This window comes from Pristiophorus japonicus, chromosome 18 (assembly GCF_044704955.1).
Source record: "Pristiophorus japonicus isolate sPriJap1 chromosome 18, sPriJap1.hap1, whole genome shotgun sequence".
Taxonomy (NCBI): domain Eukaryota; kingdom Metazoa; phylum Chordata; class Chondrichthyes; family Pristiophoridae; genus Pristiophorus; species Pristiophorus japonicus.
In genome coordinates this window covers 103,733,020-104,309,735 of record NC_091994.1, presented here as the reverse complement: position 1 = coordinate 104,309,735, position 576,716 = coordinate 103,733,020, and the positions used below count along the sequence as shown (strand labels likewise).

The 576,716-nt window shown below is 45.8% G+C and overlaps 2 protein-coding genes, 1 non-coding gene and 1 pseudogene across 8 annotated transcripts; 1 reads left to right on the top strand and 3 right to left on the bottom strand.

Moving 5' to 3' along the window:
• Window positions 1-88,426: 88,426 nt before the first annotated feature.
• On the bottom strand, window positions 88,427-88,528 carry LOC139229548 (U6 spliceosomal RNA). The gene has a single exon (XR_011587749.1). It is a non-coding gene; the product is annotated as a U6 spliceosomal RNA (small nuclear RNA).
• An 8,324-nt stretch (window positions 88,529-96,852) lies between these two features.
• Window positions 96,853-166,641, bottom strand: c18h1orf159 (chromosome 18 C1orf159 homolog). 4 transcript variants are annotated; one of them, XM_070861020.1, is made up of 13 exons: window positions 166,589-166,641; window positions 166,231-166,302; window positions 134,601-134,948; window positions 133,204-133,330; window positions 131,907-131,998; window positions 131,628-131,718; window positions 121,279-121,363; window positions 120,211-120,312; window positions 109,669-109,734; window positions 109,393-109,527; window positions 105,850-105,875; window positions 103,310-103,340; window positions 96,853-98,838 (listed from the first exon to the last, which is right to left on the bottom strand). In XM_070861020.1, exons 6-13 carry the CDS (start codon window positions 131,697-131,699, stop codon window positions 98,756-98,758), a joined length of 600 nt encoding a protein of 199 aa, XP_070717121.1. In that variant the 5' UTR covers window positions 131,700-131,718; window positions 131,907-131,998; window positions 133,204-133,330; window positions 134,601-134,948; window positions 166,231-166,302; window positions 166,589-166,641; the 3' UTR covers window positions 96,853-98,755. The 4 variants fall into 4 exon arrangements, with proteins under 4 accessions (XP_070717121.1, XP_070717123.1, XP_070717122.1 ...); XM_070861022.1 differs by lacking the exon at window positions 134,601-134,948; XM_070861021.1 differs by lacking the exon at window positions 166,231-166,302 and having other exon boundaries at window positions 166,589-166,614.
• Window positions 154,292-154,526, bottom strand: LOC139229424 (U2 spliceosomal RNA; annotated as a pseudogene).
• Window positions 166,642-166,776: 135 nt separating the features above from the next.
• On the top strand, window positions 166,777-552,283 carry LOC139228940 (protein polyglycylase TTLL10-like). 3 transcript variants are annotated; one of them, XM_070860477.1, is made up of 12 exons: window positions 265,251-265,268; window positions 265,939-266,080; window positions 400,117-400,271; window positions 412,006-412,209; window positions 480,056-480,215; window positions 489,864-489,982; window positions 491,065-491,185; window positions 512,169-512,340; window positions 522,796-522,936; window positions 532,130-532,246; window positions 551,174-551,267; window positions 551,396-552,283. In XM_070860477.1, exons 4-12 carry the CDS (start codon window positions 412,158-412,160, stop codon window positions 552,034-552,036), a joined length of 1,617 nt encoding a protein of 538 aa, XP_070716578.1. In that variant the 5' UTR covers window positions 265,251-265,268; window positions 265,939-266,080; window positions 400,117-400,271; window positions 412,006-412,157; the 3' UTR covers window positions 552,037-552,283. The 3 variants fall into 3 exon arrangements, with proteins under 3 accessions (XP_070716579.1, XP_070716578.1, XP_070716580.1); XM_070860478.1 differs by lacking the exons at window positions 265,251-265,268; window positions 265,939-266,080 and adding an exon at window positions 166,777-167,455; XM_070860479.1 differs by lacking the exons at window positions 265,251-265,268; window positions 265,939-266,080; window positions 400,117-400,271; ... (2 more) ...; window positions 489,864-489,982; window positions 491,065-491,185 and adding exons at window positions 504,952-505,018; window positions 506,998-507,169.
• The last annotated feature ends 24,433 nt before the right edge of the window (window positions 552,284-576,716 follow it).

The window sequence follows — 576,716 nt, the reverse complement described above, 5'->3', positions numbered from 1 at the left end:
AAAATATCTAGGAGGTATTTTTCTGCCAGTTTGAGTCAGTCCCTGTCAGATTATCCCATCACCGGCACATTAAACCATGCTACTGTTGCTAATTCCTCCGTTCTCCTCCTCCTGCATGACACTAAAAGAATTCTCTAGCTGGTTACAGTAAAACCGGTTCTTGCAGTCAGCAAATGCACAGCTTCATAGAAACATAGAAAATAGGTGCAGGAGTAGGCCATTCGGCCCTTCTAGCCTGAGTTCATGGCTGAACATGCAACCTCAGTACCCCATTCCTGCTTTCTCGCCATACCCCTTGATCCCCCTAGTAGTAAGGACTTCATCTAACTCCTTTTTGAATATATTTAATGAATTGACCTCAACAACTTTCTGTGGGAGAGAATTCCACAGGTTCACCACTCTCTGGGTGAAGAAGTTTCTCCTTATCTCGGTCCTAAATGGCTTACCCCTTATCCTTCGACTGTGACCCCTGGTTCTGGACTTCCCCAACATTGGGAACATTCTTCCTGCATCTAACCTGTCCAAACCCGTTAGAATTTTAAACATTTCAATGAGATCCCCTCTCATTCTTCTGAACTCCAGTGAATACAAACCCAGTTGATCCAGTTTTTCTTGATATGTCAGTCCCGCCATCCCGGGAATCAGTCTGGTGAACCTTCGCTGCACTCCCTCAATAGCAAGAATGTCCTTCCTCAAGTTAGGAGACCAAACTGTACACAATACTCCAGGTGTGGCCTCACCAAGGCCCTGTACAACTGTAGCAACACCTCCCTGCCCCTGTACTCAAATCCCCTCGCTATGAAGGCCAACATGCCATTTGCTTTCTTAACCGCCTGCTGTACCTGCATGCCAACCTACAATGACTGATGTACCATGACACCCAGGTCTCGTTGCACCTCCCCTTTTCCTAATCTGTCACCATTCAGATAATAGTCTGTCTCTCTGTTTTTAGCACCAAAGTGGATAACCTCACATTTATCCACATTATACTTCATCTGCCATGCATTTGCCCACTCACCTAACCTATCCAAGTCACTCTGCAGCCTCATAGCATCCTCCTCGCAGCTCACACTGCCACCCAACTTAGTGTCATCTGCAAATTTGGAGATACTACATTTAATCCCCTCGTCTAAATCATTAATGTACAGTGTAAACAGCTGGGGCCCCAGCACAGAACCTTGCGGTACTACACTAGTCACTGCCTGCCATTCTGAAAAGTACCCATTTACTCCTACTCTTTGCTTCCTGTCTGACAACCAGTTCTCAATCCATGTCAGCACACTACCCCCAATCCCATGTGCTTGAACTTTGCACATTAATCTCTTTTGTGGGACCTTGTCAAAAGCCTTCTGAAAGTCCAAATATACCACATCAACTGGTTCTCCCTTGTCCACTCTACTGGAAACATCCTCAAAAAATTCCAGAAGATTTGTCAAGAATGATTTCCCTTTCACAAATCCATGCTGACTTGGACCTATCATGTCACCTCTTTCCAAATGCGCTGCTATGACATCCTTAATAATTGATTCCATCATTTTACCCACTACCGATGTCAGGCTGACCGGTCTATAATTCCCTGTTTTCTCTCTCCCTCCTTTTTTAAAAAGTGGGGTTACATTGGCTACCCTCCACTCCATAGGAACTGATCCAGAGTCTATGGAACGTTGGAAAATGACTGTCAATGCATCCGCTATTTCCAAGGCCACCTCCTTAAGTACTCTGGGATGCAGTCCATCAGGACCTGGGGATTTATCGGCCTTCAATCCCATCAATTTCCCCAACACAATTTCCCGACTAATAAGGATTTCCCTCAGTTCCTCCTTCTTACTAGACCCTCTGACTCCTTTTATATCCGGAAGGTTGTTTGTGTCCTCCTTAGTGAATACCGAACCAAAGTACTTGTTCAATTGGTCTGCCATTTCTTTGTTCCCCATTATGACTTCCCCTGATTCTGACTGCAGGGGACCTACGTTTGTCTTTACTAACCTTTTTCTCTTTACATTTCTATAGAAGCTTTTGCAGTCCGTTTTAATGTTCCCTGCAAGCTTCCTCTCGTACTCTATTTTCCCTGCCCTAATCAAACCCTTTGTTCTCCTCTGCTGAGTTCTAAATTTCTCCCAGTCCCCGTGTTCACTGCTGTTTCTGGCCAATTTGTATGCCACTTCCTTGGCTTTAATACTATCCCTGATTTCCCTTGATAGCCACGGTTGAGCCACCTTCCCTTTTTTATTTTTACGCCAGACAGGGATGTACAATTATTGTAGTTCATCCATGCGGTCTCTAAACATCTGCCATTGCCCATCCACTGTCAACCCCTTAAGTATCATTGGCCAATCTATTCTAGCCAATTCACGCCTCATACCTTCAAAGTTACCCTTCTTTAAGTTCTGGACCATGGTCTCTGAATTAACTGTTTCATTCTCCATCCTAATGTAGAATTCCACCATATTATGGTCACTCTTCCCCAAGGGGCCTTCTACAACGAGATTGTGAATTAATCCTCTCTCATTACACAACACCCAGTCTAAGATGGCCTCCCCCCGAGTTGGTTCCTCGACATATTGGTCTAGAAAACCATTCCTTATGCACTCCAGGGAATCCTCCTCCACCGTATTGCTTCCAGTTTGGTTAGCCCAATCTATATGCATATTAAAATCACCCATGATAACTGCTGCACCTTTATTGCATGCACCCGTAATTTCCTGTTTGATGCCCTCCCCAACATCACTACTACTGTTTGGAGGTCTGTACACAACTCCCACTAACGTTTTTTGCCCTTTGGTGTTCTGCAGCTCTACCCAAATAGATACCACATCATCCAAGCTAATGTCCTTCCTAACTATTGCATTAATCTCCTTTTTAACCAGCAATGCTACCCCACCTCCTTTTCCTTTTATTCTATCCTTCCTGAATGTTGAATACCCATGGATGTTGAGTTCCCAGCCCTGATCATCCTGGAGCCACGTCTCCGTAATCCCAATTACATCATATCTGTTAACATCTATTTGCACAGTTAATTCTTCCACCTTATTACGGATACTCCTTGCATTAAGACACAAAACCTTCAGGCTTGTTTTTTTAACACCCTTTGTCCTTTTACAATTATGATGTAGTGTGGCCCTTTTTGTTTCTTGCCTTTGTTTACTCGGCCTTCCACTATTGCTTTTTACCTTTCTACATCTGTTTCTGACTCCATATTAATTCGCCCTATCTCGCTGCATAGGTTCCCATCCACCTGCCATATTAGTTTAAACACTCCCGAACTGCATTAGCAAATGTTACCCCAGGACATCAGTTCCAGTCCTGCCCGAGTGCAGACTGTCCCTTTTGTACAGGTCCCACTTCTCCCAGAACTGGTTCCAATGTCCCAGGAATTTGAATCCCTTCCTCTTGCACCACAGCTCAAGCCACGTATTTATTCTAACTATCCTGCTCCCTCTATTCTGATTAGCATGTGGCACTTGTAGCAATCCAGAGATTACTACCTTTGAGGTCCTACTTTTTAATTTAACTCCTAGCTCCCTAAATTCAGCTTGTTGGACCTCTTCCCGCTTCTTCCCTATATCGTTGGTACCTACATGTACCACGACAACTGGCTGTTCAACTTCCCTCTCCAGAATGCTCTGCAGCCGTTCCGAGACATCCTTGACCCTTGCATCAGGGAGGCAACATACCATCCTGGAATCTCGGTTGCGGCCGCAGAAACTCCTATCTATTCCCCTTACAATAGAGTCCCCTATCACTATAGCTCTCCCACTCTTTTTCCCGCCCTTCTGTGCAGCAGAGCCAGCCACGGTGCCATGAACTTGGCTGCTGCTGCCCTCCCCTGATGAGTCATCCTCCTCAACAGTACGCAAAGCGGTGTATCTGTTTTGCAGGGGGATGACCGCAGGGGACCCCTGCACTACCTTTCTTGCACTGCTCTTCCTGCTGGTCTTCCATTCCCTATCTGGCTGTGGACCCTTCACCTGCGGTAAGACCAACTCGCTACACGTGCTACTCACGTCATTCTCAGCATCGTGGATGCTCCAGAGTAAATCCACCCTCAGCTCCAACTCCGCAACGCGGTCTGTCAGGAGCTGGAGGCGGATACACTTCCCGCGCACGTAGTCGTCAGGGACACCGGAAGTGTCCCTGAGTTCCCACGTGGTACAGGAGGAGCATATCACGTGACCGAGCTCTCCTGTCATGACTTAACCCTTAGATTAACTAAATTGGCAACAACAATGCTAAAATTTAATCACTGTTATAGAAGAGAAAAAATAAAAACTACTCACCAATCAACAGCCAATCACTTAACCCCTTGGCTGTGACGTCACCTTTCTGTTTCTTTCTACTTCTTTTTTGCCCTGTTTTGCTACTTCTTTGCAGCGCTGTTTAAAAAAAAGAGTCTGCATGAAGTGCCAGTGAGTGGAGTGACTGCCTCTTAGAGTAACCTTAAAATTACCACCTGCTCAATGTGGCTCACCAACACTTTTTTAAAGGACACGACTGCTGCCAACAACATAAGAACGGGACATAAGAACATAAGAATTAGGAGCAGGAGTCGGCCATTCGGCCCCTCGAGCCTGCTCCGCCATTCAGTGAGATCATGGCTGATCTTCTACCTCAACTCCACTTTCCTGCACTATCCCCATATCCCCCTGATTCCGTTAATATCCAAAAATCTATCGATCTCTGTCTTGAATATACTCAAAGACTGAGCCTCCACAGCCCTCTGGGGTAGAGAATTCTAGAGATTCACCACCCTCTGAGTGAAGATAATAAAGTTGTTGAGCATGCGCAGTTCCATTGGTCTCTTGGTTGTTCTTGCCGGGCTCAGCAGTCATTTTGATAGAATGTGTTGGTTTTGCAGGTCACTACAATAATTCACAGCCCTCTTTCTCAAATGTGGCCACAGTCCCCAAGGTTTAGGGAAGGAGGCAGTAACTGTTCATAAAATCCTAATGCGTGTAAAATGCTAATGACCGCGATTTGATGTGAATATTTGGACGGGAAGACTTTGCAGGTTTAACCCTTAGATGACAGGAAAGATCTTTAAAAAAAAATAGAAACATATAAAACTTGAGCTAAAGTTAAGCCTGGAGCTTTGGGCTGAGTAATCTCGATGATTTTCAGTGTGGAACCATCTCTAATTCACAAAGGCAGTCGGGCAGAAAAGGCTGTGATCACAATGTTGCTAGTTACATGTTTATTAAATCAAATTTTAATGGGAAAATGATGTGTGTTTAAGCATTTATTTGCATTTCTTTACAATAAAATGATTTCCAACAAGGGAAAAAAACTGCTAGAGTTGGCATTTATGCAGACGTCCGCCTTTTGCGAACGTTATTTTTGAAAGTTGAGACCTGACAATTATGCGTAGAATGGTTCTGCACAGCTTCCGGTACTTTCCGGTTCATTTATTCATTCATGTTTTTTTTATTCATTCCTGGGATATGGGCCAGCATTTATTGCCCATCCCCAACTGCCCTTGAGAAGGTGGTAGTGAGCTGCCTTCTTGAACCGCTGCAGTCCGTGTGGTGAAGGTGTTCCCACAGTGCTGTTAAGGAGGGAGTTCCAGGATTTTAACCCAGTGACGATGAAGGAATGGCAATATCATATCATAAGCAGTCCCTCGGAATCAAGGAAGACTTGCTTCCACTCCTGAAGTGAGTTCTTTGGTGGCTGAACAGTCCAATGCGAGAGTCACTAACTCTGTCACAGGTGGGACAGATAGTCGTTGAGGGAAGGAAGGGTGGGACTGGTTTGCCACACGCTCTTTCCGCTGTCTGCGCTTGATTCCTGCTGCTCTCGGCGATGAGACTCCAGGTGCTCAGCGCCTTCTTGGATGCATTTCCTCCACTTAGGGCGATCTTGGGCCAGGGACTCCTAGGTGTCAGTGGGGCTGTTGCACTTTATCAGGGAGGCTTTGAGGATGTCCTTGTAGCATTTCTTCCGCCCACCTTTGACTCGTTTGCCGTGAAGGAGCTCCGAGTAGAGCACTTGCTTTGGGAGTCTCGTGTCTAGCATGCGGGCTATGTGGCCTGCCCAGCGGAGCTGATCGAGTGTGGTCAGTGCTTCAATGCTGGGGATGTTAGCCTGAATGAGGTCACTGATGTTGGTGCGCCTGTTCTCCCAGGGGATTTGTAGGATCTTGCGGAGACATCGTTGATGATGTTTCTCCAGCAACTTGAGGTGTCCACTGCACATGGTCCATGTCTCTGAGCCATACAGGAGGATAGTATTACTACAGCTCTGTAGACCATGAGCTTTGTGGCAGTTTTGAGGGCCTGGTCTTCAAACACTCTTTTCCTCAGGTGGCCGAAGGCTGCACTGGTGCACTGGAGGCGGTGTTGGATCTCGTCGTCGATGCCTGCTCTTGTTGATAGGAGGCTCCAGCGATATGGGAAGTGTCCAGGGCAGTGCCGTGGATTTTGATGACTGGGGAGCAGTGCTGTGCGGTGAGGACAGGCAAAGACAGACATAGGGTGGAGGCCTTTGTCTTACGGATGTTTAGTGTAAGACCCATGCTTTCGTATGCCTCAGCAATATACTTCCAAGTCAGAATGGTGTGTAACTTGGAGGGGAACGTGGAGGTGGTGGTGTTCCCATGCGTCTGCTGCTTTCTTGCCCTTCGAGGTGGTAGAGGTTGTGGGTTTGGGAGGTGCTGCCGAAGAAGCCTTGGCGAGTTGCTGCAGTGCATCTTGTAGACACTGCAGCCAAAGTGCGTCGGTGGTGGAGAGAATAAATGTTTAGGGTGGTGGATGGGATGCCAATCAAGTGGGCTGCTTTGTCCTGGATAGTGTTGAACATCTTGAGTTTTGTTAGAGTTGCACTCATCCAGGCAAGTGTAGAGTATTCCACCACACACCTGACTTATGCCTTGTAGATGGTGGAAAGGTCAGGAGGTGGGTCACTTACCACAGAATACCCAGCCTCTGACCTGCTCTTGTAGTCACAGTATTTAAGTGGCTGGTCCATTCATTCAGCATCTAATTTTAAACACCTCACGGGGAGCTCAGTTCTTGCTGTTTACAAGACCAGACACTCCAATAATCAGCTAATGATCGCATTCGGTGGACAGTGAAAGGTAGAACTCCCGTATATTTAACACACAGCTAATTAAAATAATAGTACAGGTGAGAGGAGAAAGTGACTGGGGTAGCTGCCCTGTCAGCAGCTTGCATTTATAAAGTAGTCAAACATCCCAAGGTGCTTCACAGGAGTGAATATCAAAAAACATTTGACATGGAGCCTCTGGAAATTTCTCCTTTTCAAGTATATATCCAATTCCCTTTAGAGAGTTACTATTGAATCTGCTTCCACTGCCCTTTTAGGCAGTGCATTCCAGATCAGAACAGGTTGTGTAAAAATACCTTGCTTACTTCTATAAGGTCCCTCATAGATTCCTTTTAAGGTTGAAGAGGCCCAGTTTCTCTCATCTATCTTCCTCAATTCCCTGATGTTGGGAAATCTATCTCTGAATTGCCTCCAAGGCTTGATTATTTCCCAGTTATTCATTATCCAATTTTGGGGGAAATAGTTAATGTGACATAAACCATTCCCACTCTCCCCTTCTGATTATTTGTACATTATTCTCGTAATTTTGGATGTAGAAAATAAACAAGAATTTTCTTCAGTTGCTGACCCAGTTTATGTGAAGTTGATAATTACTAGATGAAATCTAGTTGATTCATTAAAGGTGGGACTATGCTCTTGTACATAAGCCATTTTTACCTAGCAGTTTACAGCAGAGGAGTGTCATCTGAAGAAGTGTACAAAGGTGAGGTCATATGATTTTCCTGCTGGTCTATCAAGATGCCGAGGTGGAAAGCAGTACGTAATTGGCAAAGCTCCGTCATAGATAGAACTTGTTGATAAAATTCCAGCATTTATCAAGATCGCGTGAGCTCCAGCAGTCCTCAGTTAACGACATTCCCGATACTGCTCTTAAAATAGTCACTTAAAGAAAGACTTGGATTTATATAGCGCCTTTCATGACCACCAGACGTCTCAAAGCGCTTTACAGCCCTTGAAGTACTTTTGAAGTGTAGTCACTGTTGTAATGTGGGAAACACGGCAGCCAATTTGCGCACAGCAAGCTCCCACAAAGGAGCAGATTTAATAATAACTTTCTAAAGGGAATTGGATATATACTTGAAAAGGAGAAATTTGCAGAAGTTAGGTGTCACATTTTGTCTGATAACACTCCTGTGAAGCACCTTGGGACGTTTTACTACATTAAATGCACTTTATAAATGCAAGGTGTTGACAGGACAGCTACCCCCGTCCCTTTCCCCTCTCACCTGTACTCACCTGTGATGATGACCAGATAATCTGTTTTTTTGTTATGTTGATTGAGGGATAAATATTGGCCCAGGACGCCCCTGCTCTTCTTCAAAATAGTGCCATTGGGATCGTTTACGTCCACCTGAGGGAGCAGACGGGGCCTCGGTTTAACGTCTCATCTTAAAGACGGCACCTCCGACAGTGCAGCACTCCCTCAGCACTGCGCTGGGAGAGTCAGCCTCAATTTTTTTTGTGCTCAAGTTCCTGGGGCTGATTTTCATCAAGGCCCCCGCCGGCCCAAGTGCTGCTCAAAGTGCCGCCGATGGCCGCCGAGGTACCGGACGACACTTTGGGCAGGATGTCCATTGCCGAGTTCCCTCGAAGGTCGGCGGGCGGCAAATGGACGACGTACGCCGCCAGTCTCGGCGGCAGCGGGCGGGAGCTCTCGTTCTCGGCGCCAGAGGCGCTTGCCGCCCAAGTGCCGCCGAGGACGGAGTCGGGCCCCACGGAGGGTCGAAGACCTGAAAAAAAAAAACAACAGCAAAAAGTAAGAAAGGTATCCGAAGACTTTCAGGGGACACCATCCAGGTAAGTCGCTGTTGAAAAAATATATTAAAATGTTCACGTACCTTTTTTTCAGGTTCTTCATACACATCTGTCGGGGACAGACCAGCCTCCACACAGCGGTCCATTCCCATTCTGTCACTGACTCCCGCCCGCAGGAATCTGGCATCTCGGCAGACGGGAGCTCAGTTGCGCCACTCGGCCGTCCGCTGATGTCAGCGGGCAGTTCCCGGCGGCTCTTCCCTCTCGCCCAGCCCATCCGGAAAGTGGCACTGGGCGGATCTTCAGGAGGAATGGCGGCGGCAGTGGGCAGCAGTGGGCGCTGAGTGATGAATTTCGACCCCCTGGAGTGAGACATGAACCCACAACCTTCTGACTCAAAGACGAGGGCGCTACCCACTGAGCCACAGCTGACACTTAACCCAATGCCAGTGTTCTAATCGTTGAAATGTGGCAAGTTTAACCTGACCCGCTCGTCGGGAAACTGACAGGATAGGGTTTTCCAGCCCCGCACGATTTTACTCCCCATTGGAGAGAACAGAGAGCAATATTCGGCAGAGTGTAAAACCGGTCCGAACCCATGGCTTAGCCGCTCGGACAATCCTGTCAGTGACTTTTCAAAGTCTACTGGGAGGAAGCAAAAAATAATCGCACAGGTTTTCTGCTAAAATGAAACGATATTATTTTTCCACAAAGTTAAAGTGTCCCGGCAGCAATGTGCAGACATTTGAGTGGAGCGCCTAAAGCAGGCTCCTCCGAAGCTTAGCCTGCCTGAAACACTGCTCCCTGAACGCTCCACACCAATCAATCCTGTGGAAGCAATACTTGCAAAATTATGATAACCAATTGATTTCCAAGCTTCTCCGATGGTAATACATCCCGTCCTGTGTAGGGCCGAGTCATACAGAGCATGGAGATCCCATATTTATGAAAGGATATACTTGCTTTGGAGGCAGTTCAGAGAAGGATCACGAGGTTGATTCCGGAGATGAGGGGGTTGACTTATGAGGAAAGGTTGAGTAGGTTGGGCCTCTACTCATTGGAATTCAGAAGAATGAGAGGTGATCTTATTGAAACGTAAAGGATTATGAGGTGTCTTGACAAGGTGGATGCAGAGAGGATGTTTCCACTGATAGGGGAGACTAGAACTAGGGGGCATAATCTTAGAATAAGGGGCCGCCCATTTAAAACTGAGATGAGGAGGAATTCCTTCTCTCAAAGGGTTGTAAATCTGTGGAATTTACTGCCTCAGAGAGCTGTGGAAGCTGGGACATTGAATACATTTAAGACAGAAATAGACAGTTTCTTAAACGATAAGGGGATAAGGGGTTATGGGGAGCGGGCGGGGAAGTCGCTGATCAGATCAGCCATGATTGTATTAAATGGCCGAGCAGGCTCGAGGGGCCGCATGGCCTACTCCTGCTCCTATTTCTTATGTTCTTGTGTTCAACTCCTAGTCTGTGCTAACTTCCACCGATCTCAGCAGTATAATGGTCTAGTTGCGGCGATTGCTTGCAGCGCCCTGGGCTAGGGCAGGGTTTAAAAAAAAATGTGTTCACGGGATGTGGGCATCGCTGGTGAGGCCGGCATTTATGGCCCATCCCTATTTGCCCTTGAGAAGGTGGTGATGAGCTGCCTTCTTGAACCGCTGCAGACCGTGTGGTCCATTTCTTGTTGCGATCCAGTGACCCCTGCCCAAAAAATGCATGAGGGTGGGGTTAGGCTTACCTCTGATGCCCCTCAGGAGTTAAATAGCCCTCCGACACCCTCGGCTCACACGTGGAGAATGGCCACCTGTGTAAGGTATCTGCTTCAGGATTCTCAACCACAATGAATGTCTTTGGTGAGGGATGGGGTCGGTGGGGGGGGGGGGGGGAGGGGGGTGCGTGGTGGGGGTTGGTGGGAGGGATGGTGGGGGTAGGGTCAAATTGGAGAGGAAATAGACTTGGATGGTCTGAAAAGCTGAGATGCATTGCTTCATCAGGTTAAGATGACACTGTGGTAGTTCTAAACTGTTGTCCCATGTCCTCATTGTGGGACGTTATGGTGCTTTAAACAATGGAGCCATTCTATTGCAGAACACTCAGTCTTGCAGGAATTGACAATAGCCGAAATTATCAGCGACCTCATCTGGTCTAATGCAGAGTTCAGATTACAGCCGAGTCTGACACAGCGGACAACTTCCCGACTGTCTGTATTGTGAATACTTACCGGTTGCATTAAAATGTAATAATAGGACTACTGTTTCCTTATTCTTTTTAGAACATCTTGACGAAGGTTTATTAAAATATTCATACACACTTCTGCACTGTTGACCTGTCATGAACCACTTCAAATAGACTAAAATTGCAAATGAAAATGTCATATCTTTCGAGTGCCCTCCATATCTCCTTTCTCCAACTTCATTTCACTTTCATTTTTTCCAACCCAGGTTTTTTTTTCAAACCTCTGACATCTGTCTGACCAAGGCGAGAGATGTTAGCGCTGGGTTACTGGAGCCATATCTATTTCAGGCACCCAGTAGCAGCATCAAGAACTGCCAGGTCAGGTAGAGCGTGGGTTAATCGCAGATTCCTCGACCGCATCAATAATAACCGGGGCACCACTGGGGCTGGGAGTCACGCGCGCCACGCGCACTGATGCGCTTTATCAGCCTTCCCCTTCGATTAAAGGGGGAGGGCCGCTGCACACTCGACACGGCCTCTGATGGCCTCCACTGGGCCACCAGGGCAGTGTGAGACCGAGCCTGCAGCCCTGCACCCAAGACGGAGTGCCGGGCTGCACAATGACCCGGACCGCGCTAGGGCCACCATGGTCGAGCCCACCCAAGAGTCGGCCGACAAGGAGAAGATGGCAGCTGGCACCCTCCCCTTTAAATACCGCCCCAAGAGCGGACGTCGGACGTCGGCCAGCTTTGCGACCCGTGAAGCTGGCGGTGATACCCGCCCGCGCCAGCCTTGCGACCCGTCGGGCAATTTCCCCCCCGTGGGGTCGGCGCGGGACGGCGAGGGGTCGCTGCGCACGGCGATGACCTCATCGCCGGTTGCATGGTGGCGCGGGAAGCTGACCACGGGGCATGGCGCTGCCATGGTCCGCAAATTCCCGGGCAATTTCCCAGGAGGCGAATGCGTCCCCTCCCGCGAGCGAAAACGGTCTTGCGCCCCGTTAGTGTCCGCCGGAGGTGCTACAAAAAGGGGCAATTTCGCCCCTATTGTTTTTTTGACCACAATCATGAGCTGTGTGTTCCAACATACTAACATTACAATGGAAGCTTCCAACCCAGCTTTGGAGCTAAAACTGCTGCTTTACAATAGATAGCTGATTTTTAGAAGTAAAGATACTTATTGAAGATGAACAGATTGTAAACAGATTCTGATCAAGGTCAGTTACGGCCATGCACAGCCACGGACCAGTCATCGCCCCAACTCTCTTCTCGATCTTCCTCGCTGCAATACTCCACCTCACACTCAACAAGCTCCCCGCTGGAGTGGAACTAAACTATAGAAAGTGGGAACCTGTTCAACCTTCATCGTCTTCAGATCCAAGACCATCCTCTGTCACCGAACTACAGTACGCGGACGACGCTTGCGTCTGCGCACATTCAGAGGCTGAACTCCAAGTCATCGTCAACATCTTCACCGAAGCGTACGAAAACATGGGCCTTACACTAAACATCCGTAAGACAAAGGTCCTCCACCAACCTGACCCCGCCGCACAGCACTGCCCCCCAGTCATCAAGATCCACGGCGTGGCCCTGGACAACGTAGCCCACTTTCCATACCTCGGGAGCCTATTATCAGCAAGGGCAGACATCGACAACGAGGTCCAACACCGCCTCCAGTGCGCCAGCGCAGCCTTCGGCCGCCTGAGGAAGAGAGTGTTCGAAGATCAGGCCCTCAAATCTGGCACCAAGCTTATGGTCTAAAGGGTAGTAGTGATGCCTGCCCTCCTGTATGGCTCAGAGATGTGGACCATATGCAGTAGACACCCCAAATCGCTGGAGAAATACCACCAACGATGCCTCCGCAAGATCCTGTAAATCCCCTGGGAAGACAGATGCACCAACATCAGTGTTCTCGATCAGGCCAACATCCCCAGCATCGAAGCACTGACCATACTCAAACAGCTCCGTTGGGTGGGCCACATTGTCCGTATGCCGGACACAAGACTCCCAAAGCAAGCGCTCTACTCGGAACTCCTACACAGCAAGCAAGCCCAAGGTGGGCAGAGGAAACGTTTCAAGGACACCCTCAAAGTCTCCCTGATAAAGTGCAACATCCCCACCGACACCTGGGAGTCTCTGGCCAAGGACCGCCCTAAGTGGAGGAAGAGCATCCGGGAGGGAGCTGAGCACCGCGAATCTCGCTGCCGAGAGCATGCAGAAAACAAGCGCAGGCAGCGGAAGGAGCGTGCGGCAAACCAGACTCCCCACCCACCCTTTCCCTCAACCACTGTCTGTCCCACCTGTGACAGAGACTGTAATTCCCGTATTGGACTGTTCAGTCACCTGAGAACTCACTTTTGGAGTGGAAGCAAGTCTTCCTCGATTTCGAGGGACTATCTATGATGATGATGAATTTTGGAATTTAAACAAAATGTCCTTTTTGATCAATTATTAAAAAGCTATAATCAATCCCATCATCCCACAGAAGCCTAAAAGCTCCTCTCCCCCCGCCCCACGCCCCCCACCCTCCCTCCATTTCACCTACTCTGTTATCCCATCAGCAACTCTACAAACCTCCAAAACAAGAAAGGGAGTACTTACATCTGTAGAGCGATTTTCACATCCTTGAAGGTCCCAAAGCACTCGCACGCCAATCAAGTACTTTTGAAGTGCAGTCACTCTTGTTATGGGGGTGAAGAGGCAGAGAGAGGGGTGGGGTGAAGGGAAGGAAGGGGGAGAGTTAAGAGAGAGAGAGTAACGAGGGAAAGATGATATGAGGGCATTACCCTTTAAATAGAAAGGTAATAGTGCCTGGATTTCCTAAATTCCTTCAGGCTAAGGATAAATAGTGTGCTTGGTTCGTAACACACTTACTATATAGGGCACTTATTCTTTAACAATCCTGGCTCCAACACAGTGACTCAGTGCTTGTTAGAAATGAATGCCAACAATGTTTATTGCTGTGCATCACCCAAGACAAGTTGTTTTCAATAATAATGGCTATTTAAAATTTATATTTACCACTAATTACCACTAATTGTGAAGGTTTTTTTGATGGAGAGCTGTGATACGTGATGATATAGTGCTTGTTATAAGTTAAATCATGAGGCAAGTTGTCACGTGTCCAGAACGGCAAGTGCTGTGATGTATTTTCATTGCTGTGACACCTGTGACACAGTTACGATGCATTTATATTAATGTCCACACGTGTTTAGTTACACTATTTTGTGAATCCTTGTACTAGTCTAGGATCTTAGAATCATAGAATAACACAGCACAGAAGGAGGCCATTCGGCCCATCGAGTCTGCGCCGGATCTTTCGAAGAACGATCCAGTTAGTCCCACTCGCCCGCTCTCTCCCCATATCCCCGCAATTGTTTCTCCTTCAAATATTTATCCAATTCCCTTTTGAACATAAGAACATAACAAATAGGAACAGGAGTGGGCCATACGGCCCCTCGAGCCTGCTCCGCCATTCAATACAAACATGGCTGATCTGATCATGGACTCAGCTCCACTTCCCCGCCCGCTCCCCATAACTCTTTATCCCCTTATTGTTTAAGAAACTGTCTATTTCTGTCTTAAATTTATTCAATGTCCCAGCTTTCACAGCTCTCTGAGGCAGCAAATTCCACAGATTTACAACCCTCTGAGAAGAAATTTCTCTTCATCTCAGTTTTAAATGGGTGGCCCCTTATTCTAAGATCATGCCCTCTAGTTCTAGTCTCCCCTATCAGTGGAAACATCCTCTGGGAGTACGCCATATGGCCCCTTTCCTAATTTACTCGAGCCTACTCCCCCATTCAGTAAGATCATGGCTGATCTTCTACCTCAACTCCACTTTCCCGCCTGGTCACCATATTCCTTGATTCCCCTAGAGGCCAAAAATCTACCGATCTCATACTCAACCACTCAGCATCCACAGCCCATTGGGATAGAGAAATCCAACAATCCACAGCTCACTGAGTGAAGAAATTCCTCCTCAGCTCATTTTTAAATGCTGTTTAGAACCCAAACCGGTCTGACAAGCTCCAACCAATGCCCTGTTTTCCAGATTATGCCGCAAGACATGACATAGCTGCACTGATGGACAATGATCATCGAACCATTGGGGCCGGACTCACCACCCACTGCCGCCGAGTTTTCTGGGCGGTCTCCCCTCCGAGCGAGTTTTGTGGAGGCCTCCCGCCGGTGAGGAGGGAAGACCGCTGGGGACCGCCCGCTGATGTCCGCTGGCGTGCAACGCGCATAAGTGTCCTCCCGCCCATCGAGCTGCCAGTTTGGGCCCGGGCGGGAGGACACTGCAGCAGGGTGAAGGACCGCCGTGTGGAGGCAGGTCTAACCTCAACAGTAAGTACGAAGACCTGCAAAAAAAAGGTTAGTAAACTTCTTTTCTTAATTTTTTTCCCTAGCGATTCAGGTGGATGGGGGTCCCCTAAAGGTTTTCCAGTGTTTTTTTTTTAATTTTGTGCAAATTTTTAATTTTATCTGTGCCCCCCTCCCTGGGGCCGACTCAATCCTCGGCGAGGAATACTTTGCCGAGGATTGCATTTGCTGCCGAGATTGGGAGCTCCCGCCCGTTGCTGCCCAGATTCATGGCATAAGTCCTTTTTTTTGCCAGCCAACAAAGAGCTATCCAACCTAATCCTACTTTCCAGCTCTTGGTCCGTAGCCCTGTAGGTTACGGCACTTGAAGCGCACATCCAAGTAAATATGATGATGGTTCCTGCCTCTACCATCCTTTCAGGCAGTGAATTCCAAACCTCCCTCTGGGTGAAAACATTTCCCCTCAAATCCCCTCTAAACCTTCTACCAATTACTTTAAATCTATGCCCCCTGGTTGTTGACCTCTCTGCTAAGGGAAATAGGTCCTTCCTATCCACCCTATCTCGGCCCCTCATAACTTTATACACCAAGTGATAATTGGGTATAAGTACTTGCAGAAGCTGACACTGCTCATGGTAGTCATATTTGTAGTAGAGAATGAGAGATCCAGGTCACATGATCACATTTTTAAAACTGGTGAATGCAAGAGGAGACTTGGGAGACTGTAGAGGGCACAGATCAGTGAGGAGAGTTTTATACAGGTCAATGAGGAGAGTTTTACACAGGTCAGTGAGGAGAGTTTTACACAGGTCAGTGAGGAGAGTTTTACACAGGTCAGTGAGGAGAGTTTTACACAGGTCAGTGAGGAGAGTTTTACACAGGTCAGTGAGGAGAGTTTTAACAGGTCAGTGAGGAGAGTTTTACACAGGTCAGTGAGGAGAGTATTACACAGGTCAGTGAGGAGAGTTTTACACAGGTCAATGAGGAGAGTTTTACACAGGTCAGTGAGGAGAGTTTTACACAGGTCAATGAGGAGAGTTTTACACAGGTCAGTGAGGAGAGTTTTACACAGGTCAGTGAGGAGAGTTTTACACAGGTCAGTGAGGAGAGTTTTACACAGGTCAGTGAGGAGAGTATTACACAGGTCAGTGAAGAGAGTTTTACACAGGTCAATGAGGAGAGTTTTACACAGGTCAGTGAGGAGAGTTTTACACAGGTCAGTGAGGAGAGTTTTACACGGGTCAGTGAGGAGAGTTTTACACAGGTCAGTGAGGAGAGTTTTACACAGGTCAGTGAGGAGAGTTGTACACAGGTCAGTGAGGAGAGTTTTACACAGGTCAGTGAGGAGAGTTTTACACAAGTCAGTGAGGAGAGTTTTACACAGGTCAGTGAGGAGAGTTTTACACAGGTCAGTGAGGAGAGTTTTACACAGGTCAGTGAGGAGAGTTGTACACAGGTCAGTGAGGAGAGTTTTACACAGGTCAGTGAGGCGAGTTGTACACAGATCAGTGAGGAGAGTTTTACACAGGTCAGGATTAGGACATGAATACATTATACAAGTACAGGGTCTTTCTTTTCTTCAGCTTTTATTGTTAAAATTTGGGTCAGAGTAGTTGCAATCTGAATGAGACTACTTGTTACTGATATCACAAAGCACAATTTCAACCTCTCAGTGAGAATGGAGAAGGATTAAGAAGGGCACAGGCTACCAGTGTTGAAACTACAGTATTGAACAACTCGACTCAAGGAATGCAACTAATATCATAGTGGGATGTAACAGAAGATAAATTTAGCCAGAGGACACAGAGGGACTCAAAAAATTTCAATAAGAACATAAGAACATAAGAAGTAGGAGTAGGCCACCTGGCTCCTCGAGCCTGCTCCGTCGTTCAATAAGATCATGGCTGATCTGATCATGGACTCAGCTCCACTTCCCTGCCTGCTCCCCATAACCCTTTACTCCCCTATCTCTCAAAATTCTGACTACCTCTGTCTTAAATGTATTCAATGACCCAGCCTCCACAGCTTTTTGGGGCAGAGAGTTCCATAGATTTACAATCCTCTGAGAGAAGAAATTCCTCCTTATTCTGAGACTATGCCCCTTAGTTTTAGTTTCCCCTATGAGTGGAAATATCCTCTCTGCATCCACCTTGTCGAGCCCTCTCATTATCTTATATGTTTTGATAAGATCACCTCTCATTCTTCTGAACTCCAATGAGTATAGGTCCAACTTACTCAACCTATCTTCATAAGTCAATCCCCTCATCTTCGGAATCAACCTAGTGAACCTTCTCTGAACAGCCTTCAATGCAAGTATATCCTTCCTTAAAGACGGAGACAAAAACTGTACGCAGTGCTCCAGGTCTAGCCTTATGTTCTAGCCTATAGCCCACTCTCTGACTCTGGACTGCAAGTGCTTAACCCCTCCCTGCGCCATATTCCTCACTGGGTGAGCAGATGTAGGAGGGCACTGCAGAATGGGTGTTGTGGCAAGGGGGGAAATGAAGACAACAACCAAGACCGAACAAGCAATTCAAGATCTCAGATGGAAAAATTAGCAACCACAAATAGTTCAAATGTGGGCGAACAAAAATCCAACAGTTAATCCTGGGAGAGATTAATTCTGTGTTTGAGGAAAACTATTGCAAATAAAGACTCCAACGAGCAGACAATGAGGATGCCAATGAAAAGAAAGAAAGACTTGCATTTTTATAGCGTCTTTAACCACCACTGGACGTCCCAAAGCGCTTTACAGCCAAGGAGGTACTTTTTGGAGTGTAGTCACTGTTGTAATGTGGGAAACGCGGCAGCCAATTTGCGCACAGCAAGCTCCCACACACAGCACTGTGATAATGACCAGATAATCTGTTTTTGTGATGTTGATTGAGGGATAAATATCGGCCAGGAAGCCTTCGAAATAGTGCACTGGGATCTTTTACATCCACCTGAGAGAGCAGACAGGGCCTCAGTTTAATGTCTCATCTAAAAGACGGCACCTCCGACAGTGCAGCACTCCCTCAAACAAATTGTATACACATTGGCTCAATGCCACAGCCCTGAAACAGCCAACATTAGAGGGATTCGTGATCTGAGAAACGCCCAATTTACATTGGCATTTCAATATTAATATTAGTATTAAATAATGTTACTAATAATATGGATGAATATCACTGTGAAATACACTACTGTATAGCTATAGTAATTTTAAATGTTGGCATTAATGGTAATTGCCTTAATGTATAATTGGCTTTTAATGCCAATGTGATTACCTTTTCAATAAAAAAAGATTGTCCTTTCTGACAATCTGACTGTCCAAGGAAGTCACCCGTACATTATTATAACCAATTGGGTTGGTCTCTTGGGTGAATATGAAAGGCAGGTTTGACTTATTTCATCTTACAATTCTTGGGGACTATTTAACTATTTAAATTAGAATTAGTTCTTCTGTTATTGATTGACAGAAAGGTTGCTAATAGTGATAACGGTGCAGCAACTCTGTATTGAAAATGGTTCCCTGAAGAATTGAAGTTTTTGAATACCGCATTATCTCTCAATGGCTGAACGTGGCTTGCTGTCGATAGGTCCATGGTCTCCAAGTGCGCTCCTTAAACAATAGAGCCACAGGGTACAGAAGCAAGGAAGTTATGATGAACCTGTATAAAACACTGGTTCAGCCTCAACTGGAGTATTGTGTCCAATTCTGGGCACTGCACTTTAGGAAGGATGTGAAGGCCTTAGAGAGGGCGCAGAAGAGATTTACGAGAATGATTCCAGGGATGAGGTACTTCAGTTATGTGGATAGACTGGAGAAGCTGGAGTTGTTCTCCTTGGAGCAGAGAATGTAGATAGATTTTTAACCAATAAGGGAATTAAGGGTTATGGGGAGCGGGCGGGTAAGTGGAGCTGAGTCCACGGCCAGATCAGCCATGATCTTGTTGAATGGCGGAGCAGGCTCGAGGGGCTAGATGGCCTACTCCTGTTCCTAATTCTTATGTTCTTATGTTCTTATGTTCTTAGGAGAGGAGATTTGATCGAGGTGTTGAAAATCATGAGGAGTCTGGACAGAGTAGAGAGAGAGAAACTGTTCCCATTGGCGGAAGGGTCGAGAACCAGAGGACACAGATTTATGGAGACTGGCAAAAGAGCCAAAGGCGACATGAGGAAAAACTTTTTTACGCAGCAAGTGGTTAGCATCTGGAATGCGCTGCCTGAAAGGCTAGTGGAGGCAGACTCAATCGTGGCTTTCAAAAGGAAGTTGGATAAGTTCCTGAAGGAAAAAAATTTTCAGGGCTACGGAGAAAGGGCGGGGGAGTGGGACTAGCTGAAGTGCACTTGCAGAGAGCCGACACGGGCTCGATGGGCCGAATGGCCTCCTTCTGTGCTGTAACCGTTCTATGATTCTAAGCTTTGGTCTTCTACAATTCCTTTGGCCCAGGTTTAACAATCGTACTTAATTGCAGTAAGCTGTGCACCAAGCTTTACATAGGCACATTCTACGTCCTCAGACGCCATTAAATGGCAGAAACACCAAACACAAAGGGGCCGATTTTCAGCAGCCCACCGCCTGCTGTTGCCAACTGCCGCCCACTGCCGCTGGCATTCCTCCTGACGATCCGCCCAGCGCCACTTTCGGGGCGGCCTGGAGCGGGCGGGAGGGGAGAGCCACCGGGAAGCGCCCGCTGCCGTCAGCGGACGGCCGAGTGGCGCAACTGAGCTCCCGCCCGCCGAGCTCCCAGATTCCTGCGGGCGGGAGTCAGCGGGAGCCGGCGGCAGAACAGAGGTGGGCCGCTCGCTGGAGGCCGGTCTGTCCCCGACGGTAAGTCTGACGAACCTGAAAAAAAGGTAAGTGAACATTTAAAAAAATGTCAACAGCGACTTACCCGCATGGGGTCCCCTGAAGGTCTTCAGATAGTTTTAGTATTTTTTATTTGTGATTTTTATTATCAGGTCTTCGACCCTCCGTGGGGCCCGACTCCATCCTTGACGGCACTTGGGCGGCAAGCGCCTCTGGCGCCGAGAATGAGAGCTCCCGCCCGCTGCCGCCCAGATTGGCGACGTATGTCGTCCATTTACCGCCCGCCGACCTTCGAGGGACCTTCTTCACGAATATCCCGCCCCAAGTACCGTCCAGTACATTGGTGGCCAACGGCATCACTTTGGGCAGCACTTGGGCGGGCGGGGGCCTTGCTGAAAATCAGCCCCAACGATCAGGCTAAAATAGCTGTGACATTTATTTACAAATTACATAGAATGTGCACAGCACAGAAACAGGCCCTTCGGTCCAACTGGTCCATTCCGGTATTTATGCTCCACACGAGCCTCCTCCCACCCCCCTCTTCACCTCACCCCATCAACATAACCCTCTATTCCTTCCGCCTGCAAGTGTTTATCCAGCTTCCCCTTAAATGCATCGACCCTATTCACCTCATCCACTCCTTGTGGTAGCGAATTCCACATTCTCACCAGCCTCTGGGTAAAGAAGTTTCTCCTGAATTCCTTATTGGATTTATTAATGATTGTTTTATATTTATGGCCCCTAATTTGTACTTTCATACTTTTGAGACATATTTTCCAAATTTTACCAATTTAACAGTGTCTTGGAATCTGTCCTTTTCCAAGACAAATAAGAATATTTTTGCAATGGTTTAGAGACAGTCAACTGATGTCATACATATTTTTAAACTTTGTGCCAGAATGAGTGCTGGCTTTTGGCGGATTTTAAACAAATATCCACCCAACTTTAATTTTGGACACACATATGTACGCCTTCCGTGGGAAAGACCAATGGAACAAAACGTTTTGCTGAGCGCTGGTTATAATCTGGGCCTGAAGCAGTTCGGACACATTCGCTCTGATATCCTATTACCCACTTCAATTTCAACCCATCCGTTATAACGCTCCATCGGAATCGTCTGCATAAATATTTCGAGTAGGCCAATGGGATTCTGACCCTGAGCAGAATCACTCACAATACCAGTTTCACCTGAAACTAAGACATGGCAGATTAGTATCAGGTCAGTACACCTGAGGGTGAATCTCCTTCTGACAGTGCAGCCCATTATAATACAATGGCTATATTAAGGCAATTCCTTGTGGAAAACTTAACAAATTTGAATTCAGGTATTGTGTCATCTTCCTGGCTTTGACTGAATATAGTTCAGAGCACCAGATCTTTAGCTTGCACTGTAAAAGAAAGACATAAAGAATGACTTGCATTTCTATAGCGCCTTTCATGACCACCGTACTTCTCAACGCGCTTTACAGCCAATGAAGTACTTTTGGAGTGTAGTCACTGTTTTCACCCCAAACATGTGCTTCAAATCCTACATTCGCTGATGATTGCTCGGTGTTCAGTTCCATTCGTAACTCCTCAGATAATGAAACAGTCCGTGCCCGTATTGCAGCGAGACCTGGACGACATTCAGGCTTGGGCTGAAAAGTGGCAAGTAACATTTGCGCCATGCAAGTGCCAGGCAATGACTATCTCCAAAAAGAGAGAGTTAAACCACCCCCTTGATATTCAACGGCATTATCATCATCAATAACCTGTGGGTCACCATTGATCAGGAACTTAACTGGACTAGCCACATAAATACTGTGGCTACAAGAGCAGGTCAGAGGCTGGGTATTCTGCGGCGAGTGAGTCACCTTCTGACTCCCACAAGACACAAGTCAGGAGTGTGATGGAACACTCTCCACTTGTCTGCATGAGTGCAGCACCAACAACAGTCCAGAAGCTCGACACTATCCAGGACAAAATGGCACCTCATCCACCACCTTAAACACTCATTCCCTTCACCACCGACGCACCATGGCTGCAGTGTGTACCATCTACAAGATGCACTGCAGCAGTTTTGGGCTGTAGTAATACCCGCCCTCCTGTATGGCTCAGAGACATGGACCGTGTACAGTAAACACCTCAAGTCGCTGGAGAAATACCACCAACGATGCCTCCGCAAGATCCTGCAAATCCCCTGGGAGGACAGATGCACTAACATTAGCATCCTCGATCGGCCAACATCCCCAGCATTGAAACACTGACTACACTTGATCAGCTCCGCTGGGCAGGCCACATCGTTCGCATGCCAGACACAAGGCTCCCAAAGCAAGCGCTCTACTCGGAACTCCTTCACGGCAAACAAGCTAAAGGTGAGCAGAGGAAACGTTACAAGGACACCCTCAAAGTCTCCCTGAAAAAGTGCAACATCCCCACCAACACCTGCGAGTCCCTGGCCAAAGACCGCCCTGTGGAGGAAGTGCATCCGGGAGGGCACTAAGCATCTCGAGTCTCATTGCTGAGAGCATGCAGAAATTAAGCGCAGGCAGCAGAAAGAGCGTGTGGCAAACCTGTCCCACCCACCCTTTTCCTTAAGGACTATCTGTCCCTCCTGTGACAGGGACTGTGGTTCTCGTATTGGACTGTTCAGCCACCTAAGGGCTCATTCTAAGAGTGGAAGCAAGTCTTCCTCGATTCCGAGGGACTGCCTATGATGATGATGCACTGCAGCAACTCGCCAAGGCTTCTTCAGCAGCACCTCCCAAACCCGCGACCTCCACCACCTAAAAGGACAAGGGCAGCAGGCGCATGAGAACATCACCACCTACACGTTCCCCTCCAAGTCACACACCATCCTGACTTGGAAGTATATCGACAATTCCTTCATCGCTGCTGGGTCAAAATCCTGGAACTCCCTCCCTAACAGTACTGTGGGAGCATCTTCACCACACGGACTGCAGAGGTTCAAGAAAGCGACTCACCCCCACCTTCTTGAGGGCAATTAGGGATGGGCAATAAGCATAGAAACATAGAAACATAGAAAATAGGTGCAGGAGTAGGCCATTCGGCCCTTCGAGCCTGCACCACCATTCAACAAGATCATGGCTGATCATTCACCTCAGTACCCCTTTATGCCGGTCTTGCCAGCGATGCCCACATCCCAGGATCGAATAAAAATAAATCCTGCCCATCACCAAGATCACTTATTTCCACCCTTATCACTCACACCCCTCCCTCAACCCCATTGCTGCCAAAACCCTTATTCACACTTTAGTCATCTCCAGATTTGATTTCTTCGATATCCGCCCTGCATAAACTCCAACTCATTCAAACCTCAGAGTCTGTCTGGCAACTAAGTTCGACTTGTCCATTGCCTCAGTTCTTGCTGATCTACTCTGGGCCCGATGTATTGAATATAAAATCCTCACTGTCCTCTTCAAATCCCTCCGCTGACCCGCCCCATCCTATCACTAAAAAGTCTCCCGGCTTCATGTCCCCTTCTGAACCCTTTGGTTCTCTGACTTCAGCCCTTTGTGCATCTAATCGCTTCATCTCATTATTAGTGGCAGACTCTTTGGCTGCCTCGCCTCTAATCTCTGGAACTCTTTATCTCAATTCCTTCACCTCTCTACTTCTCTCTCCGCCTGTTCAAAACTTGGTAAAAATCCATCTCTTCAACCAAATATTTGGTCACCCCTCCTCACTCTCCCATCATGGCTCCACAGCCTGTTCCTTGATTCCTTCGCCCTCTCTTTTCTTCTCCCCCCCCCCACCCCGCCCTTTGTAGAACAACTGGGAATGTTTTCGACCATAAAGACGTTCTTTCAATGCAAACTGTTGCTGGAGAGTAGAAAATTCTCCCAGTTTCCTTGTTGACGTTCCTCCCTCAACCCAAAAACAAACCAGGCGCATTCAATCCACCTCACTGCTCTTTCTGGGATGTTGATGGGCTGAATGGCTGCATTGGCCTGCAGGACAGAAGTTCAATAAGTGGCTCATTGCACCAAGAGTTTTGATGCTGGGCTAAGGCAATACCTAAATGCTGGTTTTTCTTTGTCCTTCAGTGCATTCAGGTTACAGCAGCTGAATTACGACGACCCAATTCGAACCCTGGCTCTGCTATCCAAATTAGCAACTTGCGTTAAAGATGAACAAAATAATTCGGCTGAATGAAACTGGACACGGGTATTTATTGGTTTGGATCTGAGCTGAAACAAGCCCAGACAGGCCTGCTGTGGTTAGCAATTGCCGAGGCTGATCGGCGGGATGTAAACGAATCTATGCAGACTAAGGAATGTGTGAACCTGCAACAGACACACTTGAATGACCAGTTTCAGCTGGTGTTATGACTTGACAGATTAGCATCAGTTTACCAGTTGCTGTAAATCTCCCGCTGTCATCAGCCGTCAATCACTCAGGGCAGTTGCTGGCAGGCAATTCAGTACAGGACAAGGACACGGTTTGAGACGGCCCTCTCTGCACTGACACTCTTAGAGGTTGAAACTAGTCAGGGTTAGCTTCCCATGTCCCAAACTGGACAGAATTCGCCTTGAGCTCATTGGTGTTCCCGGCGGCTGTGACAGTCGCTGTTTTAGTTGGCAGACAGGCCCCCCCCCCCTCCTCACGCTTCTCTCTATTGCGTGCCGCACGGCGCTTACTGTCCTCTCCAAGCCCTCTGTCACCGCAGCCCGAGCCGCAGTCTCCTTCCCTGCGTCGCTTCAGTGGGTGAAATTGGTTCGGGCCGGGAGAGCAAACCGGATGCTACTGAATCGGCAGCTCGTTTTACACACATTGGGAATAAAAATAATCGGGCGGATTGTAAAACGCTGCGATCGCTTGATTTTAAAAAAAATTCATTCACGGGATGTGGGCGTCGCTGGCCAGGCCGGAATTTATTGCCCATCCCTAATTGCCCCTTGAGAAGGTGGTGGTGAGCCACTGCAGTCCGTGTGGCTTGCTCAGCCGTTTCAGAGTCCGCGGGCTGGAAATTTGGTCCGGCCCGCTTTGAGGTGGTGACGGTGCCGGGGCGCTACCTTTCGTGTCGGGCGATGTCTACCGCCTCAAAGTGGGATATCCAGTTGTGTCGCCCCCAAGAGCAGGGCGGGGGCACTAAGGGAAGTGTTCCACACTGCTCTTCGGGCGCTAACGGAGCGATAGCGCAGGAGGCCGACTCAATTATTGGCGCCAGGGTGCCGGCATCTTACCGCCCAAAGATGGAAAAAGAAGTCCTGTTGAAAAGTTCGATGAACCTCACCCACTTCTGCAACAAATAACTAAAAGTTGAAAAAGTGACTTACAGGATCGTCGGTGGACCAACTGCTTTCCCCGGCCGCTCTCAGCGCCCGACTCAACCGCAGGAGAAAGACTGAATTTTGCTAACGTTGTGGGGGGGGGGGGGGGGGGGGCGGGCGCGCTATGGGGGCATTGCCACTTCGCGAGCGTAGTGCAAACTGTCAGCGCCGCCACTAAACCTTCACTGAAGTTCGCGGCAGGCACTGACAGCACTACGTCGGGTGGGAGGGGTTTAGAGCCCCATTCGCGCCCCTCTGGCGCCAACCAACCGAATTTCTAGCCCAATCACAGTGCTGTGGGTCTGGAGTCACATGTAGGCCAGACCGGGTAAGGGCGGCAGATTTCCTGTTACTGATACTAGCTCTTTATTCCAGATTTATTTAATTAATAGAATTTAAATTCCCCAGCTGCTGTGGTGGGATTTGAACTCATGTCCCTGGATCATTAGTCCAGGCCTGTGGATTACTAGTCCAGTAATGTTAACGAAAGAAAGAAAGACTTACATTTATATAGCGCCTTTCACAATAGCGCCAGACGTCTCAAAGCGCTTTACGGCCAATGAAGTTCTTTTTGAAGTGTGGTCACTGTTGTAATGTTGGAAACGCGGCAGCCATTTTGCACATAGCAAACTCCCACAAACAGCAATGTGATAATGACCAGATAAACTGTTTTTAGTGATGTTGATTGAGGGATAAATATTGGGTCAGAACACCGGGGATAACTCCCCTGATCTTCTTCGAAATAGTGCCGTGGGATCTTTTGCATGCACCCGAGAGAGAGCAGACGGGGCCTCAGTTTAATCTTTCTTCTGAAAGACGGCACCAGTTAAAGGGAGTGAGCGATGGTGAAAGTTGGGCAGAATCCAAGTCTGAAGCAGTTCAGACACGCCTGCAACAGAAGTCAAGATTGTAATCGGACTGATGGGAATCACCTGTATAACCATTCCGTTCGGGCCAATGGGATCCTCACCTGTAACAATACCACTTACAGCTTTGGTTTAATCCGAAACTATGTTACGGGAGATTAGTCACAGATTGTTCTAAATACCTGAGATGCTTAGCCTACAGCTGACAACCAACATTCAAGGCACAAGCCAGGCAGTGAAGTATAAGCAGCCGGCTCGAGGCAGTTCTCCACTCCAATCCTTTCAGGGCCTTGAATTCAGTTCAATGCACATCATCCTGTGATTTAGCACTGGGAGAGAATGTTGAATCTGAGTGGATTTGAAACCCGTCGCGAGTTTGTGTAGCTGGCAGCTGTGACTGTGGCTTGTTGGGTTTGTGCGGGGTTTTTATTGTGTGTGTGTGTGTGGGGGGGGGAAGGGGTCGAGGGTACTGTGCCCCTCGATTCTCCAGCCCCCTTCTCTTCATCCTGTAGCTGGCTTGCTCAATCACATGGTGGCCTTTTATCTGATTGTGCTTAAAAATATAACATTTTAAAAGCACCACGATGTGAGTGCAAGTATCATGTACACACAACACTGGTATGTGTGTACTGGTGTATATGTACAATGGTCTAAGTCGAAGTTATATAATTGCTCGGTGTAAATCGACAAGTATGTGTTTTTAAACTCATGTTTCTTCGGTTGCCAAGATAAGAACATAAGAAGGTAAGAAATAGAAGCTGAACCTCCCTGCTCCACCGTTCAATAAGATCATGGCTGATCTGATCTTGGCCTCAACTCCCATAACCCTTGACTCCCTTATAGTTCAAGAACCTGTCTATCTCCACCTCAAATATATTCAGTGACCCAGCCTCCACAGCTCTCCGGAGCAGAGAATTCCACAGATTCACGACCCTCTGAGAGAAGAAATTCCTCCTCATCTCCGTCTTAAATGGGCGACCCCTTATTCTGAAACTATGCCCCCTGGTTCTAGATTTCCCCATGAGGGGAAATATCCTCTCAGCATGTACCTCTCAGTAAGTAAAGCAGAACGGGTTACACAATGTTTGATCTGGTTTTTGAGAGGCAGGAGAGCTAGGTGCTAATGGACCGTAATTTCCAGTCAGCGACGAAGCTAAGGCAATTGCCGCTGGCCCCGAACAAAGCTGCCCACAAAGCTCTCGCGACCTCCGTGGTGAGAAGTTTGGCTTTTTGGACGCTCAGTTGGGATCAGTACAGTGTAGCGGGAATCCCTTCGCGTGAGCTACTGTGGTGGCAACAAGCAGCCAATCACCATGCTTTTACCAGGCATAAGAGTTTGAAGGACATTTGCTGGGCAAGGGTTGGGCAAATAGCCCAATCTCTGCCCCGCGGAAGTCCTTCCTGCGGGGATGCATTGGATCTGTCAAAAGAAATTTTGACAGATTGAAAAAGCCAGTTCTCGGCACAAGCCCATCGCGTGCACCCAGCGAGGCTGCAATTTTCGGCCCATTGTTCATTTTTACCCACCATAAATTCCGGACCAATGTGTCTACATGCAGTGGATTGCCGGGTGAGCACAATGAGCCAGCAAACATTGAGTTGCCTCCAGTTTCACTGAGATTTGAGGTTATTGTTGGCTGGCTTGGAGTCCAGGTGTATCTGGCTAAATCATGTTTACTATTCCAAAGGGAGACCAGAATGTCCTTCGCCAATATTAAGTGTGGCATTCTCAGGCAGAACTAAAAGATCAAGCATTAGGAAGGGAAGGAGTGTTTAGTCACGATGTTCCGGCCATTGTGGTGTGGGGGCAGGCTTGATGGCCCAGATGGTCTTTTCCTGCCCGTCCTTTTCGTATGTTCAGAAGTTCATGAGTGGTGCAATTACTAACTCATTACTTTGTGATTGTTTCGCCATTAGGATGTTCTTGAGTTGAGAGAGAACTATAAGGGAGCTGCAGGCTTGAATTCAGCATCAGAAGGAAAGATATAGGACGACGGTTTAACAAACTGAAGGTAAAAAAGTTTCCTGGCTCTGACAATCTCCATCAAATGATGCTGATGGAGTAGACTGAGAGATGATGGAGTAGGCTGAGGGAGAGCCAGTGTGGGCTCAGAAGGGGCAGAGTGGGTCTGACTAATTTACTGCAGTTACTGATCTGCTGCATAAGGGTGAAGAAATGGATGTTATCCACCTGAATTTCAGGAGAGCATTTGACAATGTCCCACATAGGACTGATTCACAAGGTGGGCGTCCATGGGCTGGGAAAGTATTAAACTGGATTGAATGGTAGACTGCAAATTACGTAGAAACATAGACATAGAACATAGAAAATAGGTGCAGGAGTAGGCCATTCGGCACTTCGAGCCTGCACCACCATTCAATAAGATCATGGCTGATCAGTGGTGTATGGGGAGGTATCAGAGCAGAAACCAACTACCAGTGGAGTATCACAGGGGTCGGTATTCAATCAGCTATTGTTGATACAATATGGAAATAACTTAGAGGATGGAATACTGTCCAAGGTGTCCACATTTACAGACAACATCAAATTACGTGTAGTGGTCAACGATGCTAATCAATGTACACCAATCTGATAAAATATTCTAATTAAAGAAAGATTTGCATTCCTATAGCACCTTTCACAACTACTGGACATCCCAAAGCGCTTTACAGCCAATGAAGTACTTTTGAAGTGTAGTCACTGTTGTAATGTGGGAAAGGCGGCAGCCAATTTGCGCACAGCAAGCTCCCACAAACAGCAATGTGAAAATGGCCAGATAATCTGTTTTTGTTATGTTGAGTGAGGGCTAAATATTGGCCAGGACACCGGGGCTAACACCCCTGCTCTACTTCCAGATAGTGCCCTGGGACCTTTTACGTCCGCCTGAGAGAAAGCAGGTGGGGCCTCGGTTTAACATCTCATCCAAAGGACAGCACCTCCGACAGTGCAGCACTCCCTCAGCACTGCACTGGGAGCATCAGCCTGGATTTATGTGCTCAAGCCCCTGGAGTGGGACTTGAACCCACAACCTTCTAGACTCAGAGGCGAGTGTGTTACCCTCAGTGCGACTCTCGAAGTGATCGTTGCGATTATATCTATTCAAACACTGAAAAAGGCTATCATCATCACATTAATGGTCACATCTCATACCTGCCCTAAAGCATTCTTTAACACCACCCATTCAACAAGATATGACCTGCAGCATCAGCCATTCCTTGGGATTAAATGCATTGGTTTGCCAACCGCACTGAATTGCTGTGGTTGAAACTAGCCTTCTTTGCACATCAGCTCATTGATATTTTCTTTAATTACTGACATTCCTGATGACATTGGTACCATTTGTTTTGAAAATATTAATCGATTACAGAAGCACGCTTTTCAGTCCAGTCATATTAATGTCTAAAATAATCCCTATGGCCCCGCCCAAGTGCCGCCCAAAGGACTGCCGAGAGACCGGGCGGCACTTTGCCAGGAAGATTCCTCTAAAAGATATGCCAGTACCGCCTGGCGGCATAAAAAGGAGTTACACCTTGCGTGTGGACGGCAGCGGGCGGGAGCTCCCAATCTCAGCGGGAAATGCAATCCTCGCCAAAAAATGCCGCCGGGGATTGAGTTGGGCCCAGGGAGGGGGGAGCAGCTAAAAATAAAAATTTACACACAAAAAAAAAACCCACTGGAACACCTTCAAGGGACCCCCATCCACATAAATCGCTGGAAAATAAAATTAAAAGAAGTTCACTAACCTTTTTTTGCAGGTCTTCTTACTTACCGTTGGGGTTAGACCTGTTTTCACGCAGTGGTCCTTCGCCCTGCTGCCACCGACTTCCGCCCGCACCTAAATGGCAGCTCGGCGAGCGGGAGGTCACTTACGTGCCTCGTGTGCCAGCGCCGTCAGCCGACGGTTCCCAATGGTCCCTCCCCCCCGCCGGCAGGAGGCCCAATGGAAAATGGCACCGAGGGGAGACCGCCCAAAAAACTCAGCGGCAGCTGGCGGCAGTGGGCAGTAAGGCCACCACCTTCTGGCTCAGTTCAGCCGCCACCTACAGTTCCACGACTGTATGATTTCTTCAATAAATTTAAAACTGAGGAAAGAAGTGAAGAAAAAGAGGCAGTTAGAGAGTTTGTGAATGATGGAAAGGTACAGCAAGCAATTAAGAAAGCAAATGGTATGTTGGCCTTTATTATAAGAGGATTTGAGTATAAGAGTAAAGACGTCCTCCTGCAATTATATAGTGCCCTGGTGAGACCGCACTTGGAGTATTGTGTGCAGTTTTGGTCTCCTTACCTAAGGAAGGATATACTTGCCAGAGAGGGAGTGCAACGAAGGTTCACCAGACTGATTCCTGGGATGGGGGGATTGTCCTATGAGGAGAGATTGAGTAGACTAGACCTATATTCTATAGAGTTTAGAAGAATGAGAGGTGATCTCATTGAAACGAACAAAATTCTTATCGAGCTTGACAGGGTCGATGCAGGGAGGATGTTTCCCCTGGCTGGGCGTGCTGTGTTGGTATTTCCATCTTCCACAATGGCTAAAGTGCAGGGGGAGCGGGCCAGTGTGATTCATAGGCACCAGATCTGTTGGGCAAATATCCAAGGGGCTGGAGATCATTGGGGACATGGGGTCTGCTCACAGGGAGTGCAGTGAGACTACGGAAAGAGAGAATGGTTCATTGAAAAGCACTGAATGTGGATCACGGCCAGGGCTTGGCAATGCAGTGGCACACACTCGGTCACCTCACAGTTCACCCTCACCAGTGGAAGATCTTCCCATAGGGAGTTCAGGATATGATCAGGATCCAATTTCCTCGCTGGGCAATTGTCAGCTTCCATGTTTCTGCTGAACGACATTGGGCGGCCCTTGGGTGGGCCTTAGCTTTCACATTGGCCATATCAGCTCAAAGACTGAACGTCTTCTTTTCCCAGGTGAAAAACAATTCCTTTTAGTTGTCATCAGATTCCAGGAGGCCAGAGTCTGTGAACCAGTTCGCTGCTTGAGCTCCCCATCCTGCCAGAAGATTGCTTCTGTTCTCTCAGGTCGACGTAAAAGATCCCACGGCACTATTTCGAAGAAGAGCAGGGGAGTTCTCCCTGGTGGCCTGGCCAATATTTATCCCTCAATCAACATAACAAAAACAGATTATCTGGTCATTATCACATTGCTGTTTGTGGGAGCTTGCTGTGCGCAAATTGGCTGCTGTTTTTCATACATTACAACAGTGAATACACTTCAAAAGTACTTCATTGGGTGTAAAGCGCTTTGGGACATTCTGTGGAAGACGCTATATAAATGCAAGTCTTTTCTTTCCACCAGGATACAGAAGTCGGATTTCGCAGTGTAAATGCAAAGAGCTGGCTCATCGATGCTGATCTCCTGGAATCGCTGTGGAAGAAGTGCTAGACTAAAAGTGGCTAATGTTTCTGTGTTCATTTCCTCTGGAACGCACAGTTAGTTTGAAATATATGAGCACATAGAATTAAAGTTATACTGGTAACCCCCATGGTTCCCAGACATCACGGCAATGAGCAGAGGCCGGGTCACACAGCCCTCTCCTTTCAAAGTTAGAGTTCAAATATTTCATCTGACAGATACGGCTGGGCTGTCACAGCCAGCTTAGTTCTGCAAATCAAAGATCAGATGGGTGTCTCTATATCGCAAATGCCTGCAAAATCTAAATTTAAGTAACTTGTTTTTCATGCCAAGAGGATTTATCACAGTGTGTCGGGGGAAGGTTTGTTTGACAGGTCCATGATCAGGGAAAGACTTTTTGAAGCTTTTAGCCGGTTCAGCAGTTGTTCTACTCGTGCCAGTGGACTCAACCTCACATGCTTTCCATTGAAGATGTTGGTTTAGATTCAGTGATACTGGGAGAGTTGGTGAAGCATCACTTCTTTTATTGTTGTGTAAGTGGGGTTTACCTTGGTTAGACCACACTTGGAGCACTGAGCACATTTCTGGTCTCCATAATACAAAAAGGATATACAGAGATACTAGAGAAGTACAGCAAATTATTTACAAGGTTGATACCAGAACTGAGAGGTTATAACCATCAGGAAATATTGAACAGGCTGGGGCTCTTTTCTCTAGAAAAGGGACTGAGGGGTGACCTGATAGAGGTCTTTAAGATTATGAAGGCGTTCGATAGGGTAGATATAGGGAAGATGTTTCCACTTATGGGGGGGACATAAATATAAGATAGTCACTAATAAATCCAATAGGGAATTCAGGAGTGTTGTGTACGTAAATAAACAGACTAACTGAAACAGGAGAAGTGTAACTAACTGTGTCTTTTATAGCAACTCCCAAAATGGTGTCCCAAAACCAGCATGAACCAGCTTGTTTACAGCAGTGTGTGAATAGCTTGGCGACGAGGATGGGATGTGATTTTCACCTTAAGCGTGGTGAATGCCTGAGCCTGGGAATCTGTCCATTCCCAAGGGACATCCTTGTGCAGCAACTTGCAAAGTGGTTCGGCAATGTATGTGTTGTGCGGGATGAACTTCAGATAGAAGTTGTAAGTGCCGAGGAATGCTGAAAGTTCTTTGATGTTGGTAGCCTCTTGCATTTGCTGGATCGCGTCAATGTTGTCAAGCATCGACTTGACACCTTATGCTGTGACTCTGTAGCCCAGATAGTTTATTTTTCCAGCAGCGAATGTACATTTATTGGCATTAAGTGTAATGTTATGTGTAGCAAATCTAGCCATAACTGTGTGAAGTTGCTGGTCATGTTCTTCCATTGTCCGTCCATGGACGACAATATCGTCAAGCAAATTGAGGGCTCCCTCTATGCCTGCTAGCACAGTAGTGACAATCTTCTGAAATGCACTTGGTGTAGAAGATAGTCCATAGGACATGCGTCGATACTGATACAGACCATCATGCATCGTGAATGCCATGAGAGGCTTTCTGGTAACTGCGACACATGTCGAGTTTTGTAAAAACTATTGAGCCGTGGAATTCTGAAGACAGTTCGTCGATGGTAGGAAGTGGGTACTTGTCGGGGATGATGACCTTGTTGACCTCTTTCAGGTCGATGCATAGGCGGATCTCCCCATTTTTACACCAAGCAATGACTAAGTTCGAGATCCAGTGTGAGGAGTTGATGCTCTCAATGATTCCGAGATACGAGTCGCGTTAATTCTGTGGATACTTGGTCGCGAACCGCGAATGGGAGACGATGAAGTCGCTGCGTAATCGGTTTGACAGAAGGGTCAACGCGGGGACGATGGCAGAATTTTGTTGTCACTCCAAACCCTGTGAAGATTGAGGGATACTGCTTGTCAAAGTCCACCGTGTATACAGGTGTTCCGGTTGGATCGTAAACTTTGAACCCAAGCTTGTCAAAAAGGTCAACACCCATGAAGCTTCATCCCTTCACGACATAAAGGGAAAAGTTCTCCAATATTATGTCCTTGTAGTATATCGGGACAGATATGACCCCAAGTACCTCAATTTTGGTGTAGGAGTACGCATGTAGAGTGGAAGTTGCGGGCTACAGTTGACAGTGCGTGAAGTGGGTTTTGTACACAGCCTCGCTCAATACGGAGATTTTGGCTCCAAGGTCAATGAGGAGATAGATGGGCATGCCGTCAATGTTACATCACAGTCCTTGAATTTTCCCGAACCGATGTGCGAAATATCACTAACTGTAAACCATACTGGGTTTATCACTATCAGGGTTGTCCGCATGTCGAATATGCCGTGATGAGCGACAGACACTAGCAGAATGGTTCATTTTACCACATGCAGAGCATTTCTTTCCACATGCAGGGCAGTTAGGACTCTTTGCTGAATGTGATTTGTCGCCACAGTTAAAGCAGTGGAAGATAGGCCCACGATCCGTAGTGGGTGGCTTATTACTAGCCCTGGGTCTCTGCTGTGATTTCCGCTTTGGATGAATGCCTTGCACATGGGCTATAGCTGAAGTCTGCTGCACAGGGGGAGCAGGGAATCTGATCGCTTTTGAATCGGAAAGCGCTGATTCGATTTGGATGGCCAAATGAGTTGCTTTATCCAATGTCAATTTGTCATTCTCCATTAACAAGTGTCCCCGAATGTGGGGAACGTTGTTTTCTCAATAATTTGATCCCTGATCATTTCCTCTGTGAGTGCTCTAAAGTTACACATTCAGTTAATGAAATGATGTACTCTTTGATTGGTTCTCCGTTCCCTTGCCTCCTTTGATGAAACTTGTATCTCTCCATTATGATACTTTTCTTTGGCCCAAAATATTTCTCTAGAGCGCTTACCGCTTTGTTGTAGGACTCCGTGTCTTCGATTTGGCCAAAGAGGCGTTGGCCTTCGGTGCCGAGGCAGTGGATAAGTATTATACAGCGGTGAGCTAGTGTTACGTTGTTGCCGTCTAACCCACTCACAATGATGTATGTAGAAAAGCTTTTTTTCTATCTTGGCCACGGAATTGGAGCGTCCCTGGGTGTGGAGAGGAAAGGCGGGGGATATGCAACAATAAATGACTGTAAAAAGCAAAAAAATGTTTTTGGTGTAACTCTTTGTTAACTCATTGAACTTGTCTTTTCTCTTCATATATTTCCTGTTTCAGTTTCAGATTACCAGCGTTTGTAGGTTTTTATTATTATTTAATCATCGTCACCAAATTATGTTGTGTTCGTAAATAAACAGACTAACTGAAACAGGAGAAGTGTAACTAACTTTGTCCTTTATAGCAACTCCCAAAATGGTGTCCCAAAACCAGCAGGAACCAGCTTATTTACAGCAGTGTGTGAATAGCTCCCGCAGGGTCCTAATGCTCGTCCAGTGAGAGTTCGTGCAACAAACATATGAACACAAGGAGAAACCGCTTTACCCAGAGAGTGATGAGAATGTAGAACTCGCTACCACAAGGAGTGGTTGAGGCAAATAGCATAGATACATTTAAGGTGAAGCTGGATAAACAAGGGGGAAAGGAATAGAAGGATATACTGATAGGATTAGATGAAGAGGGGAGGGAGGAGGATTGTGTGGAGCATAAACGGCGACATGGACCAGTTGGACCGAATGGCCTGTTTGTGTGTTGTAAAATCGAGGTAATTCTGTGTATAAACAGCTTCATTTAACCTTTGTTCCCTTCCAGTTCTTCTACTTTTGTTACACACAATCTGAAAACTTAATTGCAGGCAAAACTAGTTAAATAGGAAGGAAGGTCTGGAGGGGGAACTTTTTATAGAGAATATATGCCATGATGGTTTGTAAAAAGTGTTAAATTTTTCACTTGAATGAAGGCCGTGATGTCTCTCGTTACCTCGAGGTTGCTTTAGTAATGTAATTGGCAGAGATGAACCATATGGATCCCTCAATGTTCTCATTAGCTGCAGTGGGAGTTAGACGTCATACTGGGATGGGACATCTTTATTACTAATTTCTGCTCATTGAAAATGAAATGAGACATCCCATGCCCTCCTCGTGTTTGGAGGGCTGAAGAATAACTCGGTCAGATCCTGTGTTGTAGGCTTTAACCTACAATTTTGATTTATTACAAGTAAAAATTAGAAAATGGCAAAAAGCTGCAACAACAGAATTCATTACCCCACACCATGATACTCACAAATTACATAGACTTCACAGCGCAGAAATAGGCCATTCAGCCCAACGGGTCCGTGCCGGTGTTCATGCTCCACATGTGCCTCCTCCCTACTCCATCACACCCTATCAACATATCCTTCTATTCCATTTTCCCTCACATACTTATCCAGCTTCCCCAAAGGCATCTCTGCTATTTGCCTCAACTATTCCATGTGGTAGCCAGTTCCACATTCTAAGCACTCTCTGAGTAAAGAGGCCTTTTACATCGGGTTAAGTCTCATACTCATGTCCCTGAGTCCTGACATATGGATTTTCCATGGACAGCCACAAGCTTCAAGTAAACTTGCTGGATTTGCTGTTGAGAAGATCTGATTTTAAAAAGAAACAAGAGTTTTCCGAACCAGCGGCCGTGCTGAACCAGTTAAATGTACATCGAGGTTGCAGCGATTGCACAAAACGCACAAATCAGGAGCCTGTGGCCACGGCACATTACTGAATCCCACAAAAAAACAGTGTCAATGAGTTCATTTAACATCAATACATGACATTATACCTCGCGTAGTCATGTTGTTTGTGCCAAAGGTAAACGATCTGGGTGGAAGCTAGTTTTTGTTTTATTTATTCATTCCTGGGCTGTGGGCGTCGCCAGCATTTATGGCCCATCGCTAATCGCCCTCGAGAAGGTGGTGGTGATCCGCCTCCTTGAATACAACTGAGTGGCTCGCTGGGCCATTTCAGAGGGAGGTTCAGAGTCAAACACATTGCTGTGGGTCTGGAGTCACACATCGGCCAGACCGGGTAAGGACGGCAGATTTCCTTCCCTAAAGGATATTAGTGAACCAGGTGGGTTTTTACAACAATCCGGTAGTTTCATGGTCACCCACCATTACTGACACAAGCTTTTCATTCTGGATTTTAAAATTTAATTAATCGAATTTAAATTCCCCAGCTGCCAGTTGAACTAGATTATTAGTCTAGACTTTGGAATACTAGTCCAGTAATATAACCAGTATGTTACCATCCCCCTCACTGAACAGCACTGAACAAGACTGGAAGTGTGTGCACAGTGTGTGGCTACAGTTTATTGCTCCAGACGTTACACACTTAGAAAACTGCTGCGTGGAGTTTATTACTTTATGCCAGGAAGTGTTTTGTGTCACCTTTCTCCGATCTTTACAAGAATTACTACGTAAAACCACCTTTGTGGAGAGAAGGTGGATTTTATCTGTGAACAGGAACTATAAAGAACATAAGAACATACAAAATAGGAGCAAGAATCGGCCATTCGGCCCCTCGAGCCTGCTCCGCCATTCAGTGAGATCATGGCTGATCTTCGACCTCAACTCCACTTTCCCACCCATTCTCCATACCCCTTGACTCCCCTGGATTCCAAACAGCTATCTATCTCAGCCTTGAATATACTCAGAGACTCAACATCCACAGCCCTCTGGGGCAGAGAATTCCAAAGATTTACAACCCTCTGAAGTGAAGAAATTCCTCCTCAGCTCAGTCTTAAATTACCTACCCCTTATCCTGAGACTGTGCCCCCTGGTTCTAGACTCTCCAGCCAGGGGGAAACAACCTCTCAGCATCTACCCTGTCAATCCCCTTCAGAATCTTTATGTTTCAATGAGATCACCTCTCATTCTTCTAAACCCCAGAGAGTATAGTTGTGTCAAGTAGGCCATGATCAGTTTCCCTTTGCTTGCCAATGACAACAGCAGCAACCTCTATTGATACAACGCATTTAATTGGTTTTATAGAGGTAGTCGGTGAAAAAATATTGGAGAAGTACCACCAGCGCTCCCTCCGCAAGATCCTGCAAATCCATTGGCAGGACAGGCACACCAACGTCAGTGTCCTCGCTCAGGCCAATGTTCCCAGCATTGAAGCACTGACCACACTCGATCAGCTCCATTGGACAGGCCACATCGTCCGCATGCCTGACATGAGACTCCCAAAACAAGTGCTCTACTCAGAGCTCTGACATGGCGAGTGAGGCCCAGGTGAGCAGAGGGAATGCTTCAAGGACACCCTCAAAGACTCCCTGATAAAGTGCAACATCCCCACCGACACCTGGGAATCCCTGGCCCAAGACCGCTCAAAGTGGAGGAAGTGCATCCGGGAAGGCGCTGAACACCTCGAGTCGTGATGCGTTATTAGCGCTACGCTGATGACTGACAACGGCGGTCACTACATCGCCCAGCCCCAACTACCGCCCCTCTCGTGTGCTCACCGCTGCATATCCGCCTCCATTATGTGCAACTTCCGGTCCGCTTGAAAAAAAAGCCAAAGAGCGAAATTTCGCTCAAGAGGCCACAGCGGTAAAAACTCGAGAAGCGGGGTGCATGCGCTCCGTTTCCAGTGATGGGTAATTTCGGCCTCTTGGTGTCTTGCTTGTGAAGCACTTTGGGACATTTTACTGCCTTAAAGGCATTATGTAAATGCAAGTTGTGTTGAAGTCTATTCTCCCTGCCCTTGCCACGATTTTAATGCACTATCTGTATTTGGAAAGCTATGTTCATTGTATCTGAAATGGAGTTCCCTCCAACAAAAGCAGGCTCCAAAGCTCATATGGGTATTAAGAACACCTATACCTGGTTCCACCATGCTTTCTCTGGCTGATATTGGTGTGTCAGCTGTGGCTCAGTGGGTAGCACACTTCCCTCTGAGTCAGAAGGTTGTGAGTCCCTTTCCAGGGGCTTGAGCACATAAATCTAGGCTGACACTCCAGTGCAATGCTGAGGGAGTGCCGCACTGTCGGAGGTGCTGTCTTTTGGATGAGACATTAAACCGAGTCTGCTCTCTCAAGGTGGACGTAAAAGATCCCATGGCACTATTTCGAAGAAGAGCAGGGGAGTTATCCCCGGTGTCCTGGAGCCAATATTTATTCCTCAATCAACATCACTAAAACAGATTATCTGGTCATTGTCACGTTGCTGTTTGTGGGAGCTTGCTGTGCGCAAATTGGCTGCCGCGTTTTCTATATTACAACAGTGACTACACTCCAAAAGTACTTAATTGGCTGTAAAGCGCTTTGGGACGTCCTGAGGTTGTGAAAGGCACTATATAAATGCAAGTCTTTCTTTTTTTCTCTCGCCTGCATTGCACCCTGTTTTGGCACACACACACACACACAATGGGCTAGACTTTCCACTCAGATCGCTATCGCCCAAAAAATGGGCGATGTTCCGGCCTTAGCGATTTTTTATTTTTCAGGATCGCTGGAATATCGCCCATTTTTTTGATCGTTACTTTCAGCTTTTTATTTTGGGCGATAGCCTTAGCGATGTGGAATGGGCCTTAGCGATGTGGAATGGGCCTTAGCGATGTGGAATGGGCCTTAGCGATGTGGAAGGCTGGCGTCGATAGCAACGGCCGTTCTGCGCATGCGGGGTTTTTTTGCAAAGAAGTTTCCCCGCGATTCGGGAGGTCACGGGTCATCTGAGGTAAAGGGAGTGAGAGAGAGAGAAAGCTGCTGATTTTTGCTGTGAAGAAGGTGGATTTGGCTGTGAAGTTGGAGATGTCCCACGAAGAATCCGGAGTGGTCAGCATACGGAAGGGAGAAGGAGGGTAAAACCCTTCTCCGATGAGGCCAATGTGGCCCTCGCTAATGAGGTGCAGACTCAGTGGGGCCAACTAACCCAGGGTGGACGTGGGAAACCTCCAACCCGGACATATCGACAAATTTGGGGCGAGATTGCCGATACGGTATCATCAGTGTCCTACGAGGTGAGGGGATCGGACCAGTGCCACAAGAGGTGGAACTGCCTGGTTGCTTCGGCAAGAGTAAAAGTATTAAATAGGTTTTAAATTGTAACGATCCACTGAATATGTAAATCTGCCGGATTGAAATGAAGCTGGTTATTCTTGCGTAGATTCCCTGCTAAGATATGGACTGGGTTTGGAACCTGTGCCCTTTAAGTCTAATTTTGGCATTTCATTGTAATATATGAATGATGTCATGTTATACATGCAGTTTCTGTACTACTCTCAGTTGATGTGGTATATTTGGACTTTCAGGAGGCTTTCGACAAGGTCCCACAAAAGAGATTAATGTGCAAAGTTAAAGCACATGGGATTGGGGGTAGTGTGCTGACATGGATTGAGAACTGGTTGTCAGACAGGAAGCAAAGAGTAGGAGTAAATGGGTACTTTTCAGAATGGCAGGCAGTGACTAGTGGGGTACCGGAAGGTTCTGTGCTGGGGCCCCAGCTGTTTACACTGTACATTAATGATTTAGACGAGGGGATTAAATGTAGTATCTCCAAATTTGCGGATGACACTAAGTTGGGTGGCAGTGTGAGCTGCGAGGAGGATGCTATGAGGCTGCAGAGCGACTTGGATAGGTTAGGTGAGTGGGCAAATGCATGGCAGATGAAGTATAATGTGGATAAATGTGAGGTTATCCACTTTGGTGGTAAAAACAGAGAGACAGACTATTATCTGAATGGTGACAGATTAGGAAAAGGGGAGGTGCAACAAGACCTGGGTGTCATGGTACATCAGTCATTGAAGGTTGGCATGCAGGTACAGCAGGTGGTTAAGAAAGCAAATGGCATGTTGGCCTTCATAGCGAGGCAATTTGAGTACAGGGGCAGGGAGGTGTTGCTACAGTTGTACAGGGCCTTGGTGAGGCCACACCTGGAGTATTGTGTACAGTTTTGGTCTCCTAACTTGAGGAAGGACATTCTTGCTATTGAGGGAGTGCAGCGAAGGTTCACCAGACTGATTCCCGGGATGGCGGGACTGACCTATCAAGAAAGATTGGATCAACTGGGCTTGTATTCACTGGAGTTCAGAAGAATGAGAGGCAACCTCATAGAAACGTTTAAAATTCTGATGGGGTTAGACAGGTTAGATGCAGGAAGAATGTTCCCAATGTTGGGCAAGTCCAGAACCAGGGGACACAGTCTAAGGATAAGGGGTAAGCCATTTAGGACCGAGATGAGGAGAAACTTCTTCACCCAGAGAGTGGTGAACCTGTGGAATTCTCTACCACAGAAATTTGTTGAGGCCAATTCACTAAATATATTCCAAAAGGAGTTAGATGAAGTCCTTACTACTCGGGGGATCAAGGGGTATGGCGAGAAAGCAGGAATGGGGTACTGAAGTTGCATGTTCAGCCATGAACTCATTGAATGGCGGTGCAGGCTCGAAGGGCCGAATGGCCTGCTCCTGCACCTATTTTCTATGTTTCTATGTTTCTATGTCCGCTCAAATAACGGAGGGCATGGAGCGCGTAGTTGTGGCAATGGGCCAAACGACCGACGCTGTCCATGCCTTGTGACATGTGATAGTGTTGGGAGACGGCACTGCACCCCAAGGTTCTGTCCCACCAACCAGCCGGACAGATGCGAGTCAGGAGGAAGAACTTCCTTCTGAAACGTCTTCTCCTCCAGCCACTGAGGGGATTCTGCCAACGTCACCCCACCCCCCCCCCCCAACCCGGGCCAGGATGGAAGCATGGCCGCAGGTAGGGAGGGGCGGGGGGTTGTTACTTGTTGTTAATCATGTTATTGTTATGTTAAAAATATTGTTGAATGTTCGAGGTGGGGGTGGGGTGTTAGATATGTCTGTTCTAAAAAGTTTCAAATTTCTCTGTCATTATTAAACTCTTTTATTTAACTTTACAATTGTCCTGAAGTGTCTTCTAATAATGTATGGTAAAACATGAATACAATGGTTGGAAACAATGGCCATGGCCAGGCCAGGCAAGGATGAAACGTAATGCAACTGTAACTGTCGCCAATGTAAGTTCACTCAAAGCATTCATTTATGAGCTGCTGACACAAGAGTTTTAAACTCAGCGACCAGCTCAAGGTAGTATTGTAAGTCGCCTTCTGAATGGTCCAGGCATCTGAAGCACTGCTTAAGAACTCCAATTGTCTTTTCCACGACATTGCGTGTAGCTATTTGACTTTCATTGTAGCGCTTCTTGGCTTCTGTCTGGAGATTACGTAGCAGGGTCATGAGCCAGCTGGCATCGCCATATCCTTTGTCCCCCAGCATCTAACTGTGACCTTGTGGCTGACTCTTAATTGGGTTAGAGACGGTGCTCTCACGCAAGGTTTGCACATCATGAATGCTGCCTGGAAAATTTGCATTTACTGCCATGATTATTTGGTTATGGTCGACGATGAGCTGCATATTCAGGGAGTGGAATCCCTTTCGGTTCCGAAACACCTTCGCATCCTGTAACGATGCTCTCGGGGCGATGTGCATACAGTCTATTGCTCCCTGCATCTTGGGGAAGTTTGCTATTTGCGAGAAACCCAAAGCCCTCTCAGTCTGTGCCTCCCAGGTCATCGGGAAGTTTCTAAAGTCCATCCTGCATGCATAAAGGGCTTCAGTAACCTGTCGAATGGAGCAATGTGTGGCGTGCTGAGAGATATCGCAAATGTCGCCAGCTGAGACCTGAAAGGAGCCCGATGCGTAGAAAGTAAGTGCCGCAGTAACCTTAACGGGCAGTGCGGTCCTGATGGTGCTGGTAGGCTGCAGATCTCCCTTAATTAGCTGGCAAATCTCAGCGATGACCTCCTTTCGGAAGCGCAGCCTCCTAAGGCACGTGTTATCAGACAAGTTCAGGTATGATCGCTTTTTCCTGTAAATGCGTTGGGTTAAGGTCTCCTCTTCCACAGCAGTCTGCCATCCCTTTGATTGGGCACATAATGTTCAATATACCTTCTCCCATCTTCAGTCTGCAGCATGTGATTATTGACCAATAATGTTAGAGAAGTTACAGACCACATCACTATAAATCACTATAAATGTCCTAAATTTGTCCTCAACAGACACAAATGTGAATAACTGATTGGCAAAAGTCAAAAAGGCCCTTAAAATCACTCACAAATTGATTCTCCTCATAAGCACTTGAGCAGCCTTTCAGTACAGATCCTCCAACGTTCAAAATGGCATCTGTTGTGCCGCGTACTGCCGAGTAGTGCTGACTTAAGGTCAGGTGAGTGCGGCTTTTCTCCAGCGATCTTTTCAGCGAGCGATCAGCTCGGCGAAGTGTGGGCGATATGGCCAAAGTTACTATCGGCGATCATCTGGGCGATAGCCTTAGGCCGGGCGATGCAGCACATTCATGTGCACTGAAAGTTGGGTTGGCGTTCAATGGGCGATGTTCCGGCCCTACTTTCCACTTTTGAGCAAAAATAATTGGGTGATAGCCTGCTTATATGGGCGATAGATGGGTGATCATGAGTGGAAAATCTAGCTATTCTCTTCCAAAAACCACTTGTTTTTATGCTGTGTATCTGTTCTGTTTTTGTCGTCTGTCTCTGTTACCATATCTCTATACAGTGAGGTATTATAAAAGCAGTTCCTTTCTGTTTGGTTCCATTGTCTGCTGTCGCCAATAACACCCACCTGTTGGAGCGTCGCCTGTATTATATTGCACTTTATTGTATTTAGGGCCTTGGTGCAATTACCCCTCGGATTGCTAGCACAATGCTCTATATAATTCTGGAGCAATAATAGGCAGTGCAAATGCTTCCTGCATGCATCAGTGCTCAGAGGACCGATTTTAAAATCCCTGCAGTGTTTGTAAGTGCTTTGGATGTGTGAACTAGTTATTGTGAAAGAGACACTGTCGTCACGAAACAAAAAATCGACACAGCTCATTTTGTTTATAGGCAGATCCAACAATGAGGCAAAAGGCATCATTCTATCCTGTGGGTTTGAAGTAGGTCGGCCTCGCCAGATTTGAGGGCTAGTTTTTGGAGTGCGCTCTCCCAGCAAGGGAACCTTGCACCCCTCCTCCGCCCCATGGAACGTTTGGGTAAGCGGCCCACTATCCATCATTACAACAGCGACAACACTTCAAATGTGATTCATTGGTTGTAAGGCGCTTTGGGACGTCGGGAGGTCATGAAGGGCACGAAAGGTTATTTCCCCTTGTTCTAGACTCCCCCACCGACAGAAAAAGTTTCTATCTACCCGATCAATTCCTTTCCAAATCCTAAAAACCTCATCAAATCACTCCTTAACCTTCTATAGTCCAGGAAATACAAGCCTAGTCTATGTCATCTCTCCTCATAATCGAACCCTTGGAGCCCTGGTAACATTCTTGTGAATCTGCACGGCCCTCTTCCAAGGCCAGTATATCCTCTATAAGGAACGGTGCCCAGAACCGTGCACAGTACTCCAGATCATTGTGCCCCTTCATTTTTGGGGGAGGGAGGGTCCCTTTAACGGGCTGCGCGGCCCATTCAAAATGTTGCGCATATGCGCGAAATCTCCTATTGGACAGCCAGTGAGCGGCCTGTGCAGGACCTCCCGACAGCTGCGTGACCACATTGCTCCAGATGTGGTCTAACCAAGGCGTTTTATCACTGTAGCAAAACTTCCTCCCCCTTTGTATTCCAGCCCTCTAGTTCTAAAGGCCAACGTTCCATTAGCCTTTTAAATTATTTTTTGTACCTGACTAGGTGACGGCTACATTTCAGTGATCTACCTAATCAAATGGGGAATTCAGAAGAAACTTCTTTAGCCAGAGAGTGGTGAGAATGTGGAACTCGCTGTCACAGGGAGTGGTTGAGGCGAATAGTATCGATGCATTTAATGGGAGGCCAGACAAGCATGTGGGGGAGAAGGGAATAGAGGGTTATGCTGCTAGATTTAGTTGAGAAAAGACGGGAGGAGGCTCGAGTGGAGCATAAACGGCCGCATGGACTGGTTGGGCCCAATGGCCTGTTTCTGTGCGGTATATCCGATGTAATCCTGTGTATGTATATGGACCCAGACTTCCACTCTTCCTAGCTTTGCACCATGTAAATAATCTATCCTTTTTTGGTCCTGACCTCACGCTTACCTGCATTGAAATCTAGCTATCACAGTTTCACTCACTCACTTAACCTATAAATGTCTCTTTATAATTTTATGTTCCTGTCTGCACTACTTACGATACAATCAATCTTTGTGTCATTGTCAAATAGCAGGCAACGTTACTGATACAAAGGCATTACTGATGTTACAAGGTGCGATTTCACCCTTTTAGGAGAGAGCAGAGTCTCCTCCATATCTTTCTCCGCCCTATGGCGGTGTCAGCTGTGACTGAATGCTGCAAGATTACAATCTGTGACTTTGCCACATTTATGTGATCCTGGCAGTTTAAGCTGAAACGCTAACACTTTTTCGGCCCAAGTCTTTCCAGCGTGATCTGTTTTGATTTTGGGAGTCCAGCCTCCACTGTATTGTGCTTTTGGTGTATATTGGTGGTGTGGTTTTAAAAGGGAGTTTTGCTATCGGGACCATTTTTGTCTTAAGAAAGGTGAATAATGAAAAGCTTCGAATAACTTCAGCATCATTTTCTACGGTAAGCATTGACACTCAACGGCATTACCATTGCCGAATCCCCCACCATCAACATCCTGGGGGTCACCATTGACCAGAAACTTAACTGGACCAGCCACATAAATACTGTGGCTACAAGAGCAGGTCAGAGGCTGGGTATTCTGCGGCGAGTGTCTCACCTCCTGACTCCCCAAAGCCTTTTCACCATCTACAAGGCACAAGTCAGGAGTGTGATAGAATATTCTCCACTTACCTGGATGAGTGCAGCTCCAACAACACTCAAGAGACTCAACACCATCCAGGACAAAGCAGCCACCGTCTTAAACATTCACTCCCTCCACCACCGGCGCATTGTGGCTGCAGTGTGCACCATCTACAAGATGCACTGCAGCAACTCGCCAAGGCTTCTTCGGCAGCACCTCCCAAACCCGCAACCTCTACCACCTAGAAGGACAAGGGCAGCAGGCGAATGGGAACACCACCACCTCCACGTTCCCCTCCAAGTCACACACGGTCCTGACTTGGAAATATATCGACATCCCTTTGTCATCGCTGGTCAAAATCCTGGAACTCTCTCCCTAACAGCACTGTGGGAGTACCTTCACCTTATGGACTGCAGCGGTTCAAGAAGGCAGCTCACCACCACCTTCTCAAGGGCAATTAGGGGTGGGCATCGCTGGCCCACATTCCAGGAACGAATATTTAACAAATCTGATTGAGATAAGTTACTGAGAATAGCAGGGAGCTGAATTAAAGGGAGGCTGTCTTCACGCGAAAGTTGTTGGCAAGTTTGTAATTTACTTGAAAAGGGAGAAGGACCGTTTATTTCTGTCACAATAATCGGCACAAGTGCTATAAAAGTATTTTTTTTAAATGTGAATTTATGGCATTTTGGCCTGCGATTGGCAGACTTTTATTTCTGGCTTACAAAGGATGGTACACCTTTAAGGGATGAGGTGCAAAAATAGCAATCGCTGAATCATCCTGACTGTACTCACATTCCTACAATTCCCTCACATTCAGCAACACAAGCCAAACCCTCAGCCTCATCATTTAAACACGAAGTCACAATGTGGCCATGAAAGGGTCAAGCTGTTTCTCATTCAAAAAAGAGGCTCCCTGACGATGAGATGTCGCGCTGTATATCGTTCAAAATGTTATTCTGACGCGATTCTCACTGCTTGATACTGCTGCTTCCTCACATTGGTTCTCACTAGGATTTCCTCATTTCAGTTACTATCATCTGGCCCACCAGCGAATGTCATTTTCCATCAGGGATGGCCCAGTGGGTAGCACCCTTGCCTCTAAAGACAGCTGGTTGTGGGGTCAAGTCTCACTCCAGAAACTTGAGCACAAAAATCTAGGCTGGCACTCCAGTGCAGTGCTGAGGGAGCACTACACTGTCGGAGGTGCTATCTTTCGGATGAGAGGTTAAACTGAGGCACCGTCTGCTCTCTCAGGTGGACCTAAACGATCCCGTGGTGTTATTTTGAAGAAAAGTAGGGGAGTCCTGGCCAATATTTATCCCTCAATCAACATCACTAAAACAGATTATCTTGTCATTATCACATTCCTGTTTGTGGGAGCTTGCTGTGCGTAAGTTGGCTGAAGCGATTCCCACATTACAACAGTGACTATACTCCAAAAGTACTTCATTGCCTCTAAAGCTCTTTGAGATGTCCGGTGGTCGTGAAAGGCGCTATATAAATAAAATTTAAAATCAGTCACTAAACTTTTTTTTTGAATCAGTCATGTTCTGTGTATAAAAGGAAAGATTTGCATTTATATTATGTCATTCACAAAGCACTTTACAGCAAATGAAGTATTTTTGAAATGCAGACACTGTTGCAGACTAGCATTGTATTAATTCGGGGATGTGGATGTCACCGGCAACGCCAACATTTATTGCCCATCCCGAATTGTCCGTGGGCTACCATCTTGAATACAACTGAGTGTCTCGCTGGGCCATTTCAGGGGGCAATTAAGAGTCAACCACATTACTGTGGGTCTGGAGTCATATATAGGCCAGACCGGGTAGGGACGGCAGAGTTCCTCCCTAAACATAGAAACATAGAAAATAGGTGCAGGAGTAGGCCATTCGGCCCTTCGTGCCTGCACCACCATTCAATGAGTTCATGGCTGAACATGCAATTTCAGTACCCCATTCCTGCTTTCTCGCCATACCCCTTGATCCCCCTAGTAGTAAGGACTACATCTAACTCCTTTTTGAATATATTTAGTGAGTTGGCCTCAACAACTTTCTGTGGTAGAGAATTCCACAGGTTCACCACTCTCTGGGTGAAGAAGTTTCTCCTCATCTCGGTCCTAAATGGCTTACCCCTTATCCTAGACTGTGACCCCTGGTTCTGGACTTGCCCAACATTGGGAACATTCTTCCTGCATTTAACCTGCCTAACCCCATCAGAATTTTAAATGTTTCTATGAGATCCCCACTCATTCTTATGAACTCCAGTGAATACAAGCCCAGTTGATCCAGACTTTCTTGATATGTCAGTCCCGCCATCCCGGGAATCAGTCTGTTGAACCTTCGCTGCGCTCCCTCAATAGCAAGAATGTCCTTCCTCAAGTTAGGAGACCAAAACTGTACACAATACTCCAGGTGTGGCCTCACCAAGGCCCTGTACAACTGTATTAACACCTCCCTGCCCCTGTACTCAAATCCCCTCGCTATGAAGGCCAACATGCCATTTGCTTTCTTAACCGCCTGCGTACCTGCATGCCAACCTTCAATGACTGATGTACCATGACACCCAGGTCTCATTGCACCTCCCCTTTTCCTAATCTGTCACCATTCAGATAATAGTCTGTCTCTCTGTTTGTTAGCGTGAATGTTTACTCGCAAGAATCACTTAGCACTCGGGATCGGTTCCAATGCCAAAATGGCCTTTATTACGCCGACGGGGAGGAAGCCTGTGGTCTAAGTCCAGTTACCTTTCTCCGCTGAACAAAGAAAACCATCAATATTTATATGTTTTACAGCAGTTAATTCCAGTTACTCAGCCCACATCGGCTGGGCACAATCCAATCATACCGATTATAGATTATATATTGGTTTCTTTAACCCAATAGAATTCCCCTGGTACATCGGGGGGCTGTATGTTCGGTTCCTGTCAGCTCGGGCTGATTCATGACCCTGTGATGTGATGCAGGCCCCCTTATCTCTGTTACTCGGGGCTCTGCTGTGACCTTGCTGAGCTATCTCAACATGGTTGCTAAGCACTCCATCTGGAGTCATCGATTAAGAACATTACGTACCAGGCACTATAACGGTTTGTTATGGTTATCTTGTCTCAAGCTGTTGATCCAAGACATTCCTGGTACCAGGCCTCACAGGGTCATTGCTCAGTCAGGCTCAGTCAGCAGTTCATTGCTTGACTAACTGAGTTCCCATCATGCTTGGAGGAGCCCCCTGGCAGCCATTTTATATTTGGTTACCATTTAAACACATACATGTATATATATAATCAGCAGCTGCCTAATGCCCTACAACACTGTTTTTACTACCAAAGTGGATAACCTCACACTTATCCACATTATACTTCATCTGCCATGCATTTGCCCACTCACCTAACCTATCCAAGTCACTCTGCAGCCTCATAGCATCCTCCTCGCAGCTCACACTGCCACCCAACTTAGTGTCATTCGCAAATTTGGAGATACTATATTTAATCCCCTCGTCTAAATCATTAATGTACAATGTAAACAGCTGGGGCCCCAGCACAGAACCTTGCGGTACCCCACTAGTCACTGCCTGCCATTCTGAAAAGTACCCATTTACTCTTTGCTTCCTGTCTGACAACCAGTTCTCAATCCACGTCAGCACACTACCCCCATCCCATGTGCTTTAACTTTGCACATTAATCTCTTGTGTTGGACCTTGTCGAAAGCCTTCTGAAAGTCCAAATACACCACATCAACTGGTTCTCCCTTGTCCACTTTACTGGAAACATCCTCAAAAAATTCCAGAAGATTTGTCAAGCATGATTTCCCTTTCACAAATCCATGCTGACTTGGACCTATAATGTCACCTCTTTCCAAATGCACTGCTATGATATCCTTAATAATTGATTCCATAATTTTACCCACTACCGATGTCAGGCTGACCGGTCTATAATTCCCTGTTTTCTCTCTCCCTCCTTTTTTAAAAAGTGGGGTTACATTGGCTACCCTCCATAGGAACTGATCCAGAGTCTATGGAATGTTGGAAAATGACTGTCAATGCATCTGCTATTTCTAAGGCCACCTCCTTAAGTACTCTGGGATGCAGACCATCAGGCCCTAGGGATTTATCGGCCTTCAATCCCATCAATTTCCCCAACACAATTTCCCGACTAATAAGGATTTCCCTCAGTTCCTCCTCCTTAATAGACCCTCTGACCACTTTTATATCCGGAAGGTTGTTTGTGTCCTCCTCAGTGAATACCGAACCAAAGTACTTGTTCAATTGGTCTGCCATTTCTTTGTTCCCTGTTATGACTTCCCCTGATTCTGACCGCAGGCGACCTACGTTTGCCTTTACTAACTTTTTTCTCTTTACATATCTATAGAAGCTTTTGCAGTCCATCTTAACGTTCCCTGCGAGCTTCCTCTCGTACTCTATTTTCCCTGCCCTAATCACACCCTTCGTCCTCCTATGCTGAGTTCTAAATTTCTCCCAGTCCCCGGGTTCGCTGCCATTTCTGGCCAATTTGTATGCCACTTCCTTGGCTTTAATACTATCCCTGATTTCTCTTGAGAGCCACCTTCCCTTTTTTATTTTTACGCCAGACAGGGATGTATAATTGTTGTAGTTCATCCATGCGGTCTCTAAATGTCTGCCATTGCCCATCCACAGTCAACCCCTTAAGCATCATTCGCCAATCTATCCTAGCCAATTCACGCCTCATACCTTCAAAGTTACCCTTCTTTAAGTTCTGGACCATGGTCTCTGAATTAACTGTTTCATTCTCCATTAGTGAACCAGATGGGTCATCAACGGGAAATGTTAACTCTGTTTCTCTCTCCACAGATGCTGCCTGACCCGCTGACTATTTCCAGTATTTTCTGTTTTGGTTTCAGATTTCCAGCATCCACAGTATTTTGCTTTTGTAAAAGCCCCTACAGGTATGCAAAAAGGAAGAGATTAGTTAAAGTGAAAGTTGGTCTCTTGCAAACAGAGACAGGAGGAATTATAATGAAGAACGAGGACACGGCAGAGGCATTCAGCAAATATTTTGTATTTGTCTTCACAGGAGAAGACACAAAAACATCCCTGAAATAGTGGGGAACCAAGGGTCCAGTGAGAATGAGGAACTTATAGAAATTAGTATTAGTAAAGAAATAGTCCTGAATAAACTAATGGGACTAAAAGCCAACAAAGGACCTGGACCTGATGATCTACACCCAAGAGTTTTAAAAGAGGTGGCTGCAGAGATAGTGGATGCATTGATTTAATCTTACAGAGTTCACTGGATTCTAGAATGGTCCCTGCGGATTGGAAGCTAGTCAATGTAACACCGCTATTCAAGCATGGAGGGGGAGAGAAAACAGGGAACGACAAACCACTTAGCCTGACATCAATAGTAGGGAAAATGCTAGAATCTATTATTGGGGACGTGGTAACAGGGCCCTTAGAAAATCGTAATAGGCCAGTGTCAACATGGATTTATGAAAGGGAAAGCGGACCCACCTCCCCCACTGGGCCGGTCTCCCCTCCCCCGCTGGGCCAGACTCCCCCCCCCAAGCTGGGCTGGTCTCCCCTCCCCCGCTGGGCCGGTCTCCCCTCCTCCGCTGGGCCAGACTCCCCCCCCACCCAAGCTGGGCCGGTTTCCCCTCCCCCGCTGGGCCGGTCTCCCCTCCCCCGCTGGGCCAGACTCCCCCCCCCCAAGCTTGTCCGGTCTCCCCTCCCCCGCTGGGCCGGTCTCTCCTCACCCGCTAGGCCGGTCTCCCCTCCCCCGCTGGGCCGGTCTCCCCTCACCCGCTGGGCCAGACCCCCCCCCCACCCCGCTGGGCCGGTCTCCCCTCCCCCGCTGGGCCAGTCTCCCCTCCCCCGCTGACCTGGTCTCCCCTCACCCGCTGGGCCAGACCCCCCCCCCCACCCTGCTGGGCCGGTCTCCCCTCCCCCGCTGGGCCAAACTCCCCCCCCCCCCCCCCAGCTGGATCGGTCTCCCTTCCCCCCCTGGTCACCAGACTCACCTCCCTTAGATTTAGGGAATGAAGCTGGGCAGGTGGAAGGGGTATCAGCAGGATAGAACTGCAGCTATTCGGACTGCTAAAAAACCCATCACTATTCAGGAACTAAGGTCTTTTTTGGGATTGTGTAACTTTAACAGAAATTGGATTGACTCCTTCACACAGCTTGCTCAGCCATTGAATGATATTTTAAAGGGGAAACGTGCCTCTAAAGAAGCCATCACCTTCACTAAAGAACAGCAAGAGGCCTTCCTGAGTTTGAAAAAGGCTTTGTGTTCGGCACCGGCTCTGGGAATCCCCGACAGTGGTAAGCCATTTACCCTGTTTGTCCATGAGAAAGAAGGATATATGACAGCTATACTGACACAAGAACATGGGGATCGGCAACAACCTATTGGCTATTATTCGGCAAAACTGGATGCGGTAGCCCTCGGATGGGGCAGTTGCCTAAGGGCCATGGAAGCTACATGTCGAGCGGTAATGATCACAGCGGGTCTAGTCCTCGACCAAAAGCTGATTGTCAAGTGTCCCTACACCGTACACGCTTTGCTGTCTATGAATAGAATGTCTCAGGTGACGGCAGCTAGATGGACCCGCTGGCCAGCAGTTTTGGAAGCTCCTAATCTCCATATCATCTGGGCCAGCCCGGTTAATCCTGCAACTATGCTCCCAATGTCAGAATCGAGGGAGCAAGAGGGGGGAGAATGTGAAGAGCATGACTGCGTGGAGATTTTAAAAGAAACAGAAGAAGCAGCCTTAGCAGCAGAGGAGCCTCTGCACAACCCAGACCTCATCCTGTTTACAGATGGTTCCTCCTTTGTTGACAATGGTACCAGAAAAGCACGATGGGCAGTTACAACCTTATATGAGGTAGTGGCAAAAGGATGTTTACCCTCAGGAACGTCACCACAACAGGCCGAGTTACGGGCCCTGTCAGAAACATGTCGAATAGCAGAAGGACAGACAGCTAATGTCTACACAGATTCGCGTTATGCTTTTGGAGTCGCTCACGACTTTGGTCTGTTATGGCGGAAAAGAGGATTCCTCACTGCTGCTGGTACACCTATCCGAAATGGAAAAGAAGTCCGAGACTTACTAGAGGCCATACAATTACCTCAGGAAATGTCCATCCTGAAGTGTAAGGCCCATACCAAGGAAAATACCACAGAAGCACAGGGAAATACCCTAGCCGACCAGGCAGCTAAAGATGCCGCCTCACAGGGCGTTCCCCCAGAAGAACCAACACAGATGTGAAGATTGAAAGCACTCAGGACTCTGACACATGTAAGGGGTTCTCAGGGAGTGTTGTTGTGCCTTGGGTGTCTCTCTCTGGGTTTCTGCCCTCACAGCTTATGCCTGGCCTGTGAGGTACCCTGAGTGCTGCAAGAGCACCCCTGGAGAGACTGTGTCCACAGCTTATGAAGGGGGTTTTGAGACTCGTGCGTCCTCACAGCTTATGCCTAGCCTGTGAGGCACCTGTGAGTGTCAAACACTCCTAACCCCTTCTTCCCTAGCCTGTGACACACAGTTGAGCGTTTTCGAGGCGCTCCTAGCTTCCCTTACACTGTTCTGACATAAGACTCACGATCAGGAGATATAATACAATAGAACTGAGACAAGGTGATTCCAAGAGAAACTTAGGCTTCCAATTTATTTGACAAGGTGTACCTCAACAAACAGCAATACACCAACAAAACAATCCCCCTAAATCCCACTAAACGGACACAACGAAAATCTTTACACAAGTTTAGCAGTACAATGCCCAACCTCCCACCTTTCCTGGCCTAACTGAGTTGGGAGTTCTGGGGACCAGAGGTTATTCTCACTACTGTGCCTTCTGCAGTCTGGTGGTTTGTTTCTTCTATCTTGGGTGTCTTCGGACACTGGTTTTCCTTCAGTGTCGAGAGGCTTGGTGGTTGTTGGATCACGAGGGCAGGGAAGCACACACACTACGTCAGAAACCCCTTTTTATAGCCAGATTATCCAGTCCGCCTCTCCTGCTGAAATCGATTCTTCCCATTGGTGGGCTTTGTGATTTTGAAAAATGCAGCAGTTTTAGATTATTGCGGGTTTTTTTCCACTGATGTTAACCTACTCAAGGTTTGAATGGGTGTTGATTGCGTTGGCCTCCTGTAGCCATTGTGTAGGCCCTTGGGTTGTTTTGGGTTCCCTGGTTTCTGAAGGTCTGCATAATTTTCCTCCAATTCAGTTTTTCTAACCTACTCAAGGTTTGAGTAGGTGTTAATTGGGTTGGCCTCCTGTAGCCATTGTGTAGGTCCTTGGTTTGTTTTGGGTTCCCTAGTTTTCTGAAGATCTGCATAATTTCCTTCCATAGTGTAAACATGGGGAAGACAATAGTCCGATAATGGCTATGAGTCAGTCCCACAGTTTTCGAGCAAGTGCTCTCCCATTGGCTTGAAAGCCCCATGCTTCGGGCTGACTCTGTCCCACCATTGGCCCTCCGGTGTCCTCCCCCGTCCAATCACTGCTCTGCCAAGGTCAAACCGTATCGGTTTCAATTCACAGCACAGACCGATCCCACAGCCTTTTTACTTCTGGGTAAAATGAGGGGGTTTTCGTCCTCCCCTACATAATCCCCCATCTGACAGTCAGACACCACTCGAGTGTGTCAAAGTTCAGGGTGGTGAGAAAACCCTTGGTCTCCCAAATTGCCCAACTTTCCCCAGTTTAACTCTAAACTCATCCCGTCGATATATATCGTAATTCCTTTTAACGCGGTACAAAACACAGAATCCAACAGGTTACAATATACGACAGCAATATACATATATGTACTTAAGGTTACAGCAGCAATTGTGCATTGAGTCTCATTTCAGTCTTAATCGTAAAACAAAGAAACCTGCCCTGCAAACTCCCCAGGGGCCATGTATAAAAACGCAGTCATCCCTGGGAATAACAAAACCGCCTAAGTGTCGCGGTCAAGCTTTGTTCACACGCCTTGAGTGTTTAGCAACGGCTCTCCTGGCTGTGTAGTAGCCCGAGGAACTGCTTTGTTTTCTTTTTCTCCTGAGCTTACAGCTTGTAACTAGCAGATAAGCTACAATCAGGAGTTGGCCGATTACTAAGGCATGCGATCCCACCCGGATCCATGCAGGTATGTCTGCCCGTATCCCCAAATCCCACCATGCTGGGGGTTTAATCTGGGCAATCTCCCTTGCTAGAATTTCAGTTTTCTGCTCCATGGTGTAAAAATATTTTTGAGACAAATCCACTGCCTGGAGGAGGGCTGTAATTTTCTCAGGTAGTGGGGCAATGGGATAGCCAAACTGGGCGACATATTGTTGTAGGTGGCTGAGGTTGTTTTGTACCGTGAGGTGAATCGTGGAAGTTTCAGGGATGGGTGTGATTCTGGTGTGTGCCACTTGAACCTCTGCCCTGGGTTTAAAGCAAAAGCTGCTGCACGGTATTGGACACCACCTTCCCGGTCCGTGTTCATACCGTTGGGCACTTGTGGTGACACAATATGTCCCACCGCCTACATATGCTACCTGTGGAGGCATGTGGTTAGGGGCCATTACCTCCATTGTGCAATTGATAGGCTCTGCCCCAGCAGGGCTGAACCCACATTGTGGCCTTGTAAAAGCGTTCAAGTGTTGGGGGCACAGGATTACCTGTGCTTCCCTGCTCCGACAACCCGAGAGGTCTGTACCTGTCACAGTGTGCTCCCACATTGTGACATCAGGTGGGACCTCTTGGAATCGAACATGCACCCCTCCACGAATGACCCCCACATTCTCCACTCGGTACAGGGGTGCTGGTCGTGGGGACGCCCCCATCACGGGCATCCTGACCACCACACCCATGATGGTATGGTTTGACCTTCCACAGTCCACCGGTACCGGGTAGGCTTCCGACGCTACACGAAGTTGGCAAGGACTCAAAACATTATCATAAGGGTGCAGTGCTGCTAAGTGCTGGTTGCTGATCCAGGAGGGGACCTGTCCCTGTCTCAGATCCTCGAGGTTACTCCGTCCCTCTCCCAGCAACCAGGCCCCATAGAGCACGCACACCTCATTTTGGGCGGCTTGATCGGAGGCGTTTCTATCCTCCCGAATCACAGCTATTACAGCCCTGGCCTGTGCCTCCAATTGAGAGATAATCTCCTTTAAGTGAACTGTCATTGCCACCTCTTCGTGGAGCGCGGATCCCACTACGGTATTCTCGTCCCCCAGGATTTTGCGCAGCTGATTCTTTAACCCATTTATCTGGAGGGCCAGCTGCATGTTATCCAAAGTGTTTATGGCGGACGCCCCGGTGTTAAACCCCGTGAAAATGTCATTTAAAGTGCCACGCCTCTGCCTGCCCGGTTCGGCCCTATCCCACTGTTGATACAAGTCTGCCACTCTCACATCCCCAAAGTCCAGTTCATAGAACTTCCGGAACATCTCCCGCAGCAGAGCCTGGTACAACAGCTCGGTTTCCCGGGGACACCACGTAGGTAGGCGGACTTCTGTCAGATTTAGCACCACTGATGCCACCGCGTAGTGCACCCCCTGATAAAGTAGTTTCTCGGTAGGGACCAACATTAAACCATTCCCCGGCCCCCTGGTTGTTGTCAGGCACTCGTGTGGGACGGTGGGCTTGGCCGTGGGTGGGGGTTTTCTTTCCCGAACTACAAGTTCGGTGGTGTTTACTGGTACCCGGGGATTGGGGGTCACACACGCCTCCCCGCTGCGATCCCATACCACCCCATCCCCGACATCCTGCCACCACCTATAGAAAGCAATGGAGACCCCCTCTGAACACACGCGAGTGGATCCCCACATACACAAATAAATTCCTTGGTCATACACCCACCATTTCTCCCAGCACACCGTGACCCCGCCAGATGACCCCATGATGGTTCGGTAGGTATCATTATCCAGACGTTCCCAGTCCGAGTGTCGGTCTCCCACGTCCCTCTTGAGCTTTCTGAGCCACCACCACCGTCCCAGAGGTAAGTCCCCTTGGCAAGTTAGGCATACCTTCCTGCCTTCTGTCACTCTCACTCTGGAAGTGGCCACAGTGATCTCCGGGCAAGGGATGGAGGCCTCTCCGTAGGTAAAGTCCTTATGGTTGGAGTACTTGGTGGAGTTCGATCCCAACCACCCAGGCCATCTCCCCTCATGGGAGTAGGTGTCCCGGCCATCCGCCGCCGGAGTCCCTTCTCCTGTGGTCACTGTCGGCGCTCTGCCCCCGGAGCATCCGAAAACCAGGGAGTCCTCGGTGTCCCCTCGGTGCCCGGTGCAGATCCTTAGCGATACCAGCATCACTAACGTCCAGTAGGGAGGTGTTGACATCTGAAAGGCAAGAAGAACATGGCCTTGCCTTGAGAGACCCCTCCAGGCTCGGCCCACTTAACATGTTCCAAACACAAAAATGCTGTACCCAACCATCACTGCCTTACCTAAACACATATACACACAACACAAAGTAACAAAACAGGAAGGGAAAATATATACACCGCCACCCGTCCCCGGGTGGCCAGGCTACATCCTGTCACTGTACAGGCGTCGTCGGCCACTCGGCTGACCATACCCTGGGGACCAGGATGCCCTCCGCTGAGGGGCTCGCATAGTCCCCCTTAATGGGTCTGGTGCTGCCCTCCAAGGCCCTTTCGAGCCCCGGATAATCGGTGGGAGACCCTTGCTAGCGCAACAGAGCACCCTCCCTGTTGTCTTTCGCCTTCTCGGTCTGGGGCGGGGAGCTCAGTAAACAGGGGACCACGGCGCCCTGGGCTGTGGCACTCTGTTACTCCTCCTTACTGTCGGTGCAGAGTCCCACGTTATGGGCTGCAATGCTATCTCCTCCACCTCTTGGGCTAACCCCAGCTGATCCACCATGGGAGGTTCAGCTTCCCCTTGGACCTTTCTAATGGTAGAGCCTTTCTCCCTACTTCTGTTAGTGGGCTGGGAATCTCTACCCAGTAGTGGGATAGCCTTACAGGAGCAATGAACCATCCCCGGCTGTAGAGCTTCGGGGCCCGCTGCCTCCTCCGGAGCCTCCAAATCCACCGGGGCCTGTTCTTCCCCCAGTGCCTGATTCCCTTCCCTTGCTCATCCCCTCTGTTTTTTACCTCTTTTGGGGTCAAACAATTTACACTGATTCGTGTGATACCACTTCACCCGGCGAGGCAGTCGAACCGCATAGACCATCGGGCTAGCCTTGTCGACTATGCTGTATGGTCCCATATACAGTGGTTCAAATACCCCGACCCGGGCGAAGCTTCTCACCATCACCTAGTCGCCTACCTCCCAATCATGGTGACTGCGGGGTTCCAGCAGCAGCCGATTGGCACGGTGCTGTTTACCCATGTTGTTGGCCGCCTGCCAGTGAATCTGGTGAAGCTGTTCGAACAGATTCCTGACGAAGCGGTCCCGGTTCACCTCTCGGAGCTGCCCTTCGGTGAGAACCGGCGCCAACACATGCACTGGGGTTCTCATGATCCGGCCCGTCATCAGCTCATGGGGTGAGTACCCTGTGCTCTTTGACTGACTGGCCCGGATTCCCATGAGGACCAACGGTAAGACCTCCACCCACTTGTTCGGTGAGTCTCCCGTCTCCTTGCGCAGCCTTTCCTTTAGGGTCCGGTTCAGGCGTTCTACGGGGCCTGAGGACTGAGGGTTGTAGGCGACATGCCATTTGGCTCTTATCCCCAGCACCTTTAGGGTGGCCTGCATCACCTGGCCGGTGAAGTGGCTTCCCCGGTCGGACTCCACGATTTGAGGTAGACCCCACCGAGAGAACACCTCCCTCACCAGGATTTTAGCTGTTCGGCAAAGGAAGGCTTCCACCCACTTGGAAAACACATCCACCAGGACGAGGCAGTATTTATAACCTCCCTGGGCGGCCGGTAGGGGTCCAATGTAGTCGATCTGGATCGACTGCCAGGGTCTCTCTACCCGCCTGACGTGTCCCAGAGACACCTTCCTTTTCTGAGGGTCTGGGTTGTTTGCAGCACAAACCAGACAGCCCGCACAGAAGTCGCGGACGTCTTCCCGGAGGCCTGGCCACCACTCTGCCTTTTCTACCCGTTGCCAGGTAGATTCCGGCCCAGGGTGTCCCGCACCTGGACCCTCATGGGCCAGCTGAAGGAATTCCCTCCGGTGTTGTGGCGGCACTACCCATTTGTCCCCTTTAAACAACATGCCTTCCCGCACAGCAATATCTGCAGCACTGTATGGGCCCTCCGCCTTTTCCCACTTTTTGATAGCAGCCAAGGCAGCCTTCAGGACCGGATCCTGCATCTGGACTACTTTAAGGTCCAGGGCCGCAGCCGCCCCTACACTCCCTTGTGTCCCTGGCTTGCTTCTTGCTGCTGCTATCCTGCCTGCCTCGTATGGGTCCCATGGGCGACCTGTACGAGCACCTTCCCTTGCCAGCAGGTTTGCCTGCTGGTTACCTTCCCCCCGTGGCTCAGTTTTGGAGTGGGCCTTTACCTTATGGATATATACATCCCCGGTTTCTCCCACTGCAGCACGATCTTTTCCAGCAGGGGTTTGGTCATAAGGGGCTTCCCATCCGCAGAGGTGTACCCCCGGCATGACCAAATCGCCAGATACTCTGTACACGAATTGCAAGTGAACATGCTGTCCGAGCAAATCGTGTATGGGGTAGGGAATTCCTCGGGGTGTGTGACCACATACAACACCGCCGAGAGTTCCGCCTGCTGGGCGCTCAGGGTGCATGGGAGTTTAAGAGCCAAGGCAATCCCTGCCTTGGGATCCCAAACTCCGCAGCCCGTGAGTCTTGTATCCGCGGACACTGAACTGGAGCCATCAACGTAGATCTCGCGGCCTGTGGGGTGTATCCCTGCCCGAAATCCAAAGTTGATGTCCCATACCCCCACCACAGAGCATCTATGCGGCTGCCCTGGATAGATTAAATTTGCTGCGAGCCTGGGCTCGCAGAGGCCCTTGACCTTTAAAGTCGTTTGGGAGAGGAGGAGGGTCCAGCGAGTGATTCTAGCACTGCTCACTGTCCCGTCCTTGATCCTCCCGTCCAACAGCATCTGCGTCGGGGTATGATGGGTGAGGAGTGTAATGGGGGATATTCCAGTAAAGATCTGAGCTCTCTTTACTGCCCAGTGGGTGGCAAGCAAGTGCCTCTCACAATTGGAGTATCCCTTTTCTACCTCCGTGAGGACCCTGGAGGAGTACACCACTGGTCTCAGCTGACCGTTTCGCCCCTGGAGCAACACTGCACTTAAGCTGTCGCCACTGGCTGCCACCTCCAGGAAGAATTCCTCCCCCCCATCAATTGCCCCGAGGGCTGGTGCTACCTGCAGGTCTCTCTTAAGACAGACAAATGATGCCTCACAGCCCTCGTTCCATTCCCACTCGACCTCCTTATGTAGGAGTCTGAGCAGAGGGGCGGCAGTGGCTGCATAGTCCTCGATGAAGTCCCTACAATAGCCAGTGATTCCCAGGAAAGACCTTAACCCCGACACCTCCCTAGGGACAGGGAGTTCCAGCACTGCCTTTCTTCTAGCCTCATCAATGGCCCTTTCTCCTGCCCTTATCGTCAGGCCCAGGAATTTTACTTCTCCTAGACCTATCTGGGTTTTCTTGGGGTTAACTTTAAAACTCCCTTCCTTCAGTAAGACCAGCAGTTCGGCCAGCAGTGGACCGTGTTCCTCACTGCTGTCTGTGAACAACAACAGGTCATCCACATACTGGACCAGCTGGTGTGGTTGGCTGAAGCCTTTTAAGCAGTTCGCCATGCATTGGTGAAAGATGCTGGGACTATTATGAAAGCCCTGTGGGAGGCAGCTCCATGTATACTGCTGTTCCCGGAAGGTGAAGGCAAACTTGTACTGGTCTTCCCTCCGTACAGGGATAGACCAGAACCCGTTGGATATGTCCAACACTGTGAACGTGGTTGCGGATGCAGGGATTTCCCCTATCAGATCCGCAACCGCCGCTACTGTGGGAGCACAAGTTGGGATGTTTTTATTGAGCACCCTATAATCCACCGTAGCCCTCCAAGAATTGTCCGGTTTCCTAACCGGCCAAAGCGGGGAGTTGACATGGATGGCTATGGGTCTCAAAACACCCTGCTCGACAAGAGAGCTTAAAGCTGTCTCCAAGTCTGCTTCTGCCTCTCGGGGAAAGCTATACTGCTTTTGCGGGCGGGACATGGGATCCTCATCTATTCTAACCTCCACTCCTTTGACTCTCCCACAATCGTGTTTATGGGTGGCAAATGCTGCAAGATTTGCTTGCACATAGGCCCGGTACTTGGCCGGGGTGTTACCGACCAGAGCCTCCAGGTCGTAACGGGCTTCATTATAAACAGAGTCCCTTTTCCCTGTTTCTTATCAATAACCATGACTTCTCCCTCTGCTCCCGTGCCCACTGTGCACCATAGACAGTGATTCCTCAAGTCTACTAGGATCTGGCGAGCGATGATGAAATCAGCCCCCAAGATCCCTTTTCCCACCTGCTCCCAGTTCATCAGGATGCACTTCCATTGTGTTTGGAGTGCTCCTAAATGAACTGCGAGCGGGACTGAGAAAAACCCAGCCTTCTCATTTCCTGTGAACCCAACTAGTTGATACGGCACCCCGTTTGATAGAGGTGAGGTTGCGGGGTCCTCCGAATGGACTATTGTGCTGGAAGCACCAGTGTCCAAAAGGTAGGTACCCAATACACCCTCAACCTCCATCTCGACCCAGGGTCGTCCCCAGGGGTCGTATTCTAGTGGGCACAGGTATGCAGGCTGGGTCTGGGCTAGTCACGGCCTCTGTACTGGCAGGGTTGTTGGTGCTTCCCTGCCTGTTGCCGTGGCTACCTTCCCAGTCCCCTCCAGCGCTGTGCTCACTGCAGCTACTATCTCGTCAAGGGATGGTGAGGAGCTCGCTCCACTTCCCCCCCTCTGGGCGGCTCCTGAAGGACTTCTCCCCCCATATCTCTTTACTGGGCTCCTGCAATCCCATTTAAAATGCCCAGCTTTCCCGCACCCGTAGCACACTCCCTCCTTATCAGACAAGCGGCCACCCTCCTAGTGCCATTCCCTTTTGGGAATCGAGTTGGGTTTTACTTCATTTACCCGACCTTTGGAGGTTTTCTCCTCCTCCCCTCCTCCATTCCGTTGGACCAGTGCCAGTTGCCTGACCACTGCTTCCTCGGTGAGGTTGTGGTCCCGGGAATCGAACCACAGTTCTGCCCTGGCCAAGCAGTTTGCCACCAACATCCTCAGCCAGCGGCCAGTCTGTACCGCGGAAAGATTCGCCCTGTCGAGGAGCTCCCCACAGGCTGCGTGGTATACCACCCACAGCCTGTCTGCAAACGCCTGCGGGGTTTCCCCTGCGAGCTGCCTTGTCCTTTCGACCCGTTCGAAAGGACTGCCGTCATCGAAGCCCATAGCCTCAAGGACGGCCCTCTGGACCTCAGTAAATGTACACTGTCCCCTCCGGCATTCTGCCGGTAGGGCCTGGTACAATTTGCTGTCCAGAGAGAAGAGCAGCAGCTTGGCTGTCCCTTCCTCGTCGCACCCATTAATTTCCCCTGCCTGTATCACCTCCATGAAGTGGATAGATGGGTCCCCGCTGCGAGTGAGTTTGGCCAAATGGGCCACCATGGCCCTGAGTGATTGAACTCCATGGGGAATAATAAAGTCGCTCTCCAGCGCTCCCCGACCTTGGCCCCCTCCCTGTGGAGGACCGTACTTGCGCTGCCTGACCGGGCACATCCGCCCTGGTTCAGGATCTTTCTGCGCTGGTCCCTCTACCTCCGGCTGTCCCACCATACCCGGTGCAGCAGACAGTGCCTGGTCGCCTGATCCAGCCCATAACTGACCCTCGGCGGGAGCCTCACATCCCTGCTGCCGAGCGGGACACATTGGTCCTGCCCCCAGCCCTGGGAATGCTCCTACCTGCGTGCCCCACTCCTCCTGGTACCCCACCGGACAAACCACTGGTGCCTCAGGAGGTGGTCGGGCGTCTCTTGCCTTTGGATTCTCCTCTACCCCCCAATACTCTCCTTTGTCCCCTGTGGACCCTCCAGGTCCTATCAAGGCGACAATCCCCTTTGCTTGGGATAGAGCGTGGTTGAGAGTTTTAATCCTCTCCTGGCAGGGACCGTGATCTGCAAACTCACTGCTACTGGCCACTTTATAGGCTGCCTGTACGTCTTTTAATTTATTCACTCGTTGCCAAATTTTCTGGGTGTACCGAGAGTTCTGTTCCCGGAGGGACCCCTCACTACCCTTGGCCTCAGTGACCTGACACTGAAGATAGTCCCAGCTATTTCGGAAGGTCTCCTCCAACTGCCGGTTCCTTTGCTGCTCCCCAGCTAATTCGGCCAGCAGGTTGTCCCCAACCACAGCCCGGATAGCAGAGAGCTCCTCTGATTTCTGAAGACTCTGTTCCAAGTCCTTCACCCGCTGGTCGAGCTTTCGGACTTGGCGGGTGAAGCAGATAAGCCAGATGGCCTTTTCCACCCTGCGGTTGTGGTCCTTCCCTGCTGTCCACTGGGCAGCAGCATCCACTGGGCGCTCTGCCCGTGTGAGGGCTTGCACCCAAGGTTTGGTGAGGTTCACCTTGCCAAAAATGTATGAGGAAATTCTCTCCTCCATTTTAGTTTCCTCTCTTATCACCTCATCTGTTATATTAACATCTCCTGTTTGCTTATGTCCGCCGCGGTCACCATGTTCTGTAAGGGGTTCTCAGGGACCCTGAGTGCTGCAAGAGCACCCCTGGAGAGACTGTGTCCACAGCTTATGAAGGGGGTTTTTGAGACTCGTGCGTCCTCACAGCTTATGCCTAGCCTGTGAGGCACCTGTGAGTGTCAAACACTCCTAACCCCTTCTTCCCTAGCCTGTGTTTTCGAGGCGCTCCTAGCTTCCCTTACACTGTTCTGACATAAGACTCACGCTCAGGAGATGTAATACAATAGAACTGAGACAAGGTGATTCCAAGAAGAACTTAGGCTTCTAATTTATTTGACAAGGTGTATCTCAACAAACAGCAATACACCAACTATCGTTGCCGGCGATGGTCCGTCGCTGCTGCGAAGAAGTTGGATGAAGCAGGTCCAAGTCGGTCGAAGTAGTTGACTCTTAACTGCCCCTCTGAAGTGGCTGAGTGCACCACTCAGCAGTATCAAGCCGCTAGGAGTGCCTTCACCACACGGACTGCAGCAGTTCACAATGAAGGACCCACCACCAACTTTTCAGGGCAAATAGGAATGGGCAATAAATGCCGGCTTTGCAAGCGATGCTCGCATCCCAAACGTGAATAAATAAACAATACCAGCGACCATTAATTGGCGGAAGTAAACCTTACAATTTACAATTTCTGAATCGTTATCCCTTGTTTCCACTCATTAATCTGAGGGTAATAGAATAACTGGAAACGATTTACAAGGTAGCTACCAAACATCAGGTGGGACCATAAACTGTTCAGAGCAAAGATCACGAGGTTTATTACCATCATCTGCACCCCTGAGATTAGATTATAGCCTTGAAGTTGCTTCCTAGCTCTTTATTGTTTTTTTTTTATAATATATACATATAAATGTGTTCAATTAAATTGTTGGCGGTTTTATAAAGTGTTTTACCAGCAGCTATCAGTGTACTCTATTCCCCGAATCCAAGTTGGATGTCATTAAAATTGGGAATCTCCAGAACCAGAGTTTGTTCAATAATGGTAATGCGCTATCACTGAGCTCAATATGTTACTGCCGTTAATTTACTCACCATTTCCTTGTACATCACAATTGCTCATTGTGCATCGGTAATGCACAAACTGCTGTGTCACAGAGACTCAGCAACAATGCGGTGTGTGTAAGGGCAGTGGGACCTGGGGATGCATCTTCATAACTCTTTGACAGCAGCAGGACAATTTGATGAAGTGGTTAAGGAGACCTGTTTGTAAATAGGGGCATTGAATACAAACACAAGGAACTCACGCTGAGACTTTTCAAATCCCTGGGTAGACTTCAACTGGGGCGGGGATATTGTGTACAATTCTTGTTTTTTTTATTCGTTCCTGGGATGTAGGCGTTGCCGGGAAGGCCGGCATTTATTGCCCGTCCCTATTTGTCCTCGAGAAGGGAATTCTGGGCACTTTAGGAAGGATGTCAAGGCCTTGGAGAGGGTACAGAGGAGGTTTGCCAGGGATGATACCAGGGATGAGGGACTTCAGAATGGAGAGATTGGAGGATCTGGGATTGTTCTCCTTCAGAGCAGAGAAGGTTAATCGGAGATCTAATAGAGGTATTCAAAATGATGGAGCAAGTAGAAAGAAACTGTTTCCTCCGGCAAGCGGGTATCATAGATTGAAAATAACTGGCAAAAGAACTAGAGGCGGAATGGGGAGAATTTCTTTCACACGGAGAGCTGTTAAGATCTGGAATGCACAGCCTGAGAAGGTGGTGGAATCAGATTCCACAGGAACTTTCACAAGGGAATTAGACATGTTCTTGAAGAGGACTATTTTGCAGGGTTATGGGGAAAGAGCTGGGGAGTGGGTCTAATTGGACAGCTCTTTTAAAGAGCTGGCACGAGCACGATGGGCCGAATGGCCTCCCTCTGTGCTGTATCATTCTATGATGCCACATTGCTCCTTTCTCAGGAACAAAAGCGAAGGCGGCTTCTTCAACCGCTCCCCCAATGTCATTTTACACTGCCCTAGTGATGCTTCCTGGTGCCAATGTCCCTCACTTTACACTCCTGCCCTGGTGCTGGTCCTCATCGGAATCTGGTGCCCGGTCACAGGACTCTACTGCTGACGGAACAAAGGAACATTTATATATGTCCAAATCTAGGGGGACTTTGAAAATGTCACAGCTCCTCTATTTGAAGACCAAAAATTGATAATACTGGATCCAGGCAGCACGTCAGTCAGCATCTAGGGAGAGAACAGACAAGTTTATGATTCTGGCTTCAACCTTCATCAAAAATGGATGAACAAGAGCTTTAACAAAAATCAGAAAAAGAGGAGGAGGAGGGCGGGGGAATCAACAATAATCAGGGGGCATAGATTTAAAGTCGTTGGTAGCAGGATTAGAGGGGAGTTGAGGAGAACTTGTTTTGCCCAGAGGGTGGTGGGGGTCTGGAACTCACTGCCTGAATGGGAGGTAGAGGCAGAAACCCTCATCGCATTTAAAAAGTACTTGGATGTGCACCTGAAGTGTAACCTACAGGGCTACAGACCTAGAGCGGGAAAGTGGGATTAAGCTGGATAGCTCTTTGTCGGCCGGCGCGGACTCGATGGGCCGAATGGCCCCCTTCTGTGCTGTAAATTTCTATGATTCTATGATTCTACAACAAACAACAGAGAGGAAGTTTAAAGTAACTTGTTCACCTTTATGCAGAAGGGTTCAGGCCTAAACAATGACTGTGCTCGGCACAGAGGCTGACTGGCCTGCTGTGGGCTTCCAGCATTTTCGGCTTAGATGTCCGCCGTGGCTCAGTGGATAGCACCCTCGCCTCTGAGTCAGAAGGTTGTGGGTTCAAGTCCACTCCAGGGACATCAGTGCAGAATCTAGACTGACTCTCCAGTGCAGTGCTGAGGGAGTGCTGCACTGTCGAAGGTGCCGTCTTTCAGATGAGATGTTAAACCGAGGGACAGTTTGCTCTCTCAGGTGGACATAAAAAATCCCATGACACTATTTCAAAGAAGAGCAAGAGAGTTATCGCTGGTGTCCTGGTCAATATTTATCCCTCAATCAACATAACAAAAACGGATTATCTAGCCATCATCACATTGCTATTTGCGAGAGCTTGCTGTGCACAGATTGGTTGCTGCGTTTCCAACGACAGTGAGCACACTTGAAATAGCACCTCATTGGCTGTAAAGCGCTTTGAGACATCCAGTGGTTGTAAAAGGTGCTATAAAAATGCAAGTCTTTCCATTATTAGTGCATTTACACGCTAGGTTTGTCACTAATGATGCTCTGGACATGAGTCAGCACTGCAATATAAAGAGGTGTGAGCGCGAATCTCACAAGGGCATCACCTACTGCATCAGAGGGGATTGTTCATGACTCATGGTCCTCTGGCCAGGTGCAGTCAACTGAAAGGTTCAGGGCCAATTACAATAAATTACCAATAAATGATAAGAAGGCGAAGAAAGTTACAAGTTATTAAAAATACTATGGTAGTTCAGTGACAGATATTCTGATCATTACTACATGTGGTTGAAATGTCTTGTGCATGCAATAACTGTTAGACTGAGTACTGTTTAACTCCAAGAGGTATGACCTTGGGTCTGCTTTATTAAGGCCTAAAGTGACTAATATAGAAAATGGCTGGCCTTTTATACTTGGGCTGCACACATGTGCGTGCAGCCCAATGGTCTCCAACAGTGAGGCTATCTAGTGGCTAGTGATCCCAATAGTACATATATGACAATAACCCCCTCTGAGATAGTAACACAGTCTTTTACAAATTGAGACGGTCCGGTGTTTTACACTCCCGCGCTGACCGTCTCAGTTCAACTCCAGCCTTGGGTGAGGGTTCAGAGTCTGTCTGTTATGACGGGTGGCTGACCTGGTGGGAGTGGCAATGGCCATGTCAGCGATTGAAGGTCCATTTTCATTGAACATGTCAGTGATTGAAAGTCCCGATTCACTGATAACCACTGAGTCGATTGTCTCTTCCTCCGACTGTTCCGGTTCGTCTGTGTGCCGGAGCTTTGTCTGATCCATATGTTTCCTGCATGTTTGCCCATTTTTGAGCTTGACAATAAATACTCTGTTACCCTCCTTGGCCATGACAGTACCAGTGATCCACTTGGGATCCTGACCATAATTCAGAACATATACAGGATCATATACAGGATCAGCTGCGCGATCGTGATAACCTTGCTGACTTTATCTTCTATATTCAACATGATTATTCAAGTCAGGGTGTACAAGAGATAGCTTGGTCTTAAGACCTCTCATAGCGAGAGGATTTGAGTATAGGAGCAGGGAGATCTTACTGCAGTTATACAGGGCCTTGGTGAGACCACACCTTGAGTATTGTGTGCAGTTTTGGTCTCCTAATCCGAGGAAGGACATTCTTGCTTTGAGGGAGTGCAGCGAAGGTTCACCAGACTGATTCCCGGGATGGTTGGACTGACATCTGAAGAAAGACTGGATCGACTAGGCTTATATTCACTGGAATTTAGAAGAATGAGAGGGGATCTCATAGAAACATATAAAATTCTGACGGGATTGGACAGGTTAGATGCAGGAAGAATGTTCCCTATTTTGGGGCAGTCCAGAACCAGGAGTCACAGTCTAAGGATAAGGGGTAAGCCATTTAGGACCGAGATGAGGAGAAACTTCTTCACTCAGAGAATTGTGAACCTGTGGAATTCTCTACCACAGAAAGTTGTTGAGTCCAGTCTGTTGGATATATTCAAAGGGAGTTAGATGTGGCTCTTACGGCTAAAGGGATCAGCGGGTATGGAGAGAAGGCAGGAATGGGGTACTGAAGTTGTATGATCAGCCATGATCATATTGAATGGTGGTGCAGGCTCGAAGGGCCAAATGGCCTACTCCTGCACCTATTTTCTATGTTTCATCATTAGTTCAGCAGGCAAGACCCCAGTGAGCATGTGTGGTCTTGTCCTGTAACTAAGCAGTATGCATGACAGGCGGGTCTGCAGTGACCCTTGGGTTACTCGCTTCATACTCTGCTTTATGATTTGGACAGCACGTTCTGCTTGCCCATTGGATGCAGGTTTGAACAGTGCTGACCTTACATGTTTGATACCATTGAGTTTCTGAACTCTTGAAGCTCCTGTGGTGAAGCACGATCCGTTGTCGCTAACAACGATGTCAGGCAGACCATGTGTCGCGAACATGACACTGAGATTCTCAATTGTAGCTGTAGATGTGCTGGATGACATGATTATATACTATATCCACTTCGAATAATAATCAACCACAACTAAAAACATCTTCCCCAGGAAGGGACCTGAAAAGTCTATGTGGATCCTGGACCATGGTTTTGACGGCCACGACCACAGACTCAATGGTGATTCCACTTGTGCTTTTCTGAGCTGCATGCAAGTGTTGCACTGATGCACACATGATTCCAGCTCAGAGTCAATTCCCGGCTACCATACATGAGACCTGGCGATGGCTTTCATCATTACAATGCCAGGTGTGGTGTATTTGGACTTTCAAAAAACTTTTGACAAGGTCCCACACAAGAGATTGTTGTGCAAAATTAAAGCACATGGTATTGGGGGTAATGTATTGACGTGGATAGAGAACTGATTGGAGGACAGGAAGCAGAGAGTCGGGATAAACGGGTTCTTTTCAGAACGGCAGGCAGTGACTAGTGGAGTGCTGCAGGGCTCAGTGCTGGAACCCCAGCTATTTACAATATACATCAATGATTTTGATGAAGGACTAGAGTGTAGCATCTCCAAGTTTGCAAATGACACTAAGCTGGGTGGCTGTGTGAGCTGTGTGGAGGATGCTAAGAGGCTGCAGGGTGACTTGGACAGGTTAGGTGAGTGGGCAAATGCATGGCAGATGCAGTATAATGTGGATAAATGTGAGGTTATCCACTTTGGTGGCAAAAACATGAAGGCAGAATATTATCTGAATGGCGGCAGATTAGGAAAAGGGGAGGTGCAACGAGACCTGGGTGTCATGGTACATCAGTCATTGAAAGTTGGCATGCAGGTATAGCAGGCGGTGAAGGCGGCAAATGGTTTGTTGGCCTTCATAGCTAGGGGATTTGAGTTTAGGAGCAGGGAGGTCTTACTGCAGTTGTACAGGCCCTTGGTGAAGCCTCACCTGGAATATTGTGTTCAGTTTTGGTCTCCTAATCTGCGGAAGGATGTTCTTGCTATTGAGGGAGTGCGCCGAAGATTCACCAGACTGATTCCCAGGATGGCGGGACTGACATATGAGGAGAGACTGATCGACTGGGCCTGTATTCACTGGAGTTTAGAAGAACAGGAGGGTATCTCATAGAAACATATAAAATTCTGATGGGACTGGACGAGTTAGATGCAGGAAGAATGTTCCCGATGTTGGGGAAGTCCAGAATCAGGGGTCACAGTCTAAGGATAAGGGGTAAGCCATTTAGGACCGAGATGAGAAGAAACTTCTACACTCAGAGAGTTGTGAAACTGTGGAATTCTCCACTGCAGAGAGTTGTTGAGGCCAGTTCGTTAGATATATTCAAGAGGGAGTTAGATATGGCCAAAGGGATCAAGGGGTATGGAGAGAAAGCAGGAAAAGGGTAGTGAGATGAATTGTCAGCCATGATCTTATTGAATGGCGGTGCAGGCTCGAAAGGCCGACTGCCCTACTCCTGCACCTATTTTCTATGTTTCTGTGGGATGTGTACTATGTAGCTCACGTACAAATGTTTCTCTCCCTTTCTTGGGCATAACAACACGATTGCCCCACAGTATAAAAGAGAAAGCAGGAATGGGGTACTGAAGTTGCATAATCAGCCATGATCATATTGAATGGTGGTGCAGGCTCGAAGGGCCGAATGGCCTACCCCTGCACCTATTTTCTAAGTTTCTATGTTTCCATGCAATCCGCCTGAATAGACAGTTCGTCTTTGCGACGAATATAAGGTTTGGTCTCCTTGCACATTTGCTTGGGTATGGCAGACCAATCACCTTTGAGGATGCAACTCTTCACCACCGATAAAATCGGGTCCTGGCTGGTCCAGGTCTTAACTTGTTGAGCCGTCACATGGGTTCCTTCACTCTCAAAAGCATCCATAACTAACAATAGGTGTGGGCAACGGCAGACGGCTCAAAGCATTGGCACAATTTTCAGTGCCAGGTCTATGGCGAATGACATAATCATAAGCGGATAATGTCAGCGCCCACCTCTGGATGCGGGATGAAGCATTGGCATTGATATCTTTGTTTTCAGAGAACAGTGAAATGAGCGGCTTGTGATCTGTCTCCAGTTCAAACCGAAGACCAAACAGGTACTGATAAATCTTTTTAACCCCATACACACAGGCTAGTGCTTCTTTCTCTAACATGCTGTAGTCTCTTTCCGCTTTAGACAAATTTTATAAAGCATAAGCGACTGGTTGAAGTTTACCCGACTCATTAGCTTGTTGGAGTATGCAACCAATTCCATATGATGAAGCATCACAGGCCATTACTAAGCATTTACATGGGTCATAATGTACCAACAGCTTGTTGGAGCAAAGCAGATTAGTGGCTTTCTCAAAAGCTCTGTATTGAGATGCACCCCACATCCAGTTGTCGCCTTTTCATAGCAACATGTGCAGTGGTTCTAATAAGGTGTTCAATTTAGGTAGGAAGTTACCAAAGTAGTTGAGAAGACCCAGGATGGCCTTGGTTTTCGCGTCAGTGGGCCTGATGCTGTCAGCAGCAATTTTCCTCCCCAGGAATTCAACCTCTGCTGCCATGAAGACGCACTTCGAGCGTTTCAGTCTGAGTCACACTTTATCCAGACGATGTAGAACCTCTTCTAGGTTGTTCAGATTTTCCTCGGAGTCACGACCTGTGATCAAGATGTCATTTTGGAACACGATGGTTCTGGGAACGGCCTTCAGTCGACTCTCCATGTTCCTCTGAAATATTGCTGCAGCCGAGCGAATTCCAAAAGGGCTCCTGTGATAAATAAACAGTCCTTTTTGCGTGTTAATGCACGTAAGTCTCTTCGACATCTCGACCAGCTCCTGTGTCATGTAGGCCGACGTTAAGTCCAGTTTGGTGAATGACTTCGCCCCCACCCCAGCTAGCGTTGCAAACAAGTCATCAGCCTTCGGTAACAGGTATTGATCCTGTTTCAAAGCCCTGTTGATCGTAGCCTTGTAGTCTCCACAGATTCTGACTGTGCCATCACTTTTCAGCACAGGAACAATGGGGTTGGCCCATTCATTAAATTCAGTGATATGATCCCTTCACGCTGGAGTCTGTCCAGTTCGATTTCGACCTTCTCCCTCATCATATACAGAACTGCCCGAGCTTTATGATGGACAGGTCTTGCATCCGAGACCACGTGGATCTGCACCTTGGCTCCTGTGAAGTTGCCGATGCCTGGTTCGAACAGTGAGGGGAGCTTGCTCAGTACTTGGACACATGTGTCTTTCTCCAACGACAACGCCTAGATGTCATTCCAATCGCATCTTATTTTTTCAAGCCAGTTCCTGACGAACAACGTTGAGCCATTGCCTGGGACAATCCATAGTGGTAATTCATGAACCGCACCATCATACGACACTTTAATTGTGGCACTGCCAATCACCGTTATGAGTTCTTTGGTGTACGTACGCAACTTGACATTGACTGGACTCAGCCTAGGCCTCACAGCCATAGTATCCCACAGCTTGTCGAATGCCCTCTGGCTCATTATTGATTGACTCGCCCCTGTATCCAGTTCCATAGATACAGGCACCCCATTAAATTTCACGTTGATCATTATTGGTTTGCTCTTAGTTGGGAACGAGTACTGTCCATACACTTCCTCCTCTGGTGTCTCGGATTGCGTATCCGGATCTGCGCTAGTCTGACCATCATCCTCCATGTGGTGTGTCGCAGCACGCTTGCTCATCTGCGGACACTTGCACTGGAGATGCCCCACTCTCAGACAGCCGTTGCAACGACATTGCTTAAATTGGCACTGCTGGTGCCGGTGACTTCCCCCACAATGCCAACACGGGGAAATCGGATGCATTCTCGCTGGCGGACTTTGGACAGCCACAGGTTTCGCGTACGCCAAATTAATCATATTTACAGTACTTGCCGAGTTTTGATTTTTCACTGATATCTGCTTTAGACTTCTATCCGTCAACATGCATGACTGAGCGATCGTGATGGCCCTGTTCAAGTCCAATGTCTCCACCACCAGTAGTTTACGCAGGATCACCTTGTGGTTGATGCCGATTACAAAGAAGTCCCGCAGCATGTCTGCCAACACAGCCCCGAACTTACACGGTCCCACTAGACGTCTCAGGTCGGCAACGAATTCCGCCACATTCTGACCCTCTGAGTGAACGTGCGTGTAAAATCTGTATCTCGAGATGATGATGCCTTCGTCTGGCTTAAGGTGGTCCTGTACCAGTGTACACAATTCTTCATACGTCTTGTCTGTTGGACTCACAGGCAGGAGTAGATTCTTTATCAGACCATAAATTTTTGGACCGCAAACCGTGAGGAACACCGCCCTGCGCCGATCTGCGTCACCGGCCTCCTCCATTTTGTTGGCCACGAAGAACTGGCTCAAATGGCTCACAAAATCTGCCCAATCTTCTCCTTCCACAAATCGCTCCAACAAACCAATTGTGCTCATTTTTGCATGCAAAGGTTCTTGTTGCCTCGTCACCAAATGTTGTGTGTGCAATAACTGTTAGACTGAGTGCTGTTTAACTCCAAGAGGTATGACCTTGGCTCTGTTTTATTAAGGCCCAAAGTGACTAATATACAAAATGGCTGGCCTTCTATGCTTGGGCTGCACACAATGGCCTCCAACAGTGACACCATCTAGTGGCTAGTGATCCCAAAAGTACATACATGACAAAATGTACCTCGCATTAAATGTTGAAACCTCAGACGTCAATGTGATTTATGGCTCCAGCAACTTTACCAACACCACCCCCCCCCCCACCCCCACCTCCGACTTGTTGGGCTTGCTGAATGGGGACGTGTGCTTTCCTTGTGGGCCGGGTGGAAGGGAGGAAAATTAGGAAGGAGAGGGGGGATGGGGATCGCTGCAAAAGGTCGGTTCGGGGCCTCTACGTTTTACTAAATAAACAAATCACTGGATCTGTTCGGGTGCCCCTGATTGGCTCAGAACCCCCCCACCCCAGAGCAAATGCACGATTGCCACCCTGCCCCTGAGCTCAAATGCAATGCCTCCTACACTCAACTAGCCTACCTGAGGCAAAGTTACAACATCCATGGACATTTCCCAGCCAGAAGTCCACACTTTCAGGAGAGATGCGGGGGTGCAGAAAACACCACCCCAAAACACTTAGGAAATTCCTAAATATTATTCTCAGGGGTAGAAGTGCTGTGCATTGGAAATCGTGGATTACAGCTGGGTCCCACAGAACATTGGGTGCTGTCCCGATCACACAACCTTATCTTCCAAATACGCAACTGTGTAAAGAACATAAACAATGCGGCAGGCAAGTCACTGTTCATGATAACTAATTAAATGTCATAAGGAAGTGTGACTGTGAGGGTCAAATGAAAGATTTTATATTTGTACATCATGTACTCATTAATCTTAAAGGCTACTGAGTGCATCTAGCTTCAAATGTTCCCCCGCTTTCAGCAAGTACCTCTGGCCAGGCGGGCGTTTCAGGCAGTGCTGGGTAAAACAAATCTGCTCAGTTTCCCCGCTGGCTTTTTTGCCAATTATTTTAAATCTGTGTCCTCATTTTACCGACCCTCCTGCCTGTGGAAGCTGTTCCTCCGCATCTACTCGCTCAAAACCCCTCGTAATATTATCATCACATCACAGGCAGTCCCTCGAAATCGAGGAAGACTTGCTTCCACTTCAAAAGTGAGTTCTCAGGTGACTGAGCTCCCCATGAGGGTCCTGACATTCCAGGTCCCGAACTTCATTTTGAAGATTGGAAGATGCCTGTGCGTGAGTTCTTTTACCGTGAGGTGGCCGTTGCACACCGGTCACCATGTGGGCTTAGCAGAGCAAGGTCTTGGTCCAGCAGCAAGGGGTTCCAAGATGACTGGAGACCAGGCACTGCAGTGCATAATATTATACCCCTCTATTGAATCTCCCCTTAACCTTCTCTGCTCTAAGGAGAACATCCCCAGCTTCTCCAGTCTCTCTGCATAACTGAAGTCCCTCATCCCTGGTAACATGCTGGTGAATCTCCTCTGCACCCTCTCTAAAGCCTTGACATCCTTTCAAAGGTCTGGTACCCAGAATTGGACACAATACTCCAGCGGAGGCCTAGCCAGTGATTTATAAAGGTTTACCATAACTCTATTTATAAAGCATCGGTTGCTTTTTTAAACAGCCTTATCAACTTTATCAAGCTTTATCAACTAGCACACATTACCCAAACTCACCGCAGTGCGTGCATCCCTCTCTATTGTGCCTGATAGCCCAAACCAGCCCCGCAAAACTCTCTCCTACATTACAACATTGCCCATTAAACTCCGCTGAAACACACACTTGTGGACATGGTGCTAAGCGTGTGATTCCCTCCACAGTTGAATAGCCTGCCAACATTTACTGTCCAGAGTCACGCACGAAGAGTCGTCCCTTGGGCAAAGTTGCAGATGGAAACTGGAGCTCCACAACAAACTGCGCATGTCAGCATCTTCAGAGAGGGCGAGGTAAAAATTAACAAATCTCTGCGGAGAAAGAGTGAGAGATAGGCAGAAGCAAGGAACATTTCTTCCATTTTTCCAATGCTTTACCAATCAGGTGAGCATGCATAGACTACAGGACTTTTAGATCTCCCACTGCACTTTATAATGTGGGACATGTATGCGGCTGAACCTGAAGTCTGAGGTTGCTTTCCTACAATACTTGTCCCCTCCTGAAGATTGTAGCTCTGTAATTCACTCCCTTCACCTTGCCACCTCTCTCTCCTCCTGGAAGATGCTCACCTCTTCCTGTTCTAATATCTCCTTATGTAGCTCGGTGTCAAATTCTGGCTGGTTTTGCTCCTGTGACGTGCCCTGGGGCGTTAAAGGCGCTGTATAAATGCAAGTTGTTGTTTTTGTTAAATAGGTCTACCAAAACCAGTTATTGCTGTTTGCACATTGCGTGCCATGATTGCCTACATAAAAATTGTTCACAGACTGGTTGACTGAGGAGGAGGGACACAGCTGAATGATTCCATTATACTTCCTCGTTAAACTGCAGTTAACCAAAAGAAAGACTTGCATTTATATAGCGTCTTTCACAACCACCGGATATCCCAAAGCGCTTTACAGCCAATAAAGTAATTTTTGAAGCGTAGTCACTGTTGTAATGTAGGAAACGCGGCAGCCAAGTTGTGCACAGCAAGCTCCCACAAACAGCAATGACCAGCTAATCTGTGTCAGTGATATTGATTGAGGGATAAATATTGGCCAGGACACCGGGGAGAACTCCCCTGCTCTTCTTTGAAATAGCGCCGTGGGATCTTTTAAATGAACAGACAGGGCCTCGGTTTAATGTCTCATCCAAAAGACAGCACCTCCGAGAGTGCAGCACTCCCTCAGTGTCAGCCTGATTTGGTGTGTAATATGTCCGTACTATACAGTACAAATGCACACGAGGCCCATATTAGAGAGAAGGTCACTCTGTGACCAGTAACCTTTATTAGCCAGCACTGAAGTGGAGAAGGTGGGTGGAGCGTCCCCTTTTATACCTGAAAGTCCAGGTTAGGAGTGTCTCCCACAAGTTCACCACCTAGTGGTCAGTGTTCTCACGGTGTACAACTTAGGTTAGTTTATACATGGGTTACAATGACAGTTGAATAAATGACAGTGCGCGGGTCTCTGAAGTTGGGACTTGAAACCACAACCATCTGAACCCAGGGCGAGAGTGCTGCCCACTGAGCCAAGACAGAATTTGGGATGAAAACGTTCTGACTCAATTGTACAGCTCTCTCTCTCTCTCTCTCTCTCTCACTGCATGTTTCTTCTCCTCCTCATCACTATCCAGTGACCCACTGCCTGACCTGAGCTGTGAAGCCCACCTAGATGCATAGAATCATAGAATAGCAACAGCACGGAAGGAGGCCATTCGGCCCGTCGAGCCCGTGCCGGCTCTCAGCCAGTCACACTCCCCCTGCCCTTTCCCCGTAGCCCTGCAATTTTTTCCTTCAGGCACTTATCCAATTCCCTTTTGAAAGCCATGATTGAGTCTGCCTCCACCACCCTCTCAGGCAGCGCATTCCAGATCCTAACCACTCGCTGCGTGAAAAAGTTTTTTCTTACGTCGCCTTTAGCTCTTCTGCCAATCGCCTTAAATCCGTGTCCTCTGGTTCTCCACCCTTCCGCCAATGGGAACAGTTTCTCTCTATCTCCTCTATCCAGACCCCTCATGATTTTGAACACCTCGATCAAATCTCCTCTCAACCTTCACTGCTCTAAGGAGAACAACCCCAGCTTCTCCAGTCTCTCCACTTAGCTGTAGTCCCTCATCTCTGGAATCATTCTCGTAAATATTTTCTGCACCTTTTCCAAGGCCTTCACATCCTTCTGATAGTGCGGTGCCCAGAATCAGACACAACGCTCCAGTTGGGGCCGAACCAGTTTTTTTTATACAGGTTCATCATCAGTTCTACACTTTTATACTCAATACATCCCACAGTCGAATAGCTTTAGCATGGTACCAGAGAGCTGTCAATGGCCAGCTTGACTCAACAGTTTTGAAAGGGGAGAATCTTTTTGGTTGCAAGACAACACCATCATGCTGACAGATTTATTAGTCACAATGGAATGAGGTCCCAGAGATTGCAAGGGACATGCTGATGAGTTTAATGGCGCGCGTTGTTATTAGTGTGTAAATCGCCCAGCAGTTTGTGGTGAGGGAGGGAGACTCGGTGAGTTGCGATTTTGCCACAAATTGCCAGACAATTTGCCGTTAGCCGCAAAAACCCTGAAGCTCACTCCAGCGAATTCTGGGCCACTGTAACAATGACTCACCACTGCTGAAACGCATAGAGTGCCCTGCAGTAAGATCCCTGTGAAAGATATGTAATTTTTCCAGTCTTGCTAATGTATCATGTGCTTGTTAATGTATTCTATTTGCAGCTCTTTTAGGTATGAGAAATCAGAGTCCCTTTTTCATAAACAGCTTGTAAAAATTGTATTGTAGTGAGCTTTTAAGTGGTGCCTGGAAACAACTAGTCATGTGGAGGCACTGTCACAATTTTGTTTTTTTTCATTGATATTTCATAACCAAATCGACAAATGTCACCTTGTGATAAATGTTGCTAAACCAGAGTCAGGAGGTATAGAACTCACGTAATTCCACTTTAGTTGGTACACAGCTAACAAGTCATATAGATAAGAGCATAATGGAAAGAAAGGCAGGCTTGCATTTATATAGCGCCTTTCACGACTACCGGACATTCCAAAGTGTTTTGCAGCCAATTAAGTACTTTTTTGGAGTGTAGTCACTGTTGTAATGTGGGAAATGCAGCAGCCAATTTGTGCACAGCAAGCTTCCACACACAGCAATGTGATAATGACCAGACAAACCGTTTCCCACATTACAACAGTGACTACACTCCAGAAGTACTTCATTGGTTGTAAAGCGCTTTGAGACGTCCAGTGGTCGTGAAAGGCGCTATATAAATGCAAGTCTTTCTTTTCTTTTTTTTGTTATGTTGATTGAGGGACAAATATTGGCCAGGACACCAGGGATAACTCCCTGCTCTTGTTCAAAATAGTGCCATGGGATTTTTACGCCCACCTGAGAGAGTGAATGGGACGTTGGTTTAACATCTCATCCGAAAGACCGAAAACCATAGATTAGGAGTATGCAAGGTTTTGTCCTCTAGGTGTCTGCCATAGAACGTCAAAGCCAGGGATCATGGGGTGCAGCTTTCCCCTTTAGCACGTAAGCGAAGAGCATTGTACGAGTGGGGCACATATTAGCACTTCGAGCACGGGGGATAAAAACAACAACAATTTGAATTTATGTAGCACCTTTAACATCGTACAATGTCCCAAGGCGTTTTGCAGAAGCATTATCAGATAAAATTTGACACAGAGTAACATAAGGAGACATTTGGACAGATGACCAAAAGCTTGGTCAAAGAGGTAGGTTTTAAGGAGCGTCTTATAGGAGGAAAGAAAGATAGCGAGGCGGAGAGGTTTAGGGAGGGAGTTCCAGAGCTTAGGGGCCTCGACTGCTGAAGACATGGTTCCCAAGGTGGAGCGATAAAAATCGGGGATGCGTAAGAGGCCAGACTTGAAGGAGCGCAGAGATCTCGGAGGATTGTAAGGCTGGAGGAGACTACAGGAGATAGAGAAGTAATGGGCCTTTCTTGTGACTTAGATCAAGAACATGTGGAGATTGTGGGTTCAAATTTATCTTCGACTTGTCTGCAGTACCGACCCTTTTGGTACAATTGTGCTATACCATCATGCCGCCTTGTGACCTTTTTAAGGGCATGATTGACAGGCAATTGTAATAAGAGTTTCTGAACAGAGCAGAGAATTCAAGTGATCAGTGACGAGATGGTTAAATGTTACCACTGTTACTGTTCAATGTGAATACTTATCACAATCATACCAAATTCCTCATAATGCTTTTTTAACATGGGCGTTTACTGTTTAAATAAAATGGTTAACGCCTGCAATAAGAATGTACACAGAGGAATTTAATACCATTTGAAACATTCACAACAAAACAATGCCAGCCTGATAAACACACCCAAATGTTACCAAGTTATATCTGCGCTTAAAATATATTTGCAAACTTTACCGGAAAATAAAAATGGTTGTCCAAAATTGTGTCGCGGGGGAAATTTGAGAGACTCCAGGTCACGTGACGCTTCATCTGTAGTGGGCAGATTATCGGAAAGTTTGGGGATGGGCTGCCCGCAGATTTCCGGAACTGCTGGTCTCAGAAAATTCCGTGCAAAACATTTCCGGCAAAGGTTCTCACCGGCTAGAGGCGTGAAACCAGTGTTCACAATCTTCCAGAATCCAGGCCTGAAATGGTAACTGCAATGTATTTGCTTCATGAGGTCTTGGCTTAAGAATTCATAGCCACACATTGCTATTAAGAACTAATTGGTTTATTAACAAAGGTTTAACAATCACACTACACATTACCAGTTCATCCACTAGGCTCACAACTGCATACCTCATCGTGGATGACCTTTACCCAACTGGCTGGGGTGTTATTGAGTCTTGTGAACATCACGTGACTGGCTAAGCCACTCCCAACTCAACTGCTGTACCAGCCCGTGAGCATCCTCATAGGTGCATACATTGCAGTAACGACGTGGGAAAGATTGCTTTGGTCGTTGTAATGAAGTCATAAATGTGTTCAAAAACATAGAAACATAGAAACATAGAAAAATAGAAAAATAGGTGCAAGAGTAGGCCATTCGGCCCTTCAAGCCTGCACCGCCATTCAATGAGTTTATGGCTGAACATGCAACTTCAGTACCCCCTTCCTGCTTTCTCGCCATACCTCTTGATCCCCCTAGTAGTAAGGACTTCATCTAACTCCCTTTTGAATATATTTAGTGAATTGGCCTCAACAACTTTCGTGGTAGAGAATTCCACAGGTTCACCACTCTCTGGGTGAAGAAGTTTCTCCTCATCTCGGTCCTAAATGGCTTACCCCTTATCCTTAGACTGTGACCCCTGGTTCTGGACTTCCCCAACATTGGGAACATTCTTCCTGCATCTAACCTGTCTAAACCCATCAGAATTTTAAACGTTTCTATGAGGTCCCCTCTCATTCTTCTGAACTCCAGTCAATACAAGCCCAGTTGATCCAGTCTTTCTTGATAGGTCAGTCCCACCATCCCGGGAATCAGTCTGGTGAACCTTCGCTGCACTCCCTCAATAGCAAGAATGTCCTTCCTCAAGTTAGGAGACCAAAACTGTACACAATACTCCAGGTGTGGCCTCACCTAGGCCCTGTACAACTGTAGCAACACCTCCCTGCCCCTGTACTCAAATCCCCTCGCTATGAAGGCCAACATGCCATTTGCTTTCTTAACCGCCTGCTGTACCTTCAATGACTGATGTACCATGACACCCAGGTCTCGTTGCACCTTCCCTTTTCCTAATCTGTCACCATTCAGATAATAATCTGTCTCTCTGTTTTTACCACCAAAGTGGATAACCTCACATTTATCCACATTATACTTCATCTGCCATGCATTTGCCCACTCACCTAAACTATCCAAGTCACTCTGCAGCCTCATAGCATCCTCCTCGCAGCTCACACTGCCACCCAACTTAGTGTCATCGCAAATTTGGAGATACTACATTTAATCCCCTCGTCTAAATCATTAATTTACAGTGTAAACAGCTGAGGCCCCAGCACAGAACCTTGCGGTACCCCACTAGTCACTGCCTGCCATTCTGAAAAGTATCCATTTACTCCTACTCTTTGCTTCCTGTCTGACAACCAGTTCTCAATCCATGTCAGCACACTACCCCCAATCCCATGTGCTTTAACTTTGCACATTAATCTCTTGTGTGGGACCTTGTCGAACGCCTTCTGAAAGTCCAAATATACCACATCAACTGGTTCTCCCTTGTCCACTCTACTGGAAACATCCTCAAAAAATTCCAGAAGATTTGTCAAGCATGATTTCCCTTTCACAAATCCATGCTGACTTGGACCTATTATGTCACCTCTTTCCAAATGCGCTGCTATGACATCCTTAATAATTGATTCCATCATTTTACCCACTACTGAGGTCAGGCTGACCGGTCTATAATTCCCTATTTTCTCTCTCCCTCCTTTTTTAAAAAGTGGGGTTACATTGGCTACCCTCCACTCGATAGGAACTGATCCAGAGTCAATGGAATGTTGGAAAATGACTGTCAATGCATCTGCTATTTCCAAGGCCACCTCCTTAAGTACTCTGGGATGCAGTCCATCAGGCCCTGGGGATTTATCGGCCTTCAATCCCATCAATTTCCCCAACACAATTTCCCGACTAATAAGGATTTCCCTCAGTTCCTCCTCCTTACTAGACCCTCTGACCCCTTTTATATCCGGAAGGTTGTTTGTGTCCTCCTTAGGTGAATACCGAACCAAAGTACTTGTTCAATTGGTCTGCCATTTCTTTGTTCCCCATTATGACTGCCCCTGATTCTGACTGCAGGGGACCTAAGTTTATCTTTACTAACCTTTTTCTCTTTACATATCTATAGAAACTTTTGCAATCCGTCTTAATGTTCCCTGCAAGCTTCTTCTCCTACTCAATTTTCCCTGCCCTAATCAAACCCTTTGTCCTCCTCTGCTGAGTTCTAAATTTCTCCCAGTCCCCGGGTTCGATGCTATTTCTGGCCAATTTGTATGCCACTTCCTTGGCTTTAATACTATCCCTGATTTCCCTTGATAGCCACGGTTGAGCCACCTCCCCTTTTTTATTTTTACGCCAGACAGGAATGTACAATTATTGTATTTCATCCATGCGGTCTCTAAATGTCTGCCATTGCCCATCCACAGTCAACCCCTTAAGTATCATTCGCCAATCTATCCTAGCCAATTCACGCCTCATACCTTCAAAGTTACCCTTTTTTAAGTTCTGGACCATGGTCTCTGAATTAACTGTTTCATTCTCCATCCTAATGCAGAATTCCACCACATTATGGTCACTCTTCCCCAAGGGGCCTCGCACAACGAGATTGCTAATTAATCCTCACTCATTACATAACACCCAGTCTAAGATGGCCTCCCCCCCTAGTTGGTTCCTCGACATATTGGTCTAGAAAACCATCCCTTATGCACTCCAGGAAATCCTCCTCCACTGTATTGCTTCCAGTTTGGCTAGCCCAATCTATGTACATATTAAAGTCACCCATTATAACTGCTGCACCTTTATTGCATGCACCCCTAATTTCCTGTTTGATGCCCTCCCTAACATCACTACTACTGTTTGGAGGTCTGTACACAACTCCCACTAACGTTTTTTGCCCTTTGGTGTTCTGCAGCTCTACACTTATAGATTTCACATCATCCAAGCTAATGTCCTTCCTAACTATTGCATTAATCTCCTCTTTAACCAGCAATGCTACCCCACCTGCTTTTCCTTTTATTCTATCCTTCCTGAATGTTGAATAGCCATGGATATTGAGTTCCCAGCCCTGATCATCCTAGAGCCACGTCTCCGTAATCTCGATCACATCATATTTGTTAACATCTATTTGCACAGTTAATTCATCCAGCTTATTACGGATACTCCTTGCATTAAGACACAAAGCCTTCAGGCTTGTTTTTTTAACACCCTTTGTCCTTTTAGAATTATGCTGTACAGTGGCCCTTTTTGTTCTTTGCCTTGGGTTTCTCTGCCCTCCACTTTTCCTCATCTCCTTTCTGTCTTTTGCTTTTGTCTCCTTTTTATTTCCCTCTGTCTCCCTGCATTGGTTCCCATTCCCCTGCCATATTAGTTTAACTCCTCCCCAACAGCACTAGCAAACACTACCCCTAGGACATTGGTTCCAGTCCTGCCCAGGTGCAGACCGTCCGGTTTGTACTGGTCCCACCTCCCCCAGAACCGGTTCCAATACCCCAGGAATTTGGATCCCTCCCTGCTGCACCACTGCTCAAGCCACGTATTCATCTGTGCTATCCTACGATTCCTACTCTGACCAGCACGTGGCACTGGTAGCAATCCCGAGATTACTACTTTTGAGGTCCTACTTTTTAAATGTAGCTCCTAGCTCCTTAAATTCGTTTTGTAGGACCTCATCCCTTTTTTTACCTATGTCGTTGGTACCAATGTGCACCACGACAACTGGCTGTTCTCCCTCCATTTTTAGAATGTCCTGCACCCGCTCCGAGACATCCTTGACCCTTGCACCAGGGAGGCAACATACCATCCTGGAGTCTCGGTTGCGGCCGCAGAAACGCCTATCTATTCCCCTTACAATTGAATCCCCTATCACTATTGCTCTCCCACTCTTTTTCCTGCCCTCCTGTGCAACAGAGCCAGCCACGGTGCCATGAACTTGGCTGCTGCTGCCCTCCCCTGATGAGTCATCCCCCCAACAGTACTCAAAGCAGTGTATCTGTTTTGCAGGGGGATGACCGCAGGGGACCCCTGCACTACCTTCCTTGCACTGTTCTTCCTGCTGGTCTTCCATTCCCTATCTGGCTGTGGACCCTTCTCCTGCGGTAAGACCAACTTGCTACACGTGCTACTCACGTTGTTCTCAGCATCGTGGATGCTCCAGAGTGAATCCACCCTCAGCTCCAATTCCGCAACGCGGTCCGTCAGGAGCTGGAGGCGGATACACTTCCCGCACACGTAGTCGTCAGGGACACTGGAGTCGTTCCTGAGTTCTCACATGGTACAGGAGGAGCATATCACGTGACCGAACTCTCCTGTCATGACTTAACCCTTAGATTAACTTAAATTGGCAACAACAATGCTAAAGTTTACTCACTGTTACAGGAGAAAAAAGAAAAACTACTCACCAATCACCAGCCAATCACTTACCCCCTTGGCTGTGACGTCACCTTTCTGTTTCTTTCTACTTCTTTTTTGCCTTCTCCCTGTAGCTGCACAAGTACGCCTCTCGCCGACCCCGGAACTCCCGCCTCTCCACGCAAACGATGACATTAATTAGTATATAAGAGCAGGGAGATTATGCTTGAACTGTACAAAACACGAGTTAGGCCACAGCTAGAGTACTGCGTGCAGTTCTGGTCATCACATTCCAAGGAAGATGTGATTGCACTGGAGAGGGTACAGAGGAGATTTACGAGGATGTTGCCTGGACTGGAGAAATTTAGCTATGAGGAAAGATTGGATAGGCTGGGGTTGTTTTCTTTGGAACAGAGGAGACTGAGGGGAGACCTAATTGAGATGTATAAAAGTATGAGGGGCCCTAGATGGAGTAGATAGGAAGGACCTATTTCCCCAAGCAGAGATGTCAATAACCAGGGGGCATAGATTTAAATGTTTTCACCCACGAGGTGGTGAGGGTCTGGAACTCACTGCCTGAAGAGGTGGTAGAGGCAGAAATCCTCATCGCATTCAAAAAGTACTTGGATGTGCATTTGAAGTACTGTAACCTACAAGGGCTACGGACCAAGGGCTGGAAAGTGGGATTAGGCTGGATAGCTCTTTGTCGGCAGGCACAGACACGATGGGCCACTGTGCTGTAAATTTCTATTATTCTATGTTAAACACAATGGTTAAAGCAATTTCCAGCTCGCCATCCCTGTGTCCTTGTAAACATCTGTTTAAAATGTTTATAAAGAATTTCAAACATCAACTATATGTAGAAAATCAGCTAAGTGTCAGTCAAAATGGTCTCTAGCTGCGACTAATAATTTATAAGTGGGTCTAATCTTCTACTTTGCAGCAGGTTAATGGGAAATTACATTTGCTGTAATACAATGAAACTATAATTGTATCTCGGAATACAGACTTTTTGATGTCAGTTGCAAAGGGCAGGGTTTTTGTTCTGAGTGAGTCCTGTGTGTTACTTTTTCTGCCTTAAGTTCCAACAAGTGCCTCATCACCGCTGTCTACTCACACAGGAAATAGAATTCTTGTCTATTGCGGAGACATAGGCTGGCGAGATAGCTGGGAACTGTGACAACATGTTCTCCAGTTGCTATGGGTCTTGAATATTAACCACTATTGGGACTTGAGTCCCAATGCGTGGCTGAACTAATGTTTACTGAGTTGCATTTCTTACCTTGAATTTCAACTGTTCAACTCCAGAGACTTGAGCACGTATTTGAGGTTGACATTCCCAGTGCAGTGCTGAGGGAGTGCTGCATTGTTGGATGAGATGTTAAACTGAGGCCCCGTCTGCTCTCTCGGGTGGACGTAAACGATCCCAGGGCATTATTTCGAAGAAGAGCAGGAGAGTTCTCCCCGGTGTCCTGGCCAATAGTTATCCCTCAATCAACATAACAAAAAAACAAATTATCTGGTCATTATCACATTGCTGTTTGTGGCGCAAAATGGCTGCCGCGTTTCCTACATTACAACAGTGACTACACTTCAATAAGTACTTCATCGGCTGTAAAGCACTTTGTGACATCCTGAGGACATTAAAGGTGCTATATAAATGCAAGCTCTTTCTTTCTTTTGCTGCGACCAATTTCAAATATCGCTGGAATGGTGTAAACCAGGACCAGTATCTCTGACTAAGGGAGTAACACAGAAATGGAAAGCATGAGAAAAGGAGGCAGTCAATCATATTGGAGTGAGTAGTACTGATGAATTCGTACAATAAGATCCTTGAACGGTTGGCTTTCAGGCCCACTGAACTCTATTCTGTGCCGCTGTAGGTTTGTCTTCACTTATGAATATGTAGCAATGCAAGGCTTTATTATTGGAAGGACTGCTACCAACGAACCGGAAGTTGTTGCCTATGCGCAGTTCTGGTGTTCTTTTTGTCTGTTGTCGCCAGACTTTGCAAAATGAGGAAGAAAGAAGTGGATTCCAAAAATGTTGTTCATTCGTAGGTTCATTTATTAATTGTGTGAATTGTAGAATTTATTCAGGTATGAGCCACTTGTTTGAAAGTGTTTCTGATCAGACATTTCTCCCAACAGCTCCCGTGTTGGCAGCCCTGACCAGTTTGGCCAGTGTGGGTTGGTGGGTTGAGGCTTTAGACGTACATGTCCAGTCGTGGTAGACGTGCTTTTTTCCAGGAGATAGAAAGACAGGTGAATTACAGTGGGCCACACTGCAGCACCGAGGGGGGATGGGGGGAGAATCGCTCAGCCCCATTGGCAGAAGCCGAGGGCAGGAAACCTGCCCATTCTCTGGGTTAGGGAAGTGGCTCAGAGGAGGGCAAAAGTGGGAAAGAAAATGAAAGAAAGGAGAAAGAGCCAATGGCTTAAGAAAGAAACATTGGTTATTTAAACACTCTCCTTTCCAAGTCTGTGCATTCCTACACAGTGACCACACTTCTAAAGTACTTCATTGGCTGTAAGATGCTTTGGGACGTCCTGAGGTTGTGAAAGGCGATATATAAATGCAAAGCTCCTCAAAGCACTGGAGAAGTACCACCAATGCTATCTCCGCAAGATCCTGCAAATCCATTGGCAGGATAGATGCACCAACGTCAGTGTCCTCGCTCAGGCCAACATCCCCGGCATCGACCACGCTCGATCAGCTCCAATGGACGGGCCACGTTGTCTGCATGCCCGATACTAGACTCCCAAAGCAAGCTCCGACACGGCAAGCGAGTCCCAGGGTGGGCAGAGGAATTGCTTCAAGGATACCCTCAAAGCCGCTTTGAAAAAGTGCAACATCCCCACCGACTCTTGGGAATCCCTGGCCCGAGACTGCTCAAAGAGGCGAAGCATCCGGGAAGGCGCCGAACACCTCGAGGCTCTTCGCCAACAGCACAAAGAAGCCAAGCACAAACAGCGGAAGGAGCGCACGATACTCCAAGCTCCCCCCCCACCCACCCGTCCCTCCAACCACCTGTGACAGAGATTGTAGGTCCCGCATTGGACTCATCAGTCACCTGAGAACTCGTACTAGAGTGGTAGCAGGTTATCCTCGACTCCAAGGATACCACTCTAATATGAGATATAGATTCTTTATATATCTAAGAAGATTATAAATGCAAGTCTTTCTTTTTTATATAACAAAATGTTATGTTTTAATACTGATGCAGGTATAGATGATGAGGTAAGGTTGCTTTGTATTATGGTTTGCGGAGATGTCTTGGGCCAGAATTGAGCTGCGCTCTTTGGGAAGAGGGGCAGCGGGAGAGGAGGGAAGGAGGGAAGGGGTGGGGGTGCACCCTTAGCCTTTTAGCTGACTCAGTCATCCTCACAACGATGTTTGGGTTGATGCATGACCAAAACCACTTTGTATCCAGGCAGTAGACACGCAGGGACCAGGAGGTCAGAGCTCTCCCCGGGAGGTCGTGTGACGAGATTTACAGCGTCGCTTGCTGGCTGCACCATTGGAAGGAAATTCCTGCTCGACACATGGTTGCTTGGCCTGACTGACCAACAGCCGACTCATTTCCTGTTTATTATCTTGAGTGATAAGAACAGACCAGGGAGTTCCCACTTCCTCATCGGTCATAGATCCTACAGATGGAGTCTGTGAGCAAGTGGCACAACAACAAAAAAGGTGTGGTTAAGGTTTTCAATTTTTAGTCCGAACTGAAGGATGATGACAAAGAATAAATAACACGGCTCCCTGAAGTCAGAAGGTCGTAGGTTCAAGTTTTTTTTAAATTTCAAAATATATACTTTATTCATATAAAAATTTGCACGGTACATTGGAAGGCAGTTCAGTACATTTGGATGCGGTCAGCAATTCCATACAATACACTTGGATACTGATGGCCGTTCCGTTCAATACATTTGCTTACTTTACATTTCGAGGTACAATTCAGTACAATCCAGGATGCTTTGTAATCCAGTCATCAGATTACATTACATGTGGCACTATACGGTACACGGAATGGGTGAGGGTACAGTTACATTTCTTTGCAACATACATTACTAAACAGAACTTGCATTATACATGGCACTACATAGGTGTTTTCAGATCATGGTGCTCGATGTATACAAAAGTTTACAAGTACAGCCCGAGGGGAGTTTTATACTGATTCCATCCCCTGGGTTTACCGTGGTGGAAGGGCTTTAAACTGTGGCCCTTCCCCACCGTGCCTTTGCGGCAGCTGCACCAATTTTAAGTGCGTCCCTCAGCACGTAATCCTGGATCTTGGATTGCGTCAGTCTGCAACACGCAGACGTGGACATCTCCTTGCTCTGGAAGACCAGCAAGTTTCGGCAAGACCAAAGTGCGTCTTTGACCGAGTTGATGGCCCTCCAGCAGCAGATGATGCCTGTCTCGGTGTGTGTCCCTGGGAACAGCCCGTAGAGCACAGAGTCCTGTGTTACAGAGCTGCTCAGGATGAACCTCGACAGCAACCACTGCATCTCCTTCCAGTCCTGTCTTGCAAAGGGGCAGTCCCAAAGGAGATGGATGACAGTCTGGTCCGCCCCGCAGCCAACTCGGGGGCAGAGTGCCGTGTCTCTGAAACCCCGGCTGTGCATGAAGGCTCTGACGGGTAGGGCCCTCCTCACCGCCAACCAAGCTACGTCTTGGTGCTTGTGTGAAAGCTCTGGCGATGAGACGTTCTGCCAAACGAGTTCGACAGTCCGCTCAGGGAACCACCCGACAGGGTCCATCATCACCTTCTTTTGTAGGACGCCCAGGACCTTACGTGCTGACCACTGCTTTATGGCATTGTGGTCAAAGGTGTTTTTCTTGAAAAACTATTCCACGAAGGACAGGTGCTGAGGCATGGTCCAACTGCTCGGAGCGTTCCACGGCAGCCTGGCCAGACCCATCCTTCGCAACACCGGGGACAGATAGAATCTCAGCACGTACTGACACTTGGCGTTTGCATACGAAGGGTCTATGCACAGCTTGATGCAGCCGCACACAAAGGTGGCCATCAGGATGAGGGTCACGTTCAGAACGTCCTTTCCCCCCTTGTCCAGAGATGTGTACATCCTGTCTCTGCGGACATGGTCCATTTTCGATCTCCAGACATAAAACATGGAACGCTTCACGAATGTGTGTCATCCTTGCGCAGGGGCTATGCTAATCTGCTCTGTATCGTTCTAATTTTAGTATATGTGCTGTCAGAAGGTCGTGGGTTCAAGTCCCACTCCAGAGACTTGAGCACAAAAATCTAGGCTGACACTCCAGTGCAGTGCTGAGGGAGTGCCGCACAGTTGGAGGTTCTGTCTTTCGGATGAGACGTTAAACCGAGCCCCCACCTGCTCTCACAAGTGGATGTAAAAGATCCCATAGAACTATTTTGAAAAACAGTAGGGGAGTTCTCCCCAGTGTCCTGGGCCAATATTTATCCCTCAATCAACATCACTAAAACAGATTATCTGGTCATTATCATATTTCTTTGTGGAAGCTTGCTGTGCGTAAATTGGCTGCTGTGTTTCCCATATAACAAGTGACTATACTTTAATAGTACTTCATTGGCGGTAAAGTGTTTGGGATATGAGGTCGTGAAAGGCGCTATATAAATGCAAATCTTTTCTTTACCTCCAGTTTAATGAGGAAGTATTATGAAAACATACAGCACAGAAGATGACCATTCATCCCGTGTCTGTGCCGGCTCTTTGAAAGTGCTATCCAGTTGGTCTCACTCCCCCTTCTCTTTCCCTGTAGCCCTGTCATTTTGCCCCTTCAAGTATTTATCCATTTCCCTTTGTAAAAGTTATTATTGAATCTGCTTCCACCGCCCTTACAATCACAACAACTCGCTGCGTAAAAACACATTCTCTTCATCTCCTCCCTGGTTCTTTATATGGGAAAGGTTTTAATTTAATCTTTTTAAGATAGTGGGGTGATTTATAAAATCACTCATTATATCTTCGATCAATATTAATTCTTCTGCCCATCTGCAGGGCAATCTTCCTTCTGGCGATTAACACACTGCACAATGGAACTGCTGTATAATATATTGAAAGCTTCAAGCTTGTCTGAATCCATTATTAATTTTTGAATTGCCTCCTTCCTCCTGCCGGTCTTTGATTGAATGCTAGTCACGGTGAGCCACAATGCTTTTGCTTCATTGCCCTCTCCTGTGTGCGAGTCGCTGCCTTTTACGATAAGCTGACAGTTATGTAGAGGAAGTTTGGGAATGATAAGAGGGGACAATAAGGAAACGGGCAGCAGCATACACTGGAGCGGCCGTCATAACTAGAACAGTCTTCAGTTCAATAAAATAATCCTTCCAGTCATACAGTAGTGGTCCAAATTAGAAATTGGCTTAATGACAAGCAGGTCATTTTACTTTCAATGAGCAATCAGTAGGGAAATATGTAGCGCGAAATCTACCAGTATACCGAGAGGCAGCTCGTAGGGTTTGTTTGACATTAAAAAAACAATTCTCTGCTACGCTGTATTTAGGAGCAATAAGTTTTATAATTGGATTGCTTCAATCGTATCAAATAAAATTGAGGAAAGTTATTGAGGCCAGTTCGTTAGATATATTCAAAAGGGAGTTAGATGTGGCCCTTATGGCTAAAGGGATCAAGGGGTATGGAGAGAAAGCAGGAATGGGGTACTGAAGTTGCATGATCAGCCATGATCATATTGAATGGTGGTGCAGGCTCGAAGGGCCGAATGACCTACTCCTGCACCTATTTTCTAAGTTTCTATTATGAGGTTATGACACGATGGCGCCACACACTCTCCCTCTCTGTTAGACTGCCACGGCTAAGCTCTGTTTCAAATTTGACACAGCTCTGATTTAGAATCTTGCTCAGTTGTTAAATTCGGACTGCTGCTGGCTGAGCACTCACACAGTCACTCAGTCTCTTATCGCTCACTTGCCAGACCTGGAACAGAATCCTCGCTTTGCAGTGGGTTTGTGTTGTGTGAATAACTGGACCCATCAACATAGGCTGGAATTTTACGGATCTTCACTCCACGTATGGAGCTTCATACATCAGGAATTGGGCCTGCACACTCCCCACAGTTGTTCGTTCATAAAACTTCCCCGTCTGCTTCATCTTTAGGTGGTTTTTGTGTTAATATACCATTTTCAGGTGGTATCACTGTTCACTGCTTGTTAGCTGTCAGCCTGCTCCAGAAGTATCCCGCATTATTCAGTGCAATTACATGTGTTCTGTCCATCAGAATATTTTCATCAACTGCACCAGTACCCTAAGCAAGTGACTCACTCTAAGCTGACACTAATAGTTCAAGTTGTATTTACACAGATATAATCTAGTTATATGTTCTGGAGAGCACCATGCTGAGAATTCCCAGACAAGACAGTTCTGTTTTTTTCCCTATTTACGCGCACACACATACACAGGAAAAGAAAGACTTACATTTCTATAGCGCCTTTCATGACCACTGGATGTCTCAAAGCGCCTTAGAGCCAATGAAGTACCTTTGAAGTGTAGTCACTGTTGTGATGTAGGAAACACATCAAACACTCGCCGCAGCTCCACCCTGACCTTCCCGCTCCTCTGCACCAGGGACCAGCCGATGTTCCTGCCCACGCTCCAAACGGCGACCTGGGTTTTGATGACATCACCCAGTCACCCATCTCGCAGCCGTCGCACACCCGCCAGCTCTTTCATCCTCCCAACCTGCGGTGGTGCCCTCTCGCAGGTCAGGGTGGCCCACGTTTGAGGCAGAGAAGCGGCGGGAGATCGAGGCAGGAATGCAGCAAATGATCGGGGCGGAGGAGCGGTGAGAGATCGTGGCTGAGGTTCAGAGAGTGAGTGTGGTGGAAGTGGAGGCAAGTGTTTTGTGGCAGAGGAGCAGCGAGAGATTGTGCCAGAGGAGCGGCGAGATCTTGGCGGAGGTGGGTAAATGATTGTACAGGCCCCAGAAGAGGCGAGGGCCCAGGGCAGCACGGGCCAGCCCACACTGCGATATGTGTGCGCACTAGGGCCGTGCAGCAGAGCAGGTCTCCAGTCATCCTTGTTAACCTTTGCCACAGGATAAAGGCCTAGCTCTGTCAAGCCCGTGTGGTGGCTGGTGTGCAATGGTCACATGTTAAAAAAATCCACAGACATCTTACACCCCTGGAACTCACGACTGGAACATCAGGTCCTTCATTGAAACATCTGCAAACTCACCCCTTTTGGTATGGAAGCAAGTCATCCTTGATACGAGGGACCGTCTATGATGATGTAGGAAACGCGGCAGCCAATTTGCGCACAAGCAGGAGTGACAATACATCAATAAAAGCATAGAATTAAACTTAACTATACATTACAAATGTTACATTTGCTTGTATTTCCCATCAACTTTATAAATTCATCGCTACACATTTTCAATGCATATGGCGCAGGTAAAGTTGTCATGCTGTAATTACACTCACGCACCAGTGGAGGCGCTGATGTTTACATAGGCAATTTCCATTATAAATCTGGATGCAGGAATGTGTAAAGACACTAAAAACAAAGGACAGAATGCATGACTCTAACATGGCAGCTGAAGTATATCTGCACACAAGAACATAATAGCAGCAGTAGGCCACACGGCCCTTCGAGCCTGCTCTGCCATTATCATGGCTGATTTTTGACGTCAAACTCCACTTTTCTGCCCGATCTTCCTTGACTCCCTTCAAGTTCACCCTCTAACCCGGCTTCATCTGATTTGACTCCCCATGTGCAACACCAGGAGAGATTGTTGAGTGTTTTGATGAAATAGCCTAGATAAATGTGCATGAGTCAAAGACAAGTACAGAGTCTATATTTAAACTGAATAAAAGCCTTGAAGTTTTAGCCCATTGTGAGCACAGTGGTGTGGGGAGCAATTTGGGGCAGAATGGGCTTCTACTGAATTTCTGCCCCCCTTGTGGCCACATTGTAAAATTCTGATGAACATTGCGTGTTTTCCTCCCCGCCCATGCCCATGCGCCATCATCGGAGGCAAGATTGTGGTAATGGTTTCTCCAGACAACCCAGACAGTTCCGCCCAGCATACAGCCAAAGAAAGTGCTTACCGTACAAGTGCCGTAAGGTGGAGCCCACACAAAGACAGTCAAGCTCCAAGAAATGGATTGCTGCTGCGAAAGCGGGGGGGGAAAAAAACCCGACAAAGCTTACATTCTGAAGTGAAATTTTAATCTTCAACCATTTTGCTATTTCCTCTGGTGGGGTGAGCAGGAGGGGAATTCCAGAACAAGGGGCTATAATCTTAAAATTTAGAGCTAGTGGGTTCAGGTGATGTCAGGAAGCACTTCTTCACGCAAAGGGTAGTGGGAATCTGGAACACTCTCCCTCAAAAAGCTCCTGAGGCTGGGGGTCCAATTGGAAATTTCAAAACAGAGATTGATAGATTTTTGGGTCGCAAGGATTACTGAACCAAGGTGGATAGATGGATCAGCCAAGATCTAATTGAATGGCGGAACAGGATTGAGGGGCTGAATGACCTCTTGTGCCTATGGGAACCTCAATTTGCACGGAAAAGAGGCCCAAAGCTCGTTTTAGGGAGGCCCCCCGGCAGCATAGTGGTATGGCCTCTGTGAAAGTTACAGAGGGCCGATCAGGCTGAACAGACTCCAATTTTAAGGTTTTGAGAAGCGGTTTTCCCCACTGGAGTAGGGAGGGGGGAAAACCAGCAATCACCCAAGCCCAACTCTACTCGAGTACATCCCCTAGTGTCTGCCAGTAGAGTAGCAGCTGCAGAGGTAAATTTATGAGAAGTTTCATACAGGAGTTGCACAAAGCAAGAAATAAAAATCTATGGATGAAATATCCTTTTATTTGAAATCATAATTACAAAACCATGCTCTCAAAATCAGTATAAAACAATGAGAAAATATCACATAAGAAAACCATCTGGCTATACAGCAGCAGTAAAACCTGCAATAGGGAACTCTGAGGTTTGGCTAGTTCAAGCAACACATTTGGTTCATTTAGTAACATAAGTTTCACATTCATTCTTGCATAGAACTTGGGAGAGAACAAATCCTGGTCTTTTTGCTCGCAAATCAATTGCTCTTAACTTATAGTTGATGACAAAGTTGACAACAACAAAGAAACTTCTTTACCCAACAAATGGTGAGAATGTGGAACTTGCTCCGACAGGGAGTGGTTGAGGCGAATAGTATCGATGCATTTAGGGGGAGGCTAGACAAGTATATGAGGGAGAAGGGAATAGAGGGTTATGATGGTAGAGTTAGAGGAGGAAAGACGGGAGGAGGCTCGAGTGGAGCATAAACACCGGCATGGACTGGTTGGGCCGAATGACCTGTTTCTGTCCCGTATATCCGATGTAAGATAGTGTTAATTAAACATCAGCTGCAATCTAGTTCTGATGTTCTCTCTTCTTCCACCACCAACCCCTAGCCCTGGCACATTCACGATGGTTTAATCTCCTTTTCTCAAATGAACTTAAACCACCCCCCCACCCCCTCTAACAGTGTCAAACTCACTCTTTTTATATATTTGTCAGCTGTAACAGAACTTAAGAGAAATGGTAGCGGCTGAATGAAGTGTGTCAGCCACATTAATAAATTTCATGACTTCCATTTCTGAGGGCGGAAACTTGCTCAGGGATTCGCTCGGTCGAGTTCCCACCATTTCCCGGAGGCTGGACACTGCAGCCTTAAATGCGCCAGCACATATGTTGGCCGTCATCTTAAATCCAAACGGAGGGAAACATGGTCTCCACCGTGTTTCCCGCTGTTTGTGCCAGTGGAATGATGGACATTGGCGGGGATGGCCAGTTGGGCTAATGTTATTGGTGGAGGTGAGCCTCAAGGGTTGTAATGAGGAGAGGCCGGTGCAAGCACGCTCAGAATGGGACATTGTACGATCAGGCAACATTTTTTAACAAACCAACTAATCTTTTCCCCTCCAGGAAGCTCAGTGCCTTCTTCATTCTCACATAACAACAGGGCCCTGGGGCGTTCGACAGCATTGCTGCCCCCCACCCCCCCCACCCCCAAACATGGTCCAACTTCCTGGAGGCCAGAAAATATATCCTCATGTTCAGATGACCAGAAGTAGGGCCAGGGTCAGAGAGGCAACTCAGGCACACGTGGATGTCTTGAACTGCCAGGAGATACCCAGTAGTAACTCCAGTCCTATATTATATACACACAAGATAGATCTCGCTAGATACAAAAAGTCACACTACTACAATGACAACTACTCTTTCTCCAGCTCCTGCCATAGAAACCGGCTTCATTCGTGCACTTTGCACTATAGAGACACACTGACAGTCTGCTGTATGGAATTGGATTAAACCAAGCGCCATTATGTCATGGTCCAATATTTATCGCTCAACCGACATCACTCGAAAAAAAAAAACCAGTCTGGTCTGGTCATTTACCCCATTGTTGTTTGTGGGAGCTTGTTGTGCATAAATTGGCTGCCGCATTTCCTACATTACAACAGTGACTACTCTTCAAAAGTACTTCACTGGCTATGAAGCGCTTTGGGACGTCCGGAGGTTGTGAAAGGCACTATATAAATGCAAGTCTCTCCCTTAATACTTCCCATGAAACAGCCAGCACTGAATTCGGTTTACATATCAGATGTTTTGTGTGGGGCAGTGAGCTAAATGTTGAAAGTTCAGGAGCTAGAATCAACTGTTCAGAATATCAAAGTGTTTGCCAATCATTACAATGGCCCATTCTTTGGTCTGCTTTCCCACAGTATGACACAAAGACTGCACTGAGAGATTCAAATAACCATATACTGGTTATTTAAATAAGGATTACACAACCTATTGGGGACAGTTAAACAAATCAGTTAAACGAACGTTTTCTTTACCTCTTGTTCCCCTCCATGTATGTGTTTTGTTTAGTCCTTTTAAAAAGGGCATCACTTATTTCCATCTTCGGACAGAGGATTTATATTCTGTCTTTTCAGATGCCGACAGCATTCTGCTTTCATCTCAAATGGTTTAATGCAGCCAGGGTTTGGTTGTAGGTTCGGTGATGCTTAAACTAAAAGCACGGCAGACGGAGGGAGGGAGGGAATAACGGTGTCAGCAGAGTAAGGGGAGAGGCCACAACCAGTAACATTGCAAAAAAAATACGTCTCTGTCGCGGACAAGTCCCTACACTCTTTGACCATTGGCACAGAAATTAAAACACTTCATCTCCAGCATTCTATCTGCAGGAGAGAGAATAAACTAAATGCTGGCAGCAATTTAAGGTTAGGTTTAGATGATGTAATGTGCTGTTTATAGGTGCAAGAGAGAGAGAGAGAGAGAGAGAGAGCAGGGACCAATAGATCTTGCATCCATTTACAAAGTAGTGTTTGCACTTATACAGTGTCTTATGTCTCAAAGCACTTCACATAAAATTAATTTCTTTGAAGTGCTGCCATTGCAGTCACTTGGGCAGATGTGGCAGCCATTTTGTACACAGCAAGACTCCACACAAGAGCAATGAGATGAAGGAGTATATTTTTGTAGGTTTTGTTGAGGGAGGAATGGTGGTGAGGAGACCAATAGAATTCCCTATTCTTCTTCAGGAAGTGACATTTGGATCTTTAATATCTACCCAAACCAAGGACACCAGACAGAATCCTGGGTTTAGTGTCGGGTTGGAAGGATGATACCTCGAACAATGTAGCACTGCCCGGAGATACCAGCTTGGATGATGAAGTCGAGGTCTTGGAACGGGGCGTCATCTGACAGGCGGCAGCAGGGCTACCAACTGAGCCAGGCTGGCATGAGAGAGGAGCTACACCCTTCACAAATCGGGCACACACACGGCAAAAATCAGATCCCACGTGTGTTCAGCACAGACTGTATGAGTGTCTGCAATGATGATCGGTGCGGAACAGGGAGCACAGCAACTTCCCTCACTTGAGCAAGGACACCGTTACTTGTGAATTGTTCTCTGTAGAGCATGTCATGGCCAAGTCTTTTTAAATATTCTCAAACAGTGGCAGGTCAGTAAATGTACTGGGACAGCATTACATTGCAACGCTGGTAACTGGTTAAAGGCATCACACTTAAAGAATACCTAGCACCTGGAGAGTTTTCAAAATATCACAACTAGCCGCCACCTACCTGCCCTATACTGTATCTAACCTACCCTCACGGACACATTTACCTACCCTCCCTATACTGTATCTGACTCACATTTTTACAATCAATGGGTTAATACTACAATCCTTTCACAGTAAATTTAAGTCACAAATGCCTATAGTCTGGGAGAACTTTTGTCCTGTTTCTATTCTGCATCAGGGAAAATCCTTTGAGAGAAATTCCACTTTACAGTCGAATGCGAGTGAGCAGATACCATTATGTTGCGGTTGGCCAGCTCACCATGGAGACCAGTGGCCACCATCTAATCGCCTGCAACACCGGAGCCAGGTATTCTCCATGACCACAGTTAATGTCATGCGGAGGTCAACCAGCAAACAAAAAGCAGGAGGAACACCTCCAGCTCACCAACATGGGTCAACATCGGTTTGTTTCAACTCAGACCTACCCACCCCTCCCTCCCCGCCCACTCCCAACCCAAAACCAGCAACAGGACCACATACTAGCAAAATAGTTAATTGAGTCAGACAAGTACAACTAACGGCCAGCTCTGGGAGATGGCCACTAGATGTTTGAATTCTTACATCACCCCAGTTTGAACAAGTAACAAAACCTAGGCCCATGGGGAAACAATAGCCGTCAGTCCTTTGTGGAGCTAGAAACAAGTTAAATTTCCACTTGTCTGGCACAGTGCAGCTTTGAATATTTTTTTTTTTTTAAATAGCAGAACTTTGGACACAATACCGAGGACAGATCCTACACAAGATATACTGAGGAAAGAAAGATATTCAATCTGAAGCCTAAAAATTGAAGGGAGAGAGGGGCTGCCTAAGAAGGAGGGAGAATTCTGAAAGTTCTGAGCAAGAGTATCAACAGCTTGTCCAAGTTTGCTATTTAACACACGAGTCACCTGGTCACAGTTTCATGTCACGTGATTCCATGGATTGAAATTTTATAATGAGTCCTTCATCTCCTCCAAAGTAAAACCCAATAACCCAAGGTAATTGAACAAATCATCATCATCATCATAGGTTGTCCCTCAGAATCGAGGAAGATTTGCTTCCTCTCTCAACACGAGTTCTTAGGTGGCTGGAGAACAAACAAACAGATTGCAGCTATACAGAAACCACAAGATCCCTGTAACCTGTTTCCATGAAGTGTTCATTTTCTGACGAAGGGTCACCAACCTGAAACGTTAACTCCGTTTCTCTCTATACAGATGCTGCCTGACCCGCTGAGTGTCCCCAGCTTTTTCTGCTGTTATTTCAGATTTCCAATACCCGCAGCATTTTGCTTTTGTATCAAGATGTGCAGGATTGGGTTCGTAACATGAAACCATTAGATGCAAATACAAAGCAGTCAAAACAGGCAGCACAATGGGGGAAAAAAAATACCTTTACATTTACTCCAGGCTCCTTAAATTTTGGGAAGAGGTAAAATATCAAACTCGCCAGGCTCCCATTGACTGACTAGCTGAAAGGAAGTGCTAATGTTACCCCGTCCACCCTTTCCCTGTTAGACCCAAGGTAATTAGGATTGGGCTGGAAACGGAGGACATGTCAGCCTCAAAAAAAAATGCATCTCCAGTTACCTTCCCCTCCCTCCACACTGGGTTGGGGGCACAATCCAGCGGGGGACTGAATGACAGAGGCTCAAGCGCCTGATCTGTGCAGTGTTCACCAATCTCAATGGAGGCTGCATTCAGCACGATGCAGATAAGATGACTCCTGCATGAATTGTGTGCGTAGACATCAAGTGAGGAGATGATCAGCTGTGTTGAATCCATGGACAAATAGTCTGCTATGGTCCAAGCTCAACACTTGAAGAATGGGGCTGACAATGCCCATGGAACCTTACCCCAGAAAATGTCAGCATCTTCAGGAGGAGGGCAGAAATACAAACTCTCTGCTAAATTTGGCAGCATTTGAAGACTGATGTGATTGAAGAAATCACATGACGACGAATGAGAAAGCAGATCCCTCCAGCTGGGTGGTGTAGACCCACCTGGGAAATAAAGCAATGCTTTCTCGGTCACACCTTAACCTTTGGTTTGGCCACCATTTCACATCTTCAATAAAAATCACAGACACTAGAGAAGAGCCCAATTTTAAGTGAACAATCCGTGCTCAGGCCAGCGGCGAGGTCCTCTCATACTTCCGGTGGTATGGCACTAGTTTGGGACCAAACGGCCCATATATTGGCTTGTTGCAGTGTGCATCTCCGGTATCATATGTCAATAAAAATCAAGCGATCCGGGCAGTGACGCCCACCATCACTGGCAATATGGCAGAACAACGGGGTCCTTCGGAACAGAGGCTCTTTAAATATGATGCACACATCAAAACAATACCGTGAGCGTACACATTAGGCGGTGCAGGCTCAGACATTGCTTATGGCAGCGGAGGCAGTGGAAGCCGTTGAAACAGTGAGTCTCTCTCTTCTGGAATATCTCTCCTTTCGCACTGAAATACAAAATCAGAGGCAGGAAAATGAACAAGACGGCAGGCAATTAACTTAAAAAAAATTTCTTTCGTTTGCAGATTACCGCAGCAATCACACAAGTGCAAATAATTAATGTCAGCCAATATGCCGACAGTGTATAAATTAGCTTTCTGCAACCATATCAGTGCGGCATTGGAGGCAACGGAGCCTCAGTCTTCACATCTATTTTAAGTAGTACCAAAGCTCAGGTTTGTGCAAGGACCTCACTCTCCATTTATACCGAACATTGATATAAAACAACTCACATTTGTGCAGTGTCTGTAACATGGTAAAACGTCCCAAAGCGCTTCACAGGACAGTAATCAGACAAAAATTGATACCGAGACGTTAGGATAGATGACCAAAGACTTGGTCAGTGGCAGGTTATAAGGAGAGTCTTAAAAAGGAGGTGAAGAGGCAGAGAGGTTTAGGGAGGGAATTCCTGACCTTAGGGCCTAGATGGCTGAAAGCACGGCCGCCAATGGTGGGACGAAGGATGCAGGGCTGTAGGAAGTAGAGTTCTCTGAAGGTTGTAGGGCTGCAGCAGGTTACAGGAGATAGGGAGGGTCGAGGCCGTGGAAGGATGAGAAGTTTAAAATCAAGACGTTGGCGGACCAGGAGCCGACAGAGGTCAGTGAACACAGGGGTGATGGGTGAACGGGACTTGGTGCGAGTTAGGATAGAAGCAGCAGAGTTTTAGACGAGCACAAGTTTATGGCAGCTGAAAGATGGGAGGCCAGCCAGGAGAGCATTGGAATAGTCAAATCAAGAAAGCACATGGCTCTGCCAGTGTACATCACTTTAGGAGCCAATTTTACACTGCTAAGGAAACAGCAGCAGTAATACTTGCAACTGGGGCTGCCATGTTGGCCTTCCCGTGAGCAGGCTCCCACATGGGTTAGCAATGCAACTGCTGGCTTCTATGGATCTTCCCCAGATATTGGGAGTAACACCACAACCAGGAGCTGCACTGGTGCCAGCAGCGGTCTCCAAGCCTCCTCCGCAGGACCAAGGGAGGGGGGGGGGGGGAGTCAACGCAAGCAACCATATCGTATCACAGATCCAACCACCACGGGAATCAGCTCTGCAATAGCAACAAGCATCAGATTCTCCAGCTCCATGTAAAAGCAGCATTCCACATGGGAATTGGGAGCACATTCTTAAGCTTTGGGAGCACCTAGGTCATTAATATGCTCAGTATAATGCTCCTTTCCATTGTAATTGCTGCTCAAATCAGCAGTTGTGAACTTGTAGGCTCAAATAATAGCTATGGAGGAGTGCTATACCTCTAAACATGCCCATAAATCTTACTAGCATGACAACAAAAATACCAGTTAGGAGTTGGTGCTAGGCGATAGAGGTGTACGAGTTCTCCTGGCTTCTATCAATGAAAATATGCATTGTCCTTTGTGACCGAATGTAAACAGGTCGCTGGGTTTAGTCTTGATGTACTAAATCATGCTTGGCAATGCTCACCAGCCATGACACAGCGTTTTATCCTACATAGGGTCATAATTTAGTAGCACTAAGGAGGAGGTAATCCTGAGCTTTGTGGCACTGGGGGGGACGGGGGTGCCCATGGAGAGATGGGCAATGGTCGTGAGGTCTTGGCTGGAATGTGGATGATGAACCAGAGGTTTGGCAGAACAGAGAAGCGGAATACAGGCAAAAGCAAAATACTGCGGATGCTGAAATCTGAAATTAAAACAGAAAGTGTAGGAAATCTCAGTGGGTCAGGCAGCAACTGTGGAGAGAAACCAAGTTAGCGTTTCGGGTCGATGACTCTTCGTCAGAACTGGCGAATATTCAAAATGAACAAATTCTTAAGCAGCACTGAAAGGGGGAGGGGAGGAAAGAACAAAAAAGGAAGGTCTGTGATAGGGTGGAAGACAGGAGAGATTAGAGATAAAAGGGATGATGGGCTGACTTGAGATAGTAATTGCAGAAGTTAGAAAAAGATTAGTTTAGATAGAGTGCGAATGGCAGGATACCAGGAAACAAAAAGAGAAAAAATACATCATAGCAAAATATGAGTAGAGGTTAAGGTCTGAAATTGTTGAACTTGATGTTGAGTCCAGAAGACAGTAAAGTGCTTAAACAAAAGATGAGGTGCTGTTCCGCAAACTTCATTGGAACAGTGCAGAAGTCAGAGAGGTCAGAGTGGGAGTGGAGTGGAGAATTAAAGGGACAGGCGACTGGAAGTTCATGGTCACAGTTGCGGACTGAAGGGAGGTGTTCTACAAAGTGGTCACCTAATCTGCATTTGGTCTCCCCAATGTAGAGACCACCATGTCGTGAGCAGTGAACACAGTATACCAAATTGAAAGAAGCAGAAGTAAATTGCTGTTTCACCTGGAAGGAGTATTTGGGGCCCTGGACAGGGGGAAAGAGAGGAGGTCAAAGGGCAGGTGTTGCATCTCCTGCGCTTGCACGGGAAGGTGCCATGGGAAGGGGAGGGGGTGACTGCAGAATGGACCAGAGTGTCACGGAGGGAGTGGTCCCTTCAGAATGCGGAGGGTGGGGGGGGGACACAAGATGTGATTGGTGGTGGAAATGGCGGAGGATGATCCGTTGAACGGGGCGGCTGGTTGGGTGAAAGGTGAGGACAAGGGGAACCCTGTCGTGGTTCTGGGAGGGAAGGGAAGGGGTGAGAGCAGAGGTGCGGGAAATAGAACGGACACGGTCGAGGGCCATGCTAACCACGGCGGAGGGGAATCCTTGGTTGAGGAAAACAAGACGACACGTCAGAGGCACTAGTGTGAAAGGTGGCGTCGTCAGAGCAGATGTGATGGAGACGAAGAAACTGGGAGAATGGAATGGAGTCCTTACAGGATGTGGGGTGGGAGGAAGTATAGTCCAGGTAGCTGTGGAAGTCAGTGGGCTTATAGTTGATGCTGGTCGAAAGTCTATCCCCAGAAATGGAGTCAGGGAAGTCGAGGAAAGGAAGGGAGGAGTTGGAGATGGACCATGTGAAGGTGAGGGAAGGGTGGAAATTGGATGCAAAGTGAGTGAAATTTTCTAGTGCGGGGCAAGAGCAGGAAACGGCACCGATACAGTCATCAATTTACCGGGAAAAAAAAGTGAGGGAAGGGACCCGAGAGAGGACTGGAACAATGAATGTTCCACATATTCCACGAAAAGGCAGGCATAGCTAGGACCCATAGCAACAGGTGGAATACAGGGTTAGTCCGACTGGTTGATTTTTGGGGTCTGTCAGCCAGGAAGGCTGGGGGGGGTGGGGGGGGGGGGACGGCAGAAGGCACAGGCCTGATCCCTCGATGAAATTGAGCAGGAGTAGAACCGATAAACCTTCTGCAGATTAACATTTAGTATGCTTTCGAAGGAGTCAAGTAGATTTGATGGCTGGTGGGGAGATGGTGCAATTTAAGAATGGTGAATCATTACAACAGGCCTCTACCTTAACTGCACTGGTAGAAAGATGGGAGAAGAAACCAGCAGGGAACCACCTGGACAGAAGTGGCTGAAAGTTTACATTTCGTAAATTATTTTTTGTCGGCCAATAATTTAAAATTTCTGGATATAAATTGTGGGGGAGCAGGAGGAGAAATGGAAGAAGAGAAGAAAGACTTGCATTTATATAACTCCTTTCATGTCCCAAGGCGCTCTACAGACAAAGAAGTACTTTTTGAAGTGTAGTCACTGTTGTAATGCAGGAAACGCGGCAGCCAATATGCGCACAACAAGCAGTGTGAGAATGACCAGATAATCTGATTTAGTGATGTTGATTGAAGAATAAATATTTGCCCCAGTACACTGGGGATAATTCCCCTGCTGCTCTTCAAAATAGTGCCATGGGATCTTTCACATCGTGGTTCTGAGAGGGAGGGGAAGGGGTGAGAGCAGAGGTGTGGGAAATAGAATGGACACGGTCGAGGGCCACGAGAGAGCAGACGGGACCTCGGTTTAATGTCTCATCTGAAAGATGCCACCTCGTATAGTGCAGCATTCCCTCAGCACTGCACTGGGAGTGTCAGCCTAGATTTTGTGCTCAAGTGTCCAGAGTGGGACTTGAACCCACAACCTTCTGACTCAGGGGTGACGGAACAAAATTCACAATCAAATGAGCTTCTAGCAAGCCTTATCCATGCAACCAACCCCAGGGGTGGGATTAGAGATGTTGCTCTGGTCACCCTGTGTAGCAACACTCGAAGCAGGCTCTTGTTGAATACAGTTACATCACCAAACATAGCAACAAGGGCAATTCTCTACCAATGAGTGGGGAGGAGGGGCGAGGGTGGTGAAGATTGGAAAGTTAGGAAGAAACACATTGAACCTTTCATGATTACGAGGATGACTATTATGCATTTGACAAGCAGAAAGGATTACAAATGCAGTTAATATCATACAGCATGGTATCTTCACCCCCCCACCATATTTACATATGTGCCTAAATTAACTGTTGTCCCCATCTGTTATGTCTGAGTCCATTACCTGACCTAACGGGGCTCCTCATCATTCCTGCCTGTAAAACAAAATTGAAGAACAATTTAGTCATATTAATGCCCCTGGTTAGAATTATTGCGGGATCGCATTACCACCAAATTAAAAAGGAACTGATGATAGCATAAATTACTGAGAGAAAATTCTACAGCATTTGCAAAGAAATTGCTGAGAGCAGTCAAGCAGATCAAATAAAGGCAGCTGACTCTGATCCAATTCCAGGTTCCATTATATCCACTTCAATTGGCATAAAATCCCGAGTTATACTGCACATTTTACAATGTTCCTGGTCTTACATTGTGTGTTTGTTAGGATTTGGAATTCACTGCCTGAAAGGGCGGTGGAAGCAGATTCAATAGTAACTTTCAAAAGGCAATTGGATAAATATTTGAAGGGGGAAAAAGTCACAGGGCTATGGGGAAAGGACAGGTGGGGGGGGGGGGATGGAGTGGGACTAATTGACTAGCTCTTTCAAAAGAGCCAGTATAAGCATGATGGGCTGAATGGCCTCCTTCTGTACTGCATCATTTTAGGATTACATAAACAATGATCATAGTTAACCCTGCCAAATTCATTCCAATTCAGCATTTTTCCATTTAACCTGTGATCAGCTGAAAGAGGTCTGTCCCCTGGGACATGGCACATTGGTTGAAGTATCTAACTGGAAGCAGTTGGGTCTCTATGATTGGAGGAAAAGAAGTTAGAGTCTACAGCACAGAAACAGGCCATTCGGCCCAACTGGTGTATGCTAGCGCCTTTGCTCCACCCGAGACACCTCCCACCCCTCTTCATCTCACCCTATCAGCAAAACCATTTATTCCTTTCTCCCTCATGTGCTTATCCAGCTTCCCTTAAATGCATCTATGCTTTTTGCCTTGACTACTCCTTGTGGTAGTGAGTTCCAGATTCTTACCACTCTTTGGGTTAAAAAGGTCTTTCCTGAATTCCTTGGGCCTCTCTTTGCTTTCAGACAGCGGTGAATAGATTGCAGAACCAGAGGGGGAAAAAAAAGCAGTTAGCAGTTTGGAGCCTGGAGCAGCAGTGACAGGAGGGTTAAGTGTCAAGCTCCCCAATTCTAATGGCAACAGGAGACAAGTGTCCAACCGAGAATGTGGAGCAGGACCATGGTGAACATCAGATTCCAAGCTCTGGAACACGGTATACCCGAGAGCAATGGCCTGCCCGAGATGGTCACCCGAGAGCAATGCCGCCCCGGAGCAATGGCCACAGACCTCCATACGAACAGAATGAAGATGGCTGGCAGGAAAAGACCAGCTGGTCCATCAAGCCTGCCCCGCACATCATCACGACCCGACACTTGAAATGACAGTACAGAAACAGGCCATCAGCACAACCAGTCTGCTGGCGTCACAGGAGCAGGATGCCAGTTGCATGAGCCTGCCTTGTTCCCACATCTCTTTATCCCCATTTCCTTTCATTTATTCTCAAGTGTTTACATGGGGTGGAGGTGGGGGGGGGGGGGGTAAATATTCAACTTTAGTGGGAGCATAAAACTGATGGTAGCAGATTGGCCACCTGTTTTACACCCCGTCCACTCTTTCTTTACAAATATCCGATCTGCTACCATCAGATTTCTGCCCCTGCTGCAGTTAAAAGTGATCCCCCATGGTTTCTGCAGCAATCAATTGCATAAATTGAAATGTTTTCATATTAGGATAGTTCAAGCAAACCAAAGGTTTGGGCATCTGAAGCTTCCTAGACTGTAACCCTACAGGAGTCTCTTTATTGAAGTTTGGAGAACGGTCTGGTGCCTTGCAATTAATATTCCCTTTACAGGATTGGGTATGCACAGCTTTCTTATACAACTTCTTGGAGGCTCAATCTCTGGGATTGGGAAAAGAACTTTGCCTCCAGATTTTATTTCGGGTTGGTGAAACAAACCATCTAATATTACAAAATGTTTCCTGTATCTTCTTCATATGAAAAGAAGAATTAACACCCAGAGTGGGTTTCCAGATCGGGGAATGGAGGTACTAACCACCAGCATTAATTGAGAAGCAATTGGGTGTGGCCAAGGGAGGACCACGCATTTGCTCCAAGAGGGCAAGTTTAGATGCACTAAACAGCCTTCATTTCTATGCTGCCAATTACTGGTGAATGGCACGAGCGATATGATTGGTCAGATCATGGTAAACAGCAGGTAGGTCATTCAGATGTACAAAGACGAATCAAAATTACAAATGCTGGAAATATACAACAGGCCCTAGAACTAAAATCTGAACCTCTCTACTCTATTTACAGATGCTGTGGCTTTACAGTAGTTTCCACTTTTATTTGAGGGGCGACAGCAGCTTTGGTTGCCCCTAACCAGACGATTAACTGGTGATCGATCCGTAATCAAATTAAACTCAGATGACCACGAGCAATGCTATCGACAGCAACCAGGGGGAAAATAAATAATGCCCTCAAGTATGCAAATGAGCAATGTTCCTTTGAACACATCCAAGAACAACTCGCATTTACATGGTAGCTTAAATGTAGACCATCCCAAGAACGGAGGTTTCACTTACCATTTCACTCGGCTGCAGTATAGAAGCTGAAAAATAATGAGCCATTTTAGTAATTAAGCACATATTTCAGACTGGTTGGCACTGCCAACTATATGGTCATACTATGCCCACCCATAGAACTTCTTAGGGTGACTCACTAGAGGCCAACTGTAGTGGCAACACACTTCTGCCCTAGCAACTGGGATCCTCTGGGTCTGTAGCATTTAGCTGCTCACTGGATAAACCGGTTGAGCCACTGATGGAACCAAGCCAGCTTTTCAAAACTGAAGTTTAAAAATAGCCCTGGCAACCCAATGAACGTTGAATTCCTAATGTTAGCAAAGAGCTAAACCTTTATAAAACACTGGAGTATTGTGTTCAATTCCGGGCACCACACTTTGGGAAGGCTGCCAAGGCATTGGGAGAGGGCGCAGAAGAGATTTACTAGAATGGTGCCAGGGATGAGTGACTTCAGTTATGTGGAGAGACTTGAGAAGCGGGGGTTGTTATCCTTAGAGCAGAGAAGGTCAAGAGGAGATTTAAGAACATAAGAAGTAGGAGCAGAAGTAGGCCATACAGCCCCTTGAGCCTGCTCCGCCATTCAATAAGATCATGGCTGATCATCAACCTCAACTCCACTTTCCCACCCGATTTCCAGATCCCTCGATTCCTCTAGACATTAAAAATCTCTCTCTCAGCCTTGAATATATCCAGAAACTCAACATCCACAGCCCACTGAGGCAGAGAATTCCAAAGATTCACAACCTTCGGAGTGAAGAAATTACTCATCTCTGTCTTAAATGGCCTACTCCTTGAGATACTAAAAGGCTTCAGGGTGACTTGGACAGGTTAGGTGAGTGGGTAAATGCATGGCAGATGCAGTATAATGTAGATAAATGTGAGGTTATCCACTTTGGTGACAAAAACAAGGCGGCAGAATAGTGACAGATTAGGAAAAGGGGAGGTGCAACAAGACCTGGGTGTCATGGTACATCAGTCATTGAAAGTTGGCATGCAGGTACAGCAGGCAGTGAAGAAGGCAAATGGCATGTTGGCCTTCATAGCGAGAGGATTTGAGTATAGGAGCAGGGAGGTCTTACCGCAGTTGTACAGGGCCTTGGTGGGACCACACCTTGAATATTGTGTACAGTTTTGGTCTCCTAATTTGAGGAAGGATATTCTTGCTATTGAGGGAGTGCAGCGAAGGTTCACCAGACTGATTCCCGGGATGGCGGGACTGACATATGAAGAAAGACTGGATCAACTAGGCTTATATTCTCTGGAATTTAGAAGAATGAGAGGGGATCTCATAGAAAACATATAAAGTTCTGATGGGATTGTTCAAGCTAGATACAGGAAGAATGTTCCCGATGTTGGGGAAGTCCAGAACCAGGAGTCACAGTCTAAGGATAAGGGGTAAGTCACTTAGGACCGTGATGAGGAGAAACTTCTTCACTCAGAGAGTGGTGAACCTGTGGAATTCTCTACCACAGAAAGTTGTTGAGGCTAGATCTATTCAAAAGGGAGTTAGATGTGGCACTTACGGCTAAAGGGACCAGTGGGTATGGACAGAAGGCAGGAGTGGGGTACTGAAGTTGCATGATCAGCCATGATCATATTGAATGGTGGTGCAGGCTCGAAAGGCTGAATGGCCTACTCCTGCACCTATTTTCTATGTTATCCTGAGACAGTGCCCCCTAGTTCTAGACAGTCCAGCCAGGGGAAACAACCTCTCAGCATCTACCCTGTCAATCCCCTTCAGATTGAGAGAGGTGTTCAAAATCATGAATAAGGATAAACTATTTCCAGTGGCAGAAGGGTCGGTAAACAAATTTAAGTTGGGTAGCCAAAGAACCAGAGGGGACTTGAGGAAACATTTTCTTTTAATAATGCAGTGAGTTGTGATCTGGAATGCATTGGCTGAAAGGGTGGTGGAAGCAGATACAATAGTAACTTTCAAAAGAGAAGGGCAATGTGGAAAGAGCAGGAGAGTGGGACTAATTGGATAGTTCTACCAAAGAGCCGGCACAGGCACGATGAGTGGTCTGGCCTCCTTCTGTTCGGAGCTATTTGCCCCGTAGAAAAATTCAACAGCTCCCATGCAGGCCCACAAACTGATGCTTTTGTTAATTGGCAGGAATCACAGCCTGTTTCATGGAGGTTTCATGATTCATGGAGTAAAATTTATTTCAAAAGCTGGAAGCCTATCCAGAAGTGAGCAGGAGATGGAGACTTGGGGTGGGTGGTGGGTGGGATGGGGGCGGAGGGGAAAAAGTACAAGCTCATGCCCGAGTTAAGTGGCAACTGTGAGATATCAGTAGGGCCAGGAATGATATGGAGGGGAAGGGATCAGACAGCAGCTAAGGCTATGCAATTTCTACAGGGAATAGGGGGGGGGGGGGGGGGGGAGGAGGAGAGCAGGATATGATCCAATATTGCTGTTCTTCAGGGTCTCACCATACCACTGTACTACATACTTTGTTCCGAGATCTGTAGAGAGCATTGTGCAGCCGGCAGACTAAGTTATTATGCTGCTATGCCTTGCATTGAACTCAGCTAAACTGTGCATGCTCACACAGTGCCAACAGGTTAATTTACAGTGCTAGGCTAGTACGGACAGCACATTCAGGCCTCTTCCAATATCAACAATATCCTTGTTTAATTTTTTTTTAAACTTATGAGTTCCTGTTAATTTTTTCTATTAAAATATCCTGTCTCGGTGTATCAAGTTTACACAGATTGATGGGCTGAATGCCCATCCCAATGTAGTCGTGCTGGACCTGGAATTATAGCTACAACTTATGCAAGCAACAAAGCGAGATAAAAGAGCAATAGGAAGCTAGAGCCTGATCCTGGGAGAAAGGAAATGGGCCTTGGGAGGGATCAGGTAGGCAGTTTCAAGAGATCCCAGGACTGGGGGGGGCAAGAGGCATATCGAAGGACACGCGGGACTCGGGCTACAGATTGACAGCGTGACAAGAATACTAGGATTGGCCCCTGGTAACAATGATACGGAGTCACACGGTTGACTAACCAGCTCAGACTTCATCTGGCCACCAGCTGGCAGTGTGGCATTTTAATTAAATTAAACATTTTCATCCTCGTGTTTAAAAACACAAGGAGCTAGATCCTTGTAGCTTTAGCAACTGGTTACATCATCATCATCATCATCATCATAGGCAGTCCCTCAGAATCGAGGAAGACTTGCTTCCACTCTAAAAATGAGTCCTTAGGTGGTTGAACAGTCCAATACGAGAGCCACAGTCCCTGTCACAGGTGGGACAGACAGTTGTTGAAGGAAAGGGTGGGTGGAACTGGTTTGCCGCACGTTCTTTCCGCTGCCTGCGCTTGATTTGTGTATGCTCTCTGGTTACATAGCGAGAGGAGCATAGTATTGAACTGTCACCTTTAGCAAAGGAGTTTGGCGTGGAAGTGGAGAAAGAATGACCAATAAGATCACACTTAAAAGATTAAAAAAGGGCCTTGGGCAAACTGCACAATCTTTTTTGTCTGGAACAATACACTCGACAACCCATAAACAAGCCATAGAAGGTAGATCTTCACCTTTGTTTCGTCGGTAAAACAAATGTGGGAGTTTGTTGGACCGCTTGAGGTAGAAAAATGCTGCCACAGATAGAATGAAGAATGAACTAATAAATAGTGTTCCCAGACATAACGAGGCAGCTATTCCTGGTCCTCCTTAAAAAAAAGAGGTACAAGAGAGAGAGAGAGAAAATTAATCACTTATTGTTGGTGTACTCCATAAATGAAATGACATTACTTAAGCAATGGCTAGAAGCTTCACAGCATCTCTCTGCTTTCCTCGGCTCATTTTCTTACCAATTTTAAGGATGCTTGGGTCCACAGTGGTTCCATTTGCCGCTTTTTCTTCACTCCTGGAATGTGCTGTAACAGAAAAGCTAATGAGTGTGAAATTCATGCAATGCTAATGACATTCAAACAATGGACTCTCAAAGGACAATTTTTTCTTTGGAAGTGGCTCAATTTTCACCAGCTTTGTATTGCATTGTAAAAACTGATCTAAAATCCAATTTATAAGCGCAATCCAAATTGAAATTATTATAATCTGGATGGAGTCATACCTAGCACAAAGAAAGATGGTTGTGGTTGTTGGAGGCCAATCATCTCAGCCCCCAGCACATCACTGCAGGAGCTCCTCAGGGCAGTGTCCGAGGCCCAACAATCTTCAGCTGCTTCATCATTGACCAGAAACTTAACTGGACCAGCCACATAACTACTGTGGCAACAAGAGCAGATCAGAGGCTGGGTATTCTGCGGCGAGTGACTCACCTCCTGACTCCCCAAAGCCTTTCCACCATCTACAAAGGCATAAGTCAGGAGTGAGATGGAATACTCTCCACTTGCCTGGATGAGTGCAGCTCCAATGACACTCAAGGAGCACGACACCATCCAGGACAAAGCAGCCTGTTTGATCGGCACCCCATCCACCCCCTTCAACATTCACTCCCTCCACTACCGGCGCACCGTGGCTGCAGTGTGTACCATCTACAAAATGCACTGCAGCAACTCGCCAAGGCTTCTTTGACAGCGCCTCCGAAACCCACGAGCTCTATCACCGAGAAGGACAAGGGCAGCAGGCGCATGGGAACACCATCACCTCCAAGTCACACACCATCCTGACTTGGAAATAAATCGCGGTTCCTTCATCATCGCTGGGTCAAAATCCTAGCACTCCCGACCCAACAGCATTGTGGGAACACCTTCACCACACGGACTGCAGTGGCTCAAGAAGGCTGCTCACCGCCACCTTCGAGAGCAACAAGGGATGCCCACATCCCATGAATGAATTTTTACAAATTTAGCATAGAAGAGGAAGCTGGATAGGGAAAAAGGACTGGAAGGATATGCTGATAGGGTTAGATGAAGAGGGGTGGGAGGATGTCTCTTGCGGAGCATAAACGCCGGCATGGACCAGTTGGTCCAAATGGCCTGTTTCATGCTGTAAGCCGCACAGTGGTCTGCAGGTCCCGCGCAGCAGACTCACTGACTTTTAAAATGGAGAAACTGTGCATGTGTGGAAATGTGATTGAGCTGCGCCACCCGTTAAAGGGGGCTTGCACCCCAAAAAAAGTTAAAGGGAACATTGCTTTAGACTCTTTGTAATCTCTTCAAATTAACTATAGGATATACAGCGCAGAAACAGGCCATTCGGCCTAATCATTCTATGCTGGCATTTATGTTCACGCGAGCCTCCTCCCGTCTTTTCTCATCTAACTATAAGTGTGATGTAATGCATTTGGGGAGGTTTAACAAGGCAAGGGAATACACATTAAATGGTACGACACTAAAAAGCGTGGAGGAACAAAGGGACCTTGGAGTGCAGGTCCACAGATACCTGAAGGTAGGTAGATGGCAGACATTTAGAGATATTTCATAACTCTCAACAAAAATATATCCCAATGAGAAGGAAAAGGAGGTGGGGTAGCTCTGTTAATAAAGTATGAGATCAGTGCTTTAGAGAGAAACGATATTGGCTCAGGAGATCAAGATGTTGAATCAGTTTGGGTGGAGATAAGGAATAATAAGGGGACAAAGTCGCTGGTAGGTGTAGTCTATAGGCCCCCTAACAGTAGCTACACTGTTGGACAGAGTATCAAGAAATAATGGAGGCTTCTTTAAAAAAAAAGGAACAGCAATAATCATGGGCAATTTTAACCTTCATATTAATTGGACAAAGCAAATTGGTAAAGGTAGCCTTGAAGAAGAGTTCATAGAGTGTATCCGGGATAGTTTCCTTGAACAGTACGTTGTGGAACCAACCAGGGAGCAGGCTATCTTACATCTGGTACTGTGTAATGAGACAGGATTAATAAACAATCTCCTAGTAAAAAATCCTCTAGGAATGAGTGAACATCACAAGGTTGAATTTCAAATTCAGTTGGAGGGTGAGAAAGTTGGATCTCAAACCAGTGTCCGAAGATTGAATAAAAGGAGACGACAAAGGTATGAAGGCAGAGTTGGCTAAAGTGGATTGGGAAAATAGATTAAAGTATGGGACAGTCGATGAGCAGTGGCAGACATTTAAGGAGATATTTCATAACTCGCAACAAAAATATATCCCAATGAGAAGGAAAGACTGTAAGAGAAGGGATAACCATCTGTGGCTAACTAAGGAAATAATGGAGGGCATCAAATGAAGAACAAGGGTATACAATGTGGCCAAGACTAGTGGGAGGCCAGAGGATTGGGAAACTTTTAAAAGCCAGCAAAGAACGACTAAAAAATGAGAGGGAAGAAGATAGATGATGAAAGTAAACTAGTAAGAAATATAAAAACAGATAGCAAGAATTTCTACAGGTACATAAAAAGGAAAAGAATGGCTAAAGTAAATGTTGGTCCCCTAGAGGAGAAGACTGGGGAATTAATAATGGAGAACAGGGAAATGGCAGAGATTTTGAACAAATATTTTGTACGATCGTCACAGTAGAAGACACTAAAAACATCCCAATAGTTGATAATCAAGGCGCCATAGGGAGGGAGGAACTTAATACAATCACAATCACTAAAGTAGTAATACTCGGTAAAATAATGGGACTAAAGGGGGACAAGTCCACTGGACCTGATGGCTTGCATTCTAGGGTCCTAAAAGAAGTGTCCGCAGAAATAGTGGATGCATTGGTTGTAATCTACCAAAATTCCCTGGATTCTGGGGAGATCCCAGCGGATTGGAAAACCGCAAATGTAATGCCCCTATTTAAAGGAGGCAGACAGAAAGCAGAAAACTATAGACCAGTTAGCCTAACATCTGTTGTTGGGAAAATGCTGGAGTCCATTATTAAGGAAGCAGTAACAGGAAATTTGGAAAAGCATAATTCAATCAGAGTCAGCATGGTTTTATGAAAGGGAAATCATGTTTGACAAATTTGCTGCAGTTCTTTGAGGATGTAACGAGCAGAGTGGATAAGAGGGAACCAGTGGATGTGGTGTATTTGGATTTCCAGAAGGTATTCGATAAGGTGTCACATTAAAGGTTACTGCACAAGATAAACGTTCATGGAGTTGGGGGTAATATGTTAACATGGATAGAGGATTGGCTAACTAACAGAAAACAGAGAGTCGGGATAAATGGGTCATTTTCCGGTTGGCAAACAGCAACTAGTGGGGTGCCGCACGGATCGGTGTTGGCACCTCAACTATTTCAAATCTATATTAAATGACAGCTGATGGGACAGAATGTAATGTAGCCAAGTTTGACGATGATACAAAAATGGGTGGGAAAGCAAATTGTGAGGAGGACACAAAAAATCTGCAAAGCAATATAGACTAAGTGAGTGGGCAAGAATTTGGCAGATAGAGTACAATGTGGGAAGATGTGAGGTTATCTACTTTGGCAGAAAAAAAATAGAAAAGCAAAATTATAATTTAAATGGAGAAAAATTGCAAAGTGCTGCAGTACAGAGGGATCTGGGGGTCCTTATGCATGAAACACAAAAGGTTAGGCAGGTACAGCAAGTAATCAGGAAGGCAAATGGAATGTTGGACTTTATTGCAAGGGGGATAGAGTATAAAAGCAGAAGGTATTGGTGAGGTCACACCTAGAGTACTGCATACAGTTTTGGTCTCTGTATTTAAGAAAGGATATACTTTCATTGGAGGCTGTTCAGAGAAGGCTTACTAGGTTGCTTCCAAGAAGAGGGGGGTTGACTTATGAAGAAAGATTGGGTAGGTTGGGCCTCTACTCGTTGGGGTTCAGAAGAATGAGAGGTAATCCTATCGAAACATGTAAGATAATGAGGTGGCTCGACAAGGTGGATGCAGAGAGGATGTTTCCGCTCACAAGGGAAACTAAAACTCGGGGCCATAGTCTCAGAATAAAGGGCCGCCCATTTAAAACTGAGATGAGAAGGAATTTCTTCTCTCAGAGGGTTGTAAATCTGTGGAATTCCCTGCCCTAGAGAGCTGTGGAGGCTGGGTCATTGGAGATAGACAGATTTTTGAGCGATAAGGGAGTCAAGGGTTATAGGGAGTGGACGGGAAAGTGGAGCCGAGTCCATGATCAGATCAGCCATGATCTTATTAAATGGCGGAGCAGGCGCGAGGGATCAAATGACCTACTCCTGCTCCTATCTCTTATGGAGGTGGTTAAGAAGACTTATGGAATACTTGCCTTTATTAGTCGAGGCATGGAATACAAGAGCAAGGATGTTATGCGTGAAATGTATAAAACACTGGTTAGGCCGCAGCTGGAGTACTGTATGCAGTCTGGTCACCACATTACAGAAAAGATGTGATTGCACTGGAAAGGATGCAGAGGAAATTGACAAGAATGTTGCCTGGACTGGAGAATTTTAGCTATGGGATAGACTTGATAGGCTGTGTCTGTTTTCTTTGGAACAGAGGAGGCTGAGGGGAGACCCAATTGAAGTATATAAAATTATGAGTGGCCTGGATAGTGGCAGAGGGGTCAACAACCAGGGGACATAGATTTAAAGTAAATGGGTGGGGGAAGGTTTAGAGGAGATACGAGGGCAATGTCTTCACCCAGAGGGTGGTTGGGGGTCTGGAACTCACAAAGGGTGGCAGAGGCAGAAAGCCTCACCACATTTAAAAAGTGCTTGGATATGCACCTGAAGCGCCGTAGTCTACAGGGCTACGGACTAAGAGCTGGAAAGTGGGATTAGGCTGGATGTCTCTTGGTCGGCTGGCACGAACACAATGGGCCGAAATGGCCTCCTTCCGTGCTGTAAATTTCTGTGATTCTATCAGCATGACCCTCTATTCCCTTCTCCCTCATAAGCTTATCTAAATCGCTGCTTAAATACATCTATACTATTTGCTTCAACCACTCCGAGGTAATGAGTTCCACATTCTCACCACTCTCTGGATAAAGAGGTTTCTTCTGAATTCCTTATTTGATTTTGTGATGATCGTATATTGATTGCATCAGTTTTGCTCTTCCCCACAAGTAGAAACATTCTCTCTGTATCCACTCTAGAAAAAACATTCATGATTTTAAAGACCTCTGTCAGGTCACTCCTCAGCCTTCTCTTTTCAAGAGAAAAAGAGACCCAGCCTGTTTATCCTTTCCGGATAGGTGTGCCCTCGCATTTCTGGTATCATCTTTGTAAATCTTCTCTGCACCCTCTCCAGTGCCTTTAAATAATATAGCGACCAGAATTGCACACATTACTCCAAGGTTAAATGCAAGTTTAACATAACTTCACTACTTTTCAATTCTATCCTTCTCGGAATAAACCCTCTAGCCTGGTTTGCTTTTTTAAAAAAAATAAATAAAATGGTCTTGTTAACCTGTGTCAATAATTTTAGTGATTTGTGTTTTTGCTAGTGCCGTTGGGGAGGGGTTAAACTAATATGGCAGGGGGATGGGAACCTATTCAGGGAGACAGAGGGAAGTAAAATGGGGGCAGAAGCAAAAGATAGAAAAGGAGAAAAGTAAAAGTGAAGGGCCGAGAAATCCAAGGCAAAAATCAAAAAGGGCCACATTACAGCAAAATTCTCAAAAGGGGCAAAGAGTGTTAAAAGGAGTGTTAAAAAGACAAGCCTGAAGGCTCGGTGTCTCAATGCAAGGAGTATTCATAATAAGGTGGACAAATTAACTGTGCAGGCAACTATTAACGAATATGATACAATTGGGATTATGGAGACATGGCTCCAGGATGACCAAGGCTGGGAACTCAACATCCAAGGGTATTCAACATTCAGGAAATATAGACAGAAAGGAAAAAGGAGGTGGGGTAGTGTTGCTGGTTAAAAAGGAAATTAATGCAATAGTAAGGAAGGACATTGGCTTGGATGATGTGGAATCTGTATGGGTAGAGCTGCGGATACCAAAGGTCAGAAAACGCTAGTGGGAGTTGTGTACAGACCACCAAACAGTAGTAGTGAGGTTGGGGACAGCATCAAACAAGAAATTAGGGATGCGTGCAATAAAGGTACAGCAGTTATCATGGGCGACTTTAATCTACATATAAATTGGGCTAACCAAACTGGTAACAAACGGTGGAGGAGGATTTCCTGGAGTGCATTCGGGATGGTTTTCTCGACCAATATGTCAAGGAACCAACTAGAGAGCTGGGTGTTGTGTAATGAGAGAGGACTAATTAGCAATCTTGTTGTGTGAGGCCCCTTGGGGAGGAGTGACCATAATATGGTAGAATTCTTTATTAAGATGGAGAGTGACACAGTTAATTCAGAGACTAGGGTACGAAACTTAAGGAAAGGTAACTTCGATGGTATGAGACGTGAATTGGCTAGGATAGAATGGCAAATGATACATAAAGGGTTGACGGTGGATAGGCAATGGCAGACATTTAAAGATCACATGGATGAACTTCAACAATTGTACATCCCTGTCTGGAGTAAAATTAAAACGGGGAAGGTGGCTCAACCGTGGCTAACAAGAGAAATTAGGGATAGTGTTAAATCCAAGGAAGAGGCATATAAATTGGCCGGAAAAAGCAGCAAACCTGAGGACTAGGAGAAATTTAGAATTCAGCAGAGGAGGACAAAGGGTTTAATTAGAAGGGGGGGAAATAGAGTATGAGAGGAAGCTTGCCGGGAACATAAAAACTGACTGCAAAAGCTTCTACAGATCTGTGAAGAGAAAAAAGTTAGTGAAGACAAACGTAGGTCCCTTGCAGTCAGAATCAGGTGAATTTATAATGGGGAACAAAGAAAAGGCAGATCAATTGAACAAATACTTTGGTTGTCTTCACTAAGGAAGACACTAATAACCTTCCGGAAATACTAAGGGTCCGAGGCTCTAGCGAGAAGGAGGAACTGAAGGGAATCCTTAATAGTCAGGAAATTATGTTTGGGAAATTGATGGGATTGAAGGCTGATAAATCCCCAGGGCTTGTTAGCCTGCATCCCAGAGTACTTAAGGAAGTGGCCCGAGAAATAGTGGATGCATTAGTGATTATTTTCCAAAAGTCTATCGACTCTGGATCAGTTTCTATGGACTGCAGGGTAGCTAATGTAACACCACTTTTTAAAAAAGGAGGGAGAGAGAAAGCGGGTAATTATAGACCGGTTAGCCTGACATCGGTGGTGGGGAAAATGTTGTAATCAATTATTAAAAGATGAAATAGCAGAGCACTTGGAATCAGTGACAGGATCGGTCCAAGTCAGTATGGATTTATGAAAGGGAAATCATACTTGACAAATCTAGAATTTTTTGAGGATGTAACTAGTAGCGTGGACAAGGGAGAACCAGTGGATGCGGTGTATTTGGACTTTCAAAAGGCTTTTGACAAGGTCCCACACAAGAGATTGGTGTGCAAAATCAAAGCACATGGTATTGGGGTAATGTACTGATGTGGATAGAGAACTGGTTGGCAGACAGGAAGCAAAGAGTGGGAATAAATGGGTCCTTTTCAGAATGGCAGGCAGTGACTAGTGGGGTGCCGCAGGGTTCAGTGCTGGGACCCCAGCTATTTACAATATATACATTAATGATTTAGATGAAGGAATCTACAAGTTTGCAGATGAGACCAAGCTGGGTGGCGGTGTGAGCTGTGAGGTGGAAGCCAAGAGGCTGCAGAGTGACTTGGACAGGTTAGGCGAATGGGCAAATGCATGGCAGATGCAGTATAATGTGCATAAATGTGAGGTTATCCACTTTGGTGGCAAAAACAGGAAGGCAGAATATTATCTGAATGGTGATACATTAGGAAAAGGGAAGGTGCAACGGGTCCTGGGTGTCATGGTACATCAGTCATTGAAGTTTGGCATGCATTTACAGCAGGCGATGAAGGCGGCCAATGGCATGTTGGCCTTCATAGCTAGAGGATTTGATTATAGGAGCAGGGAGGTCTTACTGCAGTTGTACAGGGCCTTGGTGAGGCCACACCTGGAATATTGTGTTCAATTTTGGTCTCCTAATCTGAGGAAGGACGTTCTTGCTATTGAGGGAGTGCAGTGAAGGTTCACCAGCCTGATTCCCGGGATGGCAGGACTGACATATGAGGAGAGACTGGATCGACTGGGCTTGTATTCACTGGAGTTTAGATGAATGAGAGGGGATCTCATAGAAACATAAAATTCTGATGGGATTGGACATGCTAGCGGTAGGAAGAATGTTCCCGATGTTGGGGAAAACATGAACCAGGGGTCACAGACGAAGGATAAGGAGTAAGCCATTTAGGACCGAGATGAGGAGAAACTTCTTCACTCAGAGAATTGTGAACCTGTCGAATTCTCTACCACAGAAAGTTGTTGAGGCCAGTTCAAAAGAGAGTTAGATATGGCCCTTATGGATAAAGGGATCAAGGGGTATGGAGAGAAAGCAGGAAAGGGGTACTGAGGTTGAATGATCAGCCATGATCTTATTGAATGGCGGTGCAGGCTCGAAGGGCCGAATGGCCTACTCCTGCACCTAAATTCTATGTTTCTATGTTTGCTCCTCTAACCTATTTAAATTCTTATTCTCCAAGTAATATGTGACCTCCCTATTTTTCTTACAAAAATATAATACCTCACATTTATCGGTGTTGAATTTCATTTGCCAATTATATGCCCATTCTACAAGTTTATTAATGTCTTCTTGTAATTTGTTGCGGTCCTCCTCAGTATTGGCTTTTCCCCCCCAAATTTAGGAATTGTATTTTGGATTCCAAAGTCTAAATCGTTAATGTAAATCGTGAACACCAGTGGTCCCAGCACTGATCCTTGTGGGACCACTCTTCCCACATTTTACCCCTACTCTCGGCTTTCGGTCTTGAAACCAGCTCTCTCTCCAGTCTGCTACTTGCCCCCCTGACTCATTCATCGGTCTAATATGGGGTACCTTATCGAAGGCCTTTTGAAAATCTCGATAAATTACATCAATTAAATATGTTCGGCTGACATGTCATACTACGGGAATATACTAATGGAACGGACTGAATTCTAGCGTTGTCCTGAAAGCTTTGAGACAAGTAGAGTAACAAGAAAACTCCTCTACTTTCATCAACAATAGACTACACACAAAACATTATGACTTCAATAGTTAACCAGAGTTTCCAGTGGAAAAATAGAGCAAGTGGAGCACATAAATCTAGGCTGATACTCCAGTGCACTGCTGAGGGAGCGTTGCACTGTCGGAGGTGCCGTCTTTCAGATGACATGTTAAACCGAGGCCCCATCTGCTCTCTCTCAGGTGGATGTAAAAGATCCCATGGCACTATTTTGAAGAAGAGCAGGGGAGTTATCCCCGGTGTCCTGGCCAATATTTATCACTCAATCAACATAACAAAAACAGATTATCTGGTCATCATCACATTGCTATTGTGGGAGCTTGCTGTGTGCAGATTGGCTGCCGCGTTTCCTACATTACAACAGTGGCTACACTCCAAAAGCACATTGATACGTCCGGTGGTCATGAAAGGTGCTATATAAATTGCAAGTCTTTCTTTCTTTCATGGACACAGAGAAATTCAATTTGAGGAAACATTGCTGATCTTCTCTGCCAAGGTTTGCAGTTCCCACTGTTAATTCTTTCCATTGGGATACAGGCAACTGCGCACGTTCAAATAAAGCTCTCACCATGTTCGACAACAGCTGTCACCCACTTGGTTTATGGTCTTCTATTGAATTGACAAAGCAGGTAAACTTTTAACAGCACGCTTTAATGACCTGCTGGCAGCTACAGCAGAAACGAGACACATTTTGCACGAGGGTAGTCACTGAAGTCAGAAACTAACTCTGGTCTCCTCTACTTGCAGGAGTTTCGCGGTCTGCTGCTCCTCGCAAGATGACAATGCAAAACCCGCTTCTGTGCGAATCACGACTGGTCCTGTTACTTTTCACAGCTGCATTGTGGTTCAAGTGACAACTGGTAAAACGTGCCCAATCAGTGCAAATAGCCGAGGTTTGGATACCAACTTTGACTTGTGGTCAGGAACGTAGTCCTCTACCCACTGCAGCCATTGCACTGTCAGCTTTAGTTTTAAATGTACTCAATAAGTCTGCTTTAAAGGAGATAATCACGATTGTGTGAGGAATTGGAAGGGGGCTTTAACGGACATAAGAACATAAGAAATAGGAGCAGGAGTCGGCCATTTGGCCCCCCGAGCCTGCTCCGCCATTCAATAAGATCATGGCTAATTTGATTTTGGCCTCAACTCCTCTTCCCTGCCCACACGCATAACCCTTGACTCCCTTATCATTCAAAAATCTGTCCATCTCCACCTTAAATATAGTCAATGACCCAGCCTCCACAGCTCTCTGGAGTAGAGAATTACAAAGGTTCACGACCCTCAGAGAAGAAATTCCTCCTCGTGAGTTTTAAATGGGCGACCCCTTATTCTGAAACTATGCCACCTAGTTCTCCTACTGGCAGTTGCTAGTGTACAAGCAAAATTGTTAATGAGTGTAACGATACAGCATTTGGTTACTCACAGTTAATGCACTCAGTCTGATTGTTCGGGGAATCTGTGACTGTTCCGTTAATGCACCTGATGCAGGTGGTGCTTCCATTCTTAAACCAATGTCTGTAACAGTCTGAAAATGGATTATAGTGAGTCTAGAGACAAATGCCGATATAAACTCAAACATCCAGCTTACTGGGAGCTCTTAATGCAGCATTTTGGTGGAGCTGCTGTAATATCACGTTATAATTAACTTTTCTCTTTCTCCCCCACCGCCCCCCCACCCCCCCGAACATGCCGATGGAGGTCTAGCTCTGTCTTTCAGACCCCTGCACACTAGGACACCAAGACAGTTAATGCCTAACCCAAAGAATCAGCAAACTCTTGAGGGAAGCTAACTATTTACCCGCACCAATGACAGGCAGTTAATTCACAACTGGTGTGAGGACTCAGTTAGTAATTCTGTAAATTATTCAAACAGCAATACAACTTTAGTCAGTTCAGTGTAGTGAGGGAGATGGGGAAAATGGGGTGTCGGTATTTATTCTGGGAAGGATTTTCAAATTAATTTGGTTGGACACTAGGTGGTGCAGTGGGTCTGAACATCGAAGGCCAAAATTGACCAGGGTAAGAACATGCAAGTCTCCTCTGCTAACTATACAAGTCCTTGAATCAGTTTAGGCAGACACAGCATGCTGCTTAATGCTGAATAATTCAAAGGACTTCTCACTCTTTAATTCAGGTTTTTTTTTTTAACAATAATTTGAACTAAGCAGAAATTTAGGTGGTAAAAATTTGAATTAACAGCTGCAGAAAATAAAACTCTGCAACATTTTAACACTAAATATGCAGTCTGACTGATCAACCCTCACTGGTGCTTTGGCTCGGGAGGGTGGGGGAGGCAGAGGGTATGCCCTTCAAGGGTTAATATCTGTTCTAGGAATCTTAATACTGACAGCATACTCAAAGTCAAGAACTGCATTCACCAGTAGAGACATCCCTCACCTTGATAAGGAGCACAAGAACAAAACAATGCAAAAATAGAAGTTTCCTTGTTCTGTTGGGTGATGTTACAGATTTTGCTACATTAAAAATGCACCTGAATGGCAAAAGCTGCTTTGTGGACAATGGCCAGACTCGTCCAGGGGATCTACGCAGCATTCGGTGAGAGCAACCGGTGGGGTCTAGGAAATAAGTAAACAGGCATTAGAAAAGAAAAAGTCTTGCATTTATATAGCGTCTTTCACAACCTTGAGACGTCCCAACAGACTTTACAGACCATGAAGTGCTTTTGAAGTGTAGTCACGGTTGTAATTCAGGAAACGCAGCAGGCAATTTGCGCACAGCAAGCTCCCACAAACAGCAACGTGACAACAACCAGATAACCTGTTTCAGTGACGTTGGTTGAGGGATAAATATTTGGTCAGGCTGATGAATGCACCTCCAACATTCCTACTATTGCAGGAAGCAAACTCGCCAAGGCTTCTTCGGCAGCACCTCCCCAACAGCACTGTGGGAGCACTTTCCCCACACGGACTGCAGCGGTGGCTCATCACCATCTTTACAAGGGCAATTAGGAATGGGCAATAAATGCTGGCCTTGCCAGCAACGTCCACATCCCATGAACTAATTTTTTTTTTAAATTCTGAATACTTAGCAGTTTTATCAAGATTCTAAATTATGATACCACTACCAACCACAGAGGAGCATGTTCAGTTGTAAATTAATCACAGAAAATCTGTTGCAGAAATACATATAAACCGATCTTTAGCCGGTCATTCACAAATTTCTGCGAGGTGGTCAAATTCCTCCCGCAGGCTGAAAGCTACTTGGCAACATGCGAGTCATTTTAGATATAGAAGGGAGTGAAATCATCTTAGTTGGCTGCATGAAATGGACGACAGTGAACCGGCTACCCATTTTACACTCCACTGAAAAGGAAAAAAAATAAATCGTGCGGATTTGTAAAATGGGCTGTCGATTAGTTGTCGCTCTTTTTGCGCGATTACCCAAAATGAATTGCACCCCCTCACCCCACCCATCTTCTCCCCAGGCCATACGCCGACTGTGGACAGAATACCAGCTGCTCAACTGCCGCGATCAATGTCAGGAAATGCATTTAAAAAGGGAGGTCTTTATTACAAGAGGATTTGAGTACAAGAGTAAAAATGTCTTTCTGCAATTATATAGGCCGTGGTGAGACCACATCTTAAGTATTGTGTACAGTTTTGGTCTCCTTACCAAAGGAAGGGTATAGTTGCCATAGAGGTAGTGCAATGAAGGTTCACCAGACTGATTCCTGGGATGGGGGGGAGGGGGGGGGGGGGGATTATCCTACGAGGAGAAATTGAGTAGACCGGGCCTATATTCTTCAGAGTTTAGAAGAATGAAAGGTGATCTCATTGAAACATACAAAATTCTTACTGGGCTTGACAGGGTAGATGCAGAGAGGATGTTTCCCCTGGCTGGGGAGTCTAGAACCAGGGGTCACAGTCTCAGAATAAGGGGTCGGCCATTTAGGATTGAGATGAGGAGGCATTTCTTCACTCAGAGGGTGGTGAATCTTTGGAATTCTCTACCCCAGAGGGTAGAAATACAGTCTTTTGAGTATATTCAAATCAGAGATCAATAGATTTTTGAATAATAAGGGAATCAAGGGATATGGAGATAGTGCGGGAAGGTGGAGTTGAGGTAGAAGATCAGCCACGATCTTATTGAATGGCAGAGCAGGCTCGAGGGGCCGAATGGCTGCCTCCTGCTCCTAATTCTGATGTTCTCATGTCTCTGCCTCCCTTGTTGATTTCTCAGCGGCCGACCTTTGCAGTTCTGCTTTTTTTGGTCCCTGAATTAAGAGGCAAATTATAAGCAACAGACTGTTCCTGCAGCCTTCAGATCATCGCAGAGCTGACAAATGAACATAAACTTGCAAAGTAGAAGCAGACAATTAACTCAAATGAAATATCATCTCTGTAACACTCAAGGGCTTCAACAAACCAGCAGCGCACTAAGAAAATATCTGGAACAAAACAAACTCTAGCATTTGCTGCTGTCATAGTGCGAGGCTCTACAACCGAATCAAGGGCTTAAGTTGTTGCAACAGCAGGACTCGACTTGCCAACGGTTAACGGCAACACAAATCTCAAGGAGCAAAATTTGGTTTTGGTCACCTTGCTTAAGGAAGGATATACTAGCTTTGCAGGGGGTACAGAGACGATTCACTGGGCTGATTCCGGAGATGAGGGGGTTACCTTATGATGATAGATTGAGTAGATTGGGTCTTTACTCGTTGGAGTTCAGAAGGATGAGGGGTGATCTTGTAGAAACATTTAAAATAATGAAAGGGTTAGACAAGATAGAGGCAGAGAGGTTCTGGTCGGGGAGACTAGAACTAGGGGGCACAGCCTCAAAATACGGGGGGGCCAATTTAAAACCGAGTTGAGAAGGAATTTCTTCTCCCAGAGGGTTGTGAATCTGTGGAATTCTCTGCCCAGGGAAGCAGTCGAGGCTAGCTCATTGAATGTATTCAAAATCACAGATAGATAGATTTTTAACCAATAAGGGAATTAAGGGTTATGGGGAGCGGGCGGGTAAGTGGAGTTGAGTCCACGGCCAGATCAGCCATGATCTTGTTGAGTGGTGGAGCAGGCTCGAGGGGCTAGATGGCCTACTCCTGTTCCTAATTCTTATGTTCTTATGTTCTGGCCTATTGTGCAGCTCGGATTTTAGTCGCACTACCATTGGCGGCCGTGCCTTCAGCTACCTCAGCCTTAAGCTCTGAAATTCCCTCCCTAAACTTCTCTGCCTCTCTCTCCTCCTTGAAGATGCTCCTTAAAACCTACCTTTTTGATCAAGCTTTTGGTCACCTGTTCTAATATCTCCTTATGTCCATAAACTCTTACTTTTGCTTTTAACCAAAATATCTTTAGCCCACCATCAATGTTCCCCCAAGATGTGCGGCCGTGCGCCAAATGGGAGGTCCCGCGTAGGCTGCTCACCGGCTGCTGCCACTGGATCCATGCATGCGCGGCCACGCAGCAAAAAAAAAAGGGGGAACATAATCTTACAAAAGCGAGTCCAACCCTTCCTTTGATGTCTTCCTCACAACTCCCATTCTCGGATGCTAACCCATCAAGGTATACAAACTTTTCCAACTGTTCAACTGCATCCCCAACAAATGTAACATGTAATAAGGGTCATCGACCTGAAACATTAACTCTGTTTCTCTCTCCATAGACGCTGCCTGACCTGCTGAGTATTTCCAGCATTTTCTGTTTTTATTTCGGATTTCCAGCATCCACAGTATTTTGCTTTTGGAACTATAACTTGGAAAGCATCAGGAAGATGTACACAAGACCTTGGAGTTAATCTGCAATCCAAATTTTCTACTCTCCATGTATCAATTAATCTCTGTAAATTGGTTTCAGATGTTGCTATAAAATGAATGTCATCAGCATATCCAAGATGGTTTCAAATCTTGCCACATAAGGAGACGCCCCAATAATCATCTTTTAGTACAAATGTCTTTACTGCTTCCAATACAAGATTAAATAAAATCAGGCGACAGTGTGCATCCTTGTCTAACCCTAACTGGATCTAAACCATTCTGTTAGTTACCTGTCCACCCAACTCGCTCAGGGACTTGTTATAGACTGTCAAGTTTCTTAGGCATACCATTTTGATTGGATTACTACCTCATGATCGCTTTACAGATACCTATCCCAATTGGCCGATGAAAGAATGAGAAAACTAAGCCATACAAAAAGGAAGTTTATTGGTCTATTCAATTAGCTGATTCAAAAAAAGGTGCAAATAAGGACGCTACAATTATTGGCCTGGACTAAAAGCATTAGATCAGTGAGTTTGGGCTCAGAATTGCTATCCCACACTGAAAGTTTGTGTGAGCATAGATATCAGTGAGGACAACATTGAAATACAGCTATTACCTGCTGTGAATAACTTAGCTCTCTCTGATAGCAATACTCACTCGGCATCTGCGTAAGGTATCAGAGAGAGCTATCAACTATGAGTCTATACTCGAGTGCAAATGAGCATGTTCAGGAGAAAAAATTGGGAGTGGGGGAAAGTTTACAGTGGACACCTCATTTGGTAATTTAGAATGATGTAGGACATTAAGGCATATCAAGCCTCTCTGAAGATAGAATTATTTTAAATGCTAAAATGAAGACTTGCCATCTTTCATATAATATAGTGGAAGAGATAACTTCTGTTTTAGCATGGCGGCATTTTATCTTTCAGTACTTGCATCGTAGTTTATTACAAAAAAAAATTAAATACTAGATTATGTCCCTTCTCCAATTGTATTTTAAATCGCACCAATCAGAAAGCAGTTTCTCGATATTTTGCCTGCAATGGAACCCACCCGTGTCATTCGTGATCCTTTATCCCATAACTCTTAATACGCCCTCTCTGTTGAATGTATTGGTGGAGTTAATCTATGTCAGAGTCAGTGTCCCCGTCAACTGAACTTTACATTCTTCAAAAAAAGTTGTTAAACATGTTGTGCACTGGGCCACATGAAGGAAGTGGTGCATTTCAGTAGCAGAGAAAGTCTCAGTAATTGAAGGATTATCTGTTAGAAAAATCGCTTTCAAAACACTGCACTTGACCTTCAAGTTCCCCACTCTTTGTACATGAGGGGGAGGAAGAGAATGGAAGCCAGTCCCACAAGTCAGTGACATTGCAAAATGGTCCCAATTCCAATTGCATGCACCCCTAATTTCCTGTTTGATGCCCTCCCCAACATCACTACTACTGTTTGGAGGTCTGTACACAACTCCCACTAACGTTTTTTGCCCTTTGGTGTTCTGCAGCTCTACCCATATAGATTCCACATCGTCCAAGCTAATGTCCTTCCTAACTATTGCCTTAATCTCCTCCTTAACCAGCAATGCTACCCCACCTCCTTTTCCTTTTATTCTATCCTTCCTGAATGTTGAATACCTCTGGATGTTGAGTTCCCAGCCCTGATCATCCTGGAGCCACATCTCCGTAATCCCAATCACATCATATTTGTTAACATCTATTTGCACACTTAATTCATCCACCTTATTGCGGATACTCCTTGCATTAAGACACAAAGCCTTCAGGCTTGTTTTTTTAACACCCTTTGTCCTTTTAGAATTTTGCTGTACAATGGCCCTTTTTGTTCTTTGCCTTGCGTTTCTCTGCCCTCCACTTTTCCTCATCTCCTTTCTGTCTTTTGCTTTTGCCTCCTTTTTGTTTCCCTCCGTCTCCCTGCATTGGTTCCCATCCCCCTGCCATATTAGTTTAACTCCTCCCCAACAGCACGAGCAAACATTCCCTCTAGGACATTGGTTCCGGTCCTGCCCAGGTCCAGACCATCCGGTTTGTACTAGTCCTACCTCCCCCAGAACCGGTTCCAATGCCCCAGGAATTTGAATCCCTCCCTGCTGCACCACTGCTCAAGCCACGTATTCATCTGCGCTATCCTGCGATTCCTACTCTGACTAGCACATGGCACTGGTAGCAATCCCGAGATTACTACTTTTGAGGTCCTACTTTTTAATTTAGCTCCTAGCTCCTTAAATTCGTTTCGTAGGACCTCGTCCCTTTTTTTACCTATGTCGTTGGTACCAATGTGCACCATGACAACTGGCTGATCTCCCTCCCTTTTTAGAATGTCCTGCACCCGCTCAGAGACATCCTTGACCCTTGCACCAGGGAGGCAACATACCATCCTGGAGTCTCGGTTGCAGCCGCAGAAACGCCTATCTATTCCCCTTACAATTGAATCCCCTATCACTATCGCTCTCCCACTCTTTTTCCTGTCCTCCTGTGCAACAGAGCCAGCCACGGTGCCATGAACTTGGCTGCTGCTGCCCTCCCCTGATGAGTCATCCCCCTCAACAGTACCCAAAGCAGTGTATCTGTTTTGCAGTGGGATGACCACAGGGGACCCCTGCACTACCTTCCTTGCACTGCTCTTCCTGTTGGTCTTCCATTCCCTATCTGGCTGTGGACCCTTTCCCTGCGGTAAGACCAACTCGCTACACGTGCTACTCACGTCATTCTCAGCATCGTGGATGCTCCAGAGTGAATCCACCCTCAGCTCCAACTCCGCAACGTGGTCCATCAGGAGCTGGAGGAGGATACACTTCCCGCACACGTAGTCGTCAGGGATGATGGAGCATGGCAGAAGGAGACAAAAAGAAAAGAAAGAAGAAGAAGGAAAAAAAAAAGAAAGAAGGAAAGAATTTTTCTCCATAATTATTTTTATTCCTCATTACTGGCAATTTTTTTTTAAAGCCACAAATTTATACAGAGCGAGAGAGAGAGAGAGAGAGAGAAATAGTACAGTAAACATCACTGCTAGGAATACGAATGTGTTTTTAAAAAAAATATTTACTAAAAAGTTCAAATGTGCCTTGTTGTGAAAATCTATCAGCTTGCTGAATTTGGGTTGTTGCTTTAATTGCAGTGGCAAACACACTATCCTGCAAAATGGCAAGACATGGGTTTATACTCCTATTAATTTCACAAGGAAAACTGCAATTTCAGCTGTTCAGTCGGCAATAGGCAGCTCATAGAAAGAAGGCCCTGCGCTACAGAATAAAAAGACCTGCACAATGCCATCCTTAATGATTCACATGCACCTCCTAGTGGTTAACTCAAGAAAGGCATTGATTTAAGTTTGCCTCTTCTCTGTCTTGAGGCAGGAATAGTGAACGGTACAAGAGCTCAAAACTGAACCAACGAAAAAATAAAATGCTTTCAGTTCTTATACATTGAATTGCAAATTATAAGAATCAATGAGCTTGTAGCCAAGGGTTAATCATTAGGATGCAAGTCTGCCAACTTCGTCACAAGTCCAAAACCAGACAGACAGGGTTATGGTTTTGCGGTTTGATGTTTGCTTTGTTGCTAAATGTAAATTCAGTCATCATCTCTGTATTAACTAGAAAGAAGCCTTACACCACAGAGGGCAAAATTTTTGTACAGACAACTCAAAAACCAGACTGGTTGAAAATATGACAATCCTACTCAAGTGTTTGTTTTTAAAATGAACCCTCAGTATGTGTCACATTTGGTACGGTAGCACAGTGGTTATAGACCTGGACTAATGATCCCAAGAAAGTTCAAATCCCACCACGGCAGCCGAGGAATTGAAATTCAGTGAATTAAATAAATCTGGAACAAAGCCAGTATCAGCAATGGTGACCATGTAACTACTGTATAGCCATCTGGTTCACGAATATCCTGATATTTGCTGTCCTTACCCGGTCTGGCATACATGTGACTCCAGACCCACAGCGATGTGGTTGACTTTTAATTGCCCTCTGAAATGGCCTAGCAAGCTACGACGACAAACTATAATAATAAAACCAGGCGGACCATCCAACATCAACCTAGGACCTTCACCACACGGACTACAGCGGTTCAAGGCAGCGGCTCACCACCACCTTCTCAAGGGAAATTAGGGATGGGCAATAAATGCCGGCCTTGCCAGTGAAGCCCACATCCCGTGACTGAATTAGAAAAAGAGTTGAAAGTCAGTCATCGAGGATTGGAAGCAGACTGGGCACTTTAATAGATCCAGGTCACTGTGGAGCAATAGTTAACTAAGCTGTTATGATGCAGAATTATATTCTTAAATTACCAAGAGTACAGGTCAAAAGGATATCATGGTGAAATTGTAAAAGATGCAGTCTAACTAAGCTGTAGACTGCAGGAAGATATCAACCAACTGGTCAGGTGGGCAGAACAGTGGAAAATTGAATTTAATCCGGAGAAGTGTGAGGTAATGCATTTGTGGAGGGCTAACAAGGAAAGGGAATACACATTAATTGGTAGGACACTAACAAGTGCAGAGGAACAAAGGGACCTTGGAGTGCATGTCCACAGATCCCTAAAGGTAGCAGACCAGATAGATAAGGTGGTTAAGAAGGCATACGGAATGTTTGCCTTTATTGGCTGAGGCACAGAATACAAGAGTAGGGGGGGTTATGCTTGAACTGTATAAAGCACTGGTTAGGCCACAGCTAGAGTACAGTATGCAGTTCTGGTCAACTCGTTACAGGAAAGATGTGATTGCACTTGAAAAAGAGTACAGAGGAGATTTACAAGTTCTTAGCTATGAGGACAGTTTGGATAGGCTGGGTTTGTTTTCCTTGGAACAGAGGAGGCGGAGGGGAGACCGCAGTGAGGTGTATAAAATTATGAGGGGCCTAGATAGAGTGGATAAAAAGAGCCTATTTCTCTTAGCAGAGGGGTCATACATTTAAAGTAAAGTAATCGGTAGAAGGTTTAGAGGGGATTTGAGGGGAAATTTCTTCACTCAGAGGGTTGTGGGGGTCTGGAACTCACTGCCTGAAAGGGTGGTAGAGTCAGAAAGCCTCACCACATTTAAAAAGTGCTTGGATGTGCACTTGAAGTGCTGTAACCTGCAGGGCTAGAGCTGGAAAGTGGGATTAGGCTGGATAGCCTCTTGTTGGCCAGCACGGACACGATGGGCTGAAATGGCCTCATTCCGTGTTGTAAATTTTTATGATTCTAACTAGTATGTTCAGATTTGGTATCCAAAGGCACAAGGAAAACTTTCTAGCTGTGGAGGCAATACAGAGAAGCGCCAGAGGACTGGTCCCTCAACTCAAAGGCTTCAGCTAAGAGGAAAGGCCCAAGAAACTTGAACTCTTGAACTGTAGGATAGGGGAAAGAGGTTCAAACTGGTAGAATTAAAACAAGATTGATGTAAGGAAGCTTATTATACAAAGAATGATCAACACTTGGAGTGGCCCTCTGGGTCAGATATAGTAGTGGTAAAAATACCTTAACAGTCATTTGAGACAGTTGGATAATGTGAGGGGGCCAGGCTGACTGTCATTCTTTTCTAGACAGACTAGGTCTAATGACCTTCCTCATTCCTACTGATTGTGATCATGTGCTAATCGTCATGGGGTTACTAACCTTTTTCATAAAGGCATCAGCCAACCACTTTAAGTCAAATTGCAGAAGTAGAACTATTGCAAAATAGCACACAACTCTTTTGAGGTAAACAAAATTAACCAGTTAAAACAAGTTTTTGGGGCGCTAAAACACACACATATATTATATACATTTACACACACACACGCGTGCCCCCTATAAAGGGGAGGACACTAAAACCCGGCAATTAAAACAAATTAAACTTCAAAACATATAAAATCAAATTAAAATTTGGTTGCCGGGGGGTGATAATGCACTCCAGTCCCTCCGGCGTCCACCTCTCTCGGAAGGCCGCGAGCGTACCGGTGGACACCGCGTGCTCCATCTCTAGGGACACCCTGGCCTGGATGTAAGCACGGAAGAGAGGCAGGCAGTCGGGCTGAACGACCCCCTCGACCGCCCGCTGCCTGGACCGGCTGATGGCACCCTTGGCCGTGCCCAGGAGCAGTCCTACGAGGAGGCCCTCGGACCTACCCGCTCCCCTCCGCACAGGGTGCCCAAAGATCAGGTGGGACTGAAGTGCAGCCAGAAATTGAGGAGCAGCCCCTTTAAATAATGGGCAAAATAGCACACAACTCTTTTGGGGGGGGGGGGTGGAAATAAACATTAAATCAAGTGCCCCCCCCGATCTGGGGGACACTCCAGACACTTATACCTGCCCTCTTTTTTTTTTGTTTTTTTGTGTGGTTTTTTTGGGCATTAAAATCATGTAATTTACAAGTGCCCGCTATAAAAGCGGAGGGGGACACTAAAACCGGCAATTAAAACAAATCAAACTGTAAAATAAATAAAATCAAATTAAATTTTGGTTGCCGGGGGTTATAATGCACTCCAGTCCCTCCAGTGCCCACCTCTCGCGGAAGGCCGCGAGCGTACCGGTGGACACCGCGTGCTCCATCTCTAGGGACACCCTGGCCTGGATGTAGGCGCGGAAGAGAGGCAGTCAGGCTGAACGACCCCTCGACCGCCCAACTGCCTGGACCGGCTGATGGCACCCTTGGCCGTGCCCAGGAGCAGTCCTACGAGGACCCTTGGACCTACCCGCTCCCCTCCGCACAGGGTGCCCAAAGATCAGGAGTGTGGGACTGAAGTGCAACCAGAAATTGAGGAGCAGCCCCTTTAAATAATGGGCAAAATAGCACACATCATGAATTCATACCGCCAGACTTTATGTTCCTTCTCTAATCAAAGCTCACTAATTAATTCAAATTAAAGGATGGATCAGAGAAACTTGTTTATTTACTGCCCAAGATCTTTTGTGTTTTAGATAACCGGCATAGACCCGCAGGTCCGAATGGCCTGTTTCTGTGCTGTAAAATTCCATGTGATATATCTCAGTCTTGTTTGCGTGCAAGTATTTTGAAGGGAGACGGGTTATGTGGCAGGCGTCACTTCAGGCACTTCCTGCAATTCCGCAAGCAGCTGCATGAACCGCACCTTGTCCCGAACAAATGCTGGATCAGTGAAAACAAAAGTGCAACATACCAAAGACTGTGGTGTTTCAGTGCAGACTCGAAGCGCGAGACCTGCCAGGATTATAGTAAATGGCACAGTCATGGCCAGCAGGAAGAAGTTTCTGTGGAAGTGGGAAAAAAAAAATCACAATGTAACTTCACTGCAGGTACTAAGAGCTCAGCAGTTAGTAAAACATTAATGAGACCAGACCCAAAAAACACTTCTTCAAAGTCACAGCATTTGGTGAACACATACAAACTGGACTCATTTACTGAGCCTAGAGAGTGTTTTTGAAAGGAAAGATCTTACCTTAGTGAAAGAATTAAGTTGAGGCATTCGGGATTTTCAGCCAGTCACAACAACTGAAAGCAGTTTCCTCATAATGACAGTCCTGTTTGTTGCTAGGATACAAGGGGCCTTATCAGAATCCAAGTACAGCCTTGCTGGTTTTATTCCACACCCACCGAAAATCAATTTGAGCAATTACAGCCAAACTGAAATATTACTCAAAGAGGTCGTTGAAAATTGTCATTACAAGTAGTTTAAGATAGATAAATATTTTCAAATGTAGAGAGAAAAAAAATGTGATCCTCATTTCTGCTTCTTTATATTATTTGCCAATTAGGACATAAACAATTTAACAAACATGCTGCAGCTGGTATCTGGCAGACCCAGGTTTAAAGCTGGCTGCAGAATACATTTTGTTTTTTTTCTAGAAAATATGAAACTATTGAAATGAAACCAAACTATACATTAGTGAATATCCACAACTTTCTGATGCAAGTACAGTCAAAGCCATTTCAAATAGAAGCCAACTCCATGCAAATCTTTAGACTATTGAATCATGCATTGAGTGCCAAGGAAGGGTGGGAGACAGGATCAATTCTCCATGCTTGCTGCATTCCCAATTTCAGCTTGGGTCATGCGGGGAGTTGTTGACAGAGGAAGAAGTGATGGGGTTATCTATGGTTTGCTTTTGCACATCTCCTAGAGATTAGTTCTACGTCACCGACATTAGTGAGTGGACTAGGGAGGAGAACGAAGAGGCAATTTGCTTTCCAAAAAGAAAAAATAAGAGTAATTTAGTGTATGTAGATAATGCCTCTATAATGACAATCGCTGCATAACCATCATAGTTCCTGACTCTCTCTATCTTCCACTGTTTCAATGTCAAACTCCCTTTAAAGCCCTACATTAAGGTTGAGTGCAAGTCCTACAACACACATGAGGAGTCAAGACCAAGAGAGATTAGAGGACAAGAGATAAGTCTATCCTTATTTTTATATGATACTCTGATTTGATATTATCTATAGCTAAATAGCAAAACTTACAGCAATTTCAGGAACAAAGAAGTAGGGTCAGAGGAACATTGGAGCTTGTCTGCAGTACAAGTTGGGAGATATAAAACTGCAGCATCACCACTGGTGGGATGGGTGGAAATATAGTATGTCAAGGCACTTTCCACTACAAATGTGTATATCGGAATTTATAACAGAAAAAGTTGATCCAAAAAATGTGACAAAAACATTACAACCGGAAGTAAAACAGGAAGTTGCGTGCCGATGTAAGATTTTTTATATATTTTGAATATTTTTCGCGCGCCTACCTGAAATAAAAGTGTACCAACCTCCCTTTTAAAGGGGCACTGTCTCTATGAAGAAGTAGTTGGTAAAATGTTCTTGTCAGGGGAGAATGACACACTTTGATATGGTTTATATTATAATGTTGTATGTCTGTAAAACAAATGTATAAATATTCACCAAAACACTTTTCACAATAAGACCACAAACATTGCATTCGTCATATTATAGTTGATTTTTTTATATTGCATCTGCCATACTTCAAAAGAACACATGACATCTAATGAATTATTAAACTTTGTCTTGCAAATTCTGCTGTAAGCCCTTTTATTTTGTGCTTCTACTTTGAATTTACAGAATTTAAAGTGGAAATTAATATTCATTAGCTTAAATGTTTGTATCATATTCTCCTCTTTCCACCACCCCCTCCCCAATCCTCTTTCATTGAGGAATACATATTACATAGAATTTACAGCATAGAAACAGGCCATTCGGCCCAACTGGTCTATGCCGGAGATTATATTCCACACGAGCCTCCTCCCACCCCTACTTTATCTAACCCTATCAGCACAGCCCTCTATTCCTTTCTCCCTCATGTGTTTATCCAGCTTCCCCTTAAATGAATCTATGCTATTCGCCTCAACCACTCCCTGTGGTAGCGAGTTCCACGTTCTAACCACTTTCCGGTCATATCATCATGCATCCATCACATATTGAAGTGTCATACTTTGTTACAAGTGCAAAATAGTATTTTGAAAAAAGGAGAAAGCTAATTATTGCCGGCTGGTTTTTCTGACCTTTCTCCAAAGCCAGAGATTTATAAACAGCCACAAATCTACAGAACCCTTTGTGAGCAATTCTTCACAAGGAGAAGCTAAGCAATGGGTTCAAAGGGTCAGGCCTGGTTAAGCGCAGCTCTAGTTTAACAGCGAAACAACACAACCATACTCCACATCCTACGCTATCTGTAAGCAATAGCACACGAGAGCAGCCAGTATATTTCAGTTTGTACAGAGATCAATAACAATCTAGTCAAATCATTTTTCTTTATCTTCTACACATAAAAGGAAAATATGAACAAAGCCTGGACCCAAATGCCCGAGATTGTATCCCACTGTGGATAGAGTCAGACACTTTCTGTCTCCTTGGTGAAATGGTTTTTTTACCATCCCATAGCCACAGCTACTTAACTAAAATTTAATTCCACATCCACCAGTACTTTACATTAACACTGTGCAATAAATAGATGTGATAAACCTATTGAATATTAAATATCCCATCCCAAATCAGCCCTCAACATTGATTAGAACTCAATTACAGTTTGAATCACCTTTTACACACTTATCTTAAGATTTTACATATGATCACTTCAAATCCCAATTACAACATGAAAATCAGTAGAATTAAAACAAAATTGAATTACTTGTGAAAGATTCATAAGTTTCTTATCTGTAGGTTTTCCTATCTCTCCGTTTTGGTATTATTTGTCTTTTTTCTGTCCAATTCCTTATCTTCTTTCTTTGTCTCTAACCTCCTTTGTGAGCGTTTCTCATGCGCTCTCAGCCTCTTTCTGCCCGGCCACTTGGCTTTCCATTCCTTTTGTTCTATACTCTTGGGAATGTTTCTGTTCATTCTGATTATCTCTCTCATTAATTCTACTCTGCCTCTTTGCTCTTTCCATCTAAATCGTTTTTTCTTGATTGTTGTTGTTACAAAGTTCTTCACAATTAACTATGCTCAAGGACTAGAGAATTCCTAACAAGGTTTAATGCTGAAAACAAAGGGTATAAAGGTTTATAAAAAATCAAATGCAAACATTTCAATTGCATTCACTCAGCTTAACAGTTTCTTTACATCGGAACAGGAGGAGGCCATTCAGCCCCTCGAACATGTTCCATCATTAAATTAGATCATGGCTGATCTGGATCTCAACTCCATCTTGGTTCCATATCCCCGAATACCCTTGCCTAACAAAAATCTATCAATTTCAGTTTTGACATTTTCAACTGACCCCCAGCCTCAACGGCTTTTTAGTGGAAAGAGTTCCAGATTTCCATTATCCTTTGGCTGAAGCATGCCAGCACTCCTGAACAGCACGAATTTTAAGGTTATGCCCCCTTGTTCTGGACTATCTCAGCAGAGGAAATAGTTTCTCTCCATCTACCCTATCAAATCCTTCAATCATCTTACACACCTCAATTATATCACCTCTCAATCCTCCATACTCGAGGGAATACCAGCCTGGTCTATTCAACCTTTCATCATAATTTAACCCTTTTATCATTTTTGATTATGAAATATACCTTATTCTAATCTCAATATTCTGATATAAATTATTATTGAAATACTTCATGTGATTATAAATAAGGAAATAAATGTTAAAAATTGGAGGCGAGGAAATAAAGAAAAAAAGACCTTTTCATCGGCGATTAAAGCACCCTAAATAACCAATTGTGCCATCCAGTATACTTCAGATCACATGGCAACAACATTAGTTCAAAGTTTAGGTCTCATCTTTGTCTAGCCACTGCTCATGGTTGAAGGTTAGGAGATGTCATTTTACACATTCACTTTATGGAAAAGGCTGCCACCTAGTGCAGGGTTTGATTGAAAAGGAAATAGATTTCCTGCTTTTGGTTTAACAGAAACTAGAAGGATACAAATGCAGAAAGGAGAAAAATAGAACATGGATCTAAATGACAAGATGAGTGGAGTGTCATTTTTTCATTCCTAGCTTTCTATAGTGTCAGCTGTGGCTCAGTGGGTAGCACTCTTTCCTCTGAGTCAGAAGATTGTGGGTTCAAGTCTCACTCCAGGAACATGGGCACAAAAATCTAAGCTGACACTCTGAGGGAGTGCTGCACTGTCGGAGGTGCTGTCTTTTGGATGAGATGTTAAACCAAGGTCTGCGCTCTCAGGTGGATGTAAAAGATCCCACGGCACTATTTTGAAGAAGAGCAGGGCAGTTATCCCTGGTATCCTGGGGCCAGTATTTATCCCTCAATCAACATCACTAAAAACAGATTATCTGGTCATTATCACATCACTGTTTGTGGAAGTTTGCTGTGCCCCCTACATTATAATAGTGACTACGCTTCAAAAAGTACTTAATTGGCTGTAAAGCGCTTTGAGATGTCCAGTGGTTGAGAAAGGCGCAATATTAATGCAAGTTTTTCTTTCTTTCTAATTGTTACCATTCCTGTCAGTAAGTACAGATAGCCAAGTTCATTTTCACTTCTTAAGTATTTATTTTAGCTGACATTATTGAACCCATTGTCCTCGAGTATTTATTCTAAATCTAACCAGGTTGCAAGCCATTTTTTCATTTGGAGGGAGAGAAGACAGTCTGTTATAGATCTGTGAGTGTCAAGAAGACTTCGCTATATGAGGTCATGCATGTCCTGATGATGAAAGGTGCAAGTGCTTTATATCTTTAAATGATATGTTCTTGAAAACTAGCAGAAGTCCTTGCGGCATGTAAGTTGAGCTGAGAGAGTGGTTTTGAAGAAAGTATTCTCATCCTTGTTTACAAATCCCTCCATGGCCTCACCCCTCACTATCCCTATAATCTCCTTCGGTCTCACAACCCCCCTGGATATCTGCGCTCCTCAAATTCTGCCCTCTTGAGCATCCCTGATTATAACTGCTCAACCACCAGTAGCCGTGCCTTCAGCTGCCTAGGCCTAAGCTGTGGAACTCCCTCCCTCTCTGCCTCTCTATCCTCCTTCAAGAAGCTCCTTAAAACCTACTTCTTTCTGCTGTAATTTCTCCTTATCTGGCTCAGTGTCAAATTTATCTTTTTGCCTTATAATACTCCTGTGACGCACCTTGGGACAATTTGCTATGTTAAAGGCGCTATATAAATACAAGTTGTTGTTGTCACTGAAGCTCTTTCTGCGCTGTGGGCAGTTCCTGTGGTGAAGGAGGTTACACTGACTGCCTCTGCCACCTCCCCCCAGACATCCTGTACCACTCTCTTTTGGGGGACCTTCCCTTAGTGCCATGAGACGGTTTATTCTGGCCTTCACTGCTGCCCGCAGCATCTTCACTGATGCATTGGAACATCTGGGGACCCCTCCACTTGCTGAGACACAGTGGTGGTGACTGCTCCTCCTCTCATCTCTGTGTAAAGTGGTTACCCTTTAACTGAACTGTACTTCCCTCCCTCCCAGAGACAATAAGCCGATGGAGGGTGCTTTTCATGACTCCTTCATAGCTAATGAGGGTTCTGGGAGGAAATAGCGGTGGGTTAATAATGTTTCCACATGGCAGGTGTTCAAACTGTTATGTATATAAACCTGTAAATACCATGTCTAACCACCAGAGGGCTTATCCCCTGGTGTCCCAAGGGATCCCACAATCCCTTGAGAGCACCTGTATATAAGGAGTCCTCACAGGCTGGAGAGGCACTCTGAGATCTGTAATGAAGGACTACGGTCATACCTTACTTTGAGCTTGCAGTATCTAGTCTGACTCTTTATTCAAGACATAACAACTGGCGACGAGATACAAATGACGAACCCCACCGCAATAATGCAGAGAATCGTGGGCAGCGTGGAGAAATTTTCAGAGGGAGGTGATTGGGAAACCTTCGTGGAGCAACTCGACCAATACTTCGTGGCCAACGAGCTGGAAGGAGAAGCAAACGCTGCCAAACGAAGGGCGACCCTCCTCACCGTTTGCGGGGCACCAACGTATGGCCTCATGAAAAATCTGCTCGCTCCAGTGAAACCCACAGTCAAGTCATACAATGAGTTGTGCACACTGGTCCGGGAGCATCTAAACCCAAAGGAAAGTGTTCTGATGGCGAGATATCGGTTCGACATGTACAAGAGGTCTGAAGGCCAGGGAGTGGCGAGCTACGTCGCCGAGCTAAGGCGCCTTGCAGGACATTGCGAATTTGAAGGACACTTGGAGCACATGCTCAGGGACTTCTTTGTACTTGGCATTGGCCATGAAGTAATACTTCGCAAACTTTTAACTGTAGAGACCCAACCTTGAGTAAGGCCATAGCAATAGCCCAAGCGTTTATCGCCACCAGTGATAATACCAAACAAATTTCTCAGCACACGAGTGCTGCTGCAAGTACTGTGAACAAAGTAGCGTTGTTTTCAAATCGAAATGTACAGGGCAGGACTTACACGCCTGCAGCTGCACATCCGCAGATGACTCAGAGTCCACCATCAAGGGTGGTGAGTACAAGGCCATTAACACCTTATTGGTGCTGCGGGGGTGATCATCATTTCCATTCATGCTGCTTCAAAGAATACATTTGCAAGGGCTGTGGAACAATGGGACACCTCCAATGGATGTGCAGTTGAGCTGCAAACCCTGCTAATCCTGCAAACCACCATGTTGCAGAGGAGAACAGATCCACAATGGATCATGACGAACCAGAGCCTCAGACCGAGGAGGCAGAGGTATATGGGGTGCACATATTTACTACAAAGTGTCCCCCGATAATGCTGAAGGTTGAATTAAATGGACTCCTGGTGTCCATGGAGCTGGACATGGGCGCATGCCAGTCCATAATGAGCAAAAAGACTTTCGATAAGTTGTGGTGCAGCAAGGCCTCAAGGCCAATTCTGACTCCCATTCGTACTAAATTGAGAACGTATACAAGGGAACTGATTCCCATAATTGGCAGTGCTACCGTAAAGGTCTCCTACGATGGAGCGGTGCAGGAGTTACCACTCTGGGTGGTACCAGGCGATGGCCCCACGGTGTTCAACAGGAGCTGGCTGGGAAAGATACGCTGGAACTGGGACGACGTCCGAGCGCTTTCGTCCGTCGACGACACCTCATGTGCCCAGGTCCTAAACAAGTTCCCCTCGCTGTTCGAACCAGGCAGCGGGAAGTTTCAAGGAGCAAAAGTGCAGATCCATTTGATTCCGGGGGCGCGACCCATCCATCACAAGGCGAGAGCAGTACCTTACATGATGAAAGAGAGGGTGAAGATCGAGCTGGACAGACTGCAGCCAGAGGACATCATTTCGCCGATCGAATTCAATGAGTGGGCCAGTCCGATTGTTCCAGTCCTCAAGGGGGACGACACCATCAGAATCTGTGGTGATTACAAAGTAACTATGAATCGTCCCTCACTGCAGGATCAATACCCGCTACCGAAGGCAGACGACCTATTTGCGACGCTGGCGGGAGGGAAAACGTTCATGAAGCTGGACTTGACCTCGGCCTACATGACGCAGGAGCTGGAGGAATCATCGAAAGGCCTCACCTGCATCAACACGCACAAAGGTTTCTTCATTTACAACAGATGCCCATTTGGGATTCGATCGGCCGCGGCGATATTCCAGAGGAACATGGAAAGCTTGCTGATGTCACTCCCGCGCACCGTGGTCTTCCAGGACAATATCTTGGTTACAGGTCGGGACACCGTCGCGCACCTGCAGAACCTGGAGGAGATTCATAGTTGGCTTAATTGTGTGGGGCTCAGGCTAAAACACTCGAAGTGCGTTTTCCTGGCACCTGAAGTGGAGTTCCTGGGGAGAAGAATTGCGGCAGACGGCATCAGGCCCACCGATTCAAAGACGGAGGCAATCGAGATCGCACTGAGGCAACAGAACGTGACGGAGCTGCAGTCGTTTCTAGGACTCCTGAACTATTTTGGTAACTTCTTACCGGGTCTCAGCACATTGTTAGAACCCTTGCACTCTTTACTGCGTAAAGGCAATGAATGGGTATGGGGTAAAAGCCAAGAAAATGCCTTTGAGAAAGCTAGGAAGCTGTTATGTTCAAACAAATTGCTTGTGTTGTATGATCCATGTAAACGTTTGGTACTAGCATGTGATGATTCATCATACAGGGTCGAGTGTGTATTGCAACAAGCTAATGAATCTGGGAAATTGCAATCGGTTGCTTATGCATCCAGAAGTCTGTCTAAGGCCGAGAGGGCCTGCAGTATGATCGAAAAAGAAGTGTTAGCGTATGTTTACAGGATAAAGAAAATGCATCAATATCTGTTCGGGCTCAAATTTGAATTGGAAACCGACCATAAGCCACTGATATACCTCTTTTCTGAAAGCAAGGGGATAAATACAAATGCATCGGCCCGCATCCAGAGATGGGAGCTCATGTTGTCCGCATACAACCAAGCCATCCGCCACAGGCCAGGCACAGAAAACTGCCGATGCTCTCAGTAGGCTGCCATTGCACAGCCCGCAGATTTAATCATGGTAATGGAAATACTCGAGAGTGAGCAATCACCTGTTACCGCCCGACAGATTAGAACCTGGACAAGCCAGGACCTCTTACATTCCTTAGTAAAAAACTGTGTGCTCCAAGGGAGTTGGTCTAGTGTCCCGTTAGAGATGCAGGAAGAAATAAAGCCGTCCCAGCGGTGCAAAGATGAAATGTCTATACAGGCAGACTGCCTCCTGTGGGGTAATCGGGTAGTGGTGCCAAAAAAGGGCAGGGACACTTTCATTAGTGATCTCCACAGCACCCACCCAGGCATTGCAATGATGAAAGCGATAGCCAGATCCCACATGTGGTGGCCTGGTATCGATGCAGACTTAGAGTCTTGCATGCACAAATGTAATACGTGTTCACAGTTAAGCAATGCACCCAGGGAGGCGCCATTAAGTTTATGGTCCTGGCCCTCCAAACCGTGGTCCAGGGTCCATGCTGACTATGCAGGCCCATTCTTGGGAAAAATGTTCTCAGTGATTGTAGATGCGTACTCCAAATGGATTGAATGTGCGATAAAGTTGGCAAGCACGTCCACTGCCACCATTGAAAGCCTACGGGCCATGTTTGCCACGCACGGCCTGCCTGATGTCCATGTAAGTGACAATGGGTCGTGCTTTACCAGTGCCGAGTTCAAGGAGTTCATGACCCGTAATGTGATCAAACATGTCACATCTGCCCCGTTTAAACCAGTATCCAACGGTCAGGCAGAATGAAGTTCAACAGAGCTTGAAAAGAGTAACTGAAGGCTCACTGCAGACTCGCTTATCCTGCTCAGTTACCGCACAAGACCCCACTCGCTCACTGGGGTCCCTCCCGCTGAACGGGCTCATGAAAAAGGCACTTAAGACAAGGCTCTCGTTAGTCCACCCTAATCTACACGAACGGATAGAGAGCAGGCGGCTTCAACAGAATACATATCATGATCGCACAAATGTGTCACACGAAATTGAGATAAATAATCCTGTATTTGTGTTGAACTACGGGCAAGGTCCGAAGTGGCTTCCTGGCACTGTTTTGGCCAAAGAGGGGAATAGGGTGTTTGTGGTCAAACTCTTAAATGGACTCACCTGCAGGAAACACTTGGACCAAACCAAACTCAGATTTACGGACTATCCAGAACAACCCACAATAGACTCCACCTTTTTCAACCCTCCAACACACACAGAAGTGGCAACCGACCCAGCGCTTGACCACGAAGCAGAACCCATCACCTGCAGCAGCCCAGCAGGACTCACCACCCCCAGCGGCCCAGCCAGGCCAGCTGCGCAGGAGCCCAGCGAGGGCCCAACAAATGACTCACCAAAACCAGCATTTGCACCGAGACGATCAACCAGGGAAAGAAAGGCCCCAGATCATAAGAACATAAGAATTAGGAACAGGAGTAGGCCATCTAGCCCCTCGAGCCTGCTCCGCCATTCAATGGCTGATCTGGTCGTGGACTCAGCTCCACTTACCCACCCTCTCCCCGTAACCCTTAATTCCCTTATTGCTTAAAAATCTATCTATCTTTGACTTGAAAACATTCAATGAGCCAGCCTCAACTGCTTCCCTGGGCAGAGAATTCCACAGATTCACAACCCTCTGGGAGAAGAAATTCTTTCTCAACTCGGTTTTAAATTGGCTCCTCCGTATTTTGAGGCTGTGCCCCCTAGTTCTAGTCTCCCCGACCAGTGGAAACAACCTCTCTGCCTCTATCTTGTCTATCCCTTTCATGATTTTAAATGTTTCTATAAGATCACCCCTCATCCTTCTGAACTCCAAGGAGTAAAGACCCAGTCTACTCAATCTATCATCATAAGGTAACCCCCTCATTTCTGGAGTCAGCCTAGTGAATCATCTCTGTACCCCTTCCAAAGCTAGTATATCCTTCCTTAAGTAAGGTGACCAAAACTGTACGCAGTACTCCAGGTGCGGCCTTACCAATACCTTATACAGTTGCAGCAGGACCTCCCTGCTTTTGTACTCCATCCCTTTTGCAATGAAGGCCAACATTCCATTTGCCTTCCTGATTACCTGCTGCACCTGCTAACTAACCTTTTGGGATTCATGCACAAGGACCCCCAGGTCCCTCTGCACCACAGCATGTTGTAATTTCTCCCCATTCAAATAATATTCCCTTTTACTGTTTTTTTTCCCAAGGTGGATGACCTCACACTTTCCGACATTGTATTCCATCTGCCAAACCTTAGCCCATTCGCTTAACCTATCCAAATCTCCTTGCAGCCTCTCTGAGTCCTCTACACAACCCGCTTTCCCACTAATCTTAGTGTCATCTGCAAATTTTGTTGCACTACACTCTGTCCCCTCTTCGAGGTCATCTATGTATATTGTAAACAGTTGTGGTCCCAGTACTGATCCCTATGGCACACCACTAACCACTGATTTCCAACCCGAAAAGGACCCATTTATCCCGACTCTCTGCTTTCTGTTCGCCAGCCAATTCTCTATCCATGCTAATACATTTCCTCTGACTCCGCGTACCTTTATCTTCTGCAGTAACCTTTTGTGTGGCACCTTATCGAATGCCTTTTGGAAATCTAAATACACCACATCCATCGGTACACCTCTATCCACCATGCTCGTTATATCCTCAAAGATCGACTCACATTGTTATTGGTTACATTATTGACTTGGGGGGGGGGGGGAGTGTTGTTATGTATGTAAACCTGTAAATACCATGTCTAACCACCAGAAGGCTTATCCCCTGGAGTCCCAAGGGATCTCACAATCCCTGGGAGCACCTATATATAAGAAGGCCTCACAGGCTGGAGAGGCATTCTGAGATCTGTATGGTTACACCTTACTTTGAGCTGGCAGTATCTAGTTTGACTCTTTATTCAAGACATAACACAAACCACTCTGCTGAAAACCCGGCAATGGAAGGAGAATCCAGGCCCTGAAGTCTTAACAGTTGCAATTATCAGTGAATAGATGCTATAATTGGCAAACATACTGTAACTTATTTATCTAAATGGGTTGTAGCACAGTGACTTATATCAATTTTGATCAACTGCACTTCTTGTTAAGTGAAAAAGAGGAACTGGAGGAAATCCTTATTAGTCATGAAATTGTGTTAGGGAAATTGATGGGATTGAAGGCCGATAAATCCCCAGAGCCTGATAGGCTGCATCCCAGAGTTCTTAAGGAAGCGGCCCTCGAAATAGTGGATGCATTGGTGGTCATTTTCCAACATTCTATTGACTCTGGATCAGTTACTATGGACTGGAGGGTAGCTAATGTAACACAACTCTTTAAAAAAGGAGGAAAAGAGAAAGCAGGGAATTATAGACCGGTTAGCCTGACATCGGTGGTGGGGAAAATGTTGGAATCAATTATTAAAGGTAGAATAGCAGCGCATTTGGAAAGCAGTGGCAGGATCAGTCCAAATCAGCATGGATTTATGAAAGGGAAATCGTGCTTGACAAATCTTCTAGAATTTTTTGAGGATGTAACTAGTAGCGTGGACAAGGGAGAACCAGTGGATGTGGTGTAGTTGGACTTTCAAAAGGCTTTTAACAAGGTCCCACACAAGAGATTAGTGTGCAAAATTAAAGCACATGGTATTGGGGGTAATGTATTGACGTGGATAGAGAACTGGTTGGCAGACAGGAAGCAGAGAGTCGGAATAAACGGGCTCTTTTCAGAATGACACGTAGTGACCAGTGGGGTGCCGCAGGGTTCAGTGCTGGGACCCCAGCTATTTACAATATACATCAATGATTTAGATGAAGGAATTGAATGTTATATCTCCAAGTTTGCAGATGGCATTAAACTGGGTGGCGGTGTAAGCTGTGAGGAGGATACTAAGAGGCTGCAGGGTGACTTGGACAGGTTAGATGAGTGGACAAATGCATGGCAGATGCAATATAATGTGGATAAATGTGAGGTTATCCACTTTGGTGGCAAAAACAGGAAGACAGAATATTATCTGAATGGTGACAGATTAGGAAAAGGGGAGGTGCAACGAGACCTGGGTGTCATAGTACATCAGTCATTGAAGTTTGGCATGCAGGTACAGCAGGTGGTGAAGAAGGCAAATAGCATGTTGGCCTTCATAGCTAGAGGATTTGAGTATAGAAGCAGGGAGGTCTTACTGCAGTTGTACAGAGCCTTGGTGAGGCCACACCTGGAATATTGTGTTCAGTTTTGGTCTCCTAATCTGAGCAAGGACGTTCTTGCTATTGAGGGAGTACAGCGAAGGTTCACCAGATTGATTCCCGGGATGGCAGGACTGACATATGAGGAGAGACTGGATCAACTGGGCTTGTATCCACTGGAGTTTAGAAGAATGAAAGGGGATCTCATGGAAACATATAAAATTCTGACGGGATTGGACAGGTTAGAGGCAAGAAGAATGTTCCCGTTGCTGGGGTGTTCCAGAACCAGGGGTCACAAGGGATAAGCCATTTAGGACTGAGATGAAGAGTAACTTCTTCACTCAGAGAGTGGTTAACCTGTGGAATTCTCTACCGCAGAAAGTTGTTGAGGCCAGTTTGTTAGATATATTCAAAAGGAAGTTAGATATGGTCCTTATGGCCAAAGGGATCAGGAGATATGGAGGGAAAGCAGGAAAGGGGTACCGAGGTTCAATGATCAGCCATGATCTTATTGAATGGTGGTGCAGGCTCGAAGGGTCGAATGGCCTGCTCCTACACCTAATTTCTATGTTTCTATGTTTCTATCCTCTATAGTTTTTGAACTTGAGTTTATGATGAAGAGCTTTACGTAAGAAGTTGATGGGATCCCTATAAAGCCCCCTGGCTTATATAGCAGTGCAATAAAATAAGAAGATGGAAGAATTTCAGCCACCAACTTAGTTTATACATCTTTCTTCACTTTGATGTCCAAGTTAGCACAAAAGATCAACAAAACTGTTCTACCAAATTAATTCAAATAATCCACTTGAATTACATCCTACAGTGGTATATCAGAAACAATCGCAATCTACAAGTGTCATTAAATCCAACCAGCACTGAACCTTGGTAAAATTTCACAATTAGATTCATGCCCCACATAGTTTGTTCGTGTATTTGCCTCATAGAATAACAGCACTAAAAGAATCCATCAACAGTGATTAAGAACAAATATAATTCAGGTGAAATGGGGATTTTGGAGAGGAGGTGGGTGGGGTGGCTTGACCCATCCACCTCCACGGAGGTGTGTGGGGGGCCTGACCCATCCACGTCCATGGCACGAACCTGGTATTGCAGTACTTCCAGGAACGGTGCAGTGGCTCTAGGCCTTTTGGCTAAGAGCATTGGCGCAGAGTGATCCTTGATGTGTGCAAGGTGACCTCTGGCGTTTGTGATTTGACAAAGAATTGGAAAGATTGGCTACGAATTAAAAAAAAAAAAATATCTGGGGTAATGCCTCAATAGTTAAGCAAATGTCTCTTTGTGTGAAATTACCTTATCTATAGCTGAGATGTTGCCATGATCATCTGATGTTTCACTCGACCAATGATCAGACTGTTAACTTCAGACAAAAATAATTGAGGACATTGAGAAACTGATGAACTGAGAGAAAATGAATCAATTGAAAGATTGATTCATGTCAGCGCCATTGATCCTGACAGACTGGTACTGTTTACCTTTCTTATTATTGGAAGACTAGTTAAAGCCATTTAAAATAACATTGACTGAGTTGTTTGTGCATGTGTAGTTAAGAGTGAGAAAGTAATTAGACCTGGGTAAATTATTAATCAAAGGTCATGTAAATGTACTTTTTGAGTTTAGGATTACAAACTTTCATTAACATTTCATTTGGGTCTTGTTGATGATAAACTATCAAGTGAAATGAAACATTTGGTTCTTCCTGTAAACCTGTGAAGCGAAGGCAGCCGCCTGTTACACATTAGAAATTGCTGAACTTAACCAGCCACCTTCAATTGCATGCCACATTAAAATTCTGGATTGTTGTTTAAATTATTTTATGTTATTTAGACCTGTCATTCTGGGGAAATATGCAGCCCTGAATGACACAAAGCCCAGAAGATGCAGCATTTACAGTGTCAGCTGTGGCTCAGTGGGCAGCACCCTTGTCTCTGAGTTGGAAGGTTGTGGTTCAAATCCCACTCCAGACACTTGAGCATATAAATCTAGGCTGATGTTCCAGTGTAGTACTGAGGGAGTGCTGCACTGTCAGAGGTGCTGTCTTTCGGAGAAGACTTTAAACCACTCAGGTGGACGTAAAAGATCCCATGACACTGTTTCGAAGAAGAGCAGAGGGGGGAGTTATCCCTGGTGTCCTGTCCAATATTTATCCCTCAATCAACATCACTAAAAAACAGATTATCTGCTCATTGTCACATGGCTGTTTGTGGGAGTTTACTGTGTGCAAATTGGCTGCTGCATTTCCTGCATTACAACAGTGACTGTACTTCATTGGCTGTAAAGCGCTTTGAGATGTCAGTGGTCATGAAAGGTGCTATATACATTAAAGTATTTCTTTTAGCATTAGTTCTCCTGTTCCATAGTGTATAGGCGTAACAACTGAAAATTTGAGGGGTAATATGGCCATAGAATCATAGAAAGTTACGGCAGAATGAGTCCATTCGGCCCATCGTGCCTGTTCCTGCCGAAAAGAGCTATCTAGCCTAATCCCACGTTACAGATCTTGGTCTGTAACCCTGTAGGTTACGGCACTTCAAGTGCGTGTCCAAGTACTTTTAAATGCGATGCGGGTTTCTTTGTTTGACAAAGGTTATTTCCTCCTTCTAACCCCCACCCCATCCAAATTCTTGGAATTTTTCCTAATGTTAACTGTGATGGATCCTGGGATCTGTCTGCTTTAATTCATAGTAAATTCTATATTTTGTCCTGTTATGCAAATGTGTAACTTGGCCTTGATGCTGGAATGTTTGAAGCAGACGCCAGGGCTTCAATGATTGCTAGAAATTCCTTTGTCCCAGCTAGCGAGCTGGCTGACAAACTCTTTCTGGGAGTACTGCATCTTAATGCCCAATTTGAAATGGCCTGTAAACTGCGTTGTTATAAAGAAGCATTTGGTTTCTGAATTAAACTTGTATTATAAACATACAATAATATAATTTTAGTGTGGAATTCTATTAAAATTTTGCAACTAGATTTTTACTGTGTTTGAAACAAATTTTAAAACCAATTTTATTCAACAACAACCTGTATTTATATAGCGCCTTTAGCGTAGTAAAACATCCCAAGGCGCTTCACAGGATTAGTATAAAACAAAAAATTTGACACTGAGCCACATAAGGAGAAATTAGGTTAGGTTACCAAAAGCTTGGTCAAAGAGGTAGATTTTAAGGAGCATCTTAAAGGAGGAAAGAGAGGTAGAGAAGCGGAGAGGTTTAGGCAGGGAGTTCCAGAGCTTAGGGCCTAGGCAATACAAAGCATGGCCGCCAATGATTGAGCGATTATAATCAGGGATGCTCAAGAGGGCAGAATTAGAGGAGTACAGATATCTTGGGGGGTTGTGGGGCTGGAGGAGATTAAAGAGATAGAGAGGGGCGAGGCCATAGAGGGATTGGAAGACAAGGATGAGAATTTTGAAATCGAGGCGTTGCTTAACCGGAAGCCGATATAGGTCAGCGAGCAGGGGGTGTGATGGGTGAATGGGACGGTGCGAGTTAGAACACAGGCAGCCAAGTTTTAGATGACCTCAAGTCTACGTAGGGTAGAATGTGGGAGGCCAGCCAGAAGTGCGTTGGAGTCGTCAAGTCTGGAGGTAACAAAAGCATGGATGAGGGTTTCAGCAGCAGATGAGCTGAGGCTGGGGCAGAGACGGGCGAATGTTACAGAGGTGGAAATCGGCGGTCTTAGTTATGCCGCGGATATGAGGTTGGAAGCTCATTTCAGGGTCAAATATGACATCAAGGTTGTGAACAGTGTGGTTCAGCCTCAGACAGATGTTAGGGAGAGGGATGGACCCTATTTTGCAATGAATTGCTGTGTATTTTCTACCCTTCCTTTTTCCCAGCACTTTTTTTTACCACAAACTGTTCCTATCTGAGAGGATGGCTGGGCATCCCGCTCCCAGCCATTTGACTATCCTGCTCTCTAATCAACACCAAACAGGTGCATGGCAGTGACCCTATACGAGACTCTCCAATGTTCACTCTCTCTGCATGGCACGTTTTAATGGTATTAACAAATGCAGCTCACTTTAAAGTGAACAAAAGTAATTAAAACTTATATTAATCATTTTGTGCCTTCCTGATTTTTAATTTTTCTACCCTGGTATTTGAACTCTCTGCTACAGTGAACATTGCTTTGATGAGGCTCGTCAGTCCTCTTTTATAATAATGAAATCCTCATTTACAACTTCTCTTTTCCCAAGATAACAAGCTCAGTTCCCTTAACGTCTGCACATAACTTAGATTTCTGACACCTGCAATCTGTTCGTCCCTCAAGGACAGCAATATCCTTCCTGTGGTTAGGTCACCTGGACCATTCACAGGTCTCAAGAAGGAGTCTGAGCAATAATTTTGATTCGTACTTCATTCTCTGATACTATCTTTCCTATTACTGCCAACACTAGGCTGGTGATTTGATAGGTTTATTCATCATAACTCACAGGCACATTCCTTGATTAACATGATGTGTGACTGTTGAATTTAACACGTTTTGGTTTCTTGCTCCTATATTAATTATTTTACACTTATCAAAAGTGAAGTGCACTTGCCACCTATTGCCCCATTTACTTAAAAGATTCAAATCCTTCTTAACTGTTCCACATGCTGTTTTAATCATCTATAAGTGTAAAGATTTTGCGAAGGATACCTTTGTCTAACTCATTAATATATGCATTCAAAATACCATGGATCCCAAGACTAACCCCTGTGATATCCTCTTTGCAAATTAAAACATTTCTATTTATTACTACCCTCAGTTTCCTGTTATTAAGCGCATTTATTCATTGTCAAACCCCTTATTTTATGATACCTTCATAGCCATTAATTGTCAATGCAGAAGCTTGTCAGAAGTTTTCTGAAAATTCAAGTATACAATATTAACCACATTACCATAGTCTAACATCTCACGAATATCTTTGAAAAACCACATCAAATTAGTAGAACATAACCTCTTCCTCCAGAAACCTTGCTGACTGTCCTATAATAAGTTATGCTTTACCAACTGTTCATTTTGAAGATTTTCCCTCTGACTGATGTTAAACTTACTACTTTATAATTCCCATGCATATCTCGTACACTTCTTTAAATAATGGCCACTTTTTAATCCTTGGACACCTCTCCCAAACTTACAAGTATGTCAGATAGTCACTAATTTCAGGATCGCATCTCCTTTAAATCTTGTGGGTTGATGTTAATGATTATTTGCATAATCTCCAGCTTCTCCTCTGCTTTTTGGGGTACATCCGATTTCGGACTTGGGCATCATTCCTACTTCTACCTCAGTAAAGATGCTGGTGAAATAATTCTACTGAGCACAAATTCCCTCTATCACTTTAAGCTCCAAACAAAATGCTATCCAATGCTGTTCATCAACAACAACTTGCATTTACATAGCGTCTTTAACAGAATAAAACATCACAAGGCACTTCATAGGTGCGTAATAAGATGGAAAAAAAATGACACTGTGCCAAAGAAGGTGACCAAAAGCTTGGTCAAAGAGGTAGGTTTTAAAGAAAGAAAGACTTGCATTTATATAGCACCTTTTATGACTACCAGATGTCTCAAAGTGCTTTACAGCCAATGAAGTACTTTTGGAGTGTGATCACTGTGTGGGAAACGTAGCAACCAATTTGTGCACAGCAAGCTCCCACAAACAACAATCTGATAATGACCAGGTAATCTGTTTTTAATGATGTTGATTGAGGGATAAATATTGGCCAGGACATCAGAGTTAATTCCCCTGCTCTTCTTCAAAATAGTGCCGTGGGATCTTTTACGCCCATCTGAGAGAGCAGACGGGACCTCGGTTTAACATCTCATCCAAAAGACAGCACTTCCAACAGTGCAGCGTTCCCTCAGTACTGCACTGGAATGCCAGCTTAGATTTATGTGTTCAAGTCTCTGGAGTGGGACTTGAACCCACAACCTTCTGATTCAGAGGCGAGTGAGGCACGGGAGCATCTTAACAGACGAGCGAGGCGGAGAGATTTAGGAAGGGAATTCCAGAGCTTCGGGCCTAGACAGCTGAAGGCATGGCTGCCAATGGGGTTCCGATCCATAAACCAGTCATACTACAAAATCTAGCTATTAAACACTGGGTTTAACATCACTTATTCTAGTTTTCAACATGAAGGCACAATTTAAAAAACATGCATGGTTTTCATTTTCAAAATCTCTCATATACAGTAGATCACACATTATTGCAGGAAAAACACACATGACAGTTTAATGGTTAGAGGTAATTTTATTCAGGAAACCACTTGCAAAATCATTTTTCTTGAATCTGAAAGCAATTTGAATGGTTAAATTCCTTTCATTGTTCAGTCAGCTTTGTTTTGGTGTGCCAGTCTAATTCTGTATAACTTGCGTGAGACAATATTTTTGTCAGTTGATTAAAGGATAGAATCATAGAATGATACCGCACAGAAATGGGATATGCAGTCCGTGAAGTCTGCTGGTGTGTTTCTCCACATCAACCATGTAGTCTAAACCATTCTCCTGTTCACTCCCCATACACTTTACAATTCCTCTTTCCAAAGCAATTATCATAGAATCATACAATAGTACTGCACAGAAGGAGGTCATTCGTCCCATCAAGTCTGCGCCCGCTCTTTCGAAGAGCAATCCAGTTAGCCCCACTCCCCGGTGCTTTTCCCCATATTCCTGCAATTTTTTCTCCTTCTAGTATTTATCCAATTCCCTTTTGAAAGCTATATTATCTAATTCCCTTTGAAAACTACTTATGGACGTTGCGTCAATATTGTATTGAGGCATAGAAATTCACATTCCAGTTTCTGTGTTCAGAATTAGTTTCTAACCTCACCGTTAATTCTTTTTGTGATTATCTTAAATTTGTGCCCTCTCATTACTGTCTCACTGACCAAAGGAAACAATCTCATAACCCTTCATATGACAAGGTACATTAGCACAGTGGGTATGTTACTGGACTAATAATCCAGTGATCTGGATGAATTAGTCAGAGACATGAGTTCAAATCCCACCACAGCAGCTGGGGAATTTAAATTCATTTATTTAAATACATCCGGTATCAGTAATGGTAACACTGTATTCACGAATGCCCTTTAAGAAAGGAAACCGTCTGGCCTATACGTGACTCCAGACTCATAGCAATGTGGTTGACTCTTAACTGTCCTCTGATATGGCCTAGCGACCCACTCAGTTGTACAAAACTGCTATGGCACATCACATGGACTGGGATGGGCAATAACTGCTGGCCTTGCCAGTGACGTCCACATCTTGTGAATGAATAAAAAAAGGATCCTTTTGCCTTTTTATGACCCTAAGTACTTGCACAGCCACCTTTAATGACCTGTGTACCTGCACACCAGGGTCCTTCTGCACCTTTACTCCATTTAAAATTTTATAATTTAAGGTACTCTTTCCTCCTCTATTCTTACTTCCAAAATTGCTTCACATTTCTCTCTATAGAACCACATCTGCCAACTATCTGCCGACCTTGCTAGACTATCTAGGTCCTGTGGCAGCCTTTCCCACTATCACAATTTCCCATCATCAGGATTTGATGACAGAAAAGTCAACGCATTAAAATTAACTTGTATTTCATCTCTGGATCTTGGATTGCTGTAGTTTTGGGAACAGGGTAGTTGAAATAACTCTGACACTAGAGTATTTAGCTAACAATCTTTACCCTTTTTTCAGTGTTCTTCCCTGCTCCCCTGCTGGTGTTGACACTTCATGAGGGGAGATTGAGTAGATTGAGCCTCTACTCTCTGGAGTTTAGAAGAATGAGCGGTGATCTCATTGAAACATGCAAGGTGCTGAGGGGGATTGACAGAATAGAGGCTGAGAGGTTGTTTCCCCGGGCTGGAGAGTCTAGAACTCGGGGTATAGTCTCAGGATGAGGGGTCAGCCAGTTAGGACTGAGATGAGGTGGAATTTCTTCACTCAGAGGGTTGTAAATCTTTGAAATTCTCTACCCCAAAGTGCTGTGGATATTGAATTGTTGAGTATATTCAAGGCTGAGATTGATAGATTTTTGAGCTCATAGAAACATAGAAACATAGAAACATAGAAAATAGGTGCAGGAGTAGGCCATTCGGCCCTTCTAGCCTGCACCGCCATTCAATGAGTTCATGGCTGAACATGCAACTTCAGTACCCCATTCCTGCTTTCTCACCATATCCCTTGATCCCCCTAGTAGTAAGGACTTCATCTAACTCCTTTTTAAATATATTTAGTGAATTGGCCTCAACAACTTTCTGTGGTAGAGAATTCCACAGGTTCACCACTCTCTGGGTGAAGAAATTCCTCCTCATCTCGGTCCTAAATGGCTTTCCCCTTATCCTTAGACTGTGTCCCCTAGTTCTGGACTTCCCCAACATTGGGAACATTCTTCCTGCATCTAACCTGTCTAAACCCGTCAGAATTTTAAACGTTTCTATGAGGTCCCCTCTCATTCTTCTGAACTCCAGTGAATACAAGCTCAGTTGATCCAGTCTTTCTTGATAGGTCAGTCCCGCCATCCCGGGAATCAGTCTGGTGAACCTTCGCTGCACTCCCTCAATAGCAAGAATGTCCTTCCTCAGGTTAGGAGACCAAAACTGTACACAATACTCCAGGTGTGGCCTCACCAAGGCCCTGTACAATTGTAGCAACACCTCCCTGCCCTTGTACTCAAATCCCCTCGCTATGAAGGCCAACATGCCATTTGCTTTCTTAACCGCCTGCTGTACCTGCATGCTAACCTTCAATGACTGATGTACCATGACACCCAGGTCTCTTTGCACCTCCCCTTTTCCTAATCTGTCACCATTCAGATAATAGTCTGTCTCTCTGTTTTTACCACCAAAGTGGATAACCTCACATTTATCCACATTATACTTCATCTGCCATGCATTTGCCCACTCACCTAACCTATCCAAGTCACTCTGCAGCCTCATAGAATCCTCCTTGCAGCTCACACTGCCACCCAACTTAGTGTCATCCGCAAATTTGGAGATACTACATTTAATCCCCTCGTCTAAATCATTAATGTACAGTGTAAACAGCTGGGGCCCCAGCACAGAACCTTGCGGTACCCCACTAGTCACTGCCTGCCATTCTGAAAAGTCCCCATTTACTCCTACTCTTTGCTTCCTGTCGGACAACCAGTTCTCAATCCATGTCAGCACACTACCCCCAATCCCATGTGCTTTAACTTTGCACATTAATCTCTTGTGTGAGACCTTGTCGAAAGCCTTCTGAAAATCTAAATATACCACATCAACTGGTTCTCCCTTGTCCACTCTACTGGAAACATCCTCAAAAAATTCCAGAAGATTTGTCAAGCATGATTTCCCTTTCACAAATCCATGCTGACTTGGACCTATCATATTACCTCTTTCCAAATGCACTGCTATGACATCCTTAATAATTGATTCCATCATTTTACCCACTACCGATGTCAGGCTGACCGGTCTGTAATTCCCTGTTTTCTCTCTCCCTCCTTTTTTAAAAAGTGGGGTTACATTGGCTACCCTCCACTCCATAGGAACTGATCCAGAGTCAATGGAATGTTGGAAAAGTGGTCAAAGATCAACCATGATCTTATTGAATGGCACATCAGGCTCAAAGGGCCATATGACCTAATCCTGCTGCCAATGAGTATGTTCTTATGAGGTACAGTTCCATTGTATCTCATCCAAGTGTTCATTTGTAAGTTTTTTTTTTAATTCGTAGCCAATCGTTCCAATTCTTTGTCAAATCACAAACGCCAGAGGTCACCTTGCACATGCCAAGGATCACTCTGCGCCAATGCTCTTAGCCAAAAGGCCTAGAGCCACTGCACCGTTCCTGGAAGTACTGCAATACCAGGTTCGTGCCATGGAGGTGGATGGGTCAGGTCCCCCACACACCTCCGTGGAGGTGGATGGGTCAACCCTCCCCACCCACCTCCTGTTTCCAAAAATGCAAGCATATACCTTCCTGACCACGGAGAAACCACCCGGAGGTCATGGTGGCTGGTCAGAAACGGTACTACACTTGATCTTAGCCAAAAGGCCGAGAAGTAAGTTAATATAGCAAATATCAGCAGACAATTTGACTGTGGATTACATCACACCCATGCTCATGCTCAATCATGTTCACACACACATTTTACAGTCAGGTTGTGCGATGGATCAGCAGGAACTCTGCTAGATTTTTTTCTCTTCCCTGGCCCTGGAACGCTGAAGCCAATTGTAATGTTTTGGCATAAATTAGCATAGACTGGAATTGAACCTGGAATATTGAGTCTGTGTGGTTTAGTATCACATCACATGATGCACCTGCACACTGAGCCATCAGAGGAGCTGTTGAATTGCACCCTTAGTCAAAGGCATAGCCTTTTCTTGATGACTTGCAGATCATAATTTAGCACTTTTCCAAGGTGACTTAAACACTGATTTACTCACTTTTGAAGGTGGGGGAGTGCAGACCCCTGTGGCCTCCACAATGTTTACGCTTATGCTTTTTATTCCTGAAACTGCAAGGTAGTTAATCTTGATTCTATTGATTGTTCAACCTTGCCTAAGGGGATAGCTTTGACATGGTATTTTGGCTTTATACCATGAATTCCTCACAATTGTTAAATGTAGGATAAAACTCTATAAAATGCTTTAACGATCAGGGCTACAGTTGCTGGGAAATATTTTTCAAAGTCATATACTGGAATCATTTTACAAAAAAAAGATTGGAAGCATTTGAATACCCAAGTTGCAAATTATGTCCTGTATATTAAATCATACAATTCCAGGCTATGTTTTTAGACTATAAAACTGAAAGTCAAAGACTGAGGGTATTATTGCATACAACAAGCCTCACATCTCTAACTCAAAGGGCAGCAGCTTATATTATAGCTTGAGAACTACAATTAATTTTGTTATACACATGGATTTATTAAATGGAGAACCCTTGCCTGTTTTTGCACAGGATTAGTGGCATTAATAGGCAATAATTTTTTCTATTATGCAATGTTGCTTACTGAAGTTTTTAGCCTACTTGTATCAGACGGAAGAGAACAGCGAAAATCTGCATTTATGGACAATCAAATAACATGTCCCAGTTCAAACATATAATAGTAATTATTATTATCATACATGAATTATACATTATCACAAATAAACAATAGTGAACTGAAACTGGAAAAGTGGGTTAGTCACTGGTCTTTCACTCTGGGACCCAAGTTCAAATTTACCCAGTGTCATCCGTGGCTCAGTGGTAATACTCTTGCCTCGGAGTCAAAAGGTTGTGGGTTCAGGGCTTACTCCAAAGATGTGAGCACATAATCTATGCTGCCTGTCAGAGGTGCTGTCTTTCAGTTGAGATGTTAATCCAAAAGCCTGTAAAAGATCCCATGACACTGTTCGAAGAAGTGCATGGGAGTTCTCCTTGATGTTCTGGCCAATGTTTATCCCTCTCGGGTGGATGTAAACGATCCCATGGCACTATCTTGAAGAAGAGCAGGGGAGTTATTCCCAGTGTCCTGGGGCCAATATTTATTCCTCAATTAACATCATTAAAGCAGATTATCTGGTCATTAACACATTACTGTTTGTGGGAGCTTGCTGTGCGCAAATTGGCTGCCGTGTTTCCTACATTACAACAGTGATTATACTTCATTGGCTGTAAAGCGCTTTGGAACATTCTGACATTGTGACATTTTTTCCAATTGAATATTGGGAAGACCGAAGCCATTGTTTCCGGTCCCCGCCACAAAATCCGTTCCCTAGCCACTGACTGCATCCCTCTCCCTAACATCTGTCTGAGACTGAACCAGACTGCTCGCAACCTTGGTGTCATATTTGACCCTGAAGTGAGCTTCTGACCACATATCCGCGGCATATCTAAGACCGCCTATTTCTACCTCCGGAACATCATCCGCCTCCACCCTTGCCTCAGCTCATCGCTGCTGAAACCCTCATTCATGCCTTTGCTATCTCTAGACTTGACTATTCCAATGCACTCTTGGCTGGCCTCCCACATTCTACCCTACATTAGCTTGAGGTCATCCAAAACTCAGCTGCCCGTGTCCTAACTCGCACCAAGTCCCATTCACCCATCACGCTTGTGCTCTCTGACCTTCATTGGCTCCCGATTAAACAATGCCTCGATCTCAAAATTCGTCCATGGCCTCGCCCTTCCCTATCTCTGTAATCTCCTCCCGCCCCACAACGCCGCTCCGCACCTCCCACCCCCACCCCCGCGCGAGATATCTGCACTCTTCTAATTCTGCCCCTCTTGAGCATTCATGATAATAATCGTCTGGCCGTGCCTTCTGTTATGTATCGATGCTTGGGGTCACCAGACACCAGGGGGCACCACTGTCGGAGGTCATCGAGCTGTACGCGGCGCATGCGCGGTCACTGGTATATAAGAGCGGGTACTATGTCATGCGGGTACTTTGAGCAAATAAAGTTGGATCAGGTTTACACTTGAGGCTGTTTACAGTAACAAGACTCTTGAGTCATTACATTTGGCAACGAGGTAACTTAAGAACCTTCGCATGTACAATAAGACTATTGAAATTCTGGAGAGATTCGCGGAGGGCGAGGATTGGGCGGATTTTATCGACCGCCTGGATCAGTATTTTGTGGCCAACAAAATGGGAAGAGGCTGACGCAGTTAGGCGCAGGGCGGTTTTCCTCACTGTTTGTGGTCCGAAAATTTATGGCCTTATGAAGAATCTTCTCTCGCCTTTACGTCCAACGGACAAAGAGTACGAGGATTTGTGTACTTTGGTGCATGACCATCTTAAGCCAAAAGAGGGGATCATCGTTTCCACTATCGCATGTTCGCGCTGAGGGCCAGAATGTGTCGGGATTCGTTGCCAACCTACGACGTTTTGCTGAGCCGTGTAAATTCGGGAACGTGTTGTGTAAAGTCTTTACACAATACCACAAATCCACACGAGGCACATTCTATGGACAAGGTCACTCTGTGACCTGCACCTTTATTCACAGCACCAAGAAGTGATGACCCTGCGTGGGACCTCCCTTTATATACCTGGATGACCAGGTGAGGAGTGTCTCCCACAAGTTCACCCCTGTGGTCAAAGTATGCATTCCTCAGGAATATACAGTATTGCAGTATTGTTACATGAAGGTTACATACATGACATCACCTTCCCCCCAACGTCACATTGGGATCACAGGTTAAGTCTTTTGGGTGGTCTGCGCTCCCTCGTGGAGTGCTGCAGTTGGGGCTCTGGTTGTTGAGCCTTGGCCTGCATCTCTGTCCCCTGCGGTGATTCCGGCCTGTCCGGGCTGACCGCAGGGACTGTGCATACTGCTGAATGTTCTTGTTACTCGTTCCCTGGCGGTGGTGTGAATACCATCTCATGATCTTCCTCAGGTTCCTCAGAGTCCATGCTGAACCTTTTTTTTACTTGGTCCAGATGCTTGCGGCATATCTGCCCATTGTTAAGTTTAACCATGATGACCCTATTCCCCTCTTTGTCTATTACAGTACCTTCAAGCCATTTGGGCCCCAAAGCACGATTGAGAACGAATACGGGGTCACCAATTTCTATACATCTTCCACTTAAATTACGGTCATGGTACTCATTTTGGGACTGGCCTTGCCTTCAACAATGTGGGACAAGACAGGATAAATGAGGGACAGCCGAGTTTTGAGTGTACGTTTCATAAGGAGCTCCGCGGGCGGGACCCCCGTGAGCGAGTGCGGTCGGGACCTATAGGCCAGCAGGAGGCGCGATAGGCGGCATTGAAGGGAGGGACCTTGAATCCTGAGCATGCCTTGTTTTATGATTTGGACCTCACGTTACGCCTGGCCATTGGAGGCTGGCTTGAACGGTGCTGTCCTGACATGAACTCCCGGAATTCGTAGCTAGTGAAACATGGGCCATTATCACTAACAAGGATGTCCGGCAAACCGTGGGTCGCAAAGACCGCACATAGATACTCTCCACAGTGGTGGATGTCGTGCACGAATTCAAAATGATGCACTCGATCCATTTCGAGTACGCATCAACCACGCATCAGAAACATTTTCCCCATGAACGGGCCCGCGTAGTCTACGTGAATGCGTGTCCATGGCCTGGTGGGCCAGGGCCACGGGTTGAGCGGGGCTTCCCTGGGGGCATTTCCCAGCTGAGCACACGTCGTGCACCTGCGAACAGTGTTCCAGGTCTGAATCAATTCCCGACCACCAAACGTGTGACCGGGCAATGGCCTTCATCAGCACGATGCCTGGGTGCTCGCTGTGGAGTTCCCTGATGAAAGCTTCCCTGTCCCTCTGGGGCATGACTACCCGGCTGCCCCATAGTAGGCAGTCGGCTTGGATGGAGAGCTCATCCATCCGCCTGTGAAACGGTCTGACCTCCTCAGGGCATGCTCCGTGTGCGGGCGCCCAATTCCCAGTCAGGACACATTTCTTAATCAAAGATAGGAGGGGATCTCTGTTGGTCCAGATTTTGATCCGGCGGGCTGTGATGGGGGAGCCTGCGCTGTCAAAGGCATCTACGGCCATGACGATCTCAGCGCTTTGCTCCGCTGTCCCCTCAGTGGTGGCCAGTGGAAGCCTGCTGAGCGCGTCAGCGCAATTTTCAGTGCCCGGTCGGCGCCGGATGGTGTAGTCATACGCAGCCAGCGTGAGAGCCCATCGCTGTATGCGAGCTGACGCTTTGGCATTGACAGCCTTGCTGTCTGACAACAGGGATGTTAACGGCTTGTGGTCCATTTCTAATTCGAACCTCCTGCCAAAAAGGTACTGGTGCATCTTTTTCACCCCATAGACACATACGAGTGCTTCCTTCTCAACCATCCCATATCCACGTTCTGCTTGAGAGAGCAACCTAGAGGCATAAGCCACAGGTTGGAGTTGCCCCTCAGCATTGCAACACGCACCCAACCCCATAGGACGATGCATCACATGTCAGAACCAATTTCTTACAGGGGTTGTACAGGGTCAACAACTTATTTGAACAGAGTAGGTTACGCGCCCGATTGAAAGCCCGTTCTTGACAGTCCCCCCAAAACCAATCGCAACCCTTACGCAGGAGCACGTGTAGCGGCTCCAACAATGTGCTTAAGTTCGGCAGAAAGTTCCCGAAATAGTTCAAGAGTCCCAGAAATGAACGCAACTCCGATGTGTTGCAGGGTCTGGGCGCGCGTCGAATCGCCTCTGTTTTGGATTCGGTAGGCCGAATCCCGTCTGCAGTAACCCCCCTGCCCAGAAACGTGACTTCGGGATCCAAAAACACACATTTAGGCTTCTTGAGTCGCAGGCCTACCCGGTCCAGTCGGCGTAACACCTCTTCCAGGTTGTGGAGGTATTCCTCGGTGTCCCGACCCGTGATGAGGATATCGTCCTGGAATACGATCGTTCCAGGAATGGATTTGAGCAGGCTTTCCATGTTTCTTTGAAAGATCGTGGCCGCTGATCGAATGCCAAACGGGCACCTGTTGTAAACAAACAGTCCCTTGTGCGTGGTGATTGCGGTCAGTAGTTTGGATTCGTCGGCCAGTTTTTGGGTCATGTAGGCTGAAGTGAGGTCCAACTTGGTGAACAGCTTGCCACCTGCCAGAATGGCAAAAAGATCCTCCGCTCTCGGAAGCGGGTATTGGTCTTGTAGGGACACCCGGTTGATAGTGGCCTTGTAGTCGCCACAGATCCTGACCGAGCCATCCGCTTTTAGGATGGGAACAATGGGGCTCACCCAGTCGCTGAATTCAACGGGCGAGATGATGCCCTCTCTCAGCAAACGGTCCAATTCGCTTTCAATTTTCTCCCGCATCACATACGGCACAGCTCTGGCTTTGTAGTGCACTGGTCTGGGGTCCGGGGTGATGCGAATCACTACTTTGGTACCTTTGAACATCCCGACGCCTGGTTGGAATAGCGACTCAAATTGCTGTAGGACCTGTGAGCATGAACTTCACTCCACAGATGACACAGCGTGCACATCCCCCCCATTTCCAGTTCATCTCAGCTAACCAGCTCCTCCCCAACAGTGCGGGACCATTGCCCGGGACAATCCAGAGCGGCAGCCGGTTCACTGATCCATTGTGTGTGATAGCCATACATTGCACTGCCTAGCACTGAAATGATTTCTCTGGTGTACGTCCGTAATTGAGTCTCAATACTTTCTAGTTTGGGTCTGCTGGCTTTGAGTGGCCATAGCTTTTCGAATTGTTGAACGCTCATGAGTGACTGGCTGGCCCCCGTGTCAAGCTCCATGCATACCGGGATGCCGTTTAATAGGACCTTCATCATCATAGGTGGCGTTTTGGTATATGAGCTGTGAATGTTTGCCACATGAACCCGCTGAACTTCAGCGTCCATTGATTTGCCCCACGCGTCATCCTGCCTCGCAGACCCCTCTTCTGGTCCATCCGGCTCGTAAATTAGCCTGGTTGCAGGCTTCCTACTCGTTCTAGCTAAATGGCCAGTGAGGTTACAATTTCTGCAAGCGAACTGTTGAAATCTGCAAGTCCTGGCAGCATGTCTGCTCCCACACCTCCAGCATGAACTGAGGTTCCCATTGTTGTGAACAAAAGAGCTGTTACCAGACATTCCTCGCTGATTGTCCCTTTGACTGCTCTTGAGCACCCTGTTAGTGGGTGTCAATGGCTCCATCCCAGAACGCATTGTCCACTGGGATGGCATAAATGTCCGTTCAGCCTGCCATTGTCTGTGTTGAAAACCTGTTCTGGGGTCTATTGCTGCCTGGGGTGTGTTGAATTGCCCTTGCCTGCCTGCTGGGCTCTGAGTCGCGTTTATGATATTGATCCTCTGATCCATCGCCACGTTGGAGTCAGAGTTGCGCGCATATATTATCTTGGTTTCCTCCTCCCCCGCCATAAAAGTCTGAGCCAGCAACGCCACCGCTTCCAAGGTCAAGTCCTTGGTCTCGATTAACTTTCTGAAAATCCCGGCATGACCGATGCCCTCAATAAAGAAATCCCTTAGCATTTCCCCCCTGCAGGCATCTGTGAACTTACAGAGACTGGCCAAGCGCCGGAGGTCCGCAACGAAGTCCGGTATGCGCTGTCCTTCCCGACGTCGGTGGGTACAAAATCTGTGTTGGGCCATATGTATGTTGCTCGCTGGTTTGAGGTGCTCACTGATTCGCTTGCTGGACTCCGGCTTCTCAGGTGCTAGCAGGTCTTTCATGAGCGCGTAAGTCTTAGATCCACAGCTGGTCAGTAGATGAGCCCTTCGCTTGTCGGCCGCTGCATCTCCCAGCCAGTCCTTCGTGACAAGCTCGGCTGAAGCCTCTCAATGAAATCGTCCCAGTCCTCACCAACACAGTACCGTTCCTCTGTGCTACCGGTGGCCATTCTCGTGGGTCGTTGATTCCCGTTTCTCATTGCCACTGTAAAGTCCTTACACAATACCACAAATCACACGAGGCACATTCTATGGACAAGGTCACTCTGTGACCTACAGCTTTATTCACAGCACCAAGAAGTGATGACCCTGCGTGGGACCTCCCTTTATATACTTGGATGGCCAGGTGAGGAGTGTCTCCCACAAGTTTACCCCCTGTGGTCAAAGTGTGCATTTCTCAAGTATATACAGTATTGCAGTGTTGTTACATGAAGGTTACATAGATGACATGTTGGAAGACATGTTGCAAAATTTCTTCGTGATAGGCATCAACCATGATGTGATTCTTCAGAATTTATTGGCCGAAGAGAAGCTGGATTTGAGAAAGGTCCAGGCATGCATGATGACTGATGATAATTTGTGGCAGATATCATCGAAGAGTCAGAGCTCCACGGCAGGTACTGTAAACAAGATTGTGTCGTCTGGCAGAGCTGCTTATGGCAGGGCCTACTCGACTGCTTATGTGAAACCTGTAGCTGCTCACAGTCCGCCAACTGGTACGAATCTGATATCATCCTGTTGGTAATCATCGGCCTCATCAGTGTCGGTTTAAACAATACGCCTGTAATGGCTGTTCGAAAGTTGGGCATCTTCAGAGAATGTGCTCACAACTGACCAAGTGTGCTGCTGCTCATCTCATTGTTGATGATAATCAGTCCAGTGCTGGCCTGGATACATAACCTGAGGAGAAAGTGTATGGTCTGTATTCGTTCTTGGGAAAGAGCCAGCTGATAATCGTTAATGTGAAGCTGAATGGCGTGCCTGTATCAATGGAGCTGGATACGTGTGCGAATCAGTCGACAAGCTGTGGGACACTGAGGATGTGAAGCCTAAGCTGAGTCCAGTCAATGTCAAGTTGTGTATTTACACTAAGGAACTCATACCGGTGATTGGCAGTGCAGTAGTCAAGGTGTCATATGATGGTGCGGTTCATGATCTATCATTATGGATCGTCCCAGGTAATGGTCCAATGCTGTTCGGCCGGAATTGGCTTGAGAAAATCAAGTGGAACTGGAATAATGTCAAAGCGTTGTCCTTGGTGGATGACACTTCGTGTGCTCATTGAAGAAGTTTCCTTCTTTGTTTGAATCGGGCATTGGTAATTTTACTGGAGCCAAGGTGCAGATTCATCTGGATTCTGATGCAAAGCCTATCTATCATAAAGCTTGGTTTGTTCCATACATGATGAGGGAGAAGGTTGAAATTGAGCTTGACAGACTCCAACGTGAAGAGATCATATCACCAATTGAGTTTAACGATTTCCTGTACTGAAGAGTCAGGATTTGTTGAGACTATAAGGTTACGATTAACCGATTTTCAAAACAGGATCAGTATCCGTTATCGAAGGCTGATTATCTGTTCGCCATGCTAGCTGGGGGAAAGTCGTTTACTAAACTAGGTCTGATGTCGGCCTATATGACACAGGAGCTTGTTGGCACTTTGAAGAAACTCACCTGCATCAACACCCATAAAGGACTGTTTGTCTACAACAGGTGTCTTTTTGGAATTCGTTCGGCAGCAGCCATATTTCAGAGGAATATGGAGAGTCTACTGAAGTCCATTCCTAGAACTGTCGTGTTTCAAGGTGACATTCTGGTCACAGGTCGTGACACTGCTGAACATCTGAACAATCTTGAAGAAGTCCTACATCGTCTGGACAAAGTGGGGCTCAGGCTGAAACATTCGAAGTGTGTCTTCATGGCACCTGAAGTTGAATTCCTGGGGAGGAAGATTGCTGCTGATGGCATCAGGCCTACTGATTCGAAAACCAAGGCCATCAAAAATGCACCCAGGCCTCAGAATGTGACGGAGCTGCATTCATTCCTTGGGTTACTCAACTACTTCGGTAATTTCTTACTCAGATTGAGCACTTTATTAGAGCCACTGCACATGCCACTCTGAAAAGGTGACAACTGGGTCTGGGGTGTGTCTCAAGATAGAGCCTTTGAGAAAGCTAAGAATCTGCTCTGTTCAAACAAGTTGCTTGTTCATTACGATCCGTGTAAGCATCTTGTATTGGCCTGTGATGCTTCATCATATCGGGTTGGCTGTGTACTCCAACAAGCAAATGAGTCGGGTAAGCTACAACCTGTTGCGTATGCTTCGAGAAGTTTGTCAAAGGTGGAAAGAGCTTACAGCATGGTAGAAAAAGAAGAGTTAGCCTTCATGTATGGGATCAAAAAGATGCATCAGTACCTGTTTGGTCTTCGTTTTGAGATTGAAATGGATCATAAGCCACTCATTTCATTGTTTTCGGAAAATAAAGGTATCAATACCAATGCATCGTCCTGCATCCAGAGGTAGGCATTGACATTGTCTGCCTATGATTATGTTATTCGTCATAGACCTAACACTGAGAATTGTGCCAATGCACTGAGTCGTCTGCCTTTGCTCACACCTGATATGGAGATGCCTCAACTGCAGATCTACTGTTAGTAATGGATGCTTTTGAGAGTGAAGCAACTCCTGTCACTGCTCAACAAGTTAGGATCTGGACCAGCCATGACCCTATTTTATCGGATGTGAAATGTTGTGACCTCAGTGGTGATTGGTCTACAATACCTATGGATATGTGTGATGAGACCAAATCTTACAACTGTCGCAAAGGTGAGCTGTCCATTCAGTCAGATTGCTAACTGTGGGGTAATCGTGTCATTATGCCGAAGAAAGGTAGAGAAAAAATTGTACGTGAACTACATAGCACTCATCCCAGTATTGTCATGATGAAAGCCATTGCTCGGTCTCATGTATGGTGGCCTGGAATCATGTAGCATCAAAGCAATACTTGCATGCAGCTAAGTAAAGTGCCAGCGGAATCTCCACTGAGTCTTTGGTCGTAGCCATCTAAACCATGGTCGAGGATCCACATCGATTTTGCAGGCCCTTTCATGGGAAAGATGTTTTTTGTTGTGGTGGATGCATATTCAAAGTGGATAGAGTGTACAGGCTATTATTATGTCATCCAGTACATCTACAGCTACTATTGAGAGCCTTCGTGTCATGTTTGCTACTCATGGTTTGCCTGACATTGTTGTGAGCAACAACGGATCTTGCTTCACAAGTCTTGAGTTTCAGGAGTTCATGAAACTCAATGGTATTAGACATGTGAGATCAGCTCCATTCAAACCTGTTTCTAATGGTCAAGCAGAGCATGCTGTTCAAACGATCCAGCAGAGTATGAAACGTGTAACTTAGGGTTTGTTATGTATATTGCTCAGTTACAGGACAAGACCTCATACACTAACTGGGGTTTCTCCTGCTGAACTACTGATGAAGAGAAATCTCAAGACCAAGCTTTCTCTTGTTCATCCTGATCTGAATGATCATGTTGAAAACAGATGTCAAAGTCAGCAATGGTATCATGAGTGTGCTGCTGTGTCATGTGACATCTCTGTCAACGATCCGGTTTATGTACTGAACTATGGGCAAGGTCCAAAGTGGATCGCCGGTACTGTTACAGCCAAGGAGGGTAACAGAGTGTTTATTGTCATGCTCAAGAATGCACGAAACATGTTGATCAGGTAAAACTGCGGCACACAATGAACTGGAACCGTTTGAGGAAGATTCAGTCAGTGACCAACCAACCAATGTTCATTCATCAGAGGACTTTGCTGTCATTGCTGAACCTGGACGTTCAGTCTCTGATGTGGTCATTACCACTCCCATCAGATCGGTTGCTTAGCCTTCGGTCACAACTGACTCAGAGCGCTCGCCTAGAACTAAACTTGAACTGAGACGATCAACTCGTGAGAGGAAAGTCCCAGACCGTCTTAATTTGTAAAGAGACTGATATTAAGATCTTAAAAGGGGATGTTGTTATGTATTGATGCTTGGGGTCACCAGACACCAGGGGGCGCCACTGTCAGAGGTCATCGGGCTGTACGTGCATGTGCGAGGTCACTGGTATATAAGCGCGGGTACCATGTCACGCGGGTACTTTGAGCGCGAATAAAGTTGGATCAGGTTTACACCTGAGGCCGTTTACAGTAACAAGACTCTTGAGTCATTACACCTTCAGCTGCTGAGGTCCTAAGCTCTGGAATTTACTGCCTAAACCTCTCCATCTCTCTTTCCTCCTTTAAGACACTCCATAAAACCTACTTCTTTGACCAAACTTTAGGTCACCTGCCCTAATTTCTCCTTATATGGCTTGGTGTCAATTTTTTTGTCTTATAATACTCCTTTGAAGCGCCTCGGGATGTTTTACTACATTAAAGGTGCAATATAAATACAGGTTGTTGTTGAAAGGCACTGTATAAATAAAAGTGTTTCTTTCTGATTCAACACTAATTGACTAGCTCACTCATAGAGCACATGACTTTTGAAATTTTATTTTGTGCTGGGGGCAAGTCACTGAGGCAGAGAGAAAAAAAGCTCTGTGCTGTACCTGACATGGAGTGCTTGATGCTGACAGTGGGTACATGAACTCGGAAACATTCTATTTCCAAATGTTCCTCACCTTGATGAGTATTAAAAATATACAAATTATTGTATTATATGTAATCTGTGGAGTAAAATCACGTGTAAAACTGAGTAGAAATTATTTAATTAAAACATTTCCAAAGCTATGATTGAAATCTTCATCATTACAAATAGAACTGAATAAAACAACCCCAGCAGATGACTTTGTAAACTGTATTTCTAATTCTGATCATTAAAGGCGCATGAATGCATGCTTATTTAACCTCTCTGCATTGTAAAGTTGGTCTTTGTAAATATTGACATCAGCTGTCAACTGCTCTCACCCAAAGCTTTGCTTGTCCATTCAGTTTGGGCTGCTGCCTCTGAAGCCTCTTCAATGGGTACCAGAGCACTGTGGGAGTTGTAGTCCGGCTCAGCGGGCGCGCAGCGTCTCCGCGGTGACGGCTCGCCGCGGCGCTAACTACAGCTCCCGGCAGCCTTCGCAACCAACGAGCATGCGCAGTGGCGACAAGGGAGGAGGGCGTGGCGGTGCCGGCCGGGCCCCGGGCCCCGGGCCCAGCCAGTTGCTAGGCGACGGCCGTCGCCTTTCGAGCTCGCCGCTGAGGAGGCAGATTCAAACAAGCCAAGGGGGAGCTTTCCAAAAAAAAAAATTAAAAATCCCCCAAATATACAAATAGAAAGCGCGAAGTGAAAGCCCCCCCCCCCGGAGAACTTTTTTTTTGTCGGAGTTGTCAAGCGAACAAAAGTATTTAGTGAGCGAGCAGCGGGCTTTAAAGCAGCCTCCTGGCAGAGTGACAGCAAGAGAATCAGCTCCCAGCCAGGGTCACATCAATCAGGGACTGCAACCAACTCTCATGTCCAACTCTTCTCACAGCCTGACCTGCAGCCTCATGTTACCCAAGCGAACCCCAACCCTTCTCCTCAACTTAAAACTCTGGGCTTGGATTTTGTTTGCAAATTAATGAATTTTAATTTAAAAGTATAGCCCACCTCCCTCCTCCTGGCTGCAGAGTTTCAGCTTCATAACCAGCAGGAAGTGGCCGTGGAATCAGTGAGGAAGAACACAAGTTTTGCTGTGCACTTTTGGGGGGTGGCTGGGTGGGGTGGAAGACTGTGCTACTGAAAGCAGGGAAGGAAAGTAGTCGCCGAGCCTCCAAGAAGCCTTTGAGAAGTTTAGGAAGAGACGCCAGGTAGGCACACGTCTTTCTCTTGGTGTCACTGTAATGCCCATCGCTCTGAAGTTGCTGTATTTCTTTATTGGTCAATCTCAACGCAAGCTACATCAGGAAGTGTGTTTTTTTTTAATACATTAAGAGTAGTGACATTGATGTATATTTATATTATCACTACATAAATAGTGTTTAGGCACAGCCATGCCAAGTGGGAGTCATTTTTTTTTTGTTTTCCTTTTTGTGTGAAGAGTTTTCTTTTATCTGTGTGTCCTGTTCTTGAAAAGCAAACACATTTCTAAATTATATCTTCACAAAAACGTGAAATAAATGACAACCTTCTGGAAATACTCAGCAGGCCAGTCAGCATGTGTAAAGGGAAAAGTCAGCAGATGAGTTTTTAGGGTGTGTGCTCTTCATCAAATTTCCTGTTTTTCCTATTTGTCATGGAAAAAATGTTTGAACCTTTTCTCAATGGTTTATAGACATATTTTTCCATATGTGCTCAAATGCACAATGCAGTGATCGAAACGGAAAATGATGTATAACCTTCAACTCTTTTTCTGAAAATAAAAAACATGTTGCCAAATACTTCTGTGTGAGGTTTTTACCCCTTTAAATAGGTTTTTAATCCATCCCAATCGTTGTGGTCACAACATCTTGTGTCTAAACAACAAAGTTGACAATAATGCTCTATAATAAAAGAAACAGAAATATGATAGCACTTTTCTACAGCTTGTGTTTGGCTGAGTTGAAAGAGATGAGGTCCTGATTTAGGACAGCTACTTTGTGCTCCCTCTAGGCTGAAGAAGAAACCAATTTCTCTGCACATCCTACAGTCTTATGCATTAAGCCACGTCAGTATTTGGTCGGTTTTCTGTTTAGTATGCTTATGTCTACTGCTCGTGGGACAATAAGTATTGTTTATAGATGAGTGGATGGGGGGAGGGAGGAGGACTATTGTATAATGAGAATGGAGAGAGTTTGAAAGGTCTGCAACTGCAGAGCGATCTAAATATTTCAGGAGTGTTACAGGAAGCAGAGTCTCATAGGTGCAATATAGTTTCCATTTATCATCGAGCATTATGTTAATGTGTATGTACAGACATATTGGAACAGATGCGTCCTTGCAAGGCACCCCAATAATTATAACACAGGAACACGTGGTCTTTGGATCACATTTAAGGGACTGTGAATGAGCAAATAATATCTCACTAATTAGTAGTTATGTTTTTTTCTTTTGCAAATAATACTGCATAAATGTCTGAAAGTGAGTTTGCAGATATTTGACACAAGGAGAAGATTCACAGTGAGATATATTACTTTGATGTTTGGGCAAAATAACACTCTGGTATACTAAAAGTAGTGAATTTTTGTGAAGTTCACCATAAAGAACCAGATTGTTCACAACTTTGATGTCATATGTGACCCTGAAATGAGTTTCCAACCACATATCCATGACATCACTAAGCCTGCCTATTTGCACCTCCGGAACATCGCCCAACTCTGCCCAGGCCTCAGCTCATCTGCTGCTGAAGCTGTCATCCATGCCTTTGTTAGCTCTAGACTAGACTATTCCAACGCACTTCTGGCTGGCCTCCGACGTTCTACTCTACCTAAACTTATGGCCATCAGCTGCCTGTATCCTAACTTGCACCAAGTCCCGTTCACCCAGCACCCCTGTGCGCTCCCAGTTATGCATCACCATGATTTCAAAACTCTCATCCTTATTTTCAAATCCCTCCATGGCCTAGCGCGTCCCTACCTCTGTAATCTCCTCCAGCCCCACAACCCCCCGAGATGTCTGCGCTCCTCTAATTCTGCTCTCTTGAGCATCCCTTATTATAATCGCTCAAATATTGGTGGCCATGTCTTCTGTTGCCTAAGCCCCAAGCTCTGGAACTCCCTGCCTAAACCTCTCTGCCTCTCTACCTCTCTTTCCTCCTTCAAGACACTCCTTACCACTTTGACCAAGCTTTTGGTCACCTGCGTTAATTTCTACTAATGCGGTGTGGTGTAAAAATTTTTATCTCATAATACTCCTGTGAAGCGCCTTGGGACGTTTCACTATATTAAAGGCGCTATATAAATACAAGTTGGTGTTGTATATAAATTGTTGTTTCAAAAGTAACCATGTAAATCCTTTGCTCAATGAGGACACATGTTAATTGACTATGAATGAACTGATGGCCTCATACCTATTATTCTTGAAAACATAATTCAGAGTGCTATTATGATTTAAAAAAAGAGTGCATTTACTATACATATTGTACTGCATAATATTACCTGCTATTCCATTGTTCAGCTGCCTGTACTACATGTCTCTATTTTATAATAAATGAGAAGAGAATATTGAACACCCCACTTTATTTTTAAAAGATTTATGATGCTGATTTTACATATGGCAAGATTGAGAAGCATTCGCAGGAATTATTTTGTTACTCCCTCCTTTTGGATGGAGTGATCCCCTCTGCCCTTCTCCCTGCTGAATGCCTCTCTGAACTAATTTCTTTTATTTTGTTTCATCTCTTTTTATTTCACCTTCGTGTTGATTTTCATAAATTCTCACAGCTTTGCTTTTGATAGATGGGGCTTAGTACTGAGCTCTTTCCTGCATAATGCAACCCACAGTCAAGTGAATCCTGTTTGCTGCCACAATGAAGCCTTGGACTAGTATTAATCACTTTTGATGCTTTGCTTTTATGGTTCCATGCTGATTGTTTGCAACTGTATCTTGCACTCATTTATATTTGCATAATTTATTATTATTTCAAGAATTCTTAAAAAAATTCCAATAATTTAAAAAAACATTAATATAATACTGACTAATATAACAAATATATTAGATAGTTACTAATATCTCTCTATTTAGTAGTCCTGCTGATCTTTTACTTTTTAACATGACTCCTGTGGACAGAGATTAAATGCTCTCATTCAGATGGAGTGTCATGTTTACCAATATTGAGATATGATCTACTTCAGCCGTCTGTGTCTGTAGCTGAATCTTACTCATTAACTAATTCATTTCAGGGGCTCAACAGACATACTGTTCAAATTCTGCCCTCTCGGCTTATTATGCCGTCTGACCCCTCAAACGAAAGTGCTTAAAATCACGCCGGCCATTCTGGGAAGCAGCAGCCAATATTCATGCAACTGGTAATGACCCACCATCCTCCGCTTGCTTCATGATAACATGCAAGCCGTTATCCTGACCAATGGATCCATCACCGACCCAATTCATGTACGAACTGGGTTGAAGCAAGGCTGTGTCATTGCACCGACGCTGTTCTCAATCTTCCTTGCTGCAGTGCTACATCTCACCGTCAGCAAGCTTCCTGCTGGAGTGGAGATAATCTATAGAACAAACGGGAAACTGTTCAATCTCCGGTGCCTTCAGTCCAGATCCAAGGTCGTGCCATCCTCGTGTCACCGAATTACAATATGCAGATGATGCTTGCGTCTGCGTTCACTCGGAGGACGAACGCCAAACCATCGTCAACACGTTCAACGTAGCGTAAGAGAGCATAGGTCTTACACTAAACATCTGTAAAATAAAGGTGCTCTATCAACCTGCCCCCACCCCACAGCACTGCCCCCCCGATTATCAAAATCCATGATAAGGCCTTAGACAACATGGACCATTTTCCATACCTTGGGAGCCTACTGTCAACAAGGGCAGACATCGATGACGAGGTCCAACACCGCCTTCAGTGTGCCAGCGAAGCCTTTGGTCACCTAAGGAATAGTGTGTTTGAAGACCAGAACCTTAAAATTGGCACAAAGCTCATGATCTACACAACAGTCGTGATACCTGCCCTCATATATGCTTCTGAGACATGGACTACATACAGCAGGCACATCAAAGCACTGGAGAAGTATCATCAACGCTACCTCAGGAAGATCCTGCAAATCCATTGGTAGGATAGGCGCACCAACGTCAGTGTTCTCGTGCAGGCCAACATCCTCAGCATCGAAGCACTGACAACTCTCGATCAGCTCCGATGGACGGGCCACATCGTTCGTATGCCCGATACGAGACTCCAAAGCAAGCACTCTAGTCCGAGCTCCTACAGAGCAAACGAGCCCTGGGTGGGCAGAGGAAACTCATCAAGGACATCCTCAAGGTCTCCTTGAAGAAGTTCAACATCCCCACTGACAGCTGGAATCACTGGCGCAAGATCGCTCAAAATGGAAGAGAATAATCCGTGAGGACGTCGAACACAAAGAGTTTCTTCGCCGGGAGCAAGCGCATGACAACCCAAGCACTTCAAAAAAACCGGCACTTCAACCAACGTCTGTCCAACCTGTGACAGAGACTGTAGCTCCTGCATTAATGTGGACGAAAGTCATCCTCGACTCCGAGGGACTGCCGATGATGACGATGACTATCCAGATGGGTGAAATCGTGGGACGAATACAACATAAAGAACCAACACCTCATCGCTGACCCAACAGCAGAGGTCACTGGCTTCGATCTCCCTCGAAGACAGTGGACAGCGCTCGACCGAATCCGCACAAAGCACAGATGATGCGCTCACCTGCTCCACACGTGGAAAATGAGGGACGTCCCGAAGTGCGACCGGCCATGAGTCTCAGACCATGGAACACATCACATCAACATGCCCACTAAGATCTGTTGCGTGAGGCACCTCATTTCTCCATTCGGCATCTCGGGGAGGCAAACCCCACTGTTTTGCAATGCAAACGTCCTGTCTGGTAAGTTCAATAAACCGACAGTAATAATATTGCAGTAGTTATTCCTCTTGTGGACATTGCAACACATCAGAAGACTGAGAGCCAGTGACCTCGTGAAATCTACTGTTGGTTAGCTTCAGTATGTGCCTGGGTGACCATGGAATACAATCACATTGAAGCCTTCCATGCCCAATGAACGGTGCAGTACATTGGCTGTTTTTATCTACCAAATTGTCTTTCAAATTTACTGCCATGTATTTCTAATTTGGACAAGTTGGTTTTTTTATTGGTGCTGTCCACTTTCCCGAGGAAGGCACTATTAATGAAAGAGGACAACTTCTGCTGGCAAATCAGTTGACCAAAAAACAGAATAAACCATCATCTCCCACCTAAAACTGAAGCACAACAATGGTTATTCAGGAATGATTACAAGGCATTAACCAGGAATTTAGATGATATAAACCACAAGAATGGATTATTTATAACCAGCACCTGAACCCAAAATGAATCTGCAGTCTTGCAATCACGCCTGTAGATTTCGTCTGTTTATATAATGCAGTAGCAGATCCCCTTTGGTATTGATCACAGACCATCTTGGTTCTGTAGCATGATTATGATGTCTAACTGCTAACCTGACTTATGCCTTTGAGGCCATTGCCAAATCCAGTTACTTATAAACTGTTGAGGTTAATCATAGGACACTTGTAACGGTTTGGAAATTTCAGGCTCTGGGTCAGTGACTGGCTTACTTGCTTTTTTTTTAAGAATTGGTTTGTAATGAAGAGGATGTCTGGAGTTTGAAGGAGGTGTACTGGACAGATGACTGCTTTGTAGAAAGATTTTTCACTTTTCCGTCTTTATTTGCAACAATAGTTCTAACATTGGCTAGAAGGCTCTATGTAATTGATGTGTGCTGATACGCACCCTGACGGATTAATCATTGTGAGAATTGCAATTTGACAGAGATGACAATACTTTGTCGTCGTTATTGGGCAGAAAGGAAAAATGTACAGTTTCGGTTTTCAAACTGGGACCCCTGACCCTTGGGGAATTTCAGGAGATCTGTAAAGTCGTCATACTTATTTGTCTGTCTGTCCATCAGATTTCTGTAGTTGGCTTAGTAGTAGCATGTTAACTCTCTTGCTGTTTCCTGCACTGCTTCCCTTTGGTCAGCTGACACTGTCTTCGATTAAGTTAGGACCGGGGCCCCTTTTAGTGTGTCAATATTTGCACGGGTCCTCTAGCCAGAAAGATTTGAAAATCTATAGTATAGTAACAGCTACTCTGTTCTAGTAACATAGCAAGATTAGTTCAAGGCTTTAATCAAATTTTGGTGCTCAGATATAATAGTTAAAAACCACTGGGACTTTGCGTGCGATGTTTATGGCATCGGCCAAATTTCTTGTCTTCTTTTCTCATTCCTGAGCAATCGTTATTCTCTACTTTAGACCCACTAATTGAACTCAATTCCACTAATTTATTCCAATTTCGAATAAGTATTGTATGTTGTGCACTTAAAATGAAAGTAACTATGATAGTGAACACCGTTCAAGCAGCCAGTGTCAAATGTACAGTTCAATTTGCCACCTGCAGCATTCAGAAGAAGCATTAATTTTCAAATTTCCGTTAATTTACCAAGCAATGTCTTGTCATTCCATCTCGGTTACAAGAAATTAGCTATTATGTGCAAAAAAGATGCACTTAAAAAAACAAAATTCTTGAATATATTTTGCACTTTGCCACGATAAAATTCCATTGTAAATCAGAAAAAACACACATGCGCTCTCTCTTCTTCACCCCAGTAGAACTTGAGCAAACTAGGACTTCAAAGGTTCTAATGGGACATTGTCATAGTAATAAGACTTTTTAGGGTTATTAGTTACTGGAACAGGCAAGAATGGCTAATCCATTCAAAGTCTATCATGTTGGCCATATAAAGAAGTTCTATGTGCCACAATCGACACTACTGCCATCATTAATCCTTGATTTTTAATTAAAGTTAAATTCAAAACGTACATAATTGTGCACTTATTGTGCAAGGCACTTAAACACAAGGACACTTCCACAGTGGCGAGGCCCCATCCGGCGACCCGAACAGCTCACCAACCCCCCCCACCCCCCCCTCCTTATCCGACGTTCCGAAATCCGGAAATACCCAAACCTGGGCTCAGGGTGTTTCCAGATTCGTGACATCAGAAAGATGTTCCAAAATCCGGCAAAATGCAAAATCCGGAACGGCCTCGGTCCCGAGGGTTCCGGATTCGGGAAGCTGCACCTGTACTGTCTACAGAATTTCCCAATAAAGAAATGTGTTATGTTTTTCTATAAATTTGCAGTAATGATGTACCAGTTGTTAGTGCTACTGTGTGAGCAGCATCACATGGAGCATAACCATCTTCCGCTGCTTCAACAATGGCTTTTCCTCTGTCATGAGGCCAGGAGTGGGGCTGTTTGCTGACAATACAGTGTTCAGCTCTGTTCACAACTCCTTCAATAATGAAGCAGCCCATGCTGGCCTCCAGCAGAACCTGGATAACATCCAGGCCTGGGCTGACAAGTGGCGGGTAACATACACACCACACAAATGCCAGGTTAGAGCCACTTCGAACAAGAGAATGCCTAGCTATCTCCCCTTCATCATCGATGGTATCATCATTCCGGAGTACCTCATCACTAACATCTTGGTGGTCACCATTGACCAGAAGTTGAACTGGACCAGCCACAAGAACAGAGCAGAGGCTGTATACTCTGACGGGTGGCTCACCTCCCGATCAGTCAAAACCTCTACCATCTGCAAGGTTCAAGTTAGAAGTGTGTTGGAAATACCCAATGCTCAAGAAGCTCTTCACCATCCAGGACAGAGCAGTTTGCTTGATTGGTGTTCCTGCCACTAGATTCAATATTTAACCCCTCCACCACTGGCACACTGGCTGTAATATGTACAAGCTACAAGATGCATTGCAGCAAATTGCCAACGTCGCTTCAATAACATCACCCTCCCCTGTGATCTCTACCACCAAGAAAGAAGAGCAGCAATATTGTGGTATCGCCTTCACCTCCAAGTTACACACCATCCTCAGTTGAACATGTATCACCATTCCCTTTTATTGTTACTGATAAGAACATAACATAAGAACAGGAGTAGGCCATATGGCCCCTCGAGCCTGCTCCACCATTTAATACGATCATGGCTGATCCGATCATGGACTTGGGTCTACTTCCCTGCCCGCTCTCCATAACCCCTTATTCCCTTATCATTTAAGAAACTGTCTCTTTCTGTCTTCAATTTATTCAATGTCCCAGCTTCCACAGCTCTCTGAGGCAGAGAATTCCACAGATCCACAACCCTCAGAGAAGAAATTTCTCCTCATCTCAGTTTTATTCTAAGATTATGCCCTCTAGTTCTAGTCTCCCCTATCACTGGAAACATCCTCTCTGCATCCACCTTGTCAAGCCCCCTCATAATTTTATACGTTTCAATAAGATCACACCTCATTCTTCTAACTTCCAATGAGTAGAGGCCCAACCTTTCCTCATAAGTCAACTCCCTCATCTCTGGAATCAACCTTGTGAACCTTCTCTGAACTGCCTCCAAAGCAAATATGGAAACCAAAACTGCATGCAGTATTCCAGGTGTGGCCTCACCAATACCCTGTACAACTATAGCAAGACTTCCCTGCTTTTATACTCCATCCCTTTTGCAATAAAGGCCAAGATACCATTGGCCTTCCTGATCACTTGCTGTACCTGCATACTAACCTTTTGTGTTTCATGCACAAGTACCCCCCAGGTCCTGCTGTACTGCAGCACTTTGCAATCTTTCTCCATTTAAATAATAACTTGCTCTTTAATTTTTTTCTGCTAAAGTACATGACCTCACATTTTCCAACATTATACTCCATCTGCCAAATTTTTGCCCACTCACTTAGCCTGTCTATGTCCTTTTGTAGATTTTGTGTGTCCTCCTCACACATTGCTTTTCCTCCCATCTTTGTATAGTCGGCAAATGTCTATCACCCGTCTTTGCTCCCTCAACGCCTCCGATTTAAAATTCTCATCCCCTTCATGTGTCTAAATCCCTTCATGGCCTCAATCCCCTCTATCTCTAACCTCCTCTCGCCCTATAACCCCTCCCCCAACTCTCCATTCATCTGACTTTGGTCTTTTGTGCATTGATCCCCCTTCCTTGCTCCACCATTGGCAATTATGCTTTCTGCTGTGTTGATCCTATGCTGTGGAATTCCCTCCCTAGATCTCGCCATCTCTCAACCTCTCCTCCTTTAAGATCTTCAAAACCCACCTCTTTGACTAAGCTTTTGGTCACCCCTCACAAAATTTCCTCTCTTGATTTGACATCCATGTTTGTCTAATTACACCCCTGTGAAGAAGCCTGGTATATTTTATTACATTAAACGTGCTATATTAATACGTGTTTTTCCATCATCATCGCTAGGTCAAAATCCTGGAATTCCCTACCTAACACCATTGTGGGAGCACCATCCCCATAAGGACTGCAGCAGTTCAAGAAGGCGGCTCACCACCATCAATGTGAGGTTATCCACTTTAGTGGCAAAAACACGAAGGCAGAATATTATCTGAATGGCGGCAGATTAGGAAAAGGGGAGGTGCAACGAGACCTGGGTGTCATGGTGCATCAGTCATTGAAGGCTGGCATGCAGTTGCAGCAGGCGGTGAAGAAGGCAAATGGCATGTTGGCCTTCATAGCTAGGGGATTTGAGTATAGGAGCAAGGAGGTCTTGCTGCAGCTGTACAGGGCCTTGGTGAGGCCTCACCTGGAATATTGTGTTCAGTTTTGGTCTCCTAATCTGAGGAAGGAAGTTCTTGCTATTGAGGAAGTGCAGCGAAGGATCACCATACTGATTCCCGGGATGGCAGGACTGACATATGAGAGACTGGATCAACTGCGCCTGTATTCATTTAGAAGAATGAGAGAGGATCTCATAGAAATATATAAAATTCTGACGGGACTGGACAGGTTAGATGCAGGAAGAATGTTCCCGATGTTGGGGGAGTCCAGAACCAGGGGTCACAGTCTAAGGATAAGGGGTAAGCCATTTAGGACTGAGATGAGAAGAAACTTCTTCACTCAGAGAGTTGTTAACCTGTGGAATTCCCTACCGCAGAGAGTTGTTGATCCAGTTCATTGGATATATTGAAGAGGGAGTTAGATATGGCCCTTACGGCTAAAGGGATCAAGGGGTATGGAGAGAAAGCAGGAAAAGGGTACTGAGGTGAATGATCAGCCATGATCTTATTGAATGGTGGTGCAGGCTCGAAGGGCCGAATGGCCTACTCCTGCACCGAGTTTCTATGTTTCTATGTTTTCTATCATATCAGGAAAACTAGCAATGGGCAATAAATATGGTTTTCTTAGTGTTGCCCACATCCTGAGAACAATTTAAAAAAAAATATATTGGTAGTTTTCAGTCACAGCTGACAGAACTGGAGCCAAAGCTGAATAAATACAAATATAAAATGATATATATATATTTATAAACAGTTGCTCTTAGTGATTTCAAAGCTGTGATGTAATCCTTGGGTTCAGATAATTAATAAAACTGTTTCAGCTTCAATTTCACAAAAATGATGTTCTCTTGTCAATTTCATTAATGCCTTGTTTTACCTCCTTGTTCACTACCATCTTCAATATAAATTGGACGGAGTAGTAATGTGGTACACTTCAACATGAGCTGAGACGTTTAAAAACATTTTGATGGTGCAGGTTGCTGTATCATGTTTTATGGCTGAGCTACAGCTAAGCTTTGGAATTAGCACAGGAGAGGCTACTTGAGAAGGTTATTGAGTATGAATTAGGGGGAGGATAACTGGATTCAAAATTTTAGGGGTCAAGAATGAGGGGCCTTCGATATAAGATTTAGTGTAAATGGTTTGGAATGGAGGGCACGAGAAACTTGTTTACTCAGAGCTGTGAGGCTGTGGGATTTGTTTCCAGGGTTAGTAGTTGAGGCAGAAACGTTGTTGATATTCAAGACTGGATTGAACAGGGGGCTGAATGAAGGATTATGGGATCAGAGTGAGTACTAATGTTCCCGCTAATCTGTGCTGCCGCATAGCTTTCTGCCGTTCCCGCACAGCCTGGGATCGGCTTTTCCAATGTTAAATTTTGCGCATGTGCGAAACTGTGAAGGGGCCGTGCACCCAAAAAAATGAGAAACATAGAAATTTACAGCGTAGAAGGAGGCCATTTCGGCCCATCGTGTCCGCACCGGCCGACAAAGAGCCGCACGGCCCTCGGTCAGCAGCCCTGAAGGTTACATATAAACCTATGAACAATGGCGGAAAGGTAAAGAGCACCCAGCCCAACCAGTCCGCCCCACACAAATGTGACACCCCTTACAATGAAACATTCTACACGCCACCCCAACCGGAGCCATGTGATCTCCTGGGAGAGGCAAAAAACAGATAATGTTAGTGTCATGTATTCAACCAGCATTGTAACCCATGTATAAACTGACCTAAGTTGTATACCGTGAGAACACTGACCACTAGGTGGTGAACTTGTGGGAGACACTCCTAACCTAGACCTTCAGAGATAAAAGGGGAAGTTCCACCCACTTCCTGCACTTGAGTGCTAAGGAATAAAGGACAGGTCACAGACTGACCTCTCAAGCATGGGCCTCGTGTGCATTTATACTGTTTGGAAGGACGTATCAATGGCGACAAGAAACTGGGATTTAAACCACGCGAGCATGGCCACTAGCAGAACAGACGAGAGGTACTGTGTTAAGGAATGGTTGGGACAGAGATTCAACATTGTTAAAGCAGCACACAGTTCTCCAGGCAGACAAGGGCAGTCAGGCATGCCCCAACATGTAGTCGAACCCAGAGGGGGAGTTCGACAGAGACAATGGCAAGCTGAACAACGATTCACGCCATTGCAAGGGACAATGCGGCCAGTAATGGGGAACATCAACACCTGTTAATGGCGCACTCAAGGGCAATAACAGGGGCAGTCAGGGACGATCGACTGGCAAGGGATCTTTTGTTTCAAACCGCAGCTCATGCTGGAGGCGTGGAGGCACACACTCAGCCGGAGTTTGCAGAGGTGAGCAAAATACCTGCAGAAATTGCAGAAATGAACGCTGGGGGAATCGCTGGAAGCTGAAGTTCAGCGAGTTCATGTGGAGCACGAATACAGTTCATACACCAGGACGCCACCGATAATGATGAAAGTGCTCCTCAATGGCATCCCAGTATCAATGGAGTTAGACACGGGTCCCAGCCAGTTCCTGATGGGTATCAAACAGTTCGAAAAGTTGTGGACGTCCAAGGCCAGGAAGCCAAAATTATCGCCGATTGACGCACAGCTACGGACTTACACAAAGCAGATCATTCCAGTGCTAGGCAGCGCCATGGTAGTCGTGACCCACAAAGATTCGGAGAACAGAATGCCACTCTGGATTGTCCCAGGGGACGGTCCTGCACTACTGGGGAGGAGTTGGCTTTCTGTCATGAACTGGAAATGGAGCGATGTCAATGCAATTTCCTCTGTGGAGCGAGTATCATGCTCACAGATCCTGGACAAATTTGACTCATTATTTCAACCCGGCATTGGCACTTTCATGGGGGCCAAGGTAGTGATTCACATAAACCCGGACGCCAGGCCAGTACACCACAAGGCCAGAGCGGTGCCGTACGTGATGCGGGAAAAGATAGAAGGCGAATTGGACCGCCTGCTGAGGGAAGGCATCATCTCGCCAGTCGAATTCAGTGACTGGGAGAGCCCGATTGTGCCGGTGCTCAAGGCGGATGGGTCGGTTAGGATATGTGGCGATTACAAGGCCACCATCAATCGGGTGTCACTCCAAGACCAATATCCACTACCGAGAGCGGAGGACCTCTTTGCGACGCTATCCGGTGGCAAACTTTTTTCATGGACCTGACCTCAGCTTACATGACCCAGGAGCTGGCGAGTGAGTCGAAGAAGCTGACCACCATCACGACACACAAGGGGTTGTTTGAGTACAACAGATGTCCGTTCGGGATTCACTCGGCCGCCGCGATATTCCAACAAAATATGGAAAGCCTCCTCAAGTTGATTCCAGGGACGGTGGTTTTTCAGGACGACATTCTCATTACGGGTTACGATACTGAAGAACACCTCCACAATCTGGAGGAGGTGCAACGCAGACTGGACCAGGTAGGGCTGCGACTGAAAAAGGCGAAGTGCGTCTTCCTAGCTCCAGAGGTAGAATTCCTGGGGATGAGGGTAGCAGCAGACGGGATCAGCCCTACTGCGTCCAAGACGGAAGCGATCCAGAGAGCACCCAAACCCCGTAACATGACGGAGCTGCGTTCATTCCTGGGGCTCCTGAACTATTTTGGTAACTTTCTTCCCAAATTGAGCACGCTGCTCAAGCCGCTACACGTGCTCCTACGCAAAGGTCGCGAATGGGTCTGGGGGGACAGCCAGGAAAGGGCTTTTAATAGAGCACGCAAATTGTTATGTACAAAATAATCTGTTAACGCTATATGACCCATGTAAGAAACTTGTGTTAACGTACGATGCGTCGTCCTATGGGGTCGGGTGTGTGTTGCAGCATGTCAATGCCAAGGGTCAGTTACAGCCGGTAGCTTATGCCTCCAGAAGTCTGTCCCAGGCAGAAAGGGGCTACGGGATGGTAGAAATGGAGGCGCTCGCATGTGTATATGCGGTAAAGAAAATGCATCAGTACCTGTTTGGCAGGAAATTTGAGCTGGAGACAGATCACAAACCCCTAACATCCCTTTTGGCCGACAACAAAGCCATAAATGCAAACGCATCGGCCCGCATACAGAGGTGGGCACTCATGTTAGCCGCCTATGACTACACAATTCGGCACAGACTGGGCACCGAAAACTGCGCCGATGCACTCAGCAGGCTCCCACTAGCCACCACTGAGGGGGCTACCGAGCATGCTGCTGAGATGGTCATGGCTGTTGAAGCTTTCGGAAGCGAAGGCTCACCCGTGACAGCCCGTCAGATTAAAGTCTGGACAAATAGAGACCCGCTATTGTCTCTAGTCAAGAAATGTGTCCTGAATGGGGACTGGGCAGCCACGTACAGGGCATGCCCTGAGAAATTTAAACCATTTCACAGGTGCAAGGATGAACTCTCGATTCAGGCCGATTGCCTACTGTGGGGAAACCGAGTAGTCATGCCCCAGATGGGCAGAGAGGTGTTCATCAGAGAACTCCACAATGAGCACCCGGGCATTGTCACGATGAAGGCAATTGCCAGGTCACACGTTTGGTGGCCAGGGATAGACGCAGATCTGGAACTTTGTGTTCGCAGGTGCAACACGTGTGCCCAGGGAAGCCCCACTTAGCCCCTGGCCATGGCCCGCCAAGCCTTGGTCATGCATCCATGTGGACTACGCAGGTCCTTTCATGGGAAAAATGTTTTTGGTTGTAGTAGACGCTTACTCCAAATGGATCGAGTGTGACATTTTAAATTCAAACACATTCTCTGCCACGGTAGAAAGTCTACGGGCAATGTTCGCCACCCACGGTCTACCGGACATCTTGGTCAGCGACAATGGCCCATGCTTCACAAGCACTGAATTCCAGGACTTCATGGCAGGCAATGGAATTAACCATGTTAGAATGGCACCGTTCAAGCCGGCCTCAAACGGCCAGGCAGAACGAGCAGTGCAGATAATCAAACAGGGGATGCTCCGATCCAAGGGGGTTCCCTCCAAACCCGCTTATCACGCCTCCTGTTGGCCTATAGATCCCGATCACACTCGCTCACAGGGGTTCCACCCGCAGAGCTGCTAATGAAAAGGACTCTCAAAACCCGGTTATCCCTTATACACCCCACCATGAAAGAAATTGTCGAGAGCAGGCACCAGCCACAATATGACTACCATGACAGGAATGCGAGGGCGCGATCTATTGATGTAAATGATCCTGTTTTTGTCCTCAACTACGCTGCAGGGCCCAAATAGCTCGCAGGCACTGTGGTTGCCAAAGAGGGAAATAGGATTTTGGTAGTTAAACTTACCAATGGACAAATCTGCCGCAAATATGTGGATCAAACAAAAAGGAGGTTCAGCAACCCCATAGAAGAAGCAGAGGAAGAACACGATGTAGAGTTCACTCCACCACAGGTGACCGAACACCGGAACCAAAGGGAGGAGAGCCCAGTCACTGTGGGCAGTCCGGACAGGCCTGAGGCACCGCAAACAGCAGACACTCAGGCCAGCGCCCAACAACCGGAGCCCCAACTCAGGCGCTCGACAAGGGAGCGTAAACCACCAGCGAGACTTAACCTGTGATCCCAATAAGACTTTTGGGGGGGGGAGGTGATGTCATGTATTCAACCAGCATTATAATCCATGTATAAACTGACCTAAGTTGTACACCGTGAGAACACTGACCACTAGGTGGTGAACTTGTGGGAGACACGCCTAACCTCGACCTTCAGAGATAAAAGAAGATCATCCACCCACTTCCTGCACTTGAGTGCTAAGGAATAAAGGACAGGTCACAGACTGACCTCTCAAGCATGGGCCTCGTGTGCATTTATACTGTATAGTAAGGATGTATCAGTTAGGGGGAACATTGGTGGGTAGATGTGAATAGGACTATTTACTCTTTATATACTTGTGGGGCTGGAGGAGATTGTAGATAGGGAAAAAAAACTAGGCTGGATGGAAAAATCCCCAACTTTTTAAAACTCCAAACTAAATTTAAAAAGTTCTTATTGGAGTATCACCTCAGGGAACCCAAGAAACACATTAGACAACAAATATATTATCTTTTGGAAAAATATACTTTGTGGGTGATCAGTAATGCATAATTTCTTAATATTAAGTGTTTCGGCATCAATGGGATCAAATAGTATTCTGGCTTGCACTATGTTGATTGTTCAGAATATGTCGATGGCATTTGCGATGTGCCATCCTTGCCTGAAGTGTTTTCGTCTGTAAATACTTTCATACTCATCTCTCTCACATATTCTAAGTGGCATAGTGCAGTAAAGTGTATTAATCAGTAATACGAATCATGTTTCCAATTGTAGGATATCCTTGCCATACAAATGTATTTAATATTTTAGGACTTAGGCCTCCTCCCTGATGCAGGATACAGGCCTTGCTTTCATCTGATTCTTGGCTTTTCTCAGTTCCTATGACTCTTCAATATTCTTTCATTATTTTTTGTATGTCTGTCTCATGAATCCTATATTGTTTTACAACCACACCTATCATTTTCAGGCTTGTTCTAGCTCTTCACTTATCCCTGTGCAATTTCAGACTTTCCTAAGCAATTTTGGCCTCAACTCCATCTTCCCTCCCCAGCTGCCACGTTGGGATTCGCCCAGAGGTGTGGAACCTTGGTGTATTGCTCAAATCAAAACATAGAGTCCTCCCCCACCCCCCAAACATATCCATTCTGTCATAAAGACTGACTTCTTTCACCTCTATGTTTCTATTTCTTCCTCTCCACATGTGCTACCAAATCTTAATTACCACTTTTATCGCCCTTGCATGTGGACGTCTCCAATGTTATCTTTGCCAGTTTTCCCGCATCCACAATGCCGTGGCCCAAGGCCTTACTACACTCGAGCTTGCATTTCCCTCACCCCTGTCCTTCCTTATCAAGCTCCAATGGCTTCCCCTGTCAGAGAATCGATTTTAAGATTCTCGTCCTTATCTTAAAGTCTCTCCATTGCTTTGTCTCTCCCTCCATCCATAATCTTCTCCAGCCCTATGTCCCTGTGCACACCCTTCATTCCACCAGCTTACAGTCCACTTCTTCTTCTCTCCCGCCCTCCCTCCATTTCACTTTTCATGGCTGTTACTTCAGCCGCTTTGACCCTGCCCTCAGCAGTCTCTCATTCAGCATCTTTGCCTTGCTACCTCCATAAGACCCTTATCTTTGCCTGTGCTTTTGTCCTTTCGTGACCCACAGCCGCTCCACCTCCCCCATCATAGGCACTCAATGTCCACTTGATATTAACTGTCCTGTAAAGCACTGTGAGGCATCTCTTTGTAATGAGTGCAATAAAAATGCATTGTCTCCCCTGTCTGTCTGTGACTCACATTTTATTTCTGTTTGACTCTCTCATTCAGACAATTCTAGAAATCACAAAGATTGTAGGCAATGGCAAAAGCCCAGGAAACAAAGAGACCACACAGGTGTCCTCTGCCAAACTGGAATTCTTGGTACTGAAAGCGATGCTAAAGATGTGTGTGGTGTTAGTCCTTGCATTGTGCTTACTGCTTAATGTAAAACAGTAAACTTACTGCAGATTATTTAAACAACATTAACAAGACTATTGGCAAAAATACCTCTAAGTGAAGTCTCATCTACTTTTCATTGTGTAGAGAAATGTGTCTATCAGTAAGCCACAACTCGGCTATATTGATTTAATGAACCATGTAATGCAATACTTAGACTTGTCAGAAGGACTGAATAGATGCGTTGTGGATACAGAATTTGTATTATTTATTCATCATTGCATCAGGATTACAAATAAAGTACCAGTTGGTTACAAATAATAAAATTAAATATTGGGTGTTAAAATGCTTCTTAATAACTATACAATCTACCGCTGGACAAAATATTTACGTAACAAGATTTTGTTTAAGGCTTTGTTTTTTTAGTGAGGATTTCAATCGATTTTGTGCGAATTGTTGCAGTTTGCAGTAAGGGGCAGTTGAGGTTTTTTTGTGGCTGAGGGCAAAGATGATGGGTTTAGTCTTCCCAATGTTTAACTGGAGGACATTGCAGGTCACTGAGACTGCTGCATAAGCAGTTTGATGACACAGGTAGTGGCGAGGTCGATAGCGGTGTTGGAGAGGTAGAACTGGGTGTCGTTGGCGTACTTGTGGAAGCTGACCCCAAGTCTTTGGATGATGTAGCCAAAGGAGCAGCATGTAGACGAGGAAGAGAAGTGCCAAGGATAGATCCTTTGTGAACTTTGGAGGCAATGGTGTGCAGGCGGGAAGAGAAGACTTTGCTCGAGGAGCTTTGGCTACGATTGGATAGGTAACAACAACAACTTCCATTTATAATGTGGAACTAAGCCAATTGGATCATGGCTGATCTGAACCTCAATTCCATTTCCCCCCCCCCCCCCCATTTTTGTTCCCTATCCCTTGATACCCTTACCTGGCCTCAGTCTTGAAAATTTAAATTGACCCAGCATCTATAGCCTTTTGGGGGAGTGATTTCTAGATTTCCACCACCCTTTGTGTGAAAAATAACATCCGGATTCCACTCTTAAATGGCCTTGCTCTAATTTTAAGATTATGCCCCCTTATTCTGGATTCCCCCACCATATCAAATCTACCAAATCAAATCTCTTAATCAGTTTAAAGATCTCAACTTAGATGACCCCTCGACCGTTTAAACCCAAGGGAATACAACCCCAGTTTAAGCAAACCCACCCTCATAACTTAACCATTAAAGCCCCGGTATCATTCTGGTGAATCTGCGCTGTACCCATTTCCAAGGCCAATATATCTTTCCTGAGGTTTGGTACCCGAAACTGAAGGCAGTGCTCCAGGTGGGGTCTGAACAAGATTCTGTACACCATCACTTCCTCAGTTTTTTTGAATCAGACCCCCTGGAAATAAAGGCCAGCCTTCAATTAGCCTTGTTTGATTACTTTTTGTGCCTGTGAACTAGCCTTTACTGATTTATGTACATGGACATCTAAATCTCCTTCCTCCTCCATAATCCTAATCTCCCACGACTAAAGAAAGTATTTTGAATTGTCTTTTTTTAGATCCAAAGTGGACGACCTTGCACTTCCCCACATCTGTCATAGTTTCTTGTTACAATCACAGTATGTCTGTGGCCCTTTGTAACTTCCTTTTCCCATCCACACAACTTGCTGTGCCTTCTAACTTAGTGTCATCTGCAAACTTGGATATATAACTCTCTATTCTGCAGTAGACGGCAGGAAGATATCAATGAACTGGTCAGGTGGGCAGAACAGTGGCCAATGGAATTCAATCCGGAGAAGTGTGAGGTAATGCATTTGGGGAGGGCGAACAAGGCAATTGAATACACATTAAATGGTAGGACACTGAGAAGTATAGAGAAACAAAGGGACTTTGGAGTGCATGTCCACAGATCCTTGAAGGTAGCAGGCAAGGTAGATAAGGTGGTTAAAAAGGCATACGGAATACTTGCCTTTATTAGCCGAGGCATAGAATACAAGAGCATGGCAGTTATGCTTGAACTGTATAAAACACTGGTTAGGCCACAGCTAAAGTACTGCGTGCAGTTCTGGTCACCACATTATAGGAAAGAAGTAATTGCACTAGAGAGGGGACAGAGGAGATTTATGAGGATGTTGCCTGGACTGGAGAATTTTAGCTATGAGGAAAGATTGGATAGGCTGGGGTTCTTTTCTTTGGAACAGAGGAGGCTGAGGGGCGACCTTATTGAGGTATATAAAATTATGAGGGGCCTAGATAGAGTGAATAGGAAGGACCTACAAGGCTACGGACCAAGATGGAAAGTGGGAATAGGCTGGATAGCTCTTTGTCGGCCGATGCGGACACGATGGGCCGAAATGGCCTCCTTCCATGCTGTAAATTTCTGTGATTCTATGATTCCTTCATCCAAGTCATTGATGTATATGGTGAAACGCTGAGGCCCCAGTATAGCCACCTCCAGTGTGATTCCACCACCAAACACATTTTCTCCTCTTTCAGCATTCCGAAGGGACCGTGCCCTCCGCGCCACTCCTCTATCATCATCATCATAGGCAGTCCCTCGGAATCGAGGAAGACTTTCTTCCACTATTAAAATTAGTCCTTAGGTGGCTGAACAGTCCAATATGAGAACCATAGTCCCTGTCACAGGTGGGACAGATACTCGTTGAGGGTGGGACAGGTTTGCCGCACACTCTTTCCGCTGCCTGCGCTTGATTTCTGCATGCTCTCGGCAATGAGACTCAGGTGCTCAGCACCCTCCTGGATGCACTTCCTCCACTTAGGGCGGTCTTTGGCCAGGGACTCCCAGATGTCAGTGGGTATGTTGCACTTTATCAGGAGGTTTTGAGTGTGTCCTTGTAACGTTTCCTTTGCCCACCTTTGGATCGTTTACCTTGAAGGAGTTCCGAGTAGAGCGCTTGCTTTGGTAGTCTCGTGTCTGGCATGTAAACAATGTGGCCTGCCCAGCGGAGCTGATCAAGTGTTGTCAGTGCTTCAATGCTGGGAATATTGGCCTGAACTGTTATGTATGAAGAAAGAGTCAGACTGACTGCTGTGAGCTCAAGGTAATGTGTGACCGTAGTCTTTTATTGCAGATCTCCAGAGTGCCTCTCCAACCTGTGAGGCCTCCTTAAATACCTGTGCTCCCAAGGGATTATGGGATCCCTTGGGACTCCAGGGGATGAGCCCTCTGGTGGCTGTACAGAGTATATATAAGTTTACATATCGTACCAAACTTCCCCCTCCCAAAGTCAACAGTATAACTATTCACAAGGTGAGTCGATCTGGAGCCCTTCTTGTCCTGGTTGATTGTCTCGGGGCAAATGCTGGTATTGGTGAATCATCTGTTGGGCCCTCGCTGGGCTGCTGTGCAGCTGGCCTTGCTGGGCTGCCTGGTGTGGTGAGTCCTGCTGGGCTGCTGTGGATGATGGGTTGTTCTTTGTGGTCAACTGGTGTGTGTGTTGGGGGTCAAAGAAGGTAGGGTCTAAAGTGGGTTGCTCAAGAGAGTCCGTGAACCTGAGTTTGATTTGGTCCAAGTGTTTCCGGTGAATGAGTCCATTTGAAAGTTTGACCCTAAACACCTTGCTCCCCTCTTTGGCCACAACAGTACCAAAAAACCATTTGGGATTTTGTCCATAATTCAATACAAATACAGGATCGTTGATTTCAATCTTGCGTGATAAATTTGCGCGCTCATGATATTGACTTTGTTGGAGCTCTCTACCTATTCATGTAAATCGGGGTGAACTAACGAGAGCCTTGTCTTAAGTGCTCTTTTCATGAGCAGTTCAGCAGGTGGGATCCCAGTGAGTGAGTGGGGTCTCGTGCGGTAGCTAAGCAGGACTCGGGATAGGCGAGTCTGCAGTGAGCCTTCCGTTACCCTCTTCAAGCCCTGCTTGATGGTTTGCACTGCTCTCTCTGCCTGACCATTGGACGCTGGTTTAAACGGGGCAGATGTGACATGTTTGATCCCGTTACGGGTCATGAATTTCTTGAACTCAGCATTGGTAAAACATGGCCCATTGTCGCTCACCAGGACATCGTGCAGTCCGTGCGTGGCAAACATGGCCCGCAGGCTTTCAGTGGTAGCAGCGGTCGTGCTTGCCGACATTATCTCACATTCAATCCATTTGGAGTACGCACCTACAACCACAAGGAACATTTTACCCAAGAGCGGGCCTGCATAATCGACATGGACCCTAGACCACGGAGGACCAAGGCGGCCTGCCTCCCTGAGTGCATTGCTTAGCTGCAAGCATGTGTTACATCTGTGCATGCAGGACTCGCCTAAGTCTGCATTGATACCAGGGCCACCACACGTGGGATCTGGCTATCGCTTTTATCATTACGATCCCTGGGTGGGTACTGTGGAGGTCACTGATGAAGGTGTCTCTGCCCTTCTTGGGAACCACTACCCGATTGCCCCATAGAAGGCAGTCTGCCTGTATAGACAATTCATCTTTGCACCGCTGGAACGGCTTTATCTCTTCCTGCATTTCCACTGGGACACCGGACCAGCTCCTGTGAAGAACACAGTTTTTGACTTGGGACAATAAGGGGTCCTGGCTCATCCAGGTTTTGATCTGCCGGGCAGTGACGGGTGATTGCTCACTCTCAAATGCTTCCATAACCATGACTAAATCTGCGGGCTGCGCAATTTACACCCCCGTGGTGTGCAATGGCAGCCTACTGAGCGAATCGGCGCAGTTTTCTGTGCCTGGCCTGTGGCGGATGGCGTAGTTGTATGCGGACAAAGTGAGCGCCCATCTCTGGATGCGGGCCGATGCATTAGTATTTATACCCTTAAATTTGGAAAATAAGGACATAAGTGGCTTATGGTCAGTTTCCAATTCGAATTTTAGCCTAAACAGATGTTAATGCATTCTCTTTACCCCATAGACACATGAAAATGCTTCTTTTTCAATCATGCTGTAGGGGCTCTCTCAGCCTTAGACAGACTCCTGGATGCATAAGCAACCAGTTGCAATTTCCCCAAATCATTAGCTTGTTGCAATACACACCCGCCGCCATATGACGACGCATCACATGCTAGTACCAAACGCTTACATGGATCATACAACACAAGCAATTTGTTTGGGCACAACAATTTTCTAGATTTTACAAAGACATTTTCTTGGCTTTTGCCCCATACCCATTCGTCCCCTTTAAGCAGTAAGGCGTGCAGTGGTTCTAACAGTGTGCTGAGACCCGGTAAGAAGTTACCAAAGCAGTTCAGGAGTTCTAGAAACGACCACAGCTCCGTCACATTCTGTGGCATCGCTGTGTTCTCGATTACCTCAGTCTTCGAATCGGTGGGCCTGATGCCATCCGCAGCGATCCTCTTCCCCAGGAACTTCACTTCAGGCGGCAGGAAAACGCACTTCGAACGTTTTAACCTGAGCCCCACGCGGTTGAGTCGACTGAGAACCTCCTCCAGGTTCTGCAGATGCTCGACTGTGTTTCGGCCTGTAACCAAGATGTCGTCCTGGAAGACCACGGTGTGCGGGATAGGCTTCAGTAAGCTTTCCATGTTTCTCAGGAATATTGCCGCCTCTAATCGAATTCCAAACGGGCATCTGTTATAAATGAAGAGATCTTTGTGCGTGTTGATGTAGATGAGGCCCTTCGATATTCCTTCAGTTCCTGTGTCATGTAGGCTGAAGTCAAATCCAGCTTCGTGAACGTCTTTCCTCCCGCCAGCATTGCAAAGAGGTCGTCGGCCTTTGGTAGTGCGTATTGGTCCTGCAGGGATAAACGATTGATAGTTACTTTGTAATCGCCACAGATTCTGACGGTGTCGTCTCCCTTGAGGACTGGGACAATTGGACTGGCCCACTCATTGAATTCGATCGGTGAAATGATGCCCTCTCTTTGCAGCCGGTCTAGCTCAATCTCTACCCTTTCTCTCATCATGTATGGTACTGTTCTCGCCTTGTCGCGACCCCGGAATTAGGTGGATCTGCACTTTTGCTCCTTGGAATTTCCCGATTCCTTCAAACAGCGAAGGAAACTTGTTTAAGACCTGGACACACGAAGTGTAGTCAACGGGCGATAGCGCTCGGACGTCGTCCCAGTTCCAGCGTATCTTTCCCAGCCAGCTGCTGCTGAGTAGCGTGGGACCATCGCTCGGTACCATCGATGGTCACCCCACAGATTAAAAGGGTACAGGAGGATAGGGAATGGGTGACCGTCACACACAAGAGTATGGCGAGGCAGGTAGTGCAGGAGTCCCCTGAGGCTATCCCGCTCTCCAACCGGTACTCTATTCTGACTACTGGCGAGGGCGGTGATGCCTCTAGGGCGTGCAGCCAGGGCCAAGTCCACAGCATCGTGGGTGGCTCAGCTGCACGGGGGGAGGAAGAAGATGGGAAGGGCTATAGTGATAGGAGATTCAATAGTTAGGGGAGCAGATAGGTGCTTCTGCGGCAGCAAAAGTGACATCAGGATGGTGTGTTGTCTCCCTGGTGTCTCCATGTCACTGAGCGACTGCAGGGAATTCTGGGGAGGGAAGGGGAACAGCCAGTGGTTGTGGTCCACATTGGTACCAATGACATAGGTAGAAAGAGGGGTGAGGTCCTGAAAGCTGAGTTTAGGGAGCTAGGAGTAAGATTGAAAGCCAGGACCTCAGTGGTGGTAATCTCGCGATTACTGCCAGTGTCATGTACTACTGAGGGTAGAAATGGAAGGCAAGTCAGATAAATATGTGGCTGGGGCATTGGTGTAGGAGGGAGGTCTTTAGTTTCCTGAACAATTGGGACCACTTCTGGGGTAGGTGGGACCTGTACAAGTCGGACAGGTTACACCTCAACAGAGATGGGACAATGTTCTCACGGGTGGTTTGATAGTGCGGTTGGGAGGGCTTTAAACTAGCTTGGCAGGGGGATGGGAACTCAGGAGAGGGCTCTGAGCTAGTAAGAGTGGGTGAGAGCTCAGATGAACAGAACCCCAAGAAAGGATTTAAAAGGCCGGAGGCAACAGAGCAGAGTAGCACTGGGGTAAGTGTAAACCACAAGGTGATAGGAAGGGACAATATGTATGAATATAAAGGGGCTGCAGGAGGGGTCAAAACTAAAAATCATGGTTTAAAAACTAGTATTAAAACACTTTACTTAAATGCCGCAGCATTCGAAACAAAGTAAATGAGTTGACGGCACAAATCATTACAAATGGGTATGATTTGGTGGCCATTACAGAAACGTGGTTGCAGGGTGGCCAAGACTGGGAATTAAACATACAGGGGTATCTGACAATTCGGAAAGATAGACAAGAAGGGAAAGGAGGTGGGGTAGCTCTGTTAATAAAGGATGATATCAGGGTAGTTGTGAGAGACGATATTGGCTCTAATGAACAATGAATTATTGTAGGTGGAGATTAGAGATAGTCAGGGGGAAAAGTCACTGGTGGGCGTAGTTTATAGGCCCCCAAATAATATCTTCACGGTGGGGCGGACAGTAATCAAGGGAATAATGGAGGCATGTGAAAAAGGAACGGCAGTAATCATGGGGCATTTTAACCTACATATCGATTGGTCAAATCAAATCGCACGGGGTAGCCTTGAGGAGGAATTCATAGAATGCATACGGGATTGTTTCTTAGAACAGTATGTTACAGAACCTACAAGGGAGCAAGCTATCTTAGATCTGGTCCTGTGTAATGAGACAGGAATAATAAATGTTCTCCTAGTAAAAGATCCTCTCGGAATGAGTGATCACAGTATGGTTGAATTTGTAATACAGATTGAGGGTGAGGAAGTAGTGTGTCAAACGAGCGTACTATGCTTAAACAAAGGAGACTACAGTGGGATGAGGGCAGAGTTGGCTAAAGTAGACTGGGAACACGGACTAAACGGTGGCCCAATTGAGGAACAGTGGAGGACTTTTAAGGAGCTCTTTCATAGTGCTCAACAAAAATATATTCCAGTGAAAAAGAAGGGCGGTAAGAGAAGGGATAACCAGCCGTGGATAACCAAGGAAATAAAGGAGAGTATCAAATTAAAAACCCATGCGTATAAGGTGGCCAAAGTTAGTGGGAAACTAGAAGATTAGGAAAATTTTAAACGACAGCAAAGAATGACTAAGAAAGCACTAAAGAAAGGAAAGATAGATTACGAAAGTAAACTTGCGCAAAACATAAAAATAGATAGTAAAAGCTTTTACCGATATATAAAACGGAAAAGAGTGGCTAAAGTAAATGTTGGTCCCTTAGAAGATGAGAAGGGGGATTTAATAATGGGAAATGTGGAAATGGCTGAGACCTTAAACAATTATTTTGCTTCGGTCTTCACAGTGGAAGACACAAAAACCATGCCAAAAATTGCTGGTCACGGGAACGTGGGAAGTGAGGACCTTGAGACAATCACGATCACTAGGGGGGTAGTTCTGGACAGGCTAATGGATCTCAAGGTAGACAAGTCCCCTGGTCCTGATGAAATGCATCCCAGGGTATTAAAAGAGATGGCGGAAGTTATAGCAGATGCATTCGTTATAATCTACCAAAATTCTCTGGACTCTGAGGAGGTATTGGAAAGCAGCTAATGTAACACCTCTGTTTTAAAAAAAGGGGGCAGACAAATGGCAGGTAACTATAGGCCGGTTAGTTTAACATCTGTAGTGGGGAAAATGCTTGAAGCTATCATTAAGGAGGAAATAGCGGGACATCTAGATAGGAATAGTGCAATCAAGCAGACGCAACATGGATTCATGAAGGGAAAATCATGTTTAACTAATTTACTGGAATTCTTTGAAGATATAACGAGCATGGTGGATAGAGGTGTACCGATGGATGTGGTGTATTTAGATTTCCAAAAGGCATTCGATAAGGTGCCACACAAAAGGTTACCGCAGAAGATAAAGGTATGCAGAGTCAGAGGAAATGTATTCGCATGGATAGAGAATTGGCTGGCTAACAGAAAGCAGAGTCGGGATAAATGGGTCCTTTTCGGGTTGGAAATCGGTGGTGAGTGGTGTGCCACAGGGATCGGTGCTGGGACCACAACTGTTTACAATATACATAGATGACCTGGAAGAGGGGACAGAATGTCGTGCAACAAAATTTGCAGATGTCACAAAGGTTAGTGGGAAAGCAGGTTGTGTAGAGGACACAGAGAGGCTGCAAAGAGATTTAGATCGGTTAAGCGAATGGGCTAAGGTTTGGCAGATGGAATACAATGTCGGAAAATGTCATCCACCTTGGAAAAAAAACCAGTAAAAAGGGAATATTATTTGAATGGGGAGAAATTACAACATGCTGCGGTGCAGAGGGACCTGGGGGTCTTTGTGCATGAATCCCAAAAAGTTAATTTGCAGGTGCAGCAGGTAATCACGAAGGCGAATGGAATGTTGGCCTTCATTGCGAGAGGGATAGAGTACAAAAGCAGGGAGGTCCTGCTGCAACTGTACAGGGTATTGATGAGGCCGCACCTGGAGTACTGCGTGCAGTTTTGGTCACCTTACTTAAGGAAGGATATACTAGCTTTGGAGGGGGTACAGAGACGATTCACTAGGCTGATTCTGGCGATGAGGGGGTTACCTTATGATAGATTGAGTAGATTGGGTCTTTACTCGTTGGAGTTCAGAAGGATGAGGGGTGATCTTATAGAAACATTTAAAATTATGAAAGGGATAGACAAGATAGAGGCAGAGAGGTTGTTTTCACTGGTCGGGGAGACTAGAACTAGGGGGCACAGCCTCAAAATATGGGGGAACCAATTTAAAACTGAGTTGAGAAGGAATTTCTTCTCCCAGAGGGTTGTGAATCTGTGGAATTCTCTGCCCAGGGAAGCAGTTGAGGCTAGCTCATTGAATGTATTGAAATCACAGATAGATAGATTTTTAACCAATAAGGGAATTAAGGGTTATGGGGAGCGGGCAGGTAAGTGGAGCTGAGTCCACGGCCAGATCAGCCATGATCTTGTTGAATGGCGGAGCAGGCTCAAGGGGCTAGATGGCCTACTCCTGTTCCTAATTCTTATGTTCTTATGTTCTTACCACCCAGAGTGGTAGCTTGTGCACCGCTCCATCGTAGGAGACCTTTACAGTAGCACTGCTGATTACAGGAATCAGTTCCTTTAGTATAGGTTCTTAGTTTCGTGTGAATTGGAGTTAAGTCTGGTCTCGAGGACTTGCTGCACCACAATTTTTCGAGAATCTTTTTGCTCGTGATGGACTGACTCGCGCCCGTGTCCAGCTCCATTGACACCGGGAGTCCATTTAGCTCAACGTTCAGCATTATCGGGAAACACTTTGTGATAAATGTGTTCACCCCATGTACCTCTGCCTCCTTGGTCTGAGGCTCTGGTTCGTCGTGATCCACCGTGGATCTGTCCTCCTCTGCAACGTGGTGGTTTGCAGGATTAACAGGATTTGCAGCTCGCCTGCACAAACGTTGGAGGTGTCCCATTGTCCCACAGCCCTTGCAAACGTACCCTTTGAAGCGGCATGAATGGAAACGATGATCACCCCCGCAGCACCAACAAGGTGTTAATGGCCTTGCATTCATACCCTTGATGGTGGACTCTGAGACATCTGCGGACGTACAGCTGCAGGCATGTGTGACCTGTCCTGTACATTTCGATTTGAAAACAACATCACTTTATTCACAGTACTTGTAGCAGCACTTGCGTGCTGAGAGATTTGCTTAATATTGTCACTGGTGGCAATGAATGCCTCGACTGTCGCTATGGCCTTACTCAAGGTTGGGGTCTCTACAGTCAAAAGTTTGCGAAGTATAGTTTCATGGCCAATGCCAAGTATGAAAAAGTGTCTGAGCATGTGCTCCAAATGTCCTTCAAATTCGCAATGTCCTGCAAGGCGTCTTAGCACGGCGACATAACTCGCCATTTCCTGGCCTTCAGACCTTTTGAAGATGTAGAACCGGTACCTCGCCATCAGAATGCTTTCCTTCAGGTTCAAATGCTCCCGGATCAGTGTGATTTCTCGTATGATTTCTCCGTGCGTTTTGCTGGAGCAAGCAGATTTTTCATGAGGCCCTATGTTGGTGCCGGCGGAGACGGTGAGGAGAATCACGCTTCATTTGGCAGCGTTCTCTTCTCCATCCAGCTCGTTGGCTATGAAGTATTGGTTGAGTTGCTCCACAAATGTTTCCCAATCATCTCTCTCCGAGAATTTCTCCAGGATGCCCACTGTTGTCTGGATCTTTGAGTTCCGTTATCTATATCTCGTCGCCAGTTGTTATGTATGAAGAAGGAGACAGACTGAATACTATGAGCTCAAAGTAAAGTGTGACCTTAGTCTTTTATTGCAGGTCTCCAGAGTTCCTCTCTAACCTGTGAGGCCTCCTTAAATACATGTGCACCCAAAGGATTATGGGATCCCTTGGGACTCCAGGAGATGGGCCCTCTGGTGGCTGTACAGAGTATATACAAGTTTACCTATATACATGGACGAGGACCCTAATGTTGGTGCGTCTGTCCTCCCAGGGAATTTGTAGAATCTTGCAGAGACATCGTTGGTGGTATTTTTCCAGCGACTTGAGGTGTCTACTGTACATGGTTCATGACTCTGAGCCATACAGGAGGGTGGGTATTACTATAGCCCTGTAGACCATGAGCTTGGTGGCAGATTTGAGGGTCTGGTCTTTGAACACTCTTTTCCTCAGGCAGCCGAAGGCTTCACTGGCGCACTGGAGGCGATGTTGAATCTCGTCGTCAATGTCTGCTCTTTTGTTAAGAGGCTCCCAAGGTATGGAAATGGCCCACGTTGGCCAGGGCCGCGCCGTGGATCTTGATGACTGGGGGCAGTGCTGTGCGGCAAGGACAGGCAGGTGGAGGACCTTTGTCTCAGGATGTTTAGTGCAAGGCCCATGCTTTCGTACACCTCAGTAAATATGTCAACTATATCTTGGAGTTCAGCCTCTGTATGTGCGCAGACGCAGGCGTCATCTGCGTACTGTAGCTCGATGACCCAACCCAGTCCCCTTCCCACTGCACCTACCCGTGCAAATGCAGGAGATGCAACAACTGCCCTGTTACCTCCTCTCTTCCCACCGTCCAGGGCCCCAAACACTCTTTCCAGGTGAAACAGTGATTTGCTTGTACTTCTTTCAATTTAGTATATTGTATTCGCTGCTCGCGATGAGGCTCCCTCTACATTGGGGAGACCAAATGCAGATTGGGTGACTGATTTGTGGAGCACCTCCGTTCAGTCCGCAAGCGTGACCCCGAGCTTCCGGTTGCCTATCATTTTGATTCTCCAGACCATTCCCATTCTGACCTCTCTCTGTCCTCGGCCTCCTGCACTGTTCCAATGAAGCTCAATGTAAGCTCGAGGAACAGCACCTCCTCTTTCTATTAGGCACTTTACAGTCTTCCGGACTCAACATTGAGTTCAACAATTTAAGACCATAATATCTGCCCCCATTTTTTTGACGGCATCTGTTGGAACATAATTCTGATAGGTCTAAGAGGTGTAAAAAGGACTATCTTTTGTTTCTTTACTTGTCCCATTACCATCTCTTTTCGCTTTACACCATCATTCCTTTTGTCATTTAATCTCTCCTGCCTTCCACACTCTCGCATTTGTTCTTTCCTCCCCTCGCCCCCTATTCCCTGCCAACGTACTTAGTTAAAACCTGTTGAATCTCTAAATCTTCCAGTTCTGACGAAAGGTCATCGACCTGAAACGTTAACGCTGTTTCTCTCTCCGCAGATGCTGCCTGCAGAGACCCGCTGAGCAGTTCCAGCATTTTCTGTTTTTTTTTTTCTGATTTCCAGTGGGGTTGGAAAGGGGTGGGGGATGTGGGTGCTGAGGGATACAAAGACATGTTCAGAAATAGCCTCGTCTGTGATAGATCTCAGAAATGGCTTCCCTGGAGAAAGTATGCAATGGTGGTGGGGAAATTGGAATAGAGAGTGTAAAATTAATTTATTCAAAACTGGAAATTTGCTATGGTGCCTACAATCAGTGTTACACCTGAGAACCTGTCTCAACTGAGTGATCATAACCTTATTTACATTGTTGTAAGCAGAAACTCTGGTTAAAATGTTCTTGGGCAACCACTGAGAGAAGGAGCTAAACTGCTGTATTTACCGGACTGTCAAAACAGTCAGATCATTTTCCAGATTGTATGCAAGCACAATTGAGGCCCGATTATTAAATTTTTGGTGTGATATATATTATGTGTACATTGTGAAAGAAAGACTTGCATTTCTATAGCGCCTTTCACGTCCTCCAGATGTCCCTCAGCTATTTTCAGCCAATTAAGTACTTTTGAAGTGTAGTCACTGTTGTCATGTCAGAAATACAGAAGGCAATTGCGCACAGCAAGATCCCACAAACAGTCATGTGATAATGATCAGATAATCTGTTTTTAGTGTTGTGGTTTAAGAGATAAATAATGCATTAAAATGCCCCAAAGGTGCATCACAAGAGGGGTGGTGTAATCGATACCGAGCAGGAACCTGGGAGAAGGAAGTTAATAGAGTTGGCTGAAGTCATGGCCAGGACACCAGGGATAACTCCCCTGCTCTTCTTCAAAATAGTGCCGCGGGATCTCTTACGTCCACCTGAGAGGGCAGACCAAGAGTGCAGCGCTCCATCAGCACTGCAACGCCAGCCTAGATTTTGTGCTCAAGACTCTGGAGTGGGACTTGAACCCAGAAACCTTCTGACTCCGAGGCGAGAGTGCTGCTTACTGAGCCACAGCTGAAACTGCAAATGCTGACATTGTGGGCACGAAGGGGGCAATTTTAACCTGACCCGTCCGTCGGGAAACTGACGGGATCGGGTGTAATGCTGGTTTTGCACCCCACCTAATTTTACTCTCCATTGACATCACTGTGGGTTTCCTGGCCAGCAGGTTGGGTTAAAATGACCCCCATATAATCTCTAGGTGACACGAGGACGGTGACACGAAGTGGGGCAATGCGGCCTGATGTTCTACAGGAAAACAAATTAGTGAGTGAGGTATATTTTGGGGAATGTGGCTGAATTGTTGCAGTCAGGACCAAGCACAGTGAGCTTCTTCAACCATCATCCTGAGGTCCCTAAAATATTTTGGTTAGTCATATTGTTGTAATTTACCCTAAATGCTTGCTGCGAAGTGTTTTGTTCGATGATTAGGGCACAGGGAGGGCTAATTTTTTTTTGCTACTGAAAATAATGGCAGCATGTATATTTAAAAGAAGTGAAGAAGGTTTAGCTCTTGGTTGTCACTGGCTGCACAAGACCTGTGCATCGGCAGCCTTTAATGCAGTAAAATGCCCCTAGGTGCATCACAAAAGTAGGGTGGAGTAATCGACATCGAGTAGGAGGTTAATGGAGTTGGCTGAAGTCATGACCTAAGAGAGAATTTTGAGGAGAGGGGGAAAATGTACCAAGGCAGAGCCCGGGGAATTTAGGAAACTAATTTCAGAGCCCAGGCCCATGACTGCTAAAGGTTCTGCCACCAATGGTGAAGTGTGTGGGGAGTGCAACATGGTGTATTGGACTCCAGACTCGGAAGAATGGAGGGTGAAACAGGAGTAAGAGCTGGAGGAATTTTCAGAGTTAATTAAGGTAGGGTAAAGGCAAGTAAGTGATTTTGTAAAAACGAGGACAAGGATTTTGAATTCAGTATGATGTGGAGGGCAGCAAGTACTGGGGCAATACACAAGTGAGATTTAGTACAAGATAGGATGTGGCTGCCAGAGTTCTGGATGAGTTGGAGTTTTATACTTGGATGGTTAGGAAGACATTGCTAGAGGTTTCAGTGGCAGTGGGTGCTCCTGGATTCATAGGAGAATTTGGAGAAAGTGGCAATAGTGCTTGAACATAAGATATAGGAGAAGGAGTAGGCCATTCAATAAGATCATGGCTGATCTGATCGTGGCCTCAACTCCACTTTCCTGCCTCTTCCCCATAATCCTTGACTCCCCTATAGTTCAACATATTGTCTATCTCAGTGTTGACTCGGCCTCCACAACTCTCTGGGGTAGAGAATTCCAAAGATTCACGGCCCTCTGAGAGAAGAAATTCCTCTTCATCTATGTGTTAAATGGGCGACCCCTTATTCTGAAACTATGCCCCCTAGTTCTAGATTCCCCCACTAGGGGAAACATCCTCTCAGCATCTACCCTGTCAAGCCCCCTCAGAATCTTACATGTTTCAATAAGACACCTCTCTTTCTTCTAAACTCCAATGAGTATAGGCCCAACCTGCTCAACTTTTCTTCATAAGACAACCCCTTCACCCGAGGAATCAACCTAGTGAACTTTCTCTGAACTGCCTCCAATGCAAATATATTGCTCTTTAAATAAGGAGACCAAAACTGTACGCAGTACTCTTGTGGTCTCACCAACGCCCTTCACTGTTGTAGCAAGTCCTCCCTCCTTTTATACTCCACCACCCCCCCCCCCCCCACCCCTTGCAATAACAACCAACATTCCATTTGCCTTACTAATTACTTGCTATACCTGCATGCTAACCTTTTATGTTTCATGCACGAGGACACCCAGATCCCTCTGTAGTCTAAGTGACTAAGCCAGATCTGTTGGGGACAATGTGGCCACCAAGCAGCATCTGTGCTTAGAAAGTAGGTGTTGCATTAGGGGAAGTGGGATAGGCAGTTGAGAATATAAGGGGTTTGATTGGGATAAGGTTTTTGAAGAAGGAGACAAGTTAACTATTTAGTAGAACAGCAGGAGAGGTGATATCTTGACAGTGGAATGCCAGAGGAGAGGGAATCTGGAGCTAGAAATGGTGCCGGCGAGGGAACTATGGGGTAGTTTCTTTTTCTTCAGGAGTGGAGGGGATGGGATGGCAGAGGGTGTGGATGTTGAGGAAGACAAGGAAGTGATCAGTGATGATCTTGTCAGTGATTGAAAACTGAGGTGGTGCGGCGAGATCGAGTGGGTGGGTTAGGGGAGTTGATGTGCAGGGTGAGGTTTGGTGATGACAGAAGTCTGAGGAGAGGAAACTGCTTTGCCTGACAAATTCAAATTATTGAGAAAAAGGAGTGGAAAGCTTCATATGTGTTACCAAATCCTCCCTGAGCACGGAAGCACTGCATCTATTACTGTGGTTCCTACACTGAATGGAGGGTGATTATTGCCTGTTGTTCTGTCCCTGTGCTGTGTTTATAATTTTTTGATTCAATGTTATCATTTAATCTATTCTTGTATTTTCCCTTCCTCCTCTTCAGGGGTCCTCTGTACCTGCCAATTCAGAAGGCCGAATTGCAGCCTGCTCCAGATTTCTGATAGTCCCTTGCATGATGGAGGCTTGGGAACAACTTTCCACCCTTCTTGTGGGGAGGTGCCTGGCCCTCCACTTAGTGCTTACCCACAGCGCTATTTCATTCTTTGCCTGCGGCTGTAGCAGGGACTACACTTTTGAATGCAACTAGTCTCGTACGTTGGCTTATGGTCATTGTATTGCTATACTGCTTGAAAAAAAAATACTTGGATTTCTATAGCGCCTTTCATGACCACCGGATGTCTCGAAGCGCTTTACAGCCAATGAAGTACTTTTGGAGTGTAGTCACTGTTATAATGTAGGAAACGCGGCAACCAATTTGCGTGCAGCAAGCTCCCACACACAGCAATGTAATAATGAGCAGATAATCTGTTTTTTTTTTGTTAATGTTGATTGAGGGATAAGTATTGGCTAGGACACCGGGGATACTCTTCTTTGAAATAGTGCCATGGGATCTCTTACATCCAGCTGAGAGAGCAGACGTCTCATCGGCTTAATGTCTCATCCGATAGATGGCACCTCTGACTGTGCAGCACTCCCTCAGCAATGCACTGGGAACGTCAGCCTAGATTTTCATGCTCATGTACCTGGAGTGGGACTTGAACCCACAACCTCCTGACTTGGAGGCGAGGGTGCTACCCACTGAGCCACAGCTGATGAAGAGATGCTTTCATTTGGTTCTTCAGTATGGCATTCCTTCAGTTATAAGCCACTTCACTGATCAATAACCCAGAAGCTTCCAGACCTTGGCCACACCATTAAAGTTTGCTGTCGCACTGAATTTTTAATTAACAGAAGAGCTGTATAACTGTTAATTGCAGCAGAGTTTGATTGCCAATGCTGTCACTAAGCCGTTAAAACCTAATTTATCCATATAATCATTTCAGTGTCTCTGAGGCTAGCAAAAATGCTCCACCAATTTTAAGGTTACTCATTCATTGAGACAGATCAACCATGCATCACTATATCACAACGTAATATACAGTAATTAGTGATTATTGGCACTTGCTGAGTGAGAGGATGGATTCTTGCATCAGGAATATGTGAAGCGGTTCAGGTTTACAGTACTGACTCCTTTTAAGATGCTCCTTGAAATTTGCCTCTTTGACCAAGCTTTTTGGTCATCTGCCCTAATTTCTCCTTGTGTGGCTGTGTCAAATTTTGTCTTCCACTCCTGTGAAGCTCCTTGGGACATTTTTCTATGTTAAAGGCACTGTATAAATGCAAGTTGTTATTGATCTAGCTTTCTATTTGGTCTTAATTGCTTTGTAACGTAAATGGGTGTTGGCCCAATTGTTCCTGTTTTAGGTGCAGGAAAGGTGTTCTGACATTCTAATAGACGGAATGATGGGATCAGCTCGGGGTCAAATGGAACGCTGAGGTTGCAGACAGTCTGGTTCAGCCGGAGACAGTGGCTAGCAGTGGAATCCGTGGCAATTGTTGGAAATTGTGGATCACCCAGGCAGTCTGGCAGGGCAGAGAAATGGTGGGCAGGTAGAGCGTGGTACCTGTGGGAAGAGACCCCAAGTCTGTGGATGATGTAGCCTGGGGCAGGATGCAGAAATCAGCATCAAGAAAAGGCTGAGCGCACTGGATTCAGCAAAGGCTATGGGCCCCGACAACATCCGAGCTGTTGTGCTGAAGCTTTGTGCTCTAGAACTAGCCACACCTCTAGCCAAGCTGTTCCAGTGCAGCTACAACACAGAACAAATCCAATCTGGCCCATTACCGCCCCATCAGTCTACTCTCAACCATCAGCAAAGTGATGGAAGGTGTTGTCAACAGTGCTATCAAGCGGCACTTACTCACTTCCATGTATGTACATGCTGTTTGTAGCCACTAGATGGTGTCATTGTTGGAGGCCGCTGAGCAGCATGCACATGGTGATGCTCTGGTATAAAAGGCCAGCCATTTTGTGAGTCAGACACTTTGGGCCATAATAAAGCAGAGCCAAGGGTGTACCTTTATTGCATACATAACACTCACCGATGCCCAATTTGGGTTCTGCCAGGACCACTCGGCTCCAGACCTCATTACAGCCTTGGTCCAAACATGGACAAAAGAGCTGAATGCCAGAGATGAGGTGAGAGTGACTGCCCTTGACATGAAGGCAGCATTTGACCGAGTGTGGCACCAAGGAGCCTTAGTAAAACTGAAGTCAATGGGAATCAGGGGGATAACTCTCCACTGGCTGGAGTCATACCTAGCACAAAGGAAGATGGTTGTGGTGATTGGAGGTCAATCATCGCAACAGGAGTTCCTTTGGGCAGTGTCCTAGGCCCAACCATCTTCAGCTGCTTCATCAATGATCTTCCCTCCATCATAAGATCAGAAGTGGGGATGTTCGCTGATATTGCACAGTTTTCAGTGCCATTCGCAACTCCTCAGATAATGGAGCAGTCCATGCCCACATGCAGCAAGACCTGGGCAACATTCAGTCCTGGGCTGATAAGTGGCAAGTAACACTCACACCACAAATGCCAGGCAATGACTATCTCCAACAAGTGAGAGTCTAACCACCGCCCCTTGACATTCAACGGCATTACCATCGCCAAATTCCCCACCATCAACATCCTGGGGATCACCATTGACCAGAAACTTAACTGGAACAGCCACATAAATACTGTGGCACCAAGAGCCGGTCAGTGGATGGGTATTCTGTGGCAAGTGTCTCACATCCTAACTCCCCAAAGCCTTTCCACCATCTAGAAGGCACAAGTCAGGAGTGTGATGGAATACTCTCCACTTGCCTGGATGAGTCCAACAGCACTCAAGAAGCTCGACATTATCCAGGACAAAGCAGCCCGCTTAATTGGCACCCCATCCACCACCTTAAACATTCACTCCCTCCATCACTGACATACCGTGGCTGCAGTGTATGCCACTTACAAGATGCACTGCAGCAACTCGCCAATGCTTCTTCAGCATCACCTCCCAACCCGCGACCTCTACCACCTAGAAGGACAAGGGCAGCAGGCGCATGGGAACACCACCACCTTCATGTTCCCCTCCAAGTCTCACACCATCCTGGCTTGGAAATATATTGCCGTTCCTTCGCCGTCGCTGGATCAAAATCCCGGAACTCCCTCCCTAACAGCACTGGGAGCACCTTCCCCACACGGACTGCAGCGGTTCAAGAAGGCAACTCACCACCACCTTCTCAAGGGCAATTAGGGATGGGCAATAAATGCCGGCCTTGCCAGCGAAGCCCACATCCCAGGAACGAATATAAACATTTTTTTAAATGTAGATGGGACGAGGAGGGAGCCATGGTTGGATCCTTGGGAGACTCCAGAGGTAACCGGGTGGGATGCTCTGGCTACAAATGGATAAGCTCATGTGGACGCAGGTGAGGGCAGTCCCACCAAGCTGGACAGTGGAGGATGAAGGTGTGCTCGCCCATCTCAAAGGCTGTAGTCCGGTTGAGAAGAATGAGGAAGGATAGTGCACCACAGCCATGGAGAATGACATTGGTTAGGCCCAATTTTGGTGCTGCAGATGGGTGACCACAACGATTGGACAACGTCAAACTGGGAGTTTTACAGGAGAGATGGAGATGGAGATGGAGATGGATTAGGGAGAATAATAATTGAAAGCTGTCTTCAATTGGGAAATTCCATTCATCAGTTACTTCCTAGTGTTGCAGATTGCTGGCAATCCGATGTCTTGTTCTACAGATTAGTTCAGTCATAAATTCAACCAAGCTTTCCCCATCTGAAAGGGTTGCCAAGTGGGGACCTACAGGGAAAATCAGCACTTCAATCATCCTGGGTCATTTTTATGCATCTACTAGTTGCCAGCTTTGAATTGGAATTTGTCAGAAGTCTACAAGCAGGTTGCCTGCCCTACTTCTTCAATGCATAGCACAACGCTGCCACTTGGTGGTAGGAGATGCAAATTGCACTCATTTTATAATATGTGTCTATTATTTGCTTTTGATGGTAAAGTTATCTATATTACCATAAAGCATGCAGAATAGGAAAGCTATTTCAGTTTTTAGACGTTATGGGCTTGCTTTTATGGGCTTGCTTTTGAGTCCAAACTCGAGCAGCACGCCCGAACAGAGAAACCCGAGGCCATCCCAAAATTATGTCTTGGGCTTCATTTGCATCTTCGGGATGAGCTGCCGTCAGCTGTTGCCCCTCCACAGACAGCTCACCTCCGAGAAAAATTAATTTTGGGCCGCTGGCAGCGGTCCTTGGGTAAATTCCGGGAAGGGGGTCGGATCAGGGAACAGGGGGGTGGGGGGCGGCTGATCAACAGAGCTGTGGAGTCGGGGACACCCTGGCTCCACGGAAAAAAAATTTTTTAATTGAAAAGAAACTTATCTGTAGTTGGCGGCCATGGGACCCAGAAGAAGAATCCTGAGGCCTGCCCTGGTCATGGAGAACAGATTTTGCGGAGGTGTTCACAATAACATATTTAAGGGGCCTAATGCCTAGGATATCTAAAAAAATGTTCCCTACGAATGTCGCGGTGGGACAAATACCTGCAATTTGGGTGCAGGTTGCCCCACTGCTAAATTGGGACGCTTTTCACCCATGTTACACCGAAAAACAGGCATGACAGATACCAGATTCTACCCCATCGTATTTATTCAAAGCACAATGTCTGATGCAGACAAAATACTTTTCTGCAAGATGTTTGGCAAAACTTGAGTCTCTGACAATTGTCTCATAATTCAATTTCATCCAGGTGAAGAAAAATTGGTTTGTTGTCTGAAAATAGGGCCAGCATTTATTGCCCATCCCTAATTGCCCTAAGAAGATGGTGATGGGCCGCCTTGAGCTGCTGCTGATGGTTTAGCTGCTGCTGATGGTTTGATGCAACTGTGCTCCTATACAGTCAGAGGAGCAGTTTGGAGTGCGAGGCTGCAACTGTGGGGAAAATCAAAAAATGCTAGCCATCGCAGCAGCAGAATCAACAACGTGTAGGTCGGAAGCTGGAAGGAGCGGAGGTCGGGACTGGCGAATGGAGCGGTGATCGGGACCGACGAGATCAGGAAGTCGGGAGAGGAGAAGAGAGGACGGACGAGGAGTGGAGGGGTCGGAGGTGGATCAGTGTGGACAAGAGCAAAGGAAGGCGCAGCATGGGCCAGTAGTGAGGCTCACATTGCGTACTATGAATTCCACATAGAGAAGTCATATGGGAAAGAGGACAGTAGCAGTACGTTTGAGTTTGTGTGTATGTATTGTCACATGCGACAGAGCCTGGTCTCCAGTTGTCGTGGATCCCCTTGCCACTGGACCAATACCTCGCTCCGTCAAGCCCATGTGGTGGCTGGTGTGCTATGGTCACCCCACGTTAAAAGAGTTCACGCACTGGCATTTTTCACCATTTAAAATGAGTTCATCAGTCACCTGAGTAATCATTTCTAGTGTGGAAGCAAGTCATCCTCGACCCCGAGGGACTACCTATGATGATGATGATGATGAGTTAAAAGTCAACCCCATTGGGGTGGGACTGGAGTCACATATAAACCAGACTGGGTTTTCTTCCCTGAAGGAAAGTAATTAGTGAACTGGTTGTTTTTTTAATGGCAGTCCGATTACCTCATGGTGACTTGTTTACTGATATCAGCTTTTTATTTACGGATTTAAAAAAAAACTGAATTTAAATTCCCCAGCTGCCATGGTGGGACTTGATCTCGCATCTCTGGATTATTAGTCCAGGCCTCTGGGTTACTAGTCTTGTAACATAACCTCTGCACTACCATACCTAGTTTTCTTGGACTAACTTGGACCTTTTTAATTTATGTCTCTCCTTGAACGAGGGTGAATATGTGACGCTGCAGTTTCCCAAACATTAAGCGTTATATTGCAAACATAAGTTTTCAAATTTTTTAAGTCGTTTGTCTTAATGATGAGCTCTATGCAACATAGATACTTTTACCATTCAAAATAAATTGCATGCCATGAGCTAAGGCTCTATAATGAGCAACTCCTACCACTAAGTGGCAGCTTTGTGCAATGGACAAAACATACCTCGTTAGTGCTGAAATAAACCTGGAAATGTACAGCATAGAATCATAGAAATTTACAGCACAGATGGAGGTCAGTCGGCCCATCGTGTCCGTGCCGGCCGAAAAAGAGCTATCCAGCCTAAGCCCACTTTCCAGCTCTTGGTCCGTAGCCCTGTAGGTTACGGCACTTCAGGTGCACAACCAAGTACTTTTTAAATGTGATGAAGGTTTCTCCCTCGACCACCCTTTCAGGCAGTGAGCTCTAGATCCCCACCACCCTCTAGGTGAAAAAGGTTCTCCTCAACTCCCCTCTAATCGTTCTACCAATTACATAGATCCCTACCAGGTGAAAAATCACTCCTAATCCCTGGTTAGATGAGAGACGTGGTATACACCTTGTGGGAATGTTGCCATTGTGACGGCTGCCCGTGTCCTAACTCGCACCAAGTCCCGCTCACCCATCACCCCCTGTGCTCACTGACCTACATTGGCTCCCGGTTAAGCAGCGTCTCAATTTCAAAATTCTCATCCTTGTTTTCAAATCCCTCCACCCCTCTGTAACCTCCTCCAACGTCACCACTCCCGAGATATCTGCGCTCCTCTAATTCTTGAGCATCCCTGATTATGTCAAACACGATCTTCCCTTAACAAATCCGTGCTGACTGTCCCTGATTAATTCTTGCCTTTCTAAATGTAGATTTATCCTGTCCTTCAGGACTTTTTCCAATAATTTCCCCACCACTGAGGTTAGGTTGACAGGCCTGTAATTACTCAGCCTATCCCTTTCTCCCTTCTTAAACAAGGGTACCACATTCGCAGTCCTCCGGCACTCTGCCTGAATCCAAAGAGGACTGAAAATGATGGTCAAGGCCTCTGCTAGTTCCTCTTTTACTTCACTCAACAGTCTGGGATGCACTTCATCTGGGCCTTGGGACTTATCCACTTTCAAAGCCGCTAAACCCTTTAATACTTCTTCTCTCACTATGTTTATTTTATTCAGAATTTCACACTCCTCCTTAATAGCAGTATCTGCATTGCCCCTTTCCTTTGTGAAAACAGACGCAAAGTATTCATTAAGAATCATACCAACATCTTCCGCCTCCACACACACATTACCCTCATGGTCTCTAATAGGCCCTACCTTTTCTTTAGTTATCCCCTTGTTCTTAATATATTCGGTTTTCCTTGATTTCACTTGCCAAGAATTTTTCATGCTCTCTCTTAGCATTCCTAATATCCTTTTTAATTTTACCTCTGAAAGTTCTATATTCCTCCAGAGATTCTACAGTATTTAGCCCTTGGTAGCTGTCATCAGCTTCCCTTGTTTTCATTATCCTCCCCTGTAAGTCCCTAGACATTCAGGGGGCTCTAGAATTGTTATTGCTACCCTTTTTCTTTAAGGGCACATGTTTGGCCTGAGCCCTCCGGATCTCCTCCTTGAATGCCTTCCACTGTTCTGACACTGATTTACCCAAAAGTAGCTGTTTCCAGCCCACTGTGGCTAATTCACTTCTCAACTTAGCAATGTTAGCTTTTCCCCAATTTGGGGCTTTTATTCCTGGTCTATCCTTGTCCTTATCCATAACTACCTTGAAACTGGCTGAATTATGGTCACTGGCACCCAAGTGCTCACCCACTGATACCCCTTCCACCTGCCCAGCTTCATTCCCCAAAACTAAATCCAGAACAGCCCCCTCATGTGTTGGGCTTGTTACATACTGACTAAAAGAAGTTCTCTTGAATGCATTTTAGGAATTCCGCACCCTCTATACCCTTCACACTATATTTGTCCCAATCAATATTAGAATAGTTGAAATCCCCTACTATTACTGCCTATGGTTTTTGGACTTCACAGAAATTTGCCTACATATTTGCTCTTCTATCTCCCTCCCACTGTTCGGTGGTCTATAATGCACACGCAGCAGTGTGATTGCCCCTTTTTTATTTTTCAGTTCGACCTATATGGCCTCATTTTATGATCCCTCTAACATATCACCCCCCTCACCGCTGTAATAGTTTCTTAATCAATACCGTGACACCAACCCCCGCCCCCCCCCCCCTCCCCCTGCTTTTTTACTCCCTCTCTGTCCTGTCTAAAAATCCTGTAACCAGGAATATTGAGCTGCCAAACCTGCCCCTCTTTCAGCCATGTCTCTGTAATGGCTATAATGTTATAGTCCCAAGTATTTACCTGTGCTCTCAGCTCATCCGCCTTATTCGCTATACTCCTTGCATTGAAGTATATACCATTTAACACAGGAAGACCTCCTTGATTACTACTTACTAACCCTTGTTTCCTCTGTCTTACAGATTTGCTTCCTGCATTCTTGCTTTCAAATTTCAGCCTGACTTCCTTCCCTATTGAATTTGTTCTCAGGTTCCCATCCCCCTGCCAAGCTAGTTTAAACTCTCCACAACAGCACTAACAAAACTCCCTGCGAGGATATTGGTCCCGGTGCTGTTGAGGTGTAACCCGTCCGGTTTGTACAGGTCCCATCTCCCCGAGAAGCAGTCCCAATGCCTCAGGAATTTAAAGCTCTCCCTCCTACACCAACTTTCCAGCCACACGTTCATCCTCACTATCCTTCTATTCTTGTACTCATTAGCACGTGGGACTGGTAGTAGCCTAGAGATTACTACCTTTGAGGTTCTAACCTTTAATCTTTTTCCCAGCTCCCTAAATTCTGCCTGCAGGAATTCAGCCTTCTTTCTACCTATGTCATTGGTCCCGATATGGACCACGACCTTTAGCTGTTCACCTTCTCCCCACAGAATGCCCTGCGTTCGCTCTGTGACATCCTTGACCCTGGCACCAGGGAGGCACCATACCATCCTGAAGTCACGTCTACGGCTGCAGAAACGCCCCTCTATTCCTCTAACTGTAGAATCCCCTAACACTATTGCTCTATCATTCTTTTTCCCTCCCCACAGTGCAGCTGAGCCACCCGTGGTGCCTTGGACTTGGCCCTGGCTGCACTCCCCAGAGGCACCATCACCCTCGCCGGTGCTCAGAAGAGAATATCGGTTGGACAGCTGTTTGGTGTTCACCCACTTCCCCTCTCCCCGCATGCTTTTAAGCTGCGGGGTGACCACCTCCTGAAACGTGCTATCCACGTAGTTCTCAGCCTCGCGGATGCACCGTGATGACTCCAGCCACCGCTCAAGGAGTAGTTGAAGCTGGAGACACCTCCTGCACACATGGTTGACTAGGCTGTATGAAGCATCCAAGACTTCCCACATGCCGCAGCGTGTGTAGTCCACAGCATTGAGCTGCCCTGCCATCCCTCTAATTAAACTTATCTGGTAAGTAACTCTCTTTCTCTTTTATAATCAATCACTTACCTGCTCAGGCGAGGGCTGTGAGCTCCTTGCTAGAAGTGAACTCCTCGCCGACCTCCGGGCCTCCTGCTCCTCGGTCTCCTGACCTCTCGAACTCCTGGACCTCCGAGCCTCCCAAACTCGCGGAACTCCCGAACTCACGGGATTTGTTAAGGGAAGATCGTGTTTGACGAACCTAATTGAATTTTTCGAGGAGGTAACCAGGAGGGTCGATGAGGGCAGTGCGTATGATGTTCTGTACATGGACTTTAGCAAAACTTTTGATAAGGTCCCACATGGCAGACTGGTCACGAAGGTAAAAGCCCATGGGATCCAAAGTGGCAAGTTGGATCCAAAATTGGCTTGGAGGTAGGAAGCAAAGGGTAATGGTTGATGGATACTTTTGTGACTGGAACGATGTTTCCAGTGGGGTTCCACAGGGCTCAGTACTGGATCTCTTTCTTTTTGTGGTATACATTAATGATGCAATGTGGAGGCCCCGACCTGCGTGAGAACACCAGCGGCAGGTCGGGGCCATAAAAGGAGCAGAAGTGCGGCGGCCCGAGAGCAGCGTGGAGGCATACCACTTCAGGGAGCAGCGCGAGCTGGTGCAGGAGGGCGACAGCAGCGTAGAATGACATCATCAAGGTCCAGGTCGGTGATTGGAGCGTGGGCAGGTACAGCAGGAGTGGCGAGAGACTGTGGAGGGATGTGATCGGGGCCCAGGAGAGGTGTGAGTTCGGGGCCAGGGGCCCAGGGGCAGCACGGGCCAGCCCACATGTGTGCACACTCGGTCCCTGCAGCAGAGCCGGTCTCCAGTCGTCTTGGATAACCTTTGCCACTGGACCAAGACCTAGCTCTGTCAAGCCCGTGTGGTGGCTGGTGTGCAACGGCCACCACACGTTAAAAGAAATTCATGCACAGGCATATTCCACCCTTCAGGATTTAGTTCAGGACCTGGAATATTGGGTTCTTCATTGAAACACCTGTAAATTCATCCCTTTTTGGCTTGGAAGCAAGTCATCCTCATTTCGAGGGAGTGCCCATGACGATGATGAGATTTGAATAAGAAGTTTGCAGATGACACTAAAATTGGCAGTGTGGTTGATACTGAAGAGGAAAGTCATGGACTACAGGAGGATATCAATCTACTGGTCGGGTGGCCAGAGCAGTGGCAAATGGAATTTAATTCGGAGTAGTGTGAGGTAATGCATATGGGGAGGGCTAATAAGGAAAGGGTATACACATTAAATGGTAGGCCGCTTAAAAGTGCAGATGAGCAAAGGGACCTTGGAGTGCTTGTCCACAGATCCTTGAATGTGGCAGGCCAGGTGGATAAGATAGTTAAGAAGGTATATGGAATACTTGCCTTTATTGGCCGAGGCATAGAATACAAGAGCAGGGAGGTTATGCTTAAATTGTATAATACACTGGTTAGGCCACAGCTGGAATACCGCGTGCAGTTCTGGTCGCCGTATTATAGGAAGGACATGATTGTACTGGAGAGGGTGCAGAGGAGATTTACTAGGATGCTGCCTGGAATGGAGAATCTTAGCTATGAGGGCAGATTGGATAGGCTGGGTTTGTTCTCCTTGGAACAGAGGAGGCCGAGAGGAGACCTCATTGAGGTGTATAAAATTTTGAGGGGCCTGGATATAGTGGATAGCAAGGGTCTATTCCCTTGGTGGAAGGGTCAATTACGAGGGGGCATAGGTTTAAGGTGGTTGGTGGAAGGTTCAGAGGGGATTTGAGGGGAAGTTTCTTCACGTGGAGGGTTGTAGGAGTCTGGAACTCACTGCCTAGAAAGGTGGTAGAGGCAGAAACCCTCACCACATTTAAAAGGTGCTTGGATGGGCACTTGAAGTGCCGTAACCTGCAGGGTTACGGACCTAGAGCTGGTAAGTGGGATTAAACTGGATAACCTCTTCTTGGCTGGTGCAGATACAATGGTAAATACTTCAGGGTATCTAATATGGCCAGAGTGATCTCCTGGACTAGTTTCGATCGCCTGGATGGGTCGGAGAGGAATTTTCCCAGATTTATTTTTTCCCCAATTGGACTGGGTTTTTTACCTCTCCCAGAAGCTCGCATGGCTCTGGGTGAGGTGGAGTGTAAATTGTTGCGATATGTGGGATATCACAGATGTGGGGGGGCGGACTGGTTGGGCCGGATGCTCTTTACCTGTCCACATTGTTCATCGTTCATAGGTTTATATGTAACCTTCAGGGCTGCTGACCGAGAGCCATGTGGCTCTTTGTCGGCCGACGCGGACACGATGGGCTGAAATGGCCTCCTTCTGCACTGTAAATTTCTATGTTTCTATAATCACTCAACCATTGGTGGCCATGCCTTTCTTTAGCTGCCAACGACCTAATTCCCTGCCTAAACTTCTCTGCCTCTCTACCTCCCATTCCTACTTTAAGATGCTCCTTAAACCTATCTCTTTGACCAACTTTTGCTCACCTGCCCTAATTTCTCCTCGGGTAGCTCGGTGTCAAATTCTTTTGCCTTGTAATACTCCTGTGAAGTGCCTTGGGACGTTTTACTACATTAAAAGTGTTATAGAAATACAAGTTGTTGTTGTGAAGCTGCTATATACTTCATCATAAAAATAAATTCTATGTTTCTAATTCTAAGCGATTTGGTTTACAGTGAACAACTTTTACATTCAAAACGTACAGTTTGCTTGGTAAGTAACTGCGAGGACTAAGTTCTTTGCACTGAATTATTTCCCATTTAAAATGAAAAGTACGAGCAGAAATAATTATCTAATGCTTATGATTGGCCCATGCAAACTGCATGTATCAGTCATAAAGCTTTAATTTGTATCTCTGCTCCATGGGTTCTTATTACTCTTTTTAAAAGCAGCCATTCTGGTTCAGCTACAAGATTTCTATAACACAATCATTTTTTGCCAACTTTGCCATCAATATTGCAATCAGAAGAAGCAAAGAATGTATTAAGTTCAGGTTGAAGTTCAGTTCAGAAAACAAAAGTTTTTTCTGAAGGTGTCTAGCACTTGTCTATATTCTGGGCATCGCACTTTGGGAAGGATGTGAAGGCCTTAGAGAGGGCGCAGAAAAGATTTCTGAGTGATTCCAGGGATGAGGGACTTCAGTTACGTGGATAGACTGGAGAAGCTGGGGTTGTTCTCTTTGGAGCAGAGAAGGTTGAGGGGAGATTTGATCGAGGTGTTCAAAATCATGAGGGGCCTGGACAGAGTAGATAGAGAGAAACTGTTCCCATTGGTGGAAGGGTCGAGAACCAGAGGACACAGATTTAAGATGAAAGAACCAAAGGTGACATGAGGAAAAACCTTTTTACGCCGCGAGTGGTTAGGATCTGGAATGCGCTGCCTGAAAGGGTGGTGGAGGCAGATTCAATCGTGGCTTTCAAAAGGGAGTTGGATAAGTAGCTGCAGGAAAAAGATTTGCAGGGCTACGGGGAAAGGGTGGGGGAGTGGGATGAGCTTGAAGTGCTCTTGCAGAGAGCTGGCACGGGCTCGATGGGCAGAATGGCCTCCTCCTGTGCTGTGTAACCATTCTATGATCTAGGAATCTTTGGAGTTACAAGACACTATCTTTTCTTTTTAAGTGTTCATTTTTCTTTTCATCATTATGCAAGTTTTTTCCGGTCCTTTTCCCGTCCTTCCAAGCGATTGTGGCTCGGGGGCAGGTGGATGACTTGCTTTCTGGCTTCTGCCTTTCTCTGATGCCATTCGCTCAGAGTTGTGCAATAGTGGCTCAGTGAGCCCTCCCTGTGACGAGACGTGTCGTTTTCCACAGTGAAGTGGCTGAAATCAGAAAAACAGCAGAATTAGAGAAATCCAAACCCGAGGTCCAGAAATACTGGAGAAATGAAACACACGGTGTAGAGTGTGTATATAATGTCCATTAAACCCCTTCAGCTTCTTTTGTAATGTTTTAAAAGGAAAGAAAGACTTGCATTTATATAGCGCCTTTCGCGACCAGCGGACGTCTCAAAGTGCTTTACAGCCAATTAAGTACTTTTGGAGTGTAGTCACTGTTGTAATGTAGGAAACGCGGCAGCGAATTTGCGCACATCAAACTCCCACAAACAGCAATGTGATAATGACCAGATAAACAGTTTTTTTTTGTTGTGTTGATTGAGGGATAAATATTTGCCGGGACACCAGGGATAACTCCCCTGCTGTTCTTCAAAATAATGTCATATGATCTTTTACATTCCATCCGTCTCATCCGAAAGAAAGTACACCAACAGGTGCCTTGTGTTGCTGTCACATGATGTGATCTTATTTGAAGTTAGGATTAAACCACTCTATGCCACTGTAGCAATTTATCAATGTCACTCGTCTAGTAAAATTAATCCCCAAATTTGATGCAGGTAAATATTGTATAACAGATTCATTGTGTTTAGAATAGAAACATAGAAAATAGATGCAGGAGCAGGCCGTTCGGCCCTTCAAGCCTGCACCACCATTCAATATGATCATGGCTGATCATGCAACTTCAGTACCCCACTCCTGCCTTCTCTCCATACCTCTGATCCCTTTAGCCATAAGGGCCACATCTAACTCCCTTTTGAATATATCCAACAAACTGGACTCAACAACTTTCTGTGGTAGAGAATTCCATAGGTTCACCACTCTCTGGGTGAAAATGTTTCTCCTCATCTTGGTCCTATATGGCTTACTCCTTATCCTTGGACTGTGACCCCTGGTTCTGGACTTCCCCAACATCGGGAACATTCTTCCTGCATCTAACCTGTCCAGTCCTGTCATAATTTTATATGTTTCTATGAGATCCCCTCTCATTCTTCTAAATTCCAATGAGTATAAGCCTAGCCAATCCAGTCTTTCTTCATATGTCAGTCCTGCCATCCCGGGAATTAGTCTGGTGAACCTTCCATGCACGCCTTCAATAGTAAGCACATCCTTCCTCAGATTAGGAGACCAAAGCTGCACACAATACTCAAGGTATGGTCTCACCAAGGCCCTGTACAACTGCAGTAAGACCTCCCTGCTCCTATACTCAAATCCTCTCGCAATGAAGGCCAGCATGCCATTTGCTTTCTTCACCGCCTGCTGTACCTGCATGCCTACCTTCAGTGACTGATGTACCATGACACCCAGGTCTCGTTGTACCTCCCCTTTTACTAATCTGTCACCATTCAGATAATAATCTGCCTTCCTGTTTTTGCCACCAAAGTGGATAACCTCACATTTATCCACATTATACTGTGTAAATCGATCCCCTATCTCTGTATCTATTATTGTAGTGTATCCCTTGACATCTAACTAATTAGAAACTGAAAGTGTATCACAAGCTTGTGATGGTTTGTGATACAGTGTGTTGATGAATTTCCATTTTTGCGTGAGCAGCTCTATGAATGATTTAAGGAGATGCCATTTAGTTACCCATTTAACTGCGGGGAAGTCTCCTTTCATATGTAACACTTTAATGCTTGGTCATTTGTAGCTCATTTTACCTGCTTTTTGTGAATGTGTCAAACTGGAAACAGTTGCAAACTATCAAGGGCTTTCCCAACATACAAGGCTTGGGCGGGGGGAAACAAAATGGAGATGTGAAATCCGCAGAGGAATTCAGAGAATAGGAGTTGGAACCCAAATTATTGTTGGGGTATTTTCTCCTGCTTTGTCAAGGTAGCAGATAAAATGCCCTATAAATGACCAAGCGTTAAAGTGTTACTGGGAACATATAAAAGGAGACCCGCAGTTAAATGGGTAACTAAATGGCATCTCCCTTCAGCCTCCTCAGTTCCAAAGAAAATGACCCCAGCTTATCCAATCTTTCCTAATAGCTAAAATTCTCCAGTCCTGGCCATATCCTTGTAAATCTCCTCTGTACCCTCTCTAGTGCAATCACATCTTTCCTGTAATTCCTGAGACTGGGGAGGGCAGTTTGCAGTAGACTGCTCAGAGGGAGGGAGGGAGGGAGGGGGTGGAATTTGGGGTAGAACTGGGTACTGTGACTTGTCTAATTTAATCGAAGAAAATAGTATTTTTAAATGCGATACCTTTGCAATCTTGATAAATTACCTCCTTTGCTAAATGATAAATGTACATAAAATCCTAATCTGATTATTTTGCTTTTTTATGTCAATTCGTGTTTTGGCAGGATAATTTGGAGAGCAAATCCAAATCCTAAAGCATCTTTTGTCATCTCTGGTCTTGTTATAAAATGTTTTTAACTGTTCTTCTCTCCCCTGACCAACCATTGCCCTCTGCACCATATCTAGTTCCCTTGCTGAATAGGCAGGAAGTTGGCCTGGCCTTGAGCCTTGAAGGATGAAACTTTTAGGTTGAACCTTTCAGTCCAGTCGATTCTTGCTAATCTGAGAGCGCGTGCGCAATATTGTGAGAAGACACTTTTAATACAGTGTCGGCATGTTTTTTTTTTATGTACCTGGGAACAGTGTTCCCTCTAAGCTGTGTCTGTGTGCGTCCACGCAGTAAGCTGCAAGGCCCCGCTCGCGAAGGCCGCTCACAAGCTTTTACCGTGGAAATGGCGCGCGTGCGCAGAAATTTATAGGGAAGCTGCATTGAAAGAAATAGGCCGCACAGAACATAGTGATTGTCTGGGATGTAGCTGGATGAGCGTGTCTGAAGTCAGATGACTGGAGATGTTATTTGAAGTAAGAGTCTGTTGGGTGCATTTTATAGTAAGCAGCTAATCAGAAGCAACAGATTTTTAGAGACTTGTTATTGTACACAGTGAGGACCGATGGGAATATGCAATGTACTTTTAATCCTACGTGTCACCATTAAATGAATTCTGTTGGAAGTCATCATCATCGTCGGCGGTCCCTCGTATCGAGGATGACTTGCTTCCACGCCAAAAAGGAATAAGTTCACAGGTGTTTCGATGAAGGACCGAATATTCCAGGTCCCAAACTGCATCCTGAAGGGTGGAAGTTGCCTGTGCGTGGATTTTTTTTAACGTGTGGTGGCTGTTGCACACCAGCCACCACACTAGGTTGACAGAGCTAGGTCTTGGTCCAGTGGCAAGGGTTAACCAGGACAACTGGAGACCAGCTCTGCTGCACAGACCTAGTGTATACACATATCAGTGTGGACTGGCCTGTGCTGCCCCTGGGCCCACGCCTTTTCTGAGCCTCGAACTCAAGCCTCTCCTGGGCCCCGATCACGTCGCTCCATGATCTCTCGCCGCTCCTGCGCCCCAACCTCGCCTGTACCTGCTACTGCTGTACCTGCCCATGTTCCAATCACCGACCTGCACCTTGATGTCATTCAATCCAGTCGCCCTCTTCGCTGCTGTCACCCTCCTGCACCAGTTCGTGTTGTACCTCGCAGTGGTATGCCGCCACGCTGCTCCCAGGGCTGCTCGCTGCTCCTTTCATGGACCTGACCTTCCGCTGATGGTCTGTTGCAGGTTGGGGCCACCACGCTGCTTCCAGGGCCGCTTGCAGTCGTGTGTGTGTGGCACTACTGACTGTAATCAGCAGAGGTAGCCAGAGTATCATTGTGCATATAGTTCTTTTGGCAAGCACACAATGTTAAGAAGGTCGTTTTTTCTAGATCCACACCATTTTCAGCTTTTAAAATCATGTAAATTCTTATGTTATAAATTTAGTTAATAGCGGGAGTCCTTCAGTGATAGTTTACTGTTAATTTGAAATTGTTTACTATGAATTACTGGATAATCGATACACCGTCTACTTCTGTTAATTTGAAGTTGCTTAGTTGAAATTATTGGAGAATTTAAATATGAATTATGCTCAAAAGCCTCCAATTTTGTTTTAATTGCTTAAATTGAATTATTAGATAATATTTTTTAGCTCCAAAAAACAGTTCAGATTAAGAGACTGTATATGATCATTATGAAATGAATCATAGAGCTGGCATGGTGATGCAAGAAATCCTTGCAGCTAATTCAAAGCAACATGGGTAGAGGGCCAGAAATCACATCATTCAACCTCTTGTGTACATAGGATTACACGGGATATACGGCACAGAAGCAGGCCATTCGGCCCAACCAGTCCATGCCGGCGTTTATGCTCCACTCGAGCCTCTTTCCGTCTTTCCTCATCTAAATCTATCAGCAAAACCCTCTATTCCTTTCTCCCCCATATGCTTGTCTAGCCTCCCCTCAAATGCTTCAACTATTCGCTTCAACCACTCCCTGGGTAACAAGTTCCACATTCTCACGGCTCTCTGGGTAAAGCATTTTCTTCTGAATTCCCTATTGGATTTCTTGATGACTATCTTATATAGAATTATAGAAATTTACAGCATGGAAGGAGGCCATTTCAGCCCATCATGTCCACACCGACCGCCATCCAGCCTAATCCCTCTTTCCGTAGCCCTGTAGGTTACAGCACTTTAAGTGCACATCCAAGTATATTGATGGCTTCTAGTTGTGCTTTTCCCCACAAGTGGAAACATTTTCTCTATATCCACTCCAACAAAACCTTTTATAATTTTAAAGACCTCTATTAGGTCACCCCTCAGCCGCCTTTTTTCAAGAAAGAAGAGACCCAGTCTGTTCATCCTTTCCTGATATGTATACCCTCGCATTTCAGGTATCATTCTTGTAAATCTTCTCTGCACCCTCTCCAGTGCCTCTATATTCTTTTTATAATATGGAGACCAGAACTGTACACAGTACTCCAAGTGTGGTCTCACCAAGGTTCGATACAGGTTTAGCATAACTTCACTACTTTTCAATTCTATACCTCTAGAAATAAACCCTAGTGCTTGGTTTGCTTTTTTATGGCCTTGCTAACCCGTGTCACAACTTTTAGTGATTTGTGTATTTGTACTCCGAGATACCTAGACTCTCACCCTCCAAGTAATAAGTGACCTCTCTTTTTCCTACCAAAATGTAATACTTCACATTTATCGGTGTTGAAACTTCACTTGCCAATTTATATACCCATTCTGCAAGTTTATTAATGACCTGCTCTGTATTGACTATCCCCCCCCCCCCACTTCAATTTGGTGTCGACCGCAAATTTTGAACTTGTTTTTGATTCCAAAGTCTAAATCGTTAATATAAATTGTGAACGACAGTGGTCCCAGCACTCATCCTTGTGGAACACCACTACCCATCTTCTGCCACTGTGAATAGCTGCCTTTTACCCCTATCTCTGCTTTCTGTCTTGATTCCAGCTATCTATCCATTCTGCTACTTGTCCTCTAACTCCGCATTCTCTGACCTTGTTTATCAGTCTATTATGGGGTAGCTCCTCCTTCCAGCGGGCCCTGACTGCCTCGGTGTCCTTAATGAGTGCCTCTCCGTTCTTGGCCAGCAGTGAGGTGGGGCCTTGGATGCTTGGGCCATAGGGGGTCTTAACTGCGGTGAAGGATCCTCGCATGTTATGGCTGTCGGCCAGCTGCTGGATCTCCTGTGCTTTCTCAACCCACCAGCTATTCTTCAGTTCGCGGATTTTTTGTTGGACCTCGGCCTTAAGCCGTCTATAGCGCTGCTTTGCTGCTTCCGAATTGGGTTGCTGCTTTAAGTTCAGAAATGCACTGCGCTTGCGGTTTATTAGCTCCTGGATCTCCTGGTCGTTCTCGTCAAACCAGTCCTGGTGTTTCCTGGGTGAGTGACCGAGCGTCTCTTCGCAGGCGCTGGTTATGGTGGCTTTGAGGGCAGACCAGGCACTGTGGGCACTCTGCGTCTTGGGGTCATCAAGGGTCGCCAGGTTGGCAGTGAGGCATTGGCTGTATAGGGTTTTCTTAACTGGGTCTTTGGGTGCCCCAGCATTGATTTTTCTGCAGCATTGTTTCTGTTGCAAGAATCCTCCTCAACCATCTTCTCCCTGTGGCTGAAGAGCTCCTCCCAGAGTCACAATGCAGATTACGTCCACTAAAGGGTACAACGAACATGATCGTCACCGCACGACAACTACAAGAGAAATGCAGGGAACAGCATCAACCCTTGAAAATGGCCTTCTTTGACCTCACAAAAGTCTTTGACACTGTCAACCGTGAGGAACTATTTAGCGTCCCCCTCCGTTTTGGCAGGCCCAAAAAATTTGTCACCATCCTCCGCCTGCTCCATGACGACATGCAAGCCGTGATCCTGACCAATGGATCCACCATAGACCCGATCCACGTCTGGACCGTGGTCAAGCAGGGCTCTGTCATAGCACTAATGCTCTTTTCAATCTTCCTTGCTGCAATGCTCCATCTCACTCTCAGCAAGCTCGCCACTGGAGTGGAACTAAACTATAGATCCAATGACAACCAGTTCAACCTTCATCGTCTCCAGGCAAGATCCAAGGTCATTCCATACTACAGTACGTGGATGACGTTTGCGCCTGCGCACATTCAGAGGCTGAACATCATCAACATCTTCACCAAAGCGTACGAAAGCATTGGCCTTGCACTAAACATCCGTAAAACGAAGGTCCTCCTCCAACCTGACCCCACCACACAACACTACCCCCCCCAGTCGTTAAAATCCACGGTGTGGCCTTGGACAACGTGGACCATTTTCCATACCTCAGGAGCCTACTATTAGCAAGGGCAGACATCGATGACGAGGTCCAGCATTGCCTCCAGTGTTCCAGCACAGCTTTCGGTTGCCTGAGAAAGAGAGTGTTTGAAGACCAGGATCTCAAATCTGGCACCAAGCTTATGGTCTACAGGGCAGTAGTGATATCCGCCCTCCTATATGGCTCAGAGACATGGACTATATACAGGAGACACCTCAAAGCGTTAGAGAAATACCAGCACTGTCTCCGCAAGATCCTGCAAATCCACTGGGAGGATAGATGCACCAATATCAGTATTCTTGATCAGGCCAACATCCCCAGCATTGAAGCACTGACCACACTCGACCAGCTCCATTGGGTGGACCACATCGTCTGCATGCCTGACACAAGACTCCCTAAGCAAGCGCTCTACTATGAACTCCTACACGGCAAGTGAGCCACGCGGCAAGTGGGCAGAGGGAACATTTCAAGGACACCCTCAAAGCCGCCTTGATAAAGTGCAACATCCCCACCGACACCTGGCCCAAGACCGCCCAAAGTAGAGGAAGAGCATCCGGGAGGCAGCTGAGCACCTCTAGTCTCGTCGCCGAGAGCATGCAGAAATCGAGGGCAGACAGCTAAAGAAGCGTTGCGGCAAACCAGACTCCCCACCCACCCTTTCCTTCAGCCACTGTCTGTCGCACCTGTGACAGAGACTGTAATTCCTGCATTGGACTGCACAACCACCTGAGAACTCACTTTAGAGTGGAAGCAAGTCTTCCTCGATTTCAAGGGATTGGCTATGATGATGATGAAGGGGTACCTTATCGAAGGCCTTTGAAAATCTAAATAAATGACATCTGACTGCATTACCATTGTCTACTCTCTCTGTTACCTCTTCAAAAAATTCAATGAGCTTGGTCAAGCAAGACTTTCCCTTTTGAAATCCATGCTGACTATTCATTATTACATTTTGGATTTCTGGATGTTCTTTTATTTTCTCCTTCTTAAATATAGCTATTATGTTAGCTATCTGCCAGTCCTCTGGCACTACGTCTTTTTCTAACGAATTATTAACGATACGTACTAATGCCTCTGCCATCTCTTCCCTAGATTCTTTTAAAATGCGTGGATGCAATCCATCTGTACTAGGGGTTTTAATTCTCTTTGATTAGTTTATTTAACATATCCCCTCTTTTTAAATTTACTTATTACTAAAATCATTGCATGACCCTAGGAGGAAATGGACATTTCTTGCGAGAAAAGATTAAACATGAATTAGACAAATACAGTTAATTTGTAGTATTCCCTTAATAAAATAGCAATATGAAATCTTGTGATATTCTGTGGCATAAATGATCATTTCACTGTCCAGCAATATGACGATTCATTGAAGGAAAATTAAAAGAAATGATTCATGATTACTGATGCGCTGTACCTTGAATTGGTAAATTGTGGGTTAACAGCTGTGATTTCCCACTTGGTGAGTGCCTATGGCTATTACATTGGGGAGCTCCCACTGAAGACGAAAGGGAAAATTTACTCTCGTGGCTTTACCTATGCAGCTCGACTGGAAGGAAATGCATAAAGCGCCTGAGTTTAAAGAGAAGAAAATTCCTCCTCCCTCCCTGTGGGGAGATTGCCTTGTATTGCCTTGTGCCTCTCCATAACAACATGCTGCACAAGTAATTAACTGAGAAGGAATTGTGAGTGTATACCCATATTCTAATCCACGCATCATCATATTAATGATCTAATATGCAGTGCCACAAAGGGCCAAATAGCTGATTATGCAGGACACCACCAATGTTGAAAAGATCAGGAGAGAATAGTCAAGAAGTAGTGAGTGCGAGACACTAAGCTTGTTTTAAAAGCCTAGAGATTGTAGAAGGAAAGGGGAGACTAAGGAGAAAAGGAGGAAGGCAGAGACTGGGGAGGAAGGGGAGAGTGAAGCTTGGGCAATGAAGTGGGTATAGGATTTAAATGCAAAAACGAATGAGAATGCTTGAGATATGTATGGGATTTTACGGTGTCAGTGATTGTTTTAGCATCGGACAAATTCTGAGGGCTGGATTTTTGGCTTTCTCCATTTAGGGGCGTTAATCGTGCAGGGGCCTGAAAAATGTTTGCGTCCTCGACTGGGAAATTCAGCAAAAGGTGAGGATCCATGAGCAGGGGCCTTAAATCAGGCATTACACAACGGACATTGTGCGCTCGAGCCGAAAATTGCGGCGTTAAAAAAATGTTTTGTTAGTGTTTAGTGCCCTGCAACATAACGTTGTTAATTGCATGGTTGTTTTTGTGACTTTGTTGTCGTAAAATTTATGATTCATCATTTGCGATTGGTGTCTTGTGCATCATTCCAATGTTCACCGTAGATGTGCCTTTATGGGGGCACATAATGTGTCCGGTCCATTATGAGCAGGCGACGTGCGGCTCTTGTTCCGGCAGCATCATCATCATAGGCAGTCCCTCAAAATCGAGAAAGACTTGCTTCCACTCAAAGTGAGTTCTCAGGTGACTGTACAGTCCAATACGGGAATTACAGTCTCTGTCACAGGTGGGACAGACAGTGGTTGAAGGAAAGGGTGGGTGGGGAGTCTGGTTTGCCACACTCTCCTTCTGCTGCCTGCGCTTCTTTTCTGCACGCTCTCGGCAACATGACTTGAGGTGCGTAGCGCCTTCTCAGATGCTCTTCCTCCACTTAGGGTGGTCTTGGGCTAGGGACGCCCAGGTGTCGGTGGGGATGTTGCACTTCATCAAGGAGGCTTTGAGGGTGCCTTGAAACGTTTCCTTTGCCCACCTGGGGATTGCTTGCCGTGTCGGAGTTCCGAGTAGAGCGCTTGCTTTGGGAGTCTTGTGTCAGGCATGCAGACGATGTGGCCCGCCCAACGGAGCTGGTCGGGTGTGGTCAGTGCTTCGCTGCTGGGGATGTTGGCCTGATCGAGAACACTGACGTTGGTGCGTCGATCCTCTCGGGATTTGCAGGATCATGCGGAGACATCGTTGGTGGTATTTCTCCAGCGATTTGAGGTGTCTGCTGTATATGGTCCACATCTCTGAGCCATATAGGAGGGCGGGTATCACTACAGCTTGGTGCCAGATTTGAGGGCCTGATCCTCAAACACGCTCTTCCTCAGGCGGCCTAAAGGCTGCGCTGGCGCACTGGAGGTGGTGTTGGCCTTGTCGTCGATGCCTGCCCTTGCTGTGATAGTAGGCTACTGAGGTATGGAAAGTGGCCCACGTCCTGGACTTTGATGACCGGGGGGCAGTGTTGTGAGGTGGGGTTAGGTTGGTGGAGGACATTTGTCTTACGGATGTTTAGTGTAAGGCCCATGCTTTCGTACGCCTCGGTGAAGATGTTGACAATGGCTTGGAGTTTAGCCTCTGAATGTGCGCAGACGCAAGTGTCTGTAGTTTGACAACAGAGGATGGGACGGTCTTGGATCTAGCCTGGCGGCGACGAAGATTGAACAGGTTCCCACTAGTTCTATGGTTTAGTTCCACTCCAGCAGGGAGTTTGTTGAGTGTGAGATGGAACATTGCAGTGAGTAAGATCGAGAAGAGGGTTGGCGCAATGACTCAGTCCTGCTTGACCCCGGTCTGGATGTGGATTGGGTCGAGAACATAAGAATTAGGAACAGGAGTAGGCCATCTAGACCCTCGAGCCTGCTCCGCTACTCAACAAGATCATGGCTGATCTGGCCGTGCGTGGACTCCGCTCCACTTACCCGCCCGCTCCCCATTACCCTTAATTCCCTTATTGGTTAAAAATCTATCTATCTATCTGTGATTTGAATATATTCAATGAGCTAGCCTCAACTGCTTCCCTGGGCAGAAAATTCCACAGATTCACAACCCTCTGGGAGAAGAAATTCCTTCTCAACTCGGTTTTAAATTGGCTCCCCCGTATTTTGAGGCTGTGCCCCCTAGTTCTAGTCTCCCCGGCCAGTGGAAACAACCTCTCTGCCTCTATCTTGTCTACCCCTTTCATTATTTTAAATGTTTCTATAAGATCACCCCTCATCCTTTTGAACTCCAACAAGTAAAGACCCAGTCTACTCAATCTATCATCATAAGGTAACCCCCTCGTCTCCGGAATCAGCCTAGTGAATCGTCTCTGTACCCCCTCCAAAGCTAGTATATCCTTCCTTAAGTAAGGTGACTAAACCTGCAAGCAGTACTCCAGGTGCGGCCTCACCAATACCCTGTACAATTGCAGCAACACCTCCCTGCTTTTGTACTCCATTCCTCTCGCAATGAAGGCCAACATTCCATTCGCCTTCCTGATTACCTGCTGCACCTGCAAACTAACTTTTTGGGAGTCATGCACAAGGACCCCCAGGTCCCTCTGCACCGTAGCATGTTGTAATTTCTCCCCATTCAAATAATATTCACTTTTACTGTTTTTTTTTCCCAAGGTGGATGACCTCACATTTTCTGACATTGTATTCCATCTGCCAAACCTTAGCCCATTCGCTTAACCGATCTAAATCTCTTTGCAGCCTCTCTCTGTCCTCTACACAACCCGCTTTCCCACTAATCTTTGTGTCATCTGCAAATTTTGTTACACTACACTCTGTCCCCTCTTCCAGGTCATCTATGTATATTGTAAACAGTTGTGGTCCCAGCACCGATCCCTATGGCACACCACTAACCACCGATTTCCAACTCGAAAAGGACCCATATATCCCGACTCTCTGCTTTCTGTACATCCATCGGTACACCTCTATCCACCATGCTCGTTATATCCTCAAAGAATTCCAGTAAATTAGTTAAACATGATTTCCCCTTCATGAATCCATGTTGTGTCTGCTTGATTGCACTATTCCTATCTAGATGTCCTGCTATTTCTTCCTTAATGATAGCTTCAAGCATTTTCTCCACTACAGATGTTAAACTAACTGGCCTATAGTTACCTGCCTTTTGTCTGCCCCCTTTTTTTAAACAGAGGTGTCACATTAGCTGCTTTCCAATCCGCTGGTACCTCCCCAGAATCCAGAGAATTTTGGGAAATTATAACAATTGCATCTGCTATAACTTCCGCCATCTCTTTTAATACCCTGGGATGCATTTCATCAGGACCAGGGGACTTGTCTACCTTGAGATCCATTAGCCTGTCCAGCACTACCCCCCTAGTGATCGTGATTGTCTCAAGGTCCTCCCTTCCCACATTCCCGTGACCAGCAATTTTTGGCATGGTTTTTGTGTCTTCCACTGTGAAGACCGAAGCAAAATAATTGTTTAAGGTCTCAGCCATTTCCACATTTCCCATTATTAAATCCCCCTTCTCATCTTCTAAGGGACCAACATATTTACTTTAGTCACTCTTTTCCGTTTTATATATCGGTAAAAGCTTTTACTATCTGTTTTTATGTTTTGCGCAAGTTTACTTTCGTAATCTATCTTTCCTTTCTTTATTGCTTTCTTAGTCATTGTTTGCTGTCGTTTAAAATTTTCCCAATCTTCTAGTTTCCCACTAACCTTGGCCACCTTAAACGCATTGGTTTTTAATTTGATACTCTCTTTTATTTCCTTGGTTATCCACGGCTGGTTATCCCTTCTCTTACCGCCCTTCTTTTTCACTGGAATATATTTTTGTTGAGCACTATGAAAGAGCTCCTTAAAAGTCCTCCACTGTTCTTTAATTGGGCCACCGTTTAGTCTGTGTTCCCAGTCTACTTTAGCCAACTCTGCCCTCATCCCACTGTAGTCCCCTTTGTTTCAGCTTAGTACGCTCGTTTGAGACACTACTTCCTCACCCTCAATCTGTATTACAAATTCAACCATACTGTGATCACTCATTCCGAGAGGATCTTTTACTGGGAGATCGTTTATTATTCCTGTCTCATTACACAGGACTAGATCTAAGATAGCTTGCTCCCTTGTAGGTTCTGTAACATACTGTTCTAAGAAACAATCCCGTATGCATTCTATGAATTCCTCCTCAAGGCTACCCCGTGCGATTTGATTTGATCAATCGATATGTAGGTTAAAATGCCCCATGATTACTGCCGTTCCTTTTTCACATGCCTCCATTATTCCCTTGTCTGTGGTGGATCCATTAGTCAGGATCATGGTGGTCAGCATCTCCATGCTGCCTCCCCCGTGAATGGTGCGGCTATCCAATGAGGGCCTCGCCAGGTTCCTCTTTGTTGTCCTCCTCCTCCTGAGGTGGGCAAGCAATCTCCATTGGCAATGCCTGGCCCCTCATGATGGCCAAGTTGTGCAGCATGCAGCACACCACCATGAATTCAGATACCTGTTGAGGGGAGTACTGAAGGCTGCCTCCTGAGCGGTGCAGGCATCGGTTTTCCTGTAGGAGATGGCATATCTCTGTCAGCACTTCCTTTCAGAAGCGCAGCCTTCTCACACACTGCTCCTCAGAGAGCTGGAGGTATGAGTGTTGGTGTCTGTAAACCCATGGGGGCGGGGGAAGCCCTCCTCCCCAGACATCTTTGGCCTCTCCTCATCCGTGGGCCGACATGGGTCAAGTGCCCGACAGCTAGCCTGGGAATAACATGGAGCATGATACGCTGGCGAATGAGTAATGCCCCCATTAAATTTTCTCACTCACCTTGTAAGGGCACTTAATGGCAGATAAAAGTGCCTTTTGAAAGTCGGAGCTTCACGCAGCATGATGTGCGCAATCGTTGCAGTCAATGTGACCTGCAATATAGGATTCTCATCCCTCCATTTAAAAATGCTACCAAACCTGCTGCACCCTGGGGTTTTTCCTGGAGCGGACGTTAAATGAAGCATATGGCCCGAATTTTGCATCCGAGGCGCTAGCGGAGCATTGCACGACGATTGACGTCATTATCTCAGTGAAACTGGAGGGCGGGGCGGTAGGTTTTTGGGCCGCCGCAAACCACGGGCCAAATTTACCGGCCAGGCGCTAAAGCCTGGACGCCCAGCGTAACGCTCAAAAAGCAGCATTTACCGCCTCGCTGGGGCGCAGACCGAGGAGCTAAAGAGCTAAAAATCCAGCTGTGAAACTTTCAATCATTAGTGAGGTAAAACCTTCAATAATGGAGTTTGGTTGCTGCAATGCCATGACCATATTGAATGGTGGAGCAGGCCCGAAGGGCTGTATAGCCTACTCCTGCTTCTTATGTTATATATTCCCAGTGGCCAAGCTGCCATAACACAAAACTGTCCTAACTCTGGCACTAATTGGCAATCTCACTCCGAGGCCACGAGGTGACTTGCTGGAGAAATGGGAAAATGTCACACTGGTGCAGTCGGGTTTGAGGCACACTGTTAGAGCAGAGTAGCTTATTAACTAATTGCAAATGCAATGTTGGCCACCACATCGATAGCCGAACAAGAAAATGTGAAGCAGGATTGCTGATCTCAGACTGCCATCTAGATTCCACGTACCGTTTGTCATTATGATGGGAAACAGGAATTTGTCCTGTCTCAAATTCTAAAGTTTTTATCTTCTTTGTTAGTGAGGCCAGGACTCTGGGAGTTTTAAAATGGAAGCGCTGGTTGCTGTTTCTGTAAGGTTTTATTTTGCTCTTTTAGGATGAGGGTAATATAACCTCTGTCTGGAAGCATAATATATTAATAACCTTTAGTTTCTGTTAACTGCTTTTTTGAAAGGTTTTCCTTTTCTTCTACATGAGGGTGTGTATGAATATACATATATGTCTGGTTTGGGACCCCCAACAGCTTTTGAATTCTGCCAAACAGGTTAAAGACCCTTTATAGAACAATGCATAATGTATTTTGCAACTTCCTTTCAGACAAATGTCAAGGACAGCGAGCTTTCAGATGCAATTATCATCCCGAATGGCTGGGCCCTCTAAGGATGATAAATAGGCTTTTGTTTTATGAAAACAGGCCAGAGCGATTGATCTTGCAATCAAGCATTTGGGGTGGGAGGATCTGGGGTTTCTTCAAAGAAGCTTGGTTAGTGGCTCTTTTATTCTGAGGTGAAGGAAGCTGCCTGGGCAGCTATATCTGAGTGGGAGCCCTTGGTTCTTCAGTACAAACTCCAATTCTGCAAGTGCCACTTTACTTGTGTAAACTGCAAGTAAACGACTCTGTAAAATGGGCTAATAAGAATCTTGAAGTGCTTTGTTATTTATGTTCTGAGGAAATACTTAAAAGCATCTGCAATTTGATTTGCTCATTTAACATCTTTTTGTGTTCATTTTTTTTCTCCCAAAAACCAAGTTGAAGTTTAATGTGTGGTCTAGCAGCATGATGTTTTTCACCTCCTGAGAAATTAGAAATATTTCTACTGTCTAGAATTCCCTTCCTACATCTCTCCTTTAAGAACATTCTCAAAACCTATCTCTTTCACCAAATTTCCTGTCACCCTACTAAGCTCTGCTTTCTTGTCTTGGCATCTGTTTTACTTGAAATGTTCTTTGTCCGAAATGCATTACATAAATGCTACTTGTATAAATGTCAGCCGTGGCTCAGTGGGTAACACTCTCGCCTCTGAGCCAGAAGGTTGTGGGTTTAAGTCCCACTCCAGAGACTTGAGCACAAATATCTAGGTTGGCGCTCCAGTGCAGTGCTGGGGGAGTGCTGCACTGTCGGAGGTGCCGTCTTTCGGATGAGACATTAAACTGAGGCCCCGTTTGCCCTCTTAGGTGGACGATATTGAAGAAGAGCAGGGAAGTTATCCCGGGTGTCCTAGCGATTATTTATCCTTCAATCAACATAATTAAAACAGATTATCTGGTCATTATCCCATTGCTGTTTGTGAGAGCTTGCTGTGCGCAAATTGGCTGCTGCATTTCTTACATTATAACAGTGACTGCACTTCAAAAAGTACTTCATCGGCTGTAAATACTTTGGAATGTCCGGTGGTCGTGGAAGGCACTATAGAAATGCAAGTCTTTCTTTACTTTCTGGTGGGCAGCTTGTATTAGTTCTAGTACAATTCAGCAATACCCCAATGCACGTTATATGCATTCACTACCTGCACAATGTTACGTTTTGGCTCATAGAAATGCAGGCTTGCTTTTGGAAGTTGCCTTTTGCAGTGAGCAAGAGTATAGAGTGGTAGGAAATGGCTCGATTCGTGGCATGCATATCTGTCAAATTTTCAGCATTTTATTTGAACCGTATGGCATAAGTAACTTATATATTGGTCTGGTAAGAGATACATCCCTGACGTTGACTGTAACTCAGATTATTCTGTCACTCGTCTGTTGTGTCTTGTTGCTGGCTGCCACATTACCTCTGTGAGGGTATTTAGTTGGGACTGTGGTTACCCACTTAGTGGAAACGGTTTTCAGTATCCATAAAACTTCTTCAAATGTTCATCAAAAAGTGAATAGAATAAGTCCACCTTAGCTGCATAGCATTAGTGCAACTTATGTCAGTCTTAGGGGTTGGACTGTATATAGGACGAGATTTTCAGACTGTGGCTGGAAAATGTAGCTCTATTTTTAGTGCACTTTAGATCAGATGGCTTGTTCTATTCGGGTGATGATGGAAAATGATGCACACTGACTTGCTTGCCATTTCTTCCCCTTTCCCTTCTCGCATGGAACTACAGCTGATTCTATTAAAAAAACAAGATACTGCGGATGCTAGAAAGCTGAAATAAAAACAGAAACTGCTGGAAAATACTTAGCCGGTCAGGCAGCATCTGTGGGGGGGGGGGGGAGAAGCAGAGTTAACGTTTCAGGTCAATGACCAGTTCTGATGAAAGGTCGTCGACCTGAAACGATATCCCTGTTTCTCTCTCCACAAGACGCTGCCTGACCTGCTGAGTATTTCCTGCATTTTCTGGTTTTATTACTGATTTTAATACTTTCCTGACACCACAGTTGAGATTTGGTGCTCACTGATGGGTTCGGAATCACCAATGACCTTTGTGTTTGTGGGCATGGTTGGTAGAACATAAGCTTGTTGTGCCTTTGGTTTTTTTATTCGTTCAAGGGATGTGGGCGTTGCTGGCAAGGCCGACATTTATTGCGCACCCCTAATTGCTCTTGACAAGGTGGTGGTGATCACCTTCTCCTTGAACCGCTGCAGTCCGTGTGGTGATGGTTCTCCCACAGTGCTGCTAGGTGGGGAGTTGCAGGATTTTTACCCAGCGACGATGAAGGAACGACGATATATTTCCAAGTCAGGGTGGTGTGTGACTTGGAGGGGAACTTGGAGGTGATGGTGTTGCCATGCGCCTGCTGCCCTTGTCCTTCTAGATGGTAGAGGTCGCGGTGTTAGTTATTTCTCAATTTCTTCTCCATTTCTGTCTTTTCTCTTTGTCTCATTCCCTTCTCCTCACATTGTAATTCTTGTTGTTCATCGATATTTGGGGATCTCTCCAGGGTTCACCTGCCACGGAAATAATTAACTGTTCCGGGAAATGCATCTGCTGAATCTGCTCTGTCCAAGGACAGAAGGAAGAAGAAATTAAAATAATAAAAAAGATGTGGCATTGATAGAGAGCCAGGGATGCAGTCAAACTGAAACTGCGGCATTGATTAAATGCCTCGATGGAGTTACTCATTACCTACTTATATTAATTTAGCTCCTTCAACCGATTGAAGGAGCTAAAATAACATAAGTGCCGAGTTAATGTAACTACAGGCAACTCTCGATTATCCGCACACAGATGCGACGGGAAACCGTTGTAACGGCATTTAAAATTCCCTGTGTGTGCGTGCTGCTGCAGCCGCTGTCTCTTGTGGCCGCCGCTAACGTCGGAGTCCTTTCAGCCCGGGAAGGCATCGGGCCGGTGCGTTCGGAGTCCTTTCAGCCTGGGAAGGCAGCACGCTCCGGAACCCCGGAGCTAGACAATCTCCTCCTCAAGGTTACCTGCATGCATGCTGGTAATGTCCATACTTAACTGCCTTATTACTGTTTGTAGCTGATTGCACAGTATTTATTCATTGAAGTTTTACTTTATAATGTCAACTCGCTCTAACGGAGAAATCGTTTACCCGGCACAGCCCAATCCCCAAGGGACCCGGATAATCGAGAGTTGCCTGTAGTATTGTAATGTCAATAGTGTGCATGCTAACTCAGCTTCCTCACTCTGCTGATGACACATGCCAACCACTTCTCTCCGTGATGCTGGGTGCACTTGCTGTTTAAACAAAAATGGACAGAAAGAACAAAGGGATGTTCAGGTTAAGCACAATTATTTGGAATAGTTGAAATTTTACAAGAGAGTCTGGTGGCAAGTTGCCTCCTTACAGATCTGGGCCCAATAGAGCATTGTGATGTCATCACCTCACTCTAGCCTACCTCTATTTAACAGCCTGGATTACTGGATGTGCAGGGATCACCATTCCTTACTTGATGTAATGAGCCAAATTGTGACCATATAGAGAAATATTACACTTTCTGCGCTCCTCCAATCCTGGCCTCTTGTGCATCCCCTATTTTAATCACTCACCATTGGTGGCTGTGCTTTCACCTGCCGAGTCCCTAAACTCCTTACCCCTCTCTCCTTCTTTAAGACGCTCCTTAAAATCTACCTCTTTGACCAAGCTTTTGATTTATTTGTCCTAATATCTCCTTATGTGGCTCGGTGTCAAACTTCGTCTGATCACGCTCCTGTGAAACACCTTGGGACGTTTCACTACATTAGAGGCGCGCTATATAAATGCAAGTTATTGTTATTATTGGGTCATGATCTTTTTTGCTTTGCTTATCCAATCAATCTTCTTGTATATCTGCACATCTACATATTGTGATCAACTGCAAACATCCATTTGATATATTGGCGGTGCAATTCAGTTTTGGCAGGAACACAAAATGGGCAGTAGTGAATTGACCGCCTGTTACACACCCTGCCCGATTTTTCCTTTTTCTCTACTTCGACCAGCAAAGTCAGGGATAGAAACATAGACATAGAAACATAGGAGTAGGCCATTCGGTCCTTCGAGCCTGCACCGCCATTCAATGAGTTCATGGCTGAACGTGCAACTTCAGTACCCCATTCCTACTTTCTAGCCATACCCCTTGATCCCCCTAGTAGTAAGGACTTCATCTAACTCCTTTTTGAATATATTTAGTGAATTGGCCTCAACAACTTTCTGTGGTAGAGAATTCCACAGATTCACCACTCTCTGGGTGAAGAAGTTTTTCCTCATCTCGGTCCTAAATGGCTTACCCCTTATCCTTAGACTGTGGCCCCTGGTTCTGGACTTCCCCGACATTGGGAACATTCTTCCTGCATCTAACCTGTCTAAACCTGCCAGAATTTTAATCGTTTCTATGAGATCCTCCCTCATTCTTCTGAACTCCAGTGAATACAAGCCCAGTTGATCCAGTCTTTCTTGATATGTCAGTCCCGCCATCCCGGGAATCAGTCTGGTGAACCTTCGCTGCACTCCCTCAATAGCAAGAATGTCCTTCCTCAAGTTAGGAGACCAAAACTGTACACCATATTCCAGCTGTGGCCTCACCAAGGCCCTGTACAACTGTAGTAACACCTCCCTGCCCCTGTACTCAAATCCCCTCGCTATGAAGGCCAACATGCCATTTGCTTTCTTAACCGCCTGCTGCACATGCATGCCAACCTTCAATGACTGATGTACCATGACACCCAGGTCTCGTTGCACCTCCCCTTTTCCTAATCTGTCACCATTCAGATAATAGTTTGCCTCTGTTTTTACCACCAAAGTGGATAACCTCACATTTATCCATATTATATTTCATCTGCCATGCATTTGCCCACTCACCTAACCTATCCAAGTCACTCTGCAGCCTCATAGCATCCTCCTTGCAGCTCACAGTGCCACCCAACTTCGTGTCATCCGCAAATTTGGAGATACTACATTTAATCCCCTCGTCTAAATCATTAATGTACAATGTAAACAGCTGGGGCCCCAGCACAGAACCTTGCGGTACCCCACTAGTCACTGCCTGCCATTCTGAAAAGTACCATTTAGTCTTACTCTTTGCTTCCTGTCTGACAACCAGTTCTCAATCCACGTCCGCACACTACCCCCGATCCCATGTGCTTTAACTTTGCACATTAATCTCTTGTGTGGGACCTTGTCAAAAGCTTTCTGAAAGTCCAAATACACCACATCAACTGGTTCTCCCTTGTCCACTCTACTGGAAACATCCTCAAAAAATTCCAGAAGATTTGTCAAGAATGATTTCCCTTTCACAAATCCATGCTGACTTGGATCTATCATGTCACCTCTTTCCAAATGCGCTGCTATGACATCCTTAATAATTGATTCCATCATTTTACCCACTACTGATGTCAGGCTGACCGGTCTATAATTCCCTGTTTTCTCTCTCCCTCCTTTTTTAAAAAGTGGGGTTACATTGGCTACCCTCCAATCCATAGGAACTGATCCAGAGTCCATGGAATGTTGGAAAATGACTGTCAATGCATCCACTATTTCCAAGGCCACCTCCTTAAGTACTCTGGGATGCAGTCCATCAGGACCTGGGGATTTATCGGCCTTCAATCCCATCAATTTCCCCAACACAATTTCCTGACTAATAAGGATTTCCCTCAGTTCCTCCTTCTTACTCGACCCTCTGACCCCTTTTATATCCGGAAGCTTGTTTGTGTCCTCACAACGCAAATGCCACAATTGGGCAACCAGGCATCCAAAAATTCTGTTCCAGTCAGAGATGGTACTTGGTTTTTCCCAACTCTTTTTTTTCATTCTCGGGATGTGAGTTTTGCTGGCAATTATTGCCCCTCCCTTGTTGCCCTTGAGTGAGTGGCTTGCTAGGCCACTTCAGAGGGTATTTAAGATTCTACAACATGGGTGTGGGACTGGAATGACATATCGACCAAACCGGGTAAGGACGGCAGGTTGCCTTCCCTAAAGGACATTAGTGAACCAGGTTTTTTTTTTAATGACAATCTGACAGATTCATAGTCACTTTTGCTGCTGCTGCTAGTTTTTTTTAATTTCTGGATTTTTTTTAAAAACAGAAATCCAACAGCTACAGTAGGATTTGAACTCCCCGCTTTCTGTTTCTCACATTTATTAATCCAAGTCTCTGGTTACTAGTCTAGTAACTCAGGCCCCAAGTTTCCACATGATTTGCTCCTGATTTTTAGGAGCAACTGGGGTAGAACGGAGTATCTTAGAAATCGGAATTCTTGCCATTTAGTTTGCTCCAGTTCTAGTCAGTTAGAACAGTTTCACTTTGGAACAGAATTTTTTTTTTCAAAAGGGGGCGTGTCCGGCCACTTACGCCTGTTTTCAAAGTTTCGTCAGTGAAAACTTACTCCAAACTAACTTAGAATGGAGTAAGTGAAGATTTTTGTACGCTCGAAAAAACCTTGTCTACACTTTAGAAAATCAGGCGTAGGTTACAAATCAGGCATAGGGAATGGGGGAAGGGGGGTTTAAAGAGAAGTTTACAAACATTAAACACTTCAGTTTTACAAATAAAGAGCCATCATCAATAATAAATGATAAATACATCAATAAATCAACCAATAAATCAATCAAAAAATTAATAAGAATTTTTTAAAAAAAAAATCAATAAATAAAACATTTTCTACTTACCGACTGCAGCACCGGGAGCCCTCCAACAGCGTGCTGGGATGCCCCCCTCAGTGTGTCTCTGTCAGTGTCTCTATCTCTCTGTCTGTCTGTCAGTGTCTCTCATTCTCTGTCTGTCGGTGTCTGTGTTTCTGACAGCGAGGGGAGGAGGGGGGGGAGCAGAGGGAGAGAAGGGGGAGGGAGGGGGGAGAGGAGGGGAAGGGGGAGGGAGGGGGGAGAGGAGGGGAAGGAGATGGGGGAGAGAAGGGGAGGGGAAGGAGATGGTGGGGGGGGGGAGGGAAGGAGATGGGGGGGTGGGGTGAAGGAGAAGCGGGAGGGAGGCTGAACGGGCCGGACCCGAGACTTCGGGCAGGACCCGCCCCCAGCACCAGATTTACAAGTAGGTGGCGTTGGGTCGGGTCAGGGGAGTGGTGGGAGGGAGGTCGTTCGGTTCGAGTCGGGGAGAGGGAGGTCAGGTCGGATCCAGTCCGGGGGGGGGGGTCCGGGGCGGGGAGAGCGGGAGTCGGGTCCGGTCCGGGAGGGGGGAGCAGGAGTCGGGTCGGGTCCGGAGGCGGGGCTGGGGGGGGAAGCGGGGGTCGGGTCAGGTCCGGAGGCGGGGGGGGGGGGGGAAGCGGGAGTCGGGTCGGGTCTGGAGGCGGGGGGAGGGGGGGGAAGCGGGAGTCGGGTCGGGTCTGGAGGCGGGGGAAGCGGGAGTCGGGTCGGGTCTGGAGGCGGGGGGAAGCGGGGGTCGGGTCTGGTCCGGGGTCGGTGGGGGGGAAGCGGGAGTCGGGTCAGTGTCGGGTCCGGTCTGGAGGCGGGGGGACGGGAAGCGGGAGTCGGGTCGGGTCTGGAGGCGGGGGGAAGCGGGGGTCGGGTCCGGTCCGGGGTCGGTGGGGGGAAGCGGGAGTCGGGTCAGTGTCTGGTCCGGTCTGGAGGCGGGGGGACGGGAAGCGGGAGTCGGGTCGGGAGGAAGCAGGAGCTGGCCGTGGGAGGAGCCTTATCCACGCAGCCCCAATGAGGCCATTCGGCCAGGGCTAGGGGCTACGTGCTTCGGGCCCCTCCCACACAGTTTCGGGCGCCTGGAGCTACTGCACTTGCGTGCCCACTGTAGCGCGCATGTGCAGAGGTCCCGGCACTGTTTTCAGCGCAGGGACCTGGCTCCGCCCCCTACAGCTCGTGCTGCGCTGCGCCGAGGGCCAGAGGACCTGCAGGGAGGTGGAGAATCTGGAGGTTTTTTTTCGGCGCACTTTGTGGCGCGAAAAACGGGCGTCCAGGTCGGGATTGCGGCTCGAAACTTGGGCGGCTCGAAACTTTGGCCCATAGCCACTACACTACTGCATCCACGACCAATGCCATTTTAGGTGGCAAGATGGCCGAGCATCACCGCACCAGATTATACAAATACACGAGCATAATTTTTTTAATAAAAAAATGAGATTTCAAATTATAAATAAATTATTCGCATGAGCACATAGTAAACAACATTTAAAATTCAAAATTAATCTCTGTGAGTGTACTGCTGTGATAGCCAGACACTTCATAATCAGAGGAAATGTATTAGCATGGATAGAGAATTGGCTGGCGAACAGAAAGCAGAGAGTCGGGATAAATGGGTCCTTTTCCAGTTGGAAATCAGTGGTTAGTGGTGTGCCACAGGAATCAGTACTGGGACCACAACTGTTTACAATATGCATAGATGACCTAGAAGAGGGGACAGAGTGTAGTGCAACAAAATTTGCAGATGACACTAAGATTAGTGGGAAAGCGGGTTGTGTAGAGGACTCAGAGAGACTGCAAGGAGATTTGGATAGGTTAAGCGAATGGGCTAAGGTTTGGCAGATGGAATACAATGTCGGAAAGTGTGAGGTCATCCACCTTGGGGGAAAAAAAACAGTAAAAGGGAATATTATTTGAATGGGGAGAAATTACAATATGCTGTGGTGCAGAGGGACCTGGGGATCCTTGTGCATGAATCCCAAAAGGTTAGTTTGCAGGTGCAGCAGGTAATCAGGAAGGCAAATGGAATGTTGGCCTTCATTGCGAAAGGGATGGAGTACAAAAGCAGGGAGGTCTTGCTGCAACTGTATAAGGTATTGGTAAGGCCGCACCTGGAGTACTGCGTGCAGTTTTGGTCACCTTACTTAAGGAAGGAAATACTAGCTTTGGAAGGGGTACAGAGACGATTCACTAGGCTGATTTGAGAAATGAGGGGGTTACCTTATGATGATAGATTGAGTAGACTGGGTCTTTACTCGTTGGAGTTCAGAAGGATGAGGGGTGATCTTATAGAAACATTTAAAATCATGAAAGGGATAGACAAGATAGAGGCAGAGAGGTTGTTTCCATTGGTGGGGGAGACTAGAACTAGGGGGCACAGCCTCAAAATACGGAGGAGCCAATTTAAAACCGAGTTGAGAAAGAATGTCTTCTCCCAGAGGGTTGTGAATCTGTGAAATTCTCTGCCCAAGGAAGAGGTTGAGGCTGGCTCATTGAATGTTTTCAAGTCAAAGATAGATTTTTAAGCAATAAGGGAATTAAGGATTACGGGGAGAGGGCGGGTAAGTGGAGCTGAGTCCACGACCAGATCAGCCATGATCTTATTGAATGGCGGAGCAGGCTCGAGGGGCTAGATGGCCTACTCCTGTTCCTAATTCTTATGTTCTTATTATCCGACATATTACACATTGTCGTATCTTTGAAATACTAACTGACAGAGAACTTGGTCGCAGTGCTGTATGTAAAATGGAAATTTTGAACTTGCCACAGATTAAACTACATTCTTCTTTTGGATAATTATTCCTTTACACAGGTGTGGCTAGAAATCTGTCAATTTAAATAGAATGTTTCTATTTATAAACCCAGTTTTATAGCTAAAGGTCCTTTTTATTTATGCCATCTGTTGGGTACTAGGATTAACTTCAAGGCGTACTTGAGGCAGATGGTTCTTTACAGCAGGTTTTAATTGGTAGGTGTATGTTAATTAATAGAACCAACACGACCCCTTGGTGCTGAAAAATTGTAGAAAATTTGCTTGTGGTAGTTGGAGAGTCAAGTGTTCTGTCAAGTAGTGTAATTCAATATTTTATTTTTTTCCATTGTGCGAAATGGTCATTCAGAAACAATTTGCCATATTCCACATCTGTACAACTCCAACTGTGGAAACCCCTTTTCATTGACGGATGAAATTTAACACAGAAAAGTGCGAAATGATACATTTTGGTAGGAAGATTGAGGAGAGACAATATAAACTAAAGGGTACAATCCTAAAGGGGGGGGTGGAAGAACAGAGAGATCTGGGGGTATATGTACACAAATCATTGAAGGTGGCAGGGTTGGTTGAGAAAGCAGTTTTAAAAAAAACCATCGGGATCCTGGGCTTCATAAATAGAAGTATAGAGTACAAAAGCAAGGAAGTTATGATGACAACAACTTGATTATATAGCACCTTTAATGCAGTAAAACGTCCTAAGGCGCTTCACAAGAGTGTTATAAGACAAAAAAATTAATTTGACATCAAGCCAGATAAGAAGAAATTACGGCAGATGACCAAAAGCTTGGTCAAAGAGGTAGGTTTTAAGGAGGGTCTTGAAGGAGGAAAGAGAGGTGGAGAGGTTTAGGGAGGGAGTTCCAGACCTTGGGCCCTAGGCAGCTGAAGGCATGGTCACCGATGGTTGAGCGATTATAATCAGGGTGCTCAAGAGAGTTAGAATTTGAGGAGCGCCGATATCTTGGGGGGTTGTGAGGCTGAAGGAGATTACAGAGATAGGGAGGGGGAGGCCATGGAGAAATTTGAAAACAAGGATGAGAAATTTGAAATCTTGGAGTTGCTTAACCGGGAGCCAATGTAGGTTGGCAAGCATAGGGGTGATGGGTGAGCGGGACTTGGTGCGAGTTAGGACATGGCTGCCGAGTTTTGGGTCACCTCAAGTTTACGTTCGGTAGAATGTGGGAGGCCAGCCAGGAGTGCATTGGAGTAGTCAAGTCTAGAGGTAACAAAGGCATGGATGAGGCTTTCAGCAGCAGATGAGCTGAGGCAGGTGCAGAGATGGGTAATGTTACCGAGGTGGGCATAGGTGGTTTTAGTTATGCCACGGATATGTGGCTGGATGCTCATTTCAGGGTCAAATATGACACCTAGGTTGCAAACTGTCTGGCTCAGCCTCAGATAGATAGGGAAAGGGATGGAGTTGGTGGCAGGGACCAAAGATATTGGCTTCGGTCTTCCCAATATTTAATTGGAGAAAATTTCTGCTCATCCAGTACTGGATGTCAGACAAGCAGTCTGATAATTTAGAGACCGTGGAGAGGTCAAGAGAAGTGATGGTGAGGTAGAGCTGGGTATCATCAGCGTACATGTGGAAACTGACACCGTGTTTTCGGAAGATGTTGCCAAGGGGCAACATATAGATGAGAAATAGGAGGGGGCTAAGAATCAATCCTTGGGGGACACCAGAGGTAACGATGTGTGAGTGGGAAGAGAAGCCAGTCATTGAATTTCTGGCTACGATTAGATAGTTAAGAATGGAATCAGGCGAGTGCAGTCCCACCCAGCTGGACGATGGTGGAGAGGCGTTGGAGGAGGATGGAATGGTGATCCGTGTCAAAGGCTGCAGACAGGTCCAGAAGGACGAGGAGGGATAGTTTACCTTTGTCACAGTCACAAAGGATGTCATTTGTGACTTTGATGAGAGCAGTTTCAGTACTGTGGCAGTGGCAGAAACCAGATTGAAGGGATTCAAACATTGAATTCTGGGTAAGATGGACACAGATTTGGGAGACGACAATACGTTTAAGGACTTTGGAAAGGGAGATTGGAGATGGGGTGGTAGTTTGCAAGCATAGTGGGGTCAAGGGTTGGTTTTTTGAGAGGGTTGAAGACAATGGATTTGAATGAGAGGTGGACAGTACCTGAGGAGAGAGAACCGTTAACGATGTCAGTTGACGTGGGATTTAGAAAAGAAAGTTGGGTGGTCAGCAGTTTAGTAGGAATAGGGTCCAGGGAGCAGGAAGTGGGTCTCATGGACAAGATGAGCGTGGAGAGGTCAAGAGGGGAGATCAGAGAGAGAGAAAAGTAAGAAAGACTTGCATTTATACAGTGCCTTTCATGACCACCAGACATCTCAAAGCGCTTTACAGCCAATGATCCTTCATAAAACACTGGTTCGTCTTCAACTGGAGTATTGTGTCCAATTCTGGGCACCAGACTTTAGGAAGGATGTGAAGGCCTTAGAGAGGGTGCAGAAAAGATTTCCAAGAATAATTCCAGGAATGAGGGACATCAGTTATGTAGATAGACTGGAGAGCCTGGGCTAAATTTTGTTTACTATGGCCAATCTTAGAGCAGAGAAGATTGAGAGGGGATTTGATCGAGGTGTTCAAAATCATGAGGGGCTAGACAGAGTAGCTAGAGAGAAACTGTTTCCATTGGCAGAAGGGTCGAGAACTAGAGGGCACAGATTTAAGGTGATTGGCAAAAGAACCAAAGGCGACATGAGGAAAAACCTTTTTACACAGCGAGTGGTTAGGATCTGGAATTCACTGCCTGAAAGGGTGGTGGAGGCAGACTCAATCTTATCTTTCGAAAGGGAGTTGGATAAGAATCTGAAGGAGAAAAATTTGCAGGGCTATGGGCAAAGAGCGGGGGAGCGCGACTAGCTGAGAGTCGGTACGGGCTCGACTGGCCGAATGGCCGCCTTCTGTGCTCTTTCTACGATTGAGGGATTAATATTGGCCAGGACATGTAGTTGTAATTTAGTTCCCATTTTAACATCATACATTCTGTGTCTAGTTTTATGTATTTCCTGTATTCATTTCTATGCCCACATTTACAATGGAGATTGTCTATATAAACTTGTCATGCTGTAATTAGCACTATTCCACCAGTGGTGGCGCTGAAGCACCTCCAGCAACAGGAACATGACAGGCAGGTTTGCATAGTCAGGTTGCATTAGAATGTGGACATAGGAATTTATAATGGAGAAAGTTCATAGGAAGTGCACACAGATGAAAGATGTTAATATATTGATTATTCAGAATATTAGTATTCATCTCAGAGTTTCTTTCCTTCCCGAATGAAGTAATTTATATTATCTATCTATTTACAGCATCATTGTTTTTACACTTGAATTTGTTGTGGAGAATTCTTTCAACATGTTGGTATATATTTTATATTATGATGCATTTAAATTACCTTGCTTGGGAGTTTTTGTTCATGAATAAAGGCAAGATAATAAAGAAAAAAAAGAAAGACTTGGATTTATATAGCGCCTTTCACGACCACCGGACGTTTCAAAGTGCTTAAAGCCAGTGAAGTAATTTTGGAGTGTAGCGACGTTGTAATGTAGGAAACGTGATGGCCAATTTGCACTCAGCAAGCTCCCACAAACAGCAATGTGATAATGACCAGATAATCTGTTTTTGTTATGTTGATCGAGGGATAAATATAAGCCAGGACACTGGGGATAACTCCCCTGCTCTTCTTTGAAATCGTGGCATGGGATCTTTTATGTCCACTTGAGAGAGCAGATAGGGCCTCAGTTTAACGTCTCATCCGAAAGACGGCACCTCCGACAGTGCAGCACTCCCTCAGCACTGCACTGGAGTGTCGGCCTAGGTTTTTTTTTCTATTACAGATAATAGTGGTCAAATGCTTGGTGTGTTTATATGACATTCCTCAGTGTGGTTATGACCGAAGTGGTCATCCATTCATTTTGAATGGGTTAATGCCTCTATGAACAGAGTAATGTCATATGAATGATAAGTGCATGTTGCTGTTATTGCAAGCCTTAATTTCTAACTTTTAGAGCCTTGTTCTGGAATAATCCTTATTGCTCTTTGCACCGTCTCCACAAAATCAATGTCCTTTTGTTGATCGGGTACCTAAAGCTGAAAGCAGTATCCTAAAAGTCACCTCTCCAAACACCGATTATAAGATTACATTGTCTTATTTTGACTCGGTAGTCAAAAGTCTCTTGAAATACCATCCCAATAGATAATTTGACAATTCACATTGACCAGACACTGTTTCAGTGAATGGGCAGCAATCCCTCCTCCAAAGTCTTAAGTGAGGAAGATTGGCAAATAGAAGAAGGGAAAGTGATTCGGCTTAGTAAGAACTCAGAAATGTTATGCATCCTCTTCTGCTTTCCCCAATTAAAGGAGTTATATTGCTTGTCTTTCCTACGGACAATCCATGTGGGGGAAAGATACTGCAAATGATTGATTGCTTTCTAGCTGCATGGATAATGTTCTGCGACATTTGGCTATCTACGCTTCTATAGTTCGAATTCTGCAGAAAGTTAGCACTCCTTCAGCCTGAAGCTGCCCTCAGTGATGTCATTCTACTCCGAACACACTGTGGGGTGGAGAAGGAAAGTGTTTTTCATCCTCTTTAAAAGTTAAAATGTTACAAGCTGGCGCTCTGCTCTACAGTATATCAGCACATGGTTCAGAGCTCTCGACAGAATTATATTTACAGGTAAAGTATTGTCCTGCACCACTTTATTATGTTTACCCCCAACACTATCTGGTCCGATATGACCATGGCAGTCTTGTATTGAGCAGTCACTGATTTATAACGCGCATTTTTTTTTTAAGTGATTGATTTAGCGCGGACAGATTTGTGATTGCAATTGAATTTTCTGGGGAGAAAAAAATAATGGTTGGACTGACTTTTTTTTCCAAGCCAGAAATTCTCATTGTTTTCGGTGTGACATTAAATCATATGAAAGGAAGGTATACACATTGATTTGATGCATGGCCTTCATCCCCATTGTTTTTAATGAGGTAATATTATTTGGGCATGTTACAGAATAATTACACAACCCAGTAATGTTCCCACAATTAGACTGGAACGGTCCAGACTGGCTGCAGTTTGTAAAGCCTTTTTGGAACTGCTTTTTAAAAAAACATAGAAGTGGGAGCAAAGGAAGACATTTCAAAAGACTGCTGTCACTGCATGTGGAAGTATATCGATCATCTCCAAGGCATCCTACAGTCTTTGAATTTATCCAACACCCTTTTTAAAGTTACTATTGAAACTTCTTCCACCACCCTTTCAAGCAGAAGAGGCCTCGCAATTGCAAACAATTCTTGGCGAACAATGCGCATGCACCGAGAACCGGCTTTTGCGATCTGTCAAAAGAAATTTTGAAGGATATCCGCGGGGCAGAGATTGGGCTATTTGCCCAGCTCTTGCCCAGCAAATGGCCTTCAAACTCTTGCGCCTGGTAAAACATAAGAACATAAGAAATAGGAGCAGGAGTAGGCCACCTAGCCCCTCGAGCCTGCTCCGCCATTCAATAAGACCATGGCTGATCTGATCATGGACTCAAGCTCCACTTCGCTGCCTGCTCCCCATAACCCTTTACTCCCTTATCGCTCAAAAATCTGCCTATCTCCGCCTTAAATATATTCAATGACCCAGCCTCCACAGCTCTCTAGGGCAGAGAATTCCATAGAACCCTCCTGAGAGAAGAAATTCCTCCTCATCTCAGTTTTAAATGGGCGGCCCCTTATTCTGAGACCATGTCCCCTAGTTTTAGTTTCTCCTATGAGTGGAAATATCCTCTCTGCATCCATATCGTCTACTTTTACCAGCGTAAGAGTTTTAAAACATAGAAAAATTTAATTTAATTCATTTTTATATTAAAAACCCTGTCCATTAAGGTAAGTTTATTTTTAACCCTATTAAAACACATTCATTTTTTTTAATAATTAATTTTCTAAAACATTTAATTACATTCAATTTCAATTAATTTTAAATATGTGAGGTGTTTTTTTATTTATTTTGTGTTTCATGTTTTTGGGGGGTATTCTCATTGATAGTAATGGGAACTCGTACAAACGGAGTTCCCATTATTATCAATGAGAATACTACATAGTGATTGGTGGTCCAGGCCCAGGATACGAATATGTACCTGGAAGACATGTTCCCGTATGCTGCACAGCGAATGGAGGCCTCCGACTGGAATCCTATGTTCCTTCGAGACCTCCAGGTATTTTCGCGTCGGAGGCCCGAAGAAAGTATCCGACCACAATTTTCCTCCCATTTACTCAATCCTTAATGGGAGTGGAACGAAGGTTCACTAGACTGGTTCCTGGGATGAGGGGATTGCCGTATGAGGAGAGATTGAGTAGACTAGGCCTATATTCCCGTGTTGCAGACTGGCGCAATCCAAGATCCAGGATTACGTGCTGAGGGACGCACTTAAAATTGGTGCAGCCGCCGCAAAGGCACGGTGGGGAAAGGCCACAGTTTAAAGCCCTTCTGCCACGGTAAACCCAGGGGCAGGAATCAGTACAAAACTCCCCTCAGGCCGTACTTGTAACTTCTTTTTCGTGTACATGGAGCACCATGATCTGTAAACACCTATGTAGTGCCATGTACAATGCAAGGTCTGTTTCGTAATGCACGTTGAAAAGAAAAAATGTAAATGTACCGTTACCCATTCCGTGTACTGTATAGTGACACATGTGATGTAATTTGTTGAATGTACTACAATGTATCCCGTATTGTACCGAATTGGACTTGAAATGAAAAGCAAGGAAATGTATCGAACGGAACTGCCGTCAGCACCCAAATGTAGTGTATGGGATTGCTGACCGCAGCTAAATGTACTGAACTGCTTTTGAATGTACTGTACAAATTTTTATATGAATAAAGTATATTTTGAAATTTAAAAAAATATTCCCTCGCGTTTAGAAGAATGAGAGGTGATCTAATTGAAACATATAACATTCTTAAGGGGCTTGACAGGGTTAATGCTGAGAAAATGTTTCCCCTGGCTGGGGAGTGTAGAACCAGGGATCACAGAATAAAGGGTTGGCCATTTCGGACTGAGATGAGGAGAAATTTCTTCACTCGGAGGGTGGTGAATCTTTGGAATTCTCTACCCCAGAGAGCTGTAGATGCTCAGTCGCTGAGCATATTCAAGATTGAGGTTGATACATTTTTGGGAACGAAGGGAATTAAGGGATATGGGGATAATGCGGGAATGTGGAGGTGAGGTAGAAGATCAGCCACGGTCTCATTGAATGGCAGAGCAGGCTCGAGGGGCCAAAAGGCCTACTCCAGCTCCTATTTCTTATGTCTTGTGTTCAATCAAAACCCTTCATGATTTTGTACACCTCTATTAAATCTCCCCTCAACCTTTTCTACTCTAAGGAGAACAATCCCAGCTTCTCTAGTCTCTCCACGTAAATGAAGTCCCTCATTCCTGGTATTGTTTTAGTAAATCTTACCTTGACACCCTTCCTATAGTGTGGTGCCCAAATTGGACACAATACTGCAGCTGAGGTCTAACCAGTGATTTATAAAAGTTTAGCATAACTTCCTTGCTTTTGTATGCTGTGCCTCTGTTTATAAAGCAAAGGACCCCGAATGCTTTTTAACAGCCTTCTCAACTTGTCTGCCATCATCAAAGATTTCTGTACGTAAACCCTCAAGTCTCTCTGTTTCTGCACTCCTTTTAAAATTGTACCATTTAGTTTATATTACTACTTCTCATCCTTCCTTCCAAAATGCATCACTTCACACTTCTCTGTGTTGACTTTCATCTGCCATTTGCCTGCCCATTTCGCCAGTCTGTCAATTCCTCCTGAAGCCCACTCATCATCAACATAGGCGGCCCCTCGAAATGAGGATGACTTACTTCCACTCCAAAAAAAGGACGAGTTCACAGGTGTTTCAATGAAGGACCCGAATTACATCCTGAAGGGTGGAAGATGCCTGTGTGTGAATTTTTTTCACGTTGGGTGGCTGTTGCATACCGGCCACCACATGGGCTTGACAGAGCTAGGTCTTGGTCCAGTGACAAGGATTACCCAAGACAACTGGAGACCAGCTCTGCTGCATGGACCTAGTGCGCACACATATCGCAGTGTGGGCTGGTCTGTGCTGCCCCTGGGCCCTGGCCCCGAACTCGGGCCTCCACTGGGCCCCGATCACGTCCCTCCACAGTCTCTCGCCGCTCCTTCGCCCCGATCTCGCTGCCCTGCTGTATCTGCCCACACTCCAATCACCGACCTGGATCTTGATGATGTCACTCTTCACAGCCGTCATCCTCCTGCACCAGCTCGCGCTGTACCTTGTAGTGGCACGCCTCCATGCTGCCCATGGCCGCTGCTCGCCGCTCCTTTTATGGCCCCAACGTGCCGCTGATGCTCCCTACTCCTGCTATTCTCCTCACTGTTTACTACTTTTGAGTTTTGTGTCATCTGTAAACTTAAAAATTATGGCTTGTAGATCCAAGTCCAGTTTGGTGTGTCTGCCAAAACGAAACAAAACGTTTTTACATTTGTAGGGAGGCTGTAGCATTGGGACATGATGTTTGAGTACCTTGGCAAATAGTGATGTCTATCCTGCTGTCCAGCTCATTTGATTGAGACAGATGTTAATTGTATTAAAATGGTGCATTAGAGTTGAGTGTTAATTGCATCCATGTGGTGGGAATTAATTGGGGACTCTCTCTATAAGTTGCAAGCTTATCTTGATGGTGCACAGTATGTAATGTGTATCTCTATAAATAAAGACTAAGCTCCAATGTTCTATCCTTCACCACCTGGCTATCCGACTTTTCCAACGGACGTGTGGGCCAGAACAGCTTTCAGCACTGTATTTATTTATTCATTTATTTATTTATCAAATTTGAGGGGGATTTAGACCATTGCAGCCTCTCCAGATGTGTATGATGTGGGCACGCACCCGAAGAGGCCCTGCATGTTCCAGGTTTAGGCGTGCAAAGCGCATGCACCTAAACCCGACACTTGTGATCTGTCAAACGCATCCCTGGGAGAAGGGATTCGCGGGTGGAGATTTGGGCTATTTGCCCAACTCCTACCCAGCGAATGTCCTTAAAAACTCTTACGCCTGGCAAAAGCCCCAGACCGCAATTTCTGGCCCATTGTCTCAACTACCGCGGAGGAGGCAGCAGATGGGTAACCTGTTCTCTGGATCTGCTGATATTTCTCTGAGCTAGCCCTTGGGAGGTGCTTGAGAACAGCTTCATGATGACTCACAGTCTTGCACTTTCTGTTCAAAAGTGGGCGTGTCACAAGGGGACATGGGTTCAAACTAGTGAAGGCACATTTAGGACTCTTTTTTTTTAAATAAATGCTTCACACAAAAAGTGGTCAATAAATGGAATGGACTTCAGGATAGAATAGTAGGAATGAAAATCCTAGAATCATGTAAGAAATGGTGGGACTTGAGAGCCTTTAAGAACATAAGAAATAGGAGTAGGAGTAGGCCATACGGCCCCTCGAGCCTGCTCTGCCATTCAATAAGATTATGGCTGATCTGATCATGGACTCAGCTCCACTTCCCCGCCCGCTCCCCACAACCCCTTATCCCCTTATCATTTAAGAAGCTGTCTATTTCTGTCTTAAATTTATTCAATGTCCCAGCTTCCACAGCTCTCTGAGGCAGCGAATTCCATGGAATTACAACCCTCAGAGAAGAAATTTCTCCTCCTCTCAGTTTTAAGTGGGCGGCCCCTGTTCCTAAGATCATGCCCTTTCTGGTTGGATGAACTGAATGTCCTTCCTCGATGATCTTGTAATCACAGGAGGAATGTCAATGGTGGAGTCACTGAGTTCAGTGGTATATGAAATTCAATTAAAATGCACATGGCCCAAACACCGAATTAATGAAAGTATTAATTAATATCGATGCACCATCAGAATCAGTAAATCCCCAGAGTTTAAACAATAAAGTAAAGTTATTTTACATTCTTTGTAATATTTTGATCATATACTGTTTATAATACAAATATCAAACTTTTCTGTAAGAAATAATTTCAAAATATTGATAAGTAACTAATATTTAAAAACAAAGCAAAGTACAGCTGCTTTGATTTTTGTTTTTAAATTATTAGGCAAGTTCAATTTTGTTTATGTGTCAGAACTTGTTTGTTTGAGATCTTTTCCATTTTTAACACTGATTTTTTAACATATGGGGCTCTAATTGCCTTTCATGTTTTAGAAGCTTATTTTTATTGGATCAATAGTTCAATCATTCATCCCTTTTTGGGAAAAAAAAGTTTTATTGCAATAATTTGGATATTTAGTGGTACTTCAGTTTGAGTGATGTAGTCACAGACACATGAGATTGAATTTATCAATTGGAAACCGATGTGCATTAAATCTCCAGTTTTATTTTCCCTATTGTTTACTTAATTGATTTTTACTGCTAGATCGAAGATAGTTTATAGTTAGCAGAAATCAAGTGGTTTGAACAGCGTTATAATCTTAAGGTTTGATTGTTGGTGGAATCCTGACACTGAATTACTTAAACTCATCTTTCATTCTTTACCACCTATAGTCAATAATTTTCTATATTTTTTTTACTTGCTTTTCTGCACATGAACTCAAGCAAGACTTGTAATTAGAAAAATCACTTTCTGCACATAATTGGGAGGATGTGCAACAGACTTTCAAGTAATATATCTCAGCAAAAATTGAGGAATATCTGGTTAGCAGTGGGATTTGGATTATATGACAAGTACAGATAGAGATGATCGAGTGCTGTGTGCAACATGTTTCCCAAGTTGTTAGAACCATGAAAATATCGTAATGAAGGCAACTGGTTTGGGATCTATAGTATGCTGCACACGAATAAATAAGTGTTAAATTTTGTGGGAAGGGGGGGGTAAGGAGAAAATTCACAGAGCTTTTCTTTTGGATATTAGATGGGTTGGGGAGAATCCATTATAGAAAAGATTGTGCATGATCTATAAAAGGAATCTGTTTGATAACCCATGTGACCTTTTCATGTCTGATACTTTTAGTTTCTTAATGACACTGAACACTTTAGAGGCCACTCATATGATGTGAAAGTTTAATAAAGATAATACTGACATAAGAATAAACAGTATAGAGCATCATATACGAAAGCAAAATACTACGGATGCTGGAATCTGAAATAAAAACAGAAAATGTTGGCAATCTCAGCGGGTCAGGCAACATCTGAGTTCTGACGAAGGGTCATCGACCCGAAACGGTAACTCGGTTTCTCTCCACAGATGCTGCCTGACCCGCTGAGATTTCCAGCATTTTCTGTTTTTATATAGAGCATCATATGGCTCGTGGTGTAATTTATTTGCACAGTAAATTGTCTAAAAAATAAACTAGCGCATATATTACACAGAAAAATGATTCTAGAAATTATTGCAAGATAGTAATCTCTTTGATGGGTTCAAATGACATCGAGTGAAAGCAAACCTCAAATTGTTGATGTCCGAATTCTTGAAAGTACTGCCTTCAAACCACTCCAGCAAATCTATTCCGCTTTCTAAATTAAAATGTTGATATAATTTGATGGGGTTATTTTGTGCTCATCACGTTTAAGGATATTAGTGCTGAGAAATGGTATGTTGGCATGAAGGGTCAGCTGAAGAGTCAAGCGCCCCCCACTTTGCCTGCAGTGTGACTTAACCTTATAGTGCTGCATCGATGTGAAACATGTGCCTTGGAGTGCGATTGTCTTTTTGCAAAATTGAGGCAATTGGCTGGTTATGGCAATTTTTGTGATGTGGGGCTTCATCCACTGGGCCGATGTTGATGGACCATTAAGGATGATACTGTCGCCAGTGCCACCTAACAAAGATCTGCCAACAAGTGGCCCTTTGTGATTGCACTAGCGAGGGTACAGAGGGGGTTTACGAGGACGTCGCCAGAGAATTTTAGCTATGAGGTAAATTGGATAGGCTGGTTGGTTTCTTTGGAACAGAGGACTCTGAGGGGAGACTTGATTTAGATGTATAAAATTATGAGAGGCCTAGATGGAGTGGATATGAAGGACCTAAATAGCCAGGGTGCACAGATTTAAAGTAAAGTAGAAGGATTAGAGGGGAGTTGAGGAGAACTTTTTTCTCCCAGAGAGTGGTGGGGGTCTGGAACTCACTGCAAAAACCCTCATCACATTTAAAAAGTACTTGGATATGCACTTGAAGAGCTGTAATCTACAGAGCTACGGATCTAGAACTGGAAAGTGGGATTAGGCTGGATAGCTCTTTTGGCCGGCACAGACACAATGGGCTGAATGGCCTCCTGTGCTGTAAATTTCTATGATTATATGATTTCTAGTTCTATGATTTTAAAGGCACTACTAATATAACAATCATATGGTCCAATCAAACAGAAAGTTCAACATAAGCAACAAAAAGTCCCATCAAAAGCAAAGGGAACTTTTCCAACTAAATCACAATCCTCATTTTCCAGGTTTGTGTCCATAGTCCTGTAGGTTACGGCACTTCAAGTGCATATCCAAGTACTTTTTAAATGTGATACGGGTTTCTGCCTTTACCACCCTTTCAGGCAGTGAGTTCCAGACCCGCACCACCCTCTGGGAGAAAAGAGTTCCCCTCAACTCCTCTCTAATTCTTCTTTGGGTCTGTGTCTCATTGCTTGCTATGTCCATGCCAAAAAATAAAATTGTAAGTAATCAACAGTTGATTATTGAAAAATAATGGTGTCTGAATATATTGTTCTATATCTGTCACATGCAGCCTTGGTTGTGTGGCTTGTAACCTGTTGCTGCCTTGTGAAGAGGAAAATTGGAATGAATGTATTAAGGAGTGAGCTGTTAATTAACAGAACAAGGCAACAGGTGGTGAGTCAATCTGTGAAATGTGTTGTTTTGCAGTTGTTTTATTAAGCACTTGGGAGCGTGTTAGCATTACAGCAGAACCCCATGGCATTTTCCCACTGCAATACTGGTACCTGAGCTCATGCAATGATGAAATACTTCTCAAGTGTTTCCAAGTTGAAAACCTTGGGAGCCATAAATGGCAAGGGAATGCTGGCAAAGCAAATACAATCATCCTTTTTTTTTTCAAAACTGAGACTGGTACATAACATGCCCACATCTTCCAGCAGCTGATTTGAAGTAATTTAAAATAAATAAATTGCTCAGACAGCTTTGTGTTTTCAGCTGAATTTCTGCCCTGATTTCAGATCATAGAATCATAAAAATTTACAGCATGTAAGGAGGCCATTTTGTGTGTGTACTGGCCAATAAGGAGCTATCCAGTTTAATCCCACTTTCCAGCTCTTGGTCCGTAACCTTGTAGATTACGGCACTTCAAGTGCACATCCAAGTACCCTTTAAATGTGATAGGGTTTCTGCCTCTACCACCCTTTCAGGCTGTGAGTTCCAGACCTTCTGGGTGAAGAAATTGCCCCTCAAATCCCCTCTTAACCTCTTACCAATTACTTTAAATCTATGTCCCCTGGTTGTGAACCCCTCTGCTAAGGGAAATAGTTCCTTCCTATCCACTCTATCTGGGTCCCTCATAATTTTATAGCGAGTGGATTTACCTGTTGGTTCGAGTAAATTGTCCCGGAGCACGTCCATGTCATGGGTAACATTTTAATCCTTAAAAGGACCAGCCACAGTAAGGGAACTAAATTCTTTGGGAACATAATGGTTAAAAGCTTCCACAAATCTATTCCACAGATTCAATGGTAGCTGGATGCACTAAAATTTGTATTTTGATTCAGTCTCGCAAATTTACAACACATTTCCTCATTAGTTCACGTATATTTAAAATATGAATTTTTAAAAAAAACATAGCCTTTATAGACCAGCCATAGCCATCTTGAAAAATCAGTGTTCATTTGGGAAAAACATTTTCCCCAAGTATATCTACGTGTGGTGCAGTAAATTTAAGCTGAAGTATTAAAGAAGCACTGTCTTAGTGGCTGGAGACAGGCGAGAACACTTTCATCTCCTTTTCATTGCGGTACAGTCATACATCTCAACATGATTTGTGTCATTGTGTCGCCCTGTTTGGCAACAATTTATTGAGTCTCGGAAATGTTCTTTTTTGTTGATGACCTGAATGCTTTAAACTCTAATATTGACATTTGAGTTAATGAAACATAGGGGCCAAGTTTCGGCCTGAGTTGCTCCTGTTTTTTTTGGAGCGACTGGTTTAGAATGGAGTATCTTAGAAATTGCAATTCTCGGCATTTAGTTTGCTCCAGTTCTAGTCAGTTAGAACAGTTTCACTTTGGGACAGATTTTTTTTTTCAAAAGGGGGCGTGTCCGGCCACTTACGCTGTTTTTAGGCAGCGAAAACTTACTCCAAACTAACTTAGAATGGAGTAAGTGAAGATTTTTGTACGCTCAGAAAAACCTTGTCTACACTTAGAAAATCAGGCGTAGGTTACAAATCAGGCGTAGGGAATGGGGGTGGGGGGGGGTTTAAAGGGAAGTTTACAAACATTAAACACTTCCGTTTTACAAATAAAGAGCCATCATCAATAATAAATGATAAACACATCAATAAATCAACCAATAAACCAATCAAAAATAATTAATAAGAAATAATTTTTTTTTTAAATCAATAAATAAAACATTTTCTACTTACTGATTGCAGCACCGGGAGCCCTCCAACAGCGTGCTGGGCCGCCCCCACCCCCCCCCCCCTCCCATTGTGTCTCTGTCAGTGTCGCTATCTCTGTCTGTCTGTATGTGTGTCTCTCACTCTGTCTGTCAGTGTCTGTGTTTCTGACAGCGAGAGGAGGGGGAGGAGGGGGGTGCAGGGGAGGGGGTTGGAGGGAGAGGGGGGGGCAGGGAAGGGGTGAGGGAGAAGGGAGGGGGAGGCTGAACGGGCGTCCAGGTCGGGGCTGCGCCGTTCTAGGCATGGCCCGAAACTTGGGCCCCTTCCCGCCGCTCCCGGCCCGAGGGCAATTTAAGACGGGTCAGCCCATCCGTTTGCCCCCAGTCGGTAAGGCCTCTTTGCTCCATTCATAAGAACATAAGAAATAGGGGCAGGAGTAGGCCATACGGCCCCTCGAGCCTGCTCCGCCATTCAATAAAATCATGGCTGATCTGATCACGGACTCAGCTCCAGTTCCCCGCCCGCTCCCCATAACCCCTTATCCCCTTATCGTTTAAGAAACTGTCTATTTCTGTCTTAAATTTATTCAATGTCCCAGCTTCCACAGCTCTCTGAGGCAGCGAATTCCACAGATTTACAACCCTCAGAGAAGAAATTCCTCCTCATCTCAGTTTTAAATGGGCGGCCCCTTATTCTAAGATCGTGCCCTCTAGTTCTAGTCTCCCCCATGGAGCTAATGGAGGGAGGCAGTTTCAGCCCCATTATTTCTATATCTTTCATAGCATTCTGTCTGCAATAGCAAACAGACTTTGCAATGTTAGAATGCTGCAGAGCTTGAAAAGAAACCCTGTTGGCAATATCTGTGCCTGTTCTCTGGACTTCTGTTCCTATATTTGGGTGCTTGAAGTAAGAAAGTGTTCTGTTTCCCAACTCTAGCCTCCTTCACCTTGATGACCACAAAGTGCACCCCAAAAAAACTATTTTCCAAACCAGTTTTTGTTGCTGTCTATTTGAGGAATGTGCTGATTATACACTTCGAATAAATATACAAAAGGTTTGGAGCATTCTGATCAATAAATGGGGTGAACAAGTGTGTTTGCTGTTAGTCTGTAATTTAAATACAGCAGGTGTGCCAAGAAATACAATTTGAATTGCATGCTGTTTGAGTTTAGAAATCATTAGTTCTTCACAGTTTCATGATGGTTTGAGGGAAGACATGATCATTCTAATGTTTTTTTAAAATCACCTTACAAAACTAAATCTAAACCCAGACTCATGCGCTTTAAATGGCAGTTTAACCACCAATCGGCGATACAAAAGTTGGAGATGGGACTGTGCTCTTGGAGTTGGACCTTTTGCTGTAGAGTAGATACTACTCTTCAGGTATGAATGTCGTCATTTACATCAGTTGCTTATCTGAATAATTCACATCCTCACTGAATGATAAGGTTTCAACATGGTGCTGCTTTGACAGGTGAGAGGTTATGGTTGAAATTTGTGCATACTATAGTATATGAAATAAAACATAAATTAAAACATTTCCAAACTTGCAAATGTGTGACTTGGATATACTCCAAACAGGAAATCTTGCAACAGGTCTGGACGGCAGAGCTGGAATTAAGAGACAAAATGATGCTGCCTAGTCATTCAAACACATCCTTAAAATACTGTCACTTTTCCACCAAAGGTTTTCTCGTTACCCCAGACAAAATCTCCCATAACGGGTTAATTCTGCCCATGATTCTGGTGGGAGTTGTCCTTTGAACTCTCTCTTAATTTCTTGTTTTAATAATTCACTGATGTGACATTTCATTGATCCCACCAAGAAGGAAATAGAAGTAAGATCCTAAATATATATTTATTTCAGCAAGAGGTGTGAAGAGTAAAGCTGAAATAGAGAGATCTTTTCTTTCTTGGCACTGATGGTGAAACAATTTCCAGTGAAGAACAAGGCTTCACTTGTTTGCTTGACTATAATATGTTCTTCATTCGTGTGTTGTAAACATGTATAAGACTTAGTTGCCTGTGCTTAATAGCAGTTGCATAATACTTGTTATGTGTTTGTGAATTTGGACACGTGTAGTATAGGACTATCCAGGCAAACTGAGTAGGGCCTAGTTTATTATAAACAGACTTCAGTCACAGATGTTTATTTTGTTTTTGTTTTGTTTTCCATCAGAAAATAGACGAAGGATAATCCTTTATAGGCTCCGGTGTACTTGTTTGTTATAATATGTTGAGGCTTACACATCAAATACTCTTTCTCTGGGGCAGGGCTCAGGAGATTTCCATTTTATGCAAATAGAAATGGAAGATGGAAAGATAAGGGCTTGCAGGCAAACAACCCAAGTTTCATAATGCTGCTATTTTGAAATTGCCTCTGCAAAATAAAGGAGACACGTTTATAATTGAATGATTTGCAGAAGTGATAGTCAATAAAATGTGTGTATGACCTTTCATAAATGATCATTTAGAGGAAACTGGCCTAGGTGACTTTAAAGCATGTTTTATGAGTTACGTAAATGCATTAAGTCATCCTCGCTTACGAGGGGCCGCCTAAGAAGAGAAGAAGTATATTTTCACTGCAGTGACACCAAGTATATTTTAAAGTACTTAAGTTCAGGTATGCTGGATTAAAGAACAGATGGGATAAGAAGGTTCTGATGAAGCGATTATTATCTCTTTTATTCTTTCAACTTTGTAGCAAGATGAACACAACATTGAGTGCAATTTGAATTTGTCCTGACTAAATTTCATGCTGTGATTTCAAGAGAGTCGTGAAAAAAAACTCCTTCAAGCCTTAAGGTTCCATGTCAGTGTGACTTTGAAGCTGCTCCATTGTAATCCCAAGCAAAATTGTAAGTCACTTTCTCTGCCAGAAAACCACATTCTGCTGTTGAGTATGATGTCATCCTGTAATGAACATGCTGGATAGGTTCGAACTTCACTATTTACAAAGTGTTAGGGTAACAGGGCATTCTTATTTTCAGTTTACTGCAGTTTCAGTTTTTTAATTCATTCACGTGATATGAGCGAGGCTGGCATCTATTATCCATCCCTAGTTACCCTCGAAGATGGCGGTGGTCCTTCTACTTGAACTGCAATTCATATGGCAAAGATACTCCCACAATGTTGTTAGGTAGGGAGTTCCAGAATTTTGACCTAGCGACGATGAATGAACGGCAACGTACTGTACGTCCAAGTCAGAATAGTGTGCGACTTGGAGGGGAACTTGGAGAAGAGCTATGCTGCTATCATCTGTAGAGTCCACATAAAGAATGCATGAGTTTCTGATCAGAACAAGCTGTGGACTGGACTCCCTTAATCTTTCTGCCTGTAGTTTGTGCCGTTATGCACCCAATCCTTTTCCTTGGCCACATAACGAAGGCAACAGTAACCTGTGTATTTAAGAACTAAGGAAAGGTTTTGATTCCATCCATCTCTTCCAATAGATCACACAAAGTTAAAACTTTCAAGTAATTCTGTAAAACTTCTCAAAGCCCTGAAGGTAATCGCAATGAACACTCGACAATCATTATTGAACTCTGATCAATTCCATTCCACAGCTGACATTTTCAAGGTGCCAGCACAGTTGGAATCGATGTGGTCATTTGTGCCTTAGTTTATACATATCTTCAATATTTAAACATTCTCAGATTACTTTTAATGAAAGATTTGATGGCACAAGAAGGCTTCAGAGTGCTGAGACATATTTGGAACATGCACTTTTCTAGTGAACCAGCAACAGTGACCCCAGTATTTGAAATACAGTTTGAGTAGAACAGATATTAAATAGCAAGTTAATTATATTAAAAATCTTGTGTTTGTGAATGTAGGTTTGTGGAGTACCTTCTACCAATCAGATTGTAGAACCAGAGGCTACTGGTGCCTTAACCAGTCAGATTCCAGAACTTTAATCAGTCAGGTGCCAGAGACTGTTATCCTTTTAACCTGCCAGTTCCACTGATCAGATTCCAGAAACCATGTCACCAGTGACCAGTCTGATATCAGAACTGATATCTGTGGCATAATGTACTAATCATATTCTAGCAAAGGAAATTGCTGCACCGCGTTGCCGCCATGCTGGTTCTTCACCTATCCGACTTTATATCTTCCGTGGTGGACTTGGTGATTTGATATTTGAACCATGCAGGCCTGACTTACTGTGCACCTGTAAATCATTCCATTTTGATGAGTCTTTACCTGAAACTTGAACTCATCCATTAAAAGAAAAAAGAAAGACTTGCATTTATATAGCGCCTTTCACAACCATCAGACGTCCGAAAGCACTTTGCAGCCAATGAAATACTTTTTTCTTGAAGTGTAGTCACTTGTAATGTAGGAAACACGGCAGCCAATTTGTGCACAGCAAGCTCCCACAAACAGCAATGTGATAATGACCAGGTAATCTGTTTTTTTAGTGGTGATGATTGAGGGATTATTTTGGCCAGGATATCGGGGTTAATTCCCCTGCTCTTCTTCAAAATAGTGCCGCGGGATGTTTTACATCCACCTGAGAGAGCAGATGGGGCCTCGGTTTAACGTCTTATCCGAAAGACCGCATCCCCGACAGTGTAGCACTCCCTCAGCACTGCACTGGGAGCGTCAGTCTCGATTTTTGTTCTCTCCACTGATGCTGACTGACTTGCTATGTATTAGCAGAAGTTTCTGTTTTTGTTGCCGATTTCCAGCAGCTGCAGTTTTTTGCTATATTTTTTTTTTAACATTTTCTAGCCTTCCGCACTATTCTTCATATGATCACTCTATTCTTGTTTCTTTCTGGTAATCCTGTTGGTAATCCTAGTGCTCCACCTGATTATGTCATATTGCTCGTCAGGGTTCTGAGCCACAAATGGCAAAGGAAGGCCATGTATGGGCAGGAATTTGGTAGCTTTTCATTTGGTTGTTGGTAACCAATTATTCCTTTGTGTGGTAATCACTGCATATTACTTTTCCAGCAGTGTAATTATTCTCTGAGAACAATATTACTGAATAATTGTACCTGTCGGCGTTCTGTGGCAGTTGGTGCTTGTTTGTCTCAGTAGCTATGTGACCATAACAATGAATGGCACCACAGTGATGGTATTATATCAAGGAGCAGTTTCAATTGATTTTTTGGGGACCACAAAAGAACTTCAGAAAAAAATTACTAGATCCATAAATAGAAAAAATATTGGAACGGGAGGATTCAACAACTTCCTGGCTATTTATTATAAAATTAGTAATAGAGATATATGTAACAGAGGCAGCTAACCAATGAAATAGCACAATATGTATACTGAACTGCATATGTCCTACTGAATATACTTATTTTAAATATGTCTGTGAGCAAAGCTGCAGGCGATCAACTAGTTGACATATTGAAAAATTCAGTCATCGCAAAAAGCATCACTATCTTACTTATAAATTTCTCTATCTTCTCTGCCCACCCCTGCAAACCCGACTCCAGGTGTACCCTCCACCAATAGAAGATAGCACCATACTCGTCTGCACTCCTGTAATTCAAGGCCCGATCTGACATCCTAAGGCCCAATGGAAAGAATGATGTGCACTACACCAAAGGCATGTGCATTCTGATAATTCCAATCTTCCGCCTCCTCTCTTCTACTATTTGTTCAGTCAGCAACCCCATTCCCTTTCACCTGCAGAGAAACTGAGACAAAGGGTGAAAGTAACAAAGACACGAGAAGAATACAGAGAAAGAAATAAAAACTTGCACTTGCACTGCACCATGTCACTCCTCAGGATGTTCGAAAGCTATAATGTATGTACAGTAACACTCGACCACAATGTATCTTTGTACTGTACACACCATACCTGTACCACCAGAGGGTGCTACTGGTGGAGACCTAAGGGTCACCTGCACACTGTAGGTAACCAAGTATAAAAGGGAGCTCACCTCATTCCTCACTCAAGGAGCTGCAATAAGCGGACAAAGGTCACGACAGTTCAAGTACAATACCCTTACCTCGTGGAGTCATTATTAAAGTGCTTGGATATACTACAAAAGCTCTTCACATTCAATTAATTACTTGGTGGTTACTGTCGTTCTCTAAGCAAACATGTCAGCCATTTGCGCACAGCAAGGTCCCAAAGGCAGCAGTGAATGGAAAGACCAGTTAATCTCTTTCATTTTTTTGTGTGGTGAAAAGTTTTGGCCAGGACACCGGAGAACTCCCTGATCTTCTTTGAACAATGGCATGGATGTTTAATGTCAAGCAGACAAGCCCTCAGTTTAACATCTCCTATGAAGGATGGCACGTCCAATAATGCAGCTTTTCCTCAGTAATGTACTAAAGTGTTAGTCTAGATTACGTGCTCATGTTTTGCAGCGGAGCTTGACTCTATAACCTTCAGACTCTGAGACATGGTTATTACCAGCTGAGCTGACGCCTAAAGAAAAAGGCAGAGAGTAAAAAGGAGAAAAGCACACAAAATAGAAAATAACACCGATCCAAGTGGACCCACAGAGCAGTTATTCCAGGAATGTGACATATATACCTCCAAGACGGATGCATAAATCTCAGCAGTGAAGTCACCCCCAGCCCCCATCCTTTAATTGTTTGTTGTCACCATAAGTAGCACGACTGGAATCAGCCCATCCTCTGCACTGCAGGCCCCAGACCTGCCCCTTCGTACTCCCAATCCCCACCATCCATCTGGACAAGTAAGCTAATCCCTTAAAAAAACAAATCCAAGACATTATTGAGAAATGCAGTGATGGTACCAACTGGGTACAGATGATATGCAGAACACCATTCTTAAACTACCCCTGAGCAACGACACAGGAAATTTAGCCAGAGAATGTTTGAAGCTGGACTGCTTAATGAGGCTGTTCATGTTCTGTGTATTAATGTCAATTGTAAACTATCGTGCTTTTTTGGGTTGGGTTCAGACTGATGATTGACTTGTTTGTGTAAAAATATTCCCTGCCTAATAACAGAAGATTGATGGGGAACAGGGACATCACTTTAAACAAGGTCACCCGTATTGCTCACTCGTAATGTAAAGTTGTGAGTGTTGTACAGACCTGCTTGCCTGATGCATGATGCAGGAGTCTTGAATTACACTCAAACAGAAGAAATAATCTGTTTGATAAATTTATAATGTCCATTTAGAATTTTTCCATTCACTTCCCTTTCCTCATTCCTTTTGCACAGAGGCTAAATAAGTTGTGTTGTGCTACTTAATTTACCAGGGCATACCTCCCGAATGCAATTGGAAAAAATGGTAGAGAAGCTGTATTCTAAGATAAGAGGCTGGATTTTCGACTCTGCTCATTTTGGGGCGGTAATAGCGGCGGGGTGGTAAAGTTTGCGCCCGGGAACAGTTTGCGCCTCAGTCAACAAAATTCGGCAGCTGGACTTTGAGTGTGGGGTGGAAGGGCAGGGTGGTCACAGCTATGGTACTCACCACATGCTGGAGGAGAGGAGGCCAGATCATCAGCGGGGAAGGAGAGGCCCAGTCGTCGTTGAATGGGAAGAAAGCCCGATCACCGTTAAGGAGTTGAGGTCTAGCCGTCATTGAGGGAGGAGGAGAGGCCAGCCGTCGTCGCTGAAGAGGAAAGGCCCAGTCGCTGGAGGAGGCCCGATCACTGCTGGAGGGGGTCCAATCGCCGTTAGAGGAGGTCCCGTCGCCGTTGGAGGCTCACCTGGCTTGTCGGGCGTCGTCGAGGATCGGGTGGGGCAGCTGAGTCGACGTCGAAGGAGCAGATCACCAGAGAAGGTCGCTGAAGGAGGGAAGAGGTCCAGGTCCAGTTCACTGCTGCAACAGGAGGCTCAGTCGTTGTTGGTGGTTCGGTCATCGTCGAAGAGTGGTGTGGAGTTTAGGAGGAAGATTCACGCACGAGGTAGGCCCGAATTTATGGATTATAGGGTTTAAGGTAAAATTTAAGACAATGGAAAGTTTAGACAGTGGGAGAGGAGGAGGTTGAGAGTGAAAGTTGCCGGATGGCTCAAGATTCTAAGGTTAAGTTTAAGTTTGTTTTCTCGGGAGAGCTCCTCGGGGAGCTGGCGGCCATCTTGCTGGACACACAGTGGAATCTCCCTGCTATCAACCACTGGGAAGGTTGTTGCTAGAATCCTCCTCAACTGTCTTCTCCCTGTGGCCAAGGAGCTCCTCCCGGAGTCACAGTGCAGATTTCGTCCCCCACGGGGAACAACGGACGTGATCTTTGCAGCACGACAATTGCAGGAAAAATGCAGGGAGCAGCGCCAGCCCTTATACATGGCCTTTTTCGATCTTACAAAGGCCTTTGACCGTGAGGGCTTTTGGAGTGTCCTCCTCCGTTTTGGGTGCCCCCAAAGGTTTGTCAACATTCTTCGCCTGCTCCACGTCGACATGCAGGCTTTACCAGCGGATCCGTTACAGATCTATTCCACATCCGAACCGGGGTCAAACAGGGCTGCGTCGTCGCTCCAACCCTCTTCTCAATCTTCCTCGCTGCCACGCTCCATCTCACTGTCAACAAGCTCCCCGCTGAAGTGGAACTAAACTACAGAACCAGTGGGAAGCTGTTTAACCTACGCCGTCTCCAGACCAGGTCCAAGACCACCCAAACCTCTGTCGTTGAACTACAGTACGCGGACGACGCCTGCATCTGCGCACATTTGGAGACTGAACTCCAGGATATAGTCGATGTATTCACTGAGGCATATGAAAGCATGGGCCATACGCTTAACATCCGTAAGACAAAGGTCCTCCACCAGCCTGACCTCGCCGCACAGCACTGCCCCCCCAGTCATCAAGATTCACGCGCGGTCCTCGACAACGTGGACCACTTCCCATACATCGGGAGTCTCTTGTCAACAAAGGCAGACATTGATGGGAAGATTCAACGTCGCCTCCCGTGCAGCCTTCGGCCGCCTGAGGAAAGGAGTTATTCGAAGACCAAGCCCTCAAACCTACCACCAAGCTCGTGGTCTACAGGGCTGTAGTAATTCCTGCCCTCCCGTATGGATCAGAGGCATGGACGACTTACAGAAGGCACATCAAGTTGCTGGAGATATATCACCAACGATGTCTCTGCAAGATCCTGCAAATCCCCTGGGAGGACAGACGCACCAACATCAGTGTCCTCGCCCGGGCTAACACCCCCAGCATTGAAGCACTGACCACACTCGATCAGCTTCGCTGGCAGGCCACTTAGTTCGCATGCCACACACGAGACTCCCTAAGCAACTGCTATATGCGGAGCTCCTTCATGGCAAATGAGCCAAAGGTGGGCAGCGGAAATGTTATAAGGACACCCTCAAAACCTCCCTGGTGAAGTGCGACATCACCACTGACGTTTGGGAGACGCTGGCCGAAGACCGCCCAAAGTGGAGAAAGTGCATCCGGGAGGGTGTTGAGCTCTTCGAATCTCAACACTGCGAGCGTGAAGAGGTCAGGCGCAGGCAGCGGAAGGAGCGTGTGGTAAGTCAGTGCCACCCCCTCCCTTCCCCTGATGAATATCTGCCCCACCTGTGACAGGGTCTCGTGTTGGACTGTTCAGCCACCAAAGAACTCACTTTAGGAGTGGAAGCAAGTCTTCCTCGATTCCGAGGGACTGCCTGTGATGATGATGTAGGGTGGAGCTCTAAGGGAGGCAAGCAAAACTCCTGAGCTAAACAGCCAGCATCGGAATGCTTTAAGATAGGCCTCGGGAGAAAAAAAACCTGAACAAAAACATTCCCAATAAATAACTCACGCCACCACAACATAAATCGCAAAAATATAAAATAAAAACTATTCACACTTACCTGAGGTTGACATTACTTAGCTCACTGCAGCCGCTACAGCTCGGATAGCTAGCTTTCACAGGCGGTCCCAGCACAACGCGCTACGGATCGGTCGGGAGCCAAAAATCGAGCCGGTGTCGCAACCAGGGTGTTGCACACCAGCTCGCCTCTTCCGAGCGTTAATGCTCTGCGCCCCGCCGAAACCATCACTGAAATTCCCGGTGGGGCGCTGGAAGCTGGCTGCCTGCCTGGAAAAGCTTACCATTGTTTTCTCCCCGGAGGGACGGCAAGGCAGAGGCGACAACAAGCCAAAAATCCAGTCCAAGGTTTATAAACTTGAGGGGATCCTCTGTGAGGTCATTACCTTTGTATCTGCGTTGGATGTAGTGGTCTCGATAGTAACAGGAGTGGGGGAAGCAGGAAAAGTGCGGGGAAGTCCGGTGGTGGCCGATGAACCGAGAAAGGCCTGGAACGTGGAGGCCCTGCAATCTTCACGGCAGGGCCTCATTTAATACATGTATCCAGACTCCCGCCCGATACCCGGCCAGATTAACTACCTGACCAATGTGCGGGAGTGGGAATTTGTGGTAGCAGGCTGCAGCTGGGGACGCATGGGAACAGGCCCCAGCAGTTGGAAGGAGGGGTAAGCCTCTGGCTGCGATCAGGAAGGGATCGTGGAGAGGCGAATGGAAGAGATCGAGACAGGGCACTGTGTGGAATGGATTGGGAGGAGAGAGACGCTTGTGGGAACAATCTGGAGGGAGAAGGAACGATCTGGCCACGATCGGAAAAAGGGCAGCCCGATGCAAGAGAGGCCCAAGCCTTTCCTGTGAAGCCTGGAGGAGCACTCCTGCCCCTCTTGGCCCATAAGGAAACCTGAAATATAACTTTCAAACGTATCTTCCGGGCCTTTTCTGGCCCAGGATCCAGCTCCCGAAAGGTTTGCCTGGCCGGGGAGAAGTGACGGTAGAAATTGCAGATCGTGTCTTGATGGCCTCGTCAGACCCGATCTGCATGTGTAAAGTAGGACTCTGCTTCTTTCCTTCTGTCCTGTTCACCTGCTCGAGAGAGAGAGCGAGAGCAGGTTAATATGGGGACACGGCAGGAAGGAAGCGGGATCGGAGGGGTAAATGACTTCTATTTTAACTGCACAGCCCCCCCCCCCCGGTTTCTGTCAGGCGGAAGCAATTAAACTCGGGGCCTGTGTGTGCTACAAGCATAGAGTTTTGACAATTCTGTATTCTACACTCTTTCTATATTTGCTGATGTGCTCACACATTATTTCTGTTGTGTCCTAATAAAACCTTTTTCTGCAGTGGTAGCACTTTCCTCCTTTGGATAGCTGACTAAATTTATAGAATCATTGAATGGTTACAGCACGGAAGAAGACTATTCGGCCCATCGAGCCCGTGCCAACTCTCAGCTAGTCCCACTCCCCTGCCCTTTCCCGTAGCCCTGTAACTCTTTTCCTTCAGATACTTACCCAGCTCCCTTTTGAAAGATAAAATTGAGTCTGCCTCCACCACCCTTTCACGCAGTGCATTCCAGATCTTAACCACTTGCTGTGTAAAAAAAAAAAAAAAGTTTTTTTCTTGCATCACCTTTGGTTTTCATGACTTTGAACCACCTCTATCAAACCTCCTCTCAATCTTCTCTGCTCTAAGGAGAACAACCCCAGCTTCTCCAGTCTATTTGCGGCAGTAGGTCCCTGGAAGTGAGTCAGTATTTGCCGGAAGTCTTTATTTGTAGGGGGGTCAACCAATTTGGGTCTCTTGCAGCATGAGGCCATCAATCTTCAGTTCACAGAGCAATTTGGTCAGGTTGTCACAGTTTGGTTATGAGAGGCCTTCCAGATTAAGGTGACAGACTCATAGCTATTCGCCCATGTCTCTTGTTTAATGTTGGCCCTGTAAAGGACCATCCTGATTAGGAATGTCGAATGTGTTGCATTTTAGACTGGGAGTCTATTGGTTGGTCACCTTGTTGATGGCATCCATGCTGGAGCACTGAATAGACCATGTTGAAGGTTGCTATCTTCCTCTCAATCTAACCAATGTAAATAATTCACCAATATTTTAACTTGATCAACTCATTTTCTGTTTTTTTTGTTACTCACAATATGGTGACTGACCTTGGAATATAGGGATTAATTCTGCAATCGTGTGTTCCCAGCTGGATGACTCTGCTGAAAGGGAGCATGGGTCAGGGATGCAGCTGCAACTTTGTAGCCCAGATTCTCGGACCTGTCCTCCTAACTAGTGAGGCTCCTTTCTCAAAATTAGCTCCATGGTGTGTTTTCTTTCCTTTGGTGTGTCATTTGATCCTGTCATCTAGTTTGGATTAATTTTGAATTGTGCTGGCTGGGTTTTGGAGATTTAGTTGATAGCTCCCCTGACAGGGGAAGTTTGTGCGTGGGTCTGTACTGAATCAGTGGACTCTGCCAATGGGGTCGCGCTACTTTGCCTTGGTATCCTTAGTCTAGGGTGGGGGGAGGAAATTGGTGAGGATTCCTCCTATCTAGTAGACATCAGGTGGGAAGACGATTGGGTTCAGCTGGTTTTTCCCGCCGTCAAATAGCCTTCTAATGCTCACTGTCTACACTCGCACCTTGCTTTGATGTATACATTTCCTTTGCAATATTCTTATTAAATATTTTAATATTTACACAAAATGGGGAAATGCTTTTCTGTAAATTTGTAATGCTGATTTATTATAAAGCAGAATGAACCAGCCTGAATTAGAGAGAGGACCTATCCGCCAGAGTTCCCACTCTGTTAACCTGTGTGTGTCAGACGAGTACGACTGGAGTCAGCCTCTGATGCCCTCCACAGTTGAATAGTGGGGGGGGGGGGGAGGGGTGTCGGGCCCTGTTGAGCAAGAAGCAGTGAGGCATTGTTTTTAGGGGTGGAGAGAACCTGTTGGGGAGGGAAACACTGTGTTCAGTGCTGACGTGGGTTGGGGAGACTGAGCTAGGGAGAAAGACTCTTGTGCTGTAGGGAAGGGGCATTGCAGACTCTGCTGGGAGTGGGAGGAATGCTTGATGGGCTTATGTTACACAACAGTACATTCTCCAATTCATCATGAGCAATGACACAGAATATTCACCAGTATATTTTATATCTTGTTTTAATTCAAAATTAAATGTTGAAGCAGAAAGTACAATTGTCAGCACTCTCACTTTCAAAATATCCAAAATATTTTCAGCATGCGTTCAGAAATTCATTTCATAAAGTGGAATGGCCCACAATCAAAAAGTATTATCGTAAATGTTTCCCTAATTTTTCAAATATGAAGGGAACATATTTCAGAAGTACTGTACCAGGCAACGATATCCACCAGACCTCTCTCTTGCATAACTGAGGCTCAGATAACAGGCAATTAACATTGGGTTGTTTGGTGGAAACTCTGTTCTTAGGCTGCCATTATTTCTTTCATCTCACTTTAACAATAATTGTTTTTGTTCATGTTTATGCAAAGAGACTTTTAAAACACTGTTGTTGGCTGAATTAAAAGGAAAGGTAATGTATATTTTCTCTTAACTATTCTAAAACTAGTAAAAAGCTGAAAGCTTACTGTTCATTTGAGTCCACTTAATGGAATACCTGAGTTTTTATAATGGAAATTATTTTTTTAATTCTAACTGGACAAGATGTTTCATCAGTTCTTAAGACACCGTAACTAAAAATTGCTGCTAAAATGAATTACTTTTTTTGTTCATTAAATAGTACTCTGTTTACAATCCAAGTTATGTCTTGGGTCACACACTAGATGACTGTTGTAAGCTTTTTTATAAACCGAAATGTTCACCATAAATATTGTACGGCAAATCGAAATTAGATCATTTTATAAAACATAAGTTAAAGATTAATATTGCTGAGACTATATGACTGAAAGTTTAACCAAATCAGAATACCAAGTTATTTTGCTGCAAATGGATTAATTGAAAGAATGTCATCTTTCAGGGGGTATTGCGGAGGAGTAAGGTTAATCATTTAAAGGTGGCTATTGTACTATCTGGCATTAAGAAGGTTGTAGGCACACTCCGGTGATGGTCCTGAGGACTACCCAGAATGTCTAAGGTTAAGTTTCCTGTCGATACCGAGTTAGCTGACGTTATCGAGGGGAGTGCTAGGGTGCAGCAATTGACCTCAGCACCTTTGTGAAATCAGTCTGGGTTTCTGCTCCTAGTTGCTGGCTCGTACCCATGTGTTGAAAATTACATCTCTATGAACTTCAAGTGAGTGCAGATGAGGCTCAGCTGGGATGTCCTGCGCTGTCAAATAGTCTGCCAACATTTGCTGCCTTCATGAAGATTGCCCAGTGGTTTGAGGTAATAAAGAAAGAATTGCATTTATATTGTGTCTTTCATGACTACTGGACATCCCAAAGTGCTTTGCGGCCAATTAAGTACTTTTGAAGTGTAGCCACTGTTGTAATGTAGGAACAGCAAGCTCCCGCAAACAGCAATGTGCTAATGATCAGATAATCTGTTTTAATGATGTTGATTGAGGGATAAGTATTGGCTAGGACACTGGCCCCCCCCCCCCCCCCTTCTTCAAAACAGGGATCTTTTATGTCCACCTTAAAGGGAAGACGGGACCTCGGTTTAACATCTCCTCCGAAAGATGGCACCTCTGACAGTGCAGCACTCCCTCAGCACTGCACTGGAGTGTCAACCTAGATTTTTGTGCTTAAGTCCCTGGAATGCAACTTGAACCCACACCCTTGTGACTCAGTGACGAGGGTGCTACCTACTGCCACGAGAGGAAAGCTTTAGCCACTGAACTGTGTTCCCAGGAAACACGTGTGCCTTCAGCGGAGGACAGGAGAAAATTAGGGAAGAAAACTTATGGGACAATATGTGCATACGCTTGCGGCTTACCTATGAACACTGAATACTCTAAAGACAACTCATCTTGTTCCATTAACTATTTTGGGCTAAACATGGATTGCGGAATACAGCTTCTTAACTTACTGTAAATTAGAACAACAGATTTCTTAAGTTGCTGGCGTTCTTGACCGATGGTACTGAATGTGATGAAATGTTGTGGTTGTGGCTGTGGTGGTGAGAGCAGAAATTGGGGATCAAAGCTGACCATGCTTTCAGAATCCGAACTGTTTATCCCTATCAAATGATTCATCAAGCAGAAAGATACCTTTTTGGAACATAATCTGCTCCCCTAACCCAGCAAAGTGCCACATGCAGGAACAATGGTGGTATATAAAATGAACAGAATTTGTAGAATTTCACAAAGTGCCTAGAATTGCCATATCTGTGTCAATTACATCAAGAGTATCAAATACAATTCAATATGAAAGTTAAAATACAATAAACAACAGACCACCTCAATAAGGAAAGCATAAAATCCACACACTGTTATCTGAGTGGATAACTATCGAACATTTCCATCAACTCCATTCCAAGGTCCAAACGTTGAAATAGTTTCCTTAAAATGATTATCCTGTACAGCAGATGTGGTGTGCAAGAGGTGTTCATAATGTCTTTGTTTTTTAAATCTGCTTCGTAATACAGGGTTGAAAAGTTATGAAATTATATGAAGAAAGTCATGTGTCCTTACTCCTCTGACACTTAAACTGGTTGTTCTCCACCTCTCTGGCATTTGTAGCATTCTTCGACTGTTCCAGTGTATTTTAGTTCAAAATAATTAGTGGAACAAGTTTCCTCTTGGCTCCACTGCTCAATCTTGGAGGAATACAATGAAGTGGTACAAGAGATGTGCCATCTAGGTTGGATTCCACACTGTGCATCTGTCTCTTTATACTCCATAGCTCCTTCTCCACCTGGGTCATCTCCGGACGTCCTGGTGGAGATTCCATTAGTATAGCTACACCCGAGTTCTGCTGAGTGCTATTCTGCACTCCTGCTTAATGCCAGATGGAAGATGTCAGAACAAAAGGCCAGGGACCAAGTACAGCCTCCCCCTTTATTCATGTCTATGACTACTGCTCTTGTTGGTTCACTTACTTCTTTGACTGCACTTCTCTGCATCCTTTTGTTGATGCACTTGAAAGCCAGCCAAAATGTGCTAGGCCTGAGTGGGTTTAGATGGCATGATGAGCAGGGAGAGGGCCTTTTCTCGGTGTGTGCCCCATGTTGAAATGTTTGTGCCAATCCCACCATTCTAGGTCGTTTGATATTGCTTGATTTATGGTGATTAGCAGGAATGGGTAAAGAATGCTGACGGCCAATACACAAAGAACTTCAGAAGTATGAGGAGTATGAACAATTTGAGTAAGCTACAGTGTGTGTGTGTGTGTGTGTGTGTGCTAAATCAGCAATAATTAACTTTCTCTGAAACTTTAAACTGTTTTCTGAAAATCAAGTAACAAAGTGTTTCAAATACAGAGCTCTCTTTTCTTCCAAAGAGTGTCGTAAATCAGTAAAGTGAATGTTTCTGTCTTACTGCCGCAACTTGGATCTGTGGTAAGAGGTAGTAGGATTGCTGCTTATACCTGCATCAGGCAGCTCCTCACCCCTCAGAATAAAAACATGTCTTCACTGAAAGCAGGTTGTTTACGAAGTCGTACATTCTTGCTCAACAGGCAGATGAACAAGTTTTTAAACAATTATGTTGGGAACTGCCTTACAGGCAGGCAGACTGTGAATTCTCGTCATCTCTCCTCATCTGCTTGATTGCCAGATCAATTCCTCTGGCCGGTTTTCCCTGATTGGCATATTAAAAAGTTTGGTTAACAGGTAACTGGCACGCGTGAGAAGCTGCAAGCATGTTGTATTTGGTACTTCATATATTTCAGAATAATTTCAGATAAAATTGACTAAGTATAGCAGTCATCAACCTATTGGGAGACTGCCATCTCCTTGCCTCCAACCTCTTGACAATATATTTATTTCTTTACCTATTGGTCCTCCAACTAGCGGGACTAAGGGGAAACTTAATAAAACAGCAGGCACGGCTTCCTTTTTAACATTTCCAGAGCCCTGTCCTTGTTCCAAGTTAAATCACTAGAACTTTTATAACTTAAAACTGGACAAATGCCCACACAGCCAGTTTTGCGGCTGCAATCTTGCCTGAGAGAAACCAGTACCACCGAGACGCACTTTGAGGATCCTGGGGCCAACAGCAGGCTGAATGGTTAAAGCCCTCTGCTGTTGGCTCCCTGCTCCAGTACTAAGAAAAAAAGAACATGCGTTTATATAACATCATCGGGATGTTGCAAAGTGCTTCATAACTTTAGAAGTAAAGTCAGTGTTGTTTTGTAGGCAGAAGCGGCAGCCAGTTTGCACAAAGCAAGGTTCCACAAATATCACTGAGGTGAATGATAAGTTAATCTGTTTTGGTGGTGTTGGGTGAATGTTGGGCAGGATACCAGGAGAACTCCCTACTCTTCTTCAAAAAGTGCCATGGCATCTTTTACATCTACCTCAACAGACGCACAGCGATTCAGTTCAACGTCTCGTCTGAAATATGACACTTCTGACAATGGAGCACTCACTGCTACCATGATGTGCCAACTGGGATTATGTAACGGAGTGTGGTTTGAACCCACAGCTTTCTGATCCAGGAGAGAGTGCTGCAGCTGAGACCAGCTGTTGATCCAAAAGTAGTTCCTGTGGGATTCTTTGCTCTTTATGATGAAGGCAACAACAACCACAGCCACCGTAACAAACAACATGGCACCTTTAACATAGCAGAACATCCTAAAATCAACTGCTGCTACTCAGTCACCCATGATGAAATGCTTAGATGATCTCTACCTTTGAGATTATCTGGAGAGAGAAGCTTTTCACTGCCTAGTAGTCATTCACCGCCTAGAATGCTTGAAACTCTGACCACATCTCCTCCACCACTCCAAGTGTTTGTAAGCACTGCAAAATAAGAAGCATAAAACCCTCCATTTCCCCAATCCTAAAGTATCTCTTAGATAGTTCCTGCTACAGGTAACTACTGTACCAAATCTTACATCTGAGAATCCTTGATTTGTTCTGACAATACTATCACCTTGCACATTCTGGTGCAGGACATTATGGCCCAGTACAGTACTGTAGGATATGATATACCTTCAGGCGCTTGGCAGAATTTGAGGCTTTGTATATGCCATAATCTGAAATGAGTAGCGCTCATACCAGCAGGACTATGGATTGCTATTTTCTTCAGAAATTCTGCACCTGTATAGGTTTTACACAGCTCAGGTTATGGGAACAGCAGAACTTGTTTGCTAAACACACCATTGCAGTAAACAATGACATGTGTGTGTGTTTTTTTTTAAAAGGTCTCGTCTGTTAATGAAGAGGATTTTTCAGTGTAATGACCTCGGTCTTTTAGTATGTGGAAACCAGCAGCAGAAATTTACAGTTTTGTAGACTTTCATTTTTTCTGAATACTGAGTGAATTTGCTTTATTTGATTCGTTGAGTTTTGAACTGAAATTATTGGGTTTCTTTAAAGCTTTGAGGATAAACTCCCATTCATTTTACCTAAAATGTGTCAGCCGTGGCTCAGTGGGTAGCACGCTCGCCTCTGAGTCCGAAGGTTGTGGGTTCAAGTCCTACTCCAGAGACTTGAGGCTGACACTCCAGTGCAGCACTGAGGGAGCGCCTCACCGTCAAAGGTGCCGTCTTTCAGATGACCGACGTCGACTCACGTCTGCTCTCTCAGATGGACGTAAAAGATCCCATGGTACTATTTCGAAGGAGTGCTAGGGAGTTATTCCCGATGTCCTCAACCAACATCACTAAAATAGATTATCTGATTATTATCACATTACTGTTCGTGGGACCTTGCTGTGTACAAATTGGTTCCCGCGTTTCCTACATTACAACAGTGCATATACTTCAAAAGTATTTCATTGGCTGTAAAACACTTTGGAACGTCCTGAGGTTGTGAAAGGCACTATATAAATGCAAGTCTTTTTCAATCATCTGATCTAATTATTGCCATTCAGTAAGCAGCATTAGAGCTCCAATCATCATGTTTCTGAAGGGAGGACAAAGAAAAATTAAAGGCACCAGGGATAGAATTTAAAGGAAGAGAGGGAGGTGGAAGAGTTTAGGGAGAGGAATTCCAGAGTGTGGGACCTATGTCGCTGAAAACATGGTCACCAGTGGTGAGACAAAGGGAGGAGGGTTGCACAAGAAGCCGAAGTCAGAAGTGGAGAATTTAATTTGAATAACTTTCTTCTTTAGCAGGGCCTTGCACCAACTTCTTTTGTAGTGTAGAGACAAAGCCCATTTTTCCTGGTGTGAAGCCAGTTTTTCCATGTGATTGTTATTGGTCACTGGCTGAATGTTCTTCCTGTCGTTACCAGGAGACACAGCTTTGTTGCTCTAATGATAACTGAAGAATATCAGTGGGTTGGAGCAGTCCCATCACTGGTAATAGGATAATGCTCTTGGATGAGGGAATGGACAAACGGTCCTCTGTGATGCATGTGATTTACGTAGCTTACTACTATTAACTGTGTGTATTTTGAAAATACCTCAGGAATTTGCGAGACTTGCGACTGAAAATATAACAACTAGGATTTGCCCATTGTTGACAGCTCTGCTGAATAGGTGCAGATAACACCTATGCTCCATTCCTGTGGTTAACCTACTGAGTGTCTCAATCTTGGGGACAGATGCATGAAATTCAGTCAACCAATTATAAAAGTATGATTGGCATGAGTATGCAATTTGAAGCCGACTGTATTAATAGATATTGTCGGAAGGTATAATGGATTCCAGACATTTTTGTGCTTATGTTTGCCTGCAGTGGTTATCTTTCATTAGTTTAACTTTCGATAAATAGAACCTGGTCCTTACTGAAAAGATTTGCATTTAATTGGTGTTTTAAAAAAAAATCTCTCAGCTACAAAATGGCTGATTTAGATTTATAGAATGTGCTTGTTTCTTTCTCTGTTAAGGTGCAAACTTTTACAAAATGTTTCTAGAACAAAAGGACTGGAATAAATGGCTTACGGTCTGAAGTGATATTGAGTTATTCCTTAACATCGGTCATTAATGGTTAAGATAGAAATGAAAGCCAATGGTCAGTACATATTTTCCTGACATTGAGCTTCCTGTATTAGGCAGTTCATCAGCGAATGGATGAGGGTGGAGATGTAACTAAGGGAGTGGCTGAAAAGGGGAGTCAGTAGGTTAGCCATACATTCCACTCTTGTGGAATGTCTTTGGAAGAAGCCTGAGAGCAGGCCACAGCCTTGATCTTGTGAAATCGGAATTAGTGCTTGAATATAAGAGTGAGGAACTCTAAAAAGAGAATTATAATCTTAGTAGTCCATTGGTTTCCTAACTGCTTCCATTGCAAAGTGAAGTAGCAGCAAATAGAGTTGGCGTGCTTCCATCGAGCTGGTGAGCCATGGAGAGTAACGAGCAGCTCACTGGTGAAGTGGGATTGAAGATCAGGCCTCGGCTATATGAGCGGGTGGGACAAATGGGTCGGGAAGGCAGGGGGGGGGGGGGCGAAAATCGGGTTGGGAAGGGGGTGATTAAGTCATAAAGGGAGGAGCCACCGGATTGCAAGTGAGGGGTGGTAGCAGTGGCTGGGGAGAGGAGGAAACCATGGCGATCGGAGAGGGTGGGCGCGGATGATCACTGTCCAGCAGAGCCAGTATTCTTTGAATATGGGGTCAGGAGGAGCACTTCTGCTCCTCCCAAGTTCACATTCAGGGTAAGTACATTTATAAAACTTAGCGCTGGATTTTCGGCTTTGATGTTTTTGGGGTGATAATGGCAGCAGGGCGGGAAAGTTAGTGCCCAGGAACAGTTTGCACCTCAATAGGTAAGTTTGGGCAGCTGGGCCCTGCATCTGCAGCACTAAGAGAGGCGTTATACACCTCTCTTGGGCACTAGGATGGGAAACGCTCGAGCTAAAGAGCCCCAGGCCAGGAGCGCTCCGAGAGACGCCTGGTGGTAGGGGTGGGGGGTGGGGGGGGGGGTGTGGTTGCGGGGAGAAACTTAAAAAAAACACCAAAACATTCCACAACACAAATCACAAAAAAATATGAAAAGAAAAAACAATCAGAGTTGCCTTTTGAGTCCACTACTTACCTCTCCGCTGACGGGATGCCCTGATTTCCCAGGCAGTCACTGCGGGGGGCCCTTTGGGGTGTAGGGTCAGGAAAGAATCCAAACTTGTTATGTTCAGAACAAATCCACAGGACTATATCGCAAGCTCACAAACTGTTGTGACCTCGGTCTCTTTATTTCAGACTCTAGAGTGAGGAAGCAGCATGGTGAGTCACCTTTTATACCTGCTTGCCCCAGGGTGCACAGGTGAACACCTTAGGTCGCCCACAAGTGTGCCCCCTAGTGACAAGTCTTACATTTGGGTAAAGTCTACATACATACACAACATCACTCCCCCCCCCCCCCCCCCACCCCTCAAAGTCTTATTGTGCAAGTTATTTGCAAGTTGAGGCGATTTGGCGCCCTGCACCCCAGGCCGATCGCCAGGGTTGAAGTCTTGACATGGTGGATTCGTCCTTGTGGTTGACGATGAAGTTGATCGTGTTGATGGGTCGCTGGGGGCCTGGTCCTTACAGTCTGGTTCCTGGTTATCTGTCGTTCGTCGTTTGGTCTAATCCCACTGCTTTACTCATTAGCCCGGTACATGGTTTCACAATCAAACACTCCGTTTTCATCACATACACTCCATTCCCCCCTTGGCTAATGTGGTGCTAGCGGCCCGACTGGGGCCCCGAACATGGTCTACATCACTTATTCTGATGTCGTGTGGAGGGGCCGTGCACTTATAGTGCATTCTCTGGTGATGGCATGTGGAAGGCTCGGTTCTGAGTGATTCAGTCTGGTGATTGCGTAACCCCCAGTATAGCCGGGTCTGTAGGGAGTCTACCGTGGCACACATGGTGCTCGGTTTAGTGATGTGAGGTCTGGCAAGCCCAGGATGGCCGCTAGGGGCGTTGCACACCGGGCGCAGCTCTTCCATGCGGTGCTGCTCCGCGCCGCCGCGAAACCGGACCCGAGGATCGCCGCGGGGTGCTGGAGGCTGACCGTCCACCCAGAACACCTCACCGCCACCATTGCCGCTGCTCCTGGGTGAAAAACAGAGCATAGAAGACCCACGAATACAGCCCTTACTTTGTTAGTTGCGGCCTAATAGGCAGTCCTTTTTAAAAACCGCCGGTTAGACCGCATGGAGGCCTGGTTTTTCTGGAAGCATCTGCCTCCAGGCAAACCAATCTTGCAGTATTACTACTACTTCATATGGCTTGATGTAGATGTAGAGCAATAACTATAACTCTACATTCGGGAGTAGCTGAGTGTATCGCTGTGATGCCTCCTTCGTACTTGTGCATGGTGCATTGAGTCATTATCTGTTCCACAGTCTGTTCTAGGTGATCACAGTCGCACACTGGAAAGTTTTCAATTTTCCATTTGTGTATCAAGCATTCGCACCTGCCACGGTTTGTGCGGATGCGGTTTAGTGTTGTCCATAAGCTTTGCGGAAGATCAAAGCCAGGGATCTTCCACGTCGGATCGTCGGAAGTGTTTGTGACTTCTTGTGAACTCCATTCGGCTATCAAAGCATCATTAGGGTTAAAGTCGCATTGAAGTCTGGCCGGGGCGGGGGGGGGGGGGAGGGGTGGGGGCTGGCGGGATTCAAACAGACGTTAGGCCCTTTGCATATGCAAATAGGAGCCTAACGTCAGTTTCAGTTGTGGGCAATGCAGACAGATTTTTTGGTCTTTACCAATATGGTGGGCGGCACACTTCCGGCTTGTATTGTGGGTGTGCTTCCAGCCCGCAATATTGGAGCCTTAGCAGGTCATTTAAATGACGCTGTGTTACTGAATTTCTAGGCCCTTGACTCTCGTTCTGACTTGTATTTAACACACGCATGCAGGGAACTGTGGAAGAATTCATAGATCAGTGGGCACAAGCAATACCTCGATTATTTCTGAACTTTACCATCGAATTTTATATTCTTTTAGGCCATTGACAAAATATTTGCATTTCCCATAAGGCTTTTTATGGCACAATGTAAATTTGCTGCTTGAGCAGCATTCAGTTGATGTTTCCTGCTGGATTTCTGCAGCTGTGTAGATTTTACACATCTTGAGTTATGGGGACAGCAGAAACTGTTTACTAAACACAACACGGCAGTAAACACTGACTTTGCTTCTGGATTTTTTTTTAAGTACCTGTACTGCACACTGATAAACGAAGAGGCTTTTGTGCATTCATAACCCAACTGTCTTCTTTTACTGTGTGGAAAGTAGCAGAAGTTTACAATTGTATAATCTTTTTATGTACACTATCAAGTTAATAGAAATTTCAACGAATGAGAAAATTAACATTTTAAAAGTGAGCTGACATTGTTGGGTTGCTTTAAAGTAATGGATGCAGCTTTGAGGACACATTGCACAAAATGTCTGATCTGAATATCGCTAATCATTAGTCGGCATCAGAACTCCCATTATCGTCATTCTGAAATGAGGAGGAAGAAAAGTTATAAGTTACGGGGCTAGAATCTAAAGGGGTATTATTGCTACTTTGAAATGGACTGATACGAAAGGCTTGATCAACTATTAATTGCTGCACAATTTAAATAGTTTCGTATGCATTATGAATACATCATCGTGTCACCTGCATGTAGTGCCGTTGCGACAAAAATGACACCTGTTTCACGTAGAGCAAAACAATTTGAATGGGTGGCTCAGAAAACCTCACGTTCTCCGGCGCTACCAGCAGTCTATAAGACTTGAGTTTAGATCCGGTAATTTGATCTATAAAAGCTTACTGTCCATTCCAGATCATCACTGCTATGAACAGTATTAAAAAAAAAGGAAGGGGTTGGGAAAACCACACTCGCTACCTGTATAGTAAATGTCTTGTGTCGAGCATGTGCTCGTGCCACTTCACAAGTTGCACCTTTAAAAGTGTCAAAAAAATATAAAGGGAAGAAAAACCAGTAATTTCATGCTAGTTTCTTCTGACCTGGAGCTGGAAATTTACATGCTCCTGCCAATTTGTGAGCTTTGCTCACCAATAGCAATTGATCTCAATTTATATCTCGATTTTGTGTCCTTAAAAGTGGCCAGGTCACTTTAAGCACAGCTCCACCTTAGTAGCATTCATTGTATCATGCCTGTGCTCTTATAAAACAGCACATCACCAGGCTTACCATGAAGAAACCAAGGGGGATCTGCTAGTTTTATACAAAAGATTTAAGAGCATATACAAAAGAAAAATCATTATTTTCTGCTATTTTTCTGGACCTTGAGACAACCTGGAGAGTTTGTTGAAATAAGAGAGAAGAGCTGAGCAGCTGCCAGTCTTACCTCTGATATATTCATAATTTGTGACAGAAATCTATTGAATGTATACTCCTTTATCTAATGTGCGCCATCAGAACAGAAAAATACCCTTTGAAAAAAAAGTGCATGGCTGAGTTAAATTGTAGCTCAAATTACAGGCTGTAAAGTTATAAACTGAGCGGAAGTTCAAAGTGCTGGTTTTGGCTTTTGTGTTTTATTTCCAACACGCTCTTTGCTTCCTTTCAAACTGCAAGAAGCAAGAGTAATTGTCAGTATTGTACTGTACATCTGTACTGGAACTGTGTGGGTGGTGCCATTCTGCTGACTGACTATCTGTTTGTTTTTAATAATCCTATTGTGGCCATTTTGAATATTGCATTTGTACGACTCATGTATGACCTTGGGGAAACCGCCGCTAACCAAACTTTAAAAAAAATTAAAATGAAGTTCACACAAATCTGCCTCCCATGTTTTTGAAGGGGAGAAAACGGGGCCAGCCAGGTGGCAGTGGAGATGGGATTGGAGACCGTTAAGCAGAGGGTGATGGGAGTGAGCTCCTCACCAGTATTTTAACTCGAGTGTTTCCATGGTAGTCACGCATTTGTGAAGAAAATGTCAACAGTACACTGATGCCCAAGAAAATAGCTGTAGAATAGTAACCCTGGTGCAAATAGCTTACATCTGCAGCTGTTGGAGGGTCTGCCTCCATGGGAATTGACAAAAAAGGAGAACGAGAGAGGATGGAAGGGTTTTAAATATGATTATTAGCATTATTAAAATTTTGTCCATTTGATTTCCTGGGTATGTTTTGATCGGCCAGTGGGGTCGGAAGAATTTTCCAGTGTATTTTTGCATTTATCGGCCCTAGGTTTTTTTTCTTTTTTTTTTGTTACCCCTCTCAGATGCTGACATGGCAGGGCGGGGGGAGAGAAGTAAGTGTTTAGTCATGATGCTCTGGTCATTATGGTGTGGGAAAGGCTTGATCGACAAGCTGGTCTTTTCCTGCCCATCAGTTTTGTAAATGTGTCTAAGAGGCACATTTAAATGTCTGAGACATTTGAAAGTAAAAGTAGAAAAAGAGGTACAGCGAAATAAAGGCTATGTGGGAGACAGAGGAGAGGAGGCACAGGAAAGAAAAGACAGAAGGATGAAGAGGCAAAGAGTGAGAAAAAGAGCAGGAGACTGAGATACAGAGACAAAATAAGTGCATGAGAGCGAGAGAAAGCCAGATGGATGGAGTGGAAAAGAAACATAAAGTTAGAGCTGCAGATGATAATTCGAGTGAGGAAGACCAAATGGGATATAGTTACAGGACTAGTGGATTTCATTTTTATTATCTGTAATGCCACAAAAGATCATCTAATCTTACGCATAGTTTAGACTGAGAATTGTGCTTTAATCCAGGTTTAATGGAACTGCACAGGAGCAGAACTATAGCATATGTATTTATGTCCGGTATTATATGTATTATAGACCGGTCAGCCTAACATCGGTAGTGGGTAAAATGATGGAATCAATTATTAAGGATGTTATAGCAGTGCATTTGGAAAGAAGTGACATGATAGGTCCAAGTCAGCATGGATTTGTGAAAGGGAAATCATGCTTGAAAAATCTTCTGGAATTTTTTGAGGATGTTTCCAGTAGAGTGGACAAGGGAGAACCAGTTGATGTGTTGTATTTGGACTTTCAGAAGGCTTTTGACAAGGTCCCACACAAGAGATTAATGTGTAAAGTTAAAGCACATGGGATCGGGGGTAGTGTGCTGACGTGGATTGAGAACTGGTTGGCAGACAGGAAGCAAAGAGTAGGAGTAAATGGGTACTTTTCAGAATGGCAGACAGTGACTAGTGGGGTACAGCAAGGTTCTGTGCTGGGGCCCCAGCTGTTTACATTGTACATTAATGATTTCGACGAGGGGATTAAATGTAGTATCTCCAAATTTGCGGATGACACTAAGTTGGGTGGCAGTGTGAGCTGCGAGGAGGATGCTATGAGGCTGCAGAGTGACTTGGATAGGTTAGGTGAGTGGGCAAATGCATGGCAGATGAAGTATAATGTGGATAAATGTGAGGTTATCCACTTTGATGGTAAAAACAGAGAGGCAAACTATTATCTGAATGGTGACAGATTAGGAAAAGGGGAAGTGCAACGAGACCTGGGTGTCATGGTACATCAGTCATTGAAGGTTGGCATGCAGGTACAGCAGGCGGTTAAGAAAGCAAATGGCATGTTGGCCTTCATAGTGAGGAGATTTGAGTACAGGGGCAGAGAGGTGTTACTACAGTTGTACAGAGCCTTGGTGAGGCCACACCTGGAGTATTGTGTACAGTTTTGGTCTCATAACTTGAGGAAGGATATTCTTGCTATTGAGGGAGTGCAGCGAAGGTTCACCAGACTGATTCCCGGATGGCGGGACTGACATATCAAGAAAGATTGGATCAACTGGGCTTGTATTCACTGGAGTTCAGAAGAATGAGAGGGGATCTCATAAAAACGTTTAAAATTCTGATGGGTTTAGACAGGTTAGATGCAGGAAGAATGTTCCCAATGTTGGGGAAGTCCAGAACCAGGGGTCACAGTCTAAGGATAAGAGGTAAGCCATTTAGGACCGAGATGAGGAGAAACTTCTTCATCCAGAGAGTGGTGAACCTGTGGAATTCTCTACCACAGAAAGTTGTTGAGGCCAATTCACTAAATATATTCAAAAAGGAGTTGGATGTAGTCTTTACTACTAGGGGGATCAAGGGCTATGGCGAGAAAGCAGGAATGGGGTACTGAAGTTGCATGTTCAGCCATGAACTCATTGAATGGCGGTGAAGGCTCGAAGGGCCGAATGGCCTACTCCTGCATCTATTTTCCATGTTTCTATGTTTCTATGTCTTCACATTTGTGCTCACAATGTTAGGGATGGGCAATAAACGCTGGTCTTGCCAGCGACACCCACATCCCAGAACGAATAAAAAACATATATTAGCCAGATATTGAGTGCATGTCTAGTTAATGTAAGACAAATGCAATCAGGATGACGCAGATACATGTTTTCGGGTAACCATCTATAGGAAGGGGCTGGGATTGACTTGCCCTCTGATAGTCCGCCCCCTCCACCCCATTGTGGTGGAGTCTCTAGTCTCTAGTGTCTATTTGCCCAGCCATGATAACTACTGGGAGGCAGAGGAGAGGGGGCAATTTAAGGTAGGTCTAAGTTCTACCCCTTTGTGGCATTGATATACCAACGTGATACATAAACATATCACAATGCACCTAAGTTTTATTATTTTATTTCAGAATTACTCAATAAAGGGTTTTTGGACAAAGCATAAGTTTTGAAGATACAAAATAAAATGTAAGTTATGCTGTGATTTGGGATGTTTGGGAAGCTGCATGAAAGCCTACGCTGAATATGTAGTTGGATACCGAGCTCGTTCAGGAAACTAATGTATTGGAGGTTAACCTTTCACCACTTAAAAGCTTTACCTCTATCATGTTTGGTATCGCTGATCCTTTTCAAATCGCTGCAGGTCCTCGGCAAATTAACTTTACAGGAAAGTTCCTGGCTGGATGTATGAATTTAACTGAACCAGATTTACCAGTAATGTTAATGTTATTGAGTATGACAAATTACCCACCTGTTTTGCACTTATTCATGAGTAAATACAGTTCAGTTTATGCCCTTGATCTACCAGCAAGTTCTGATTCCTGAAGGTAGTGTGTGGCAATTAATGCTGAGCAGATTATACTGGCTGTAAGTAACAGGCATTTTCATAATGTGAAACTAAGTTACGTAGTCATGAAATGAAATGAAATGTCAGGTTTTGGTGTAACCCCGTTTCTGTGACCATGTCACCAGCACTCTGTCACTCTGAGGAATTGGACTGAGACAAGACTGCCTTCATTTTCTACACACCTCTACTCAGTAAAAGGGCTGCATAACATGATGAAGATTACTGTAATTTTGCTTTTAATGTCTCTGTTCCTCTCATATCTACTCTGTACCTATATGGCTCACATATTGGGCAAGAGTCAACTTTGCAATAGTACTGTAGCACAGTTCCTGGTCTACTTATTCACTCCCACAAACTTTTTCTCAAGTTTAATCTGCCACTCTCCTCTCACAAGCTCTTAGTCTGCCACTCGCAGTCTGCCTCCTTAAATTAAACTAGTGTGTATATATATATATATATATATATATATAAAATATAAAAAGCAACACTGCAAAACATTTGTGCAATTAAGTTCAGACTATTTAGCACTGATCGCCACTCTTGTTATCTCACATTTCTATCAAGGGCTAACCTTTCTGTTTGCTTTTAATCTAAAATAGAGAAACATTTCTAAGATAAAATGAAAAATTTAGATTGGTTTTAAAATTCTCATCCTTGTGTTTGAATCCTTCCATGGCCTCGCCCCTCCCTATCTTTTTAACCTCCTCCACTGTTCCAATTCTGGTAGAATTCCTTTGCCCCATCATTGGTGGCTTTCAGCTGTCTGGAACTCCCTCCCTAAACTCCTCCGCCTCTCTACCTCTCTTTTCTCCTTTAAGAAGCTCCATAAAACCTACCTCTGTGACTTTGGTCACCTGCCCTAATATCTCTTTATGTGGCTTGGTGTCAGATTTTGTCTGATAATGCTCCTGTGAAATGCCTTGGGATGTTTTTACTACGATAAAGGCGCTACATAAATGCAAGTTGTTGTTGGTTGTCACAGGTCTGAGAGTGGCTAAAGACCAGAGTATCCTTTGGGTAAATCACTGCTTCCATCCTTGAGCTAACTGAGGCATTAACTAAATTTCAATTAAAAAATTTCCCTCCAGATAGTTGCACTGCAACAAGTGACCCCATCGTGAAAACACGCAAACAATATGTTAAAAATGTGTAGGCCTTCAAAAAGCTGTCTGGTAAACCTGAGAGGGACATATGTAGTTGCTTTATAATGAATCAAACAATTGTGTAGGCCTGAATAAATGTAGGCAAGTAGCTATTAAAGTAGTTGAAAAATAAAATAAACGACTTGAAGAAATAATGCCAAGTCTTTGGGAAATGTTGACATTATCATTTTTGAGTTGTATTCCATGTAGCCTTTTTCAGTTCTGAATATTGCATTCAAGGTACAGAATATTAAACTATTTTTCCTTTCTCACTCTCTTCTCACCCCCCCCCCCCCCGCCCCCGCCACACACACACACACACACTAATGTTAAACTGGTTAGTGTACCATTTTAAAATAAAAATGATATATTTCACACCAGTGAAGGGGGAGGCGATCTCTGGCTCTGGTTGGTAATACTAAAACTATTCGGTAAGCCAACCCTCCACCCAACAAATGACTGGTTTTGAACTGATTAAATTGTTTGGGTTGATCATTGATTGGTATAAATATGAAGCGTGCCAGCGGTTTATCATGCTGTTTTATCCAGTATCACTACTTTATTTCCAAATATTAATTTTTGATAAATTTGGAGAGCTTATGGAAGGAATATAATAAACAACGTACCCGTATAGAGCAGAAAGTAGTTCCTGATAGTATTGTGATATGATGCTTGGGTTTACTAGCCACCAGGTGGCACCACTGTCGGAGGTCTTTGGGCTGTGCGCACGTGTGTGCGGCCCAGGTATAAAAGGCCAGCCATCTTGTAATGTGATCACTTCGGGCCCGAATAAAGTAGAGCCAGATTTATACCTGTTCGGAGTTTACAGTATTCAGTCTTTTGAGTTATTGCATACACAACAGATAGGTTTGAGGAACTGCAGATGTCGTGACTTTTGTTAGACTTTTATTGATCTATACTGCTTTTGTGGGAAAATGGCTGCTTAACACATGGCTATTTTCATATTTATTATGTTTGCATCATGTTAATATAATAGATATACATTCTTAAGAGAAAATCCATGCATCCAGTCACGCCCACTCCTGTTGCAGGCCATACAAAAAAGACTTGCATTTATATAGAGCCTTTCGCAACCTCAGGACATCCCAAAGCGCTTTACAGCCAATGAAATGCTTTTGAAGTGTAGTCACTGTTGTAATGTAAGAAACGCATAAGCTGATTTGCATACTGAAGGCTCCCACAAACAGCAATAAAATTATGATCAGGTAACTTTGTTTTTTTAGTGATGTTGATTGAGGGATAAATATTGGCCAGGACACTGGGGATAACTCCCCTGTTCTTCTTCGAAATGGTGGCATGGGATCTTTTACGTCCACTTGAGAGAGCATGTGGGGCATCGGTTTAACAGCTCATTCAAAAGACGGCACCTCCGACATTGCAGCACTCCCTCGGCACTGTATTGGAGGGTCAGCCTAGAATTTGTGTTCAAGTCTCTGGAGTGGGACTTATGAGCCATGCACAATCTATCCTATCAGGGACTCCACCCTACCTATCTTGTCGCATTAATGAAAATTCTGCATAAGTGAATAGTACAATGGAGTTTTCTCTCCACAGCATGGTGGAGCACGGGGTTGAGGTGAGACTGGGAAATCGAGAACCAACCAACTACACAGTGAGGGGATCCATCGCAAATTCTATTGTGTCTGTAAGCACTCTAGTAGTGACTCCATGAGGCAAGGTATTGTACTTGAACTGTGGTGACCTTAGTCCATTTATTACAGCTCCTGAATGAGGGTACAGTATGGTGAGCTTCCTTTTACACCTGGTTATCTGTCATGAACAGGTGACCCCTAGGTCTCCACTAGTTGCACCCTCTGGTAGTACTAGCATAGTGTATACAGTGTGAAGGTACATCCAGTAGTCTTATGTAACTGTACATTGAGTGTACAGGGAGTATACTTATATTATACATACACAACATCACTCTCCCCTAAGTCCTTATTGCCACAACATTGGGAAATGGTCAGCAGTGGACGATTTGAGGCTGCAGTGGAGGTTGAGTGGGTTCTGGGTGTGATCCATGTGTGTCCATGGCTACAAACATTCCCCCCCCCACCCCCACCCCCTCGATACATAAACCATGTGTGTGGTTCAACACCTGCATGTGCATACATGTACAGAAAGAAAGAACAAAAAAAACATAGGATTAATTACATCACTGGGTTCTGCAGTAGTGGACAAGTACATTTTACAGGTAAGGTACATACGTGATATCAGTCTTGCCCCTGGGTTGTGTAGGTGCAGGTGGGTGAGGACGCTAGTTCCAGAGTGACCGGACTGTGTCCAAGTTGTCTGATGCCGGCGCTGCACCCTCTGCCAGCTGGTTGGGCTCAGATCACTCAACCTGGCTGAGTCTCGGGGCCTTTGCCGTTGCCTAGTGGTGGGCAGAGCCACAGGAGTGTCCTCCCTGTCCTCCTTTGAGGGCTGCGATGTCTCTTTGCTGCCCTTCAGCGATAGTGGGAGCTTGGTCATCCCAGGTCCTGTTGGGAGAGCTGGAGGGTGCTAGCCTCTTGCTCCCAGTACTGGCCCTGGTGGCCAGAAAGGTAGAGCCGATCAGGGGCAGGGTACTGGTAGTGGTGCCTTTGTCGTCCGCTGATCGCTGGTCCTGCAGCTGGTATGCTCCCTCTGTGTGTGGCCACGCTTCCTGGGGCATCACGTTGGTCCCAGAGGCGCAGGCTACATGATCGGGTAGCCCGCTGGACCTGGGTGCTTCCGACGGGAGGTTGCCCTTGGTTTTGTCGGCGTACATGTAGAACCCAGCATCGTACATCATCATTACATCATTTACTCTCACAATACATTGGTTCCGATCGCAATCATAGAAACATAGAAAATAGGTGCAGGAGTAGGCCATTCGGCCCTTTGAGCCTGCACCGCCATTCAATAAGATCATGGTTGATCATTCCCTCAGTACCCCTTTCCTGCTTTCTCTCCATACCCCTTGATCCCTTTAGCCGTAAGGGCCATATCTAACTCCCTCCTGAATATATCCAATGAACTGGCATCAACAACTCTCTGCGGCAGGGAATTCCACAGGTTAACAACTCTCTGTGTGAAGAAGTTTCTCCTCATCTCAGTCCTAAATGGCCTACCCCTTATCCTAAGATTGTGTCCCCTGGTTCTGAACTTCCCCATCATCGGGAACATTCTTCCTGCACCTAACCTGTCCCGTCCCGTCAGAATCTTATAAATTTCTATGAGATGCCAGTTCATTGGATATATTCAAGAGGGAGTTAGATCTGGCCCTTACGGCTAAAGGGATCAGGGGTATGGAGAGAAAGCAGGAAAGGGGTACTGAGGGAATGATCATCGGGAACATTTTTCCCACATCTAACCGGTCCGGTCCCGTCAGAATCTTATAAGTTTCTATGAGATCCCCTCTCATCCTTTGTTAGATCTCTTAATTTCCAATGAAATACGAACTCCGATGGTAGTTTTAACTTTTTAATCTTGGCAGAGAGCAACAAACTTCTTGGCTTCAAGCCAGGTCTTTGTTCTTACTGAGACACATGGTCAAAATGGCTGTATTTTATACCGGGTTCAATTTACAGAAAATAACTCGCCTTCTTTGACCTTATTGGCTCACTACCCAAGGTTCGAAAATGTTAAGTTGATTGATGAGTTAATGCAACATGCCGAACTGCATGTAGCAGCCTTGACTTGGGGGTCTGTGAATTTTCATAGTCTGTCTAAATGAGCCTGTTTGAATACTCTATCATCCTTCTAAACTCCAGTGTATAAAGGCCCAGTTGATCCAGTCTCTCCTCATATGTCAGTCCCGCCATCCCTGGAATCAGTCTGGTGAACTTTCGCTGCACTCCCTCAATAGCAAGAACGTCCTTCCTCATATTAGGAGACCAAAACTGAACACAATATTCCAGGTGAGGCCTCACCAAGGCCCTGTACAACTGCAGTAAGACTTCCCTGCTCCTATACTCAAATCCCCTAGCTATGAAGACCAACATACCATTTGCTTTCTTTACCGCCTGCTGTACCTGCATACCAACTTTCAATGACTGATGAACCATGACATCCAGTTCTCGTTGCCCAACTTAACATGGTTAGTTACATTTACATGCTTGAATTTGTCAATTACATCGCTTACATATGTATCACCGGCATCGCTGTATATAGAGTGGAACTGTCCCTTTAATTGTGATGGGTTGCCGGTCTCCTTTAAGAGGGCCTTGCAATCTTTACCCCAATCCGGTTCGCTGCTCGACATCACTTGTTGCTCTATCAACGCTGCCCCTCGTGGTCTAGCCGCCGCCATCTTTACTTCAGGCGCTTCACCTCGGGGTTCAGGCGCAATCTTCTTTCTCTCCACGAGGTAGGCTGCAATGATCCTTTTCTCCCTAGATTCTGCCATAGAAGCAGGGAAGTTGCCTTCTGCGCCAATTTTCTCCCTCCGGAGTCCTGCCGCTGGAGTCTGGAAGGTGAGGTCGGGTCGTTTGGGCTGGATATTCTCACAGTTGGGTCGAGCGCTCTGTGTCATCTTCACGCAGTCGAGTTGAGCGGCTGGTTTCTCAGGTGCTGTGCTGGATCCAACTTTGGGACCGCGGAGGACGTCGATCGCCGGAGGTTGGAAGTTTTCCCAGCTCCAATGGATCTTTTTCATCCAGCTTCTTCCTAGCAGCGTTGGACCATCACCAGCAACGATCCACAAAGCTAACTTGTGCATCGCGCCGTCATGGGACACCTGGACTTCCACGCTGCCAACGACTGGGATGGTGTTGTTTGTGTAGGTGAGCAGCTTCATTTGGATTGGGATCATTTTAGGTTGTTCGATTGGAGTGTCCCAGAGTTTCTCAAAGGCCACCTGATTCATCAGTGACTGGCTCGCCCCTGTGTCCACCTCCATCGTGACTGGAACATAGTTGATTTCGACTTCCATTTTCAAGGGAGAATCCTCGGTGGTGCAGGTAAACACTCCGTACACCTCATTGTGGGGCTGAGCTGCCTCATGGACTCTCTCTTCATCGTCACTGGAGTCCGGATGATCAGCCAACTCTTCATCGACTCGGTGAGTACAATTTCTCTTGCACATTCGCTGGAGGTGGCCCTTCATGTTACAGCCTTTGCAAGTATAGTCTTGTAGCGGCACTGGTGGGCCCTGTGATTTCCTCCACAGCGCCGGCATGGGGTTAGCCGGTTGACCCCATGTGGCGGACTGAGGATTGCGGGATTCGGGGTTCTGTTCTCTCTACCCTGAGGTAGATTGCTTGCATCAGCCTTGCCTCTAAAAGACGCCAGTCGGTTCACAGTACTTGCCGGGTTAAAGTTCTGGGGGTGAGTCATCCGCTTGGAATCGCAGGCCGAGACCATGTTCCATGTTCGCCTGGCTCACATTAATTGTCTTCTTCAGGTGCCTTCTGCAGGGTGACCGTGGTATCCGCAGAGAGCAGTCTGTAGAGAAGGCCCTTGTGGCCGATTCCAATAACCAAGATGTCCCACATGGCTTCGGTGAGGTGGTTGCCAAAATCACACGGTGCAGCCAATCGTCTGAGGTGTGCAGCATATTTTGCAATTTCTTGGCCTTCGGGCCGCCGGTGGGTGTAGAACCAGTGTCTGGCTGTGAGGATTCTCTCTTTAGTTTTGAGTTGTTCCTGTATCATCGTTACGAGCTCCGCATACGTTTCGATTGTTGTCTTCGCTGGGGCTAGCAAGTCCCTGACAAGGCCATAGATGGTGGACCCACAACTGCTGAGCAGGATAGCTCTGCACTTATCAGCCAGTGAGGTCGGTGTGTCTCCCGCCAAGTCGCTCGCAATGAAAAAGTGTTCGAGCCTTTCCACAAAGACCTCCCAATCTTCCCCATCTGCGAATTGTTGAAATGTGCCAAGGTTAGCCATTTTTGCGTGGAAATTCGTAATCTCATTGCCAGTTATTGTGTCTGTAAGCACTTTAGTAATGACTCCACGAGACAAGGTATTGTACTTGAACTGAGGTGACCTTAGTCCATTTATTACAGCGCCTGAGTGAGGGTACAGCATGGTGAACTCCCTTTTATACCTAGTTACTTGTCGTGTACAGGTGATCCCTAGGTCTCCACCAGTTGCACCCTCTGGTGATACAAGCATAGTGTATACAGTGTGTAGGTACATCCAGTAGTCTTATGTAACTGTACACTGAGTGTACAGGGAGTATACTTATATTAAACGTACACAACAAATTCCTGGAACTTATCTAAGAGCAGTGCTTGGTGAAGTTCAGACTCAGCAGAGATGATGTGGCTTATGTGTGCCATTGGGTCCCCAATGACCTGCAATTGTTCATCATGCACTACTGGTGGCAGTGCAGCTCACCACTGCTTGAGATTTTTGGCATCAAGTCATTCCAGGTACAAAGAAGGGACCTTGTAGGAATCCATTCCTCTGTTATCCACCACTGCATTGAGGAGATAACTGAAGGGCTGTTTGACCATACACCCAGCAAGATATACTTCAGGCACCGGGCAGTAGAGGTAGCATCAGTTTTAACAGATTTCTGGTTTCCCCTAGACACACGGCATCATTGGCTATATGCATATGGCTACTTGTGCATCTATTAACAATCTGTGGCTAAATAGAAAGTGATCATATTCTATCAATGTGCAAATGGTCTATGACCTCTCCCAGAAAATAATCCCTGCTTCCTGGGGAGAGTACCAGTGATGCCTTCATTCTGAGACGATCAAATGTGCTGCAATTCTTAAGAGAATGAAGCATGGAGGTTTGGTTCTTCAGAAATATGAGCGATGTGGTTCATATGCTGGATATCTTGGCACAGCAGAAATCAAATACAAAAAAGCACATGTAACCAGAGTCCTCAATATGCTAAGGCAACAATTCAGATGCTTGCTAGTCAGAGCACGAATTATTGCCAGTGAGTAGAAAGTGGACAAAATTGTAACAATATGTTGCACACTGCATTCACCATGGACTTAGATGAGGAGCAGCAACAAGTCACAGCCAACTAACAATGGTGCACCGAAGCCACCAACAGCAGATGAGCCACGACAGCTAGAGATGGGTGTGAGAAGATCTCATCTGCAGTTGGCCACTAACTTTCAATTATACTTATTTACAATTTGGGATCTGCTAGTTGTTTTACATGTTTACTGGTACCTTAAAGCTCCACGGGCCAATTTTCTTGTCTAGCACACGCTGATTTTGATGGGGAGTTCTGGACAGCAAAACCAACAAAATGCAGTCCTGTTGGATTTCCAATTAATCTTATCCCCGTTCATTTTCCAGTTGAAACTTGCGGCAGGCTTTTGAAGCTCTTGTCTAAAGCAGACCTGAGGTGGTGAAGGGCACTGCTCCATTTTCTGGACAGCAGTCATAAGAACATAAGAAATAGGAGTAGGAGTAGGCCATACGGCCCCTCAAACCTGCTCGCCATTCAATAAGATCATGGCTGATCTGATCATGGACTCAGCTCCACTTCCCCGCCCGCTCCCCATAACCCCTTATCCCCTTAAGAAACTGTCTATTTCTGTCTTAAATGTATTCAATGTCCCAGCTTCCACAGCTCTCTGAGGCAGCGAATTCCACAGATTTACAACCCTCAGAGAAGAAATTTCTCCTCTATCTTTGTTTTAAATGGGCGGCCCCTTATTCTAAGATCATGCCCTCTAGTTCTAGTCTCCCCCATCAGTGGAAACATCCTCTCTGCATCCATCTAGTCAAGCCCCTTCATAATCTTATACGTTTCGATAAGATCACCTCTCATTCTTCTGAATTTCAATGAGTAGAGGCCCAACCTATTCAACCTTTCCTCATAAGTCAACCCCCTCGTCCCCGGAATCAACCTAGTGAACCTTCTCTGAACTGCCTCCAAAGCAAGTATATCCTTTCGTAAATATGGAAACCTAAACTGCACGCAGTATTCCAGGTGTGGCCTCACCAATGCCCTGTATAGCTGTAGCAAGACTTCCCTGCTTTTATACTCTATCCCCTTTGCAATAAAGGCCAAGATACCACTGGCCTTCCTGATCACTTGCTGTACCTGCATACTATCCTTTTGTGTTTCATGCACAAGTACCCCCAGGTCCCGCTGTACTGCAGCACTTTGCAATCTTTCTCCATTTAAATAATAACTTGTTCTTTTAATTTTTTTGTGCCAAAGTGCATGACCTCACACTTTTCAACATTATACTCCATCTGTCAAATCTTTGCCCACTCACTTAGCCTGTCTATGTCCTTTTGCAGATTTTTTGTGTCCTCCTCACACACTGCATTTCCTCCCATCTTTGTATCGTCAGCAAACGTTACACTCAGTCCAAGTCGTTAATATAGATTGTAAATAGTTGGGGTCCCAACCACTGATCCCTGCGGCACCCCACTAGTTACTGATTGCCAACCAGAGAATTAACCATTTATCCCGACTCTCTGTTTTCTGTTAGCCATTCCTCTATCCATGCTAATATATTACGCCCAACCCCGTGAACTTTTATCTTGTGCAGTAACCTTTTATGTGGCACCTTGTCAAATGCCTTCTGGAAGTCTAAATACACCACATCCACTGGTTCCCCTTGATCCACCCTGCTTGTTACATCCTCGAAGAACTCGAGCAAATTTGTCAAACATGACCTCCCCTTCATAAATGCATGCTGACTCTGCTTGACCGAAATTTGCTTTTTCTGCTACTGCTTCTTTAATAATGGACTCCAACATTTTCCCAACCACAGATGTTAGGCTAACTGCCAGATGCCAAGTTCCCACCCAGGATGCCTGTTGAGAAGGAGGTAAATTGGGGTAGATTTTCAGATGGGAAGGCCTTTAAAAGGTGATTGTCCTCTTGAAAATTCTTTCTGTTGGCACTAAGGTTCTCAAGCCTTGTGCCAGTTGTTAACCTATTTTTTGCCTTCAGTTTCCTTTACTGGCACCAGTGGGTTTGCCAATGGGATCTTCTGAGTTGATGCCATTGGAGAAAGAGGAGGGCATGCGGTAGGATGTGAGATAGATCGAGCAACTCTAGAGTTGCTCTGTGCCCTCCTGCCAGCACCTTCACATCTGCAGAGTGAGATGAAATTACCTCACTTTGGCAGACATTGACTTAGTGGAGGCTTCTCTTTTCCAAAGGAAATTATGTCAGCAGACCCTCAGTGGCATCACTATAGTACGTGAATGCATGACTAACTGTTATGCTGGAAGATTCTTTAGGAGCATTGCAATCTAAGGGATATGGGGATCATGCAGGAAAGTGAAGTTGAGGTAGAAGATCAACCATGATATTATTGAATGGCGGTGCAGGCTCGAGTGGTCGAATGGCCAACTCCTGGTCTTAATTCTTATGTTATGTTCTTAATCACAGCAGGTCATGCATTACATGGTAATTGCATGAAAGAAAGGTGACCAAGAGCTTGCGTTGTTTGATTACTCACGCCCACCATTACCTGATTGGTCGCATCCACCAAGATGCCACCAGCCAGTTCTGAAGGCCTTGATACCTACCGAGGAAAGACATGGGGCCCTGTCTTCTCGGGGTCTAGGTCAGCAGAAAGACAGATGGAATAGCTGTGCTGTAAACTGCAAGGTTACTTGTAGCAACCTTGCAGCATAGGTCTGGTATGTGCAGGGACAATAAAGGTCAGCTAATGCCAGAAACTCAGCTGTACCTCCTTGCAGGCATATTGAAATGCTGATCTATGAGAATTGTACTGTGAAACAGCATCGAGCAACCCACCTCAACCACCTTGTGCAGCATCACTGCGACTGCAACAGTCCTCAAATAGGGCCTCTGATGCTTTGACATCCTTCCTAAAGTGTGGTGCCCAGAATTGGACACAATAATCGAGCTGAACTTGTTAATAGAAGTATTTTTACCTGCTGTCTTTTCACACCAGATGCCGATGCTTGGCTGAGCCATACTTAGAATAACAAAGCAAATGCTGACGTGTATTTGAAGCCTTCAGCAATTAACCTGATCATTAAGGTATGCACTCGTTTAACAAAGACAGTCCAGCAGTTAATTTAATGCTTGTGATCTTGAACCCAAATTTAATCTGGAATTTGTACCATTTTAATATATAATTATGTTTAAATATTAAAGTGAGGCTCTTGAGGTGAGTGGGATTAATTGGATCGCTCTACCAAAGAGCCAGCCCAGGAACAATGGGCCGAATGGCCGCCTTCTGTGCTTCATCACTCTAAGGGGGAGAAATTCACTGTTTGCCCTTTTGGGGCGCTAATTTTTAAAAGTTTGCAAAGTTAGCGGCAGGCGCTAACTATTTCAAACTTTTTTAAAAAATTTGTCTTTTGCGCAAAAGAAGGCAGTCACTCCACTTCCTTCTTGGAACGCAATCGGCAGCAGGGAGGGTGGAGACTTCAGCAGCGCTGCACACTGGACCGTGCAGCACTGCCACGTTCAAACGCTCCTTCCCTCCCTTAAAGGGAAGGGCCATCGCTGCAGGCTCTGCAATATAAAAACTACCTACCTGGACCACCAAGGCAACCGTGATTGATTGCGGGCACGAATCCACGAAATAAACTAGAACAAGAAAGGTAAGTTTTTTTTTTAAACTTACCTCGGCCACCTCGCCTTTAATCATCGCCCCAGAAGCAGCCGGCCACCCGATGCACTTTTCCTGCAGTTGTCGGTGTTTTCGACCGGCGCTGCTGCAGGGGGCGAAATTCAATTTCGGGTCCAGGGCGCTACCAGGGTGATGCGCACGGCGATGACGTCACGATATCCGAGCAAACGGGAGGCGCAAAGGCACCCAATTTCGCCCTCTTTGATTCTTGATATAAAAGGATCCCTTGAGGAAAATTAAATCAGGATTTGTAGAGAAATTAACTTTTGACATCCAGTTTATTTCTTTGCTGCATTTTGTTCTTTCAAAATAAAAATATTAAGAAAATGGACTGAGTACTGATGTAATTGAGGGAACTGGCTTGGTGGTGTTATGAAGACTGATGGTATGAATGGTACACAGTTGAAGTTATACAGTCACAAAAGCATCCCTGATTAATCAGTATCACCTAGAAGTTACTGTTGCCGATATTAGCGGACAAACACTTAACATGTACATTGACGTTGCTTTGTCCATTATTTTAATGGAATAGTTAACCCATTTAAAACAAAGTGGGCTTAGCTCCTGCGTAAAAATAGTGGACAGAGGATATAATATGAATGTGTTTGTCCATAAATGTTGTTAACAGTAGTTTTTAGGCTTATATTCCTCTGGTGTTAATTCAGCACTCGCATTATTAGGCTCAGTAATTTCTTTAAACAGGTTCTGATTAAAAGATGATAAAGTTAATTTATATGTAGTTTGGTTTCTAAAAGAGTTCAGTAGCTGAGGATCTTATTTTAATCTCTTACTTTAATAATTGACAATATATTCATTTCTTTAAGAGTGTATTTATACTAGTTTAGAGTCAGTGTAAAGTGATGTCTACGTCACGTTGTACCAGTGCTAAATTACTATCATGAAAAGCCAGAGCTAGGACCACGTCTGATTCTGTAGTGAACAGGTTCACCCACAATGTATCACTCTGTTTTGCTGCAGTTGGGGCTCAGTCTGACTGCAGACTTAGGATGCATTGTCACTACTTCTGTGCGAGGTGAAAGAACTTCACACCACTGCTGTAACTTTGGTGTGGATTATTGCATGAAATATTTTCACTTAATTGTCTTGAAATTTACCATTGCTACTGTTTTTAGTGTGTTCTTGATTTGGGAAAGATTTTTCAATAAGCAGTCTTGTATCCCATTATTTTAGTTCTTAAAAGTGGAACAGTTCTTGTGTAATTTAAAATTGTTGCCTCTCCTATGGATCTGTACTCAATTCAGTAAGCAGGCAGATGCTATTAAGTCACATTACTTAGTTGCTACTTTTCTTGAAGAGAGTAACTTTGCCCCTTTCAACTTTTCTGCATTTCAGCTGTTCAAAGGCAATATCCATCATCATAGGCAGTCCCTCGGAATCGAGGAAGACTTGTTTCCACTCTAAAAATGAGTCATTTAGGTGTGGAGGAAGTGCAAAGGCAAGAGTTGGAGTACTGCTGATGTATATCTCTTTCCATCTACTTTCTTCACTGACTAAAACAAAGACATCTTATTGAGTGAATCAATCTAGTAATCTTGTGCTGCACTTGTTTGTTTGACAAATGGAACAATTTTAATTCTTATTGGAACACATACAGCAAAAAAGAAAGATCTGTACATAAATATACACACGAGTGTATAAAGTGTACATCTGTCCCTGTAAATGTTTGTATCTATTGATCAATACAAATTCTTTCTCAAAGCTCATGATAACTTACATTATAATAATTAACATGTCAGTATGGATATTATCATGACTTATTGATCTTGCAGTCTGCTAGAATTAATAACTGGAACGTTTGTAAATCTACATTGTGACTGCAAAAAATGTCAGAGTTCTTGGAAATTGCAGCATACGTTTTCCTTTACTCAAACACTTAATAACAGTAATGAGCTTTTTCATGACTAATTTTTGCTAACCTGCAAGTTGTGAAATGTTATCTCATTTGTGCTGGAAGGGTGCTGTGATGCAAAGGAAGTAAATTTTATTTTAATTGAACACACTTATGGGTCATCTGAGCAGCTTGTTAGTCTCCAAATCTATTAAATTATGAAATGGTAGGGTCGGGATCTGTGCTTGTGATTCTCTGGGCACAAAATTGCGGATCTCAGCCAGGAGTGATGTGTAGATAGAGGAGATCAGATACACAAGGTGTCCTGTGCTGCTGTCATGCATGCCAAATTGGTTACAGGGGAACACTAGCAGGGATCTGAGATCAGGTTGCCCTGATTGCCTTCAAACGAGCACTGCTTTGTTGGAAAAAAAAGTTTGCAAAAGTGAAGCAAGATGCCGATGGGGAGGGGGATGAATCTATAAAGCGCTATTGCTATTAACAACTGGTATACATTTCATATTCAAGTTGTTTAGTAAATATGATGCATTGGATTGAAAGGCTACAGTGGGATTGCAAATCAACACCACTGTAATTAAAAGCATAATGGAAAAGATAGTTATTTTTGTTAGATCATCACACCTGGAAGCCTCAGGCAGCTTTGCAACATTTTTGGGTCCTTGTGAGACCAATTATTAAAGGTGAAGTCATACTGAGTACCTGCACTATGTATGTTGCTAAGAGTGGGAATTGCTGTAATGAACCAAAGCTCTGGACAGGGAGTCCTGCTCAAGAAGCACAAGTGTCAAGTATTCAATCACAGAGCAGGATGTGCTTCAGCAAAGGAAAATTAACATTTTCCAAAGATGACATATAAAATCTTTGAGAATCTCCTGAGTTTTGTTTTAATTTCCATTGGAGCACGTTCAAGGATGATTTCATGTTGCGTCCAAAATAATAGCCGAAAATAGACATTTTTACATGCGTTATCTCCAGTGTCCTGTCCAATATTTGTCCCTCAATCAACATAACAAAAACAGATTATTTGGTTATTATCACATTGCTGGTTGTGGGAGCTTGCTGTGTGCAATTGGCTGCCGCATTTCCCACATTACAACGGTGACTACCCTTCAAAAGTACTTCATTGATTGTAAAACACTTTGGAATGTCCTGAGGTTATGAAGGGCGCTTTATAAATGCAAGTCTTTCTTTGTTATCCTGCAAGTCTTCTTGTGGAAAAATATGTGGTATATTTTGTGGTGTAGAGGGGCTGCATTAATACTTGAGGAATTTGTTTTCATAATGATGGCATGTAATTTTTTTCCCCCACAATTACCACCACAGTGAAGCCCTGTTCTTGGTTTTGCCATTTTGGACATTTTATTTGGAAAATGGTTTGTGATTCTGCCACAAAATAATGGTACAGTACATCAAACAATAAAATGTTATATTGAGTTTGCCTTGGTTGCTGCTCACGCACAGACTTGACTGACTGATTGTAATCAGATCTTACTTGTGTGCTACTAATGCAGTCCGACTTTGTACACCAGTGTTGCTGCACTATAAATGGCTGAGCTGGCAATGTACTGAGCTTCACCTATGATTTATTGCACAGTTGCCTGGAAACTATAAGAAATGCGTCATCTTGAATGTGTTTCTTTCACACTTTAGCTCTTTAGTCAATCCATTCACTTAAAAGACAACTGTAAGGGATAAAACTTTGGGATCAGTGTCATAACTTAAGCCATCCTGTGTTAAAATCTCAGAAGCTGTTCTGATAGTAAGCTCTGTTGTAATGTTTGAACACCTGTGTTCTGTATCCTTTGTCGAAGGTGAAAGTGCACTTTGTTTTTCATTTTGGTAACCCTATTTTTGGACAGTGTTCTGTGGACTCATCCAGAACTGTCGCCATCAAAATTTAAGTCTGCACTTGAAATATTCATCATCGTCAACTTGTATTTATATAGCGCCTTTAATGTAGTGCAACGTCCTGAGGTGCTTCATAGGAGTATTATGAGCTAAAAATTTGACACCGAGCCGCATAAGTGGGTGACCAAAGGCTTGGTCAAAGAGGTATGTTTTAAGGAGCGTCTTGAAGGAGGATAACGAGGCAGAGAGCTTTATGCAGGTAATTCCAGAGCTTGGACCTAAGCAACAGAAAGCATGGTCACCAATGGTTGAGCGATTATAATCAGGGGTGCTCAAGAGGACAGAATTAGAGGAGCGCAGACATTTCGGGGGATTGTGGGGCTGGAGGAGATTACAGAGATAGGGAGGCCATGGAGGGATTTGAAAATAAGGATGAGAATTTTGAAATCGAGACGTTGCTTAACTGGAAGCCAATGTAGGTCAGCGAACATGGGGGTGATGGGTGAATGTTACTTGGTATGAGTTAGGTCACGGGCAGCCGAGTTTTGGATCACCTCTAGTTTATGTAGGGTAGAATGTGGGAGGCCAGCCAGGAATGTGTTGGAATAGTCAAGTCTAGAGGTAACAAATGCATGGATGATGGCTTCAGCAACGGATGAGCTGAGGCAAGGGCGGAGACGGGCGATGTTATGGAGGTGGAAATAGGCGGTCTTTGTTATGCTGCAGATATGTGGTCGAAAGCTCATTTCAGTGTCAAATATGACACCAAGGTTGCGAACAGTCTGGTTCAGTCTCAGACAGGAGTTGGGGAAAGGGATGGAGTCAGTGGCTAGGGATATTATCTAAATCTTTTAGTGTCAGCCGTGGCTCAGCGGGTAGCGCACTTGCCTTTGAGTCAGAAGGTTGTAGGTTCAAGTCCCACTCCAGAGACAAGAGCACAGAAATCTAGGCTGACACTCCAGTGCAGTACTGAGGGAGTGCTGCACTTTCGGAGGTGCCGTCTTTCAGATGAGAAGTTAAACCGAGGCCCTGTTGGCTCGCTTGGGTGGACATAAAAGATGCTCGCAGAAGAGCCGGGGAGTTATCTCCGCTGTCCTGGCCAATACTTATCACTCCGGAGGTCGTGAAAGGCGCGATATAAATGCAAGTTTTTTCTTTACAACAAGAAAAGTCAATTAAGAACATGATAACTTTGATCCCGTTCCATCTAGTGCACAACATATCAACAAAAAAGACATTGCAATTCCAAATATTATTGGAAGCACTCCCACGATAATCTTTAAGAAATAACCTCCATGAATGTACATTTGATATGGTGCACAATATCTAGAAACATAAAGTAGAAATAGGTGCAATACAAACAATAATACTATTTTGGGGAAACAGTCGAATTCAAAATTCTCATCCTTGTTTACAAATCCCTCCATGGCCTCAGCCTTCCCTATCTCTGTAATCTCCTCCAGCCCCACAACCTCCCCGAGATATCTACGGTCTTCAAATTCTGCACTCCTGAGCATCATTGATTATAACTGCTCAATCATTGGTGGCCGTGCCTTCAGCTGCCAGGGCCCCAAGCTCTGGAGCTCCCTCCCTAAACCTCTCTACCGCTACCTCTCCTTCCTCCTTTAAGACGCTCCTTAAAACCTAACTCTTTGACCAAGCTTTTGTCCATCTGCCGTAATTTCTTCTTATGTGGCTCGTGTCAAATGTATTTGTTTTGTCTTAAAATACTCCTGTGAAGCGCCTTGGGATGGTTTACTACATTAAAGGCGCTATATAAATGCATGTTGTTGTTGTGTATATATAATTTCCATTTCTTGTACTTTCAGAGCAGCAGCAAATTCCACAGTATAAAGTGCTGTCGAATTTTAAAGCAGGAACAACTGAGGTGTGGTACTTCACTGTTGAAGGATTTTTTTTTCTGCATCTGTTTACCTTGCCTTTTGGTTATCTGTTTTCTTTCCTTCTTCACTATCATCCTTGGTCAGTAGTTGAAATGGTTCTGCTCATGAGCATCTATACAGCCACATCAGTGCTGCCTCTTGGTTCTCTAATGGGAGAGAATACTCCACAGAACCTGATCTCCTTTTGACATGAATGCCTATTGATTGTAGTGGTGATTCCCAGCAGGACAAATAGTGTGACCATACAATGTGTAGGCTATCTTCTCTCCATCTCTTAAAATACAGTACTTATTTATTCATCTCTGAATGTAGCATGGCTAAGTGGAACCTGCTGGAATTAAAACCCAGGATTTTCTGGCCCTGAGTCCAGTGCCCAGCCGATTGAGCTACCAGAGGAGCCACGTTTCCAGTCTGGGCATCCACCGTTTCTCTAAATGACCCAGTTGAAACTGGCAAAGTCATGACCTCTGGGGAGAAGCCTAGGTCTGAATATTAGTGAAGACGAGTATTTAATATTGGCTTGCTCTCTAATTCTTATAAGTAAAATTGCTGAGGCTGCAGTGAGTTCTTTTTTTTTACAAATTAGCCATTTGTAAGGAAATAACTAATGACAGATAATAAGAACATAAGAAATAGGAGCAGGAGTAGGCCATATGACCCCTCAAGCCTGCTCCGCCATTCAATAAGATCATGGCTGATCTGATCATGGACTCAGCTCCACTTCCCCGCCCGCTCCCCATAACCCCTTATCCACTTATCGTTTAAGAAACTGTCAATTTCTGTCTTAAATGTATTCAATGTCCCAGCTTCCACAGTTCTCTGAGGCAGCGTATTCCACAGATTTACAACCCTCTGAGAGAAGAAATTCCTCCTCCTCTCTGTTTTAAATGGGCGGCCCCTTTATTCTAATACTATGTCCCCTAGTTCTAGTCTTCCCCATCAGTGGAAACATCCTCTCTGCAGCCACCTTGTCAAGCCCCCTCATGATCTTATACGTTTCGATAAGATCACCTCTCATTCTTCTGAATTCCAATGAGTAGAGGATTCCAACATTTTCCCAACCACAGATGTTAGGCTAACTGGTCAATGGCTTCCTGCTTTTTGTCTGCCTCCTTTTTTAAATAGGGGTGTTACATTTGCAGTTTTCCAATCTACTGGGACCTCCCAGAATCCAGGGAATTTTAAAATGGGAACTAGGCCGTTCAAGGCTGATGTCAGAAAGCACTTCTTCACGAAAAGGGAAATCTGGAACTCTCTCTCCCAAAAAGCTGTTGAGCAATTGAAAATTTAAAAACTGAGATTGATATATTTTTGTTAGTCGAGGGTTTTAAGGGCTATGGAATAAAGGCGAGTAGATGGAATTAAGACACAGATCAGCCATGATCTAATTGAATGTGGAACAGGCTTGAGGGGCTGAATGGCCTCCTCCTGTTCCTATGTTCCTAACTGGAGGAAGGATTTGTGGGGAAGAAAACTCCCTCAAAATGGCAAATGGAGAGTTATTAGCCAAGTAGCTAATTGCTGCAGGAGTTCGAGGTGAATTATCACTTCTTCCCTTGCATATAGGGTGGGTACAAAAGCATAGGTCTTACACTAAACATCTGTAAGACAAAGGTCCTCCACCAACCTGACCCCGCCACATAGCACTGTCATCAAGATCCACGGCATGGCCCTGGACAACGTGGACCACTTTCCATACCTCGGGACCTAATATCAGCAAGGGCAGACATCGATGACGAGGTCCAACACCGCCTCCAGTGCGCCAGCGCAGCCTTCGGTCGCCTGAGGAAGAAAGTGTTCGAAGCTCAGGCTCTCAAATCTGGCACCAAGCTTATGGCCTATAGGGCTGTAGTGATACCCGCCCTCCTGTATGGCTCAGAGACATGGACCATATGCAGTAAACACCTCAAATCGCTGGAGAAGTACCACCAACGATGTCTCCGCAAGATCCTGCAAATCCCCTGGGAGGACAGACGCACCAACGTTAGTGTCCGCGATCAAGCCAACAGCCCAGCATCGAAGCACTGACCACACTCTACCAGCTCCGTTGGGCGGGCCACATTGTTCGCATGTCTGACACAAGACTCCCAAAGCAAGCGCTATGCTTGGAATTCCTACATGGCAAGCGATCCCCAGGTGGGAAGAGGAAATGTTTCAAGGACACCCTCAAAGCCTCCTTGATAAAGTGCAACATCCCCACCGACACCTGGGAGTCCCTGGCCAAAGACCACCCTAAGTGGAAGAAGTGCATCCGGGAGGGCGCTGAGCACCTTGAGTCTCGGCGCTGAGAGCATGCAGAAACCAAGTGCAGGCAGCGGAAGGAGCGTGCGGCAAACCAGACTCCTCAGTCACCCTTTCCTTCAACCACTGTCTGTCCCACCTGTGACAGAGACTGTAATTCCCGTATTGGACTGTACAGTCACCTGAGAACTCACTTTTAGAGTGGAAGGGTTATGGCGAGAAAGCAGGAAGGGGGTACTGAAGTTTCATGTTCAGCCATGAACTCATTGAATGGCGGTGCAGGCTAGAAGGGCTGAATGGCCTACTCCTGCACCTATTTTCTATGTTTCTATGTTTCTAAGCAATTTCGAGGGACTGCCTATGAAGATGGTGATGGGGATGATAGCTTCTGGGTTCATCCATATGTACAACCCACTCTCGGTGCTAAAATAGGCTTTAGGTATTGGTCACAAATGCAGCACTTTAGGAAGGTAGCAGCTTGTATTGGTCAGAATGATTTTTCTCTGCTTGGACTATTTACTGTACCCAAACTGAACCTGTTACTCGTGCTCTAGTGTTGGTCACTGTGGGCGTGGGTTACACTGCGAGCAGCATTCAGTTGCCGATCAATTCAGCATTGCACACATGAGCCAAATGAGAGTTCAGAGTTTTAGTCACTCTAATGGTTGCTCTCGAATAGATCATTTAATTCAGCACAGACAAAAATAATAAATCATTTTTGAAGGCAGGAACTGTATTTTTAATGGGGAATCGTTGACTCCTGGACGAGTAAATTAATGCTGCTTTTTCTGAAACTCTGAAATGGGTCATGATGAGATGTACTAGTGGCATTGAAATATTGACTTTTTTCCTGATATTTCAACAGTTAATTTAAGGAATATGCAGTCGTATATACCTGCAACTACCCTTCACCCTTGGGATTCCTGCCAATTACAGAGCCACAATTTGGGACATCGAATAAAGGTGACCAGCGTATACCAACTGCATATTCCTAAAATTAACCAGTCTAATGCGCATACTTGGATCGCATGCAGTGCAGTAAACACGTAGGAATCATTTAGCTTCTATCTATATGTTGTTGGCCAGCTGAGGCACTATAGTTTCAAACCGTACATGGATTTGCAAATTGAGTATTTTTACATGCTGTTAGAAAAATCCCATTCCGATCACATTATTTCTGGACAAACTAGTTGTGCGGGGATTTAACTGTATTTGCATTGTATTCTTGTCATGACCTAAGACTGACAGCGGGTGCTGCTTATCTCACGCTAAGGATCGTATTACAAACACACCTATTTCACATTTTTCTGTTAACGTATTTGTGAATGTCAGCAGATCTGAGTTTCTGTACCTCAATCATATAATTAGGAAACTGCCTGAGGTGACTGACTCCAGACTATGGAATGACAGATGTTGAAATCTGCACTGCTTTGGAGCAAAGCTGAATGTTGCGTACATGGGTGTGACGAGTTTAAAATCAGTTAGTGGGTGCGTTGCTTTGTTCTTAACAATTCAAATAGTTTTTATAAACTCCCATTGATTTTCTAAACGTCTATAATAGACGGTCTTGCTGTGCAGCTATTGAACAGCTCCAACAATGTATTGTTGCTACATGGTGAAACTTAAAGGGAGTCTTATAACTGAAAATGTAGATTGTTTTGAAGTATCATTTCTTTGATTCGGAATGTTGTATTTTAACAGGATAGTTCTTTAAGAAAAATAAATAATTTTAGAAAAAGAAACACTGAAGAGTAAGTTTTAATTTTTTTTAATTAATGTGATTATTGTTTATAATGATGAGTTGACCCAACTAAATTCTGACCAAGCAATGTGTGTGTGTGTGTGTGTGTGTGTGTTTGCTGGAAGTTGGGATCTTCAATATTCAAAACAAAGGTACCATGTTTACTATTTATACCACGGTTCTGGTCAATTAACTGCAAGAAGAGCTTTGGCTATATAGATTAATTGGCCGAAGATGTGGAATGCAGTAAATTAAACAGATTCCGAAGGGGCTAGGTGGATTTCATGGAGGCAAGTGTGCTGCTGAGGGACTTTTCGCAGCTGTTCCTGTGCCTGTGACGAGAGACTTTGTTGGCCAGGGAGTTATGAAGCTTTTGGGTGGTGGTAGAAAATTGTTCCGAGTGCTCTGGGGGAAGGGGCAGAGTTGGTTTGGCTCACGATTAAGGGCTTAGTGAAGCATTGGAGAGAGACTGTGGAACAGACATTTAACTACTTTCAAACAGAAAAGGCAGAGTAAATTGTCTGAGAAGTTGATTGTGCGCGGTGATCTGGATTTGAAAGCTTTGTAAAGGCTGTTACTGACTTTCAGCTTTTCACACTGGGATCCACTGCGTTTTTTCACATTTATTTTGCGAGTAACACCATGAAATAAACTTTAACAGTGACTACACTTCAAAAAGTACTTCATTGGCTGTAAAGTGCTTTAGGACGTCTGGTGGTCGTGAAAGGCGCTATATAAATCCAAGTCTTTTTTCTTTTTGTTTTGGAACTGCTGGTTAGAGGTAATCTGGAAGCAGACTTTTAACTGGAGCTCTCACGTGACCTCATGAATAAGGAATGCTGCTGAGAATCCACTGTTCCATCATATAGCAGGACAGCTAGCAGGGACTGAGACATTCTGGGAAATGAAGTTACTCTGTGTAGATAGCTTCCTTTTTAACCTTTCGAAGTATGAGGTAATTTGGTGGAGTATACTTCCTCTTTACTGAGCAATTGTTTTCAATTTCCCTCTTTTTCAGTCAGGCATTCCCAAACAAAGCTGGGTATTTTAAAATGTATAAAGTAATTTGTACAAATTTGCTGCTTCATATTGCATCATAATGCATCACATTTATCTACATTGAAATCCACCTGCTGTTCCTTAGTCCATCTATTTAATGAGTCCAGCTATTTTTACTACTTTATGTCTCCTATATTTGTCACCTGAATACAAAGCTTCACATCATCAACAAATGTTATATTGTAGAAGGAATGCTTTCCTCCACATCATTTATGAATAGAGTGATCAGCAGAGGACTCCGAACAGAAACCAGTGAAACACTGATGGACCCCAGGCATCGCATTTTCAATTCATTATCACGAAAGAAAGAAAGACTTGTATTTATATAGTGCCTTTCACGAGCACCGGACGTCTCAAAGTGCTTTACAGCCAATGAAGTACTTTTTGAAGTGTAGTCACTGTTGTAATGTGGGAATATTTTTTTTTCTTTACTGAAAGGATTTGGGGATTGAGTTCTGTTAATGTTAAAACAAAGTGAATTCACACAGATTTAAAGCAAAAGGCCCGCAGGTTGAAGACATTAAAGATGTGTATTAAATCCAGATGAGCCTGTTTGTAGAATGTCACAGCTCACAGTCGATTTCAAACTGATACAATGAATGTCTATTGTCTCATCTTGTGCTTATTAATGAGGATAACAGAATAAATTCAGCAATTATTTATTTTGTCGTAGACCGTGAACAAATATTCATGCTCACTGTGATGAGGACGATTCTACTCATGACGATTCTACTTCCCCATCACTTCTTATTAAAACTGCTCATAATTTTGAACACTCTACACGATCTCCTCTTAGCCTTTTTGTTCTAATAAAAAGAGTGCAGTACTGTATCTCCATTCTTTTCTCACAACTAAAGCCTATCATCATCTTAGTGCAGAAGTTATTCACTAAGTCCATGGCAATGATAGCTTTCCTAAAATAAGACACCCGAAACTGGACATAATATTCTAACTGCGGTCTAACCAGTAAATTCTAAAAAAATTGATTATTATTCACTGGATAGCCTTCATCTACCAGTTTAGTTCCAAAGAATTCTAAATATTAGTAAGGCATGACTTAAACCCCTGCTTGACAACTACTTATGGTATTGTGATCTTTAAATCTTTAGATTTTCCCCATTACAGCTATTGGGTTAGCTGGTCTATAACTTCCAGATTCATATCTCAATACATTTTATTATTTGTGAGAACATTTTCCACCCACATCTTTGCTATCTGCCGAGCTACTGCTCCAGTGTTTGTGGAGCTCCTGACAATGTTTATTGGGATTTCATCTATTAGCTCCCTCATTTCCTTGAGAATTCTTGGGTGTAACCCTTCTGGCGCAGGTGTCTTGCGGACATTTTAATTCTTTGATTTTCTACATCACACATGCTTTACTAATATCTTGCATGTTCCAGAACAAAATGACTGGGTCTATAATTTGGGTACAGTAGTGTTACTGGACCAGTTATTCTGAGGCCTGGACTAATAATCCAGAGAATGCGAGTTCAAATCCTACCCTGGAAAATTTTGAATTCCGTTTGTATTTTTAAAAAAAAGAAGCTAGGATTAGTAAGAGTGACTATGAAGCTGTTGGGAGTGTCGTAAAAACCTAACTTGGTTCACTAAAGTCCTTTAGGAAAGGAAACATGCTGTCCTTACTGTGTCTGGCCTATGTGTGACTCCAGTCCCACACCAATGGACATTTGAAGTGACCTAGCAAGCCACTTGGTTGTGGCAACTAGGCATGGCCAGTGATGTCCAAATCCCAAGAATGAATAACAAAAAAAACGATCTCTATCTTCTGATACTGGTGTGAACTGTAACCATTCTCCATGTTGCTGTGAACTGGAGCTGAGCAGGATATATTAGAGGTAACTGAAGGCCTATCAAAGGGGGGATATTACAGTCTGTACAAGATATATGAACAGAAATATAATATAATGGCAGACATATAATAGAAGTGCCGTGGGATGTTTCTTTTCATTAAAAGCACAAACGCAAATTCAGTTGATCGCGTGATCTCCTACTAGGGATAGCTATATTTACAATTGTACTCATTTTCTATTGAGCAATACTTTTATTTGCAATACTATTTTTCTAGCTGTCATGGTAAAAGTCCCACTTGCATCTCCATTGTCTATTTCTTCTGTGCGCCAGTTGGGTTGTCACCTTTTGCTGAGTTCAAATAAAGAATGGAAATTAAAGGAACGTGGTAGGTTCATGGCTTAAGTTCTGATATTTTCTTCCCTGATTGATGAAAGTTTGTTGAAAATCCAAATAACGACACTGTCACATCATAAAGACACAAAAATATAGGTAAAATAGGATCTCTACTTTCATTTCATTACATTTCAACATTTTCCAGGATGGTCCTTTCAAGACTAGATTTTCCAGTCACCATCCAGACAGGTGGCGACCCTAGGTGCCAATCTTTCACAGTTCATGAGTAGGTTGAACTTTTCAATGCTGGCAGCTTATTCTCTTGGATAGAATTGTAATGTTCAATTTGATTTGATGCTCTCTGGCTGCTCACAGTTTTGAAAGCACAATTATGTCCTCCACATAAATGTTGCATGTACCCCCTCCTCAAAGAAACCCACCCTCAACACCTCTGCACTTGCAAACTACTGCTCCATCTCCAACTCCCACTTTCCTTTCATAGTCCTTGAACATGTTGTCAGCCCCCTAACTGCATACCCAATCTATCTGCCCCTTTCCAATCGGGCTTCCATTTTTGCCACTGCACCGAAATGGCCATAATCAAAGTCACAAATTCATCATCATCATAGGCAGTCCCTCGAAATCGAGGAAGACTTGCTTCCATTCTTAAAAGTGAGTTCTCAGGTGACTGTACAGTCCAATATGGGAATTGCAATCCCTGTCACAGGTGGGACAGACAGTCGTTGGAGGAAAGGGGTGGGTGGGGAGTCTGGTTTGCCGCATGCTTTTTCCGCTGTCTGCGTTTGATTTCTGCATGCTCTCGGCGACGAGACTCGAGGTGCTCAGCGCCTTCCCGGATGCTCTTCCTCCACTTTGGGAGGTCTTTGGCCAGGGACTCCCAGGTGTCAGTGGGGATGTTGCACTTTATCAAGGAGGCTTTGAGGGGCTCCTTGAAACGTTTCCTCTGCCTACATGGGGCTCGCTTGCCGTGAAGGAGTTCCAAGTAGAGCGCTTGCTTTGGGAGTCTCATGTCAGGCATGAATGACATCCTCTTTGACTGTGGTACATTTTTCCTCATATCCTCCTCAACTTCTCTGACACATTTGACTACACCAACCTCCTTCAACTGCTTATCCAGCATGAACCAGCCTGCAGTATCGCATTGGCTTATCTGGTGCCAACGGGGAATAAATATGGCAAATGACAGGCCTATCTTTCAATGTTCCATTAGTGGCTCAGGCTGACTATACAATCAGCAATGGTGTTCTTAAAGTACTGTGGGTCGCCTTAGCTCAGTTATTTGATCTTGTAGTCTGCTACAAAGTATTGACTTGGTTTCGACCTTTTGCCAGCAGGGTGGTAGGTCTAAAGCTTTCAGGTTCAATTTAAAATTACTCTATTGACATGTTTGCCTCCCTGCCCACTAAAAGGTTAACTATCTTCCATCTACGTGAGATATTTGATGCAATAAGATTGTTGTTCAACATCTCTAAGTTAAGCCCTGTGGGTAATGGCAAGTGACCTGCTATATCCTGTAAACCCATTTCTAGTTTGCCACATATATTGTCTGAATTACGCCTTTTGAGTCATACTGACAAAACCAGAAACCCCTCAGGGCCAGGATTCATCCCTATGCTAGTACAAGCTACCAACCCATTTTCCTCCTCCCTTGCTTGCCAAATCACCTCTCCCATTTTGCTGTTGCACCATAGAATTTGTTTGTGGAGCACTTAATCGCTATGTACCATCCAGCATAAATCTGAACACAGTTTATATTTATTCCTATCGAATGGGTATAACTGACAGGCTGTTGAATAATTCTCAAGTCTTTGACTGCCAGAAGTTTGTTTGGAAATATGAAACAAAAGCTGAAAATGCTGCAGAGACACACAGCATCTGCAGCGAGAGAAAGGCAGGTTAACATTTAACAATGAAGGTGAATGAGACAAATGGAACTCATTGTAAAGAGAGGAACAGAACTTCGGGCATTTCTGGAAGAGAAGTGCCAGTAAATTGAAGATTACAAATTTAAAAAATGGCAAAGGTTGGAAATGCACAGCCGGTCAATCTGTAGAAAGATAAAAAACAAATGAACAATTCAGACTGTGTCTTTCTTCTGATTGGGAGCCGGTGCTTTGTAAAAGCACCAAGAAACCAAAGGTTTTTGAAATTTCTTAAAGTTAGGGAACTGGGTGGCAAACTACCCTTTCACTTCTGTGAACTAGGTTCAGATATGTCCAGACAGATTGGGTGAAAGTACAGTCATGGATTGGAGACAGCTTGAATGAAAGGAGAACGAATTGTTCCACTGCAGGTAGGTATTCCCGGTTAGACTGAATCCTTTTAAACGTTTTCACCACATTTTAATATCTCCGTGACCACATGAGCATTTCCAATTTTTTCTTTGGAGAATAATGAACAGGATCGGGGTAATCTCCGCCTATTTAAAGCACTCTGCTGTATTTCGACAGACACGAGGTGAGTTTATACTCTTCAACTTTGTGGAGGAAAAATCTGCAAAGGGTGGGGCAGTGACTGGGATAGACTGACCACAATCTGTCTGACTCACGTGCTCATTCTCGTGGCTCTGCTCTGTTGCCCAACCAACCCAGCTGCTGTTTTTGGTTGCCGGTACCAAAATTTGGTGCGCTCCAGTGCAAAAACACAGGCCATAAGGCATGACAATTACAGTCCCCTTAGAACAAATGAAAAGCCTCTGTTAGCTGTAGCAGACCATTATGATAATAGAGCCTTTTCCTGCAGAGCTGAGATAGATCCAACATTCCCTTGCTTTATCTTGATAGGAAAGAAGAATGCAAAATTCTGTCACTAAAAATGGCAGCTCATCATAGGCAGTCCCTCGAAACAAGGATGACTTGCTTCCACGCCAAAAAAGGATGAGTTCACAGGTGTTTCAATGAAGGATCTAATATTCCAAGTCCTGAATTACATCCAGAAGGGTGGAAGATGCCTGTGCGTGGATTTTTTTAACATGGGGTGGCCGTTGCACACCAGCCACCACACGGGCTTGACAGAGCTAGGCCTTTATCCAGTGGCAAGGGTTAACCAAGACTGGAGACTTGCTCTGCTGCACGGACCTAGTGTGCACACGTATCACAGTGTGGGCTAGCCCGTTCTGCCCCAGGGCCCTCGCCTCTCCTGGGTCCCGATCACAGCTATCCACCACGGGACAGACTACAGGCACAGAGCACAGCATGGGCAATGGAAGGCAGACCATAGGGTAATCTGGAAAATGTTGGGGCCTGGGTCAGAGTGCAGGAAACCGAGGAACAAAACTGGTAGACAAAACATGGGAGGATCTGAAGGATTAAGATTGGAGTTTTATGGTTTTGATCAGTGAAATAGAATTTGCACCTGCCAAGCACAGATTGTGATCGATTCTATGAATTATAACAACAAGATAAGACATTAAATAATTTAGAACTAGTGAAAGAGTTTGTGATTTGTAAAGTAACTTTTAAGTGCTATAATCCAGCAATTTTGTTATTTTAATTCATCGTACTATTGTAGTACTTGCATTTATTTTCTTGCCTTTACAAATATGATAGTGCATAGAATATGAGTGATTTTCTCCTCTCAATTAAGTGTTTTAATTTACACGTTTATGCTAATGAACAGCAGCTCATTGATAATCAACCATCCTCCACAGACTGTGCAAATGCTTATTTTTATAATCTTTAAAATCTCAGCCTCATGTTTGCTGACATTATAAATCTATCTCTATCCTCTGCCACTATCCCTACGTCCTTTAAAACTGTATTCACCATCACCTTCCTCCTCAAAAAAGCCACTTCTATTCTCTCCAATAAGCTCTCCATCATCTTCAATACTGTTAACCCACTCCTTCCTATTCTTCCATTGTCCATCACGTTGGCATTTAACTTTCTCATGGTTCCACTTCTACCTTTCATATCATCATCATTAAATTGTCTCATAATGGCTTTTCCTGTACCTACTCATTCACCTAAGACCTCCATCCTTGGTTCACTCCTGCTTTCATTCTTGCCTATCTGATCATTACCAGCAATAGCTTCTCTTCCTGCATTGTTCTCTCTGAAGCCCCCGAATAACCTATCCTCGGCCTCTTCCTTGGTCCTGGCCTCTTCCTCGACATACTGCTTCTTGACAACATCATCCACAGAACTGGGGTCAGCTTCCACATATATGTTGATAACACCCAGCTTCACCTCGCTCGGCCCCTGCACTGCGTCTTTGTTGTCAATTTTTGCCAGACAACCATTCGTGGATGAGCCGCCTCTCTAAAGACTTGCCACTTCAGCCTTGCCTTTGTCTCTTTCCCCCCCACCTCTTTTTCCTGACTCCTTCCTGCTCAGTGCCCACCCTTTCTTGTCCACCACACAGTTGTTGTTTCACAGTGCAATGACATTTTGCAGATTTTTGTTGTATCCTCATCAGAAAAATGTAAAAATTGTTCAAGCATACATATTTATTTTCCAAATGATCAGTGTTGTCATTTTTTTCTTACTTTTCATCTTTATGTTTTGCCTGCGCCACACCGCATCCCTTCAACTAAAGGTGGGCAGACAAGAGAACCTGCTCCCTAGCCCTTACAAAGACAAATTTTAAACTGGCTACTAGGAGCCAGGAGTAATCAATGGGTTGACTTGTTCCTACAGGGAATGTGTCTGTCGCCCACTCTGTGCCTTGCCCAAATGTGCAACTGCAATCTGGAACTTGCTGGGACGGGGTGGAGCATGCAAATCCCAACCTTGGCACTCTGTAGTGCAGTCTGTACAAATATTTTGGATGATTGGAAAAAAAAAAAGTCTTGAAATAATGTTAAATATTTTGATAAATATAATCACTTGCTTGTGGAATTATTAGTAGCCTATGCTAGTGGGACACGGGGACCATTTTGAATCACTTCACACTATTATTATTTAAATCCTATACAAACGCTCGGAAAAATATCAAGATTTTCCACTATCATTGAAGGGGTTATAACATGTGTTCACTCTACCAAGGTTTATGAGCTTTTATTACACCAAGATGTATTTACTTACATCCACCTAGCAGCTGTTTCAGAAGTTGCGTGGGAGTTGCATGAAATATATTTTAGCTAAAGATGTCAGAGTGGGAACTCGAGCTTGAAAAGACAGTTTAAAAAAAATCCTTGCTTTCAACAGAATGAGGAATGCAACTATAAAGATGACTAAATAGACAAAATGTTGAGGCTAGACTAATATACCAGGGAATTGAGAGTAAACCAGTGCATAAATTATGTATCTAGGATCATTATTGCTATTTGAGCATATCTTCAAAATGATGAAGAAACAACAATGCTTTTGTGTTTAAAATGGTGATGGTATTGCCTGAGGCTGGTGCAATGATCGCATATCTTGTGAGGATGTCCTTACTGGATGGAGTGTGAAAGGACCCAATTAGAATAGTAAACTGCTTATAGGTATGATCAGACATACTTTGAGTCACCTTCCCTGCTGCTTTTGTACATAAATTGTGTGTTGCCGGTGTGTTGTATTATGTATTCCTTGCTTTTCCTTTTGGCAAAGTTTCTCCATAAGAAACTGAAGATGAACATCTGCTTTAATTACATTATAGTCTGTGTTTTTAGATACACATTGTCTCCTGTAACCTACCCATTCTTGGCCCTGGTTAATACCCTTTGCAAGCATGAAACTTCCTTACTGGTATCCTCTCAAAGTTGTCATACACCACCTCAATGTCACTTCCACTCCATAATAAGAATAATTAATAGAAGCACCTCTAAAATTATCAGGGGCCACATCTGAACCAGCACAACATATTGTATTTCTGTCTGAATGTTTTTAACCTTAAAATCTACCACTGACAGTTCCCTGCCATGTCTAAACTCTAATCGAAATCATGAGCCAGATGCTGAAAATGTGAAGATAGCAGGGATATGCGCTATAAAAGTAGGATGGTGTGCAGTTCCGAGTTGATGCTGAAACTCTAATTGGTCATTCAAGTTTTTAAAAAAAACCTCAACCAACAAGGAGGGACCAGACTCACTTTAGTAAGTCTGAATCATTTATGAAACATTGCTTATCAGCTAGTAAACGATTCGTCAGGGAAAGAAAATTTCACAAGCAAAATATTCATAACCACAACCATCACCAGCTGATATGTAATTAAGAACTCTCTTCGTTATTTTAAAACTCAATCTTTTATTGTAGTCCACATATAAGCCTGCAAAATATTTTTACTTTTCTTTTAGGTTATAAACTTGTAAGGAGTATACTATTGAAGCCAGTGATGGAGAGTTCCATTAACCACTTGTGGTGTCACCGCTATTAACCAGTATCCCCACTCGCCCTGCAATTTCCTATTATCTCTATCCATAGCCTTATCTAAATCCTGTCAGAGTACGTTCATTTTTAAATCTAATGAAACATTTGTTGTAGAATAAAAGGAATTACTTTATTGAGATTTCTATATAAAGTTTTGTTCATAAAGTTCCTATGTTCACTTTTGTTTTATTTACGGATTTATGAATATTTTGCAAGGAAAGGGAAAGTGATAATGAATAACTGATACAATATGCTGCGTTGATTTTAAAATTATTGATATTTCAAAATGCGAATTAAGGTTATATCATTAAAATTGCACCCCTTTACTCCATTTTATGTGATGTCTTTTCTTCCAATTCTGCAACCCCTGCCCCTCACATGTTTCATTCCTTGACTAAGACAGCAGGTAGACAAGTTGTTCCTATGATCAATTCATGCTGTGGACCTATTTTTAACTCAAACTGGAGCTTTATTTTGCTATTTTATTCCTCGATACCGCTCTCTCTCGAAAGTGCTGATGTAACTGTAATTGAGTTGAAATTGCCACTCAACACTTGATCTCTCTTTTGGGATTTTTGAAGATATCAAGCCCAAAATGATTTGGCCCTTACGACTAAAGGGATCAAGGGATATGGCGAGAAGGCTGGGGTGGGGTACTGAGGTTGAATGATCAGCCATGATCATATTGAATGGCGGTGCAGGCTTGAAGGGCCGAATGGCCTGCTCCTGCACCTATTTTCTATGTTTCTATGATTACAAATGAGGAAGCCTAGTCTGCCTATTTTATTTCAGTCATCCAGACAATTCCTCTGGTCCCTCTATTGCAGCATCCAATTGTTTATTAAATGATTCTACAGTTCCTGTCTCCACTGGTCCATCTGGAAGTCTACCCCACACATTGATCATTCTTTGTGTGAAGAAGAATTTGCTGATAGCAGTCTAAATACCATCTTACTAATTTGAACCTGTATCACCCTTGTCCCATTCTCACATTCAATTACTATTTCACATCACATTCAAATTCAAAGTACTATTTTTAGTTTACATTTTCCCTTACCTTAATTCTATATCTCTATATACCTTAATTCTATAATTGAAAAATGTAAATTCAAAATATAAAAACTTATAGAAAAGATAAATATTCATCAGTATGTCAGCATCGTCGTCTGAGAGTGTGGAGGAGACTCGCAAAAGGGCCAAGCCCTTTTCAGATGAATCAAACAAGGTCCTCGTTCAGGAGGTTTACGCAAGGTGGGGCGAGTTAACCCGGGGTGGCACTGGGAAACCCCCACCCCGGGCGTACAGGAAAATATGGGCCGAGATTTCCGGCGACGTCTAACGACAGCAAAGTGGAAAGTCTAGCCCTCTATCTCTATAAGATCACCTCTTAGATGCTTCTTTTCTGGACTGCACGTTTCCCCACTCCCCCCCCCCCCTCCCCCCCCCTCAACTCAGAGTCCTGGTACTGAGGGAAATCCTTATTAGCCGGGAAATTGTGTTGGGGAAATTGATGGGATTGAAGGCCGATAAATCCCCAGGGCCTGATGGACTGCATCCCAGAGTACTTAAGGAGGTGGCCTTGGGAATAGTGGATGCGTTGACAGTCATTTTCCAACATTCCATTGACTCTGGATCAGTTCCTATGGAGTGGAGGGTAGCCAATGTAACCCCACTTTTTAAAAAAGGAGGGAGAGAGAAAACAGGGAATTATAGACCGGTCAGCCTGACATCGGTAGTGGGTAAAATGATGGAATCAATTATTAAGGATGTCATAGCAGTGCATTTGGAAAGAGGTGACATGATAGGTCCAAGTCAGCATGGATTTGTGAAAGGGAAATCATGCTTGACAAATCTTCTGGAATTTTTTGAGGATGTTTCCAGTAGAGTGGATAAGGGAGAACCAGTTGATGTGGTATATTTGGACTTTCAGAAGGCGTTCGACAAGGTCCCACACAAGAGATTGATGTGCAAAGTTAGAGCACATGGGATTGGGGGTAGTGTACTGACATGGATTGAGAACTGGTTGTCAGACAGGAAGCAAAGAGTAGGAGTAAATGGGTACTTTTCAGAATGGCAGGCAGTGACTAGTGGGGTACCGCAAGGTTCTGTGCTGGGGCCCCAGCTGTTTACACTGTACATTAATGATTTAGATGAGGGGATTAAATGTAGTATCTCCAAATTTGCGGATGACACTAAGTTGGGTGGCAGTGTGAGCTGCGAGGAGGATGCTGTGAGGCTGCAGAGCGACTTGGATAGGTTAGGTGAGTGGGCAAATGCATGGCAGATGAAGTATAATGTGGATAAATGTGAGGTTATCCACTTTGGTGGTAAAAACAGAGAGACAGACTATTATCTGAATGGTGACAGATTAGGAAAAGGGGAGGTGCAAAGAGACCTGGGTGTCATGGTACATCAGTCATTGAAGGTTGGCATGCAGGTGCAGCAGGCGGTTAAGAAAGCAAATGGCATGTTGGCCTTCATAGCAAGGGGATTTGAGTACAGGGGCAGGGAGGTGTTGCTACAGTTGTACAGGGCATTGGTGAGGCCACACCTGGAGTATTGTGTACAGTTTTGGTCTCCTAACCTGAGGAAGGACATTCTTGCTATTGAGGGAGTGCAGCGAAGGTTCACCAGACTGATTCCCGGGATGGCGGGACTGACCTATCAAGAAAGACTGGATCAACTGGGCTTGTATTCACTGGAGTTCAGAAGAATGAGAGGGGACCTCATAGAAACATATAAAATTCTGACGGGGTTAGACAGGTTAGATGCAGGAAGAATGTTCCCAATGTTGGGGAAGTCCAGAACCAGGGGTCACAGTCTAAGGATAAGGGGTAAGCCATTTAGGACCGAGATGCGGAGGAACTTCTTCACCCAGAGAGTGGTGAACCTGTGGAATTCTCTACCACAGAAAGTTGTTGAGGCCAATTCACTAAATATATTCAAAAAGGAGTTAGATGAGGTCCTTACTGCTAGGGGGATCAAGGGGTATGGCGAGAAAGCAGGAATGGGGTACTGAAGTTGAATGTTCAGCCATGAACTCATTGAATGGCGGTGCAGGCTAGAAGGGCCGAATGGCCTACTCCTGCACCTATTTTCTATGTTTCTATGTTTCTACTAGGGATCAGCCCTGTGATTCTTCGCCGCACTGTCCCCACCATTTGAATGTCTCCTTTTCATCTTGCCAATTGGAACTGGTACGTAGCATTCAGGGTGTGGTCTGTCCAGAGTCCTCTGACTTAGATTCTGCTGCTTTTGGCAATGTAGTTCAACATTCTGTTTGCTTTGTTGATTGTTGCTCTGCAATGGTTAGGCATGTTTAGCATCGAGTCCAATCAGAAGACTTTTGGGTCTCTTTCAGCTTCATCCTTAACTATATTTCAATACCATTCTTGCTGTATGCGTGCAAAATTGTAAGAGGAATTAACCAGCAATTTAAAAAGAAAATATGTGGCTAATTGTAATTGTGAACAACTTTTTGGTTAACACACAAGAGCTGCTAAAACGTGAAAATTTATTGGCTCCCCCGCACTCTTCACACAGTTACTTATTATTAGTAGTAATCTTTAGATCGAGTTTTACAGTTCACTTTTTAAAAGTAGCAAATATTACATTCAAAAAAGAAATTAAATCAAGATACATCCTCTACAATATATCACTGTTAAAGTTAAATTTTCTGAAACCGAAACGCACATAGCGGATTTAAAAACAAAAGAATTTGATTATGGCATTCTCTGTATCTATCAATTATATAATATATTAGGCCTGAGAGCTAACTACTTTATTGATGAACTGGGTTGAAGGCAATGCTCCCCTACGCTCCGCGTCCGTGCACCAATCCGGAGGTCTCATGTAGGCCGCTCAGCAGCTGCTGCCACTGGAAGACACGGCACAACAAATTTAAAGGGGTCAGGCACTTAGACAGCAAATTAGAGGGAACATTGTTTGAAGGAGGGTTTTTTTGTAATATTTACAATTTCTGCTGTGTTCCTTACAGCCAGATTTTTTTCTGATGAAGTCCTTGACATTTATTGTTTAAACACAAAAGAATGAGAATAAAGTGATGTGAAATGCAATCATGGTTTTTGTTTAATTGTTTTCAAACAGAGGTTTGGCAGTTTATCTGATGGCTTATGATGTCTTCAGGTTGAATTGAGTACTAAGTTTGGATGTTAACACTTCACTGTGTGCATGTTTTACTGGCAAAGTATATGCTTTCATATGTGCAGCATACATACATTACAGCATTTCCTTTGGAAGCTGTACAAGTGAGCAATGGAGGGTTTACATTGCTGACCTATATTAGTCTTCCCCTAATACTGCAAGTGTAACTTTTGAGCTTTGTGCACGCACAACTTCATGCATCTGCTTTTGTTTTCAGGTAACAATTCTGGCTTTTTGAATAACTACACATTCGCATTTGTGCTCCACTCTTACAGCTGGTGCTCTGAATCTGTGTCGCAATGAAAGTGGAATTCGGAGCAACAGCAGTCTGTCCAGTATTGCAGAATCACTTCCTCCAGTGAAAGTAGTCCTACAATTTAACTGGTGTATTAGACAAAATAGAAAATAAAACTATAAGCTACTGTGTCTCAGCCCAGGATGACAGGAGTGACATATGAAGAAAGACTGGATCGACTAGGCTTATATTCAATGGAATTTAGAAGAATTGGAGGGGATCTCATAGAAACATATAAAATTCTGACGGGATTGGACAGGTTAGATGCAGGAAGAATGTTCCTGATGTTGGGGAAGTCCAGAACCAGGGGTCACAGTCTAAGGATAAGGGGTAAGCCATTTAGGACCGAGATGAGGAGAAACGTCTTCACCCAGAGAATTGTGAACCTGTGGAATTCTCTACCACAGAAAGTTGTTGAGGTCAGTTCGTTAGATATACTCAAAAGGGAGTTAGATGTGGACCTTTCAGCTAAAGGGATCAAGGGATATGGAGAGAAAGCAGGAATAGGGTAGTGAAGTGCATGATCAGCCATAATCATATTGAACGGTGGTGCAGGCTCGAAGGGCCGAATGGCCTACTCCTGCACCTATTTTCTATGTTATGTTTGACCCCATCTATTTTAAATTGTGTAACACAGCTGCAGTAGTATGTAAAAATGTCATCGTATCCATGCATGCTCATGCAAATACTTGCAAGCGTACACCAGCATCAGTATGTAAACCGATGTAAGGTTGTAAAAAAAATACAAAATTAAAGATAAAAATTGTTTGAAAAGGCAGCATCTTTCGATGTGCAGAGTATTAACCACCTTCTGTCACCCAGTGGTGTATAGATTCTTGGATACCTCCGTGTACTGCCTGGAATTGCACTAACAGCAGTTTAAAAGTGGGGTCATTATCATAAATTGGAAAACTTATCAGCAACAGTCTTTTGGGTTTCTGATAACTGCAGCGACCTTTGGAGCCAAGTGTTTTGCATTTTATGTAGTACATTCTGCAGTGAATGAGGCGCAATCTAGGATAAAACGGAATATAAAAAAATCATGAGCCAAAGTCCATTAGTATTATAAACTGGGGTCCTTGTATTCTAGGTATTATATACCGATAATACAGTACTTTATTGTGTCATCCGTGCACCTTAACATATCATTTTCATCTATGTAGGAAGTATGGTGATACATTATCTTTCTCCTTTATTTAAATTAGTAAAGTATCTTGGAACTTATTTTTCTTTTTTTATTAAATTCTCAAAAAAAAAATTCAAATATTTTGTGAAGCCATTGTACATCCAAGTGTACATTCACATATATCTATGAAGTCATTGTATATTTTAATTTCAGTGTTTATAGGGCAAGTGCATTGATGCATTCTGATAGCTATGCTTCGGCTGGGAGGAGTGTGGCTCAGGGTGTTGAGGCAGTTTGTTTGGTCTTGGCTTCTGGGGATTAGTTAGGGCTGGGAGTGGGAGGAAGGACCTGCATACTCGTGGTTATGTCAGTTGAGATCATTACCCATCATGGTTAAGAGGACCATAGGAATTCTTCTGTCCAGTACAAAATATGAATGGGATTGCCATAAATCTTGCACTGGTGTATAGTTTGTTTTTAGTCACAGCATGAACAATTTCTTGTGATTAAGGTGCTTAGATTATCTGTGTTTCATGTGAGAGAAATATACCTCAGACAATTATCTGAATTACTAACTTCGAAAACAAATCAGAAACATGGTTTTGATCCCAAACTTCTTTCTCGAACCATTTTGAAAATTGGCATTTTGGATTTCAGTCTCATCCAGGAGCCTTTTCTCTTTTGGCCACTTTAGAATCATATAAATTTACGGCATCGAAGGAGATAATTTGGCCCATCGTGTCTGTGCAGCCTTATCCCACTTTCCAGCTCTTGGTCCGTAGCCCTGTAAGTAATGGCACTTCAAGTGCATATCCAAGTACTTTTAAAATGCTATGAGGGTTTCTGTCTCTACCACCATTTTTGGTAGTGAGTTCCAGACCCCCATCATCCTCTGGATGAAAAAAGACCAACTTGCAGTACATGATGTGGTTAGCTTCAGAGTAAATTTGCTTGATGGGATTAAGAAGTTGCCCTGCTCCGATTATGACCCGAACATCTAATCCTCAGCATCATGTTTCTGCAATACCTTGCCACATAAGCCAATGGGCGAAAGTACTTCAGCCACAGGTGTTACTTCTCCATTCATGCCAACAGCAGAAGCCAGAGTACCCTGGTACTAATGGCAGTTTACCAGGGCAGTGGTTGAACAATTCAGATTGGGCCGGATTTTTGAGAGGTTTGCGATTGGGTTTTCGCCGTGTTTTGACCCTCCGCGGCGAAAATCCGGTCGCAAAGCCTCGCAGAGTCCTCTGCTCCTCATTTGCGGCGGTGATGGGATGTACCGCCAGAGAGAGCTGCACCGGACGTGTAACGACGCGGATTGCGTTACCATCCAAGTTTGGCACTCTCCTGACCCGTACGCCATGCCCAGAACAGTGACGGGTAAAACCTGCCCTGCCAGCAGTGACAAGTTAGAAAAACTGCAAAAAAGGTAAGTTAAAGTTTTAATTTTTTAATTTTTTTGCAGCGATTAGTTAGTTAAGGGTCTTGTAAATGTTTTTGGAATGTTTTTTTGAATTTCTATCCCCCCACCCACCCCCAGGCCTCTCTTGCAGCGCAAACGACCCCGCACTAAAGTTGGCGAAGATTACGTTTTGCGCCGCGTATAATCATGGAACGCCTCCCTTTGCGACCTGCCGCAGACCCCAAAGGCCAAAAGTTCGGCCTAAAATTGGTAGCGCAACAAAAACGTTAATTTTCACGTATCTCTACTGTTTGTGCCCAAAAACCGAAAACCTAGCCCTTTTTTTAAAAAGAAAAATTGTGTTAGTCAACGCATAAAACAATCTGTTTTTTTTGGTTTCAATCATAGCATGTATTAACATATAAAGGTGTCCTGATATTGCCCAATATTGATGCCTTGTGTCACTGACAAAACCAGTGATAATCATTAGGAACTCAAAATTCAGGTTCCATCTTCAGGTAAGTGCAATGACCAGTGCGAATCATAAAATTCAAATCTGAATTTCACACCAGGAAAGCAAAGATCTGAAAATTGGAATTGTAATTCTGAATTTAGATTTTTGGATTTAATAATGCTCAAATAATAATTGTAATAGAGGATGATGGTTAAACCAAGAATAGCTGATCTTTTCATTCAGGGAAACAATGATCCAATTTTCTGGAAAATGGCAGAATTAACAGAATCCCTCAATCTTGAGGTTCTTTTACACCATATGTTTTGCCATACAAAAATTATTTTGGAACAACTAGTTTCAAATCATCATAGGCAGTCCCTCGAAATTGAGGAAGACTTGCTTCCACCCTAAAAGTAAGTTCTCAGGTGACTGAACAGTCCAATACAGGAATTACAGTCTCTGTCACAGGTGGGACAGACATGTAGGAGGGCGGGTATCACTACTGCCCTGTAGACCATAAGCTTGGAGCCAGATTTGAGGGCCTGATCTTAGAACACGGATTGCTGACCGCAGCTAAAGGTATTGAAATGCCTTTGAATGTACTGTACAGATTTTTTAATGAATAAAGTATATTTTGAAATATTAAAAAAAAACTCTCTCTTCCTCAGGCGGCCGAAGGCTGCGCTGGTGCACTGGAGGCAGCGTTGAACCTCATCGTCGATGTCTGCCCTTGCTGATAATTGCAAAACATTGCAATTGAGGGCAGAAGAATCTACAATTAATAAAATCTTGAGAATTTTTTCTTAAGAACATGAACAGAAAAATGTTGTAATTGGTAAAGCACAACTTAGTGCAGTACTGAGCCATTTTTGTCCAGGTTCTGTTCCCAGTCTGTGTTCCGTTCGTTCATCTTGGCTAGCGTAGCAGTTCAGACCATAAATTGGTCTTGCTACCCATAGGATTGAAAGAAGAAAAATCAACCAGGGTTCCCATTCCTGGTTGGTATCCCATGACTTACTGCTGGCAATTGCAAATGAAGACAGGATTAGGCGTGGCTACTTTGACTTCCATGGACTGAATAGGCCATCATCACGCTTTGTCTAGATTCAGAAATAAAGTGATGATGATTATGGCACCATACCTCAGAAGAGTCAACATCTTCATGAGCAGCGAGGTTAAAAAGACTTGCATTTATATCGCACCTTTCATGAACAAGGGATGTCCCAAAATGCTTTACAGCCAATGAAGTACTTTTTTTGAAGTATAGTCATTGTTGTAATGTTAGAAACGCGGCAGCCAATTTGCACACAGCAAGCTCCCACAGACAGCAATGATATAATGACCAGATATTCCGTTTTTGTTATGTTGATTGATGGATAAATACTTTCCAGGACACCGGGAATAACTCCCCTGCACTTCTTCAAAATAGTGTCATGGGATCTTTTATGTCCACCTGAGAACAGACAGGGCCTCGGTTTAACGTCTCATCCGAAACATTTACACAAGTCCTGTCCATTTTTGTTTAGCAGTTGACATTTAAATTGTATTGTTTACATGCTAAACAACATGTGTGTTATTTTCATTGCACTTGTGATGGTGTTGAAAAAGTCACAGACGACAGGAAATAAAAATTGGGCAAGTAATAATATAGATACCAAGGGCTGAATTTTCACCATCATTCTGCATTTTTTTTTAGTCTACGCTGTTTTTTTTTGGAGCAGACTAAAATCTGCAAGTTTCGCCAAAGTTTCTGCGCCATCCTAAACTACTTATGGCCGATTTTTTTTTTTTAGTTCACGATTTTTTTGACGTCACTGGTGTGCCGGCTGCACCATTTCTGGCCATTAAAGCGAGTTTGGCCAACTAGGATTTTTTCAAAAACGGCGCAGTGTACCATTTTGAAAATCCTCAGCTGCATTTAAGAAAATCGGCGCAGAGAAGACGCCATTGTTTTAGCGGAGCTGAAGATACGGCAGTGGGGGAAGGGGGCCTTTCGGCCCGGGTTAGGAGAGGCATGGCACCTGGGGACCATTCGGTCCGGGATAGCAGCGGCACCACGGGCTCTACAATAAAGTGGTAACCAAAGAAATAAATATTGCAGAGTATGATGGTTTGTCACTACAATCTTCCAGTAAACATAAATGAAGAGTTTTTGGCAATGGTAATATGTACCCACATCTGTCTTACTGCATCTTGTATGTTTCACTTTACAGCCTCAGCCCTTCAGTGTGTCCCTCGTTACCCTGGCAACCTCAGTTTTTCGGCGACCTTAAGCTCCACTCAGAGCTTAAGGACAAACTGCGCCGCTCCAAAATGAAAGTTTCGCCAGCATAACCTTTGAACTTTTTTTTGGCGCAGTCGGCCACTAAAAAATCAGACGTACCTCTACAACAAAAATCAACCGTGTGGAAAATTGGCCCCCAAAAGAGGTAAGCATGTGCCTTATTGCTATCCTTTACCACAGTTGTTGAGGTGTTGCAAGTTGGCAGATTGCAAAAGCCGCAACATTCAAACCCTGCTGAGCCGTTACATTTTCTAATGCGTCCCTTTTCAACAAATGCTCTGCTGGATTCCAGCTAGCTGTGGAAAACTAGGAATCCTCAATGGGCAAGAACAACGCCTTCTAGAAGCTTGCAGCATCACATGAAACTATCAAAATTGTGAACAAAAACAGGTTATGAGGTCATGAGTTTTAAAAAAAAAAAAATGGATAGACTATCGCCATATTCCCAGACCGATGACCCAGAGATTAGGCAGTATCGCAATATTCCCAGACCGATGACCCAGAGATTAGGCAGTATCGCAATATTCCCAGACCGATGACCCAGAGATTAGGCATTTTGTAGTGAGACTATTTTATTACAATTTTATCTGCAGCCCCTAGCCATAGAGGATAGGACAAGCAAACCTCTTTGTGCACACTGCCATTCTTGTGCTTGGCCTTCCACCAAGTGGCATGCACATGTTGTCTGACAGATGTTATCTGACAGATGTTGTCCATCAGCAGACTCTAGAATTGAACCTGCATTCCTCTACTTTTTTCCACTCCAATGTGCCATTGAGGTCCAACCACCTGAGAATAATGGGCATATATTCTTGGAGTGATAGAAACATAGAAAATAGGTGCCAGAGTAGGCCATTCGACCCCTCGAGCCTGCACCGCCATTCAATAAGATCATGGCTGATCAAGTAAGAAATGTGATGGCTGGAATCGAACCCAGGTTAACTGCTTGGAAAGCAACCACGCTTACCACTGCACCACCATCACACAACTAAATGTCATTAAATCGATCGGGGAGGTTGGGGTGGGGTGGGTGGGTGAGTCCCCCATAGGAAGCTGGGTGCCCGTTTTTTGCGCCTAAAACGGCGCTGGAAAAAAAACGCGCGATTCTGGAGCGCCCTGCAGCTCCTTGTCTGTTTGGCGCGGCGCCCAGGGGGCCGGAGCCTACACTCGCGTCGATTTTGTAAGTGGGAGGGGGCGGGTACTATTTAAATTAGTTTTTTTCCTGCCGGCAACGCTGCACGTGTGCGTTGAAGCGTTTGCGCACGCGCAGTGTGAAGGAAACATTGGCACTCGGCCATTTTTGTAGTTCTTTGTAGCTGTTTAGTTTTTGAACATTTTTTAATAAAAGCAGATTGCCATCAGCACATCAGCACTGAGAAGGCTGCAGGAAGCCTCAGAAAGTTGAGGCAGCCGTTTCCCAACGACCTCCCCCTTTTGCCGTCAGGAAATGACTCCTCAATTTCTGAGGCTTCCTGCAGCCTTCTGTCTCCTTCACTCCCTCCCTCCTGCCATCTGGAATGGCTTCCTTCCCCCCCCCCCCCCCCCCCCCCCCCCCTCCCGCTGCGGTCGGTCGGGCTCGCACTCCCCCACCCTCCCCCCGCTCGCCCGCCTGGAACGACTCTCCCTCCCCCCTGCGTTCGGTCCCTCCCCGCCGTTTGGAATGGCTTCCTTCCCCCCCCCCCCCCATGTTCGGCCGGTCGGTTCCCTCCCTCACGCCGTCTGGAACGGCTTCCTCCCTTCCCCCCCCCGCGTTCGGTCGGTCCCCTCCCTCCCTCCCGCCCGCCGGCCGGCCGTCTGGAACGGCTTCCTTCCCCACCCCCATTCCTGCGTTCGGGAACGGCTGCCTCGTTTTGTGAGGCTTGCTGCAGCATTCTCCCTGGCTGAAGCACTTTCACACAGGTAGGAAGATGGTTTATTTAATCTTTTCTTTGCTTATAAATTTTTATTCAGGTTGGATTTATTTGTATAAGTATAAATAAGGATTTATTGTAGAATTTAATGACTTCCCCTCCCCCCCCACCTCGTTCTGGACGCCTAATTTGTAACCTGCGCCTGATTTTTTAATGTGTAGAACAGGTTTATTCAGTTCTACAAAAATCTTCACTTGCTCCATTCTAAGTTAGTTTGGAGTACGTTTTCACTGTGGAAACTTTCAAATCAGACGTCAGTGGCCGGACACGCCCCCTTTTGAAGAAAAAATTCTGTTCCAAAGTGGAACTGTTCTACCTGACTAGAACTGCAGAAAAAAAAATGTGGAGAATTGCGATTTCTAAGATAGTCCGTTCTCCACCAGTTGCTCCTAAAAATCAGGAGCAAATCATGTGGAAACTTGGGCCCGTTGAGTGGGGAGGAAGGGGTGAGTTGACTTCTCTAGCTTTGGCATGTTGTGTGACAGTAGCATGGCAATTTTTCTCTTCTCATTTTGCTCTTTCCACCCCTGTCGTCTGTCATTTGCCTGTCACCCCCCCCCCCCCCCCCAGTAATTTGATTGTAATCAGGAGCTGTTCAAACAGCAATGTAATAATGACCAGAGAAACAGAGTTAACGTTTCAGGTCAATGACCTTTCATCAGAACTTTATTTAACTTCTTTTCATTTTTACCTGTGCAAGTGCTTCCCAAAACAGCCAAACTCAGCGAATTTATCTGAAAAGTTACTGGGCTGTATAGACCAAGAACATTCAAGGTTTGATGTCCAGTTTCTCCTGAGTTAGCTGATCTCGTCTTGGAAGTGTGATGGCGAGGTGGGGGCCTTGTTGCACCTGAATGAGAAAATCAGCCACGGCTTCTGCTCCAGGTTGCTACTTGGTGCCCCCTCCTGGAAGTGCGTATCTGTGGATGTTGGGCAGGGATCGAATCAATTTGGTTATGGTACAGTTGAATAGCCTGCCAATATTCAATGCCAAGGCTCACGCATGCATAATGGCCACTCTGTTACAGAAGACGACTGGCACCTTAGAATTGTATACCAGCAATGATGTGTTCAAAAGAGGAGGGAGAAAATTGGCACATTCCGATTATCTTTTGTGACCCCCCCGCCCCCACCTTGTCTTTTCTGTAATCACGCAGAGATGGAACATAAACAGGTTAAGCACCTGCTGTCAATTATGGAAAACATGTTTGGTGCAAGAGCCCTTGCTTTACATCATTAGAGTATGGGTTGCAAGTTCATATTCTGTTGATCTATACTGAATAAAAATGGACCAAATGCTGAAAGCAATGCATTTTGTGCTTTAATTACCATAAAAATTGCATCAGTGCTGCTGAAAATAAATTATTCATAAACTATAATCATTGTAGAGCCTTTCATCTCTAATAATGACCCCGATAAATACAATTTTTAAAATATAAAATCCATTGATCGTTAACTGTACAGGAATAAAATGGTTGCTAAAGGCCTACTTAGGAAATTGGTTTGGTGTGCCGTATATTGAACTTTGCTAACTGTTGTGTGCTTAGTCGCTCAGCTCCTTTTGTACTCCGTTGGCTGAACCTTTTACTAGTGAGATAAGAAGCAGTTTATTTCAAGGGGACACACCTTTGTTTTACCAGTATGCTAATTAATGTGCCTGAAGTTTAATTATCGTGTTCTATTAGATCAACCTGGCTCTCATATAGAAGCTCTATCCTGGTTTCTGCAGCAACAAAGCATTGTTAATATGGATTAAGCTATGTGTACAGTGCCAGGTAAAAAACGCATACAGATTAATGTCTGAAGACACTGTGGCAGCCATTTTATACCAGAGTGGAAGTGGCCAAGCCCTATTCTGCAAACAAGTGCAGTTGTTCCAGGCACAGTATTTGTGATGTAATGATGTACGTTAAATCTCTTAGATAAAAGATCACATTTCATGGTGTTCCTATTTCATTGAACTGTATGAACTCGTCATCATGGAAGATTACTGAAAGTGCAAAATTATGCTGTTCATGGTGTACTTATAGACATTTTGTAACCATCTTAGATAATAGGTTTTTAGAAAGAGGGAAGAGCGAAAAAGACTGTTGACTGCTGTATGTAGAATGTAAGAAGCTGAAAGAATTCAGTAATTTATAAATTCTTCACTGTGTGTCCTTCGTAATATACTTCATGAAGATCATTTCCACACTTTATGTACACAGTCCTAAACATACCTTCATATGAATCAAATTAAAAAATCACTTGTTTAACCAACCTAAACCTTATGATAAATTCTTAGTGTTCAGTGTTTGATACATTTTCCATGCAATCAATGCCATCCTAAGAGTATCTGGAACTAATTATTCTTACAACACATCTTAAAGATGTTTTTATAATTGTTGATATCTTGAGCCAGAAGTTGATTTTTTTTCAGAAAACACAATCTTTTTTTCTTTTGGTTTATAAAATGTGTTTGGGATTTTTAGTATTCAAGTGAGAACCTTTCCTGTACAATTTAAAAAAAAAACGTAAAAGTTTGTGTCAAATGTTAACATTCATATTACAAAATGCTCTGTAAATTTCCTCTGCCTGTTTTCATGTTTCTCTGGTAACATAGGCAAAGTCTCTGGCATTTCTATAATTGAGACTCATTCTCACGACATCCGTGCGAGCATCACGCAAATGAGATTCGTTTTTGACCTATCATTATGCTGAGCGACACACCTGTCAACGGCCAAAGGCAAAGCAGATTGGTCTGAAGTAAAGAATGCACCTGCGCAGGGGAGGGGTGGGATCTGCATGTAAGTAGAAACTCTCTCCACGTCCCCTGCCTCTTTGCTTCTTCACCTCATCCGAGCAGTATCACTTCCATTGCCTCCGAGTTTCTGCATGTGAAGTTGGAGAGCAGACAGTAGCTTTTGTTAAGGTTTATTTTTGAACAGTTTTGAAATAGTGGCACCTTGGTTTCTTTTTATTAGCTTCTTAAGTTGCAGAGAATTCATCTGCGAAGTTCTTCCCGATCAACAAGTGGAGCCATCAGACAACAAAGAAAATCATCCGTGCTGCAACGTGAAAGCCATGACTTGTGAAAGTTTTCAGTTTTTGAAGCATTTGTGGAGTGAAAGGTTAAAGTGCTTGCAGGCACAGACTTGAGGCATTCTGTTTGTTTCACCGTCTTGCTGATCTTGATGTGCAGGTATATTGGTTAAAATAGGAGGATGGTTGTGAAGCAGAAATAAGAAAACTTGTAGAATAAATAGCATCTTACCGTCAGTTTGGTAAGATGTTCACGAGTGCTGCGCACAATTTGGTAACTGTATGGAAATAACGTAAGTAGTGTCAGTCTCTTGTCAGAGTCTGTTAGATGGGAAAGGCTGGCACATGAATTGAAACGTGCTTCTTTCAACCAGTTTAACCAGTTGGGGCAGGTAAAGACAGCGCAGAGAAACCTGAGGATGGGGAGCTGAAAGCAAAGCCTCGTTCTTCCACCCTTTGAAGTCAGCAGCTTCAGGAATGGCCTTCTTTCTGAAGTTGCAGACACTTAAAATGATCTCCAAAGGAAGTTCGGTCAACTTTTTTTTTAATCCATTCTTATTTTTTTTAAGTTAAAAGATAGAAGAAGAGATAAGAAAAGACAGGTTACAGTACTGAAGGTTGGGGTTAAAGTATTCAAAAATTGTTCTGGTGAAGGTCTTTTATTAAGTTGGAACTTCTGGTTAATTTCCAAACTTAACTTTCGGAGCACCATAGATATTTTTGAGAAGTAGTAGTGAATATTTAGTAACTTGCCAACAGGTTATAAACACATTTTCGAGTCTGTTCCGTTTTTGTCCTGGCTTATGGATTCTCTGGAGCGTCTTCATTGAGGCCCTTCACAAAGCTTGGCTTGTTGTTACTTGTTTAGTATGAGATATAGTTCTAAAGTCTCCAGACAAAAGAGTACTACCTTTCTGTTTGCCTTGGTAGAATACGCACCTTAGACTAGACACAATATGGAGCTCAAAGGTACAAATTCTTTGTTCAACTTCACGGTTGAGGAAGAGCATTTTAGTTTTCCTGATACAGACATTCTCTTGGTTTCTTTATCTAGTTATCCCGAAGAGCTGATCTAAGATATGTTTACTCAACGGGGCAATGTGTGTTGTAAACATGGGGAATATTGTCACAACTTTAGTTCTGTGAGGTTTTTTAAAGTCTGAATCCTTCGATTTATTCGATGGATCTGAGTTAGAAACATTTACCTTCACTTTGCCCCAGCAAAGATTGCAATAATACGCCAGATAAGTAGAGGTGCTTGTCGAAATTACAATGTCTTAACCTTTGACAGAAATAGTTTTAAAATTATAAGAATGATTTGATATTTAATTTTAATGTGTCTGAACATATTTTTTCTGCAATGTTGATAGGTTAGCAGCTTGAACTGTTGCTTCAGCTATACGTTGCAATTTATTTTCATCTGTTTTGGCATCTCCTATATTGACACAAAATTGCACTTTTTGTTAAAGTTAAGCCATTTACATTTTTATTTTCATGTCTGCTATTTGTAAAAATTAGTTACTCGTACAATCTACCGATAATCAAAGTTGGTTTTTTTAAGACGTTAAAAAAAATGAATTATCCTGTTATTTGAATTAAGCAACCCTAAGTGGGAATTTGGTGCTGAAAATTGAATTATCAGATTGTTTGAATTAAATCGACTTTGAATTAAGAGTAGACTGAAATGGTTCAAAAGTAGCAATCTTTGAAAAGTCTTAAATCTTGAGCAGGTATGTTGCTGCTGAAGTTCAGTAGTAAAAACGGTTTTGTTTCGGCACATCATTTTTTAAAAATGAATCCGTTGCAGACATTTAATCGTGATGCATTTACATGAGTGCTCGATGTGTTGTAAATCAGTAAAATAACTTGGTGTGTTCTGAAGAATAGGCCGTTTTCTTCTAAAGTTAAATGAGTAAGTGCAGATGTAGTCCAGTGTTCCGCTTACTGTGCACAAATGTATAATTATTGTAAGAAACAGATTATCTATATTTTAGGAAGCTACAATTCGGTTACCATCACTTCCTCGCCAAAAGATTAGAGGGTACTGCCCGCTGCACCTGCTGAGGATAAAACAGCTTTATTGTTATTTATTAAAACTGGAGTTAAAAAACATAAAGAAAACTAAAGTGGAAAAAACTAGTGATTAAGTTAAGACATAAAGTAGATGGGTTGGAGTTCAGGCAGAAGAAGCCATTTTGTGTTTTTTTTTACATGTCTTAGTAATATATAAATATCAGACTTTTTTTTAAACAATAAATTATTGACCAGTAATATAGCACTTTAGATTTATAACTTTTGTTTTATGTTTTACTTGTGGGAAAAAATGTGGCTAGTTGAACAAACACCGCGTTCTTCCCATTAGATTCTATCACTAGTGGTCTCCAGCACTATGGGGTTTAATAATGGGACCAAATAGCGCAAGAGTTAAATTACAGGTTAAATTTCAGTTGAAGAATTTGGTTTGGTTTGTGATAACATTTATTGTTTAACTAAACATCACCCAGTCAGGTTTTATACTGCATGATAGCAAATTTTTGTTTCTACAGAAATATTTTCAGTCATTTTGTTTGATTTTTGTAGATGCTGAAATAATTTTTGACATCTCTCTAGTGAAGCCAGGTAAATTCATTATTTGCATAAAGCATGATTTGAATGACTTCTTTGGTTTGCACATTAGGTATTGGTAGACATGTAAATTCTTTCTCTGTAATTTTTTTGTTTTGTTGTTTGATCGAAAATACATGTGGTGTAGGTAGAAGCAGTTCAAAGTAGCAGGCAACTTATTCAGCTAGGGACTAAAAAAAAACAGGCCTGTTTTTGTCCCACTGGACTCCAGGTAACACTCTGGAGATTGAGCATTAGATAAGGTGTAGTGTTTCATCTGCCTTGTCCATTACACAATCGCTAACCATTGATTAAGGTGCAGTCACAGTTAACTAACAGGTCGGTCTCTTCACATCAAAATTGCATTCCACAGAGAAGCTGGAGATCTTTACTCGTGGTGGTAGGATCGCTTAAAACCTAAAATTTAGCACTATCTAGACATTCTTGAATTCATTTGAACCTTGTCCAGGCGTTTGTTGAAAGGGGTGGGAAAAGCAAAGGTAATACCAGTGGCTAATTGCTGGTATTAAACTGAGGAGGAGTTGCTGTATGCTTCTTGTTTTCTCCATGTCTTATTCATTGTTTCCTTTCTTTCCAAGGCCTGCACATTGGTAATAATGCTGATGATTAACTAAATGAAGGCTGTAGCCAGGCAACCATTAGGTGGGTTTTATATTTCAAGGGTTCAAAATGACCAGAGAAGCCACATTATTCACGAGTCGGGGAAACTGAGATTTTCTCTTTGCACTCTTTGTATTGCCTTTCATGACGGTAAGATTACAGGTGTTTTCTCCTTCCCACACAAGCTTTCTGCTTCAGCTTTCATAACACCTTTAATGCTTTTTTTTCCATGTCTGAAGAATTTCCTTTGGTATCTGTTCACAAGTCTATGTTTCTTTTATGTTAACCATTTGCATTTGATATACCAAAATTTAGTACATTCAAATTACTTTTTTGTAGAGAGCTTTTTTTAAGGAACTAGTTCAACTTTGAAAAGTTTTTTTATAGACAAGTTGGGTTTAAGTTTTTATACATTTTTCTTCTCTACTTGGGAAAACTAGAGAAAATAGATGAATACTAGTAACAGGCCAGTGGCTTCAGCTAACAAACACTTGTCGTAGTGTTCTTCGTGTAATTCATATTTCTGTATTGTCACTGGTAAAGCTGTGAGCGTTGGTTGCTAAATGGTTGATAAGTACATTAAGATTTTCGCACTGTTTAAAAATTGAACGAGGCTTGAGGTTTTTTTTTGAGTGCTGCTAACAAAGCTGCTTTTGTTTTCCAATCACTTTTCTCAGTCATTTTGGTTTTAAAGATTCTTCATTCTATTTAAATTGATGAATCATGCTAGTGATTTTGTGTAGTTCAAGGGTTAATGCAGATGGGAGGCACCCTTTGCCCTTTTATAGAACTAGGATTACAATCAACTGGCAAGTACAGAAAGTTCCGGCATGAAATACTGCCCGCCACAATTATGAGTTAGTCGAGCTAAATAAACATGGCTTCCAAAACTGAAGCTTTACAGGGGCTGTGTTTAAAATCTAGACAGTCAGTTGTAAAATAATTTGAAACATAAAAGTATTTTGTTTTGAGTTGTAACTTTATTTTCAGCTAAAGTAATAAGGACCTTGTTAGTTGAAAAAAATTAATGCTATAGTTAACACAACAAATTGTGCAACAGTGTATCCTTTACTTTCTAATTCTTCTAGAACATGAACTCAGGCCACTGCTTGTATAATAAAATGGACAGTAAATATCTTGGAAACACCATTCATTTTTGATTGATGTGAAGGAGGAAAGGCATTCTTAGCCTTATTCAACAAACATTAGGAACATCGAGTTACAGTTGGTAGTTACACAGTAATGGAGGTGTCATTGAGTGACCTTCCCAAGGTAGAGGGTGTGTAGGAGGAGGTTATCAGATTAATTTCTTTAATTGTAAGAAAATTAAATTGTTAGAATAACATTTTTGGGAGTATCAAAATGAAATGGTTTTCTTTAATGGTGAATAAGGAGTTGGCCTGCTGGGAGGAGAACTTTCTTTTCTACTTTCATTTGTCTTTTTAACGGCAAATGAAAACTTGCCGACCTGGAGAAGTTGTGTTCCCACCCTACCCCATCACTTTCATTTTCACTGAAGCACGCGGCAGCTACTGCGCTTGTACATTATTTTAATTTGTTGGTCTGTGATATATCCTGGCTTTTGGAAACAAAGACAAAATGTCTCTTGTTCACCTTCTCAAAAGTGCAGACACGTGAATATTCAAAATGATCAAGTAATAGAATTACTGCCATTGCCTCCTTTTTTTTTAATAGAACAGAAAATAAATCACCCTTGTTTCCAGAGTTAATTGCCTTTATTTTTGTGCAAAGCTGTGAAAGAAATAGGTGCAAAAATTGCGAAGAGAATACAGTAATTTATGTTAATGTAATATTTAGTGCAGAGACAACTTTGCTTTGAAGGATTTGGATCACAGCCATGTTCGCTACTTGCTGTACTTGTCTTTTACTGAAGAAAACACTGCCAAAATCTGCCCTTTAACCTTCAGCTATTATGATCACAAATGTTAGAGACTGGATAAATGAGGAATCAGGCAGTATAAACTTAACCTAATTTATTAGTTCTGAGCACTTTGTTAGGGTGTAACAACTACAGTAATCATTTGATAAGTGTGTCTGTATTTTTATCCATTTTATATTCACAGTTCTGTTCATTTTTGTGCAGAATGAACTACTTCTTATATTAGTTGTAGAATTTTACTATTGGCAGTTGTGACAGGAATCAGGACTTTTTAATGAAAACTTAATTTCCACCGTTAGAATGGAATATGATGTAAATGTGGTCTGTTTTTGCAATTCAACACAAAACTTAATTGTATAACTTTTTTTGAAACAGTAGTTCAACTTACATTTCCCAAAAATGCCTGCAGGGCATGTATTCCAACTGTTGAGACAAGTTTTATTTAACAAAAACAATCGGATGAATTCAGTTCCAGTTCATTTTTGTGCAGAATGAACGACTTTTTACTGGTCGTAACATTTCAAGATGACGTGTCTGTGTTTCTGTATCTTTAGTTTAAGTTTAGCCTAGTGATAATATGTTGAAAGCCTGTTTGCTTTGTATTCACTCTAGGCATCACAATTAAACAGAGGTAATTTTAGCCATTTATCTATCAGTGCATTCTTATTAACATGAACATCGTCTATTAGAGTAACCGGATAAAAAAATTGTTGAGACAAGTACGTGTCTAGGTATCGAATACAAGTTACAAGCCTTTTTTAATATAAAACACGAGAATTATAGGTTAGTCAGCATCATATGCACTGTTGAAGAACATATGAATATTTACAATGTAAATGGTATGCATGTAATTGTTTTTTTTAAATTATTTGGCTTGTATCACTTTTTCAAAATTCATTTTTTAAAAGACTGCATGAATTAAAGGTTGCAGCTAGACTAGAATCTTTACATACTTCATTTTTGTAATCTCCATTGAATGCATTTTATTTATTTCCAGATCCCGGTTGTCATTGCTATGTTTCCTCTGAATTTGAAAATGTTTGCTAAAGTAATGAAACCTGGTTCATAAATGAATAAAATTGGTCTATCAAAAAAATATTGCCTCTCCCAAAGAATTACACCAGTTTTGCAATTATTACTTTATTGGTAAATTATGATGAGTTGTTTCTGTTCAATTAGCACATGCTGAGACAACAAATAGCAACTATTAACCAATAAAAGGAACAAAGAACTGCAAATCTGAAATAAAAACAGATATTGCTGCAAATAAACAGCAGGTCAGTCAGGATTTTTAAACAGAATAGACCTTTCCCCAGGACTGAGAAATTCAAGATAACTAGCAATTCGTAACTAAGTAGCATTAAATGATTGTTTGTATATTGTCTTCCACAAAAACCTTTTAAATTTTATTTTATGTTAAATGCATTGCTGTTAGAAGTTGTACAAGTTGGAACCAGTAATGCTGCTGTTTCCTGTCTGGTTATGGTACTGTAGATTGAAAGGTAGTCATTACCATTGTAATGTTCAGGACACTGGAGGCCATTTTGCTTTATCATACACAGCTGCAGTACAAAATGGTGGGATTAACTCATGGCCCTAGCAAGCATGAAAGTAATGTAGACAACAGATGGAGTCATTTTGTAGTTAATTTGTCTTTACATTACAAGTTTAAAAAAGCTTGTGACAAGAGTGGCTTTGTAGGTTTTCTGTAGGTGGAAGTAGATAAGTATTGTATTTTATTCCAGGTTTCGTGCTCACCTTTTGTGAGTTGCTTTCATTTTGAACAGAAAACTGGTGATGTCACTTTACATAATACATACATTTCTGCCCACACGATTCATATGCAGGTTCATTGAAAGTCAAATCTTATGCTTTAAATTAATTTTAGATGCACAGTTTTCACATTGTGGACACAAGGCTGCAAGCCATCACAATAGATAATCCTGATTTAATTAATAAGGCTACTAAATAGAGGTCCTGATTTTTACCTATTTTGTGATAACCAAGGGAGAAGGGAGGTATTGCAGTCACCTTTATTTTTAAAGTTTGATCGGCGACCAGAGCTGTATATTATCAATTTAAATTGGTAATGCTGGCTTTACAAACTCCCTTATATAACTTCAAGCTACTGGAAACAGGTCAATAATTAAATTTAGAATGATAGCACTTTTAGGTTTTCAAGTTGGCAGACTTGTTAAAAATGATTAGTAACTAGACTGTTATTGCTCTGTAGTTCCCTGCTCAGAGTTGCATAGTGTTAGTCACTTTTCCATTTGTATAAATGTGTTTGAAAAATGCATTGAACGTTATGAAAACACACACATTCATATTTCAAGATAATTTTACTATTTTTGAATTTGTCTACTTTATATTGAGGAATTGTTGTACTCCACAGTGCAGGAGGGGCTGCAATGGAAGCCTTTTAGTGGGATGTTGCCTTTACTTGATTTGTGCTTTGACACAGGCCATGTGTTCGTGGTAAATATATTGGTGGCCATCGCAAGCATTCTCTTTAAATGGGTATTTTGACCAATCGGGTTCTCATCGATTAGCATGAACTGTATTGTGACCGAATGCATGAATTATTCCCCAACGACTCATTTGCTAGTTTAATTTTACTGGATGCAGAGGATAAAGAGAGCTCTATCTGCTTGCTTAGGGGGAGGCTAAATGACGAGTAACATTGCTCCTGGCATTCCTAAGATTGAGTGGCAAACTTTTGTGAAATAGCAGCTGCATGCAAAATTAAAAACAATATTCCATGTGCAATGAATGGAGAAACAATTTGAGAAAGGACGCATAAAAAATACATATGAGAAACAAGTCTATTTTCACAAAAGCTTGACTAGCTACTAATTGAGAGATTTTTGGATGCGCTGTGTAATTGAAACAAGGTAATTGTCTTTTTTATGCACATTTATCAGCCTGGGATAGAATGTAATTTAACAACGGACTTTGGTAGAAATGGGAGATAGTCAGCAGAGTGCATTTTTATTTACTGACAAATTACTACCGATTAACTCTGACTGGCTGCTGGGAAAACGACATTGAAAGACTTCTGGGGAGGTATTGTCATCTTACTGGGCAGCATTGGATGTAACTGGTATTCTAATACTGCCTGGTAATGATGATGATGGCTTTCTGATTTCATCGGAGAAGAATTCAATGCAAACAGAAGAATGAAAATATCTGGCTTGCAGGCTTAAGCAGGACAGGATAATTACGGAGCAACCTAGGAGCTGGTTATGTATGATGGGAGCTACGATCATTTATCCGTCTCATTCTTCTTGTTACAGTTTTTTTTTATTATGAGGTGGACTAGAGCTGTATCTTCGTTTCATGTCAATTTTTGTCCCCTCCTTAATATGCATCCATTTTTAGTGGTACTTTCCTGGTACTCCATTGGCCAGAGTTGCTGCTAGTGGCACTATAAGCAATGGATCCATTGTCGGGAAGCACTTCCAAGCCAATAGGAGGAGAAAATGGTTGGAAGTATTTAGATACACAAGGTAGGGGTATATATGAGTGAGTTCACCCCCAAACAGAGAATGCTTAACTGTTCCTTTGCCACATTCTGGTACTGATTTCTAGTATGGTGGAACAGCACCAGAAAACTACCTGTTCTGTGCCACTCAAACCAAACCAATTGGTAAACTAGTAGATGATGGTTTTATTTTTATCACATTACAATAGAAAGGGGAAATGGCTCACTTTTTTTTTCCAGTTGTATAAAGTTTGTACGTTCTCCAGCATGAACATTTTCTATCATCCTCCAGCAGTTCTGCTTTGTAAAGTTCACTTCTGATTTGTCATTAATACGGAATAGCCAATGACTTTTGTGATGTTTGTGGTTTAGGCTCGGACTGTGTTAGCTTTGGATTTATATCAGCGAAAGAAAGAAATTGGAGAAGTTAGGAATGCACAGCTCAGAAAGTGTAATCTTTAAGTTGCATTTGAACAGATATAATCAAAGAAGCTAAGAAATAAAAACAGAAAATGCTGGCAGTCTCGGCGGGTCAGGCGGCATCTGCGGAGAGAAACCGAGTTACCGTTTCGGGTCGATGACCCGTCATCAGAACAGTTCTGGCGAAGGGTCATCGACCTGAAACGGTAACTCGGTTTCTCTCCACAGATGCTGCCTGACCCGCCGAGATTTCCAGCATTTTCTGTTTTTATTTCAGGTTCCGGCATCCACAGTATTTTGCTTTTGTTTGAGCTAAGGAAGAAAGCTGGTTTACATTCCAGTAAAACCTAGGTGAAAGGCCAAAGCCACCAAGGCAGAAATAATCAGGTGACGATGGGATAAATCAAGAGGTAGTGGTTAGGTGACCCTACCTATGGAGAAAGAGCAGACTGAGAGAGATTGGCCCCAATTTTAACTCCAGGTGGATTCCCTACTCAGCCCCGAGTTAAAGTTACAGACGGGTCTCAATGAAGTCATCGGGCATATGCATATGTAATGAAGGACCCGGTTGGCTCCGGGCGTGAGTCCTTGCTGCCTGCTCAGGACAGAGGGTTAAAATTGCAGATGTTGCCATCATGGCAACTTTTGGACAGGTAAGAGCCAGGGCGATTTTAACTGCCCACCCCCAGGTATCTGCTGAGCGATTAGAGTTAAAATCGCCACACTAATAGGAGTTGCAGTTGTGATCTCCTGGGAAAGAATGAATTACACTAAAAATGGTGCCACGTGTCGTGATTTCAACATAATGGTTGATGTAAAATCATTACATTAGAACATGAGAAGCCAAAATCACTGGACAGAGATCACATTTTGCATTCCGCGCAAGATGTAGTTGCTGTATACGACTTGTTTTTGCTTGCTCTCTCTTGTTCTCTCTCTCACACAAGCTCCTGATAATACAAAAGTTCTATTTTTGCCCTGAATTTTGAATTATCCAGTCATTTGAATTAAGGAACGCAAATAACATAGAAAAATAGAAATTTGGTACTTGTTTTGAGTTTGCAGATAATTCGAATTAAGAGTAGACTGTAGATATAATGCCCAAATATTTCACAGACAATGACTTTTGTTTGTTAGCTACTTTATTGGAGTGCAGGTAAAGTCTTGGGATCTGGTTATTAGAATTGACTTGTCTAGATTAGAAACTTTGAGTTACAAACTTGAAACGGTGCACTTGGCTCCAAGAACTTAAGAACAATGACATATTTTGAGTGCTGGCGCTACGAATCCACTGCTTACTGTGTGAACAGTAATCAACTGGAGTCATAAAGATTATAAGTGATGCTACGGAGGGCGAACATTATGCTGATTTGTAATGCAGTTTTATTTTACAAAATATATTTTACCTTTGTATTGTGTTGCATAAGAAATGGAAAAGTTGCAATTCATTAAAACTTTCAAGGTGTTTGGAAAACAAAACCCCTCTAATCTGCTAAGGAACCATAAGTACTCTTTAACATGTGCTTACTGGTTTGCCCTGTTAGTGTATTACTAAAGAGTTGGCATTATTAGATTGGGCTAGTGAAGAGATTAAAGCTTTAGCATCCTGTTTGTTGGTACAAATCTACTCAGCCACTTGACAAAACATTTGAAGTTCTGAAGACCTAATGTGAGTTCGAACTAGAACAGATATTTCTATTCTGGTCAAGAGGCCACCATCTACCAAAAGTTTAAGTAAGTCGATCATCAGAAGGAGAATTAGAATTTGCGGTCTTTTCAAACAGTTAAGAGTAGTATATTGACTTTTTTTTTTCTCTCCCCCTCTTCCATCTTTCCTCCACCTCCCAAAAACTCTGGGTTGTGGTTTTACTAGTGCCTGCCACCCTTTGACACCTCTAGCTAACTCAAGAGACCATTCTTCATGTCTGTGAATACAGAATCATAGAATGCTTACAGCACAGAAGGAGGCCAATCGGCACGTCGAACCCGTGCCGACTCTCAGTTTGTCCCACAACCCCCACCCTTTCCCTGTAGCCCTGCAAATTTTTTTCCTTCAGATACTTATCCGACTCCCTTTTGAAAGCTGTGACTGAATCTGCCTCCACCACCCTTTCAGGCAGCGCATTCCAGATCCTAACCACTCGCTGCGTAAAAAAGTTTTCCTCATGTCGCCTTTTTGGTTCTTTTGCCAATCACCTTTAGTTCTCGACTTTTCCGCCAACAGGAACAGTTTCTCTCTATCTACTCTGTCTAGACCACTCATGATTTTGAACACCTCTATCAAATCTCCTCTCCACCTTCTCCGCCCTAAGGAGAACAATCCCAGCTTCTCCAGTCTATCCACGTAACTGAAGTCCTTCATCCCTGGAACCATTCTCGTAAATCTTTTCTGCACCTTTTCTAAGGCCTTCACATCCTTCCTAAAGTGCGATGCCCAGAATTGGACACAATACTCCAGTTGAGGCCAAACCAGTGTTTTATACAGGTTCATCATAACTTCCTTGCTTTTGTACTCTATGCCTCTATTTATGAAGTCCAGGATCCCGTAAGCTTTTTTGACCGCTTTCTCAACCTGCCTGGCCACCTTCAATGATTTGTGCACATATACCCCCAGGTCCCTCTGTTCACCCCCCTTTAGAATTGTACCCTTTAGTTTATATTACCTCTCCTCGTTCTTCCTACCAAAATGTATCACTTTTCTGCGTTAAATTTCACCTGCTATGTGTCCGCCCATTCCACCAACCTGTCTATGTCTTCTTGAAGTATATCACACTCCTCATAACTGCTCACTATACTTCCAAGTTATGTGTCATCTGCAGATTTTGAAATTGTGCCCTGTACATCCACATCCAAGCTATTAATATATATCAAGAAAAGCAATGGTCCGAGTACCAGCTCCTGGGGAACACCACTGCATACCTTCCTTCAGTCGTAAAAACAACCGTTCACCATACTATCTGTTTCCTGTCACTTAGCCAATTTCATATCCATGCTGCCACTATCCCTTTTATTCCATGACCTTCAACTTTGCTGGCAGTCTATCAATCAATCAATCATAGGCAGTCCCTCGAAACGAGGATGACTTGCTTCCACACCAAAAAAGGGATGAGTTCACAGGTGTTTCAATGAAGGACCTGAACTACATCCTGAAGGGTGGAAGATGCCTGTGCATGGATTTTTTTAAAGTGGGGTGGCCATTGAACACCAGCCACCACACGGGCTTGACCGAGCTAGGTCTTTGTCCCGTGGCAAGGGTTACCCAAGACGACTGACGACTGCAGCTCTGCTGCACAGATCTAGTGCACACACATATCGCAGTGTGGGCTGGCCTGTGCTGCCCCTGGGCCCCTGGCCCCGAACTCACGCCTCCCCTGGGTCCCGATCATGTCCCTCTACAGTCTCTCACCGCTCCTTCGCCACGACTCGCCGTTCCTGCTGTATCTAATGTGGCCTATTATGTGGCACTTTATCAAACGCCTTTTGTAAATATAGGCAGGATGTTTGACTGTGGGGTACCTCGCAGCTGTCAACATCTGTACAAGAGTTCAAAAGAGCGCTAACTTTTTGTTCTCCATGGCCTGGAGACCTTGAGGCCAGTTGTAGTACATCTACCACTACACCGGGCAAGATCACAACACAGGGATGGGACCCAAGATCTTCCTAATATGTGTAGCTTAGAACCACATTGACACATGGGGGAAAGCTTAACTTGAATAAATCCCATCGTAATTTTACTATGCTTGCTCTGTGTTCAAATTGTGAAGTAGATTTTGTTTTAAAATTGGGTAATCACATATCTACCTCCTTCAGTTTGCAATGAACAGTGGTTGTACAAAATATATATTTTGGTGAAAGCACTTTTAAAAATGAAAATAAACTGCATGCTAACAAAGAAGCGCAATATATATAGTTTGTAAGTTCTTTATCATGGTCCTATTCTGTCATCCTCCCAGCATTTTTAATTTTGGTATCATAGTTTGAGTTTGTATTCACTACTGGATTGAAAATTGCAATGTTTTCTTCCAATTACAGGAACTGAAATGCTTTCCTCTAGTTTGGGTCAGATCCTGGTCCTCTGTGGGCATCTTACTAGACAGTGCTGGATTGCACTGCTGGGTTCTAACACTGTCTGGTAACGATGTTTAAAGAGTGCGCCACAATCAACAGCCACTGGATACAGTGTACGCACTGTTGGTGACAGATTCCTTGAACGCAAGCTTAACTTGCTGACCTGTCGAAACATTGAATAGTTTGTGCCAGGAATTGTGTTTGATAATTAAACGGGGTGTAGACAAGAGAGGTTCCCAGAGACACTTGTGTCAGAATTAAATGAAGTGTTTTCAACTGCAGTTGTAAATTAACACACATACTGCTACATTTGTTTTTCTGCATGTATGTTTTTCAAATGTAGCTTTTAAAAAAATATATATATATATTCCCTGTCACTTTTATTATATTTCAATATCTTGAAGCTGTATCAAAGGGGTTCGAATATGGAAAAGGTGATGATTTTCTAGTACTTCCTGTCAACTCTAATCTATATTCGGCGTGGACACGATTGGCCGAAATGGCCGCCTTCTGTGCTGTAAATTTCTATGTTTCTATCTGGAAATGAATGTTCCTAGCTGTCTACAGGCTGTTGGTAGGCTCGCTCTCAGTGGTAGAACGCTGCACCTTGGGACGTTGGTAGGGCAGTCCCATAGCTAAGGAAACCTGCCTCAGAGGTTCCTCCCATTACACTCATACGTCCTATTAGTTGATCACGGAGATGAATTGATGGCAGTTGTGAATTGATGTACAGCCCAGACCATTTTTTTTGTCAGCTGCAGGAGGGTAAGTAATGGTAAGTCATTCTCATGTGGGGGAAAAAACATATTTAATAGATTTTTTTTTAAGTTTAGGAAAATGTTCTATATGTTGTTATATATTCTCCCCTTTTAAAGTCTCATGGACCTTTTCTCCCTCTGGTATAACATGCCAGTTTCTGGCTCAGAGGGGACACTGTTGCCTTCCTCTAAGATCTCTGCCAATGTTGCTTCTTAACTAGCCACAAGGAGTTGTGGAAGAGCAATGTTGGTCGACTAACCCTTGAACTATCCCTCTTTTTTTTTTTGTTGCAATGATCATTGATTATTCTGCCCCCTCGTCACTTCATGCACCAACTCAAACTGGGAACTTGCCCTGTAGGAATTGCAGGCATGTACGAACATATATTAAATTCCCTGCATGTGATGTCATTGGTATGCAGAATGCAGATCTTCCTTTTTATGGATCACAAAATGCGTGACTTCAACAGTTTAGCATTTTTAGAGTTTGACCAAATATCAAACATCAGTTTCCTGTAAGACCCGATTGGAACACCGAAATTAATGGGCTACAGGTTCAATTCCTCTACTTTGCCGAATCCCTAAAAAAATTTGGATGGCGACTCCTCCCTGGGGCCTTGTTGCACACCAGTATCCAGCCCAAGATCTGAACAAATGGTGGCCTTGGAGCAGCCTGTCCCTTCTCGGCCACTCCTGGTATGTGGCCCAGAAGAGATTAATAAGAGCAAAAAAACCAGGGGGAGTATACATACTCCTGCTACAATTGTGTATTTTAAAGAATGATTTAAGATATTTGGAAGTATTTAGCTGTCATTTGCAGTACTAAAAGAATTTTAACTTCTTTGGCAGATAATCACATGAAAGCACTATTGAAAACATATTTTTTGTAAAAAAAACAATTAAAGGGAGATTGCTTTGTAGAATTCTTGATTTGATTGACAAAATGAGACCCTGGTTTGTTATACCAGAAAAGAGTATGAAATGTGACAATATATGCTCAAATCTGCAGTCTGATTGTTTGTCAGTTGATACAGCCATTAAGTTGGTTAATTCTTAGCTGAATCAGTTCAAGAGATTGTTGTCCCAAGGTGAACAAAGCAGGCATTAGACAGGTGAAGGTGACTACTATTTGAAATGATTGCCCATAAAATGCTGCTTATTACCAGGTAATGAAGAATTTAGTGCTATTACTTTCTTTTATAATAAATCTGCCAGGAGAAGATTGGAGACCCAATTCATCATTGGAACATTCTAAATTTCCATTTAGCTGTGAACTTTGTACAGTACAAAACCTGAAAGTGACTTTGAATGGTGAGATCGGGCGTTAGATTGCAGGGTCAGTGAGTTTTCATTCGCTATTTTTGAAAATTAAAGACCAAATTGGAGAAGCTCGAGTTCTTTAATTCACCAAACACTGCAACCGTAGGAGCTTAAATCCCATAATTGACATTTTCTTATCTTAATCCTTTATATACGTAGGAATCGTGAAAAACAGTAACGTTACCATCAGATACTCCTGCCCGTGCTAACTTGTGCTGTTCTCTGTGGATGACATCAATAATCTGCATAAAAGTGAAAGATTAACTATCCACAACAGCCTGTATTTATATAGTGCTACTCACACAAACCAACGTCTCAGAGCACTTTACACGGAGCGGAGAGATCAATACAAAGCAGGAAGTGAAGAAATCTTGGGAGGGGAAGGGATACTAGTCATGGTTCAAGGTGAGTTTTTATGGAGGCAGGTGGAAAAGTCGGAAGGCATACTAGTTTTTGGAGAGAATTCAAAAGTGCAAGGACAAAGTGACCATTGAGTGGAGGGAGTGGAAGCGAGAAATAGTCCAGAGTTGTTTTCCCCTACCATGTAAAATGTTTAATTTTTCTTCCAGGTAGTGGTCTCCATCTCTGGAAAGTGGCATGGTAGCTGAACCTATTAAGCATCTCAAAATAGTGATTTTTAAACTTGAAATAAAATTTTACATCCTTTCTATTATGTTGAATATTTGAAGGGAAGAAAATTGTTGAGGTGTGGGGAAAGAGCAGGGTAGTGGGACTAATTGGTAGTTTTTTTGGCACGATGGGCCGAATAGCCTCCTTTTGAGATGTGGTTTTATAATTTCAAATGCAAAGATTTCTGTTTAAATTTTATACAGATAGAGATCAAACAGTGGTGGAGATATCAAATTATTTAAGCGGTCACAATCAGCCCCTCGGACTACACGAGGCACGCTTTTAAAAGCAGCATTTAAACTTTTTGATAAGTTTGAAGTTAACTGTTCACTACCAAACTGTGTTCTCTTGGTATTTTAAATTCCCAGCCCTTCCCTTTATAGCATACAGTGTTAATTGTCTGAGGCCTGCTGTTTGCCTCTGCTCAGACTGTCTAGAGATGCAAGAAGTTCTCCTGCCCATTATATTTCCTGCCTCGACTTCTCTTCCCACCCCCCCCACCCCCCTCAGAAAGCAAGCTACCTACCTCCTCCTGACAAAAACTTGAGATGATAATACCATGGATGAAAAATGAGAAGACAGGACTTTTAATTCAAAATGCAATTGTGCAGTACTTGGAGGACTGCAATTGGCTTTCACCCCCTTGAGCAAAGAGCCTACCAACATGTGGAGAATAGCCTCTTGGGCCAAGTACTGGAGGGATTCCAGCACCCTTCAAACCAAATCCAGCATTTCAGGAAAGGAGGGAAGAAAAGTAAAGGAAATTTAGACCGAGAAGTGTAGTTCTGAGTATAGTTGGGAAGAATGAATCATTGAAATGCATTTGTCGTTATTGTTTTCCATTTTTAAAAAAAAAGAAGGCACAATGTGTCTGATATGCATCTATTACGTTTCATATATGATTGTTTAGGTTGGGAAAAGCTGAAAAGGTCCTGTGTGAGCTAATCAGAAAAAATAATTATTCTCCCTTAAATTCACATCGTTTTATATAATGATAAACTTCATAATCTTTCAGTTGGATTAGAATTTTATCATATGCACTTTAATGCAAACCATTCAAAAATAGTCCTGTTGCTTTAATCTAATGGACTAATCTTTAATGTGCAAGTACATCAGTTGAATCCAATGCATTGGTATGCGTCATTCACTATTAAATTAAATTATTATATGCTGATCAAGACTTCTTGCCCATTTCAGCAATGTGTTCAGGTGATGATAAAGTGTCCCCTGAGTACAGTAGATACTCAGATTAAAAAGAAAAAAAAATGCAAATGCTTGAAATCTGAAGTAAAACAGAAAATGCTGGAAAAGAGAAATAATAGGTTAATGTTTTAGGTGACACATTTTGTCAGGCTGGAAATTGGAGCATAAGCAAGTCCCTTTGTACTAACAGTTCAGAGGGAAGCAGACGGCTCTTCCTTGTGTTGAACCTAGTGGACTTATTTGTTGGTTTTACCATTGAGAGATTCTGCTCCACCCTCAATTGGATTCGAAGGCATATGTTGATAGAGCATTAGGCAAACCAATGACAAAAGGCACAGGAGATTCACGAAGCACATGGAATTCCCATTTGTGGCATTAGTATAAAGCTCCATTATTAGCTCTGCATTGTCCGGTTATCTGCCTTTCATAGTATTTTATTCCAGGTGGGATTTATTGTGGTTAACATCACAGTGGAAACCAATATTAATCGGGGCTATATCAAGTGTCACAGGCTGGATTGCTTCATCTATTCCCAGAATGCCTGCGCTTATCTGTGTTTGGTTACTGGGTGTAGGTATTGCGTGAGAAGTACCTAATCCTTTGTTTAATATTAACTGAGCATGCAAACAAAGCAGGCAGGACTCTTGCCAGTCCTTGCTGGCTAAGAGTGCGAGTCTGGCATGCAGTGTAATGCTGATATCGAATCCAAAAATGGAAAAAGCACAACCTGGCCTTAGCCTCTCACCTAGGCCTCCCTGTAAAATGAAATCTGCAAACCATTGGGTTGAGCTGCTAAAATGTCTTTGATTTTTACCTGTGCACACCTAGTAGAGGGATGTAACTTTTTGGGTAAGGAATCCACTTTCTGTTGCTGGTACCCTTTCTTATCACTTCGGCATGCCATTAATTCATTAATTGTTCTACACTAACAGTAATGGCCAATAAGAAAATAGTGGATGAAAAGCCTTTCTTAAAATGAAACCAAATGTAATTGTATTTAAAGTACAGCAAACCAAATAGTTAGAATTTTAAATGTTTTTTGCAGTAATTATTACCAACAATTGTAGATGAGCAACTATTGTACAATAGATGTAATTATTGCTTTGGTCTAATATTACTATTCAGATATTTCTATTACAATGCTGCTAGGAGAATGTTGATGCTAATAGGCGTATGCAAACAAAGCTGGTAGGCCATGGAATATCCTGTACTAAAGTCAGTTTCTAGGTGGCATTTATTTACAAAGGCCTGCGTGTAAGTTGCCCACGCACCCCAGTGACTACAGATGTCACGTGCCATGGGGAGACCCAATTATGGAAAAAGAGAAAAACTAACCTTAAAAATAAATTAAAAGGAAATTTTGCCCTCACCAAAAAGGTTCCCTGAATGAATGATGAAAGTTCATCCATTATAACAGTGCGCACACTTCAAAAAATATGGAATTGGCTGTAAAGGCTTTGGGACATCCTGAGGTGATGGGTGCTATGTCAAGTCTTATTTCCCCCCCCCCCCCCAATCTTTTGTAATATTTACTGATACTATAGTTTTAAAGAGTAGTTTGCAATGAGCCTGTCCAATGAAGCTGTGAAATAAACCTGGATAATATTGTTCACACACACAATGGGAATCGGTTTAAGATGAACCTCTCTTATTTTGCCTACTCATTGTATCCGTGCACGAAGCCAAAAAGCTGGAACTGTGCTGGTACAGTGCACTTTATTAGAATGTGTGTTTTATTAACTGCAGAAGAACAATTGGATATTGGTTCGAATGGAGTTTCTGCCGGTTCCTTGGCTTGTTAAATAAAAGATGCTCACAGTGCACTGATGGTAATCTGCTGAATTATTATGTGTAGTACAGAGTTATTGCATCTTTTAACAAACCTCCTCCCGGGTGTTGTGGAGAAAATGTTTAGAAAGTGAAGTATGGGTTTTGTTTATTTTGTGCCTTCATTTTCTCAAAAATAACCTCTGAGAATATAACCTCATCTAAAGTGGCCACAATTCCAGTATAAATCTGCGGCCGAAGGTTACTGATTGCCCAAGTTGACTGCATGTTGATTGACGTCTTACCAGACATGGTTAGATATAGCTACTTCAGTCTAATACTGTCTGGTAATGCCGTTGATCTCATGTCATAAGTTCTTCACCTTTGGGAGGAGTTCCAGCCATACCTAGCTATCAGTGCCATTTTTGTAAGTGAGGCCAGTCCGGGGGTTGAGCTGTGGGCTGTGCACTGCTGTTTGGGTGTGTCTCTGAAGCCCATTCAAGTGCATCAGTTCAAAGTGCAACTTTAATACGTCTGGCCTGTTAATGTCTAACAGCATTATTCAGCAGAAAAAGGGCATGCATGGAGAAGAACCTGTACTACTGCTTTTCAGAACTTATGCCAAACTGCCTTTTAAAAGAACGAAGGCTATTGATTAACGTTTACCCACCTGCACCAAAGATACACATCAAAGGGATAGTTTCTAGTCTCACGCTGTTGAAATTCTCTTCTCCATGTTTCGATGATGCAATACAGGTCCTGTTCACCTGCCAGAGTTTAATTTGATTGACATTTAAGATTTATCCATATTTTCCATTGTTTATTTTTTTCCCCAAATGTAATTCAGTTTTTATCGTGAAGCACGTTCACTGGAAAAAGGGTCAAAGTGTTTTTAAACACTCAAAAGTTTGAGAAATGCATGCAAACTTGAAAAATGTTTTCCGTGTTTGTGTTGAGTATGTGTTACAACCATTTCTTGACACTTCCATAAGTTTCAAACCAATATAGATTTTAGTAGTAGTTGGTTTTTCTCCCTGGCCGTGTGTTTGTGAAGATTTCATTTACTGTTAGCAACTACAGTGGAATAATAAAGCTTTAGTTTATTGAATTATTCACAGGCATTATTTTACCCCCTGATTGTGGTGCCTATGTTCAGAAATGAGTTGTGCATTCTGTTTGTACTTTTTTCTTAAGCTTTCTTTATGCATTTTATTTTAGTAAAGTTTCATAAAATGCAGGTTATTGTAGCCCAAAGTAACTATAACAGCGTTATAATGTATTCCTAGTGCTTTATGCATTAAAATATAGCTGCTATACAATTATGAAGAATTGATTATATGAAGTCTTAAGTAGAGTTGCTATCTTTTGTCACGTCCAAATCTGGACAGGGTGGGGCTTGGGAGTGGTGGGGAAAAGTGGATTTAAGATTGTCCCTCGGGATGGGCTCTACCTGAGCATTAGCCTTCAGATCGCGGGGTTACTAGACATGGATAGTAAAACAGTATCGTGGAAGTCATAGGTTTCCTTATCAGAGATGTGCCACAGCAGTGATTAGCCCATCACGCTCACACTTCCAGGTTGCTTCTGTCACATGCATTCACTGGGCAGCTTGTAGCTGATGAAAAACTGCTCTAAGATAAATGTGGTCCAGAAATAACAACAACTTGTATTTATATAGCACCTTTAAAACATCCCAAGGCCCTTCACAGGAGTGTTATAAAGCAAAAGGTTGACACCGAGATTCATAAGGAGAAATTAGGGCAGATGACCAAAAGCTTGGTCAAAGAGGGAGGAATTAAGGAGCGTCTTAAATGGGGAAAGAGAGATAGAGAGGCGAGAGGTTTAGGGAACTTAAGAGAGCAGGATTAGAGGAGCGCAAATAACTCGGGGGTGGGGGATTGTGGGGCTGAAGAAGATTATAGGGAGGAGCGAGGCCATGGAGGGATTTGAAAACTAGGATGAGAATTTTGAAATCAAGGCGTTGCTTAATCGGGAGCCAATGTAGGTCAGTTAGGACATGTGCTGCATGACATCAAGGTTATATAGGGTAGAACATAGAAATAGAAACATAGAAAATAGGTGCAGGAGTAGGCCATTTGGCCCTTCGAGCCTGCATCGCCATTCAATGAGTTCATGGCTGAACATGCAACTTCAGTATCCCATTCCTGCTTTCTCGCCATACCCCTTGATCCCCTAGTAGTAAGGAATACATCTAACTCCTTTTTGAATATATTTAGTGAATTGGCCTCAACAACTTTCTGTGGTAGAGAATTCCACAGGTTCACCACTCTCTGGGTGAAGAAGTTTCTCCTCATCTCGGTCCTAAATGGCTTACCCCTTATCCTTAGACTGTGACCCCTGGTTCTGGACTTCCCCAACATTAATAAGAACATAAGAACGTGGGAGGTCAGCCAGGAGTACGTTGGAATAGTCAAGTCTAGAAGTAACAATGGTGTTGATGAGTGTTTCAGCAGCGGATGAGTTAAGGCAAGGGCGGAGACAGGCGATGACAAAGGTGGAAATAGGCGGACTTGGTAATGCCGTGGATATGTGGTCGGAAGCTCTTGAAAATGAAACTACATGCATTTAAAACAGAGTTTTTTTGTTGCCTGGGCTATTTTTTTTAATTGGACAGCTCACTGAAAGAAAACTGTCAGACTAGCCAAAAACCAGAAAGGTCGCAACCCTGACCTCAAATGTCTCATTTCTTTTGGCTGCGAGCATGATTCAGCTAAAAAGAATAGTGGCTGAAACTGCAGTGATTGGATGGATCAGCAGAACAGTAGATTGTGCTTACTGCAAACCAGTAGTTACACATTCTGCCGTTTATATTACATGCAATTTCCCAGCGTTATCTAAATTGTCTTGTTGAATGTGGTCTTTTCTTCAGAAAATGGGTCTTTAACTATGGTAAGATGGGGAGAGAGCACCGACATTCACCTCTTGGAAAGAGCAAATGAACTTTCAATTATATGGATCCTTTAATATCCTCAGGGCATCCCAGTGCACTTCACAGCCAGTGAATTGTTTTTGAAGTGCAGTCACAGTTGTTTTGTTGGGAAACGAGGCAGCTAATTTATGCAGGACAATGTCCCACATATGGCAGTGAGATAGATAACCAGATCATTTGTTTTTAGAGATGTTGATTGAGGGGCTAAATGGCAGCCAGGACACCAGGAAAATTCCATGGCTGCCCTTCAAATAATGCCATGGGATCTTTCAACAGCTCATCCGACAGACCCGCACGTCTGACAATCTTCATGAGTTTAAAGCGGCGGTGGAAAGCACTAGCGAGTTATTCATCGTTGTTTAACAATGTCTTCAGGATTGCTGAGTTAACAAAAATCTGCCAAATAAAGTCTCTCGCTTTTTGTTAAGATCATTCAAAATAAATAGTTGCAGCATTGCACACTTAGTACTCAAATAGAAGCATTTGTGTCGTAGTTCAGGGTGAACCTGGAGTTAGCAAGCTTAATAAAGGGGAATATTTTGTAGTGTTAAAGCAGCTGAGATGAAACTGAATGGTACACACGCTGCACCTTGCTGGCACTTTTTCTCAATTGTAGCTCAGCCATTTTCAACCAAATGTGCGCACGCCACAGCTTGAAAAAACAACTTTTTGGGGCCTTTAAACCCGTTGCGTGATTAATTAGATGCTTCAGCGGTGTTAAAGAATCAGTATTTCATATGTTGTGATTGACTGCTATTTTCTCTCAATATCATAAACTAAATGACAATCTTGGGTTTTAAAGCCGTGCATTTTTACAGTTTTGTTAACTGGTCATTAATTACGATTGAAAATGGGTATTGATCAAACTCAACTTTTTTTAAAGTCTAGTCCAAAATGTTTTAAGCTATGCATGGGATAGGGAATCTTGAGTGTCAGGCTGACACCTATATGTCCTATTATGCTTTGTTGCCGAGACTCAAGAATATTCCCAAATTTCCCTTCATGCTGAGTTCCTCATTTTCAGTCAGATCTTCACAGGAAAGGGATGGGGAAATTGGAGGGTAAGTCATCCCTGACCACTCTTGCACACCTTCTAATAGTTAAGTTAAAAGAGGCCTAGGAAAGGATCATCTACTAATCCTCTTGGTTGAGGAAACAGGCGACCTAAAGGGGAAGAAGAAAAGGAGACCATGCAACTAAATGTTGATGAGATGCAACTAATGTGTTCTAGCTACCACTTTTAATGTAAATTGGGTCAAAAGAAGCAGAAACATCGTTTTCAAACTAAAACAAATTACATATACAAGAATGTAAGAAATAGGAGCAGGAGTAGGCCATTCGACCCCTCGATCCTGCTCCGCCATTCAATAAGATCATGGCTGATCTGATCTTGGCCTCAACACCACTTTCCTGCCATACTCAAGATGGCTTTGAATCTAGTTGCTATAAAGAGTTAAATTTAAAATATGCAGAAATTCCATGATTTATAAAATACCTGAACAAAACTTACATTCTCTTGCATATAAGAAAGGTTATCGTTAATTCAATGATTAGATTACTTATTGGGTTAAAGAGTATGGGCCACAAGTTAGTTTTGGAACAGGTTAAATGCCTGCTTTTGTATATTTTCTATCATTTTTGTACTTTCATGCCCTTGGTAACACAATGTAACTCAGTTAACAATGTATGTAACAAATGCAGTAGAGAATTATGTAAATTCAATCTATGTAACAGTATCTACAAATAAAAATATCCTTAATTAAACGGAAATGTGTATTTGTCTTTCCTGGGACTGAGTTTACAAATCTATTTTGTTGGATAATCTTAAGGCGCAGAATTTAGCTTCAAATGGGTCGGAATGGAGTATTTTGAGGTTTTTAATCTGTTCAGTGTGATTCATTGCACAGCAGGACGCAAAAACTTCATGAGGAATCTTGCTATAAGTTTGTCTCTTCAGATAAATACTTTATCCAGATTATTTCTATTACTTTATTTGGTTAAAGAGTGCTGATATATAAAATCACAAACCAAGTGGTTTGCAGGTTATTAGGGGAGGCGAATTGACAAAGGCAGCTGAAGTATCCTAGGTTATTCAACAACAACAACAACTTGTATTTATATAGCACCCTTAACGTAGTGAAACATCCTAAGGCGCTTCACAGGAGTGTTGGAAGACCAAAATATGACACCAAGCCATATAAGAAAAAATTAGGGCAGATGAACAAAAGCTTGGTCAAAGAGGTAGGTTTTAAGGAGCGTCTTAATGGAGGATGGAGAGGTGGAGAGTTTTAGGGAGGGTGTTCCAGAGCTTAGGGCCTAGACAGCTGAAGGCACGGCCACCGATGATTGAGCGATTATAATCAGGGTGCTTAAGAAGGCAGAATTTGAGGAGCGCAGACATCTCCTATCTCGAGGGTGGGGGGGGTGGGATCTGGAGGTTATTACAGAGATAAGGAGGGGCAAGGCCATGGAGGGATATGAAAACCAGGATGAGAATTTTGAAATCAAGGCGTTGCTTAACCGGGAGGCAACGTCGGTCAGCGAGCACAGGGGTGATGGGTGATCGGGGCTTTATGCGAGTTAGGACACAGGCAGCTGAGTTTTGGATGACCTCAAGTTCATGTTGTATAGAATGTGGGAGGCAGTGTTTACAATCCAAAGCTCGAGCTAGTGTTTCCTGAAAGGCATGCACTCGCTCCCAATCATAACAAAGATAAATTTAAATACAATAGAAACTTAAATATATAAATATGATAATTTATCTAGACTTGAATATAGGGGGTATGATTAAGAAGCATGCAGATGATACAAAAATAGGTTGTGTGGCTGATAATGAAAAAGAAATCTGCGGACTACAGGAAGATATCAATGCACTGGTCAGGTGGGCAAAAAAATTGTCAAATAGATTTTAATCCGGAGAAGTGTGTGGTAATGCATTTGGGGAGGGCTAACAAGGCAAGGGAATGCACATTGAATGGTAGGACACTGAGCAGTGTAGAGGAACAAAGGGACCTTGGAGTGCATGTCCACAGATCCCTGAAGGTAGCAGGCCAGGTAGGTTAAGAAGACATACGGAATGCTTGCCTTTATTAGCCGAGGCATAGAATATAAGAGCAGATGGGTTATGCTTGAACTGTATAAAACATTGGTTAGGCCACAGCTGGAGTACTGCAAGCAGTCCTGATCACCGCATTACAGGAAGGACGTGATTGCACTGGAGAGGGTACAGAGGAGATTTGCAAGGATGTTGCCGGGAGTGGAGAATCTTAGCTATGAGGACAGATTAGATAGGCTGAGTTTGTTTTCTTTGGAACAGGGGAGGCTGAGGGGAGATTTCATTGAGGTGTATAAAATTATGGGGGACCTAGATATAGTGGATAGAAAGAGTCTATTTCCCTTAGCAGAGGGGTCAACAACCAGGGGGCATCAATTTAAAGTAATTGGTAGAAGGTTTAGAGGGGATTTGAGGGGAAATTTCTTCACGCAGAGGGTTGTGGGGGTCTGGAACTCACTGCCTGAAAGGGTGGTAGAGGCAGAAACCCTTACCACATTTAAAATGTGCACTTGAAGTGCTGTAACCTTGTAGGGTTACAGAACTCGAGCTGGAAAGTGGGATTAGGCTGGATAGTCTCTTGTTGGCCGGTGTGGACATGATGGGCTAAAATGGCCTCCTTCCATGCTGTAAACTTCTATTCTGTGTGGTGAGCAAGTGCTCTACTCTGAGCTCCTTCACAGCAAATGAGCCAAAGGTGGGCAGCGGAAACGCTACAAGGACACCCGCAAAGCCTCCCTGATAAAGTGTGACATCCCCACTGACACCTGGGAGTCCCTGGCCCAAGACAGCCCTAAATGGAGGAAGTGCATCTGAGAGGGCGCTGAACACCTCGAGTCTCAACGCCGAGAGCATGCAGAAATCAAGCGTAGGCAGCGGAAAGAGCGTGCGGCAAACCAATCCCACCTACCCTTCCCTCAATGACTATCTGTCCCACCTGTGACAGAGTCTGTGGCTCTCGTATTGGACTGTTCAGCTCCCAAAGAACTCACTTCAAGAGTGGAAGCAAGTCTTCCTTGATTCAAAGGGACTGCCTATGATGATAATGAAACTTCTATGATTCTATCCCATTCCAATTTTTTCTCTTCCCATCTTAAGAGGCCAACTCACGTTGGTGTATAGTTCTGTGGGTAACGACCTTTCGCTGCTATTTCACCTGACCGATGAAATAAGAACATAAGAATTAGGAGCAGGAGTAGGCCATAATGCCCCTCGAGCCTGCTCCGCCATTTAATAAGATCATGGCTGATCTCCGACCACAAATTTAGAATTCAGCAGAGGAGGACAAAGGATCTAATTAGGAGGGGGAAAATAAAGTACGAGAGGAAGCTTGCAGGGAACATAAAAACTGACTGCAAAAGCTTCTTTAGATATGTGAAGAGAAAAAGATTAGTGAAGACCAACGTTGGTCCTTTGCAGTCAGAATCAGGTGAATTTATAATGAGGAACAAAGAAATGGCAGACCAATTGAACAAATACTTTGGATCTGTCTTCCCTAAGGAAGACACAAATAACCTTCTGGAAATACTAGCGAAAAGTAGGAACTGAAGGAAATCCTTACGTCAGGAAATTGTGTTAGGGAAATTGATGGGATTGAAGGCCGATAAATCCCCAGGGCCTGATAGGCTGCATCCCAGAGTACTTGAGGAGGTGGCCTGAGAAATAGTGGATGCATTGGTGATCATTTTCCAACATTCTATTTACTCTGGATCAGTTCCTATGGACTAGCTAATGTAACACCACTTTTTAAAAAAGGAGGGAGAGCGAAAACAGGGAATTATAGACCGGTTAGCCTGACCTGTGGTGGGGAAAATGTTGTAATCAATTATTAAAAGATGAAATAGCAGAGCATTTGGAAAGCAGTGACAGGATAGGTCCAAGTCAGCATGAATTTATGAAAGGGAAATCATGCTTGACAAATCTTCTAGAATTATTTGAGGATGTAACTAGTAGAGTGGACAAGGGAGAACCAGTGGATGTGGTGTATTTGGACTTTCAAAAGGCTTTTGACAAGGTCCCACACAAGAGATTAGTGTGAAAAATTAAAGCACATGGTATTGGGGATAATGTACTGACGTGGATAGAGAACTGGTTGGCAGACAGGAAGCAGAGGGTCGGAATAAACGGGTCCTTTTTAGAATGGCCGGGAGTGACCAGTGGGTTGCCGCAGGGTTCAGTGCTGGGACCCCAGCTATTTACAATAAACATCAATGATTTAGATGAAGGAATTGAATGTAATATCTCCAAGTTTGCAGCTAACACTAAGCTGGGTGGCAGTGTGAGCTGTGAGGAGGATGCTAAGAGGCTGCAGGGTGACTTGGACAGGTTAGGTGAGTGGGCAAATGCATGGCAGATGCAGTATAATATGGATAAATGTGAGGTTATCCACTTTGGTGGCAAAAACACGAAGACAGAATATTATCTGAATGGTGACAGATTCGGAAAAGGGGAGGTGCAACGAGACCTGGGTGTCATGGTACATCAGTCATTGAAGTTTGGCATGCAGGTACAGCAGGCGGTGAAGAAGGCAAATGGTATGTTGGCCTTCATACCTAGAGGATTTGAGTACAGGAGCAGGGAGGTCTTACTGCAGTTGTACAAAGCCTTGGTGAGGCCACACCTGGAATATTGTATACAGTTTTGGTCTCCTAATCTGAGGAAGAACGTTCTTGGTATTGAGGAAGTACAGTAAAGGTTCACCAGATTGAATCCCGGGATGGCAGCACTGACATATGAGGAGAGACTGGATCAACTGGGCTTGTATCCACTGGAGTTTAGAAGAATGAGAAGGGATCTCATAGAAACATATAAAATTCTGACGGGACTGGACAGGTTAGAGGCAGGAAGAATATTCCCGTTGCTGGGGAGTTCCAGAACCAGGGGTCACAGTCTAAGAATAAGGGGTAAGCCATTTAGGACTGAGATGAGGAGAAACTTCTACACTCAGAGAGTGGTTAACCTGTGGAATTCCCTGCCGCAGAGAGTTGTTGAGGCCAGTTCATTAGATATATTCAAAAGGGAATTAGATATGGCCCTTACAGCCAAAGGGATCGAGGGGTATGGAGAGAAAGCAGGAAAAGGGTACTGAGGTTGAATGATCAGCCACGATCTTCTTGAATGGTGGTGCAGGCTCGAAGGGCCTAATGTCCTGCTCCTGCATCTAATTTCTATGTTTCTATGTAACTCCACTTTCCCGCCCGATCCCCATATCCCTTGATTTCCCTGGAGTCTAAAAATCTATCGATATCTGCCTTTCTTCCTTTCTAATACATTGAATATTGATAACCACTCAGCCAAGTCGAATGCTACCCTAACCCGACCTCACCGTGAGCTTTTCCACAGGTAGCGATCTGGACTGAAACCTGGTTGATTTTCTACCATTTTCTTGTTGGAGAGTCCACCTGTAGTAGTGGCCCAATCATTGGTTGAGATTAGCAAGATCAGCATAACTGAGTGACTCGGTATCAGACTGGGCACCGCATTAACTTTCATCCCTTGAGAAATCTTAAACAAATCGAAGAAAAGACTTTCATTTTTAATAAGTTACTTCTGATTTTGTATGTTGGATTTATGCATATTTGTTGAAAATCATTTAAAATCGCTCAATTTAAATTTTATCCCATGTTTCACATAAGAATCAGTATTTTCTTTTCTTTGCAGGGTAAAAAATAATTCCATGTCCTCCTTAGAGGCTTTGCCCTTGAGACTTTTCTTTATTTTCTTAGAACAAATTTATTTTTGGACTTTTTCCCCTTCCTTTATTTCAGACTCTTAAAATAAAAGAAAGGCTTTCATGACCGCCAGAACACATTACAGCCAATGCAGTATTTTTTGAAGTGTAGTCACTATTGTGACTCTCTGCTCCATGGTCTGAGACTGGACAGGTGAGCTACACCCAGGCCCCTGCCTATACTGCTCTGTAAGTGGCGCTGGGGGTGTAGGGGGAACTAACCAGGTGATGTTCTCTACAGTTTTCCCTTTGTCTCTGTGGGAACTTTTCACTGGAAACTCCCTCAAAAATACAATTGAGATTAGGAACTAACTATGTGAAGAAATCACGGCCAGGAACCCTTGTTCTCTACTTGCGGTATAACATCACTGCATTACTTTACACTGAAGTCGATTTTTAATTAACTTTAATTCTGATTGAGGAATAGGATGGCATTTGTGCTGCTGACACTGCCTCATCCTGTTACTGAGCCCTTTCTTTAACCTTCAGGAGGGCACCTACATTTTACAACACAGCATGTCAGGACATTTTCAAGACTATTACAAAATAGCTTCATATGATCATACAGTTTTCCCAATTTTAAAATAATTCACATTTCTTTTAAAGGTTTTTCTTTTTAACAATTTGGATAAATGATGCCAAACAAGGATGACGTTTAACTTTCAGCTTTGCCAGAGCCTTGATCAAGAATGGATCACCGAGATTTACAGCACCGGGAGAGGCCATTCAGCCCTTTGTGTCTGCTGGCTCTTTGCTGGAGCAAACCCACTGTCATGCTCTCTCTCTTTCCTTCAAATATTTATCCCAATTTTCTTTAAAAGAAGCATAAGGCCCCTGTGGCAAGACAGTCCATGGTCCAAGCCTTTGAATAAAGGGACATTTCTCCTACCTCTCCTACTAATTTAGTGACTATTATAAATTGAGGATTCCTTGTCACTGTTTCCCCAACTAGAGGGAAATAATTGTTCCATATGCATTCCATCAAAATCCTTCATAATTTAAACATCTCTATTAATTCTGCTCCTGTCCTTCAAATCTACAACGGGGCAAATAACTTCAACCTGAATGATGTAACAAATAAGGCTCTTTATGCATACTTTACATAATCTGCAATTTAAGCTAGCCTGTACATGTGAGAGGTGCAGAAAGTATGCTCTGATTCTCAGAGCAAAATGCCTGTCAGATGTACTCGTTAACCTTTTGCACAAAACCTTTTGCCTCTCGTTCGTGGTTGGTCATATTTGTCGTGGCCCACAAAATAAACCGGCGATTAATCGCTGCTGTACTGGGTGCAGCTTATTCATGGCTCCCCGTTCCTGAACACAGTTGCCAATTTTCTTCTTCTTCGACTTTAAAAATAGCCAAACTATCAGTTGTGTGAAAAATAATTTATTTCCACAGACTAAAATATATAAAGTCGCATTAGCTTGAATACATTTAACCACAAAATGTCAGCTGTGGCTCAGTGGGTAGCGCACTCGACTCTGAGTCAGAAGGCTGTGAGTTCAAGTCCCACTCCAGGAACTTGAGCACATTAAAAAAAATCTAGGCTGACACTCCAGTGCATTGTTGAGGGGGTGCTGCACTGTCGGAGGAGCCGTCTTTTGGATGAGACGTTAAATCGAGGCCCTGTCTGCCCTCTCAGGTGGATGTAAAAGATTCCATGGCACTATTTCGAAGAAGAGCAGGGGAGTTATCCCTGGTAACCTGGTCAATATTTATCCCTCAATCAACATAACAAAAACAGAATATTTGGTCATTATCACATTGCTGTTTGTGGAAGCTTGTTGTGCGCAAATTGGCTGCCACGTTTCCCACATTACAACAGTGACTACATTCCAAAAGTAGTACTTTGAGACGTCCAGTGGTTGTGAAAGGTGCTATTTGAATGCAAGTCTTTCTTTTCAAAATGATTTCACTATGTTCTGTAAATAAACTTTTACAATAACTGTGCCTGTGTTGATTACTGGCGATACATTGTGGATTGTCACTGTAGAAACTTGCAGTGGTTATTTCATTCTTGCTAATCCGTGGATGTGGTCATCATCACATGCTAACCACATGGTGACCTGGCCGCTAGCAACCCCCCCCTAAATCCTCCTGCCAGAAATGATCAAACAGATTCAAGGCACCTGTCTCAGGAGAATGATCTCTCGACACCATTTTCCCTTTTCAACCAGTTCTGCCGGTTGCTGGTCTCCATAGTACTGTCACCACTGTGTAATGCAGAGACCTAATCAACAACAACTTGCATTTATATAGCAACGTTAACATAGTAAAATGTCCCTAAGGGGCTCCACAGGAGTGTAATGAGAGACAAAGTTGAGACCGAGCCTCAGAGGATGACATTAGGGCATGTGACCAAATGCTTGGTCAAAGAGGTGGGTTTTAAGAAGTGACTTGAAGGAGGATGGGGAGGCGTAGAGATTTAGGGAGGGAATTCCAGAGCTTTGGGCCTAGATAGCTGAAGGCACGGCCACCAATGGTGGAGCGATGTAGTGGGGAATAAACAAGAGATCTGAATTGGACGACTGCAGAGATCGCGGAGGGTTGAGACCATGGAGGAATTTGAACGCATGGACAAAATTTTCATAAATTGAGGCATTTTGGACAGGGAGCCGGTGTAGGTCAGCTAGCGCTGGGTGATGGGTGAACGGGACTTAGTGTGAGTTAGGACACGGGCAGCAGAGTTTTGAATAAGTTTACATTTAATCAATATCAAGTGCAAATTTGGGGAAAAAGCACCTTGCATTTTCAGAAACCAGTAACCTTAATACAACAGCAGATTCATATTCATATAGTGTCTTGACTGGTGATTTACATTATGGACTAGAGAGGATGGAGTCAGTTGTTCAGTGCACTCCTGTAATGTAAAGTGCATTAAAACTTCCCACTATAATGCTGTTGGTTTACAGTTGCTTTTATTGCATAGCATCACATAGTATTTACAGCACAAAAAACAGGCCATTCGGTCCAACAGGTCCATGCCAGTGTTTATCCTCCACACGAGCCTCTTCCCACCCTTCTTCATCTTGCCCGATCAACATATCCTTCTATTCCTATCTTTCATGTACTTATGGTAGTGACAGCTGTGGCTCAGTTGGCAGCACCCTCGCCTCTGGGTCAGAAGGTTGTCGGTTCAAGTGGAACTTGAGCACGTAAATCTAGGCTGACACTCCAGTGCAGTGCTGAGGGAGCGCTGCACTGTCGGAGGTGCCGTCTTTCAGATGAAACATTAAACCGAGGCCCCATCTGCTCTCTCAGGTGGAAGTAAAAAATCCCACGGCACTATTTCAAAGAAGAACAGGGGAGTTATCCCCGGTGTCCTGGCCAATATTTATCCCTCAATCGACATCACTAAAACAGATTATCTGGTCATTATCATATTGCTGTTTGTGGGAGCTTGCTGTGCGCAAATTGGCTGCCACGTTTCCCACATTGCAACAGTGACTACACTTCAAAAAGTACTTCATTGGCTGTAAAGCGCTTTGAGACGTCCGGTGGTCGTGAAAGGCACTATATAAATGCAAGTCTTTTCATTTTTCCTCTTAAATAGGTCTATGATATTTGCCTCAACTACTCCCTGTGGCAGTGGTTTCCGCATTCTCACCGCTCTCTGGGGAAAGAGATTCATCCTGAATTCCCTATTGGATTTATTAGTGACTATCTTATATTTATGGTCCCTAGATCTGATCGACCTCGCAAGTGGAAACCTGTTCTATGCCACCCCACAGCCTTCTCTTTTCTACAGAAAATAGCTCCACCCTGTTCAATCTTTCCTGATAGGTTTCACTTTTCAGTTCTGATATCATTCTGGTAAATCTTTTTTGCACTTTCTCCAGTGCCTCCAAATCCTTTTTATAATATGGAGACCCGAGCTGTTCACAATACTGCACGTATGTTCCCACCAAGGTTCAATATATTTTAATCTGGACACCAGAAATTCTCTGGCCGTGGTGCTTGTGCAGCGAACTCTGTTTCCCTCAGCCCAGCGACAGTGTTGTAAATCAGATCCACTAGTCTGCCAGAAGGCAGATAATTAATATAACAACATAATTGCTGAGACCAGGCTCTTGGATACCAGGCTTTTGAAATCTGAATTAGAAGAAAATAAGAACATCAGAAATAGGAGCATAAGAAGGCTATTGGCCCCTCGAGCCTGCTCCGCCATTCAATGAGATCATGGCTGATCTTTGACCTCAACTCCACTTTCCTGCACTGTCCCCATATCCCTTGAGTCCCTTAGTGTCAAAAAAACTATCATAGAATAGAATCATAGAATGGTTACAGCACAGAAGGAGGCCATTCAGCCTGTCGAGCCCATGCCAACTCCCTGTAAGAGCGCTTCAGATAATCCCACACCCCCATCCTATCCCTGTAGACCTGAAAATTTTTTTCCTTCAGGTACTTATCCAATTCCCTTTTAAAAGCCACGATTGAGTCTGCCTCCACCACCCTTTCAGGCAGCGCATTCCAGATCCTAACCACTCGCTGCGTGAAAATTTTTTTCCTCATGTCGCCTTTGGCTCTTTTGCCAATCGCCTTAAATCTGTGTCCTCTGGTTCTCAACTCTACCGCCAATGGGAACAGTTTCTCTCTATCTGCTCTGTCCAGACCCCTCATGATTTTGAAATCGATCTTAGTCTTGAATATACTCAACGACTGATTCACAACCCTCTAAGTGAAGAAATTTAGTCATAATCTCAGGACAAGGGGTCTGCCATTTAGGACTGAGATAATATATATAAGCAGTTTATTTCTACCAAGAATTGAGTTGTTGAAGCACAAGTCCATTCATCCAATTGTAACTAAGCCCACAGAGATGAAGTAATAGTGTGAAAGCCCATTGGGGTAGAAATATTGCAAAGCGATCGGTATCGCATTTGGCCACCTGTTATACATTGAGTTCAATGGAACTGAATATCGGAGGCAGCCAGTGCAATACCGCTTGTTTTATACTACCACCCATGACTGGTTTCTATCCCATTGTTCCACTCTGTCCTCCAAAATATTGGTGCTTTGAAATAAAGCTGAGAGAAAGGATGGTTTGGAGATAGTTCACTTCTCCCATAACAGTCCCTGAGTTATGAGTTGAAATGCATTATTTTCCTCACATTGTGTCACTGCACTCAATTAGATCATCCCTCAGTCTTCTGTAGTCAAGGGCATACAGGCCAGGTCTATGCAACCTGTCCTCTTAATTTAACCCTCTAAATCCCGGTATCGTTCTGGTGAATCTGCACTGCATCCCCTCCAAGGCCAATATATCTCCCCTGAGGTGTGAACCGCAGTGCTCCAGATGGGATCTGACCAAGGCTCTATATAGCAAGCATGACTCCCTCCCCTTTGTAATCCAGCTCCCTTGCGATAAAGGCTGACATTCCATTAGCCCTTTTGGATTATTTCTTTTTGTACCTGTCTTGTAGCTTTAAATGATTTGTGTTCACGCATTCAGGAAGGAATAATTGGACCAGGATGCACAGATATCATTCTGTCTTGATTTTAAAATCATACATTGTTTCCGTGCTTTTATATTTCCATTATAAATTCCTTTGCCCACATTTATAATGGATACTGTCTACGTAACCTTGTAACTACACCCCCCCCCACCCCCCTCTGCCAGTGGTGCTATTCCCAACACGATGTGAACACAGGTAAGAATTTTAATTGTAACATTCGCACTAGAAATTGTTTCTGGTGTTGTCCACGATTAGTTGGTGACAAGTAAGGATTTTTTTTTTAATACAAGTTAGCGACAAAGTTGGGCGAGAGGCTTCAGAAACTCTCTCCACAGAGTCGTCTAGTGGCCAGAGCCTGCAACTACATCGTGACACTTTAATGGGAAATGTTGACATAGCAATTTATAGAATGTAGACAGAAAAGTGTGTGGTCCTTTGCAAGATTATGAATTCCCTGTTTGCTTCTGCATATGGAGGGATATATTTGCATTGGAGGCAGTTCAGAGAAGGTTCACTAGGTTGATTCTTGGGATGAAGGGGTTGCCTTATGAAGAAAGATTAAGCAGGTTGGATCTATACTCATTGGAGTTTATAAGAATGAGAGGTGATCTTGTTGAAATGTATAAAATTATGAGGGGACTTGACAGAGTGGATGCAGAGAGGATGTTTACCCTCGTGAGGAAATCTAGAACTAGGGGGGCATAGTTGTAGAATAAGGGGTTAACCCATTTAAAATGAAAATGAGGAGGAATTTCTTCTCTTAGAGGGTCGTGAATCTTTGGAATTCTCTACCCCAGAGAGCTGTGGAGACTGGGTCATTGAATATATTTGAGGTGGTGATAGACAGATTTTTGAACGATAAGGGAGTCAAGGGTTATGGGGAGCGGGCGGGGAAGTGGAGCTGAGGCCAGGATCAGATCAGCCATGATTTTATTGAATGGCAGAGCAGGCTCGAGGGGCCGAATGGCCGACTCCTGCTCCTATTTCTGATGTTCTTATTTTCTTATTAACTATAATATTGTTCTATCAAGTTTAAAATATTAATTTTGACCTGCGTATAAGGGTATAATAAAACTTGAAATCTGAAACAGACATTAGGTGCAGTGTCTATTGTTGTTTTGTGTCTATTTCGTCCAATAATCTCATTTTACACTTGGTTCTTCCCTTTTTAAAATAAAAAGTCCAAAACATAGTCAAAGTATTTGTGTTCCACACGTTATGGTCCCTTTCATTAACTTTACAATGAAACAATCATCCTGCATTAAAATAGCAACATTTTAGCAATAGCAATAACAGCATGACCACACCACAGGTAAATGCAGAATATGAGGAAGGAATTCAGAGCAGGAACAATGTACTTCAGTACAGATCTGTAAAAGACTCACAAAAAGAGATCCTACAGTTTTGAACTGTTGTTCTATTTTCTGTTAAGTCACGAGGAAGTGCACTGTTAGTGAGATGGTATCATCACACCAGCAGCATGGAAATGTTTCAGATGATAGATTTACTGCCTTAACTTATGAGAAGTAAAAGAAAGACTTGCATTTATATAGTGCCTTTCACGACCACAGGACGTCTCAAAGCGTTTTACAGCCAATGAAGTACTTTTGGAGTGTCGTCACTGTCGTAATGTATGAAACGTGGCGGCCAATTTGCACACAGCAAGTTCCCACAAACAGCAATGTGACAATGACCAGATAATTTGTTTTTGTTATGTTGATTGAGGGATAAATATTGGCCCAGGACATCAGGGAGAACTCCCCTGCTCTTCTTCGAAATAGTGCTGTGGGATTTTTTACGTCCACCTGAGAGGGCAGACGGGACCTCGGTTTAACGTCTCATCCGAAGGACGGCACCTCCGACAGTGGAGGACTCCCTCAGCACTGCACTGGAGTGTCAGCCTAGACTTTTGTGCTCAAGTCCCTGGAGTAGGACTCAAACCCACAACTTCTGACTCAGAGGCGAGGGTGCTACCTACCTACCTACTAGCTGACAATTTTTATTGCCATTCAAACTCTTCTACAGAAAAAGGGTGTCTGTGATTTGAATGTCAAGTTCAAACAATCTGAGTACGTGGATACTTCTGTAAAACGGGTTTGTGCTGTTTGGGCGGCAGCAAATTCACCTTTAGCATTTCAAAGTCTTCAGTCACCCCTGCACCCACATCATAAATCACAGAAACGATGTGACTGTCACTGATCCAGGAACTAGTTCCGCCTGTATATTTACAACTGAGCCTGGAGTGAAACTTGGAATTTGTAAATTCTACTTTAGATCAGAATCACGCCCAGGTTAAAGCAGGATGACCCAGTGAAAACTATTTTGTTACAACTTTTATACCCAATTAAAACAAAAAAGTTCTAATTGTGTAACAGCTTGGATGATGTGGTATCTATATGGGTAGAGCTGCAGAACACCAAAGGGCAAAAACGTTAGTGGGAGTTGTGTACAGACCTCCAAACAGTAGTAGTGATGTTGGGGAGGGCATCAAACAAGAAATTAGGGGTGCATGCAATAAAGGTGCAGCAGTTATAATCGGTCACTTTAATATGCACATAAATTGGGCTAACCAAACTGGAAGCAATACAGTGGAGGAGGATTTCCTGTAGTGCATAAGGGATGGTTTTCTAGACCAATATGTCGAGGAACCAACTAGGGTGGAGGCCATCTTAGACTGGGTGTTGTGTAATGAGAGAGGATTAATTAGCAATCTCATTGTGCGAGGCCCCTTGGGGAAGAGTGACCATAATATGGTGGAATTCTGCATTAGGATGGAGAATGAAACAGTTAATTCAGAGACCATGGTCCAGAACTTAAAGAAGGGTAACTTTGAAGGTATGAGGCGTGAATTGGCTAGGATAGATTGGCGAATGATACTTAAGGGGTTGATTGTGGATGGGCAATGGCAGACATTTAGAGACCGCATGGATGAATTACAACAATTGTACATTCCTGTCTGGCGTAAAAATAAAAAAGGGAAGGTGGCTCAACCGTGGCTATCTAGGGAAATCAGGGATAGTATTAAAGCCAAGGAATTGGCATACAAATTGGCCAGAAATAGCAGCGAACCTGGGGACTGGGAGAAATTTAGAACTCAGCAGAGGAGGACAAAGGGTTTAATTAGGGCAGGGAAAATGGAGTACGAGAAGAAGCTTGCAGGGAACATTAAGGCGGATTGCAAAAGTTTCTATAGGTATGTAAAGAGAAAAAGGTTAGTAAAGACAAACGTAGGTCCCCTGCAGTCAGAATCAGGGGAAGTCATAACGGGGAACAAAGAAATGGCAGACCAATTGAACAAGTACTTTGGTTCGGTATTCACTAAGGAGGACACAAACAACCTTCCGGATATAAAAGGGGTCAGAGGGTCTCGTAAGGAGGAGGAACTGAGGGAAATCTTTATTAGTCGGGAAATTGTGTTGGGGAAATTGATGGGATTGAAGGCCGATAAATCCCCAGGGCCTGATGGACTGCATCCCAGAGTACTTAAGGAGGTGGCCTTGGAAATAGCGGATGCATTGACAGTCATTTTCCAACATTCCATTGACTCTGGATCAGTTCCTATCGAGTGGAGAGTAGCCAATGTAACCCCACTTTTTAAAAAAGGAGGGAGAGAGAAAACAGGGAATTATAGACCGGTCAGCCTGACCTCAGTAGTGGGTAAAATGATGGAATCAATTATTAAGGATGTCATAGCAGCGCATTTGGAAAATGGTGACATGATAGGTCCAAGTCAGCATGGATTTGTGAAAGGGAAATCATGCTTGACAAATCTTCTGGAATTTTTTGAGGATGTTTCCAGTAAAGTGGACAAAGGAGAACCAGTTGATGTGGTATCAGAAGGCTTTCGACAAGGTCCCACACAAGAGATTAATGTGCAAAGTTAAAGCACATGGGATTGGGGGTAGTGTGCTGACGTGGATTGAGAACTGGTTGTCAGACAGGAAGCAAAGAGTAGGAGTAAATGGGTACTTTTCAGAATGGCAGGCAGTGACTAGTGGGGTACCGCAAGGTTCTGTGCTGGGGCCCCAGCTGTTTACATTGTACATTAATGATTTAGACGAGGGGATTAAATGTAGTATCTCCAAATTTGCGGATGACACTAAGTTGGGTGGCAGTGTGAGCTGCGAGGAGGATGCTATGAGGCTGCAGAGTGACTTGGATAGGTTAGGTGAGTGGGCAAATGCATGGCAGATGAAGTATAATGTGGATAAATGTGAGGTTATCCACTTTGGTGGTAAAAACAGAGACAGACTATTATCTGAATGGTGACAGATTAGGAAAAGGGAAGGTGCAACGAGACCTGGGTGTCATGGTACATCAGTCATTGAAGGTTGGCATGCAGGTACAGCAGGCGGTTAAGAAAGCAAATGGCATGTTGGCCTTCATAGCGAGGGGATTTGAGTACAGGGGCAGGGAGGTGTTGCTACAGTTGTACAGGGCCTTGGTGAGGCCACAGCTGGAGTATTGTGTACAGTTTTGGTCTCCTAACTTGAGGAAGAACATTCTTGCTATTGAGGGAGTGCAGCGAATATTCACCAGACTGATTCCCGGGATGGCGGGACTGACCTATCAAGAAAGACTGGATCAACTGGGCTTGTGTTCACTGGAGTTCAGAAGAATGAGAGGGGACCTCATAGAAACGTTTAAAATTCTGACGGGTTTAGACAGGTTAGATGCAGGAAGAATGTTCCCAATGTTGGGGAAGTCCAGAACCAGGGGTCACAGTCTGAGGATAAGGGGTAAGCCATTTAGGAACGAGATGAGGGGCAACATCTTCACCCAGAGAGTGGTGAACCTGTGGAATTCTCTCCCACAGAAAGTAGTTGAGGCCAATTCACTAAATATATTCAAAAGGGAGTTAGATGAAGTCCTTACTACTCGGGGGATCAAGGGGTATGGCGGGAAAGCAGGAATGGGGTACTGAAGTTTCATGTTCACCCATGAACTCATTGAATGGCGGTGCAGGCTAGAAGGGCTGAATGGCCTGCTCCTGCACCTATTTTCTATGTTTCTATATGTAAAGAGAAAAAGGTTAGTAAAGACAAACGTAGGTCCCCTGCAGTCAGAATCAGGGGAAGTCATAACGGGGAACAAAGAAATGGCAGACCAATTGAACAAGTACTTTGGTTCGGTATTCACTAAGGAGGACACAAGCAACCTTCCGGATATAAAAGGGGTCAGAGGGTCTAGTAAGGAGGAGGAACTGAGGGAAATCCTTATTAGTCGGGAAATTGTGTTGGGGAAATTGATGGGATTGAAGGCCGATAAATCCCCAGGGTCTGATGGACTGCATCCCAGAGTACTTAAGGAGGTGGCCTTGGAAATAGCGGATGCATTGACAGTCATTTTCCAACATTCCATTGATTCTGGATCAGTTCCTATTGAGTGGAGGGTAGCCAATGTAACTCCACTTTTTAAAAAAGGAGGGAGAGAGAAAACAGGGAATTATAGACCGGTCAGCCTGACCTCAGTAGTGGGTAAAATGATGGAATCAATTATTAAGGATGTCATAGCAGCGCATTTGGAAAGAGGTGACATGATAGGTCCAAGTCAGCATGGATTTGTGAAAGGGAAATCATGCTTGACAAATCTTCTGGAAATTTTTGAGGATGTTTCCAGTAGAGTGGACAAGGGAGAACCAGTTGATGTGGTATATTTGGACTTTCAGAAGGCTTTCGACAAGGTCCCACACAAGAGATTAATGTGCAAAGTTAAAGCACATGGGATTGGGGGTAGTGTGCTGACATGGATTGAGAGCTGGTTGTCAGACAGGAAGCAAAGAGAAGGAGTAAATGGGTACTTTTCAGAATGGCAGGCAGTGACTACCGCAAGGTTCTGTGCTGGGGCCCCAGCTGTTTACACTGTACATTAATGATTTAGACGAGGGGATTAAATGTAGTTTCTCCAAATTTGCGGATGACACTAAGTTGGGTGGCAGTGTGAGCTGCAAGGAGGATGCTATGAGGCTGCAGAGTGACTTGGATCGATTAGGTGAGTGGGCAAATGCATGGCAGATGAAGTATAATGTGGATAAATGTGAGGTTATCCACTTCGGTGGTAAAAACAGAGAGACAGACTATTATCTGAATGGTGACAGATTAGGAAAATGGGAGGTGCAACGAGACCTGGGTGTTATGGTACATCAGTCATTGAAGGTTGGCATGCAGGTACAGCAGGCGGTTAAGAAAGCAAATGGCATGTTGGCCTTCATAGCGAGGTGATTTGAGTACAGGGGCAGGGAGGTGTTGCTACAGTTGTATAGGGCCTTGGTGAGGCCACACCTGGAGTATTGTGTACAGTTTTGGTCTCCTAACTTGAGGAAGGACATTCTTACTATTGAGGGAGTGCAGCAAAGGTTCACCAGACTGATTCCCGGGATGGCGGGACTGACCTATCAAGAAAGACTGGATCAACTGAGCTTGTATTCACTGGAGTTCAGAAGAATGAGAGGGGATCTCATAGAAACGTTTAAAATTCTGATGGGTTCAGACAGGTTAGATGCAGGAAGAATGTTCCCAATGTTGGGGAAGTCCAGAACCAGGGGTCACAGTCTAAGGATAAGGGGTAAGCCATTTAGGACCGAGATGAGGAGCAACTTCTTCACCCAGAGAGTGGTGAACCTGTGGAATTCTCTACCACAGAAAGTTGTTGAGGCCAATTCACTAAATATATTCAAAAAGGAGTTAGATGAAGTCCTTACTACTAGGGGGATCAAGGGGTATGGCGGGAAAGCAGGAATGGGGTACTGAAGTTGCATGTTCAGCCATGAACTCATTGAATGGCGGTGCAGGCTAGAAGGGCCAAATGGCCGACTCCTGCAGCTATTTTCTATGTTTCTATGTAAAAGATGGGAGTGTGGCCAACGATATAGTTTTCCAGTGCACTTGGCCGCAAAACAATCACTTTGTTGTTAACAAAGCGGGTTACAGAGGGGGATTTCTTCGAATAAAATTATATCTTTGGCCGCAATGGTTTACCCGGCCCACCCCACTACCATAGAATCAGCAGAACGCTGCACTGATATTCCTATCACCTGCAGGGAAAGCACCCGGGGACAGTGCTGTTAATAGCATGGGCCTCTGCTCCTGCTTCCTTTATGTAGATGAGCCAGTTCCGGGAATTTGGCATTGGGTCAGTCGCCGCTCCATACTGAAGGCCAGAGATCTCACCCCGTCACAGGGTGGGCCAAAATAAATTTCAGCCCCCAATATTTTCAGAAAGAAAGACATAAGAATGAGGAGCAGGAGCAGGCCATTCGGCCCCTCGAGCCTGCTCCGCCATTCAATAAGATCATGGCTGATCTTCTACCTCAACTCCACTTTCCAGCACGATCCCCATATCCCTTGATTCCCTTAATATCCAAAAATCTATTGATCTCTGACTTGAATATAGTCGACTACTGAGCCTTCACAGCTCTCTGAGGTAGAGAATTCTAAAGATTCACCACCCTCTTGAGAGAAGCAATTTCTCCTCATCTCAGTCCTAAACGGTCGATCCCTTATTCTGAGACTGTGAGCCCTGGTTCTAGACTCCCCAGCCAGAGGAAACATCCTCCCTGCATCTACCCTGTCAAGCCCTGTAAGAATTATGTATGGTTTCAATGAGATCGCCTCTCAATCTTCCAAACTCTAGAGAGCGTAGACCTAGTCTGCTCAATCTCTCCTCACATGACAATCCCCCCATTCCAGGAATCAGTCTGGTGAAGTTTTGTTGCTCTCCCTCAATGGAAAGTATATCCTTCCTTAGGTAAGGAGACCAAAACTCATGAGGGCACTATATAATTGCAGTAAGACGTCCTTACTCTTATACTCAAATCCTCTTGCAATAAAGGCTAACATGCCATTTGCTTACTGTACCTGCATGTTAACTTTCTGTGATTCGTGTACAAGGACACCCAGATCCTTCTGAATACAACATTTCCGAGTCTCTCACCATTTAAAGAAATTCTGCGTTTCTATTTTTCCTACCAAAATGGATAACCACATTTCTCCTGATCATATTCCATTGACCATGTTCTTGTCCACTCACTTAGCCCGTCTGTATTCCCTTGAAGTCTCTCTGCAGCCTCCTCACAATGTACACTCCCACCTAGCTTTGTATCATCAGCAAACGTGGATATATTACATTGGCTCCCCTCATCCAAATCATTGATACAGATTGTGAATAACTGGGCCCAAGCACTGATCCTTGTGGTACCCCACTAGTTACAGCCTGCCAGCCCGAAAATGACCCATTTATTGCTACTCTCTGTTTTCTGTCCGTTAACCAACCCTGAGCCCTAATTTTCAAAGGCCTCTGTTAAAACCTATTTGTTTAATTGTGCAATTAAAACATAAAACTCAGGTCAGGCAACATCCGTGGAGATAGAAATAGAGTTAACGTTTAATTGTGCCTTCTGCATGAGGCGGCCAATATAAATATAAATTGTCTGAACAGACTGAGTAAGCCAAGTAAGTCTTCTGTTGTTTCTCAGTTTCTCCTCTGTGCAGCGCCTTGTGACATTCGACTATGTTAAATCTATGTATAGAAATACAGAATGCTATTAAAGTTAGAAGCTAGCATTAGACAGTCATCTGGTTCATTTTGACTACCAGTTACTAAACATGGGGCCCGAATTTGATGAAGGCCTTCGCCCGCCCAAGTGCTGCCCAAAGGAACGCTGATGGCTGCCGAGGTTCCTGGCGGATCTTTGGGCGGGGTCCCTTGAAAGGCGGCGGGCGGCAAAGCAGCGACGTACGCCACCAATCTGGGTGGGAGCTCTCATTCTCGGTGGCAAATGCGCTTGCCGCCCAAGTGCCGCCGAGGATGGAGTCGGGCCCACGGAGGGTCGAACACCTAAAAATAAAAAGCATTAAAAAAAAAACATCTGACGACCTTCAGGGGACCCCATACAGGTAAGTCCCTGTAAATAAATACATTTTAAAAAGTCACTAACCTGTTTTCCCCCATTGCGTGATGCCTGGTCATGCCTACCAAATCCTCAGGACCACATGGTATCCATCTCAGGGTTTTAAAGGAAGTAGGTGAGCACATTGCAGATGCTCTAACTATAATCTTCTAAAGTTCTCTTGATTCAGGAACTGTTTTTTTAGATTGAAAAATTGCATGTGTCACTCTGCTCTTTAAGAATGGCGAGACGGGAGGGCGGGGGGGCGCGAGGGGAAGAAAAAGACTTGGATTTGTATAGCGCCTTTCACGACCACTGGACATCTCAAAGCACTTTACAGCCAATGAAATACTTTTTGAAGTGTCAGCACTGTTGTGAGGTTGGAAATGCGGCAGCCAATTTGCACACAAGTAGGCTCCCACAAACAGCAATGGCGGGAAAGGGGTACTGAGGTGAATGATCAGCCATGATCATATTGAATGGTGGTGCAGGCTCAAAGGGCCGAATGGCCTACTCCTGCACCTAGTTTCTATGTTTCTATGGTGATAATGACCAGATAATTTGTTTTGATTTTGTTATGTTGATTGAGGACTAAATATTGGCCAGGACACCGGGGATAACTCCCTTGCTCTTTTTAGAAATTATGCCATGGATCTTTTATGTCCACTTGAGAGAGCAGACGGGGCCTTGTTTTACCATCACATCCGAAAGATGGCACCTCCAACAGTGCAGCAGAGCAGTGCACTGGAGTATTAACCTAGATTTATGCGCTCAAATTCCTGGAGTGGGACTTGAACCCACAACCTTCTGACTCAGAGGCAAGTGTGCTACCCACTGAGCCACAGCTGACAGCAGGAAATTATAGACCAGTTAGCCCAACATCTGTTTTCGGGGAAATTGCTAGCGTCTTTAATTAAGGATTAGAACACCTCTCAAATTTTCAGTTGATTAGAGAGAGCCAGCATGGATTTGTGAAAGGCAGGTCATGCCTGACAAGCCTGTTTGAAATTTTTTGAAGAGGTGACTAAAGTAGTGGACAGGGGAATTGCATTTGATAAAGTCCCATATGAGAGATTGTTAACTAAGGTAGAGCCCACGGAATTGAGGGCAAATTATTGACCAGGTTAGGAAATTGGCTGAGCGGCAGGAGACAGAGAGTAGGGATAATGGGCAGGTACTCAAATTGTCAGGTTTTGACTACTGGTGTCCTGCAGCGATCTGTGTCGGGGCCTGAACTATTCACAGTATTTTTTAATGACTTAGATGATGGCATAGAAAGTCATATATGCAAATTTGCCGATGACACAAAGATAGGCGGCATTGTAGGCAGTGTAGATGAAAGCATAAAATTAAAAGGGATATCGATAGATTAAGTGACTGGGTAAAACTGTGGCAAATGGATTTCAATGTAAGCACATGTGTGGTCATCCACTTTGGACCCAAAAAGGATAGAACAGGGTACCTGTACTTTCTAAATGGTGAAAAGATAAAAACAGTGGAACTTCAAAGAGACACGGGGGTCCCGGTACATAGATCATTAAAATGTCATGAACAGGTACAGAAAATAATCAAAAAGGCTAATGGAATGCTGGCCTTTATATCTAGAGGACTAGAATACAAGGGGGTAGAAGTTATGCTGCAGCTGTACAGAACCCTGGTTAGCCCACACCTGGATCACTGTGAGCAGTTCTGAGCACCACACCTTAGGGAGGGTATATTGGCCTTGGAGGGAGTGCAGCGTGGGTTTACCAGAATGATACCCGGACACAAGGGTTACATTACGAGGTGAGGTTACACAAACTAGGGTTGTATTCCCTAGAATTTCAAAGGTTAAGGGGTGATCTGATCGAAGTTTTTAAGATATTAAGGGGAACAGATAGGGTAGATAGAGGGAGACTATTCCCGCTGGTTGGGGAGTCTAGGACTAGGGAGCATAGGCTAAATATTAGAGCCAGACCTTTCAGGAGTGAAATTAGGAAACACTTCTACACACAAAGGGCGGTAGAAGTTTGGAACTCTCTTCCGCAATCGGCAGTTGAATCTAGGTCAATTGTTAATTTTAAATCTGAGATTGATAGCTTTTTGTTAACCAAAGGTATTAAGGGATACGGGCCAAAGGCGTATATGGAGTTAGGTCCCAGATCAGCCACGATCTCTCTGAATGGCGGAACAGGTTCGAGGGGCTGAATGGCCTACTCCTGTTGAGCAATGCCTCGATTTCAAAACTCTCATCCTTGTTTTTAAATCCCTCCATGGCCCTCGTCACTCCCTATCCCAGTAATCTCCTTCAGCCCCACAACTCCCCCCCCCCCGCCCCCCCGAGATATCTGCGCTTCTCTAATTCTGCCCTCTTGAGCATCTCTGATTATAATTGCTCAACCATCGGTGGCCGTGCCTTCCATTGCCTAGGCCCCAAGTTCTAGAACTCCCTGCCTAAACCTGTCTGCCTCTCTTTCCTCCTTCAAGACGCTCCTTAAAACCTATCTCTTTGACCAAGCACTTGGTCACCTGACCTAATTTCCTCTTATGTGGCTCGGTGTCAAATTTTTTGTCTCATAATACTCCTGTGAAGCCCCCTGAGACGTTTCACTACGTTAAAGGCGCTATATAAATACACGTTGTTGTTGTTTCTATGGCAACTTTTTGTCTATTAAGTTCTTTGCAATCCTAAAAGGAATTTGCTGAATATCTATCAATTAAAATAGTGTTTCCATCAGGGTGACCAAATAGAAACGAGAACTTTTCATTCGTACAGCCCGTTAATATTTTGTCCATACTATATAATCAGGGTAGTTTCGATAGCACCAGGAGCTACGGCTGAACTTCAGAACAGCTTTCTATGTTGGTTGGGACAATCTTTGGACCTGTTCCTAATGGAGTTCATAATAAGGCTGCTGTGAACTGTGTGTACAAGACAAAGGACAGCATTTCCTTGTGATGTGGATAAGGTTACAGTCAAACACTAGGCCCCAAATGCCTCCTTTTTACTACGAGTCTGTTTTCTTTGGAAGTACTCTTATTGTGAGCTGTGTAAATGAATTAAATGCAGGTTTTTGTAGTAAGCCTCCAACAAAGCAGGGAGATTTGTTTTTTTTTCATTAGCTTTTTAAGAGAGCGTGAGCAAATAACAAACGGCAAAAACAAAAGAGTGGGTTTAATGGAAATAGTGTACATTATTTGTGCATCAAACATGCGGCTCCCATTTAGCTCTCTTAATCTGTACCGTGTCCCATTTGATAGATTTCTGATGAGACCTTTTGTCCTTGCACTGCTAGAAAGCAGCTCAGACCACCGCTCTTCAGTATCCCCAATCAACAGGTTGTTGACATGTTGGCCTCTGAGCACAGACTGAGCTAAAATGTGGTTAGCAGCGTCTATTTAGAAGGGATGGTTTTGATTACATTTTGTTTCAAGCTTCATTGTTAAGGTAGAAGAAGCCTGGCTAATGTTCAAGTATAAAAGTGAGGTGAACTTTGAGGAGTTGATGCTGTGTCGTGTGTACAGAAGTCTGTTAATTCACCATTTGCAAACAGGAAATGATGTACAGGTGCAGCGTCCAAAATCCGGAGTTCCGGAATCCGGAATGTTCCGGACTCCGGACCGATCGGTGGCAGGGTCGTCCGGAATCCATAAAATGTTCCAGAATCCGGACCCACCGACCTCGAGGTCCCGCTGCTGCCCGACCTCGGGCCTCGCCTCACTGCCCCTCGCCTCGCCGCTGCCCGACCTCGGACCTCGCCTCACTGCCCCTCGCCTCACTGCCCCTTGCCTCACCGCCCCCCGACCTCGGGCCTCGCCTCACTGCCCCTCGCCTCACTGCCCCTTGCCTCACCGCCCCCCGACCTCGGGCCTCGCCTCACTGCCCCTCGCCTCGCCGCTGCCCGACCTCGGACCTCGCCTCACTGCCCCTCGCCTCACTGCCCCTTCCCTCACCGCCCCCCGACCTCGGGCCTCGCCTCACTGCCCCTCGCCTCGCCGCTGCCCGACCTCGGGCCTCGCCTCACCGCCCCTCGCCTCACCGCTGCCCGACCTCGGGCCTCGCCTCACTGCCCCTCGCCTCGCCGCTGCCCGACCTCGGGCCTCGCCTCACTGCCCCTCGCCTCGCCGCCCCCCGACCTCGGGCCTCGCCTCACTGCCCCTCGCCTCGCTGCCCCCCGACCTCGGGCCTCGCCTCACTGCCCCTCGCCTCGCCGCTGCCCGACCTCGGGCCTCGCCTCACTGCCCCTCGCCTCGCTGCTCCCCGACCTCGGGCCTCGCCTCACTGCCCCTCGCCTCGCCGCTGCCCGACCTCGGGCCTCGCCTCACTGCCCCTCGCCTCGCCGCCCCCCGACCTCGGGCCTCGCCTCACCGCCCCCCGACCTCGGGCCTCGCCTCACCGCCCCTCGCCTCACCGCTGCCCGACCTTGGGCCTCGCCTCATCGCCCCCCGACCTCGGGCCTCGCCTCACTGCCCCTCGCCTCGCCACCGCCGCTGCCTGACCTCGGGGACCGCCCAAACAGCTGCTTGGCGGCGGGGCTCCGCCCGATGACCTCATCGACAGGGCCGGTGACCTGACCAGCTCCTCAGCGAGCACCCCTACCCCCCCCCCCCCCCCCCGTTTTCTGACGTTCCGAAATCTGGAAATACCCGAACCTCGGCTCGGATATTTCCGGATTCGTGACGTCAGAAAGACGTTCCAAAGTCTGGAAAAATGCAGAATCTGGAATGGTCTCGGTGCCGAGGGTTCCGAATTCGGGATGCTGCACCTGTACCCTGTTTTCCAACTCAGATATTTTTTGGTTCGAATAAAATCTGAATGAATGACCAATTGTGATTACATTTACAGCCTAAACAAATGTAAAGTCAGCTGTAGCTCAGTGGGTAGCCACCTCGCCTCTGAGTCAGAAAGTTGTGGGTTTAAGCCCCACTCCCAGGAACTTGAGCACAGAAATCCAGGCTGACACTCCAGTGCAGTGCTGAGGGAGCGCCGCACTGTCGGATGCCAGACACATTGTTCGCATGCCAGACACGAGACTCCCAAAGCAAGCGCTCTACTCGGAACTCCTTCACGGCAAACGAGCCAAAGGTGGGCAGAGGAAACGCTTCAAGGACACCCTCAAAGCCTCCCTGAAAAAGTGCAACATTCCCACTGACACCTGGGAGTCCCTGGGCCAAGGACCGCCCTAAATGGAGGAAGTGCATCCGGGAGGGCGCTGAGCACCTCGAGTCTCATCGCCGAGAGCATGCAGAAATCAAGCGCAGGCAGCAGAAGGAGCGTGCGGCAAACCTGTCCCACCCTCACTTTCCCTCAACGACTATCTGTCCCACCTGTGGCAGGGACTGTGGCTCTCGTATTGGACTGTACAGCCACCTAAGGACTCATGTTTAGAGTGGAAGCGAGTCTGCCTCGATTCCGAGGGACTGCCTATGATGATGATGCACTGTCGGAGGTGCTGCCTTTCGGATGAGACATTAAACCGAGGCCCCGTCTGCTCTCTCAGGTGGACGTGAAACATCCCATGGCACCATTTGGAAGAAGAGCAGGAGAGTTAACCCTCAACCAACTGCTCTGAAACAGACTATCTGGTCATTACCACATTGCTGTTTGTGGTTGAGCGGGTTAGGAATGAAATCAGAATGATGCGTTGAATCTGGTGCACTCCAGCTACACCAAGTTAACTCAGGCAATATCAGCCACACTTCATCAGAAGTGAGAGGTGTAATCTATATAGGTTTTTGCCTTCTTTAATGAAGTATTTGAACACACTGCCTACTAGTTTCACAGCCCCTTGTTTGGACTGCCACAGTTTTTTTCCGGGATTGGAGAAGTTGGCATTGTGAAATTTTCTTTCCATTGTTTCAGTGCAAGCAAACGTTTTGTCAACATTTGCTTAAAACTCAAGTTAGTGTGACTCTGTTCCTTCTCTTTCTTGTTGCTCCTCCTGGCCCACTTAAATCTTACCTTGATGATAAAGGAATTACATATCTTTTCACCCTCCCTAGCCTGGGGACATTGTGGTGAATTATATTAATTCAACCACTTCCCTGTCGTGATCGCGGAGGCAGAAATTCTGACCTTTGTATATTCCAGGAACAAAGGTAGACCTGAGGAAAAGTGGTCGATTATAGCTAGAAAGCACCAGCAGTATTCCTCTGTTTAATGTTGATCTTTGGGATGAGACGTTAAACCGAGGCCCCATCTTCTCTCTCAGGTGGACGTAAAAGATCCCTTGGCACTATTTCGAAGAAGAGCAGGAAGGTTCTCCCTGGTGTCCTGGCCAATATTTATCCCACAACCAACATCACTAAAACGGATTATCTGGTCATTATCATATTGTTGTTTGTGGGAGCTTGCTGTGTGCAAATTGGCTGCTATGTTTCCTACATTACAACAGCGACTACACTTGGCTGTAAAGCGCATTGGAACATCCTGAGGTGGTGAACAATGCTATATAAATGCAAGTTCTTCACTGGACACTTCCAGGAGCACTGTAACCAATTTGAAAGTAGACCCAGTATTATTGTAGTCAGTTGCAAGGAGTAGTGTATCCAGTTGTATTATGGTCTGCCAGATGTGGGTAAATCATATCCTTCAAAAACTCTAAGGCTGCTCTTGAGCTGGCCGTGAGTAAGTGTTTGAGAACAGGATAGCTAGTTTGATAGTTTTCCCATTCGCTATGGGGAAGACCGCTCCGATCTCCCAATAGAGTAATAAAAATAGCCTCAATGGCAGCGGAGGGGGAAGAATTGAGCCAGGCTCCAGTTCTTGATGGCTACCCAGTGACAATGTTTGGAAATTTCGTGGCTAGATCCTGCGACAGGATTTGGTCGAATACTCCGCCCAGCACTTGCACTTGAAGAATGGCCACTTAGAGGAGGTGCTGGCATCCATCGTGAGGGGAGAAAGTTTCAGGGGAAATTACAATTGCAGTGCTAATAACCTCAGAGATTTTTAAAAGTTCGTCCTCTGGATGTGGGCATCACTGGCAAGGCCGGCAATTACTGCTCCTCCCTAGTTGCTCTGAGATTTGATACAACTGAGTGACTTGCTAGGCCACTTCAGAGTTCAGTTTGGAGTTCACATATAGGCCAGAGTAGGTAAGGACAGCAGGTTTCCTTCCCTAAAGTGAACCAGTTGTTTTTGTATTACAATCCAACAGCTCATGGTCACTTTTACTGATACCAGCTTTCATTACCAGATTTTTTTAACTTGAATTTCAGTTCTCAAGTTGCCTTAGTGGGATTTGAACTTGCGTTCTCTGAATTATTAGTTTCACTCTCTGGATTACTAGTCCAGTAATATAATCAGTACACTATTGTACCCCTAAAACTCCATAACTATATGTTCTCTTTGAATTAATACCTGAATATTATACGCAAATCCCAATAGCCCAGTATTGCGCTGTGCATTTATTGCTATACGTACAACTTAATTTTGTCCGTATTGATAACACAATTAGTGTGATGTATGATGTTAGTCCGCCATAGCCTTCTGCACAGCACACTCCTGTTAGTACTTCTTAAAATGACAGGATAGATGCCTTCAGGGACACACATTAGAGGCACACAATTATGGAATATATAGCTTGAAGACGCACCGCATATCACGATCACAACCACAAACAATTCACATTTACAGCAGGTTTGACAATTATTATGTCAGTGTGATTGGATTCATTGCCTTTTAGAGGGGGAAAAAAGTTCCTTTTTAGATGCAGAGCTGAAGCGCTGCAATGCACGGCCATAAATGTAGACGTTTTATTACTATCAGGTTCAAAGTTCAAGTACAAGAACTTTATTGCGACATGGGAGTAGTTTTATATTAAAAAAAGATGTTTTGCAAACAAACTTTCAGCACAATCGAACTTGAAGCCATTCCATACGGGTGAGGAATTTAGCCAGTTGTTTTAAAAAAAAAAAAATTGCACAATCATAATTTGAAAGATACAGATGAGGAGAGGCAAGTCCTGGTTGGTTGTCTGTGGGGCTTCCTGTTTTTGCGGTTATACTCCTTTGTTAGGTGATCTCTGTGACGTAAGCTGGTTGCTATGAGGATGTACCACAGAGGGATCCAGATTCTGCATATTACCTGCCAAATGGGATCCAGGTGGAGCAGGTGACAGAAACAGAGCAACCCAGCAATTGCTAACCCCTTCATTACCAGAGCCGAGCTCCACTCATTTCAGTTAGAGCAGGTCGGAAATCTTGGGGTTGATTTAGGGATTGGCAATAAATGCTGGGCTTGCTAGCGACATCCATGTCCCAAGAATAAATTGTAACCCACCACAAACTGTTCAGGCAGGGATTTAAGATGGCAGGGGGGTGTCTGGGGGAGGCGTGGTCATGACACGTTCCTTCTGAGTTCCGGCTCCCCGCAACCTTGAATCATCGAATGGTTACAGCACAGAAAGAGGCCATTTGGCCCGTCGAGCCCATGCCGGCTCTCTGCAAGAGCACCTCAGATAGTCCCACTCCCCCGTCCTTTCTCCATAGCCCTGCAATGTTTTTGCTTCAGGTACTTATCCAATTCCCTTTTGAAAGCCACAATTGAGTCTGCCTCCACCACCCTCTCAGGCCGTGCATTCCAGATCCTAACCACTCGCTGCGTAAAAAAGTTTCCCCTCATGTCGCCCTTGGCTCTTCTGCCAATCACCTTAAATCTCTGACTTCTGGTTCTCGCCCCTTCCCGCCAAAGGGAACAGTTTCTCTCTATTCTAACTCACCTCAAAACCCCATTATTTTTAAAATGAGTACAATTCCATCTTAACTCACCTCAAAAACAGGCGCGAGTAGGCCACCCCTCCCAGGCAGGGGTGGGGGCCTACATTGCATTGAAAAGTCACAGTCCGATGATGTCATTGGCGCCACAATGCCATTTTAACCAGAAAATAAAAATAAAAAATAAATTCAGGAGAGCCAAACCCAAGAGCAGGGAATGGCTGGAAAAGGCAAAAGCAAGTATATTATGTGTAACTTTCCGAAGGATTCCTTGTGGGCTTGGAGGAGCAGGGGCAAAGAGTCCCCGGCCTTTCCCGTCCCCCAGCCTCTCCTCTCCAACCCAATGGCGGCACCTGCTGTCAAACCCTTCCCCCCCACCCCTCCCTAACCACACCACTAATTGATGCTGGGGACCATTCCCTCGCTCCGCTTCCAATTGCCGTGTCTTCCTGTCGGCACTGACTGGTCACTCCCGCTGGATTCGGGCGGGAGGCAGTGCCGCAGTATTCAAGTTCAGGCCTGGGAGTTAAAATAGCCCGAGCCTCAGCTTGAGCCCCCCGTCTGGTTTGTCCTCCTGCCCTGCCTGCCCCAAATGTGCCCCGAGTTAAGATCTACGCCATTATTTTTAAGTGAGCTCAATTCCTCCATCATCTTGATGCTAAATAAATGTTTTTGTTATCACAGTTTGGGAAATGGAACACATTTCACTTTAGGCACCAGGTGTAAGATAAAGGTCTCTTGACCAAATAAAAATAACTTGGTCTAGAGATATAGCCAGACACACTCATTTGTCGGGCGCTAATCAGGCAGCTAAGCCTCCAATTTGGCGGGCAGAAAGCACACTCATTATAACAACAACAACAACTTGTATTTATATAGCCTTTTAACGCAGTAAAACGTCCTAAGGCACTTTACAGGAGCGATTTTCAGACAAGATTTGATACCGAGCCACATAAGGAGATATTAGGTGAGGTGAGGTAGGTTTTGAAGAGCGTCTTAAAGGAGAGAGAGGCGGAAAGGTTTAGGGAGTCTATTCGAGAGTGTAGGGCCCAGACAGCTGAAGGCACGGCCAACGGCGGAGCGCTGAAAATCAGGGATGCGTAAGAGGCCAGAATTGGAGGAGCGCAGAGATCTCGGAGTGTTGTGGGGCTGGAGGAGATAACAGAGATAGGGAAGGGGCGAGAATTTTAAAATCGTTACCGGACCGGGAGCCAATGTAGTTCACTATTGTGAAGCGCCTTGGGATATTTTGCTGCATATGTCAGCTGTGGCTCAGTGGGTAGCACACTCGCCTCTGAGTCAGAAGGTCGTGGGTTCAAGTCCCACTCCAGGGAACTGAGCACATCTAGGCTCACACTCCAGTGCAGGGCTGAGGGAGTGCTGCACTGCCAGAGGTGCCGTCTTTCGGATAAGACATTAAACCGAGACCCCATCTGCTCTCTCAAGAGGACAATGACCTCACCTCAGCAACCCTAATATCTCCTTATGTGGCTCGATGTCAAATCTTGTCTGAAAATTGCTCCTGTAAAGCGCCTTGGAACGTTTTACTACGTTAAAAGATCCCAGGGCACTATTTTAAAGAAGAGCAGGGGAGTTATCCCCGGTGCCCTGGTCAATATTTATCCCTCAATCAACATAACAAACAAACCACATTGCTGTTTGTGGGAGCTTGCTGTGCGCAAATTGGCTGCCGCATTTCCTACATTACAACAGTGACTACACTCCAAAAGTTCTTCATTGGCTGTAAAGCACTTTGAGACGTCTGGTGAAAGGTGCTATGTAAATCCAAGTCTTTCTTTATTAAAGGCGCTTTATAAATGCAAGGTTTTGATGCATTTTCATCAGCACAGCAGTTTTTAACTGCAGATCCCATTCTTCCCCCTCCCCATTGCCTATCTAAAAGTAGATATTTTTAATGTGCTGTACTGGGTCAGAAGTTCTCAAAGCAAATCAAGAAACATTCTTTGAATGGAAGACAAGTCAGTGACACACCTCATTGATGCACGAGTAGAACAAAGGTCATCCAACAACAAATGATCCAATGCAGCGAGTTCACGATCTAACACTGCTATGTAGTGAGTTCAAAGCAGTTATTATATAAGGTTAACATCAGTGGGCTCATCTCTGCTGCTCAAAGGGCAAACTATGGGAGCAATAGTTGGTTTAAAAAAAATGTCAGTGCTGGCTAAGCCAGTTTAGTCAAAGAAAATCTTAAGAAAAGCAGGAGGTTTTGTTGGGTGGGGTGCAGTTAAGAACTCTTTACGCAATTAGAATAATCGATACTGTGACGTTACCAGCCTAATTTGAAGCTGAAGAAATTCTAGTCAAGGCTCCACGTGAATGTCATTATCCCTACTTTCAACTCCCTTGTTATGAGTATCATCTGTGGCTCAGTGGGCAGCACCCTTGCCTCTGAGTCAGAAGGTTGTGGGTTCAAGTCCCGCTCCAGAGATTTGAGCGCACAAAATCTAGGCTGACACTCCAGTGCAGTGCTGAGGGAGTGCTACACTGTCGGAGGCGCTGTCTTTTGGATGCGATGTTAAACCGAGGCCCCATCTGCCCTCTCAGGTGAACGTAAAAAATCCCATGGCACTATTTCAAAGAAGAGCAGGGGAGTTATCCCTGATGTTCTGGGCCGATATTTATCCCTCAATCAACATACTAAAAAATCTAGTCATTATCACATTGCTGTTTATGGGAGCTTGCTGTGCACAAGTTGACTGCCCTGTTTCCTACATTACAACATTGGCCGTGAAGCGCTTTGAGATGTACGGTGGTTGTGAAAGGTGCTATAGAAATGCAAGTCTTCCTGTTTGTTTAAGTTCTCTTTTTTGCTTTATAATATTTAAATTGAAACCATAATCTTTTGCCATCCTGAGGTAACATTCAGTGTGGTTAAGATGTTTTTACAGATGTTCATGTGTGCAGTCACTGCTCTGTGATATAGTGAGTCAACCCTCCAAATGATGTCCTGTAACTTCTCTTTAGTTGTTTCAAGGCACTTTTACACTATGGATTTTTTTTTTGTCCATTATGTTCTTTTTCCTTTTTGCCTTATGTCTCCCCATCCCATGCACAATTCCCTGCTCAATAGGGCAAGGGCTGGCCCGCTCTTCAGTCCCAGCCAATGTTGCTTGCTTGTCCTCGCCACTTCTCACCTGCTGTCTTCACCAATAATTTTGCTTCAACCAACACCACCGCGAACTGATTAACTGGTCATTCGTCTCATGGCCGTTTGTGGGACCTTGTGTTAAAAAAATGGCTGCGATGTTTGCCATTTCTTTGGGCTTTCTTGGTCAGCCGTGGCTCAGTGGGCAGCACCCTCGCCTCTGAGCCAGAAGGTTGTGGGTTCAAGTCCCGCTCCAGAGTCTGGAGCACAAAAATCTTGACTGACACTCCCAGTGCAGTGCTGAGGGAGCGCTGCATTGTCGGAGGTGCTGCCTTTCGGATGAGACATTAAACCGAGGCTCTCTCAGGTGGATGTAAAACATCCCATTGCACTATTTCGAAGAAGAGCAGGGGAGTTATCCCCGGTGTCCTGGGCCAATATTTATCCCTCAATCAACATCACTAAAAAACAGATTATCTGGTCATTATCACATTGCTGTTTGTGGGAGCTTGCTGTGCGCAAATTGGCTGCCGTGTTTCCTACATTACAACAGTGACTACACTTCAGGAAGTACTTCATTGGCTGTGAAGCGCTTTGGGATGTCAGGTGGTCGTGAAAGGTGCTATATAAATGCAAGTCTTTCTCTTTGTTTTGGTTTATTGTTATTGTTTAATAGGAAATGTATAATTTCTCCGAAGCTGTTTGATGGGATCTCGTGAGTGAGGGGCCTACATAAAATCAATTTGCCTTGTCTTTTGGGGAGAGTAATATTAATGCCTGATATCCCACAGACACGATGGACAAAAGGTCACCTTTGTTCTGTCAACTTTTAAAGTTCTCGTTATTTGAGTCAGTTCTCGACTGGGCCTCGTTGTTGTATTCCTGCCGTTCAGATTCAGACCATCCAAATTTTGGGTTGTCCACATCCAATATCCATTCCAGTAAGGCCCTTAAATAAGTCCAAGTTAAGCCAGCTGCAGTGAGGATGGGGCCGAAATTCAGCCTCCCGAAAAGGCCTCTTCCAGCTGGCGGAGTCGCGTGGCCGCCGATTTGGAGTCCAATGGCCGCCGCCAGTGACATGCTCGGTGCTTTTTCCGGCCGTCTCCACTTCCACCCAGCTGCCGCCAACCCCTCCTTCATGCGTCATCAAAGCACGCACCGCCGATCACCCGCACCTCCTCCGAAATTCGCCGACAAAAATCTTTGGCCCGCCGAGCAGTTCCCCCGACAGTGCACTGTCTTTTCAGTGTGTGCGACATGGCTGTGCGGCGGTTATTCGATGGGAGGGCGCACTGCCGCGGCCGCCATTTTTTTTTTTTGACAGTCGGCCCGACAATTATGCCCCCTCTTGGGTGCCAGGCTGCTGGCCCGGCCAAAACCCTCCCTGGTGGCCCAGTGGACTGAACTAAAATAATGGCAGAGCTCGCAGCGGCCCTCCCCTTTAAGTGAAGGGGAGATCCGTGGTGACACACACCCGTCATAACATCATCGGCGCCAGGCTGATGACTGACAGCGGCGGAGACTCCGTTCCACCTCCACTTCCGCCCCTCGAGAGTGCTCACCGCCGCACTTCCGCGCCCATTGTGACCGAATTCCGGTCCGGCGGAAAAAAAATGACAAAGAGCTGATTTTCACGCAGGAGGCCACCTCATCCACAGCGGCGCTGAATTTCTACCCCGATGTGTCCACAGCAAAATATCACCCTCAGCATAAATGTAGCACATTTTCTAAACAGCAGAAATAAGAGACAGTGAAATAATTGGAGCAGGTGTAATGCTCAGCCATACGTCAAATATGCATTTTTTTTTTTATTTGCAAAGGTAAACATTCGTATGTTTGTATGAATAAGCTGTGGTCTGTTTTCATTTGATCTAAGCCCTACCTTTTCTTAAAAGGTTGCTAAAGCTACCTCCGAACTTCTAGCTGTGTGTGGTCTGGAAAGTTTTGCTGGGATGGAGAGATGCTGCTGGGTTGTAGCCTCCCTGCAGCCCACCCACATGTGAGAAAACTGTGTGGCTGTTGCAATTGTGCCCCCTTGTTGACAGGTTGTGTTGTGGAGTATAAACAAGGATCTGGTTGTACCGATGCTCTCTTCAAGATGAGCCTCGAACCAAAAACATGGGAATCCTTTTAACCCTCAGCTTGAGAAGTTAAAAGAATTTCTATATTTTGCACAATGCTGCACCATAGAATGGATGGACAGGTGTTTGCTCTCACGATGCTTCACATTTATCTCCTAATCTCAGCCAGACCTCTCTGGGTCGCTGCCAAGACAGGCACTTCAAAACAGGTATGTCAGCCAGTGGCTCAGTGGGCAGTACTCTCGCCTCTGAGTCAGAAGGTTGTGAGTTCAAGTCCCACTTGAAAGACTTGAGCGAAAACATCTAGTGGAGTGCTGGGTTGTACATGGCCTTCTTTGACCTCACAAAGACCTTTGACACTGTCAACCGTGAGGGACTATGGAGCGTCCTCCTCCGTTTCAGCTGCCCCCCAAAAGTTTGCCACCATCCTTCTCCTGCTCCACGACGACATGCAAGTCGTGATCCTGAACAATGGATCCACCACAGACCCAATCCACGTCCGGACCGGGGTCAAGCAGGGTTGCGTCATCGCGCCAACGCTTTTATCGATCTTCCTTGCTGCAGTGCTCCATCTCACTCTCAACAAGCTCCCCGCTGGAATGAAACTAAACTATAGAACCGATGGGAACCTGTTCAACCTTCGTTACCTCCAGGCTAGATCCAAGGTCGTCCCATCCTCTGTCATCGAACTACATGCACGGACAACGCTTGCGTCTGCGCACATTCAGAGGCCGAACTCCAAGCCATGGTCAACATCTTCACCGAGGCGTACGAAAGCATGGGCCTTACATTAAACATCCGTAAGATAAAGGTCCTCCACCAACCTGACCCCGCCACACAGCACTAACCCCCCCAGTCATCAAGATCCGCGGCACGGCCCTGGACAACGTGGACCATTTTTCACATCGCGGGAGCCTACTATCAACAAGGGCAGACATTGATGACGAGGTCCAACACCGCTTCCAGTGTGCCAGCGCAGCCTTCGGTCGCCTGACGAAGAGTGTTTGAAGGACCTCAGATCTGGCACCAAACTTATGGTCTACAGGGCAGTAGTGATACTCGCCCTCCTATATGGCTCAGAGACGTGGACCATATACAATAGACACCTCAAATCGCTGGAGAAATACCACGAGTGCTGCCTCTGCAAGATCCTGCAAATCCACTGGGAGGATAGATGCATCAACGTGAGGATTCTTGCTCAGGCCAGCAGCGAAGGACTGACCACACTCGACCAGCTCCATTGGGTGGGCCACATTGTCCACATGCCCGACACGAGACTCCCGAAGCAAGCGCTCTACTCGGAACTCCTACACGGCAAGCGAGCCCCAGGTGGGCAGAGGAAACATTTCAAGGACACCCTCAAAGCCTCTGTGATAAAATGCAACATCCCCACCGGCACCTGGGAGTCCCTGGTCCATGACCACCCTAAGTGGAGGAAGAGCACCTCGAGTCTCGTCGCCGAGAGCATGCAGAAATCAAGCACAGACAGCGGCAAACCAGACTCCCCACCCACCCTTTCCTTCAACCATTGTCTGTCTCACCTGTGACAGAGACTGTAATTACCGTATTGGAGTGTACAGTCACCTGACAACTCACTTTTAGAGTGGAAGCAAGTGTTCCTCGATTGCGAGGGACTGCCTATGAATGAATGAATGCACTGTCGGAGGTGCCGTCTTTCAGCTGAGACGTTGAACCGAGGCCCGACTGCTCTCAAGTGGACGTAAAAGATCTCATGGCACTATTTCGAAGAGAAGGGGAGTTATCCCCGGTGTCCTGGCCAATATTTATCCCGCAATCAACGTCACTAAAGCAAATTATCTGGTAATTATCACATTGCTGTTTGTGGGAGCTTGCTGGTGCAAATTGGCTGCCGTGTTTCCTACCATCATCATAGGTGGTCCCGCGGAGCGAGGATGACTTGCTTCCACGCCAAAAAGGGATGAGTTCACAGGTGTTTCAATGAAGGACCTAATATCCTAGGTCCCAAACTACATCCTGAAGGGTGGAAGATGCCTGTGCGTGGATTTTTTTAACGTGGGGTTGCTGATGCACACCAGCCACCACACGGGCTTGACAGAGCTAAGTCTTGGTCCAGTGGCAAGGATTAACCAGGACGACTGGAGACCAGCTCTGCTGCACGGACCTAGTGGCCCGTGCTGCCCCTGGGCCCTCACCTCTTCTGGGCCCCGAACTCACGCTTCTCCTGGGCCCTGATCACGTCCCTCTACAATCTCTTGCCGCTCCTTCGCCCCGACCTCGCTCCTTCGCCCTGACCTCGCCGCTCCTTCACCCCGACCTCGCCGCTCCTTCGCCCTGACCTCGCTGCTCCTTCACCCCGACCTCGCCGCTCCTTCACCCCGACCTCGCCGCTCCTTCACCCCGACCTCGCCGCTCCTTCGCCCCCGACCTCGCCGCTCCTTCACCCCGACCTCGCCGCTCCTTCGCCCCCGACCTCGCCGCTCCTTCACCCCGACCTCGCCGCTCCTTCGCCCCCGACCTCGCCGCTCCATCGCCCCCGACCTCGCCGCTCCTTCACCCCGACCTCGCCGCTCCTTCGCCCCCGACCTCGCCGCTCCATCGCCCCCGACCTCGCCGCTCCTTCACCCCGACCTCACCGCTCCTTCGCCCCCGACCTCGCTCCTTCACCCCGACCTCGCCGCTCCTTCACCCCGACCTCGCCGCTCCTTCGCCCCCGACCTCGCCGCTCCTTCACCCCCGACCTCGCCGCTCCTTCGCCCCCGACCTCGCCGCTCCTTCGCCCCCGACCTCGCCGCTCCTTCGCCCCCGACCTCGCCGCTCCTTCACCCCGACCTCGCCGCTCCTTCGCCCCCGACCTCGCCGCTCCTTCGCCCCCGACCTCGCCGCTCCTTCGCCCCCGACCTCGCCGCTCCTTCACCCCGACCTCGCCGCTCCTTCGCCCCGACCTCCCCGACCTCGCCGCTCCTTCACCCCGACCTCGCCGCTCCTTCACCCCGACCTCACCGCTCCTTCGCCCCCGACCTCCCCACTCCTTCGGCCCCGACCTCGCCGCTCCTTCGCCCCGACCTCCCCGACCTCGCCGCTCCTTCACCCCCGACCTCGCCGCTCCTTCACCCCGACCTCGCCGCTCCTTCGCCCCCGACCTCGCCGCTCCTTCGCCCCCGACCTCGCCGCTCCTTCGCCCCCGACCTCGCCGCTCCTTCACCCCGACCTCGCCGCTCCTTCGCCCCGACCTCCCCGACCTCGCCGCTCCTTCACCCCGACCTCACCGCTCCTTCGCCCCCGACCTCCCCACTCCTTCGGCCCCGACCTCGCCGTTCCTTCACCCCGACCTCCCCGACCTCGCCGCTCCTTCACCCCCGACCTCGCCGCTCCTTCACCCCCGACCTCGCCGCTCCTTCGCCCCCGACCTCGCCGCTCCTTCGCCCCCGACCTCGCCGCTCCTTCGCCCCCGACCTCGCCGCTCCTTCGCCCCCGACCTCGCCGCTCCTTCGCCCCCGACCTCGCCGCTCCTTCACCCCGACCTCGCCGCTCCTTCGCCCCCGACCTCGCCGCTCCTTCGCCCCCGACCTCGCCGCTCCTTCGCCCCCGACCTCGCCGCTCCTTCACCCCGACCTCGCCGCTCCTTCACCCCGACCTCACCGCTCCTTCGCCCCCGACCTCACCGCTCCTTCGCTCCCGACCTCGCTCCTTCGCCCCGACCTCGCCGCTCCTTCGCCCCCGACCTCGCCGCTCCTTCGCCCCCGACCTCGCCGCTCCTTCACCCCGACCTCGCCGCTCCTTCGCCCCCGACCTCGCCGCTCCTTCGCCCCCGACCTCGCCGCTCCTTCGCTCCCGACCTCGCCGCTCCTTCGCCCCCGACCTCGCCGCTCCTTCGCTCCCGACCTCGCCGCTCCTTCGCTCCCGACCTCGCTCCTTCGCCCCGACCTCCCCGCTCCTTCGCCCCCGACCTCGCCGCTCCTTCGCCCCGACCTCGCCGCTCCTTCACCCCGACCTCACCGACCTCCCCGCTCCTTCGCACCCGACCTCCCCGCTCCTTCGCCCCCGACCTCGCCACTTCTTCGCCCCCGACCTCACCGACCTCGCCGCTCCTTCGCCCCCGACCTCGCCGACCTCCCCGCTCCTTCGCCCCCGACCTCGCCGACCTCCCCGCTCCTTCGCCCCCGACCTCGCCGCTCCTTCGCCCCGACCTCCCCGCTCCTTCGCCCCGACCTCGCCGCTCCTTCGCCCCGACCTCCCCGCTCCTTCGCCCCGACCTCGCCGCTCCTTCGCCCCGACCTCGCCACTCCTTCATCCCGACCTCCCCGACCTCGCCGCTCCTTCGCCCCGACCTCGCCGCTCCTTCGCCCCGACCTCGACGCTCCTTCGCACCGACCTCCCCGTTCCTTCGCCCGCGACCTCGCCGCTCCTTCGCCCCCGACCTCGCCGCTCCTTCGCCCCCGACCTCCCCGTTCCTTCGACCCGACCTCCCCGACCTCCCCGTTCCTTTGCCCCCGACCTCCCCGTTCCTTCGCCCCCGACCTCCCCGTTCCTTCGCCCCGACCTCCCCGACCTCCCCGCTCCTTCGCCCCGACCTCGCCGCTCCTTCGCCCCGACCTCCCCGACCTCGCCGCTCCTTCGCCCCGACCTCGCCGCTCCTTCGCCCCCGACCTCGCCGCTCCTTCGCCCCCGACCTCGCCGCTCCTTCGCCCCCGACCTCGCCGCTCCTTCGCCCCCGACCTCGCCGCTCCTTCGCCCCCGACCTCGCCGCTCCTTCGCCCCCGACCTCGCCGCTCCTTCGCCCCCGACCTCGCCGCTCCTTCGCCCCGACCTCCCCGACCTCCCCACTCCTTCGCCCCCGACCTCACCGCTCCTTCGCCCCCGACCTCGCCGCTCCTTCGCCCCCGACCTCGCCGCTCCTTCGCCCCCGACCTCGCCGCTCCTTCGCCCCCGACCTCGCCGCTCCTTCGCCCCCGACCTCGCCGCTCCTTCGCCCCCGACCTCGCCGCTCCTTCGCCCCGACCTCCCCGACCTCCCCACTCCTTCGCCCCCGACCTCCCCGTTCCTTCGCCCCCGACCTCCCCGTTCCTTCGCCCCGACCTCCCCGCTCCTTCGCCCCGACCTCCCCGACCTCCCCGCTCCTTCGCCCCCGACCTCGCCGCTCCTTCTCCCCGACCTCACCGACCTCGCCGCTCCTTCGCCCCGACCTCACCGACCTCGCCGCTCCTTCTCCCCGACCTCACCGACCTCCCCGCTCCTTCGCCCCCGACCTCGCCGCTCCTTCTCCCCGACCTCACCGACCTCCCCGCTCCTTCGCCCCCGACCTCCCCGTTCCTTCGCCCCGACCTCGCCGCTCCTTCTCCCCGACCTCACCGACCTCCCCGCTCCTTCGCCCCCGACCTCGCCGCTCCTTCGCCCCGACCTCCCCGACCTCGCCGCTCCTTCGCCCCGACCTCGCCGCTCCTTCGCCCCGACCTCACCGCTCCTTCGCCCCCGACCTCGCCGCTCCTTCGCCCCGACCTCGCCGCTCCTTCACCCCCGACCTCGCCGCTCCTTCGCCCCCGACCTCGCCGCTCCTTCGCCCCGACCTCGCCGCTCCTTCGCCCCCGACCTCGCCGCTCCTTCGCCCCCGACCTCGCCGCTCCTTCGCCCCGACCTCGCCGCTCCTTCGCCCCCGACCTCGCCGCTCCTTCGCCCCGACCTCGCCGCTCCTTCGCCCCGACCTCGCCGCTCCTTCGCCCCCGACCTCGCCGCTCCTTCGCCCCGACCTCGCCGCTCCTTCGCCCCCGACCTCGCCGCTCCTTCGCCCCGACCTCGCCGCTCCTTCGCCCCGACCTCCCCGACCTCCCCACTCCTTCGCCCCCGACCTCGCCGCTCCTTCGCCCCCGACCTCGCCGCTCCTTCGCCCCCGACCTCGCCGCTCCTTCGCCCCCGACCTCGCCGCTCCTTCGCCCCGACCTCGCCGCTCCTTCGCCCCCGACCTCGCCGCTCCTTCGCCCCGACCTCGCCGCTCCTTCGCCCCCGACCTCGCCGCTCCTTCGCCCCGACCTCCCCGACCTCGCCGCTCCTTCGCCCCGACCTCACCGCTCCTTCGCCCCCGACCTCGCCGCTCCTTCGTCCCGACCTCCCCGACCTCCCCACTCCTTCGCCCCGACCTCCCCGCTCCTTCTCCCCGACCTCACCGCTCCTTCGCCCCGACCTCCCCGACCTCCCCGACCTCCCCGCTCCTTCGCCCCCACCCTCACCGCTCCTTCGCCCCGACCTCCCTGACCTCGCCGCTCCTTCGCCCCCGACCTCGCCGCTCCTTCGCCCCCGACCTCGTCGCTCCTTCGCCCCGACCTCGCCGCTCCTTCGCCCCCGACCTCGCCGCTCCTTCGCCCCCGACCTCGTCGCTCCTTCGCCCCGACCTCGCCGCTCCTTCGCCCCCGACCTCCCCGCTCCTTCGCCCCCGACCTCGCCGCTCCTTCGCCCCGACCTCCCCGCTCCTTCGCCCCGACCTCGCCGCTCCTTCGCCCCCGACCTCGCCGCTCCTTCGCCCCGACCTCCCCGTTCCTTCGCCCCGACCTCCCCGCTCCTTCGCCCCGACCTCGCCGCTCCTTCGCCCCGACCTCGCCGCTCCTTTGCCCCGACCTCCCCGACCTCCCCGTTCCTTCGCCCCGACCTCCCCGTTCCTTCGCCCCGACCTCCCCGCTCCTTCGCCCCGACCTCCCCGCTCCTTCACCCCGACCTCCCCGTTCCTTCGCTCCGACCTCCCCGCTCCTTCGCCCCGACCTCCCCGCTCCTTCACCCCGACCTCGCCGCTCCTTTGCCCCGACCTCCCCGACCTCCCCGTTCCTTCGCCCCGACCTCCCCGTTCCTTCGCCCCGACCTCCTCGCTCCTTCGCCCCGACTTCGCTGCTCCTGCTGTATCTGCCCGCGCTCCAATCAGAGACCTAGATTTGGCACGGCCCCGGCCTGTGAGGAATACCAGAGGCAGGTCGGAGCCTTAAAAAGAGCGTGGAGACGGCTAACCCGGATTCAACGCGTCGCCTACATTACAACAGCGACTACACTTCAACGTTACCTAATTGGCTGTAAAGTGCTTTTGGACGTCCGGTGGTCATGAAAGGTGCGATAGAAATGCAAGTCTTACTTTCTTTCCTTCCTGAAGGAAGAATAAAGCTCTTAGCAACGCCTTATATCTCCTGATAACTGATTTCGGATTGACGTGTGAAGGATTGCTTGCTGACAGTTTCAGCTAGGTACAGTGCATAGAGACACAAGAAAAGGAAAAAGGAAAAGACCTTTTAGAAGTGAGAGAATTACCCTCAGAAACAACCTGCACACCCCTCCTCTGTGCCTTTGTCACCTCCAGACTCAGCTATTCCTCACCGGCCTCCCACCTTCTGTAAAACTCTGCTGCCCATATCCTATCTCGCACCAAGTCCCGTTCATCCATCACCCCTGTGCTCACTGACTACTTCGGAACCCAGTCTCCGGCAATGCCTCGATGTTAAAATTCTCACCCTTGTTTTCTAATAACTCCGTGGCCTCACCCCTCCCTATCTCTGTAATCTCCTCCAGCCCTTCAAACCCCTGAAATCCTTGCACCCCTTCAATTCTACCCTCTTGCATTTCCCCAATTTCTATTGCTCCACCATTGATGCCGAGTCCCTAGGCCCTGGAATTCCCTCCCTAAACCTCTCTGTCTCTCTACCCCTCTCTCCTCCTTTAAGTTGTTCCTTAAAACCTACCTCTTCGACCCAGCTTTTGGTCACCTGTCCGAATATCTTTATGCGGCTTAGTGTCAAATTTTGTTTGATGGCACTCCTTGTGAAGCACCTTGGGACATTAAAGCTGCTATTTAAATACACGTTGTTGATACAGCCTGCATTTATTGCCACTTTAAGGGTTAAATGCGATAGATAAAGGTGTACAAAAGTTTGCTCATACCAGAATTGTATGAACATCTTAACCAGTGTATCCTCGGCAGAATGAGTTGTTGTATGAGTCACATTTCGCTACAACATTCCAGTGCTACTGTTCATAGTCATAAACTCACGAAAGAAGCTTGAAATCACAAGGATGCTATGCAGTCATGTGAAAGCTCGGAGGTATTCACCCTTGTCAAAGTTAGACTGTTGCTAACTGTGAGATTTCATGAAAACAGTGACTGGCTCCAAAACCATTGAAATGAGCAGAGCTCTGTCTATTTTTTATTAACGATGAGGCACTTAGACACAGGTTACGTTTCTTTCATAAATAAAATTCAGCAACTCGGCGGGGGGTAAGTGAATCCTGGCATTTCTGTAGTGGAACCTCTCTTTCCTCCTATAAGACGCTCCTTCAAACCTACCTCTTTGACCAAGCTTTTGGTCACCTGCCTGAATTTCTCCTTATGTGGCTCGGTGTCAAATTTTTAATCCTAACATCATCATCACAGGCAGTCCGTTAAAATGAGGATGACTTGCTTCCACGTCGAAAAGGGTTGAGTTCACAGGTGTTTCAATGAAGGACCTAATATTCCGGATCCCGAACTCCATCCTGAAGGGTGGAAGATGCCTGTGCGTAGATTTTTTTAACGTGGGGTGGCCGTTGCACACCAGCCACGCTTGACAGAGCTAGGTCTTGGTCCGGTGACAAGGATTAACCAAGATGACTGGAGACCAGCTCTGCTGCACGGACCTAGCGGGTGCACATATCGCAGTGTGGGCTGGCCCGTGCTACCCCTGGCCCCGAACTCACGCCTCCCCTGGGCCCTGATCATGTCTAGAATCGCTCGCCATTCCTCCGCCTCGACATCGCCATTCCTTCGCTCCAACCTCACCACTCCTGCTCTACCTGCCCGCACTCCAATCAACAACCTGGATTTGGGTGACATCAAATCCAGTCGCCACCTCTGTGAAGCATCTTGGGATGTTATACTACATTAAAGGCTCTTTATAAGCACAAGTTGTTATTGTTTGAATCTATACCAACAGTTTGGGTTTGTCAGCCTAAAGGTGTGGAGTCCTGTCAGTTAATGGCAGTCTAGCATAGAAAACATAGAAACATAGAAAATAGGTGCAGGAGTAGGCCATTTGGCCCTTCGAGCCTGCACCACCATTCAATAAGATCATGGCTGATCATTCAGCTCAGTACCTGTTAGATCTCTTAATTTCCAATGAAATACGAACTCCGATTCTGGCAGCAGCATCAAGCTTCTGGCTTTAAGCCAGGCCTTTGTCTTTCTGAGACCACATGGCCAAAATGTCTGTTTTTATACCTGGTTCAATTTATAGAAAAGAATTTGCCTTCTTTGACCTTATTAGCTCAATTGATAGTCTGTTAACCTTTTAATTGGCTTGCTACCCAAGGTCCTAAAATGTCAAGTTGATTGATGACTTAATGCAACATGCTGAGTTGCACGTAGCAGCTTTGACTTGGGGTCTGTGAATTTTCACAAAACTGCAGCCAGGCTGCAGAGCTTGAATTCTCTATCAATCCCCCCTTTGATTCTTTCACAAACTGAATCATAAAACATCAGGTATCACTGGTTAAACATTCTACAAAATAATTTCATACATGTTAATAGAGTTTCCTTCCAAAATTTGTTGATGTGTTTCGCCACATGTCCGGACTAGTAGCTTCCACATAAAGTTACACCAACCCGAATTCCATCATGGCCACAATGGAAGTCTGGTTTTAGTAGGTTAATTAACCTTATTCCAAATCAGTATCTTAATTCAACCAGTAAACAACCTTCCCTTAAGTATAACATACCCCTGTGCCACATACAGACGGTCTGCTGGGACCTGCAAGGTGTCTCACCAGCGGGACAGCAGCTACAGCCGCCTGGTCGCAACAACATTTAATCAACATAAACAAACAATATAAAAGTAAAATAATTACAAAAACTAGAATTAAACCTTCCACCAATGAAGTTCCTATTGAACCTAGCCATTCAGTGGCTCCGCTCCACAAAGTGAATGATGGGGGTTGCTTAAGTTTTTCTACCTTCTTTTGGATATGCTCCGCTAAGTGGGTAATTTCTTCGGAGCTAACTGGGATATATGTGCAACACTCAGTTCCGAGTAGGGCGCAAGTACCTTCCTTTTCAGCCAGGATGTAATCAAGGGCCAGTCTATTCTGTAGGGCTACTGTGCGGATTGCTACCATTTCTGCATTGACTTTAACTAGGGCCTCTGAGGTATCATTGGCTTCCCGTTCCACAACGGATGCCATGTTAATGGATTCCCTTGCCAGCCTGGCGGTCCCATACCTGGGGATCAGAATGGCAAAGAACCTCTCTGTTTCTGTGATAGCTCTCTTAGGACGGTGTAAATGTTCCGACAGTGACTTTATATGATACATATAAGGCACAATGTAGGCTAAATAGCAGGATCCCGTCCAATTCTGGGGCAGCCAAGGGTAGGCCTTGTGGCCACACACCCAATAGGTGCCATTATAGGCAATGAAGGTTAGCTTTTTCTTTGTCAGCAACACTCTGGGGCCTGTCCAGGCTTTTCCATCTGTTTTATTCAGAATCCCCGTTATGTTAAAAATTCCCACATTGGCCCAGTTTGGACGGTTCCGTGGCTTGATTATATTATAATTCCGGGAGCAGTTACTATACCCCATATTTTGGCCTCCTTTGATGTTTCTAATCAGACAGACCGATTCCCCGGGTCTTCCTATTCCCGTTGTATTAGTGATAACAAAAAATGGGGGCCGTTTGGAATTATTGTAGCACGGTTGGTATCCCCCTTCAAAGGTAGTCAGATTGTAACCTGCTGACTTCCATTTACGTGCCCAGTTTTCCGTATCCTGAAACGCCCTGCCTGTTTTGTTTTGATTAATTATCCACTCAGCCATTTCCGAGATATTCGAACTGGCCTCAAGGGAATCCCTCCCTTTGAGTGAATAGGAATATGCGCACACACCCAACAACTAGAAATGTTACCTTGTTTGGCATAAATGTATGACATATATAAAAAGGTATTTACATGTAATTCATTGCTACCCTACTATTTCCCTTTGGTGCAGAGGGTCGGCTAGTAAGAAATAGGCAAATGCCTAGAATACCTACAATCAGTAATACAGTAAATTTATTCATTTTGGCAAAAAGTAATTGTTCTTATTAGATTTCAGCTTCAGTTACGGGTGCTCGTTTAACGTGTGAAGCATGGATCCAGGCTTTCTTTCCTTGGACTTTAACAGCTGCCTGGGTGGTCAATAACACTTGATAAGGTCCCTCCCACTTGGCACCCAAAGGTTCTTTATGCAACTTTTTCACATACACCCAGGCTCCCGGGATGATGTCGTGTCCTCCTTCGGGTGGATTACCCCAAGCTGCCGATACCTGTTGGAAAACAGAACTAATAGCATTGATTAGGTTCTGACAGTATGATAACAAAGTGTCACTCATTAAGTGAACATCAGCTTTCCTTAAATCAATAGTTCCTGGCAGCGACATGGGTCTTCCTGTTATAATTTCAAATGGGCTTAGACCTGTAGTTCTGTTCGGGGTTGCCCTAATGCTACATAGCACTATTGGTAGTGCCTGGGACCATGGTGTTCCTTCTTGGTGATATTTGGCAAGCTGTTGTTTCAGAGTTCGATTCATTCGCTCTACTTGTCCTGATGATTGTGGATGATAAGGACAGTGTAAATCCCACGTAATGTTCAGTAACCTACAGACTTCTTGGCAGACAGCACCTGTGAAGTGTGTTCCCTGATCTGAGTCAATGCTACTCGGGACTCCCCATCGGGGAATGTAATCCTTACACAAGACCTTTGCAGTGTGATTGGCTGTGGCTCTTTTAGTTGGGACAGCTTCTACCCATCTAGAGAATCTGACGACCATGACAAGAATGTTAGTGTATCCTTGGCATGAAGGAAGAGATATATAATCAACCTGCAGATGCTGGAATGGTCCGACGGGGGCAGGGGGCCTCAGTTGGGGCATTACCGTGATGGGTCCAGAATTATTTTTCTGGCAGACCACACAGCGGTCTACTACCAGCTGGGCATGTTTTTTAAATCCCTGACCCCACCAGCTTTTCTGGAAACGTGCGGTCATCTGTTGTGAGGCCAAGTGTCCCCACGAGTGGATCTGTTGGGCTAAAAAAGGCATAAGCGCTTGTGGCACGACTGGCTTGTCGGTAACTCTTTGTCTCCAGACACCATCTTCGCATAGCTTAATTCCTGCCTCAATCCATGTCCATTTTTCCTCTCGGGAGCACTCGCCTTGCATTGTTTGCAGGTCTTGTGTCAGAGGCCTGAGTGCTTTCAATCTGCACATCTGTGTTGGTTCTTCTGGGGGAACGCCTGTGAGGTGGCATCTTTAGCTGCCTGGTCGGCTAGGGCATTTCCTTGTGCTTCCGTGGTATTTTCCTTGGTATGGGCCTTACACTTCAGGATGAACACTTCCTGAGGTAATTGTATGGCCTCTAGTAAGTCTCGGACTTCTTTTCCATTTCGGATAGGTGTACCAGCAGCAGTGAGGAATCCTCTTTTCCGCCATAACATACCAAAGTCGTGAGCGACTCCAAAAGCATAACGCAAATCTGTGTAGACATTAGCTGTCTGTCCTTCTGCTATTCGATTGCTTCTGACAGGGCCCGTAACTCGGCCTGTTGTGCTGACGTTCCTGAGGGTAAACATCCTTTTGCCACTACCTCATATAAGGTTGTAACTGCCCATCCTGCTTTTCTGGTACCATTGTCAACAAAGGAGGAACCATCTGTAAACAGGATGAGGTCTGGGTTGTGCAGAGGCTCCTCTGCTGCTAAGGCTGCTTCTTCTGTTTCTCCACGCAGTCATGCTCTTCACATTCTCCCCTCTCTTGCTCCCTCGATTCTGACATCGGGAGCATAGTTGCGGGATTAACCGGGCTGGCCCGGACGATATGGAGATTAGGAGCTTCCAAAACTGCTGTCCAGCGGGTCCATCTAGCTGCCGTCACCTGAGACATTCTATTCATAGACAGCAAAGCATGTACGGTGTGGGGACACTTGACAATCAGCTTTTGGTCGAGGACTAGACCCGCAGTGATCATTACCGCTCGACATGTAGCTTCCATGGCCCTTAGGCAACTTCCCCATCCGAGGGTTAGCGCATCCAGTTTTGCCGAATAATAGCCAATAGGTCTTTGCCGATCCCCATGTTCTTGTGTCAGTATAGCTGTCATATATCCTTCTTTCTCATGGACAAACAGGGTAAATGGCTTACCACTGTTAGGGATTCCCAGAGCCGGTGCCGAACACAAAGCCTTTTTCAAACTCAGGAAGGCCTCTTGCTGTTCTTTAGTGAGGGTGATGGCTTCTTTAGAGGCACGTTTCCCCTTTAAAATATCATTCAGTGGCTGAGCAAGCTGTGTAAAAGAGTCAATTCAATTTCTGTTAAAGTTACACAATCCCAAAAAAGACCTTAGTTCCTGAATAGTGGTGGGTTTTTTAGCAACCCGAATGGCTGCAGTTCTATCCTGGGTAAGTTCTCTCTTTCCTTGTGAAATCTTTTGTCCCAGGTATACAACCTCTTCTTGGGATATTTGTGCTTTGTCAATGCTGGCTTTATGTCCTTTCAGCCAAAGGTGGTCCAGCAAAGCTCGTAAATCTTATTCATGCTGTTCTTCCGTGTTTGAAGCTAGCAGGATACCGTCTACATATTGGATGACTGTGGATGACAGGGGAGGTAATTCTCGCAAATGGCTTTGTAAAGCCATGTGGAATACCGTAGGGCTGTTGTGGAAACCCTGCGGCAACCGGGTCCAAGTATACTGTTGTCTTTGGACAGTGAAAGCAAACCACTGTCGAACCTCCGGTGCCAGAGACACCGACCAAAATCCGTTGGCCATATCTATAACCGAGAAATATTTATGTTCCGGTTTGAGGGCATTAAAAATGGTGGAGGGATCTGCGACCAAAGGAGCTTTTTGATCAATACACTGGTTAGCTTTCCTATAATCGACAGTCAAACGCCAAGTCTCATTAGATTTCTGTACCGGCCACACGAGGCTATTGGAGGAGCTATGCATTTTAATAAGCACCCCTTGTTTCTCCAATTGCTGAATAACCGGTAAGATTCCCGCGATGGCAGTTGGACTGATGGGATACTGTTTAGTGCATGGAGGCTTGGTCCCGGTAAATGACGCAGGCTCCATCTGGAGTAGGCCACAATCGTTCTTATCTTTAGTCCATATCGGGTGTTCCTTCAATTCTTCTTTCTTCAAAGTTCTAATTGACCATGTCACCCGACCATTCTCGAAATGCAACGATGAATCTACTTGGATTAGAACGTCCATTCCTAAAAGGGGTTGATCTACTGGGCCTATCCAGACCGGCGTGGTTAGTTCATGTGGACCCAGCCCGATAAGTACCAGTGTTGTCCTTTTAATTTCCATTTTATGGCCCCCAACTCCATAGGCTGTACGTGCCCTACCATCCAACGGTAAAAAGTCTCCATATTGTAGGGGTAAGCATATTAATTCCGCCCCTGTGTCTAAAAGACAGTCCATATCCTTATCGCCCATCCTCACAGTTATATATAGCTCATCTCCCCTTTGTTGTATTAGTGCGAGGAGGGGGACCAGGGTGGGCTCTAATCGTTTTTTGCTATCCCAAGTAACTCCTTCTGTTGTTGTGTTGTCAGTCGCTTAAATGCTTCTTTGAGGTCGTTATCTTGTGACAAGCCTGGCTTGTTGGCTGAATTGTATCCCTGGCTGCGTCCTCTTCCCCAGCCACGACTTTTCTGTTTTGCCCTGCACGTCTTGGCCCAGTGACCTTCTTTCCCACAATAATTACATTTTCTGGGTAATTTTCCGAATAACTGTTTATCGGAATCCTGGGATTTCCATCCCATAGCCTGTACAGCTTGGACTTTAGCTCCCATATCCCGATCTAATTGGTTACATCTATCCACCAATGCTGCAAAGGTAGTTCCTCTACCTTCCCAGTCTGGTAACACTACCTTAAGCATTTTGGACAGTTCTGGCTTTCGACCTGCCACGAAAGCTGCTTTCAGGAGTCCAAACACTTGTTCATCCATTTCCTCATCCGTATTATTCATACCCGAATGTTCTAGCCACGTGCATCTAAACCGCTCGTCGTACTCCAGGACCTCCTCTGTTCCTTTCTGTTGGCAGGCTGCAATTTTTCCCCAGTCTGTCTTAGCTGGACTGAAGGCTTGCAGCCAGTGTTTAATCGCCTCCCACCCTGCATTTAATTCTTGCTCATTCTGCCCCAAAGCTTCTTCTACCTTGTCGTGCAATTTTCTTCCTTGTGTTTTTGGCACCATTATGGTCAAAATTTGCACTCCGTCCCAGGGATGAAGTTGATATATATTTCTTAAACGGTCCAATTGGTCCCACGTTTTTACTCCCCCTTTCTTTGGATTGGGCAATTCCTTGGACCATTTATCAATTTTCTCTGGGTCTGCCGGATCATGAACTAAGTATTCTGCATACACCCTTTTCCTCGTTTTTTTGGTTCCGCCCTCATCCGCAATCTCTTCTGATTTGACTACAACTCATCTTTTTTTAAACGGGGCAAAGCGCACCCCTAATTCTTCATCCTCCGACCCTGTATCATCGGAGGACTCAGAATCCGTATCTATTCCTCGGTCATGTCTTCGGGTTTGCGCTTTTAATTTATCCAAACATGGGTACCCTGGGAATTAACTGATACATTTTCCTTTTCCTATTACTGTCTCTTGACCTAATGATTTTTTCCATTCTTTAATTTCACCTTTAAGATTTTTAACTTCCGCTTCCGACTTTTCAAGTTCAAGTCTTTTCTGTCGGAGCTGTTCACAATTGGTCCTTTGTACTGGTCAGTTCTCGATCATGTTGGGAACGCATTATAATTTAATTCCGCTTTCGGATCTGTCCCATAACAGCTAGGGACCATCTAGTTCGCTCTTTATTTTTCATACGGGTTGTTTTTCCCCAGACCCTTTTAATCTCGTCCAAGGACCATTGTCCTTTGGAGGTTCCGTACTTTTGTTCGATCTTAATACAGGTTTTAGATAAGTTGAATTGTTGCTCTCTGTATTCTTTCAACTGTTGGAGGATTTCATCTATCGAAACCTCAGGTGGTGCCCGCCCGCCTTTAACAGTTGTAGGCAATTCTTTGCTCTTATCTCCTGCTGCCATAATACTGATTTCTTTACTGGGGTCTCAAGTCGTAGGCTTTCCAGCTGATCAGTGGGTCAGTGATTAATTAACTAACACACTGCCGAAGTTAGACGTCTATGGGACCGTGAGCCGACTACCAACCGGAGGGTTCGCAAACCGGAGGCTTTTGGAATCGCGTAGAAGGAGAGGCGAATTTAGACTTTTGACCGAGGACTTTTATAAAGAGGAGTCCTTACCTCAGTATGTAGGTCCAATGTCCAAAATTCAGTTTCTTCCCTCAGCGATCGTATTCGTGACGCCAAAATTGTTAGATCTCTTAATTTCCAATGAAATACGAACTCCGATTGTAGTTTTAATGTAACTTTATTCTGGCAGCAGCAACAAGCTTCTGGCTTTAAGCCAGGCCTTTGTCCTTCTGAGACCACATGGCCAAAATGTCTGTTTTTATACCTGGTTCAAATTTACAGAAAAGAACTTGCCTTCTTTGACCTTATTGGCTCAATTGATAGTCTGTTAACCTTTTAATTGGCTCGCTACCCAAGGTCCTAAAATGTCAAGTTGATTGATGACTTAATGCAACATGCTGAGTTGCACGTAGCAGCTTTGCCTTGGGGTCTGTGAATTTTCACAAAACTGCAGCCAGGCTGTAGACCTTGAATTCTCTATCAATCCCCCCTTTGATTCTTTCACAAACTGAATCATAAAGCATCAGGTATCACTGGTTCAACATTCTACAAAATAATTTCATACATGTTAATAGAGTTTCCTTCCAAAATTTGTTGATGTGTTTCGCCACATGTCCGGGCTAGTAGCTTCCACATAAAGTTACACCAACCCGAATTCCATCATGGCCACAATGGAAGTCTGGTTTTAGTAGGTTAATTAACCTTATTCCAATTTAATCCAAATCAGTATCTTAATTCAACCAGTAAACAACCTTCCCTTAAGCATAACATACCCCTGTGCCACATACAGACGGTCTGCTGGGACCTGCAAGGTGTCTCACCAGCGGGACTTCAGCTACAGCCGCCTGGTCGCAACAACATTTAATCAACATAAACAAACAATATAAAAGTAAAATAATTACAACAACTAGAATTAAACCTTCCACCAATGAAGTTCCTATTGAACCTAGCCATTCAGTGGCTCCGCTCCACAAAGTGAATGATGGGGGTTGCTTAAGTTTTTCTACCTTCTTTTGGATATGCTCCGCTAAGTGGGTAATTTCAATATGATCATGCCTGATCTTGCAACTTCAGTACCCCTTTCCTGCTTTCTCTCCATACCCCTTGATCCCTTTAGCCGTAAGGGCCATATCCAACTCCCTCTTGAATATATCTAAATAACTGGCATCAACAACTCTCCGCGGAAGTGAATTCCACAGGTTAACAACTCTCTGAGTGAAGAAGTTTCTCCTCATCTCGGTCTTAAATGGTTTACCCCTTATCCTTAGATTGTGACCCCTGGTTCTGGACTTCCCCAACATCGGGAACATTCTTCCTGCATCTAACCTGTCCAGTCCCGTCAGAATTTTATATGTTTCCATGAGATCCCCTCTCGTTCTTCTAAACTCCAGTGAATACAGGCCCAGTCGATCCAGTCTCTCCTCATATGTTAGTCCTCCCATCCCGGGATTGATACGCCTCCTGTTTAGTGCACTGTTGCTGGTATTGTTAGTGTATTGGGCTGGACTGTGGGTGTTGTCAGGTACTCTGATGACTGAACCAATCCCATAACCTGAGGGGGAATCATTAAGAACTGCATTAAGGTCATTTGGATAAAATAACGTCATAACAGCACAATGCAAAAACCCAGTGGGCCGCAATTGTGTTTTGCTTGATTTATTTACCCTGTAACCTGTCCCTTTACCTCTCTTTCTGTGTCCCTTTCTCTCTCTGTCTCTCTCCTGCTCTGAGTATATTAAAAAAATCATACGAGCAACACCACAACAGTAATAATGTCAAATGTGACATTTTAAAAGGATTTAACAAGCACAAAAAGAGTTTCACAGGTTCAACTGATTCGAAATATTTATTGCTTTCATTTGTCTGCAAAACAAAAAGGGTCGGCAAAAAGACCTCCTGAGGATGGATTTATTGAATTGGACAAATAATGCTTCCTTGTCCCGATTGCAGGGGGAACTACGGAATTGGAAAATGGTATCATTAAAAGTGTGTGGACCGACCAGTAGAGGATTCAGATCGGACATGGCTGCTGTGCCTGAAATTCCTGGAAATAGTGAAGAGTTACATCGGTGTGTCGTATGCAAAGAAGTTTCATGAACCAGGAAGTGAGTGTGTACGTGGGGATTTAAACAACACGGCTTGAGTCCACAGTTGATGTTATTATATACGCTCGCTCACGTATAATTCTGCATTGCCATGGTGGATGAGTCAATCCCTCCTCTTGAGTGTGTGTAAGAAGATGTGACTTATCTGCCAAATTAGCTAAAATGGTATTTTTAATGTTCACAATTCCCTTTTCAACTTGGATTAAGCATCTCCTTTTTTTTTTAATGACTGGATATATTTCTGTCCCTCGTGCAAATTGATTCTCCACAGAATTTTCACTAATATCATAGAATGGTTATAGCACAGAAGGAGGCCATTCGGCCCATCGAGCCCGTGCCGGCTCTCTGCAAGAGCACTTCAGCTAAGCCCACTCTCCCGCCCTTTCCCCGTAGCCCTGCAATTTTTTTTATTCAGGTGTTTATCCAATTCCCTTTTGAAAGTCACGATTGAGTCTGCCTCCACCATCATCATCATCACAGGCAGTCCCTCGTAATCGAGGAAGACTTGCTTCCACTCTTAAAATGAGTTCTTAGGTGGCTGAACAGTCCGATAGGAGAACCACAGTCCCTGTCACAGGTTGGACAGACAGTCGTTGAGGGAAAGGGAGGGTGGGACTGGTTTGCTCTCTCAGGCAGTGCATTCCAGATCACAACAACTCGCTGCGTTAAAAAAAAGTTTCTCCTCATGTCGCCTTTGGTTCTTCTGCCAATTACCTTAAATATTCCCTGGGTTAGCTACAGATGTGCTCGCAATTAGGAAAATTAATACTATTCCCACTAAGGTGTTTTTCACCAAAAGACAAAAATATTGATTTAGTATTTCCGTTTTGTCTGTGGTGTGTTGGTATCTGAAAGGATTCCTAACGTCCCATTTCACATAAGGTGAAACTTACGGGAACCTTGTGCAGTAGTTATATTTTCCAGACAGTTTTGAATACCCCTCCTACCCAACACTGCCCACAAAATGAATCATTAAGAAATGATTAAGAAACAGCCCGTGGCCAAACCAGTAACTCGATGATTTACTTAATTATTGCTTAATAATGAAGGGGAAATTAGAGGCCATGTTAGGGTTATTTTACAACTCAGTGAAGAAGGCTGTGGCGATCATGCAGCTTCAAAACAAAACGTGAATGTTTCACCTCCCATCAATCAGTAACCTAGAAGGGAGCTGAAGCACTTGTGATCCCATGCAAGGATGCAGTAAGATTATAAATACATTTTGAAAAAGAAAGACTTGGATTTATATCATCATCATCATCATAGGCAGTCCCTCAGAATCAAGGGAGACTTGCTTCCACTCCTAAAGTGAGTCCTTTGAAACATAGAAACAGAAAATAGGTGCAGGAGTAGGCCATTCGGCCCTTCGAGCCTGCACCGCCATTCAATGAGTTCATGGCTGAACATGCAACTTCAGTAACCCATTCCTGCTTTCTCGCCATACCCCTTGATCCCCCTAGTAGTAAGGACTACTTCTAACTCCTTTTTGAATATATTTAGTGAACTGGCCTCAACAACTCTCTGCGGTAGGGAATTCCACAGGTTAACAACTCTCTGAGTGAAGAAGTTTCTTCTCATCTCAGTCCTAAATGGCTTACCCCTTATCCTTAGACTGTGACCCCTGGTTCTGGACTTCCCCAACATTGGGAACATTCTTCCTGCATCTAACCTGTCTAAACCCATCAGAATTTTAAACGTTTCTATGAGATCCCCTCTCATTCTTCTGAACTCCAGTGAATACAAGCCCAGTTGATCCAGTCTTTCTTGATATGTCAGTCCTGCCATCCCGGGAATCAGTCTGGTGAACCTTCGCTGCACTCCCTCAATAGCAAGAATGTCCTTCCTCAAGTTAGGAGACCAAAACTGTACACAATACTCCAGGTGTGGCCTCACCAAGTAACACCTCCTTGCCCCTGTACTCAAATCCCCTCGCTATGAAGGCCAACACGCCATTTGCTTTCTTAACCGCCTGCTGTACCTGCATGCCAACCTTCAATGACTGATGTACCATGACACCCAGGTCTCATTGCACCTCCCCTTTTCCTAATCAGTCACCATTCAGATAATAGTCTGTCTCTCTGTTTTTACCACCAAAGTGGATAACCTCACATTTATCCACATTCTATTTCATCTGCCATGCATTTGCCCACTCACCTAACCTATCCAAGTCACTCTGCAGCCTCATAGCATCCTCCTCGCAGCTCACACTGCCACCCAACTTAGTGTCATCCGCAAATTTGGAGATACTACATTTAATCCCCTCGTCTAAATCATTAATGTACAATGTAAACAGCTGGGGCCCCAGCACAGAACCTTGCTGTACCCCACTAGTCACTGCTTGCCATTCTGAAAAGTACCCATTTACTCCTACTCTTTGCTTCCTGTCTGCCAACCAGTTCTCAATCCATGTCAGCACAATACCCCCAATCCCATGTGCTTTAACTTTGCACATTAATCTCTTGTGTGGGACCTTGTCGAAAGCCTTCTGAAAGTCCAAATACACCACATCAACTGGTTCTCCCTTGTCCACTCTACTGGAAACATCCTCAAAAAATTCCAGAAGATTTGTCAAGCATGATTTCCCTTTCACAAATCCATGCTGACTTGGACCTATCATGTCACCCCTTTCCAAATGCGCTGCTATGATATCCTTAATAATTGATTCCATCATTTTACCCACTACTGATGTCAGGCTGACTGGTCTATAATTCCCTGTTTTCTCTCTCCCTCCTTTTTTAAAAAGTGGGGTTACATTGGCTACCCTCCACTCCATAGGAACTGATCCAGAGTCAATGGAATGTTGGAAAATGATTGTCAATGCATCCGCTATTTCCAAGGCCACCTCTTTAAGTACTCTGGGATGCAGTCCATCAGGCCCTGGGGATTTATCGGCCTTCAATCCCATCAATTTCCCCAACACAATTTCCCGACTGATAAGGATTTCCCAGTTCCTCCTTCTTACTAGACCCTAGTAATTGGTGGCTGAACAATCCAATACAAGAGCCACAGACCCTGTCACAAGTGGGACAGCCATTCATCTGATTTGTCGAACGCTCCTTTCATGACCACCGGACATCTCAAAGCGCTTTACAGCCAATGAAGTACTTTTGGAGTGTAGTCACGGGGCCTCGGTTTAACGTCTCATCCAAAAGACGGCACCTCCGACAGTGCAGTGCTCCCTCAGCACTGCACTGGAGTGTCAGCCGAGATTTTTGTGCTCAAGTTCCTGGAGTGTGACTTGAACCCACAACCTTCTGACTCGAACCCACAACCTTCTGACTCAGAGACGATGGTGCTACCCACTGAGCCACACTGCGCCTTTCATGTCCACAGTGTTTCACAATTAAGTACGTTTGAAGTGCAGTCACTGTTGTAATGTAGGCAAACATGGTCGCCAATTTGTGCACAGCAGGCTCCCACAAACAGTAATGAGACACAACAGATAATCTGCTCTGGTGATGTTGGTTGAGGGATAAATGATGGCCAAGAGGGCAGACGAGTCCTCGGTTTAATGTCTCATCCGAAAGATGGCACCTCCCTTAGTACTGTACTGGGAGTGTCAGCCTGGATTTTTGTGCTCAGGTTTTGGAGTAGGTCTTGAACCCACAACCTTGTGACTCAAAGGTGAGGGTGCTACCCACTGAGCCACAGCTGATACCAGTAGTTTTTGATATGTCCTTACTATACAGTATAAATTAACACGAGGCCCATACTTGAGAGAAGGTCACTCTGTGACCAGTTACCTTTATTACCAAGACCTCAAGTGATGAAGGTGGGTGAAGCTTCCCCTTTTATACCTGAAAGTCCAGGTTAGGAGTGTCTCCCACAAGTTCACCCCTTGTGGTCAATGTGCTCCAGGTGTACAACTTAGGTCAGCTTATACATGGGTTACAATGATAGTTGAATACATGACATCACCTCCCCCCCCAAAGTCTTATTGGGATCACAGGTTAAGTCTCTTTGATGGTTTACGCTCCCTTGTAGAGCGCCTGAGTTGGGGCTCCGGTTGTTGGGCGCTGGCCTGAGTGTCTGCTGTTTGCGGTGTCTCAGGCCTGTCCGGACTGTCCACAGTGACTGGGCTCGCCTCCACTTGGTTCCGGTGTTCGGTCACCTGTGGTGGAGTGAACTCTACGTCGTGTTCTTCCTCTGCTTCTTCTATGGGGTTGCTGAACCTCCTTTTAGTTTGATCCACGTGTTTGCGGCAGATTTGCCCATTGGTAAGTTTAACTACCAAAACCCTATTCCCCTCTTTGGCAATCACAGTGCCTGCAAGCCATTTGGGCCCTGCGGCGTAATTAAGGGCAAAAACGGGGTCATTGATATCAATACATCGCGCCCTCGCATTCCTGTCATGGTAGTCACATTGTGACTGACGCCTGCTCTCAGCAATTTCTTTCATAGTAGGGTGTATAATGGATAACTTGGTTTTGAGCGTCCCTTTCATTAACAGCTCTGCGGGTGGAACCCCCGTGAGCGAGCATGGTCGGGATCTATTGGCCAACAGGAGGCGTTATAAGCGGCTTTGTAGGGAACCCCCTTGGATTCTGAGCATCCCCTGTTTGATCCCGTCTGCTGCTACCCTCCTCCCCAGGAATTCTACCTCTGGAGCTAAGAAAACGCACTTCGCCTTTTTCAGTCGCAGCCCTACCCGGTCCAATCTGCGTAGCACCTCCTCCAGGTTGTGGAGGTGTTCTTCAGTATCGCGACCCGTGATGAGGATGTCGGCTTGAAAAACCACCGTCCTTGGAATCGACTTGAGGAGGCTTTCCATATTTCGCTGAAAAATCGTGGTGGCCGAACGAATCCTGAACGGACATCTGTTGTACTCAAACAACCCCTTGTGTGTCGTGATGGTGGTCAGCTTCTTTGACTCACTCGCCAGCTCCTGGGTCATGTAAGCTGAGGTCAGGTCCAATTTTGAAAAAAGTTTGCCACCGGATAGCGTTGCAAAGAGGTCCTCCGCTCTCGGTAGCGGGTACTGGTCTTGGAGTGACACGCGATTGATGGTGGCCTTGTAATCGCCACATATCCTGACCGACCCATCCGCCTTGAGCACCGGCATGATCGGGCTCGCACAGTCACTGAATTCGACTGGCGAGATGATGCCTTCCCTCAGCAGGCGGTCCAATTCGCATTCTTTCTTTTCCCGCATCACGTACGGCACCGCTCTGGCCTTGTGGTGTACTGGCCTGGCGTCCGGGTTTATGTGAATCACTACCTAGGCCCCCATGAAAGTGCCGATGCCGGGTTTAAATAATGAGTCAAATTTGTCCAGGACCTGTGAGCATGATACTCGCTCCACAGAAGAAATTGCATTGACATCGCCCCATTTCCAGTTCATGACAGCAAGCCAACTCCTCCCCACTAGTGCGGGACCGTCCCCCGGGACAATCCATAGTGGCAACTTGTTCTCCGAATCTTTGTGGGTCACGACTACCATGGCGCTGCCTAGCACCGGAATGATCTCCTTTGTATATGTCCGTAGCTGTGCGTCAATCGGCGATAATTTTGGCCTCCTGGCCTTGGAAGCCCACAACTTGTCGAACTGTTTGATACCCATCAGGGACTGGCTGGCCCCCGTGTCTAGCTCCATTAATACTAGGATGCCATCATTATCGATGGCGTCCTGGTATATGAACTGTATATGTGCTCCACATGAACTCGCTGAACTTCAGCTTACAGCGATTTCCCCCAGTATTCATTTGGCCTCGTAGGACTTACATCGGGCCCGTCCTCCTCATACATCAACCTGGCTGCAGACTTCCTGCCAAGTGACCGCTAACGTTGCAGTTTCTGCAGGTATATTGCTGATACCTGCAAGCTCTGGCTGGGTGTTTGCCTCCACACCTCCAGCATGAGCTGGAGGCCCCGTTGTTGGAAACAAAAGGTCCATTACCAGTCGATCGTCTCTGACTGTCTCTGTATTGTCCTTAAGCGCACCATTAACAGGTGTTGATGGCCGCATTACTGGCCGCATTGTCCATTACGATGGCATGAATCGCCATTCAGCTAGCCATTGTCTCTGTTGAATTCCCCCTCTGGGTTCGACTACATGCTGGGGCATGTCCGATTGCCCTTGCCTGCCTAGAGAACTGTGTGCCGCATTAACAATGTTGACTCCTTGGTCGTTTGCCGCGTTTGAGCCAAGATTTTTGTCATACATCATTCTGGTCGCTTCCTCCCCCGAGATAAATATCTGGGCTATCAGAGCCGCTGCATCCAAGGTCAAGTCTTTGGTCTCAATCAGTTTCCTGAAAACCCCAGCGTGCCCGATGCCCTCGCAGCATCTCTGCTCTGTATGCATCTGGGAACTTACATAGGCTCGCCAGTCGCCGGAGGTCTGCCACGAAGTCTGGAACGCTTTGCCCTTCTCGCCGCCGGTGCGTGTAAAACCGCTGTCTCGCCATGTGCATGCTGCTCGTCGGTTTACGGTGTTCCCCAATCAACTTACTGAGCTCTTCGAACATCTTGTCCGCTGGCTTCTCCGGCGCTAGAAGATCCTTCATCAGGGAATACGATCTGGATTCACAAACCGTCAGGAGATGAGCCCTGCGTTTGTCGGCCGAATCCTGTCCCAACCATTCCTTAGTGACAAAACTTTGCTGTAGTCTCTCAATAAAGTCGTCCCAATTATCACCAACACAGTACCTCTCTTCTGTGCTGCTAGTGGCCATGTTCGGGTGGTTTAAATCCCAGTTTCTCATCACCAATGATATGTCCTTACTATGCAGTATAAATGCACACGAGGCTCATACTTGAGAGAAGGTCACTCTGTGACCAGTTACCTTTATTACCAAGACCTCAAGTGATGAAAGTGGGTGGAGCTTCCCCTTTTATACCTGAAAGTCCAGGTGAGGAGTGTCTCCCACAAGTTCAACTCTTGTGGTCAATGTTCTCGAGGTGTACAGCTTAGGTCAGCTTACACATGGGTTACAATGATAGTTGAATACATGACAGTTTTGGTTTGAGTTGCAGTGTAAAGTGCAGCCAGCAGGACCTCTGTTATATACCCACCAGGAGACAGCTCTGTATATACAATGCCCCACACATAAACTGAGCACTACTCCCCAGCCAGTAAACTTTTAGGAGGCGAAATTGCCCTATTTTATAGCCCCGTTAGCGCTTCTGGGGCGCAAGGCAGTTTTCCCCCAGGAAAGTGCCCTGGAGGTTTGTTGAGGCACTGTCCCGGCAGTACCGCGCCCCGCGATTAGCGCCACGGGCCACTGCACAACTGGCGATGACATCATCGTGTGCGTGGCGACCCCTCACCGCCCTATGCCCACGGGCCCAGAGGCTGGCGCGGGCAGATGTCAACGCCAGCTTCGCAGGTCGTAAAGCGGGCGGACATCCGCTCCCGGGGCGCTGTTTATAGGGGAGGCCTGCAGCGCCCTGGGCCCGCCATCTTTGTTGGACAGCCGACTTTTAGGTCAGCCCATAAGGACATAAGAACAGGAAATAGGAGCAGGAGAAGGCCATACGGCCTACCGAGCCTGCTCCGCCATTCAATAACATCATGGCTGATCTGATCTTGGCCTCAACTCCACTTTCCTGCCCGCTCCCCATAACCCTCGACTCCCTTATAGTTCACAAATCTGTCTATCTCCACCTTAAATATATTCAATGACCCAGCCTCCACAGCTCTCTGGGGCAGTGAATTCCAAAGATTCACAACCCTCTGAGAGAAGAAATTCCTCCTCATCTCTATCTTAAATGGGTGACCCCTAGTTCTAGATTCCCCACATGGCGAAACATCCTCTCTGCATCTACTCTGTCAAGCCCCCTCAGAATTTTATGTTTCGATAAGATCGCCTCTCATTCTTCTAAACTCCAGTGAGTACAGACCCAACCTGCTCAATCTTTTGTCTTAGGACAACCTCTTCATCCCAGGAATCAACCTCGTGAACCTTCTCTGAACTGCCTCCAGCGCAAGTATATCCAACGCAACGTTAGTGTCCTCGACCAAGCCAACATCCCCAGCATTGAAGCACTGACCACACTTGATCAGCTCCGCTGGACGGGCCACATTGTCCGCATGCCAGACACGAGACTCCCAAAGCAAGTGCTCTACTTGGAACTCCTTCACGGCAAATGAGCCAAAGGTGGGCAAAGGAAATGTTACAAGGACACCCTCAAAGCCTCCCTGATAAAGTGCAACATCCCCACTGATACCTGGGAGTCCCTGGCCAAAGACCGCCCTAAGTGGAGGAAGTGCATCCGGGAGGGCGCTGAGCACCTCGAGTCTTGTCGCCGAGAGCATGCAGAAACCAAGCGCAGGCAGCGGAAAGAGTGTGCGGCAAACCTGTCCCACCTACCCCTTCCCTCAACAACTATCTGTCCCACCTGTGACAGGGACTGTGGCTCTCGTATTGGACTGTTCAGCCACCTAAGGACTCATTTTTAGAGTGGAAGCAAGTCTTCCTCGATTCCGAGGGACTGCCTATGATAATGATGATGATGATGATCCCTCCTTAAATAAGGAGACCAAAACTGTACGTAGTACTCTAGGTGTGGTCTCTCCAATGCCTTGTACAGTTGTTGCAAGACTTCCCTACTTTTATACTCCATCCCTTGCAACAAAGGTCAATTTGTTGTACTTGCTGTATCTGCATGCTAACTTTTTGTGTTTCATGTACAAGGACACCCAGATCCCTCTGTGCTGCAGCATTCTTTAGTCTCTCTCCATTTAAATAATATTTTGCTGTTCTATTTTTCCTATCAAAGTGGATATCCTTACATTTTTCCACATTATACTCCATCTGCAAAAATTTTGCCCACTCACTGAACCTATCTATATTCCTTTGTAGCTTCTTTGTGTCCTCCTCACAACTTGCTTTCCTACCTATCTTTGTATCGTCAGCAAATTTGGCTACATTGCACTCGGTCCCTTCATCCAAGTCATTAATATAGATTGTAAATAGCTGAGGCCCCAGCACTGATCCCTGCGGCACCCCACGAGTTACATTTTGCCAACCTGAAAATGACCCATCGTGCAGCCCAGCACTCTGTCTTGGGTCTCGTGCGTGCCTGGTGGCTTAGTGGCGGCCACCAAAGGGCCATGCGGATTGGAAGGGGGGGGTGGGGGGGAGGGGCGTTGTAGCACATCAGCACAACACAGAGCATCCGCATAGCGCTGGACTGAGCGACACTCTACCGCCTCGGCACCGCCCCCCCCCCCCCAAAGGAAGCGGAGTGCCGGAGACAGCGCTCCTCTTCCTTGGAGGGGCGTACGGCCCAATTCAGAGTCAGCGGCGGGATTTCAGAAGCCAGGCGATAGAAGTCCCGGCAGCGGAAAGTTACCGCCCCAATCGGGGTGAGTGGCATCTTCGCCCCCTTAATGATTTGACAAGATGGGTGAGAGTGTCCACTTGTTAAACCATTAAAAATACTCTCCGTCAGTTTGTAAGCATATTGTGGATCCACTTCACATCGCACTCAAGTTGTATTTCACGGGGTGTCAAGCCCAATTAGCACAAGACAGCCTCTGTAATGGACTCACTTGGGTGTAGTGCCTCTGTAGTGCACTCCAGACTTGGACTGGGGCCTGACTCCAGAGTTGCATCAACATAGTGTAAAACTACAGCCGAACTCTGAAGGATTCGGAACTATTCGGCCTGTATTTTCTGGAGAATTTCTGTCATGCTTTCAGTGTTTGAGATTCAAATCAAATATCTTAAGTTACAAATGAATCTGTGCCACCTGTCTAAAGCTCTTACTAAGGAATTCAGAAATTGATGTTTGACCTGTAAATAAATTAAAATTCTCGCTTAAGGATTGCTGGACAGCAACACCCAGCACAGAAAATCTCTCGCTGCAAACTGAAAAGCTGACATAACTTTACGCAGGCTCAACCTGGTCTACAATGGATTTGATCTCACAGAATAAATAAGGAGAAACCATTTCCACTGGTGAGAGGGTCGGTAACCAGAGGACACACATTTAGTATAATTGCCCAAAAAAATAGAGGGGAGATAAGGAGAATTCTTTTTACAGTTGTTATGATCTGGAATGCACTGCCTGAAAGGGTGATGGAGGCAGATTCATAAGAACATAAGAATTAGGAGCAGGAGTAGGCCATTCGGCCCCTCGAGCCTGCTCTGCCATTCAGTAAGATCATGGCTGATCTACGACCTCAGCTCCACCTTCCTGCCCGATCTCCATCTCCCTCGATTCCCTGAGAATCCAAAAATCTATCTATCTCATCCTTGAATATGCCCAACGATTCAGCATCCACAGCCCTCTTTGGGGTCGATCCCTTATCCTGAGACTGTGACCTCTGGTTCTAGACTCTCCAGCCAGGGGGAAACATCTACCCTGTGTCTACCCTGTCAATCCCTCTCAGAATCTGGTATGTTTCAATGAGATCACTTCTCCTTCTTCTAAACTCCAGAGAGTATAGACCCAATCCAGTCAATCTCTCCTCATAGGACAACTCTCTCATTCCAGGGATCAATCTAGTGAACCGAGTTCAATAGTAACTTTCAAAATTCAATTGGATGCTTGAAAAGGAAAGATTTACAGGGTTATGGGGAAACAGCAGAGGATTGGGACTAATTGGACAGCTCTTTCAAAGAGCCAGCACAGGCACGATGGGCTGAATGGCCTCCTTCTGTGCTGTATCACTCTGTGATTCTCGGATGAGGCTCCTCCAGATTGCCACAAGTCTGCAACAAAAATCAGTCAAATCTGGAAAGAATGGTTTAAAAAAAAATCACAATGGTACAACAGGAAGCTGTTTTGAGACTGAGGTTAAGGCCCATTGTTGGGGCAGAGGAAAGGGGAGCTTTATGCTGTGTCTGCCTCTACTCAAGCTGCCTGTTCGGAAACAGGATGCCCAAAGTGTTACACTGTTCCACTCTCCACAACGTTACCTGAAGAATATAAACATGCATCAAAACTGGTCGGGTACAGTCATCCCAATACAGGCACGGGCCAGCTCACACTGTGATATGTGCGCGCACTAGGTCCGTGCAGCAGAGCAGGTCTCCAGTGGTCCTGGTTAACCCTTGCCACTGGATAAAGGCCCAGCTCTGTCAAGCCCGTGTGGTGGCTGGTGTGCAACGGCCACCACATGTTAAAAGGATCCACGCACAGGCATCTTCCATCCCTGGAGTTCAGGACTGGAATATCGGGTCCTTCATTGACACATCTGTGAACTCATTCCGTTTGGTGTGGAAGCAAGTCATCTTCGTTCGAGGGACCGCCTATGATGATGATATGACGATGACAGTCATTAAACTCTGTTGTGCGTTCAGTGATCTGATCAGAGGCGGCTCTTGCATGCCTGTGAGAACACTCAACCTTTATTTTTCAAGAGTAGGAACATTGAACATTTAGATTACAAGTTTATCCTTTTGATTTGTCCCATAAATCCTCCAATATTATAAAGGAACATAGCTGCATGCCAACAGCCACGCAAGTGCACTTTCGAGCGGGGCCATTGACTAGAAGCAGGAACCTGGGCTCGTTTGCCCACCCGAGCCCAGGGGTGCTGCCCTGGCTGAAATCAGGTAGCCCAGCACAGACCAGGGATTGAACTGGGGGGACCTCTGAGCTTTATAATGATCAGTACTACATAGGGTGGGATATTTACATACACAGCAGTTTGGGGGAGCTCATTTTAATGATTTATTCTGCATAGTTAAATGAATAAATTGATTATTGATCTGCCAACATTTATTGAAGTACCCTGTATTCAGAATCTGCAGCTACTTACTGCCTCAATTTTGTTTGTCAGCTCCACAATACGAGTCGCCTTTGTTTCTGGATTGCTGTGGTCTAGTGGGAAGAGTTGTACGGGATCTGAAGGATGACGTTGGCTTCACTACTGGACCAGGAAACCAGGCTTACAACTATGACACCCCTCCCATTACAACAACTCAAGAAAAGATGGAATTGGGGGATCTTGTGTTCATCTCGGGGACCTACTTCAATCCCAAAAGTATAGTCAATTCTGTGGCCTATCATTGTTGTACACAGCTTTGTGATTACATCTAACTTTTACATTTTTTTCTTTACCCTCACCCCATTTTAAAATTCAATTTTTCTACTCCTTGGATTCCCACAAAATTAAGGTTGTATTCCCTAGAATTTAGAAGGTTAAGGGCTGATCTAATCGAGGTTTTCAAGATATTAAGGGGAACAGATAGGGTAGAGAGAGAGAAACTATCCCCGCTGGTTGGGGAGTCTAGGACTAGGGGGCACAGTCTAAAAATTAGAGCCAGACCTTTCAGGAGTGAAATTAGGAAACACTTCTACACATAAAGGGCGGTAGAAGTTTGGAACTCTCTTCCACAAATGGCAATTGATGCTGGGTCAATTGTTAATTTTAAATGTGAGTTTGATAGATTTTTGTTAACCAAAGGTATTAAGGGATATGGGCCAAAGGCGGGTATATAGAGAAAGGTCACAGGTTAGCCATGATCTCATTGAATGATGGAACAGCAAGAGGGACTGAATGGCCTCCTCCTGCTCCTATGTTCCTATATAATATAACAATTTAGCTATAGTATTAAAAGTATTAATTTCAATGATTGCATCTTTACAAGGCTTGACAGTGTAGATGCAGGGAGGATGTTTTCCCTGGCTGGGGAATCTAGAACCAGGGGTCACAGTCTCAGAGTAAGGGGTCGACCATTTAGGACTGAGATGAGGAGTCATCGCACTTCAACACTTCGACACACCTCACTCAGAGGGTGGTGAATCTTTGGAATTCTCTGCCCCAGAGGGCTGTGGAGGCTCAGTCTTTGAGTATATTCACGACAGAGATCGATAGATTTTTGGATATTAAGGGAATCAAGGGATATGGGGATCATGCTGGAAAGTGTTGAGGTAGAAGATCAGCCATGATCTCATTGAATGATGGAGCAGGCTCGAGGGGCCTAATGGCCTACTCCTGCTCCTATTTCTTATGTTCATTCAGTCATCTCTGCAGCCCATTTTACATTTTCACAGATGTCTATCTTATTGAAATACAGAATTTTTATACTCTTTTTGTTTATAGCCAAATTCCAGCCCCATGACATTAAGTGTCATTAAGTCACACTTAATGCCCTTCCCTAACAAAAATCTATTGACCTCAGTTTTGACATTTTCAATCGAACCCCCAACCTCAACAATTTTTTTTTTGGGGGGGGGGGGGGAGTTCCAGATTTCCACTACGCTTTGTGTGAAGGTGAGTATCAGCACATCTTTGTCCAACCTGCATGCTGAAAATCCAGGACCGCCAACCCCTCGGATGGGAGGTATTTATGCTGCACTTAGCACTGCCCCCCAGACATCAAGATCCACGGCGCAGCCCTGGGCAACGTGGACCACTTCCCCTATCTCGGGAGCCTCCTATCAACAAGAACAGGCATTGACGACGAGATCCACACCGCCTCAGTGCGCCAGTGCAGCCTTCGGCTGCCTGAGGAAAAGAGTGTTTGAAGATCAGTCCCTCAAAACTGTCACCAAGCTCATGGTCTACAGGGCCGTAGTAATACCCACCCTCCTGTATGGCTCAAAGACTTGGACCATGTACAGTAGACACCTCAAGTCGCTGGAGAAATACCACCAGCGATGTCTCCGCAAGATCCTACAAATCCCCTGGGAGGACAGACGCACAAACATTAGCGTCCTCGTCCAGGCCAACATCTCCAGCATTGAAGCACTGACCACACTTGATCAGCTCCACTGAGCAGGCCACAAAGTTCAAATGCCAGACACGAGACTCCCAGGACTCTACTCGGAACTCGTCCACGGCAAACGAGCCAAAGGCGGGCAGAGGAAACGTTCCAAGGATACCCTCAAAGCCTCCCTGATAAAGTGCGACATCCCCACTGACACCTGGGAGTCCCTGGCCAAAGACCAGTCCGCCCTAAGTGGAGGAAGTGTATCCGGGAGGGCGCTGAGCACCTCGAGTCTCATCGCCGAGAGCATGCAGAAATCAAGCGCAGGCAGCGGAAGGAGCGTGCGGCAAACCAGGCTCCCTGCCCACCCTTCCCCTCAACAACTTTCTGTCCCACCTGTGACAGGGACTGTGGTTTTCATATTGGACTGTACCGTCACCTAGGAACTCATGCTAAGAGTGGAAGCAAGTCTTCCTCAATTCTGAGGGACTGCTTATGATGACTTAGAGGGAACGCTGCCAGCAGAGGTGTGAACATCATTCTGTTGTTGATTCCTCCGACCCCAACAATACTAACATTGCTTCGGGTTTTCTTTGTGCTTTGGGATGGTAGCGACATCGTTGTAATGTATGCACCTGTGAGTATGCTCACAGGTTTGTGGAGCTGTTACGGGCTGCTCCTGCACACTCTCCACTTTGCCATCTTCGTCTGCCGTCCGGACACTCCATGACACACCACCTTGCCGTCCGGAGGAGGCGGGGGTCCCCAATGGAGTGCTCTCTACGCGGGAGTCCTCCCTTTATTTATTGGGAATTTGGCCTGGAGGGTGGTGCACGGAGCAGTCCCGTGCAATGGTTTTTTACGTCGGTTCATGGGCTCCCAGGCCGCCTGCAATTTCTGCGGTCTGGAGGAGTCCGTGTTCCATGTTTTTATTGAATGCACGAGGCTGCAGCCCCTGTTCCATTATTTAAAGGGGCTGCTCCTCAAATTCTGGTTGCACTTCAGTCCCACGCTCCTGATCTCTGGGCACCCTGTGCGGAGGGGAGCGGACAGGTCCGGGGGCCTCCTCGTGGGACTGCTCCTGGGCACGGCCAAGGGGGCCATCAGCCGGTTCAGGCAGCAGGCGGCCTCTCTTCCGCGGTTACATCCGAGTCAGGGTGTCCCTGAAGATGGAGCACGCGGTGTCCACCGGTACGCTCGTGGCATTCCGCGACAGATGGGCGCCAGAAGGACTGGAGTGCATCATCACCCCCGGCAACCAAATTTTAATTTGATTTTATATGTTTTGAAGTTTAATTTGTTTTATTGCCGGTTTTTAGTGTCCCCCCTCCCCTTTTATAGGGGGCACTTGTATAGATTTGTGTTTTAGTGCCAAAAAAACCCACAAAAAAAAGGCACTTGTAAACTTTTTGGAGTGTCCTCCCCTTTAATAAGGGGGTACTCGATTTAATGTTTATTTATTTGCAACAAAAGAGTTGTGGAGCTGTTACGGGCTGCTCCTGCACACTCTCCACTTTGCCATCTTCGTCTGCCGTCCGGACACTCCATGGCGCACCATCTGCTTTCTACGCGGGAGTCCTCCCTTTATTCATTGGGAATTTGGCCTGGAGGGTGTTGCACGGAGCAGCTCCGTGCAATCGTTTTTTAAGTCGGTTCACAGACTCCCAGGCCGCCTGCAATTTCTGCAGTCTAGAGGAGTCCGTGTTCCACGTATACGTTGAATGTACGAGGTTGCAGCCCCTGTTCCATTATTTAAAGGGGCTGCTCCTCAATTTCTGGTTGCACTTCAGTCCCACACTCCTGATCTTTGGGCACCCTGTGCGGAGGGGAGCGGGTAGGTCCGAGGGCCTCCTCGTAGGACTGCTCCTGGGCACGGCCAAGGGTGCCATCAGCCGGTCCAGGCAGCGGGCGGTCGAGGGGGTCGTTCAGCCCGACTGCCTGCCTCTCTTCCGTGCTTACATCCGGGCCAGGGTGTCCCTGGAGATGAAGCACGCGGTGTCCACCGGTACGCTCGCGGCCTTCCGCGAGAGGTGGGCGCCGGAGGGACTGAAATGCATCATCACCCCCGGCAACCAAATTTTAATTTGATCATTTAAAGATCCTTCTTTAAGACGATCCTTCAAACCTACCTCTTTGACCAAGCTTTTGGTCACCTGCCCTAATTTCTCCTTAAGTGGCTCGGTGTCAAATTTTTTATCCTATCATCATCATCATAGGCAGTTCCTCAAAATGAGGATGACTTGCTTCCACGCCGAAAAGGGATGAGTTCACAGGTGTTTCAATGAAGGATCTAATATTCCGGATCCCGAACTACATCCTGAAGGGTGGAAGATGCCTGTGCGTGGATTTTTTTTAACATGGGGTGGCCGTTGCACACCAGCCACCACACGGGCTTGACAGAGCTGGGTCCTGGTCAAGTGGCAAGGATTACCCAAGATGACTGGAGACCAGCTCAGCTGCACAGACCTAGTGCGCACACATATCGCAGTGTGGGCTGGCCCGTGCTGCCCCTGGGCCCCTGGCCCCGAACTCACGCCTCTCCTGGGCCCCGATCACGTCCCTCTACAGTCTCTCGCTGCTCCTTCGCCCCGACCTCGCCGTCAACTAGTCGACCATCAACTAGTAATGTGTAGTGTGATTGTTAAACCTTTGTTAATAAACCAACTAGTTCTTAATAGCAATGTGTTGCTATGAATTCTTAAGCAAAGAACCCATGAAGCAAATACATTACAGGGCTGGAGGAGGTTATTGAGATCGGGAGGGGCGAGACCCTGGAGGGATTTGAAAGCGAGGATGAGAATGGAAGCAGATGTTAAGTCAATTTCAGACTAACTCTGTGAAAAGTTAGGCTACGAGCGACTGTGCAAAGACTTTGTAACATCAGCAAATTTGCATCTACTGCAACTTTGCATATTACCACTCGCACTCATCCATCGTGTGACGTACCCATACCCTGGTGATCACTCGGTGTGATTCTGAGACGTGCTCACCATCTCTCACAGCGGCAGATGTTCATTTGCTTAAAGCAATCATTTAATAAATTTGCATGTACAATTTTAAACCCGAATTTGTAATGCAAAGTCTAATTTGTATTATCCTCAACTCTCAGATATGACCCTTTTTTTTCTTGGCCTTGAGGTATTTTGTAAAGCAAGCCATGGATACAAATGAGAGGGCAAATTGTGAGGGAGCTGCAGTCTCCTTTGTGTGGTTAGTTGCTTTGTTATGTTATTTTTAATCCACTTACTTTTCCAGTAACTAGTTTTTTCTACACCAAGATGACGGTTGTTAGTTTTTGCATCCCATGCCACAACAAGCAGGCCCAGATAATGTTCCCTCTACTCCGTCCCCCAACACTGAGCTGTGACACTTCCCCTCAGCAGCAAGAAGACATTTTCATTCTCAACACCAGCGATCCTTCTTGAAATATAAGACAAAAATGGAGCACTTTTTTTGGTTTATAGTGCATCATGATATTTGCTTCTGTCTTTCAATCAGGATGTATGCACAGGGTTAAAAGCCGAGTATCCTGATGGAAAATGGCTTTGCTTGGTTGAATTCACAATCAGAACAGGAACAACCAGAATGTGGAAGGTGCTTCTGGAGAGAGATGCCAAGCCATTTAATTCAAATACAGGGATCGCGGGGTGTGTCTGTCTGTATGTTTGAATGGCAACTCTTTCTGTGATTAAGAGATTAAAAAAAGACTTGCATTTATATAGCGCCTTTCACGACCACTTGATGTCCCAAAGCACTTTACAGCTAATGAAGTCCTTTTTTGAAGTGTAGTCACTGTTGTGATGCAACAAACGCGGCAGCCAATTTGCGCACAGCAAGCTCCCATAAACAGCAATGTGAAAATGACCTGATAACCTGTTTTAGTGATGTTGATTGAGGGATGAATATTGGCCCAGGATACCAGGGATAACTCCCCTGCTCTTCTTCCAAATAGTGGCATGGGATTTTTTTACATCCACCTGAGAGAGCAGACGGTGTTTCGGTTTAAAGTGTCAGTGCAGCACTCCCTCAGCACTGCACTGGAGTGTCAGCCTAGATTTTTGTGCTTACGTCTCTGGAGCAGGACTTAAACCCACAACCTTCTGACTCAGAGGCGAGGGTGCTGTCCACTGAGCCACGGCTGAAAGTATTTCTCCACTTGTCTTGTTAAAATTGGGCAATCCATTTGAAGCTCTCAGGGAGCGATAGATAGGCCAGAGAGAATCCATGAAACTACCATTGCAAAGGTTGCTATTCAGAGACCTTGGCCTCGAGCTTAACTGTCCCTGCCTAGCAGGGGCAGATGTTAATTGCAAGGGACAGTTAAAATAAGGTGAGTTACTCACCCCCTCTGATCCCGCTGCCTTCCTGCCATGTCCCAATATTAACCTGCTCTGTTGAGCAGGCAAGCAGGACATGCACAATGGGCCCGATGATGTCTTCAGGACCTGATCTGTAACTTTAGTTGTAGGCCTGAGCCTGAGCAAAGGTTGCAAGTGTCAGCTTCCCTGCCAGGCCAAAGCTGCTAGTGACTGGACGGTGGGCCAGGAGTTAAGTTTAAGGCACGGACGTTTCGGTCTTTTGTGTCTGTCTTTCGCCCCAGAGGGGCGGCAATGGCGGCGGTGAGGACTTCTGGGCGAGCGGTCAGCCTCCAGCGCTCCGCCGGGGTTTTCGGGACCGGTTTGGTGGCGGCGCGGAGCAGCACCGCCCGGAAGAGCTGCACCCGGTGTGCAACGCCCCTGGTTTCTGATTCCCGCCCGACCCGTGTGCCCCACTGCGCCACCCGCAGTGACCGCCTGGGAAATTGGGCACGGAACCTATACCGACAGCGGAGAGGTAGGTAATGCCGTCCTAAGGTAAGTGTGATTGTTTTTTTGTTTTAATATTTTTTTGCAATTTATTTTGTGGTGGCGTGAGCTATGTATTGGGAATGTTTTTGTGTGTGGGGTGGGGGTTCTCCGCAGGCGTCTCTTGGAGCACTCCAGCTCGGCTTTATAGCTTGGTATTTTCCCATCCTAGTGCCCAAGAGAGGTGTACAACACCTCCCTTAGCATTCCGCAGGGCCCAGCTGCCCAGTTTTGATGAGGCGCAAACTGTTCCCGGAATCAAACTTTACCCCCCCCGCCGCCATTACCGCCCTGAAATCATCAAAACCGAAAATCCAGCTCTTTGCAAAAGGCTGGGCCAGGAGGAAGGACATGTTCCTCTGGGCCTAGTCCTGGGCTACCCTTCTCCCAATCGTGGCCAGATCTCTGCCACATGTTTCTCCCCCCCCCCCCCCCAATCACTGATCTCTGCCATAGATTCTCCCACCCACCCCCCACCTTGGACCCTCTCAATTGTCACCAGATCCCCGCCCCCCTCCCCCCCCACCTTGGACCCTCCCAATTGTCACCAGATCCCCCCTCCCCCTCCCCCCCCACCTTGGACCCTCCCAATTGTCACCAGATCCTCCCCCCCACCTTGGACCCTCCCAATTGTCACCAGATCCTCCTCCCCCCCCCCCCAAACCTTGGACCCTTCCAATTGTCACCAGATCCTTCCCCCATCACCACCTTGGACCCTCCCAAATGTCACCAGATCCTCCCCCCCCCCGCACCTTGGACCCTCCCAATTGTCACCTGATCCATCCCTCCCTCCCCCACTGCACCCTCCCAAACCTGCCCAGAGCCTTCCCCACCCCCGCCATTCCAAAATTCCAAAAATAGCAGTTTAAAGCTTCACTTGACTCCCCAAATGTTTAAGATTTGTCAGCACAATTTGTTTGGAGCAAATACTTTGTCCACCTTAAGGGCATTTATCCGTTTTATTTGCAAACTTCCTCCCCGGGAATTAGATATGTGACAATGTTCCCTTCTCTTTTTGGGTAAAGGCAGATTTGAAGTATCTATTTGACTATTGAAGCACCTTGGGCCGTTTGACCAAGTTAGAGGCCCTATATAAATGCAAGCTGTTGTAATAACTTTTTTATCCAAGGTTCTTATTTACACTATCATTTTAAGTGGATAAACCCTTTTACCCTTTGTTCCAACAATATACTTCAAAAGATCAAAGTTCTTTCTGATTGTGACGTTCCCAGCAATCCTGCATTCAGTGTTTCTCTCGAGTTCTCTCATTTTTTTTCACCTGTTTTCTCTTCCTGTAATTTACCCAACTGAGAATATTAATCCAGACATTCACTTTTATTAGGAAGGAACACAGGAGCAGGAGGAGGCCATTCAATGCCTCGAGCCTGTTCCACCATTTAATTAGAATTTGGCTGATCTGTATCTTAACTCCATCTGCCCGTCTTGGTCCCATAACCCTTAATACCTTTGCCTAACAAAAATCTATCGATCTCAGTTCTGAAATGTTCAATGGCCCGCCCACCCCGCCCCCCCCCCCCACCCCCCCCCCCAGCCACAGCAGCTTTTTGGGGGAGAGAGTTCCATATTCCCACTACCCTTTGTGTGAAGAAGTGCTCCTGGACATCACTGCTGAGCGGCCTGGCTCTAACTTTAAGGTGACGCCCCCTTGTTCTGGTCTCTCTCACCAGAGGGAATAGCTTCTCTCTATCCACCCTCTCAGCTCCTTTGATCACCTTAAATGCAAAGGCCAGGGCATGCAAATTAATAACAAGGAAAAGGAAAGGAGATTGGGCAGCAGCTTTTCACCTAAAGTTACGGAAAAACCAACTGAAGTGGGTAGAATGGTGTCGAGTAGCAATTCATTGAAATTCTGGAGAAATTTAGTATTGCGTGATATGGTGCGAAATTGGGAAGGTGGATGGTTCTGTGAAAAACTGATGGTCTTGTTTGGCTTCATTACTTTTTCTGCTCCTAGAGTTCCCTGCTCTTTAAACTTTTTTTTCAAACAAATCTCGAATCCAATGGTGTAAACTGTGTTGAACACGTAATCAAGCCACATCGTAATGAAGTTATTAAAATTAGTTCCTGGGATGTGGGCATCGCCGGCAAGGCCAGCATTTATTGTCCATCCCTAATTGCCCCATGAGAAGGTGGTGGTGAGCCGCCGCCTTGAACCGCTGCAGTCCGTGTGGTGAAGGTGCTCCCACAGTGCTGTTAGGAAGGGAGTTCCAGGATTTTGACCCAGCGACGATGAAGGAACGGCCGATATATTTCCAAGTCAGGATGGTGTGTGACTTGGAGGGAAACGTGGAGGTGATGATGCTCCCATGCGCCTGCTGCCCTCGTCCTTCTAGGTGGTGGACGCATCATTCTCCTGGCGTTTTCTTCTTTACCCAAAGAAAGGAATATTTACCAAATGTTTTTCATGAAAGTACTGCCCCTTTAAAAACAGTGTCGGTTGTCGAATTGTCCATCTTTCTTCATTCCCCAAGACACAACGGCCCCTTCTGGTACTGTTCTGGGCCAGATTTAAGCTTTTACCTTCAACCAAAAGCCTGCCCAGTTTCCTCAGTTTGTAAATAGTATGTTAAATTGACTTTGTTCATTTAGCAAGAAATGGTTCAGAAAACTCAGAATAGTTTCTTGTACACCGCTATAAGTTAAGTTATTTATTTAACAAAAGTAATCCCAAATCAATTATTGAGGAAAGCCCAATCACTACTTACAGTTCAAATGACAGACTTTTAGGGATCTGTTTAATCTTCATAAAGAATTGTGCTCAGGCATGTTTCCAGTAACTGGAGTTGGAATGTACAATTAGTTTTAGCTACCCAGCAGCTGTTGCCTAGTAACGGCAGTTGTTTACAGTTCTTTTTGGGGGGTGGTGGGAGTGGAAGGGAGGGAGAGGAGGAGAAAATAGTCGGTCCTCAACTTGTCCAACCGGTATCCACTGTGTGAGCAGAACAAGTAGTATATTTTCTGAAACATTTGCCTAGCTTTGGTTGTTGTAAGTATTCTGAAGTACTATATGGGTGGTTGGACATATTGGAATTAGCAAGCCTTTTAAGTAGTTTGTGTGGAGTTAGCCCCTATGCTCACTGTATTGATTGGCCCCATCTTCTGTTGAATTCCTTGGGCTATAATCCAGACACCTTCTGTGCAATCATCACGATGAGTCCATTTAAAACGTTTCCAACTCTTCTTGGTTTCTGCAGGACTAATGTCAAACATTACAATTCTTTTTGTACCCACTAATAAATGTGCTCGCTAATTTCTGGTTTATTGTCTCCTGGTTTTGCAAACTGAGGCTCTGTACACGAAAGGGATGCAATGGGCTAATTGACTGGTCAACCATCTCATTGCTGTTTGTTGGGGGATTGCTGTGCACAACATGCCGGACACATTGTGCAGCATAGCAACTGTGACTGCATTTCAAAAGTAATACCTTGCGTGTGTGTTGCAGTTTAGGCGTTTCTGAGAAATGTGATAAGGCACTATATAAATGCACATCTTGAGTCGGTTAAGAGCAAATATAAGCTAAAAGTGAAGATATGTGAGGATGAAAGTGCAGACAACGCAAAACCATCGGTTTTGAAAGTCCTTCTTATCATCATAGGCGGTCCCTCGTATCGAGGATGACTTGCTTCCACGCCAAAAAGGGATGAATTCACAGGTGTTTCAATGAAGGACCTAATATTCCAGATCCTGAACTACATCTTGAAGGGGTGGAAGATGCCTGTGCGTGGACATTTTTAACGTTGTGTGGCCATTGCACACCAGCCACCACACGGGCTTGACAGAGCTAGGTCTTAGTCCAGTGGCAAGGGTTAACCAGGCTGACTGGAGACCAGCTCTGCTGCACAGACCTAGTGCGCGCACATATCGCAGTGTGGAGTTAGATGAAGTCCTTACTACTCGGGGGATCAAGGGTTATGGCGAGAAAGCAGGAAGGGGGTACTGAAGTTTCATGTTCAGCCATGAACTCATTGAATGGCGGTGCAGGCTAGAAGGGCTGAATGGCCTGCTCCTGCACCTATTTTCTATGTTTCTATGTTTCTATGCCCCTGGGCCCTCGCCTCTTCTGGGCCCCGAACTCTCGCCTCTCCTAGGCCCCGATCACATCGCTCTACATTCTCTCGCCGCTCCTGCTGTACCTGCCCACGCTCCAATCACTGACCTGGACCGTGATGACGTCCCTCTTCACTGCCATCGCCCTCCTGCACAAACTCTTGTTGTACCTTGCCGTGGTATGCTGCCACGCTGCCCATGGCCGCCGCTCACCGCTCCTTTTATGGCCCCGACCTGCCGCTGATGGTCTCTCGCAGGTCGGGGCCACCACGCCACCCTGGGAAACCCTTGTATAATTTCTAGCAACTGGCCACGGAACACCATTGGAGGAGGCTTTGGGCTTGCTTTCTCAATGGTAATATTGCAGGGAAAGGGAGGAGAATAACATATTAAAAAAAAAACATTTGTTTTCATAGAATAGATCCAAGGACAGGGAGAAAAAATTTAAACTGTGACTGACCTTGTCCTTCTGAGTATTAATAGTAAATGGTCAACATGGAATTGGACCATGAAGATCGTAGGATGGATTCCGAGTCAGTGTTGACCTAAACGTTCGCATGCAGGCTCTTAGTGAGAGCACATGAACAACGACAGACATAGAATGACCCTTGCTTCATCCAGCCTGCCCCACACAACTGAGTTGGCTTTTGCATCACAATACATAGAAGCCCCACCCGAAATCCAGGTGGTCTCCTGGGAGAGGCGAAAAACCAGATAAAAGCCGGATGTGTAAATTTGCAACACTTAAAGCTCTGATTGGTCCCCTTGAATGGCAAGTCCTGATTGCTGATTGATCCCCTTGGAGGACAAGTTTCTCTGGAATGTGTAATTAGATCCTCCCTGCCCATGTAATCAGTGAATTTGCAAAGTGTAATTTGAGCCATTCTGACTGCTGACTCCAGACAGAACAGAGCTCACTTGGAACAGACAGGGCTCATCCTTGTGGGTTAAGACCTCCCACCCCCCCCTAAACAAGTTCCTACCCACACCGCCCAAGTTCCTGACCTGCTCTCCCCCTGCCCCGCCCAAGTTCCTCACCTACTCAGCCCCCCCGCCCAAGTTCCTGACCTACACCCCATGCCCATGTTTCTGACCTCCCTCTGCCCGAGTTCCTGAACTATGCCTGTCCCTGGAGATCACATAGCTTTCGGGTGGGGTGCGGAGTCTATGTATTGTGATGCAAATAGAATGTTGGCCTTTATTGCAAGGGGGATGTAGTATAAAAGTAGGGAAGTCCTGCTACAACTGTACAGGGCGTTGGTGAGACCACACCTGGAGCACTGCGTACAGTTTTAGCCTCCTTATTTAAGGAGGCAGTTCAGAGAAGGTTCACGAGGTTGATTCCTGAGATGAAAGGGTTGTCTTATGAAGAAAGGTTGAGAAGGTTGGGCCTATATTCATTGGAGTTTAGCAGAATGAGAGGTGATCTTATTGAAACGTATAAGATTCTGAGGGGGCTTGACAGGGTAAATGCAGAGAGGATATTTCCCCTCGTGGGGAAATCTAGACCTGAGGGGCATAGTTTCAGAATAAGGGATCACCCATTTATAACGGAAATGAGGAGGAATTTCTTCTCTCAGAGGGTTGTGAATCTTTGGAATTCTCTGCCCCAGAGAGCTGGGGAGGCTGGGTCATTGAATAAATTTAAGGTGGAGATAGACAGATTTTTGAACGATGTGAGTCAAGGGTTATGGGGAGCGGGCAGGGAAGTGAAGTTGAGGCCTAGATCAGATCAGCCATGATCTTAGTGAATGGTGGAGCAGGCTCGAGGGACCAAATGGCCGACTCCTGTTCCTATTTCTTATGTTCTTGTGTTCTTATGTCCCATCCCTGCTTCCTGACCTACTTCCCCACTGCCCCACCCCTTCCACAAGTTCTTGGCCTTCTCCCCCTGCCCAAGTTTCTCCCCCACGGATTCATGACCTTCTCCCTCCAACAAGTTCCCGAACTCTTCCCCCCCGCAATAGATGACATTGTGTGTGGGTCACAGATTGTTTACAGGTTTATTGGGTATGAAGTGAATAGTGACAGTGTCGTGACTTCCGGATTGTGACCTGTTTTACCATCTGTATTACGTTCATCCACCATTCCCACTGTGCTCTCCATACTCTTTTTCCCCTCCCCATCGAGTTCCTGCCCTCCTCTCTTCCTCCCCCCTCTGATTACCCCTCCGTTCCCTCCTCCCCCTCTTTCTCTCTCTCAGAACCCCCCTGCCCCTCTCTTTCTCTCCACAGTCTCTGTCTTCCCCCTCTGTCTCCCCTGTCTCTCTCCCCAATCTCTCTCTCTCCCCTCCCTCTCCCTCCAATCCCCCCTTCCCCTCGCTCCCTCTCCTCAGACCCTCTCACCCCGTCTGTTTGTCCCTCTCTCCCCAGACTGTCTCTCTCCACCCCTCTTCTCCCTCTCTCTCTCCCCTTTCTCTTTCCCCCTCTCTCTTCTCCCCCCTCTCTCTTTCCCTCTCTCTCTCCCCCCTCTCTCTCCCCCCCTCGCTCTCTCCCCCCCTCGCTCTCTCCTCCCCTTGCTCTCCGCCCTCTCGCTCTCCTCCCTTCGCGCTCTCTCCCCTCGCTCTCCTCCCTCTCTCTCTCCCCCCCCGCTCTCTCTTCCCCCCGCTCTCTCTTCCCCCCGCTCTCTCTTCCCCCCGCTCTCTCTTCCCCCCGCTCTCTCTTCCCCCCGCTCTCTCTTCCCCCCGCTCTCTCTTCCCCCCGCTCTCTTCCCCCCGCTCTCTCTTCCCCCCGCTCTCTCTTCCCCCCGCTCTCTCTTCCCCCCGCTCTCTCTTCCCCCCGCTCTCTCTTCCCCCCGCTCTCTCTTCCCCCCGCTCTCTCTTCCCCCCGCTCTCTCTTCCCCCCCGCTCTCTCCTCCCCTTGCTCTCCCCTCTCTCCCCTCTCCCCCTCCCCCCCTCGCTCTCTCCCCTCTCTCGCCCTTCTCCCCCTCGCCTTCCTCCCTCGCTCTCTCTCTCTCCCCCCTCGCTCTCTCCCCCCTCACTCTCTCTCTCCCTCCCACCTCTCTCTCCCTCCCCCCCCCCCCCACTTCTCTCCCCCCTTTCGATCCTCTCTTCTCCCCATGGACCCAGTGATGGGTCTTCTCCCACAGAGCTGACCAAAGGGTGGCCCATGCTGCACTACAACTGTGGGGTACTGTGCAATGTGCGGTTGGGCCTCGCTGACAGCGCGTATGCGCAGGACACAATGTGCAGATAATCACTTTGGTAAAAGCTCAGGCCATTTGAGAAAATAAAATCTGGGAAATTCCTCACCGATGCTGTTGGGTAATCAAAACGAGCCCAGGAGATCACTCTGGCCCTGTTTATTGTTATGCAGTACCTACCTTTTGTACGTGGTAATCTCCGCACCAGCTAGAAGAGAGTGTATCAGCCGTGGCTCAGTGGGTAGCACTCTCGCCCCGATATCAGATGGTTGAGGGTTCAAGTCCCACTCCGGGGACTTGAGCACTAAAATCTAGGCTGACACTCCCAGTGCAGTAGTTAGAGGGTGCTGCAGTGTCGGAGGTGCCGTATTTCAGATGAGATGTTAAACTGAGGTCCTAACTGCTCTCTCAGCTATCATGAAGGTGCTATATAAATGTAAGTTCTTCATCTTCTTCACTTGATGGAATTAAGTGAATCTGAGTAGACCACTTGAGCCGCAGCTTGTTCGAGATCCACTGTTGTAATAGAACAGAACCACCTGCTGATATCTAACCTAATTCTAGCTTTATATGACTTGAAATTGTAATCCCTGATCCTCCCTAATCTATTAAATTGAAACAAGCTATCTACTTGAACACAATCTATTCACTTCATCATCTTATAAACCTCAATCAATTACCACACTTCATCTTCCACATTTTTTATTTTGTTGTTAAAAACTTTCCATTTATATTCTATTTCCGTTTCATCACCAGCCAATAAGATTAACCAATTAACCTCTTCCAAGTCGTCTGCCATTTTAGTAAAGTTTACCCTTCTGAGATCATAGAATGGTTACAGCACAGGAGGAGGCCATTCGGCCCATCGAACCCGTGCCGGCTCTCTGCAAGAGAACTTCGGCTAGTCCCACTCCTCCGCCCTTTCTCCGTAGCCACGCAATGTTTTTCCTTTCAGGTACTTATCCAACTCCCCTTTGAAAGCTACGATTGAGTCTGCCTCCACCACCCTCTCAGGCAGCGCATTCCAGATCCTGACCACTCGCGGTGTAAAAGGTTTTTCCTCATGTCGTCATTGGTTCTTCTGCCAATCACCTTAAATCCATGTCCTCTGGCTCTCGGCCCTTCCGCCAATGGGAACAGTTTCTCTCTATCTACTCTGTCCAGACCCCTCATGAATTTACCGTACCTTTGGTCCTACCAGCCAACTGAAACCGATGTGCGAGGTCCAAAATCCGGAGTTCCAGAATCCGGAATGTTCCGAAATTCGGACGCTGGGCCGATCCGTGGCGGGGTCTTCCGGAAACCAGAAAATGTTCCGAAATCTGGACTCCCCGACCTCCGCCCGACCTCCGGCCCCCCGATCTCACCTCGGCATGACCTCACCCAGCGTCGGCCCGACCGACACCGCCGATATCCGGCGGCCCAGCCGACCCTTTTCCCCGCACCCCCCCACCAACTACCTTCCTCGGCCCAGGCAAAGACGTTTCGAAATCCGGAAATATCCGGAATGGCCTCGTCCCGAGATTTCCGGATTTCGGATGTCACACCTGTGTGTGTGTGTATATATATATATAATATATAAATATTGTGGTCAGCAATGTTACCCCTAATATTTGTTTGGGTGTGCAGCCCCTGTATGGGGCTGTGTGGCCCATTCACAGTTTTGTGCATTCGTGAAACTTAACATTGGGAAAGCGGGATCGGCAGAGAGCTGCGCGGCCGCGGACTTTGGGGGAACGTTAGTGGCCACTGTTGCTCAGGTGTTCCCCCACATGGAGGCCTGATGCAAGGTCAGGCTCAATATCAACCACTACCATTACCCCTGGTGAGCCCTCATTGACCTGCTTAGTCAGCAAACGTTCCCGTATATTTTCAACACATTTTTCAGCTGCAGTTCTGACCACAACAGAGGGTAAGCACCACAATGGACCTCCGTATCCCTGGCCTATAAAGGGAGGATAAATCAATTAGGGTTCCGCCGCTTTATCGCAATCCAGTAATCGTTGCGGGAAAGTGCATGTATACAACTATGCAGTGAGTATCAGACTCATCTGGGACATTCCTATACTCTCTGGAGCTTAGAAGAATGAGAGGTGATCTCATTGAAAAATATAAGACGCTGAGGGGGATTGACAGGGTAGATGCTGAGAGGTGCGGTCATCATCATCATATGCAGTACCTCGAAATCGAGGAGGACTTGCTTCCACTCCAAAAGTGAGTTCTCAGGTGACTGTACAGTCCAATTCGGGAATTACAGTCTCTGTCACAAGTGGGACAGACAGTGGTTGGAGGAAACGGTGGTTGGAGGACCTGGTTTGTCGCACGCTCCTTCCGCTGCCTGGGTTTTGATTTCCGCATGCTCTTGGCAACGAGACCCAAGGTGCTCAGCACCATCCCGGATGCTCTTCCTCCACTTAGGGCGGTCTTTGGTCAGGGACTCCCAGGTGTCAGTGGGGATATTGCACTTTATCAGGGAGGCTTTGAGGATGTCCCTGTAACGTTTCCTCTGCCCACCTGGGGCTCGCTTGCCGGGTAGGAGATCCGAGTAGAGCGCTTGCTTTGGGAGTCTTGTGTCAGGCATGCGAACAATGTGGCCCGTCCAATGGAGCTGGTCGAGTAGCATAGTGGTTGTGCTATTGAACTAGCAATCCAGAGGCCCAGACTTATAATTCAGAGATGTGGGTTCAAATCCCACTACGGCTCCTGGGGAATTTAAATTCAGGTAATTAAATAAATCTGGAATTAAAAAGCTAGTATTAGTTATGGGGACCATGAAGTTACTGGATAGACGAGGGGATTAAATGTAGTATCTCCAAATTTGCAGATGACACTAAGTTGGGTGGCAGTGTGAGCTGCGAGGAGAATGCTATGAGGCTGCAGAGTGACTTGGATAGGTTAGGTGAGTGGGCAAATGCATGGCAGATGAAGATAAATGTGAGGTTATCCACTTTGGTGGTAAAAACAGAGAGGCAGACTATTATCTGATTGGTGACAGATTAGGAAAAGGGGAGGTGCAATGAGACCTGGGTGTCATGGTACATCGGTCATTGAAGGTTGGCATGCAGGTACAGCAGGCGGTTAAGAAAGCAAATGGCATGTTGTCCTTCATAGTGAGGGGATTTGAGTACAGGGGCAGGGAGGTGATACTACAGCGTACAGAGCCTTGGTAAGGCCACACCTGGAGTATTGTGTACAGTTTTGGTTTCCTAATTTGAGGAAGGACATTCTTGCTATTGATGGAGTGCAGCGAAGGTACACCAGACTGATTCCCGGGATGGCGGGACTGACATATCAAGAAAGACTGGATCAACTGGGCTTGTATTCACTGGAGTTCAGAAGAATGAGAGGGGATCTCATAGAAACGTTTAAAATTCTGACAGGTTTAGACAGGTTAGATGCAGGAAGAATGTTCCCAATGTTGGGGAAGTCCAGAACCAGGGGTCACAGTCTAAGGATAAGGGGTAAGCCATTTAGGACCGAGATGAGGAGAAACTTCTTCGCCCAGAGAGTGGTGAACCTGTGGAATTCTCTATCACAGAAAGTTGTTGAGGCCAATTCACTAAGTATATTCAAAAAGGAGTTAGATGTAGTCCTTACTACTAGGGGGATCAATAGGTACGGCGAGAAATCAGAAATGGGGTACTGAAGTTGCATGTTCAGCCATGAACTCATTGAATGTTTCTGTTTCTATGTTTCTATGTGGAAAAAGCCACCTGGTTCACTAATGTCCTTTAGGGAAGGAAATCTGCCGCCCTTACCCGGTCTGGCCTATATGTGACTCCAGATCCACAGCAATGTAGTTGACTCTTAACTGCTGAGCAAGCCACTCAGTTGCCAAGAAAGTGGCTCACCACCACCTTCTCAAGGGGCAATTAGGGATGGGCAATAAATGCTGGCTTTGCCAAAAAAAGTTGTTTCTCCTGGCTGAAACTGGGGGACATAATCTCAGAATAAAGCCATTTAAGACTGAGATGAGGAGGAATTTCTTCACTCAGAGGGTTGTGAATCTTTGGAATTCTCTACCTGAAAGGGCTGTGGATTCTGAGTCACTGAGTATATTCAAGGATGAGATCGATAGATTGTTGGACCTCAGGGGAATTCAGGGTCATGGAAACCCATATGAATGTGGAGTTGGGATCGAAGATCAGCCGTGAATGGTGGAACAGGCTCGAGGGGCCGTCTGGCCTCATTCTGCTCCTAATTCTTATGTTTCCTGGTCAAAGAAGCCTGCTGATAATCACATATCGAGTGGCCACTAATTAGGTACTGGAGGGCAAACCAGGATAAATCAGCACTTTTTAAAGGAAGGAGAAAAACTGGGAAAATTGCCAAATTCATCTCTTAACTTGACTCTGGCTCATTTTAATTGTTTGTAAAAGCATGTATTCCGCAAGGAAATATTTTCTAATCCAACATTGTGACAAGAAGTGACTAAATATTTCCTTGGACTCACCTTTCCTCTTTGGTTTCAAAATTCACATCGCATTACATTTTTAAAAAGATTTGTAAAGCGAGCTAATTTCACATTCCAGGAAGTTACAAAAGGTATTAGTTCACTAACAGGATTATCTGTCAAGTTGAATTGTAAACCAGCAGACTTTGTGAAAATCTTTCTTTGATTGAGAAGTTTGAATGAATACACAACACAGAAACTTCCATTGAATGCTAGCGCTCTTTTATTTCCTCCTCGGATTGTAGGCTTTCATCCTTCACTTTCCTTTGAACATTATGATGTCCTCTTGCTGTTGTTTTGCGTTGCAAGTGCAGGTTTCTGAGACCTGAGGCACTGCATGTTTCTAATGGAGTTAGGAAGCAAAGGAAGCTGGTTTTACATAGCATCACACAGCACAGAAGGAGGCCATTCAGCCCATCATGCGACCTCTGCAAGTACCACCAGCTCCCATTTTCATCGGGCCTTCTAGACTGCCAATCTTCGCATGTTCTGGACATTAAACATCTGGCTTGCAGCCAGCTGCAGGAGATGCAAGCTTCCAGAACCGGCAGCACCCGTGAGAGTGTTGCATAATGTAACAGCAGCTTGAAACAGTCTATGTAAGTTGTTGTAACTTGTTCAATGGCAGGGAGAAGAACGAAAGACTTGGATTTATATAAAAGCAAAATACTGCGGACACTGGAATCTGGACTAAAAGCAGAAAATGCTGGAAATCTCAGCGGGTCAGGCAGCATCTGTGGAGAGGAAGCAGAGTTAACTCTTTTCCTCTCTACAGATGCTGCCTGACCCACTTGGATTTATATAGCGCCTTTCGTGACCACCGGATGTCTCAAAGCACTTTACAGCCAATGAAGTACTTTTGGAGTGTAGTCACTGTTGTAATGTAGGAGGAGACCTCACCTGTTAACTGCTTAGGGAGTTATAATACAACAACTTACGACAACACCAACTTGTATTTATATAGCGCCTTTAACGTAGTGAAACGTCCCAAGGCCCTTCACAGGAGTATTATGAGATTTAAAAATTTGACACCGAGCCATGTAAGGAGAAATTAGGGCAGGTGCTTGGTCAAAGAGGTAGGTTTTAAGGAGTGTCTTGAAGGAGGAAAGAGAGGTAGAGATGGGCAGAGGTTTAGGCAGGGAGTTCCAGAGCTTGGGGTCCAGGCAACAGAAGGCACAGCCACTGATGGTTGAGCGATTATAATCAGGGATGCTTAAGAGGGCAGAACTAGAGGAGTGCAGATATCTCGGGGGGCGGGGGGGGGTTATGGGGTTGAAGGAGATTACAGAGATAGGGAGGGGTGAGGCCATGGAGGGATTTGAAAACAAGGATGAGAATTTTGAAATTGAGGCATTGCTTAAACGGGAGTTAATGTAGATCAGCGAGCACAGGTGTGATGGATGAGCGAGACTTGGTGCAAGTTAGGACACGGGCAGCTGAGTTTTGGATCACCTCTAGTTTACGTAGGGTAGAATGTGGGAGGCCAGCTAGGAGTGTGTAGGAGTAGTAGTCCTGTCTAGAAGTAACAAAGACATGGATGAGGGCTTCAGCAGCGGATGAGCTGAGGCAAGTGCGGAGATGGGCGATGTTGCGGAGGTGGATATAGGCGGTCTTAGTTATGCTGCGGATACGTGGTCGACAGCAAATTTCAGGGTCACATATGACACCAAGGTTGCGAACAGTGTGGTTCAGTCTCAGACAGAAGTTGGACAAACGTGGACCCTCTGGTCAATGCAGCCTGTCCTACACAATTGCGATTCCGTGCACATCACAATATAGACACTCCCCACCCCACCCGAAACCATGTCATCTCCTGGGAGAGGCGAAAAACCAATGAAAAAACCCAGCCAATTTGGGAAGAAAAACAATAATGTTTATTTCAAGATAAGTTATCATCACAGAACATCAGGTCCCTTTTTTGGCCGAAGGACACTCAATCTTAACTGACGGGAAACAAGAAGAAACATAAAATGTTAGAATCCTATTTTGCTTTAATCCCTGGTCTGCGCTGGGTTAGCTGTCCTCAAAATACGGAGGAGCCAATTTAAAACCGAGTTGAGAAAGAATTCTCCCAGAGGGTTGTGAATCTGTGGAATTCTCTGCCCAAGGAAGCAGTTGAGGCTAACTCAATGAATATTTTCAAGTCAAAGATAGATAGATTTTTAAGCAATAAGGGAATTAAGGGTTACGGGGAGAGGGCGGGTAAGTGGAGCTGAGTCCACGACCAGATCAGCCATGATCTTATTGAATAGCGAAGCAGGCTCGAGGGGCTAGATAGCCTACTCCTGTTCCTAATTCTTATGTTCTTATGTCCTAAGGGTTGCAGAGTTGCCACAATTATTTGAATTCTGCTGGGTTACAAAGGAAAAAAAATCAACCTGAACGTTAGTGTTATCCAGTCAACCAGCTGGAGGTTCACTGGTATGGATGCTGAATTAGAAAAAGATCAAACTCTGTTGTGACACAATCCACGATCAAATCATCACTGGCCTGGTTAAGGAGGGCAAATGGTGGCTGAAAGCAGTTTAAAGAAATTATTTGAGCCATTGATTGTGGGAGTTGGTTCCATGGCCCTGGTTGGCTGTGGTAGAACTGTGGTAGATATTTTGAGCACATCAGAAAAGTTAACATGGCAGATACATGTGAACATAGATAAAAGGACGGTTAGGAAAAGACCTATTGGTCTATCTATACATATGCTCCCCACCCTACCGCACGTCATCTTCTGGGAGTGGCGAAAACCCTGATTTTAAAAACCCAGGCCAATTAGGGGAAAAAATCTGGAAAGTTCCTCTCTGACTCTCTTAAGAGATAAAAACTAGTCCAGGAGACCACTCTGTCCCTGATTAATGTTATACGGTCTAACTCTTGTCCGAGGTAATCTCTGCCCCAGCCAGAAACAGGTCCAGCTCTTGCTTGAAGGAATTATTGAAACCAATGATTAAAAGGTGACAGATTTAAAGTGTGACATAGTTACAACAAATCATTAAAATATGATACAATATGAAAAACTTTTTTTATATATAGATTGTAAAGTCAAGGGCAGTGCAATGGCGTAAGAACGGTATAAGTTGGTATAGGAATGCGCTGTACGACAGAGTGTAAGCTGTGGTCTTCTACAGGATATGTTACTGACTATTCCATTTTGGAGAGATGCCATGCATTGGCCAGATGCTTCCCTCAAGGAAGAATAGAAAACAAGAGTCAACCTAAATCACTGTCTTATCAAGTCACAGCAGTTGGTATTAGCTTTGGGAGCAGGACATTAATTGCCATGTTCTGTTATACCAAATATATCAAGTGTTGAATGTCGTCTTTTTGCTTGACAGCCATTGCAGTGAGTATAGTTGGAGTTCACCAAGATGCCTTTCTGGAAAGAAGTCTATCTTCTCATTGGAGGACGAGGACAAAGCTGCAGACGAAGAGGTTGACATTGAAAATTTAAACCTTACGAAAAAGCAAGCACTGGAAGAAAACAAAGAAGAAACATCAAAAAAGGCATTTAGAGAACCCACAACTGTACCATGTGATCCTAATGTGGCGATTTCGCCATAGTTCTCAAAAAGAGCCCTTCACAGTGACGTCCAAGACCACAAAACAGCGAGAGAATGAACTGACAGCAACAAGAGATATGGAGGCCGTCAAAACCTGTGACTCTGATTCCAGAGCAAACGCACCCGAAGGGGACCTCAGTGAGGTTATCCAAGATGTGCCATCCAAGGAAATGGTGTATCTGGCAGATACCACTGCGGTAAGCAACAGTGAGACAAGTGACAGCACTGGAGCTCAGATGAACCAGTGTTTAGTGGATTCTGCGACTGTAGATACAGACGGAGGTGCCAAGGGAAAGAAGGAGACAATGGCGGTAAGAGCAAAGGGGAAGAAAGCGAAGAAGAAACAGGCATTGAATCACGCAGTCCGGCATCGGGTGGCGAGGTCTTCGGCAAGCAGTTCAGGTGTGCTGACTGTTAGACTTACTCACCACCAATCCCTCTGTACTCTTTTAGTGTTATTCCTCACCTTTGTCCTTGAGTTCCTCGCAGTGTATCTATCTGCGTTGTAGGAGATCAATACACAAGCTGCATCAGTAAGGGACTAATTGTTTGTACCGGTGCAACATCCCGAATCCGGACCTCCAAAAACCGGAATTATCTGAAAACCGGACATTTTGGCGAGCGGCAAGGAGCGGTGGGCGGCGAGGTCCGAAATCCGGCAAAACCCGAGATCCGGCAAAACCCAAAATCCAACACGGATTCGGTCTGCGGCGAGATCCGAAATCCAGCAAAACCCGAAATCCGGCACAATTCCTGAGGATTCCAGATGTCAGACTATTGATTTTCTTGTCTGAAATCCGGAAAAACCCACAAACCGGCACGGACTCAGTCCCGAGGATTCCGGATTTCAGACGTTGTACCTGTAACAGTCATATCCAGTAATTTTACACCTGTTTATATTTTTACCACATTATAGTGTGCAGATTGAAACCTCCAAAAAAGCTAAAGTCTCTGTCCCTCTGACTTCAGCCTCTTGCTCAACCCTCCTCGCTCTTCGCTTCGCAATTGGCAGCTCTGCCTTCTGCTACTTACGTATCGCTCTGATTCTCTCTGTTATGTCTGTAATGTACCTATGAATGACTCCACGAGGCAATGTGTTGTACTCAAACTGTAGTAATTTTGGTCCTTTATTTGTAACTTCAGAGTGAGGCAGCCACATGATGGTGACCCTTTTACACAGCCCCTGCCACCAGGGCAGGAAACCCTGGTCTCCACCAGTTGCACCCTCTAGTGGTGCCAGCATGTATATACACAGTGCAAACCTTATTGATAGTAAACAAGTCTCCATCTTATGCAACTATACAATGACTACACAGAGAGTATATCTATAGTCTGCATATATAACATCACTCTCCCCCAAGTCCTTTGTGCCAATTACCTTTGCACTATGTGCTCTGGCTTAGTTCTCCCCAGACTTAAGTGCCAATAGCCCTTGCACCTTGGCTGTGATTTGGTTTGGCTCTCTCCCTGTTAACTCCCAAGTCCTTTTGCCACAACGTTGAGTAGTGGTTACCAGTTTGGATGGTTCGATGATGCAGTGGAGGTTCTAGTGGGTTCTGGGTGTGATCCGTGTGTGTGTCCATGGCTACATACATCCATCCCCCGTACCCCCCCACAGCAGTTGGCCCGTTGCACCATGTCTGATCCTGTATGTTAATGTAAGTACAAAGAAAGGAAGGAAAAAAAACAGTTTGTATCGTGACACCTTGGTTCAGTCATGGTCAGTACTGAGGTAGCAGTACAGGTATACAAGGACGCTGGTTCCAGAGCAACCGGACGGGGTCCTAGTCGTCTGATGGCGGTGCTGCACCCCCTGCTAGCGGGGTGGGCTTGGTTCGCTCACCTTGCCAGGAATCAGGGAATTTGCTGTTGCCTAGTGGTGGGCAGAGCCACAGATACGTGTGGCCTCCCTGTCCTCCTTTGAGGGCTGTAGAATCTTCTGCCTGCTCTCTAACGGTGTTGGGAACCTGGCTGTTCCAGGTCCCGTTTTGGGGAACTCGTTGATTCCCAGACATGGCCGAGGTAGCGACTGGGTCTGGGGGCTGAGCTGCCTCCACCCAGGTGGTGGGCAACGGCAGCCGACTGCGCTTATTAGCGCCGGTTTCGTTTCCAGGTCTGTGGCGAATAGTGCCATCGGGTGCCTGCAGCGTGGTATAGACCTGGGGCAGGGTATCAGGATCAGTGGCTTCACTCTCCTGAGGTCGCTGGCCTGCATCTTGTGGGGACACCTGGGGCAAGGCATCAGGATCAGCGCCTTTACTCTCCCGAATTTGCTCGCTTGCTACTTTTGGGGACAGTCTATTCCCGACATCTCGCAGCAACATTTTGTTCTTTACATTCGGAACAGTAACGACATCTCGGAACAGTAACGACATCTCGCAACAACACCGACATCTCGCAACAACATTTTGTTCACAATCTTAATCGGTTCGTTACATTGATTGCCATGCATACAACGTCTCTTTAAGTTCAGTTGGTTGCAGGTCTCCTTTAAGAGAACCCTGCTGGCTTTACCCCAATCAAGTCCTTTATTAGACACCACGTGTTGGTCCCTCAGCGTTGCACCTCGTGGTATTGCCGCGGCCATCTTCTTTTCCAGCCAGGCTGCACCTTGCTGCAGCACAGCGCCTGTGAATTCGATCTTCTTCCCCAGGAGTCCTCCCACTGGAGCCGGGAAGGTACTTTTAGGTCGTTCCAGTCGGTACATTGCCATGCAGTCGTGATGGACGGTCTGTGCCTCAGGTACTGCGCTGGTCTGTCCTCTGGTGCCTGGCCCAAGCAAAGGTGAGGTTTGCTCTGCCTCTGAGCACGGGGGATATTGATTGCTGGAGTGAAGCTGTCTTCCCATTTCCACTGGATCTTCCCCATCCACCTTCTTCTGCGTAGTGTTGGACCATCACCTGCAACAATCCACAGAGGTAACTTGTGCACCACGCCATTATGGATTACACTTACTTCCGCACTACCAAGGACTGGGATCAGCCTCTTGGTGTAGGTGCGCAACTTTTCCTGTACTGGAACCAGCTCGGGTCATTTTTCGTTCCATAGCCTCTCAAAGGCATCCTGGCTCGTCACTGACTGGCTCGCTCCCGTGTCCACTTCCATGAAGACTGGACTTCCATCTCGACTTCCATCTTCACTGGAGGACAATCGGTGGTGCAGGTATACACTCCATGCACTTCTTCTTAGGACTGAGCTGCCTCTCTGGCCAAATTATCATACTCCCCACTGGATTCAAAGTCATCTACTGACTCCTCTGCTAGACGGTGAGTCGTATTTCTTTTACACACACGCTGGAGGTGTCCCTTCGTGTTACAGGATTTGCATACGTACTCAGCAAACCGACACTGGTGAGCCCTATGGTTTCCTCCGCAACGCCAGCATGGTGCTACTCGATTAGCACCCCTCGGCGGACTCTGAGTTCTGGAACCCTGAGGTCTGTGCTCTCTGCCCTGGGCAGAGCCATGTTCTACAGTCTTGCCTGTGAAAGGCACCATTCTGTGTACAGTACTTGCCGGGTTTGAGTCCACAGGATGAATAATTTGCTTGGTGCTGCAGGTCGAGGTCATGAATGCCTGACTGATGCTGATGGCCTTCTGCAGGTTGACTGTGGTGTCCGCAGATAATAGCTTGTGAAGGAGGCCCTCGTAGCCAATTCCTGTAACGAAGATGTCTCGCAATGCTTCGTTGAGGTGTGTGTCGAAATCACATGGTGCCGCAAGTCTCCTGAGGTCGGCAGCACATTTTGCAATCTCCTGGCCCTCAGGTCTGTGGTGAGTGTAGAATGAGTATAGGCCCAACATACTCAACTTATCTTCATAAATCAACCCCCTTATCTCCAGAATCAACCGAGTGAACCTTCTCTGAACAGCCTCTAATGCAAGTATATCCTTCCTTAAATACGGAGACCAAAACTGTACATAGTGCTCTAGGTGTGGCCTTACCAATACCCTGTACAGTTGTAGCAGGACTTCTCTGCTTTTATACTCTATCCTCCTTGCAATAAAGGCCAACATTCCACTTGCCTTCCTACTTGCTGCGCCTGTGTACTAACTTTTTGTGTTTCATGCACAAGGACCCCCAGGTCCCTCTGAGTTGTTTGAGTTGTTTCAATTCGGTTCCCAATGGGAATTGCTTCCAGTGCAAAACTTTCCATAATTAAATACTAAATTGGCAATCCTTAGACCATAATGATTACTAGTGCGAGCTTTTTTGGTTTTCGGGTAAGTTGTTGAGTCAGTATAAAAGGTCTGTATCTAGGCTGTGCTTTAACTTGCGGGAATGCTTAATGCACTCTGGCAGATATAGTTGGATATCGATCGCTGGATTTCCTGACCAATTCTATCCCTTCTGAACTTGGGGAAAGTGAAGCTAACTGCAGCAGTCAAATCGCACTCCTGCTGAGATTGTCTGATTTGACAGTGACCGGGGAGTAAAGCTGGGATCTTCCGAACAGGACCATAGCCAGGTATAGAGTGTCAGCACTTTGCAATCACTTGGGGAATCGAAAACGAGCACTGTTCCTGCTTCAACTTGCTTGATTGCGCCAGGAATTAAATGCTGCAGGAATTCTTGAGCTAGTATTGTGAGATTGAGATTTCTGATCTCACAAATATTTTGCAAGGATTCCCACCCACAGCAACATTCCATCCTGTGGAGCAGTTCAGCAGGCAGGAGCGAGGAGTTTCATCGAGGTGATGTGAGGGAGGCGAGAGAGGAGAGGTAGGCGGGGAAGAGAGGAAAACCAGTGCCAGCTTAAACTGGGTGAACGATAACTGCCGCCATGATAAGTATTGTCATCTTAAATTGAGGGTTTGCCACTCTACTGATCTGTTGGATAAGAGATTGATGGGATGCATTGATGCCCTGGACGCCCCCTTGAGAAGTGGTACCCAAAGCCATGATCACAGCAGCCTGACCTTGTAAGGCAGCAGTTTCAACTTAGTTGGAAGCCGTTTGTCATCATCATAGGCAGTCCTTTGAAATCGCGGAAGACTTGCTTCCTATTGTGTCTGTAAGCACTGCAGTAATGACTCCACGACGCAAGGTATTGTACTTGAACTGTGGTGACCTTAGTCCATTTATTACAGCTCCTGAGTGAGGGTACAGTATGGTGAGCTCCCTTTTATACCTGGTTCCCTGTCATGTACAGGTGACCCCTAGGTCTCCACCAGTTGCACCGTCTGGTGGTACAATCATAGTGTATACAGTGTGAAGGTACATTCAGTCGTCTTATGTAACTGTACATTGAGTGTACAGGATATATACTTAAGTTATACATATACAACACTTCCACTCCAAAAGTGAGTTCTCAGGTGACTGAACAGTCCAATATGGGAATTACAGTCTCTGTCACAGGTGGGACAGACAGTGGTTGGAGGAAAGGGTGGGGAGTCTGGTTTGCCGCACGCTCCTTCCGCTGCCTGCGCTTGTTTTCTGCATGCTTTCGGCGACGAGACTCGAGGTGCTCAGTGCCCTCCTGGATGCTCTTTTTCCACTTAGGGCGGTCTTTGGCCAGGGACTCCCAGGTGTCGGTGGGGATGTTGCGTTTGTGCTGCAATGCAATGCAAGCTGTGACATTGGCCATCAGACGCTGCATCATCGGGGGTTCCACAGGTGTGCTGATGGAGGTGACCACTCGTTGCACGTTGGAAAGAATGGGCTCCAAGCTCTGTGCCAATTTGGTGCTGGGCTCCTCCATGCTCCTTGACATCGTGTGCCAATATAAACTGAGAGGGGAAGAAAACTGTGAACATGAAGTGGGAGAGCGGGCGATCAGAGAATGGAGTGTCAATATGAACTGAGGGGGAGAAGAATGGCTGTTGAAGGAATGGGGAGAAATATGGCGCTGTGACATCAATTTAACCATCCTATTTGCTGACAATGTCAGTACAGATCCATTAACCCCCAATGTCTCCACAAGAATTGAGGGCAAATCCCAGCAGCGTTTGTTACAAGCTTCCATTCCACGGGTGCAGGAGGTGGGTACAGGAGCAGCTCTTGACAAACGCATGCCGCCTGCACTTTCACAGGTCGAGAATCAGGGCTGTTTTTGTCGTCAGGTAGTTTTGAGACTGTTGGTCAGCTTTTTTGCAAGTTTTCTGAGTTGCCTGCTCGTGGCTGAAGCTACTGCTGCAGTCCGCGACCTCACCCTGTGCTGCAGGAAGCAATTCCTGGTCTCTTGAGGCATGGGGGGAATTGCTGTCTGCAGCAGAGGCGATTACCGCCAATGCAGCAAGTTTCAGGCAAGTGTTGCAGCCGGCAGATCGCAGCGGTAAAGTGTTACCGTGAACCAGGAGAGCGTATATGTGCATCCTGGGAGTACGTGGGCCGGACCGACCAATGAAAGTGGCGTATCCACATTCACAGTAACGGTGAGTTCCCGGGGATCACCATTTCTATGAATGGGGATACCCCCAAAAACACACACATTTTAAATAAATAAGAAAAACACTTCACATATTTAAAATTAATTGAATTTAATTTATTTGAAAGTTTTAGGCAAAAATGTATTTCAAAATGTTTTAATAGGGGTAAAAAATAAACTTACCTTAATGGACAGGGTTTTTAATATAAAAATGATTACTAACATTTTATTTTTCTATCTTTTAAAACTCTTACGCTTGTAAAAGCCGGCCACCTACACTGTTCCAACGAGGTTCAAAGCAAGCTCGAGGAACAGCACCTCCTCTTTCGTTTAGGCCCTTTGCAGCCTTTTGGACTCAGCATCGAGTTCAACAATTTCAGACCATAACCTCTGCCCATATATTTTCTCACAGAGCAGCTGTTGATGATTCCGCCATTCCCATTTACACCTCCTTTCCTACGTATTTAATATTTCCCACATTACAACAGTGACTACACTCCAAAAGTACTTCATTGGCTGTAAAGCGCTTTGAGACGTCCGGTGGTCGTGAAAGGCACTATATAAATGTAAGTCTTTCTTTCTTTCTTTCTTATGCCTGCTTTTACCAGCGTAAGAGTTTTAAGGACATTTGCTTTGCCCTTCTCCCGGGGATACGTTGGAATTATTGGCAGTTCGTAAGTGCGTTACCTTCCGACAGTCTTTACCCTATGGCGAGCTCTACCCAATTCACTTCATCTTCTGTGGGACCTCCAAGATTCAGTAACCCTGATGGCTCGGTTGACATTTGCACTGCAGTCTGCAGAACTGACATCATCATCATCACTGTCGTTATCGGCAGTCCCTCGGAATCAAGGAAGACTTGCTTCCATTCCAAAAATGAGTCCTTAGGTGGCTGAACAAGTCCAATACGAGAACCACAGTCCCTGTCACAGGTGGGACAGATAGTCGTTGAGGGAAGGGGAGGGTGGGACAGGTTTGCCGCACGCTCTTTCCGCTGTCTGCGCTTGATTTCTGCATGCTCTCGGCGATGAGACTCGAGGTGCTCAGCGCCCTCCCGGTTATAAAAGGGGTCGGGGGGTCTAGTAAGGAGGAGGAACTGAGGGAAATCCTTATTAGCCGGAAAATTGTGTTGGGGAAATTGATGGGATTGAAGGCCGATAAATCCCCAGGGCCTGATGGACTGCATCCCAGAGTACTTAAGGAGGTGGCCTTGGAAATAGTGGATGCGTTGACAGTCATTTTCCAACATTCCATTGACTCTGGATCAGTTCCTATGGAGTGGAGGGTAGCCAATGTAACCCCACTTTTTAAAAAAGGAGGGAGAGAGAAAACAGGGAATTATAGACCGGTCAGCCTGACATCGGTAGTGGGTAAAATGATGGAATCAATTATTAAGGATGTCATAGCAGTGCATTTGGAAAGAGGTGACATGATAGGTCCAAGACAGCATGGATTTGTGAAAGGGAAATCATGCTTGACAAATCTTCTGGAATTTTTTGAGGATGTTTCCAGTAGAGTGGATAAGGGAGAACCAGTTGATGTGGTATATTTGGACTTTCAGAAGGCATTCAACAAGGTCCCACACAAGAGATTGATGTGAAAAGTTAGAGCACATGGGATTGGGGGTAGTGTACTGACATAGATTGAGAACTGGTTGTCAGACAGGAAGCAAAGAGTAGGAGTAAATGGGTACTTTTCAGAATGGCAGGCAGTGACTAGTGGGGTACCGCAAGGTTCTGTGCTGGGGCCCCAGCTGTTTACACTGTACATTAATGATTTAGATGAGGGGATTAAATGTAGTATCTCCAAATTTGCGGATGACACTAAGTTGGGTGGCAGTGTGAGCTGCGAGGAGGATGCTGTGAGGCTGCAGAGCGACTTGGATAGGTTAGGTGAGTGGGCAAATGCATGGCAGATGAAGTATAATGTGGATAAATGTGAGGTTATCCACTTTGGTGGTAAAAACAGAGAGACAGACTATTATCTGAATGGTGACAGATTAGGAAAAGGGGAGGTGCAAAGAGACCTGGGTGTCATGGTACATCAGTCATTGAAGGTTGGCATGCAGGTGCAGCAGGCGGTTAAGAAAACAAATGGCATGTTGGCCTTCATAGCGAGGGGATTTGAGTACAGGGGCAGGGAGGTGTTGCTACAGTTGTACAGGGCATTGGTGAGGCCACACCTGGAGTATTGTGTACAGTTTTGGTCTCCTAACCTGAGGAAGGACATTCTTGCTATTGAGGGAGTGCAGCGAAGGTTCACCAGACTGATTCCCGGGATGGCGGAACTGACCTATCAAGAAAGACTGGATCAACTGGGCTTGTATTCACTGGAGTTCAGAAGAATGAGAGGGGACCTCATAGAAACATTTAAAATTCTGACGGGGTTAGACAGGTTAGATGCAGGAAGAATGTTCCCAATGTTGGGGAAGTCCAGAACCAGAGGTCACAGTCTAAGGATAAGGGATAAGCCATTTAGGACCGAGATGCGGAGGAACTTCTTCACCCAGAGAGTGGTGAACCTGTGGAATTCTCTACCACAGAAAGTTGTTGAGGCCAATTCACTAAATATATTCAAAAAGGAGTTAGATGAGGTCCTTACTACTAGGGGGATCAAGGGGTATGGCGAGAAAGCAGGAATGGGGTACTGAAGTTGAATGTTCAGCCATGAACTCATTGAATGGCGGTGCAGGCTAGAAGGGCCGAATGGCCTACTCCTGCACCTATTTTCTATGTTTCTATGCTCTTCCTCCACTTAGGGCGGTCTTTGGCCAGGGACTCTCAGGTGTCAGTGGGGATGTTGCACTTTATCAGGGAAGCTTTGAGGGTGTCCTTGTAACATTTCCTCTGCCCACCTTGGGCTCGCTTACTGTGAAGGAGCTCTGAGTAGGCCAGCAAGCTCCCAGGTTTGATCCCTGGCCTGTATGAAGAGCTCACTAATCGCGGCGAGGCTGGTCGAGATGTGAAAGATCTGTTGCAGGCACCCACTTCAGTTGCGGGACTGCTTCACCACTCTTCATGTTGACTATTTGTTGAAAGTCAAAATCCCACTCGAACAAGAGAAGTAGTTCATACTAATCCCAGGCTATCCACTGCATATACCTGGTCCAGCCTATCTGAGCAGTTGTGCCATTAGGGATAAGCAGGGCTCTTGCAGTTGTGTGAATTGTTAGTCAGGATCTGGAGAAAATGTCCAGCTACCTTTGGTAATCTGCTTTTTGATTGACAGTGTTGATGAATTGTGACGGTGGCTTTTTTTTTACCAATTTGGTTTCAAAGGAAGAAAAGGCATATAATCCGGCTGCCAATCGAAGTTCTCCAGTTCCGTTCTCTTTATTGCTACATGTGCCGCGGGCTGTAGGGACCCCATTAAGTGTCTTTCTCATGAACAAGTTTTCTCATCTTGTGGTCCAAGTTACAAAAGTTGCGGCAAAGTGCTGCTAGGGGTCAGTCCGTTCATTGTTTTGGAACTGATTGGTAATGGTAAGCAATCAAATATTCTATTAATGCACATGAATCAGCAGTTTTGAGACTATGATATATCGGCATCTTAATTTATGCCGATTTGGAGAAGTTCTAGGGGTAACCCAGTGTTACCATAAAAGGGGGTCACTGGTCATCTTGGGAATGGTATGTACTGGATATTTTGCATAGATAGTCATATATCTGATGATAGGGAGAATGGGCTCATCTATACTCAACGACCGAGTATCCACAGCCCTCTGCGGTAGAGAATTCCAAAGATTCACCACCCTCTGAGTGAAGAAATTGCTCCTCATCTCAGTCCTAAATGGCGGACACCTTATCCTGAGACCCCTGGTTCTAGACTCTCCAGCCCGGGGAAACATCCCCCCTGTGTCTACCGTCAAGCCCTCTCAGAATCATATGGGCTGAATTTTCGGCTCCTCTGCGCTCCGCTTTGTGCCCCGGAGCGGCGGCAATGGCGGCGGTGAGGTGTACTGGGCGGGCGGTCAGCCTCCAGCGCCCCGCGGCGATCCTCGGGTCCGGTTTAGTGGCAGCGTGGAGCAGCACCACCTGGAAGAGCTGCGCCCAGTGTGTGCAACGTCCCGGATTGCGAGTTTTGATTCTTGCCTGACCCATATGCCGCAAAGCACGCCCCGCACTGACCGCCTGGGAAATCAGGGCAGTCTAACGATACCGACAGCGGAGAGGCAGGTAATGGACTCCTAAGATAAGTGTGATTTATTTTTCTTTGAATTTTTTTTGTGATTTGTGTTGTGGTGGCTTTGGGAATGTTTTTGTGGATTTTTTTTTAGGGTTTTATTTCCCCCCCCCCCCCCCCCAGGCTTCTCTGGGAGTGCTCCCAGCCTGGCTCTTTAGCTCGGGAGTTTCCCATCCTAACCCCCTAAGAGAGGTGTACAACGCCTCCCTTAGCGCTGCGCCCCCTGACTCAGGGCCTAGCTGCCCAAACTTACTGACTGAGGCGCGAACTGTTCCCAGCCGCTAACTTTCCTGCCCAGCTGCCATTACCGCCCCAAAAACATCAAAGCTGAAAATCCCATATATATGTTTCAATGAAAAATCAGAAAAGACTGTTGCCTCACTGAGTATTCTTTCATACAATAAGTACCAACTGAGACACACAACTGATCGTACAGGATGTAGTTCTGGAACCATTTATGAAATAAAGTTGTTTTTCACTTCCTCTGTATTGTTTTTTAATAGTAGTCTTTGACAACCACCCTCTTGAAATTGGCCTTTCCAGTGAAGTAAAGCGGGTCAGAATGAAGTTGAACAAATAGAATTTTTTTTTAACAGTTAGCAATCATATAATGAATTTTCCCCTCATAAAAGCGATTTAGGAATTATTTTCTTTGTAATTCTTAAGTTGCTTTAAGAGATTAATAAATGTTTATTAGGCAGTCTTCGATTTTGTACTTTCAGTTTTATGCATTGCATTTTATAAATGAAAATATGTCCTTTTAGTTGCCGATTTCTGGATCCTAAGATGAAAAACGTTCCTGTTTCAAACAAAGCATTCCAAAATTTGACAAGTGATCATAAGCAATTACACAATTATACCTTTGATCAAATGATTGATTCTGGAACCATTTATGAAATAAAGTTGTCTTTCACTTCCTCTGTATTGTTTTTTAATTATTCATTTCATCTTTACAGCAACATTTTGCTTTCATTTACTTTTAAAAAGAAAAAAAAGACTTGCATTTATATAGCACCTTTCACAACCTCAGGATGTCCAAAGCGCTTTACAGTCAATGAAGTACTTTTGAAATGAAGTCACTGTTGTAAGGTGGGAAACGTGGCAGCCAATGCACACAGAACAAGCTCCCACAAACAGCAATATGATAATGACCAGATAATCTGTTTTTGTTCTGTTGATTGAAGGATAAATATTGACCAGGACACCGGGGATAGCTCCCCTGCTCAGAAAGACAGCATCTCCGACAGTGCAGCACTCCCTCAGTGCTAGATTTTTGTGCTCAAGTCTCTGGAGTGGGACTTGAACCCACAATCTTCTGACTCCAAGGCAAGGGTGCTGCCCACTGAGCCACGGCTGACACTACAACCTTTCCAGGCTGAGCTTTTTTCATTTTTAGTTGCTGCTGTTCTTTTTGTTGCAATGTATCACCATACATTAATACACTAACTGTGTCGTATATAGGGCATAAGAACATAAGAATTAGGAGCAGGATTAGGCCATTTGGCCCCTTGAGCCTGCTCCGCCATTCAATAAGATCATGACTTAAGGTAGAGGCTACAGAACATTTGCAATAGAGCCTTCAGTAGCATCCTATCAGTGACCCTAGAGGCTGACTTTGGGAGATGGCAGTGGCGTTCGAATATACTGATGCCCTTTATCCATTGTGTCAATGTCTGTTGGGTTCTGGTTGGACCACATAGCCTTGTAAATTGTTATATTAAGGAGGGTTGAAACTTCCTACGTTCATGGTGCACAAGCTATGTAAGAATGTTGCCAGTACCAGCAGGGCAGGGGTCTGATTTAGCCGCTGAGTACTTGGGTTCCATAAGGCCTCAACTGACATTGACTGGACGACATCTTTTCACCAGTAGGCTCAGTCCCTGGGCACCTCGAGTAGATGTTCAAAACTTGCGTCCTCTTCTCTACAGCCTACAGCAATCTGCCAAGACCCCCGAGTTCCACTTGTGCAGACAAGTGGGGGTATGACAGGTCCATAGGTTAGGCTTAGTTTGCCCATCTTATTGCAGGTTGAGACTGTGTTTATTGCTTTTCAAGTAGATTCCCATTCTTCATCGAATATGGTTGTTGGAACATCGATAAATTGTCGCAGGGAATGGTTGAAGCAGCAGCGGGTACAGGGATATGAGGAGCAATCAGTACCTGTCGGTATCTTTACTGAGTACCCTTGCTGAAGATTGGAACTGAAAGCCCACTGGTGGCTTCTGCTGATCTGGAAGTCGGGTAAAAGAGGAGCAGTCATTTGAGGAACCTCTCCACAAAGTTCATTTTCTATCATACCCTTCAGGAATGCAGATGCTATTCCTGAGTCTGAGGACAGCACAAGGGCTGGTAGAATTGAAGAGAAACCTGCCTCATTTCAGTGTGAAAGTCAGGGACCACCTTGTCATCCTTTGGCTACCAAGAGCCGTGACTTCATTGCGGAAAATATAACTGAACAAAATAAGTAGCCGGGTGGGGAAACAATAACAAGATAGCAAGCACGAACTGGAGCACAGACAGGTTGTCTCCCACTTACCTGTGTGGAAAGGCAACTTGCCATGTACGGTGTGAAGTGACATCTCGGGTACAATGTTCCCTTTAATTTTTATTTAGGCACGTAGTCCCTTTAATTGGCTGCGGGGCCCATTCAGATTTTTGCGCATGCGCGGTTTCTACAATTTGAGAGCTGCTGAGCGGCCTGCGCGGGACCTCCAGACTGCCGTCCGGCCGTGCAGCTTAACGGGAATGATGCTCAGGTATTTAGATAGCTAACTTGCGAGTGAAAATCTCTCACCTAGGATTTGTCTGATACTGGCAGCTCTGAACTCTGTCTAAATAAAGGGGGTGAAATTCCCCTGTTGCGCGCCTCCCATTAGCGCCTCTCGGGGGCGCTAATGGGGCGCGAAAGTGTATTCGCCCTGGGGGGGGGGGGGGAGGGGAGGGCGCGACCGGCTCCCGTGAAAGTGCGCGGGAGTTAGCAGAGGCGCGAATGCAGTAGCGCCACGCCCCACTGGGAGCACCCCGGGCCGCTGCGCTGCCGGCGATGATGTAATTGTCGTGCGCAGTGACCCCTTTTCGCCCCGATGCAGTCCGTTTTCGCACCATGGTGGAAATCGGCCAGCGCCCCCATGTGGTCGCCATGGGCGATGCCTGCGCCAGTCTCACGGTTCGCGAACCGGGACGTGTGCACGTCACGGGGCGCAAGATAAATGGGCAGTGCGCTGCGCAGCGCCATTTTTTTTCCTGACTCACCGGCCGGGCCGCTGTACAACAATGTCGCGGGGTCCGAGCCACGATTGTGCAGCCCAGCACTCTGTTTTAGTGCCGGGCTGTGGCCACATCGCCCCTCATCCCTAGTGGCCCAGTGGAGGCCATCAAAGGGCCTGCAGAGCTCACCATGTCCCTCCCCTTTAAAGGAAGGGGAGGGGCATTGAAATGCGTCAGCGTTATGCGGAGAGATGCATCCACGTCGCGCCTCCCATCCCCGCCCTAAAAGGTAGTGGAGCACGCGACATTGCACTCCATTTCCCAGTTTCACTTCCAGGGTGGGACTTCTGCGCCGGGCGTAGAATATCTGGCCCCAGAGAGATTACCGCCCCCAACCTGGGCGATAGCCATTTTCAGCCCCAAAGTGTTTTAACTGCATGAATGAATGAATAGAACATTTTCATTTGCTTTTTGATTGGTCCAAGCTGACCACATGGCATTATTAGCCACATGGCTAGGAGGGACCAATTGCATCTGAGAATCTCATTCCAAAAAGAACAACAACTTGCATTATATAGCGCCTTCAACGTAGTAAAAATGTCCCAAGGCGCTTCACAGGAGCGAAATCAGATAAAAATTGACACCGAGCCAAAAGAGGAGACATGAGGTAAAAGTATCCATAACAAAATGTAATTAATTTGAAATTACTCACTAATTGTTGCAATTAAAAGTTTAACAAATCATCATCATAGGCAGTCCCTTGGAATCGAGGAAAACTTGCTTCCACTCTAAAAGTGAGATTTTAGGTGGCTGAACAGTCCAATATGGGAATTACAGTCTCTGTCACAGGTGGGACAGGCAGTCGTTGAGGGAAGGGGTGGGTGGGACAGGTTTGCCGCACGCTCCTTCCGCTGCCTGCGCTTGATTTCTGCATGCTCTTGCCGATGAGACTCGAGGTGCTCAGCACCCTCCCTTTTCCTCCACTTAGGGCGGTCTTGGGCCAGGGACTGCCAGGTGTTAGTGGGGATGTTGCATTTTATCAAGGAGGCTTTGCAGGTGTCCTTGAAACATTTTCTCTACCCACCTTGGGCTCGCTTGCCGTGTAGGAGTTCCGAGTAGTGCGCTTGCTTTGGGAGTCTTGTGTCAGGCATGCGAACAGTGTGGCCCGCCCAACAGAACTGGTCAAGTGTGGTCAGTGCTTTAATGCTGGGGATGTTGGCCTGATTGAGAACACTGACGTTGATGCGTCTGTCCTCCCAGGGGATCTGCAGGATCTTGCGGAGACATCGTTGGTGGTATTTCTCCAGCGATTTGAGGTGTCTACTGTACATGGTCCATGTCTCTGAGCCATAACAGGAGGGCAGGAATCACTGCAGCCCTGTAGACCATGAGCTTGGTGGCTGATTTGAGGGCCTGGTCTTCAAACACTCTTTTCCTCAGGTGGCCGAAGGCTGCACTGAAGCACTGGAGGCGATGTTGAATCTCGTCGTCAACAAATATGAAGTAACTGTAAACACTTAAAAGTTCTGACTGAAATGTGAACTAAGTTGAAGGTCTGGGCATCTTAACAAGCCTAGGACTCAATTTATGTGCTGGCATAGTCAGAGGTGTCAGCTAGTGAGGTCAAGTTAATTTCAAAAGGTTTAAGTTTTGTCCATAGGCATCACCACAGGAGACAAACCAGTCTCTCATAGAGTATATTTTTGGACCACAAGTTTAATGTTGCTGCAAAGTCAAAAGCCATTTTGCTAAGCTTAGAATGTAAATCAGCTGTGACGGCCAGAACTGACTTCGAAATGAAATGGAAAAGAAAAGAGAAAGACTTGCATTTCTACAGCGCCTTTCACGACCACCAGACGTCCCAAAGCACTTTACAGCCAATTAAGTACTTTTTGAAGTGTAGTCACTGTTGTAATGTGGGAAACACAGCAGCTGATCTGCGCACAGCAAGCTCCCACAAACAGCAATGTGATAATGACCAGATCATCTGTTTTTTAGTGATAGTGACTGAATATTGTCCCCGGGACACCAGGAATAATTCACCTGCTCTTCTTCGAAATAGTGCCATGGAATCTTTTACGTCCACCTGAGAGGGCAGACGGGGCCTCGGTTTAACGTTTCATCCGAAAGACAGCATGTCCGACAGTGCAGCACACCCCGAGTACTGCACTGGAGTGTCGGCCTAGATTTTTGTGCTCAAGTCCCTGGAATGGGACTCGAACCCACAACCTTCTGACTCAAGAGGCGAGAGTGCTACCCACTGAGTGTGGTGCGAGTTGAAGCCCCAATTTTAACCAGTGGGAATAGGCCAGGTTTGGGTCAGACACCTTTATTGCACCCTGTCTGATTATACTCTCCATTAACGTCAATGGAGATTGATATCGGCCCAGGTGTAGAACAAAGGGAAAGTAATTCATTTCGGATAGACTTGCGTGGTCCAGTCTTCCCTCGTGCTAAATCAGTCCATGACACCACCGAGGGACGAGCTTCACATTGTCTCCTGGAGTGGGAGCCAATCCAGGGCTGCCCCAAGCTGGAGACTATACAACCAATTGAGGATGCAGATAGCCTCATTCAGACCCTTCAGAATGAACAGGGCAAGTAAGAAAATCGACACTATTTAAAAAAAAATGAGCTGTATATATTTTTTTGGTAAGTAAGATTGGGGGATATCTCGAACAAAACATAGTTGCCCTTAGATTTATTTTTCCTTTAAAGTGAAGCAATTTTAATTTAGGGATCCCTTTAAGATAAGCATCTCATTTTTGCGAATGCTTCAAGCTTTTTGATATTACAAAATGTTATTTATTTTATAACAGCAACAACTTGTATTTATATAGCGCCTTTAACATAGTGAAGCTGCCCAAGGCGCTTTGCATCGCTCTTTAGAGCAAGTAGGTTGGGACTGCTGCTGAATATCTGTCATAAATATTGGTTCAGTAACAACAAATTATATTTATATAATGCTTTTAATGTAATAAAACGGCCCAAGGTGCTTCATAGGAGTGTTGTAAAAAAATGTTTTTTGACATCGAACCACACGAGGAGATGTTAGGACAGATTATCAAAAGCTTGGTCGAAGAGGTAGGTTTTAAGGAGAAAAGAGAAATGGAGGGGCGGAGAGGTTTAGGGAGGGAATTCCAGAGCTTGGGGCCTAGGCAGCTGAAGGCTCGGCTACAAATGGTGGAGCGATTAAAATCAGAGGTGCTCAAAAAGCCAGACTAGGCGGCGTGCAGAGATCTAGGGGGATTATAAAGCTGGAGGAGATTACAGAGATAGGGAGGGGGCGAGGTAGGGAGGGGGTGTGGAGATTACAGAGATAGGGAGGGGTTGAGGAGATTACAGAGATAGGGAGGGGGTGTGGAGATTACAGAGATAGGGAGGGGGTGAGGAGATTACAGAGTTAGGGAGGGGTTGAGGAGATTACAGAGATAGGGAGGGGGTGTGGAGATTACAGAGATAGGGAGGGGGCAAGGCCATAGAGGGATTTGAAAACAAGGATGAGAATTTTAAAATCGAGGCGTTGCTTAACTAGGAGCCAATGTAGGACAGCGAGCACGGGGGAGATGGGTTGATGAGACTTGGTGCGAGTTAGGACACGGGACAGCGAGCACAGGGGAGATGGGACTTGGTGCGGGTTAGGACACGGGACAGCGAGCACGGGGGAGATGGGATTTGGTGCAGGTTAGGACACGGTAAGTGAGCACGGGGGAGATGGGTCGATGGGACTTGGTGCGGGTTAGGACACGGGACAGTGAGCACGGGGGAGATGGGTCGCTGGGACTTGGTGCGGGTTAGGACACAGGACAGCGAGCACGGGGGAGATGGGACTTGGTGCAGGTTAGGACACGGGACAGCGAGCACGGGGGAGATGGGACTTGGTGCGGGTTAGGACACAGGACAGCGAGCACGGGGGAGATGGGACTTGGTGCGGGTTAGGACATGGGACAGCGAGCACGGGGGAGATGGGACTTGGTGCGGGTTAGGACACGGTAAGTGAGCACGGGGGAGATGGGTCGATGGGACTTGGTGCGGGTTAGGACACAGGACAGTGAGCACGGGGGAGATGGGTTGCTGGAACTTGGTGCGAGTTAGGACACGGGTTTTGGATGATTGTTTTTCTTAAATTATTATCCCTCTCCCCAATGTGAAATGGTTAACCTTGAAGATAAATATCACACATGGTGTCCTTCCTGCTACAGCATAAATTCATTGCATATCAATGAGATGCACTTCGTAAACTTTGACTTCCTACAGGCACACTGACATTGTTCTGCCTCCACTCCATGGAGTTAACGTTATTTTGACCCTAGAAGTGATGACTCCCTTTGATTGAAAGCTGTAGCAAGAGGCATGTTTCCAAAAGTTCACTTTTCCCCCAGACAAAAGGCGACCATGCCCTCCTTCAATTCAGGACCTATATTAGCATACTTTTAATGTTTAAAAAAAAACATTTAAAAATGCCACTTCCCTGTGAAAGTTTAGTTGGCAATGTCTGTGTTGTGCACACTGGAAAGGATCCAGGTTTGAGAAATGGACTGTGCTGATTTTGTGCCTTTCAGCTGAGGTGAGTCACGTTGGAGGTGTTGCACTGGGCCGCAGGGAGAAAATGATGATACTTCCCATCCCATAACAGCGTGTGCTGTCGGTGGGTGCCAGTTGTGGTTTGAGTGGGCTCAGCTGTCTTTCTCCCCACCCACCAGTGTTCATCACTGGGTTATGGATCATGTGGAGTCTGGAAAGTCAGGTCAGGCAACAGATTAGGAGAATGCCGAGGCCTGGAAATCGGTTTGCCCCGAGAGACTTGGGCTCAGGCAGCGATCCCTGAATCGGAATGCTGCATGAGATCGGCCAGCCGAAGACACCTGCAGCTGGCTGGCCAAGAAAAAGAAAAACTTACATTTATATGGCGCCTTTCAGGACCACCGGATGTCTCAAAGCGCTTTATAGCCAATGAAGTACTTTTTGAAGTGTAGTCACTGGTGTAATGTAGGAAACGCGGCAGCCTGATTTGCGCACAGCAAGCTCCCACAAACAGCAATGAGATAATGACCAGATAATCTGTTTTTGTTATGTTGATTGAGGGATAGATATTGACCAGGACACTGGGGATAACTCCCCTGCTCTTCTTCGAAACAGTGCTATTGGATCTTTTACGTCCACCTGAGAGGGCAGACGGGGCCTCGGTTTAATGTCTCATCTGAAAGACGGCACCTCCGACAGTGCAGCACTCCCTCAGCACTGCACTGGAGCATCAGCCTAGATTTATGTGCTCAAGGGTTTCCATTCTGGGCTGGCGTGTCAGTGGCCGGGGGCGGGAGGGGGGGGAGCGGGGTTGCGATCAGGTGAGGGAGGGAAGCGATTGTGGGGGGGAGATGATCGGGATGGGAACTAGCAATGGTCTTCGACACTGCAGTGGAGCCGGAAGAAGTGCTTGTTAATCTTCCAGCTCCACATTCCAGTAAATATATATATTTTTAAACTTACCATTTTGGTGACGGCCTGCAGTGGTCCCTTTAAGGACCGTTGGATAGGCTGCAGCTTGACCCCATTTTCCTCAACGCGGCATGTCCAGCCCTGGCTGCATTCAGTCAGCCCGCCTTTACAAATCCGGCCTCTCCCAACAGGTACAGCAAGCAATTAGGAAAGCAAATGGTATGTTAGCTTTTGTTACAAAGGGATTAGAGTATAAGAGTAAAGGTGGGGGGGGGGGAGGGCGGAAGTTGCCCCTCGCCCCGATTGGGGGCGGTAACCTTCCGGGGCCGGGACTTCCTGCGCCCGGCCAGATGGTCCTGCCCCCGACGTGGGATTGGGCCATGCGCCCCACAAAGGAAGCAGAACACTGTCTCCGGCGCTTCGCTTCCTTTGATGGAATTAAGGGATATGGGGATAGTGCGGGAAGGTGGAGTTGAAGTCGAAGATCAGCCATGATCTTATTGAATGGCGGAGCAGGCTCGAGGGGCTGAATGGCCTGCTCCTGCTCCTATTTCTTATGTTCTTATGTAACAGGCATTAGACCCCTATTTGTTTATCTAGCTTACCCTTAAATGCATCCAAGCTATTCGCCTCAACCACTCCCTGTGGTAACGAGTTCCACAATTACATAAGATGATGACTGATCTGATCTTCGCCTTAACTCCACCTTCCTGCCTGTTCCCCATAACCCTTGACTCCCCTATAGTTCACAAATCTGTCTACCTCCGCCTTGAATATATTCAATGCCCCAGCTCCCACTGCTCTCTGGGGCAGAGAATTCCAAAGATTCACAACCCTCTGAGAGAAGAAATTCCCCCTCATATAAGAACATAAGAACATAAGAATTAGGAACAGGAGTAGGCCATCTAGCCCCTCGAGCCTGCTCCGTCATTCAACAAGATCATGGCTGATCTGGCCGTGGACTCAGCTCCACTTACCCGCCCACTCCCCGTAACCCTTAATTCCCTTATTGGTTAAAAATCTATCTATCTGTGACTTGAATACATTCCATGAGCTAGCCTCAACTGCTTCCTTGGGCAGAGAATTCCACAGATTTACAACTTTCTGGGAGAAGAAATTCCTTCTCAACTCGGTTTTAAATTGGCTCCCCCGTATTTTGAGGCTGTGCCCCCTAGTTCTAGTCTCCCCGACCAGTGGAAACAACCTCTTTGCCTCTATCTTGTCTATCCCTTTCATTATTTTAAATGTTTCTATAAGATCACCCCTCATCCTTCTGAACTCCAATCAGTAAAGACCCAGTCTACTCAATCTATCATCATAAGGTAACCCCCTCATCTCTGGAATCAGCCGAATGAATCGTCTCTGTACCCCCTCCAAAGCTAGTAACCCCCTCATCTCCGTCTTAAATGGGCGACCCCTTATTCAGAAACTTAGTCTCTTCCCTACAAGTACCCTAACAAGCCCTTTCATAAACTTAAAGGCCTCGATCAGGGCACCCCTCAGTCTTCTTTCGAAAGAGAAAAACGCCCCCGCCTGTTCAATATTTCCTCACAGATATAATTTCCCAGTTCTAGTGTCATCCTTGTAAATCCTTTTGTACCTTCCCCAGTGTGGCTCTATCCTTTTTATAATGCGGAGCCAATTATAATAATTGGCTAGATAACATTGCTACAAATGGTGACTAATATTTGGTAATGCAGGCTCTCTTGCAATGGTAAGTCTGCTCTCGAGCAGCCCATTCCTTTTATCTTAATATCTTGCAATTTAACTCTCTTCTGTAATTTCAGGCTGACATGATATTACTTGTGTTCTCATATCCAATTTAAGTGGTATAATTGCATCGTTCAGTTGCTTCGCAGTTTGGTACACCCAAACTGTCTCATTCGCTTGACTTGACACACACATTTCCTCAAGCAACAATTGGCAAAAGAGCCAGAGGGGAGATGAGGAGTATTTTTTAAAGCCATGTGTTATAATCTGGAATGCACGCCCTCAAAGCCTCCTTGAAAAAAATGTGACATCTCCACCGACTCTTGGGAATAAGAACATAAGAAATAGGAGCAGGAATAGGCCATTCGGCCCCTTGAGCCTGCTCCGCCATTCAATAAGATCATGTGTGATCTGATCTTGGCCTCAACTCCGGTTCCCCGCCCGCTGCCCATAATCCTTGAGTCCCCTATAGTTCAAGAATCTGTCTATCTCCACCTCAAATATATTCAATGACCCAGCCTCCACTGCTCTCTGGGGCAGAAAATTCCAAAGATTCACGACCCTCTGAGAGAAGAAATTCCTCCTCATTTCCGTTATAAATGGGCGACCCCGTATTCTGAAACTGTGCCCCCGAGTTCTAGATTCCCCCAACGAGGGGAAACATCCTGTCTGCGTCTACCCTGTCCAGCCCCCTCGGAATCTTATACGATTTCCTGGCCCAAGATCGCTCAAAGTGGAGGTGAAGCATTCGAGAAGGCGCCGAACACTTTGAGTCTCTTCGTCGGGAGCACACGGAAGCCAAGTACAAACAGTGGAAGGAGCGCAGGACAACCCAAGCACCCGCCCACCCACCCGTCCCTCCAACCACCACCTGCCCCACCTGTGACAGAGTCTGTAGATCCCGCATTGGACTCATCACCTTAGAACTCATTTTAGTGTGGAAGCAAGTCATCCTCGACTCCGGGGGACTGCCTAAGAAAAAGCCTGCCTGAAAGGGTATTGGAAGCAGATTCAATAGTAATATTTTCAGGAAGAAAAATATTTAATAGGCATGTCTATACCCTTGTGATAGAAATAAAATTTGTAACGGGCATGTGTGAAATACGGTTTACATTTCACTGGGTAAGGGTCGTCTACACTGTTCACTCACAAAATGGTTGCTTGAGTTATGAGGCAACACACAGTTGCCGATTATACATCCCTCTGCGTTTCTTATTGACTGACGTGTCAGAGTTATAACAAGGTGTAGGCTACAGACCATGACAATCTCTGGGTTTAACCGCACGGCTCCAGCTCAAGTTTAATAGAAGCCTACATAAGGCCCCGGGAAGGAGATTTAATATGAGGTGACTGATACTGTATCATTCAAGACTTTTAGTCCATTTTTTTTCATTTGAGAACTGGATAAACCTGTATTCCTGGCTCGGCCTCACCTTGCTATGGGTTGACTGTTCCAGAAAAGACCTGTGGGATTGTCATCTTGTAACGTTGATACCAGGATGGTTGCTTGACCTTTGGGGCTTTAACTTTTAATAATATGTTTTTTTAAAAGACAGTTTCGCCTGCCAACCATTGACGCAGCTGCTAAATCAACAGCCCAGTCCAACGGTTGTGTCCCAGAAATTCTCCAGGCCTTTTGTGATCTGCCTGGCAGTTATACAAAGGAATGCTGTTTCGGTATCAGCCCTGTTATTATGTATGACTCAAAGTTTTAAACAGTTGTGGTTAAAAAAGAAGTTGAAACTCTCAGGAATTTGTTTTCGATCATTTTCAGTGAACAGCATTAAAGTTTCCTCGGGACGTTTTACTACATTAAAGGCGCTTTTTAACACCAGTTGTTGTTGTATATTCTTGTAATACTGCTGATTTTTTCATACAGCATAAGAGTTTTCATAAAACATAAAACATTTATGTTTTCATAAAACATAAGAGTTTTTTATGTTTTCTACATATCAGTTCTACCTATATAATGCAGAGAATTGTCATGTGTTACCACCTCTTATTGGATTGCAAATAAACTTAATTAAACACCATGGCACCAATTACCTTTGGATCACCTTGCCCGACTACTGGGTATCATACCATCAGTAAAGAAGTGGCTACACAAACTCAGAATGTACATGTATGGTAATAAAAGCTAATGTTGACTCTTGCTAGGGAACGGTCCCGTAGCTGTCAGCCGCGCCCTATTTTCTCACCCAACCACTCCCAGGGGGCGGGACATCAATTTAAATATAATGAAAGAAAGAAAGACTTGCATTTATATAGCGCCTTTCACGACCACCGGGCGTCTCAAAGTGCTTTACAGCCAATGAAGTAATTTTGTAATGTGGGAAACGTGGCAGCTAACTTGCGCACAGCAAGCTCCCACAAACAGCAACGTGATAATGACCAGATAATCTGTTTTAATGATGTTGATTGAGTGATAAATATTGCCCAGGGCACCTGGGATAACTCCCCTGATCTTCTTCGAAACAGCACCATGGGATCTTTTGCCCCCACCTGAGGGGCCTCAGTTTAACCGCTCCTCTGAAAGACGGCACCTCCAACAGTGCAGCACTCCCTCAGCACTGCACTGGAGCGTCAGCCTAGATTTATGTGCTTAAGTCTCTGGAGTGGGACTTGAACCCACAAACTTCTGCCTCAGAGGTGAGTGTGCTGCCCACTGAGCCACAGCTGACACACTGAGGCAGGAAGCCTTTATTTTCCCCGTCCATTTTGTGTTTAACTGCTTGTGGATGGGTTTCACACAATTCATGAAACCTGGTAGTAAAACAGAGGAGGGGGCTGCTGCATCCAGGAGGAGCTAAGTGGCTTTACACCTACCTCCTGGATCCAGGGTCCCTATCTAAACTACCCCGCGATTGGAGACCCAGGCCTCCTCCTTCCCTCCCCCCCTCCCCCAATGATGATGATGAAGCCCCGACCCCTTTTCTCCCCCCGGCCGATCCCACGCCCCCCCCCCCGAACCCCGACCCTGGCCGATCCTCTCTTCCCCCCTCCCCCCCCCCCCCCCGATGCCCAGTCGATTCTTTCCCCCACCCACCCCCTTTATCCCTGGCCGACACTCCCACGCCCCCACCACCGCAATCCCGACCCCTGCCGATCATCTACCCCCCACCCCCCAATGCCCGGCCGACGATCCTTCCCCCCCCCCCCCCCATCCCGCTGCAATCCCTGACCCCTGCCGATCCTCTCTTCCCCCCTCCCGATCCCTAGCCTCTGCCGTTTGCTGACCCTCCCATTAATCCTGATCTCCCACCGGCCCCTCGCTTCTGAGGCCTACCCAGCCTCTCAATCTGGCTGGCTACAGGCGGGAATCCGAGCCGGCACATTCAAATCAGGCCCTGCCGTTGAAGTCGGCAGGGCCTGCGGGAAACCCAGCCTCCTGCGTTTCCTGCCCACCGTGGAGGCCTCCCGCCCCCCAGCCCCGCCCCTAACCGGCCGACCCGGGGAGAATTCTGGCCATAGATTTTATGCCTGTCTGGGCCGCAATCACAGGCACACATAATTCTGCACAGTTCCGTGTATCACACAGCACAGCTTCCTTCCGTTGCTGACACAATTTTAACGGCGAGTAGGATTTGTGTGGTCAGGGGGGCTGGAGCGGACGGGAATCATCCAGCAATCGGCTGCATGGGGCCTGGGAGATTTTAACCCTCGGGCCTCACCTGCACGCTTGCCATCAATTTCCTGCCCAAAACGAACAAATTTATAAACTGGCCTTTCTGGGCCTCTTCTGGCCACCGGCTCCTGGGACTGGAATGGTTGGGCCGAATGGCCTGTTTCTGCGCTGTATATTCTATGAAATCAGTCGAGGTTCTTGCTTCAGTTTACTATACACATGTTGGATGAGGGCAGAGCTGAGCTTGGGTGGCACTTACCGCTGATTCCTTCATCTCTAAAATTAAGGTTATCTGCTTGGTCGCCTTAGTTTCTTCCTGTCTCATTGCTTCTTCCATCTAGTCCTCGCCCCACCTGCTCCAGTTTTCCAGAGTTCCACACTTCTACCATCCTTTGTGTGAAGAATGTCCCTTTGTGTGAAGAAGTGTTTCCCAACCTCTTCTGAATGGCCTGGCTCTGATTTTAAGGTTATGACCCCTTGTCCTCGACTCCCCCATCGGCTGAAAATCCATCAATTCCTTTCAGGACCCTAAAAACCTCAATCAAATCAACGCTTAACCTTCTATAATCCAGGAAATACAAACCTAGTCTGTGCAATCTATCCTCATAATCTAACTCTGGGAGCCCTGGTAACATTTTGCTGACTCTGTGCTGCACTCTGTCCAAGGCCGGTATATCCTTTGTAAGGTGTGATGCCCAGAACGGTACACAGTGCTCCAGATGTGGTCTAATCAGGACCAATACTTACAGATGTCATTAACTGGTCTCTTTCTTTGGATATTATGCTCCCTTTTCAAAATGCTGTCATCACCTTCCCCATGAGAAACCCACCCCCCACTCAGCCGCTCTGGTTTTGACAACCATTTCTAACCTCCCATTTCTCTCGAATGTTTCTGGATTGGCACCGAACTCCATTCCCACCTCTCCCTCTGTTGCCTGTTCAAATCTCTTACATAGAAAATAGGTGCAGGAGTAGGCCATTCGACCCTTCGAGCCTACACCACCATTTAAGATGATCATGGCTGGTCATGCAACTTCAGTACCCCACTCCTGCTTTCTCTCCATACCCCTTGATCCCTTTAGCCGTAAGGGTCACATCTAACTCCCTTTTGAATATATCTAATGAACTGGTCACAACAACTTTCTGTGGTAGAGAATTCCACAGGTTCACAATTCTCTGAGTGAAGAAGTTTCTCCTCATCTCGGTCCTAAATGGCTCACCCCTTATCCTTAGACTGTGACCCCTGGTTCTGGACTTCCCCAACATCGGGAACATTCTTCCTGCATCTAACCTGTCCAATCCTGTCAGAATTTTATATGTTTCTATGAGATCCCCTCTCATTCTTCTAAATTCCAGTGAATATAAGCCGAGTCGATCCAGTCTTTCTTCATATGTCAGTCCTGCCATCCCGGGAATCAGTCTGGTGAACCTTCGATGCACTCCCTCAATAGCAAGAATGTCCTTCCTCAGATGAGGTTTGGTCTGGTTTCTGTCCTGCTCATAATATCATCATCACCCATCAAAGGCAGCCCCTGGGGGTCGAGGATGACTTGCTTCCACACTAAAAATGAATACTCAGGTGACTGATAAACTCATTTTATATGGTGGAAGATGCCTGTGCATTAATTCTTTTAACGCGGGGTGGCCATTGCACACCAGCCACCACACGGGCTTGACGGAGCTAGGTCTTGGTCCAGTGGCAAGGGGATCCAAGACGACTGGAGACCAGGCTCCGCCGCATGTGCTAATACACACACACACACACACACACACTCAAACATACTCCTACTGTCCTCCTTCCCACAGGATCTCCTTCTACGTGGAATTCATAGTACGCAATGTGAGCCTCACGACCTCACAATACCAAAACCTTTGGTCAGTCATCAATGATATCCTGGCCAGTTCAATTCCATTTGCAACTCCTCAAATAATGGAGTAACCCATGCCCGCATGCATCAAGACCTTGACAACATTCAGGCTTGGGCTGATAAGTGGCAAGTAACATTTGTGGCACAAGTGCCAGGCAGTGACTATCTCCAACAAGAGAGAGTCTAACTACTGTCCCTTGACATTCAATGACATTTCTATCGTCGAATCCCCCACCATCAACATCCTGGGGTCACCATTGACCAAAAACTTAACTGGACCAGCCACATAAATACCGTGGCTACAAGAGCAGATCAGAGGCTGGGTAATCTGCGGCGAGTGTCTCACCTCCTGACTGCCCAAAGCCTTTCCACTCAAGAAGCTTGATATCCATCCAGGACAAAGCAGCCTGCTTTATCGGCACCCCATCCACCACCTTAAACATTCACCCCCTCCACCACCGGTGCACCGTGGCTGCAGTGTGTAACATCTACAAGATGCACTGCAGCAACTCACCAAGGCTTCTTCAGCAGCACCTCACAAACCCGCGACCTCTACTGCCTAGAAGGACAAGGGCATCAGACGCATGGGAGCACCATCATCTCCACGTTCCCCTCCAACTCACACACCATCCGGACTTGGAAATATATCGGCCGTTCCTTCATCGTCGCTGGGTCAAAATCTTTGAAGTCCCTCCCTAACAGCAACGTGGGAGCACCTTCACCACACGGACTGCAGCAGTTCAAGAAGGCGGCTCATCACCACCTTCTCGAGGGCAATTAGAGATGGGCAATAAATGCCGGCCTTGCCAGCAACACCTACATTCCAGAACAATAAAAAAAAAAATCAGTTTGTCTTTGCAAATATGTAACATATTAAAACGCGCCCTGGGATGCTTTTTTATGTTAAAGGCACTATATAAATACAAGTTGTTGCTGCAAGTCTTCCTAGTGATAGTGTGCACTCTTTATAAGGCAGAGGGAATCTACTTCTGTGAATCTTTCAGACATTTGCTTGGTCGACTCCTAAAGATATTGATGACCTCCTGTGTGTCCACAACACCCTGCTGACTGACAAAAGACACCACACACAGCAGAGGTAGCAGTAATGCTGAAATGTAATCTGAGTTTAGACAACGAGTCATAAATCGTTCATGTTTTACTATCCTGGGTTACGATCTCATCTGGACTATTTGATTAAACAGACAGGTCTTAAAATGTTCAGCAACTCTTATTTTTTTCTACAAGTACCCAACCTAAAATAAAAAGACTTGCATTTATATAGCACCTTTCACAACCACTGGACATCTCAAAGCACATTACAGCCAATGAAGTACTTTTTGTAGTCACTGTTGTAATATAGGAAACATGGCAGCCAATTTGCGTACAGCAAGCAGCAATGTGATAATGACCAGATAATCTGTTTTTGGTATATTGATTGAAGGATAACTCCCCTGCTCTTCTTCGAAATAGTGCCGTGGGATCTTTTACATCCACCTGAGAGCAGACGGAGCCTCGGTTTAACATCTCATCCCAAAGACAGCAGTGCGCCGCTCGCTCAGCACTGGGTGCATCAGCCTAGATTTATGTGCTCTAGTCTCTGGAGTGAGACTTGAACTCATAATTTTCTGCTTCAGAGGCGAGGGTGCTACCCACTGAGCCACAGATGACACGACTAAGAAGCTATATCGCAATGTCATCATCATCATCATAGGCAGTCCCTTGGAATCGAGGAAGACTTGCTTCCACTCTTAAAATGAGTTCTTAGGTGGCTGAACAGTCCAATACGAGAACCACAGTCCCTGTCACAGGTGGGGCAGATAGTCGTTGAGGGAAAGGGTGGGTGGGGAGTCTGGTTTGCCGCACGCTCCTTCCGCTGCCTGCACTTGTTTTCTGCACGCTCTCGGCATTGAGACTCGAGGTGCTCAGCGCCCTCCCGGATGCACTTCCACCACTTAGGGCGATCTTTGGCCAGGGACTCCCAGGTGTCAGTGGGGTTGTTGCACTTTATTAGGGAGGCTTTGAGGGTGTCCTTGTAACGTTTCCGCTGCCCACCTTTGGCTTGTTTGGTCACAATGACTGGTCCCACTCTCCTTTCTCCTAAATAAAAACAAGTTTGTTGAGTACTTTCTCATGAAGCAAGTGCCTAATTGACTCACTTCCAACCCATTCACAACTTCATACATAATTCATAACTTTCTATTTTAGTCTTTTGACCAGTGCATTTAAAGGGATGATTTTGGCATAGGATTAGTTGCTGGGTCAGCCATGAATAGGATACTGTGAAGAATGTGTTCAACAGGTGTCAGGCATGGTTTATATATCTGTTCTGCTGCAGCTCAAACTTGCAACATGGTTTTCTGTCTTTATTCCGTTTAGTGAGATTTGACGCAAAGGTGCAGATGTTCGAAAGTGTTAGCAGCAGGCATGCCTGGTAACATACTTTATCATTGTTGCATTCAACCAAACTGGGCAAAGGTCTGGCAGTACCCCTTTAACCAAGGTCTTTATGACTGTCAGAGGTCACCACTAGCATCATAGTGCATCAGGAGGACAAGGTTAAAGATAATATGGCTTCAGAGGAAAGTGTTTCCAATGCAAGAGAATTTAGAGATAATTTCCTTATAAGTCAGTTGATACCGCTAGACCTCGCTTCTAACAAGGAGCCACGTGCTTCTTCAGGTTAGTGTTCAACCTAAGACAGTGTGCTACTAAATAAGACAGGCATCATATATCTCTTAGTGAAGACAGCATCAACCTTAAATTGCAGTATCTCCCGACCAGGCTACATTGGGCCTACAGTTAGAAATGACTAGTGATTCATTATCTTTCACAATAATTGATTGACATTTTTTGAAAAAAGAAATTCTGCCAGCAGACTCAAATCTTTGGACCTCTTTTTCTCCCCTTTGACATCGCAGCCTTCAACCTCGTCGAAGTGGCAGTTGAGTAGGGCAGGACAGAGACCGAGAGCAAGTCAGGGTAAAATACTTAGGGCCCGGAATTCAAGCCCAGGCCAAGGTGGAATCCTGGATTGCGAGCCAGAAAATGGGGCAGAGCCCAGCATCACTTGATTCTGCCCTGTGTATTTTCCAGCTTGTCATTTTCCAGTGGGGAGACTGTGGGAGGAGCTGAACTATTCAGGACGGGACGATGTTATAGCTAGCCTCTGCGCCTCTAGGATTGGGAAAGGAAAGATCTTCCAGGTTTTCCATTCCTAACCACACTGCAATGATCCCCCCCCACCCCCACCGTGATGTGTGTGTGTGTGTGTGTGTGTGTGTACACATCTAGTGAGGAGTAGATGGGGATCCAAGGTCGACACTCACTGTTGAAGCTCACACTTCACCAGTTGGGTGAGATATCAGAGGATGGTGACCAGAGTCCATGGAACTATACCACAGTGTGGAGTCAGCACCTGCAGGAAAGGGGAGAAAATTAGCAGGAAAATAAAAGCAGTGTCGCCCTGTCAGCTGATTCTGCTGCAACCTTTTCTGTAAAGACCTCTTTGCCTGTTACATCACAAAAGGCTGTCCACCTTGTCACAATAATTTGTCAGTAAACTCAGCGAGTCAAAGTAAGTTTGACTTAAAAAAAACACTTTCAACTGCAAACTAAGTTATAATTCTTTGCTCACGAGCTTGGATCATGTGTGTTATGAGGCAGGATCTAATTTCAATGCTGAGACATGTCGTAATTATGCCGTCATTTGGATGACTTGCAAAGCTTCATTCAGAGTTTGCTAAAGAATATCAATGGTTTCTCCCCAGTTTACATTACCTCTTGTATTCCGTGTTCCTTTTGGAGGCGAATAATCTTCACAGCAGATTATATCTGTGCATCATCTTGTCTCTTCATGTTGGTCTAACCAAGAGGTTCTTCATTTGGAAAGAAACAAGCTGAGCTCATCTTTTCTCTGCTCACCATATTTTTACAACCATGGTCTACGCACATACATAGTTCTGGCTGCAACAACAGCTTGCATTTATATAGCGCCTTTTACATAGTAAAACATTCCAAGGCGTTTCACAGGAGCGTTATCAAATAAAATTTGACACCGAGCCACATAAGGAGATATTAGGATAGGTGACCAAAGCTTGGTCAAAGAGGTAGATTTTAAGGAGCATCTTAAGGAGAGAGAGAGAGGCGGAGAGGTTTAGGGAGGAAATTCCAGAGCTTAGAGCCTAGACAGCTGAAGGTACTCCTCTTCCCCTCCGTCTTAAAAGCTTCTAACAATTCCTTCTGGTGGCTGGAAATTGTTTTATTGCTCCAAGTGGCCATGGATGCTTCGGCTCCTTGCAGTAGCCACAGATGCTGTGACTTCTTCCGATGCTTGCAGCTGTTCTTCTACCTTCGGGTGGGTGCAGACCCATCTGTCCTCCTACTATCAATCTGTGTTCCTGGTGGCTCAGCTGTGCCCCATCGCCCCTCCCCCCCCTCACCGTACCAACCTCCCCCCATCGCCGAGCCCCCACCCCCCCCCCCCCCCCCGCCCCACCAAGGTGTTCTCAGCCCCTCTAGCTGGTAGCTCTGGCATCCTGACGTCTTCGAAACATAGAAATTTACAGCGCAGAAGGAGGCCATTTCAGCCCATCGTGTCCGCGCCGGCTGACACACGGCCCTCGGTCAGCAGCCCTGAAGGTTACATATAAACCTATGAACAATGGCGGTAAGGTAAAGAGCACCCAGCCCAACCAGTCCGCCCCATACAAGTGACACCTCTTACACTAAAGCATTCTACATTCCACCCATGTTCCCGAATTCCAACCCCAGGAAGCAATAAAGCAACACAATAAAGCAACACTTTGCCTCTTCACCCCCCCCGGGGCAGTAATCATGGGGGAGCACATTGTATCATTGACTTGACAGTTCCCCTGAGATGATGGCCCAGTGAAGAAGATGTTTAAATAAAGTTAGATATGCGTCTTCCAGAGTGACAGGGCAGCTGTTACTAAACACTCTAGGAGGCAAATCTTTTCCTTGAGTGAGGAAGACTCCTAGGGTAGATTGAACGTGATCTGTGAAAGTAGTGCACTTACAGGAACGAATGATCTTCCTCTCGCTTCATATTTTCTTATGTTCTTGGGACATTTTCTGTTTAAAGGCAGGCAGTTGTGACAATGTCACAGGAAATCAAGTACCGGTTGAATCTCCCTTATCCGGAACCCTCAGGACCTGGCCTGTTCCAGATAAGGGATTTTTCCGGATAAGGAGTGGTCACGTTAAATTGGATGGTACAGGTACTGAGCAAGGGGAGATCGGAGACGGTTGGCTTGGGGCTGGGAGTGCGGCAGAGAGATCGGGGGGGCGGCGGGCGTGGATCGCAGGGTCAGGCCAGCAATTGCGGGAGTCGGCAGCGAGGAAGGACTTCAATTTGTTCATGTCAGAGTTCTGCATATGTGCCACCCGGTGGCCGGGAATCGTTCCGGACGAGGGGTGGTTCCAGATAAGGGAGTTCCGGATAAAGGAGGTTCAACCTGTAATAAGCATAAACTTAACACGTCTCAAAGTATCATGGACTTGTAGAATAGACTTCCAGGTAGAGTTAATTCTATTAGCAGCTTTAAAAAGCACTGGAAGAATATCTGGTTCGAAATGGGATTGATGATTCTGAAAGTAAGTCCAAGTTGATTAATGCTGAGCATGGAACAGTGTGGTTGCTGGGAGACATTATGCCTAAGAAGGCAATTGATTCAAGATTTTTTTGAATGTAGACTGTAAAATTAGTAAGTATTGTGGACTTTCATTGATTCATTTTGGGGGAAGGGCTGGTCAGGGATTAAGTTAACAGAAACTTTTAATTGGGAAATTAAATAACAGTGGAAAAGGAGAATTCTATTCCTATTCATTGCTATGCAAATACTAAATATTACACATGCAATGATGACACACACCCTAATGACAGCCATTATGTGTAGAATCCCATCCTCTTTTAGTGACGTACTGCAGATCCAATTCATTACAGAAGGAATCAGGGAAGGATGAGAGGCCATTCAGCCCATCAAACAGTAGAGGTGAATTGTAAATGGTCTACAGAAGGGGTTTGATGGGCCAAGCGGCCTTTCATCGTTCCATGCTTCCTTGTATGGGGGAATGGGACTGGCTGGATTGCTCCTCAGAGAGCCAGCATGGACTCGATGGGCCGAATGGCCTCCTTCCCAGCCTAATACCACCTTCCAGCACTGCATCCATAGCCCTGTAGGTCACGGCACATCCAAGTACTTTTAAAATGTGATAAGAGTTTCTGCCTCTATCACCCTTTCTAAAAATCTCATAATGCTCCTGTGAAGCACCTTAGGACGTTTCACGACATTAAAGGTGCTATATAAATACAAGTTGTTGTTGTAGTGACTATGACTCAATGTAGTGAATTGGATCTGCAGGATGTCACTAAAAAGGAGGGGATTCTACACATAATGGCTGTCATTAGGGTGCGTGTCATCATCAGATCATGTAATATTTAGTATTGTATAGCAATTAATATGAATACAATGCTCCTTAAATGCTGAAGGCAATTAAAAATATATATTACATTTTGTCACATACTAATTGACACATACCTTTGTGCATGTGTCAGTACAGGGTTCCTCTGAGGTTTACTCCCTGCTAGGCTTTTTTCTAAAACAGTGGAGTCTGTGAAAATGAGTCACAAAAGTAATCATTGTCACTTCTGTTATTTATAACCATGGATTCTCTGTTTCTTTGACCTTTTGTTTTCACCATACATGCAAGGAAATACCGTACGAGTAAGTACTGTACTATTGAAGATATAAATCATCATCATAGGCAGTCCCTCGAAAGCCTTGCTTCCACTCTAAAAGTGAGTTCTCAGGTGACTGAACAGTCCAATACAGGAATTACAGTCTCTGTCACAGGTGGGACAGACAGTAGTTGAAGGAAAGGGTGGGTGGGGAGTCTGATTTGCCGCATGCTCCTTCCGCTGCCTGCGCTTGCTTTCTGCATGCTCTCGGCGACGAGACTCGAGGTGCTCAGCGCCCTCCCAGATGCACTTCCTCCACTTAGGGCGGTCTTTAGCCAGGTGTGTTTAAACTCATTAAGGATATAACTATTTGAACAGTGACTACATTTCAAAAGATCTTTATTGGCTGTGAACAAGGCCGGATTAAAGGTTTGATGGGCCTGGGGCAAACTGATCCAACTGGGCCCATTGTTATGTTTGTTCATGTTCAGTACATTACGTATATGATTCTGATCCTGGGTATGAAAACATAGACCGTTATATTCAACGATGAAAGCATATATTCTGTATCAAGTAGGTATATATTTTGGTTCTGATAAAATTGCAATACTAGATTCCTATACATATATGCAAATTTCTCTCAACAACATGTGAATTCTATTCAGCCTATTTGGGAGGCCTTATATATTTTTTCCTATGCTTATTTGGTGGGCCTATGTTCTTTGCTTCAGCCCCAAATGCCCCGTGGTTAATCCGCCCCTGGCTGTGAAACACCTGCAGTCAGAATCAGGGGAAGTCATAACGAGGAACAAAGAAATGGCGGACCAATTGAACAAGTACTTTGGTTCGGTATTCACTGAGGAGGACACAAACAACCTTCCGGATATAAAAGGGGTCGGAGGGTCTAGTAAGGAGGAGGAACTGAGGGAAATCCTTATTAGTCAGGAAATTGTGTTGGGGAAATTGATGGGATTGAAGGCCGATAAATCCCCAGGGCCTGATGGACTGCATCCCAGAGTACTTAAGGAGGTGGCCTTGGAAATAGTGGATGCATTGACAGTCATTTTCCAACATACCATTGACTCTGGATCAGTTCCTATGGAGTGGAGGGTAGCCAATGTAACCCCACTTTTTAAAAAAGGAGGGAGAGAGATAACAGGGAATTATAGACCGGTCAGCCTGACATCGGTAGTGGGTAAAATGATGGAATCAATTATTAAGGATGTCATCGCAGTGCATTTGGAAAGAGGTGATATGATAGGTCTAAGTCAGCATGGATTTGTGAAAGGGAAATCATGCTTGACAAATCTTCTGGAATTTTTTGAGGATGTTTCCAGTAGAGTGGACAAAGGAGAACCAGTTGATGTGGTATATTTGGACTTTCAGAAGGCTTTCGACAAGGTCCCACACAAGAGATTAATGTGCAAAGTTAAAGCACATGGGATTGGGGGTAGTGTGCTGACGTGGATTGAGAACTGGTTGTCAGACAGGAAGCAAAGAGTAGGAGTAAATGGGGACTTTTCAGAATGGCAGGCAGTGACTAGTGGGGTAGCGCAAGGTTCTGTGCTGGGGCCCCAGCTGTTTACACTGTACATTAATGATTTAGACGAGGGGATTAAATGTAGTATCTCCAAATTTGCGGATGACACTAAGTTGGGTGGCAGTGTGAGCTGCGAGGAGGATGCTATGAGGCTGCAGAGCGATTTGGATAGGTTAGGTGAGTGGGCAAATGCATGGCAGATGAAGTATAATGTTGATAAATGTGAGGTTATCCACTTTGGTGGTAAAAACAGAGAGACAGACTATTATCTGAATGATGACAGATTAGGAAAAGGGGAGGTGCAACGAGACCTGGGTGTCATGGTACATCAGTCATTGAAGGTTGGCATGCAGGTACAGCAGGCGGTTAAGAAAGCAAATGGCATGTTGGCCTTCATAGCGAGGGAATTTGAGTATAGGGGCAGGGAGGTGTTGCTACAGTTGTACAGGGCCTTGGTGAGGCCACACCTGGAGTATTGTGTACAGTTTTGGTCTCCTAACCTGAGGAAGGACATTCTTGCTATTGAGGGAGTGGAGCGAAGGTTCACCAGACTGATTCCCGGGATGGCGGGACTGACATATCAAGAAAGACTGGATCAACTTGTATTCACTGGAGTTCAGAAGAATGAGAGGGGACCTCGTAGAAACGTTTAAAATTCTGACGGGGTTAGACAGGTTAGATGCAGGAAGAATGTTCCCAATGTTGGGGAAGTCCAGAACCAGGGGACACAGTCTAAGGATAAGGAGTAAGCCATTTCGGACCGAGATGAGGAGGAATTTCTTCACCCAGAGAGTGGTGAACCTGTGGAATTCTCTACCACAGAAAGTTGTTGAGGCCAATTCACTAAATATATTCAAAAAGGAGTTAGATGTAGTCCTTACTACTAGGGGAATCAAGGGGTATGGTGAGAAAGCAGGAATGGGGTACTGAAGTTGCATGTTCAGCCATGAACTCATTGAATGGCGGTGCAGGCTAGAAGGGCCGAATGGCCTACTCCTGCACCTATTTTCTATGTTTCTATGTTTCTAAGTCCTGAGGATGTGAAAGACGCTATATAAATTCAAGTTCTTTCATTTCTTTAAACAAGTAAATGAACAGAATGTAAAGCAATGCTTGATCACATATTCATAATTGTATCCTTTTTTGTTTTTTATTATTCTTTATAGCAAGGCAGCAGGATTTGTAACTTTCACCAATTGTCTCCAGACATTTTTTGTGAACAATTAGCAGAGTTAAGGGTGTGGTCCTACAGCCACAGTGTTTGGTCATAGACCCTTTGGCTGTATATGCTTAGTGGAATCATAATATCTCGTAAGGTACACATTACATGGAATAGCAAATACCTGACAGGGATAAAAGATCCCATCTCGGGGTTCTAATGACTGTTTAAACTCTTTAAGGCTCAGAGTCTTGGCTTTTGACTTCATTAGAGGCCTTTGATTTTTATTACACTCTTATAATAGCAGAGCTGGCCACGACCTCTCCGCTAAACGCACCGAAGTTAATGTATTGAAGCTCTTGTTTCTTTTGTTCCCGATTATAATAGCGTAAAATTCAGGGTATGTCCATTTTTGACTTGTAGCAAACCCTTGAGTTTGCTCGGTTGTGACTGTGTCTATTTAATTTGCTTTTCTAGCAACACAGTAGAAACAAGTTTGTGTGTTTAGGCAGCTATCGTCATTCGAAGTAACAAGCCCTCTTCACTTGGAAAACGGTGTGTGTGTGTGGGTGGGGGGGGGGGGGGGGGAAGAACTTGGGATTATTTGGACTACAGCCCTTAGCAGAGCTCGTTTAAAGTTCCTGTAAGCAACACCCGGCTCTTTTCTCTCTGGAACTCTCTCCCCCAAAAAGCTGCCGAGGCTAGGGGGGTCACTTAAAAATGGCCAAACTGAGATCTGTAGATTTTTGTTGGGCAAGGGTATTAAAGGTTATGGAACCAAGGCGGGTAGATGGAGTTAAGATGCAGTGATAGAAGTTTGGAACTCTCTTCCACAAATTGCAGTTCATGCTGGGTCAATTGTTAATTTTAAATTGTAGAGATTGATAGATTTCTGTTAACCAAAGGAATTAGTGGATGTGGGGCAAAGGCCGGTATATGGAGTTAGGTCACAGATCAGTCATGATCTAATTGAATGGTGGAACAGGTTTGAGGGGCTGAATGGCCTCCTCCTGTTCCTATTGGGGAGGAGTGCTGTTGGGGAGGAGTTAAACTAACATGGCAGGGGGATGGGAACCTATGCAGGGAGATAGAGGGAAATAAAATGGAGGCAGAAGCAAAAGATAGAAAGGAGAATAGTAAAGGTGGAGGGCAGAGAAACCCAAGGCAAAAAACAAAAAGGGCCACATTACAGCAAAATTCTAAAGGGCAAAGTGTGTTAAAAAGAAAGCCTGAAGGCTCTGTGCCTCAATGCGAGGAGTATTCGGAATAAGGTGGACGAATTAACTGTGCAGCCAGCAGTTAACGGATATGATGTAATTGGCATCACGGAGACATGGCTCCAGGGTGACCAAGACTGGGAACTCAACATCCAGGGGTATTCAACATTTAGAAAGAATAGACAGAGAGGAAAAGGAGGTGGGGTGGCATTGCTGGTTGAAGAGGAAATTAATGCAATAGTAAGGAGGGACATTAGCCTAGATGATGTGGAATCGGTATGGGTGGAGCTGCGGAATACCAAAAGGCAGAAAACGCTAGTGGAAGTTGTGTACAGACCACCAAACAGTAGTAGTGAGGTTGGGGACAGCATCAAACAAGAAATAAGGGATGTGTGCAATAAAGGTACAGCAGTTATCATGGGCAACTTTAATCTACATATTGATTGGGCTAACCAAACTGGTAGCAATACGGTAGAGGAGGATTTTCTGGAGTATATTAGGGATGGTTTTCTAGACCAATATGTCGTAGAACCAACTAGAGGGTTGGCCATCCTAGACTGGGTGATGTGTAATGAGAAAGGACTAATTAGCAATCTTGTTGTGCGAGGCCCCTTGGGGAAGAGTGACCATAATATGGCAGAATTCTTTATTAAGATGGAGAGTGACACAATTAATTTGGAAACTAGGGTCCTTAACTTAAGGAAAGGTCACTTCGACAGTATGAGGCGTGAATTGGCTAGAATAGACTGGCAAAGGATACTTAAAGGGTTGACGGTGGATAGGCAATGGCAAACATTTAAAGATCACATGGATGAACTTCAGCAATTGTACATCCCTGTCTGGAGTAAAAATAAAATGGGGAAGGTGGCTCAACCGTGGCTAACAGGGGAAATTAAGGATAGTGTTAAAACCAAGGAAGAGGCATATAAATTGGCGAGAAAAAGCAACAAACCTGAGGACTGGGAGAAATTTAGACTTCAACAGAGGAGGACTAAGGGTTTAGTTAAGAGGGAGAAAATAGAGTACGAGAGGAAGCTTGCATGGAACATAAAAACTGACTGCAAAAGCTTCTATAGATATGTGAAGAGAAAAAGATTAGTGAAGACAAATGTAGGTCCCTTGCAGTCGGATTCAGCTGAATTTATAATGGGGAACAAAGAAATGGCAGATCAATTGAACAAATATTTCTGTTCTGTCTTCACGAGGGAAGACACAAATAACCTACCGAATGTACGATGGGACAGTGGGTCTAGTGACAAGGAATGAACTGAAGGATATCCTTATTAGGCGGAAAATTGTGTTCGAGAAATTGATGGGATTGAAGGCCGATAAATCCCCGGGGCCTGATAGTCTGCATCCCAGAGTACTTAAGGAAGTGACCCTAGAAATAGTGGATGCATTGGTGATTATTTTCCAACAGTCTATCGACTCTGGAGCAGTTCCTATGGACTGGAGGGTAGCTAATGTAACACCACTTTTTAAAAAAGGAGGGAGAGAGAAAACGGGTAATTATAGACCGGTTAGCCTGAAATCAGTAGTGGGGAAAATGTTGGAATCAATCATTAAGGATGAAATAGCAGCGCATTTGGAAAGCAGTGACAGGATCGGACCAAGTCAGCATGGATTTATGAAAGGGAAATCATGCTTGACGAATCTTCTGGAATTTTTTGAGGATGTAACTAGCGGAGTGGACAAGGGAGAACCAGTGGATGTAGTGTATTTGGACTTTCAAAAGGCTTTTGACAAGGTCCCACACAAAAGATTGGTGTGCAATATCAAAGCGCATGGTATTGGGGGTAATGTACTGATATGGATAGAGAACTGGTTGGCAGACAGGAAGCAGAGAGTCGGGATAAACGGGTCCTTTTCAGAATGGCAGGCAGTAACTAGTGGAGTGCCGCAGGGCTCAGTGCTGGGACCCCAGCTCTTTACAATATACATTAACGAATTAGATGAAGGAATTGAGTGTAATATCTCCAAGTTTGCAGATAACACTAAACTGGGTGGCGGTGTGAGCTGTGAGGGGGACGCTAAGAGGCTGCAGGGTGACTTGGACAGGTTAGGTGAGTGGGCAAATGCATGGCAGATGCAGTATAATGTGGATAGATTTGAGGTTATCCACTTTGGGGGCAAAAACACGAAGGCAGAATATTATCTGAATAGCGGCAGATTAGGAAAAGGGAGGTGCAATGAGACCTGGGTGTCATGGTTCATCAGTCACTGAAAGTGGGCATACAGGTACAGCAGGCGGTGAAGAAGGCAAATGGTATGTTAGGGGATTTGAGTATAGGAGCGGGGAGGTCTTGCTGCAGTTGTACAGGGCCTTGGTGAGGCCTCATCTGGAATATTGTGTTCAGTTTTGGTCTCCTAATCTGAGGAAGGACGTTCTTGCTATTGAGGGAGTGCAGCGAAGATTCACCAGACTGATTCCAGGGATGGCTGGACTGTCATATGAGGAGAGACTGGATCAACTGGGCCTTTATTCACTGGAGTTTAGAAGGATAAGAAGGGATCTCATCGAAATGTATAAGATTCGGACGGGACTGGACAGGTTAGATGCGGGAAGAATGTTCCCGATGTTGGGGAAATCCAAAACCAGGGGACATTTAGGACTGAGATGAGGAGAAACTTCTTCACTCAGAGAGTTGTTAACCTGTGGAATTCCCTGCCGCAGAGAGTTATTGGATATATTCAAGAGGGAGTTAGATATAGCCCTTATGGCTAAGGGGATCAAGAGGTATGGAGAGAAAGCAGGAAAGGGGTACTGAGGGAGTGTTCAGCCATGATCTTATTAAATGGTGGTGCAGGCTCGAAGGGCCGAATGGCCCACTCCTGCACCTATTTTCTATGTTTCTATGTTTCTTCCTAGTTCTAAGGGAAGGAGAAGTAAAGCAGTCCAGCCCTCCCTGAGAGTTTAGACAGAGTATGACTGTAGATGTATTACTGTCATGAATGAAAACTTCCAATAATATGTTATCTTTAGCTGTGATACAAAAGTGGTCCATCACACCCTGAAAACAGTTATCTGCACTGAGATTACTCCTTCAAGGGTGGGGGGGGGGGGCCGGGGGGAGGTCCCTTCACTATACAGCATGTGCTTATGGTAGCTGATACAGCAGCAGTGAAGGTGTGTGCATGTCTTGTGATGGATAGGGGACAAAACTTGGGTTCTAGAGTCTGTACGGGTTTCCCCCAGCTGTGGCTGTGAAGCCCCCATGGTTGAAGAGCCCGCCAGCGCTCATACTTAATCTCACACAAAGAATGGTCCTACAGTGGCTTTAGTACTGTACGCCGGCATGACTTGGCATCAGGAGGAAGAAGGGGAATGAATGTCGTGGCCTTCAGTATCATTCGGGGCGGAGATTGGAGCTTTCAGGAACGTTGGCTGTTGCTGCCCATTGAGGCTTGTTCTCTGACGCGATTGTATCACTTCATCTTTCTACCAATCAGTAATGACAGATTATTAAGCTGCTTTATTTCAGAAGTGAATGTACATAGCAACAATTACGATCAGTTTCGCTTAATTCAAACAGTATAACCAGGCTGCCCCACAACAGGAGATCTCGTTGCTGGACAGGTCTGATGTAGCTCCACAGCACATGAGCACAAACATTGCATGAATTGGGAATGAGGTGCAGGAGAAGCATAGCTGGGTGGTAATTTTGGCGAAATCCACTCTCTGACCTTTTAAAGATTCCACTCCAGAGACTTGAGCAGAAAAATCTAGGCCGACACTCCAGTGCAGTGCTGAGGGGGTGCTACAATGTCGGAGGTGCCGTCTTTCGGATGAGACGTTAAACCGAGGCCCCGTCTGCTCTCTCAGGTGGACATAAGAGATCCCATTGGCACTATTTTGAAGAAGAGCAGGGGAGTTATCCCCCGTGTCCTGGCCAATATTTATCTCTCAATCAACATAACAAAAGCAGATTATCTGAACGTTATCACATTGCTGTTTATGGGAGCTTCCTGTGCACAAATTGGCTGCCGCGTTTCCTACATCACAACAGTGACTACAGTTCACAAAAGTACTTAATTGGCTGTAAAGCGCTTTGGGACGTCCGGTGGTCGTGAAAGGCGCTATACAAATGCAAGTCTTTCTTTCATCAGTATTACAAATTACAATTGGAAGGTGCTTCTTCAGTTTGTCCCCATTATATTAATTTTGCGCATCTGGACAAGTCTGGGGGATGTTCCCGGCCAATCCCAGGAATTCTACGCCAGGCAGCCCAGCGAGACCCAGCAGTACCTTTATGTTGGCTGAGAGCAGCTTTATGGCCCCATTCTAAGCCTGGAGATGGCCTCAACCACGCACTCAGTAAATGTAATCGATCCTGGACTGATGGGTTTACCTTTATCAGTGGCACCTTTGTCTCCGAGGGAAAAGTTAGAAAAGTGACGGCATATCGTTCTTTAGCCTTGGGCTTTGAGTCTTGGAGGGAGAGGGTGCCTTTCTGAATTCCACTGCCTGTGCCCCTTGCGATGCTGCAGGAGTGAATGCCCGCCCTGGTTCTTTAAAGTACCTTACCTCCAACCCCCAGCCGCTGGGATTAGGGACGAGACCATTGGCAGGTGAAAGTGGTGAGCAAAAATCCCATCCCATTGAACTTTTGCTGGACAGGATACAGAGGCACTGGAGAGGGTGCAGAGAAGTTTTCCAAGGGTGATACCAGAAATGCGAGGGTATACCGATCAGGAAAGGATGAACGGGCTTGGTCTTTTTTTTCTTGAAAAGAGAAGTCTGAAGGGTGACCAGGTCTTTAAAATTGTGAAAAGTTTTGATAGAGTGTATACAGTGAGAATGTTTCCACTTATGCGAGCTTTAACTAGAGGCCATCAATATAAGATAGGCACCAAGAAATCCAACAGGAAATTCAGAAGAAACTTCTTGACCCAGATAGTGGTGAGAATGTGGAACTCGCTACCACAGGGAGTGGTTGAAGTGAATAGTATCAATGCATTTAAGGGGAGGCTAGTGGGGGAGAAGGGAATAAAGGGTTATGCTGGCAGACTTACATGAGGAAAGACAGGAGGAGGCTCGAGTGGAGCATAAACGCCGGTATGGACTTGTTAGGCCGAGTGACCTGTTTCTGTGCCGTATATCCCATGTAATCCTGTGTAATTTCTCTCCTGCTATGTTTCCTGAATTTTGAGATGCACGGTGCCCTGATTTTAAAGTATTAAAGATCAGCTCCTTTTAGAATTCCTCTTGGGCCATAAGAAGCAGGAGTGCTCGTTCCTAGACCAATTTCGCTGGAACCCCCGCTCTTCTGCAAAGCCCTCTTTCCGTGGTCTGTCTCCAGCTGTGTCCCCCTGCTGCTAAACATCGACTCACACCTGCTGGCAGTCAATCTTACCTGGTGTCAGAATCAATCTGACCGGGTATCAGACGGCAGTCAGCGAAGAGTTATTGAAATCAGGGCCGCCACGTCCCCGCCACCAGCTCCTCTGCATCCTCCCCGCCCTCCCATAACATAATAATGTAAGAAATAGGAGCAGGCCCCTCGAGCCTGCTCCGCCATGGCTGATCTGATCTTGGACTCAGCTCCAAGTAAAAATGGAGAGCAGAGAAACCCAAGGCAAAAATCAAAAAGTGCCACATTACAGCAAAATTCTAAAGGGGCAAAGTGTGTTAAAAAGACAAGCCTGAAGGCTCTGTGCCTCAATGCGAGGAGTATTTGTAATAAGGTGGACGAATTAACTGCGCAGGCAGCTATTAACAAATATAATATAATTGGGATTACGGAGACATGGCTCCAGGGTGACTAAGGGTGGTATTTCACCATCCAGGGGTATTCAACATTCAGGAAGGATAGACAGAAAGAAAAAGGAGGTGGGGTAGCGTTGCTGGTTAAAGAGGAAATTAACGCAATAGTAAGAAAGGAAATTAGCTTGGATGATGTGAAATCGGTATGGGTGGAGCTGCGGGTGGTTTCTGCCAAAGGGCGGAAAATGCTAGTGGGAGTCGTGTACAGACCACCAAACAGTAGTAGTGAGGTTGGGGACAGCATCAGACAAGAAATTAAGGATGCATGCAATAAAGGTACAGCAGTTATCATGGGCGACTTTAATCTACATATTGATTGGGCTAACCAAACTGGTAGCAATACGGTGGAGGAGGATTTCCTGGAGTGTATTAGGGATGGTTTTCTAGACCAATATGTCGAAGAACCAACTAGAGGGTTGGCCATCCTAGACTGGGTAATGAGAAAGGACTAATTAGCAATCTTGTTGTGCGAGGCCCCTTGGGGAAGAGTGACCATAATATGGCAGAATTCTTTATTAAGATGGAGAGTGACACAAGTAATTCAGAGACTAGGGTCCTGAACTTAAGGAAAGGTAACTTCGATGGTATGAGACGAGAATTAGCTAGAATACATTGGCGAATGATACTTAAACGGTTGACGGTGGATAGGCAATGGCAAACATTTAAAGATCACATGGATGAACTTCAACAATTGTACATCCCGGTCTGGAGTAAAAATAAAACGGGGAAGGTGGCTCAACCGTGGCTAACAAGGGAAATTAAGGAGAGTGTTAAATCAAAGGAAGAGGCATATAAATTGGCCAGAAAAAGCAGCAAATCTGAAGACTGGGAGAAATTTAGAATTCAGCAGAGGAGGGCAAAGGGTTTAATTAAGAGGAGGTTTAATAGAGTATGAGAGGAAGCTTGCTGGGAACATAAAAACTGACTGCAAAAGCTCCGATAGATATGTGAAGAGAAAATGATAAGTGAAGATAAACGTAGATCTCTTGCAGTCAGAATCGGGTAAATTTATAATGGGGAACAAAGAAATGGCAGACCAATTGAACAAATTTGTGTCACGAAGGAAGACACAAATAACCTTCCGGAAATACTAGGGTACAGAAGGTCTAGTGAGAAGGGGGAACTGAAGGAAATCCTTATTAGTCAGGAAATTGTGTTAGTGAAATTGATGGGATTGAAGGCCGATAAATCCCCAGGGCCTGATAGTCTGCATCCCAGATTACTTAAGGAAGTGGCCCTAGAAATAGTGGATGCATTGGTGATCATTTTCCAGCAGTCTATCAACTCTGGATCAGTTCCTATGGACTGGAGGGTAGCTAATGTAACCCCACTTTTTAAGAAAGGAGGGAGAGAGAAAACAGGGAAATATAGACTGGTTAGCCTGACATCAGTAGTGGGGAAAATGTTGGAATCAATTATGAAAGATGAAATAGCAGCACATTTGGAAAATAGTGACAGGATTGGTCCAAGTCAGCATGGATTTATGAAAGGGAAATCATGCTTGAAAAATCTTCTAGAATTTTTTGAGAAGAGTGGACAAGGGAGAACCAGTGTATGTGGTGTATTTAGACTTTCAAAAGGCTTTTGACAAGGTCCCACACAAGAGACTGGTGTGCAAAATTAAAGCACATGGTATTGGGGGTAATGTATTGACGTGGATAGAGAACTGGTTGGCAGACAGGAAGCAGAGAGTTGGGATAAACGGGTCCTTTTCAGAATGGCAGGCAGTGACTAGTGGGGTGCCGCAGGGTTCAGTGCTGGGACCCCAGCTATTTACAATATACATCAATGATTTAGATGAAGGAATTGAGTGTAATATCTCCAAGTTCGCAGATGGCACTAAGCTGGGTGGTGGTGTGAGCTGTGAGGAGGATGCTAAGAGGCTTCACGGTGACTTGGACAGGTTAGGTGAGTGGGCAAATGCATGGCAGATGCAGTATAATGTGGATAAATGTGAGGATATCCACTTTGGTGGCAAAAACGTGAAGGCAGAATATTATCTGAATGGCGGCAGATTAGGAAAAGGAGAGGTGCAATGAGACCTAGGTGTCATGGTTCATCAGTCATTGAAAGTTGGCATGCAGGTACAGCAGGCGGTGAAGAAGGCAAATGGCATTTTGGCCTTCATAGCTAGGGGATTTGAGTATAGGAGCAGGGAGGTCTTACTGCAATTGTACAGGGCCTTAGTGAGGCCTTACCTGGAATATTGTGTTCAGTTTTGGTCTCCTAATCTGAGGAAGGACGTTCTTGCTAGTGAGGGAGTGCAGCGAAGGTTCACCAGACTGATTCCCGGGATGGCAGGACTGACACATGAGGAGAGATTGGATCGACTGGGCCTGTATTCACTGGAGTTTAGAAGGATGAAACATATAAAATTCTGACGGGATTGGACAGGTTAGATGCAGGAAGAATGTTCCCGATGGTAGGGAAGTGCAGAATCAGGGGACACAGTCTCAGGATAAGGGGTAAGCCATTTAGGACTAAGATAAGGAGAAACTTCTTCACTCAGAGAGTTGTTAACCTGTGGAATTCTCTACCGCAGAGAGTTGTTGATGCCAGTTCATTGGATATATTCAAGAGGCAGTTAGATATGGCCCTTAAGGCTAAATGGATCAAGGGATATGGCGAGAAAGCAGGAAAGGGGTACTGAGGTGAATGATGAGCCATGATCTTATTGAATGGTGGTGCAGGCTCGAAGAGCCGAATGGCCTACTCCTGCACCTATTTTCTATGTTTCTATGTTCTATGTTTCTATGTTTCCCTGGCCACTCCCCATAACCCTTTATTCCCTTATCGCTCATAAATCTGTTTATCTCCGCCTTAAATATATTCAGTGACCCAGCCTCCAAAGCTCTCTGAGGCAGAGAATTCCACAGATTTACAACCCTCTGAGAGAAGAAATTCCTCCTCATATCAGTTTTAAATGGGCGGAGCCTTATTCTGAGACTATGTCCCCTAGTTTTAGTTTCCCCTATGAGTGGAAACATCCTCTCTGCATCCACCTTGTCGAGCCCCCTCATTATCTTACACGTTTCGATAAGATGCCTTCTCATTCTTCTGAACTCCAATGAGTACAGGCTCATCCTGCTCAACCTATCTTCGTAAGCCAACCCCTTCATCTCCGGAATCAACCTAGTGAACCTTCTCTGAACAATGCAGGTATATCCCGTGAGTATCAAGGCTGCGGTTCTTTGCATAGGGGAGATTTGGGGCACAAATTGCAAGATGCTAATGACCAATGAATGGAAAATTGGGGGAATTCATTCAAAGTTTAAGAAAAGCAGCCGCACTGACCTGTCTTACCTTTCTGCTCTGTGTCCCTCTGAACTGCCCCATGGTACACAGCAGGGAGTCCCGCTACCCATTCCGAGGGATCGGAAAGTGGAAAGCGAATTGCTAGCGCTAATCAGAAAACAGGAGGCAAGCCCAGCAATGGCAAGAAAGTGGACGAAAGTAAAGAACAAGGCCCTTTCTTCTACGTTGGAGGCACAAATGGAGCTGCGCTGTATGTATAAAAGTAAAGCTCTCTTATACGCTGTTATAACAATGCAGCCTGACACACCCTTCATTTGATGAGTACAATATATTGATTAATGAATATCAGTCCATATGATTTATGCTTTTTTACTTTCTTTAAAAGACCAAGCTCTATTATATATAATAAGAGGGGCTGCACTGTATGTATAAACTTTAGTATAATCCAGATTTGTTCTCACACATAGATGTGGATTGGACAGGTTTGGCACTGGGATCAGAGTTTCTCATTAACTTTGTGACAAGGGCAAAAATCCCAATATCTAGTTGTTTCTCTCCCTCATATATCCTGTATACTTCTCACAAGATAGGATGGGTTTTAAAAAATTCATTCATGCAATGTGGGTGTTGCTGGCAAGGCTGGCATTTATTGCCTATCCCTAATCGCCCTTGAGAAGGTGGTGGTGAGCTGCCTTCCTGAATCGCTGCAGTCCGTTTTTTAAAAATGTCAAAATATACTTTATTCATATAAAAATTTGTACGATACATTGGAAAGCAGTTCAGTACATTTGGATGCGGTCAGCAATTCCATACAATACATTTGGATGCTGACAGGAGTTCCGTTCAATACATTTGCTTGCTTGACATTTCGAGGTGCAATTCAGTACAATCCAGGATACATTCCAATACAGTCATCAGATTACATTACATGTGGCACTATACGGTACACGGAATGGGTGAGGGTACAGTTACATTTCTTTGCAACATACATTACTAAACAGAACTTGCATTATACATGGCACTACATAGGTGTTTTCAGATCATGGTGTTCTATGTACACAAAAAGTTTACAAGTACAGCCCGAGGGGAGTTTTATACTGATTCCAGCCCCTGGGTTTACCGTGGCAGAAGGGCTTTAAACTGTGGCCCTTCCCCACCGTGCCTTTGCGGCGACTGCACCAATTTTTAGTGCGTCCCTCAGCACGTACTCCTGGATCTTGGATTGAGCCAGTCTGCAACACGCAGACGTGGACATCTCCTTGATCTGGAAGACCAGCAAGTTTTGGCAAGACCAAAGTGCGTCTTTCACCGAGTTGATGGCCCTCCAGCAGCAGATGATGTCTGTCTCGGTGTGTGTCCCTGGGAACAGTCCGTAGAGCACAGAGTCCTGTGTTACGGAGCTGCTCAGGATGAACCTCGACAGCAACCACTGCATCTCCTTCCAGACCTGCCTTGCAAAGGGGCAGTCCCAAAGGAGATAGATGACAGTCTCGTCCGCCACGTAGCCGATTCGGGGGCACCATGCCGTGCTGCTGAGACGCCGGCTGTGCATGAAGGATCTGACGGGTAGGGCCCTCCTCACCGCCAACCAAGCTACGTCTTGGTGCTTGTGTGAAAGCTCTGGCGATGAGACGTTCTGCCAAACGAGTTCGACAATCTGCTCAGGGAACCACCCGACAGGGTCCACCCTCTCCTTCTTTCGTAGGGCGTCCAGGACCTTACTGCTTTATGGCCTTGTGGTCAAAGGGGTTTTTTCTGAAAAACTTTTCCACAAAGGTCAGGTGGACAGGCATGGTCCAACTGGTGGGGCCGTTTCGCGGCAGCATGGCCAGGCTCATCCTTCGCAACACCGGGGACAGGTAGAACCTCAGCACGTAGTGACACTTGGTGTTTGTGCACCGGGGGTCTGTGCACAGCTTGATGCAGCCACACACAAAGGTGGCCATCAGGATGAGGGACACATTCGGAACATCCTTTCCTCCACTGTCCAGAGATTTGTGCATTGTGTCTCTGTGGACACGGTTCATTTTGGACCTCCAGATAAAGTGGAAGGCGGCCCGGGTGACTGCCGCGGCACAGGAGCGAGAGATGGGCCAGACCTGTGCCACATGCAGCAACCCCGAGAGCACCTCACTCCTGATGACCAGGTTCTTTCCTGCCATGGAGAGGAAGCGCAGCTTCCACCATCCCAGTTTTTGTTTTACTTTGGTGATACGCTCTTCCCAGTTTTTGGCGCACACCCCGTCCGCTCCGAACCATATTCCCAACACCTTCAGGTAATCTGGCTTAACGGTGAAGGGAATAAAGGATCGGTCGGCCCAGTTGCCAAAGAACATGGCCTCGCTTTTGCTGCGATTGACCTTCGCTCCCGAGGCCAGTTCAAACTGGTCGCAGATTGTGAGCAATCTACGGACCGACTGCGGATCCGAGCAAAAGATGGCGACGTCGTCCACGTACAGGGAGGTCTTGACCTGAGCGCCTCCGCTGCCTGGGATCGTCACCCCTCTAATGCTCGCATCCTTCCTGATGGACTCGGCAAAGGGCTCGATACAACACACAAACAAGACAGACGAGAGAGGACAGCCTTGCCTGACTCCAGATCTGATCGGAAAGCTTTCAGTTTCCCACCCGTTGATTAGAACTGCGCTACTGATGTCTCTGTAGAGCAGTTGGATCCAATTGCAGATACCCTCCCCAAACCCCATTTTGGAGAGCACGTCCATCAGGTACGTGTGCGATATCCTGTCAAAGGCCTTCTCCTGGTCTAAGCTGATTAAGCAGGTGTCCACCCTCCTGTCCCGCACGTAGGTGATCGACGGCGCCGGAGGGACTGGAGTGCATTATCACCCCCGGCAACCAAATTTTAATTTGATTTTACATGTTTTAAAGTTTAATTTGTTTATTGCCGAATTTTTTAGTGTCCCCCTCACCTTTTATAGGGGACACTTGTATATATATCTCTGGTTTTACGGCCCCAAAAAAACCCCACAAAAATCACAACAAAAAAAACAAAAGAAACCCCCAAAAAAACCAAAGGGCATGTGAAAAGTGTTTAGAGTGTCCCCCAGATCGTGACTTAAATGTTTAATTTTGTCCTATCAAAAGAGTTGTAGGTGATCGCCCCGGAGGGGGTCGTTCAGCCTGACTGCCTGCCTCTCTTCCGTGCGTACATCCGCGCCAGGGTATCCTTGGAGATAGAGCACGCGGTGTCCACCGGTACGCTCGCGGCCTTCCGCGAGAGGTGGGCACCGGAGGGACTGGAGTGCATCATCACCCCCGGCAACCAAATTTTAATTTGATTTTATGTTTTAAAGTTTAATTTGTTTTAATTGCCGGGTTTTTAGTGTCCCCCTCCCCTTTTATAGGGGGCACTTGTATATATATCTCTGGTTTTACTGCCCAAAAAACCCCCAAAAACCCCACAAAAATCACAAAAAAAACAACAACAAAAACAAAAACAAAGGGCATGTGAAATGTGTTTAGAGTGTCCCCCAGATCGTGGGGCACTTGAATTAAATGTTTAATTTTGTCCTATCAAAAGAGTTGTAGGCGATCGCCGAGCTGCTCCTGCATACTCTCAACCTTGCCATCCTCGTCTGCCGTCCGGACACGCCATGGCGTACCATCTTGCCGTCCGGAGGAGGCGGGGGTCCCCGATGGAATGCACTCTACGCGGGAGTCCTCCCACTATTTATCGGGGACTTGGCCTGGAGGGTTGTGCACGGAGCAGTCCCGTGCAACAAATTTTTAAGCCGGTTCATGGGCTCCCAGGCCGCCTGCAATTTCTGCGGTCTGGAAGAGTCCGTGTTCCACGTTTTTATTGAATAGAAACATAGAAACATAGAAAATAGATGCAGGAGCAGGCCATTCAGCCCTTCTAGCCTGCACCGCCATTCAATGAGTTCATGGCTGAACTGAAACTTCAGTACCCCCTTCCTGCTTTCTCGCCATACCCCTTGATCCCCCGAGTAGTAAGGACTTCATCTAACTCCCTTTTGAATATATTTAGTGAATTGGCCCCAACCACTTTCTGTGGCAGAGAATTCCACAGGTTCACCACTCTCTGGGTGAAGAAGTCTCTCCTCATTTCGGTCCTAAATGGCTTACCCCTTATCCTTAGGCTGTGACCCCTGGTTCTGGACTTCCCCAACATTGGGAACATTCTTCCTGCATCTAACCTGTCTAAACCCGTCAGAATTTTAAACGTTTCTATGAGGTCCCCTCTCATTCTTCTGAACACCAGTGAATACAAGCCCAGTTGATCCAGTCTTTCTTGATAGGTCAGTCCCACCATCCCGGGAATCAGTCTGGTGAATCTTCGCTGCACTCCCTCAATAGCAAGAATGTCCTTCCTCAAGTTCGGAGACCAAAATTGTACACAATACTCCAGGTGTGGCCTCACCAAGGCCCTGTACAACTGTAGCAACACCTCCCTGCCCCTGTACTCAAATCCCCTCGCTATGAAGGCCAACATGCCATTTGCTTTCTTAACCGCCTGCTGTACCTGCATGCCAACTTTCAATGACTGATGTACCATGACACCCAGGTCTCGTTGCACCTTCCCTTTTCCTAATCTGTCACCATTCAGATAATAGTCTGTCTCTCTGTTTTTACCACCAAAGTGGATAACCTCACATTTATCCACATTATACTTCATCTGCCATGCATTTGCCCACTCACCTAACCTATCCAAGTCACTCAGCAGTCTCATAGCATCCTCCTCGCAGCTCACACTGCCACCCAACTTAGTGTCATCCGCAAATTTGGAGATACGACATTTAATCCCCTCGTCTAAATCATTAATGTACAATGTAAACAGCTGGGGCCCCAGCACAGAACCTTGCGGCACCCAACTAGTCACTGCCTGCACGAGGTTGCAGCCCCTGTTCCATTATTTAAAGGGGCTGCTTCTCAAATTCTGGCTGCACTTCAGTCCCACACACCTGATCTTTGGGCACCCTGTGCGGAGGGGAGCGGGTAGGTCCGAGGGCCTCCTCGTCGGCCTGCTCCTGGGCACTGCCAAAGGGTGCCATCAGCCGGTCCAGGCAGCGGGCGGTCGAGGGGGTCGTTCAGCCTGACTGCCTGCCTCTCTTCCACGCCTACATCCGGGCCAGGGTGTCCTTAGAGATGGAGCACACAGTGTCCGCCGGTACGCTCGCGGCCTTCCGCGAGAGGTGGGCGCCGGAGGGACTGGAGTGCATTATCACCCCCGGCAACCAAATTTTAATTTGGTTTTACATGTTTTAAAGTTTAATTTGTTTTAATTGCCGGGTTTTTAGTGTCCCCCTCCCCTTTTATAGGGGGCACTTGTAAAATATATAATTTTAATGCCCCCAAAAAAATCACAAAAAAAACACCCAACAAAACAAAAAAAAAAAATATGTAAAAAAAGAGGGCAGTTAAAAGTGTCTGGGGGGGCACTTGATCTAATGTTTATTTTGTTCCCCTCCCCCAAAAGAGTTGTAGGTGATCGTATCCCTGAGTAGCGCCAGGCTATCAGAGATCTTCCTGCCGGGGACAGCGCAGGTCTGGTCCGGGTGGATGACCAGCTCCAGAGCAGAGTTGACCCTGTTGGCGATGACCTTTGACAGGATCTTGTAGTCCACATTGAGCAGCGAAATGGGCCGCCAGTTTTTGATTTCCTCCCTCTCCCCCTTCTGCTTGTAGATGAGGGTGATGATGCCTTTTCTCATTGACTCTGACTTGCTGCTGGCCAGAAGCATACCCTCGTACACTTCCAGCAGGTCTGGACCCATCCAGTCCCACAGAGCCGAATACAACTCGACCGGTAAGCCGTCGCTTCCGGGAGTTTTATTCGTCTCAAAGGACCGGACGGCATTTGTCAGCTCGTCCAGAGTTAGCGGGTTGTCCAGACTCTCCCGCTCGCTGTCGTCTAAGACCTCCGAAATAGACGACAGGAAAGACTGGGAGGCCGCGCGATCTGTGGGCTTGATGTCATAAAGCCTGGCATAGAAGGATTTGCTGATCCTCAGCATTTCAGGCTGTGAAGATGTCACAGAACCATCTTCTTCCTTTAGGCTGGTGATCACTGAGCTCCCCCTGTGTACCTTTTGGAAGAAGAAACGCGAACACGTCTCATCCTGCTCGACGGAGCGGTCTCTGGAGCGGAAGATGATTTTGGAGGACTCTGAGGCAAAGAGCGAGGCTTGCTGGCCCTTCACCTCTTCGAGTTCCTCCGCGACATCGACCCCCATCGACTGTAGCAGGAGCAGGTTTTGCATACTCTCCTGGAATTGAGACAATTCCCTCTGTCTCCCTCTCGCTTTCCGGAGTCAACAGACTGGGATATGGGGGTTGTACATCTGCACTGTGATAGTGCGTTTCCTCTGCGACGGGAGGGTGAACAGTGGTTCCCAAGTCAGCACTGACCGCAGTGGTTCACTCGCCTCCTTCAATCCCTTCAGGAACTTCAGGCATAGGATGACGGTTCTGAAGGTTACATCAAAGTAACCTCTCTTCGGGATGTCCTGCAAGGCGAAGACGTTGGCGACTTTCATGCCACAGGTTACAAACAGGATTTTCTTCACGAAGAGGTCCCAGTTGATCGGTGTCTGCCCATCCACTTTCTTTACAGTCACTTGGATGGTGCTTTGGACCCCCTGGTTCGCCACTCGGTTGGCCGCCATCCGGGTTACAGATTCCTCCTTTCGGCTTGTGTTTTGGCTGAAGCCTTCAATCTGTTGTGGTGCCAGTCCGGCACCTTGGCGGACCTCCTGATCCGCCCAATGGTCGGTTGATGTACAGATTTCTTCTTCTGTCCAATTGGTGCTTGGACCGAGCCAAAAGGCCAGACCCAGCCAAACTGGAAAGACGAGTTTCTGCAATTAGTTAATTAGCATATGAATGCCCAATCAACACTTGATCTTAGCCAAAAGGCTGAGAGGCAATTGGTGTTGCAAGCACTAGATTCAAGTACCCTGCTGGATGTTGACCCAGAATTCAGAGCTACAGTCCGTGTTTTTTTAAATTTCAAAATATACTTTATTCATATATAAATTTGCACAATACATCCGAAAGCAGTTCAGTACATTTGGATGCAGTCAGCAATTCCATACATTACATTTGGATGCTGACCGCAGTTCCGTTCAATACATTTCTTTACTTTACATTTCAAGGTACGATTCATACAATCCAGGATACATTATGGTACATTCATCAAGTTACATTACATGTGTCACCAAACGGTACACAGTGACGGTACAGTTACATTTCTTTCCAACATGCATCACGCAACAGAACTTGCATTATACATGGCACTACATAGGTGTTTGCAGATCATGGTGCTCTATGTATACAAAAGGTTTACAAGTACGGCCCGAGGGGAGTTTTATACTGATTCCAGCCCCTGGGTTTACTGTGGTGGAAGGGCTTTAAACTGTGGCTCTTCCCCACCGTGCCTTTTCGGCGACTGCACCAATTTTAAGTGCGTCCCTCAGCACGTAATCCTGGATCTTGGATTGTGCCAGTCTGCAACACGCAGACGTGGACATCTCCTTGCTCTGGAAGACCAGCAAGTTACGGCAAGACCAAAAAGCGTCTTTCACCGAGTTGATGTCTGTCTCGTTGTGTGTCCCTGGGAACAGCCCGTAGAGCACAGAGTCCTGTGTTACGGAGCTGCTCGGGATGAACCTCGACAGCAACCACTGCATCTCTTTCCAGACCTACCATCCCTTATTGTCCTTCAGAAGGTGGTGGTGAGCCGCCTTCTTGAACCGCTGCAGTCCGTGTGGTGAAGGTGCTCCCACAGTGCTGTTAGGCAGAGAGTTCCAGGATTTTGACCCAGTGACAATGAAGGAACAGCCGATATATTTCCAAGTCAGGATGGCATGTGACTTGGCGAGGAACCTGGAGGTGGTGGTGTTCCCATGCCCCTACTGCCCTTGTCCTTCGAGGTGATAGAGGTTGTGGGTTTCCCATGTTATTGGTGATATCCAGGGGTAGATTTTCAAATAGCAGAGCAAATCCATAAACATCGAGACAACAGAATAAATGTCTGAGCATACACAAGTGCTCGTTCAGTGATTCTGTCATGGCTTTGTGAGCTTCATTATAATGGTTCACTGCTAGATCTAGACTATTGGGTCATTTCTCTCAAATAATCTAGTCAGAAATTTGATCTGCTGAGTGCAGTTGGACATTGTGATCACCGCAACTACTTCCTGGAACCTGGAACTCACCTGTTTGTAGAAATTCACGGTTGCGTTTATCTTTACGGTTATACCTAGCGCATTGTTGATTGAACAAACCCGTGTCATGGTGTTACAGCAGTACTCCAGTGCAGTGATGAGGGAGTGCTGCACTGTCGGAGGCGCCGTCTTTCGGATGAGACGTTAAACCGAGGCCCTGTCTGCTCTTTCAGGTGGACGGAAAAGATCCCATGGCACTATTTCAAAGAAGAGCAGGGGGAGTTATCCCCGGTGTCCTGGGGCCAATATTTATCCATCAATCAACATAACAAAAACAGGTTATCTGGTCATTATCACATTGCTGTTTGTGGGAGCTTGCTGTGCGCAAATTGGCTGCTGCATTTCCCACATTAAAACGGTGACTATACTCCAAAAAGTACTTTATTGGCTGTAAAGCACTTTGAGACGTCCGGTGGTCGTGAAAGGCGCTGTAGAAATGCAAGTCTTTAGTTTAATTAGGCCCAGCCTTACCTCAGTTAGTGAGGGAAGTAAGAGTGGAAATTGCAGAGACTCTGGCCACAATCTTCCAATCCTCCTCAGATATGGGGGTGATGCCAGAGGACTGGAGGATTGCAAATGTTGCACACCTTTAAAAAAAAGCAAAGAGGAGAGAGATAAAGCTGGCAATTACAGGCCAGTCGGCCTAATGTTAGCGAGGGGGAATCTTTCCGAGACAATAATCCAGGACAAAATTGAAAGGGTGATGGAAACAGGTTTAATAGTAACTTTTGAAAGGTAATTGGATGTACACTTACTGCGGGGAACGAGCAGGGGAGTGGGACTAATTGGAGAGCTCTTTCAAAGAGCTGGCACAGGCGCGACAGGCCAAATGGACTCATGCTTTATCATTCTAAGATTCTATGATCACTGCAGATTCTTAGCTAAAAAATTTTTTTTTAATGAAAGTAGCTCCTCACAAAATCAGCCAGTAAATAAGAGATGCGAGTTCCCTAATTTGCCAGCCTACTTTCTTGGATCCATACTAACTGAGGAAGACGCTGTGTATATGTATTAATGAGCTTTTGACCTGATCTGTTTACCTGTTAGCATGTTGGAAAAGACAAGCAAGCAAAAGGATCAAATTTAAACCTACACTAAAATAGTAACTGTGGTGAAAAGTTTTTGCAAAATCATGTGCATATGTGTCAAAAATCAGAAAGTTTGATGTTTAATCTTAGTCACTAGATTTATGTAGGGGGTAAATCATTGTGGGGAAAAATGGCCAATGATTTGGACAATGACCAGGGGTTATAGATTTAAAGTAATTGGTAGAAGGATTAGAGGGGAGTTGAGGGGAACTTTTTTCACTGCCTGAAAGGGTAGTAGAGGCAGAAACCCTCACCTCATTGGAAAAAGTGCTTGGATGTGCACTTGAAGTGCTGTAACCTACAGGGCTACGGACCAAGAGCTGGAAAGTGGGATTTAGCTGAATAGCTCTTTTTCAGTCAGCACAGACATGATGGGCCGAATGGCCTCCTTCCATGCCGTTCATTTCTGTGATTTCTTCAATGGTGCCACACGAAACCTAGTAGCATCTGTTGGGTGGATGTAGCATAAGAGGGAGCTTGGGGATGAGGAGATGAGTAGATGGAATACAAGGAAGATCCTGTGATTTGGTCTGTTTTGGCTCATCTCTTTTCTGGTGAAAAAAAATACCCGTTGAAACACTACATCATGTTTTTTTAACACAGAATTGCCAGCTTCTGTGAGAGTAAGGGATGGAAGCGAATCTTGGACAACAATCGAGACGACTACTTATTAAAATGGTCTGAAGCTAAAACACCTTCCAACTACCAAAACTTTCATGAAGGTAAAAAGGGCTATCAGAATGGCCCAGACCAGCAGCTGCTATAAATATAATATAACTAAGTCCTGGCATGCCAAGGCTTTAAGCCTTCTGTACTATATATGATTGTGTTTATTATTCGCTTGCAGGGGTCAGGAGAATGGTATTTGTTGATTTTGCATTGCACTTTGGGCATGTTGAGATCTAGGGTATTGCTTCTAATGTTCTAATGTTGTGTGACTGTACAGCTTTCTATTTCAACTTATTCATCTTTTCTGGTATGTTAGCTTTTATTGCAAGGAGGTTGCAGTACAGGAGTAAGGAAGTCTTGCTGCAATTGTACAGGGCTTTGATGAGACCACACCTGGAGTACTGTGTATATAGTTTCAGTCTCCTGAACTAAGATATACTTGCCTTAGAGGGGATGCAATGAAGGTTCACTAGATTGATTCCTGGGATGAGAGGGTTGTCCTCTGAGGAGCGATTGAGTAGAATGGGACTATATTATCTGGAGTTTAGAAAAAAAGAAGAGATCTCATTGAAACATTTAAAATTCTTCGAGGACTTGACAGGGTAGAAATGAGAGGTTGTTTCCCCTGGCTGAAGAGTGTAGAACCAGGGGTTGCAGTCTCAGGATAAAGGGTCGGCCATTTCAGACTGAGATGAGGAGAAATTTCTTCACTCAGAGGGTTGTGAATCTTTGGAATTCTCTGCTCCAGAGGGCTGTGGATGCTGAGTCATTGAGTGTATCCAAGACTGAGATCAATAGATTTTTAGGGGCTAAGGGAATCAAGGGATATGGGGATCGGGGAGGGAAAGTGGCATTGAGGTTGAAAATCAGCCATGATCTTATTCAATGGTGGAGCAGGCTCGAGGGGCTGTATGGCCTACTCCTGCTCCTATTTCTTATGTTCCTATGTCCTTGGTATATTGGGTTGTTACTGTGTGGAGCTTCTGTAACATTAAAGCGCATAGGTGCCGTATAAAGGCCAAGGACATCGAAGAATTTAGAGGATCGGAAGCATTTAGTACACCCAAAATGTACAATGTGTATTGTTGATTAACTTCGCTAATGTTTATACCTTTGGTTTCTGTCATTCTGAAAGGTAAACAGATGTTAAACCAGATCCCAAACAACAAAGTTCTCACCACCAAGTTTGGCCTCTGCTCTTCCCTCAAGGACAATGAGCGTATAATGAATAAGTATGGCAGGATTATGTTTTCAAAGTAAGTGTACTTGTTGTTTGCATTTTGCTACAAGTCTGTGACCTATTGAAGGGTTGATTGAAACAATATTAGAATGACTAATTAATTGGATAATTGAAACTTGCCCGCCATTTCTTAGTAAGTGTACAATATACCATTGATGCTGATTATAATTGGCCACCCTGGTTTTTTAAAAATCTCACTACATGATTGAACTACAAATCAGTTTGAGCTGTTTCAGTTCTCTGTACTCTTGGACCTTGCCTGAATAATTTGAAGTAAAGCACACAAGGCAGTGAATGCCACTGCTAATATTAAAATGAAGCTCCCGCCCATTTTTACTGTGAGCTTAGTGCCTGAGTGGAAGTTTGTCCACGGAGCCCGATGGGCGGAGATCTGTCGCCATTTGATATCCCTCCTCCGTGCCCATTCCCACCCAGTATCACCTCTGACGGAGACTGGAAAATCTCCCCACGCCGTGTTTCGGTCTCCTGTCATCAGTCTGAAAGGAGCTTCCTGACGTGCAAATCATTGTCATAAATGTTTCTGCTTTAAACTTTTCAAGTCTCACCTTTTCTACAAATATTATCTTGAGAGTTTAAAAAAAAAATCGATTTTGTGATTGCACCTTCTCTTGGGCATATTCACCAAGCGGACTAAATAATTGAAGGCATCTATGGCTGTGTAAATTGGAGATGGGTGATTAAAAGCATACTTCTGCTCAAATCAATTTATTTAGTTCCTTATCTCCTCCACATTTCTCAGGAAGGTAAACAGATGTTAAACCAGATCCCAAACAACAAGGTTCTCACTACCAATCTCAGTTAACTCTTGCTATAGAAACATAGAAAATAGGTGCAGGAGTAGGCCATTTGGCCCTTCGAGCCTGCACCACCATTCAATATGATCATGCCTGATCATGCAACTTCAGTATCCCATTCCTGCGTTCTCTCCATACCCCTTGTTCCCTTTAGCCGTAAGGGCCACATCTAACTCCCCTTTGAATATATCTAATGAACTGGCCTCAACAACTTTCTGTGGTAGAGAATTCCACAGGTTCACCACTCTCTGAGTGAAGAAGTTTCTCCTCATCTCGGTCCTAAATGGCTTACCCCTTATCCTTAGACTGTGACCCTTGGTTCTGGACTTCCCCAACATCGGGAACATTCTTCCTGCATCTAACCTGTCCAATCCTGTCAGAATTTTATATGCTTTTATGAGATCCCCTCTCATTCTTCTAAACTCCAGTGAATATAAGCCTAGTCGATCCAGTCTTTCTTCATATGTCAGTCCTGCCATCCTGGGAATCAGTCTGGTGAACCTAGGGCAATAACGCTTTGCCTTTTGTTTAACTTTGGTGACCTCGCTCTACTCATCCTGCAGACCCCTGGTGATAACACAGTAACATGTTGTTGTTAGGTTGGTCTCTGTCATGATCCTCGTACCTGGAGGTCCAGGTTCAGTCTCCTTATTTGTATTGAGTTAGCTGCTCTCAACCGTGGCAGCAGTTGGGCATTGCAAAGGGGCTCAATGCCCCTGGGCTGGTAGTGAAGAAAAAAATCAGTGAGGGTTTTTGCTCCCCATTGCAGTCTGTTAACCTCTGCTGGAAAGTGTGCATGTGTAGGCATTAAAAGAAAGAAAGACTTGCATTTATATAGTGCCCTTCACAACCACTGGATGTCCCAAAGCACTTTACAGCCAATGAAGTACCTTTTGCAATGCAGTCACTGTTGTAATGTGGGAAACGCAGCAGCCAATTTGCGTACAGCAAGCTCCCACAAACAGCAATGTGATAATGACCAGATAATCTCTTTTTTTTAATGAAATTGATTGAGGGATAAGTATTGACCCAGACACCGGGAATAACTCCCCTGCTCTTCTTCGAAATAGTGGCATGGGATCTTTAACATCAACCTGAGAGAGCAGACGGGGCCTCAGGTTAAAGGAACATCCGAAAGATGGCACCTCTGACAGGGCAGCGCTCCCTCAGCACTGCACTGGAGTGTCAGTCTAGATTTCTGTGCTCAAGTCTCTGTGGAGTGGGTCTTGAACCCACAACCTCCTGACTGAGAGGTGAGGGTGCTACCCACTGAGCCACAAACGCCGTTCCCTAGCCCCCGACTCCATTCCTCTCCATCTGTCTGAGGCTGAACCAGACTGTTCGCAACCTTGGTATCATTATTGACCCTGAGATGTGCTTCTGACCACATATCCATGGCATAACTAAGACCGCCTATTTCCACCTCCATAACATTGCCCGTCTCCGCCCTTGGCTCAGCCCATCTCCTGCTGAATCCCTCATCTATGCCTTTGTTACCTCTAGACTTGACTATTCTCACGCACTGCTGGCTGGCCTCCCACATTCTACCCTACGTAAACTTATGGCCCGTGTCCTAACTTGCACCCCAAGTCCCGCTCATCCACCACCCCTGTGCTCGTTGACCTACATTGACTCCCAGTTAAGCAGCGCCTTGATTTCAAAATTCTCATCCTTGTTTGCAAATCTGTCCATGGCCTCACCCCTCCCTATCTCTGTAATCTCCTTCGGGCCCACAACCTCCCGAGATATCTGCGCTCCTCAAATTCTGCTCTCTTGAGCATCCCTGATTATAATCGCTCAACCTTCAGTTGCCTGGGCCCTAAACTCTGGAACTCCCTCCCTAAACCTCTCTGTCTCTCTACCTCTCTTTCCTCCTTTAAGATGCTTTTAAAAACCTACCTCTTTGACCAAGCTGTATCTAACACTCCTGTGAAGCTTGGGACGTTTTACTACATTAAATATAAGTTGTTGTTGTTTTAGTTGTTGACATTGGGTGACGACAGGCTCCGGTCATCTGTGATGCCTTCCATGGTGAAATAGCCTGCTCACAGGAGAGAGGGGGAGGAAAAGAAGTGTTGCTGAGGCTAATATGAAGCAATCTTTTCTGTAGGTCAGCTGGTGAAATGATGCAATGAAGATTTCCTTTAAATACTAATTAACAATTTGTTGTCTGGTTAAGAAGTGAGACGGAAGGTCATCAGGAAAAGCAGAGACATGAATAATCAATGCCCACACTGCATACACTCGTGTAAATTTTCCACAAACTGTGGGTCAAGCGGGAAGAGTTTCCCAACATTGGCACGCGCTCAGCAAGCTGCCACCGCAGGAGCTTGCAATCAGAATCGGGCTGTAAATTGCGGCCCCCACGGGCGGGCGCGTACGAGGTGCGCTGCGCTGCGCACACGCTAAAACCCAGAACTTGTGATCTGTCAGATCCTCGCATCCCCGGGAAAAGGGCTTCCGCGGGCGGAGAATTGGGCTATTTGCCCAACTACTGCCCGGCGAATGCCCGTGAAGTTCATATGCCTGGTAAAAGCAGGGGTAAGGTCCGCTTTCACCAGCGTAAGAGTTTGATAACATTTTATTTCAATGTTTTTTTAAATCATTTATACATTTAAAAACCCTGTGCACTAAGGTATGTTTATTCTGAGCCCCTTTAAAAGATGTAAATTTATTTTTCAAAAAATTACACAATTATATTGTATTTTAATTAATTTTAAATGTGTAATTTAAAAAAAAATGTATTTGTTATGTTAAATGTATTTTTTATGTGATCCCCATTCATGCTTCTGGAAGTTCCGTACATACTCATGAACGGGGATTCCCTTCTTTGATTGGTTAGGCCGGCCCATGTGATCCCAGGGGCGCTTACGAACCGCCTGCACCCCGGGATACGTGGGCCTACATGTAGCGGCCTGGGACCGCAAGTCTCCATGGATCCTGAGGCAGAAGGTGAGTGCGTAGAATTTTTGCTGGTTGGAGGCGTCTGCCCGCGGGAAGGTCTCCGACCGCAAATTCAGGCCCCATATTTACTGCCCCATTCCTGCTTGTTGACATGGAATGTTATCTGTGGCATGCAACTGGGTTGACTAATGGAAGGCTGATGTGCTGGAGTTTTTCTCGATTACCTTCCGGGATTAGAAGGGCATTTTAAAGAGTCTTATCTTCTTGGGCATATTCCCTGAGGAGGCTAAATAATTGAAGACGTCAATGGCAGTGTAAATTGGAGATGAACCATTAAAAGGAGTGGGCTCAGTGGATCAAAGGCCCTTTCTCATTCTCTGGATTCTCATGTTCAGTACTCATTAACTCTCCTTATAATAATTGCAGTATAAAAAATCTGACATTTTTCAGATATGTTTCAGCTAATCTGCAAACTGTCACTGGTGGTGGCAGTGGGGGTTACGCGGCTTTTTATTTGAAAGGTTAGTGATACACTGGGCCACTAAAAACAAGTGTCCACTCTCGGGAAGTGAAGATGTTAAGTACCCTGTATCTGTGCTTCCAGCTGCACTGGAAGTGCTATTGTTGTATTGCGATCTGATACTGTAATCTGGGTGCAGTATGTCGCCGAGAGCATGCAGAGATCAAGCGCAGACAGTGGAAAGAGCGTGCGGCAAACCTGTCCCACCCACCCCTTTCCCTCAACCACGGTCTGTCCCACCAGTGACAGAGACTGTGGTTCTCGTATTGGACTGTTCAGCCACCTAAGAACTCATGTTAAGAGTGGAAGCAAGTCTTCCTCGATTCCGAGGGACTATCGATGATGATTTTAAAAAAAAATAAACGAATATTGCATTTCTATAGCACCTTTCCCGACCTCAAGACATCCCAAAGCACTTTACAGCCAATGAAGTACTTTTGGAGCATAGCCACTGTTGTAGTAAACGCGGCAGTCAATATGCACACAGCAAGCTCCCACAAACAGCAATGCAATAATGACCAGATAATCTAGTTTAGTAATGTTGGTTAGAGGGATAAATATTATCCAGGATACCGGGAATAACTCCCCTGCTCTTCTTCGAAATAGAAACCATGGGATCTTTTACATCCACCTGAGAGATCAGACAGGGCTTCAGTGTAACGTCTCATCTGAAATACGGCACCTCCAACACTACGGCACTCCCTCAGCACTGCCCTGGAGTGTCAGCCTAGATTTTTGTGCTCAGGTCTCTGGAGTGGGACTTGAACCCACAGCCTTCTGACTCAGAGGCAAAGTGCTACTCACTGAGCCAATGGCAGGGAGCAGGGTGAGAGAAGATTGCTTGCAAACCATGAGACACAACTAAAATAAGCTGGCTACGATTGAAACATAGCAGATTGGATTCTATTCCTTTTTATCCCACTTGTCTTCTCTAATTAAAATAGAATAGAATAGAATCATAGAATGATTACAGCACAGAAGGAGGCCATTCGGCCCATCGAGCCCGTGCCGGCTCTCTGCAAAAGCACCTCAGCCAGTCCCACTCCCCGCCCTTTCCCCGTCGCCCTGCAATTTTTTTCCTTTCAGGTACTTATCCAACTCCTTTTTGAAAGCCACGATTGAGTCTGCCTCCACCACCCTCTCAGGCAGCGCATTCCAGATCCTAACCACTCGCTGCGTAAAAAGGTTTTTTCTTTGGTTCTTTTGCCAATCACCTTAAATCTGTGTCCTCTGGCTCGCAACCCTTCCACCAATGGAACAGTTTCTCTCTCTCTACTCTGTCCAGACCCCTCATGATTTTGAAATTGTGCCCTGTGCACTCACGCCCAAGTCATTAATATATATCAAGAAAAGCAATGGTCCTAGAACCGTCCCCTGGTGAATACCACTGTATACCTTCCTCCAGTCTAAAAAACAATTGTTCACCAATTCCGTATCCATGCTGCCACTGTCCCTTTTATTCCATGGGCTTCAACTTTGCTGGCAAGCCGATGATGTGACACTTTGTCGGACACCTTTTGGAAATCCATGTACATCATGTCAACTGCATTTCCCTCATCACCGTCTCTGTTACCTCATCAAAAAATTCAAATCAAATTGGTTAAACACGATTTGCCTTTAACAAATCCGTGTTGGCTTTCCTTAATTAATCCACACTTTGTCCAAGTGACTGTTAATTTTGTCCATGATTATTGTTTCTAAAAGCTTCCCCACTACCGAGGTTAAACTGACCGGCCTGTAGTTACTGGGTTTATCTTTACACCCTTTTTTGAACAATGGTGTGACATTTGCAGATCTCCAATCTTCTGGCACCAGCCCCGTTTCCAAGGAGGATTGGAAGATGATGTCAGTTTTTCATTTCCTAACGTTAAGAGTGAACTACATAAGAATCCTTGAGCTAGATCTCCATGAGACAAAGAAAACTTGTACTTGCTACTTATACCAAGAAACAGTAACCAGTTGAGGAGATGATGGAAGTGCCCAGTGCCCTGTGCACTCACTGTGTTCACCATGACGGTGCTCTCCTGGCACGAGAGATGCCAGCACTGGGATTCCTGTTTTTCATTCAAACAGGACCTTGTATTATTTCTGTTTTTCCAACGTGATTCCGAGGGGTAGGGAAGTGAGGGAATTTATTCATTGATAAAATCCTCTTAGTCACCATGTCCCAAATTACAGAGTGACTCCTGCCAACGGAACGGAAGCTATGCAGAACCATTCTGGTCCCAAATTTTAAAAATAATATTTGCCACAACAGACAGACCAACCCCAGCATCCGCTGCCATTTGCTTCTGTTTTCACTGACTGCTCGGTATGATTACTTACACAGAGTCACAGGAACAAATCCTGGCAGATCACAGACACATCTTTAAATGTCTGAAATATCCACTAATCATTCAGCTCCAGTCATTGTCTCCCCTCCCACCCTTTCTAGTTCTACATTAGTGGCACTGCTTCTGATGGCTGGAATAGGATTACAAGGCTATATACATTCTCACAAAATGTTCGTTCAGTCAGATTTCAATACATTTATTTCCCATCGTTGCTTTAAATTTACAGTTGCGCCCCATGCGCATCTGTCGCAGTGCATTGGATCTCTCACTTTGAATTTTATTTAAAATGAAGGGTTCCAACAGAATTCTCTGAATCCGCTTCTTTATTCCTCATTTTGGGAAGTCCGGCAACAACAGCCAAAAAAAAACGCTGGAACTGCGCATGTGCAATGACTTCCGGTCCGTTGGCAGCAGTCACATCCTTTATTGGGCCAGTTTTAATGTGCACTTTGCTTCGATTTAAAGCAGCTTTAGAGTTGCACCAACACAAACTGTGCAGTGTGGTTCTTTGGTTTGTTCCAGAATCTGGGCGGCACGAGCCAGGGCCAGGTTTATTGTCCATCCCTACTTGCCCTGAGCAGGTGACTGTGGCCGGCCTTTCCTGAATTGCTGCAGTCCTTGTGGTGATGGTGCTCCCACAAGTGTCAGCCAGTGGCTCAGTGGGTCTCTCGGGTGAGACTTTAAACCGAGGCCCCACCTGCCCCCTCAGGTGGACATAAGAGATCCCACGGCACTGTTTTGAAGAAAAGTAGGGGTATTCTCCCCAGTGTCCTGGCCAATATTTATCCCTCAATCGACATCACTAAAACAGATTATCTGGTCATTATCACATTGCTGTTTGTGGGAGCTTGCTGTGCACAGTTAGGCTGCTGCGTTTCCTACATTACAACAGTGACTGCACTCCAAAAAGTACTTCATTGTTTGTAAAGTGCTTTGGGGCATCCTGAGGTCGTGAAAGGCACTATATAAATGCAAGTCTTTTTTTCTTTTTTTCTTTCTCTCTTTCTCTCTCTTTCTCTCTCTCTTTCGCTCTCTCTTTCTCTCTCTCTCTTTCTCTCTCTCTCTTTCTCTCTCTCTCTTTCTCTCTCTCTCTTTCTCTCTCTATTTCTCTCTTTCTCTCCTCTCTCCTCTCTCCCATCCACGCTGGTATTAGGTAGATGTAATGTATGCACCGGTGAGCATGCTCACAGGTTTTTAGAGCTGTTGCATTGTGAGTGGCTTAGCCAGTCACGTGATGTTCACAAGACTCCATAAAACCCCAGTCAGTTGTGTCTAGGTCACCCATGATGAGGTATGCGGTTGTGAGCCTAGTGGATGAACCGGTAATGTGTGGCGTGTTAGTTAAATCTTTGTTAATGCACTAACTAGTTCTTAATAGCAAGTTGTTGCTATGAATGCTTAATCAAAGAACCCATGGAGCAAATACATTGGAATAGATGATGAAGAAACAGCGCTAAATGTTCAAATCAGGATGGCGAGTGACCGGAAGGCGATGGTCTTCTGACAACGTTGCTGCCTTTGTCGTCCTCGGGAGCAGGGTTCGGCAGGTGCTGTGGAAGTAACCTTGGCGAGTTGCTGCAGTGCATCTTTTCGATTGTACACACTGCAGCCACAGTGAGCTGGCAGTGCACGAGGTAGATATTAAATCCAGTGGCAGGACCAGTGATTGAGCAACTTGCTCTGGCTGTTACCGAGCTTCTTGAGTTTGGTTCTCTCTCTCTGCCAGTAGATTTTCCCTATTGTGCTGCTGAATTAACCAGTTCATCTGCCGCCAGGAGAAGATGTCGAGAATAATTGCAAACGGTGAAGTATTTGTAGGCAACAGATAAAACTAGAATGGAAAACGTTGACTTTTTAAAAAAAAATGACCAGTTTGCGACTCGTTTGAGCACAGACGACAATGTCAGAACTGGCCTGGAGTCTGGCTGAATTTTGAGCCCGTGTGATGGTGTAAAACGGCCGATGTTGAATCATTGGGCTGTTATACATTTCGCCCGATTTTCACAATGGATCGAAAATCGGGAGAGAATTGTAAGCGGCGGCTGATCCGATGTCTTAATAACCTGCCCATGCGTGTGGGAGCTGAGTTAATATATATAGGGCCAGACTTTCAGCTTCATTGTTGCCGATTTTCTCGGCGTTACAGCTGGTTTTTTCGCCCGGCGAGAGTTTGCACGTAAGTTTTTTCCTTAGTATCGTCCACAACTGAAGTCGCCCGCCGGGACCAAACCATCTACGTGCAACGCCGAGAACAACTGCCAGGGCATAAGTTTGGGCTCAACCACCGGCGTCCAGATCTCCGAGAGACCTGCCCCTGTAAACGCTGCTTAAACCAGGCGGTAATTATTTTTTAAAATTTTACCACAGCGATTAGGATTAAAACTGTCTTGGAAACGCTTTGTATGTTTTTTAAAAAAATAATCTTTTCTTTAAGTTTTCCCCCCTTCGTAGGTCCAACCGCAGCCTCGGCCTAAATTCTTGTACTTACCGTCCATTCCGTAATGATCGCCCATTTGGCTGACTTTGCGCTTACCCGCCGAGAATGAGTGTGCAACGCCGATTTTTTTCGCCAGGCAATCAGTTCTACTTACCTTTACCCTCAAAATGGAAATTCTCGCCAGCTTTTTTCACCGAGCATTAGCGATCCTTCTCAGCGGGCGTTGAGGGCCTTTATGGAACGTCTGGCCCATGGAGTCGAAATGATCAAATTTAGCTTCCCAACGTCAGGAATAGTTATATAAACAGCATTCTCTTTCTAAACAAAAGATATTAACAGGCTAGAAATTGCTCCGCGCTGGGTTTGGGGCGGGCAATTTGAATTAACTGATATTTTAGTGCCAGCGCGGGAAGCGCTGCCTCTGGCCCAGAATTCGCCTCTTTGAATAAAAAAATGTTGGTTGCGGTAAAGGGGCGTTCGCAGAGAGCGACACTCAGCACATCAACACCTGCCCCCGTCACGCTGATGCATCACAACAGCCCTCCCATTCTCATAAAGGGGAGGGCCACTGCGAACTCTGCAGCCTCTTTAGTGGTGCCCACTGGGCCACCAGGGAGGGTATTGGCCGGGCCAGCGGTCTGGCATCCAAGAGGGGGCGGCGATCTGCATGTTGGCGGACCAGCGACCGCCGTTATTTCAGTCGGCCCACGGAAAAAAGATGGCGGCTGCCGCACAACCACCTCCCCTTTAAGGGCGGCTGGGGCGCCACAGCTACCCGCAGTTTCTCGGTCCTGTGCCGACCTGGCAACACCACGGGGCGCTAAGCGGTTGGCGTGCACAGCGGTAATGTAATCGCCGTGTGCGCGCTGCACCAGTGCGCGAATGGCGGGGCGCGACGCAAACCACTTTTTGCCAGCGGGTCTCCAGAGACAATTCCCTCTCCCCGGAATTGCCCCTGGGGACCCGCTGGCAAAAAGTGACTTGCGTCGCGCCCCGCCATTCGCGCACTGGTGCAGCACACACGCGGCGATTACATTATCGTGGTGCACGCCCGGGCAAAAACCCTTTATCGCCCCGGTAACGCCTCCTGCTAACGGGCCTTTCTGAGAGGAGCAATCCCGGTCCCTTATTGTTTTAAATGCTCAGAAAAAAAACCATACAAAGGCAATAAAGTCCACTGTTATCCTTTCCCCAGTTGATTTTTAAAGGGAGGCTGTGCTGATAGTAAGACTGCCCTCTGTAGGTTGGGCTGGGTAACAACAGGGACAGTTTCCGAGCCCAGAATTGACACTGCACAGGCAGCGAGCATGCTCAACCGTCAGGAGGCCCAAGGTCGGCCCGTAATTGGGTCTCAGGCCTCATTAGCATTTCATGCTTGTTGCGCCTCCTTGGGCAGCTCGCTCATTTGACGAGAGCTTTGCCGGCCGCGGACTGGAGGTAAGTCCCGGGGTTTGGACGGGGAAGTGGGCGAGGGGGTGATTGTGAGGACTGTGCGATCGAGGGAGCACTCTTGCTCCTCTTGAATACAGGAAGGTTTTTGTAAACATTTCTTTGAAAAGAAACTTACCTTTAATTGGCCGTCGCTGAGGAATCCAATTTCTGTGAGGCGATCGACAACGGGCGTCAGGCCCCTCATTTGCATTTTATTTTACCTAACACCTGTTTTAGGCGGCTGCCAGTGATGACTGAAAAATGGCTTGATCCGATTTTGGGTCGGAGGTTTTTCAAGTTTCCTTGGGGCATGCAGGACTTTGCTCCCTGAAATTGGGCCCTCGCTGCTCCCAACTTAGGCTCGCAAAAGAGGTACGGCCAGGTCCATTTTCTACCCGGGTGACTGGAAAGAGCACTTGATGGCATGCTGACCCAGTACATCCGTGCCCCATTGTGCCATGCCACAGAATTTATAATGCAGTGAGTTCTGGATCTCAGGCTGAGAGCAGAAGCCGAGGGGAGGGTTCATTAGAGGGTGAGTCAACACAAACCAACCCACTGCCTCAAGAAGCAGCAGAGGCAGAGATCTGTGAGCCTGGTTGTCCTCTTAGTCAGGCAGTAACACGGGAAAACCCAAGAAAGAAAATAATAATAGAAAAATATATTTAAGAAATGGCAGGGGGAAATATCATTCAGTGCATCCCTTGCTTTCTACTTTATCTATATTGTCCCTTGTTCCATGTTATATCTTAATGCTTCTCTATGGTGGATCCCACAACCATGTTTTCCATTTTAGCTGAGAGTCCCTGTTATATAATTCTATGTTTACGAAATAATTTGAATAACATAAATCAAAATATGTAAAAGGCGTTTGAAATGAGGCATAATGAACTAGCTTTAAACACCAAGGCCTCCCAATGAACCAGCACTTAAAATGGATTACAGGAAGTTTTCAGCCCCACTATTCCCAGCAACGATCTTTTAGTCTTAACAACATTAAAATAATTCAGCTCTGTTAATTTCAAACAGAGCTGTTAAGTTAATACATACTGCACATTTCACCCCTTCACAGTACAGAAAGATATGGCAGCTTAAACATACTCCCCTCCAATTCTCCCCTCTTCTACTGAAGGTGCTAATTTATGCTGGAGTATTTTCTATAATTATCAGTGGAGTGGCCCCTCAACACCTCATTTAACTGGTCATTATGTGTATATAAGGTACACACAGTAAGGGCTGATTCTACAACCCATTGAATCGAAAGCATTGCAGTATTCTGGGTGCCAAGGCCCAGTAATATAGGAAGAGGAGGAGGCTCTTCAGCCCCTCGATCTTGTTCTGCCATTCAATGAGATCATGGCTGACCTGTGACCCAACTCCATATACCCGCCTTTGCCCCATATCCCTTAATTCCTTTGGTTAACTGAAAGCTATCAATCTCAGATTTAAAATTAACAATTGATCTAACATCAACTGCAGTTTGTGGAAGAGAGTTCCAAAATTCTACCACCCTTTGGATTTAGAAGTGTTTCCTAATTTTACTCCTGAAAGGTCTGGCTCTAATGTTTAGACTATGCCCCGAGTCCTAGACTCCCCAACCAGCGAGAGTAGTTTCTATCTATCCTATCTGTTCCCATAATATCTTGAAACCTCCGATCAAAACACCCCTTAATCTAAATTCCAGAGAATACAACCCTAGTTTCTGCAATCTCCTCTTGCAATGTAACCCATTAAGTCCACCTACCATTCTGGTAGACCTACGCTGCACTCCCTCCAAGGCCGAGATACCCTTCCTAAGGTGAGGTGCAGAGGCCTATTCTATGCCAAACACACTGAGGGCTGGGCACCTTTGACAACTTGAGGATACTGTCTTTCCCTCTGATCGAGAGCAGCAGTTGCTTCCATAGATATACACATCTATATGGTTTTGCAATATTCCCCTTTGAGTAATGAAAGGGCAGGTAGATACGAACTGTAAAATGGAGAGACCGAGACCTTATCATTTGTGCTAAAGTTTCCAACGGTCATTTTGTGTGACCGAGTCTGCTATCTATTGAGTTCCACATCCCTCTGTTGTCTCAAGTGGGTTACTAGATGCTCCAACTTTTTCTGTTGCTGCACTGTTTGCCCTTCTGTATGGTGCCTGCCTCCGGCCAAATGAAGTGTGGGTCCTTGTCGGTGTTTTGTGCCCTTGGCTCAGCTGCTGTTTTGTTTAGGTCTGCGGAGCTGTAACTGAAGCATCAGTCTCCAGTTAGCCATGGCAATAAGTGTCTCAAGGTGGCAACGTGGAGGTTCAGGAGTGACAGAATAGAACGTTTGTAAAGTTGTAAGCTCTACTTAGTTGTGTGTGCTTAGCTTGATGTGCTCGGCCAGACTGATGTCTCTCAGTGGTAACCCTGCGTCTACGGAGACGGTAGTTTACGATGTGAATATAGTGACCATAGCTCTCAATCTTCGATGGGGCAGCACTAAAGGTACTAAAATTGGTCTGTAATGCCATAAGCTATGGAGGGACAAGAATCAGCTATGGTAGCTACTAAGCTATCCAGTGACCTCTGCGGCAAGATGTGCATGCATTGCGTGAGGAGGGGAGTGATAGACTTGAGTTCAATGGCAACATGTGGTCAGTATGAAGCTGTTCAGAACCAAAAGCTGAATTCCAGCCTCCTCAAAGAATCATACAGCACAGAAGGAGGCCACTTGGCCCATTGTGCCTGTGCCAACTCTTTGAAAGAGCTATCCAGTTAGTCCCACTCCCCTGTTCATAAGAATTTAAGAAATGGGAGCCAGAGTAGGCCATTTGCTGAACACCTTCATACTGACTACCTGTTGCCATTGAACTCTCGTCTATCACTCCCCTCCTCACGCAATGCATGCACATCTTGCCACAGGGAGAAGATATTCCTTCCCATCTCTGTCTTAAATGGGCGACCCCTTATTCTGAAACTATGCCTTCTAGTTCTAGATTCCCCCACAAGGTGAAAAGTCATCTCAGCATCTACCCTATCGAGCCCCTTCAGAATCTTATATGTTTCAATAAAATTCCCATAGCCCTGCAAATTTCTCCATTTCAAGTATTCATCCAATGCCCTATTGAAAGTTACTATTGAATCTGCGTCCGATTGGGAGGTGCTATATTGGCCTTCCATTTTCTTTTAAAAATGTATCAGTATATTAAACCAAACAGCACACCACACGCAAAAGAGAGTTTCTCTTGTTAATAACCCACGGCACTACAAAATAACTACTATTAGAGCAGTAAGATCAGCAAATAAGCATCGAGAATCTTTCCATCTTCATATATTGTGCTGAATATTTTCCAGGTTCATGAAACTGGAAGAATTTTATCCTGAGACGTATCGCATGGATGTTAAAAGCGATCGTCTTGCATTCTATCGGGCCTTCCAAGGTAAGGTCTCTCTTCTCCCATTTTAAAACGTTATTCCTACCCTCCCGCAATATGGATTTCCATTCCAATGCACTCCGCATCCCCCCCGGCCAGGTTCCTGCAACTCTTTAGCAATGCATCAGGTTTAATTGGGTTGACTCACCCTCTCAATTACTATTCTATTTGGCTTGACTGCCTCCCTGAGATAGTCCGAATGTGATTCAGACTGGCCAGTGGTAAGGTTCTTCCACTCTGAGGAATTTCTTCACTCAGAGGGTTGTGAATCTTTGCAATTCTCTGCCTCAGAGGGCTGTGGATGCTGAGTCTCTGAATATATTCAAGGCTGCGATGGATACATTTTTGGAGTTGAGGGGAATCAAGGGATATGGAGATTGGACGGGAAAGTGGAGTTGAGGTCAATGATCAGCCATGATCTTATTGAATGGCGGGGCAGGCTCGATGGACACTAGGGCCTACCCCTGCTCCTATTTCTTGTGTTCTTATGTGAGAAACAGACATTGCCATTCCAGTGTTCTGTGCCTCCTGGTGACTATCAAGGTGTAATCTCAATCACTATAGACCAAGATTTTTTTCTTCTATTTTACAAAAGGTTGGCTCTGAGGGGGTCAGATATTGTTCGCATTCGACTCTTGGCCCCTTCCATTTTGGAACCATGGCTGACCCACCCCTCTCCAATGACCCCTGCTTGACATAATCTTTGTGTAATGTAAGCCTGGCCCAAAAACGCCCTAAATTGAGGAAGAGCATCCGGGAGGGCGCTGAGCACCTCGAGTCTCATCGCCGAGAGCGTGCAGAAATCAAGTGCAGGCAGTGGAAGGAGCGTGCGGCAAACCAGACTCCCCACCCACCCTTTCCTTCAACCACTGCCTGTCCCACTTGTGACAGAGACTGTAATTCCTGTATTGGACTGTATAGCCACCTGAGAACTCACTTTTAGAGTGGAAGCAAGTCTTCCTCGATTTTGAGGGGCTGCCTATGATGATGATGATGTCATGTAAAGTGTTGCAGGCCAGCTGTGGCGAGTCCAACCATTTAAAGTGCACAGAGGGCAGTAGGTGGTACTGACTTGGCAAAGGAGCATTTTTCGTCTTTGTGTTGAATGACCTTGGAACCTGGACAGAGATAAGAAGTCAAACAAAGGATTAATAATGGAAGTCAAATAATGGATTAATTCCCCGAGCCAAAGTTAGCAGTGTAGCGTGGAATTGCACTAAGTTCCCACATGCTGACAGCACAGGTGTAAGAGTTTTTTTAGAAAGCATTAAATTTGATAGTTACGATCTCTGAAACATGTTTGTGTAGCTGAATTGCACAAATGAATTTATTATGGTTAGTCAGTCCCCCTGAAGTGATGGTGACTGCCACAACTTAAGATATTTTACAACAACACCAACTTGTATTTATATAGCGCCTTTAACGTAGTGAAACGTTCCAAGGTGCGTCACAGGAATATTATGAGATTAAAAAAACTTGACACTGAGCTGCATAAGTAGAAATTAGCTTGGTGACCATGGTCAAAGAGGTAGGTTTTAAGGAGCGTCTTGAAGGAGGAAAGAGAGGTGGAGAGGTTTAGGCAGGGAGTTCCAGAGCTTGGGGTCTAGGCAACAGAAGGCACGGCCACCAATGGTGTAACAATTATAATCAGAGATGCCCAAGAGGGCAGAATTAGAAGAGCGCAGATAGATCGGGGGGTTGTGGGGCTGGAGGAGATATCAGAGATGGGGAGGGGCGAGGCCATGGAGTGATTTTAGATCAGTTATTGTTCCCTGATATTTGAAGGTTTTATAAAGTTGCTGCTAGATTTACGGATATTAGGAGAAGGTTTTTAGAGAGCTGCTCCTGGAGAACTCTGAGCAGCATTTGATGGAGCAAGCTGACCGAAACAGAGACCGATGTATTGAAATACTTGGTGATATACACGGTTGGTGAACATTATTTCTTGCTGATGTGTGTTTCCTGTTTCTCTCTCTTTAATGTAGAAGGCCAGTTTTGGATATCTAAACCTGCTGACTCAAGCCAAGGCAAAGGAATCTTCCTCTTGAGGACTCTTGATGATGTAACAGCCTTTTTTGAAAAACTGGAAAGCGTGGAAGAGAATCCCTACTTCAGAATGTGTTTCTACAATTCTCCCATTAACAGAATAGTGCAAAGGTGATGGGAAAAAAATCAAAGTCCAACTAAAACTACAGTTTATTTGTCTGGATTAACACAAAAGCAGGTCTTAAATGGCGTATTATAGAATAAAAGTCCTTGCTGGTATAGTACCTTTCCACTATCACACTTGTTGCAAACTGTCAGCATAATCCACAGTTGGTCCAGTTGGAGTAAGAAATGACGAGTGTTACGTTTTTGGGGTATCTTCATTCGAGACTTTTCTTTGGGGCTTTTATCATTCAGATTACTCTGTGGGCGAGCTCGATTACTCTTAGACAAAAAGGGCTTCAGTTGTGTAACAGGGTCTGTGGGCAATGTAATGAATGGGAAATGTAGCCCAAAAGTTATTGATCACTGTGAAAATGTGGAGAGGAGGAAGATTTGTCGGTCTTCACCTCAACAACAACCCCGGTATAACCCAGAAGACAAATCTTTAATGCACCAGAATGAGATTTCTGAAGTTACATCACAGAAACTGTCCAAAATTTAGCACCGGTTGACAATCTCCCTCAGAATAGCTACCCAACTCCAAACACTACAGTATCATCGCTGACCGTGCGGACTCCGGCAACCATATCATCACTAGCCTGCACTTGTAGGACCTTCTTATGATCCAGCAGCACACTGAGAGCAGCAGTGCCAGACTCTATAAAGGTGAATAAAATTTGCATTGCCTGATGCTAGACTGTGTCCTGATCTTTCGGTTTGAGGCTGATCCATGAATAGTGATGGAGCTAAACCTTTATTTGATTGGGCCATCTCCATCTCTAGAGGCAAGCACTCAACACCAGGGCAACATCCAGCTCATTCCCTCCTCTCTGCGGCTGAACACTTGAAAGGAGCATAAGATGTAGGAAGCAGTGGAAACAGACCAAATACTGATGTACGGGACTCCCTGGGTCAAAACACACTGAGAGCAGCAGTGCCAGACTCTATAAAGGTGAATAAAATTTGCATTGCCTGATGCTAGACTGTGTCCTGATCTTTCGGTTTGAGGCTGATCCATGAATAGTGATGGAGCTAAACCTTTATTTGGCACGGTGTAGGGGTGGGTGGGGGGGCGTGGTTGGATTGCCATGCATCAATGGTGAAAGGCTATTAAAGAAAGGTTTGGGCGATTGGATTCTGCCTGGTGATTGCAGTAGTCTGAGCAGTGCGTTCAACAGGCAATTCTTTCCTCTGATGCTCAGAATTATCTTCTTGTTCATTTTCTTGCTGCAGGAGTTTTGGGGCAGCCTTGACAGGTTTCTTCAAATAGGGGACCCCTGACTCTGTGTACACGACTGTCAGCCATGTCTGAACGGAGCTTCTAAGGTGCAGTGTCAGTTGTGTCGTCCTCCGCTTACCCTCTTTCTCTCCACCAGAACCTGCAAATAGAGAGGGCTACTCATAGGAGATCTAGGCCGTAATGGGCTCTCTCACAACTGCAGCTGTACACTCACTGATAAAAGTTGCAGTACTGCTTTAAGTAGCTATCCGGAAGACTCCATTAAGTCTCAATGGCCCTGAAATTCCAATGTCCCGGGTCGGTACGAAGTTTCTACGGACCTGGGAAGGCATTGGAAAAGTCAGGTTTCGGCGCGCAATGCACATGCGTTGAAAACCGGCTTTTCTGATCTGTCAAATTTCTGGCTTGACAGATCCTCCGTATCTCGGGAGCGAGGACACTTGCTGGGCAAGATTTCCGACATTTACGCATATCTTGCCCAGCAAATGTCCTGTAAAATCCTGCGCCCGAAAAAGCAGACATTTAGCCCACTTTTACAGGCGCAAGTGTATAAAAATACACAAAAACATTTTAAAATAAAGTTATAAAAACACATTTTATTGTTAAAACCCTCCCCACTACAGTAAGTTCATTTTAAGGCTTAGTTCAAAAAACTTTTTAAAAAGTCGGGAAAATTTTTTTTTTATAACAACTTTAATTTAAATGAGTGTTAAATATGTAGTTTATTTTCTATTTTTTATTGTGTTTTGGGTGTTGGGGGAGCGGGGGTTCCCATTCATAGTAATAGGAATTCTTGACTTACGGAACTCCTATTACTATGAATGAGAATCTATACTACACCTGATTGGCTGCTGTCTCCAGCTCCCGGCCTGCGCACGTCCCCACGTGCACGCGCTTAGAACGCGCAGTCACGGGAGGCCTCAGGCTCAGAAGTTCCAACGGGCGCAGCAGCAACAGGTAAGTGCGCATCTTTTCTCACTTTTTCTGTCGTTTGCCCGCGGGAAGAGCGCGACCGGAATTTAAGGGCCAAAACTTCCTTAGTTTTTGGACTGTTTTGGTCCTGTTACACAATCAGTTGCTAAGAGATACAGCAATGGACCTAACGGAAGGGAACACACATCTTCAGCCGCACCTGTTTTATACAGGGGTTGAGCCTATTGTACGCCATTTCCACCTCCTGATTACATTATACGGAAGATCCCTCATTTACATTTTTTTTATCAGTTCATGGGATGTGGGCGTCGCTGGCAAGGCCAGCATTTATTGACCATCCCTAATTTCCCTTGAGAAGGTGGTGGTGAGCCGCCTTCTTGAACCATTTCAGTCCGTGTGGAGAAGGTACTCCCACAGTGCTGTTGAGGAGGATTTTGACCCAGCGACGATGAAGCGATATATCTCCAAGTCAGGATGGTGTGTGACTTGGAGAGGAACGTGGAGGTGGTGGTGTTCCCATGCGCCTGCTGCCCTTGTCCTTCTAGGGGGTGGAGGTCGTGGGTTTTGGAGGTACTTCCGAAGAAACCGTGGCGAGTTGCTGCAGTGCATCTTGTAGATGGTACACACTGCAGCCACGGTGCACCGGTGGTGGAGGGAGTGAATGTTGAAGGTGGTGGATGGGGTGCCAATCAAGCGGGCTACTTTGTCCTGGATGGTGTGAAGCTTCTTGTATGTTGTTGGAGCTGCACTCATCCAGACAGGAGGAGAGTATTCCATCACACTCCTGACTTGTGCCTTGTAGATGGTGGAAAGGCTTTGGGGAGTCAGGAGGTGAGACACTCGCCGCAGAATACCCAGCCCCTGACCTGCTCCAATTGCCAAAGTATTTATGTGGCTGGTACAGTTAAGTTTCTGGTCAATGGTGACCCCCAGAATGTTGATGGTGGGGGATTCGGTGATGGTAATGCCGTTGAAGGTCAAGGGGAAATGGTTAAACTCTCGCTTGTTGGAGTTAGTCATTGCCTGGCACTTGTGTGGTGTGAATGTTACTTGTCACTTATCAGCCCAAGCCTGAATGTTGTCCAGGTCTTGCTGCATGTGGGCATAGACTTCTTCATTATCTGAAGAGTTGTGAATGGCACTGAACACTGTGCAGTCATCAGCGAACATCCCCACTTCTGACCTTATGATGGAGGGAAGGTCATTCATGAAGCAGCTGAAGGTGGCTGGGCCTGAGACACTGCCCTGAGGAACTCCTGCAGCGAAGTCCTGGGGCTGGGATGATTGACCGCCAACAACCACAACCATCTTCCTTTGTGCTAAATATGACTCCAGCTAATGGAAAGTTTACCCTCTGATTCCTATTGACTTCAGTTTTACTAGGGCTCATGATGCCACACTCGGTCAAATGCTGCCTTGATGTCAAGGGCAGTCACTCTCACTTCACCTCTGGAATTCAGCTCTTTTGTCCATGTTTGGACCAAGACTGTAATGAGGTCTGGAGCTGAGTGGTCTGGGCAGAACCCAAACTGAGCATCGGTGAGCAGGTTATTGTTGAGTAAGTGCCATTTGATAGCACTGTCGATGACACCTTTCATCACTTTGTTGATGATTGAGAGTAGACTGATGGGGCGGTAATTGGCCGGATTGGATTTGTCCTGTTTGTTTGTGGACAGGAAATACCTGGGCAGTTTTCCACATTGCCGGGTAGATGCCAGTGTTGTAGGTGTGATGGAACAGCTTGGCTAGAAGTGTACAATGAATCACGCACAGTGTGTGCAAGTGCTTACTGTGAATAACGGCAGCACTATTTGATTTGGGTGTGGGTCAGCTCTCAGGCTGCCATTCCATTATTAATGAGTAGTTGGTGCTCAATGTGTTTCAGTGCAGCAGGCACAAGCCCCCTTAATTCCTTCACTCTTCTGTTCTCCTATAGCCTGCAGGCTTTGAATCCCAAGCTCGGGCGTGGAATACTTTTCCAAAGAGACTAGTCGAAGCACAGACCATTGCATCTTTTAAGAGAAGAGTAGAGAAATATTGGAAGCAGAGGAATATACAAGGCTATGGGAAGAGAGCGGACGAGTGGGATTAGTTTTGCTTTGCTCCAGCAAGGAACCGCCACAAACATTTTAGGCGGAAGGACCTCTTTAGTTGTTGTAAACTTCCCCTGGTTTTATGCGGTCATTAGATGAAAAAGGTAAAAAAAAAATATTCCAGCTTTTAATCATTGAGTCGTTCACCTTGCTAACCCGTCAAAGAGAAAACAATAGATGATTTCATTGTTTCCTATTTTACTTGGTGTGTTTGGACTCATTGGTCAGAACATCGAGAGAAATAAGAAAAACACACAGGAAAAGCATGAAGAAAAGCTGGAAAAATAAGGAAAATATGAGGGAAGTTAACATGTGCAATTTTGTGATACATGCCGCAGAGAGGGGTAATGTCTGCACTGGTGAGCACGCTCACAGGTTTGTAGAGCTGTTACATTGTGAGTGGCTTAGCCAGTCACGTGATGTTCACAAGGCTCAATAAAACCCCAGTCAGTTGGGTCTACGTCATCCACGATGAGGTATGCAGTTGTGAGCCTAGTGGATGAACTGGCAATGTGTAGTGTGATTGTTAATCATTTGTTAATAAGCTAACTAGTTCTTAATAGAAATGTGTTGCTATGAATTCTTAAGCAAAGAACCCGTGAAACAAATACATTACAGGAGGGAACCAAACCTCTGTAGGTGCAGTAATAGAGAATATCTGATGTCACTTTTGATAGATCGCTGAGAATGAATACCGGTCTATAGACTTGTACTAAAATGCCTGTGTTTTATACCCAATCAGGTACGTTGTCCAGCCCTTGCTTCTGGAAGGTAGAAAGTTTGATGTCCGCTCCTACTTTCTGATCGCCTGCACCGCGCCCTACGTGACTTTTTTTCGGCATGGTTACGCCAAACTGACCTGTAACGAATACAATCCAAATTCTGATGACTTGACGGACCACCTAACCAATCAGGTAAATTGAATATGGGGTGAATGCCATCGCATTGGCTACACGCTCTGGCCACTACACCCTCTGCCCGCTACACCCTCCGCCCGCTACGCCCTCCGCCCGCTACACCCTCCGCCCGCTACGCCCTCCGCCCGCTACACCCTCCGCCCGCTACGCCCTCTGCCCGCTATGCCCTCCGCCAGCTACACCCTCCGCCCGCTACGCCCTCCGCCCGCTACACCCTCTGCCTGCTACACCCTCCGCCCGCTACACCCTCCTCCCATTGCACCCTACATCCATGAGGAGGTGCCAGGCTGCCAGTTGGTGGCCCGGCCGAACCCGGGGGCGTAATTGTCCCACCGACCTGGAAGCCGGCTAAAAAGATAAAATGGCGGCCGCGGCAGTGGGCCCTCGCCTTTAACAGCCAGCACACAGCCAAGTCCAACGCACACAAGGCAAGGTGCCCCCACAGAAATAGCTGTCGGCGATGCTGCTCAGCACTTCGAGGATTTTTACAGCTGAGTTTGGCTGGAGGGGCGGGAGATCGGCACTGCGTCCTTTGATCATGCACTGAGGACCGGTCGGCAGCGGTGGGGCTGAATTTTGCTGGCGGCGGCCATTGGACTAGAAGTCGGCAGCCGCTCAACTCCGCCGCTTGGCCACCGCTTTCTGGCGGTAAACAGCCTTTTTGGGAGCTGAATCTCGGCCCCGACATTTGCAGTAGAAGAGGTAATAACAAATTACATTGTGCAAGATATTAAAAAAAACAAGGAAAATTTGTTGGATCATCAAGAGGGCAAATTAATGGTCGTTGCTAAAAATCGTGACCTGTTTCCAGTGAATGGCAGCAACCACTCTGTGATTAACAGCTCTGAAGCAGCAAAGACCATAAGAAATAGGAGCAGGAGTCGGCCACACGGCCCCTCGAGCCTGCTCCGCCATTCAATAAGATCATGGCTGATATGATCATGGACTCAGGTCCACTTCCTTGCCCGCTCCCCATAACTCCTTAACCCCTTATCGTTTAAGAAACTGTCTATCTCTGTCTTAAATTTATTCAATGTCCCAGCTTCCACAGCTCTCTGAGGCAGTGAATTCCACAAATCCACAACCCTCTGAGAGAAGAAATTTCTCCTCATCTCTGTTTTAAAAGGGGCTTTGCCAAGTTGGGTTGTGAAAGCAATCCAAATCAGAGCTGGTGCAGAATTAGTGTATCTCTCAAATACATTGGTAAAACCTTCCCTAGTGGTCAACAAGGGAGCGACTGAGCTGAGGTCTTGGGTGGCTGAATAATCCTGAAAGCTCCTCAGTATAGAATCACACCTTGGAATGCACTACCTGAAAGGCCGGTGGAAGCAGATTCACCAGTAACTTGCAAAACGGAATTGGACAAATGCTTAAAAAGGAAAAATTTGCTGTCCTGTGCGAAGAAGCAGGGGAGTGGGACTAATTGGTAGCTCTTACAGAGAGTCAGCACAGGCATGCTGGGCTGCATGGCCTCCTATATGCTGTATCATTCTGTGACTTTGGGCCCAAGTTTCCACACGATAAAAAACGGGCGCCCCTCCGAGCTGGGCGCCCGTTTTTCGCGCCTAAAACGGCGATGGAAAAAAAACGCGCGATTCTGGAGCGCCCTGCAGCTCCATGTCTGCGCCCAGGGGGGGCGGAGCCTACCACTCGCGCCGATTAAATTAGTTTCTTTCCTGCCGGCGACGCTGCGCGTGCGCGTTGGAGCGTTTGCGCATGCTCAGTGTGAAGGAAACATTGGCACTCGGCCATTTTTGTAGTTCTTTGTAGCTGTTTAATTTTTGAACATTTTTTTAATAAAAGCGCATTGCCATCAGCACATCAGCACGGAGAAGGCTGCAGGAAGCCTCAGAAAGTTGAGGCAGCCGTTTCCCTCGCCCTCCCCGCCCGCCGTCGGGAACAAACGGCTGCCTCCTCCCCCCCCCCCCCCCCCCCCCCCGCGGGAACGAACGGTTTTCTTCTCTTCCCCCCCCCCCCCCCCCCCCCCCGCGGGAACGAAGCCTGCAGCATTCTCCCTGGCTGAAGCACTTTCACACAGGTAGGAAGATGGTTTATTTAATCTTTTCTTTGCTTATAAATGTTTATTCAGGTTGGATTTATTTGTATAATATTTGTATAAGTAGAAATAAGGATTTATTATAGAATTTAATGACTTCCCTTCCCCCCCCCCACCTCGTTCTGGACGCCTGATTTGTAACCTGCGCCTGATTTTTTAATGTGTAGACAAGGTTTTTTCAGTTCTACAAAAATCTTCACTTGCTCCATTCTAAGTTAGTTTGGAGTACGTTTTCACTGTGGAAACTTTCAAATCAGGCGTCAGTGGCCGGACACGCCCCCTTTTGAAGAAAAAATTCTCTTCCAAAGTAGAACTGTTCTAACTGACTAGAACTGCAGAAAAAAAATGTGGAGAATTACAATTTCTAAGATAGTCCGTTCTCCACCAGTTACTCCTAAAAATCAGGCGCAAATCATGTGGAAACTTGGGCCCTTTATATTTAAAAATGTCATATTTCTGCTTCACATTAACTTCTCGAGAGATTTGTCAGGTCTTAGTTAGAAGGCGATCCTTTATTTGCCGCCAGTAGTTTTTCAGGATTATATTGGGCCTGAATTCGCGGCCCCTGAGGGTGGGTATGAGGTGTGCACAGGCCCTTGGGGCCCCGCAAATTCCGGGTTTACGCATGCGCTGCTCACGCGCCTGAACCTGGAGCTTGCGATCTGTCGTGAAATCTCTTTACAGATCCACCGCATCCAAAGGGAAGGAAACAGGGCTCCGTGGCCGAGAGGTGCGCTATTTGCCCAACTCCTGCCCAGAAAATGTCCTTGAAATTCTTACGCTGGTAAAAGCGGGCATGCGGCCTGCTTTTACCAGCGTAAGAGTCTTAAAATTTTATTTTTCTATTTTTTTATCACTCATTTACATATTAAAAACCCTGTCCAATAAAGTAAGTTTATGTTTAGCCCTGTTAAAACGTATTTAAAAAAAAATCTATTTTATTTTTGTATAAAATATTTAATTAAATTGCATTTTAATTAATTTTAAATATATAATGTGTTTTTAAAATTTATTTTCAGTGTTTCTGTGTTTTTGGGGGTATTCCCATTCATACTTATGGCAGCTCCCCACATACGGAACTCACCACGGGTTTGAGAGGAGATCCCTCTACCCTGATTGGTTGGGCCAGCCCATGTGATCCCAGGGGCGCGTATGAAGCCCTTGCGATCCTGGGATACGTGAGCCTCTAAGCGGGCCTTTGTGTAGAGCCCCAGGGGCGCAAGGCTCCTAAACTTCCGGGACCACCAGGTACTTCCGTAGAAATCTTTGTGGTCGGAGGCATCTGCCCGCGGGAAGCCTCCGACCGCAAATTCTGGGCCGTTAAGCTTGAGAAATTTCTCCACAACAGCGAGAGAAAAAAAAAACAGACTATGTAAATGCAGGTCTTGCTTTAACTTAAAAAAAAAATTAAACATGGCAAAGACTGATAGATATTAATAATAATCGCCCAAGTGAAGTTGAGAGAACATTTCTCACTGAGGTTGTGAATTTGAATCCCAGGGCTACCTCAGTTGGACGCTGATGTGAGAGGTTTCATTGTAGTTTGAGACCAAGGAAAGCGCGGATATTGTCTACTGAGCTGGGTGATGGGAGTACGGCACTGGCGGCAAAGAGAAAGTTTGAGGGGGAAGAAAGCCACGTACTTGTCATGTATGTACATGCTGTTTGTAGCCAGCAGATGGCATCATTGTTGCAGGCCACTGAGCAGCACGTACATGGTGCTGCTCTGGTATAAAAGGCCAGCCGTTTTGTGAGTCAGACACTTTGGGTTGTACCTTGCTTAGTTAAACAGTACTCAGTTCGAACCTTTATTGTATACATAACAGTACTGAAATAAAAATGACACTAAGGGAATCAATGGATATGGAGATCAGGCGGGAAAATGGAGTTGAGGTAGAAGATCAGCCATGATCTTACTGAATGTCAGAGTAGGCTCGAGGAGCCATATGGCCGAGTCCTGCTCCTGTTTCTCAATTCTTATGTTAGTGTCCTCATATTAGCATCGGCTGGAGAGAGAGCAGAAAAAGCGCAGCAGCCTGTGTCAGTATTCTATGGGCAGATACGCAGGCTGCTCCAAGATCAATGTGCTCACTGTGATCTCTGAAAACCAGGGAGCGGATCTGAGGGAGAGAGGGGGGTCAGTAGGAGTGTGTATGTGCGTGCGTGCGTGCGTGTACGCGCTAGGCCCGTGCAGCAGAGCCTGGTCTCCCGCCATCTTGGACTTGCCATTGGACCAAGACCTTGCTCCATCAAGCCCGTGTGGTGGCTGGTGTGCAGCGGCCCACCCCAACGTTAAAAGAATTCACGCACAGGCATCTTCCACTCTTTGAAATGAAGTCCAGGACCTGGCATCAGGCACCTTCGAACTTATTTCAGTGTGGAAGCAAGTCATCCTAAGAAGAAGAAGAAGAATTTGTTTTATCAAATAGAAAACTGAACAAAAATCAGAAGAAAGACTGGGATGCAGAAGCTTGTGGGGTTGTCTGTCGATGCATTTTCATCTCAGTATTTTTAAATTAAGCTAATAGTTTGACTCATGATTTTTTGTACTCAAATGCACCAATGTCTATTGATATCATACATGTAGCTTCAAGCAGACAAATGCAGAAACCTCCTATTGGATTTAGGAATAACTGCACATTTTTTTTTCCTCAATTTAATTTCCTGATCTTTCCTTTTTCAATAGGCTGCCATTATTTGTGTCTTGATTCTCCTCCCCTTTCCTCTCCTCCAAGTGCTGGCTCCCCCCACGGAGTATGTACTCGCTGGTATTGACGCTATGTCGCACCATAGCCAAGTGGCCATGATCCATGTCTGAGTACGTAAGGCTATTGCACCATGGGGGCATCACAACTGTCCTCGCCAATGTTCCCTTTAAGCCGCGCAGCCATGCAGCGGTCCGGAGCTCCCGCGCAGCTGGCTCACTGGCTCCTAAGTGCAAAAAACACGAGGAGAACTGTATCAAAGGGGCTTTGGGGCACAAGTGGCCTGCAACCCCAAACCAAGCATCACGTTAAACGTCCTGCAAGGGTGCACATTGCGTTTGATCGCCCTGTGCGATCCGTCGGAGGCGAACGTTTGAGAATCCTGCGCGCGTTACTGCGGATATCTCAAGGAGTTTGTTGTTTCTCTACGGCCTGTTGGTTTGTGTAGTGAGGCAGCGCCCCGGGGATTTTATCCGCTCCGGTGAGGCTGGGTCGCCCGGCTGAATTCAAAGCAGGTGTTCATTAGCATTGTGTAAATTACCCAGCAACCCCTGGGGGAGGGGGGTTGTGGGAGGGGAGAATACCCACCGCGTCGCCTGTCGGCAATCTTTTCCAAAACTCTGCAGCTCGCCCAGTTCTTCATATTTTGAATCTATTTTTCTGCTCTTAACCCTTCACAGGCTCCCGTGGCACTTCTCAGAGTATTTTTTTACTGCAATATTAAAAATACTGCATCAGTTTTTCATAGAATCATAGAATGGTTACAGCACAGAAGGAAGCCATTCGGCCCATCGAGCCCGTGCCGGAACACACAACTTTCAGATTCTGCAATTGGACAATATACACAAGCAGCTTCCCCCCATTTTATTATTATATGTTCCACACATCATCTGGCTTCCTTTCCCTCAGCTGGTCGATCATTTTGCTGAGTCTGTCAACCTTCTGTTCTTTTCTTTTCAGCTTTTGTTGGAATAATAAAAAAATCTATCCAATATCTTCATATTGTTTTCCATCAACCAGTCAAATGTCTGTGAGGCAGGGGTCACGGCATGATCGGGCAGGGTTGATCCAAATGTCCTCTGCACCTGACCCCAGGTATACGTGATCCCTGCGGTGCTCAGTGTTGCAGACAGTGGAAGGAGCGTGCGGCAAACCAGACTCCCCACCCACCCTTTCCTTCAACCACAGTCCCGTATTGGACTGTTCAGTCACCTGAGAACTCACTTTTAGAGTGGAAGCCTTCCTCGATTTTGGGGTACTGCCTATGATGATGAATGTTGTATTTGGATATCATCATCATAGGCAGTCCCTCGGAATCGAGGAAGACTTGCTTCCACTCCCAAAGTCCTCCCAGGGGCTCTGCAGGATCTTGCGGAGACATCGTTGGTGAGTATTGTGTACAGTTTTGGTCTCCTAACTTGAGGAAGGACATTGAGGGAGTGCAGCGAAGGTTCACCAGACTGATTCCCGGGATGGCGGGACTGACATATCAAGAAAGACTGGATCAACTGGGCTTGTATTCACTGGAGTTCAGAAGAATGAGAGGGGATCTCATAGAAACGTTTAAAATTCTGACCGGTTTAGACAGGTTTAGATGCAGGAAGAATGTTCCCAATGTTGGGGAAGTCCAGAACCAGGGGTCACAGTCTAAGGATAAGGGGTAAGCCATTTAGGACCGAGATGAGGAGAAACTTCTTCACTCAGAGAGTGGTGAATCTGTGGAATTCTCTACCACAGAAAGTTGTTGAGGCCAATTCACTAAATATATTCAAAAAGGAGTTAGATGTAGTCTTTACCACTAGGGGGATCAAGGGGTATGGTGAGAAAGCAGGAATGGGGTACTGAAGTTGCATGTTCAGCCATGAACTCATTGAATGGCGGTGCAGGCTTGAAGAGCCAAATGGCCTACTCCTGCACCTATTTTCTATGTTTCTATGTTTCTATCTCCAGTGACTTGAGGTGCCTTCTATACATCGTCCATGCCTCAGATCCACTTGGATATAAAGAGTATATAAGCACGGAAAATACAGGTTGAACCTCTCTGGTCCGGGACTCTCGGGTCTGGAAACATCCGTGGTTCGACATTCATGGTGGAACTGCCGCTTTCCTGGGCCTGGGCTTGGAGTTCACTGTTAAGCGCTTCCGTGATGCTCAGCATCTCGCTCTGCTTCCTCATTGTGGGATTGTGGGACTTGACGCCCAGTGAAGCGGCGTCAGACCCGAGACAGACAGAGAAATGACCGATCATCAACATTCCCCGCCTCTCCTCCCTCACTCAGCGATCACCAGCACTGACCTCCCGTGGTTTGGAAAATTCTCTGTTTCGGCACCGGTCAGGTCCCCAGGGTGCCGGACCAGAGAGGTTCAACCTGTAGTCGTAACATTTTCTTTGTGCAAGAGATTTCTTAATTATTAAGAATTGTGGAAATTAATTTTCAGTCTGCGAATGTACTTCAAGTGCTACATAATCTGTACAGTTTTATGGAAGAGGTCACTGATTCTGCTCTCCCATGCTCAATGGGAAAGTGGATCAGGGATAGGGTTACAACACAGGAGCATGGATTCCGACCTCTGTTAATTCACTTACATTGGTCAGCTAGTTGAGCTTCTGGGTCACTTTGAGTGTGGCAGCAACAACAGCTTGCATTTATATAGCACCTTTAACGTAGTAAAAATGTCCCAAGGAACTTCAGAGGAGCATTATCGAACAAAGTGCGAAAGAAAATGTTGCAGTAAGTAAGTGCGACACTTGCAGGAAGTGCGCATTAAATGCAATAGTTTTAGTATCTATATATTATTAAAAGTTTCGCACTTCCTATCCATTAACCTTATTTCTGGTTGTCATGCTTTTCTGCCAACATTCCCCATTCAGTTTTGCTATGTAAACTGTCACAGTGTCCAATCTGGCCATTAGGTGCCGCTGTGGAGTAAGGTTCCGATGTCTCTTTCCCAACTGATCACCTTAATCTTATAATAAAAAAACTTATGTTCAGTAACTGACTGGGCAATGCTACAGGTAATTTACTAGTGTTATATCAATACTGAGAAAATAGTGAGGTACTCTTCATATTTAGAGATCTCTGCATGGGCATGAAGGCTTATTCTTGTGAGAATGATTGGATTGAAAATTAAAAGTTAATGGTAACATGTGAACTGGCAGGATGTTCCTTTTAGTTGCAAATATTGTGCAGCAGATGAATTCATAGAAGTCGAAACATCTTCTCTACGTCTACCCAATCAAACTCTTTCCCAATGTTAAAGACCTCTATCAGATCAACTCCCCCTCCCCACCCTAGCCTTCTCTTTTAAGAACATAAGAAATAGGAGCAGGAGTCGGCCCTACGGCCCCTCGAGCCTGCTCCACCATTCAATAAGATCATCGACTTCAACTCTTTCCCGCCCGATTTCCGTATCTCTTGACTCTCCATGACTGCAAAAATCTATCGATCTTGGTCTTGAATATATTCAGAGACTCAGCATCCACAGCCCTCTGGGGCAGAGAATTGCAAAGATTCACAACCCTCTGAGTGAAGAAATTCCTCCCCATCTCTGTCTTAAATGGCCAATCCCGTATCTATAGAAAAGAGCTCTAGCCTGTTCAATCATTCCTGATGGGTATAACCTCTCAGTTCTGGTATCATGCGAGTAAATAGCACACAAGAATATACTGGCTTTGTTGATTTGGAGTTAATTTTTTGGTCTGATGCTTTGCGTGCTTGGACAGGGACTGAGAAGATGTGGAAACAGGCAGAAACGACAGTTGCTTCGTAGATAGCCAGACAGTTTGTAGCAGTGTTAGTACTCAGTGCTTTTGCCAGAATGTGTGATACTTTGTTAACACAGGTAGAGCCTGCAAAAATCCGGAGTTCTAAAAACCGGACACTGCACAGATTGCAGGAGTCGCCATCCGTAATCCAGAAATATCTTCCGAAAACCCTACTTTTTTTTTTAACGGCGCAAGAAGCAAGGAGTCGTCTGGAACCCGGAAATCTGTTCTGAAAACTGTCTTTTAAGTACATTTTAAGCTGTACATACCTTTTCAAAGATAAATCCTGAAAAATACGTGGTCCGACCCGGTCTTGAGGTTGCCGGATTCGGGCCATTGGATTTTCTGTTCCAAAATCCGGAAAAACCCGAAACTCAGCCCAGTGGTTTCTGGATTCGGGATGTCGGATTTCTTCTCCGAAATCCGGAAAAACCCAAAAACCGGAATGGCCTCGGTCCCGAGGTTTCCGGGTCCAGGACGTTGTACCTGTAATGCAAGGGGTGGGGGGGTGTGAGAAAACCTGCAACATTCCAGGTTTACAGGTGCTGTGTGCCAATCACACCTATTCCAAATAGCTGTCAAAAGTCATCCAGGTCCTCACAGGCCAAGAACTGGTCTCTGAAAGCTGCAGCAGTGCCTGTTCCTTCCCACTGCCCCACGCCTGTAAACGAAGGGGTTTGCTTTCAGTGCTCACTCAGTTCAACGGAAGAGGAGCAAAAAGGGACGCCCCGGATGGCAGATGGCACCAGAGGCAGATTGCCCACAGCTGCCCAACACGCCGCCAAGCTTCTCTACAGGTCCAGGCGCACATTGGTGGCAGTAACCAAGGAGACCAACCTCCACAGGCTCAACGTTTCAGCCGGAAGGCGGTTGCAGAACTATGCCACCCGCTTTCAGGAAACCTGTGGCCAACCACACAGACGGCGGCACTGCCAGTGTCAGTGAGGGTCACCAACACCCTCAAGTGCTACGCCACCGGCTCCTTCCAGCTAATGCTGGCGATGTCAGCAGCATCAGCTGGGTATATCAAACAGGTGACAGATGCTTTATTTAGGAAGTTCCTTTTTGAGGGAGTTGTTAATCGACTCGAGTTCAGTTTCATATCCACTGCCTTCTGGGGGAGATAGTGTAATATAGCCCACCCCTAGTGGACTACTGCTCCACCTAGTGGATAGTCAATGTAATGCAACTACTGATGTAAATACAATAAAAGGGTCATGTGACAAACGTGGCAGTTTCTGTGTTAAGAGTCATCTTGCAGTTTGTGTTGTTAATGATGTTGTAAAGAATATATCACAGATAGTATCTTTTATTTATTCGTTTATGAGATGTGGGCGTCGCTGGCAAGGCCAGCATTTATTACCCATCCCTAATTGCCCTTGAGAAGGTGGTGGTGAGCCACCGCCTTGAACCGCTGCAGTCCGTGTGGTGAAGGTACTCCCACAGTGCTGTTAGGGAAGGAGTTCCAGGATTTTGCAGTCTCCAGGTTTCTGGAGGTTTGTTAATTTTCAACTCACGTCCACTAATTCAGTGCCCAGCCAAACAAACCGCTTACAGTGACAGAAGAATTCCCCCAAAATTAGGAATGGGAAGAAGCCATCAGGCTTTCAATAAAATCTATAGAACTCTCCCTAACGGAATTACATTGGATATTGTAAATCCTGAAATTCATACATTGATGATTTAGGAATGGTTCCTCCTCAGAATGACTTTTTGTTATTTTCCTGACTTGAAGTTTTTAAAAAGCTTCCTCACTCAGGATGAGCAAGTCAGTTGCTCTTTCACTGAACTATGCACTTTGTATTTATCGGTCCCTTCCTGTGATCTCAGGAGGCTGGTGTCATTCCACCTGCTCGCCTCCCCCAACCCTCAGGAGATGGAGTTTAATTCCACTAATTGCAGCTTTGCACTTTCTCCCCCCCCAGTTCATCCAAAAAAAGAACCCCCGGTACAACGACATGAAGGAGGACACAGTCTGGTCCATGGAGCGCTTGAATGACTATATTAATGAGAAGCATATGCGAGCAGACCGTCTCCCGAAGGACTGGGTCTTCACTGTTTTTACCGTAAGTTTGTGCTTCTAATTAACAGAATGAGGCTCAGTCAGAGGCCTGACACCACTGGAGAATTGGGATACGCAGGCCTACTGATTGGAGAAAGCATGATGTCCCCGTGTTCCCATAGCGACATTTTGATTGCAGTGTATTCGATCAGAACAACAGGCTTCCGAACAAACATGGTCACAAAGTAGGATATCTCAGAAACTGGTTTGAATTAGAGAAAGTGCACACCATTGAATAAACTTAGTTCAGAGCTATGTACTCTAGAGTGCAACAAAAACTTTATTGCAGCTACCAAGTGCAAATGTATTTAAATATATCAATATCAATTGAGAGATTTAAAAAAAAAATCAGATGCTTTTTTTTGTTTTCATTAAAACGCTCCCCTTTGTTTTTTTTACTTTCCACCAGAGAACATAAGAATTAGGAGCAGGAGTAGGCCATACGGCCCCTCGAGCCTGCTCCACCATTCAATGAGATCATGGCTGAGCTTTGACCTCAACTCTACTTTCTCGCCCGATCTCCATATCATAGAATGGTTGCAGCACAGGAAGAGGCCATTCGGCCCGTCGAGCCCGTGTCGGCTCTCTGCAAAAGCACTTCAGCGAGTCTCACTCCCCCGCCCTTTCCCCGTAACCCTGCAAAATTTTTTCCTTCAATTCTCTTTTGAAAGCCGCGATTGAATCTGCCTCCACCACCCTTTCAGGCAGCGCATTCCAGATCCTAACCACTCGCTGCGTAAAAATATTGTTCCTCATGTCGCCTTTGGTTCTTCTGCCAATCACCTTAAATCCGTATCCTCTGGTTCTCGACCCTTCCGCCAATGGGAAGAGTTTTGTATGAGGAGAGATTGGGTCAACTGGGCCTGTATTCACTAGAGTTTAGAAGAATGAGATGGGATCTCATTGAAACATCTAAAATTCTGACGGGGTTGGACAGACTGGATGTGGGGAGGATGTTTCCCCAGGGCTGGGAAGTCTAGAACAAGGGGTCACTGTCTCAGGATATGGGGTAGGAAATTTAAGACCGAGATGAGGAGAAATGTTTTCACTCAGAGGGTGGTGAACCTGTAGAATTCTCTACCACAGAAGGCTGTGGAGGCCAAGTCGCTGAATATAGTTAAGAAGGAGATAGATAGATTTCTAAGCACAAAAGGCATCAAGGGGTATGGGGAGAAAGCGGGAATTGGTTTTGAGATAGAGGATCAGCCATGATCCTAACCACTTGCTGCGTAAAAAAGTTTTTCCTCATGTCGCCTTTGGTTCTTCTGCCAATTATCTTAAATCTGTGTCCTCTGGTTCGTGATCCTTCCGCTAATGGGAAGGGTTTCTGATGAGGAACCAACTAGAGAGCAGGCCATCCTAGACTGGGTCTTGTGTAACGAGAGAGGATTAATTAGCAATCTGGTCGTGCGGGGCCCCTTGGGGAAGAGTGACCATAATATGGTAGAATTCTTTATTAAGATGGAGAGTGACACAGTTAATTCAGAGACTAGGGTCCTGAACTTAAAGAAAGGAAACTTCGATGGTATGAGACGCGAATTGGCTAGGATAGACTGGAGAGTGATACTTAAAGGGTTGACGGTGGATAGGCAATGGCAGACATTTAAAGATCACATGGATGAACTATAACAATTGTACATCCCTGTGTGGCGTAAGAATAAAAAAGGGAAGGTGGCTCAACCGTGGCTAACAAGGGAAATTAGGGAAAGTGTTAAATCCAAGGAAGAGGCATATAAATTGGCCAGAAAAAGCAGCAAACCGGAGGACTGGGAGAAATGTAGAATTCAGCAGAGGAGGACAAAGGGTTTAATTAGCATGGGGAAAATAGTGTGTGAGAGTAAGCTTGCAGGGAACATAAAAACTGACTGCAAAAGCTTCTATAGATATGTGAAGAAAAAAAGATTAGTGAAGACTAATGTAGGTCTCTTGCAGTCAGAATCAGGTGAATTTATAATGGGCAACAAGGCAATGGCAGACAAATTGAACAAATACTTTGGTTCTGCCTTCACTAAGGAAGACACGAATAACCTCCTGAAAACCCGAGGGGACCGAGGGTCTAGCGAGAAGGGGGAACTGAGGGAAATCCTTATCAGTCAGGAAATGGTGTTAGGGAAATTGAAGGGACTGAAGGCCGATAAATCCCCAGGGCCTGATAGTCTGCATCCCAGAGTATTTAAGGAAGTGGCCCTAGAAATAGTAGATGCATTGGTGATCATTTTCCAACATTCCATGGACTCTGGATCAGTTCCTATGGATTGGAGGGTAGCTAATGTAACCCCACTTTTTCAAAAAGGAGGGAGAGAGAAAACAGGAAATTATAGATCGGTTAGCCTGACATTGGTGGTGGGGAAAATGCTGGAATCAATTATTAAAAATATAATAGCAGCAAATCTGGAAAGCAGTGACAGGATTGGTCCAAGTCAGCATGGATTTATGAAAGGGAAATCATGCTTGACAAATCCTCTAGAGTTTTTTGAGGATGTAACTAGTAGAGTGGACAAGGGAGAACCAGTGGATGTGGTGTATTTGGACTTTCAAAAGGCTTTTGACAAGGTCCCACACAAGAGCTTAGTGTGCAAAATTAAGGCACTTGGTATTGAGGGTAATGTATTGACGTGGATAGAGAACTGGTTGGCAGACAGGAAGCAAAGAGTGGGAATAAATGGGTCCTTTTCAGAATGACAGGTAGTGACTAATGGGGTGCCGCAGGGTTCAGTGCTGAGACCCCAGCTATTTACAATATACATTAATGATTTAAACGAAAGAATTGAAGGTAATAGCTCCAAGTTTGCAGATGACACTAAGCTGGGTGGTGGTGTGAACTGCGAGGAGGATGCTAAGAGGCTGCAGGGGGACTTGGACAGGTTAGGTGAATGGGCAAATGCATGGCAGATGCAGTATAATGTGGATAAATGTGAGGTTATCCACTTTGGTGACAAAAACAGGAAGGCAGATTATTATCTGAATGGTGACAGATTAGTAAAAGGGGAGGTGCAAAGAGATCTGGGTGTCATGGTACATCAGTCATTGAAGGTAGGCATGCAGGTACAGCAGGCAGTAAAGAAGGCAAATGGCATGCTGGCCTTCATAGCAAGGGGATTTGAGTATATGTACAGGGAGGTCTTACTGCAGTTGTACAGGGCCTTGGTGAGACCTTGAGTATTGTGTGCAGTTTTGGTCTCCTAATCTGAGGAAGGACATTCTTGTTGTTGAGGGAGTGCAGCAAAGGTTCACCAGACTGATTCCCGGGATGGCAGGACTGGCATATGAGGAAAGACTGGATCGGCTAGACTTGTATTCACTGGAATTTAGAAGGATGAGAGGGGATCTCATAGAAACTTATAAAATTCTGACGGGACTGGACAGGTTAGATGCAGGAAGAATGTTCCCAATGTTGGGGAAGTCCAGAACCAGGGGTCACAGTCTAAGGATAAGGGGTAAGCCATATAGGACCGAGATGAGGAGAAACTTTTTCACCCAGAGAGTGGTGAACCTGTGGAATTCGCTGCCACAGAAAGTTGTTGAGTCCAGTTCGTTGGACATATTCAAAAGGGAGTTAGATGTTGCCCTTACGGCTAAAGGGATCAGGGAGTATGGAGAGAAGGCAGGGGTGGGGTACTGAAGTTGCATGATCAGCCATGATCATATTGAATGGTGGTGCAGGCTCGAATGGCCTGCTCCTGCACCTATTTTCTATGTTTGTATGTTCGTATTGAATAGTGGTGCAGGCTCAAAGGGCCGAATGGCCTACTACTGCTCCTATTTTCTATGTTTCTATATTTCTCTCTATCTTCTCTGTCCTATGTCTACGCTGTTCCTTGATTCCGACCTCGCCCGTCACTCCCTTACCTGGACTGAGAGGTCAGACAAGGGAATGGCACTCCTAGACGCAAGGGCAGCCAATAGGAGGGTTTGATTTGATCTTTAGTTTCTCTTCTATTTCCCCCTGGAGAAGTCCCTCTCCGCCCCTTTCAGCAAATACCTGTGCCGGGTTACCGTTCCCTGGGTGCCTTGCCGAGCCACCTCTACCTGATCTGGTTAGCCCGAGATAGTGTGGCCCTCAATTTCCTGGGAAGGCCTTGGATCTCTGGGGTGGAGTGGGACTTAGGCCCGCCCACTGACAATGCCCTTTATCCTGGAGTTAATACTACGGGTGGGCATCCATGCCATTTTCAGCACCACTTTGGAGGAATGTGACTGCAGGACCTCGCCACAGTATTGGTGGTCCCGCCGGGCTCTGGGAAGGAGGATCACCATCAGACATATGCTTCTGTTTCTTTCTTCTGCTGGTTTCTGCAATGCCAGTGTTGCTCAGTAAGGAATAGGTATCATCGAATCCTACAGCACTGAAGGAGGCCATTCGGCCCATCGTGCCTGTGCCAGGTCTTTGAAAGAGCTGTCCAATTTAATCCGACACCCCAGCTTTTCCCCCCAAATCCTGCAAGGTCATATGACCTTTTCCCTCATTTGCATCGGGTTAAATTCATCCCCTTATCTTTACATGGAATTTACAGCACAGAAACAGGCCGTTCAGCCTAAATGATCCACACCAGTGTTTATGCTCCACATGCGCCTCTCCCACCCCTCTCATCTAACCCTCGTGTTTATCCCCCTTCCCCGTAAATACATCAATGCTATTCTTCTCCCTGTGGTAGCAAGTTCCACATGCTAGCCAATCTCTGGGTAAAGAAGTTCCTTCTGAATTCCCTATTGGATTCATCAGTGACTATTTCCTATTTTGTGGACTCATATATTATTAAAAAACATGTTTGGCTGCAGCAAGGATATTGGGTGTGATGCTGAATTATATGGAGCAGCAAAGATCCATGATCTTTTTCCCCCTCATCATGAGATCAGGTATGGCTCAGTGGGTAGCACATTCGCCTCTGAGTCAGAAGGTTGTGGGTTCCACTCCCACTCCAGGAACTTGAGCACATAAATCTGGACGACACTTCAGTGCAGTGCTGAGCGAGTGCTGCACTGTCGGAGGGTGCTGTCTTTCAGATGAGACGTTAAACCGAGGCTCAATCTGCTCTCTCAGGTGGACGTAAAAGATCCATGGCACTATTTCGAAGAAGAGCAGAGGAGTTATCCCCGGTATCCTGGCCAATATTTATCCCTCAATCAACATCACTAAAAATCAGATGGTCTAGACATGATCACATTGCTGTTTGTGGGAGCTTGCTGTGTGCAAATTGGCTGCTGCGTTTCCTACATTACAAAAGTGACTACACTCCAAAAGAACTTCATTGGCTGTAAAGTGCTTTGAGACGTCCAGTGGTCATAAACGACGCTATATAAATCTAAGTCTTTCTGTCTTTCTTTACCCCCAGTGTTCCCTTGGCTAATATCAGGTACCCCAGCACAGGCTGGGAATCAAACCCTGGTTGTTCCTAGTCCGTATAGTTCAGCATCGCTCCCACCGGGTCATCATCATAGGCAGTCCCTTGGAATCGAGGAAGACTTACTTCCACTCCCAAAGTGAGTTCTCTGGTGGCTGGACAGTCAAATACGAGAGCCACAGACCCTGTTACAGGTGGGACAGACATTCGTCGAGGGAAGGGGTGGGTGGGGCTGGTTTGCCGGGCTCTCCATCCGCTACATGCGCTTGACCTCTTCACGCTCTTTGTGTTGAGACTCGAAGAACTCAACGTCCTCCCGAATGCACTTCCTACACTTAGGGCGGTCTTCGGCCAGGGTCTCCCAGGTGTCAGTGGTGATGTTGCACTTTACCAGGGAGGCTTTGAGGGTGTCCTTGTAATGCTTCTGCTGCCCACCTTTGGCTCGTTTACCATGAAGGAGCTCCAAGTAGAGCACTTGCTTTGGGAGTCTCGTATCTGGCATGCCAACTATGTGGCCTGCCCAGCGAAGCTGATCGAGTGTGGTCAGTGCTTCAATGCTGGGGAAGTTAGCCTGGACGAGGACACTGATGTTGGTGCGCCTGTCCTCCCAGGGGATTTGTAGGATCATTGGTGATATTTCTCCAGCAACTTGAGGTGTCTACTGTACATGGTCCATGTCTCTGAGCCATATAGGAGGGCGGGTATTACTACAGCCCTGTAGACCATGAGCTTGGTGGTAGATTTGAGGGTCTGGTCTTCAAACACACTTTTCCTCAGATGGCCGCTCAGACTGCAGCTCAACGACACCAGGTCATTGGAGGAGCGAAACATTTTTTTTTTTAAAAGGCCAATATTTATAATTAGACTGAGTGAGCAGAGACAGTCCTCAATTACAATGATTTATTCCATCTCACATAACCAGCAGTGAGATCTAGGAGCAGGGAGGTCTTACTGCAGTTGTACAGAGCCTTGGTAAGGCCTCACCTGGAATATTGTGTTGTTTTGGTCTCTTAATCTGAGGAAGGACATTCTTGCTGTTGAGGGAGTGCAACGAAGGTTCACCAGACTGATTCCCGGGATGGCAGGACTGACATATGAGGAGAGACTCGATCGGCTGGGCCTGAATTCAACGGAGTTTAGAAGGATGAGAGGGGATCTCATTGAAACATATAACGTTCTGACGGGACTGGACAGGTTAGATGCAGAAAGAATGTTCCCAATGTTGGGGAAGTCCAGAACCAGGGGACACAGTCTAAGGATAAGGGGTAAGTCATTAAGGACTGAGATGAGGAGAAGCTTCTTCACTCAGAGAGTTGTTAACCTGTGGAATGTTCTCCCGCAGAGAGTTGTTGAGGCCAGTTCGTTGGCTATATTCAAGAGGGAGTTAAATATGGCCCTTACGGCTAAAGGGATCAAGGGGTATGGAGAGAAAGCAGGAAAGGGGTACTGAGGTGAATAATCAGCCATGATCTTATTGAATGGTGGTGCAGGCACGAAGGGCCGAATGGCCTACTCCTGCACCTATTTTCTATGTTTTTATGTTTCTATGATCAGTGTTTCTCAGAATTAGACCCATTGATTGGGAATTTCCTGCCCGTGTGTCTTGATTGCTCCACAGGCCGTTCTTTATAATCGATTAGAATATACGGCCTCACTCGGGTGTGTTCTGCAAATTGGCACAACGCCACACATACATTTTACCGGATTTGATCACAACTTCCTCAATACAGTCCTTATCTTTCCTGCTGGCATTTCCTGCTGTCTGCTGCCCTGACCACGAACTCTTTCAGCCAACTTTCCTTAAAAGCTGAGCTTCTTTCAGAGGGTTGTAAATCTGTGGAATTCTCTGCCTCAGAGAGCTGTGGAAGCTGGGACATTGTATAAATTTAAGACAGAAATAGACAGTTTCTTAAACGATAAGGGGATAAGGGGTTATGGGGCACGGGTGGGGAAGTGGAGCTGAGTCCATGATTGGATCAGCCATGGTCGTATTGAATGGCGGAGCAGGCTCGAGGGTCCGCATGGCCTACTCCTGCTCCTATTTCTCATGTTCTTATGTTCTTAAAGCTCTATCCTCCAACTTTGACTCATTAAATAACTCCCTATATCTTGAACAATCGTTCTTCTACACTCATTCACTAGTTTTACCTTACAGTGCTCCTAGAGTGTATAAAATCATGAGGAGCCTAGATAGAGTGGATAGGCATTCATCATCATAGGTAGTCCCTCGAGTCGAGGATGACTTGCTTCCACGCCAAAAAGTTTACAGGTGTTTCAATGAAGGACCTAATATTCCAGGTCCGAACTACATGTTGAAGGGTGGAAGATGCCTGTGCGTGGATTTTTTAAAAGTGTGGTGGCTTGACAGAGCTAGGCCTTGGTCCAGTGGCAAGGATAGGCATTACTATTTCCCTCAGCAGAGAGGTCAATAACCAGTGGGTATAGATTTAAAGTAATTGGTAGAAGGATTAGAGGGGAGTTGAGGAGAACTATTTTCATCCTGAGGGTGGTGGGGGTCTGGAACTCACGGCCTGAAAGGGTGGTAGAGGCAAAAACCCTCATCATATTTAAAAAGTACTTGGATGTGCACTTGAAGTGCCGTAACCTGCAGGGCTACGGATCTAGAGCTGGAAAGTGGGATTAGGCTGGATGGCTCTTTTTCGACCGGCACAGACACGATGGGCCAAATGGCCTCCTTCTGTGACATAAATTTCTATAATTCTATAATTCTATGATTCTAACTTGCCAACTATGATCTTCTTCAACCAGATTAATCTGCTATCTATTACCTTTTCGAGACTGTTTTTGGACCATTCTATGTACTTCAATGTTTGTAACAGGAGAGAATGAAACCAATTGTTACCCTAACGCCTGGCACTGTCCAAACTAACAGTGAACCGTAGGTGTGTTTTTTGTGATTTAGGATGATTTTAAATGGTGTACCTTTTGTATGTAAGCTTTTCCCAACCTGCTCACATGTTGGTTACCCTTGAGCATGAACACACTTTGCAACAGCAATTCTTCTCTTCAAAACAAATGCCCAGATAGTTCAATCAAGGAGTTTATTCCTTGGGTTGTTCAACCGATGGATCATCTCTGACCGATGGACCATCATTGACCGATAGTCCATCTCTGACCGGTGGACCATCACTGACCGATGGTCCATCACTGACCGATGGTCCATCTCTGACCGATGGACCATCATTGACCGATAGTCCATCTCTGACCGGTGGATCATCACTGACCGATGGGCCATCACTGACTGATGGACCATCATTGACCGATAGTCCATCTCTGACCGGTGGACCATCACTGACCGATGGACCATCATTGACCGGTGGTCCATCTCTGACCGATGGACCATCACTGACCGATGGGCCATCTCTGACCGGTGGTCCAGCACTGACCGATGGTCCCTGACCGGTGGTCCATCACTGACCGATGGTCCATCACTGACCGATGGGCCATGACATTGACCGGTGGGCCATCATTGGCCCTTCATCTCTGAACTTTCGGATTCAGTCGAGTGAAGAGATGTTAATTCGGTTTTACCAGCAATCACTGGGAAAAACTGGAAGTATGAAATGATCTCTGGCAATGTGCGCCGGGAATGGAGCCAGCTCGGATTCTTGGATTGCGTGACACAGTCATGTTTGAGTGGAGCGGTGTGGAACTAAAAGGAGGGAAAGCTGTGCAGTCGAGGGAGCGGGGGCGGGGGCGGGGTGCAGAGGGAGGGGTAAGAGAATGTCTGTTGTACCTGAGCATTCCCTCAAATGAAAACAGAATTGGAGACTGTGTAGCAAATAATCTTGTCTGACTTCAAAGGTAATTAAGAGCTTTAACATTTTCTTGCAGAAGAGAATGCAACAGATCATGACACAGTGCTTCATTGCCACCAAGGCCAGGCTCGGTAGAAAGGTGGGCTACTTTGACCTCCTGGGTTGTGACATTATGATTGATCAAAATTTCAAGGTGACTATTTTTAATTTTCTTCAGCTATGCATTTTTTATTAAGCATCAGCGTATTTGAATTGACCCAAAGACAACAATAAAAGGACATTGGGTACGGCAGCATAACGGTTACATTACTGGACTAATAATCCAGAGAACGTGAGTTTAAATCCCACCATGGCAGTTTGAGAATTTTAATTCTTTTTTATTTAATCTGGAAATAAAAAGCTTGCCCTTAAGCCTGGCTCAAGTCCCACACCAATGTAGTCGATTCTTAATAGCCCTTTGAAGTGGCCCAGCGAGCCATTCAGCCAGATCAAAAACAGGGCAACTAGGCATGTGCAATAAATCCCGGCCTGTCCAACAACGCCCACCTCCCATGAATACATTTTTTTAAATGCTTGGTCTGAGCTATATTTAGATGATTGTTACATTAACAAATGTGTATGATGCTGTGAATTTAATGCCTGTTCAGCCGCAGTTTTAATAGGAACCAAGGTTAAGATGCCTCAGTTAGTAAACATAGAAACATAGAAACATTGAAAAATAGGTGCAGGAGGAGGCCATTCGGCCCTTCGAGCCTGCACCGCCATTCAATATGATCATGGCTGATCATTCCTTTCCTCCTTTCTCTCCAGACCCCTTGATCACCTTAACCGTAAGAGCCATATCTAATTCCCTCTTGAATATATCCAGTGAACTGGCATCAACAACTCTCTGCGGCAGGGAATTCCACAGGTTAACAACTCTCTGAGTGAAGAAGTTTCTCCTCATCTCAGTCCTAAATGGCCTACCCCTTATCCTAAGACTATGTCCCCTGGTTCTGGACTTCCCCAACATCGGGAACATTCTACCCGCATCTAACCTGTCCAGTCCCGTCAGAATCTCATATGTTTCTATGAGATCCCCTCTCATCCTTCTAAACTCCAGTGAATAAAGGCCCAGTTGATCCAGTCTCTCCTTATATGAAAGGCAAGTCACAAGTGTGGCACTGAGCTAGTTGGGTCAGCCGTGGCTCAGTGGGCAGCACTGTTGCCTCTGAATCAGAAGGTTGTGGGTTCAAGTCCCACTCCAGAGCACATAAATCGAGACTGACGCTCCCAGTGCAGTGCTGAGGGAGTGCTGCACTGTCGGAGGTGCCGGTTTTCGGATGAGACGTTAAACCGAGACGTCTATTCTCTCAGGTGGGTGGACATGAAAGATTCCATGGCACTCTTTCGAAGAAGAGCAAGAGGAGTTATCCCCGGTGTCCTGGTCAATATTTATCGCCGAATCAACATAACAAAAACAGATTACCTGGTCATTATCACATTGCTGTTTGTGGGAGCTTGCTGTGCGCAAATTGGCTGCCGCGTTTCCTACATTACAACGGTGACTACACTCCAAAAGTACTTCATTCGCTGTAAAGTCCGGTGGTCATGAAAGGCACAATATAAATGCAAATCTTTTTTATATGTACAAGTAAGGCGTTTGATTTGATCGCAGGTCTGTGCAGAGTTAGCTAATCTCAGCCAGCATGGCAGTGAGGACACTACGAGCTGGTAGGGGAAAAATCGTCGAGGTTCCCACTCCCGCCGCACAGTATATGGGACCGAAATTGCCCTGCGGCCCAAATGGGGCGCACTTTCCGATTTTATTTCTCCGCCCCACTCTATGGAGTGAAGAGTAGAGCGATATTTAGCTCTTTAATTTTTTTCTGTGTCGGTGTGGCTGGGGGGCGGAAGTGCCGTTGGGTCGGGTCGACCGCCACTGCGAGTCATCAGCGCGGCGCGCTTACGTGTCACAACGTCCCTCCCCCTCAGTTAAAGGGGAGGGCCGCTGCGAGCTCTGCAGCCACGTCAGTGGCGCCCACTGGGCCACTAGGGAGGGTTTCGGCCGGGCCAGGGTACCTGTCGGCGGCCCTGTACCCAAGAAGGGGTGCCAGGGTACCTGTCGGCGGCCCGGCCGAACCCGTGGCTGCCATTGTCGGGCCGTCCTCAGAGTCGGCTAACAATTAAAATAAAATAGCAGCCGTGGTAGCGCGCCCCCCCCCCCCCCCCCCCCATTTAAGGGCGGAGGCTCCGCCCAGCCACAAGAAGCTTCCCGACGGGGGACACTGTCGGGGGCCACCGACCGGCGGCAGATCCATTCCTGCGGGGCAATTTCCCAGATGGGATGGAAAGGGGGCTCACCGCTGGTCGGTCAGGGGTCGGCGCGTGCCCGACGGGGCAGGAAGACAGCCGTGGCGGTCCCGTACACTGCTCCAAAAATAAACAAGGGCAATTTAGAAAATGTGGGCCCATCCGTGTCGACCAAGCGGTGATTGCTTTCCGCATCGCTGCCACCTCAGGTGTTGGCCCCATATGCCTGTGATCAGGTCCCCTTGAATATCCTGTTCACATTCACATATGAAGACTGACCATTTAGATGGGGGACCCTGGAGGCAGAATCTGTTTTTCGAAATGATTGCAAGAAGTTCCTGATGCTGTGGATAATCTGTGATGGTCTGGAATGCGCTGCCTGAAAGGGCGGTGGGAGCAGATTCAATAACTTTCAAAAGGGACATGGATAAACACTTGAAGGGTAAGAATTTGCAGGGCTATGGGGAAAGAGCAAGGTAGTGGGACTAATCGGATCGCTCTTTCAAAGAGCCGGCACAGGCACGATGGGCCGAATGGCCTCCTTCAGTGCTGTTTGATTCTAAGATACTGGTCCTAGAAGGTAACTTTCTCCACTTCCCCCACCAGTGGTGTTGTGGCCTCTCTGATGATATTGCCAATTCAGTAACACATTGGGTGCAGTTTTATGCTTGTCCACAATCCCACCAAGAACTGAACTGAAACTGCCCAGATTTATTTTGTGTAAGACCCTTATACTGAGCAGATAGAAGTGAATTCCATCCCACAGATTGGACTCCGGAATGAAAGGGCACTGGGGCACTCAGTTCCCCATTACTGTAGTTCAACAATAATGCCTCATCCTACTCCTTTGCTCTTTCCCCAAGAAATGTTTCCTTTTCAGCTGTACATCCAATTCCCTTTGGAATCTGCCTCCACCAACCTCTCAAGCAGAGCATTCCAGATTATAACAACTCGCTGCGTAAAAATTAATTCTCCGCATCCCTACCCCCCGCCCCCCCCCCCACCAAGTTTTTTTGCCAATTATCTTAAATCTTGCCGACCCTCCTGCCAGGTTCTCTGGTCTGATTTTGTGACTAAGGCACGTTGTTGGGGAAGAGTAAGGGAAGATTTATTCTGTACCTAATTGTGTTCTGCATCTAACTGTGTTATATGTGACAAAAGATGAGGCAATATTATCAAGTGTTGCACTAAAGGTCTCGAAGGTTAAAGACAGACATGGAGCTGAAGTGAGGCACTGGGGCTCCAAGGTGTGGGGTGGACAAGTAAGGCAAGTGCTTTCGCACACTGCAGGTCACTTTGGACCTCCGACCATGGTGCTATGTGATGACCAGGCCTTTCACTGCAGAGGGACAGTTTGTACTTGCACCTGGTATGTGGTGACTTTAGCAGAGCTTTGGAAGCAAATCACCTGCTCAATAGACGGATGATAAGGGGAGAGAAATTTGCATAGTATACACCACCTGTGCAAACGATTTTTCACTCGGGTGTAGGCGGGGGGGGCGCTATCGACTCCTGTGAAATTGCGCGGGAGTTAGCCTGGGCGCAAGCCAGCAGCGCCCCACTCCTGCCGGTAGCGTGCCACGCCATCACCGTGTGCACCGACCCGTTTTCGCTCCGGAATGGAAATTGGGTAGTGCCCCATGTGGCCACCGCGGGTCACGAACCAGGCTGCATTCCGTTCGCGGGGTGAAAAGTAAAAGGGAGGTGCGTGCCGCCATTTTTATTTCATTGTCGACTTGCGGGTCGAGCCTTTCACTGACGATTTTGCCGGGGTCCATGCCACCATGGTGCAGCCCGGCACGCTGCCTCTGTGCCGGGCTGCGGCCATGGCACCACACTCCCCGGAAGCCGAGTGGTTGCCCCTTGCCCCACAGCGTGCCCTGCCCTTTAATGGAAAAATTTGCGTGATTATATTGCGTGATTACTGCCTTGGTCCCGCCCCCCCGAGAGGAAGTGGAGCGCCCGGCATTGCACTGCACTTCCTCTCGGGGGCGGTTACCCCAATTTCGCGGCCGGGGCGGGACTTCCGTGCCGGGCGCAGGAAGTCCTGCCTCGCATCGATTACCGCCCCTAGTCGGGGCGTTATCGAATTTTGGCCCCAAGAAGTTTATGCCAGGTGTTTTGTGCAGTAACTGTTCGGTGATCTTGGGTAGGAATGCATTACAAATGATCTTTCAGGGAAAAGGATTGTCGGGCTAAGTGCCATGAATCGTAAATACTAAGCGATCCCCGGTGACACAGCTTCTCCAATGAGCCCTATAAGTCATTTTATTTCTGGCTAAACGGTGCAGGAGATAAATTGAGGCAATATAATCCACTAAGCCAAGTGATCCCCTTGGAGAATGGTCTGTCTCATTGAAGTCATTGCTCTGGTGTGTTTTATAGATCACTTACAATAGCAGCTTTGGACATGCATCAATACAAAGCCAGTAAATATGAACCAAGATCTAAGTTGGTGATCTGACTGTGGACCACATTATGGTAACAAAGGACTATCTTAGAATTCTCTGAACCTTATGTTGATCTTTTTTTTTTACTGTTGTGTCCTATCATTAAAATCTAACCGTCATTTGGAAGCCAGTGAGCAGAATGTCATCGGCCCTCGGCAGCACTCCTCAAGGGACCCAACAGTATAACTCAAGTCTTCCAGTCCCAGCTTGTTCCGCAGAGATTTGTAAATATACAATATAACTGAACCCTTCGATATAAACCACAAACAAACATTTTGGGAGAGGGAATGGGCTGTGTATTTTTTATGCTCTTTTAAAATGAATTCCATCTTCTGAGTCCCAACCTGTGCCACAAATCAGGAGAGACCAGAGACCTGCTCCCTACCTTCCGAGATCTCTGCGTGTCTCCAATTGTGGCTTTTTCCACAGTCGCGATTTTCATTGCTCCGCCATTGCTGGCTGTGCCTTCAGCTGTCTGGGTCCTAAGCTCTGGAATTACCTCCCTAAGCCTCTCCGGTTCTCTCTTCTTTAAGACACTCCTTAAAACCTACCTCTTTGAACAAGCCCCTGTCCTAATAGCTCCTTATATGGCTCGGTGTCAAATTTTGTTTGATAACGCTCCTGCGATGCGCTTTACTACATTAAAGGTGCTATATAAACACCAGTTGTTGTTGTTGATAGCACATTTTTTCCTACCTTTATGGGAAGCGCTTTAAGCTACACTTGGTTCATACCCTGCGATGGCCTCGCCAGAATTAGGACCCTGCCCTGTGGAGATTCGCGGGCGGCCTTCTTTCTTTGGCACATCGCTTTGGTGCCAGCGTTTACTGCACCACCCCGCTCTTCCATGTGAACCGGAGAAAAAAAAATAAACCCTTTTCACAGATTCCTTGGCACTCTACACTGGAGAGTCTCATTGCTTCACTGCTCAGTCACGAAAGACAAGTGCACCCGACATCAAAGCGCTGCATGTGATCCGATAAATATAGAGGTGTCAAGCATCTTTCATAGTGTTCCAGCAGTTGTCCAACAGTGTTCACTGTAAGAAGGTAACACACTCTCTGTGACCTTCCTGCAGTGAGTTGAAAGTATGGAACATTTGTACCGCCTTTCTGTTTTTGACTTTAATGAAGCTTTGTCGTTCAATTATTTTAAGCTGAGGAATAGTGCTAGTTATTCTTTAAAACAGTAGATTATGTTACTCACATATAATATATAAATAAATATCATACAGACTAGCGTATCTCCTGTTGGGTTCAGGGTATGCTTTTTAATAAAGACTGGAGCTTACAATGTATAATTTAAAAAAAAAAATATTCCGGGATGTGGGTGTCGCTGGCAAGGCCGGCATTTATTGCCCATCCCTAATTGCCCCTTGAGAAGGTGGTGGTGAGCCGCCTTCTTGAACCGCTGCAGTCCGTGTGGTGAAGGTGCTCCCACAGTGCTGTTAGGGAGGGAGTTCCAGGATTTTGACCCAGCGACGAAGAAGGAACGGTGATATATTTCCAAGTCAGGATGGTGTGTGACTTGGAGGGGAAACGTGGAGGTGGTGTGTTCCCATGCGCCTCCTACCCTTGTCCTTCTAGATGGTAGAGGTCGTGGGTTTGGGAGGTGCTGCCGAAGGAGCCTTGGCGAGTTGCTGCAGTGCATCTTGCAGATGGTGGTGGAGGGAGTGAGTGTTGAAGGTGGTGGATGGGGTGCCGATCAAGTGGGCTGCTTTGTCCTGGATGGTGTCGAGCTTATTGAGTGTTGTTGAAGCTACTCTGATCCAGGCAAGTGGAGAGTATTCCATCGCACTCCTGACTTGTGCCTTGTAGATGGCGGAAAGGCTTTGGGGAGTCAGGAGATGAGACTCAAACTGAAATCTGTTTACTCCTAGAGTTCGTCTCCTTCAACGCAATGGAGAGAGAGAGAGAGCGAGAGAGTGTGAGACAGGGGGAGAATACCCAGCCTCTGACCCGCTCTTGTTGCCACAGTATTGAAGTGGCTAGTCCAGTTAAGTTTCTGGTCAATGGTGACCCCGAGGATGTTGATGGTGGGGGATTCGGCGATGGTAATGCCAGTGAATATCAAGGGCGGTGCTTAGACTCTCGCTTGTTGGAGATGGTCATTGCCTGGCACTTGTGTAGCGCGAATGTTACTTGCCACTTATCAGCCCAAGCCTGAATGTCGGCCAGGTCTTGCTGCATGCGGGCACGGACTGTTTCATTATCTGAGGAGTAATGCACAATGTATTATTCCGCTACTAAGGGACAGTTGTGGGGTAACCTGTTATGTCCCATTAAAGTCACAAGCAACATTCCCGTTAAGCTGCGCAGCCGCACGGCGGTCTAGAGGTCCCGCGTAGGCTGCTCACCGGCTTTTACACTGAGGTAACCACGCATGCGCAGAAATTTGAATTGTCGCACAGCCAGTTAAAGGGACCGCGCACCGAAAATAAAAATGAGAGGAACATGGCTCACTAGACCTCCCTGAGACCAGTTAAAGAGCAATTGTTTCAAGATGGCTCCTGGTGTCAATTCGAGGCCAGAAGAAAGCAATGTGTGGATAAGGGCAAACGTTTTTTAAACAATCTGAATATCACAACTATCTGAGTTGAAGCTTTGGTTGGGACTTGTGTTGTATCGCCATTTTAAAAAAAACATGTGGTTGCAGTTCATAAACCCCAGTTTCTCATCAGCTTTATCTTTCTGTCAGTTGACGGCATTATACTCTTGGCCTAGTGTCATAATAAGTGATCCAGTGTAAGTGATCCAAAGCTCCATAGAAATACCTGTTGGACGTAGCGGTCTGAAAGTTGAACGCACCTTTAAGGTTTACCTGCTGTGGTCCATATCAACTATCAGGCTTCTATCGAAGGACTTCTTTTGAAAAGAAAATAACGAGACAATAGTTTGCGTTGGTCACAGTGATTTTATTTTTTGATAGCCTCTAAATTCGTTGCCTAGCAGCCCCCAGACCAATCGAACACGCGCAGATGGCAGCGTGTAACACAGCACTGAACCAGCCATGATTTATTTGGATTGCATTAATGTATGCAAAACACCGCACAATACATACTCTTGTCGTGTAATTGAATGGGAATAAAGAGAATGGCAGTGAATTAGAAATGGAGCCCACTAATGTTTCAGTAAATTGCTGCTCGTGGTACGGGGATGTAAACCCTGCACAGTGAGTAATCCCAGAGCACAATGATGGATCTGATATCTGTTCATTGAAACATCCTTTCTGATTAATTAAAGGACTTTGTTCCTCTGTTTGCTTTTTGACAGTGCCAGTTTTGAAATGAAGGGTTGAGATGATTCCAACGTTTGATTAATAATTTTACAATAAGGGAGGGGGGGGGGAAAGGACAAAAGAACTGGTGTCCATTTTTTACATGACAATTGAAAGAGTTGATTGACAGGGTTGGGCGATTTTAGGCCGTGCTTTAATGAGTGTGAAAGGCAGATAGCACACACACACCTGAGGAGACCAGGAGTTAACTGATAGTCTTTTACACAAATAGCAGCCTTAAACTCACAGTGCATGGCAAGACTCCTGTAATACCATACCCGTATCAGGTTGGGTTTAACTGATAAAGCCCAACCGTATGCCGAGTGAAGGAATTGGCATTTTTGGGTGGTTATTTATTTTTTTTAATTGTCATGTCTTGAATAAAGAGTCAGACTAGATACTGCAAGCTCAAAGTAAGGTGTGACCGTAGTCCTTCATTACAGATCTCAGGGTGCCTCTCCAGCCTGTGAGGCCTCCTTATATACAAGTACTCCCAAGCGATTGTGGGATCCCTTGGGACTCCAGGGGATAAGCCCTCTTGTGGTTAGACATGGTATTTACAGGTTTACACACATAACAAAAATTATTTGGAGAAGTTTTGGATTACGCAGCAATAGCTACAGCACCTGAGGGAAATTGACCCAAGTAAAAACCGATCAAAACGAAATAGATCAATGCCACACTGTGTACAGCAGGAGAGTAATCGCTATTCTTTGCAGTTTCTCTTGGCTGTATTTTATTATTCATCTCATTGCAACATATCAGATTCTGAGGGGATTTGACAGGGTAGATGCTGAGAGGCTGTTTGCCCCTGGCTGGAGAGTCTAGAACTCGGGGCCATGGTTGGACCTATTCCTAGAGGTTTCAACACATGACCACCTGCCTCCAACCGCCTCCCCCAGTCAAACAGCCTTTTTTTACCCATCGCCGGTATTTTTATTACTATTAAATGCAAGTGTTCAAAGAGAATGAAAAAGACATACAATTTTTTTAATGCCCCAATGATTTTTCTCCCAGGTGTTGCTCCCAGCAGTGTCCTGGAGATCCAGGGCAGTCTCGGGGTGTTCAAACTATGACCCGTGGACTACACCCAGCTCACGAGCACTTAAATCCGACCCCGAAATCCTAGACATTTCAATTCTACTTGCACTCATACAGGAGAGGGTGAACAGGCTGGGTCTCTTTCCTCTTGAAAAGAGAAGGCTAAACTAAAGGGTGATCCGACAGAGGTCTCTAAAATTACGAAAGGTTTTGATAGAGTGGATACGGAGAGATTTGTTTCCATTTGTGGGGAAGAACATAACTAGAGGCCATCAATATAAGATAGTCACCAAGAAATCCAATCGGGAATTCAGAGAAACCTCTTTACCCGGAGAGTGGTGAGAATGTGGAACTCGCTACCACTGGGAGTGGTTGAAGCGAATAGTATCAATGCATTTAAGGGGAGGCTAGACAAGCATATGGGGGAGAAGGGAATAGAGGGTTATGCTGATAGATTTAGATGAGGAAAGACGGGAGGAGGCTCGAGTGGAGCACAAATGCCGCATGGATTGGTTGAGCCGAATGGCCTGTTTCTGTGCCGTATATCCGATGTAATTCTGTGTATGTATAGTCTCAGGATAAGGGTCGGCCTTTTAAGACTGAAATGAGATGGAACTTGTTCACACAGAGGGTTGTGAATTTTTGGAATTCTCTACCCGAAGCTGCTATGGATGCTTAGTCGTTGACCATATTCAGGGATGAGATCGCTAGATTTTTGGATCTCGGGGAATCCAGGGCTATGGGGATGGGGTGGGACAGTAACGTTGAGGTTGAAGACCAGCCATCATCTCATTGAATGGCGGAGCAGGCTCGAGGGGCTGTGTGGCCTACTCCGGCTCCTAATTCTTATGTTCTTATTAGCATTATAGTTGCATCCCCTAAACTCCATATACACTGTATTGATAAAGACCCATAGTTGTCTCCTATTCTAACTAACGGATGCCCAAGAGCTCAACATAACGCCACTCTCTATATCTGGCAAACTTCCCTTCTTCTTGGAATCTACAGATTTCTTAAAACTCAAGCGAAGCACCATCTGATCGTTTCTCCTTGATTTGCCTGGGTGCATCTCCTGCTGTCCTGGCCTGGTGTCTCACACTGTGGACCTTGACACTTTACGTAGCACTCTGGGTATTTTATTTAAATGTTGTCCTCCATGGGAGAGTTAGTAGAGGTTCTGATGATGTCCTGTGTGGTTCTAGATGCCTTCTAAAGGCTTATTGTGACCACTGAGTTTTGCTGACTGTGATTCACCAATAATGATGCTGACACATTAGATCACTGGCAATGGGTTTTAGCATAATCTCAGCCCTAAAATGTGAGAGCATGAAGTTCGTCATGTAATTAGTTGAAGGTCTGCAAGTGACTGGAATACCTTTAAAGGCAGGCACTTGGCATATGACAGCAAATGGTGTCCATGGACATCCTATCATTCCAAGGAAAGACAATTGTAACATACTCCTGAATTCTAGGTCTTTCCTACTTCATGTAACAAAGTGTCACTGGTGTAATGTCTCGTATACCTTCCCTACTGCTTGTAAGTAGTCTTTACAGACAGGTGATGTGGGCAGATGCCTGGTGACATCTTCCAAAGCTGCCTTGATTTCGAGATATCTTCGTTAAGGTGTCAGCCATGGCTCAGTTGGTAGCACTCCCACTTCTGTGGGTTCCAGTCCCACTCTAGAGACCTGAGCACATAATCCGTGCTGACACTCCAGTGCCGTACTGAGGGAGCGCTGCACTGTTGGAGCTGCTGTCTTTCGGATGATGCGTTAAGCCGAGTCCCCATCTGCCCGCTCAGGTTGATGTAAAAGATCCCATGGCATTATTCAAAGAAGAGCAGGTTGATTCTCCCCAGTGTACTGGCCAATATTTATCCCTCAACCAACATCACTAAAACAGATTATCTGGGCGTTATCACATTGCTGTTTCTGGGAGCTTGCTGTGGACAAATTGCCTGCCCGTTTCCCACATTACAACAGTGATTACACTTCAAAAAGTACTTAATTGACCGTAAAGTGCTTTGAGATGTCCTGAGCTCATGAACGGCACTGTATAAATGCAAGTCTTCTTTCTTATAAATGGCTTGATTTCCCAATAATAGTTGCATGAGTAACATTGCAGTGAACCTTTTCAGGCCGCTGGCTTTATCTTAGATTTATTGTGTTTCTGATTTTTGAATTCATTACATTGACGCGAGACAGGATTGTGTCTTAATTGATCAGAGAGAGATGAATGAAATTAATTTTGAAAATTGATGGGTCTCCACACGAGATACCAGGAGAATTGCCTGCAGATTCTCTTGTGGAAATGCTGTGACTGTCATCATGGTGCTTAAATCCATATAAAACAGGTAGAATTAGTCTTAAGAACAAACCTTCCACATGCTATTGTGTCCGTAATGTTTGGATTAATAAACCTGGAACCCAAGACAACCTGTGGAGTGAAATAATACTGCAATTTGTTATCGAGTAGTCATTTACTTGTAAACACAGTTTCGATCATCTTCTGGTAAATATTTTCAACCTGTTGAAAACCATCTGAAACCAAGTGACTTGCTTGTTTATTATTATTTTCAAACTTATGGCATAGTGCTCAAGATATCACACACCAGTTTTCATGAGGATAAGCAACTGTGCCTCTGCCTTGTCCCTAAACACCAGCCTCAGGGAGCCCTCCCTTCTGCCCCACAGCATAAAATAGCAGCCACTTGCCTTAATAGCCTTGGGACGTTTTATTGCTTTAAAGGCGTTATTTAAATGCAAGTTGCTGTTGTTGCACTTGTGCAGCTCGTGTCATGTGGCAAACATCCCAGAATAAGGGGCCGCCCATTTAAAACTGAGATGAGGAGGGATTTCTTCTCTCTGAGGGTTGTAAATCTGTGGAATTCGCTGCCTCAGAGAGCTGTGGAGGCTGGGACATTGAATAAATTTAAGACAGAGATAGACAGTTTCTTAACCGATAAGGGGATTTAAGGGGTTATGGGGAGCGGGCGGGGAAGTGGACCCGAGTCCATGATCGGATCAGCCATGATCTTATTAAATGGCGGAGCAGGCTCGAGGGGCCAAATGGCCTACTCCTGCTCCTTTTTCTTATGTTCTTATGTATTCCACGGAGGAGAGGGAGGGGAGAAAAAAAATAATAATGTGGAATAGATAAGGGAATGGTCCCCAAACTATGGAGGGAGAGGTTGGGAGGAGTGACTAAAAGCTCGCTGAAAAAGGTGGATTTTAGCGTGAAATTTCTTGCCTGGAATACATGTGGTTGAAGCTGTAGTTGCACCATGGGAGTGGATACCAGTACAGCCCGTCGATAGCTTGCAAAGCTTCATAATTATATAATGCCTTTTTCTGGTCCTTGAGTTTTGAAAGCCACACCTGCTCAAGGAGGAGTTTTTAAAATGTGTCCTTGGGATGTGTCCGACTATATCGCCCATTCCCACTCACCCTGAGAAGGGTTTCCTTCTTCACCGGCTGCAGTCCTTGCAGTGCTGCTGCTCCCAGGGTGTTTGATCGGGACCCTCGCAATGACGAAGATCGCTGACACTGGTCCCAATCAGCAGGGCGTGGGATTTGGAGGAAAACTTGCAGTTGATGATGTTCCAAAAAAGTTGCTGGGTTGAATCTGATTAAATGCATCTCACTTTAGGACAGTAATCAGAAAAAGAGAGAAGGATAGATTTTCCTTCCAATGAACATGGCCCGGGTGCAACAAAGAGAAAATCTACCCTAAATTGTCCATCCCTTCAGTCTGAGCTGAATTCAACTCGGGCCCCAGAGCCCAAGGGGGAGTGTCCTAACTTATTGTGCCACCCGTTCTCTCCATTTTGCTCTTTTAACTTTACATCCGAGGATGCTCTATTAAAGTATCTTGGACAAGAATGATTGAAGCCCGCGCAATGGGAACAATTGGTTTCACTTGTCTCAGTTCTCGAGTGTTGGAAGCCTGCCCATCAATGGTGGATCTTGTGAAGGCCTTGGGCCCAATCTTCCCTGTCATTTTTGGGGGTGCGCGGCCCCTTGAAAGACTTGCATTTATATAGCGCCTTTCAAGACCACCGGACATCTTAAAGCGCTTTACAGTCAATGAAATACTTTAAAAGTGTAGTCACTGTTGTCATGTGGGAAACGCAGCAGCCAATTTGTGCACAGCAAGCTCCCACAAACAGCAATGTGATAATGACCAGATAATCTGTTTTTGTTATGTTGATTGAGGGATAAATATTGGCCGAGACACCAGGGATAACTCCCCTGCTCTTCTTAGAAATAGTGCCTTGGGATCTTTTAGGTCCACCTGAGAGAGCAGACGGGACCTCGGTTTAACGTCTCATCCGAAAGACCGCACCTCCAACAAGCGCGCTCCCTCAGTACTAGATTTTTGTGCTCAAGTCTCTGGAGTGGGATTTGAACCCAGAAACCTTCTGACTCAGGCGAGAGTCCTATCCACTGAGCCATGGCTGACAATAATCGCACCATGCTTGGTTGTTCCAATTGAAAAGCCAGCGAGCAGCCTGCGTGGGAGCTGCAGACTGCTGTGCGATTGCGCAGCTTAAAGGGAACATTACTCGGGACATTTGACTATGTTGACGGTGCTATATAAAGGCAAGTTGCTGTTGCTGTCTTGACCTTGAACCAATTTGATTTGTTCTTCCAAGCAGGCTTCGGTCCCACTTTCCAACCCATTTGATTGGTTGATATTAACATCTGATCCTCCTTGTGAAACAGCAACCAACCAATGCACGGGTTTCAACCCCTTCACCTTCCAGCGTCTGACAGTTAGACACCTCAAGTACAGTAGACACCTCAAATCGTTGGAGAAATATCACCAACGATGTCTCTGCAACATCCTGCAAATCCCCTGGGAGTACAGACGCACCAACGTTAGCATCCTCGACCAGGCCAACGTCCCCAGCATCGAAGCACTGACCACACTTGATCAGCTCTGCTGGGGCAGGCCACCTTGTCCGCATGCCTGACACGAGGCTCCCAAAGCAAGCGCTCTACTCGGAGTTCCTTCACGGCAAACGAGCCAAAGGTGGGCAGAGGAAACGTTACAAGGACACCCTCAAAGCCTCCCTGATAAACTGCAACATCCCCACCGACACCTGGGAGTCCCCGGCCAAAGACCGCCCTAAGTGGAGGAAGTGCATCCGGGTGGGGGGGTTAAGCACCTCGAGTCTAATCGCCGAGAGCATGCAGAAATCAAGCGCAGGCAGCACAAAGAGCGTGCAGCAAACCAATCCTACCCATCCTTTCTTTCAATGACAATCTGTCCCACCTGTGACAGGGACTGTGGTTCTTGTATTGGACTGTTCAGCCACTTAAGGATTCATTTTTAGAGTGGAAGAAAGTCTTCCTCGATTCCGAGGGACTGCCTATGATGATGATGATGATGCTTACAGTTAGTCACGAGGGCTCCTTCAGCTCATTTGACGATTTCCCGTGAAGTGATGCCTCATGCATGCCAAAGATCTCACCCGAGGATCTGCCCACCGTTGACCGCTCTGATGCAGGCATTGGCGTTCTGGACAGATGTGCAAACATGTGGACAGATGTGTGCCCACCTTGGGGGGGGAAGGAATTTTCAACTTCCCGATTCTCCAAGGGCGCACTGCACATATTGCAGTTGTTCTCTGCCATCTGGTGGATATTTAAAGTATTCGTTTATTCTGAAAGATTTGTAAACTAATTGAGACAGTGGGGGAAAAAAAAAATGAACAATAATTGCTTGTTCTGACAAGCAAGAATCCAGCTTCCCTCCTATCTCTTCCCTGCATTAAATTCAAGGTGGATGGGTCTGTGGCTAACCTCTCTTTGTTAATGTAGAATTTTTAAATTACCAAACGTAATTACCATTCACAAAAAAACCCTTCACACTAACCCAAGACATTGTGGGGCCGAAGTTGCCCCTCTTAATGCCCCATTAGCGCCGCTGGTCGCCACACCTGGCTATGACATCATCATCGACCCCTTTGCAAACCGTGGGGGAAATTGCCCCGCGGGACAAGAGGCTGGTGTGAGCCCATGTATCCGCCCGCCTTGCGCACCCCGGGCTGCCGTTTTTTTTTTTGTCGGCCGACTTTTCCGTCGGCCCGACCCGGCAATGGCGGCCCTCATCGCAACCAGGCAGCCATCCTGCAGCCCGGCACTCCTCTTTGCATGCCGGGCAGCTGGCCTGGTCAAGGATGTCCCTGATCGCCCAGTGGTAGCCGCCAAAGGGCCAAGCAGAGTCCGCGGCGGCCTTCCCCTTTAACTGAAGGGGCGGGGCTTTGTGGCGGGTTAACGCCACGCGCAGCAGCCGCGTAGCGCTGACCTGTTCAGCCTCCCGCTGATGTCTCGGGAGCACCCCTCCAATGAGGTGGGGCGCCTGAGACAGCGCTCTGCCTCGTTTGAGGGGGGCAAAGGGCAATTCCATGCCGGGGGCGGGACTTCCAGCCCGGATGTCAGTTACCGTCCCCGGATGGGGCGGAGGGCAATTTCAGTCCCTGTAATTGTTAAAGTTGAGTTTCCAACCCGTAGTGGTAAGTTAGGGACAGTGACTTGCTCAATACTGCAATGTGAGTCTGTAACAAGGGATCAGGTTTTCTAGTGGAAGTTTTGTGATGAAATGGGTTCTTTGATACATACATACATTCTTTGGCACATATTGTCAGCAGATCGCAGAAGATCCCAGTTGTATTCCTTGTCTCTGCTGGGTAAGACATTTACAGGGACGGTAGCCAAGTGGTTATGTTACTGGACCAGTAACCCAAAGGCCCAGTCTAATGATCCAGAGATACGAGTTCAAATCCCACCACAGCAGCTGGGGGAATTTTAATTCAGTTCATTAAATCTGGAAGAATAAGCTAATATTAGTAATTGTGACCATGTAACATACCGGAGTGTCGTAAAAATCCAACTGGCTTACTCGTGTCCTTCAGGGAATGAAATCTGCCGGTCTGGCCTACATGTGACTCCAGTCCCACAACAATGTGGTCGACTCTTAACTGCCCTCTGAAATGGCCCCGCAAGCCACAGTTGTCAAGATGGTGGTTTGCCAACTTCTCAAGGGCAATTAGGGATGGGCAATAAATGCTGGCCTTGCCAGCGATGCCCACATCCCATGAATGAATTAAAAAAAAAGATAGTGCTATCAGGACAGCAAGTGAAGTTCCGCCATTGGCACTGGCTAGACGGGGGGTTCAAAAGAAAAATCCGCCAGGGTTCCTGTTTTTGATCGCTATCCAGTGACTCCTCCTGGGACGTGCATATGTGTGACTACTCTTCAAAGGTACTTAACTGGTTGAGAATTGCTTTGAAACATGCTGAGATCGTAAAAGGTTCTACATAAATACAAGTTATTTAATGGAAAGTCCTCTCCATCCTCTTCCTGCTCCTCTTACTGATGCCCTTAGTGTTTGTGGGGCCCTTCCTCACTTGTAATGTTTTGTTATTGAGACACCAAGGTAGGTGGGAGGAGGCTTACAGTGTGGGACAACGCCAAGGCTGGAGAGACGATAAATCACAAAAATAATGAATGGTTGGAAGTTCCAGAGAGTGAAGGTAAAAATGAGACAGAGGGGAGGGAGAGCAAGTAAAAAGGATCTGGCAAATACTGGAGCAATCCTATGGGACATAACAGTGCCCATGAGGGACCAGTATGGGCCCAAGCAACCCAAGGTGAACCTTGTATGATATTTAGACGGGTGATCAACATCCATTTCCCCCCCCACCCCCGGCTGCCAACTCACTGATTATATGATATGACAGCCGTGGGTAGCATTTTACCTCTGAGTCAGAAGATTGTGGGTTCAAGTCCCACTCCAGAGACTTGAGCACATAAATCTAGGCTGACACTCCAGTGCAGTACTGAGGGAGTGCTGCATTGTCGGAGGTGCCGTCTTTCGGATGAAACATTAAACCGAGGCCCCGTCTGCTCTCTCAGGTGAAGGTAAAAGATCTCATGGCACTATTTCTAAGGAGAGCAGGGCAGTTATCCCCGGTGTCCTGCAGTGAGCCCTGAGTTACACGTTTCATACTTTGCTTGATCGTTTGAACGGCACGCTCTGCTTGACCATTAGAAACAGGCTTGAATGGAGCTGATCTCATATGTCTGATGCAATTGAGTTTCATGAACTCCTGGAACTCAAGATCCGTTGTCGCTCACAATCAACATGGCTAAAACAGATTATCTGGTCATTATCACACTGCTGGGTGTGGAAGTTTGCTGTGCACAAATTGGCTGCCACGTTTCCTTCATTGCAACAGTGACTACACTTGAAAAGTACTTTGTTGGCTATAAAGTGGTTTGGGACATCTGGCGGTTGTGAAAGGTGCTATATAAATGCAAGTCTTTGTGTGTGTAATTTAGCACAGAAGGAAAGAGACATTGCCGGCCAGCTTTCACCAGCGGCCAGTCTAACTGTGAGACAATGGGCCCAAGTTTCCACATGATAAAAAACGGGCGCCCCTCCGAGCTGGGCGCCTGTTTTTCGCGCCTAAAACGGCGCCGGAAAAAAAACGAGCGATTCTGGAGCATTTTGCAGCTCCTTGTCTGTTTGGCGCGGCGCCCAGGGGGGCGGAGCCTACACTCGCGCCGATTTTGTAAGTGGGAGGGGGCGGGTATTATTTAAATTAGTTTTTTTCCTGCCGGCAACGCTGCACGTGCGCGTTGGAGCGTTCGCGCATGCTCAGTGTGAAAAAAAACATTGGCACTCGGCCATTTTTGTAGTTCTTTGTAGTTCTTTGTAGCTGTTTAGTTTTTGAACATTTTTTAATAAAAGTACATTGCCATCAGCACAGAGGCTTCTTGTAGCACTGAGAAGGTGCAGGAAGCCTCAGAAAGTTGAGGCAGCCGTTTCCCGACGACCTCCCCCTTTTGCCGTCGGGAAATGGCTCCTCAATTTCTGAGGCTTCCTGCAGCCTTTTCTCTCTCCCGCCAGCTGTCTGGAACGGCTCCATTCCCTTCCCCACCGCCCGCGTTCGGTCGGCTCCCTTCCCTCCCCCCCCACCGCGTTCGGTCGGCTCCCTTCCCTCCCCCCCCACCGCGTTCGTCGGCTCCCTTCCCTCCCCCCCCCCCGCGTTCGGTCGGCTCTCCCTCCCTCCCCCCCCCCCCCGCGTTCGGTCGGCTCCCTCCCTCCCCCCCCCCCCCGCGTTCGGTCGGCTCCCTCCCTCCCGCCCCCCCCCCCATGTTCGGTCGGCTCCCTCCCTCCCCCCCCCCCCCCCCGCGTTCGGTCGGCTCCCTCGTTTTGTGAGGCTTGCTGCACCATTCTCCCTGGCTGAAGCACTTTCACACAGGTAGGAAGATGGTTTATTTAATCTTTTCTTTGCTTATAAATGTTTATTCAGGTTGGATTTATTTGTATAATATTTGTATAAGTATAAATAAGGATTGATTGTAGAATTTAATGAGTTCCCTTCCCCCCCCACCTCGTTCTGGACGCCTGATTTGTAACCTGCGCCTGATTTTTTAATGTTTAGAACAGGTTTTTTCAGTTCTACAAAAATCTTCACTTGCTCCATTCTAACTTAGTTTGGAGTACGTTTTCACTGTGGAAACTTTCAAATCAGGCGTCAGTGGCCGGACACGCCCCCTTTTGAAGAAAAAATTCTGTTCCAAAGTAGAACTGTTCTACCTGACTAGAACTGCAGAAAAAAAAATGTGGAGAATTGCGATTTCTAAGATAGTCCGTTCTCCACCAGTTGCTCCTAAAAATCAGGTGCAAATCATGTGGAAACTTGGGCCCTACGGATTGGCTTCACAACCATTGACCATCTCACAACCAAGCCAAATGCTTTCCTTATCAGACATGTGTAGGTACCAGTGGGGTCCAGCGGATAATGCTCAGGAGCAGGCGCTGGAAATTCCACACCCTGGAGGGATTGCGGTCATTGATATCACCCCTACATTCGCCCCGCCCACAACTGAGATCAGTTAACTCTGCACTCGGAACCTTCCGCTCTGAATGGCTCGGGTTTTCACCTAACCCATTGGACAGGCCTCCCCAAAATATTCCTATGGCCTGAATTCAATATGAAAGATGCCTTCAAAGAGTAACACGCTATGTTTGGTCTGCTTTGTAGGTCTGGTTGCTGGAGATGAACTCAAACCCATCCTTGCAGAGAAACTGTGCGATTCTCAAATCAGTCATCCCGAAAGTAATGAATGAAGCCCTTGGTAAGATGGCCAATTCTATCTTTATGTAGAGTTACAGACTGATGACATCTCAAGCATTATACGAAATATTCCTTTATGAATAATGAAATGACTCTAATCGACAGTATTTTTCTTCTCTCTGTTCCTAGAATTGGTATGTGAGATATTCAAGAAATGTTGTCGAGGAATGTATATCATGCCACTTCAGGCACAGAAAGAATTTGTCCTGCTATATAATGGTTCCCCAAGAGAACCATTTGAGAAGTCATTTAAGGCAAGGATGGAATACAAGATATCCGAGAGAGCAACTATTCCTAAGCGTCCTCAACAAGCTGAGAACAGGCCCCAGATAAAAGTTGTGACGAGTTTGGAATTTATACCGATGGCAGATTCTACCGCAGCTCCAACTAAAATGCCTCAGAAGTTTACTTCACTGCTCTCCCAAGGGCCGCTCCCGGAAATCTCACTGGTCGCTGCCAAGGCCAAGGGTAAAAACAACGTTCAGTCCAGCAGTCTTTCAGCTGCAGCCTCGTCGGATGAACAGGGTCAGCCAAAATACGGCACGGATTTAGGACTTTCCAAGGAACGGGCCGTGGCTGCACAGTTAATCCCGGCGCTCAGCAAAAAGCATTCTGCCAGTCTTCAACTACGCAAAAGTTTGGAGAACAGTCTGCTGACGTTTAATGCTTCCTTTCATTCCCTGATCATCACCAGGACTCCGCTTAGTTACAAGAAAGCCGTGCCAAAACTATCGGAGACGAAGTCTGGCTCCAAAGAGATCAACACATGACATGACGTAGCCAACAGTGGCAGGCATGCCGCTCTTTTACAGACTGCACTGGTGTTAAAAAACATTTTGTTCATAGAAAGCGAATCATGAAGTGTTCTGACTCTTTTAAGTTGCACCTCCTTAGAGGTGAGCCAATGAGCTGTGCCTGACAGTAAAGCTAATTTGGGTGCATAAGTCGCTCAGCTGTAGTCAATAAAATTGTATGGTGTTCATTCTGCAGTTTTAGCAGAGTCCTTGATAACACCGTGTCTGTCTGTCGTTTCATTTTGTGGTATTAAAATCCGTCTTATTCTTGTTACGGTCTGTTCAGCTTAAATGTCTTTTTTTACTAACTTCCTGCAGCGAGTGTAATGGACAATTAATGTGCAAATCTAGCAAGTTGTTAAAAATCACGCGTAGGCTATGGGTGAAAGCCGATTGTGCAAAGCAAACGGTGGAGTGGCGTAAATGGATCAGTAAGTTCTGGCGAATTCACAACTCACAGCATGTCTCTTAATCCCCTCAACTTGTGCATCAATAGCGTCTGCGTCGCTAACGTGCTGTTATTTTTACGAGGTGCGGGGCCCAGAAGAACCGAGGGCTCAGGGGCAGCGCGGGCCAGCCCACAATGCGATATGTGTGCACACTAGGCCCGTGCAGCAGAGCAGGTCTCCAGTCGTCCTAGTTCAACCCTTGCCACTAGATAAAGGCCTAGCTCTGTCAAGCCCGTGTGATGGCTGGTGTGCAACGGTCACCACACGTTAAAAAAATCCACGCACAGACATCTTCCACCCCCTCAATTGGAGTTCAGGACTGGAACATCGGGTCCTTCATTGAAACATCTGTGAACTCATGTGGCAGCAAGTCATCCTCATTCGAGGGACTGCCTATGATCATGATGATGATTTTTACAGCAAAATCCGGCCCAATCATTATATCGGTTCATCTGATTAATTGAAATGAAAATATAAAACAAGTTTTCTTGATATTTACCATATGCTCTTATTTCTTAAGGTACTTTTATAAGATGATTCTGTAGAGGGGAGAGTCAAGTGTTATGGGGAGCGGGCAGGGAAGTGGCCAAGATCAGATCAGCCATGATCTTATTGAATGGCAGAGCAGGCTCGAGGGGCTAAATTGCTGACTCCTGCTCCTGTTTCTTATAGATGTCAGGCTGGGTTTCCGGGCAGACTGGTCAGATATCCACCCATTTGATGCTAGCCCTTATCTGAACTGCCTGCCCTTATGGTTAAGGCAGTGAGCAACTGAGCCGATACAGTTCAGAGATGTCCCAGGTTCAGTCCTCACTCTGCGGTGAATTAGTTGATCTCACCCAGAACAGCAGTAGAGATTCTGCAACTGGCCCCGGTAGCTCCTGGCTAAGGAAGGGATACAGTAGCATAGTGGTTCTGTTACTGAACTAGTAATCCAGAGGCCTGGACCAATGATCCAGAGATTTGAGTTCAAATCCCACGGCAACTGGGGAATTTAAATTCAATTAAATAAACCTGGAATACAAAGTTAGTATCAGTAATGGTGACCATGAAACTACTATCTGGTTCACTAATATCCTATAGGGAAGGAAATCTGCTATCTCTACTTGGTCTAAGTAAGATCAGGCCTACATGTGACTCCAGACACACAGGTTGACTCTTAACTGGCCTGTGCCACTCCGCTGTATTCAAGAAGGTGGCTCACCACCATCTTGTCGAGGGCAATTGGGGATGGGCAATAAATGCTGGCCTTGCCAGTGATGTCTATATCCTGTGACTGAAATAAATCATCCAGGATTTCATAGAAACATGGAAAATAGATGCAGGAGTAGACCATTCAGCCCTTTGAGCCTGCACCACCATTCAATATGATCATGGCTGATCATGCAACTTCAGTACCCCATTCCTGCTTTTTCTCCATACCCTTTGATCCCTTTAGCCGTAAGGACCACATCTAACTCCCTTTTGAATATATCTAACGAACTGGCCTCAATAACTTTCTGTGGTAGAGAATTCCACAGGTTCACAATTCTCTGAGTGAAGAAGTTTCTCCTCATCTCGGTCCTAGATGGCTTACCCCTTATCCTTAGACTGTGACCCCTGGTTCTGGACTTTCCCAGCATCGGGAACATTCTTCCTGCATCTAACCTGTCCGATACCATCAGAATTTTACATGTTTCTATGAGATCCCCTCTCTTTCTTCTAAATTCCAGTGACTATAAGTCTAGTCGATCCAGTCTTTCTTCATATGTCAGTCCTGCCATCTCGGAAATCAGTCTGGTGAACCTTGCTGTACTCCCTCAATAGCAAGAATGTCCTTCCTCAGATTAGGAGATCAAAACTGTGCACAATATTCAAGGTGTGGCCTCACCAAGGCCCTGTACAACTGCAGTAAGACCTCCCTGCTTCTATACTCAAATCCTTTCGCTATGAAGGCCAACTTGCCATTTGCCTCCTTCACCGCCTGCTGTACCTGCATGCCAACTTTCAATGACTGATGTACCATGACACCCAGGTCTCGTTGCAACTCCCCTTTTCCTAATCTGTCACCGTTCAGATAATATTCTGCCTTCCTGTTTTTGCCACCAAAGTGGATAACTTCACATTTATCTACATTATACTGTATCTGCCATGTATTTGCCCACTCACCTAACCTGTCCAAGTCACCCTGTAGCCTCTTAGCATCCTCCTCACAGCTCACACTGCCACTTAGCTTAGTGTCATCTGCAAACTTGGAGATATTACATTCAATTCCTTCATCTAAATCATTAATGTATATTGTAACTAGCTGGGGTCCCAGCACTGAACCTTGCGGTACCCCACTAGTCACTGCCTGCCATTCTGAAAAGGACCGTTTATTCCCACTCTTTGTTTCCTGTCTATCCACATCAATACATTACCCCCAATAGCATGTGCTTTAATTTTGCACACTAATCTCTTGTGTGGGACCTTGTCAAAAGCTTTTTGAAAATCCAAATACACCACATCCATTGGTTCTCCCTTATCCACTCTACTAGTTACATCCTCAAAAAATTCTAGAAGACTTGTCAAGCATGATTTCCTTTTCATAAATCCATGCTGACTTGGGCCGATCCAGTCACTGCTTTCCAAATGCGCTGCTATTACATCTTTAATAATTGATTCCAACATTTTTCCCATGACCAATGTCAGGCTAACCAGTCTATAATTCCCTGTTTTCTCTTTCCCTCCTTTTTTTAAAAGTGGGGTCACATTAGCTACCCTCCAATCCATAGGAACTGATCCAGAGTCTATAGAATGTTGGAAAATGACCACCAATGCATCCACTATTTCTAGGGCCTGATCACCAGCCATTGAGTCTGAGAAGTGTGTGTTTGGGTGAGAATAGGCGCAAGCTCAGAACGCGATGACCCTCCCCATTTTCAATTAGCCTGCCGTCACTGACTGTTTCAGCTGACAGATGAAGAATGCCGATTTGGGAAAGGTGCAGAAAGGCAGCCGGTGTTAGCCCAGCAAGACTTAGTGCCCTCAGGAACAGTAGGAGAGAAAATTGGGAGGTGGGGGTTGGTGGCGAGCTAGTGCCAGAGAACGGACTTCAATTCCACAGGCTTTTAGTGTAATTAGTTCAACATTACAAAAATTAACGTTAGAATATTGCATCAAATTCACAGAGAGAATGTTGCTCCGATACTTCATTAAAAGTCACTTCACCAGAATTTAAATAATACCATTTATATAATGAAGCAATAAAATAGTCAGGAGGAATATTTAAATGTTCTATTGCTTACAATTTCATAGGATTACACAGAATATACAACACAGAAACAGGCCATTCGGCCCAACCAGTCCATGCCGGCGTTTATGCTCCACTCGAGCCTCCTCCTGTCTTTCCTCATCTAACCCTATCAGCATAACCCTCTATTCCCTTCTCCCTCATATGCTTGTCCAGCCTTCCCTTAAATGCATCGATACTATTCGCTTCAACCACTCCCTGTGGTAGTGAGTTCCACATTCTCACCACTCTCTGGGTAAAGAAGCTTCTTCTGAATTCCCTATTGGATTTCTTGGTGACTATCTTATATTGATGGCCTCTAGTTATGCTCTTCCCCACAAGTGGAAACACTCTCTCTGTATCCACTCTATCAAAACCTTTCATAATTTTAAAGACCTCTATCAGGTCATTTCAGTTTGTTATAGAATGCTTTTTCTTTTCCTTACCAAGGTGAGGATTGTTGGTGTTGGGGAATGGAACTCCGCATTTCAAATATCCGATCTCAATATCAAACACACCCAGGTGATGTGCAGTGCAGTCAGCTGCAGACTAACGCTCCCTCTACTCTGCCCCAACCATTACCTCTAAAGAAAGAAAGACTTTCATTTTCTATAGCGCCTTTCACGACCACCGGATGTCTCAAAGTGCTTTACAGCCAATGAAGTACTTTAGGAGTGTAGTCACTGTTGTAATGTAGGAAACGCGGCAGCCAATTTGCACACAGCAATGTGATAATGACCAGATAATCTGTTTTTATTATGTTGATTGAGAGATAAATATTGGCCAGGACACCGGGGAGAACTCCCCTGCTCTTCTTCAAAATAGTGCCATAGGATCTTTTACATCCACCTGAGAGAGCAGACGGGGCCTCGGTTTAACATCTCATCCAAAAGACAAGATGCAGATACATATAGTCTGGGCTGCCCTTTCACTGCAGGACTGATGGGAAGCTGCACTGTTGGAGGTGGCGTCCTTTGGATGAGACGTTAATTCACCGTCCAGAAATAAGTTAACTGGTTATTAATCTCATTGCTGTTTGTGTGCAGAATGATTGCTGTGTTTGTTGTCATAGCAATTGTCACTGCACTTGAAAGTAATTGTGTGCAAAGGACTTTGGAAAGTCCTGAGATACACGATAAGGCACTATTTCCAATTGAAGGTTTTACACTCCCCAGTGGAGAGTTAATCAGGTACAGATTGGATGAAGCACAGTGCAGCGATTGAGTTAGAGGAGAGCTCCCCCAGCAGCTAGTAGTAAACATAGCAGGGTGCTCAGCGTACTGACCCGAAGATCCTAGGTTCCATGTTCTGTCTGTGCTCAGTTCGCCCATCTCAGACAGGGTAGTTGGATGATGTAACTTGTTCTCAGCATCACTGAAATGGGGAGGTGGGGGGAGGGGGGGTGTGTGGGGGAAGTAGAGCCAGGGTTCCGAGTCCTGATTGATATCGAGTGACTTTGTCTGGATAGAGTGTGTGTGAGCGGAGGCTCTGTCAGCCTGGATCATGTTTGACTGTGATGCCCTCCACAGTTGAATAGCCGACCAGGGCTCACTGTCTAGGCTGATTGGCACTTGGCACTTGTTTTTATAATTGTAAAAACGAATCCTGACAACGATGAAGCAAATCTCTAGCGTTTCAGTGACTGTAATCTCAGTGTATAGTTACTTTAAAACGCTTTGCAACTTTTGACTAACTTCAAATTCTCTTCACTCCCTTTATGTTTTTAAGTTTGAGTTTCAGACTCGATCAATAAAAGCAACTTGTATTTCTATAGCGCCTTTAACGTAGTAAAACGTACCAAGGTGCTTCACAGGAGTAATAGAAGACAAAATTTGACACTGAGCCACAAAAGGAGAAATTAGGGCAGGTGTCCAAAAGCTTAGTCAAAGAGGTAAGTTTTAAGGAGAGTCTTAAAGGAGGAAAGAGAGGTAGAGAGACCGAGAGGTTTAGGGAGGGAATTCCAGAGTTTAGGGCCTTGGCAGCTGAAGGCACGGCCACCAATGGTGGAGCGATCAAAATCACAAGATGCACAAGAGGGTAGAATTAGAGGAGTGCAGATATCTCGGGAGGGGGGGGGAGGTGTTGTGGGGATGGAGGAGATTACAGAGATAGGGAGGGGTGAGGCCATGGAGGGATTTAAAAACAAGGATGAGAATTTTAAAATCGAGGTGTTGCTTAACCGGGAGCCAATGTAGGTCAGCGAGCACAGTGAGTTCAGTCCAATAGGCATAATTACCGGGACTTTGATTGACAGTTTGCGATAATTACGTTTCTTGGTCGGAAAATGGGAGCAGGGTGGATCTGAAAAAATGCGCACTCGGAGCTTTGAGTAACTGGAGCTGGTATGGGGAATTCAAATGCAGAATTTAACCTGTAACATTAATGGATGGAATTAATTAATTTTACAGGATGCAAAATTGTACAGAGTGCACGGACCTCCTTTGGCCTGAATTCCTGTTCTGCACTTCTGTCCAAACCAGAAGCAATAATTCATACAATCTACTAGAAATATATTGAAAATATTAAAATAGGATTCCCCTTTTTAAAGTTAAATGTAACATGGATTGTTTTACAGAGGTGTATGGACAGATACTTGCAGTTTTAAAATACATCATAGAAAACTCCCACCCCCGACTAAATGTTCTTCTCCTATACATAACTAAAACAGATTATCTGGTCATTATCACCTTGCTGTTTGTGGGAGCTTGCTGTGCGCAAATTGGCTGCCGCGTTTCCTACATTACAACAGTGACGACACTTCAAAAAGTATTTCATTGGCTGCAAAGCGCTTTGGGGTGTCTGGTGGTCGTGAAAGGCGCTATAGAAATGCAAGTCTTTCTTTCTTTCTATACTCGCTGATGTGCCAGGAGACTTAAAATCATGAGGGGTCTGGACAGAGTAGATCGAGAGAAACTGTTCCCATTGGCGGAAGGGTCAGCGGGAGATCGAGAGCCAGCGGCAGTTGGTGAGAGGGGAGCGACCTATAAAAGGCCCAGCGGGAGATCGAGAGCCAGCGGCAGTTGGTGAGACGCGGGAGCAGCCTATAAAAAGGCAGCTACAGCGGGAGAGAAAGTAAAATAGAAGTAGAAAGTAATCAAAAAGTGACGTCACAGCCAATGAGGTAAGTGATTGGCTGGTGATTGGTGAGTAGCTTTTCTTTTATTTTTTATATCAGTAAGTGAACTGTAACATTGTTATTACCAATTTAAGTGTATCTAAGGTTAAGGCATGGCAGGAGAGCTCGGCCATGTGATATGCTCCTCCTGTACCATGTGGGAACTCGGGGACACTTCCGGTGTCCCTGGGCGCTACGTGTGTGGGAAGTGTATCCGCCTCGAGCTCTTGACGGTCCGCGTTGCGGAATTGGAGCTGAGGGTGGATTCACTCTGGAGCATCCACGATGCTGAGAATGACGTGAGTATCACGTGTAGTGAGTTGGTCTTACCGCAGGAGAAGGGTCCACAGCCAGATAGGGAATGGAAGACCAGCAGGAAGAGCAGTGCAAGAAAGATAGTGCAGGGGTCCCCTGTGGTCATCCCCCTGCAAAACAGATACACCGCTTTGAGTACTGTTGGGGAGGATGACTCATCAGGGGAGGGCAGCAGCAGCCAAGTTCATGGCACCGTAGGTGGCTCTGCTGCAAAGGAGGGCAGGAAAAAGATTGGGAGCGCGATAGTGATAGGGGATTCGATGGTGAGGGGAATAGATAGGCGTTTCTGTGGACACAACCGAGACTCCAGGATGGTATGTTGCCTCCCTGGTGCAAGGGTCAAGGATGTCTCAGAGCGGGTGCAGGACATTCTGAAATGGGAGGGAGAACAGCCAGTTGTCGTGGTGCACATTGGTACCAACGACATAGGTAAAAAAAGGGATGAGGTTCTATGAAAAGAATTTAAGGAGCTAGGAGCTAAATTAAAAAGTAGGACCTCAAAAGTAGTAATCTCGGGATTGCTACCAGTGCCACGTGCTAGTCAGAGTAGGAATCGCAGGATAGCGCAGATGAATACATGGCTTGAGCAGTGGTGCAGCAGGGAGGGATTCAAATTCTTGGGGCATTGGAACCGGTTCTGGGGGAGGTGGGACCAGTACAAACCGGACGGTCTGCACCTGGGCAGGACCGGAACCAATGTCCTAGGGGGAGTGTTTGCTAGTGCTGTTGGGGAGGAGTTAAACTAATATTGCAGGGGGATGGGAACCTATGCAGGGAGACAGAGGGAGACAAAAATGAGGCAAAAGCAAAAGACAGAAAGGAGATGAGGAAAAGTGGAGGGCAGAGAAACCCAAGGCAAAGAACAAAAAGGGCCACTGTACAGCAAAATTCTAAAAGGACAAAGGGTGTTAAAAAAGCAAGCCTGAAGGCTGTGTGTCTTAATGCAAGGAGTATCCGCAATAAGGTGGATGAATTAACTGTGCAAATAGATGTTAACAAATATGATGTGATTGGGATTACGGAGACGTGGCTCCAGGATGATCAGGGCTGGGAACTCAACATCCAGGGGTATTCAACATTCAGGAAGGATAGAATAAAAGGAAAAGGAGGTGGGGTAGCATTGCTGGTTAAAGAGGAGATTAATGCAATAGTTAGGAAAGACATTAGCTTGAATGATGTGGAATCTATATGGGTAGAGCTGCAGAACACTAAAGGGCAAAAATCGTTAGTGGGAGTTGTGTACAGACCTCCAAACTGTAGTAGTGATGTTGGGGAGGGCATCAAACAGGAAATTAGGAGTGCATGCAATAAAGGTGCAGCAGTTATAATGGGTGACTTTAATATGCACATAGATTGGGCCAGCCAAACTGGAAGCAATACGATGGAGGAGGATTTCCTGGAGTGCATAAGGGATGGTTTTCTAGACCAATATGTCGAGGAACCAACTAGGGGGGAGGCCATCTTAGACTGGGTGTTGTGTAATGAGAGAGGATTAATTAGCAATCTCATTGTGCGAGGCCCCTTGGGGAAGAGTGACCATAATATGGTGGAATTCTGCATTAGGATGGAGAATGAAACAGTTAATTCAGAGACCATGGTCCAGAACTTAAAGAAGGGTAACTTTGAAGGTATGAGGCATGAATTGGCTAAGATAGATTGGCTAATGATACTTAAGGGGTTGACTGTGGATGGGCAATGGCAGACATTTAGAGACCGCATGGATGAATTATAACAATTGTACATTCCTGTCTGGCGTAAAAATAAAAAAGGGAAGGTGGCTCAACCGTGGCTATCAAGGGAAATCAGGGATAGTATTAAAGCCAAGGAAATGGCATACAAATTGGCCAGAAATAGCAGCGAACCTGGGGACAGGGAGAAATTTAGAACTCAGCAGAGGAGGACAAAGGGTTTGATTAGGGCAGGGAAAATAGAGTACGAGAAGAAGCTTGCAGGGAACATTAAAGCGGATTGCAAAAGTTTCTATAGGTATGTAAAGAGAAAAAGGTTAGTAATGACAAACGTAGGTCCCCTGCAGTCAGAATCAGGGGGAAGTCATAACGGGGAACAAAGAAATGGCAGACCAATTGAACAAGTACTTTGGTTCAGTATTCACTAAGGAGGACACAAACAACCTTCCGGATATAAAAGTGGTCAGAGGGTCTAGTAAGGAGGAGGAACTGAGGGAAATCTTTATTAGTCGGGAAATTGTGTTGGGGAAATTGATGGGATTGAAGGCCGATAAATCCCCAGGGCCTGATGGACTGCATCCCAGAGTACTTAAGGAGGTGGCCTTGGAAATAGCGGATGCATTGACAGTCATTTTCCAACATTCCATTGACTCTGGATCAGTTCCTATCGAGTGGAGGGTAGCCAATGTAACCCCACTTTTTAAAAAAGGAGGGAGAGAGAAAGCAGGGAATTATAGACCGGTCAGCCTGACCTCAGTAGTGGGTAAAATGATGGAATCAATTATTAAGGATGTCATAGCAGCGCATTTGGAAAATGGTGACATGATAGGTCCAAGTCAGCATGGATTTGTAAAAGGGAGATCATGCTTGACAAATCTTCTGGAATTTTTTGAGGATGTTTCCAATAAAGTGGACAAAGGAGTACCAGTTGATGTGGTATATTTGGACTTTCAGAAGGCTTTCGACAAGGTCCCACACAGGAGATTAATGTGTAAAGTTAAAGCACATGGGATTGGGGGTAGTGTGCTGACGTGGATTGAGAACTGGTTGTCAGACAGGAAGCAAAGAGTAGGAGTAAATGGGTACTTTTCGGAATGGCAGGCAGTGACTAGTGGGGTACTGCAGGGTTCTGTGCTGGGGCCCCAGTTGTTTACATTGTACATTAATGATTTAGACGAGGGGATTAAATATAGTATCTCCAAATTTGCGGAAGACACTAAATTGGGTGGCAGTGTGAGCTGCGAGGAGGATGCTATGAGGCTGCAGAGTGACTTGGATAGGTTAGGTGAGTGGGCAAATGCGTGGCAGATGAAGTATAATGTGGATAAATGTGAGGTTATCCACTTTGGTGGTAAAAACAGAGAGACAGACTATTATCTGAATGGTGACAGATTAGGAAAAGGGAAGGTGCAACGAGACTTGGGTGTCATGGTACATCAGTCATTGAAGGTTGGCATGCAGGTACAGCAGGCGGTTAAGAAAGCAAATGGCATGTTGGCCTTCACAGCGAGGGGATTTGAGTACAGGGGCAGGGAGGTGTTGCTACAGTTGTACAGGGCCTTGGTGAGGCCACACCTGGAGTATTGTGTACAGTTTTGGTCTCCTAACTTGAGGAAGGACATTCTTGCTATTGAGGGAGTGCAGCGAAGATTCACCAGACTGATTCCCGGGATGGTGGGACTGACCTATCAAGAAAGACTGGATCAACTGGGCTTGTATTCACTGGAGTTCAGAAGAGTGAGAGGGGACCTCATAGAAACGTTTAAAATTCTGACGGGGTTTGGACAGGTTGGATGCAGGAAGAATGTTCCCAATGTTGGGGAAGTCCAGAACCAGAGGTCACAGTCTAAGGATAAGGGGTAAGCCATTTAGGACCGAGATAAGGAGAAACTTCTTCACCCAGAGAGTGGTGAACCTGTGGAATTCTCTACCACAGAAAGTAGTTGAGGCCAATTCACTAAATATATTCAAAAAGGAGTTAGATGAAGTCCTTACAACTCGGGGGATCAAGGGGTATGGCGTGAAAGCAGGAAGGGGATACTGAAGTTGCATGTTCAGCCATGAACTCATTGAATGGCGGTGCAGGCTAGAAGGACTGAATGGCCTGCTCCTGCACCTATTTTCTATGTTTCTATGTTTCTATGAACCAGAGGACACAGATTTAAGGCGATTGGCAGAAGAGACAAAGGTGACATGACGGAAAACTTTTTTACGCAGCGAATGGTTAGGATCTGGAATGCGCTGCCTGAAAGGATGGTGGAGGCAGATTCAATTGTGGCTTTCAAAAGGGAATTGGATAAGTACCTGAAATAAATTTTTTTACAGGGCTACGGGGAAAGGGCAGGGGAGTGGGGACTAGCTGAAGCGCTCTTGCAGAGAGCCAGCACGGGCTCGATGGGCCGAATGGCCTCCTTCTGTGCTGTAACCATTCTATGGGCTAGACTTTCCACTAGGTGGCTAAGGCCCCAAAAAATGGGCCTTGTTCCCGCGATGTGAGACGTCTCACCCGTGCTGATTGCCGGCACAAGGTCCATTTTTGTTTTGCGATTTTCCACTTGGCTTTACCCCGGCGATGTCAAATGGGCAATCTGATTTTTCAGCGATCTCACGATCGCCCAAAAAAAGCAGAAGTTAAACGGAAGTCAAAAAAAAGCTTCCCTAGCAACGTTATTGAGTGGGATTTTTTTTTTGGGTTGATTTTTTTTTGCCGTGTTTGGAGAGTTCATGGGTCATCGCACATGCTCAGAGCACAGGGAGGGCCCGAGAGAGTGGGAGAGACAGAAGGAGAGAGAAGGAGAGAAGCAGTGAGGAAGAAATCTTTGAAACTTTGACAAATCTATTAAATATCTTTATTAAATTTGATTGAAGTGATAGCTAGTAATAGCTAGTATAGTAGCTGTTATCTATTTTCTATTAGCTATCTATTATCTTTTATATATCATCAGTGCAAGCGCAAAAGCAAATGGAGATGGAGAGGCAAAGGGCCAAAACTTTTAGTGAGGAGGCCAACGAGGCCCTTGTAAATGTGGTCTCAACAAGGTGGGAGGACTTGACACGGGATGGCCATGGGAAATCTCCACCCCGTGCATGCAGGAGAATTTGGCTGGAGATCGAATGAGGTGCGGACTGCTGACCAGTGCCGCAAGAGATGGAACAGCCTGCTGGTAGCTGCCAGAGTAAGTTGCAAAATATATTCTATATTTAAAAGTCATATTTAAAAGTCATATTTAAAATCACACATATGTGTTATTGATGTTTATAAATTATTATGTATTATTTATTTGATGTTTATAAATTGTAAATAAAATCCTCAATGTAATTTATTTATAATGTACCTTACATTATAATTAGAAACTTAGAAACATAGAAACATAGAAAATAGGTGCAGGAGTAGGCCATTCGGCCCTTCGAGCCTGCACCGCCATTCAATGAGTTCATGGCTGAACATGCAACTTCAGTACCCCATTCCTGCTTTCTCGCCATACCCCTTGATCCCCCGAGTAATAAGGACTACATCTAACTCCTTTTGGAATATATTTAGTATAGAAACATTACATTAAATTAAAAATTACATTTATTCACCCTAATAGTAAGTTGAATGATAGTTACAGTATTAAAAATTATTCATATGCAGCTACCAGAGTAAGTTGCATTTTAATATTTAAAACATATTTAAAAGTCATATTTAAAATCATACATATGTATTATTTACTTGCTGTTTATAAATTGTAATTAGAATAATATTAAAAATTATTCATATGCACTACAATGTTATGTAATAATTGAACATTTAAATCTATCAGTCTTCAATGTTTATTGTCAAGTACCTTAGCTTATGCCGTGCAATGTTAAATTATCATTTACAGAAAAAGATAAGTATCAACCGCGCGGAGCAAAGGAGGACGGGTGGCGGCTCCACGACGGTGCACCTTCTTAATCCATATGTGGAGCTTGCGGTGGCCTTGGTGGGCCTGAAAGCCATTTGGTCACGACCCGTGGTGTGGCTGAGCCCATCCTTCAGTCTCGTGGGTAATGGGAAATGTGCAATGTGTCAAACATTACTAAATACATACGAAAAATATCGTAGTTACGCATGTAATGTTTTGCAATTATAATTCAGTAATTTCGATGTAGTCTTGATTTACGAATGAGGCCATGTTAACCCTGATGAACCCTTGTGCATATGGGGTTTTGAAAAGTATTGCAATGTTTTGGATTATTGAAATATTGATATTGATATTGAAATACTGATATATATTGATATGTATTGTTATGAGTTGTTTAGAAATTTAATTCATCTTTCTAAGGTGAAGTGTCCATTGAGCATAGCGAGGTAGCGAAGACATCCGCAAATATAGACCCCTCCAACAGCTCGCAGGAGGAAGAGACTGAGGAGGAGGAGGACGTGACAACGCAGTCACGTTTACTTGAGGCGGAGCAAGAGGAGCAGGAGGAGGAGGATGAGAATTGTTTTGTGGGGGGGGGAGGGGACCTACCTGCGGCCATCTCGATTGAGATGGAAGAGGCACCGGGACCAAGCAGCGACACCAAGGTGTATCATTTTGCAAACGCCGACCCCACGGAGGTCCGGTCAGCGAGGTGAGCAAGTGCCTACCATGGAGGGCCAGACAGAGAGCTTAACATCCCTGTGCAGGGAGACGGTCGCGATTGGTCACGACCTTATCCAGGGTTTTGCGGGATTCTCAGCGATCTGGAGCCTGTTCTCCGCGAACTGGAGCGTTTCCAGCATCCTGGAGTGAGTTCTGCACGAACTTCTCCAATTGGTCTTCCGAGCAAGCACAGACTGCAAGGGAGACGTTGGAGGCCATTCGGCAGCAGACAGCCGCAACCAATGCCCTACGGCATGCGTTGCTGGCTGGACACGGCGCAGCGAGACCCCGAGCACGCAAGCGAGTACGGAGGACGCCGTTCCTCCTGACTCGGAAGTGGAGCTTCAGGCTTCCACTTCCGCTCCGTCACCTCCACCACGGCAGGAAGTCTTGCCGTCCCACACTGCACAACGTCTTGGTGTCGGTCTGCGTAGCCCAAAACGGGCGGGTGGGGTATGAACATCGGGGTGGGACTGGATCTGGAGGGAAACGTGGCCGCAGGGGGGAGTTTTTTCACAAATGTTTGATAACTTTTAACTTGTTCACTTGTTCAATTGTTCTTGTTCTTGTTTTGTTAGTTGTTATTTGTTAATTGTTCATTTTTAATTGTTAAGATTTTGTACATTTGAGGGAAGAGTGGGGTGGTGTGGTGGGAGAGGGTTGGAGGGATAGTTTATCAATTTTTTCCCTCATATTTGTTAAAATAAAAAAAATTATTTTTGATTGAATAAATTGTGTGTCTTCTCTCTAGTAGTTACATTAGTTATCAACTATAAAGTTGTTAATCCATATTTCTTCATTCTTTTAATATACAAGTAACAACTTTAGTAACAACTTCCACTATGTAAAAGCTATTTAATGAATTCAATATTTACCAAAAAATAACATAATAATACCTATTTATATACCCTATCCCAATATTCTGAGTACAACTAACTCTCTAAATAACACACAACTAATGCTCCACCTGTCCTCTGAAGTGAAAATGTTGTCCGTAGTGCCCATTTTCCTTCTCTTAGGCCCAGAAAAAGCAACTATTTCTCAGCACTCTTTTGGGCCTTACATCGGCCCAGTGAAGTGCATGCTAGGTGCTGAAACTTGTGATAATTTCAGCGATCTTCTCGGCGATCAAAGTGTAAAATTAGCCACCTGTTTTTCGGGCGATATTTTGGGCTTAGTTTCCACTTTTTGTTCGAAATGGGCGATAGAGGTCCGTTTTGGGCCATATATGGGCCATAGATGGGCGATGTGAACTGGAAAATCTAGCCCTATGATTCTATGATTAGCGGGGATATAATCCAGGTATTGTTAAAGGCATCGACAATCTGCCAGCAGAAGGTGTATGTGAGGTTATTGTCGTCCAGTAGGACTAAGGGCCTCCCATATAAAGGCAGCGGGGAGTGAGGTGAGTTTATCAATCTGCTGAAACCACTTCAGTGTCTGGAATATTCAGTGCAGTGAGCTCAGTGCTGGCGGACTCCGATCTGATGTTTGAAAGGGTGAACTATGGGAGTAATGGTTTTTTTTCCTGTGCTGGTTAAACCAGTTTGATCAAAGAATAGCAGAATGTTCTGATGGGTGTGGTGGAGCGAAGTACTCTTTGTAAAATTCAAACCGATACCTGGACGTTGCAGGAACCCTAATTAAAGGTTCACATGTATGCCATTAGTGCATTTCCTGGCAGCTGTCAACTTATACTTCCTTTTTGGATTTTTTTTTTTTCTCATGTTCATTCTTGTCAGCTCAACTCCAGCGCCAAAGATCACTTTGCGCTACTACACTTGATCTTAGCCAAAAGGTTTGGATTTGGCAAATTTAACTTTAAACTTCTGTTTCTTGCCAGATCCAGAGTCTGAGCACTTTAAGCAATCATTGCCCCATGTGGCGCTGTGAATGGGTTCTGTTGACAATTGTTTCTCAACAAGGAGCATATTTTCTTCCTTATAAAGAAAAGTTTTTTTATGTGCTTGTTTCGATATTTTAACTCCCCAATAAAAATGGCATCCAACAGCTATTTGCTCCCTCTGAAACTCAAATTCGATTGTGTTCACTACAGAAAACTGGCCAATCAACACTCAGCAGGAAGTATACTCTGGCTGGCACTGACCCAGGGAAACTGAGAGTGATGTCAATCCAGTGTTGGAATGAGCAATGAGAAATATGACAATGAACCAGTGAAGATTTCATGAATCTCCCACCTGAAGGTTAACTCATTCAATACTTAACGTTAGCCATTCCCATTTTGACACACTCAATCTGTCAGCTGTGGCTCAATGGGTAGCACTCTCGTCTCTGAGTCAGAAGGTTGTGGGTTTAAATCCCGTTCCAGAGACTTGAGCACAAAAATCTAGGCTGACACTCCCAGTGCAGTGCTGAGGGAACGCTGCACTGTCGGAGGTGCCGTCTTTGGATAAGACGTTAAACCGAGGCCCCGTCTGCTCTCTCAGGTGGATGTAAAAGATCCCATGGCATTATTTTGAAGAAGAACAGGGGAGTTATCCCCGGTGTCCTGGCCAATATTTATCCCTCAATCAACTAAACAAACAATCTGGTCATTATCACATCGCTGTTTGTGGGAGCTTGTGTGCGAAAATTGGCTGCCGCGTTTTCTACATTACAACAGTGACTACACGTCAAAAAGTACTTCATTGGTTGTAAAGTGCGTTGGGGCATCCTGAGGTTGTGAAAGGCGCTATAGAAATTGCGAGAGGGATGGAGTACAAAAGCAGGGAGGTCCTGCTGCAACTGTATAGGGTATTGGTGAGGCCGCACCTGGAGTACTGCGTGCAGTTTTGGTCAAACTTACTTAAGGAAGGATATACTAGCTTTGGAGGGTTACAGAGACTAGGCTGATTCTGGAGATGAGGGGGTTACCTTATGATAGATTGAGTAGACTGGGTCTTTACTCGTTGGAGTTCAGAAGGATGAGGGGTGATCTTATAGAAACATTTAAAATAATGAAAGGGATAGACAAGATAGAGGCAGAGAGGTTATTTCCATTGGTCGGGGAGACTAGAACTAGGGGGCACAGCCTCAAAATACGGGGGAGCCAATTTAAAACCGAGTTGAGAAGGAATTTCTTCTCCCAGAGGGTTGTGAATCTGTGGAATTCTCTGCCCAAGGAAGCAGTTGAGGCTAGCTCATTGAATGTATTCAAATCACAGATAGATAGATTTTTAACCAATAAGGGAATTAAGGGTTATGGGGAGAGGGCGGGTAAGTGGAGCTGAGTCCACGGCCAGATCAGCCATGATCTTGTTGAATGGTGGAGCAGGCTCGAGGGGCTAGATGGCCTACTCCTGTTCTTAATTCTTATGTTCTTATGTTAAATCTTTCCTTTCTTTTCCTCTCCAACTTCCAGTATTAGAAACATAGAAACAGAGCCCTTCTAAGTTGACCTAACTCCTGATGTTAGCCCTCCTCATCCAACCCAGCTCCCATACTGTCAGCTTCCCTCACCCAGACTGACTCTCGATGTCCACCCAACACAACCCCGTGACTGCAGGTCACACACTCAACTGAATGAACGTACAAATGTCCCATCGTAACATGGAAAGGTGTGGACTATATGGGAAGTAAAGTTATAAGTGTCACTATTTCTAAGTTCTGAATGAAGGAAATGAAATGAAAGGTTATATTAAGTACCGAGGTTGAGAAAAGGCCATAGTCGCTCACTCGCCCCATCACCTCATGGCCATGTATCTACTCATCCTCCTCCCCATCTCCCGCGAGAGGCAAAAAAAGACACACGCGCACACAGACCCGTAACCAATTCAAGAATCTTCTCTCAAATGTTTTTCTCTGATCCCTCAAAGGTGAGCAGGCCAATCTCAGGAGACCCCAAACTCGTCAGTTATTTCCTGGAATAATTCACCTTCCCTTCCACCTGCCATGATCACACTGTGCTTGAAATCTGCGCCCGATGTCACCTTGAAAGGCCGCAAGGAGTGAGCCCCCACTTGGACCTCTGTAATCCTGGTTCACTGGTTCTCCATTTGCTGAGAAAAGCAAATATCCAACCTCGCTCTCTGCATCCTCAATTTAATTGGGTGAACCCCTAAAAAGAAAAATAGCGAGGCTTGTATATATATATATATATATATACAGCGTCTTTCACGACTTCTGGACGCTCCAAAGCGCTTTACAGCAAATGAAATATTTTTTGAAGTGTAGTCACTGTTGTAATTTAGGAAACGTGTCAGCCAATTTGTGCACAGCAAGCTCCCACAAACAGCAACATGATAATGACCAGATCATCTGTTTTAATGATGTTGATTGAGAGATAAAGCCCTGTGAATAAACTTGCAAGTGTCCTATCATGGAATATCTGAGAAATAAAGTTATAAGACTCACTATTTTAAAATTATGAACGAAACAAATGAAATGAAATGTTTTCTCTCTATGCCTACATCATCATCATAGGCAGTTCTTCGGAATCGAGGAGGACTTGTTTCCACTCCCAAAGTGAGTTCTTTGATGGCTGAACAGTCCGATACGAGAGCCATAGACCCTGTTACAGGTGGGACAGACATTCGTTAAGGGAAGGGGTGGGTGGGGCTGGTTTGCCGCGCGCCCCTTCCGCTGCCTGCGCTTGGCCTCTTCATGCTCTTTGCGTTGAGACTCGAAGAGCTCAACGCCCTCCCGGATGGATTTTCTCCACCTCGGGCGGTCTGCAGCCAGGGTCTCCCAGGTGTCAGTGGTGATGACGCACTTTACCAGGGAGGCTTTGAGGGTGTCCTTATAACGTTTCCGCTGCCCACCTTTGGCTCGTTTACCATGAAGGAGCTCCGCATAAAGCATTTGCTTAGGGAGTCTCGTATCTGGCATGCGAACTATGTGGCCTGCCCAGCGATGCTGATCGAGTGTGGTCAGTGCTTCAATACTGGGGACGTTAGCCTGGGCGAGGACACTGATGTTGGTGTGTCTGTCCTCCCAGGGGATTTGCAGGATCTTGCGGAGACATCGTTGGTGATATATCTCCAGCGAATTGAGCTGCCTTTTATACATCGTCCATGCCTCAGATCCATACAGGAGGGCGGATATTACTACAGCCCTATAGACCATGAGCTTGGCAGTAGATTTGAGGGCCTGGTCTACAAACACTCTTTTGCTCAGACGGCCGAAGGCATCAATGTCTGCCTTTGTTGATAAGAGGCTCCCGAGATATGGGAAATGGTCCACGTTGTCCAGGGCCACGTCGTAGATCTTGATGATTGGAGGGCAGTGCTGTGTGGTGGTGACAAGCTGGTGGAGGACTTTTGTCTTACGGATGTTAAGCGTAAGGCCCATGCTTTCATATGCCTCAGTGAATACATTGACTATATTCTGGGGTTCAGCCTCTGAATGTGCACAGATGTCGTCCGCATACTGCAGCTCAACGACAGAGGTTGGGATGATCTTGGACCTGGCCTGGAGGCGGTGTAGGTTAAACAGCTTCCCACTGGTTCTGTAGTTCCACTCCAGCGGGGAGCTTGTTGACTGTGAGGTGGAGCATGGCCGCGAGGAAGATTGAGAAGAGGGTTGGAGCGATGACTCAGCCCTGTTTGACCCCGGTCCGGATGTGGATTGGGTCTGTAATGGATCCGTTGGTAAGGATCCATGTCTACATAGGATTATATCGGATATATGGCACAGAAACAGGCCATTCGGCCCAACCAGTCCATGCCGGCGTTTATGCTCCACTCGAGCCTCCTCCCATCTTTCCTCATCTAAATCTATCAGCATAACCCTCTATTCCCTTCTCCCTCATGTGCTTGTCTAGCCTCCCCTTAAATGCATCGATACTATTCGCTTCAACCACTCCCTGTGGTAGCGAGTTCCACATTCTCACCACTCTCTGGATAAAGAAGCTTCTTCTGAATTCCCGATTGGATTTCTGGGTGACTATCTTATAATGATGACCTCTAGTTATGCTCTTCCCCACAAGTGAAAACATTCTCTCTCTATCTACTCTATCAAAACCTTTCATAATTTTAAAGACCTCTATTAGGTCACCCCTCAACCTTCTTTTTTCTAGAGAAAAGAGACCCAGCCTGTTCATCCTTTCCTGATAGGTATACCCTCGCATTTCTGGTCTCATCCTAAATCTTCTCTGTATCCTTTTTATAATATGGCGACCAGAACTGTACGCGGTATTCTAAGTGTGGACTTACCAAGGTTCAATACAGATTTAGTATAACATAAGGACATAAGGACATAAGAAATAGGAGCAGGAGTAGGCCACCTGGCCCCTCGAGCCTGCTCCGCCATTCAATAAGATCATGGCTGATCTGATCATGGACTCAGCTCCACTTCCCTGCCCGCTCCCCATAACCCTTTATTCCTTTATCAATCAAAAATCTGTCTATCTCCGCCTCAATGACCCAGCCTCCACAGCTCTCTGGGGCAGAGAATTCCACAGATTTACAACCCTCTGAGAGAAGAAATTCCTCCTCATCTCAATTTTCAATGGGCGGCCCCTTATTCTGAGACTATGTCCCCTAGTTTTAGTTTCCCCTATGAGTGGAAATATCCTCTCTGCATCCACCTTGTTGAGCCCCCTCATTATCTTATATGTTTCGATAAGATAGCGTCCCTAGCTTTCAATTCTATCCCTCTAGAAAATAACCCGAGTGCTTGGTTTGCTTTTTTTATGGCCTTGCTAACCCATGTCGCTACTTTTAGGGATGTGTGTATTTGTACTCCGAGATCCCTTTGATCCTCTACCCCACCCAGACTCGCACCCTCCAAGTAATAAGTGACCTTCCTATTCTTCCTACCAAAATGTAATACCTCACACTTATCTGTGTTGAGCTTCATTTGCCAATTATATGCCCATTCTGCAAGTTTATTAATGTTCGCCTGTAATTTTGTTGCATTCCTCCTCAGTATTGACGATCCCCTACAAATGTAGAAATTGTGTTTTTGTTCCAAAGTCTAATTGTGACCCCCATCTCCACCTGTACTCCCTTCAAGCATGGCTGCCTTGCTGCCATTGGGAATTAACTGTTAGGTGCCATTGTTAAGCTTTTTGAATGATTACATTTGGGTGTTTTCTCTAAACTCTCAGAGCTGTGATCTCATAGTATGTGAACCTCGCGACATATTACTGCTTCGCAAAGCATTTGGCACCTACAGCCCCCCAGCACAATTTCTTACTGGACCTTCAGTTGGGTGGGTAGCCTAGCAGACTTGGGCTCTCTCCCACTGGAATGGCACCCTAGTTTCTCTTCCCTCCCTCACCAATCAAGGAATTTCCAACGCCAGAGTCTAAACTGGATTCACGATCCTAGAATCGAGGATCGTTGTGAGTTGGCAGTGGTGCAGAAGGACAATTGGCCCCATCAGTTTGTCTGGTAGACTAGCTCCCAAATCTATCCCTACCCCCGCTTCCCCCCACCCCCCCGGCCCCTGCCTGGAAATGCTGCCATGGGTGCTACCAACCTTCTGGTACTTCACCCAAGAGAGTCTGGAAAAGATGTACTGGCAGGTTATTCAACTGTGTGAGATTACGACAGGAAAGAGAGCAGAAAGAAAGACTTGCATTTATATAGCGCCCTTCACGACCACCGGACGTCTCAATGCACTTTACAGCCAATGAAGTACTTTTTGAAGTGTAGTCACTGTTGTAATATAGGAAATGCAGCAGTCAACTTGCGTTCCTTATTAACTGTAAAACGCTTTGGGTCGTCCGGTGGTCGTGAAAGGCGCTATATCAATGCAAGTCTTTTTTCTTCAGGCAACAGCAAAATCTTCTTCTCAGCAGTCAGAATTAAGTTTTAAGTTAGACAACAGGCCAAAAAACACACAGAGGTTAACCAACAGCCTCAAATGACCAACCAGCAACTAACCTGCACTTACTATATGAGCCCTTTATAGTGTAATGCTCTAGGGTTCAAAATGGCGATTGATAGATTTTTGTTGGGCAAGGGTATTAAGGGTTACAGAAACACAGTGGGTAAATGGAGTTAACATACAAATGATCTAACTGTATGGCGGAACAAACTCAAGAGGCTCCTGTTCCCTTTCTGCTCTGTTATCACCACGAGTTGCTGGGCGAGTTTAACATGTTGTGAGTCAGGCACTGGAGCAGCCCAACATCAAAAGTATACAATAAGCGTAGGGCATAAGACCGTCAGAAATAGGAGCAGGAGTCGGCCATATGGCCCCTCGAGCCTGCTCCCCCATGCGATAAGATCATGGCTGATCTTTGACCTCAACTCGACTTTCCTGCACTATCCCCATATCCCCTTGATTCCCTTATTATCCAAAATTCTATCGATCTCTGTCTTGAATATACTCAACGACTGAGCCTCCACAGCCCGCTGGACCCTAATCAAAATATTTTAATTAGCCATTTTAATAGTTGTGCCGTTCCCCCAGGACACTTAAAGCGTAGCCCGATCCAATATGGCGGGTGGCGCCCGCCATCTTGGATGCTTGGCCGCCTGCCTTGCGCCTGTAAAACTGGACATGCATGCCGTTAAATATGTAGCACTACCTTTGGAATAGTTCTGAATAGAACTGCTCTTCAACTATTTTTTTTGAAGACTTGAATGAGGCAATTAAAGATAATTACTTAATGTCTGTTGATAGAAGTGTCCCCTCATTAGTTACTGAATGAAGTGGGATTTCCTTTTACGGTTCAGAAGACTAGCTGTTCAGGACCTCTTTAATCTTCTTCACAAAGATTTGTGGTTAGATAGGTATTCATGAGCTGATACTGCAATTATAATTACCTTTAGCTACTCAGTAGCTGTTGCCTGGTAACAACAGTTGTTTACAGTGCTAGGGGAACTGAATTATCCTCATCAATTGGCCAAACAAATATCTACTGTGTGAGCAGAACAAGTACTATATTTCCTGATATATTTGTCCAGCTGCGATTGTTGTAAGTACTTTGGAGTGCTGCATGGCTGGGATGGGAAAGTTTAATTAGCAAGTGTGTTCAGTAGTTCATGCAGAGTTTTGCTCATGTATTAATTTTTTATTTTTTATTTCAAAATATACTTTATTCATAAAAAAATCTGTACAATACATTCAAAGGCATTTCAATACCTTTAGCTGCGGTCAGCAATCCCATACACTATTATTTGGGTGCTGACGGCAGTTCCGTTCGTTACATTTCCTTGTTGGACTCAACAGCTCTACTGTTGATTACCTTGGGCTGTAATTCATGTGACATCATCACCCTTAGTCCTTTAAATGTGTTGCAAACTCTTCGCAGCTTTTTTGGTTTCTTCAGAATGAATCTCAAACATCGCAGTGTGTTTCTTGTGCTTACAATTAAGAGTGTGGGCCAGCCATGGCCCAGAGGGTAGCGTCTTGTCTCTGAGTCAGGAGGTTGCGGTTTCAAACCCCACTCCCGAGACTTGAGCACAAAAATCCAGGCTGATATTCCAGGTGGCGTCTTTCGGATGAGATATTAAACCGAGGCCCCGTCTGCCCGCTCAGGTGGATGTAAAAGATTATGCGGTGATGTAATCCGGAGGCCTGGACTGATAATCCAGAGGACGTGAGTTCAGTCGCGTTGGACGAGGTCGTGAATGATGGGGGGGGGAGGGGGTTTCATTTGCATATTCAAATAAGGCACTTCGGGCTGGATTTTCGGTTTTGATGTTTTCGGGCCGGTAATGGCGGCAGGGCGGTAAAGTTTGCGCCCGGGAAAAGTTTGCGTCTCAGTCAGTAACATTGGGCAGCTGGCCCCAGAGTCAGCGGGGGCGCAGCGCTAAGGGAGGCGTGTGGGTGGGAAACTCCCGAGCTAAAGAGCCGGACCGGGAGCGCTCCAATTGACGCCTGGGGACAAAAAGAAAAGCTAACAGAACCCACAGAAACATTCCCAAAACATTGCCCACGCCACCACAACGTAAATCGCAAAAAAACATTTAAAGAGAAACCAATCACAACTTACCTTAGGACCGGCATTACTCACCTCCCTGCTGTTGCTATCGTTGGACGGCCCCGATTTCCCAGGCGGTCAGTGCGGGGCGCGCTGCGAGGCGGACGGGTCGGGCGGGAGATAAAACTCGCGCCGGTGTCGCGACCAGGGGGCGTTGCACACACCGGGCGCAGCTCTTCCGGGCGGTGCTGCTCCGCGCCACCGCAAAACCGGACCCGAGGATCGCCGCGGGGCGCTGGAGGCTGACCGCCCGCCCAGAACACCTCACCGCCGCCATTGCCGCTGCTCCGGGACGAAAAACGGAGCGGAGAGGGCCAGAAAATCCACCCCTCATGCCTATTTCAGGCACGGGCCCTGGATGTCTATTTGCTTACCTATATTGATATGATGGGCAGTGTACTCCTGGTTTGTAATGAGCATGTGCTTCCTGGCCTCCTTATTGGTGGGTTTGGAGACCATTAGCCTCCGAGAAAGGAGCGTGGTGTTAGGGAACCATGTTACTGATCAGCAATGATTTCAATTGTTCTATTGTGGGGCACCGCCAAGCAAAGATAAGATGCATTCCTGAAGGAAGGGTGGAAAACCAGAGAGAGGTTCATCCTGGTTCCAGACAACACTGAAGCAGGTCACATGGTCAGGAGTGGCATTGGGAACCCCAAGAAAAGATAAGGGAGACAATAACTTAGTATGGTCACTGCTGTGAGGGGGTACAGAGACGATTCACTAGGCTGATTCCGGAGATGAGGGGGTTACCTTATGATGATAGATTGAGTAGACTGGGTCTTTACTCGTTGGAGTTCAGAAGGATGAGGGGTGATCTTATAGAAACATTTAAAATAATGAAAGGGATAGACAAGATAGAGGCAGAGAGGTTGTTTCCACTGGTCGGGAAGACTAGAACTAGGGGGCACAGCCTCAAAATACGGGGGAGCCAATTTAAAACCGAGTTGAGAAGGAATTGCTTCTCCCAGAGGGTTGTGTATCTGTGGAATTCTCTGCCCAAGGAAGCAGTTGAGGCTAGCTCATTGAATGTATTCAAATCACAGATAGATAGATTTTTAACCAATAAGGCAATTAAGGGTTCTGGGGAGTGGGCGGGTAAGTGGAGCTGAGTCCACGGCCAGATCAGCCATGATCTTGTTGAATGGCGGAGCAGGCTCGAGGGGCTAGATGGCCTACTCCTGTTCCTAATTCTTATGTTCTTATGTAATGCATGGAACGCGCAGCCAATGTGCACATAGTAAGGGCCCACAAGCAATAGCAAGATCAATGACCAGATAATCGGTTTGATTGTTGTTGGTTGAGTGACACCGGGAAAATCCCAGGATTTTCTTCGCATAGCACCAACGGAT

Bases quoted from the DNA above. Each gene is read 5' to 3' on its own strand.
- c18h1orf159 (XM_070861020.1), bottom strand. From the start codon at position 131,699: ATGACTGTGCCATTTACTATAATCCTGGCAGGTCTCGCGCTTCGAGTC. The intron at 109,528-109,668 runs GTAAGAAAATGA...CTTTTTTTTAAG, and splicing joins CCCAAGCATCCTTAAAATTG to GAGGACCAGGAATAGCTGCC. The intron at 105,876-109,392 runs GTGAAGATCTAC...ATTATTTTTCAG, and splicing joins GTTTTACCGACGAAACAAAG to CTTCTATACTGCAGCCGAGT.
- LOC139228940 (XM_070860478.1), top strand. From the start codon at position 412,158: ATGGAATTGGGGGATCTTGTGTTCATCTCGGGGACCTACTTCAATCCC. The intron at 412,210-480,055 runs GTATAGTCAATT...CATGGTACACAG, and splicing joins GACCTACTTCAATCCCAAAA to CAGGGAGTCCCGCTACCCAT. The intron at 532,247-551,173 runs GTGACTATTTTT...TCTGCTTTGTAG, and splicing joins TGATTGATCAAAATTTCAAG to GTCTGGTTGCTGGAGATGAA.